At 39.5% G+C, this 487,587-nt stretch overlaps 16 protein-coding genes and 2 long non-coding RNA genes across 30 annotated transcripts; 6 read left to right on the forward strand and 12 right to left on the reverse strand.

Annotated features, from left to right (window-relative positions):
- Positions 1-22,870: 22,870 nt before the first annotated feature.
- On the reverse strand, positions 22,871-43,381 carry LOC122980676 (ras-related protein Rap-1b-like). 3 transcript variants are annotated; one of them, XM_044348906.1, is made up of 8 exons: positions 43,276-43,381; positions 36,467-36,555; positions 34,937-35,005; positions 34,496-34,552; positions 33,216-33,356; positions 28,724-28,867; positions 28,210-28,342; positions 22,871-23,394 (listed from the first exon to the last, which is right to left on the reverse strand). In XM_044348906.1, the coding sequence occupies exons 2-7, from the start codon at positions 36,521-36,523 to the stop codon at positions 28,253-28,255; spliced, it is 558 nt and encodes a 185-aa protein (XP_044204841.1). In that variant the 5' UTR covers positions 36,524-36,555; positions 43,276-43,381; the 3' UTR covers positions 22,871-23,394; positions 28,210-28,252. The 3 variants fall into 3 exon arrangements, with proteins under 3 accessions (XP_044204841.1, XP_044204842.1, XP_044204843.1); XM_044348907.1 differs by having other exon boundaries at positions 36,467-36,560; positions 43,276-43,344; XM_044348908.1 differs by lacking the exon at positions 43,276-43,381 and adding an exon at positions 43,046-43,186.
- Positions 43,382-45,913: 2,532 nt separating this feature from the next.
- Positions 45,914-53,382, reverse strand: timm17a (translocase of inner mitochondrial membrane 17 homolog A (yeast)). Its single transcript, XM_044349932.1, has 6 exons — positions 53,278-53,382; positions 50,809-50,908; positions 49,805-49,868; positions 48,940-49,068; positions 48,012-48,122; positions 45,914-46,845 (listed from the first exon to the last, which is right to left on the reverse strand). The coding sequence occupies exons 1-6, from the start codon at positions 53,301-53,303 to the stop codon at positions 46,769-46,771; spliced, it is 507 nt and encodes a 168-aa protein (XP_044205867.1). The 5' UTR covers positions 53,304-53,382; the 3' UTR covers positions 45,914-46,768.
- Positions 53,383-56,899: 3,517 nt separating this feature from the next.
- On the reverse strand, positions 56,900-61,806 carry lmod1b (leiomodin 1b (smooth muscle)). The gene is made up of 3 exons (XM_044349933.1): positions 61,209-61,806; positions 58,179-59,948; positions 56,900-58,090 (listed from the first exon to the last, which is right to left on the reverse strand). Exons 1-3 carry the CDS (start codon positions 61,494-61,496, stop codon positions 58,064-58,066), a joined length of 2,085 nt encoding a protein of 694 aa, XP_044205868.1. The 5' UTR covers positions 61,497-61,806; the 3' UTR covers positions 56,900-58,063.
- A 2,500-nt stretch (positions 61,807-64,306) lies between these two features.
- shisa4 (shisa family member 4) lies at positions 64,307-72,259 on the reverse strand. The gene is made up of 5 exons (XM_044349934.1): positions 71,992-72,259; positions 69,144-69,321; positions 67,496-67,632; positions 67,208-67,399; positions 64,307-64,890 (listed from the first exon to the last, which is right to left on the reverse strand). The coding sequence occupies exons 1-5, from the start codon at positions 72,074-72,076 to the stop codon at positions 64,850-64,852; spliced, it is 633 nt and encodes a 210-aa protein (XP_044205869.1). The 5' UTR covers positions 72,077-72,259; the 3' UTR covers positions 64,307-64,849.
- Positions 72,260-75,012: 2,753 nt separating this feature from the next.
- Positions 75,013-91,063, reverse strand: ipo9 (importin 9). The gene is made up of 24 exons (XM_044349935.1): positions 90,768-91,063; positions 88,044-88,105; positions 87,779-87,865; positions 87,460-87,661; positions 86,411-86,499; positions 85,952-86,038; positions 85,558-85,677; positions 85,097-85,197; positions 84,682-84,740; positions 84,416-84,567; positions 84,228-84,326; positions 83,381-83,487; positions 83,058-83,197; positions 82,655-82,817; positions 82,071-82,297; positions 81,663-81,811; positions 81,081-81,209; positions 80,539-80,814; positions 80,197-80,363; positions 79,702-79,835; positions 79,442-79,561; positions 77,968-78,084; positions 77,739-77,815; positions 75,013-76,538 (listed from the first exon to the last, which is right to left on the reverse strand). The coding sequence occupies exons 1-24, from the start codon at positions 90,925-90,927 to the stop codon at positions 76,428-76,430; spliced, it is 3,135 nt and encodes a 1,044-aa protein (XP_044205870.1). The 5' UTR covers positions 90,928-91,063; the 3' UTR covers positions 75,013-76,427.
- On the forward strand, positions 90,207-138,585 carry LOC122981284 (tubulin beta chain). 2 transcript variants are annotated; one of them, XM_044349937.1, is made up of 4 exons: positions 90,207-90,465; positions 136,200-136,308; positions 136,509-136,619; positions 137,020-138,585. In XM_044349937.1, exons 3-4 carry the CDS (start codon positions 136,559-136,561, stop codon positions 138,159-138,161), a joined length of 1,203 nt encoding a protein of 400 aa, XP_044205872.1. In that variant the 5' UTR covers positions 90,207-90,465; positions 136,200-136,308; positions 136,509-136,558; the 3' UTR covers positions 138,162-138,585. The 2 variants fall into 2 exon arrangements, with proteins under 2 accessions (XP_044205872.1, XP_044205871.1); XM_044349936.1 differs by lacking the exon at positions 90,207-90,465 and adding an exon at positions 134,994-135,107.
- Positions 96,423-128,490, reverse strand: LOC122981285 (guanine nucleotide-binding protein G(s) subunit alpha-like). Its single transcript, XM_044349938.1, has 12 exons — positions 126,657-128,490; positions 125,059-125,131; positions 121,148-121,202; positions 120,589-120,708; positions 115,384-115,481; positions 103,953-104,007; positions 102,860-102,933; positions 102,506-102,564; positions 102,178-102,298; positions 100,309-100,439; positions 98,838-98,905; positions 96,423-97,948 (listed from the first exon to the last, which is right to left on the reverse strand). Exons 1-12 carry the CDS (start codon positions 126,793-126,795, stop codon positions 97,802-97,804), a joined length of 1,140 nt encoding a protein of 379 aa, XP_044205873.1. The 5' UTR covers positions 126,796-128,490; the 3' UTR covers positions 96,423-97,801.
- Positions 138,586-139,922: 1,337 nt separating the features above from the next.
- prelid3b (PRELI domain containing 3) lies at positions 139,923-146,898 on the forward strand. 2 transcript variants are annotated; one of them, XM_044349651.1, is made up of 6 exons: positions 139,923-140,095; positions 141,390-141,558; positions 142,945-143,034; positions 143,484-143,554; positions 143,660-143,762; positions 144,720-146,898. In XM_044349651.1, the coding sequence occupies exons 1-6, from the start codon at positions 140,064-140,066 to the stop codon at positions 144,834-144,836; spliced, it is 582 nt and encodes a 193-aa protein (XP_044205586.1). In that variant the 5' UTR covers positions 139,923-140,063; the 3' UTR covers positions 144,837-146,898. The 2 variants fall into 2 exon arrangements, with proteins under 2 accessions (XP_044205586.1, XP_044205587.1); XM_044349652.1 differs by lacking the exon at positions 139,923-140,095 and adding an exon at positions 140,122-140,651.
- A 2,982-nt stretch (positions 146,899-149,880) lies between these two features.
- Positions 149,881-156,122, forward strand: aurka (aurora kinase A). The gene is made up of 9 exons (XM_044350151.1): positions 149,881-150,215; positions 150,661-150,723; positions 151,069-151,402; positions 151,492-151,534; positions 151,650-151,841; positions 153,499-153,637; positions 153,851-153,999; positions 154,247-154,421; positions 155,600-156,122. The coding sequence occupies exons 2-9, from the start codon at positions 150,664-150,666 to the stop codon at positions 155,780-155,782; spliced, it is 1,275 nt and encodes a 424-aa protein (XP_044206086.1). The 5' UTR covers positions 149,881-150,215; positions 150,661-150,663; the 3' UTR covers positions 155,783-156,122.
- Positions 156,123-158,057: 1,935 nt separating this feature from the next.
- slc32a1 (solute carrier family 32 member 1) lies at positions 158,058-163,021 on the reverse strand. The gene is made up of 2 exons (XM_044347757.1): positions 161,860-163,021; positions 158,058-160,610 (listed from the first exon to the last, which is right to left on the reverse strand). The coding sequence occupies exons 1-2, from the start codon at positions 162,250-162,252 to the stop codon at positions 159,423-159,425; spliced, it is 1,581 nt and encodes a 526-aa protein (XP_044203692.1). The 5' UTR covers positions 162,253-163,021; the 3' UTR covers positions 158,058-159,422.
- A 27,544-nt stretch (positions 163,022-190,565) lies between these two features.
- LOC122980973 (rho GTPase-activating protein 40) lies at positions 190,566-219,555 on the reverse strand. 4 transcript variants are annotated; one of them, XM_044349445.1, is made up of 15 exons: positions 219,259-219,555; positions 205,990-206,213; positions 204,268-204,488; positions 203,559-203,637; positions 202,478-202,626; positions 201,304-201,469; positions 200,513-200,604; positions 199,951-200,028; positions 198,738-198,897; positions 197,634-197,716; positions 195,858-196,064; positions 195,590-195,733; positions 195,169-195,320; positions 194,695-194,750; positions 190,566-193,927 (listed from the first exon to the last, which is right to left on the reverse strand). In XM_044349445.1, exons 2-15 carry the CDS (start codon positions 206,192-206,194, stop codon positions 193,821-193,823), a joined length of 1,899 nt encoding a protein of 632 aa, XP_044205380.1. In that variant the 5' UTR covers positions 206,195-206,213; positions 219,259-219,555; the 3' UTR covers positions 190,566-193,820. The 4 variants fall into 4 exon arrangements, with proteins under 4 accessions (XP_044205380.1, XP_044205377.1, XP_044205379.1 ...); XM_044349442.1 differs by lacking the exon at positions 219,259-219,555 and adding an exon at positions 212,967-213,363; XM_044349444.1 differs by lacking the exon at positions 219,259-219,555 and adding an exon at positions 213,020-213,188.
- A 15,647-nt stretch (positions 219,556-235,202) lies between these two features.
- On the forward strand, positions 235,203-323,856 carry ppp1r16b (protein phosphatase 1, regulatory subunit 16B). 2 transcript variants are annotated; one of them, XM_044347785.1, is made up of 11 exons: positions 235,203-235,404; positions 267,446-267,862; positions 294,836-294,906; positions 304,738-304,883; positions 307,259-307,362; positions 312,849-312,973; positions 318,644-318,769; positions 318,855-318,930; positions 319,336-319,465; positions 319,686-319,833; positions 320,456-323,856. In XM_044347785.1, the coding sequence occupies exons 2-11, from the start codon at positions 267,595-267,597 to the stop codon at positions 320,927-320,929; spliced, it is 1,668 nt and encodes a 555-aa protein (XP_044203720.1). In that variant the 5' UTR covers positions 235,203-235,404; positions 267,446-267,594; the 3' UTR covers positions 320,930-323,856. The 2 variants fall into 2 exon arrangements, with proteins under 2 accessions (XP_044203720.1, XP_044203721.1); XM_044347786.1 differs by lacking the exon at positions 235,203-235,404 and adding an exon at positions 265,990-266,170.
- LOC122980083 lies at positions 319,115-379,698 on the reverse strand. Of its 2 annotated transcripts, XR_006402989.1 has the most exons (4): positions 379,274-379,698; positions 353,104-353,172; positions 319,665-319,725; positions 319,115-319,376 (listed from the first exon to the last, which is right to left on the reverse strand). It is a non-coding gene; the product is annotated as an uncharacterized LOC122980083 (long non-coding RNA). The 2 variants fall into 2 exon arrangements; XR_006402990.1 differs by lacking the exon at positions 319,665-319,725 and having other exon boundaries at positions 379,274-379,678.
- On the forward strand, positions 328,917-338,980 carry fam210b (family with sequence similarity 210 member B). Of its 2 annotated transcripts, XM_044347788.1 has the most exons (4): positions 328,917-329,380; positions 329,459-329,583; positions 336,045-336,247; positions 337,876-338,980. In XM_044347788.1, the coding sequence occupies exons 1-4, from the start codon at positions 329,089-329,091 to the stop codon at positions 338,090-338,092; spliced, it is 837 nt and encodes a 278-aa protein (XP_044203723.1). In that variant the 5' UTR covers positions 328,917-329,088; the 3' UTR covers positions 338,093-338,980. The 2 variants fall into 2 exon arrangements, with proteins under 2 accessions (XP_044203723.1, XP_044203722.1); XM_044347787.1 differs by having other exon boundaries at positions 328,919-329,583.
- Positions 359,685-367,317, forward strand: LOC122980082 (cytochrome c oxidase subunit NDUFA4). The gene is made up of 4 exons (XM_044347789.1): positions 359,685-359,904; positions 362,890-362,975; positions 365,978-366,041; positions 367,094-367,317. Exons 1-4 carry the CDS (start codon positions 359,863-359,865, stop codon positions 367,148-367,150), a joined length of 249 nt encoding a protein of 82 aa, XP_044203724.1. The 5' UTR covers positions 359,685-359,862; the 3' UTR covers positions 367,151-367,317.
- Positions 379,699-380,282: 584 nt separating the features above from the next.
- shmt2 (serine hydroxymethyltransferase 2 (mitochondrial)) lies at positions 380,283-403,460 on the reverse strand. Its single transcript, XM_044349425.1, has 12 exons — positions 403,330-403,460; positions 395,624-395,815; positions 392,635-392,714; positions 391,593-391,793; positions 391,193-391,274; positions 388,381-388,503; positions 385,786-385,925; positions 385,412-385,574; positions 384,392-384,491; positions 383,202-383,357; positions 382,395-382,502; positions 380,283-382,183 (listed from the first exon to the last, which is right to left on the reverse strand). The coding sequence occupies exons 1-12, from the start codon at positions 403,360-403,362 to the stop codon at positions 382,056-382,058; spliced, it is 1,506 nt and encodes a 501-aa protein (XP_044205360.1). The 5' UTR covers positions 403,363-403,460; the 3' UTR covers positions 380,283-382,055.
- A 2,924-nt stretch (positions 403,461-406,384) lies between these two features.
- Positions 406,385-463,773, reverse strand: LOC122980918 (neurexophilin-4). 3 transcript variants are annotated; one of them, XM_044349361.1, is made up of 2 exons: positions 463,703-463,773; positions 406,385-407,768 (listed from the first exon to the last, which is right to left on the reverse strand). In XM_044349361.1, the coding sequence occupies exon 2, from the start codon at positions 407,709-407,711 to the stop codon at positions 406,950-406,952; it is 762 nt and encodes a 253-aa protein (XP_044205296.1). In that variant the 5' UTR covers positions 407,712-407,768; positions 463,703-463,773; the 3' UTR covers positions 406,385-406,949. The 3 variants fall into 3 exon arrangements, with proteins under 3 accessions (XP_044205296.1, XP_044205294.1, XP_044205295.1); XM_044349359.1 differs by lacking the exon at positions 463,703-463,773 and adding an exon at positions 447,900-448,360; XM_044349360.1 differs by lacking the exon at positions 463,703-463,773 and adding an exon at positions 423,617-423,768.
- Positions 463,774-467,087: 3,314 nt separating this feature from the next.
- On the reverse strand, positions 467,088-485,571 carry LOC122981226. Its single transcript, XR_006403191.1, has 4 exons — positions 485,561-485,571; positions 483,251-483,255; positions 473,966-473,968; positions 467,088-467,167 (listed from the first exon to the last, which is right to left on the reverse strand). It is a non-coding gene; the product is annotated as an uncharacterized LOC122981226 (long non-coding RNA).
- Positions 485,572-487,587: the final 2,016 nt, after the last annotated feature.

Here is a 487,587-nt window from a genome sequence, read left to right on the forward strand (position 1 = left end):
GAGTGTATGAATGAGTAATACTCTCCCACAGTGACTACCTCTGTGAGTCCTTTGAGCAAGTCACACAACAGTAGAGCACTATGGTGCTGCTGGGCAGCTCCCATTGGTGCATGTTTGATACTGACCTTAATTTTTTCACTATGGTTTCATTTGATTTCTGTGTCATTGCAGTTTTTCACCAACTGTGCCCTCACTGTATAAAGCTCATTTGACTCTGCTTATAGATTGTTTTGTTTGTGGGGGAGCCACCAGTCCATTTATTGATCACAAGTCTTGCACCAATGAGCCTTTAGTACTGGTAATATATTGACTAGACTTTTCACACAGTTCTGTTTGGCTGTTTCACTGTCTGAATGTCAGAGGTCAAACACATAAATCACTGTAATGGCTGTACTTGATCAAACATTGATCAAACGCCAATACAGCATAAATGCATTACATTATATTTCAAATTTATATGGATTCCTCATCACTAGGAGCAATTTGTGCCGCACAAATATTCATGAGAAACTGAAAATGGCATGATAAGACTACCAAAATTCTACATTTTTATTTCTCAGGAGCACGAGGAAGTCTTAGAAAAGTCAAACACCTAGATTTCTAAGTTAAAATGCATCCAGAGTGTTGTTTTTTTCTATACATCACCTTCAGCAGGTTTTATCTGCATCCCTTTGTGTCCTAAAATAGATATATTTAAGCATCACCTGGCCTGAGCTGCTCCCAGCTGCTGCGTGTGTGTGTGTGTGTGTGTGTGTGTGCGTGTGTGTGTGTGTGTGTGTGTTTGTGTGTGTGTGTGTGTGTGTGTGTGTGTGTGTGAAAGACAGAGAGGGGGGCTGAGCTTTACCCACTTACTTGCCTGCACGCCTATGGCTGTGTGTTCTTAGAAATGTGCATGTACTGTGTGTGTTCATGTTTGTGCACTGCATGCCTGTGTCCATCTGTCTGTATGGGTATATGTGTGTGTGTGTGTGTGTGTGTGTGTGTGTCAGTGGAGCCAGCTCGTCCCCAGGGGGCTCGTAGTGTTACAGACTATCCTACTGGTTTTATTAACCAGTTGTTCCTCAGGGCCACATGAAAACACAGTTCAGCTTGTTTTCAGCAGACAGAGCGTCACAGTGTCGCTGATGTCGGGCTCTCGTGGGTCTCCCTGGGTCAAATCATCTCTCCGTCTGTCCCCTGGAGTCAACACTGGGGTGTATTCATATTTATACTGTATTCTTGAAAATGGTAAACACATTCAGTTGCTTTCATAAAGGGCCCATTCCTTTGTAAACCCCCAGTGGTGGAAAGTAACCAAGTTCATTTACTCCAGTACTGTACTTAAGGCTACATTAGAGGCAAATATTGTTGTTTTTAATCCACTGCCTTTGTCTGTGGATTAAATCTATTATTATGTGGATTAAATCTATCTTTAACAGCTACATAATAGTTACTGGTCACTTTGTAGAATAAGATTTTACACACAAAACATGGCCATCTTATACAATATGATATACATATAGAATTATCCCAAAATAAAGCAGTAAATAAAGCAATAAAGCATTAATTATCTAAGTCATTTTTCTGGAAAAAAAATGCCAAATTTTTGATGATTTGATTTGATGACTTCTCAAATGTGAAGATATGGTGCTTTTTTCTGCTTTATATAACAATAAATAGAATATCTTCAGGTTTTTTGTTAGTTAATTTGATCACATCACCTTGAGCAATGAGACATAATGATGAGCATTTTTTATAATTTTATAGACTAAATGACTAATTGAGAAAATAATGACAATAATTGTTAGTTACCACCCTAAAAATTAGTTTGATCCTGACCAGTTGCAACATTTAAATGCTGCTTACATGTTAAAGCATCAGTATAATAAAACAATATTTTACTGATAATACTTCTGAATTTTTACTCGAGTGAAATTTTGTACACAGCACTTTTACTTGTAAAGGATCTGAGTACTCTCCGAGTACCACAGTCAACCTGATATATCTAACATACAAACAACATCTGAGTGCCATCCTAATCTATGACTGATTATGCTTTTTTTGTTTTCAATACCTGATTCATCATTAATAAAGCTGTCTGATACCATTAGCGCTTTATATTTAGATGCGGTGGCAGATGGGGAGCTCTCAGTGCTCATCATGTCTCCAGTAACACCGGAGGAGAGGCGATGGCAGCGCAAGGTGCAGAGAGGACATGTGACAGTGTGTAAAAAACCCCGTGGCTTCTCCATCCCTTCCCCCCTTCTAAACCTCCTCCTCCTCCTCTCTATGTCTGAATTAAATGGAGCCTGTCTTCTTCCTCACAGCTGTAGCTGAGCTGTAACATTGTAAATGAACGACAGACAGACACACATTGTTCCTCGCTCTGAGTGCTCCCTGTTGTGCATAGACTTGCAGAAAAGTAATTTTGTCATTTTCAGTTCAACAACAATTTGTCAGTAACAGCACACAGTATATGTAAATAATAATATGTTAAAGTCAAACTGAAATTAAAGTAATTCTTGCTGGGAAATTATTATATACAGTATATCCTTTTAGTTGGTTTTAGTTGTATATGTCTGTTTTCAAATTTGCTATAACCAAAAAGAAACAATGTGAGTGTTATTTCTTCCTCTTCTTCCCTACATTAGTGTTCTTAAGGTGCGACCTTTCAGTACAGACTGAAAATGTCCTGGTAGTGCTAATCATTTGATTGGTGCAAAAGAGTTGCTAATTGTGAAGTAAAAATCTTATTAATTTTTCCCATAGACAACATTACATGACTCATAGGTGGAGCTCAGCTTGAGTCAGCATGAAACTGAAAAAACACTTAAAGAGCCAGCGGTTCTCACATTCACACCACTCAACTCTATATCTATTTGGCGTACTGAGGGCTAGTGGAAACTAGCCAGGCTAACTAGCTTCCACGTTTCAGGTGGAATACAAACTTGTGCTTGTTGATAAAGAGAGGGGAAATGTCTTGTATCAACATTTTTAGGATATACAGCGCTCTCCCGTCCCGATTCTCCCGTCAGTGGTGCACCAAAGAAGTTGAAAGCAACAGTCCTCCTCCAATGTCAATCAACTGCTGCTGTGGGAAACACCCATCCAGCCGCCTGAAGTTTAGACACTGTTTCTACAAATATGTCCAAAAACGGTGTTATCCCCTTTTGAAAAATGGAAAAAATTTGCAAAATAGTTGCAGTGCCATTATAGTTTATATTTCCATTCACAAAAAGTGAGGAGAATTCAAATTTCAGTTTGACTTTCATAGTAAAACACTGACAAATATAAGTGGTGCTGTTAACATATGTTATTTTAAAAAGAAGGTACACAATGAGTTCAAACTGACAAGTTTGAAAGGAAAGAAAGGAAATACTGAATGTATTTTGGTGCCTGTCTGCAAAATGACTTCCATATTGCTCAAAGGAAGCCACACACACACACACACACACACAAAACAGGCACAAGATGCTTACATGCACACTAACACACTAACAGACACATATGTCAACTACGACATTAATTAGACCAACCAAAAATCCCAAACTTACTCACATGCAGATGTACAAGTACAGATTCACATCCGTTAAACACACATGCTGAAATATTCCCTTTGGTGAAGTGAAAGCAGAGCAGCGGCTGTTTGGTGTTTATTTACAAAACAGGAACCAAGGCCATAAACTCAAAGCCCAGAGGCCCAGAGAAAATGACGAGGTCTGTGTACCTCTTTGTTTTTCATCCAAACCACTTTCATGTTCACTTGTATTCATCTTTAACGAGGCAAATACCAAAAGAAGGTGGTAATTCAGGCGAAGGCTTCATTTTTTTTTTAAGAGGAAGTGATGGTGTATTGCTCTCTCTCTCTCTCAAAGGTTTAAGCAGCGAGATTAAACCGTCGGTGGTGATGATTGTCCCGGCGGCATTTTGCTGTGCTCTGATGATTTTACCAGATGACACAGTTTTAAACATCAGTGCATCTTCAGCAGAGACACACGTGCACACTGAAAGGCAAAGAAGGCATTCATATGCTTATCTGGGCCACTAAAGCCCCAAAAAAGGAAAGAAATCAAGTGTCTTCTTTCATGGCCACCATAGTCAATTTGCATTTGTGAGCATGAACAAGAGGCTCACAGGCACTAATCAAGGATTTCCTCCAGCAGATCCAGAGCTGCTTTGTGCTGTAAAGTCCAAATGAGCTTTGCTTACAAGTAACTGTATGAACCAGGAAATGTCCCCGTCCCATTCCTAAAATCACCTTGGATATGTTCACATTGTAAACAAATCCCACAAACACTCACTGTCTGCGGACGAGCAGCAGAGTTTGTGTGTTGATTTTATATTATTAAGTGAATTAAGCTTATGGGAAAATGTGCTTGTGGTTGCACAGATTGAAATGTAATTTGTTTTGTCTTGAAAGTGTTTTTTAAAGTCAGAAAATTCACCCCAGAAAAAGATCGAAGTTATGAATGGGCTGTTTAGGTTTGATGGTACATTAATATTTTTTTAAATGCCTCTAAAAGAAAGATGTTTTTGGACTGCTCCAGTCTTGTTTTGCACATGCAAATGTCATATCCCAATGATAAGAAACGTGGATATGCAAGCTTTCTGCCATATTCACAGTTGTGTGTATGTAATATTTAGTCAGAATAACAAAAAATATGTTGATAAAAGGCATTGTGATGGTCTGCATGTGAAAAAAAACAGAAGACATCTGACACCAATGTAATGCAGAGTAAACATTTATTTGTTGCGCTCATCTTCAGTTACCAAAGATTAAATGGAGAAGCTACATCCAGGTAGCTAGAAAACAAGGTCTATATCCAGGTCTACATTTTTTACTTTGGGGCTCTACTAGAATATCATTGCAGGATTTACAGTTCAAAAAACTCTTATACTGGCTCTTTACACATCCCCTCAGTTCAGCCTCTGTCTGAAACAGGCCGTTTTAGATCCTGTCTCTTTAAGGCCCCCCCTCCCGATGAGCCCACTCTGTTCTGACTAGTTGGCCCTCTGCAGACTTCCGCCAGCACCACCAGCTCCAGAGGCTCCAGGGGCTATGTAAACAAACAATAGTAGTCTGATTTCGCTTCATTTTGCCATTCTTTACTCAAAATATAAAACTTGGGGGATGCACAAACAATTTGAAATCAATTTAATGGAGAAGTACAGGTAACACTGCAGGCTTTTGACTTGAAAGCGGCATTTTTACATAGATTTACATCAAGTTTTGGAACTTTAATTATGTTTAACATAGACATCCGACATTATAACAGTGTATAAATGACAGAAAATCACAATATGCTGTATGTGGGAGAAAACATGGATAATATTAGGATCATGTAAAGTGCGATATGCAGTTTCCTCTGTGCTCCATGTAAACATTTCAGCTGTCAAACAGCTTTTGACAGTATTCCATAGCCTTCTTCAGCAAATGGAGCTTGATCTCTGAAGAAGACAGTGGCATATGGGAAAAAGCTCCAAAGGTCAAAAGAGGTTTTCTAGATGAAAGATCCAAAGCAGGAAAATATCTACGACAGATAGGCTTCATGTCCCCAAGGTCGAGAACGACTCTCCGTGCTCAGCCAATTAAAGCTTTTCAAAAATTAAATGTCACAGACATCCCGCTCAGAGCATCAATACAAGAGGCCACTGAGACAGGACAAAGCAAAAATGCCACACGCAACTGCTTGTGTATATGCATACAGGTATGCATGTGTGTGTGTGTCTGTGTGTACATACAAACATCAGTGTCTACCTGCCAGAATGAGTGAATTCATTAGAGTACCTCAGGTCGTGCAGCGCCCGTATCTCATCATTATAAAGATAAAGACGTGATAGGAGTAGACAGATTGACAGGAAGCCCTGGAGGCTCAAACCAGCCACTATCGACCTTCAAGACACCCAGGAAGAATAGCAAGCTCACCTGAACGCACACATCTATCTATCTATCAATTTATCTATCTATCTATCAATCAGTATGCTATCCAGTATTTGCAGCTTTTCTTAAAGAAGGAACAATATGAAGTCAACATTTTGTTGAGAGTAAAAAAAAAAATTAAGATTTAAAGTTTAAACAGATTCCTCAGTGTCATCTATTTGGATTTAAGATGTCAATAATCAATATTTTTATAATAACAATTGATTAAATGACTATGTGTAATATGTAAGGTGTTGAACCCACAGAGAATTATCCTCTGACCCTACGTACAGTTCCTCTCAGCTCTACTGAAAGCGGCTCTTTGCTTTGTTTTCCAGCCGTCAACTTTACAGTTTTCTTCCCTCTTCCATAGCGTCATTTTTGGCTGGATCACACAGCTGTTTTCAGCAAAAAAAGAAAAAAACTCTAAAAACCTACCTACCCAACACCAAATGGCAGACAGAAAAAGTTAGCAACTAGCTTATGAACATATGAACATAGGCAGATATTTCTCTCAAAGGTTGGTGGAAACCAAAACAGAGCTAAAAGAGGTGTGAATATTGGACTTATGTTGAACCACCGTTACAACCAGCTAATGTTGCTCTGTATCTGCTGGATTTATAAATAGGCAACTGTTTGCTAACAGATTTGCAATATCAGCTTAAAAGATGAAAATATATTGGTGTTGTATTTACAGCTTGTTTCTACTGCCCCCTAATGGCCAAAAAACTATGCAAGTTGAAAGAGCCATTCACTAGAGTCAGGCTTTATACAGCATATTCCAATGTGCCCTACATGTTATCAGTTTATCCCAAGCAGCAACTACCACAGTTTGAGGCTGAAGCCAGTGCGGAAGTACCTTAAAGCTCAATGCCAATGATGGCCACTAGATGCTGGCACCAAAAAATCCCCAGCTCCAATTGGCTCCTGTTCAAAAAGCGTCAACTTCTGCCTAGAAACACTAAGTCATTATGACCTCAATCAGTAAATCCAGGCACTCTAATAAGTGTGCTGGTGGTCATCTTGGAAATTATTGCTCTGTCTGCCATGTGGGCGTTGATTGACAGCTGTATTTGACAGTTGGCTTACCTGCTCGCACTGAACCAGACTATTATCACAATATTTTGGCAAGTTTAATGGTACGCGATTAAGATGCATACTCTGTAAGCACAATTTAGCTAAAGTAGCTAGCCCAAGTGTCCAGCGCTCAGTGTTCCCAGTAAGCTAGCGTTGGCTTCGGTATGAGGCAGTAGGGCGTTTTTCCAGAGTGTGAAAGGCAACACCTGCACTCCTTACATGGAAGGTCCTGGCTCCAAACGGAAAAGATGGCGTTGACCATAAGCAGCAGCTCTGAGCTTCAAACCGGCTCCAATGTCAACAATTGGGTGACGTCACACCTCGCTACGTCCGTCTTTATATACATACAGTCTATGGTTTATACAAATTAAACCTAATACAGACAAACATGAACATAAAATTCATCAGTATGCATGAGCGCACACTGCAAGCATTTGTGGCTTTTCACAGAGAAACACACACATGCACACGCAAAGCTGTTTTTTTTTCCAATGCTTAGCACCTCACTGCTTCTCTGTCTCACACACGCGCACACGTGCACACACACACACACACACACACACACACACACACACACACACACACACACACACACACACACACGTACACTACACAGCAGGAATCTTCAGAGTTGCTGCACACTCAGAGAGGGGGCCTGATGTTTGCACGTTAACTCCATGGAAGCAGATTTGCTGTTCCTTGATGTGATGTGTCCAAACATTAAGATGACATGCTGAGCACTGATATCAAAGCAGGACTTCCATTAGTAGCTGAGATCTACAGTACGACAGCGGGACACAATAACAGCAGCACAAACATTACGCAATCCTGTGCAACAGCCTTGCAACAAGTGCTTCCACTATGAGGCTTAAAATTTTGAACTGAATCAGAGAGGAGTTGATTCTACTAATGGTCTTGATATTGAAAGCTATTTACTTTCTATTTTGGTTGAAATTCTACTTAGATCTGCATATTAAAGGGGCACATAGTTTCTACACTGCTATAGTAAGAAATGTCCTTAGTATGTTTGCAGAGGTTTCAGGTTCTGTTCATGGACCAGTGATTTCTCTGCCAGGTGTTAAGATTTCTAGCTTTCATAAACTCATTTCCGGCCTGCTCTTTTTTAAGAAATGGCCCAGATCAGATCTCAGTATTTCCATGTTCCAAGAAATGAAAACATTTTGGCCCAAATACAAGCCTTTTTCCCTGCAAAATCAAAAGTATTTCAAGTTTTGTTAACTTACAATAATAAAATTTGCAAGTGCTATCTACAAATGACTCCTAATATTCTCAGTGAATTGATGAAAGTTTCTGGCTCACTTATTCAAGATGTATCTATAGAAAATTTATATTTTGTTATTGTCGGATTGTGTTACTTGTGGGGTTTTTTTGTGTTTTTGTGTTTATTACTAAGGCATATATATTTGTGCCAGTTACAAGACATTGTTGGCTGTGTCCCAGGTCACCAGTAGAGGTCGAATCGAGACTAACCATGTGTCTCAATTTTATGTTAAATACTAACTGTGTATAGTATACACCATATAGTATTTTTTATATATTTTATACATACTTAACCATTTTATACTGACAGGAAATGATACAATACCAAATCAAACTGAACGGCACTGCCAATTAAACAAAGATATAGCATTGGATTGCATCAACAGTCCAATCTATAATCTATAATAAAAGCTTATATAAAGCTTACAGTATACTTTTTATCACTGCTCCAATGTGAATTTTCTACATACTTAAACCCTGCTGAGAGTTAGGATATAGTGTTGAGACACAGTTTAAGGGTCTACAGCCATTCTAGCAACTCTGTGAGGCTTTACTCAGGCAAACCACTGCTCTGAGCTAAATGCTAATGTCAGCATGCTAACATGCTCACAATGACAATGCTAACATGTATGCTTATTAGCACTTAACACAAAGTACAGCTGAGCTAATGGGAATGTCCTGCAGGTACTGGGTCATAAACCTGTATTGGACAAGTAATGATTTTGACCTGATGATGGTGCTGGGTGAAAAGTTAAAACAATTCATCCAATGAGAAAAATGAATGTTTGTATCAAATTTCATGGCCATGAATCCGATTAATAGCTGTCAAGACATTTCAATAAAAGACAAAAATATCAACCTCATGGTGGCGCTAAAGATTGGAGGATTCATCCACTGGAGACCATGAATATCTATACCAAATTCCATGGCAACACATCTAATAGTTGTTGAGATATTTCAGTCTGGACCAAAGTGGTGGACCAATCAACCAACATTGCCATCCCTGGAGCCATGTCGCTGTGTGGCTAAAAAAAAAGAATGCCTTTCAAACCACATTTTAAAAACATATGGTATATATATATATATAGATACATTCAAAGTAAAACTGCTCATGTACTATATTTGTTTATTCACTCTCAGTTTGCTCGTCTGCACTTGTGGTCTTTGGGAGGCAATGGCCTGTACATTCATTCACAAGTTCCAATAATGATGCTGTCGGAAACAAATGGTTACCAAACAGAAATTCTGGGCACATTTTCAGCTCAGCACCACCCATGATGTGCTTATGACTGTGTTTATGGCAGTAAACCAGGATGAATCACTTGCTTCCTCTCTGTGAAACTGTTTAACTGTGTAAGTTCTTTGTAATATTGTGTATCCTCCTTGTGATTTGACTCTGCAAGTTCATCTATCAAAATCTGCAGGCCTGCAAAGTGACGACTCAGCAGCATTTTATCCCGTCTTTGTTACACTGCAGGAAGTTAAGGCCACTTAGGACATTTAACGCGGACAGCAGCTGTGGATACTCAGGTCTTGAGAGTCTCTTTTGAAAGAAATATCAACCTGCACCATTTCAAAAGGCCTCAGCACAGCCTTTGAAAAAGCAGGGTACTGTGTTCAATTAGCTATTGTTGTGGGGAAATGGCTGCTCATCTGGGTGATATTTAGCTGTGGGTCCTGTGGTGTGTAATCATGCTCCAATAAGCAGCTCAGTATTCAGTTCAGTCATCTCTGGTTGTGTAGTAGAGAGCCACATGGGGACACCGAGGCAGTTTTGTCTTTATTATGTATGTGTGTGTGTGTGTGTGTGTGTGTGTGTGTGTGTGTGTCTCTCTCTCTCTCTCTCTCTCTCTCTCTCTCTCTCTCTGCACGTGAGTGTGTGTGGAGGAGTGGTGGTGAAGAAGGAGCTCTGTGATGAGAAGCCAATTGGCCGAATAACCTCCTCTTCCTCCCAGCCTCTAAAACATGGCAGAGACACAAGAGTCCAGGGACGGATTTCATTTAAACGGATTTCCTCAGTCTGATTATGAGGAGAGAAAAAAAAGAAACAAAAGAAAAATAAATCCTCTTTGTTTCATTTTTCTATTGTCAGTTTAATTTGTCATGAAATTCAGTTATTTTCTGCTATGTCACATTTATTTTGTTGTGTTGAAGATGTTTCACACTTTTTGTGTGTGTGTGTTTTCTGCACCTCACCTGTTTTATCAGCTACGTTAGCTGTGTGACTAATAAAACAAGGATGACAATGTCAGTCCACCACTGACTCACAGAGTATAATATCTCAACAATTATTAGATGGATTGCCATTACATTTTGTACATACATTCATAATCCTCAGAGGACGAATCATACTGACTTTGGTGACCCCCTGACATTTCCTCTAGGTTCACATTTGTAGTTAAATTTAAACTAAGGAGACTAGCATCATTTTACAAATCTTGAAGCTGTGAGGGTTGATAGTTTCAGTCCAACTTGAATGCTCCAAACAAGGTTTATAATTACATAAACTCCTGAAACTGGAATGTCTGGCAGATATTGAAAGTAAAAGGCAAAAGCAACTGAACTGAAAGTAATCATATGTACATTACATTAATACATTAATGAGTGTTGGTAATGAAGCGTTTATTCATTTAAAAAATTAAACAGCTTCTCAGTAAATAACATTTTCAGGAAAAAAAAAAAGATTTAATTTTGAGAGGAACCTTTAAACTCTGAAGGGAAAACATGCTTGAATCTAATTTTTCACACTGTAAATAGTTTTTTTCATTGCACATTTTCTAGTGTTTTTGTTCTTATTTAACCAAAGGCACAGTGTAACTGAATGGCAAAACCCAGATGAGGGCTGGAATTGTGAGCAATTATACCTGAAAATGATTTTCTGGGTGCCAATTTATCACCTCTGTGCACCGAGAACAGATTATGAAATCCAGCGAGCACGCTATAAAAAACGCTTTTTACACAAGCAATGAATTTCATCAAGGAGTAGAGCAAGAGAACAGGAAAAAAAAAAGATCCAACCATCCATCCGTAGAGTCATAGAGTCTACCTTGTTTTGAGCTGCAGCTGAATACAGAGCAGCCCAGGGAAGCCTCCACAATCCCAGATAAATCCAAGATATTCATTACAGCCACAAACCTCCAAGTCAGCAGAACAGGAGAGCAGGATTCAATGAGAGAGCAGCCATCTCCAGTGGCTCTGATTTCATGCTTGAAGCCGCATTTCCCCGGTTGTGGAACCCCCCCCCCCCCCCCTGCCCCAACCCCCACCCTTGTTTTTCCATTGTCCCTGCCATTTTTTCCCTCAATGTCGGCCCACAAACGTGACTGCGTGCAGAAAGTGGCCATCAGAGCTCTCCACGATGAGATACAAAGAGGAGAGGGATAGGGTTTCATCACCAGACAAGAGCTCTATTTGTGTGCCCTTAATGCAGCTTCATCCATGAGGAAAAATCCTCCAGTATCTCTATCATGAAGCCGTGTGATAATATGAGCTCCCCTCTGCTCCTTTGTTAGGGGTTTAAATCAATGCCTTATAGTGCTCTGTCACTCCAGTTCAAGGTGGATAATGGCAGAGATTCAACAAACACACTCCCCTGTCTACCAATTTTCTCGTCACATTTCAGAGTATATGTTGTTCTGTAGTCGTTATAGCATGTGTCGCTTCAATTTTTATCCTGTTTTGTTTGAATCTCGGAAAGGTTTAATAATTGAGTTCTAAAAAAATATCTATGACTAATAGGAAGAAAGCATGAAAAAACTCTATTGATGGGATGAATTCAGCGGTTTCACCAGCTGCCAGATGTCAGCAGCTGCTTCATAAAGACTGTTTCTGTCTTTCAGAATCACCTCAGGGTCAAAGCTCCTGTAGTGCCTGACTGGTTACATGTGTTCTGCAAGACAAAATACAAATATATATGCATGAAAAACCAGAAACAGACAGACCACATAGCACCAAAGGATAATCCGACAACATAAGTGTATAGTTTTATGGTTTGATAGGATGCAATATGACATCTGATGGTGACTAAGAACCTATTTTTATTTGCAGTAAAAGCAAAATGTGCCAAAAAAAACACTGCGCCTGATGATTCAAAAGCAAGAACAGCTATTGTTTAAATGCCTTTTATTGTGACCCCATTTTTATTGCTTTTATTACATCCTTTTAACATACACACTGTGCAGGTGCAGAAAAATGACATAGTATGACCCAAATCATCAACATATGTAGTGTGTGTCCGCACAGTGTGGAAAAATCCAATTTTTCCAACACTGTGGCTGCCTTGACCACATTTTATAATAACCTTACTCCACCCTCACCACCATCCCCCACCCTATAGCATCAAAATAAAATAAGGAATATTTAGGGGGGTTCAAAAGAAGAAGATAATTCATAGTAAATACAGAAATACATAAATTACAGGATCATAAAACAGCTTTGGACCAAATCCCTCCCATTGACTAATACTTAATCATTTTAAAAAATAAAGAAAGATCCCTGAATATATGTGGTGACAGAGGATGTACATTAAGTCTCCTCACCAGCAGCTCCACCATCATGAATAACTATACAGGCCATTGACCTGCTACTATATCACAGGGGGCGAGGACGAGGTTAGATTAGCAAAGAGGGGGAGCGGCCAAGAGTCAGGCCTTGGAGTGAATTGATATTGAGACATCACTAACACCTCTATAGCCATCACCTCTTTAATGATCAGACACCAACACACATTAGGGTGCTTGCTGCCATGCATGTGTGCACATGCGCGCGTGCACAAAATCATTGTGGCATGTAATAGATGTGTGGGAGCCGCTGACCAGGAGGGAGAGTGAGGTAATGATGAAAAAAGCCCATGGCAGACAAAGAGACATGAAGAGAGGAGAGCCTCTTCATGTAATGAGCTATTGACACAAAGAGGATGAGTTAGAGGAAACATACTTAGCTGCAGGATAGAAAAACACTTACCTGAAAAAAAGATTTGTATGTCAGGCTAAAAAATACGCTGCAAACACTGGCATGAAAATAATACTTAAGGGAGCAAAAAAGTCAACAGAGCTGAGAAATTAAAAAGATCACAGTGGGAGGCAAAAACACTGGATCAGGATGCAAATACTGGTTGATGGGTGAATCAGTGGAGGTGGTGGTATTACAATGTGTTGGATATGCTGTGAAAACGAACCTGCTCATATCTGAATCACAGTACGTGAAAGAAAGATTAGATATAACTGCACAGTGTGGAGAATTCCCATAAGAGTCATTTTTAACCTCTACAGTAGGCTACATGTATTGCAGTTTCTTAAATAATCATATGCTGTTACTGTAGACAGACTGTGTAATCAGTCTGTGGTGTTGGTTTGTTAATAAGTGTTGTAATTTAATGAAAAAGCAGAAAGAGCGTGGCACACTTTGTACAACGTAGAAGGAGATGTTGGCAACTGCTGAACATCAGCATTTCAGGATAAAACATTTTCTTGTAATTGTTACACAATGTGTTTGTTTGTCTGCCTGATATGCAAATATTGGAAATATCATTAGTGTATGAATTGATGAGCCCTCTTTTTTAAGCCCTTGGAGAGTTCTTGCTGGATTTTTATTTATTTATTTATTTTGATGAGTCTGATGAATTGCAGAGGAAAACATGTTTTGCATGTTTTGTTCAGATTTTTGGTCATTATGTGTTTGTGGTTGTTAGCCATGGTAGCAGCACATGCAGGGATGTCATACTGTCAGTCTGTTTATCCAATACTTAACTTTAAGACAAAATACCTGCAAAAGTAATTACACTCCCATTAGCCTCAGCTGTACTTTGTGTTTAGAGCTAATACTCAAAACTTGAACCAAGGACACTCACATGTGTCCTTGGTCAAGTTTCAACACTGAACCCCAAATTTCTCCCAATGGTTACACCAGAGCCTTGTAGCTCCATGCCATCTGTGTGTGTAAGGAAAGGAAAATTTTAAAAGTGCTTTTGATAAAAACACTATATAAATGCAGTCTTTTTATCATTTAAACCAGAATAGTTAATATGGTAAACATTACACCCGCTAGACAGCATGCTACGTGCTCACAAATGTAGGATGTTGACATTATAGCTTGAAGCCCTGCTGTGCCTATAAGCACAGCCTCTCAGAGTCACTAGCATGACTGTGTAGACTCTTTTAATCTTGTTATGGGTTGAGTGTGCAGTCACGACTACAAACATTTGTGTTTTTTTCTGTCTGATGCTTTAATTTCATCTTTTGGTGCATCCAAATGCTTGTATTTGTTAGCGATCTCTTATATTTCTTAGATTTACTGTAATAAACAGCTGTAACATTACAGTCATGTAGGTAGACGGAGGCAATGATAAACATTTTATAACATGAATGAGAACATTTTCAGGAAAAAGTCAAAGGTTTCATTCAAAATTTAACATGTTTTATGGTTTCTCTATGTTATATTATACATTTGCTTGTTTAAAACATGGCGCATACTCTTCTAAGATGGATTTCAGTCTTTATGATGGTTGAACATCTGTACAAAAACCACTAGTCTTGAAAGAGGATATTGCTTTACAGAAGGCTAAAAATCCAAATGATGTTCACAGTTGATATTCTGAATACTCCCTTTTTTCCAATTGTTAACAGTTTAACATACATCCAACCTGTTTAGAGTGGATTTTCCCTTTAAATAGCAACTGCATCCGGTTGCCTGATGAATGTGATGAAACCACTTTGTGAGGGCTCAGTCAGTAGGAGGCTGTGATGCATCAGCTTGATCTCCCAACAGACAGACAGACAGACACACAGACACACAGACAGACAGCTGAGATTTATCACTAAGAGTAATTGACTGGAACTCGAGCCAACAGACACAGGAAGGTCCCTGAAGAGTGGCTGCCACTTTGGTTCTCAAACACATTACCATTGATTGTTCAGTGTTCTCTTGTCATCACAAACTGCACAAGTCATGATTCAGGAGACCAGATTGGATAAAGCTTTCCTTACCACACAAAGAGAAGCGAAATAAGCTGTGATGTTTTATATAGCTAGTGGAAAGATTTCACTTAAGGTCAAAAAAATTACTGACCAAATTACCATAGTACAGTACAATAATGATAATAAGTAACAGTAAAAAATAATTATTGTAACGCATTATTTAATCAAGTAGACTCATCTCTTTTTCAAAAAAGACATGAAAACTGGAAACATTCATAAACAGAGAACCACACGACCAGCACGAGAACTACACAGTCATGTGACAAAATAGGAGTCATAAAAAACTTCAGATAGTAAAGATTTAAAATCTTTAAGGGAAAAAAAGAATCTAGTTTGAGCAATGTTTGCAGTTCATTCAATTTAAAGGGTGCATAGTGCCTGAAACCAGTTCTGCCAAGGTTGATACTTACATATGGGATAAGATTTCAATGAGAGAAGAGATGTGAGGTAGTTTGGAAGCTTTAACAGTAGCTTTATAGATGAATATCATGAAAAAGTTGTTCCTTCTCTTCAGTAAAGATGACCATCCAACTTTTCAACTAATTCTACACAGATAGTTGATTTTTAATTGTTTGGTCAAATGATAAATATGAATCTTGAATGACAGTCTGCTGTCGAGACAAACTCCTAATTGTTTTTATGACTCAGCATACAGGACTGATATGTGTAGCTTTTACAGTTTTAGGGCTGGGTGGTCAGAAACACAGAAGAAGACAAGTTCTTGGTCTTATTTGCATCTAAAACAAGTCTGTGATTAAGAAGAGATATCTAGAGGGCATAAAGGCAGACTGAAGATGAGTAAGAGCCTGAGTCAGAGTGGAACCAGGCTCATATATCATCTGCATAAAAATGGATGTCAAAGCACTGATTAGGAAGAATAATGTTATTTACAGTATGTATAATATAAATAATAATGGACCAAGAATAGAGCCCTGTGGCTCTGATGCCACAACAGTCTTGAGTTCTCCCTGTAAGAGAAGTGTGGAAATAACAACATCATCAAAAATGAAATGACACTTTAATTGTGACAATACCAGTGATAATGATGGAAATAGTTGTCAATAAATCTAAACATAAACCTAAAGTCGAGTCAGCACAGTTTTTTTTAACCGGCGTGGAGATGATGTCATCAATTACTGAAATTGCAGCTGTTATTTAGCATTATTATATAAAAGTATAACAGGTTAAACTGCTGCTGTTGTGTAAGAGATTTGAAATATTTGAAAGAATATCCAGTATGAACTTAAGTGCCTCCAATTTTCTGCTCTCTGCTTTCAAAATTAGAAAGTCACACTGCTGTCTAAACACTCCAGCCTTTACTTCTATATACATATGTGTGTGTGTGTGTGTGTGTGTGTGTTTGTGTAAACAGAGACACAGACTGTGCTGCGTGACTGCCTGAGTAAATACAGGTGGAATTTGCTCTGAACAAATTGCTTCTTGTTCCTCATGCAAACATAAAGGAATACCTGAGGGACTAAACATCATCCATTTTCAATTAGGTGCCACTGCTAATGAGAACTGAAGCCCTTCATTTTAATTACAAAACTGTGCGATCGCAAACACGGCGGGCAGACTATCCATGTTAATAGAAAAATTATACATTCACCAGTGTGCGGAGGGGAATAAAACAAAGTAATGAAAAGCACCTTATATTGGAAGAGACAGCGTGGAGTGTCTGTTAACACAAAAGATATGAGGTATTTATTTGATTAAGAAAACATAGCCAAGAGGAAGCCAACATGAACTGAACAGTGCCATCTTGCACAGAAAATGTCTTTACAAATTTTGATTAAATTAAGTAAACATATGAAAATGTACTTTGTTTGAAGCATGGACAGTAATATACATGCTGCAGAACCTGGAGACTGAAATTCGTCAAAGCAAAAGCAATAAAGACCTTTAAAAAATATTGTGCAGCATATACAGTATAACAGTATAACTTTCTAACATTTCTGCAAGAAAAAGAGAAGCCTGGCATACATTGTATATTAGAGAATTACCTGGGCATCAATACAGTATCAGTGCACATCATCTAAATAAATAAATTACAGACAGGAAATGGCAGATGATGAATCCTTGGAGGGCAAACGTAACCTTGCACTCCAAACTGTCAATATTCCCCCGACAGTGAAGCTCATGTTCACTCCCTCTCCAGAAAATGCATTAGACGCAGATGATATCCTGAGCCTGGCCCTTCAATCTATCCCACACAACCACTAATCTGTTAATTGATCTGGCAAGGGAAAGGGTAGAAAGGGTGTGTGTGTGTGTGTGTGTGTGTGTGGAGAGAGAGAGAGAGAGGGTGGAGGGGTAGGAGATGGAGGGATGACATTACTGAAGAAATATATAATCTTTTATAATGGGTTCAGGGACTTTGAGAGAATGAAAGCTTGTTGTTGTTGTTGGGAGTTCTTTAAGAATTCATCCATCTCAGTTTATTGTTGACGATATTTTTTGTGTGTGCTGCCAATGTACAATAAAGATCTTAAACTGTGTTGAAGATGTTATTCGACTCTTAGAAAGGAGGAAAAATACCTGGAAAACAATATCTACTCCTCTAAAGCATTGTTATTTCGAGCTGATACTGACACTGCATACATCAAAGTGAGGTGTCACTTGTATAATTGGGTAACCACCTCAAATAATAATTCTTTATTGATGTGAATTTAAACAGTAAAACCTCATTATGGATTAAGATTAAAAGTTAATTCTTGATCGTGGATACAGTTGTTAACTTTAAGCCGTGTGACGTATTGCACAGAAACATTTTTACTGTACTGAGGCAGAAAAGTAGTTCTTAGTAAATTGACAAAACAATCTCACCAGAAAGTCCATTTAGTAGCTGTTCTGGGGGTATTGATCATACCACACAGTCATCCTTAAAGGATATACCTGACCATTTTCTGAGCCAAACCAACAATGAACTCATCATACCTACAAGTATTGTGTGTGTGTATCATTCATAGCCACTGTGAATGCACAGGAATGCAGTTCCGTTTACAAAGCTTTGCCAGGTTGTTGTGCTACATATGACAACCTCTCGACTTTGTACTGAAGTTCTTTGAGAAATTTAGAAAGAAGCAACAAAGAACTTCTCTCGAGAGACTGAAAATGTGATTGCTGTGATCGTTATTAGTCTTTGGAGCCATTTCTGAACAAACTACCGTAACCATAGCCTTCGGGGTGAAGGAACATGTCACCCAGTGTGGCTCATCAACGTGTTTTAATTAGTTTTTGGACAACAATGGAGGTCTACAGCACAGAGGAATTAGATATATCAGGCTTTGGATTCACACACAATACTTCAAAGTAGGATCAGTTCATTATTGGTTTGATTCTGCACATGAGATTTGTTGACGATAAGAAAAATATAGAAAATCTCCAGATTTATCCTTTAAAAGTTGAGATTGAAAGAAATTGTGATGAAATTGTGAAACTTTGTCTGAGATCAAGAATCAGCTTTCAATGTCAGTTTTTAAGCAAACATCAACAAGAAGTCCTTAAAGAAAATGGAAATCTGAATTCTATGACAACAAGGCAAACTTGATCGGCTGAGATTGAAGATTGAGTGATATGACTGAAAGCTCCAGAAAAGCTACTAAATGGACCTCATAGTAAGATTGTTTTGTCAGCTTATTAGGAACTACTTTTCTGCCTTGGTTTTTTGAGTATTGTTGTTAAATATACTACATGGCCAAAGGTTCTGTATGTAGACACCTGAACACTCATACTGTATGTAATTGTTGAATATTTAATTTCCAAAACCATTAATCTGCTATTATATCAGACTCTGTTCTTCTAGGCTGCACGGATTTACTTCCATTCAGGCACAAGAACAAGATAAAGGCCATTTCATCACAAAAGTGTTCAATGGAGAAGGAGATCAGGGCTGTAAGCCGGCCAGTCAGCTCCTAGAAACCAAGAGATCGACTGATATTTGAAACATAAAAGAGGACGGAGGCATTATTGCACTTTCAAGCTTTTTGGTTTTACCAGATCACAACATGTGAACAACTTCAGTTCCTTTGAAGCTTTTTCAACCACTGTTAAAGGAAGGTTTATATCTACTAACGGCAAATGCTTCTTGAAGAGGAAAATGCCCCAGTATTGTTTTGGTCAACTATTTCTGTGATTTAGTATGTTGTCCACAGATGAATATCTTTTTTTATGAGTTCTCTCTTGAAGAAAAGTTGGTAGCACACCTGTTATTCGTTAGCTGTTTTTTCCTGACACATCTACCTGCTCCTCGTGATGCCTGGTAAAGCCTCTGTACTTTTTTTGGAGTATAAGTCTACTCTTTCAGTCAAGTTCTTCCACGCTAAACTCCCAAAACCATTTCTTCATGGACCGTGCTGAAACAGGAAATGCACTTCTCAAAACTGTTGATTGAGGAAGTTGGTAGCACATCGTTATCTTAATTATCATTGTGTGCTGTTGCATGAAGAGTCCCCTTCATTTGAAGTAAAGCACAAATCATAAAACCAGCCTCATACACAAAAATGTGAGGACAGGTGTGTTCACTTACTTTTGTGTATTTCATGTTAAAAAGCGCAAAATATTAAGCTCATTGTACTGCGTTTCCACATAGCTGTATACTAGTGAGGATCACAATTCGTAAGACACAGAGAGAGCGCTTTGATCTGATTCAAGCCCACAAAACAGCCCTCCTACTTCTCCGAGGGGACCTGGATGAGAAGAAGAAGAAACCTCAGACCGGGGGAGTCTGGAGGATGACAGCAGGCATTATTTCACGGAGAGGATATAATGAATGCAAAAGTGTTTGGTGTTACTCCGCTTCTCAACCACTAAAGGGATTAAAGGCCCGATCAAGGCTGCAGTGTAGGTGATAAGAGTCAAAAAACAAGAACAAGAAGTGAGTCACACGCTCTAATCCCTTCTCTACCATTCTCACCAGCAGACATTTAGCATCCTCCTCTGCTTGACACGTCCCCCTCGGAGACATAAGGAGCTTAGATGATAAAGCATTTTTTTTGTCTCCCCTAGAAAAAAAAGGTTAAAACAAACTGGTGCTTGTGCTTATGGTCTGCCTGGTTATTTTAATAATAATAATACTTTATTTATATAGCACCAACTTTACAATAAAGGGGATTTTTGAGTTCTGGAAAAACACACTTGCAGTTCAGGTTATAGATGTGGGACTGGGACTGATGACAAACTTTGCCACACCACAGGTAGCTACCCCTTTAATATCTCTACATGTAGACCCTTCTGGACAACACTAATCAATTAGCAATCAGTTTTATGACAATATTAAATCTTGAAGTATATTGATTTGTCAGGTATTTAATTTGCTTTCAACCAAAGGATTACATTCCTGTCTTGTCAGTTGGTCCTGACTGAAATATCTCAATATGAATGGGGCAGATTGCCATGAAATTTTGTACAAACGTTCGTGGTCTCCAGAGAATGAACCCTACTGACTTCTGGTGATCTTCTGACTTTTCCTCTTGCACCACCGTCTGGTTGATATTTGTGGTTTTGAGTGAAATGTCTCACTATTGGATGAATTGTCATGAAATGGGTTCAGACATTCATGCCCAGGAATGATTTGTAGCAACTTCACTTTTCACTAGATTTATGGCCAAATACACTCCCATCAGCCCTTGCTGTATTGTGTGTTTAGTGCATAGATTGTATGTGCTAATTCTCTGGTGATGCTGAACATGGTGAACATTATACCTGCTAAACAACAGCATGTTAGCATTGTCATTGTAAGCATGTTAGGATGCTGATTTTAGCATTTAGCTTTAGGCAAAACTGTCCCAAAGTCTAGCCTCACAGAGCTGTTAGCATGACTGTTTATCCAAAAACAATCTAGGGCTGCAACTAACAATTATTTGTATTATCGATTAATCTTTAGTCTATAAAATGTCAGAAAAGGGTGAAAAATGTTGATCACTGTTTCCCAAAGTCCAAGATGCAACCTCAAATGTCCCGACTATAACCCAAACATGTTCAGTTTACTATCATAGAAGACTAAATAAGAAAAGATCCACATTTAAGAAGCTGGAACGAGAGAATTTTAGCATTTTTTATTTAAAAACTACCCAAAAAGATTCATCGAATATCAAAACAATTGTCGTTCATTTTTCTGTCAATCAACTAATTGACTAATTGTTGCAGCTCTCAAACAGTTTGTAAGTAATTTGTCAGAAAACTGTCAATATCACAACATAAAATTCAATATATCGTGATAGAGGATTTTACCGATATTGCCCACATCTATCTATTAGCAGCCTAATTAAGAAACAAACCTGTATTTTATTTGGTCTAACTCTATTTACTACTGTTTAAGTGGTACAAGCATTCATCAGTCTATTTTCTTCCAAGTTGATATTCAAGAAAAATTATTTATACTATAGGCTGCTATTTCACCAATCAGACATTTATTCAATGTAGCCTCTAACCTTTCATCTGTTTTGAAATCCCTGCTCTCTTCTTTACACTTTGCTCTGGAAATCAGTGTGAGAAGATTACAGAAAATCTTGTCGTTCAGGTGAGAAGCTGGAATTAATCCAGGCTCAGTGTACAAGGCAGCAAAACACAGTTGAAATACCTCACTTCCTTCTGCCCAAGACCCGCTGTGTGTGTAAAGATGAATAATTATATAAAGATGCACTGTGCACTACTTTCATTGTGAATGATTGTCCCATTAAGCCACATTATGTAATATATTGGTGGGATACAGAGCTTGGAATCAGTGCACTGTGACAGCTTCCCACTGGAGATATAATGGCTATGTGACACATTTTTGTTCATATACTGCCACCTAGTGGTCATTAAAAGTAAAGGCAACACATATATAATACATCATTGATCCATAAACAGACTCTCTGTATAGAATCAATACTTGATTAACTAGAGTTTAAAAAAAATGTCCCCATGCAATCCCCATTTTAGTTTCCAAACGTTTAATTTCACTCTTCTCAAATAAGTCAAATCTGCTTTGGATAAAAGTTTAATTCACAAAAATACATTGACCAATATAATGAAAATGTACTAAAATGTACTTTAATAATCCATAAAAGCTGGAACATCATTGACAGAAAAACACAAGAAGCATTATTAGAGTTGGTTTAGTATAATATATTTCAGCTTCAAGAGACATAGAAATCAATCCTTGTTTTTCCCCATATTTCTTCTATAAAAGACCCATTTTTCTGAAGCATTATTATGCAAAAAATGGCATTAGAATATATTATGGGAGCTATGAAATCCCAGTGACTGAGTATAAAATTAAGTCACGTCAGAGAGAGATATCTGCAGAAGAGAAGTCCATGAACAACAGGGCGAACAAAGAAAAAATAATAATAATTATAATAAAAATAATACATATTATAGACCTTGATCTATCATCACTGACATGACAGGCATGGAGAATAGGTGTATGGCTATAAAAAATCTCACTTTTCCACTTGATTTCACTTGAAAACATCTACACTTAATAACTGATGCATTTTTTTCATGCTCATTTTTGAAGAATATTTATAATCATACAACTAAAAGAGGTCAACTTCCATGTCTTTCAAATACGATATTGATATTGAAAAGATGAAAAATACTGAATCCAAGTTTTATCTTTGTTTTCCTTCTTAACGCTGTTATTTTCTTTTTGTTAAACTGTCAAAAAAAAAAAAAAAAAAAATTGAAAATAAGGGGCTGCCCTATGGCCATGTAGGCGGCTCATGGACACTTTTTTTTTTTTATACTATCAGAGGCATTGCTGCGCTTTAATCATCATTATCATCATCATCATCATCATCATCATCATCATCATCGTCAGTTTGTGGTGTTGTTTGTTGGTGCAGAAATGGAGACTGTCCGTTCAGGGTTCATACTGAAACTGAGACACAGAGGAAGGTTCTCGGAGGCGAGAGGCCAGAGTCTTCTCTCTCGCTCTCTCTCTCTCTTACTGTCTGTCTTTCTCTCTCTTTTTTCTCTCTCTCTCTCTCTCTCCCTCTCTCTCTCTTTCTTTCTCTCTCTCTCTCTCGCTCTCTCTCGTGTAGATCATCCTCGTCTTTGATAGGAGCAGTTCAGTCAGCTGATTCACCGTTTATGGCTGATGGAGGGAAGGGGGGGTCGGGGCTGTTGGAATGCTGGCACTTCCAATCAGGGCAACAGTTCTTCATTACAGCATTTCTGGAAAACAGCACAGCGGTTAAGTCCTCATTTCACAAGTCACCAATATTTATGTCTAGATCCTGACCAGAACAACCCACCCCCAAAGAAAAACACCATTTACAAGCTCGTCAGCACCCTCTACTGGCTGTTCAATGACATTACATCTGTTTACACAAACCTATCAGTAGGAGGAAAACGTAGGAGGAGAAAAATCAGAGCCTCAAAAAAAAAAAAAAAACACACATTTATCTCATTTTGAATGCTGGCTCTCCATTATTAATCAAGCTGATATCATCTCCAAGTCTGAGAGCAGAAAATGAAGCCAGCAGAAGAATAAAAGAAGCCAATGTTTAGAGCGTAAAGTTTAAGAAAGCTCTGAGCTCACTAAGTTTTATTCTGCTCAAAACCTTCTAAGTTCATAGGCTGTGACACATCTTTCAAAAAGGGTGTCAAGTGTTTTGAGTTCCATCACAGGGTGAGAAGAGAGAACACACCAGTAGGCCGCAGGGTACACACGATGGTGAAAGATGTCTGATGGCTCCATTGTGGTCTACCGCTCCACTTCTGGGCTGCCATATCTTTAAGAGACGTGATTTCCTGCTTCGAGGCTCATTTGGTGCTAAGAACGTCTACTGTGTCACCTCCATTTCCCAGGCTGACACCCTTTGGTGCTTGCTAGTTAAAAAAGGTTTGAGCAGTTGGGAACGCATGACATCTGTAACCGCCTTCACCTCCGGTTTTAAGCAACAGTGAAGCCTGTTGGAGGCTAAATAGAAAAAAAAAGAAAGTATATACATAGCACTAACTGTAACTAAACTGGTCCCTTGAGGTGCATTCATAGGACATGCTACCACCTCATTGGGTGGTGAATGCATTGATCTGTATCAGCAGCGGTTCTTCATATGAATAGATGTGAATACTCCTAGAGGGCTACACACACGCTCACAGCTAGAGTGCAGTCAGGTAACTTCTATATTTTGACATTTAAAAAGAGGAACCAAAGCTTGGTTAACTTTAACAAAGTCAAGTGCTATGGAAATACGACTACAAAGTGGGCACACCTGGCTGGGGGAGGTGGTGGGGGTGAAAGTAGGTCACCTGATGCTTTTCCTGCCCAACAGATTCTGTAAACATGATTCTTCTGATTTCAGAACACTATGAAGACACACCACCCCTTTTAAAAACACCTTATGTATGGTCCACATATTCTAAGTTTTTAAAAAGTGACCACATGCTGTACCATTAAAAAAAAAACAGAAAAAAAAAACAAAAAAAACTACAGAACTGCAATATCATAATTGGATATTTGGCACCTGAAGAATCAAAATACTATAAGATCATGAGCTCCCTCCTAACTCCTGTCCCCAGCAAATACAGTGACTAAAATAAAGAGACTGATCATGGGTCATGAGGTCAGCATGCTTGAAAATGGCCATGTTGCACAAAGTGAAATGTCCCATTAACTCTCTCTCTGTCTGGTCCGAGGCTGGCACTGTAACCCCTCTCTCTCTCTCTCTATCTATCTGTTGCACTGTACTAGCTGGTGTGTTGGGAGTACTGGAACAGTAGGGGCTGTAATCCCATTAGTGTTGGTTCATTGGGCTGGCCAGTGTGTGAACGGGGAGGGGCAGACAACGCCCTGGGGCCTGCTGACAGAGGCCCAACTCTCACACACTCTGGACGGCTAAACTGACCAACACAGATGGATTCCGACAAGGAACGCAGTGGGTGGTTTAGCGACCCTGATGTCTGGGCTGGGCACAATGGTACTGTCTGTTTCACTAATCCGCTGTTATCGGTAATATCAGAGTTTTATTTCCCCCCGCCCCACAAGTAAAAAGTAACTGAAGAAGGTCGATATAAAATCTCTGCGGTTGGCTGTGCTTTGCTGATTTGGCAACAGTGAGATTTTGTTCTGACGCCACTGCACAAAATGTGTTAACGGTGACTGTAAGGCCCTCTGAAGGACTGCACGCTCACAAAAACACTTGGCAAATTCCCACACTGTTGGTTTCATCTGTATGGTGAACATATGCAAATTTTCACATTCCACTGCACTTTCAGTGGCATTTAAATATTCTTGCTTTTTTATTTTTGCACATTATTAGTAGTTACTTTCATTTTGCAGTTTTACTTCCCATTCTAGTCATTCTTCAATGCTAGTACACTGCACAAAGATCACACATAATGTTCTATTCATCTCATTTTGTAAAAATCTAACCTGCTTGCTAGACAGACGCTGACACCTGATTTTGAGTGATTAATACAGTGATAATACCAGATAAATAATTTGTCTAACTAAGCACTGAGCCAGAAGACTCAGCAGAAACAGTTCATGTTTGGACACAATCGGTCACCTATGTGGGAAATATTACATTTAATCAAGATGGTCACAATGACAGTGTGATAACTAACTGATACTAAGAAGGAAGTGTATTGACATTTGAAAGGAGGTAAGCTACTTCCTAACACATTAAAGAGTCAGGGACACATCAGCATTGTTGACACCCATCAGTGAATAAATCTGATTGACAGGAGCTGTGGCACTGTAGTGATTACACAAATGTTAAATTTTCAAGTAACGGAGCGGACTACCCATCTTCACAGCTTGAACACTTGGTGTAAACACACACTATCTTAGTGTACTCAACTCTTTTCAATCAACATGTCCATTTTCTTTATGACAAAAAACACCAAATGATAAAAAGGAAAACACAAATACTTGGAATATAAAAAAAAGAAGAGGACAAAGAGCTCATCTCATCATCTGAATGAAATGATATCTTGTATCTAACTCCTCCAGTTTAACGACAAAGCCTCCCCACTCATCCTGCCACCCTGTTGCCCCGTTAGTCTCACTGCTCGAATGAAGTGACGGTCAAACAGAATGCTGCCAAAAATGTGGGCCACAGAGTAGTACACTGTATCATCAACAAAGAGGCCTGCTAAAACAAAGAAGTGTTGAGCTTCACTACCTTGAATGTTTGGAAAGACTGAGGCCCAACTCGGTATTCTCCACGTGAGGCTGGATGCACATCATAAGATCTCACAAGATTTCTTCAGCTGACTGAGCCTAAACTCATCTTCTGGCAGAAACTTTCCACATCAGGATGGAAACATTCTTTACTGTGACTCCGTGAGTCGGTCGGGTCAGATGGGTTAAATCTTAACGAGAGCACACAGTGAACATGAACTCTGACCTAGAGAGGGGTTTAGGTCAATGTGACCAGCAGCTAAAATAAGGAGTACACAATAACACCATTTATACTGTGAGAGAATGGAGATTTGTCTCATTGTGGAGATTTTGCTTCACTGCTTATACTGAGACAGCAATGCCTTTAATATTTCTGGCCTTTATAGCTAATATTGCAAATCAATAAGCAGAACTACTTTATTGGACTTTTGGCATTTCAGGAACCTCGCATCAATGTGAGGATATGCCTTGAATTGTCTGGTATTTAAGTTACTAAATTGGCAAAAACAGATATATAAAACAACATAAAATCTGTTTATACTTTTATTTTGAATAGTTTCTCAATTGAATTTTTTGAGAAAATGTACTGCCCCGCATTATATAATAGGATAGAGTTGAAGTAGACTCTCCAACTCCTACTAAAATAATGGACATAAATTAAATCTCAAGTTCTTCTTCAAGTATCAGAAATCTTGTCTGTTGAGAAGGTTTGACGAGAAAAAGCAGCCTGGTTTACTGTATGTGACTATTTCAGACTTCCTCAAAACCAGCATCCGGCCAAAGAGTAAAAAAAACAAGTTGTGAAAAAAAAAGAAGAACCGATACTGATTTTCCTGGGAAAAAGAACCTAACGACAGATTAGGATTTCCTGAGACATGCCCAGCTGTTGCAGTCTGCTGAGATCCATATTTAAATCGAACCATCATACCATGACTCATTCATTCAACAGCAATGACGATAAAACAAACAAACAAACAAAAAAATTGCTAGTGAAAGCATTTCACACTCTTGAAGGCTGACTCAGGGATGTTAGCCTGTCCAAACTCATTTACTGGATCTGTATCTCAGCAGCATCAAAAGAGATGTTTCTCCTTGTCACCAGATGCTAATGGCAGTGGTTTAAAGAAAGTAACAAGAACCTCCTCCTTGTTCATAATTTGTACACGTAGATTACAAATTATAAACAAGAACAAGATGTCTAACTGATCTATCATCACGTGGAATAGTTAATTAATAAACGTTTAACCCAGGCTGCAGAAGAACTACACTGAATCAGTCAGTTTCAGTCACTGGAACAACTACAAACAAACAAAAAAAACATTTTTAAATGTCCTGCGTCCAGTTTGATGAATATAGACCAGGTCAGGTGTTAATATGAGGTCAACGTTAGCCAACAAAGTTAGCTTTCTTTCCATTATAGCAACAGAACCTGTATTTTTTAAGTAATTTCTACTTTCCCCACTACTATCTGTTATACCCCCTAATGCCTGGAGGGGGGGCTCTCACTCTGAATTGCACCTTCCAAGATTTCCCCAATTTCTCTCATGTGCTCAGGTTCTTCAGGAATTTTTTCCTCATCTTCTTAGTGAGCTCAAACCCCTGTCGACACTTTGTAATATCAGGCTGTACAAATGAACTTGACTTCAACTGCAGGCAAACAAACTCATAACAGACTGTGATGGATGATGAACTACGACTGATGTGAGCAGCATCATCTTAGAAAACATACAGTAGGAAGATCAAAACTGTTACGCAACACTAATTAACCTGACAGCCTGCCTGTGCATCAAAACCTCATGAATACACATGAGACAGTATGACAACTGTTATGCGTTACGAAATTTAAGATACACACACACCTGGCTCAGAGCTGCTGCAGGGGCTGGGGGGGGGTGGGGGTCTTTAAAGCAGGACACAGGTGGATTTCTTTTTCGCCTTCTTCTTTTCCACTGGCGTTTTCCTATTTATCTGTCTGACCAGGTCATAGAAGATCTAAGAGAGACAGAACGGACAAAGAGAAAATTTAAAACAGTAAAATCATCTCTCTTCTTTTATACAAAGGCAGACTAACACACTGCAGCACTTTCAAGCTTCATCTATAAATGCATTCATGTCACCGTTTACAAACAGTAGGTTGACCAACGGTGTAGCACTGAATAGAAGGTATAACCCAACCTACATCTTAGATAATCCATACTTTGCTTTAATACAAATTACAACTGTCAATGAGGTTACTCTTCATTAAATAATTAGAAAAGTCATCATTTCAAGTCATTCCCTGACAGATAAATGTATTACTGTGTCTGGTGTTTGATGATCGGTTGTCTACAATACGGGAAGGGTCACCAGTGGTTTGTTTCTGTGCGTACTCACATCAAGGACGTTGATCTTTGACTTAGCAGAGGACTCTAAAAAGGCACAGTGGTTCCACTGTCTGGCCAGGTTCTGGCCCTGCTCCTTCCCCACCACACGCTCATCCTCCAAGTCGCACTTGTTCCCCACCAGGATCATCGGCACCTGAGGAAAGACAAGAGAACAGTGAGTGTATATGTATATACTGTACGTGCAACCAAAATGGATCCCTCTCTGTTTAAAATATTGGATCTATTTTTACAATGTTGTGTCAAAATGAATACATCTGTGAACACAAAATTATTATCAGCGCTTGAAGAGGAAAACCAGATTTGGAGGCATGAAAAATGCTGATCAAAGACGGATGTGTCTGATATTTATTTTTAGTGCGAAGTCCATATGTTCATAAGTAAGCCCATAAAAATAAATAGAGAAAAGAGAGCGGTGGTAGAGAGGGAGGGGGAAGGTAGAGAGGAAATTAAGAGTTAGACAATAGAGAGGATAATAGAGAAAGGTATGAAGATAGAAAATGGAAATCAAGAGTTGAGAACAATACAAGTAGGATAGTTTGAATTATGGCAGGAGAGCATTTGAAATGTTTTTAATACTGCTGTCAATGAGTGTCAAAATCCTTTAGATGCAAATTTAAAGAAACACAAAAAACACTTTTTTTTCTTTCAACAATAAGCCAAATTTCTCAAATGCATCAGCAAGTTCATTTCCAGTCACTTGTTTTAATGAGCATGTAAATCTAACTTATTTTTCCCTTTGCTGTGATGGGAAATGTGGCGCATCAATAAAGAGAAGAAGCAACTCAGACTGATAGGAAATAGAAACAGACTTGTTTAAAAAAAACTTCAGACTTGAATTAAGTGACTTTGCAATACCATCTGTGCAAAGTTATCAATATACATCCTATGCACACACAGGATATATACTGATAACTCAATCAATCTATTCCTCTGGGAAGGCAAAAATAATTTAGGCAACACAAAGGTGACAAAAAAAGATTTTAAAATTGTATATAAAATAGCAACAAAGGCATGTTCTTTTTGTTTTGTTTCTTTAGAGAGGAAATCCCTTCCCACCATGACCAAGAATAAAACCACTGAGATGAAGTACAGCTGGTTTTGGAAACTCCAAAATACCCAGCACTTCTTCTTTTTTGTTAGAACAACCAAGGTCGAAAAAACAAAAACTACTTCAAGGAAGAGCGAAATATTCTGGGCAAAACTTCAGCCTTAACTGTCACAGTGGGCAGAGCGGGGGCAGTCAGGGTGTCGGGATGCGTCTCATCCTGCCTGCTGTTTCCTGACCAGCTATCTAGGGAGCATGCTGGCCCGGAGGAAGTCATGGCAGCCCCGCCCAGCCAGGATAACATCGCTTTCCTTCCTGAATGTTTTCGAACATTTCGGTTGGATTCCATGCTCTGGCTGAATTACATGATAGTGTAAGACTGTTTGTTTGTGTGTGTGTGTGTGTGTGTGTGTGTGTGTGTGTGTGTGTGTGTGTGTGTGTGTGTGCGTGTGTGTGTGTGCGCACAGGCATGCAGTGTATCAGATCACATTTAAACTTAACCTAACTACACAACCCGCTGTAAAACTGCATGACAATCTGAATTAAAAAAAAAAAGAAATAAAACTTCAAGACATGAGCGACAGCTGTAGGAGGAGTTCAGCATGTTTCCAGAAGTTCACAGGATATTTGTGTTTGTGGTACAGCTTAGCAAGCAAGAGACCTAATCAACTAATGGAAAAAATTTGCAAGCAGCACAACAGGCGCCAATACTATATCAGCTGGGGGAATCTATTTGTGGTGGGCCTGCAACAAATAAATCTATGCATGGGAAATCCTGCTGTCGCTCCCTTCTTCTGGTCCAGAAAAGTCCCCCAGATGTGTTTTGTGAATCTGGAAAAACTGGATATTTGTAAGTAATATGGAAGCATCCTGACATGTGCTAGCTTGTTTGTACTTCAGACTTTCTCTGACCCACAAATCTACTGTTCAACGGCTGCTTTTTGACAGCGGTAAGACCACGTTCCTCCAGAGAAGCTATATGTTGAATATTCCAGGGCCCTTTTTTTCCCTTTTTCTCTCTCTCTCGGCTGTGGGGCAGACGACAGGAAACTGGGATGTTTGTATTAACCCCATGGAGGTTGCTGCTTGATGTTTGATATCCAAACAAGCCCTCGGACTGGACTGCTGAACGACATTTCTCCCAGGGGTCCTGGGAGAACCAATGGTATGCCCTCCTAACACAAACTCTGAGCCAAGCTGGGATGAAAAGGATGGAGAGAAGGATGGAAGGATGGAGGTATGCAGGGAAGAAAAAATGTTCAGTGTCAGCAGCACACAAGGCAGCATTAGCCTACTTGAAGAATCCACACAGCCCACAGAGAATCTGTTCAGACACTGTTAACATGCTACAGACAGGTCCTATCCCGCCCACAATGGCATGCTAGAGATTGGATTGCGGGTAACACAGAACAGGAGAGTATAGAGTTGCTTAAATGAATGGAGCCACTAGTTCCAAGTGGAGTGGTGAGTCACAAGCATGTCAGTCAGGCATTAGTACCATCCTAGTCACACAAGCAGAGACGGAGATGGCCCGGAAAAGTCATAAGACCTCTCTTACATAAGAACTGTGGAGGGAAGTTGGGGAAGTGAGCTTTTAATACACTGGTGACTGCTCACTTACTTTATTCTTCACTCCTAACGACTGTTTTAAGGAGATGGAATTTGGTCCCGCTGTGTTCAACGTACAGTCATTAAAAGCCCTTTTAATTGAGCTTGGCAATATTAAGTGTGTCTGTACATTTTGCCAGCTTTGCAGTAAATGGTGCGTGGCAGAGCTGAGAATGAAAACAGCTGCAGCAGCGACTAGAATGTCTGCTTTAGTTCAACAATGGTTTAAAAGCTTTATCCAAATAAGAAATCTGTCCTTGTGGTTGAAAAAAAAGAAAACATGTTAAGCATTTCCTTTGGTCGTGCATTCCTGCAAGCGGCAAAGATAAACAGATGTCACAACCATTATAGGTAAAGCCTTAAATCACCACTGGACTGATAGCTGACAGAGTGGCCATAATAGCCAGATAAGCACGATTGTTAAGATTGGGGATACATTCAGAGGGAATACAGTTCCAGGAGAAGGACGCCAACTGTTTCCTTGCATGTTGAGGAGCCACTGATCCTGCAATCCATCTGTTAGCCTGAGGCTAACCTCAGTTCCCTAACCACGGAGGCTCTAATGAAGTACCGCAGCCTCATGATCCAGTGTGTTTTTGATGAGCTGAGGCTTTCCTTGCACATCATCCCTGACAGTCCAATCACTCACACAGAGTGCCAAACCACAGTAAGACCACAAGGCAGGCCATAGAGAAGAAGTGGAACACAGGAACAGGCGCTGAAAAGGCCAGTCAAAACAAAAAGCAGAGGAGTATACTGTCACAGATATAGAGGAGGGGGAGATAGAAACATGGACCAGAGTGGTATAAAACTTCTGCACCAGACTGGAGAGGGGCTTCGTAGATGGTTGACGGGGAACAGGGAGCAAGAGAGAGAGAAGGAAAGAGTGGAAGAGAGGGTTATGGTAACATTCATTCCCTCCAGAGATCACCAAAAAAGGGCATCCTAGATCCTGCTGACGCACTATCTGCCCCACCAGAAAGGGGATGAAGGGCTTACTCACTCCAACAGCCTCACAATCTACCAGAGATACAGAAAACTGGAAATGTGCTGCTGACAAACAGCAAACTAGGAAAATAATGAGATGACACATCCTCTTTTTTATTAGAACTTACAGCTCCAAGCCGCGGGTGGGCTTGAGGGGAGAACTATCTAACAGTATACGTACAAAAAGCAAAACTTAGGCTTGATTATCCCCTAGTGAGACAAAGACATTCTCTGCTTTTAACTGGAACCAACCCCTTGGATGAGATGTGAAACATCCTCAAGTATCTACAACCAAGTCCAGCTGCCCTCAATTCAACCCTCCTTGGATAACCATGACCTGGATCACTGAGAATCTTCACAGACAACAGTAAGACCGTTACCTAAGTGAGGACTAGTGCTCTGTGTCCATGTTTAAACACAGATGAGGTAAACTGCCGGGACGTGCACGGCACCGATATTTGGTGATGCTGGACTACGCACAGTACAAAAGATTCACTAAGTGCTATCTCATTGTTGTCACACTTCAGACAACACAGAAATGACACCCTGACACCACCTGCATTATGTCGAGGTAATACAAATCTGTAATTAACTGGCATAAGATGCAGTGATTACAGTGTTGAATGGTATCCATAGCAACAGCGCGATCAGGTTCCCGAACAATGTAGGCGGATGAGAACATGGAAGCGGGGTGATTTTAAATTCTGTACTCTTTTGTATTGTCTCTGTTGACAACAAACCCTTTCAACCGTGATAAAAATAAAAGTTCAATATTAAATTTGTGAAAATCCGGAGGATCTGATGTAAACATACTTGTAAGCCTACGTGCACATATACTCACATCCTCTGTGTCCTTTACTCGTAGAATCTGTTCTCTCAGGTCCTGGAGGTCGTTGAAGGTGGACTGTGCTGTGATGGAGTATACCAGGGCAAAGCCTTGGCCGTTCTTCATGTACAAGTCCCTCATTGCTGTGAACTGCTCCTACACAGCGAGAAAATAAAGAGGAAGGAGAGGCCATGAGTTCTGTCATTTTATATACTGTTAAACATTTATTGCTCAAGTCTATTGCACGTAGCAAGAAATTACATTGTCTAGCCTGCTTTGAGATTCAGTTCATATAGTGGATGTAGTGACAGATATAGTGAAGTGGAACTGCAGGATCTGTGTCAGCAGGTTTTCCCACAGCGCACTCACAGTATTGTGCAGCGTGGGTTGAATATCAGCACCCACTTTTTTCACTAAAAACAAGCATGTATGTTGCTCATTCACCACCAACCTACATACATACCTACATACATACATTCAAGTACAAGAATCTTACCCACATTCTTCTAGCATACTCATACATAAACATGACTAAGAGTCTAAAGCCACATTAGCACTTCTGTGAGGGTGTACTTAGCATTTAGCACAGAGCACCACTGTGTCTCACATAACTTAGTTCAGTGTTTTAGCATGCTTATAGCACTTAACACTACAGCTGAGGATGATGGGAATATCATTGGTTTTTTGTCATAAACCAAAGTATTGGACGAATCAAAAGGGACTTAAAGTCGGCGCCAATTTTCCATGCGACAGTTAAGACATTTCACTAAACACCACAAATGTAAACTTCATGGTGGCACTAGGGGAAAAAAAAAAAAATCAGGGGATTACCAAAGCTGTAAGGACTCGTCATCTGGGAACCATGGACATCTGTACAAAATTTCATCTTAATCCATCCAATAGTTTTTGAGCTATTCCAGTCTGGACCAAAGTGGTAGACCGACTGACACCGCCATCCCGAGAGCCACGCCACTAGCATGGCTGAAAAATAACATCATACCGTGCAAAAATTGGTATGGCATGCATCAATTATGTGTGTCAGATCATGACACACATGGCATCTCAGCTGATAAAATATTTTAATGCAATTCCAGCTAATCGAATCACCGACAACTTTTCTGTTTCATGTTATTTCTCTGAACCAGCCCTGAGATTTCTGTCATTCCTCAAAATAAACTGGAAGATACAGTTTCCCCCATCACCTACAATTTCAGTGTTCAATACAGTGACTCAGGAATCCTTATACACAGCGATTCTGGGTATCGACAGATTTCAGTGGCAGAGAGTTCACTTACTGTGCCTGCTGTGTCGAGAATTTCAAGCATACATTGCTGCCCGTCTACCTCCACTTGCTGTAAAAGAAGGACGAATGGTTTATATAACTGGCACAAATAACGTAAAGCATAATTTCAGGTCAATGGTCACACATTCTGTATTTCAAAGCTTGCATGCAACCAAGACCAAGAGGGAAAACCAACAGAGGGAAAAAAGTTTAAGCAGGAGATGATAATAAATGTAAAGACACAGAAGGGAAAAAAAAGAAAAACAGGACAGAGAGAGAGAGAGAAAAAAAAGAGAGAGAGAGAGAAACAGAAGGATGATGGGAGTTACACGAGAGAAAACAAGAGCACAATATCATGACGTGAACCTGCAGAGCAGCTGCTAGCAATCAGCTCATTCCAGGCCAGCAAACTCTCCACTGCCTCTCCCTCTTCCCCCTCCCATGGGACACTCACCTTTCTGTATGAGTCTTCTATTGTAGGGTCATATTTTTCCACAAAGATTCCCTGTACAAACTGAACTGTCTGTAAGAGAAGACACAGAGCAAGCAGACATCAGATCAGTGTGACCTCCTGGCTACAAGAACAAAACATAAAGAGTGGCCGAAGTGCCATGTCTCCTAACTGTGCCTCGTCTATCCATCTACGGTTACCACAACAGATCAACAGGACATTGAAGAAGAGGGAAATTTTATAATGTTTCTAGTCGGACCAGCCGGGATGCAGACAAAGTGACATAGATGTCATGTATACATGCAATTAAAAAGTCTAAGTCTGGACTGTGGTCATGGTAGGTTTACGTTAGGGGTACACCGAGTTCGTCTGATAACATCTTAAAGTCTAAACATGTCAGCGTGCCAATTGGAGGGATTAACCTGACTTTAACACCTGGTTGAAGTTAGCTAAGCAGGGCATACAACATTTCACAGACATTTGTGGTCTTCTGATAAACTTGCTGTGACAACAAAACACATAATTGTTCAAGATTTTGTTCTTCATCAAACCCCATTAAAATATTTCATCTGCATGCTAATTTTGATTTTTTTTTACTGTAAACAGATTCATTATTTCTACATATACAACCAATGGCAAGTGTAGAAAGACTGACTTGTGTGGAAAGACTGGGATTTACAGACAAAACAACATAGCAGCACACATAGCTAATTTTTGACTGAACTGTATGACTCTGGCTTAGATTACAGTAAAGCTGAACACTTGTGAGGAAACACAAGCGTGCCACCTAAAAATAGTCAAAGCAGAAAGCAAAAATATTTTAAGGGGGGAAAAAAAAAATGAGGAAAAGGACAGTTTCACATGTGTTCTTTTGGCTTCCTATGACAAAAATCATCCTTCGTGATTTGCCTTAGGCACAGTTTTCTCCAAAAAAAAAAACAAAAAAAAAAACTTGGCAGCAAAAAAATGTATTTTGGCTGCCTGACTGACAGTTATCTAAAGCTGCTTTCACACATGCACTGCAACCCTGAACTTATCTAGACATCACCCGGAGGAGCTGTATGTGAGAACGAAAGTGTCCCAATCAGTTAGACCGGACATTAAAACGGACTTTACCCTGCCAGCTTCCTGGTACAAAGTCCGTCTAAATATATGTAGTATTGATATCAATGCAAGAACAGTCATCATTACGGATGTAGCCTCTTCTGCCATATTCAATGTGCTGTAAACAAAACACTGCAGTTTCCGTGTACTTTTTGCATCATGTCCTGCCTACTGCACGCTCTACTTAGGCACCAACCCTCACCTAAACCAAACGGAGTATTTCCAGTAGGTGAGGATGCGTGTGACTCTCCTGTTGAAGCAGGTCTGGAAATGATCTGGACCTGCTTCTCTGGACATTGTCCGGAGTTAATATGAGAAAACAGCTTAAGAGAGTCCTATAGAGTCTTTAGGAAACACAATGCTGCTGAGGTGTCAGAGATGAGGGGGGGTGGGGTAGGGGCAGGAAGCGGGTCAGGAGGGAATACTCACCAGAGCGGACTTGCCCACACCTCCAGAACCTAACACCACTAGCTTGTATTCACGCATGGCGGGATCGCTTCACCAGACAGCCAAACAGTCTGCACTGGACAAACGGGGAGAGAAGCAAAATGGAACAGACAAATTAAGAAAGTTGCGAAAAAAAGAGAGAGAAACACAAAAATTTAAATAAAAAAAAAATTTAAAAAAACACGATCCGCTCAAAGTAACTTTCTTCTCAAGTAAAACAAAAGAATTTTTCCCAGTCTCGTCTCTGAGTTTTTCCACTCCAGAAAGGAAGGATTCTAGTCATTCCTGGAGGTTATGGACAAGAGGCAGCACAACAATGGAGGGAACACCCATAAGTGGAGCTGCTTCAGGGTGGAGGAGGTGAAGAGTATGTGACCCCTTTCTAACACAAACCAGCTGTGGTGTGTATGAGTGTAGAGGGAACTGAAGGGGAGATGATACATGGATCTGGCAGATACTCCTCTTATGACACAATCATCTGGCTTTCACACACCAAAACACACCCTGCTGTCAGATGTTTTAGTCGCTCACTCATTTTTTGGTGTTGGAAAACAGCAACACAGTGTCAGTCTTTCTGACAAATGACAGAAAACAGCTGAGGGAAGTGGAGACTGCAATAGGGAGGAAACTGTGAAATCACTGGAATATCCCTTTAAGGGATGTGGAGGCTTCGAATCATTGGCACACATTGTGGCTTAAAGTCTGTTGGGTTAGCCAACTGGGTCACTACAAGTTGGGCTACAGAGACGGAGAGACTGCTACACTGAGGTTTAGTTGTAGCTGGGTAAAGTGGGGGGGATTTCTGATTCTTTGTCGACTTTCTGACTTCATAGCGTATCAAGTTATATTTGTGTAGAAAATGATGTCTAACGGTCTGCGGAAGATTGATTTAAGCTACAAAATGTCCACCATGCATCTCCAAAATGTCTTTTCATGAGAAAGAAAAAAAAACACCAGTTTTCAGCTCTGTGACAATTCATTTTCCTGATTTTTAAATAGTTTATTTAGCTTAAAAAAGAAAAATCATTCCATTTATATTAAAAAAAAATCTAAATCATCAAAAATAAGTGTTTTTCACTGACAAAAAGTGTTGAATATGTGTTAAAATTATTTATCCCCATTAATATAATTCACTTTGGGATTCTACTGAACTGAAGTGATCGCTTTCACCGCTTTCCTGCATTGTAAACAAAGATCAGCTGATCAAAGAGTGTAATACTAAAATCACAATACAGACTCGAGTATGATGACTATTAGGAGTGTAATGGTTCGTGTATTCGGTACAGGATCTTCAGTTCAGTACGTGACTTTCCTTGGTTCGGCATGCTCCCTGACCCAAACAATTACTGTCAAAATAGTTTAACAATCCACTTACTCCGACACATGGAACAATAATTCTAGCGCTTGAGTTCCACCCGGATCTTTTTTTGGCAGTGCACCACTTAGCTGTAGCCGTTATGGGAGCTACAGTATCTGGGAAGTACCATCCTTATGCCCAACTGTACCACAATTTCCCAAATATTGATAAAAGCTTGACTTCTATTAGTACACATCAGCTAGTTTATGTTTTTTAAAAAAAACCTGAGTCCCCAACTTGAGACTAAAACTTTTGGGTCATTGGTTGAAAAGTGCAGCTTGTTGGCGTGACGACTGTGTTGCAAATCAGAAAATCAGGTCCCAATGAAGACAGTATAGCCTCGCTTGATAATCAAAACCCTTTTGGAAAACCATCAAAAGCTAAATCACCAGCCATTCTGGGAAGCAGATGATCCCCCTCCTACACTGTTCTTTTTACAGCACACTCCATTGAAATACTCAGCGGGGTGGATGAAGGACTAAGGACCTCCAACTTCAATCACAAGCAGTGACCATGTGGGATATGAGGCCCTGACTGTGAATAATTCATATTCACTAATCCTCTACACACAAAGAGAAGTTCTCCTTGCACGATTAGGGAGGAGTCGTTTGAAGGAAAAGAGAAAGAACAGGGCTGCCCGAGCGCCATGCAAACACTCTCTGCTGCGACTCTCATGTAAACATTCAAGTACACAGAGTCAAGTGCATGCACAGTGTCACATATACGGTGTCGTACAGACAATGTCACACTTAGATTTAGGCTAGGGCCTCACTTGTCAGATATCTGCACATCACGTTTCTTGTATGAACTCTGGTCTGACCCCTGCTAAGACAGATGATGTCAGGAACCCACTCTGTGACAGTGGCTGTTAGATTATTATGTGATTGCTTCAGAGGTCGTTATAGAGGACGCGTGCTCCTCCAAAAAAAAAAAGTGCACAGTCAAATTTTATTTGTTCCCTCCCTTCCTTAAAAAAAAAAAAATATATCATCAGAGCATGAGCAAAACATCCATTAGGACCAGGTCTAATCAGTGTGTTAGGACTTGTAGCTTGTGTATGTCTTGGATATGTTGTCATCTATCAAAAAAAAAAAATATGTAAATGTTTCGAGTACATCAGGTTAAACTGACATTCACCTACGTTTTATCACACATCAACCCACCACCCACACCCACGTTCTCACCACAGTTCTGATACATAAGGTCTTCTTATGTCAGTGAAAGTTTCAGAAATGAATCGTTCTATTAATAGAAAATGAGGAGACAATGGTGCGAAAAGAAAAAAACAAACAAACAAACATCTTATTATGCTGCATATCAGCCAATCCTTGACATTAACGATTTTAATAACTGTGGTGCCAATTGTGTTTCTATCATTTAAATTTGACTGAGATTTCTTTTTAAAATATTTGTTTTAAATCATGTAGATAATCTTTAATTAATACAAAACTGAAATGATGAGCACTCTTTGTGGGATTTAATGTGTCTACCCTATTTTGATCCTGGTTATGAGTCATTAGTTTAATATTACTGATTTAAGTACAAAGTTCAGTTGCCAACTTCCTCACAACAAGAGAACTAAGAGAGATTATTCTTCCACTAATGTAACAGCAACATAACTACTGATCATGAACTCATTTTAAATTATCAACACTCATTTGTGAAATCAGTGTGTCTTTAACAGACTAGCGCTTCAACAACTTCTACAACAACACAATATGACCCACCTTTGTAGCAACATTAGCAGATTTTTTCCTACTAACCTTTTATGTCACTATGTCACCCTCTGTGTTTTTATTCAGCTGAATGTCATAATACTACATGAGGATTGGAAAGTCATGTAAAAAAAAAAAGTGCCTGCAAATAAAGACAAATCCAGTTTTTAAGTTAAAACACATTACTGAGCATTAAACCACTTTAAGATGCAAGATCGTAAGTACGTTTTAATGCGCTCAAGTAGGAGTGAAGGACAAAATTTCTCAGCTAGACGTGCACAAATACCACCTTCTCCAACACAAATGACCTTACTGATCTAGGCCCCAACCAATTAGCTAAATGTTGAACTAGTCAACAACACCTGTCTCCTTTCATATCGATTTCACGCTCATAACTACAGCTTTTCCTACAAAAGGAAAACAGAACGTGATACACGGCTGAATAGGATGCTCTTGCTCTGACATCTTGTCTGCATACAAACTTTCATACCGGGAAAACTACACACAGTGCTGTTCTCTCTCAACCGCCTGCCTACACACACAGATGCTCACTTACGACAGACGCACACAAACACACACACACACACACACACACAAGGCCATTTAAGGACATCTCCCTTTAAAACCAAACCTCTCCCTTTTTCCATCGCCCTCGACTACAAACTGTCATTCCCAACAAAACAAACACACCACTGCTCTGCTCTCGTAGTAACCCCAGCAAATAAGGAGTGAGGGAAAGCCACATGCCACAGAAAACATGTTCCACCATGACATCACTGCATCACTCACCGTCTATGGCCAAAGGTATGTATCCATCTAAGGCTGGAAATTGGACGAGGTAGCACTGCAAGCAAGCCTGCAGCGAATGTGAGGTTGGATGAACTATGCCTCAAACTAAACAAAATTGAAATTAGAGAGCAGGCGATTCTGCAGCTAAACTACAACATTCACCATTTCCTGGTCTGGCGAGGCTAATCCAACAGCGATGAAGCTGTCACAGCGTCTGACTCAGCATGGTGGCATGATTGACATCCCGCCTATGTCTCTTCCAGCCAGTGCGAGTGATAAAAAAAAAGGCACACATCTGTTTGTTAAGCACCACGATATCGACTCTCCTGCCAGCTTCATATTTGGTTGCTTGTTGACCCACATGACGAATACAGAAGGTACACTGATAAGAAAAAACAATATCAACTTGAGGTTCAGAGGCAGGGAAAAAAACACAGGGTGAGAAAATAGTTGCTTGAGTGGAATGTTTTTGCAAATGTTGATGTCGCTGTTGGTTACTCATTACCTCCACAAAAACCACACGTCACATGTTCACACCAAGCTTAGCGAAAAACCCACTAACTTAAGGGAAATAACCCAAAAGCTACTGACAGCAGCAAACCTGTCACAGAAAGGGCTTGAGAAAAGAAGACAGTTGTATTTTACAGCTTATTTCCAACAAATATCCCAATAATAACAATAATAATAATAATAATAATAATAATAATAATAATAATAATAATGTGTTGACATTTTCCTGGAAAGAACTATGTAATTTTTAAGTTTTGAGACTGTTTACTCATTTCAGTTAGTTGTGTTGAGTTGACTTTAAAAGTAGCTGCTGATTTCCAGAGACATGTACTGAAAAAGAAGCTGCTCAATTTAAACCAAAGTAAAAACGTATTAATTATCAATTAGTAGAAGCTTCTGTCTTCGTACAGAAAATGCTGAATCATATGCATCCTGCCTTTGCAAGTTTGGCTGACCGTCTGCACGCTGAGTAAAAACGCTATAGGCTACATAATCTTTCCAATTAATTGGAATTAATGAATTGCATGTGTATCAATTAAACACTGTCTCTGCTGTACCTAAAATCAGTGCCACATAACACAGTTCTTTCCAAGAAACTTCTTAGGAAATTACTGGAATTTACAGACTTGTAAAATAACGCGCCACCGACAGATCTTTTTGACGGAGGCAACTACTATAATGATATTTTCTCAAGAGCTGGTGTTTACGTGTGGTAGATATTACTGCACTAACATCATCCTGGAAATCAAGACTTCTGAGTAATGAGGATGTTTCTGACATCAAACTTCAAAGAGACTTTGAGCACTACGACACTGCTCCATCTCTCTGAAGACAGTTGCCTGACTTGATGCATGATCAGCTCTATCAAAATGCTACCTAAGAAGAAAAAAAATGACTTAAAAAGCACCAAATGCTTCCAGTATCGAGTTGCATACTTCTTACATCTCTTTTCAGGTCCACTGCAACCCAGAATGCCCCCACTGAGTCAGAGCAAAACTGCAACCAGGCACACAAAACTTTTGCTGTGACAAAGATCTGTAACTGACAAACACCATCAGCCTAACGCATCTGTGTTGCTGGGCCTTGACCTGTAACCACATCCTCTTTCCAGGCTTCATGCTGATCAGATGGAAAAGGAGTAGCTACCTACTAAAATAGCCTCTTCCAGTCTCTGTTCCTGTTCAAGGCACCAGACAGCAGGCTTACTTAGAGGGGATGGAGGGGGTGGTGGTGGTGGTGGTGGTGGTGGCAGTGGGGGTGGGGGTGGGAGATGGGGGTTTATAGCCTTGTATCTCATCATCAAACCTAGGTTGGTAAAAGATTCAGGGCACAGGATGAGGCAGATTTCAGTCAACACAGGGTTCAGTCAAAACAGGCGCCTTTAAGAGGCAGTAAGCCACCCCCCTTTACAGGAATTTCTGGTGTACTTAGTAAATGTGATCATCTATTACTAATAAAGTTGACCTGCTGTGTTTTTGTAGTTATGAGGATGGAGTAGTTACACACCTCTCCCGTTTCACATCACCCAAATAACCTGCAACAGGCTGCCATGAAAGCTTTGGGAGCCCGACAGGGAGGAAAGTCGTTAGAGCTCTTTGGTTATCTCACTGTGAATCTACCTAATTTGCTTACGGCAGTAGCATATGCTTATCACTCCAGGTCATGCTAAATCCCTGCAATCTGTGGCTGTGACTGCTTCACCACAGTGGAGTCACACTCCGCCGATATGTGATTATTACAACGTTAGCCTCCATAACATTCATCAAATTATATTCAAATCATAAACCCTCTTCCAGACAAAGCCTTAAAAACATAATCTATAATCCGGGTGGGGTATTGAAACGATCATCTGCCTATAAACAACCTAGTTTCATAGCAGCAACTACACTAAGTCCCGTTATAAAGCTTGTTAGCAAAATGCCGCTAACTAGCTCGCTTTAAGTGGCAGCGACGGGCCGCCGTCACTTCACAACCGTTAGCTTCAGCTCGTTAGCACGCAAAGCTAGCTAGCCGACACATTCCTCTCCTCGGCAGATAATTAAAAAAACCACAGCTAGGTTGTCAGAAACAACGCTGCATTTTATAGCTCAAGCGTCCACCGGACCTGGCAGGCTTTAAATCAACCCGCATTGTGTTGTATTTGCTCAGGGAGGGAGGGAAAAAAAGACACAACCGTTTTGCTAGCGTTACCTGCCCTTCCGCCTGGCCTTGACTAAAATGGGGAGTGCTCACTCCCGTTTTCTAGCTACTTGCGGACAATCCTTCTCATTTATCCCCGACACATGTAGCCACACGCCCGTGCACTCTTCTATATCTTGCTCGATATCACCCCGCAAAGTGTCGACCGCTCCGTTTCTCCCACACAAATGACTTATTCGACCGCGTTTAGCAGCTAGTAAAGTTTTGGTATTTCCACTCACCGTTTCTCGCTCGCTGTCTCTCGCCGCTCCGCAAGTGTCAGTTTGCCTCCGGCCTCTGTGCGCAGCAGACGTCACTCCTATTCCTCATTTTTCTTAAAAGGGCATCGGCCACTCGTCCCGCATCATTTGCATGATAACGGATCGCACAGTAATGATGAGAAATTCATAGTTCATAGAAATGCATCCACACCCTTATTATTACTAATGCGTTGCAAAACAGCAACATATTTAAAAAAAAAAAATAAATAAATTAGCAGCATTTATATTTTAAATATTACACTGTCTGGCAAGGATGAGTTACTTTCTGTCTGGCTGTGATATCTGACTGGGAGTGAGTGCAGACATTTCTTAAGGAATTAGTATTTTTATGTATGAAGTGATATTAAACATCAAATTTGTTATAGTCCAAGGAATCTGAGATTGTTTTGTCTTTTTGGGTCATCAAATGTCTAAGACTGGATTACGACTCAGCCCAGGTTTACTTCACATCATTTTGGTCTACATAATCTAATTAATCTATAAATTAGTTATAAATTTGCAGCACTGAATACAATATTAGGTATGACAGGTCATTCAAGCTCCATCTTATGGACTTAGTCTTGAAGAGGGATTCTGTGTCAATAATCTAGTTTGAAGACTTTAAGACTTTTAGGTTATATATTAAGCTAATTTGTTCTGAAGTTTTGTTTTATCAAACTGCACACAGAAAATTGAGGGCAGTGTAGTATTGTTCCATCATAGGAGTAGTTAAGGCTGCAACAAGCAATTATTTTCATTATCAGTTGTTTTCTTTTTATAATCAATTGAATGTTCAGTGTTTATGCTGATCATTATTCCCTGAAACCTGATTTAAACAATTAATCAATTATTAAAAATGTTGCTGATGAATAGGGTCAATGGGGGCCCCATACAAGGGTAATCCAGCCATGTCTATGTCTAAATATCAAGCACTTTAGAGCAAGTCCAAGTCCAGAGTTGCAACAATTAAGTTGATTAATTGATTAGTCAATTGAAAGAAAATGAATCAATTATTAATTAAACATTATGATATATCATTTTTTAACATTTTGTTGACTAAACGGTGAATCGAGACAATAATCGGCAGATCAATTGATAATGAAAGTAGGTATTAGTTGCAGCTCTACTCAGGTCACAAGTTTTTATACACAACTTTTAACTGAAAATGCCCCAAAAAAGATTCATTCCAGCTTCTTACATGTGAAGACTTGGTGGTTGTCTTTATCTTCTATGACAGCACACTAAATATCTTTGCGTCTTGGACTGTTTGTTGGACAAAAGCAGCTATTTAAATATTTAGACTTGGGATCTGAGAAATTGTCAGCACAGTTTTAAGTCTTTTGGGGAAAGTCCAAGTCTGAAGTCTATGAATGTAAGCAAAGTCTTCACATAAAGTTTCTGAATTCTGACCATTAAAATGACACATCTCAACATTTTCCTCTAAAGCTGAGTTACCCTCTGGTTGTGAAATCTGTCAGCGAGTGCAACATGCAAAAATAACTAGATGACAGAGTATTAATCATCATGCCATTGCCCAAGGTATCAAGGATTACAAACTCTATGAGTCAGAGCCGTTGTTAAGTGTTTTTAGGCGTGTCATAAGCAAGTCTAGTCTTTAAAGCTTCTGAATACTAACTATTAATGACACATCGTTTGTTCATTTCCTACAAAAAGCTGTTCATTGTTGATTTTTATATGACGGAGACCAAGTCCTTTCAATCTGTAGACAATGTTGATAAGTTCTTTTACAAGCAAAAATGCCAAAGATTCATTGGTTCCAGCTTATTAAATGTGAATATTTGCTGTTTTTTTTACATTCTCTGTTACAGTACTGAATATTTTGTGGTTTTGGACTCTTGGTCAGACAAAACAAGCCATTTAAAAATGTCAACTTGGGGTCTGGGAAATTGTGACGGGTGTTTTTCACAATTTTCTGGCAATCCATTGACCAAATCATAAATCAACAAGGAAAACAACCATTAGTCGCAGCTCTAGAGCTAATAATACATATAATACATACATACATATTCAAAGTGTGGTAATGCAAGGCCTGTTGATGATTTCCTAAATTTAATTGTTCTGGGTTACCAAGTCAAAACTTGGGATTTGAATGATTTTGCTTTCAAATCTCAAGTCTTTAGGGAGTAAAAGCCTCCTTCTAGTGATGTAAGTCAAGTATCAAGTCTAAAGTCTACTCTGCCTTGAAATGAACAATCCCTGACCTCACATATCAAAGCGGTGATGTAGAAGTTGCATCAAGGTCCAACCTACTTAATTCATCCAGTGTCCTTCACCTGTAGCTACTCGTTGGCTTCAAAGAGAAAACAGTGACACAGACATACAAGAATGTGAGAGCAAAGTGCTCCCTTATGTGTCTTTTGTAAACACATCCTAAGAGACCTAGTTGCACAATTTGGGGCAAAGAAATGAGAGCAATGCTGGTGTGAATATCTATGTGAGGACTACCCTCTAGTGGGGAATGAGTGATCCTGCTCAGGCATCATGGCTTTTAAAAAAAAAAAAAAAACAGTGAAAAAAATAAAAGCAAACTCCTTCTCACTGTATGTTTAACAATGTGGGCCAGAATTAATGGTATAAATGTATTCATAGCACTATAAAAGACATTTTACAACTTTCTTTTATTGTATTATAGTACAATCTGTTGTACAGATTTAATACAGTATGCATCAACCCCTTGCTTGAGTTTCTCCATTCATTTGTACTGCCTATGCCATCCTTATTCATTAGCAGCCTTTTTCCACGTCTCGGTGTTGAATGTAAAAGCACAGTCACATAAAATAGAGCAATCTGGTACAACTCTTTACAATCTAAAATAAATAAATCACTTTAAAACAAACTAATATCCCAGGAATAGGTTTGTATCTGATAGATGATTGCCTTCATAAGTGAATAAAATGAAATGCAGCGGCCAGCCCAAGCAGGTGACATTTACGGCAAAACCAAGACTAATAATGTAATTAATACAAGCGGAAAGTTTTTACTGTATATACACATAAGTATCATACTTATATATAAGTATAATTCATTACGTTCCATGTGTGACATGTGTTTTTGCTAAATTCAACATTATCCGGAGCTCATGTATCTTTAACTCACACTTGTAGGGCTACTTGTAAGTACATACTGTATATGAACAAAATAGAAAAAACACACCTCATCCCTTACGAGCCCACAAATATCAAACAACACATCTCACCACATATCTGTATTTGACCGATGTTAGGTGAAACAGGTGCACATGACAAGGCTGAGAATGGCAAAAGGCAGATCTGTACATGGCTCTTGAAAGAAGGAGAATGAAGATGTATTTTGTCCTTCATTTCTTTGACACAGTCTATAGAGTTGGGTGCAGCTGCTATTGTTTGATGTGTGGTATTAACGCATCTCCGTTTCTTCTTTGTAACTTCAGCAAAGAATTCAAAAAGGCCTAGTGGATAAGAAGTTGGGAGTCCTCTCACTGATATTGCCTGTAGTCTCCAAAGGAAGGGGTGGGCATGGCAGCAGGGGCAGGTTCCTCTGCAAACTGGGGTCCTAAAGAGAGAAAAAAAAAACCTCAGAGTGAGATGACAGCCAATCAGAAGTCTAACAGCTGTTAGTCGTTTAAATAAGTATAACTTAAACGTGTCACAATGACACTTTACATACTAATTCTTATCAGATTTTTAATATTAACTGTAGGGCTGCAATGATTACATTCATAATTGATTAAGAATAATTACTGATTATTTCACAATTAATAGATTAATTGTTTGATCTATAAAATGTTTCATTCAGTTCACAGTCAAAACACAAATATCACAAAAGACCAAGAAAATCAGCAAATATTCACATTTTGTGTAGCTTGATCCAGTGAATGTTTAGAATTTTTGTTTTAAAAGATTTACAGATAGTTTCTGTTGATCAACTAACTAATTGATCAACTAAATACACTTCCCTGTCTCTCTCTCCCCTTGTTTCCTGTCATCTCTCTATTGTTGCTATAATAAAAAGGCATAAAACGCCACCCAACCCCAAAAATATATGTATTTGTATAAAAAAAAAAAGTATACTCAAAGATAAAAGATGATTACTGTACTACTGAAGAGTACTGGGACATATTGTATATAATTATTATGTAGTATGGAATTACATTAGTATTGAACAGACATTTTGTCTTGTAAGGCAGGAAGAACAGGTTTAACTAACATAATTAACAACGACTCAGCTGTGTGACCCAAGTGTCCTCAAAAGAACTCACTGGTTATTAACGTTATTGATTACACCTGTGCTTTTTCTCCTGTGTCAAAATGTCTTTCATAAAGACAAGAGTCTCGTGTGATTTACTTTTTACCGTCATCATTGTCAAGCAAAAACCCTGCAATGCCAATGTTTGAAACTTCATGATTTTTTAAAGCTCATCGATAAACTGAAAATACATATTGGTCCAGCTAAAGACTTTGTCTCAGTTTGTAGAAAAGTGGACACACACTTATTACACCTGGTATTTATACTCCATGTTAAACCCAGTCTGGTAGTTAACATTATACCCACCTTTTGTTAAAATGTGTGTTTCTTTATCCACATTGAGTGAGTCAGATTGACTTAATATTAATAGCTGGTGTCGAAATCAAAATTATAACATACTAAATCATTTTACTGTATTATCTTTCAACATTATATCTGTCAATTTGATGACTCAACCTTCAAATATCACTCACCAGTTGGGAACTGTGAAGAGGCAAACCTAGTGAGCAAGATTCCAGCGCCCTCTATCAATGCCAGCAGAATGCCTCCCATGGCTGCAGAGCCTACCATGGCCACTGGTCCATCTGCAGAGAACAGCAGATATTGTAATATATTAGTACAAGTCCAGATGTGTAGGGCCTTTAATTGTAGGTTTGTTGAAATTAATAAATGTGGACATTTGAGACCTCACATGAAGCCCATTAGCTATACATGAAAACTCCAATTCCTCTAATTTATCACAGTAAATCTTCTAACTGGCTGAACTGAATCTATTTTAGTAAATCTCTAGTCAATGATGCATCACGTCCACAACAGGACGTGATGCATCACAACATCACATCCTGTTTTCTTTTACTGTCATTTGTCTAAAATTAGCTGTAGACCAAAATAACTCATGACTACGGTCCAACAGGTGACATCAGATGTTTTCTTTAAACATCTGGCCATAACTGTGTTTAAGGGATGAGGATTCACTAAAGTAGGAAATTCCCTATGAAATTATCCACCAGAGGTTTTATTATTAATGTGGCACTTATGATTGAAGGGACTGATTTTATATATATAATACTGCGTAATTTGTATATCAAAAACTATAAACATCAACCAGCCAACATTGATGAGCACAGTGCCTCTCTGAAAAGTTAAGTTGATTTAACCTTTAGACACAGTAGAAAAAGAGATGCCAGCTCTCTAATAACATGCCTAAAAAAACATATCATAACTCATATCAGAGCTTTACTCAACTGCAGCCACACAGTGAATAGTCTTACTGATGCCTCCTTGTGCACTCTGTAGAGTTTTGGTACAGAGTAAGATAGTAAGATGGTTTTCTGTTTGCATGAGGTATGCATGTGTTTATCTGTTGACTGTCATTTGCCAACTTCTTCTAAGCTTACTTACTTCTTGCAGCGAGGATAGCACCTGTCATGGCCCCACTTGTAATTGAGTTCCAGGGATCCTCCTTCCCTCGCACCTTTACTAAACCACAGTCAATCATGGAGAAGAGGCCTCCCCATACTGCAAAACTACCTGCAATACAAGAAGAGGATTCACAGAATAAGAAACAGTCAGGACACACTGTGCATTGTCTTCAGTATCAACTGTAGGCTTTCATGGTGCCTGTAAAACATTTGTCATTTCCTCCTTCATGAAGAGTAGTTGGCTTGGATTCATGTTTTTTATGAAGGTTATGGATTCCAAAGGTGATGTGGGTCACAGCCTCAAGAAAGGCTTTGAAAGTGGTATATTTAGCCATATTTTGATTAAATCATGACTGTTTGCAACATATTGAGCATAAAACTGTGCTAATCTCTGCTTCTCTGTGTCTCTCTCCTCTTTCCCTCTTCTTCTTTCTCTCTCTCAACCCAACTGGTCAAGGCAGATGGCCGCCCACCTAGAGCCCGGTTCTGCTCGAGGTTTCTTCCCGTTAAAGGGGAGTTTTTCCTTGCCGCTGTCGCCAAGTGCTTGCTCACGGGGGAATGCTGGGTCTTTGTAAAATAAAGAGTACGGTCTAAACCTGCTCTATGTGAAAAATGCCCTGAGATAACTTCTGTTGTGATTTGGCGCTATATATAAACAAAATTGACTTGACTTGAAAACTGTCCACTGTCCTTGGCAACTGTCCTTGGCAAGGTGGGAACAAATGTTTTTGCAGTGACCTTTCCAGCCAACAGATGGTGAGTATTTGTTAATTAAAAAAGATATATCTGGGTAAAGTCTCACTTTAAGTCAGATAATATTTATATTCTGCATATTCTGTTTTTACCTCCAAGCTGTGGGGCTCTGGTCTTGATGGCAGTCATGCTGCCTCTCATTCTGTGGCTCATACCCTGCAAGATACAGCAACAAAAAAAGAAAAACACAGATCAGTGGAAATTCACTGTAAACTAGTGATATCTACCTTGTGATATCTACCTGATATCTAACTCTTGACAAAATTAAAAATCCCAAAAGTTGCAGATTATAACCAGGTAAAGCACTGAAAAGATACACACTACTAGAGTGGACTATACCAAAAAAACAAGTTTTTAAATGTGTACTGTATATTCCAACTCTATTAGTGTTAAAACACCATTTTCTGTTAAAGACAAACACTGACAGCTGTCATAGAGTGTTATTCATGCATATGTTTAAGCTCATGTAGGACACATTTGCACTTGAGTGATTGTAAAAACCACAACAAGCATCGAGTGCATTAAAATCAGTGATAAAAGCTGTTTTTGTTTATTTTTCTGTGCATATTATTCCAAAACATATCATATGCAATAACCTATTCTATAGATGGTAGATATATTCTTGTGTGTGGTCCTCAATTAGACCCTCATCTATGACAAATTTGAGAACATTTTTATAATGTTACCTCTTTTTTGCAGAAGGTATTAAGCATCAAAATTCAAACTTGTTATTGGTACTAAAACTTATATTTTAAGCTTAACTAAATTTCTGCATGGTGGAAGGACAGAAAATACACACAAAAAAAACTGGCTGACAATAGACGTCAATAAAAGTCATTGATTATTCCCTGCAATGTAGAAATCATGCAAATGTTATTGTGTAATTTAGCTATAGATGGTGCAAAACACTGACAAAGACACAAAGAGTTTACTGTGCCACGAATCATCGGACAATAATAAAACATGGTATAGTGCTTTCTCGGTGCAGGTGTCAAGCCAGTCTCATGTTGTTTGTAGTATAATTTGTAAAAGGATGTTAAAATAGTTGTGTTTAACTGAGGGAAATGACAAGTTTCAATGTTATGACTGAACTTACTGAGGGTGCATTTCTGAAGCCTTTCACTGCCTGGAATATTCCTCCTCCAATAGCTCCCATGGTGAACGCTCCCCCACAGTCGTCCACAATCCTCCAGGGACTAAAAGCACATTAACAAAAGGTCATTATCACATACTGTAAATAGAATGAAATTACATTTACACATACTATCAACATCATCTCTGAGATCACTCTGCAGGTACAGTCTTGCTATGTGTGATATACATTTGTGTGGATGACCAAGTTTATAAGACCAAGCGTGACAGTAGAGGAACTCATTTATTATCGTTAATCTGAATACAAGAACTTAGATTTCAAATTCCGAGTGTACAAACAGTGAAGAGCAGACCTCTGAGAAATGCAAATACACTCCTACACAAGTTGCCACATCTCTCACCAAATATAAAATGAAACATCATACATATGTATGTATTAAAACAAAGAGTACAGTAATTGGCATACAAAATGCATATCAGTATTTCAGTACTGTTACTACATTACTATGAAGAAAATGTGCAAAATTACATGTCTTCAATCTAATTTATCATCAATGCAATGAGCTCTGTTCCATTGTTATGCATTACATCAGAAAAAACCCAAAAGACATGAAACCCAGAAACTTTTTTTTTTTTTTTTTTTTTTTACAGTTTACTTGTAATCTTTAACTTGGACAATTGAACTATGATCATATCATCATGTTACAATTACACTGAAAGTAAATAAACAAGTAGTTGTCATTATAATCCAGCAATACACTGTATCTCTCTCCCTATTATATAATATGTAACATGAAGACAAAGATATCTGACCTCGCTGTTTACTTTAAGGGCTTCTTTCTTTTCAGACATGTCATGAACTCTGCTTGATATGTGTCTAATAATGTTTTTTCCTAAGAAAATAATACAATAACCTCATAAAAATCTTAAAATTAAACCTATTTAACTGTTCAACCTGTTTAACTGCTGGTCAAAAGATGTTTCCTTCTCCACTGAAAAGTCCATTCTTGTGTATGTGCACTAGAGGCTTCAGGTTTCCACATGATCACTGGATGTTTGATTAGCCTCCAAACTAGTTGTGATGCCGCAGATCGTGCTCATAGACCCAATAAGGACAGAGAAGCTTCAGCAGAAGAAAACAGTCCTCTAGTGTCAAACTCTGCACGTACATTTTTCTGCTCAGTGAAGCTCAAACATCATAGTGACAATAAGCAAAACATTTTTGAGTGGAGGGGGATTTTAAACAGAACCATCATTGCTTTACTCTTTATGACCTCAAATGTGTCACCTGAGGTCATCACCACATTGTGGACACATACTCAACAAAAAGTAAACGGGAGAGAAAAGTTTAATATTCATTTATTCCAGAGGCTAAACTGCTAAAAGTACTGCAGAAACTAATTTCCATACTTCCATACATCAAAAGTCCTTCTATTGCCAGGTTAGTACAGTATGTACTATTTGATCCAGGATCAGCATACTGCACTACAAGACTGTGGCCACAAACGTGTTGATAATCCTGTAGGTTCATAACAATAGAATACTTGCTAAATAATATGTTTAAGTTTTGTGATCAACACATGAAAATACATTTGAATAACTGATTCGCAAATAGTGATTCCAGCGTGTACTGGTAGACTTCCCTGACAGGTTGAGACCTTTGTGCATTTGGAATAGGTCAGAGGCATGTCGGTTGTTTGTTTGTTTTGTTTTTTGTTGAATTTTGTCTTTATGTCAGTTGGACTATATGTGGCTTTAACGGTCATTGTTCATAAAGATCAGTACCAAAAGTTACATTTCACACTGTATTAAAAGTAACGTTATTTTGCTTCTCGGTAAGTTAAAATTTTAAAAAGGTGCGCCACATTACATTTGTAATATTTTATGACCAAAACGTGACCCTTCACCCGACCCTAATCCTAAACAAAATCAACAGGTTTAACTCTAAATGGACACTTGTCATTGTTGGACTTAAGTCGAGCTACCGCTCTCCAGATGTTGTACAACCCTCAGCCTTCACCGGCAGATAACATAACCCAGCTAACGTTAGCTCACCTTAATGCTAAAGCATCATTCTTAACTCTACATTTCTACTACTGAACAGCTAAAAGTGCCGCTATGTCTCTTTACACACACTGGGCACAACATACCACCTTGTACAGACTCGGTGACTGGAGTCATTCAACTAAATGTGATGACATGTGGGTGAATAAACCGACAAGGTCACTAACAACGTGATTTAGCAACAGCGGTGTAATGCTAGCACACACTACCAATGCAAGGATATGTAATGTTAGCATCTCTGCTAACGCTTGCTAACCAGCCGGGTTTGGAGGTTTTCCGGGTAGGTCATGTAACGTAAAATAAAAACAATTAGACACACGTATCATGCTAGTTATTTTGAAGAGAAACACTGACATGTATGAGCAAAACAGCTTAATAAAGGTATATTTTTTTTGGTCATAGAACTCACCATGGTTCTCTGGCATATTCCTCCATTTTGTTCTTTCGGTGTTCCCTCTGACGTCAGGCTTATCGACAACCTGACGTAACGATAGCACGCGGCGTCTTAAAGGCGTATTTCACCAGAGCCAAACGCTACCTGCATTAAATAAATTGTAATTTTGAGGAACTAAGATGTTATATTGTGAAAATAGTTCATTATGTGGGAGTACAATAAATGGATCTACCCCAAATGTTGTTACAAAATAACTGCTTGTTATTTTGTTATCTCGTAAAAGTGTTTTTTGGGACTTCAAAGACCCCGTACTCACCAGCTGGTTTATTTGTCAACATCAGTGGTTCAGTTGGCCTTGAGGGTCCAATATCAGGATAGGCATGCCCGGTTTGAGGGGGAGGGAGTTAAACCTGGGTTGTCAAATGAGGCACACTTTACAGACAGTTAACTAAGTCATAAAGTTTATCATTCTGTCATATCTTTATTACGTAAGCAAGCAGAAGAAGAAGTCAAAGTCCACTTCCACTCAAAAATATGTTTTTGTTCTTAATCCTTCAGTTGGATGTTTGAGCTTCACCATACTGAGGGATGTATGTTCAGAGTTTCACACTGGAAGTCTGTTTCCACATTCATCCACTTAAATTTGACAGTTTCTCTCTGCTCAATGAAAATCTTATTTTAAGGGACGGGCAGGATTTGTGACATCACAACTAGTTTGGAAGCCAATCCTGGTTCATTATTCAACTTTCACAAGTATGATGTGGAAACTTGAAGCCTCCAGTGCACATACTCTGAGAATGGACTTAACAGTCAAGTAGGAGACATCTTGTGTCCAACAGTTAACCTTTAAAAATAAATATATTTGCATATTCATAGCTTCTGGCATTTTTTAATGAGGGAGACGGATACAAAAGACACAGACACAAATTATTGTTCAAAGCAGAGTATTTTTATATATCTTAATACATGTCTGGAGGGGATTTTTAAAAGTGCTTTACAGGAGGAAGAATAGAAAAAAAAGGAATAAATGAGACACAGTAGACAATGCATAACATTAAAAGGTATAAAGATGCTTTTTAAATGTGTGCACTTATTAAGGTTTCTTTGACACTTTATGAGAGGCTGTTCCAGAGTTGAGGTGCAACAGCATAATAACAGTGATTTAGCAATAATAATAATATAGTTGTAGCTGCCCTGTGTTGTTTTCTCTTTGATTTACCTGTTTCATTTCCAATCTATTACTAAATAAGAGAGAGAAGAAACCGGATCAGTCCCTCTAAGCTGAGGCTCTTAGTCTTTCTTAATGCCAGTCTCCCCTAAAGACAATGTTACAAAGTGTCACTGGTAATAGATAGCTTACAAAACTTAACTTAAAACTGTTGAATACTGCTGTTTGTGCACATTTTAATGTATTTTTTATTTGTTATATGGCACACCATGCTCAGTTTTGAGTGTGATTTTTGGAGTGGTTTGTGTTTTGGATAGTAAATAAAACATTCAACACATGTGTAATAGTGTTTGATGTTTTTACATTATTTAAGGTTTTTATACCAAACACAATGTCAAATTATGGTATTCTGGAAATTATAAGGTTTGGTATAATTACATTGAATAGTTTAATTGATATATGTGCACACAAACTCCTGCGTGCATACATGCATCAGACTAAAGCAGTTCTGAATTGTGAATGAAACCTGAGGGTTTGAATATACTTACAGTTAAAAGGGAGACATAGAGTATCAAACGGTTGAGTGGACCAGCTGTGTGTCTCTCTGTCTGCATTTCCTCAAAATGAGCAGTGGTGCCAGACGCAGGGATCTCACCCACAACCTTAATCTCATGGGAAGTTGACCACAATAACAGTGCTTAAACCACTGAGCCAGCACACTACCACTGACATGTTAAGAAAAAGTTCTCATTTTGTTGAGGAGAAATTGCTTTGTCTAAAACTAAAGCTTGTAGCTCAGAGATTTGTACATCTTAACTGGCAGTAGGATTAGCTGAAGATGAAAATGAATAATGTGTGTAAACAGTGTTTGAAGGAAGAGAGAATCTGTAAGTTTAAGACACAGGAGGCAACACCTGAAGATTGCACTGCAGTCAATGAGAGCATAACAGTGCTCTCCCATCAATTAAGGTTTAGATCTCAAAAACTATAACTGCTATGAGAAATATATTTACATTTTGAAAGAGAGGAGGGTTGTGGCAACATTTTAAGGTATGATATGTGCTTGAAGAGTTAAAAGTGTGGAAGTGAGACATGTTAAGAATGTTTTTTTTCTGGTCTAAAAAATGGCTGCTTCAGCCTGTGCCTGATTACATCACACACTGATAAGATCTGAAAACTGCTGTGAAAGCTCTGACATTTGACTTAAATTGCTTCAAAACTTCACATGGCATCACAACACAGAACACAACTTTGAATATTGAAAGTTTGCTGAACATTTTAAAGTTTGAACGTTATCTGTAGGCCAACGTACATCCGAGCATGTGAGTTTCAAAGTTACAAAGAGTTTTTGAACTTTCCAACTGAGGTCTATCATTCCTCCAATAGACTGCCATTATGAATTTTAATATTTTAAAAATGTATATAAAGTCACTAGAATATGCTAGAAAATACAAGTAATAGCACACATTGTGGAAACATGCTCAACATGTTAGAGCTGGCACCGTGTTTCTAGCTGTAAGTGTGTGGAACTTGTTAAGTACAGCTGACGACAGAATAAAAATAATAATACAGAGAACGAAGAACAAAGTGTGATTGCAGCAGGTGCAGTTATGAGTGAGTGAGTGAGCCTACAAATGACAACCATTTTCTCCTCAGATCCCCTTTGTTGGCACTGACCAACCAGTAATCTCAACATTTTCATTCCTTCCCCTCTTTTTCCTCCATCAGATCAGTGCTGCTGGTCAGCAGAGCAGCTACAGCCGAGAGAGACAGACCGCTGGCCAGCGGCCCATTATTAGGAACGAGAAAGGAATGAATTGCAGAGCAAGCCTTCATTGAGAAATGACCAAATATAGGCATTTCATGGATGCAGAGGCTGAGGCAGGGCGATGGAGACATAAACTGGCCTGTTGCTGCTGTTCCCCTCTTCTCCTCTGCACACCCAGGATGATGGCTGCCTCGCCAGCTGGTGGGTGAACACTACACAGCTCACACTGTTTTCCTGCAGCCTTAAACATGTTATGTAAAGAGCAACAGATAGTGTAAATATCCGTCATTGCTGGATGCATAAGCACAGACGTGTGCAGTGATGGTCTTGAAATCAATCTAAATAAGTTGTCAGGAGTCACACGCAGTAGGATTAGAGTGCAAATCCTGTCCTTTAAATCTGGAGATATTGTTTATGCTGCAGGTTGGTTGTTAGCTACGGATACATATCTATATATGGATCTGTATATATTGTGCGTCACTATTATGAGACAGATAGAGCTGAAGTGAAATGGAAATACCTGATTACGGAGATTTCATATAACACATATAATAAATGACAGCAGATTTTAATACACACATTCCTTGATTTATCATATTAAAAAAATATTGCAAAAGGGTTTAGATTTTAAAATTAGTTGTATTTCATTTTCAATATACTGTACATATCAGCCAGGCACAACATCACATCACACTTGTGACTTGTCATTGCAAACATACCAGAGTCTTTTATTGAAGACATACAGGCTCTGTAAGAAAGGCATGTGTAATCAAATATGACAGAGAATCCTTCATTACACAAAACACATCATTATCAGCAGAGTGCCACTCTGAATTTTTTTTTTTTATCACATTAAATTGCTTTGAAATGACATTCACTTAAAAGTACGGCGCAAATCAACAGGAGGGTTGATAAAAGCCAGTAATGGTTTTCCAAATCCCCAAGGTTAAGACATGTAGATGTATTACATAAAAGTTATGTAAGATATTCAAACACCCAGGCTAGAATTATTCTGCACAAAATATAACGTCAGATACCAAAGGACAGCCATTTGCACTTCCTGATTAAAAAAAAAAAAGTATTATGCAATTATTTTCATGCTAAAACTCTTTCGTCATGCACCAGGATTCCTCTGGGCTGCTTTCCAATCCTTTAAACTCTGCCTGAGATGTCTTGAGATTTGAAAATGAGACGCACAATCAAAGACCACCTTGACCTTTTGTCTTTTCTTTACCCAGATAATGTGATTTTTCTTAAGTCAGGCCGCCATGTTTGTTTATTCCCTGATATTTTCGCCATTTCAGAATTCCCAGTTTGAGCAGATTTACAACTGACAAGTACGGAGTGGATTCCCTCTCCACAAATAAATAAATGGTCAAATTAATGTCCACTATATAATTGATAGACTTTTGTATATTAGAATTTTATAAAGAGTTATTTGAATCTCTTATTAAAGCTCATCATACACTCCCACCATGCTCACATTCAGCTGCATACACAAGCCAACATGTTATATGATCGGCTTCATATCACCTAGTGCAAATAACCAGCAAAGCGTCAATATGAACTGAAGACAAACAATCACAAACTCAACACACTCTCTGCAGTCAGCTAATAGAGACCCCTACGATACTCATTCTCCACAGAGTCCTTTTGGTCCAGTGTTTGAGGGGAGAACTCATAGTGAGGACTTGTCATCCAAACGATGGGCATCTTATGATTCATCTTCTCCATCTGTCCGTCCCACAGCGCAGCGCTTTGACCACATCTGACGGGATTGTAGAGTTTATCTCTGTGAAAACCTGTGGCGAGATGTCTGTTCTCCCTCTTTCTTCTTTTTTCACTTTATATTCCAACAGGAAATATTACTGCAACCACTTTGGCACCGGCACCTGTGTTGGGGAGGGGAGGAAATAAAATGTAAGTATGTCTGAATGCACTTTGGCTGAACAAATCTATCCAGAAACTCATCTTACGTACCTTCTTGAGTTGTTTCATGTTGCTTCCTCTGATTGAGGCAAGCAGTTGGTCCCTTGAGTTCTTACTAGCACCTGGGCTTTTTCCATCCAGCTTCCTCTGCGACACCGGAGTCAGAGAGTTCCTCAAGCTATCCACATTCAGCATGGGAGGGGGAGGAGGTGGAGGTCCACCCCCAGGAGGAGGTGGAGGTGGTGGTGGAGCCGGACCTCCAGCTCCTCTTTTGGGAGTCAGTTTCGGCGAAGGCATGGGTGAGGGTATGGGAGAAACTTTGGGGGAGACTTTGGGTGAGCTTCTTAGAGATCCTCCTCCGCCTGTCTTGGGCACCTCCAGTGTCCCCTTCTTCTCCCCGTTGGCCTGGGCCTGCTTCTGCTCCTGCAGGCGCTTCTGTCTCTGCCGGTCCATGTTGCGACTCAGTATGTTCGTTGTGGTCATTCTGGGCCCGGCTAACTCGAAGTGGTAGCCCAGTTTCAGCAAGGTGGTGTTATCTTTTAGAATCTTGATCATCTCCATCTCGGTTTTCCCGCCGCAGATGTGACGCTGGTTTTGGAAACGGAGCTCGGTGAGTGTGGAGTTGTGTTGCAGCGACTGGATGAGAGACAGGATGCCCTTGCCGGTGAGATGGTTGGAGTCAAGGTTGATGCTGGTGATGGTCTTGTTGCTACGCAGCGTGCCAGCGATGGCGTAAGCCACGTGGTCATCCGCTCGGCAGTTCGCCAAAGCGAAGCTCTTAACATGAGTGTTTTTGTGCAAAGCCTCTGCAAACTCGATGAGCGTTTTCGTCTTGATGACCTCTGAGTTGTTGACATTGAGCTCAGTCAGCGAGGGGTCATTGCTGCGAACCTGCGCCATCAGCTCATCAAACATGCTCGAGTCTTCGTCCTCCTCTTCTTCTGCTTTCTTGCTGTTTGGAGTGTTTTTGGCCACGCAGTTGCCAACTTTCTCCTTTTCTTCGGTTTTTTTAACTTTTCCTTTCCCATCCTCTTTTTCCTTTTTCTCCTCTACTTTCTTCTCTGTGCTTATCTTCTTGTCCTTCTCTTTCACATGGTCACTGTGGTTAACCAGCTCTTCTCTGTCTGTTCTTTTTTCTGCCTTGTCGTGTTTCACTTGCACGTTACCCTTCATGGACGGCTGTCGCTCGAGTTTGATTTCAGGCTTGGTTTTATCTTCAGCTTTTTTCTCATCTGCTTTAGGTTTCTTCTCCTCTGGTTTACTCTCCGGAGCCTGGACTTCTTGTACTTTGCTCTGCTTCTCCAACATTTTAGAGACGAGTCCTTGTGTCCTGAAGTTCTCTGATCTTCTCTCCTTTTCCTTGCCGACCTCCTTTTCACTCTTTTCTCGTAGCTTTGAGATAATGTCTTTGGTTTTGCTGTCATCTTTTCTCCTGCAGTCCTCTTTCCTCTCCTTCTCTCTGCTGTCGTCCTTTTTGTCCTGTAACTTGGAGATCATATCCTTTGTTTTGCTACCTGTGCTCTCCCTGTCTTCTCTTCTGTCTCTTAGCTTATTGTCCTCACTTCGTTTCTCCTTTTCACTGGTCCCCTCTTTCACGTCAATCTCTTTGCTCTCCTGCTTCCTGAATCGACTTGAAAGCCGACTTCGCTCCTCTTTCAAAGATTCGGGACCTTTGCTTTTCCTGTCGTCTGCCTTGATATCTTTTTCACTTGACATACTAGCTTGTCTACGTAACCCTACTTTCACGTCGTCATTCCCCTCCTGGCTCAGGCCCATCTTCCTCAGGTATTCCTGCTTCCGGCTCTCCTTCTTTTGCTCACCCTGCAGGAGGACAAATATGAGAGTGATATGGAAGACATCAGCCATTTTGTTAGGAAGTAAAGCAGCTAAATATATGCTAGTACCAAAAGCAAACAATTATAGGGTTATTTTAATCAAAGCTTCTTGTACAGAAGAGAAAATAGTGCCATAAACCAAAATACATCACAGCAGATACAGCAAAAGGCTGCTATCTTGCAGAATTTAAAGACCTCTTTAAAGTCTCAGAATTTTGGATTTATATTGGATATACAGTAAATACATTATAAAGTGAAGCAGAACCTGCTCTTACAGTCATACAGTATATATTGTAAGCTATGTACCATATGATATAACACTAATCCAAGCAAATATTTGTTCAATTACTGTATTCCTCTACTGTAAGACAGCTCTCCATCCATCTGCCCACTGTAAACACACACAGCCTGTCTGACACAATATGGCATGTGTGTTTACAGTCAGCAAAAGGACAAGGAGCCATCTTTTATAGCACAGGGATACATTTGCAGCGGGTAGCTTGCTAAGTGTTTGATTTGTGAGTCTCCATCTGTTTTGCTGTGTGAGGCCGTGGCCCTGGCAGATGTATCCTTAAAAGGCAGTGAGCGTAGGAGCAATCAACCAAGGAATTCCATCAGGCCGGGATTAAGAAGCTCCACAGGGCCGCAGCTCCATCGACTGAAGTGCCTCTCCTTTAAACACACAAACTGCTAGAAATCTGGTTCCCTGACACTCAGCGGAGGAGGGCTCTGTGTCAGAATGCATTGATGAAAAAACTTTTATGGCATGTCATAGGAATAACAGAAATGCCAGCATGTTTCTCCGCTTGTAAGAGGATGGTTAAGAATGTGAAATGGATGTGAGCAAGCAGGTCTCAGAGGGGAAAACAATATTTTTCCTGGCACACAGGACAACTCTGGGGACGACTATTTATGAGTTGATGGACTCAGGGTGCATGAGGTCCAGTTGGCTGTTTGCTTCAAGCACAATTAAAGAAAACAGCACATGAAGCTATCATTAGAATACCTCGGGACAGTGAGTGTTACGTAATGCTGATTCTATCAGACGTACATTGTTTTAGATTTTATAAACTCTTCTAATGTTTCTTATCTGCATTTTTATCAAAAGCTGCTGGAAGGAGCTCAAATATAAACATTTTAAGACAGTGAAGGGTCTTAAAAACATACAGATTGTGCTTGAAGTTCACTACAAACGCACTCATAGGTGCCACTAAAGCAGAATCAATTTAAGGATTCACCATCATACCTCAAATGACTGTTCCCTCTGACTGAGCCGCCCTTTTGTTCCACTCTCCCGTTGGGCGTCCCGTTTAGCATCCTGGACATTGTTGCTTGTTGGTGGCTGCGCAGATTGGCTCTCCCCTTGGACGATGACCTTCCCATCCTCTGGGTTGATGTCTGGCACTTTCTCCATGTCCTTCTCCAGCTCCTCCATCTCCTCGGGGGAGAGGGTGGACAGCAGGTTGTCCAGGTCTGGGTCCTCACTGACCTGACGACCCGTACGGGTCAGGCCTCTCACCTTTCTCCTGGACATAGTTGCCTAAAATTCTTGGGTAAAGGCTACGCCCGTGGAGAACAGAAGAATTTGATTTCTTTGGAGGTGCTGATGGTGTTAGTGCAGCGTATTCCTTAATTGTAAACCAGATTATTGTGTAATTTCTCTCCTATGGTAAGAGGTTGAGTATTCCCATAAGCCAAAGCTGATGTCCTGCTGTCCTGCCGCGTCCTGCTCACCAAAAAGCCACCAGAGGCATCAATCCTGGTGCAAAGAGGCTAGACTCACGGTCTTGCAGTGAGGGGGTACCAGTGACGAACTGCAAGAGGCTCGCATCATCAAAATGGACTGTGAGGCTGGGACATTCTTCGAAATCCTGTGAAAGTGCATGTCCATATTTAGTTCAGGGTACACACTCCTTTAAAGGTAATGGGAAGGGCTGAAGTTTACAGAGATGCCAGAGCAGAGTTACACAGACTTCCTATTACACAATTCATCTTTATACTGAGTCCCTGATGATTTATTAAGTAATGATTCTAATTTTAACAGCTAAGAATTTCATATTAGATTTTACGCCACAAGATTTTTTCCTATTTTGTGGTTTCTTAAAGAAACACATTCCCATCTTTTTTTTGGGGGGGGGGGGGGGAGTTGAATTAAAACACGTAGTTTTGTTTTTACAACATGATTTAGGGGGAAACATTATTTGTTAGAAGCAAATCAGAGTTTTTATGTCACAAGCTCATTTTACATGTGCAGTGAAATGCAGGGTGGTGTAGCGTTGAGGCTGAACTTAATGTCTAGTGTACAATAAGGAATAATAATTAGAATAAGAGTAAAAATAAGACTTATAACATATATAAATATGTGTATATGTGCAGGTGGACTGTATAATTTTTCAATATATAAAAATGTAAATGTTACAGTTGTGAGGCAAACTATACAATCAAATGTTGTACAGGCTGGAGTGTAAATATATGTTAATATTTTATGAGCATGAATTCATCTAACATATTTAACCTTCTTAGGAGGTAAATATGGACATCTAGTGGTCAAAATGATGTCAACACACACTGACCCCCTTTTAAATGTTGCATAATTATATTTCTTGGGAACATCCATCTCCATTAAAAAATAAAATAAGACACAGCAGACAAATCTGTTTTTACATTCCAAAGTTAAATTTTATGTTAATAGAAATAAAAACTTTTCACTCACTTTATATTACAATGTCATACCATCCATATGACAACAGACAAAAAAAGCCATATCTAGACAAGTTATTTTGCAACTGATGTCAGTTTCATTAAACACACTCATGGAGTTGGTCAGAAGCACAAATTGACAGAAACATTATTGAACAAATGTATGTCAAACTACATGAAAAGCATCTTACAAAGAAAATTTCAGTAATCTCTTTGTGCTTTACAAAGGCTCAACAAATCATTTATGCTGTAAACGAGGGGGGAAATAACTCTCGTCTGATTCATTGCATGGTTCTGCAGTGAGACAAGATACAGCAAAGTCTCGAGGAAAAGGTTTGAGAAAGTCCAGGCTTCTCTGAACAGCACAACGGAACGAGTTTGTTGTGTTTCTAATTATGTGCCTCATTTAACATCGAGGATTAGATGTTCAATACATTTACAATTACATCAACATCCTGCTTTCAGACATCTTACAAAGGGTACAAAGGGCTGTTACTTTCTGTCCCAGATGCTATACTAGACCCAGTTACAGATAAATATACAGGTTACAGGCTCTGACCTCACTGGAACCAAAATCTGGAAGTGAAAATTTAAAGTAATAGTTCAACATTTTGGGAAATGCATAAATATATTGTTAGAAGAGACGATCGATACCATTCTCACTTCTGTGCCATAAATATAGCCTACATATTTCACTCTCTGCATGAAAGCAAATATGTATATTTCCCAAAATGTCTTAACTATTCCTTTAAAGAGAGGTCAACAAAATCTACTTTTTGAATCGTAGTGATTTTTGGCTTTGTAGCTTGTCCAGAAGGTGAGAAGAACCCGTTCACAGTAAAAGGTAACCTCAATAATAATAATAATAATAAATACCAAATGGAAAGATGCCAAAATGCTTAAAACATCATATCTTATGTTACAACAATACAGTTTTAAAATGTTACAATATCATAAAATATTCAGTTGAAGAACAGATTTACAAAATATTTATTTAAATAGTTAATCTCTTTTTTTTTTCTCTCTCTCTCTCTTCATGGTTAATTATTGTAAGGCGGGACATTTTGTTTTAATCAAGCAGCATGACCTGCAGCTCCCCTGACCTGATATGTTACAAGAAATAAAATATTTAACATGAAATTCCACTGTAAAAACATCCTACCTGGCACATTAGGATTAATCAAGAGTTTTAATTCATTTAAAACTGGAAAAGAAGTAGAAGACAGATGTTTGACTGGGTAGCATGCTGATGTTTGAGATGTTACATTAGAATAATGCAGCTTATGTACTACAAGTCGAGTCAGATAAGAAAAAGAATAGACGAAGAGGCGACTAAAGGCTTCTTACGAGGAGAATCATAAAATCCATTTAGCCATTGCAGCGATATTAAGACAGCTTCACACTGCCTACGATCCAGTTACACCTTATAATTGAGTAAAAAACACGCCTTCCTTTAGCCTCCACCACATTACAAAAGAAACATCAAATACAGATGAAGACATCATGTATTTGGAAAATATGGATCAAGTTGACCTGGAATGTAGCTTCAGGCAGTTATCAATTTATTCAAATTTAACAAAAGTGAGGAAGTATTTTTCCCTTTAATAAATAAAGAGGGAGTCTGTTATCATTTTTGTAAATCCCTTCCGACTCCTCTTCCTCGAGGTAATGAGCCTTGTCGTCAGGTGACACCCTGTCACTGAGGTGAGCGTGAAGTGGCAGCACAGTGTCGAGACGGTGGCCGGATACCTCCTCACTTTGGGGATGTGTGCGACACCCTCTGTGAAACCCGCCGGGAGCAATCAGGCGTCGGGTCGTGGGAACACAATGTGACTTATGTAAATCCTCCGGAAAAGTAGGACAAAAACACAAAAATAAAACCCCTTAAAGTGCCTCCTGTTAGCTTTCACAGGCGAACCACTGCTAGTCAAATTGTAGTGTTTATTAGTATGTGTGTGTGTGTGTGTGTGTGTGTGTGTGTGTGTGTGTGTGTGTATAAAAGTGTTTGAGTATGTGTGTGTGTGCGTGTGAGAGAGAGAGAGAGAGAGAGAGAGTGGTGCTGCCTTCTCCTTTTGAAACAGTCATTTCCCTCTGTTGCTGTCGTTTCCCACTCTGTGTATGTGTGTGCGTGTTTGTGTGTGTGTGTGTGTGTGTGTGTGTGTGTGTGTGTGTGTGTAGACGAGCCCATCAATGACCAGGATACTGAGGTGGAGAGTAAGGTGGAGGGGCTGAAAAATAAAATAAAAAATATTACAGTCAATTTACTTAAGGGATTCTGATAACAATCAATATTTATGAGATCACAAAAGAAGCAAAATGAAATGAAGCTTCGTTGCATCTTTGGGAACAGTTTATTGATCATGATATATGTCCAAATACTGTTGATTGTTTTCTTTAGGGGAACCTTTAAAGATTCAGGGAGTCCAGATCTGGACAGAGACACGGGAACAAAGTAGCAGCCTGTTGCAACAACTGAACACAAGTTTGATTCTAAATCTGAGTGTAAAGTCAACAGAAACCACGATGTCATAACGACTTCACACTAAACTGTACTGATGTTATAGCTTCATTAAGTCCACTGTAATCAAAACACACAGAGAGTGAGGCTGTTTCAGCATTAACGATATTTGAGTGAGAAAGCCACTGACTGAAATCACCTACAATTGACTTTTTTTTAACTAAAAAGACAAATAATAATAGTAATATCATTATATATGTAGTAATAATAACATTAATAGTAGTGTATAATATTGGTAATATTATATATAATCTAACTTACAATACCTCATTATAATTAAACCATTATTTATCTATCACTTCCATTATAACTACTTTGATGTTTTTTAGTAAGGTGAGGACAATGTCTCACACATAAATTATAACCACATCAATAAAAGTCACTGGAAAGACGTACGTCTTGATGAGACGACTGTGTGTCTACTGGGATGAGTTTTTATCACAAGCTACCAAGGGGTGGCGACAATTTCCACATCAAGTGAATGCAGCATAAAATATGATGTGTGCATTTGTCTAATCAAAGTAACAGTAACTGAATAGCATGATGCAGCGTGTGCATGTCATCATACATGTGAAGGGATATATAAGGTATATATATATATATATATATATTTAAAAATGACAACAGTTAATAAAGAATGACTAAACACTGGCTTGAGGAAGGTGTACATTATAAGTTATATCTTAACTAACTTAATGGTGCAGCCTGTTTTTACTAAGTTATAGTTTAACTCCATACTGTGCTGTGACTGAACTTACACACAGCTGGTGCAGCAGCTTAAAGCCTTGAAGCAGGAGTAAAAGTGTAAAGTTTGATATAATGGTGATAGAGGAAAAGACAACTTTTCACTAGAAGATAAGAAGAAGAACAGGTTCATCCTCTGGCAAACCTTTCATTCTAACCACATGAATACATTTCTTGGTAAACTCTAGCTCCAGAATTCCAAGTAAACTCAAAAGATAATGGAAAAAATAACTAAAATTTGGATTGAATTGCTATAAAGTGGTCAAAATCGGCACCGAACCACAGCCTCAACTCGTCCGACACTGCCAGACTGACTCACTCACCGCCATGACCAGGTGAGTATATGATTGCTGTTCAGTCACCTGCCCAAACAATAATGCCTCTCGGCCAAAGGCAATCAAAGATAGCTATATTTAATTATATTCTACACATAACTAATATAGCAATTATATACAATAATTCATAGGCTACACAATCATATTCATTTTAAACTAAAAAATGGCTATAACAGGTTGTGTTCAGGTACAGTTCTGGTTATGTGCATAAAGCGCAAGATAATTGCAACCAGTTACGCAGCCTGTGTAGACAGCTGTATTGATCAAAATACAAACTTTCTGTTCCATCAGATGCACAAATGACAGATGTTTTTGTCCACTTATTTTGCAAGAAAATGTATTTTGTTGTAATGGAAAGAAAGGGCTGCTCCATCTTTGAATTCATTAATATCTTATTTTCTTCCCCTTGAGAAGTTTTCATTGGAAAACAAAAACTGTGGACATACTTTTTATGAATTCTGGTCATCTTTTATCTTGTATTTGAAAAATGCAAAATGCAAAAAAAGAGTTGATATTTTGTTTTAAGAAATGTTGTTTAATGGACTTTTTGTAAAGACATAATTTTGGCTAATTGTAAACAACTGAAGCACTGTTTAAGGGTTTTTTGTGGCCTTTGGTGGGGGGAATGATGAAATGTGTGGACTGCATTGTTTGTACTATCTACTGTTTGATGAAATGTAAAATAATGATAAAAAATACATTACCAAAAAAGCAGCTAAAACACCTTAAATTCAAGCCATTATTCCTCTCTGGATTTCAAATCCAAAGGATAATATATCATGAATACATCCTCTTAGTTTAGTAGTTACTTATTGGCAGCGTGAGTGAATTGATAGATTACCAAAAATATGTGTCATTAATAAAATATGTCTCTCAAACACATTATCAACATAATTTGGACTTAATATCAAGGCCAGAAAGCTTTACAGCACAACTCTTTGGGCTTACCCTGGCTGTATGCAGGATCCATCGGGTGTGGAGGATAAGGTCCGGGCTGCATCATCGGGTACTGTGGGGGCATGCCGGGGTACTGTGGCGCCATTGGATAAGCTGCATGCGGATACTCAGTGGGTCCTAGTGGTTTTCCATAAGCATCGTACATGGGCTCCACTGGGTAGCTGGCCATGGGGATCTGCTGGGCTGTGGGTCAGAAGAGTACAGACTGCTGTGAAGGGAAAACACAATCAATCATATGGTTGTGTGGACAAGCTTGAGGTCAAAGAGTGAAGGTTTTACCATCGTAGGGTGTCCTGCCCCTCTGTTGCCTTCTCTGGTAGAGGTAACAACAAGAGCACATGAAGCAACAGACCATAGTCGCAATGATCGCCACAAACAGGAGAACGGAGGAGGCGATGCCGGCTAAAGTAGTGGGGCTGAGAGGAGAGAACGAAGAGAGAGGAGAGGAGAGGATTTAAGTTACAAAGCTTTTCCCCGTTCTTACTTTGATCATCTAGCCTCATGTTGTTCCTCCCGCTTCACATCTTGCTGACTGCAACTCGCTTTAGAGAAGATTAAAGTAGAGAGGGGCTGTGATGTGAAGCAGTTATTGATTCAGACGTGTTGCTTAACCATAGACTGACCCTGAAATCACATCTGAATTCATCACCGACACGCAGCATCTCTCCCTCTACCAGACTCGATTATCTCACAGTCTTGGTAAAGCTACAAAGTCCTCAGTTTCAGCTCAGCCTCCGCCGCCCACTGATCTGATCTCCCATCGGGCTTAATAAGCTGCAGGTTGTCAGCTCGGTAGTGTATAGTGATGGATGGTTTCCAGTGCTGCAGAGGAGAACCGCCATGTAGAAGCCTCTCAGGTATAAGCTTGCTTATTCCGGCATTATCATGATCTCTCACAGGGGATTCCTGTACTAAAAAACACTGAGCGCACAGATAGCTGATGTGATAGAACAACTAATGAGAAGGTATTACACCGCGGGGAGCAAAGCAGAGTCATTTAGTCAAACGCAGCTAATGTTAGGCCCGTGTGAGAGTGTCTTGACTTTGTGGCAGAAACTGGGGAACTGCTGGTAGAACGCGCAGTGATTGATGACATTTTCTTTATGTGTTTATACAATATTTTTCTTCTTGTTCATGACATTATCAGTCCATAATTCAACTACCATCATGTGATATAACACAAACAAACTGTAACCCACTACCCTTGTTATTATTATTATTATTATTATGTTTTGCAATATATTTGGCATTTAATGTTACTATATTTCACAATATTTTGTCATTTCTTTGATCATTTGCCTTCAGTAAAATGTTGGGCTGCATCTAACATTTTTTTCCTGATCTAAACTAGTAGTTTTGCCTATAAAACTTCAGAAAATAGTAGGAAAATGACACAATTGTCATAATTTCCCAGAGCCCAAAGTGATCAAATAGCTTGTTTTATCCCAAAAACAACAGTACAAAACCAAAAGAGATTAAATTTACAATTATATAACTAAGAGAAAAGCATCAAATCCTCACATTGGAGAAGCTGATACCTGAGAATGTTTATATTTTTGCTTGATAATTGACTTTAACAATTCAATGATTATCATTGTTGGAGATTAATTTTCTATTGATCAACATATCCATTAAACACCTGGTTGTTTCAGCTTTAGTAAAATGCTAAAAATAATGTCCCTACAGCACATAAAATAGGTATTCAAATACATGATTTTAAGAGACAAAGTAGTAAAGTCTGTGTAGAATATACAGTGTACGTTTGGATTTATGTTCATAGACGTGTGTGGACCAAATATCTTTTATACCAAAGCATCCGTCTGCTTTATGGAAATCAAAGATAAATGATTCATAGCCTTGAATTATGAAAACAAACACTAACACTCGGTGTCAAGTAATTAAATGAAAACCCCACTGCTGTCCGCACCTGAACTGGAAGAGCATGCAGCGTTTCTGCTCCCGCTCTGTGATCATCTTGAAGGCGTCCAGGCAGCAGTAGCGCCGGTGGCAGTTCCCACAGCAGAAGGTGATGAGAGGGCAGTCGAAGCCATTGTGCCAGGTGCCGTTTTTATCCACGTACCACAGACAGTCCTCATTCCCGCTCACTGCGAAGCAAGAGCAACACAAAGTGTGAGGCGAGATGACACTACGGGGGTCGATGATCAGAGAGGGTGAAGAAAAGAAGGACGCCGGGAGAGAGGAAGAATGAAAGAAGCGGCACGTCGGGTTTCAGAGTCTTTGCCGCAGAAATCCATTTTCTATTTTTGTGTCTCTCAGTCATACAGACATGCTGTTGTTTCTGTTCTGGTCACACATTTTCACAGTGAGACATTTCTTGACTGCTCACTTACAGATAGCGCTTTGTTCTGCCTTCAGGAGAAAACAAATATTTATTTTGAACTCTTCTTTTTTTATTTATTTATTGTTTTTTACATGTTTCTTATTCCAGGCCAAACACAGTTGGAATGGATTATTCAACAGTTCCCTGAGACAGAGGTTGAAAACTGATTAGGGCTCAAGCAAAGTACTCAGGAGATTTAGAGGACTTGTCAGAAATAGAAAACAGTGCAACCAACACTTTTGTAAATTATTATTAGTTAATATGCCATTTATTCTTTCTATAAATTGACTGTTTGGTCTATAAAAGATCAGTCAACAGTAAAAAAAAAAAGTTCCTACACCCCGAGGTGACATCAACAAATTTCTTGTTTTGTCCGATTAACAACACAAAACCCCAAAAGATTCAATTTACTGTGATGTAAGACGAGGAAAAGCAGCAAATGATCACATGTGAACACCTGGTTGCATCAAAAGTTTGACACTTGTGACCTCAACAATCAAATTTATTATCAAAATAGCTACAGATTAATCTTCTGTCGATTAATCGACTGATGGTTGTAGCTCTAATTCATTTGAATGGTTTTTTTTTTTGTCACTGTAAAGTAAAATCTAATCAACTCATGAACACGTGGAGTAATAAGACTCAAACCTGTGATGTTATGGCTCTATGGAGACTGTGGTTCACATAGCGGTTGAGAAAGATATGCCGTCTTTCATAAGCACAAACACATATAAACCCCTAAATTTAGGTGTAGAGAGTCCATATAATTCTGTTTCCCACAATGTGGAATTTAAGGCTCACAAAATTACAGCCTGGACGCAACAGGCTGCTTAAAGTCACACCACCTTTTACATTAAATATGAGTTTTCCTCAGAGTATCTTGAACTATACAATCTGAGTGAATACTGTATGTAAATAAAACATAATTAAAGTCAGAGAGCTGCTTTTCCTTGTTGAACTGATTTTTTTAAGTATATTAAACTGAGAGAAGCTCCATTAAAGGATATCTTTAGTGCAGTGTCGAGCCAAGATCGGTATAAACTTGGCTCCTGAACCTCTTAAGACTAATTTTGGATGATGACCTTTTGACTGCCGGTATCCACAATACTCATCTTGCACTCTGATATTGAAAAAACATTTTATCTCTGCTGATAGTGTTGCTTAGTTAAGTTGTTAACACTGCTGCATGCAGCAAGCCTGAAAAGATAGGTTCACTGGTGATATCAGGTGCTGATATCAACAGCGAAAGAGGTTTTCCTCGCTGTAATCACTCCTCCTGTTCATACTGGCTATTAAAAGATCTCCTTCAAAATTCACTTTCAGTGTAAGTGATGAGGGCCAAAATCCACAGTGCCCACATAGTCTTTTTTTTTTGTTGTTGCAAAAATGCATCTAAAAGTTTATTTGAAGCTTATATGAGGCTTCAGCAGTCTGAGTTAGTCATATCAAGTGGATTTCTGCCACGTTTAAAGTATTTTTAGCAACAATTTCCCTCTTTGTGTTTCCTCAGTGTTTCCCTTTTGAGCTGCATTGGAAGTATAGTAACAAAAAGAGGAACTTTAGCACTTGATTTGACTCATTTGGACGGCTGAAGCTTCATATTAGTTTCAAATAAACTTTTAAATACGTTTTTGCACAGAGGGAAGACTGTGGATTTTGTCTCCCATCACTTACATTGTAAATGCATTATGAAGTGATCTTCTAATGGTCAGTATGATCAGGACTATAGCAAGAAAAACCTGTTTCAGTGTCCATTTGGGCACCTGACTGTTGTTTTAACACATACTTGAAAACCTGAAAGTAGTTTGTCTCACTGATATCTAGCCTTTTAATGACGATTCAATAAATACGCTGGGACAACAACTATAATGTAAACTGAGATGGAAACACTTGTTGTGATGATATAGCATAATGCTTAACTTTATATGTTGCCATGCAATGATGATTTGAGCAAACTTGGTGCTAAAATGTCAACAAAAACACGGTGTTATCATATAATTTACAGTACAAACGCTTGAATTATTCGGGCTGGGCTGTTGAACTATTGTGTAAATTGCAAGCTAGCAAGGCGATTTTTTTCTTCATATTTAAATAACAAATGCTTTAAACAAATATAAAAACCCGTTAGACTGGCTCACAGAAAGAAGACACAATGGCTCACTAACGTTAGATAGACAAACAGCTAAATGTTTGGACGGTTTGAGTTTACAGGCCTGAAATAAACATCGAGGTTAAAAGCACCCCGCAGGTAAACAGCCAGGAAAGCAGCGTGATATCATGTTGAGGATGCGGGGAGATGCGGGGACTGGCAGAGTCTTGTGTTAACTGATAAATAACGGCCGTGCAAGAGGGCAGAACAACACAAAAGGGGCTCAACCGTTAAACCGTAACCGTTAGCTAGCGGCGCGGCCTGGATGGAGAGCCATAATCTTACCCTGAGAAGTGCAGAGGACGACAGTGAGCAGCCACAAAGCCGACGAGATAACAGACATGTTGCCCGTCGGAAGCATCATCCTCATACAAAAAAAAAAAAAATCAAGCCGGGCGAGAACAATATTAAAAAAGAGCAGCTGTGGACTAACAATAATCTGACTAACGGTCGCCCTCAGACATTATCCTTGCACGGGAGACGGGACGGGTCTGACGGTCGGTAATTTATCCGTCGAAATGACACATCGCGGCTGTGACGCTGCTCACCCGGGACCAGCAGGGTGATGCGTTCACAGACCGCTTGAAACGTCGGAATAAAAAACAAACAAACAGGTTCATAATGTTTCAAGTCTGTCTTGAATAGCGAAATATTAAACACATATCCAGGGTTGCAAGTAACAGATATTTTCATTATCGATTAATCTGCCCATTAATTGTTTTATCAATAAAATGTCAGAAAATAGTTAATACAAAAAACACATACAAGGTGACATCTTCAAATGTTTTGTCTGATTGACAGTCAATATACCAGATATTCAGTTTACTATCATGTATGACACAAAAAGCTTAAAATCAATTCACTAATCAAATAATAGACTAACTGTTGCAGCACAACACATATCAAATAGGTTTGAGTGTGCTCATAGTATATAAGGATAGTATTGAGGTCGTTGTAGGTTTAAATCGTTCGGTTCACACATGGTTACCCCGGATTATGGCATGGTTTAATGGGCTGTTTTTGCTGCAAGCACTTTTTTAACAGTCTCTTAAACCGTAATCAGCCAAAAATCAATAACTTGCTCTAGATTTATAATTGTAACATTATAAATTTAAGAAACTGTAAGTTTACGACGAGCCTTGAATGCACCATGAGACCCATTGCAGGTCAAGGCGTCCCTCCACCCCACCCTAACCCCCACCCTGGTGGAGGGAGAAAGACTTGACATGGTCTGGATTTTACCATGCACCTGATAGAGAACGGCTCCTCATAATGTTACACAGTGAGAAGAAAGTGTTAAAACATGGCCTGTGATGGTGTAAAACAAAACGTTTTAAAAGTCTATTACTTGTAGGGGATAAAAAAAAAAAAGTACATTCATTGGTTTGACTGTTAAAAATATATATGCAAACACTTCCGAGTTGCCCTTTCTTCTGCGTGAGGCTGCGGCAGTGAGTCCATCTTTGTATTAATGATTAATGATGGAGGCAGAGAAAAGCTAGCAGCTGCTCACAGCTCCCCCTGGTGCAGAATCTGCAGATGCTAAATGTGAGTTTGTGAGTGAGTTTTAAGTTTTCAGAGGCTATTCGCATAAAAGAAAATGTTAAAATGTATGACTAAAAACAGGAGGGAGAGCATAAATAAACAACAACAACTACTACAGGCCATACAAGCAGATGTTTTCAGCCTGATTGGACTTCTTCTGAGGACTGTGGAGAACTAGATATCACCTTTATTATTTTTTTTTTTTTAGCAAACATTTTGACTTGTAAGCCATGACAGTGTGATAGTGAGCCAGCATGCACAACAACAGGACCCTGAAACTGAAGGAGCTAAATGGACCTCAACCATCATCAATTTTATTATCTACACCTGTGCTTTTTCCAACTTGAACGTGTCGAAATATCCTCTGTGGAAAAGACACATTCTTAATTATTTCATGTATTGTTCATGTTTATGTTGTAGTTGTCGTCCCAGTGCATTTATTGAATCGTTATTCAACAAGTTAAATGGATAGATAGCACTGAGACAAACTAGTTTTAAAGGACAGGTTCACAATTTTTCAAGTCTGTCTTGCTGTAATCATTCCTCCTGTTCATACTGACCATTAGAAGATCCCTTCATAATGCACTTACAATCTAAGGGACACAATCCACAAGCCTCCTTCTGTGCTAAAAAATGTATTTAAAATTTTTATCTGAAGCTAATATGAAGCTTCAGCCGTTCAAATGAGTCAAATCAAGTAGATATCTTTCAACGTTACAGTCTTCTTAGTGCCAAAGTCCCTGCTTTTGTTACTATACGTCCACCACAGCTCAACAGGGAAACACAAAGAGGGAATTTGATACTAAAAAGACTTTAAATATGGCAGATATCCACTTGATAAGACTAACTCAGACTGCTGAAGCCTCATATAAGCTTCAGATAAACTTTTAAAAATGCATTTTGGCACTAAATGACTGTGTGGACACACTGTGGATTTTGGCCCCTATCACTTACACTGAAAACACATTTGAAGGGGATCTTTTAACCGCCAGTATGAACAGGAGGAATGATTACAGCGAGGAAAACCTCTTTCAGTGTTCATATGTGCACCTGACTGTTGTTTTAAGACAGACTTGAAAAATTGTAAATCCTATCCTTTAAGCTCCACTACGACTACTTTATTAATTCAGTCACACACACACTATAATGCTAATAATTAAAAATGCAAGGTCTATAGTGAAGTTATACATATCCTGTCTGACTCTGTCTCATGTTTCTTTCATTGTTCCAGACTTTATCAGGACAGAACAAGGACTGAACAATGTCTGAGTTGGACTTGCTCGCTGTGAGATGTGACATACTTGGACTATACCGCCTAAACACTCCTAAACTTGAATCCGAAAAGCAAAACATCGGTTATCTCTGTCTCAAGCACGTTACAATTTATTTTTCTGTATACCGTATTTGTTTATGTTGAATTATTCAGTGTAAAACGTGTTTTTGGTATTTTGACCAAAAGAACCTTTTAATTCAAATCAAATGAACCCATGAAACATCAAAAGGATAAAGCAGTGCATAACCAAGTACAGTAAATCTGTGGTGCAAACTTATTGTAAACTAAAACACCTTGAATGCTGTTTGAATTTTTTTCCACATAGGAAAAAAGAATATGCAGCACAAAGAAGTTAGTTTGAGGCAGTATGAATGATGATTTTAACACATATCTTAAATTTCAAATTTTATAATGAATGTGATTAAATAGCTGTATTTTATATCTTGATCAGGGAGATTAAAAAAAAAAAAGGAATCTAGAAGCAGATATGGAAATGTTGTCCTTTCGGGACTTTTATTTAGAAATCTTTTAACCCCAAATTTCAAATGGGTACAAGGAAATGACAAGGCTGTGAATTACCATGGCAACAGTGTGAATTACCAAATACCCACCGTACCCGAGACATGACAGCTGGTCTAAGACAGTGGTTCCCAACACTTTTTGGCCTGTGACCCCTTAGAATACAGCAAAGTCGACCTGTGACTGCTCATCACACGTTGCATTGTCTACCGGTTAAATTACCGATTATTCTTGTGATTCATCGGTTAATTGTTTTGCCCACAAAATGTCAGAAAACAGTGAAAAATATCCATTAAAAGCTCCAGACAGTCCAAGGTTACATCTTCAAATGTCTGGTTTTGTCTGACTAACAGTCCAAAACCCAAAGATATTCAGTTTCTCATCATGTTTGACAGAGAAAAGTAATAAATCATCACATTTGAGAAGCTGAAACCAGCTATTTTTCTTTCATTTTTGCTTAAAAATGACTAAAAGGATTATTCAAATATCAAAATAGCTGCTGATTTATGTTCTTCTGATCGATTAATCGACTAACCTTGCAGCTCTAGAAAGAGGACTTATTTTGTTTTATCTGAATAACTTCTGGAGGCTTGAGGAGGTAACACTTGCTTACAAGCTCCAAAATGTTTTTTTTTCTGTATCCTATCCTGTCCCATCATCCAGCGACCCCTTGTGGGAGTCCCGACCCTCAGGTTGGGAACCACTGGTCTAAGAGCTTTTCATTTCCTGTCAGAAACAGTTTTCTGGATTATAAGGCCGCCAATGTTTCTCTCCCTCTCCAAAGATCAGGATGTTCTTTTTTTTTTTTTTTAAACCACTTTCCTTCGATCAATGTAAAGTCTTTAGGAAGTGTTTTTCCATGTTGCATTTCACTCCGTTTATACAGAAACACAAAAATAACGGGCTAAGTTACAAATAGGACATGGCAAAATAGTCCGTTCATATCTCATGATTCACCTGTCCCACTGTGAAGCCTCGACCTCTTTATTCAATCCTCTCGTCCAGCCTGAAGTTACTCCTAAACGTCAGAGGAGGGCGAGAAGACATGCCACCACCCCCCCACCCTCCCAGACTGACCTGACCTTCTTCAGCAGCAGACCTGTGCAGTCTCTCACCTCTTCATCCTCCTCACTTTCACATCTGCAAAGTCCTTCATCCCATCACAAGTATGGAGAAACAGGGGAATTACCGGTAAGTGCATTTGACTCTTCCCATCCCGTCCCCCTTCCTCTGCCAGGCCCATCAATCCCATACTCAAGTTTCTTTTCTTTTCTTTTTTTTGCTATGTTGTTAAATTCATCATGAGAGCATAAGTGATGGGGTAATAGAAGAGGGTTTTGGGGGCGTTGTAGATGAAGAAGATGTCGAGCAGCAGAGGGCGGGGCTAGAGGCCTATAGACTGTAGCGTTTGTCTCTCGGCGTTGTTGAGGTGGCCTGAGAACATGCTGTAACACGGCTGCTGGGCGAACTGTGTCAGGAAGTCCGTCAGGTAAGCCTGGGGGAAAGACAGATGATACAGATACAAGTCAACCATGATGCTATGACTCAGCTGATGCCTGCAGGGCATACGCTGCATCAGGTCGACACAGGGAGAGCGGTGGAACGACGAGGCCTGAGCAAGTTCAGGTTCACATTTACTGAACTGTGTAAAGAACAAGGAGGGAAGCTCTACTTGGATCTGATGGTGATGTAACAGGAAGCAGTTGTTCAAGGTAAGAAACCACTGACCACAAAAGAGGGAATGTCAACAAGACATGAATACAAGTCCTGGAAAATAATGTTGCATGATCATACAGAAGTTGCTCATCAGCAGTTTAAAGAGCATACTGCGTGCTTTATCCTTAAAGACTAATCCACTGGCACCATTTCACCCTAAAGCAAACGTTTAATTGGAGCATCTTCTGATCTGACTTGACATTCTAGGACAGAAAATACTCTCTTGCTTCCCTGACTTGCTGGCGATCATGGCTGCATCTTGCAGTGATGACAGCAGCCGTTCTGAGGGACATTTATAGAGACTTTCAGATGACCTTTAACATTTGTTACAATATCACAAGTGCAGTGATTCCCAGTCTTTTTTTTTGTCTGATGTAACCCCACAGTCACCAGTCTTGACACCAGTGGTCATGTTGTTATTGTTAATTATATAAAAATTGATATTTTTACAATACTTTTTTCATAGAAGACAGAGTGATGTTGACGCTCAATCTCTCATTTTTCAATTAAAGGTTCAATTAAGTATTTGGTTTTTTTGGGGGTATTTTAAATCATCCGTCATCACTTGTAGCCTTTTCCACTGCTCGCTTTTTAAATAGTTTACACACACTCTCAATCACTGCATGTGGTGTTCAGGTGACTCGGGTTGATGGGAGCCATGTCTGGTGCAGTTGGTTAATCATTTCTGATATTTTATTGGTTATTATGACAATAAATACATTTAAGCTCAACCTCACACCGATTTGTAATCTTACTTGTGCATCTATTTTCCTCACTGCAAACACTTGCGTTGGTGTTATGATAGGAACATTTACAGCTCACATACAGAATATCGCTGCAAAGCCTCCAGTAAATCTGGCAGGTGCTTGAATACAGATCCCCCAGATGAAGGACTGCTCTGATTGTTTAACCCACCATGTTGTCCCACTAATGGTTTTATTTGAGATAAGATGTGAAATCAACAGTATAGCATCTGTACCTGCAGATCAATCAGATATATGGGGTCTTTCAAGGCATCTGGATCGTCCTCCTCATCGTCCTCGTAATAATCATCATCTGTAAAACAACCAACATGAATATTTAGGAAACTAAATGTGATAAACAGAGACAAGAAAAGCCACTATAACAGTATCGGCATGAAGTGTTATATATTCATGAAATTGGAAATGAAAATAGAACGCAGGAATATACAAGGTGCTGGGTAGTACCATATTTGTTGGAGGCGATGAGATCAGAAAGCAGCTGCCCTGGGAGTCCTTCATCCTCCTCGTCCTCCTCATCCTCCCCCTCTCCCTCCTCCTGCTCCTCCCACATACCACTGGAATCTGAGACAAACAGTAGATGGTGACTAAAATGTCTGACAACCTTTTCTGTAGTTTGCAATTTTTAGGGACGGATGATAATATCGGCACGTCATCGTATCGGTTGATAAACGCTTTAAAATTAAATATCGGCATCGACCCAAAATGAACATTTCTGCCGATATAACAGGCCAATTTGTTGCCTTCTCACAGCCTCTGTGTGGATCCAACCGGAGCACCTAGCCCCGGTTTGTTATTCAGGTTAAAATGGGAAGAAGCAGCGGGTTGGGCATCTGATTGAAGTGGAGCATACAGAGGAAACACTGGGACCGTCAGGGTGAAACAGTCTGCGCAGGAGATGGATGTACCAATCTGTTTGAAAATTCTTTTTGGTTTATAACAGCGGTCATGCACCTGCGTATTAGGTGCATTACCGTCACCTTCTGCTTCCAAATGCGGACCAGAGATTAAATCCTACACGTTAATCCTGTCTCAACTCAAAGAAAACTCTACTGCTCCACCCACTTGACAGGTTGATTAAAGTTTTAATGCTGAGCTCCTGGACTCCAGTCTTCCTAAGTTCTTCCTTCATATATCGTCTTTCTTTATCATACAATCTATGATTGCATGCATAATAGTCTCCTCAGCCAGGTGTGCATATGTGTGCATATATCGGCATTGGCAAAAATGAGATGGAAAATATCAGCATATCAGATATTGGCAAAAAAATCCAATATTGTGCATCCCTTGCAACTTATCAACCAAATCTGCCACAATCAGGGGTCCATGGGGTGAAGCCCCAAAAACCTCCTGAGTGGCTTCACCTGCAATATAACAAATTCACTCAGACTGTTTATTAGCTAATCATGTATTTGCTGATCTAAGAACTTGTGATGATGTGACAAATGCAGTGAGAAGCCACAGTGAAGCATCTGCAGTTCAAGACTGCATTTACACATTTATATAGTAAAGTAACATCTATTGTGCTACAGGTTTATTTAAACTAGTCAAAAACAGTTGATGCTGCCGACTGTGAGAATCTCTCGGTGATGCATCATTGACTGATTATTGTGTCAGTTGGTTGAGTTTAACGCCAAATATAGTAAATCGATTTCCAAAAAATCAATAAAGCTGTCTAATTGCAGAACAGAAGTTTACATTTAGACAAACTCATAATATGCAACCCCGTTAGATCATGTCCCCCCAAATATTTAAAACATGAAATAGACACAGACATCAAAAGGGGGCAGAAAGGTCACAACTTTGATCCCTCAGTGTTCATGTGACCTGGCCTCACTGAGTGTAACACTGAGCTCTTGCTTTGTCTCTAAAGTGAAGGTCTCATCAGCTGAATGAGCTAAACAGAAGTATTTGTGTTCACCTTGACTCCAGTCTGCTGCGTTCACCCTGCTTGCGTTTGCCTCCACCACTGTTGACAGTTCATTGATGATCAATTTAAAGATCTTCACTAGCAAAGGAATGTTGGTCCATCGCTCTGGATCTATGGAGGAGAAATACAGTAAACGTAAAAACACCACAGAGCTCAGTGTTAACAGTGATACATGATTGAAGCACTGTCCTGTGGTGCATCTAATATCACAGTATCTATAGTATCTATGAGGTCATATCTTGGCGCCTTACTCTTTGCAGATTTGGAGCGTGTGCGGATGCCATCTTCAGGGCTGTAGATCTCTTCTCCCTTCACCACAATGTCCTGGAGACGCTTGTCATCAGTGTTGAGGCTGTGCTGCAGCAGTTTACAGAGAGCCACCGTGCTGCAGGAAAAAAATAGAGGACAAAAGTCTGAGAAATATGGCAAGCACAACTCTGTTTTAGAGCTATACTTGCAGCAAAAACTGTCAATGAATTAGCACCTAAAGCCAGGCCCAATATCATCAAATTGAAGAGCCACAGTACCAGCAGTTTGTTCACATTATGTTTCCATTGGACAAAATTTCACCACTCTGCTCCGTAAGAGGGCTTGATGACACGTTTCTGATGCGAGTAATAAATAAATATTGATCAGAGTGATCACAAACTGTAAACAGTGGATGTGAGCGACGCTAAAGTTTGTAGAGTTTGTCTGGTAGTACGATAATTAACTAAAAATGGTGATTATTGAAAAAGTTGTCTAACCTGACTTTACCCTCGTACTGTCCGTAGAAGAGGTGTTGCCTGCTCATCCACTCTGTCATGACAAACTCAAGGGCAGGTTTCCCCGTCGGGCCGGGTAGACTGCACAGGAACTCCAGCAGAGGTTCCAGCTGGGAGTGAACCAGGTGGGCAAACACCATGATCAGAGACTGCAGAGAGAGAGAAAAGAAAAGAAGTGCAGATGGAGGAAAGCTGAAAAAAAAACTGAGGTGGTGACAGATGGAGAGATAACTGCATCTATTGGAACTGATACAGCAACAAAAAAACAAAGACCTATCTGCATAATCACAGGGCATAAATGATTTTGCGTCTTTCCTTCCTTACCTGCATGACACTCAGAGTCTCAGCTTGCTGCATCTTGCTCAGAATTGCTCGGAGGATCTGGTCCAGCTGTTCTCCGAGCTCGGTGCCCGCCCGAGAGATCAGAGTAGACACCAATCTGCCCACGAAGGCAGCCGTGAACTCGGAGGTCCTGGGGTCCAGCAGCTGGTTGACCACCTGCATGACATACCAGAGGCCGCTATTTCCCTGCTCGTCCCTCCACTGGGCGATCTGCTCGAGGGCTGTGGAGACGTACGCCCGCAGACACTCTCCGCCATTCTGGAGGGAGGACGAAAGTGACAGAGAGAGGGAGTGAGAGGAAGGTAGTCGAATCACAGATGATAGACTTTCCATCAAGCATTTTTGAGTGAATCACATGCAACATATTATAGTTTCATAATCAATGCAATGTTTTTGCTCATTTTCCTTTCTTTCTTCATGTTTTCTATTCAAAACTAGTGTTCATTATGAGAGTGCATGTGCTCATGTCTGGATGACATTAAAAAAAAAATCTACTAAAATATAAGAAACTTTGTTGGGTTTACCTGCATTATAGTGTTATCGTCAGTGCGTAAAGTGCACTGTGCCACAACAGGGAAAGCCTGACACACAAGCATCTCTGAAAGAGGGGGTTTGGTGTTGCGTACCACTGTGGTCAGGATGTCTATGGACGTCTGTGGAGCAGAGAGAGAGAAAGAAAGAGGAAGGGAGGTCATTCTTTTGTGAATCTGAGGAAAAATTCAAGTGATGATACTGCACCTTAAATATTTTTATTTTTTTCTATCGAAGAGCAGGAAATTTCAGTGGAATCTGACCATTTGTTTTTTATATACTTTGTCTTGTGTCACCATCAGTTCAAACTTTCCCCTTGACCCACAAATTTCCCCATGACAAACGGTCAGAAGCCCCAAAATCAAAACAAATCCTTCTAGGATTAATACTTTAATTACCAAATATTATGACAATCTGGACAACAGTTATCTTGTTGTGGACCAAAAGAAAGACCCTGTCACTGTTCTCTTCAAGCAGGACAACAAACATGCTCACATTATTATGCCACCAGCTCCTTCTGGAAGTTGTGATGTTTCTCCACATCTTTGTGTCTCTTTGCACCACTTGTTACTTACAGCACAGAGTCCAGAGGGAATCTTGTCAGGAGGAGCCTGCATGATGCTGACCAGTGTGGGGATGAGGCGCATCTGCATGGGACCCTGGCAGCCTTCAATCTGTGCAAGCTCCTTAAAGATGTCCTGAGCCAGGGACGCCACCACGGGGTCTGAGGAGAAGAGAGGAGACAGGACCTTAGGAAAGATAAGACTAACGTGTTTCTACCTTCACATGTCTATGTTTTCTCTGGGAAGCATCAAGCGAAAAAGTGCTGCACTTTACTAAGAGAAAAATGTGGCACAACACCAGTTCATCCCTCACTTAGTCCAGCTTATCCGTGCACATGCTGAACAATAAAAGACAAACGAATGAATGAAGCTGAATAAAGCAGTAGTTCCTAAGTCTGACAGAGAGGATGTGAGTAATACCGTTGTTATATTTAAGGAAAATAGCAATGGTGAGGGGGCAGATCTTGTTCTCTGCGCTGGTGGTGAAGGCCGGGTCGACGGTGCACACGATGCACAGCGTCTCCATGACGAGGGTGAGCACCTCGGAGCTGAACTGGGCGGCAAGTTGGACCAGTCCTTCCAGGATGCTGGGGAGGAAGGGCTGCAGGACATGGGTGCTCTCTGACAGCTTTAGCTGATCACAGTATCTGGAGAACGACATATTGACAGCAGACATTCATGAATATAAAGTATTTGCTCAACATTTTTATATCTTAATGTTTGTTTACCAACACTTTCTAACTCTTAAAATACTTACTGGAACTTTAAAATGAATCAAAAAAAATAATATGTGCCTATAAACCATGTATAGTAGTGTTCAGCCTTAAAGTCTGTCAGTCTGTCCGATTTCAAATGTTCCTGTTTATGCCTGAGCCTGTTCTGTGGTCTCCGGCTTTTGTGATAAAGCTGTTCATGCTTGCTGTGTGAGATCACTAAAACAACACAAGGATTCTGTATATGGGTGGTGGCTGCGATAAAAACAGTTCAAAACACATCTTGCTCACCCCCAGATGGCCCTGACCGCAGAGATGCGGACTGAGGGCGGCTGGCTGTCATGAAGGCCGCTGACAGTGGCCTGGAGGAACTGCTGGATGAGCTCAGGAGACATGGCTGCTGTGAAACGACTGGCCGCCCACAGAGCCCGGCCGAGGAGGAACGGAGATGCCGCTGGTCAAGAGAAAACAAAAACAGGACGAAGTTGGAGAGAGAAACAATTAATTTGTTTTTATTGGTTATAGAAATACATTATAAATGTCAGTTTTTGTCAGAGATCTTACTGCTGCTGTGTATCTCGAGGAAATATTTTGAGAAGCTTGTGGACTTTAGGTCCGACTGTATGTTTGTCTATGAAGTCATCTGTATCATAAACTTCACGTAAAACCCTCTGAGGGTCAGTTTAGGACTCACCTGCCAGGTTGAGGTCAGCCAGGATAACACTGGCCAGGAAACCGTGCATGTCAAACTGGATGCGACCGTTCTTCACGTTCTCTGTGATGATGGTTTTGACTGAGCCGAGAGCCAACATACAGGCCTCGTGGACCTTCCACCTGGTAAAAAAACAAAACAAAACATGAGACATTGAGGATTTGTCTCACCTACATAATGTGCATATTGTCACTGCAAGTTCAATGGACACAAAGAACAAGAAAAGAAGATGCTCAGAGTCCACAAAGCCAAAAGACCAGACACAGAAACACAGTCGGGTAGAGAAAGCAGGAGTCTCTCCTCACCAGTGCTCATTGTTACTGTTCTTGGCCTGCTCTGCCTCCTGCAGATGTCTGGTCGCTGCCGCTGCCAGCGCTGCTGCGCTCTCGTTCTGAAACTCCGTGGCAACAGCCTGCAAGCAGGAGTCAAAGGTCAAAGTCAAAGCATTATACACACTCTCAGGCTGGACCAGAGAGAGTATTTTTATGAAACCACTGCAAAATTATTAAAGCTGGACTTTTCTGAGCCCTGTTCTACATGTAGGCTACACTGCTCAGCCCTCTTATGTTTAAACTCTGCGTATAGACATGCACACTGTTCATAGTAAACGACCCTTTCAAAGGAGTAGGGCAGGTTAGCAGCTGACATCGGAGTTTGCGGAGGCTGTGTGTGTAGGAGAAGAAAGAGGAGAGTAAGACAGTGTGTTTCTTCAGGACTATATGAAGAAAAAAAATCACCTAGCAGGCATGAATGTCCTCTTATCCTCTGCAATCTGTACTTAGCAACGCAAAACTGAAATGATATAAATTTCTTCTAGCTCTAGTGGACAACGCACTGAATGCAAAATTTTGTTTCTTATGAGACGAAAATTGGGTTCTGCTGATCAGTTTGGAAAGCAGTGGGTGTGATAAACATCAACTTTGAGGAAGATTCAGATACCCCTCAGGCTAAAGATGGTTTTCTGTGTAGAAAAAACACATATCTATATAATTACACAAAACCAGTAGAGATTGATGTCAGAAGATGAAGAAGGGGTGAGATGTAGTGAAGGAGTTATTTTAATTTGGGCTTTAAAAAGTCACATTTTGTGTGTTGCATATTCATGCAGCATTGTTGTGACTTTAGAGTAAGAGTTGTATGTTTTTCTCTCACCAGCAGCAGGTCCTGAGCAGAGATCCTAACAGAGTAGGAGAAGGTGTCATCATCCTCATCTTCTACAAACTGCTGAGGGTTCGCCGTCCACACTTTGATCTGAACAAAACAACAGGGCAAAAAAAATCATCTCATCTCATTCACTCACCCAGTAACTTCAACCACATGTGTTGCAGTCGTTTTCTCACCTGGTCCTCGGTGATCTGCATGTAGAGGATGATGTAGTAGATGAGCTCGGGCAGGGCCTTCTTCACTGTGCTCTTGAACTTGTTGTTCTCCAGCAGCGTGTGGACAAACTCGAAGATGCTGAACACCAGATTCTCAAAACCCAGAACTTCACCTGCAAAAAAACAAAACCAAAACACAGTTGAGAAGATGCTCTTACAAGTAAATTTATAACATGGTCACTGCTGTCAAGCTCATGTTATATGAAGCAGTGAGAGCAGATGCTCACCATCTGAGTCTACTGGATCATCCACTTCCTCTGTGTCATTGACCTCTGTTCTAACATAAGTGAACATGTGGTTAAGGAACACTCAATTTCAGTCTCCTCAGTTTCAGGTTTTCCTGTCCTGTTCATTCAGTCTAATAGAAAATGTATGCACAGTCTATTAGGGAAGTAGAATTTACTGTAGGTGTCCATCACAACCCACTGCAACATGCAAAAGATCCTGCTGAACAAACGGCAGTTTTGTTATCAAAAACAACACAAGCTCAGACCACAAGTGTGTCTAAAAGGAAGTCAACCCTCTAGTTTAGTAGTGTTCTTTAACCCCAAATGTATGCAACAATCCTTTTAGCATTTATGGACAGCAGTGATGGTAACGGCATGACACCAGCTGGTACACAGTTGGTGTTGTAAAGGATATAAAGCAGCACTTTCAGTCAGTGTATTCCATACAATGGGTAATATCTGCTGCATAGACGACACCATGGGTTTGGGGAAGTTCTTTACCAACGCTGTCACTGCCTGGAAGAGGGAGAATAAGAAGAAATACAGATTTAAAGGCTCAATTGTAACTATTATAAATCTTATGATTTCTACTGCCAGCTATATAAGTGACAACTACCATGTGTCACAATCACACTACAGCTCAAACATACAGTACGAGATACTTTGTTAAATAACTACAGATTTTACAACTTCATATTTTGTGCATTTATTTTTGAACAGTTTTACTTTGCCACTATCTTTTCTAAACTCATAAAAACTGCAGGAAATAAAATACTCCTCATTAACAGCTCAACGTACAAGTTTCTGTTGTTAATACTTTGACACGTTAGACAGTCACACTACACACTGACTCCAAGCCTCTTTCCGGCCTCTCACCTTGAGGACTTCCATCTTCAGACCGCTGTCAGACGAAGGTCCATCAGGCATCTGCAGAGCCTGTACAAACGCTTCTGTGAACTGCTGCACCACAGGGAAGATCAACGCTTTGGCTGCACCCTAAACACACACACACACACACACACAAACACGCACACAGTTACAATAAAAACACAGTATCGACAAGTTACTCATCTATGTCACTTCCTTTATACAAAAAATAAAAACATAAATGTGATACTGGAGTAACTAGAGCAGCACAACAGTGATTATAACAAACAAACCATCCTCTGTCATAAATTCATTTTCCACTGCAAAAAGAGGTTTAATCAAAAGTCAAAACATCCGTTAATACAATTAATTCAAATTAAACATCTTGCTGTAACTTCCTCACCTTTTCAAGCTCCTCAATAGCACAGATGAGGTTGGCACAGGTGGTGAATATCTCCACCGCTCTGGATCGGGTACGAATACTGTACACCTGCAACAGTGAGGAATATTACAATGAGTCCAAATAAAGAATGAAATGCAAGTCCACAATTAATAGATAGTTATGATAAAAGGCTCCCAGCAGTGCAAAGTAGTACAGACAAAAAAAACACTCTTTTCTCTCACTGACACGTTGACAAAATGTGTGTATCCAGACAAAAAAGAACCTAAAAGACACCTGCATTAAATAACCCTTTTTTATAAACAATAGTTCAAAGAGACATTTGCTTCACGTTGCATCTCAATGCAGCTTACATGTGAGAACACAGACTTTCCAAAATGTCTCTTCACAATGAATGCATATCATCTTTTCCTTTCTTATTCACATTATTCGTATATTGTTACACAAGAGTTGTCGCAGCACCTCGGCCATAGTAAAGATCTTGTACATCTCAGGTAAGATGACTGGAGCCACCAGCGGCATCTGTGTGTCCGTCACCTCCCGAGTAAACTCTAGAAACAAACGAAAAGATCATCGCATAAACAAAAAAGGAAAGAAGATGAAACATGTATTTGTTGCTCAAATTATGATTATTTCACAAGGGGATTCAAGTGTTTGTGTTTTATTTTGACTTCAAAAGAAACAGAGAAATAGGATGGCCTTTATGTTTAATGTGCAAGTGCAGTTTAATGTCTTATTTTTTAAATGCCTCTTAATGTTTTTTTCTCATGTGTATAGCACCCTGAGTTACAACCACTGTATGAAAAGTGATTTACAAATACATGAACTTGACACCTGACTCTCCATGTAAAATACAACATGACATTTGGTCAACACAACACACACTGACAGATACAGAGGAAGCCCACTTTTTCTCTGAATACTGGGCACTGATTTGATACCAGCTCTGTTTTTACTGTAAGTTATTTGGGATGTTAAGGCAACATGAGACTTACTATACATAGATATTTTTCAACTATAATGTACTAGAAAGTTTTTTTTAAAATAGCATTGTTATAATTTTATCAAAACAATGACTAAAAACGGTGTTCATTTATTAGCGAATATAAGTTTAAACTCAAATTACTCTGAGCTGAATGTAGGTTTGTAGTGATATAAACATGTTGATGCTCATGTATAAACAGATGTATCAGAGCTCTTATGCTGCATCATGCATCTAATAGCTGAACTGGAGTTTCTCTTCAAATCCCTGACAAAGTGAAATGGATGTAAATTGCGTATTTCTTGTAACTTTAAAATTTCATCTTTTGGCATTGATGATGGTAGTTTCAGAATGTTAACAATGAAAACTGCTTTTCCACTTGTGAAAAATAAACTTAAACTGTATTCTCATGATCTAGTATCTTCACTGCATCAAATTTAGGTCACGTTTTCTCAGGATTTACCAACATGTTTTCGAGAATGTACATGTAGAGGGGTCAGTGTGCGTTCATGTGTACATCATTACATACCTGTGAGGACCCTCATGGCCCCGTGCACAGCGTTGACATTTCCACTGACCAGCATCTCCATCAGCAGGGTGAAGAGCTGCGGCCAGGCCTCGGGCCAGTCCCAGTGGGCAATGGCCGACACGGCGTATGCGACACTGGAGCGGACTTTGCTGATCGCCTCTCGCAGACCACCCGGCAGCAGCTCTCTGATGGCAGCTTTAGCCTGGAGGGGGGAGAGCAGGAGTTTGGCTTCAATCCTTTTGAGGTCAGAGTGAGGAAAGGTTGAAACTTCTGCCAGCAGCAGACAAAAGAAATGTATTTAAGGTGAAGAATGCTTTACCTGATCTGTGGTTTCAGGAGGCCTAAATTTCTCAGACTGGGAACACCAGTGAGTCTCCACATACTGCTTCAGGATGACTGATGCTAACTGCAAACACACAACAACACAGTCTTAGAAGGGTGAGGGTGCTTTTAGTTAAGTAGCACATCAGTAATGCATGCAGTTTAAATAATGTACAACACATTAACAGATCACGATCAATAATGTCAGAAAAGATGTCTAAGCAAAGGATGTCTACTTGGGTTTTTCTCCCCCCTTTACTCACCTGACGGATGGCGAGCGCTCCCTGAGGGTCAACTGTGAGTTCTGCCAGGTGGACACCAAACTCTACAACACGGAGGACAAAAATTAATTAATTAAGAAAATAAAAATCCAGCTTATAGCACACAGTGAAAGATAACAGCAAGCTCAGAGCACGGCTTACTCCAGTCAGATACACGCGGGAATCATATCGAGTAATGGGATGAAGGTAGGAATCATGAAACTTAACTGATAACAAAAGGCTTTTGAGGGCTTTATTTCCACAACACTGAATCACACAGTTTGGATGTAATGATTATTAGACTAATTAAAAAGGAGAAACTAAAAACAAATCTCATATATCTCAATATGCAAAGATCTACAGTATCAACAAAGGCTGTGATTACGGCAAAAGCTGACTAGAATCCACTATTTTGTGTTTAAAATATAGGCTATAAAAGTTGTTGTTATATCTCAAGCGGTTTAGATCATTTGTTTTCATGTTGACGTTAAAGAGTCTTTTCCTGTTAAAACATGAAAACTTATGTTTATATTTTTAAAAATGTTCCTAACAATAAAACAGTGGGACATTCCCAGCTGAATTCATGGGAACACAAGATAACTGACGATGATACCGAGTGAGAAAACACGAGCAAGCTTTAATATACAAGCAGAATTTTGTAAAACATCTGGTCCAACAAACAAACATGTGACAGTCTCATAGCTGGAGCTGAACATAACGAATGTGCAGGTATGTTGTTGAGAGCCTCTGAACCACAACGAGTGACGACATAACATAATTTTGGATCTGAGGCTTAATACAGTGCTATAACCCACAAGCTTTAAAACTAACAGCACACGCTGGTTTGAACCTGGCCTGACAGGCATGCAGAGTGTGAGAGATAAACACAGAGTTCAGGATCAGCATCAACCTCAGCTCTCTCTGACTGGGTTTTACTAAGAGTGACATCAGGCGCCAGAAGACAATGTTAGTGCTGACAATCCTACTGAGCGGCTGCCTTAGAGAGGGGCCAGCGGAAAGGGTCAGCCTCGCTGCGACACTACAGCACAGCCGCCAGACAGCGCGCACAATTAGCCTTTGACCAGGGGCACGAGGATTGCAGGACAGACAATGGAAATGAGAATAAGCTACAGCCACTACGTACTGTATCCATCCATCCATTCATCCATCCAGGGCACAAAATTAGCACCAGACACCAGCAAAACGCTGGTGAAATATGCAAGTGGCTGGTAGATTTGAACATTCACTAGCCATTTAGCTGGTGGACAAAAAAGTTAATTTTGCACCCTGCATCCACCCCATTGAATTATTTGTCAAATTAAATGACAGTAGTTTGATATGGATATTATTACATAGATTATATCACTATGTTTAACATCCAAGGTCCCTGCAAATCCATCATCTTGATTTTGAAACCTTTAATGGCCATTTTGATAGAAAATAGACCAATTCTGCCACTGCTGAACAGGAACAGAATAGTGACGAGCTGTTCAACTGTTACTTTGCCTGCCAGAGGAGACATTGCTTAATTGGTTTAATTTCTCTTTTTCTGTCATAAGTGTGCTACGAAAAGGCACAACTTAAGACTTGAAGCAAAGTGCACTCCATGAGATAAAATGCACTGCATTCAGCTGCATTGAAAACCATTTCAGGCCTCGTTGGATATAATTTCAGATACTTTACTAGACTTTTTCAGGGCTTGAAGACACCTTCATAACACTTTGACTGTTTTTAAATGATGACTAATATGAGAAGTAAGGTGCAACTCTGCTGACATTATTTTCCATTTACAGCCTGCATGTGTGCATCATTTCCAACTCTGTCAACACACCTTAGACTGGAGGAGCGAGGAAGAGCACATATATAACACATATTTAATTCAATAATGTGATGGATTAGGCGGGACCCGCGGGAGAAGCCCCCCTAGGGAGACATCTTCGCGGGAAAATATGTCAGTTTGGCATTCAGTAGTTGCCATAGTGACCGTGGGATCAATTAATAGTCAGTTTGGGAGTCTAACAAGTTTTAAGCAACAAACTGAACAAATACTGTCGCTCCTAAGATGTTACAACAGCAGTAAGTTACCTCGGGAGGCTAACGGTGTCTGTTGAGGACCGCTGCTGTCATACCCCCGTTACCATGTGACGTTATTAGATTCTACTGTTGCTATAGTGACAATAATTAGCTAACCGCTACACCCCAGCACATTAACGGTCAATATAACATAATATATCGTTAACGGAACGGGTTTTTTTCCTTTGAAGAGGGAGCCTGAGGAATAAACCCTGTTGCTGTGCAGATGAGGCCGGGGTCCGCACACTCCACATGTGCTGTAACAGTACTCACTAGCTAACGGTTAGTTTAGCTGTGACTTGTCCCATCACATCGGGCTGTCAGAGGGGAACACGACCACCCAGAAGTCGAGGTAAGGACAGCACGTTTTCATGAGCTTTCAAGCTACATTAGTCATTTCTAACTTCTTGACAGTATGGCCTAACGTTAGCTACCGGGAGCCGAGACTGTTCCCCGGCTAACGTTTTGACTGTTAGCTATTCCTCAACCTTAGTTAGCCAACACAGTCAAAGTTAGCAACTATGAAGGCAGCAGACAGCTGCCCGCATGGTGCCTCTCTCCGCAGAGGCCCCATGCCGTTACTGAGTGTGGGCAGCCCGGCGAAGCTAGCCACCGTAACTGCCCCAAACTAGACGCCCGCTGGCTACCACTCACCCTCTGTCACTTCCAACACTTTGATCTGCTCCTCCGCGGCGGCGCGCACTTCTTGAACCGGGGACAGGATGGCCGTCAACGTCTCGATCAGAGCCTCTTTTAGTCCCTGCTGGACCGGGCCGGCGGCCGAACCGGACCGAGCACTACCCACCGCACTCATGCCTGCTGTGCGTTCACCCGCAGCCCGCTACAGAGTCAGTCTACCACCACCACAACGCGGGGAGGAGCAGAGAGCCACGGCCACAGAGGCGAAGCGCGCCAATGCATGGAAACGTGGAGGCGGGGTTTAGCAAGAGGAAGCGGAGGAAGCACACTTTTTTGGGTGCGTGTGTGTGTGTATGTGTGTATGTGTGTGCGTGTTTGTGTCTGTCTTTGTTTTTAAACTCTGGCTCCCTCTTGTGGAGTGGGGGAAACGCTTTAGTTTAAAAGGATAGGTTCACAATTTCTCAAGTCCACTAAAACAAATAAATGTATATTGACACGTTTTTCTTGCTGTAACTATTCACACTGGTCCCTGCATCCCTGCATAAAGCACTTGTGAGGTAAGTGTAAGTGATGACTGACAGAATCTACAGCCCTCCCTCTGTGAAAAGTGTATTTAGAAATTCAATTAAAGCTAATGAGGCTTTTAGTCAAATCAAATCAATATCTTTCAAAATTAGTCTTTTTAGTGCCAAATTTAGTGCCAAACTGAACAGGAGAACACTGTCTGCCGAGACACAAAGAGGGATTTTTTAATTTATTTTTTTACAAAAAAGACTAACTGTGGAAGATGTCCACTTTATTTGATTAAACTAAAATGACTGAAGCCTCATACTATCTTAACATTTATATACGTTTTTGCTCAAGATGAAGACTGTGGATTTTGTCCCCCATCATTTACATTGTAAACACATTCGAAGGGGATCTCCTAATGGTCAGTATGAACAGGAGAAATGATTACAGCGAGCAAAACCTGTTCATTTTGGTACCTGACTATTATTTTAAGACAGACTTGAAAAAAATGTGAACCTACCCTTTAATTGCTGTCTGAAATATTACAAGGTCACCCACCAAAGTTATTGACGACATCCCAGTAAAAGTTGTTTTTGGGTTTTTTTTTTGACCACCCAAGAGTTGTTTGTAGTAAACTGTGACTAAAATCTTGAAAGCTGAAGAAAGACAGTTTTGAGTGAATCTACACCAAATCACAGAATCAAAAACTGTTGTTGCACTGCCCTCTATGGATTACATTTTGCAGGCATGGTGCAGTTGTGACCACACCCCAACAACTGCTAAATTGAGCCTTTCAGGGATGTAAAACACCTACTTTGACATCACTGGTTCAGATTGTAGCCATAAGTGCAATGTAGGATAACGTCAGGTAGTTTGGGACACTCTTTGGTAGAAAATTCTGAAGACTACCTTAAGTGTTACTTTTAGGGACATTATGGGTCTCTGCTATATAATCTACAAAGAAAATATGTTGCCAAGTAAAATACTTATAACTTTGGACCTTCAAACACATCAAGAACCCCCACCTCACTCTGATGACATGTTCAAGTAAAATGGGATAGCTGGTAAGGTAAAATGGGACAGTCACTGATGGTTGGTTTCAAATAGGGTGATGTGAAAGTTGGCTGGTTGAAAATTGTCAGCTAATTAGGCCTGTAAATTCCTTACAGGCCTAATTAGCCTACAGTTTTCAATCTTTTTTTAATGAATAGTTAGGTTACATTAACGATTTAATGAGTTAATGACTGCACTGATAAATGGATTTCACCATTTAAAAAACAAACATGAAATACAATTATTATGTAACATGTAATATGACAGGGTGGCACACAATAACATGGTAACTCATGATTTTATGGCAGCTGGTAGCCTGGAGACATGCCGGTTTCACTTCAATAAAATGTCCCATTTTAGCTTAATTTTTCCCCCATTTTACATGAATGCGTTAGGCAGTCACTCAAAACCCTTTCCCATAAAAAATCAAGTGTATTGTGACAATATTTTGATTACAAGTCAAAATCAATAAAATGCAACATCCTATAACCATTTTTGGTGACATACCCTTATTGTTTTAGCTGAAGTACCTTATTACCTAAAAGATCAACATAACTCATGGCTTACCTTGCAAGTTCTGGGACCAGTGATTTTAAGAATCTTTGATCCACCTGTCCTACTTATCTCAGACCAAACAATGTTTGTTTCATGTAAAGGACATTTGTAGCAACAATGTAATAACATGTTTGATGTTTGGCTGCTAATATTTAAAGAGCCAAAAATGTAAAACCTTATTTGTCCCATTTTACCTGACTTCACCTTAGACTATAAAGCCAGTCCACACCTGGCAAAGCCCCATTAGTTCCTATTAAGAGAAATCTCAATACAAATACAAAAATACACATTTTAGACAATAATATGCCTACAGCTTTGTGAAGATCATGATTGTTTATCATGAGGATTCTCTCAAGCACAAAACTAGGTCCATGAGGAAATGGTTTTTCCAGTTTGATGTTGAAGAAATCGACTGGTCTGCACTCATCTTTATAGTGTGTTCACATCCTCATCTTTACTTAAGGAGGACCATTAGTGGTCATATAGCCTACTACAGAGTAAAAGAACTGAGAACAAGATAGCAGTGTGCGGGGACTTTTTTGTTCTTTTGTGTAGGTTATTGTTATCCAGCAGCTACCAAAATGTATAAAAGTGCATGATGAAGTGCAAATGTGCCTCTTGATGACTTCCTGTACTGACTCCTGACCTTAACCCCATCCGATACCTTTGGGATAAATTGAAAGCCAACTGTCAGCAACTGGAAGCAAATCTCTGCAGCCAGGCTACAAACTCTTGTGAAAGGCCTTCCCAGAAGAGAGGAGGTTGTTATAGCAGCATCTTAATGCCCATAGTTTGGGAGTGAGATGTTCAGCAATCACACATGGGTGTAATATGTGTAATAATATGGGCATCCAAGTACTTTTGGCCATTTCAACTGGCAGAAGCCAACGCAGAGACAGTTTTCCACCTCTGACAGCACTTAAATGGCTGGCAGTAGTGGGTGTTGAAATACTGCACAGATTAAAATATTGCAACAGCTTCTTATCAGCTGCAGCAGACTGTGAAACCTCCCTTAACAGGTGAAGTCTCACCTGAGCTTTCAGAGGGGCCTGAACTTTCATTACATACTTCTCCCTTCTTTGCATAGACAAGAGAAACATTAAACCTCGGTGAAGTGAAACAATAGTGAAATTCTCTGAGGCGTGACAGTCGGTCTGTACACACTGTAACACTGGAAGTGGCTCCGTGTCGTGTTACTAAGGGGGGAATTACCAGCTTCACCTCATAATCCTGTTGCTCCAATAAGGAAACAGATGGAGTATTAGCAAGATTTCCATGAACGTGAGATGAGTGTGTGACACGTACTGTTTGTCTCTTCTTGAACCTCTATGGGTGGAGAATTTTAACTGTGTGTTGTAAATGCATACTGGTTGAATTTCTTACGTTTTAATCGTCCGAGGAGGAGCTCCAATCTTCTGAAGTGTTAACTCTTTTCGTCCAGAAGTCTGTTAAAAATTATTGGATGTCTTTTGAAAGTCATTTCATCAGGTTACTTCTTTTGCAATACTGTGTGCCGTCAACAATAAGTCGGGCATGTACAGGCCTGGCTGTCTGGCTGCAATAAGACTTTTGTTTCCCTAAACCTCTAATACACATAAAAATGAGCAACAGGACTGAATTAATCTCAAATTCAGCTGGACCCCTTAACGTTTATGCACCTGTATCTATGTACCTGTGTGTCTCTCAGGGGTGTTTTTACTCAGTGTTACATGTTTGTTTTTCAACCTGTAATTTAACTCTTTGTACAAAATGTACAGGGAAATTTAGACACAGAAAACCAGTGAATACCTAAAACACTTGCCAAAGTAGAAAGTTCCTTTTTGAGCTAAAATTACACTCACTCACTGTAGCCTGTATGGCATTAAAGGAGAACACAGGTGAGTAGGTGTTCTCTTTCACTGTTGCAAATCTGATGGATTAAGCTCACTGAAATAAACCTGGAGACACAGATTGCTCTGAAAATAAATATACACTTGAATATTAAAATAGCATGTAACAGGGAATCCAGTCAGTGGTTTTTGTGATGCAGTTGTGGGTTGACCTCTACGTCTCTGCTGTCCTTTGCAGTCTGAAGAGGAGAAAAGGTCTGAAAATGTATTTTTTTTCTTAATTCCTCAAATGTGCCCCCTCTGCTTGGGTAGTACATGTAGAATATCAAGAACTCAAATAGTAATGTCCAATTGTGCCTTTCAGACCATAGTGAATTATAACTTAAAAGTGTGTAATCTTAGATCAACAATCAAACTCTAAGAGACTTGAGAAGTAAGGCCCTGTTGTCGCCATCATCTTCATAGCCAGGCTACGGTGATATGAGACTACATTTGTACCAAAAATCATTAGGAATAAAATAGTTTAAGAAACAGGAGAATCATCTGAAATGTTGGTGAAAATCACGCTGAAACTGCTTCTGTACGTTCCAATAAAATACATCCCACATATTGTGAAAGATGAGCTGTGCAGGACGTGACTTCAGCAAAAGTTTTAAGGTGAAACCCATCAGATTCCTCAACATCGATCAGCTTACAGCGTGTGGCGTGTAGGATATGGAGGACGACGAGTGTCACGGAAATAGTAATAAAAGCATTTCAAACTAAATAACTGATATCTGATTGTACAATAAAAACGGGAATGTTGTACAATTAGATATCAATTAATAAAATGCTTTGTCACTATTTCCGTGACACTTGTGGTCCTCTATATATTCGGACCTCAGGTGAGAGGATCTAGTATACTGAGCCTAGGAATGAACCAAACACTAATACAGCAGTTTCTTCTTGTTTAAGCAAAAAGAATTTGGTTTATGTAGAAACAAGCAATGTTTTGCAATTGGATATTCCCCTCTCCTTCAAAAGAGTTAAAGCTAAAATAAAAAAAACCTTCTGAAAATGTATGCAGATGTTACTGACAGAAAGCAAAGGAAACCTGGGGATAGCTCACAAGGGAGATAGATATAAGTGTACAGTTCATATATATAAAATATAAAATCTGAAATATATTTTATATATATTAAATTGTGTTAGGGTTCAGTATCTTTCACTACACAGCATTAAGGTGTGTCTGATTATCTTTTTTTTTCTTCTTTTTTTTTTTCAAATCCTATTATATAAACCAGAGGAGAGTTAAAGCAAAACAAATGAATCAACGAACAAACAAATGTGGGGGGGAGGGGGGATGGAAACTAAGCAACAGACGAAAGGCCTCCGCCCCGATCCGATGCCCCTCCCCCAGCCCCCAGCGGGGGGTGAGCTAGCACGGACAAGGTGGGACAGACCCGTCCAGCTGTACAGCGCAGTGAAACATAACTTACATATTAGCTCATTTTTACACGTACAGTCGTGATCAAGGCACAGGGATCTTCTACAAGTTATTTTTTTGTCTTCAATAAAGTTGTACAAAATAATACATTTTACAGTCTGTACAAGAATAATAGTCCAGCAGTAAAATAAAGACAGACGTACTTAAAGCCGGGAGGGGGGGAGGGAGGGAGGGAGGGAGGGGGGACTGGGAGAGGTGAGAGAACAAGACAAAAGGTGGGAGGGTGTGTGGTTTTGATGAGGGCTGGAGCGTGTGTGTGTGTGTGTGTGTGTGTGTGTGTGTGTGTGTGTGTTCCCAGGTAAAAATGTTGCATCCAGTCTCGATAAGTCATTTCTTTTACTTCATGCTTTCCTTTAGCGTCGTTTTTTTTTCCTTATTAAATAAATCCTCTCCTTTATTTTCCATATGTTGAATATTTGTCAAATAGCAGCAGGGGCACGAGGGGCAAGGATGTATATATATATATGTATGTCGGTGTGTGTGTGTGTGTGTGTGTGTGTAGGTAGGTAGAGGGGTTTAAATGGTGCACAAAGGCAGATCACACACAGTGTACACCAACACACAACATGGGGTAAAAACTAACAAAAACTTAAAAGTTGAATTGTGTTATTACAGGAATATATAATATTTATATTTATATATATACATATTTATATACACACATATATAAATATCTATATATATAGCTTGGATTTTTTGCACTGCATGAAGTTCACTGGTATGCATGATTTTATGCATTGTATGGTATTTTTCTTTTTTTTATTCTTTTCCTTTTTTTTGTTTTCTTCCATCCCTCCTCGACTGGTTTGTTGAAGAGCAGGTCATGTGAGCTGTGTGGTCTTGTGTTCGAGTCACGCTCACGTCCACAGGCAGCCGTTAGTCAATTAGTCCGTCCCCGGGCACAAAAAAAAGGCTCACAGCCCTCCTCTGTTATCAGTTTGCCACCCTCCGTCCGTTTCCACTGTGTCCATCTTTTTCTCCTGATTCGTCTTCAGCACGCGGTGAATAAACTCCTCTCTCTCAGGATGCATTATTTAATTCAGCCTCTGCCAACTGTTAAAAGCAGGAGGTTTTAAAAGGGTCCATGTATGTGTGTGAGTGTGTGTGTATATGTGTGATATGAGACATTAAAACCTATCTGCTGTAGTGTGTTTGTACCTGCGAGTGTGTGTGTGTTCATATATCTGAGAGAGAGAGAGAGAGAGAGAGAGAGAGAGGGAGAGAGAGAGAAAGAGAGCTAAAAGGAGGGATAGCCTGCACTGAGGGATTCCAGTCTTCCCCTCCTGGGTCAAAGTGTAGCTGAGTACAGTGTTCCTGGCTAATAGATGATGAAACTGTTAACTGTGTTTCCTTTTTTTTTTTTCTTTTAAAGTCTTTCCACTGTTCGTTTTAATAGGCTTCTTCTGAAATCATGTTACCGGGAGAAGTAGGAGTTGTATCAGGGTGGAGGGGAGGGCAGGCGGTCAATCGCTCGCTTGCTTGCTCAGTTGTTTGTTTGGTGAAGTTGGTGGAAGTGGAGGGGTGATTGGCTAACTGGTCGTGGTGGTGGAGGTGGGGGTGGGGTAGATAGGTAGGTCGGTAGGTAGATAAGTAGACCGCTGACGGCCGCTGCCCCATCACAAGAGCTCGTACTGCCGTAGGTGCATCCGCTGTATGATGTCGCGACAGTCATTGAAGACGCGGCGGATGTTTTCTGTGTCGACCGCGCAGGTGAAGTGGGGGTAACAGTAATGCCGTCCATCCCCGCTGGCTGTGCTGATCCTCTGGAGGAGACACAGGAGTGAAGACAAGTTAGCATTATAGGACAGTACAGATCCGTCATGTGACCCATATCAGTCTTTTGAATTTCAACCTGGATGTTTTTTTAACACTAATAATTACATAAAAGTGGACATCTTTACAAGATTATTTTTCTTAGAAAGTTTGCATTTATACTACAACCACTTGGAGTTCAGAAGCTGGACTTTTTAACCATTTATCTATTCCACTTCACTAACTGTTCAGACTTCCTCCTCACTTACTAGTTTTCACACACTCTTAATTGCAACATGTAATGTTCAGGTGTTACAGCTATGTGGATTTAAAAAAAGACAACATAATGTTAACTTTTACTAATTTGTTGAGCTAAAGTCTCTCCAACTGCAGACACGTACCTCAGATTGAGACAACACCCTCTACACTGAAATCTATCAAGTATTCCTCTCAGGCAAACTGAGAGGAACATTAAAGTGGCCCCAAATATGTCATGGATTGCCCGAAATTTAATACAGACATTCATGGTGCCTACAGAATAAATCCTAATGACTGGTGTTTCTTTGACTTTACCTCTAACACCATCATGTCAATTTTTTTTTAGAGATTACTCTGTAGTTGACAGAAGATGATACTTGTACTGTATAATAGAAAAAAAAGAAAATATGAAACCACATAGCTGTTGACTGTGTGCTGCTGGTATATTCAGTCTTTCATTGGTGACACTTCATCTAACTCATCTCAACTGGTGTTTAAGAGCTTTGTTTATCACGCCTAACATCTTGGTTCTGTGAACCTAATGGGTAAAATGATATATGTGTATATATTTATGTATAAAAAGTAAAACATACAAGGAAACAGATCAAATTTAAACAGGTAAAACATAGGCTGTGTACAAACCAGAAACTCATCCCGTATGAAGTACTTTGCCCTTGTGACGCGTGGATCTTCACCTGGCTCTGGTATTGCTGTTGAACAAAAAGAAATCTGGTCACAATAAAATCAGTTTTGCGCTGAATCATTAAACAATCTACAGTATCACTCCAACAGCTGAACAGGCCACATCAACAGAGGAGCTATGACCAATCTGGAAGTAATGACAATTATTTTATGAAATATAGTGACCAAAATTATTTATCATGACTGTTTTTGTTTCAAGAAGGAAATAAATGTATTCTTAACATGTAAATAATGCCCTTTGTTTTCTTTATGGGCAGTTAGCTTATGTTATGTTCATGGGATGAAGCATTGTCTTGGAGCCAGAGAAAAAAAGCTCCTCCACACTCACACTATGGGCTGTAAAGTGGTCACATGGTGCACACTTTTCATTCATAGGGAGTGATTGATCATAAGTAAAGAAATACTTGATATACCATGCTATAGTGGGAATATTGTATAATTCTTATAAGTTCATCTATTGTTAATTGTGTATTTTATTTAAGTATCGGCTTCAGGGCCCAAATAATATGACATTTTTGAATCTGGTAACGTTAACTATGGAAAAATAAACTTCATCCAATTCAATTCATCATTATCACTCAACTCCAAGTTATAATTTTCATATTTTTGTCATTTATTCTTTGTCAAGTCAAGGTGCCAAAGCCAGCTGACTCAAAGGAAAATTCTGGTTTATTACAAGTCAGGACTCATTTTCATCACTTTGGCCATGTTTCTATCAGTTGTCGTAACATTGTACCCACTAAAATAATTACTGGGATCTGGGAAAAGAGCAATATCACTACCATGAAGTCCAACAGGGCAAGAAACATTATCAGTCAGACAGGTTGTAAACAAGGCATCTAAAACATTTTATTTAGATGTAAAACTGAAAGCGATCACGCCTGGAATCTGAGTAATAATTCCTCATCGCACAGAAAAAATGTGTGCACACAGCTACGGCAATTACGGTAGATCAAAGTTGAACCAGTAAGTCAGTCAGTCTGTAAACTGTGATTAATTTTTACACTGGACAGTTTGAGTAATAATTTTACTATTCACCTTCATTTTCTTAAGTTTGACATTTATTAAGTTTGTTTAAATCTTGTCTGATCACCTGAATGCTCATATTTCTTGTCCCACAATCTTAGTAATTAAGTAAAATGTTATGATGGCCAAACCTGCAAAAAAAAAACCTGTCTCCACTTCTCTAACAGGATGATTTGGACTGACAGTATTAGTACATATTGTAGGCTTTACTTCAGTTGAGCTATATGCTGTTTAATAATGAGCCTATTTTTACCAAGATTGTTGTATTTTAACTCAACTTGGCTCATCGTCTATACTAAACCATTTCAATTTGGCCATTACAAAGAGAGAAAAACGGTGTGTGGTATGTATTGACCACCAACAGCTTTCAGTGTCAACATCTTACCATCATCAGGTGTAGTGTAGCGTGCAAACTCAGGAAAATAGTCCTCAATTTTAGATTTCCCTGCCAAAACCTTCTCAGCGAGCAGGTCCTGTTTGTTCAGGAAGAGGATTACCGAAATGGTCCGTAGCCACCTGTGGAGGGAAATGAAGAACGAGAGTTGAGTGCCAGATTTCTTTGGGTTTTCGGTTCAGACCAAAAATGGGTTACAGGTTCCTGGAGAGTCCCCCGTGTTTCAAGTGGCATTATGTTTTAATAGGCTTTGGCTGAAGAACAAGGGACTAATTTACCCTTCAGAGTTCTGGGCTGAAAAGGTCTTAGAGCTCCTGCAATAAACAGTCCATATGCTCACACAGGGAGAGAAGGAAGGACTCTGTATCCAATCAGCGTCTCCTCCTACGATACATACACCCCAAGCACGACCATTTACTTCATTCAATTTTCAGAAAACACAACGACATGCCTCATATTTTGTGTAGTATTTTGTGACCCAACCTAGTTTTTTTAAATTATAGACCCTGGTTGAAGTTAACTAGGTAACAATCTATGAAATATAGTAATGTCTTCTCTCTACGGCATATGTTTTGATTAAAAGTTCATCTTTGGAATATCACCCCTTGATAGCAGCACCTTGTTTTAGAGAACTTCTTGTAAATAGTACTGAAGTGATTCGGTATTAAGGCTGTTCTTAAACCTGTTCTTAAACACAAATGTCTTATTCTGTTACCAAGGAAATACACTTTATAAGTCTATCAAAACAGGAAAATGGAAAGTTGTGAAAAGATCTCATTTGTAAAAAGAAAAAGACTTGAGACTTCAGTCTTAAGACTAAAAGCTGTTATATGTTTATTTTGCTAAGTGAAAAACAGAATATGAATTTAAAAAAACGGGTTAAAAAGAAGGACCGAGAAAAAGATGGTATAAAAATTGATGGTATGGCCCAAAACACAAAGCAGCGCAGAGGTGCCTCACGTATCATGTGACGTCCCAAACACCAATAGGAGTTGCAGCAGATCTGCATGTCGAAAGCATGTCAGAGAATATACCTGAATTTTTAAGTTTTAGGAATCTTCTGCACAAACATAATTTTAGTTTTACACTAGTGCAGTGATCAATATCAATGGTTCAACACCAGAAACTTAAATTTACTTTAACTGTGGTAATGTGTATGAACACTTAAACTGCGCTCATTACTTGCTGTTACTACAATCTTGGATTTGTTGAACAACGACACTGAACGCTGAAGTGATCGTCAATGTGAAAAAACAATCCAAAGCATCAAACACCAAACATGACTCTTTCTTTATCACAGCATCAGTTTCTGCAAGTCATCTGTTGTCTTTGCTGCAGACTGAACTCATACGAACCAAAACTGGACAGGCAGTGACTTCCTGAAAAACGGACAACAAAAAAGTGCAGTGGTGGTTCTGGAAATGACCGACACGAATCCTGCTGTGGACACAAGACTGTGTCAGAGAAGATCGTTGTTGTAGTTTATTCTCAACCGAGTCAAGCAGCAGCAATACATTCTCTGCTTTAGCGTCTATGGACACTGAAAGCCTTCCTGTTTGTTCAATAACTGAGTACACACGCATATGTTAGATGTGTTTATGTCTACCTGTTAATGCATCGATTCGATCATCATAAGCTTCATAACCAGAAAAAAAAACTTGCATCACTTGCATGTTTTATCATTGAATTACTAACTTAGGATTATAGGATACAGTGCAGGTATATAGACATTATGATTGTATTGGTGTTGAAAATTAAAAGGAAATGTAATGTTTTCATCCTATTAAGTTTACTAAATGCATTTCCCTTTTCCTCTATCCACCTTGAGGTAAACCATATTTAAATGTTGGTGTTTCTGACCTGTTGTTCCAAATGTTCTTGAAAAGGTTGAGGGCTTCCTGTAGTCTGTTGGTCTGATTGTCTTCTCTGATCACCATGTTGTAGCTGCTACTCGCCACCACAAAGATGATGGCTGTCACATCTGTATCACACACACGTATACAAACACACCATAGAAGAGGATTAACACAGCAAAGATGGGAAAAAAATACCAAAACATTCAGATACATGCACCTCATCTCATACATTTGACAAAACTAGAAACAAATTCCTGGACACAAATAAATGATGAAAATTAGGATTACTGTACTCGTCACTGATTATATTTCAAAACCTACAAATATCCTACCGTTAAAACACTGGATCCATTTTCGACGTTCATCTCTCTGACCTCCAACATCAAACATACTGTGAGAAACAGGAAGTTACAGGTTTAATTTACACTGTAAAAGCAGAGTAACGACTTGATGTACTGAAACAGTTAACAGGGATGTGGATCACATGACAACACCTGTTCAGTAGAGAAAACTACGACCTTCTTAATCAACTTAAACATTCTGGAGGAAAAATCTGTATATAATTATCTGTATACTGGAAACATTAAGCATAAAAGTCCTGTTGGTTTCATTTTCTTTTTTTGCCTTTTTGTGGACAATTTTCCTTCATCTTGGTATAGAGTGAAATCAACTTTTTGGCGACTCACTGGAAATTGACTTTGTCTATTTGAAATCTTGTCTCGAAGATCCCAGATGTCAGTACTCTGCATCTCAACAGGTCCTGAAAAATAGAGACGGACAGTTAACATCAACACTTTGATAGTTTAAGTAATAGTAAAAATAGAAAGTGATGTAGACACAGTGGAGTTAGAAGAAAAGGTGAGGTAAGGAAGATGGACATAAGAGAGTAAGGGAATGATAATAGGATATCAAGGTATCAAAGAAGGGATTACTAACAGGAGAAGATGAATAATATGGAGTAAATAAACTCAAATTGTGAATTAAGGAGCAGGTTTTTGTCTTCTATCTCATGCGATTTACAGATAAAACACAATTATTCCATTTATAGTTCAGTTCATCTATAGACCAAGTATGCTAGCACTTTAAACTCCCTTTTAATTTCATGTCATAGTTAATGTAATATCAATGAGATTAGTTTATTACAGAGCAAAATATTTTTATTACAAATTGATTTTTTTTTTTTTTATTAATGTATTGTTTGTTCTATAAATTGTCAGAAAACAATGACAATGTTCATCACAGTTTTCTTTTGTCCAACCAACAATCAAAATCTCAAATATTGTATTCATAATAATGTAACAGAGAAAAGCAGAAAATCCTCATATCAGAGGCCTGGAAACAAACACTCGACCTTTTTCATAACAGACATTTCGACTTGTCGTAGTAGGAAAAGCAAAACTGTTAATAATAACAGTTAATTAATAACATTAATGATGATTCTGTTGCATTCAAGTGTCCCAGTAAACCACGACTCTGTGACACTCAGGCAGCAAACATAATACCAGAACCTGAATCTGAAGCAGCTGAATTCAATTTTATTCTTTACAGCTGTGTTTTTACTACTGTGACAAGTCAAAATGTCCTCTGAGGAAAAGTATTTCTGCTCGGTAAATGAATTACTCAATGAATCCAAATTGGTGACAAATACTTTTCTGTCGATCAACTAAGTGATTAATCGACTAATTGTTTCAACACTTTTAAACACAGATGTAGGCAGAGGTCCTTTGATGATGCAGAGTGCTTCAGTATAAGACTGCAGGTGTGTGCTGAACGTCTCACCTGATCAGTGGGTGTGTAGTCATTCTGCCTGACCACATCAGTCCTGTCTAAGAAGCTGCAAAAAACAAAAAAAACAAAAAACGACCGGTCAGGTTTCAGCTGCAGGCACATAATAACATTATAATAACACTATATATATATATATGATATAACACAGTCAGACATGTATTTCCACTAGACACTTTCATAGCAATCATAAGACAATAAAATCACACTGTACAATTTTATGAACACTAACTAATCTATCATGTTGTGCTGATGTCTATAATGAGAATAGAAAGCCCCCCAACACACACACACACACACACACACACACACAACGGTACATCCCAGTACATTAGTGAGAGCAGGAGAAAGATGGAGGACGCAGGTTCCTGAACGGCCACCAGGGGGCGTGTGTTTTAATTCACAGTGAGATCAGAGGCAGCCAGTCTGAGTCACCAGCAGCCGTTTGCTCTGTCAGACCAGAGAAGCCTCGTCAATGGAGCTGCTGTAGTAGTACTTGCACAGGAGGAGAGGTGTGTGTGTGTGTGTGTGTGTGTGTGTGTGTGTGTGTGTGTGTGTGCGCACGTCTGTGAGCGGTGGCAGTGTGTATGTGCGTGGGCGGGTATGCAGGCCTACGGTGAGTTCAGATTTGCAGAGCGCCTACCCAGTTAAGCAGCAGCGCTCGACGCATGTTAATTGTTCCAACGAACTGGCCTACATTAGTGCTGCTTTATAAGGTGTGTGTGTGTGTGTGTGTGTGCGTGTGTGTTGCCCTGATGTTTTCATGATGACTGTATCAGGGTCGCCTGCTGGAGGTGTCTGCTGCAACAAGTCAGGACTCAAACTAGATCTACAGAATGACAAACGAAACATTTTCATGAGCATCGGTCCAGGAAACAAGACTAAATGTATCTCGTGAGACGGAGGCTGAAGATGTTTAGGAGTCTGTGTGAAACTGAATAATCATCACTCCTCATGTACGTGGGCTGTTGTCCCGCAATATATGTGAACATGAAGCGAATGCGAGGATACATACAAGCTGAGCGAGGTGCTGGATTTTGTTACAGGCCTTAAAACACACAGACAAAAACAGAGCACGACAGAGACAGAGGTTCAAACGTTTAATCATCCCAGCTGTCTTCAGATGTATACAAGAAATATTATGAGGGAAGAAGAACAGGAGTGATCGGATGAACTCGGGTGATTATCTTTAAGCTACAGTGTCCCACAAGCCTGCATCGATCAGGTTTTCCCACAATTCCTCTTAAGGGTGGAGCGACAGCATATCAGCGGTGGAGGAACGAGGACTTTAAAAACACCTAAATCTGTCAGCACACTAGGACAAAAAGAAACTAACGTCTTTGTGTACAGCTGACAGCAGATGATAAACTTCACAAACTCACTTGGTGGCTGCCAGTCACCACATTAATCATCAGAAACCAATCACCATTTATACAGAAAACTCCTGCAAAAGAGACCCCACTGAAGCAGCTGCTTTTGCTTTGTGTGTGACATTAGTGACATATTAAACAATGGACACATTATTCTAAAAAATTTAGCTCGAACGCTATCCACAGGTCCCCTACCTTTGCCATCTGAAGCCCCGAGATAAAGATACTGCCAGCCTGACTGCATCTGAATTCTATCGATGTCAAAAGTGCCATCTCGAGTCAGTTTGACTGGAACATAAACTGAAAAGTTGGCCAGGGTAGATCAGACGTGAAAGCACTGTCTGAATAAGATCTATTTTGTCTAATCTATTGAAGGATCAGTTTTCCCCATCGGTAAATTTTAGAACCACTGACTGAGTCATTTGTAGTAAATATCGTCCAATTACAACCCGAACCAGATCAAATGCAGCGTCCCTAAAAATCACTCCTCACCATTTGACTTTGGTGCTTTAGAGCAGGGGTTCCCAACCTGTGGGTTAGGACCCCCATGACGGGCTGCGAGATAAATCTGAAGCAGTCGCAACAGGAAAGCAGAAAAAGCATATTTCTGCTACACTACATTATGCCTTTCAGAGTTACCACTTATCTGTTTTTCCTTGTGAATTAATTATAATTTCCAGGTCTCTAAACATTTTTCAAATTGGAAAAAAGTAAACAAAAAAAAGGGAGGGAATTCAGTTATAAGTAGTTAATATGATATAATGGAGAAATATAGACTCGCCTTAAATATAGACCGCTAATATCAGAAGAAATATTACTTACATTTTTATAAAATATAATATCAAGCTTCAGGGAAACCAAGCAGAGGCGCTAAACTCCACAGGAAAGGCTCATTATTTAATAAATGGCTCCTGTTTACACTGTCATCTAGTGAACTGATAATAAGACAACACGTGTCATGGCAGCACTTACCACCTCCACTAACCTGTTTCCTGAGGAAAAAAAAAAACCCTGCATGGGTTCACAAGCTAAAAAGACTTTCATAATGATTCCTGGTTACTTGCTAAACTTATTTGCCACCATATTTGATTCCCATCCTGCATTGTCGTCTGTTCTGACTGGTCGCCTGCCCACCATTCTTACAACTAGAAAGGCGAGACGCTAGTAGCTGCCTCTCAGGGGCAGGTATGTAACCCCCTCTGATATAACTAGGAATGTGGCAGGCAGGAGTGAAATGTGACAAGAGGGCTGCAGGTAACACACTGAGAGGAACAGGGGGCTGGGCCTGCGGAAGCTGCAGCGCTGGACGGACAGACGGGCAGAGAGAGGGGGAAAAGACACCGAGTCAGGAAGGAGGAGAGAGCCAGAGTCAGTGCGAGACTGAAAGAGAAACAGTTACACCCCTGTGCATATCTACTGCACAAATGCACACTGACACAGATATTCATATAAAACACACACACACACACACAGAGGCAATTAAGCAGCCAACCAGTCTGGTACCATCGGCTCTCTGCAGGGGCCGAGCGGCTCAGCTGTTCCCACACCACAGCGCCTCTGCTGTGCCAGCACACCCAGAGCCCTCAGTGGACAACTGTTCAGCCAAGCTGCCCGTCACTACTGCCCCCGTATCCACAGCTCAGAGCCTGCGAGCGTCTCACTTCCTCCTCCCATAACATCCCCATACTGAGCTCCCTCCTCCCCCCCCAAAAAAAAACAAAAAACAAAACATAAATAATCTGCATGTTAACAGAAGCTAAAGCAGAAGCTGCAGCTCTAATTATGACAGAAGTAACATGGCTGCAACCAACATCTGCCGAGGCCAAACTCTTGTTTATCTACAGCTCTGGTCTGAGGCACTGACACGCCCAGGACAAACACACTGCTCAATTTTTAGCAGTTCTCCCTATTAATAGGAGAAGTGCCAATAATAACCGTGCCTAGTAAGTTGAACTAAATAATAGTGGCTGCCCCAGTAACAGAGAGGTCTGCGGCGTTATGTATAACCTGTCAGGGTTATTCTGGGGTAGCAGACAGGCTGACTTAAACTCTGGAAATACACACAAGACACTGGTCTGGTGAGAGAAAATAACTCAGTATTTACATGACGAGATAGTATTTTTTTTTTAAACTCTTGTCTGTGTTTTACTTTGTTATCATTTTGTGGGTTTGTAGGTTCAACAATTGAGGGGGGGAGCATTTATGTAAAATAACAAAAACTAACAAAATATAAAGTAAAATATATATTTAATATTATCTATTTAGTTTATTCACTTTTTGTTTTACTGCTGTATAAATGTAGGAAATCTGGGCTCTTTTGAAATTTGTGGGAAATTTATTAGAAGCGCATGCATTTAGATTTAAAGAAAAAAAACACTAAGACTTTACTAAAAATTCTATCTTTTCTAAATCAATTTCTAACAATAACAAATCTACAAAACGTACTTTTGGAATAGTCTTCTTCAAATTCCTTTTTATTGCTATGATAATATGAAGAAATTGTTCTGAAACTAATTTAATCTCTCCCACAACTGTATCCCGTTCCAACACTCAAAATCCAAATTAACAGAGGGACATTTTCTACTGAAACACTGCTCTACATCTCAATCTCAACCAAAACTAAAGCTCGCAAAAAAAAAAAAAATAATTATATTTCCTGTGGTGGGAATTCACTCCACAATCTAACTGAGATCTTCACGTGCTGGAGGGACATCAGAGACTACAGCATCAACAAGCAGCACATTGGCCTAACAAAGCTGATAACACTCCCATAATGCATTCATCTTGTTAAAGTGGCAGCATTAGGACAAAGGATTACCCAGATTATGAGCTGCTATACATCTCCAGCTCTACACAGGATTAAGCAACTCTAAGCTTCACAACAGTATTGACTCGTCTGCCCTGCAAACTTACAGCTGGACTGGAAAATATGAAGAATTATTAGATTCATTTACTTAAAAAACATCATGAACTTTATAATTATAAAACACACTGAGCAGGTTTAAGAAGTTACTAACCTTAACATTCCTGGTTACATTTTTAAAATCATGATATCATAATTTAATATGAACTTAATCATTTGGTAATGTCTTCCCTCCATTTAAAAGCAGACTTCATTTATTATTAAACAAGAAATCAACTACAACATTAATCAGAAGAACGTTTCTTCATGTGATTAACTATCAGGGTTCATGGTTGAACATACACACAACATCTGGAGACCTTTGCCCTGCATCTGATGTGTGAGACACACACACACACACACACACACACACACACACACACACACACACGCACACACGCACACTGACCGGCAGGATTACATCCTTAAAAAGTACATTTGCCCAAATCCATTTACATCAACCAGATGTTAAAAAGGAAGTTCAATAAGCATTTTTTTTTTTAAATGTTCAAATCATCTCTTTTCAAAAGCACACCAAAATAACCTCAAATAAAGTATAATAATAGAGAAAATAAAGTGAGAATCCAGTAAAATTGGCTAAATAAAAAAGTAAAAATGTTCATGTTATATGAATACAACAAAATACAACTTAGCAACAGGTTAGAAAATAGAAACTGAAAATATAGAATATCATTACATATGTATGTGATGAATCACTATTAAATCAATAATAGTTTTCTATTAATGTTACGGATACTTATATTGATTTAATATGAATAGTAAGAAGTTAAAATGGGTGCATATGATACATTTATTACATATAGTCCTTGTAAAGACTGTATGTAACAATGCATGTATGTATGTAAAAAAAAAAAAACAACATAAAAAGAGAGATCTTTCTTAGCGAGACTTTTAGTTAATGTGTCATTAAACTCCCATTAAGTTAAACTGCACAACTTCAAAATTAATTCCAGGTTTTTAGTCTGCAGCAAACACTGAGTTTAAAAAACAACTTTTCATTTGTCATTTCAGGATATTAAAATCAATCTGTGCACAAGAGAAAACTGAAGCTTCACAAGCCTCCGAAACACCGAGTCAACTCAGAAAATGGTCTTGGCGCTTCCTCAAAGCGGGGGGGTGGGGGAGGTGGGGGGTGGGGAGGGGGGGGGGGGGGGGGGGGTCGTGCACGGCCCGCCAAGCGAGGGGGCTTCTTTGTACGTTAACGTTTCACATTGCGAGCCGACCAAGCCAAAGTCTTCACCGGCCGATCCTTAATCAAACACACACACACACACACACACACACACACACACACATATCCAGCGAACGAGAGAGAGAGAGAGAGAGAGAAAGAGAGCAGGAAAGAAAAGAGAGAGAAGGCTGTGTCTGACATTACAGCGCTGCTCCAAAAATAGCTCCCTGGCGCCCTGGCCTCCAGCTTGGTTGTCATGGCGACAGAACCACAGGCGCTATAAATAGACAATCGGCTCCAAATCTTGTGCGACTGGAGTGGGGCCAGAAAGAGGGAGAGACAGACCGGGAGAGAGAGAGAGAGAGAGAGAGAAAGGAAGAGAGAAAGAGAAAAAGAAAGACAGAAAGAAAGAAAGAAAGAAAGCACGACAGATAGAAAGAAAAGATGGAGTGAAAAGAAGAAAGGAGGAGGAGGAGGAGGGGGGAGGGGGGGGGACAGAGCGGGACAAACAGAGAGATAGAAGAGAGATATGCAGGGAATGGAGTGGGTTAGAAAGAGAGAGGAGGAAGAACGGCATGAAAGAAGAAAAAAAAAAGGAACAAAGAACAAATTAAAGAAGTTCAGAGAGACCAGGACAAAAAGAAAGGTAAAAAAAAACAAAAAAACTGAACAAATGAAGAATGTAGAACGATTAATGAAAGAATATAAAACAAGAGAAAAGAGAGAAAAATGAGTGACAAGAAGACAAAGACACACAGAAAGAAAGAAAGAATAGAAACAATAAAGAAAAAGCAATTTAAGAACTTAGGAATTAATGAATTAATACAAAAACAGACAGAAAGAAAAAAAGAGACAGAAACACATGACCAAAATAAGGAAGAGACACAAAAAAATGAAAGGACACATTAAGAATTTAAGGATTAACAACATAAACGTGATTTAAAAAAAAGCTACAAAAGCAAAAAAAAAGAATGAAAGGAAAAGAAAAAAAAGGCAAAGACAGAAAGAAAGAGATTTAAATTTTAAAATGACTATTAAACTACATCAAGCATGTGCTTATTTCTTCCATTAAGACAAAAAAACTTAAAACTACACAGAAGGATAGATAGACAGAGAGAGAGAGAGAGAAAAAAATAAAAACTGAAACGAAAGAAATAAAGCGAGGAAGAAAGAAAGGATTTAAATTGAAAAACGACTATTAAACTACATGAAGCATGTGCTTATTTCTTCCATTAAGACAAAAAAAAAAAAAAAAGAAAAGAAAAGCAAAAACAAGAAAGACAACAGAAAGGAAAGAAAGAAAAAAAAGCAGGAATGAAACAAAGAAAGAGTAAACCTAGGAATCGGAACACTGGCCTGTTAAACAGCAGCTGAACATTGGGAGCGGCACAATCACTGAATACACACAGCATTCAGAAAATCACAATACAGTGAGATTGCATCAGCAGCAGCAGCCAGCAGCAGCGGCAAAGTTTCCCAAAGACGTACTCGAAACGAGCTCGCCTTCAAAAACACGTTCAAATGTACCTGACTCATGCTACACAGCAGCACGACGACAGCGCCTTTAACATCTGCTGCTCGTGCACATCTGCACGTTTTTCAAAAACACATCTACAGATATTTCAGAATAACGCCACGCTAAGTATTGATCCCGCAGCCCCCCCCCCTCAAAAATAAAAATCAGTTTGTCTTTGCCCGTCCCTCTTTTCCCCTCTCTCTCTCTTTCTCTCTCTCCCTCTCTCTCTCTTCCCCTCACTCCCTCCCTCCCTCCTCGCGATGAGTCAGAGACTCAATCCCAGCCATTTTCTGTCCCTGCAGAAACACCACTACACATCACAGACAGCAAGAGAGGAGAGGAGAGGAGAGGAGAGGAGAGGAGAGGAGAGAGCAGAGGCTCGGCGAGGATGCCAGAGAAGTAAATCAAGGGGACTCGGGCGGCACATGACGGCACATTATCGCTGGGACAAGATTTCAAAGAATCAACAGATAATAAACCCTGGCGGTAACGCTCGGCTGGTATCATGGCCAGGAGACACGTAACGCAAACACACACACACACACACACACAGATACATGAGGTACGTTCCTCCTCTCATGTCAGTGTTGTTTCTATCTAACAGACACACACGATTCACAGTTTTCTCTAAACATCTGGTTTTAGCAAATATATTTACTGCAAATATCAACCTGTTCATTCTGATAAAGCTGCTTTTGAAGTCCTGGATAAAAAACTTGGTGCGAGGCCTGAAAATTAGGCCACTACAGCTTGTTTCCCCCCAAACAAATTTAAAAAAAAAAGATTATTTTCATTGTCAATCAATCTATTTTTTTTTTTTCAACACAAACAAAACAAAGAAAAAACATTTGAGAAGCTGGAACCAGTGAATGTTTGGACTTTTCTTAATAAAAGATGTTATAACTTATCTATTTTAATGTTTGGCGATATGACGTTACATACTGTTAGACGATATGAATTCATCAACAATCACCATTTATTACTAAAGCTGCAGCTATTTTCATTATCACTTAATTTTCCGATGATTTTCTTGATTAGTAAATTAATCTTTGGGTCTAAAAAATGCCTTAAATTAGAAAACAAATGCCTGTAACGATTGGTTACGTCTCTAACTGTTTCGCATTTCGCAGGAAAAAAAAATTACTTAAACGATAAACCGATTATCAAAACAGATTTTTTTAAAATTTATTTATTTGTTTGGAACGATACAGATCAGCATAGTTACACAGGGACAAGCAACGCGACAGATGTTCATCAGGCGTCTACCTGAAGCTTATTTGCAGAACCATCACTTAATTTTCTTACAACCGACAATTAACTGATCATTTCTCTACAGTTTATTATAAATGATAATATAATTAATGGACAGCTGAATAGTTAATAACCATCTAATATAATTATTGAGGTGGTTACCGTTGTTAGACGATGAAACATATTTGTCAACCGGTCCAGAATTGTTTATTTCACTCCAAAGCAGTACGACAGTTACAATAACTAATTGTAACATAATGTAAAACTGCACTTTTAGAAATATAGTGTGTTACTACGGTTGTAGTACAGTGTTTTTTAAAAATAGTTGTGCTTTGCTTTATTTAATCGCTGAATGAAAAATGATTGTAACTAAAATTACAAAGAAAAAAAGTTTTAAGACTTTGATTTATGTGTGTCAATATTTTAATTTTTAGACTGATTGATGTTAAACTTCTTGACAAGAAACCGTTTCTTCTCAGAGTCTCAGAAGTGATTTACAATCAGCGGAGAGCACCCGAATATCTCAGGACGAAAGTTTACAACTCAGAGACCTCGGTACGGATGAAACAGACCTGGAAAACCCTTCGCTTCGGTCGCTCTGCTCGGACCTTGTTTGTGAATTGCTCGACACGACATCCACGTAATCAAGGACAACATCCTCGCAAAACAAAGCCTGTGACACAGGGCATCAGGAAGTGTTAATAAAAAACAACAACAACAACAACAACAAAATCATCACAGAGGAGCATGACTGAGCAGAAAGCCAGTCGTGGAAGCTTCGGTGACTTCCTTCTTGTCAGACAGAGACAACAAAGCATCAGCGTCCCATCAACTTCTTCTTCTCTTTTTTTTTTTATTTTTATCATCAGGACATGAATCAGATGATATAATTTGCTTTAAAAAAAAAAAAAAAAGGCAGGGGGGGTGTGTGGGGGTGTCCTCACTTTTGCCCACTGATCCAAGGTTGACATTTTCACTTAATGCTAACAACCTTCATCAATAATGCTGAAGTTGTCTCTCTGCTAACACACTCGCTCATTCTTTCTCCTTCTGCAGCCTGCCTGGGTTAAAAATAGCTCTCCCCTCTCTCTTTCTCTGCTTCTCCGTTTACATAAGCACACAGAGGGGGGAGGGGAGCACTTCCGGTCTGGCCACCCAGCCCAGCATCTGATCCATAACACTGGGGCTGCTGGGTGTGGGAGAGAGGGGAGAGAGAGGAGAGAGAGAGAGAGGAGAGAGGAGAGGAGAGAAGAGGAGGAGAGGAGAGGTCCCGCAATGCAGGGAAGCCCTCTCTTCCTCTATTTCAATCTGTCTCCTCAATCCTTTCTCTTTTTCAATCCTTCTGTCTCTCCATGAGCTTGCATCTCCCGTCTGTCCGCAGACGCATTTCCTACAAGGAAGATTTTTCTACTTCACCCACCCCCCCCCCCCCCCAAAAAAAACACATACAGTACCACACATAAGCGGCAAACACCTGTGGCCGTGCATGCAGAATAAGTGACAACAGGGACGCACATAACACGCAGTTGCTCCTGCAGTGACATGTGCTGCACACACTCACACACACACACACACACATTAAGTAATGCGTCCAAAAACTACCTCCACCGTCCAAGAGCTCGGGCTTCATGTGACCACTGCATGCCTTATAACAGGGGCAGGCTTGACTGAGATCAAAAGGCGGATAAGAAAAGAAATACCAGAAAAGAAAGAGAGAAAGAAAGAACAGACGAGGGCGAGAGGAGCAAGGGGGGAGGCTCTGGAAGCGTCTCAGCGTTCGTGACAAATAATTTCGATACACAAAAAAAACACCAATCTCAGTCACTGTCACTGACTGCACAAACACATACACCGCAGTGTCAAAGTTGTTTAGCATGACTGCTAACTAGACAGCTAACTAACAGATCATTTTTACTTATTTGCAGACACATAAAAGTGTAATCCTGCAACTGCTTAATAAATAGCAAATCCACCTGCAAACCAACACCGGTACATCTTTAAGGATCAATCTGGTGATTGTGTATATTTTCATAGTCAGTAAGTCAATAAGTCCCATGAAAAGACCAAAACTAGCAATGAACTGATTCTACTTGACGGTCAGCATGCTAACGATAACAATGCTAACATGCTGAGGTTGAACAGGTATAATGTTTACCATGTTCACCATCTTATTTTAGCATGTTAGCATGCTAACATTAGCATATTTGCACAAGAATGAAAGTACCATGTTTTGTGCTAATCCATCGCGTTTCACGGGATGAGTTTAAACTTTGTGGATTTCAGTGTCACGAGAGGAAAAGTAAGATGATCCCTGAAGTCAGTAGGATTCATTCTCTGAGCACCGTGACCGTCTGTACACATTTGGATGGCTACGTATCAAAGAGTTGTTGAGATATTTCAGTCTGGACCAAAGTGGTGGACGGACAGACAGACCAGCGTTGTCGTTGCACTGTGTGACGTACATTAAAATGAACAAGGGCGAAGTAGTTTATTCTCAGTCAACCCCATATACACTGTCCTTCTGCTGTAAATACTCCCTACGCACCGAATCTGCAGCTGAAAATAGTCCAGACCTGCACTTTTATTCCTGTTTGAGTAACTACAGTGCCCGGCTGATTTAGGAAATTATTGAGCCTTTTTTTAAAATTTATTATTATATATTATTTATTTTTTCGTGACCCATTTTTAAAGATTTAAAGTAGGAGAAGATGGGCTTGAAGCTGCCTGCAGGGTACAGAAGTCGGATAGCATTGAGAGACGGACTATCACACTGTTGGTTTTCATCTCTTCATTGGATTTACTGACAATAAGAAAATATATAGAATATCTTTAGCCTCCTCCTTTAAAAAGTTTTATTCCTTATTCTAATATTTGACAATCTAAACTTGAAATATATTCTGATGAATTTCAGTCATGCTCTTATCTACCTACTGTTAATACAAACTTGTCATTGTCATGAGGTTCACCTCATGAACCTTGACACCTTGTGCTCACATAAACCACATGGCAAAACGCCCAAGCTCCCCACAGTGTGCAGGCTTAACGGTTTGTTGTGAGTGTGTATGTGTGAACTAAAGAAGACGAAAAGGAAGCGGGTCTTTGTGAGTCTGCCTGCACTTGTGAGTATCCTGAGAGTATGTGTACAGCATGTTTAATTGCAAGTGTATGTATAGTGGTGAAAAGAGGAGACTTACTACTGTGCACAGTCGATGAGCTGATACTCGTTGGACCTTTCCCAGCAGGCCCGCACACCCTCGTCCTGCCAGAGGATCTTTGCATGGTCATAAAACTCCTGGAAAGAGAAAGAGGGGTCTGGATCAACAACATGCCACACCTAGAAATAACCGCGAGTCAGACTCCTCGTTTTAGGGCTGAGGAGCCCCCAAAATAAAGATGTGATATCACAAAAAAAAGAGCTGCAGGAAAGGTGTATATGTGGGCAAAGCAGGAATCCAATCAGTCCAAGAAATGCCATCCTAAAAAGTGTAATTCTTATAATATATTTTTAATTTTTTGTTTTCAGGTTTTTCCATAAAAGAGAAGAGAAATAGTGTTAAATATGAAAGCTAAGGGCTGCTTAGTTCATACACAACAAAGTAGTATCTCTGGTTGGGCCTGTGTCCCTCGTCTGGGTCTCCATGGGTGAAAATGTTTAAGGACAGATGGGGGGAGGCAGAGATACTCCCTAGCTTAGTTTGGAAGTTTAAGGCCGATTTGGAGAGGAGCAGCAGATGAGCGGGCTCTGGCAGAGGCAGGAAACAGAACAGTTCACCGAGTTCATGAAGAAACGGAGAGCTTTGTACTGACACAAGGCTTGGCTGTCACTGTGTAGGGGCCTATCTCTTCACTATGATCTTCAGCTGGTCACATACAGTATGGTCAGGCACAAATAAGCCTTTATGAGCAATAGGGTTACGCTGTATAGTCTTAAAAACTTCCGCTGGGAGAGTTAAGACTGACAGATATACAGAAGTTTGGGAAACTGAACAGGATGGCTGAGATAAAACTAGCAGTGTTAGTCAGTTGTTGGTTTTTTTTTTCTTACCGCAATACAAAGTTGTCAAACAGGAATAACGCAGATCATCACAAACACTCTAAAAGTGCCTTAATTTGTAATTTCTTTCCAGTAACTGCCTGTAATGAGCGCCAGAAATTAGACAGAAGGAAGGGGAGTAAAATTTGAGGGGTAAGAGTTTGGTTTACAGACTGGGTTTTACCTTTCTTTAACTCTGTTGGCAGTAAAAACTGGGAACTTAGCATGCAATGTTAAGGAAATGCAAGTTGTATAGAGATAAAGATTATTTAGTTTATCTATTAACAAAAAGAATAAAAGTTTTCAGTTTTAAAGAGGAAACAATTAGCTGACTATAGCTCAACAGAAGATTAATCAACAGCATTTTAGATGGTCAGTTCAAGTTTTGTTGCTATCACATTTGCTAAATGTGATGGTTTAAGTTTCCCAAATGTGAGGATTTACTCCTTTTCTTTTTCTTACGTAACTGTAAATTGAATTTATTTTGTTGATCGGACAAAACAAAACATTCTAGGAGTTAGCATGGTTGCTTTTTCTGACATTTTTTAAACTAAATGATTTATCAAAATGATAATTGTCAGATTAAATAACGATGAAAATAGTTATTATTTGCAGCTCTAGTTATATTTAATCAGCTACACAATTCAGAAGTCGACTGTCAAAGTAAACAAATGAAGTCAAAATGAGCTGCGGATTTGTAAAAGAGAAAACAAGATAAATATTTAACATTCTGCTTTAACAAGTGACAAACTTTTTGTCAGGAGCTAATCGCCAAAAAATAAACTAAGAATCAAGAACAATGACAAAACTACAGCAAACAAATGACATTAGACAGTAAGTGAATGGCTTTAAATTTCAAACACCAGCATGTAAACATAGACTCGCTTGTGATTTTCTTTGTCACCTTTTTGCAAGAAGGAATCAGATTCACCACACAATAATAATAATGATCAGACATACAGTATGTAGTGAATTTCCAGAAACAGAGGTCAACAGGGTCAATGTCAGGCTATCCATCTGTTTTTTCTTTGTAACCTCTTCAATTTAAGAAGACATGTAGTGTATGTTTTTCCATCATAAAGTTTTTTTCATGGCTATATGTAAAATTCGGAGGGGTGTGACGGAGAAAGAAAAAACTTTCATGACGCGTCTTGGAGCAGTCTGAGAAGTCAACCTGAGCAAAGACAAACTTTAAAATTTCATGTCAAAACAGACAGTTCTTTGCGTTTTTAAAAGCACTCTCATGTACAGTTCAATATGAACGTGTTTTGTTGCTGCTGTTGTATTAAAAATAAACTTTGGCATGTTATGTTATATCAGTAAATCATTAATCACTTTAAATCCCGACTAGAAAACTTCATTTGTGATTTTACAATGACCCGTTGCCGAGGACAGGTGGGCATGGCAGTAATCATTCTGCGAGGAAGAAAAGAGCCTGAGCAAATAACCCTAGTCACATTTTTTTTATCTTGCTAGCAGGTGTCGTTCATTTTTGTTAACATTTTCTTTGACCAAACATTTTAGAAGAAAAAATATTTTTTGTAAATTACAACTACGAGGATCGTTGATCAGAAACGAAGCTTAAAAGTCTACACAGATTCAGCCCGGGCCTTGTGCTTATTCTCTCTCTCTCTCTTTTCCTCCCCTGCTAAAGGCAGAGTCAACCAGTCTAACTGGTTTCCAGTAGGCCCTCAGGCCAGGCGAGAGGGGGCAGGCTGAGGAGGAGGAGGAGGAGGAGGAGGCGGTGGAGGAGTCAGAGGAGAGGTTGAGCCTATCAGAAAGATTTCTACTTCTGTTCTCTTCCCGAACAAACACTCATTCACTTCAACGAGCAGATTCGGTTCAAGCTAAGCCAAACTTTTTGCTACTTGGAACTGATGCTTGCTGATTGCAGTGATACTCCGATAACCCCAACAACACTATTACTACATTTATACCTGCTCCAACCCTCCACACTCCACATTAAAAAGAGCAAACTTAACGTCAGATCAAAGCGTTGAGGGCTGGCCTTCCCGTCCGTCGAGACCCCGCAGGTCTTCACTGGAAGTCTAGTGACTGACAGCCCAAGGGAAGGGTCAGCTTGAGATAGGCCCGCATAATAAATTTGCCATGACGTTGCAGAGACAATATCAGGAGACTTCCTTTTGCTTACACACAAATACACACACTCTTCACTGGAAACTCAACTGCCACAAAAAAAAAAAAAAAAAATCTACACTATAAAAATGACCAGTTTAAACAGTGAAGCTATTGAGGCAGTAAAAAGTTCCTCTTCCTCTACGAAACTGTTCCCTTATTAGAGAAGAACTTCAAAGCTATTTAACAACAGTTCTTCATTTATTTTCCAACAAAGTAGCTTCAAAGTTTGACAGTATCACATCTATATTCTGTTAATACTTGTTCCACTGTTCCACTAAAACTACGTATTACTCTTTAAATTGTTGGGGTTTTTTGAAATCTGAAAACACACTTTTTTAGACCGAATTATAGATGTACAGTGCATCATTTTATACAACTTTCCCAGTAAATCAAACAAGGTATCTATGAAAATGTTTTGATTGTGACTAGAATTTAAAATGAATCAACGTGTGTTTGCACAGCGTTACATCTGATCGAGCAGTAAACCTTTCACTGATATCTTGAAAATGTTTTTATTTTTGAAAAGTTTAATCACAACTGTAACAGTGACTTGGCCAGATCTTTACGGGTAGCTTTACATAGTCTTGTCTAGAGTTGCTATGATTAGTCAACAGAAAATTAATCGCCGACTATTTTGATTCATTTTTGAAGAAAAAATGTACAAATTCTCTGGTTTCGGCGTCTCAAATGTGAATATTTTCTGATTTCTTTAGTCTTTTGTGATAGTAACTGAATATCTTTTGGGTTGTGGACTGTTGGTCGGGACAAAACGAGACATTTGAGGACGTCACTTAGGGTTGTGGGAAACAGTAACTGACTTTTTTTTTTTTACCTTTTCCTGACATTTTATAGACCAAACAACTAAATCAGTCCTCTGGTTAACTGATTATGAAAATAAGCATTAGTTGCAGTTCTAGTCTTGTTCACTTATAGGAGTTCGACAGTACTTCACTGAAACAGGACTTGCTTATGGTCTTATTATCGTTTTCGATGATTGACCAATGTGCTCATTAATTAAATGGTTTATGCAGCGGAGGAAATGCTTTCATCCAAAGTGTTTTACAGCTTCACATGTTCATGCAGGAGCGTCTTCGGTGAGAATCTTCTGGCCTTTCTCATCTCACTGAACTATATTTCCAGTAGTGAGTCACATACATTTTTACCTTTAAGTGAAGTCGAAACAACACAAGCCACAAATTAATCTAATGAAACAGAATCAGTAGCTCCAGATTACAGCCTCTAGTCCCTGCAGTGTAAAGCAGGATTAACATCAGATGCTATTAGGATTAGCAGGCCAAAACAGGCTTTTTTTTGTGATCAACTAATCTGTAACATCACTTTTAAACACCAAAAGATCATCCAGAAGACGTTAAAGTAAATAAATCAATAAATATGTGGTCCAGCGGCGGGACCTGCAGCGGCTCCCTGACAGGCCCCCGGGAGCCGACTGCAGCTCGGGGGGGGGGGGGGGGGGGGGGGGGCGGGGGGGGGGGGGGGGGGGCGGGGGGCGGGGGGGGGGGGGGGATCCCTCTGAGTCTGTGTGTTTCTGAAGGACAGGTCCCACTAGACACATTTAGGGTTATTACAGACAATCAGTGTTAATAGGCGGTGTGGATCTCTCAGGTGAGACGCTCATTCAATTGACAGCCTCCCAAGCGGGAGCACACCTGCTAATTACTGAATCACTGCGCAAACACACCAGGCAGACTCACAAAGGCAGCCATGTGAGGTGCCTTACTCACCTACAGCACACCTAGCCGGGAGACCTGCAGGCTGTTTTTGATACTCTAAGACATTTAATAGAAGTTATAATATATTTAAAAGATCTATTTTACAGCAAAAAGCTACAAATTATCTATTAAAAAACTACATATACATATGAAAAAAACTGATTTGCATTATTAGCTTGATATCTTGTAAGAAATTAGTATTGACAAGCCTTTTAAGTCCTTAATTTTTCACATTTGAATTAAGTTAAATGCACTTTAACATTTAACACTGGCCTCTACAGTCATAAAATTAGCTTCAGATGTCGGTTGATTCCTTATTAACTGTCTGATAACAATAATATAAAATGTTTCATGGACCCCAAGAAGACATTCGACTAAAAGTGGTTAATAGCATAAAACAGGAGGTGCAATCGAAAGAAACAGGAAACAAACCACTGTGAAAACCACCACACAAGTCACAGAGTCAATATATCTCAATGAAATAAGGTGAGACTTACCGAAGGAAACTCAAAATCCTTCTGGTTTATTAGGTTCAGGACATAATCGATTCGGGCCTGGTTTGCTGGGCAGGCTAACTTGCACGGAGGTGTGAGTGTATTCATGGCAGACACAATCGTCTGTATAAAGAGAGTAGAAGAAGAAAACTTACAATAAAATACAATAATTCATTAGAAACCCTGAGACACTTACAGTACAAAGAGGTTAATAAAAAAATTGTTTCACATCTTCGCTACATGAGGAGCTTCATTTGAATGTGCTAAATATTGATTTTTGAAGTAAGAGTGTGCCTGAAGTTCATTTCTCGAGCATCCTTGGTTGCCTTTTTTCTCTGACTTCTTCTATAGATATTAATTTTGACAGGACACTATTAAACAAACACACACTTTCAGGGACAAACAGTCTGCATTGTCTGTTATTACCGACATGAAGGCCTATAAATGTATTCATCTTCTTTATCATTGCTGCCTTCATGGTAGAAGCATCATTACAAACTGTTCAAAAATCCCAAACTTCAGACAGTATCATTCAAAATGTATCAAAAGATCAATTTCTTACCTCTATAGCTTCTTTAATGTTGTTTTTAATATCGTGAATTTTCTGTTTTTTCTCCCTGTGAAAAACAAACAAGAGTTTTTTTTAAAACACAAAAGCAAGACGGGGGGGGGGGGGGGGGGGCACTGAAGACTGTCACTTTGCTTACAGGCTAATAAAAACTTCATGATTATCAAAATCCGGCTCCATGGGGAACTGGAATAGACTTCCTAAACTAGGCACAAAGATATCAGCTGTAAATCCAAACATGGATAACACAGCTGTACAAGCTAAAATTACATTAAGTTTATCTCAAATACAAAAATAATTATTTTAACAGCTTGTGTCAGTGACTTTTAGTTGGAATACGCTGTGTAACAAACTTCTCCGGGACTTTTCTGTCAGCTTGGAGGTAAATTATACCAGACATCAGGAGTATTGTGGCTGCTCCTGATGCACAAATATCTTTAATTTGCTGACCAAGTGCAAGTCCTGAATTTTGTGTACTTGCTGATACCAAATGAGAACAGCAGAATGTGTCTTAATTTTGGCAATGGCATTTATTAAAGAGAAAACAGCAGCGTGGAGGACTACACAGCCTGTTATTGTACATTTTAAGGAGTTTTTAACTACAACCTACCCATGAGCACAAAGTAGAATTATACAAGATACAAAGTATTAACATATGCAATCATATGCACCATTTATAGTTGTAAAGACAAACAGAATTTCAGCATCACCAGTTTATCTGTTCTGATACCAGTATATTTAGTAATGGTTGAACGTCATACTTGTCTTTCAGAGAAACCAGGGTTACTAGTGTCATTGTTAAATTCTTTCAAACGTCCTGACAAAAGACAAGTTTGATATTGAAATTCCTTGAATGTAACACACGTACTGCTGCTTTCACAATGACACAAGACGATCAAAATATCTCAGTACGTCAGACCAACAGGAAACTACTGTAAGCATATCTACAGCATGTGTGTGTGTGTCAGTGCGCTGTGCAGTATATATTTTGTCAACATTACAGCGTCAGCCGCTGCTCAGTGTGTCGAGAACACTGAAATCAAGCTTGTATTACTCTTGTTGAGCCGACGGGATTTCAAATGAATATTCTGGATGAAAATCGGACGTTATAGGACAGTTTTAGTTTTGAAATATTTCTTAAACAACTACCTTCGTGTTAGTGAACATTTTCTAATTGTCAGTTGTTATTGGTCAATACGATTACATCAGATATCTCGATATTTTTAATTTCATACCTTGCTTCCGTTGGGTGACAAAGTATTTGAGATCACTATTGGTGCCTTCAGAGAAAACTTGAAACTTTTAATAAATGATCACTGAGCATGTGGGAAAAAAGTCTTACATTTTAAATATAATTTAAAAACTGTTAGTTCACTTTCAGTCAGACCTCTGAATTGGTGGCAAATCAATCAGCAACTATTGTGATAATCAATAAATTGTTTAAGCAGAAACTCCAATTATTCTGTCGTTCTCCTAAGGGAGGGTTTGTTGCTTTTCTTGTCTTTACATCACTGTAAACTGACAGAAGATTAACAGACAAACTATTTTGATAATCAATTAATCACTTCTGTCATTTTTCGTGCGAAAAAGGCCAAATATTCTTTTAGAGTTTTAGAGTTTTAGAATAAACCTGATGGAAATTTTCAGGCAAACAAACTGATTTCTTTGTATTTTCTATTTGAAGCAAATGAAGATGCTCCAGGCTGTACATTATAAATTAAAATACTTAATTCTCTGGTTTTAAACAAATGCTATCAGCTTGTTTATAGGGCTGCAACTAACTATTATTTTCATTACTTATTAGGCCACTGATTACTTTTCCGATAACTGACTTATCAGTCAATAAAATGTGAAAAAATTGAAATATAACCATCACAATTTCCTAAACAGAGAGGCTGGAACTGGGGAACGTTTCGCATTTTTACCTGAAAAAAATGACAATCAATCAATTATAGTGATCTCACTTAAAACATTAAGATCACCAAATAAAACTTAAGGAAACATTGGATCAATTGGATTATTTCTTCAAATGCTGCTGAACAGAGAAGTTAGACGTTGTGAGAGTGGCTTCAGAGAGTTTCCTTCTTGGCTCCTTTATTTCACTCGAGAGCGACAGCAGGACGACAGAGGAAAGAAAGACTACATTCTTCACACTAGGACCTCCACAAAAAAAAAAAAAAAAAAAAAAAAACACCCACTTTGAAGTGAACTGCCATACCGATCTCTTCTCACCTCAGCCATACTGCCCCCCTCTCTCACTCTCCTTGTGTCCTCCCTTCCTTTCATCCCTTTCCTATATTACTGTGTCACTCCCCATCATCTCCTTCTGTCCTCATCCTCCTCCTCCTCCTCCTCCTCCTCCTCCTCCACCCCCCTAGCACCTTGCACTGCCTGGCGCTGCCCTGCACCACAAGGGAAACTCAGCAAGGTGAAACCCTGCGGTCCAAAGAGTGCAACAAAATCCCCGGAGCTGAGCGCGACAGGAGTCACGGCCGACAGTGGATTTGTCATTACACCAGAGCGTCTGGGTCTGTGAGGAGCATCTGTTCAACATGACCCAAAAATAAGCACATGATGATGCTCCTGCCCCCAAACCCCTTTCTAGGAAACTGATGATTAAGAATAGAAAAATGTGACTTGTTTCCATTGCATCAACTTGGGATTGAGTTTTAGGAAATTCACAAGACGGGGTGGCTTGAAAACACCCAGGGCAATGTTTCCATGAAAACCTTAAACAGATAAAGCATTCTTCTGGTGTCACGCAACTTTTGAGTATTTACTCCAAAACATTACAAAAATCTGCCCAAAACACTTGACTCCACTTTCTTCTTTAGCACATATAGGATAGTTTATTAAAACAATGACAAGAGATAACGTCTCTATTCCTGAAAATGGGAAAAATAAATTGTTGTATACTAGCCAGGGAATAAAAAATATCTTCACGTAAAGTCTTCCTATTAATAATTAGTTAAATTATATATATTTCCAAGGACATAAGAAGACATATTTCAGAACAAAAAAATTCATCGCGTTAGCTTCAAAAAGTTGGTGCTTTACAAGAAAATATTTGATCAGGGATTACAATTTATATACGAAATACACTAAAACTATTTTTTAATTTTCAAGGTACAAGGTACAATTAGAGGTAGCTGTAATTCATTTATTGTTAAGGATATTTTAATGACGAGGATCCATATTGTCTCAGATTTGATTATTATAATGCTAAATTAATAGATTAAGAGTTTTTTCTGAATAGCATCTCTATGTCCTTTTAGCATCCGGCGTTTCTGTTTTTTCTATCGTCTTTTAGGGCTGCAAATAATGTTTTTTTTATTATTGGACTCATTTGCTGATTAGCTTCTCAATTGATCATTTGATCGGCAAACTTCTTCTTCTGTCTGACCGATGGTCCAAAAATAAAAAAGATATTTGGTTTGCTATCACATAAGACAAAGAAGAGAAGGAAAGTCCATGTAATTAGAAAGCTGGAACTGAGGAATTTTTGGCATTTTTGTAGAAAAAAACCTAAACGAGTCATTGATTATGTTGTCGATTGTGTAAGTCGACTAATGTGTTAATTGACTCATTTTTTCAGCTCTGATGTCAGCCATGTTGTTTGATGATGCCCCTACCTGTATGCCACCAGTAATATAAGATGTTATTTCTATCATTTGTATCTTCTGAATGCACCAATAGTCCTCCTCAAAACATCATTAAATATTTCTGTATCCACTCCTGTCATTATTGCCCAATTCCAATAAGTCCCATTTAAATGTTCATCTATATTCTCTAAATAAAAGCACCACAAACTGTCTGTCTGTGCTTGTTTAGTAAATCTGAAATGTGTTGCAGGTGTGTGATTAATAAAAGACAAACAGAATACAGCACGAGGGAAACCAACTTACTCTGCGTTGAAGCCATTAACGTGCAATATTCGCATCTGTTTGACTATCGTGCTTTTCCCGGATTCACCGGCCCCTGAAAGCAGAAAGAGGAGAGAGAGAGAGATCAGTCAGGAGGTGTTCAGAGTCGTACAAAACTCCAGGATGTGGATCCATCTGAAACCAGTAGATTATGGGTTAAAACACTGGACACTGGATCTGTGGAGGACAGGGGTTCAGGCATTTTGGTGTCTTGGTGGAGGATGGGGCCAGTTGAAGATGAAGTGAACAAGATACAACCTTGATGCCCGAGATTTTTTCCGTAAATTATTTGAATTTTGGGGTTTTGTTTCTCTGCACCGTCTAAATACTGTACGATACTGCACAGAAAGAATCCCGAATTCTGCTTCACCTAAACTCTTCACTCCCATTTTGTGCTGTATGTTACAGAAAAGCAATATCTCAACTCCATATTTATAGTAAATCTTGATATCTTAGAAATACTCAGGCTAGGGCCTGAGCAAGATGGCGAGATGTAAAAAAACAGCCAATCAAAGGGCCAGGTGAAGTTGGAGAAGGACTTTCAGCATCAGGGACGAGGACAGGAAGAACGGCTGGACCAGATCGGCTCGGAGTCTTTTTTTTTTTCTTACAGCAGAAGTGAGACACCAAGTCAGGACAGCAAATAAGATCAAGGAAATGTCTTTTTCCGTAATTCTGGCATGATAAGTGGGTTGGAACATTACAAATGGAGGGGGGATCAATTTCAGACCATCATTCAAGGGTGAAGCTAGTAATCTGAATAGTAATCCTAATTTGCTCTCTGTACTCCAATCGGTTTAGCAAACGAGGAGCCCTTAAGGCCTTAAGGTTGTATCATGACATCAGAGGCCTAAGTGACAAATAGCTTTATCAAATTAAATATATAACGTTGCGTGTAGAGAATAATCAGAAAATATCCATTTCCGGAGCGGCTGATGTGGAGACGATGATGCAAAAAGGTCTGAAAAATAGCCTCAAACGTGAAGTCTTATAGGCCTAAATAACTCAAGGTGAAGGCCCCTCCGGAGCCACACAAACACACACACACACACACACACACACACACAAGATCACAAATTTTTAGCGGACAGTGCCGTCCTGTATGTGTGAATTAAAGAAACAACCATGCAAATCTCCTGTTGGTGGCCCAGCCTCTGCATGGTGCCTGCCTGCCTGCCTGCCTGCCTGCGTGTGTGTGTTCGTGTGTGTATGTGTGCTGCCTTCAACACAAATGGTGGGTGTCATGTCCACCGTCTCTCACATGTTCTGTAATCATGTTCCAATACAGCAACAAACCCGTCCTGTGTCAAAAAAAAAAAAAAAAAAAAAAAAAAAAAAAACCTCCGACGGTGTAGTGACATCATGTCATTGCATCATTTGTTGATGCTTGGTTGATACCGGCTGAGGAAGTTGTCGTAAAAAAAGAAACATTTTTTTTTTCATGGGTACAATCTGAAACAATAGCTATTACATTTGTATTTAGACAAGTGAAAATACATGTTTATGTCGGTGAAACAATTCAGCACAAAATGGACTGTGAGGACACACACATATTAATGATAAAATATCACAAAACCTACCTAATAGTAGTAGCCGGTGAGTTGCCCGGTATATCTGTTTGTCTTTTTGGAGCTGCTTCTCTATCTTTTTGTTGGCTTCCCTCTGTGCCTTCTCCTCATTTCGTTGGTCTTCGGTCTTACTATTGCCAAGACAGCCCATCTTCCCAAAAACCCAGTGATAGGTTCAAGGGGGGGTGGTGGGGGGGGAGGCAGGGTGGTCAGTTGGGTGTGTGGGTGCAGGGAGGGAGGGAAGGGGGAGGAGGAGGAGGAGGAGGAGGAGGAGGAGGAGGAAGGGAGGAGGGTGTTGATCAGGAGAGAAATCAATCAATCCTAAATTCCTAGACTGGCCCAACAGAGGAACACCTGGCTCAAAATGGGTGACATTTATGTTGCCAGATGCCCAATTAAAACAGATGTAAACCTGTTAGTTAGTTAGTTAGCAGACTGCTGGGCTCCACCAAGGCTTGTAGGGATGGGATGTGGATATTTACTGGCAATTTATCAACACAGATCAGTCAGAAGGGGAGCAGAGCAACGATGCCGCCCTCTCAGACGCTTGATTCCTGTGTTTTTCACTGTAAATCCGCAATGAAGTCATCAACATTGATATGACAGTGGATGTGAAATTTCCAGCCTTTGCAAAAAAAAAAAAAAAAAAATGTTACATGAATGAACGGTCGGCGGGGTCCGGTTTTCCTTTAAAAAGAGGTGTTTTAAAAATAAAAATTAAACGCTTGTTTTTAAACTGTATATTCACGCTATTGTGTGTTAATTTTCTTTAGCAAATGTCTCCTCTGGAGCCCATCTTCGGCAGATATCTCCACACTGCCATTCAATTCATTTCCACTTTACAACCAAAGCCCTATTTTTTCCTCGACCTCCTCCTCTTCTTCTTCTTCTTCTTCTTTTTTTCTCCTCTCTCTCCCTTTAAATATATATTTAAGGTTATTATTTTTAGGGAAGGGGGGGGGTGTTGTTTGCAATCCTTTCTCCACCTAACCAAAGCACATCAGAGGGCGGGTGGGAGAGAGAAAAAAAAAATTAAAAAATAAATATTTCCTCTTAAAATGACGGCATGTGAATCATCAGGCTACACCGGAGCTTCTTTCTCTATCACAACAACCGTCTTTCAAATCCGTCACATTATATACACCGATTTTTTTTCTTCTTCTTCTTCTTCGTTGTCGTTGATGTGAGCAACCTTTATCAATAATATCCTGTTTTTTTTAGCCGATGTCAAAATTATATCCTCTCCCCGTCAACAGATGCTGGTGCTGCTTTTTCAACGGAGGGTTTGACCAGACCCAAAAAAAGGCCCCTTCTCCGTCCTTTTTTCTCTCTCTCTCTCTCTCTCTCTGTAACGTTAATTTGTATTTCTCCTCACATCGGAAAGCTTCTCCGGGCGAGCAAAGAGGAGGCTTTCTCGGGCAGCTGGATGTCCTTGAATATAACGCAATATCCAGGTGATATTCGTGGAAATCCTCCCGTTATTTTCCCCGTTTGGCGCAGGTACAGCCCGCTGTCAAGTCTCTCAGCTTTTTGTATTCCCTTTGAATCCGTATGGTAAGATTATGGTTACATGTGCATGATACATGAACATACCGCGGTGTTTTCAATCACTGATCCAACGGCGACACACTCGTTATTATTTTTTTCTTTTTTTTTACCGCCGAGAGGCCGCGTCTGCTCCGATGAACCGGCCGGGGAGGCGCAGAATCGTTTCTTTGCAGTATTACTCTGAATTATTTTTGCCCCCTTTTTTCTCTGAGAATTGTACATTGAGATAGATAGCGTTGAAGAGGTGGGGTGGGGCAAACGGCTCTCACGGAACCCTGGGAACTAAGAACGGCGGTCAAGCGTCCCGGGATGAAACGTTCCACTTCCGGTTACTGCTTTCATAATAAAGCCTACGTGGAGGCGTCGTGACAAAAATGCACAGCTGTTGGAAGCTGGGAAAAAACCCACTAAAAGCAACTCTTGTGATTAAAAATAACGTAAATGCCGCTTCCTATGGCAACAGTTACACTTACAATAATACATAGGCTTACATATTGTGCCACTGAATGAAAAATATGCCTGATTAATTCCTTAAAGATCCCCTCCTGACATGTTTAAGATGTATATAAAAGCTCTGCATTGCTAATAATGTGTGTCTGATATGGTTTTTCCACAAAAAAAGTTAATTTATATTGTTTAAAATCCTTCAAATTACATATACTCCTCCTCCCTCATTTAAAAAAATCCTCATTAAGAAGTTTAACTGTTGGACACAAGATGTCTCCTACTTCATTGTAAAGTCAATTCTCAGTGTTTGTGTGCTACAGGCTTCAAGTTTCCACATCACAAACTGGTTGTGATGTCACAAATCTCAACCTGTGTATCATAGTGCATTATGCTTTGTCACGAATGACAAATTTCACACTCGTTGTTCTCTGTATTACCAGGTTGGTTGGATTCCCTTACAGTCAAGAAGAAATAGTTATCTAATGTTATTCATCTATAAAGCTCTACTGTTGAAGCTTTCACACTACCTCACATGTCTTTTCTTATTTAAATCAAGTAACTACAGCAAACCATCCAGTAACTACTTAACCTTAGATATTCCTCAGGTACACACTAATGTTGGCTCAACTGTAGTAACAAGAAGAAAAACATGTTTTTGAGTGAGGAGGGACTTTAAACATGTTGGAAAATAATCCCATGGAGCTCCAAATGGTCTACATGGGTCACATGATCATTGAATAGATGATAAAGAAAAAACATGTCTTCTACACAGTGTTGTTATTTTATATTTTTGATTTTCTTTTATAAAAAAATATTTTTTTCTTTTAATTTTGTTTCCTCTTCTAAAATTACCTTTACCATGGCCTCTTAAAGTCCTTTGAATGAAACAGTCTGAGGAGGAAAAATTACTCTTTTGTTGAACTGTCCACAACTTCTGGCCCCTCTAAGGTCACATCTCAAGTAGATGCTGATTCTTTTAAAGGAGTCACAAGACAAAATGGTTGGAAAACATTTACTTGGATAATTCTCCGAGCTTGAAAAGTGACAAAGTGATAAAGAATTTATCATCAAAATAGTTGCTGATTAAATTTCAGTCGATTGAACAATCTATTTATCAATTAGTTGTTACAATTTTAATGTAATTTGATCGAACATTTTTAACTCTTATTTTTCCTGAGTGAGTTTGTTATGTTTGAAGTTGACACAAAGACCCAATAAATATGTTAAATAAATAAGTATATATTTTTTAAAGGCTTTATGGGAGATTGGCGCTTTAATAACAAACATAACCTACTCCTATGATTATACTATTTTGTGAGTAGCTTATTTCAAAGTAACTCACTATTTTGTTATTTTGGTGACTAAGTTGTGGTATGGAGCCAAAGTTACAAATAAAAATAATACTTATTGCATTTTTTACCTGTAAATGTCCCCGTCACTCCAAACATTTACAATGTTATATATACATACATAATTAACATAGTATATATTTATTAGGAAGAATTGTATTGGAAAGACACGAAGAAACAAATCGACAAAAAACCTAAAATATTTACGTTTATCTTTTCTACTGAGGACAGACACAGGCTGTGCTTTTAACTTGAAGTTAGGCTTACGGTGTTTCCGGTTTTCTGCTTGCTGCCACTTTACGCATCTGGACTGAAGCAGGGTCGGATCACATGATTGCCCGGAGCGTCATGAAGCAGAGGTACAGAAGGGGAGAGGCGCCCTCTTTGAAGCAAAATGACTTATCCACCTATCCACCCAAAAGGCAATAATCAATAACACTGAAAACATATAAATAAAGTTATAAAAAATACCCACACACAATAACACAAACTGTAAATGCCATCATACAGATTTTAACAATAATACAAATAATTAAAATACAAATAATATTGTATATACCACCACCACCACTACTACTACTACTACAACTTATAATAATAACATTAATAATAATAATAATAATAATAATAAAGTAGGATAGTGGAATACAGTAACCTTGTAAAACAAATCTCCTCAGTCAGGTTATTCCATGCAGGGTCTGGGTGGATGGATAGTGAAACCTGGATCACCCCTGTAGCATCTTTGGTTATGTGAAATTAAGACAAAAATAAAAAATAAAAAAATGAAATAGGTGAGTTGTAAGTTCCTGTAAGACTCGGGTTTCATAAACTGTGGAGGAGACAGATATGTAAACTACAAAAGCAGAAGAAAAACCTAAATGAAACAGTGGAGACACAAATGACGATGTTTCCATACAAGACATAAGGGGCCGCTAAATGTTTTGATGAGTATGAAAATTAGGTGACTCATATGTTAAGGCCTCCGCAGTCTCCAGATCTCAACGCAAACTGAACAATCAATGAGAGATTTTAAACAGGTGTGAGACAGCGCTCTCCATCACTGTAATTAAAACACCAAATGAGGGAATAACTTTGGAAGAATGCTGTTCGTTCATCCCGGAGAGCTCAACAGACTGCAGGTAAAATCTGTGCCAGGGAGCAGTGATGCTGTTCTGGAGGCCGATAGTAGCCAAACACCTTCTTAAACATATGGTTTCTCACAATCCCAAGGACAAGCCAGGACTTTAAAATAATTGTTACCTATAACGCCCAAAATGCAGGTTCTTACACTCTGGGTCAGGCTTCAATAAAGGTAGAATTTGTGGAGGTTTGGGATATACACACACACCCTAAAGATATTATGTCCTCATGTCTTTTTATGTCTTAAAACGTTGTCTCATGCTATGGCTTTAAAACCTTAAACTATATGCGTGTTGTGTCCGTCAAGGACAAACTACAATAATACTACAGTTTAGTTTTTAAAACAACAGAAAGAAGCAACTGTTATCACTGTTAACAATGACCGAAATACCATACTTTGGTCTTGTGATAACAAACTAAACTGTATCTACAGTACTGTGCAGAAATTTTTAGGCACTTTAGGAAATGTTTAGGTTCTTACCCATGATGCAAAACCCACATGGAGGCGTCTGATCAGTCCACAATTATTCTACAACATGACAACGACCCCAAACATACAGCTGGAGTCACAAAGACAAGCGACAAGAAGAGCAAGGAGTCCTGCAGTAGATGGTACAAAGAATCCTGATTGAAACATTATTGAGTCAGTCTGGGATTACATGAAAAGACAGAAGCAACAGAGACGCCTAGATCCACACAAGAACCACGGCACATTCTCCAAGATGCAGGAACAACTGACCTGCTGAGAGCCTTGAAAAACTGTGTGCAGGTTTAAATATTGATTTGATTTAGGTTTCTTCTGTTTACTGAGCTTTGTATAAAGTTAATTGAGTTAATGAGTTAGTTAACTTTAATTTTAGTGCCTAAAACTTTTGCACAGTACTGTATATCAACTGAGCAACTCCATCTACAGAGGAAGGCCATAAGGTGTGGTTGAAAGCATCAGAAACAACAAACAAGGAACAAAAATACAACAATAAAGACTTCACATGTTTTACACGTTCATCGTGGTGCTGCTGATTTTTGGCTTTAAAAACAAAGTACATTTATCTATAAGGTGAACTGCAATATTTGGGTCTTAATGACTGGATGTTTTTCATGAACTCCTTTTAAACTCAATGGCAGAATTGCTACAGATGTCATGTAAGCCCAGCTCAATGGTGCTTCATAGCTTGCTGGCTTCTTCCCCTTTAGCTCTCACATGTATGCATGCAAAGTGTGTGTGTGTGTGTGTGTGTGTGTATCATAAAGCATAAACGCACAGACACACATACTGTATGAAGCAGACAGACAGACAGACAGATGGACTAGCACATACACAAACACCTCCCTACGCAAATACGTCAAAAGGCGAGGGAAAGAAGCTCAGGGCAAAACACATAAAGGTCATCAATGACAGCTAAATGCTACTGTGGCTCTCTAATGAACCCCAACAGACAATTGAAGAAGTAATGACTTAAATCCCAGAAGCAAATTAATCCCAACCTCTTGAAACAACACAAACACTCATCCTGACCCCATCCTGTCCTGCATCTACTGGACCTTTCCTGTGTTTAAACTTAATGCACTCAGACCAGGAAGCCTTTTATCTAAAGGCCACAGTATCTGGTAAATTTCCAGTTTCACTGGTTTACCTGTGAACACTGGACTTTTGTGTAATTGTTTGTAATATAATATATTAATTAACCGCAGCAACAAATCACAAGCATTTGACTGAAAGTGGCATTTCTGACTGTGTGATTAACAGAGAGTTTATAGTATCAACATCATATATCATCATACTAGGGTACAGCAACACTACTCATCCCATTTGTCAATCCTTCTCTGAAACTATTTTTTTTAATCTAGCTATAATAATCATCAGTAGAAAGAGTTTGGCATTCCCCAAATTTCTTCAGATACCTACAGGTTCGGAGTTTTATCAAAAAATATTTTTCGTCTTTTGAGGCTGCACAGAACTGAAGAATGTTGAAGAATGATTGAAGAAAAATTGACCCACTGCAGAGGGATGTAGTATCTATTCTGTACGAGATGCAGTATACATGCAGTCATATCTCCTTCCTGAAATTACATTAAGCTGTAAGGGGAAGAGGAACAGTGCTCACAGATATCAGAAATATCTCGCCGGTTAGCAATTGCTCTGATTCATTCCTCATAATGAACAATATGCATTGGAAACAGGCTACTACGGTTGGCCAATTGGCAAACTGTTTTCAGGAGAACTGTACAGACAGATCCGTAATGTTTCAGGTTTGTTTTAAAACAATAGTCAGGTGCATGTATGAACAGTGAAACAGGTTTTGCTTGATTTAACAGTTTCCTCTGTTTATTGTGGTTGTTAAGAGATCCCTCCAAATGCACTTCCAATATATGTGATCCTCGTTCATACAAAATTGCCTCTTTTTGTTTCTATCAAACCACTGCAGCTCAGCAAGGAAACACGTCTGTGGAAACAAAAAAGAGAGAATTTCATACTAAAAATACTGTAATTTGATTGAACTTATTCAGACTACTGAGGCCTCATATTAACTTCACATAAAACTTTGAAACCTGTGGATTTTGTCTTCCATCACATACATTGGAAGTGCATTAGAGAGAGATCAGCCAGGATGAACACATGGAATGATTACAGCAAGCAAAACCAGTTTCAGTGTTCATATGGGTACCTGACTATTGTTTTAAGACAGACTTGACAAATTGCGAACCTCTCCTTTAAGATGCGGGCGCGATCCGGGCACCCACAGCTAAATGTACTTGTTCTTACTGTACTTCGAACATCAGTACAGTATGTGAGGATAAGAACAAGAACAAGATATTGAGGAATTGTTTAACTATTTTGCTGAGGTTTATTTATATTCTTATTCATATAACTTGATCAAAATATCTATTTTAATGTTTTCCATAAATTCGGGACACAAGGATAAGCAACAATGTGATTAGCAGACGATTCTTATCAGTCCCTTGAGAGCTAAAAGAATACATGGGCTGAAATATGAATAAATGAATAAGTAAATGCTACAATTTACAAATTAAATCAACTTATCTATCTATAATATGTGATATAACTGCTCCAGTCAGATCATGTTATGCCCATGTTACTCCTCTAGATGGTAGCATCTCTCATATACAGGCTCCCAGTTACTGCACATTTGCACCTTATTATGACACATACACTGACTTAATAGCTGAAATAGAAATAGTTTATTTTGTAGCGTCTAAGTCCTTTCAGACAGGAAAATGTGTCATGTACGATATGCTATGTCATCAAAAAGACTAACTGTCATGTTACGAACTTTTACGCAATTTGAGGCCAAATCATTTTTGAGTTAGTAAGTTAAAAATGTTCCTGTCAGACATAAGAACAACATGTTTGGTACTTGCCTGTGTGTGTACAGTATTAATATGTTAATGTAGTTAATGAGAGGGTGTTATCTGACACTGCCTCCATTCATTCTGGCTACACTTCCTTCCTGTTTTTGGCTGGTGATCACAGACATGTTTTAGCCATTTAGAAGCTTTTATAAAATGTTTGTGGCACATTGCAACCAAAAGCCTCCTTCTACAACATTTAATAATTCATTACTTTATGAAGTGTGTGGATGAGTCCATGTTGTTATTCCACTGCATGTTTTACATGTAATAAACAAAATGAAACATATAGAAATCATATTTGAAAATATAACAAGACTACCTAAACTAGTAAAATATGGCAAAATCCTTCATACAAAGATTCATATATACTTATATTTATTAATATGCTTAGAGTTTACATAGCTTGTTATGGCCCCTCATATATTAACGACAAGGGTGACTCCCTGACATCACTGATGACATCATATCTGGTATAAAAGACCAGTTGGAGAACTGTAGCATATCAGAGGCCCCCCAGCTGCTCTGTGTAGTGTAGTTTATCCAGATCATCATGCGTGAAATTGTACATCTGCAAATTGGACAATGTGGCAACCAGATCGGCTCAAAGGTAAAAAAAAAAAAAAAAAGAAAAGGAAAAATCCAACTTCACTGCTAAAGTTATAATGTGCGTTAGTTCTGACTTTGTTGATAATGTTGAGACTCTAATAATGTTTTCTATATTTCCATGACCAAACGTAATTTGGTTGTATGCCTACAACGACAATAAAGTGTCTTATGTCTCACCAGAACTCATCAAGTATTTTTGAGGAGAACATGAAACATCTGTTGAACTATAAGCTACTAAATGCCATATCAGCTAGATGATTAAAGTCATTGTTTAAAAGAAAATTAATTGTGTTTTGTCACACTGGTATGTGGGAATGTTAAGACTTACATGTTTTATTTTATTTTACATGATATCAGTTAAACTATAACAATATATTTATTATTTTTCTTTCATTTATTATGATGCCTGTTTTGAAATGTTCTGTGCATGTTGCTACCAACAGTTGTGAGTGACGCAGGGTGTTCCCTGTCACACATTCAGGGAATAGATAAGAGCCACAGTGAGACTGGCATGGGTGGGACATTTTTATCATGGTTAACACGAAACAAGAGAGAAGAACTACAAGATAATACAGCTAAAGCTAAAGCAACACATAACCCTGACATGAAAGATCATTGCAGTCTGAAAAATAAGCATTTACTTGTTTTGCTATGTATTAATATTATTCATATTAAAAATTACTGTTACTGTTGTTTTGCAGACATCATAAGTGGGTAATTTATTTTGTTTCGACTCAGAGATTAATGAGTTGGGATTCACCTTAAGCTGTACCAATTTGGAGAAGAGTCAGTGTTGACATATTTTTGCCAGATAGTCACAAGCTGACTGAACAGGTACATTTAAAAGAATGTACACTTCTGCACACCTGCATAAAAAACCTCAACAGATGCATACATTAGAAAGCAGCCATACAGTATAAATACAGGTGAAATGTACAAAACAGTGGAAGGTACTTGTTGGGTGAAAACTTTGTTCAACTCAACATTTAAAGCTCAACTTTAAATGACTGAGCAACAACTGACCTGTTTCATTAATTACATGAATTGTGTTGTAATCACTGTGATGGTATTTTTATGTGGTTTGTCTTCATAGTTTTGGGAAGTGATCAGTGAAGAACATGGACTCAATGCTACAGGTCTCTATGAGGGAGACTGCAACCTTCAGCTGGAGAGGGTCAACGTCTACTTCAATGAGGCACATGGTAATAAAGACCATATATGGACTATAACTTGACAGTTGGCTTGTTCAGACTCGTTTAGATGCAAATTTCTTTCTAATTCATTGCCTAGTTTTGCTTTTGTATTTTACTTTTTTTTAACTTCGCCACAGAGTAAGGACATGTTTAAATTCAGGACGCCCATTTCTGACTTGTCTAAGAACAATAAATCATTCTGTTTCCAGGTGGTAAATATGTGCCCAGGGCCCTGCTTGTTGACCTGGAGCCTGGCACAATGGACAGTGTAAGAGGGAGCCGCATCGGGGCCCTTTTTAGGCCAGACAACTTCATCCATGGTGAGACAAATAACAAATGCACCACAACACCAAAGCAAATTCCTTGCATGTGTAAACCTACCTGGCAATAAACCTGGTTCTGGTTCTGAGTCTGAAAATACTTGTGCTGCAAAATGCCTTTTGAAGCCATTGAAGAACATGTAAACAAATTGAAAAAAAATAGTTGCAAGAATTTCACCTTAAGTAGAAATACAGTGGCAGCTTTTGTGTTTTATATGTAATTATAGTCTATGTTTTCATTTTAATTGTCTATGTGTACTTGTGTTTGTAAACTCGCTTGCCTCAAATGACTCCTTGAGGGACGAATAAAGTATTTTGAATTATTGTAAGACATGTTGTATACAGTATGTTTCCCTCTACTGATTGGTAGAATTAGATTAACTTTATTTTGGTATTACAGGAAATTCAGGAGCTGGGAATAACTGGGCGAAGGGTCACTACACTGAGGGAGCAGAGCTGGTGGACCAGGTGGTTGACAGAGTGAGGAACGAGTGTGAAAGCTGTGATTGCCTGCAGGGCTTCCAGCTGGTTCACTCACTGGGGGGTGGCACTGGCTCTGGCATGGGAACCCTCCTCATCAACAAGATCCGAGAGGAGTATCCTGACCGCATCATGAACACCTTCAGCATCATGCCTTCCCCTAAAGTCTCTGACACAGTGGTAGAGCCCTACAACGCCACCTTGTCGGTCCACCAACTCCTGGAGAACACAGACGAGACCTTCTGCATCGACAACGAGGCCCTCTATGACATCTGTTTCCGCACGCTGAAACTGACCACACCAACCTACGGGGACCTCAACCACTTGGTCAGCATGACCATGAGCGGGGTCACAACCTCACTGAGATTCCCCGGACAGCTCAACGCAGACCTGAGGAAGCTGGCCGTCAACATGGTGCCTTTCCCTCGCCTCCACTTCTTCATGCCAGGCTTTGCCCCTCTGACAGCGCGTGGCAGCCAACAGTACAGCGCCCTCACTGTGCCTGAGCTCACCCAGCAGATGTTCGACTCCCGCAACATGATGACAGCTTGCGACCCCAGACGAGGGCGCTACCTCACAGTTGCTGGTGTCTTCCGTGGCAAGATGTCCACCAAGGAGGTAGACGAGCAGATGCTTGCAATCCAGCAGAGAAACAGCAACTACTTTGTGGACTGGATCCCCCATAACGTGAAGGTTGCCGTGTGTGACATCCCACCCCGAGGCCTCAAAATGGCCTCCACCTTCATCGGCAATAACACAGCCATTCAGGAGATATTCCGTCGTGTTGGCGAGCAGTTCTCCCTGATGTTCAGACGGAAGGCTTTCCTCCACTGGTATACAGGGGAGGGTATGGATGAATTGGAGTTCAACGAGGCAGAGAGCAACCTCAACGACCTAGTGTCAGAGTATCAGCAGTACCAAGATGCCACTGCTCATGAATCGGAAGGGGAAGATGAAGAAGAGGTGGGAGAGTCATCTCCAGCAGAAACAAAGGTTCAGTCTCGGATGGAAGTTACACTGGAAACAGTGACGGAAACAAGCACAGAAACTGTAGATGAGTAGAAGACACGACACATAGAGTTTGGTGTGTAGGTTTGACATGCTGTTGGAAGAATGTGGAAGAAATGTGAGATTTTTGGTCTGAAAAGGGAACTCTGTTCTGTTGTCGCATAATTCATGCGGATAAATGATGCTGTGACCTATTTACACAATAGTACTTAAGTTTTTTGTATTTTTTAACTGATTTGTATGCAAGTTTGTTTGTTTTAAGAGTTTAAGGCTTAAAGAGTTTTTTCTGTCATAGTGAACATTTGGAAATCAACATGTATGTATATAGGCTACACCAACTGTGTTTTATATATTGCTATTAAAAACTGCCTTTAGATAGTGATGTTAAAATTATTTGTTCAGTATTTTTCTTAAGACCTTATTGTTGCATTGCATGTATTTATGTTATAACTATGATTAAACAGAGTAAAACCAAGGAGTAATGACTACTGACAGTGAATTCAATGACACACTACTAACACATTTTTCATTTGAAGTTAAACTGGACTAAAACTAACTAAACTCAGCTGCAGTGACTGACAGTACACTGACAGCACGGTGATACGGTGCAAGGCTGTCACACAGTTTCCTCCCACTGTTAAGAGTCTGGGACATAGAGATTACACATAACTTGGCCTGACTGTCTGCTCGCTGTGATAAGCACATATCACATGGAAACGTCCTTGCAATACTGCAATAAAGTTGACTTGACTCATGAACTGGGATACAGCAGATAATACTGCATGTAACCCACATGTGAATATAGGTTATGGTGACAAATACAGTATATTGCTCCACAGAGGGCAATCTGTCTTAAAATTACAAGAGGTGAGGTCAAGGACGAAAAAAAAAACCTCTCAGTTTTACTGTTAAATTGGCCCCCCAGAGGCCTTAAAAACCCCTCAGATTCACTGCATGCTAAATGGCTTTTTTGGAACTGCAATTTTGTCAATCTTAATATTATACAAATGTTCCCACTAAAGTACAATATCAACTCCACCTGCAAATCTCATGGCCATATCTTGTAGATGGGCCCTGTGCCAGATTATGTAATACTCACATGGTGCATTCTGATATATAAAGTTGTGTTTTTATTTTACATTTACATATAGGAAACTTTTACACTGTACTTGATGGGAACTTGAAGGCTACAGGGTGTACAAAACGCACAGATGGTGAGTGGTGGGTTCAATAAAGGGATCAATAGCAAATTTCTGCCCCCCTACAGGTTAATCTGGGCAATAGACAGCATTCACTTAGACATACTCTTAACAATTATCAAAGCTAATTTCTGTAGTCAGTATCACAAATTATATTCTATTATTTGTGGCAAGATAGAGATGCATGGAGAAAAATAAATACTCCACAAAATATTGCACCTAAATACCCTACAGAGGCATTTTCCAGTGCAATACTAAGATGTTCAAATGTTTGCACAAACGTTTGACCACTAAGTTGATCTGGTTGCGTCAAGAGTCTGCTTACTCTTTTTCTCCCAAGGTTGCAGAGGAGACCTTTCAACCTTCACTGCGCTGAATTGTGTAATACCAAAGGTTACACAGAAGATATTACCCAAGATTAAATAGCTGAATGTGACATACAGGCTGCCGCATGCTTCAACTTTGGGTGAAGAAGATAATACGTGGGTTTCTGTACGTTGCATCGATCATTAATTCTCTAGTCTTAAAATAAGAGATGTTTCATTCAGCTGCCTCCAATGTCACATGGATGCATCAGCGGACTCTTTCAGCGGAAAGGGTGTAATACCGCTCATGTGACTGCTCCATACAGTGGGAGGGGACTTGCAGTTGGCTTTGAACGTGGTTCACTGACTGCAGGCAGTTACGCCGTGCCTACTTACCGGCTTATCAACGCCTCTGCTCCCGGCATCACTAGCACCGGCCAACTCGATTAACCATGAAGATCTGGACATCTGAGCACATATTCAAGTGAGTATTAGCTTGTTTTTTTAACTGTACCAGCCTTGTGTTTAGAGACGGTCCGCCTGTCAGAGGTTGACTGTCTGGTTCAGGCGGTTAAGTAACATCAGCTGGCCTCGTATTTAATCCACTGAACAGCACAAGCATGGTTTATGACTGAAAACTAACCAGACAAAAAAGTGCGAATGGCTACTTTCGTGTTTCTAGCTAGTATGCTAACTTAGTTGGAAGCTTGTAACGTTACATAGCCATTTAACGTCAGTCGGTGCTTTTTACAAAACGAATTACTACACTGTAAATACGCACAAACACAGATTGCGTAGGTACATTGAAAAATAAATGTATAAACGTAATAAATGTGAAAACAACACATTCAGTGGCTGGTTGCAGGAGAAAAAAGCATTCAAGTTGCGTAATTAGCCGGTCTGGGCCAGCCCCCCGCGCGCAACCTTTCCCCTACATTTTGCTTGTCTACGTCACAGGCGAGGCAACGCCGGCGCGTTCACGCGTCTCCATGGCAACCATCCACCGCCACATTGGACTCGACTCGCGTTTCTCATCGAAAGTGAATCATTTTTACTTTTCAGTGCTGTTACTGACATAAAATCACCGTGATAATGAGACAGAATTAGATGTCGTTTAATTTCATTTACTCCACATCGGAGATCGAGAGGTCTGAAACCAGGCAACATTAAAATAGTTCTTGAAAAGATCTTGACATATTAACTCGCTGTGTTGTTGATTTTGGCTTTTAAATAGCAAAATAAGCTGCTCTGAGGTCGGTTCATCATGTAATAATGTCACATAAACAGTGATGGAGTAACTATTCAGACTGGTAAAAATTCTCCTTTTATAAGGGAAAGTCCTGCAATGAAAAAATGTTACCTATGTAAAAGTTTGAAGACCTAATTATTATTAGGAGAATGGCATCTGTAAGTGTTATGCTAATATATATTATATTAATGGATTATGATCACTGAGCAACGTATAAGTAGCATTTTATTGATGTAGTTTGCTGTAGTGGAGCTAAGTTTAACTTTGGATAGTATAATTATTTATTGTTTAAACACTAAGAATATAGGGGACTGGGGGTTTAGTAGGTTTTTTCATGAAAATACAAAGGCTTTTCAGTTGGATATCACAGTTTGTTGCAATCATAAAGGAAGTATTATTTAATCCAACATAACTTTACAAACATGGTAATTGACTATCAGATAGTAGTGTCTGTGTGTGTATTTGTATTTAGTTTTAATGCAATGTTACAATAATTTTTTTGTGGGTTTTTTTGGCCTTCCTTCAACAGCCATCCTTGGGAGACGGTGATCAAGGCTGCTATGCAGAAGTACCCCAACCCCATGAATCCCAGTGTGTTTGGAGTGGACGTTCTGGACCGAGCCGTCGACAAACAGGGACGCCTCCACAGTCAAAGACTGCTCAGCACAGAGTGGGGCCTCCCGTCTATAGTGAAATCTGTGAGTGTCAAAACCCACTCTTTTTCAGTAGTCGGCTTTCTAGCATCACTTGCTGCAAAAACCATGTGAAGCTTGTGGTTTAATTGCTTTGGTCACATGTTTAATTGAAACACGGAAAAAGAATGACCTGATGTGCAAGTTTGTGCCTGATGCCCTTGGCGTGAGGTTGTTGAATTAAAGTAGTATGAGAAATAGACATAATCTTTTCATATTGTGGCAAAAACAGACTTTAAAAAGTCAGACTATTTGTCACCATGTAAGAATCCAGTTATGTACTGAATACATTTAGTACCGGAGATAGCTTAATACTTTCCAGCCAGTATGCGTGACCTTAAAACCTGCAAGGCTATTTCTGTCTACGGGGCAGCAGCGGCAGACCTGGTTTCTAACTGGTGCCCAGCGAGTTCATGGCTGTGTGCCATGGCTCGTGTTGTACAGAACACAGTAGTGCCATTTCTGTCATTCCCGAGGTGTAACCCATGACGGTGTGTGATGTAACTTTCCGTCTCTGGGTTAGATAAAACTAGAGGCCACAAGAGTACGGAGCAGTGGAGGAGGCCTTTGGATTTCTGCAGCGTGTCATTTGAACCCTTCTCCTGTTTCTTTGACTTTCTGAACTCAGTAAAGATAAGGCTTTGATAATATCCTGCTACGCTGTCTTGTTTTAAGCAATGTAAACATTAGCCAATCAGCTGCTGTTCTCTAGCACTGACCTTTGCTTAGATGTCTGAGGATGGGGTTGAAGTCGGTGACCACGTCTATGAATAGCCCCTTTAATTCCAAGGACAGTCTATGACACAGACTGTCCCAGTGATTGATAACCCTTAATCAGATTGTCTCAAAGCAAATCACTCCTGAGCCTGATTGTATGTGTGTAAACTGGATCTATCATTTAGACGTCTTCCTGTGATGCCAGTTTACCTCTGTACCATATAAAATAGGTCATTAGGGTTTATATTTCTATTTAACTTACATAAGACCATAAATCTTAGATATAGAAATGTGAATCACTTGTGGGTTTTAGACTAACGCCTAACATTTTAAGACAAAGGGGTGCTGTCAAAGCCTCATGGGAGCTGTAGTTGTCAAAAGCTAAAATGAACAAAATAAGCATTCTTTTATCTCTGAAAAATGACAGAATCAGAAGCTTGAGGTGTGCCCAAATAAGCTAAATGTGGATAACGAAAATTAAAAATTTGCATTTTTGAAGTAGCGGGTCGGCATGAGTGTGACAAGATCAAATTTACTGCATGTAATCCAAACACAATGTCTGCTGGCACAAGTGTAGTTCCACTGAAAAGACAGACACCATCAGTAACATCTGCAAGAAAACAGCAGTTCATTTCAGTCTGTAGTAAAATGTGTCTCTGTGTATTTTTTCCTCAGATCATTGGTAACACACGAACGTGCACTTACATTAAGGAGCAGTCGGTCGTGGATCCCAAAGAGAAGACTTTCGAGCTTCAGTCCACAAATGTGAGTACATACTGTATAGAAATAGCTGTATATTAGCAGCTGAAATTTGATACTATTATAGGACATAGAGTAACAGTGTTATTATTTAGAGCGTAAGGAAACAATTAAAGATGGAAGATTTTAACCTACTTTTTTTTTCACGCTACATATTCTTAACAAACCCGTTCAGCTGTTTACAAAACATGTTCTATTTGGGATGTTTCAACCTCAAACAGCCTTAACCCGATCCACTTTTCATGACTTGAATTTGCCTAAACACATAAGCTTAGTCTGTTAAAAGGTGACGCATTTCTGGAATGAGGTCAGGCTTGTTACGCAGGGTGCATAGCTCACATTTCAACAATGTATGTTCATAATGCTGTTCTGAATCTTGTCTGACAACTCTCACTGCAGGGCTGTGACCTGAGACATTACATATCTCAACATGTTGTCTCTTCTGTCCTCTGTAGATCACTTTCACAAACATGGTGTCTGTGGATGAACGGTTAACATACAAACCACATCCAGAGGATACTGAGAAGTAAGTTGAATCATGAATTACTGAAGCACTCAGGACTGTGAAGTTGTTCAAAGCAATTTTTTTTTTTTTAACCTTAATTTTTTTTTAAACCCCTTTTCTTTCTAGAACAATACTGACGCAGGAGGCTATAATCTCTGTGAAAGGGGTCAGTCTCAGCAGTTATTTGGAGGGAGTTATGGCCAGCACCATCTCTGCTAACGCTGGAAAGGTAAGAGATCTCTTAGAACTGACAGATGACAAGTGTTGGACTAAACATCCGGACTGAATATTTTACTACTTATAAAACTGTGGCTTTAGAGTTTATTTCAGTGGTTCCCAACCTTTTTTTCCCCCCTTTTTAAAATTAAGCAATATCTACTTGTTACCCCTGATAGTAAGTGACCTGCTAGTGTCCTGAAAAGTCAGGAAAAATGTTAAAATTGTATGATTATTATGTGTATATAATTGAGTTTTTAAGAAATATTAAGGGATTACTGTGCACACTTTCGGACAATCTTTCCTTTAAGGGATTTGTGGTGTTGCACTTGTTTGTATATTCAAAAAGTGACAAAAAGTAGTTGTGTAAAGAATGAAGAAGCTTCAGAGAGAAGTTCAACTCCTGCCTACTTTCCCGCCTTTGAAAGTTACCTGCATTTTCATTAATAGCCCCCCTAGTTTTGCTGTCAGAAAGATGTGGAGAGGAGGGGTTTCAGATGTCTACTGATGAAGGCAATCATCCTGTGACGACCCCTCAAATGTATCTTGTCACCAGAGCTTCCCACAGGTTGAGAATTTACTTGTGGCAGTGGGTGGCGTGGTGTGTGACGGATGTGCATGCAGAGACTCATGCAGTTTAGAGGGGGACAGTGTTATTTTGTGTAGCTACAATTTACAGATATCCCCTAAACGCCTCACATGCAGGCTATCGGTAGACGCTAGCGAGGCAGCTGCACACAGAGAAGCTTCTAGTCCCCACTCTGTTACTGCAGCATGCAATGCAGACAGATTTCATTTATCTGGGTGGGTCTTAATCTACCGGAGCAGGCCGTCCAAGTAGGGCGTTGGGAACCACTGCTTCAATTTAATAGGAATATACTTTACAGTATAATTTCTGTCCTTGATTAAATTCTTTTAATATTTCCTCCAATGTACTAATTCTCTCTGTTTGTTTGTTTTTTTTGCTCAGGGCCGTGAAGCCATGGAGTGGGTAATCAGGCGACTGAATGCAGAAATCGAGGAGCTGGCAGCCACAGCACGTGGGACCATACGCACCCCGATGGCTGCTGCGGTCACTGAGAAATGACACCCGCCTCTTATTTTTTCCAGTAAAGTCAGAAAGAAATGTTACAGTGCCACCAGCCTCCCTTTATGATGCTCTAATCCAGTTTGGTGCTCTGGGATTTTTTGTATTATTTGAGGGTACAATTTAATCATTTCTTGTACACTACTATCTACATTAGATATATATGAAGCAGCGGATTGCAACGTAAAGGGATTCTGTGGAGTGCTTTCAGAGGGATGCCACTTAGCAGGACTGCAGTGTTAACAGAGAGACGTGGAGAGGAAACGTGAGTGGCACGCTCAGGAACAAGTTCAAACATCATTGTTATATAAGTGTTTGAAAACATGTAGCATGGGCAGATTGGTATCGGAGGCATCTGGTGAACTGTAAACACAAACGAGTGCCAACGCAGACACTGCTTTTTTGTCCTGCCTCTTAAAAGCGCCACTACCAGCCGTGTTTTCATCTGGCAAAAGACCTCAGAACACCAGCAAGTCTCCTCTGGCAGCGACAGAGTTACAGGACAAAAACAGTTAATGTATAGAAGTGAAGGTGAGGAATACTCCTGTTGAGATATGATGGCAGAAAACAATGCCTTGTCGAGGCAGGTGTCAAGTGCAACGTATGTCAAGGGTACATGGAAATGGTTGGTGTAACACAGACATTGACAGTGACACGTTAGTGAAATGTTTCACTGTCAGGTTTATCTGTGTTCGAGCCATCTCCTCAACAATGCTTTCTTCCGGGACCTCAGTAATAACAAGGCACACTGTACCGGGCATCACAAACAAGCCTGAATATAAACTGTATTTTGTTATTATGTAATAACTAATATTGTTATTAAGGTATTTAAGTTAAACGAAGGGATCAAGGTACTTGCCATATTTATGTTTTAAAGTAATGTAGAAGACCTTCTCAAATGCTGTGTTAATATAACTTATTCAGTCTGAGGTGTAGAGACAAACAGTAAAAACATTACATACTGTACCTGAACATGTTTGCTGAGCTCAAACAGTCCTCTTTTGCAACAGAGTGATCTCAGCGTGTTCTCTCAGCGTAAAAGGCTGATACCTTTGCATTGACTTTTATTTGCACTTGCAAAATACATTTTTAAAAAAAAAGCTGCTGAGAGAGCAGAAAAATTCTGATCATTGCGAAACTACTGTTTGAGAGAACAAAGAAGGACAAGATGCATTTGAGAAGGTCTTTCTGAATGTAACTGACAGCAGTGCGGTGATGGTGAATGCTTTAGTTTCTTTATATTTTTCTTTTTCCTGTAACAGGAATATTTATTTAGAGAAACAGTTGGGTGTGATGTAGTGACTTGGGTTGACCATTGAGAAATGTGATATCACATTTGTAGTTAGAAATTGTAACTTGTGCATTTTGTCTGGGTGCCTCTGAAAAAGAAAAAGAAATGGTCACACACCAACTGCAGAATGTGGCGATAAAATAAAACATTTTGATGAGTTTCATAGAAAATGTTTGCCAGTAATTCTTTAAATTAGATAAACCTTTAGAATTAAAAAGCCTGTTTGCTGCTGAAAGGAAATTGAACATATTTAACAATTAAATGTTCAGTTGTTGATGTTTTTCAACATCAATATAAGTTATACACTATTTAATATAGAATGGGTATTTATCCAATTTGATCGTTTTTATTTTCATGTAGCAAAATGATTATGTGAAAACTGTCCAATGAGCATATGATTCTGCCAAAGTATGAGCTTGATTATCTGATTGGTAATCGTAGGATATTAAAATATATTTTTGCAGAGACACTACATATCACTTCAGTCTAAACACTTGGTGGCCAGAACAACTGCATTCTTCTAACAATGGTCACCCGATAGAAACCACTGATGTTCAGGAACAGCAGCATGTTTGAGATACAAGAGCGACATGCTGCCACTCTGTGGCCAAATCATGCTAGACTTCCAAGTTCATCTTGAGAAATAGTGTTTAAAAAAGGACTGATTTTATGTAATGTTGTCATCTGGGAAACAAGACCTGCAGTTGACTTGACAAAATAAATGAGTAAAATGCTGCTGTTACAGTTGAAAATAAAGTTATCTGAATTATCTGTGGCGTTCCTTTTTCTTGTTTGTAGTATGTGTTCATCGATGACATGAGCCCTCAGTTAGTCCCCTCTGAATGTGTTGACCTTCTACTGGGGTCTGAACCTGTGCAAATATAGATGATTTTATTTTATTTTATTTTTTTACAAGTGAAAACAAGTACAGAGGAAATACATTATATTGTCTGGTGATAGCAAACAAGTTAAGCATATTTTGAGTTGGTCCTACATGGTCATACAGCTATGAACACAAACTGAGTCAAATTATCATGTTGAACCAAGCAGTGGTGGAAGAAGTATTCACATCCTTTACTTAAGTAAAAGTACCAATAAAGCCATGTAAAAATACTCCATCACAAGCAAAAGTGCATTACAAATCCTACTTAAGTAAAAGTACATAAGTATTAGCAGAAAAATGTACTTAAAGTACTAACTCGTCCCTCTGACTGATATATTATATATGACATCATTAGATCATTAATACTGAAGCATCAGTGTTAGAGCAGCATGTTACTGTTGTAGCTGCTGGAGGTGGAGCTAGTTTGAACTACTTTATATACAATTAGCTAGTTAGTCCAGTGGTTCCCAACCTAGGGGTCAGGCCCCTCTAAAGGGGAGTTTTTCTTTGCCGCTGAACATTTTGTTTGAACAACAACTCAATCTCAGAGTTTGTGATCACTGGTCCAGGGTACTATCATAGTGATCGACCCATTTCACACACTCAGCGCCCTCTATCTTCCTTAACAGAATACTGTTGATAATATGAATTCACCAGAGGCAAAGGTGAACTTCTCAGCTACCTATCAGGAGAAAAAAGGGCAATGTTAGGTGTGTTTAAAGTAACTAAAACACAACTAAAATCTATGATGACAAGTTGCTCCCATTATTAAAGTGTTGCTTAGCAACATTGCACTCAGTGCTGCCGCACAGGCCCATGGGTGTATAAACTGTACAATATATAGTGTCAAACCCCCACCTAGTACTCTCTTTATTAGTAATTGCTTGTTTGATATTGGTATTGATATTGATATAACAAAAGAGTATATCACATTTCACTGCCTGAAAATGTGTTTCTTTACACTGCAAAAATTATTCTCTGCCCTCAACTTGCAACACTAGTAAATGGTTCAGACACATGTACAAAATACATTGGCATCAGATCACCATCAAATAGATAAGCATAGTCCTTTAATTGCCCCTATTCTAATGTTCTACATTCTGTGGTAAAGCTTTGGATTTACAGCAGTACCAGAGGTACAATGGAAGGCAACGAGAAAAAGTCAGAAAAGTTATTTCTATTGGATATTATAGTTTCTATTATAATAGGATTATAATAGCATGTTTAACTATAAGAATAAATTCTGGACTTGTTTAAGTATCTGGCCTCTTGGTCTGCTACCCACTGTGCTGTGGATATTCCAAAAACTTGCAATTAAAATGTCAGTCTGGTTAATCAGCTAATGCAAACGACACTTGACTCAATCACATCTGACAACAGAAGTGAGCTGAAATGCCAAAAATACCATAATTTCAAATAGTATGTACAGGTCTAGATGAAAATGTTAAGATTTGCATGTCTGTCTTTGTTATTTTTGTTATTCAGAAAGTCCAGATGTGTAACAACAACCTGAGATAGATTATGCACAGTCAAATTACATTTGAAATATATTAATTTCTTCCTAAATGTTTTTTTAATATTTGATAGAATCCCACAGAAAAAAATAAATTGTAGAAAAGGCAGATACATTTTTTTCACTGACAGCTGCGTTATGGTCAGTTAAGTATAGTATTAATAGACCATAATGAAATGCAACTGCAATCATATTTTTTGCAAAATTAAACTTTTTTACTATAAATGGTGCAGGGAGGAACAGAGAGATTAATGTATTGTGTTCATTTTGCTCTGCACATCCTGAAACTGTGCCTCATTTATTTTTGGCATTGTTACTATACTAAAAGACTGTGGCAAGAGGTTTCTAAGTTTATTAATGTTACATTTATGGCTGATTTTGCTTTATTGTATAAACATGTACTGTTTGGGTTTTTAAGTTCCAGCAGAAAGAATAGGAAACAAGCTTACATTATCATCTTATAATTATCTTAGATAAGTTTCATTTTCATAATTGTAAGTTTGCAAACAAAAAAACTATCTTCTAAGTTTTTCATAAAGAATGTGAACAGTACTTACAGACCATTACACCTTACACTAATAAGAAGGCTGTAAAAATGTTAAAGCATGTATTATTTTTAATGTCTTTGTTTAACTCTGTTCATTGTTTTATGTATTTATTGATACAGGAACATTTATTTCAGGAACAGCTGAACTGTACTGTTATCAAACTCTTTTACTCTTTTAATCCCTGCACTGGTCACGTTCATAAATTTCATCAAACAGGACTTGTACATTACATTCAGCCTCCACTGTTACATAATTTAGTGTGCACGTCACATTTAATTTTTGCACTTGTCACCATTTCTTGCTCTGTAGTGCAGTCCATATTTCCTTTGTACAGTCAATATTTCATTTCAAGTTTATATATCCCATTTAAAAACTATTATTACTCCATCCTGTAAATATATTTTAATTTTTTAATTTTTCATTTGATTTTAGGTCTATTTTGTTTATTTTATTATTTCATTATTATTATTACCTTATTCTTGTTATATTTTTATTCTTCTATGTAGTGGAAGCAAATGCTAAGACAAATTCTTTGTATGCTTGCATACTTGGCAAATAGACATATTCTGATTCTTATTCTGATTACTTCTTATTTATTGTATTTATTCTTTTATTATTATTATTATTAATGTTTATTTATTTTTCTTTCTATTTCTTATGTATTGTTTGTGAACCCTCCTAACATTTTGTTGCTGCACTCTGCTGTTGTGGATGATTCCATCTGACGTCACCCTTCACCCGTGACGTATATCGCATTAGCCAATGGTGAGCGACTACAGAGCATTCCCTCAGCCAATCGGCGCCTTAGCTTATTTAAAGGTTTGAACAGAGGAACATTTGAAATCAAACAAGCCGGGTTTAAGGGAAGAGGTAGCTCCCAAAGTACATTTCAGGTGGAATTCTTTGTCGCCTCTGTATCTTGCTTTATTCGTATTTACCTATCTATAATATCGACGCCAGTTAATTTTTGCCTCAACGCTAGAGTGGTTTTACTTTATGTATGTAGCTACAAACGACAACTCAACCGTTAGCTTCTAAGTTAGCCAGCTAGCTAACGCTACCAGCTCCAGTGCTGCTCTGTTTGAATTCTGGATAAAGTACCAGGCAGCGGTTGCTCTCGGTCTCCGTGCAATAATATATTTAGGTAAGTTATGCTATCTAATACTTACCAATACTTACATGTGAGGTGTGTTGGTTTGTTGTGGTTTCTTAAAAGCGAACGTTAATGTTAGCTGTGAACGAACGTTAACGTCTAAAAACCTTGTTCACAGTAACGTTAGCCACGCGACGGTGATGGCTAACGTTTATTTTCTCATTTTTAAAAGTTTTCCAGTGTCTGCTTTTTAGTGTTTTTGTCTAGTTTTTTAAAAATAAGTTCAAGGGAGCATCTACGTTACCGTACGCAACACGGTTTTGTGAGAAAACGCTCAAACTTTGGAACAATGTAGCCTAAAAAAATAGCAGGCTTACAGTAGTTCACTCAATAAATCCGGTCTTTTTCAATCGACTCTGGTATATTTAGCAACCCTAGCTTTACTTTAACTATCTATGATTTATTTGGTTAATCAAACTCTTTCCTTTTCTCTCAGAAAATGGACGCTTCTGCCAGGGCCAAGCTGACAGAGATGAAACTTCAGAGGCCTGAAGTGAAGGTAATGCAAAATACCAATTACCTTGACCATTAAATCACTGCTGTCTTCACCACTCACTCACTTTGCTGACCTTTACTCTTGTATGTTGATATGGATTTCTTGAACTTTGAACTTGCAGTGCAATTACAATCTGACATCTCTGTAAAGTTTTTCAGTTACAAGTATAAACACCAGACACAACTATGAGACCTCACATGTACAGAAATGCATAACATCCTAAACATACAGGAAAGATGATGACAATAGAACAAGTGGAGTGGGTCTTAAGCATAGCTTTCACATTGCTCTTAGATCCTTTAAAAGCCATTTTATGCAGCGTTTGGTGTTTTTCCTTTTTAATTGCAGTCAAATGGTGATGGACCAAAGCGGATTCCTGTGACCCAACAGTCACAGATGACTCAAAAGGCTTCAGTCACACCAACTCAGCATCAAAAAGTCCTGGGTGTGTCAAATGGTCCTAAGCGCATTCAGCGACCTGTGAGCCATCAGAAACCAGTATCTCATGTCAATATTGTCAAGTCCACACATCTGGCTGATCAGAATGTGAACCCTGCTACTCAAAATGTAAATCCTGCACCACAGCCCAAATCTAGTTCCCAGCAAAAGATGAATGAGCCCAGGGTGAACCCGGAGGGAACCAAACCAGCAACAGAATTGGAAAAGCCTGAGAAGCCACGGAGTAAGCATATTACAAGATTTGACAAAGTAATCAACCATGTGTGGGGGGTTTGGATGCTAAAATATATCCTTTCTTCCTGCTTTTGTTAGAAATGCCTGCCAAGAATGATTCTGCAAGAGTCTCTGAATCAAAGTATGTCTTATAAGTCCTTATTCTATTATTTGTTATTTATTATTCTAATCTTCTGTAAGATTACAAGTTTTGTTGGGTTTGTTGTCTGTAACTATGCATGTTTCTGCTCACGCAGGAAGCGATGGAGCCTGGAAAACTTTGACATTGGTCGCCCCCTAGGAAAGGGTAAATTTGGCAATGTCTACCTGGCCAGAGAGCGACAAACCAAGTTCATCTTGGCCCTGAAGGTGCTCTTCAAGAAGCAGCTGGAGAAGGCGGGGGTGGAGCACCAACTGAGGAGAGAGGTGGAGATCCAGTCTCACCTCAGGTAAAGCGTCCTTGACTTTATACAATCTTATGCCATGTCTAAGCACTGACTGTAGTTGGGACAAACAGAGGTAGTTTGATACGTTGATCATTTGTTGTGTCACATAGTTCGTAGATCAACAGTAAGAAAAAAACACAAAGTGCTTTAAGTTTTTGTAAAGGCAGACACTTCTACACACTAGAAATGAACTTTGCAATCGAAACTTGGCAAACGGTAACTAGGACATTGCTGTTTCGAGTCTATGGAAAACCTGAATATAACAAAAAACTTGAATACAAAGGCAGTGCCTACATTTAGATATAGTCTTTATTGTCCCACAGAAAATTTGTTTTCACAGCCTATACATATTCCACACACAAACATACAGATAGATCATGAACACATAACATTCATTCCCTCGACTGTATCCCAACACGTATACATGTATGTTTAGCCATGATGAATCAGGCCTGTGTATGGTATTTGCCACTGGGAGTACATGTTGAAGTTGAATACTTCGTATACATACTTAGATTTACCTGAAAGAAAACCAATGTACCAGGTTTTTAGATGTCTGTGCTCTTTATTTTTAGGCCCTGTTTACACCTGGCATAAACATGCGTCTCCACATGCGATCTGAGTGACCACTTGTGATCGGATCTCACTTCTCAGTTATATGCAGCGATCTCCCCGCAGCTGTGTCTCTCCATTCAGAGATGCTGTGCACATTTACACATGAGGCACAGCAGCATAACTTCATTGATTATTTAAATCTCCGCCATGCCAACAGGATCCGTCAGGATCTAATGTGTTCTTCTACACATCCAATAGGTCAGCTGTTGCGCGCACACACACAGTCCAGGTTGATACTGTTTGGAGTAAAGCAGCGGTCCTCCTCATAAATCCTCATTCAATTATCAACTAGATAGAGGAAACTATCCAGCAACATTTAGCTTCTGAAATATTTTTTTAGACAAACAAGCGAAAAAGTAATGGTTTAATTTCTATTCTAATTGTCGATTTTGAAGAGGAAAACCGGTTACGGGAACGTGAAAAAAAGGGGGGTGGATTACATTTTTAATTCACATGAAAAACAAAATAATTTGTTTATCCTCTTATCAAACAAGTTGAACGGCTTTGGACAGAGGGTCCTGTGCTTAGTCTGCCGGAAAATAGAGGATGTCAGTTGAGTAGGTGGTCCTGCAATGTAGCTCAGGACGCATTGCGTTTACACTACTAAAAGAATGTGGCCACATGCGCCCAGACCACCTCTGAATGTGGTCTGAGTGATGGAATCTCAATGCGTCTTGGGTGTCTTTACACCTGTATTCAGAGCTTGGATCATCCGAGACGCATGTTAATACCAGGTGTAAACAGGGCCTTAGTGTCATGGGTATTTCTTTTATATTTTTATAAAACAAATTTAAAGTCAATCATTTTACCCTGTTCAGTTAACAGATTAAACAGAGTTTAAACAGAGGGTGGTTAAACATGCATTGGTGGTCAATCTGGGGCAACATGGCTCATCCCATATGGCTTTGTGACCCTCCGTCTGACTTTTTTAGAATGAGGGTCTGACAGCCTCTGCTCTCAAAACTTTAGCCATTAAGTCTCAAGGTATTGGTTGGGTATTTCAACAAAATTTCTCAGAATATTCCTCTGCCTCGGCGTCCTGCAGGCACCCCAACATCCTGCGCCTCTATGGCTACTTCCACGATGCATCTCGTGTGTATCTCATCCTCGAGTTTGCACCCAGGGGAGAACTCTACGGTGAGCTGCAGCGCTGTGGAGGTTTTTCTGAGGAGAGAAGTGCAACAGTAAGTCTTGTCAATTTAAGACCTTTTTTTTTTTTTTTTTTTTTTTTAGTTTAGAGCAACTTACACAGAAGTATTGTATTGTTTCATTCAGACACAGTAAGCCACATTAAATTCTGTATACCAATACTGCTTTTGGTGTGTGAAAACTATGACTACTGTATATTTTAAACAGTCATCCATGTTGTATTGACCATGATTAATGTGCGTTACTAGTACATGATGGAGCTGGCCGACGCCCTCAATTACTGCCACTCCAAGAAGGTGATCCACAGGGACATCAAACCAGAGAACCTCTTACTGGGGGCCAACGGCGAGCTGAAGATTGCAGACTTTGGCTGGTCTGTTCATACACCCTCCTCCAGGTATTCACGCATGCTTCTGTTATATTGTGTCTGTTGAACCTTTTTGTGTAACTTCTGTAACATTTGGAGAAGGATGTTTTGGGTTGCATCTGTAATTCATGTGTTCCTTGGCTTCAGTGACCTCATACTTTTTCTCTCCCTCAGAGTTTTTGTGTAAATGCCCCTTTGTCCGTCTACATCCTACAAACAACTGACAGGTGCCATACTTTGTCTGATTTTATTTATTTTCTTTCTTTTCTCTGTGCAGGAGGTCCACTCTGTGTGGAACACTAGACTACTTGCCTCCGGAGATGATTGAGGGAAAAACTCATGATGAGAAGGTGGATCTGTGGAGTCTGGGTGTCCTTTGCTACGAGTTCCTGGTTGGACACCCCCCATTTGAAGCAAAAAGTAACGAGGAGACCTACCGCAGGATATCAAGGGTAAGAGAGCTAAACAGGGTAAGATGATAGGTAGACACCCATATGATATACAGACGGGTGACAAATTGAAGGAAAAACTAGTACAAGTCTGAATGCTTGACCCCTACAGTTAGGGGATCTGGTGGCTCTGTTATGCTGTAGGGGGGCATTTTGTTGGCATGGTTTACAGCAAAAGCTGTCTTAAAAAAAAAAAAAATCTGTCAAATTAATTTTGTGGCTTATTAGTGGGTGTACCAAAAAATCAGACAATTGAGTGGTTGCTGATCTTGCAGGCCTGCCTACACAGCATTCTTGACAATGACATCTTGATGTTTGAGATGACCCACAATACCGTGAAGTGTTGCATTTTGGGGGGGTTGTTGTCTGAGTGGGTGGATGACATTTATCAGAATATGCCGTTAGTTTTTACTGACATCTGAAGGGTGTTTTGCAAAGCAAGACCCTCAAAGAAATACCTTTTCAAGTGATACTGATACATAAGACTAAAGCCCCTTTCACACACAGTCTATCCCTGAAATGTTCAGGAACGAGTTACGTCCATTTGACAAAAGACCCTTTCATAAGGAGGGAACGAACCAATCACAAGACTCCGCTGATGATGTATTTGAATCCGATTTGTTTACCATGCCTTGCTGATGCTTTCGCAGGTAATTTGATAACTAACAAGCAATACAAGTTCTTTTGTGTGCAAACAAGCTGCTTTTTTCGCTTGCCATGTTCCTGAAAAAAAAAAATGGACATCTTCATCGTACATGTACATCAGGCCCCATCTTCTTCTATCGAGTTTTATGGTGGTTGGCATCCGTAAATGTTGCATTACCGCCATCTCCTGAACTGTCCCTTGCCCCACCTTTTCTGAACAAATTGCGTTGTGAATGTTGGCTGCTGAAAGGCTGATGCTAAACTGGATTGCTGGCTTTACTTTGGATGAAGAAGCTGAAGGAGTATGAATGACTTGGAAAATCATTTGGAAAATGGGTAGGTCAGATTAGGAAATCTTAATCAACTGTGTTGAATAGTTTCAAAAAGTACAAATGGGATTTAAAAGTTGAACAAAACTCCTAATTTAACCCACCCATTTCCCACTTTTTCTCAGATGATCTTTCTATAGTCACTACAGTTTTGCTTATAATTGCTGTTGTTAATGTTTTAACCCGTTTTCTGTCTTTGTCGTCCAGGTGGAGTACACTTACCCTCCACAGACCAATTTCAGTGCTGGAGCCAAAGACTTGGTTGCCAGGCTGCTGAAACACAACCCCATGCACAGGTTGCCCATCGAGGGAGTCCTGTGCCACCCCTGGGTGGTTGAATACTCCACCAAGAAGCCCAAAGCCTTGAACAGTGAAGAGCCCAGCCAGTGAGCGTTTTGGTTTCTCTCCACCCAACATCTTGGGGATGTGAAGGTGAAGCGTTGCGGTCAGAGCAAATGGCCGGTGTGGAACATGAACATCGGCACGGCTGACGACAGAATCTGCTTTTACTACTACACTGACTACAAATCACTTCACTTCAAGTGGATGTTTTTGTCTGCAGGCATCTTGAGCCAGTTGGTCACCGTTTGTCTTTCTATCTTTAAAGTTTCCTTGTATTACCAATGGCATTCTTTTGCCTGTAAATATTTCACTGTTGTTTTTTCTGTATAATTATGAAAAATTTTATTGACCTTTTATTAAAATGCCATTACTTGAAATGAACAAATTACCTTTTCGTGGAATATGACTATTGAATTATGCAGTGTATGTTAGCGATTATTTAGTCTTTGCATTTCGGGCTCTCGGTTGATTGTCTCACGTATGTGGTAAACGAGAATTTGCACAAATGTCCAGTGCGTGAGATGCTCAAAACCCATCACGCTTCTCTGGTGGGAAGCGGACAGCAGAGGGCGCCAGCATACCACTACTCTTGACTTGGGAAGATGTTACAGATTTTGGGAAGTATTAATGCCACTGTGATGAACCTGTTGAGTGAATTTATGCTACAATAAAATAGTTGAAATGTAAAGAAGTGAGTAAATGCCCTTTATCATTTAATTTTGGCAAATGAGAGTTTAAAACCACTTGTATCCAGAATGCTGGAGGCTGCGTCACAAATAAAACCGGATATTGACATGCAGGCTGTACATTAAAACCAGGGGCATGGTTTAAAAAGCGGAAACGGGTCAGATTTATTTAAAAAAAAAAAAAAAAAAAAAACCCAAAAAACGGATCTTTCAATCTTTTTAGAAACGTGCCCGGGACCAAATATGTTTGTATCATCATGGACAGTATTGAGAGAGTAGACTGCGTACATCGTGTTGTTAAATTAGAGAAACGTGATAACTACAGGTACTCACGAAAACTATAAATTATCTAACAGGCCTTTTCATTAAAAAAACGAGTCCATGTGAAAGGAAACGTAGGAAATCTAGTAAACAGGTCTACTATCATTAAGCATTCCCTCAAACAGATTTCCTGGAGTCCAGCAAGTGGCCAACTGAAGTGAAAAATACTAAATACATGTTTAAAATATGTTAAAAGGTGAACACATATTTAAATGATCCCTCACGGTACACTGTTCAGCTAATAACTGTTGCAGCAGTTGCTATTGTGTCCGCTAGGTGGCCTTGTAGGCATTATAATGAGTAAAACACTGTCGTAGAGATGATAATGTGGGGAAATGTCATCTTGTGTCTTATGTTTGTTAATGTAGAGATTCCTCATTTTAGTTAATTTTCCTTGTAAAGTTATTTTCTTGTCTTTTCAGTTTGTTGAACTATATCAGTCAAGAGTTGTCTCTCTCTAAGTGGTTGATAGAAAAAGAAAATCTAAAAGGTGCTTCGTTCCCTCAGGAAAATGGCAATATGAATTTTATAAATTTTGCATTTCGGGCTAAGTTTAAGTCTAGGCTTGGACCTAATTGTTGAATATTTAGATTAGACTCATACAGAATCTCTGCTTTGTCCAACAGGCCTCTGCTTGTGCATTTCAGCTGTTAATCTGCTGAAAAACATTAGAAATATCTCGCCTTTTTTTTCCTCCATTTTCCTGCATTTTCGTTACACGTGAACCGGATCTGTTAAGCCTCTAATAGTTTGCAGTAGACGGGATTCATGTCTTAAAGGTAAATCCGTGCATTCATGTATGCACCAGGTACAAATCTTCAACAGCTGGAGATTAGACCACTCAGATATAAACGGTTTGTCCAGATGTTGTTGTCTGCGCAGGAAAAAAATCAACACAGTGGATGAACAGGTCGAGCAGAAGGCCTGATGCTGCCCGCCTTTAGCACAAAACCTGGCGAAAAGATCTTAACGTGAGCACGCAGCGGAAAACATGCATGTTTTGAATTTCTATACAGACAAAAGCAGAGAATAAAGGTGTAGTAAGAAGGATTTGTAGTAAGATTTTGAGTATCGACCCAATTCACACAAACAAGCCTCAAACACTGTAAGATAATATCTTGTAATCTACAAGGCCTGTGCAGCCTTCACACTGTTCTCCGGTGTTAATAAACCTTAATTTCTATTTTAAAAATAAATATGAATGCGACTATGTTCTCCACCATTTTCTCGTCTTTTATTATAGAGAGAGAGAGAGAAAAAAAATACATGTTCTGACCGTTTTCATTTTACATAAAACCACACACATTTTTACAATATAATTTCACTTAATCTTTATTCTTTAATATTAATTTCACGATATATGATAACGACTTTGAGATATACATTCCATCTTTTTGAAACCACAATAACACACTACACATACGGTTTTATAACATTTCCACAGGACCCATTGGATTGCACAGAATGAAAAATGTCTGTATGCACATTTTCCTCTTTAATGATTTCTCTCTTTTTTTTCTTGATTTTTCAGACACCGAATTTCGAGACAAGGGGGGTCTTTAAAATTAATTTCAGAACAGGCCATGTGTTTTCAAATGTGATGAAAAACATTATGTTAAATTGAGTGTGCAGGATTTAAATTTGAGGTCCCCATCTAGCTGAAATGTGGGCCAGGGGTGCGGAGTTTTTTTTATTTATTTTTTATTTACCAGAATGTGTATTTCAGGTCTTGGTGAATTTTGTTATTGCCATTTGTAAAAAGCTCAAAGTGTCAGATATTTCCCAGATCTTTAAAAAAAAAAAATCAAAACACTTTCACGCAGAAAGAATCGAAATTTGGATTTTTATTTCCACTTCCCAGTTTCATTATGTTTTGTGTGTCTTAAATATCATACATTCAATGCATAGTTTGTATAGCTGCTGTGTGCTATCTGATATTTTGCATTTCCAGTATTTTAAACTGCTCGCGGGGGGGGGAAAGGTCCAATTTCCTCATTTCTAACGAAACTTCTTCTTTTACATATTTCTATATGAATTCACGTGTTTCTACTGCTGGTTATTGCCATTGTGTTATTTTCCCGTCTAGGTTTGTCCACAGGCGTTTCTGGGGTTCAACACCACATTCATTGCCTATAATCATATTGCAAATCACCTAGTAGAAAGTGGCATTTCTTTGCTTTTTTTTAATTAAATCTTTTAAATAAACGTATCTTAATCTTCATTAAATCACATTATGCCGTTGAATGTCCGTCCATCACAAACTCGAGCGTTACATGAAGTGAAGTCTCATGTGGGGAAGCACCACAAGAGCGACGAAAAGACAAACTTTGCCCTTTTTGCAATTTTTGTTTAAGGTCAATATTGTAAACGTTCACTCCACTGGAAAATATGTATATGTACTTTTGTTCGCATATTTATACAACATGTATTGTCCATATAGTGTGTTGTGGATGCATTAGATTCCCTCACTGCCACGGATCTATTTCTGTTTGTGTGTGTGTGCGCGCGCATTTTTTTCTGAATTGATGCAAGACTGTATGACTGTGCTCTGTGCGCGCTTTTTACGCATGAATTAAGCAGAAGGGCTGCACTTGCCGGGAAGTCGTGTGTTTTTTTTGTTTGTTTTTTTTTCACTAAATGGGGAGTTGCAGTTAACATCTAGTTCCAGCAATGGCTTGCATCTACTCTTCTATGTTATATTTGAAAGCCTCTATGAGCCCCTCCATTGAATGGATGAAACCGGATATGCTGCATATACCTCCTATTACAAAGATGGCGACATCAAAGAAAACTTGGTGCCATAGCAGCTTTCTCCATAAAAGCTTGAGGTGGAAGAGACTGGGAAGCAGAAAGCACAGGCCTGCGCCTGTCAGGCTGCCAGTGAGGCCCATGAGGAGGGCGAAATGTGGCACGTAAATGGCCATGAGCAAGGTGAACACAACAAGGCTACATCGGAGAGTCAGTCCCCAGGATTTCAGGCGTCCATCGCCACCGTAGCAATCTGGAAAGAACGCACGTCCCCCGTCCTGGAAAAACGATTTCTCTAATACCTCGACGGCGGCGAAAAACGGCAGCGGATACGACAATAAAGCTTTGGCCACTAGGAAGAGGTTGACGACAGCTCGGATGCCGGGGGGCAGGTTGTCTGTGATGACCTCCTTGGTTGCGTCAGCCCAGGTCAAGTAGGCCACCAGGGCGAACAGGCCTTTGAGGATGCAGGCAGCGATGTGAGTCCAGTTCATCATGCAGTGGAACTCGCTTGGTTTCTGCATGTTCCCCTCCAGAGACGGCAGGAAGATCTGCGAGGTGTAGCTGAACACGATAATCCCAATGGAGATGGGGAACTTCTTGACGTCGATGTAAAACTTGACCTTGTCCCAGGCCCAGTCCCTCGCTCTGGAGAGGCAGTACGCTATGACCAGGATGTTGATGATAAAGTGGGCCAGCGTGCACAGCAAGCTGAACTTGGAGACGGCTTTCAGGTTCTTGAGGAAGGCGCAGGGGAGGAGAGCGACGGTGGCGATGATGGCCCACGACTTCTGGGAAATTGGCATGTTGGGGAAGCTGTTGTACATGAGATTACCGCTGACCACCACATACAGGATGCAAGTCATCACAAGCTCTATGATTTGGGCTACATTCACGACATGGCCACCTAAAGACGGGAATCTGGGCGCGCAGCAGGCGTTGGCAATGTCCACATAGGAGTCCCTCACACGGACGAGCTGCCCGTCTTCGTCCTCCTCGTACAGGCAGGAAATGAGGATTTTCCCCGTGTAACAGCACACCACGGCGGCGAAAATAATGAGAAAGAGTCCGAGGTATCCTCCATGCAGAATGGCGTAGGGCAACCCAAGAACGAACATCCCCTATAGACATAAAAAAGAAAAAAAAACATTGTGAATGTTAAACTAATAAGGCCTTATTGTTACCAATTAATATTTACATATAATTGTTTTTTTAAATGGATGTTTCCTTTTTCCCACAATTAACCAGATAATATTTTAATGTGGGTTTGTCGGCCTTGACTCCTCAATGGATGTCACTCCCGTTTTCATGTTGTGGGTTTTCCACTTCGCTTTGAGCGCATCCGCCCGCCTCTGACGTCACCGCGAGCTGGAGGAGACACACTCTGACGTCACGATGACTGCCGTGACCATAGCCTCGATAAGGCATGAAAGGGATTGCGTCTAGGGATTTTTTGTCGCATAGACTGCACACATGTAGACTCTCTCTCTCCGCCCCTCTGGAGTATAAATGCTCGCACTGTAGGGTTAAGTGCACTTTGGGCAAAAATAGCCGCGCGCACACGTGGGGTCTTTGTGCGTAATTGGATAATTGATGTGCAGTATTATATAAAAAAATATGGTTGTCAATTATTGTTTTATCCTCTGTGTTATTTATTTAAGTCTGCGAATGCAAAACAATACTGGAAAAAGGTCAAATATGACACATTATACACTTTTGCTTATATGTTGCGTAAAAAATGTCTCCAGACATCGTAGCCCACTTCCCTACATAATCTCTATATTATAGCTGCAATTAGTTTAGGTGCCTTAAGCCTTTAAATACCTGTTAAAATAGAATAGTGCTCTATAAATACATTCATTTGACTATAAGACACCCAAAATCTACAGAGTAATGATGTTTCGCTTATAGATTGATGTATTAATTGCCCTGCGGAATATCAGGTGAGCGGTTATCAGTGACGTTCATCGGTGACACTGGACATCACTATACAGACAAAGAATGTGTGAGTTGAGGAGAGAGGAGGGGAGGGGTACACAGGACATCAAATACCTCCCTTTTTTCAGCGCACCGTAACACCTTGGCTGTTCTTAAAACCTCTGCACTGTTCCAATAACATTTCATGACAATATTATTATAACAAAAAGGTGTTCAAGAATTTTTTTTGAATATTTTTCAACTTGACAAAGTTGCAACAAAGGCGCAGAACCTGCTGGTTTTTGTTCTGTGCATGAATATTTTAATGGCATAATGTTAGGCGGTCGCAGGTGCGCGTTTATCTCGAATTTCACAGCTGCTTCGGAGGCGGCTCAGTCAATTAGCACCGAGAACCGGAACCGCCCGTTTATAATCCGCGAAGTGCGTCTTTACCTGGATTGCGTTCGTGACGTTCCAGCCCGCCTCCCAAGCGGTGATTTTTGGTCTGACTTCAGACAACTCGTTCGTCGAACCTCCGTCCTTTGAGGCTGAGGGCGATGGACCGGTGCCGTCCCTCTGGTAATGGCTGTCCCCGTCCAGCGCCTCTCCGTCTCCGCTCGCCTCTCCTCCCGTCTCATCGGATGTCAAGATGTCCATCTGCATGCCTTGCCGGTGGTCGTAGTCCAGGTCATCGCAAGCGGCGAAGCCCAGAGCCTCCTCGTCGGTGGCGGCCTGGAACCCCATCCTGGCGAACATCCCGCTCACCTTCGCCTGGGATTTGTTGGATACAGCGGTGGCTGCATTTGACAGTTTATTAGAAAGCTTGCCTCTGATTAACGTCGCCATTTTTCCCTCTCTCGACTCTCAACGGTCTGCAGCTTAATTAGTGGTTTTTTTTCTCCTCCAGTGAGTAAAAATTTGAGGCTACTTTGGGTTGCAGCTCTTGATTCTCTGCATTAGACAAAGCCACGAGGAAGAAAAAAAAGCGCAAGTTTAGTTTCAAGACACCGACGGCTCTCAGTTGCTATCTCCACTTCTTAATCAGTGTACGCCTGCTGCTCTTGATTATCCCCAGGTTCATGTCACCTTCAGACGTCGCTGCTCCGTTTCTGCATCTTGGCACTGCGCTCTGATGCTCGACGAGTAGCGCACCTTTTCAGTCTTTGAGGCAGTTGAGCGGTGTGCGCAAAGGCTTTACGCACGACAAAAAAAGGCGAGCCACAGGTTTCTTTTAGGGCCTATAATATCGTTTTCTTTTGGGCTATAAGGTGGCAGGCAGCCTTTTGCATGAGTTGGTTGTCGGTTTTCAGGTGCCTTTACTGATGCCAATGCGGTACCGTGGAGCCCAGGGGGGGAGGCAGGGAGGAGACACGTGTCCTCATCAGCCTGCCAATGCAAAGCACGTCTCCAGCCCTCCCAGTGCCCCACCAGGAGAAAACGGGAGAGATTTGCTGCATTTCTAGGGGAGGTGCTTGCAGTACCCCAACCATCCCTTCCCCAACCCATAATCTATAATACCTCATCCAGACATCCAATGACATTCCGGGGGCCTCAAATCTTGCATAACTTTACGCATATAAAAGGAGGTTGAAATTGTCGAAACCCCCAACTCTTTGGACCAGAATATATAAGATACAAAACTAGGATTTGTTATTAAAAAAAAATCAAATTTTGCGCCATCTATTTCTTTTTAACGAGAAGAGGACGTGGAGCATCATCATAGTCACCCAAGTTATTTTTGGGATTATCGGGTTTAAAAACGTGCTGGGTTTGTTGATGATGAGAAAAAATATATTCGTACATTTTATTTTTGCTTAAAAAGATGGTAAGATGTAGAACTCGAGACTGCACATATTTTAATTTAGCTTTTGCAAGATGCAACCTCTTTTTTGAAAAAAAAAAAAAGAAATGGAAACTTTAAGATTTCCCTTCATTGCACCGGTTTTATTTCCAGTCTGAAGTCTTCATTCGGGTCGCTCATTCATTCATTCATTCATTCATTCATTCATTGAGTGACTTTGATTGTGTCTGAGAAGAGGATGTGACATGCCATGGCGGTGTTCCCGTTGAGAAAATGTAGGCTGCAGCCTGCAACGAGATTATTTACTGTAAAATAATATGCAAGCATGAAATGTTGAGGATGTGGAGCAAATCAAATTATTGCTTGATTTGGTCTGAGGTGGAAATGTGTTAAACATTTATTTTTATTCTTAAATCGAGCTTTTTTTCTGATGAAAACGTCATCATGATGTGTGTTATGAAGTAAACTTTCCTGCAGAGCCACAATCTCATACATTTATTTATTTTCTTTGCAATATTTTATTCGTCTCTCTAAAAAAAAAGTAGTTAAAAGGTTTAAACGCATTTCAAGTTTTTTTCCCCCCATTAATGTAACCTAAGTGATTATAGTAACCGAGGCCCGTGGTGCTGTAAACAGTTTGTTGACATTGCCTTGTCACTAGTACTTTGTGTCCACCATGTTGAAGGTTTCCTCAGGCTGCAGTATCATAGTTCATCACCCTGATACAAAGCCGCGGCCTAACTCGGTACACTGAAATAGCCTCAAACACACAGTCTACTGTAACACGGTCTGTTGCTGTATACATGTAGGATATTTACTTGAGAAAAAAAAGACCCATTAAAAGCTCCGAACCTGTTTTTTCAATAGGCTTTAACCTGATAAGAGCAGTGATAACAGAAGAGTAAATTGTCATCTCATCAACAAAGTCAATCATGTTAGATTTCTTTTGCTCACAGCATCACTTAGATTAGTCTGAGAGGCCTGCAGTGAATTTGTGCCAGCGATTCAAAGGAGCATAAAATGACTTTAAGTGGCTACAAGACTACAGATAAGCCTTTCTGTACTGTCATTTTAATATTTGGAAAATAAGTAGATCCTAAACGTGTATTAATTAACCCCTTTGGTGCGAATTAAAATAGGGAAAATGAGCAATTAAACCTCCAGTGCGCACAAAGAGAAACTGAGAAAACATTTGTTTGCTTTCTTGTTAGTTTTTTAAAAATATATAATTTAAATGATCTTGAGCTAAAATCCAGAATAACACCAATCTGCGCCACAGTGATTTCACAGACAGGTTCAGACGGGGAGGACAGGCCGAGCTGCTGTGAATCACTATTAAACCTCAACACGGATTTTAAGCGACAGCGTTTGAATCACAAAATACGAAGCAAATAAAGAGGCGCTCCTGCTGTGTGCGTTTGTGTGTGTGTGTGTGTGTGTTTGTGTGTGTGTGTGTATGTGTGTTTCTTGGTTGTAATTTTCAGCTGTGGGAACGAAAATGGCTGCTTTATCCTGTCTGAGTGAAAGAGTTAATGACAGAGGCTGTTATCAGCGGACTGCAGCCCTCCTCTGATCTGCGCTCTGCGCTGTCTGATGGAGTGTGCTGCAAGATGAAAAGAGCAGCTCTGACACCAGCAGCCAGCAGGTTACAGCGACTGGACACCTTTCTACGACCTGCTGTACACATAATAATAACACATATAATAATAATACAAACAATGTTTTATTTTGCTTGTCATGACTGTGTTGGTATTTAGACTGATTTCACTTCATAACCTACTATGATCACACGATTGAGGACAAAATATCTCTTCTGTCACACCGTGTAAAAGGCATGTTTTGGTCCATATTATTGTTTCTCATCCTGATGGGATCCACAAGCTTGGAGGTTTCAGACGTCCCTCATACATATAGGTAACAATAAGATTATCTGTAAGTTCTTCTCAGGCCTTGTTTTGAATAATTTGGCACATTTTGATCACAGTTTACTTCGGTGTCTCTGATCTGAGAGAACTGGTTATCTTTCATCTGCAATGAGAAGGAAAGTGATTTTCTCAGTTTATCACCCATCCCGAGAGTCATTGGGGGGGTCACGGTGCCACGTCCCAGGAGGATCCACATCTCTGTCGATACAGATATGGCCAATCAAAGCTCTTTATCTGCGTCCGAGTTTGCGGCTGCTTTGTGCTCGGGCCGCATGTTCCACGAAACAAAAGACGGAAACGATATCCACCGGTGAGGCTTTTCTTTTTTTTTGTGATAGAAAGCCAAATCCAAAATGGCATTGTAATCTCGCTGTGTCCTCATTCATTTCCTCCTGTGTCGCCCCCCCCCCTCACCCCCCCCCCACCCACCTCTCTCTCTCTCATGCACTCTCACGTACGCGCGCACGCACATTTTCCTCTCCTCTCCCTCCTCAGTATTTCACCCCCGGCTCTCCTTTTTCACATTACACACATGGGTGAGCTGGCACAAGGTTCTTCTCCTTCATGTATAACTCCCCCTCTCCCACCCACCCCCCCCAACCCCCACACCTCCCTCCTGCCGCCGACGTGAACCCAACCCCCCATCTTTCCCTCCAATCACAAAAATAAAATTTAATTTTTTTGCGGATTTTTCCAAAATGGCATTCTGATAAGTAACAACAAATAAAAAAAACTGGGCAAAGTAGGACCACAGCCTTCTGTTGGTGGAAAAACAACAATTAAATGAAGGTGAAAACAGCATATTTCAGAAAAGATGTGATCCAGATGAGGTGATTTTTTTACTGTAAGCCAAAGATTTCTATCTAGTTTTCGTTTCCATGGCATTGACTGCAATCAAGTAGGTCTACAGTAGCCTGTGCCTTTCATTGTGGGCTATCATTACCTCATCCATTAAATGTTTTCAGTGTGTGTGTGTGTGTGTCTGTGTGTGTGTGTGTGTGTGTGTGTGAGAGAGAGAGAGAGAGAGAGAGAGAGAGAGAAGGAGGAGTGTATTACATGAATTGATTGACGCACGACCCAAATTGAGCCAAGAGAGTATTTCAGGGAACGAAAAGGTGTTGTAAAAGTCATTTTTTTGTATCGGATAAGATTTACAGATCTATCAGGAAACCGAGGCATTAATCCTGTATACGTTACCTGTCATTTAAGCCATGATTGGCTGACTGGTGGCTGAAAATACCACCCAAACACTTCTCAATTAATAAGGGACAGTGAAAAGGCACTCCAGGCTCTCTCGAGACTGTAGAGGAGGCACATTAGCCCACATCCGACTAATCAGAGGACCTCAGACTCCATTAATATTTGCATCACAATCACAGGTAGCACACTGTCTGTGTTATCGACTGGATTATTGTGCTGTCTGCGCTCAACAGTTTTGTGCAAATCGTTTTCAAAGAGGAGAGAAAGAGAAACATTTCAGTGCCTGCGCATGATGCGGTCGAGATTTCAGCACCACGGACAGCGTTTGGGTGTTTCTGTCCGGCCTCTTTAAAGGGAAAATCCATCCTAAACAGAATTAATAAGACTTTATTGCAGTGATTTTCAAGCATTAACGTCAATGTGTGTAAACATAAACAAGTAGCAGAAACGAGAGAGGCAAAACTTGAGTTTTTAATAGCATGACATGACACGTGATGACATAATGCTTGATAAAAGTGGTTACAATGACTTAAGCTTGGGCTGAACCATCAATGTGTCTTGTGAGCTGTTCCATTATTATTATTATTATTATTATTACAGCTAAAGGATTTGTGTCCAGATGATGTTGTATTTGCTGTATAATTACCTTAATGTATCTGTTTACTGTTCAGTTTAAGGAGAGACTGCTTTAAAGTAAAATATTAAAATGGAGGATTATAGATATAACCCCACTTTAAAGGATTTTCCTTTAAATAATCACATTTACCTACACCCAGTCACATTTCAAGGAAAAAATACAGACTAAATAAGAATAATACCAACTAACTCATCTAATAGTCTAGACAGGTGCAAGTCCAGACATTTCTGGGTGGGGGTGCTCATCAAAATGGGGCTACATTGATGTTATTTTACTATATCACTCCATATAGTGGTTAGAACAATGATAATATGCCATCTTCCCACTGTGCACCCTATCCCATACAAAAATTATTTATACCAAATCAGGCGCAGACATTTCATTCACGAGCACATATCTGAATGTAAAAGTTGTACAAACACGTGCTAAGACCGCCATAGTTCTAACTGAAAACAGCCTGTGATCCATGCAAACATCATCACATTCATCTTCTCTGTTTTCACTCTCCTCAATATGGAACTGAAAGCCAAACCATCAGGCAAATCACAGCCGCCGCCCACATCCAGAGAGAGAAATCCAGGTGGCCCGCAGTGGCAGACCACTAAGAGCCTTTTCATTACTCCTAATGCGCCTGTTTAATGGCTTATTATGGGCTCCCGAGAGACTTCCTCGGAAAAGGGGTTTGCATTAGTCCTGCATGATGGCTTCTGCCTGAGAAAAGAACACTACAGTGACAAATAGCACCAGAAATTCTTTTACTCATCTATCTATCTATCTATCTATCTATCTATCTATCTATCTATCTATCTATCTATCTATCTATCTATCTATCTATCTATCTATCTATCTATCTATCTATCTATCTATCTATCTATCTATCTATCTATGGTAGGTGAATTAACAATACTAAGTATGTCTATGCGTCTTTCTCTCCACTTGGGGAAGGCAAATTTAATCTTTCAAATGATTTGTATCAACCTAAAAAAACTGTATCTATAGGTGAGTTTATTCCTCTCAGCCTCCGTGTGTGTGTGTGTGTGTATGTGTGTGTGTGTGTGTGTGTGTGCGTGCGTGTGTTTGGTAGGAAACGCTCCCCAGACGCCGTTTTGTTGTTAACCCACAGTGACTCTGCTCTCTCCATCAAACCTTTGACGCGGGTCGGGTTCACCCTCCTGCTGCGACACATTAACATTGTAATTGCCTTTTTTTTGAGCACAATAAACTGAGCCAGTCCGCGGGGACCTGCAGGGCCCGGGGGCTGGCACAAAGCTATGCCATCGATTTTTCACATACACACACACACACACAAAAAGAAAAAAAAAAACTGTGCATGCATGTTTTTCTTTCCCCTTTTTTTCATGCTGAAATTCTGCAGATGATGTAGGGTATCTGATGTACATCTGACATTTGCCTTGGGGCAGGGGTGGAGGGGGGCAAAAATATGGAATAACAGGCCTAATTATTATTCGTAATGGTCTAAAAATGACTTAAAACATTAATATTATTATTTATTATTATATTTGGACATATTTTGTTAGTGCAAGTGAGTAGTTGAGCAAGGAACATGTCTCCTTTATTGATCAGGACTTGAGGTAATGGAAAATCATTAATATCACACCTAATCTACAGTGAAACCTCCTTCAGTTGGTAGTATTGATGTGGTTGTCTGTGTGCATATTTGCAAGTGCATGTTTAATAGAGAGAGTGTATGTGTGTCACCCAGAACATGTACAGTATAGTGTTTATGTGTGTGCATATGGCAACTTATAGTCTATGTGTATGTGTGTGTGTGTGTGTATGTGTGTGTGTGGTCTTGTTACCCAGAGCCAAGTCAATAAACGAGCAGACCTCAGTGACCGGTTAACTGACATCTAATAGTTTTGTTCTCATTAAAGTTTTATGCTATGGGAGCAGCTCTGCTCTCACTGGGATTCTCACACTTGTATCAAACTGCACTTTGACTGAGAGAGCTGAAAAGTTCACGTTGTTTCATCCTGCTGCTCTTGGCAGTCAGAATTACACATGGCGACTGGGAGTTTGCCACCAGGACAACAAGCCTGATGAGCACAGATTGTCTAACTGTCATGTTTTCTGTGCACTTTCTTTAATTTTAGACTTGGCCTCATGTACAAAAGAAAACAAAACAATTCAACAAAAAAAAAAAAAAAGAAAAAGAAATCAAGCAAAACAAATGGTCTCCCTGTATCCATATGTATTAAAACATAGCATATCAGATAAAGGCAGAGTTTTTGAGTGTTAATGAATAAACATTAACTTTGCTAAAAACCAGTCCTTCTCCAGGTTACAGTTTGCTTTTGATGACCTCCAGATCACTCTGTTTAATTTTAAAAAAAGCTTGTTGTAAACTCCAAACAGACAAAATGTGTGCATTTCACAAGAGCACAACCGTTTGATGTTACTACCCATATCCATGCTATAAATGGAGATCTCATTAATACAGTATGGCATTATAAATACTTAAGAATCAGATAGCAAATTATATGTCACAAAGATATTTGAAACAAAGTTTCAAATAAAGGGGCTTTAACAAATTAAACATACAGCACTCTCATACAATATGTTGATGATATATGCTGTTAAACTGGGCTAAGTCAAACACCTTGTATGTAAAAATGTAGTGAAGTTTACATTCATCTCTCATGACATTTTCAGGAAAAGCTTAACCTGAAAAATATAAAATGGACAATATTATAAAAGGCATTTTACAGACTGACACTATTTAAGGGGACATATTATGCTTTTTGTAATTTTCTGTTATTCATATACTGTTATGATGTTGGGTATCTATGTCAAACATGGTCAAAGTTCCAAAACTTGAGGTTAACATATGTCAACATGCTTCCTACATGTCAAAAGCCAGAGCTTCAACTTGCTCTGAATGCTTCTTTTGCAATGTTTTTTTTTTTACCTTGATGACAAGCTGATGTTGGCTCATCGTACACGCCCATAAACAACCATCCATTCTGTAGCCTTGGTTGCTAAGGTTGTTGCTAAGGGTTGTCCATGCATTGTTTGCGTTGTCCACTCTCATATTTTGGATCAGATTCAGGCTCGAACATGTTCGGGTGTGTTTGAGAAGTTGACATTTCGAGTAAAGAACAAGAAAAAGAAGTGAAATCCTACTAATACGGTTTGTTTAGTAGGATTTCACTTTCACTGAGAGGCAGCTTCCACGAGCTAACCAATCAAAAGAGAGGGGGGCCTTAAAGAGACAGGAGCTAAAACAGCCTGTTTCAGACAGAGGCTGAACTGAGGGGCTGCAGAAAGAGCCAGTATAAGATAAATAAGGAGTTTTTTTAACTGTACTCATGCAAAGATATTTCAGTAGAGCCCCAGAATATAGACATAGGCCTGGAAATGTGCATAAATTGTTTGTTTGCTTGTTTTTACAGTTATGGATAAAATTTTTAAGTAGTCAGTAATATATAAATGTTACAGCACCCAGCAAAGCAAGACTGGTTCAGGAGGAGGCTGGTTTTGGTCATACCCAGGTGCAAGTAATACTTTAAATTTGCTGCTATTAGTGTTATTGAAGTCTATATTCAATTTGACTTCATGTCAGACACATATCCATATCAGTATAAAAATAATGATAATAACTTTATTTGTATATATAGCACCTTTCATACAAGAAATGCAGCTCGAAGTGCTTTACAACAAAATAAAGTAAATGTACCAAGTGCTTCACATGAAAAGGACATAAAAAGAACATAAAAGCATGTAAAAAATACATTAATGTAACATAAGATGGAAAATAAAACCCACTTGATAACATTAATAAAAAACAAGATAAAATAAAGTGAAAATACAATACATAGAATGTGCACTTCAGTGGTAGTAATTTCAGACTTAAGTAAAAACTAAGAAAGTATTTCTCCACTTGTATACAACCTGTGAATTGACGCTTAGGTGTCTGAAGCCATAAGAAAACAGAACTTCCTTTTTATAATAAAATACAATACGAGGACAACAACATGGAGATATAATCATTGTAGTTCACAAGACCACAGTGATTAAAACACATACAAACATTTGTTCCACTTCTTGTAGGCTCAGTTAAAACCGTTATGATTAAATTTTTTTTAATCAATTAATTGACATGTACATCTGTACATAGAATTCCTCAACAACATTACTAGTCACAAACATATGACTTGCACTCGTCCATCTTGGGAGTTTGAGTAAAATTCTGAATCCATCATTGAATGCCACCTGAAGCTTTTTCATTTTTGCTTTACTATAACTGAACCACAAGCGGGTTGTATAGAATGGAGCACAGTAGGCTTAAAAAGGGCTGTTTTAACATCATCTGTACACATATGAAATTTGCATGTCAGCATATTGGCTTGTGCATAGAGTTTTCAACACTGGCGCCGCACATTGTCGTCATCACATAGATCATTTCTGATGATGTGACCCAAATATCTTAGTTTGTATAATTAAAAGAAGTGTCAAAATCAGTTTAGGATGTGTAAGGGGCAGAGACAAAACATTTTGTTGTATATTAGGATATTTTTTCATATTTTGTCTCATTGAGCTGCATGTATTCAACACTCATCCTTCATATTTCTAAAAACACATTTTTACTTATGTGTATTTTGTTTAACAAGTGTTTTTTTTTTTGCAGGAGCATGAATCACTTTCTTTCTTTTAACTGGCTGCTGCATCAAAAGATGAGATGAAACAAATAAAGCCTGGCAATACAGGGAATCCCTTCTTCAAATTAGCATTGATGCTTTGTTTATTCTAAACGCATCCCTGTGTTTTTATTAGTATAACCCATCCATTTCCTCTCCCCATCCAGCCTGAATGATTCATTGAAATGCACATCTTGTTTGCAATTGACTACATTCACAACCTGCTGAAAGCTTTTTGTTCTGTCCCTCTGATGTCGGCAGGCCTTCCAACAGCTTTGATTTAATTGAAACTCGCACTGCTACTCATGGAGAGTGCTCATAGCTTAATAAAGGCAACCGCTGGCCATGTTGCATACAGGTTTATGAATATAAACCATGTATGCTTTTGAAAATGGGTTTTTCCCTCCGTGTTCCCCCCCATCCCCCACAGTCGTACTGTGCAGCCACTCTGGGCTGTCATTAATTGCTATTGTCAGTGGCACAATCAAGAGCAGGAAAAAAAAAAAAAACTCCAGCACTTATCATGAGCTCAACCACAAGATCCTCACATATACACACACACAGGAACACACAAAAATGCTCAACACACACCAGGAGAATAGATGTTACTATTGATTTCTGGGCTGATGTGCGAGACGTCGCACAAATACAGAAGCCAGGCTACAAAAGGTGTTTTTGTCTTTCAAGAGCTATAATCGTTCTCCAACACCAGGCCAATGACTGGCTCTGTATTTAGACAGCAGGTCAATACAGCTATGGAACAGACAGAAATGTTGTATCGCTTTAATCTTCAGTTTGATCTGAGCCACTCCTGCCTGCAAGACTCCTTTTAGAGCCCAAAGTGGCTTTGAAAGCACATAAAGAGACCAGACACTAAATGTATAAGATATGGAATATTCTGATGAAAACAAGGTGCTGAAATGTTTGTTTTCAATCAATGTTACTCTTTTTAACCCTGTTAAAATCCACTTTCCTGCTTTAGTGGTTTTAAAGGATAAATCAAGCGGTGTTCTGTATTTTTCTTATTATCTATGATAAATGGCTAAAACCTAGGCTGAATCGATCCTACTAACCAGTATTGCCTGTGTAAGCAAAGTCTGATATAGCTTTTTCCTCTGTGCCATAGACCTCCATTGTTGTTCAAAAACAATGAAAAACATGCCAGTGAGCCACAGCCAAGCTACAACCTCCAAGGCTGAAAAATGAAGCCAACATGGAAGTGCCAAAAACTGCAGTTCTTTGAATGGCCACCTGAAGCTGGCTCCAAAAGTAGTCCCCATAGACCCCCAAGTTAAAATGCCCAAAGCAGAAATAAACATGTTTACAGCCTGGTACAAACAACGGTTTTGGTCTCTCTAGCTAATTTTCCCTTGCATAACAACTGTAGATGGGTGAATTTTTATATAACTCACCAGTTTAAATTTTATTAAGGCTTAAAGTTATGCATAATTAAGGCTGTGGCCGCTTTGAGTGACAGGTGGGTGCCGTCACAGGCAAGTCGCTACCGGGGCGACAACGTTGCTTAGGTAACTTAACCATGGTGTAATTCCAGATTCACAGAGCCATAGTCGTCGCTATTTTCAGTTTTCAGTTCATGAAAGTTAATTAGAACATTTTAGTCTTGTTCAGTGTTTGGTTGTAAAAGACCCTCTAAGGAGTCGGATGTTAAGTTTTTTTCTGGTAAGTACATTTTGTTTTAATGGTTTTAAGCCTGTTTTTCGCTAGTGAAAATTAACATTAGCATTGGCATTATCACAGTTAACCATAGACTGTAAATGCACTGTGCTAACCAAGCTAGCATCTAGCGTTAGGGTCAGCTCAAGGCCTCAAAACGGGAGTCCACAAACCAATGGCTGACATCATGGTGGTACATCCTTTATTTTCTACAGTCTGCGGCCACAGCATTGTACTGAGTGACATGTTCTTGCATTACAATGAACATGGGCACTGTAGTTTAATTTTACGAGATAACACATACACCATCCTCCAAAAACTACAGTGCCCACCTTTTTCATATGACACAAACCTTCCCTTTTGCCCTGCTTTCCCCCTCTCCTCCCCTCCTCCTACCATCCTCCTCCCTCTCTTCTTCCCTCCCTGGCTGTGTCCTCTCTCCTCCATCAGGCTCCTGATTACAGATAATCACCCAGAAGAGAAAAAAAAACACATTTCCCAAAAATTCAGTGTGATGTTTTTGGCATCTTGGGGTACTTTGGGATCTCTGTTAGTCTTTAAGACAAAGTTTTGTGGGCTTAAACAATACTTGGCTGCAAAGCAAGAGTTTGTAAGTTGCTCACTGGGGTTGAAGAGGTTAGAATTAGTTTTATCTGTAAGAGTGAAAACTTTTTTGATTTTTAATCTTTAATCTTTTCTGTTTCCTGACTTTTATGTCAGGGAGGAAGAACTCACTCCAAGCATTTTAGCACAAACAAAAATGTTTTCATCCATGATGATGAAACTAAAACTTGTATTCTTATACACACTGTTTTGACGGCTCAACAATCAGTTTTTTGGTTTTTTTTTTAAAAAGCATGCGCAAAAACTCAGCCAATATGGTTTACTCAGATTTGATTGACAGTGAAAAAACAACCCAACAACTGTCACCAGATTGTGATTCAAATATTGCCAAATTCTGATGTGACGTCACCTTTTTCCACCTGAGTCCCGCCCACTTAAAACCAGTGAATGGAGCCCTGAAAAAATTAAATACAGAAATCTCTCATGTTAAATAACCAAAACATTTTCTTGTTGGACCCCATTACTCCTAGTAAGAAGCTGATCAAAACAACACATAGCGATGTCTCACACACTTGTGCTTCTGTCTTTTTTTGGACACATCTTTCATTCACTCTCATTGACAGACCAGAGGTTAATCCAGCCTGTTGGTTTCTGCTGGAGTTGTGCCACAGTGAGCCGTGTCCCCGAGGGCAACTGCAGTAACACGTCTAATACAAACCTGTCAATATACTCAACTTCTCTCACTTCTCTCAACAGCGGCCCTCAGGCTTTCTCTCCCTGTGTGTCTACAATTCAGCACTGATTGCTTTCTGATCTCCCGCTTGTACTGTTTAAGCACAACATTGGGGAAACACATGCACAGCTGCAGAGGGCACGCAGGCCAGACAGGGACCACACACATACACATTTTCAGAGATTCAGATTATTTTCTACATCTCAGAAGACTCTGTTAAATGTCAAATGAGCCTTTTCATAATGGCAATTTGTCAACTAATTATATTTTTTATATTTTATATCATATTCACTGAGTATTTCTTAATTCAATAGCTTTACTGTGCACAAAGGCCAAATGTTACGACTTTTCTATACTTACTGCAGCCATTCCCTGTTGACATTAACAGTGAAATGACATTGTGAAAACAACAGATATATATAGAAAAGGCTGATGTTGGTGATTACTGTATATTATGGGCTCAAAATAACTCCAACCTGTGATATGCAAAGCAGGACGTCTCCATTTCCACGCTCATTTCTCTTCACTCTCCCTCTATCTTCGGGGTTTGACAGAAACACAAATCAGGTCCTGTCAGCAGCCTCCCTGCTGTCTGACCACAGGCTGATGTTTTGGTCTCCAGTCTGCACGGCTAACAGAACTGCATGCACCCCTTTAATGTGTTATTTGGGGGAAATGGTTAGATTTCATTATCCTGGGAGTGCTGTGGGTCTTATTTGACAAAACCTGAAGCTCTGTGCCGGTGGGTTAATAAATTTTATTCAAATCCTGGCAAACATTTTCCAAAGCAAAGTGCAATTCTTTCATTAATTTCCTCCCTAGATGCGTTCAGTTCATGCCAGCATGGTGCAGCATGAAAATAAACTTGCAGGGAAGGATGACATCTCTTTAAGTTGAGGTAAACAAGTAAACACAAGTTTCCTACAACCTCTTAAAAACACCAAGAAGGAACGATTTTAAAAAACAATCTTCTCTCAATTAAGCGTGTAAATGTAACTAAATGAATCTAATGTTCCCTTTATTTGATTATTTATTTCAAACATTTTATATATCTGTAAGTGGCTGTCTGGAATAAAGGAAAGTGATCTTAAAACTGATGGTATACTTTGGAAAATGATCAGTTTTAATGCAGTGTTCACAAGTTGCAGTTTCTCTGGTATGGTCCTTTAATATCAAAAGAACGCAAAACAGGAACTTTTCATCAAAAACTCCTCATAAATGTGCACTAACAAGGAGTGATCTATTTCTTATCCTGCTCTAAAAAACCCTTATGTTGGCTACAATCCTTTCAGCACTGTAATACAGATGAACTTTCTGTAGTTAGTCCAAACTCCGACCTGTGATTTTGGATGAATCTGTCTGAGACATGATCTGCTGGTGGCCAATTGTTTATTTCCCTTTTCACACACAAATTATTTGAGCATCTACTTTTACTGTTACTGGTATTTCTAATTCTTGTTTAAATTGCCCAGATGAGACTATGTATTCAAATGCCTCATTGTGCGTATGATGTGATATGTAACATTTAAGGAAAATGGATTGAAAAAACAATGGTTTATATGCCATCCATTGAAGAAGGAGTTATGTTGGACTGTCTGTTCAATTAATATATGCAAAAACACACACATACACACTTTAAATGTTCTGTTCATAATATTCCTGTTACATTACACAACAATCAGTTCAGCCTGTGTTTGGCATTCCTATAAAAACAAGTAAATATTCCTCTGGTCATATCATTTGCAACAGAAGAGAAGCTATCAGATCGCTCCTCTCCCTAATTCAATCTTGAATGTAGCTTATCACGTTCCCAGCATGATCTGAAATGGTTCTCACCCTAAGGTGGGTGAGATAGCATCTCTATTGTGCGCTTCTGTTTAGTTGAGATAAACAGCAAACAATATTAAACACATCTCTCCCTGCACAATCCATCTCTCACTCTCACTGCTGCTTTATTGCATTTCAATCCTGCAGCTCTCTGTACTCTTCTGTAATGTGCCCCACCACCCCTTCACCCCCTCTACCCCTCACAGTATGTAGTGGTATCTCCCAGCAAACACTGGTGTAGTTTGTGCCCCCATCAGTGGGTGTTTCTGGCTTCTCCAGTTTGCAGATGGATTAGGATGAATTTCAGTCTGCTCCTGTACAGTATTAGTTAAATGACCTCCCCTTCCTTTTACTAGTCTTGTTTGTCTCTTTCAGGTATGATCAGTCAATTAATCAATTGACAGACAACTCATCAGCAACTATTTTAGGATTTTTTGGCACTTTTTGCCTTTTTTGGATAGTTTTTGGCGAAGAGGCCGAGAGGAAACAAGTGGAGAGAGATGGGTATGACATGCAACATAGATCCTTTGCAGCACATGAACCAGGGACATTGTGGTTATGTGGCATGCACAGTAACCATTTGCCTACTGGGGCTCTCCCATCAGCAACTTTTTTGATCATCAGTTGGTCACTTGAGTCATTTTTCAAACAAATAACCGTTATCATCAAATCAAACATGATGCTTCCAGGTTCTGAAATGTGAAAATGTGCCACTTTTCTTTGTCTTGCATTATATGTAAATTGATTCTATTTGGATTTTAGACTGTTGGGACAAAATAAAACATTTTATGACATCACCTTGGGCTCTGAGTGATGGATATTTTTCACTTTTTTCTGTTTGTTTTATAGACCAAGCGATCCATTGAGAAATAATAGATCGACATTTTAGGAAATATGCTTATATGCTTTCCTGCTGAGAGTTAGATGGGAAGATACCACGCTCATGTCTGTATGGTAAATATGAAGTTACCGCCAGCAGCTGGTTAGCCTAGCTTAGCATAAAGACTGGAAACAGGGGGAAACAGCTAGTCTGGGTCTGTGCAAGGTAAGAAAGTCCGCCTACCAGCACTTGTAAAGCTCACTGCCACATTGAATCTCATTTTTTAAATTTGCACAAAAGCAGATGAGGAAAAACAAGACATTGTCTTTAAACGAGGAGTTATGTAACAGACCATTTTTTGGCTGCCAGGCAGCAGATTAAACAAACAAGATTTAACATTGTAATTAGTGAGCTTTAGATGTGCTGCTGGGCAGATTTTATTACATCTAGACAGACCCAGGCTAGCTGTTTCCAGTCTTTGTGCTAAGCTAACCAACTGCTATCTGTAGCCTTATATGGATGTAGACAGATATGAGGGTCAATCGTCTCATCTGACTCTTGGCAAGAAAATGAAAAAGCAGATTTCCCAAAACTATTCCTTTAACAATTATGCCTCTTATGTCCTTATCAATCATTCACCTTTCCTCATGCTCTTATTGTCTCCTTCATATCCTCTTTCCACCCTATCCACCACCCTTTCTTCTCCCTATTTCTCTTATTTTAACTTCATCCTCGCTTTGCCTTCCCTTTTTCCTGCTTTCCACCCATCCTCTCCTCCTCTTACCATCTTCCTCCCTCTCCTCTTCCCTCCCTGGCTGTGTCCTCTCTCCCTCTGGTCTGTTGTGATCATACCTCCACCAGGCACCTGACTGCAGATAATCACCCAGAAGAGGAAAAAAAAGCTCAGTTTTTATCTGCAGCCACAGCTGCAATTCATTGTAGAGTGATGAATGAAGGGGAGAGATTAATAGCACCACCACCCCCCCACTCTCTCCTTCTCCTCTTTTTTCCCCCTTTCCTCCACTTTCTGTCAATGCCGTCTCCTACAGCTGGTGCTTTCTGATGGGTGAAAAGGCCCAGCTCGATTTGAATGCCCCCATTTTGAATTTACTGAGCAGCAGCTGTAAATTATGGGCTGATTTAGGAGGCAAAGATGATCATGTAATAGATTAAGTCTCATACTAGATTTTACAGGCTGAAAAAGTGTCCCCCCCCCCTTTGTTCAATTCTGGATTATCACAAATGTCTTACATCTTAAAATGGGCTTTACAGTTAAAATTTCAATGTTAACCTGTGAAACTACTTCCTGCAAGTTTTACCACACTTTGTTTACAGTCAAAAAATAACTCCTGTGTATTAAGAGCCGTTTTAAGGGAAGGTGAGAGAAGCAAGGTGCTATTAAAAAGAACCTGTTTGCTCTTTCAATTACCAAAAGGACAATTTTGACCCCGAGGCAGCACAGCTCACAGCGTGATTCAAATGGCATGGGGGAGCAGCGGTTTGCAGGGCCCTGTGTAAATGGCACACTGGCAGGCTGAACAAAAACACTTTACCGTGGCCAAGACAGCGGGGAGACAGAACTGATCCAGGCAATAACCTGTACTGACTCCCTGTCCTTTTCTGCAAACGTCAAACAGGAAGAACTCTACATCTTTTTGATTTCTCCTCTTTCTAACAGCTACTGATGTCAAATCGAAGGAAAGACACTGATGCATATTACCATAAAATTCAGTCAAGTTTCAAGACTTTTCAAGAGCATTGTGTGTAACATGCTTGAAGAAGCACTCGGTACTAGCTGTTGAAAGTCAGACTATCAATGTGTGTTTCATGAGCAGTTACTGTAACCTCATATCGCTGTGCAGCATTTACTGTTTTGTATTAATTTAATGAATTGCAAATTTGTTTGGCAATATGTAACTGAAATGTAAAGGGCGTCCACCGAAGGTTTAGTTGTATATAACCTTTTCATGGCTCCAGAGGGAGCTGCGCAAATAAATGATTAATTGCCTCAAGTGATGTCGCTTGAGGCAGTGTTGGTTGGGGCTGAAAACTACAAATCTAAAAACCAAAAAAAAAAGGAAAATCTGCGGGTGTGGAGCTGGAAAGAGGAGAAGTTAGCGGACGTCTGTAACCAACGTCTCATCTCTGCTTGAGGCTAAAGTAGCTGCAACTTGCATAAAACACCCAAATCTCTGAATGAACAGTTGCCAACCGAGTTGCATTGTGGGTAGTGTAGGTGCCAGGTTTTGATAAAGAAGAAGAATGTTTGGAACAATTGTGCATCGATTTTGATCCTTTTTTTAAACTGTCCATTGTGAGTTTGACAGTGTTATATGATTGTAACGCTAAATTGGTTGAGATCTCTTAAGGAGGCTCCTGGATTTTTACCTGATCTTGAGGCCCTGAGTCAAAATCTACGTTCATTGATTATTTCAATAAACATTATGCGTACATGGTGAATATATGTGCAAACCAAATTAGCACAAATTGACTGACATGCAGCAAACTCGGGGCCAGGTGATATTCTAAAATAGAAACACTGTAGTCTTCAAGTTGCACAGGAAGTGTTCAGTAGGGGCCCAACGTGAGGTTAATCCAACCCTGTACATGATGTATCCCTTTATTTTACTATAATTAAATATTTTCATGCATTAAACACCCACTTAGCTATTATTTTTAAATGTTGTAACTCATGTGTCTGTACAGTAAATACATTTCAAAGAGTCACAGTTACAGTTTTGGGTAATCAGAGAACATGTAATCTGTTTGCAAACAGTGTGACCGCTCATGTGTGTCAGTCAGAGGGAGAAAAAAAAACAACAACAGATGACTTACTGATGTGAACTGATTACACAACTGCCCCCTGACTGAACGTGTATGTCTGATGGATGATTTCCTGCTCATGGGAAGGCAGGAAGTTTTTCCAGGTTGCTCCCCCATAACGCAGCTGCATCATTTAACAACAGAGCAGAAAAAATGTGGATGAGGTCTGTTTGCAGCGTAGTCATGTGTGCATATCACCAGATCTTATGTGTAACAGTCACAGAAACAGAGCAGATGTGATTTTTTTTTTTTTTAATTTGCATTCATGACAATTTAAAGAAATATTGCCACTAATTCAGTATGACCAATAGATAAGATCAGACCTTTTTAAGAGGCAGAATCTGGTGTAATTTACAGTAATAAATGTTAAAGCTGAAGATATTTTTGAATTGAATAAACATTGCAACAAATCCCCTTATTCTAGAAATTTAAAACATTTCCTTGCATTGGTGATTTGGTGAACAATCAGCTGAAGGACAATTAAATTGAGACCTGTTACATTGTTAAAAAGTAGACAAACTATCAACTAGAAGTCAAACTCTTCAGAAGAATTCTTCAGAAACACTGAAATTTCAGTTGTGCACATATATTCTAAAGAAAATACCTTAAAGAAAATGTGCAATATTTCCATGGAGCTATAATATCAGTACATTTTATTCAGTGTTTGTGTTCACTTCAGTACTTATTGTTGGGTCTTGAGTTTCCATTTTTGAAAAACTGTGACCTTTTCTTTGAAATTATTCCCAATGTCAGAGCAGGGAAAACTGTGGATTAAACTAATTTAAATGTATAAGCTATTTTAAGATCTTTGGTGACTCTGGTTTCATTTTAAAGAAAATATGTATAAATTCAAAATACTCACAGATTAAATAAAAAAAATATGCAAAAAAAGGTATTCAGATTTTAAAAAGACATTACATTACACCACGGTATCTGAGATTATCTCAGTATCTGCTCATTAGCTCCAATATACTGCCGTGTTACTCTATAGATCATCTAAGATCTGTCCTGTAAACGCTCAGAGATTATTTCCGCCTCGTGGAGTGGCATGGCTCGCCACTCCACTGTGTGAAGGGGTGTCTGGGGACGTGGACACGGGTCGCAGGCAGCGCCGCATCAGGGCATCGAGCTCCAGCCGAGTGGGAATTCATGTTGATTTTCATGCTTGGCTAAGCCTGTTTTGCCAGCTGCCATTTATGCTCAGACATTCATTCTGTATGAGTGACTGTGTGTGTGTGTGTGTGTGTGTGTGTCCTATTTTGGCCAGCATAGTATGGCATCCAGCTTAAAATAGAAACAGTGTCATGATTGGCAAAGCATGATCATCACAACCTACTCGAAACAAAATATAACTCACTTTTTGTGAATAAAACTGTAAATATAAACACAAACGCAGGCACTACTGCGTTTTCTTATTCCTGACACTTCAAAAGCAGAGCTGAGAGCTTTCTCTTTCCTGCCTGAAATAATTCAGCTTGGCCTCTAATTCATATTATTACTGAAATTGCCTCAAATTTGTTGCCATGGTTATTTCTCTCCTCTCTTTTTTAAGCTTTGTGCCTCCTCGGCGGCCAATGATTAGAGCCAACAGCGGCTGGAAAGAGTCTGGGTGTGTGGTGACAGTGTGTGTGTGTGTGTGTGTGTGTGTGTGTGTCTGTCTGTCTGTGTGTGTGTGTGTGTGTGTGTGTTTCAGTAGGGGGACAGATAGGCTGCAAGGCAGTGACCTGGTAATAGTGAATGTATCCACAGGCCATATTCCAAGATAGTTGCCATGGTCACAATAATTGGGAGGCAGGGAGAGAGAGGAGGAGCGAGTGTGTGTGTGTGTGTGTGTGTGTGTGAGTGTGTGAGTGTGTGTGTGTGATGGTGTCTCAAGTCTTCAGACAGACAGAGAGAGAGAGAGAGAGAGTCAAAGAAAGAAAGAAAGAGAGAGAGACAGAATGATTGACTTTAAGAAAAGGAGGCTCGGGGCAACACTGCAGACTAGCAGCAGGAAACGGTACTACATCACCAGCTGCTGACAAACACTCACTTCTCACACATTATTCAAGGGGTGGACAAAATAACAGGAACACCTTGCTCTATTGTAATGCAGTACATGTCAACAACAACACAAACTACAGTCTCAAAATTCAATTCAATCAATGAATCAATGACAGTCACAACATAAACTAAACATTACAAGTTTCTCAAATGTAGTATTTATTAAAGTACACTGTAGATATATTGGATTGTTATTATATTGCCATGTGCCCATGTTACTTTCTATCTTAAAGTTGCTTACTGAGTACATACATGAAAGAGTCTCAACAGGCCTCCACATTTTCGGGCCTAAAGAGCATTTGCAGTCATTTTGGTATATTTGGGATGCTCAGAATCATTTATGCACTGTTACATTTGTTGAGGACTGTTTTTAACCAGAGATTAATACACTTTTGGTGGGCTGAATTCAAAATATTTTTACTTGTCTATAAATCACTTACTGCCATTAGGGCCAATAGACTTCTTAGGTCTGTTCCCAGGATTAAAACAAAACATAGTGAAGCTACATTCAGCTATTATGCTGGAATAAACTTCCAGAAGATCTTAGATCTGCCCCGACTCTGGCTTTACATTTAAAAACAAGCTGAAGACTTTTATGTTCATATTTGCCTTTAATTATTGTTAATAATTGCACTATGACTTTTATTATTTTTTATGTCTTTTATACTTGCTATGCTATCTCATTTTTTTAAAATCTATTTTTGAATTGCCTCAGTGTATGAAATGTGCTATACAAATAAAATTGTAAAAATATTACTAGACTTATCCTGTAAGTTCCAGCCTTTTTTTTTTGTATTTTTAAAAATGAAACAATGTAGCTGAGTGTGTTTTTCGTTGCTCAGCGTCTTTCTCTCTGTACATCTGCTATCGTCTCAGTCTGTCTGAGACTGAACGAGGCGCTCTGTCTCTCTGTCACAACAGAGCAGCAGCATCATCATCATCCTCTGACACACTGAGATCACAGGGGTGTCCCCCCACCCTCACTGGGACACACACACACACACACACACACACACACACACACACACTGGTGACTGGCTTCCTAACCTCCGGTATCCCACTGTCCACCCACATCCCCCTCTCTCTCCATCTCTCCTCCTTCCTCTCCTCTGTGGTCAGGGAAAAGCCCCCTGGAGGGAGTGGTGCAGCGTGGGTGTTTCTCCACCACACTACGCATGCCAGAAAGTAAAGCAACCTCCGGGATAATGCGGTGATGATGTGTCGGGGTGTGGGGTTTGTGGGTGGGTTTTCCGCCTGAGCTCGTGGCTCTGTATTGGATGTTGGATCTGCGTGTGCACGGTCACGATTCTGCATGGTGCAAAGGAGATGTTAGACGTCTGAGGGCACATCTGAAGGACAGAGCTGCACGTGCACGCTGCTCTCCTTTCCTTTTATCCTCACCTCTCTTTCCTTCTCTTCTCTTCTTCTTTCTTCAGATGGTTTTCTTTCCTCTCATCTCTCTCCATGCTTTCCATTTCCTCCTCTCTTCTCATTTTTCCTTCTTCTTTCTTCTCCTCCTCTTTTTTTCCCTTTTCTCTTCTCATTTCTTCTTCTCTATCCCATTGTTTGTCCTCTCCTCTTCTCTTTCCTCTCCTCTCTTCTGCTCATTTTCTTCACTTTCCTCTCATCACTCTCCATGCTTTCCTTTCACCCCGTCTTCTCCGATTCCCTCTTCTTTCTTCTCCTCTCCTCTCTTTTTTTCCTATTGTCTCCTCTCTTCTCCTTTCTTCCCCTCCATCGTTTTTCACCTCTTCCTCTCCTCTTTTTTCTTCTGCACCTTTCCTTTAATTTCATCTCTCTTCATGCACTCTTTTCCTCCTCTCTTCTGGTTTTTCCTTCTTCTTCCTTCTCCTTTTTTCCTCTTCTCTCCTTACGTCTCTTCTCATTTCTTCCTCTCTATCCTATCATTTTTCACCTTCTCTCCTCTCTTCTGCTCCTTTCATTTCCTTTCCTCTCATCCCTCCCAATGTTTTCTTTTCCCTCCTCATTACTCATTTTTCCTTCTTACTTCTCCTCTCCTTCCCTCTCTTTTCTTCTTCACCTTTGTTCCTCTCTTCTCTTCTCCTCTTTTCTCCTTTGTTGCTCTCCGTCCTCTCCTCTCACCTTCCTTTTAAATCTCATTTATTTATTTGACGGGGACAACACTCATTAATCAACAGGGGAAAAAAGAACTGTAAATGAGCCAGATTTAGCCTAAAAGACTATTTTTCTTCTGTTGTCCTTGGCCAGATGTTAAAGAGGCAACCTAAAATTTTAAATTCACAGTACACAATATAATCTATACAATTTTTACACATCCACCAATCAAACAATGTCACAACACAATAGAGAATACATACTAAGTAATTTAAGTTAAAAAAAAAAAAAAAAGAGGGAAAGGATGTGGACATAAAGACACAGTAGAAGCCAAAAATTCAAAGAAAACAAATGCCAACTTATATAATATTACAGTATGTGGGGCAAGCGTGAGTGTTTGATTTGAGATAGTGTGTAATGGTGTTATGGGGTTGGTGGAGGTCTGGATGGCAGTAGTGCAGAGGGGGGAGGTGGGGAGATGGGATGTCATGAGTCATGTTAAGGAAGGGAAGCACAGCCCTCCTCTCTCCCTCCCTCCCTCCCTCCCTCCTTTCCTCAGTGGGGTTTTTCAAAATGAAGAACACCACAACAACATAACGCTGCAGGCAAAAAGCTCTCCGTTGTCACTGTGTTGTAGCGATAAGGTTCGTGTGCCGCTCAGTAGCTGCTGTCAGCACACAGACACACACACACAAACCCCCCCATTTTCTTCTTTGAAATGTGAAAGCATCAGTTTGTGCTTATGCAGACATGTAACAGCCAGATTTGTTCAGTGTGCGACATGCTGTCAGTCTGAAGTGTCACTGTTTGTCTGTGTGTGTGTGTGTGTGTGGTAACCCAGGGGATGGAGCAGTGCTGCCAGCAGTGTGTGTGTGTGTATGTGTGTGTGTGTGTGTGTGTGTGTGTGCGTGTGTGTGTGTGTGTGTGTGTGTGTGTGTGACAAACATCATCAGCTGTCTGATTCCTGCCACAAACACAAAAGCCACTGCAGCGACAAACCAGCAGCATTTTCTGCCACAAAAGGCTGTAAAAGGCTGTCAGAGAAATCAAAAATATGACTGAATGCGCCAACAAATAATATAAATATAATATAAATAATATAATCATTAAAATGAAGTGTCAGAAGAAATGTAAAGATTCATGCTTTTCCTTTATTCCACTCCTCATTGTAGGTTATATTTTATCTTGGTGAACATTTAATATTGATTTTATGCACCCAACATTTCCTTATTTCTGAGTTTGTAACATCAGTGAACACAGACCAGACATGACACAGACACAGTGTCGACGCTTCCTGAAATACGAGGGTCACGTGCCTGATGAGGGGAGTTGAGCTGGGAGCTATTACAGTCTTATGTCTGCACTGAATGTGGGTTTGTCAATGTTGTTTTAAGATCTTTTATTCTAAAGAAAATGTTACAATGGACACATTTCAGTGCGAACTGATAAAAATAATGTTTGTTTGTCTTTTTATAACTGCAGCATAGAGCTGCTCCTCTTTATTATCAGACATTTTTCCAGGTGGTGAACGAGCTGGTGTAATTCTTTTACTGAGCAGCAGACCCACATATTAAAGACTTTGAGGGACAACTTTGTGGTAATAAAATTTTAATGCAGAATTTGGAAAGTATTTTATGTTGAAGTTTTTAAAAAACTACAGATTAGAGCTGCTATTTAATTAATCACAAACTATTTTGATAATTGATTAATTGTTTGGCAGCTTTTTTTATGTCCAAATTCTCTGATTCCAGCTTCTGAGAATATTTTCTGCTTTCTTTAATCCTCTCTGACAGTAAACTGAATATCTTTAGGTTGAGACAAATAAAGACATTTGAGGACTTTTGGAAATCAACATTTTTCACCAGTTTCTGACATTTGATGGACCGAACAACTAATTGATTAATCGATAATGAAAATAATCATTAGTTTCAGCCCTACTATAAATTATATTTGCGTGAATATTCGTGTTGGTTATTTTTTGGTAAGCTGGCTTCACTTCTCTTTTTTTTAACCAACTGATTGGAAGTTGATGGCAAAATGTAAAGCTTTATATTCAATTTTGCCCTCAGTTTTGATTATTTAACTAACCGTAATATTTATTAGTGTAGTTATATTTTTACTCCATAACTGTCTCACCTCCTCATCACAATATTAATTTTGTAGATTAAAAAAAATAATTGAATATATTTCAAATAGAGTAAAACATTGTGAAAAGCTGAAATAAGCTCAGATCAGTCGGGTTATCTGCACCGGAAGCAGCCTCCTTTAAGCATATTTGTACTGATGGATATTGAAAGATAAAGATGGTCTTTTCCATGCAATCATTTTATCTTTAATTATGTGTTTTACTAATAGCACTTTTTATATGGAAATGTGATTATATTAACACCACATACATATTGTAGGTTTATTTAAAGCCGCTCTGCTTTTAATTTGGCCCTTTTCCTTACAAAAAAAAGGGGGGTTATTTGAATATCTTTGATGTTCCTTTCAGTGTGTCTTCCTGATGCAGATTCACAATCAGCTCTCCGCCTGTCTGTCAGCTTTCTGCAGCAGAGATAGTGCTCTCTTCATTACGCGCTTCATTAATTTAAATGCTAATTGATTCTGCGAGGGCCTTTCAGACCAAGGGCCAAGTCCTGTCTTCCCCCATTGATTGTGGTGGTGGTGTGTGTGTGTGTGTGTGTGTGTGTGTGTGTGTTGTGGGGACTCGCTTACCTTATGGGGACAAAAAGCAAATCCCTTCAATGTAAATCCTTAATTTAAAGTTAAGGTTAGTTTGGGGTTTGGGGTATTAAGGTTAGGATAAGTCAATGTAATGTCCTCAGAAGTGATGGAAACACGACTGTATGTGTGTGTGTGTGTGTGCGTGCGTGTGTGTGTGTGTGCGTGTGTGTGTGTGTGTTTGTGTGTGTGTGTGTGTGTGCGTGTGTGTGTGTGTGTGTTTGTGTGTGTGTGTGTGTGTGTGTGCGTGTGTGTGTGCACCTGCTGGATCCTGGAGTGACACATCCTGACAGAACAGCCTCTCCTGCCTGTCTGTCTGCCTCAAGTGTGGCACTGATATGGTTTGAGTGCTCCGAGCCAGGGAGACAAATGCTACACACATACACACACACACACACACACACACACACACACACACACACACACACACACACACACACACACACAAAAACACTCACAAACAACCGGACTCTTGGAAGTTTCAGGGCCTGAGAGGTGAAAATAAAAGCACAGAAATGCGAATAAAGTTGGCCTGCTGTATGTAACGACTGCATGGATAAAACAGAGGATGCAGGGGCAGTTAAATGATCCGTGCTCTGTTGCTAGGAGACACTGGGGCTGGATGGTAGAGATAAACGCTGGGATCCACCCCTGGCAGTGAGCAGAGGGTGGGAAAGAGTTTCAGAGAGGAGGGAGGGGGGAGGAAGAGGGTAAAAAAAGGGAGAGGGGAGATAGGAGGGGAGGGGGTGAGTCATGTGACACAGACAGAAGCATTTTTGTTTATGACAGATAAGCTTCCTTTCTCCTACTGTTCCCCCTTTTCCTTCTGGTCTGCTCACAAGAGTTGGTCAGAGTTTGGGCCTCTAAGCTCCACATGTCTGCTCTTACACATCATTCAGCTACTTAAAGGAATAATGTGACATTTTGGGTGACACGCTTATTAGCTTTCTGGTGGAGAATTAGATGATTATTTATTATTTTTTGAATAAAAAGTGCCAAATTAACAGCAGAGTGGCTCTAAATAAACCTACAATAATATGTATGTGGTGTTAATGTAATCATTTCCATAAAGAAAACACTATTAGTAAAACACATAATTAAACATAGCACTCTCACATCTGTGTGGTAAATATGTAACTGGATCCAGCAGCTGGTTAGCTTAGCTTAGCATAAAGATTCAAAACCCTCAAAATGATTATTTTCATTATCAATTACTCTGTCGATTATTTTTTCAATTAATCAATTAGGTGTTTGGTCTGTGAAATGTCAGAAAATGGTGAAAAATGACAAGATGACTAAAGAAACCAGATAATATTCACATTTGAGAAGCTGGAATCAAAGAATTTTCAATTTTTCTTCTTAAAAAATTACTCAAAATAATTAATTGATTATCAAAATAGTTGGCGATTAATTTAATAGTTGAAAACTAATTGGTTAATTGACTAATCTTGCAGTCAAAAGGTAACAAAATCTGCCCTCCAGCACCTCTAAAGCTCACTAATTAGCACTTTATATCTTGTTTCTTGAATCTGTACAAAAGCTAAAGCGTTATATATATTAGAATAAAATAGAATAGACTAGAAAATACTTTATTGTCTACTTTTTGCATGCAATAGGCAGACATTTATTTGGCTTGCATGTGCAAAAATCTGCTATTAAGAAGAGTTTAGACAAGAAAAAACCCAGTTCACTGTTTTACTGTTTATGTATCAGACTGTTTCTTGGATGAGAGCAGTGACTTCCTGGAGACTCCAGAGACTCCATGTTGACCAGGTTAAGAACTGATTACAAAAAATATGTTTGCTTAACTTTTAGGTTTGTGTTTTCATGTGTCGAAAGCCTGTAGGGCAGACTGGTTGGGGGGCAAATTTGGGCTATTATTGTAGGAGTAAGGGGTGGATTGGGGTTTTGTTTTGTTTTGTTTACTTTTATGCTGTTGTGCTGTTGTTCAAAATGTTCTTATCAAGTCAATTATTCTTTTTTACACTGTTTTTCTATCAATAACATTGTTGAAATTACAAAATAAGTCAAAATTAGGCAAAAGTGAGCCTATAAAATCAAATTCAAAAGCCACCATGTGTAATTTGTGGCCTAAATAAAAATAAAAACTCCTTCTCAGCCCTTTTAAACCGCCACATTCCCAGAAATAACACAGAGCACACGAAGCTAACACCGACTGATAATCATGTCTTTGAGCTTTGACTTTTAGCACAAACTCTTCATTCACTTCACACAATTATTTCCATCAGTGCTCACTTCAGTGCGGTCCTGTAAAAATCTGTCAAATCATTAGCTGAGCATGCTCTCTCCATCCGTTTCCTGCCTCACTCCAACACACCATTATGGGCAGAGATTAGAGTCTAAATTTGAATGCGAAACTTTACTTTTGTGCAAACTGTCTCATCAGTGGTCGAGCCCGTAGCTGGTGCCAGGAGGGGAACCGCGGCTGCCACCATGTAAGCACAGGAAAAAGCTTCATGGAACACTGTCATCCCTCATCAATCTGCTCGACCCCGGTCAACCCGGCACGAAAGACAAAAGAGGCAGAAGAGTGCTTCCTCCTTCAAATGTGAGGGAAGTGGTGTGCTCGCCGTGATTAGTTGTGAATGGGACGCAGCAGTGTGATTGGTGGAGAGAGCCGGGGGTCAGGCGTTCTGCCAGGAGCTCATACAAGGCTGCTGATTGCTATTCATCCACTGATTACAGTAATTTAGATCTGCAGCAGGCCAAAGGGGGCCTGTGTCTGGCAGGCTGGCTGCTGCTGCTGCTCTGTCTGGGGGGTGCAGTTTGGTTTGCTTAGTGATATTTTTTGTTGTTGTTGTTGTTGTTGTCAGAAATGAGTGAATGAGGCTGGGAAAAGAACCAAACAGAAAAACATTACAGCTCCAACAGAAAAAAAAGAAAAAAAAAAAGGTGTGATTTATATTCTCTGATCTGAAAGTCTTGGAGGGTTGATGAGAGTGCTGACAAAACATAAATATCCTTGTTTTTATTGAGGGAGGATGTGTAATTAGTTATTAAAATATATGAACTATATGAAGGATTTTATATCAAAAAGCTATAAATTAATTTTAGCAAAATGATGCTGAAAATCATCAATCAATATTTCACAGATGTAGAAAAAATAACCATCATGACAGAAATCATTTTGTAAGAATCTCATTTGGGATTTAAACACTTAATTCACAACTATAATGAATTCCCCACATGCTGCACGTCTCAAATGTCTAAAAAGCGTAGCTCTAATTTTGTGAAATAAAAAAAAATAAAAAAAACTGAACATTATATGATTCATCAGTTTTGTTCCTTTTGTCTTTCAAATGCTCGTTCACCTTGAATAATCAAAGTTGATGAGGCAGTTAGTTGCAAATGGTTTTTTTCCAGGAACTGTGGCGATGATTAATCAAGGAACGGAGCAGCACTGGCCTCTCCACCCGCACACATTACGAGGTTAATCTCTCTATTGATTATAGCGGCAGAATGAACCAATACTTCACTACACATTTTCTCTATTTCCTTGTATGTGTGTGTGTGTGTGTTTGCTTCTTTCCGTTGATACAACTGTAGATTTATATGAATGATGTTTGTTGATACCATCTTTTCTACCACACCCATTACCCCATATTGAAAAAATAAATCATGTTAAACACAATATTAGATTCACATTTATTGACAAAAAAAAAAAAAAAAAATTCAAAAGTTGTTCTTTCTACAGCAAAACCTAAGGTATTTTCACAGGAGTATTAAAAACAATGACTTGTGTAAAGGGCATAAATATACATTCTGACGTCTGCGGACAGACGTCTAAAAAAAAAATCTTCACCATGATAAAAGCTGGACGTTGTTTCAGTGATGAAGACGATAAAAGGTCCACAACCACACTTTGATCACAGCAGGAAACAAATGTCCCTGTAACTGGGGATCAGGACTCCCTGGGTAATTATAAAGATAACACTGTTTCAGAGATATCTTCTATATCTTTACCCCACATACACAAACACATTCACATATATACAAACACAGACAGAGTCCATAGAGAACATGTGTAAGTGTGAACTTGTGGCCTCCTGTTTTGGTGACTCCACATCATGTCCGTGTGTGTCATGTGTGTTTAGACAATATGTGTCCATGTGCACTGCTCCCCGGGTGTTTGGACTCACACTGCTCGCCCTCTGGGATGCCGCTTCAGAGGTGACCTAGTTCTCCTGATTGTCAGCAGAAGGCAGTTTCATCAGCTCGCTTTGTGCTGAGGCACTGAACTGTGCCTTGGACCCTGGGACAGGCCAATTGGACTTGTGTAATGAAGCTCATCACACACATGCACACACACACACAAGCACACACACACACACATGCGTACACGCTCCCGCTGCTGTCATCGTGTTCAGGGCAGCAGAAATTATAACAGCCATTTATTACCTTCTCCTTTATCAAAGAAATATGATTCCTCGGTGCCGTTTCTGATGCGTTCGCCGCAGTGCCGTTATGGTCCATTATGGGGAGGTGACAGAGATGGAGCAGAGGGTGTTGATAGATGTTGGCCGGCTGTCATTACTCCGTCTATCGAGGGGAGCGTGCGAGACACTTCCCACAAAATGGCCACGGAGCACCAACATGGCTCCGATGGCGAGGAGTAAATGATTCACATCTGACGATCGGTGCAAAACGTTAAACACATTCATTTGCTGCTCGTGTGCGTTCGGAACAGCTTTGAGTAGCAACACGATCACAACGAAACTGGACTACCGCAGTGATGTCACTGCCTCTTCACAGCAGAGTGTGTATGAATGAGCAATATTTACACATGACATTTATCTTACGTATTGTTTAGGAGGAACAGACATAAAGAGATCCTTCAAAAAAACAAAAAACAAAAAACAACTGAGCATGAAGAAATATGTACAAGAACACAGCAAATTCCCACACTGAGTATGGGCGACTTATTATGAGACACTGTTACACTGAGCGCAACAAATCCACATTATCCTACAGTCTCTCTAGCCTACAGAATACTCATCAAACACAGAAGCAACAACGGTGTCACATTCATATAAATAATAGTCCCAGTTTACCCCAAGAGTCACTTCAGCACTTTCGGTTCCATTCATGTTTAAAAATGAGAACTGAAGACCAGCTTCACTGTCTGACCTTAACAACTCCCTTTAGAGGTACGACAACTGTCCTTGAGGTTGTGACACCAAATCCCCTGGTGTCCAATAAAAAAAAAAAAAAAAAAAAGTCTCTTTGTGCACGGTCCTGTACAGGTTAGGGGTCCTTGGAAGTTCATGGATTTTTATAAGGCCCAGGAGATCGCAGGGTTTCACAGATAAGATGATAATCAGTTGATCAGGGTCTCTTTCCCTCTTTGAATGGCACAGATGAAGAAAAGAAGCCAACGCAGAGAAATCCTTTGTTTACTTTGTGATCAAAATGCCTGAGCTGCTTAATGGCCGATAGAGGGAACAAGCAGACGAGCAGGAGAGAGAAAAAGCAACCGAAGAGGATCAGTTAGCTGATTAATTGATTGATCAGTCAGTAACTGTATGTTTAAAGAGAGCTGATGTCTCCAGGTGAGCTTCTGTTCCACTAGCTTTGGATTTTCAATGTATTTTCTCCTGTTGCTCTTTTTTATTATCAGTATTCTTTAAAAAAACAACATGATACAAGGATTTTCTGTCCATATTCTAAGCTAAACGAGTATCTTCTACCGTCAGTATGTTAACATGTGCTTAAATAACTGAGTTACAGTTGACCTTCTCCAGTAAATTGATTTCTTAAACCCCATGTAAACAAGAACCCTGGTTGCCATACTCGGGGTAGGTGATTACATCTTTTGATTTCTTCAGGAGAACGCTTGATTTCTCTGCCATATATTCTGGTGACTGTGTTTCTACTTGTCCTTTTACACGCGCATAACAAAGGCTTCAGACATGGAAAGTGACAGTAGAGTGGGCGGATGAAAGCAGAGATAATTACACAGAGGGATGTGTTCTAGTATTTACAATTATTCCATCTAAAGTCGAACTGATTTGCATTCAGCAGCTACAGCTCCCGTAAGTCCATCTACACTATCAGAACCTCTGCGGCTGCAGTTGTTGAATGTTAAAATAGTTATTGGAAAAACAATTTCTGGTGATTTAAGGTGAAAATAAATGGACCTTCTAGTGATTGCTGCTGCCTCCAAGGTCAAGAATGAGTTTTCAAATTCAAAATAATTGTTTTCTTGCATAAAATAAGAAAGTGTCCAAGGGAGTAGATACCAATTCAGCTTAAAATATGGACAGAAAAACCCCAGTATCATATTTCAGCTTTTAGGGAAAATACATCCCAGTCTGGCTGAGTTATGTGGAGCAGAGGCCAGCCCGGGAAGGGGGGTGGGTCTCCATAGCCAGAGGTGCTCTGCATCCCCATCTGCTCACTCATGGTTGGAGATGATCGCTCAAGAGAAACTATGGCGAAACAAACTGCCCAGCCGCTCGCTCTCGCCTCTCTTTTCTATGCGGCAGGTTCTCTGTCGGAAGTAATGAGTCACGTCAGCAGCTTTGCTTGCAGCATCGCCGCCCTGCAGTAACGCAGGAGAGAAATGATGGAGAAAAAGTTAAAAAAAAAAAAAAAAGGAGAGAAAGGGATGGAAAGAGACAGAAAGAGGAAGGTAGAGGGGAAGAGGATGAGGGCAACGTGCGTTCATCTGATCATAGATTGTTTTTAGATTCTGCTCCTGGCAGATCTGTTTCTGCTTCCTCCATCTGTTCATCTGTCTCCTTCTCCTTGTTGCTCTGAGGATGAAAAAGACAAGGAAGACAGTGCTGTGTGGATTTTTTTTTTCTTTTAGGGTCTGCCTTTGCCCTTCCTCAACGACCTGTTTCCAGATCTGTCCGTCCATCCATCCATCCTTCCACACCCTTCGTGTCACAGCCCTCTGCCGCCGTTGGGTTTCAGCTTGATGACCCACTCTCCTCCAGAGTTGCTGTTGTACAAATCCAGAAGGTGTGTGTCTGGATCCAGGCAGTGCTCACCTGCAGAAAACACACACAGACACACTTAGATTTTTAAGAATCTAAATTTAGGGTTCAATTTATGAATTAATCAGGACTGCGACTAACATTTACTTTCATTATCGATTCACCTGCAGTTTATTGTCACAATTAATCAATTTGGCCTATTAAATATCAGAAAATAGTGAAACGTCCATCTCAGTTTTCCTGAGTTCAAATTGATGTCTTCAAATGTCTTGTTTTGTGTGACCAACAGTCCAAATCCCGAAGATATTCACGTCACAATTACATGACACAGAGAAAATCAGCAAACATTCACAAGTGAGAATCTCTAACTAGGAGTTTTGGGGCATTTTTGCTTGAAAAATTAATTAATTAACTGTCAAAATAGTTGCCAGTTATTTTTCTGTTGATCAACTGTTCGATTAATCGATTAATTGTTTAAGCTCTAGAATCAATTCAGGACTTGTGTTTATATCAAAACATATGTATAAGTCAGTAGTAACGTGCAGGTTCAGAAGTTTTCCATCACAAAGTTGAACTGACCGAACAAGTTTTGTAGTCAACTCTTACTGTTCAGCTTGTCAGGTCTCCTGTGAGAGCACAGACATGTGTGTAATAAGCATTTGTCTGCTCTGATAACTGCAGATGCACTGCTCGTGTCTCTTCGGTGCTTGCATACTTCATTACATAAGACCTTGCTTCCCTCATCAGCTCAGTGAGCATAAAGACATGCAAATGTAAGCGCTGCTCTGATCAGAGAAAATGGTGCAGCCACTTTCACTTACCGATATTCCCTCCCACCTCGTACAGGGCACATTCTGGGAAGGCTACAGAGCCATTTCTGTCAAAAGACACATAACACCGATGCATTATATTCTGCTTTCCATAAAGGTCAATAAAGCACATAATGTCACATTCTTAAAGGAAATATTGTGACAAGAATGACACCATTGCTTGAAAAGAAGTGTAAACTTACAGTAACTACTTGGTAAGGAAACTAAAGTTATCATTATATTGTATCTTTGGAAATCTAAGCTGATGTTGTTTATGAGTGACAACAGATAAATGTTTTGTTAAATATTGTTACTGTTTGAAAAATCTACTAGAAGCCAGATTCAAACCAGTCCTGATTTGATTTAAATTTCTGAGCCTCTGCTCTCAGTTATAGAAACACAAAAATACAAAAAGTGCACACAGCATTAAGATGAGTAGGAGGCCGAGGTTAGTGTGTGGTCATTAAGCTCTGTGCAGCGCTGTACCTTCGCATTTTGCCCTTTCCGTTGTCTGGGCTGCGGATGAATTGGCGGTGAAACTGGGCGAGCAGGTCTGAGGCTCGGGAGTTTACGTTGAGCTGGAACTCCATGGTGCTGCTCATCAGATCTCCGACATGGATCTTCACCGTACGGCACGGCTGCAGGGCGCAGACACAGTTAAAGAAGATTCATTATCATAAAAACTTTGGATTTGACTGCAGTGAGACAATTAAGTTTCCCCACAATAGACCCTGTTAAATCTTTTCAGTGATATATTAACATTAGGATTTGTTCCAAATTACATTTGTTGTATTAAATGATGGCTGTAATTATCAATCCTGTATATTTTAACGGTTCCAAAATCTGACATTTGCTTTTTCTGTGGTGGACAGAAAGCAGAGTGTATGAAGCAGCTAAACCAGCTGACCTCTGAGGTGTTTTTATCAGGTTTTTCCCGGCTGTCCGTGTGGATCTTCCTCAGCAGGTTCTTGATGCGGCGATCGTAGAACTGGTAACGACGGTTGCTGTTCTCGTTCAGCTTACGGACCTGGCTCATGAGGAAATTAGGGATCTGAAGAGAAAAGGAAAAGACTTAATATCAGTACATGTAGAAAAAGTATAGTATAATGGCTTCTAAATCATTCAACTATTGTATTCAATATTTTGTTAAATCAACAATCCTCTCCATCACCTACCGTCCAGAGCAGGTCCTGGTAGCGTATGAGGAGTCTCATAACATCAGCTGCCTTCTCCGCCTGTCCTTTCTCTGCTCCCTCAGTCAGTCTGCTGGGAACGGCCTTGTGGAGGAAGAGGTTGGGAGCCATGATGGTTGCTACGGCCCACAGGTTCATCCTGTTCCTCTTCTCTCTGGAAACCACCTTACTGAGGAACTCAAGGAGGGCCTGAGGGACACACAGGTGGAGACACACATACAGATATGTGAAATCAAGTGCATTTCAACTACTTTTTTTTATTTTTTATCAAATTGGATGCAGAATGGAGGTTGAGCTTTCACAGTTGTACAGAGTTGAACGACTCTCTTTTACTTTCAGCTGAACAATGTGCAAATGTCTGCACACAGTTTGTTTGAGGGGCCACTTATACTGAAGCACAAAATGGAGTAAAGTGAATTATCACAGTGACTGAATCATCTGTAACACACCTCCACTGAGAAGCATGTTAATGCACAGTAAGTTTCAGCTGCCTCCACTGGAGTCAAAGTAATTAGTTCAGGTGGGTTTTATGCTTCTGGATGCTGTAAGCAGAGCTGAGCTGACTGCACACTTGTGTCGGTCAAAGTGATTCATGGTTAATGCAAGCCGTTATATAACAGAGCAGAGTGTTTAAAATGTGGATTAAGAGCAGAACAATATAGTAATGCATTATGAAACAGCGCTTTGGTCTGTTCTGTTTCATGGGGGTGTAAAATGGGATGAATTTTAGACAACCACAAGAAGAGCATGTAGGACTGAGGTGAAAAATTCTTATCATAGCTCTACCTCAGAGGTTGTCTTACAAAGCGCAATTTTACACCTCTGCCATCAATCACGAATCATGTGAAAATCGTGCAGTGTTTTTACACTTTATAAAAGTAACTACTCTCCAATTTTCCAAAAATGTTCTGCCATGTTCTCAACTATACAGATAACACAAGAACTACAGTAAGATTCACAAAAGAAACTGGATTACTGCCAGTAAAACAAAGGCTTTTTATATGACTAAAGCTGGTTTCTCCAGTAGAAACCTGGTTATGATAAAAAAAAAAGAATATGAGATTTTGGAAAATATGCTTATTTGCTTTCTGGCAGAGAATTCGATGAGAAGATTGATACCACTCTCATATCTGTACAAAGCTGGAGTCAGCAGCCAGTTAGCTTAGCTTAGCATAAAGACTGGAAAATCTGCCTACAAGCACCCTTAACGCTCACTAATTAACATATTATATCTTTTTTTTAATTTAATCGTTTAGTCTGTACACAAACTGAAGCGTAAAATGTGCTGTTTTACAGGGGGTGGGTGGATATGTGGGGCACTATTTCTTGGCTGGGAGCAGTTGCCTGGCAACCAGTGGATCCTCCAAGAACTTAGTGGAAGTGGCGGTAGCCTTATGTTTACTGTACATGTATGAGAGCGCTATCAATGTTCTCTCTTTCCACCAGAAAGCAAAAAAAGTGTATTTTCCAAAATGTTGAACTGTTCCTTTAACTGGTTTTAATGTAAAAATGATGTTGACAATTCAACAATTAAGCTACAAAACAAAAACATCTGATTACTTAAGTGCATAAAAACATCAAAACATCAGTATCAGTCTATTCCAAATCTGCTAAAATGAAACTTGAATGTCTGTCTCAGAGCGTCATGGACTATTTCTGTCTTCACTTCATGACATGCATTATTCAAGTGTTGTGGAATGTATGTGTGTGTGTGTGTTTGTGTGTATGTGTGTGTGTGTGTGTGTGTTTGGTCTCTACCTTCAGTGTGCTCCTGTTGGGCTCAGGCAGTAGCAGGATGAGCAGGTTCAACATGTGGAGTTTCTGTTTCAGCTCTGTGATGTCTAGAGGAGGGAGGGAACAAAGGTAAGACAGGTTGAACACACACACACACACACACACGCACACACACACATGCTCACACTCTTCATTTCCTCTGTGTTTGGCTAAGAATAATGGGATGTCTAGAGATTAATGGCATTGTGACAGGTGGCCATTAGGTTTGTTAGCTTATGTCTCTGTGGTCACGTCGTTCATCACTTTGCTGATTCTCCTCACCAACCACAGATCAGTGAGTCATCAATCAGATTATATTAATATCAATACATTTTTTATTAAGGTGAAACTAGTATGAAAACAGCTGATCTTTCACACTTCTCTGTCACTGAGCATGTATTTGCGGCACAGCAGCGACGCCTCTTTAAAGGCTATCAACTTGTTCATCTTAATGTTGATTTCTCAGTCGGAGCAGAAAAGATAAGCGTCACACAGTGCTGTCATCAGGGTAAAGAGACTTTAGGTAATTATGATGTGAACCCTGCTGAGCTGTCTGGAAAAGTGGGCAGTAGATTGTTGAAGACGTGTAGAGGAAGAAAAGGGGAAATGTTGTGTGCCTGATTTATACGGGAATTATCTTAAACTTGACCAGATATAAGACACTTGGAGATGATCTAATACATCATAAATACATCACAATCACTCATTTCAACAGCACTAACTATAAAGGAGCAGTGTAACACTGTTCTGAAACTGAAAGGTCTCAGGTTTCATACCAGCAGCAGACATGTGTCATGTCTCTCTACATATTAGCCTCACCCAAAATACTTTACCTATGATGTGTGTGTAAATGTGACATAACCCTGTTTGCACATTCTGTTCAATGCTTACTCAATATTCATCTAATAAGATTAAAAATTGTGTGTACTTTGCATAATAACAACACAACAATCCTGATAAATATTTAATTTGGAAATTGGGATCTTTAAATTTGCTACAGCTGCTGGTGTCATCTTCATCACATGTTAAAAGCTGAGAGTAAAACCAATTGTTAAGTAGTGTATTCATGTCAGGTCTGTGTCCACTGACCTCTGACGGCGCTGAAGGTGTTGAGGTACTCGGCGGTGAGCAGAGGAGCAGGAAGCTCCCGGATGAACTTCTTGAGCAGTGCGGCAGCATCGTTTGGACTCACCTCATCCCAGCTGACCTGCCCTGAGTAGAAGTTGGACTCTAAGTTCTGCTGTAACAGCTGAGGAAAGAGAACAAATAGAGATGTTCAGAACAGTTAATTTAACACTTTTCAGTTATTTTATTACAGTGTCACTAATACTGTAAAGGTCTGTTCTTATGAACACAGACGCAGTTGTTTGGGCGGACTGTGACTGATCATGAAGATCAGTCATGAATGATGAATTATGGCTTTAGTGAGTTTATACATTACACACAAAGTTTTCAGTGCTCGTAAATGTTACATTTTCTGTATCCACAAGTCTTGATGAGGAGAGCCGTTGAGCTGACATGTCTCCGGAGCTGCTATTTGAAACTCATTATTACTAAATGAACTCTTCATGACTGTGGACCTTCAAATACAGGTATACTGGATACTTGCATTGTTTACTGTGTCCATTTGTGTATCTAAAAGCAGGAAGACAGTATGTTGGGCTCTGCTAACAAGATAAATATATCAGTAATATAAAATATATCAATACACTGATTGTCGAGCTTTTATTCAAATGTGTAAAATTTACAAACATTTTAATGGTATTTATATTTTAATTTTGTAAAAAAAATAGTTTGGGGAAATACTATTATAGTAGTATATCACCATAAAGTAAAGAATAAAAAAAATCCATAATCAATTAGCAAGTATTTGATTGATATTTCCTAGTAAGTCCTATAAGTTCTTCTCCCTCATCAGCACTAAATGGCGCCCTCTTCTGGCCGCTTTGATTTAATTGATTCACCAGCTACTGTACATGTAAGGAATTAAATACAGTATTATAAAGGGTGTCTGGCAGCAGCAGCTGAAAAAAACATTATTGATTTAGTCTCATAAGACCTTGTTTTCTAAATGTCAGCTGTAGTTAAACTCAGTAAAGCTGGCTGAGTTTCTTCACAGCTGTTCAAGCATTTCTGACATTTTACAGTGTGAATATTTTGGCTGCACTTTTGGTCAGGACACTTTTTTTTCTCTTGAGACAGCAGACACACAGGATAAAGACAAAATTGAAAATGAAACACAATAATTTGGTGCCATGTCAGCATTGTGTCACTGAAATAATTGTGGATCTAGATGCCGCACCTTGATTCTGGACTGAGACCCTGGAACCCGCAGGATCCCCTCTGAATCCACTCCTTTCTTCTCCAAAAATGTCAACAACTGCAGAGACAGAGAGAGAGAGAAAGGAGAGAGAGACATTAGCAAAGAGTCGGGCCTCGGTAGATAAGCATCTCTTGCTCACCTCTGCTGGTTATTCTCAGTAACTGCTGCGACATACAGGGTGTGGTCAAAGCATTTCACACACAGAGGACATTGAGGTTGTTTTATGAGCTCTATCTGAAGATGTGGTTTGTAGATTCAACAGATGCGATAAAATGTGCTGAACACATGTTGTGCAAAATATGATCAAAGATGCAAATTGTCATCTTGTGACAGACCTGCAGTGAATAGCAGCTAGAACACATTTTAGGCACTTTCAAAAACTCAAATGAGCGTAGGAACAGATAGTACAGACAGCATATGAAACCATGTTGTTCATTTAAATAGGTTTTCTATTATCTTCCTCACACACTTCATTTATCAAATCAGTAATGGTGAAGGGTCTGTTAAGGTCATTTTTACACAAAAAGATGAGGGTTCTCACCGACTGCAGGAAGAGAGGAGTCATGGTGTTGGGCCTCACTTTCTGATCGTTCTCCAGCAGTGCGGCCAGCGGCACCCCGAAGAGCGTGCTCTCTGTGAAAGACCAGCGTGTCATTTAGTTGTCTATCTTTCTCTGCTTCACATTAACATTGAGCCAAAACAGGATGAGGCAGACATTCTCATATATTGTATGTGTGTGTGTGTGTGTTTGTGCCTGCATGCATATTTTCATGTCATTGTTAGCGTATCTGTGTGTTTACGAGCATGCTAACATACGGTAATTGCAGTGTGTCAAACTATGGCTGTTAATCAAAAATGCAAAGATGAATTATGACTGATTCATTTAGTGCTTTAAGAATGAGTCATCCTTGTTTGTTCTAGTTTTCAGTGCTATTTTTTCTTACAGAATCATGTAAAGGATTTTGTAAAGACACAAGAGCACATTTAGATTTAAAACATGTTCACTCATTTTGTAAGTCCTCATAAAATGAACAAATCACATAAGAGTCTTAAAGAAAAAAATGAGGAAAAAACTAAATTTGGACCTGTTAACTGTTCACGTGGGAAAGAAACAGTTTGTGTTTAGTCAACGAGTCAGGTATCTGTTTGAGCCATTGTTTTGCTCTGATTTGATTGGCTCACAGTCAGAGGCAAAGTATGAGAACAGACAAAAAGTAAACAATGCTAATAGTTAAAATGTCATCGTCTACAAAAAAACTAGCCATCTTCAGTATTTGTTTGTCTTTCCTCTCAGTGCATGCCACTTACAGTAGCACGTAGGTGCTGCCATACCTGGGATTTTCCTCTTGCCGGTTTTGTGCCTTTTGACCTCTAACTCTAAGAGGTCGCACAGCGCCGTCATGTCGATGAGAGCCAGCTGACGCACCTTCTTCATGTCAGTGTGGGAGAGATCTTGGATACGAGTCACTCCTAGACGGCACTTGGGGCAGATCACCCGCTGAGAAGGTGAGAGTGGAGGGAAGGAAAAGAGGAGAGGAGGGATTAGAGTTGAGAGTTAGACAGTAGAGGTGAAGAGGGAGAGAAAGAGGAACACATTCAGCAAAAAAAAAAATAGAAGAGCAAGAGAAATACTGTTGTGTCTTTAAGTAAACATAAACATTTCAAACTCACTAATTCTTCTTTTGGCCTGAAGCAATTCAATTCATTCACAAAAATAAATCTGCTGGACTCTGTTACATAACAATTCTCCTTTTGTTCTGGGATAATTCCTTCATTCCTTTATTCTGCTAAATCTTGTTACGTATCTAACCAACAGTGAAAAACTGATTAACAATTGCCTTACAATAATATTTGTGTGTGACAATGTGTATTAACAGCTTTACATTAACTTCTAAACTCGAACCCAGTCTGACTCAAAACGCAAAATATTTTGGTCCAAACAGAGACAGAAATGTACAATGATTTCTGGTACCAACTTAATTTTTCCCTGATCTGTTGCCACTAATTGTATTTTTCGGTTTCGGTTTTCGGTTTCAATACTTAAACTGAACACAATCCAATCACAATCAACAAGAGATGCACTTCTAACTGCCTGCAGACAAAGTTAAAGTGTTATAACTACTTTTTGCAAAATATACATGAGAGGGTTGAAAATTTAACATAAATGTCATGTTAAACCCCTCATATTGTATATTCGTCTTACAAATTACATCTAAATTGTGTATTTTAAGTCTATAAAGGCCTTGAGTTAAACAGAGACCTTTAAAATTCTCACCCTGTCAATTACTAAACTATTAATAGGAGTGCTTGTTAATCATGTACGTAAGTATCTGGACTTTCTAAAGAACAATGTGATTCTTTTTAAATCTAAAAATAGATTTTGGATTTAGACATGTCAGTATTTTCTTTTTTCATAACTTCACTGGAACATTTACAGTAGTTCCCCTAAAATTCCCCATTTGAAATAGCGTCTTATAACTTCCTCAGTTTTCCTGAAGGTGCTTACTGGCAGGGTGCCGTCCTCTTTCCTGCGTTGGCTGTTGTTCTGCGGCAGTTTGGCCTGTTTGAGGAAGATGACAGCCTGTTCACAGTAAGCCACATCGGTGATGAAGAATTCCTCTTTAGGAGCACCTCGCTGATGCTCTGGTGTCACAGCTGATTGAAAAACACATTCATAGATATGCACACAAACACACATACACCAAACTGTTAGTTCATTTAAGGAAGTTCACTGGAAAAATGCATCTCATAAAAGAAATTTGAATTTGCACGCCATGAGCAACGGGAAGGAAGACAAGCAAAAAATCTCTCAAGCAAATCTGTGTTCATGAGGAAATTCTCATGAACACACAGCTGACCTATTTTCTAACTCCTCCTGTTGTGGCACTTGTAATTGTTTAAGTGTCAATACGCAGAACTACTGATGACACAATTCAATGTGCCAAAATTTGACCTGTAACAGTATTATACCCAGTTTTGGTATTAGCCATGTATCTAAGATGTAGCATATGGTTCACTGTTGCTTGTGTACAGTCAGATGACAACTGTATTTTCACTGTTAAAACATCTACAACTGAATTACAAATGATTTAACAGTTAGTAAACATCCAGAAAAGAACTGTTTTTCTGTTAACCTTGATATTATTCTCAAAATACTGAGATTTTGGTGAGTGAACTCTGTACTGTGAGGACAGGGACCTTCTCCAGCAGCAGCAAGCAGAGATGAGGAGTTGCCTGGGGATTTATCTGAACCAATTAGAAGATAGATTACAGAGCTGTGACCTGATCCAGACAGACAATCCCTCATCGGCTCCTCACAAATCTGCTGCTCACCTGACTTCTTCAGGGATTTTTTTAAAGATATTTAAGACAATTAATTTGTAGTTAAACCTGTGTCTAATCTGTAAGATGATACAGATGAGGAAGTTCACCAGTTACTTCATTCAAATCTAACTGGGGGCTGGTTATAGGTTGAAGTCTTGTTCTGACTCAATAGATTATCAAAACAAGTTCACTTTTACTTGTTTGTTATTCCCTTTAGTTACTTACTTACTTATAATAAAGTGACTTTATTATACAAGTCTTACCTGATAGTGGTGTTTTGGCAACCGATGCCATACTGTTTTGGGCAAGGTCTTCACTATGCTGAGACTCAGGCAGAAGGGTCTGGTGAAAGAGAACATTTATTGACATGTCACAAACACATGTACAATACTTTCTGTAAAGAGCAACAGTCCTGTAACATTTTCTCCACCACTGGGAATAGGAATTGTGTTTTTTTTTGTGTCTGCTGAGCAGATGGACATGGCTACAGAGAGTGTTTCCATTAATAACAGACTGATAAAGATCTGAGAAACAGTGTCTCTGTTCCTCTCTCAGGGCTGCTCAGACAGCGAGGACAAAGCATGGCCTTTACATGTGATTTGCTTTTATTGTCACAGGTCAGCCCCTCTGCATGGAACAAGACAGCAGAATACACTGGAACAATGGAGAGTCCTAACAGTCATCAGGGACATTGGTATTTTTAAAATTTTCTACATACAACTGCAAAACAGGCGGGCTATGTTTGTTGGAAACTTGTGTAATAGCAAAACAGTAATCCTTATATCCTTCTATTTTTAGTTGAACTTATTTTTTTACTCTATTGTGATACTGCATTGATCGTCAAAGGAACAACTTCCTTGCATCTCTTCACCACTATGTCCGAGGTTGTAGTCAGTTACAGAACAGCCTCTCATAGACTGGTAGAGGAGTTGATTACTTTAAATAGTTTGTAAAGTATTTCAAAGTCCTGACCTGAGAGATGGGGGAGTTGAAGATGTCCCGAACGTCACGTGGTGCCGTTTTGTTCCTCTTGCGTAGGGACAACGTGTAGGAATCCAGTCGACGCTGGACGGCCTCAGCCTGAGTCCGTGTCAGAGTAGACAACAGCACCGCGTTGTCTACATCCTCGCTGTCCTCGCTGATGAGGTTCGACAAACCAGCATCAGCCAGCCACTGCTCCTCCTGTTCACCCTCTGAGACACACATACAACAAACACATTAAGATCCAAACAAGCTACATGTAAATACATAATGACAACAGCAGCCAGGTGTGGGTAAAATGCAATTTAAAATACTAATACAATACTTAAGTATAACTTTGATGTAATTTCATCTATAAAACTTCCTTTCATCCCTCCATGTCATAAAAAGTCCTTGTTAACTATTAGCTAGATTCAAACTAGTGATTTACTGAATTGTATTGTTTCATTAAAGTTTAAGAAATGTCTTAGCTAGTAAAGAATTTAGTCATCTGGGAAACATCTGTAGTGTTGTCCAATCAAAAGCAATCGCTATGTAAACAGGAAGTCAGAATAGCATCACAAGCTTAACTTAACTTAAAAAAAATATCAGTTTTAGGGAGGCAGACGATATATTAATCTTAACTGTAAGTCTTTTGTTTTGAGTTACTTTGTTTTATTTATATATGTATACATGGAGAAATATGTGTTGTGTATGTGTTATGTATGTGTTTCAGAGTTAGTAATATTTAGAAGTAAGTTTAGAGGGAGTGGGAAACATCTGCTTATGCTAATCTGGTTGATGTAATTAAGTAATTTAGTAAAATGTTAGTGGCATTAACATTTTGTAATTTTAAGTATTTTGTGTTATTTTTGTGAAATGTAATTTAAAATCTCCCTAGTTTACAGCATTTTATCAAGTGATAGGTCAGAAGTGTCAACAATATTCCATATTATCTCTTTTACTCATCACTCAGGTCATGTTTTAGCAAGCTAATGTTAGCTTTGTCAGCTAGTTCAGTTAGCTATGCAACAGTTACACCTGGCAGTTACTGGCTGTAAATGCTTTAGCAACAGCTAATCTCTATGTAAGAACTACTTTGTTTAGTGTAATTAAGTGATGTGTAAATCTCCCCTTAGTTAACACTTACATTACAACCAGGCTCAGTTTGAGCTTAGTAAGAGCTGGTCCAACTGGCTCTTGGACACTAGATACGATAACTAGTGAGTTTTTTTTTAAAATTTAACAAGGTAGACAATGAACATAAAATTGTTTACCCTTTAAAAAATAATGAGGCTTTATTACACACAGACACCCACAGTTATGCACCAAAATACAGACTTCAGAGGGTTTGCTCATAAACAAATTAAAACAGTGCTTCTGTTTAACATAACATCAAAAGCATCTATTAAAGGGTAGAATTAACACAATCAGATCATTTGAATGCACATAATAAAAGGGCATTCCCAACAAGTCAGCCTTCATGAATGGGTATTTAGCTGGTGCATATGAAACGATCCCTGCTACAGAGTGTTTGATAGTGTTGTCATGGTGATGAGCGCTACTTTGCTGCATGAGAGAAACCTGATATGTTGCCATGGCAAGCGCATCATTTCATGGAAGATCTCAGTAGCAGCTGTGTTAAAAATCAAAGGTCTGTAATCCAATCACATAAACTCATGATGATGTTTTTATCTACTCTGAATCTATCAGCACTGGATCTGCAGTATTTACCTTCTGACTGTCTGGAATCTCTCCTACTGCAGTCGAGGTCTGCGTAGCCACTCCCCTGTCGGATGGTCTCCACCTCACTCCAGAACGAGTCCAGGCAGAGTTTGTCGGGGTGCTGCTCCTGATCCTGGGAGGACGCTGTGTGCGTGCTGTGTGCGTGTTCAGCGGCTGCCTGGTCCTGCGGGCTGGCCCAGGGCTCCACGCTCATCTCGGTGGGGCTGGGATCTCTGGCACAAACATACACACACGTAAAGAAATCACACGCTTGCATGCAAACAAACCAGCAGAAACACAAAGACACATACAAACACGGGAGGAATGGTGAAGACTGAGGCAGCGTGGGGAGGATGAATCAGCCAGGGGAGCCCGGAGAGATGGAGAGACAAAAGGAGCGGGATGGAGGGAGGGCCGGAGTGAGGAGAGGAGATGGCGAGAGCGGACACAAAGGGGGGTCTCTATTGTTCTTGTGAAATGTGGCCTGGAGGCATAGTACCCTGCAGATCCACTAGATGTCACTGTAATAATGTGAGATCTGTTTTCCTGAAGGTTACACCCCTCCATCTACTGCAACAGATCTGTGAATGTAACCCACTAACAATAGAAGATGACACATGCAATGAACAACTCAAGAAAAATGAATCATAAGTCATCTACATATGCTCTCTGTTTCCTTTTATAACACAATTAGGGAAAATACAGTCTGCTTTCCCTGTGTGGGACATACTCAAAACAAGGGAGGGCACTGTTCTTTAACAACAATGGGACACACTCAGCTGGCAGACACACTCGCAGCCTCAAGCACTAAAATGTGACCTGTGGTTTACAGACACAGGAAGTGGTCAGCTGACTCACTCCATCGGTGTGCACTGCAGTTCAGTCACATTCCTCAAGTATGCAAATCTCACGAGACATCCATCTCTGGAGAATGCCAGATGGCTTATCAAGCCAACATGAACGCAGGGAGACAATGAAATGATAGTTCCGCCATGTATCAGAGCCAAAAATACCCATCATACTTTCAGTTATGCGATGAGCTTATCAAGATGTTTGTCATAAGAAACCTGTTGTGAGCTAGAGATTTGAGTTTCAATAGATACTTAATTAGTTAGTTTCTTTTCTAACAGTAATGGAGAAATAGAAAATTGTATTTCTGTAGAAGGACACATACTGCACTAGACAGGGTTATATTAATATCTCCAGAGTTATATTGCACCATGCACAGACAATCTGAAAAACATAAAGCAAGAAATAATGCAGACAAATGTGACTGAAACAGTTAAGTGAAAAGTATCAGACTGTATTCTAGGTGTGGTGCTGTTACATAATACTATAGTACAACTATTGTTTTACTGCTTTAAATCCCTCACACTTTTCAAAACTGTCAATTGGTATTAAGTAAAATAGGTCATTGATTTGCTGCTCTCTAAACCAGTGTGGTTACATTCCAACATACAGCGGAGTAGTAAGCAATGTGATGTGACAGTGCCAGTCAGTCTGATCTTTACCTTGTTTTCAGAGCTTTTCTCAAAATTGATTACTCAGAAAGACATCGTGCCTCAGCGTATCACATCACAACCGTGAAATAACTAAACTAAACCAAAAATTAAATGCACTGCAAGAAATGATGCATAGAGCCAAAGTAGTGGATCAGTATCAGCAATGATACTGAACACATCCGGTATATGTCAGACAAGCCAGATCTAGGCTGACAACTTACAATCATTTTCTTAATTCATTCATTAAGTGATTAATTAATCTGTCAATATTAGTTTTTTTCCAATTATTATGACTATTTGTTTAGTCCGTCCAGCAGAGAAAGCAACAAATCCTCTTATCTGGGAAGCTGGGAGCGATAAATGTCTTAGATAATTAATCAATTATCAAAATTGTTGTTAACTAATTTTCTGTCAGTTGACTCACTGATTAATTGACTAATGTTTCAGCTCTTGATGGATCCAGTTTAAATACAGTGTTTTAGTCACTGTAAGACTGCAGCATTGTATCTTTTATAAACCTTTTAACAATGTAATTTAAAATTTGCACAAACTTAAAAGAATGCGGCTGTATGAACATCTTATAGTTAAGAAGTGATGTTGAGTTATGCATTAAACAGGAATGATCCGATCAGTTTCATGCAGATTTTATGTTAAAGAAGAAAATGTGCTCTAGTTTTATATCAGCCAATATCAGCCGTGTTTCAGTACTGGAATCTGAATTAGGAGTGAGAATGTGGTACTGGTGCATTCTTAGTTCGCAGATGTACTGTATATTGTATATGCACACAAAAAGGCTTTTATTCTCACACAACATCTGGCTCACATCCCACCCTCACACACAGAGATGTTCAAAGCCACAACATGTGCTCACAACCTGTTACTCATATGGATAAAATACATGAAGCTTGAGGGATGAGAGGTCTGCAGACAGCTGAATCATAGCAGTGCAGACTTCTTTCCAACAAGAGAAGGTTTTTGTGCCAACTGCCACACAATTTTAAAAAATCAAATCAGGTTTTAGATGTTAAGTCAACAGAAAAATGTCAAAATAGAGTCACCACACAATCTACACCATCCATGACTGCAGGATTTTGAATGACATGTTTATGTTATGATGTCGCTTTTCACTTTACCACCAACAACTTCACTGTGAGTGTAGACAGCACTCTTATCTTTCACCAGAACATTTATGAATCTTGTTCTGCTCATCCAGCTCCAACTCCAGCTGTTTCTCATCACACCTACCTGGCTTTTTTCTTGTGGGAGGGTGGCTTCAGGTGCCTGTTCCTTGCCGGGCTTTGCGCTGGCCGGAGCCTGAAACGGTTCAACCTGGTGCGGGGAAACTGCATGTTGGTCCCGAGCCTGCTCACCACTACCTCCTCTCTGCCTCCCATATCCACAAAGCTAAAGGAATCCAGGAATTACAGTCCGGCACAAAACCTAGCTTTATCCAGTCCCGGTGGTTGAACAGCATGTGAGTGTGTTGTAAATCTGTCCGCTGCTCCAGTTTCTCTGTGTGGTGACAGGAAGTGATGTTCTAAGTCTTTACTGGGGCTTGGAGCATGAGTGGCGTGTTTGTGAGCTGAGTGGAGCTGGAGCTGGAATGTGGGAGGGACTGACGGCTACGTGAACATCAACACATCATTCGCACCTGTCTCCTCCCTTACCACCCTGAAGTGACACACCCTGCCTGCATGCCTGATGGCCATCAACTTCCTCTCGGGTTCAAACAGGAATGTAATACCTGCTACACTTTAAAACACCACTTAAAAACACATTGGCTGAAACACTTCAATGACTTGCTTTGTGCAGAATGGATGTAAACAATACACCCTCTAAACAAACAAGTGAAAGCAAATTTATCTTACTATGTCTCAGGCAGTTTATTGGCATCTTAGGGTAAGCTACTTGAGCTAATTAATCAATGATTCTTTGTTGAAAAGATGAGGCGTGTTATCACCTCTTTGCTTTGCTGTTACTGTTTGAGTCCTGAATTAAGTTAATCAAATAGACCAAAGGATGAAAATGTTTTCTCTCTTTCAAACTCTGTGTCAAGATAGCATATGGAAGTGGGCCATTTCAGGCAATGATGTGGCACTGCTGGCCTTCTCCTGGCCCGGACAAAATGTATGTGAGCCTGAAATGGCCCACATGTAAAATAGCTAATATGGCCTAAATATCCCAAATCAAATGTGGGCCTTTTTTGGTAAAGATGCGCTGCTCTCAAGTATGTGTATTCTGGATGTGGGCCAGTTTTGGTTTATCTGTTTTTTTCTTGGTTGACATACAGCTTGCTTGTGGCCCAGATCTGGGTAACAGGAGCGGACCGCCCAAGTGCCATCATTCCATGCGGTATGTGGGCTGGATGAAAGTGCCGAAATTGCTGGATTTGGGCCGCAGCAATTTTGCTATCTGGGTGGATTGCAAACACGCAATCTCAAATCAAAATAGCGCATACTTGTGGTGTGACAGCTGGTGACGTGCCACGTTAAATCCATTCATGCCTTATATGCACAAGACAGCTAAACTATTGCACCATTCTTGACCGCATGCAGTCACTGAGATCCTAGTTAAACTTCATACCGGGCCACAACTAAATAGTTGATATAAATAATTGTCAGGTGACTGTGTGGATGTGATGTATGTGTATAAGCATGAAGCAGAGTGAGAGAAACATCAGAGAAAGTTTCTCAAGTTCCTCAAGTGCAACAGGTCTGTCAACATTGCCTAGAAGCAGCACTATAACCCCCCTTCCCCCCAACCCCTCACCAAATCACTGACTCATCATCGCTGTTGTCATGCTGATGACAGCCTATATATCAGCCGAGGATGCAAACAGACAGAAAACACCTGGTAAGGTAAGGAGAAAAGTGAGAAAAGCATTCCAGTGGTTTTGACACGTGGGTAACGTTAGTGAAAGCCTAATATTTTCACTCATTAAATGTAAACACAGATATGTGTATTTTAAGTCTGCTAATGCAGGACTTAGGTTTAACTGTTTTGATAAAAGCTTGATGAACAATTTAGGGAATGTAATGTATTTCCATGAAAATTCAACTGAAACCTGCTGTGCAGCCTACAAAGAACCTCAGCAGTTACGTCGCCCTCCACGGTTTGACTCTACTTTCAATCTAAAAATGTAGCTGCTGTAAAGGTTTCAATCTTTAGCATTATAGAGATAAAAAAAACCCATCTTGAGCCAGACTCAAAATAACTCTTAGGGCAAGTGCAACGACAAGCGTTAGGTGGTAGGTCTTAAGTACATGGATTGTGTGGGCGTCTACATGCGCGCCTGCTATTTTGGTTTATGTATATGCAGCAGCGCAACATGCAAAAGTTCTGAGGGAAGGTGAATATAGATAACCGGGTGTGGTGATTATTAAATACTCTCCCAGACAATCACATCACTGCCCTCATAGCTCTAAGACAGTTGTGCCAATCAGAGTTAAACGTGATAACGACAGCTCAACAAACGGAAAGCCTTTCTTCAGGAAATGTCTGGGTGGTTCAGAGCGTCACGACATGAACACACATCACCGCAAATCTGCACGCAAAGAGAGATTTTCAACAGTTAGTTACTATAACAACGATAGAAATAAATAATGAAGAAATTGATTTGGCAAAGCAGTTTATATGATTATATCAGACCAATGCTATTATAGAATATAATTCCATTGTGTCTCGTCTTGTACATGGTCACATAGTTTAGTAATTGATGTTACACAACAGCGATTCCACTGCAGTGTGTTTCAAGGATAAAACACGAGACAAAGACGAAAAGGCTGATGAACTGCTAACCCGACATCGCCTTCATAAAAAAGTAGAATATTGCGTCATAATTCATAATGTTATAATGTAGCAACCTGTTGTCATCAAGTGATTTAGTGAAGGTAAACACAGTGAACAGCCGTGCATAACAGCACTGCGCTCTGGCGCGGCACTTCTCAAAGGCTGCGGCTTTATCAATATATCAGTCCTGCTGCCTTCAGATGCTGCAGGGATTTAATGAAATGAAGAAGAAGCTTTGCATACATACAGTTTAAAGCAGCTGTGGACAGTAGATACTATAAGAATCACCCATATTCATTTATAGATCAATGCAGACTGATTTACTGACTTTCCTGCTTTAACCACATTAAACATTATTTTCTGTGCCGATTTTGGTTGGAGAATATTTAATTGAAATACATTATTTATATTTTAAGTATTATTCGGTTGTTGCAGCACGTCTGCAGCAAGTATTTACTTTGATCCTGTTGATAAAATCACCAAAGCAGCAGAGGATTGACGCTGCACCACAAATAGACGCAGTTCTGAGGCGGTTGTTTTCAGGGCGACGTCTAGGACCGAATTTCAACCAAAATACAACAACTGTCTTTGTGCTGCTTCATTTGAATGAACCTCCCACCTGTCTGCACCTCTCCTCCTCTCCTCCCACCTGTGAATCTTGCGCTCTGCACTGGTCACCAAAATACCACACAGGCGCGCAAAGGGAGTTTCAAGGTCAGGAAAATAACAAACAGTCAAAGCGCTGCTTGCGCAAATCGTTGCGCCTCCATGAAAATACAGCCCACAAACTCATAAAATTACCTCAAACTAGCCAGAAAACATGCCATGGAATACCCCCAGAGGACAGAAAAGAGGAATAATGAAAGCTCAGAAAACTTTCCAAGTTGTTGTGCCTCCAAGAGGAAAAGCAGCACTGACTTATTTTTAAACCTGCTAATAATAGTCCGTGGCAGCAAGTTATAATGCTCTGTAACAAAACACAAACACATGCTTCATGCTACTTTTGTAAATAGACAATTGAAAACAGGGACTACTGAAAATGTCAGGGTGCTGGGATTGTTTCTTGTTGAATGGGCCTCACATTAACAAAGAGAATCAACAGGAAACCATCCACTCTTAGAGAAGAATGGACAAAATGTCAAAGTTGTTGTCAACACTTAATAGTCAGCAGCACTGTAGGAAATAACACAAAGTAACCCCCAACCAACAACTCCAGTAGAGGAATACAGTAATCCACTTGAAAAAGCGGCTCCTGTTGAAAGCAACAGTGTTTAATCCCTGTGGCTGAATTCCACAGCAAGCCTCTTAGCTTCCAGAGAATGCAACAGTTGGCGCATACGGCCTTGAGAAAGTGTTACTTCTCAAAGCCTGTCACAACATGTAGGATCTGTCCTATCATATGAAAGATTAAGTTTACAAAATGCTAAAAATAGATTGATGGTTTTGAATCACCATATTAAGTCTCCAAACCCCCCAAAAAACATACAGTACCAAACAGCAAATGAGGATACCAGAAGTCACAATCACAGCATAAAGTGACTGACCAGTAAAAACAGGCTTTCTATCAAAGACTTCAAATACCTCAGACCTTCAACTTGGCCTATGGAATCACACAGGAACAGTGTTTTAACCTTGTCCAGCACCCAAACCAAATTTATCCTAATAGTAGTACAGTAGCTTAATCTAAACACGAACCTCAAGCCCCAACAGCCCATGAGTCCACAGCAGCAGCAAAGGCCCAATCCTACCTGGCCTTGGCCCTCCCGATGGCTCGGCCCGAGAGCAGCAGCAGGACCGCCGAGCCGCTTCTCCCCCACGGCATCCTGCTGTTGTCCCCCCAAACTGCTGCGAGCTGTAGGAAACAGCAGCTGCCTGCCCCTGGCAAGCTGTTTCCTTGTAATTTCTTCAGTGCACAAACACATCAGAACAAGGACAGTCTCACTGCGTTGGCAGGAACGTCACTACATTGCATCCTGGGGCAGGAAAAGGAGGTCTGCATGGGGGGGCTGAGGAGGGAGAGCAGCTGAGTGGTTGAATGGCTGATTGGGGCTGGGACACAGACAGTGGGTGTCTGAGTGGCTGGTTAGATGGACGGGGCTGGAGTTCTGACGGCGGCAAGCCTAAGTGCATGGAGCAGAGGATACAACAGCTGCGTGTGTGACTCGCCGGCTGACAGGATGGCTTGACATACAGTTTGGATAAAGTTACAGCTGGGGATGCATCATTTCCACCAGTGTAATAAAGAGAGGGGGAAAACATCCTTTGTATTAATGGCAACATGCTCACTTATTCATTTACTGATTTACTCAAACCCAAGCACAGGAATCTGTAATCTCTTTAACCTGACCTCTGGCCTTTTGTCATTGGTTTTCATCAGTAACTGGAGGTGATGATCTAGTTTACGACTTATTTACAACAGGGTTTAATATCAATGAATAGCAGTAAGGCCTCAGCTTTACTGAGAGGCAATTGGCCCAATGGTGTCAACAATTGTAGGGATCAGGCCTACATGAGGAGGAACACAAGGAAGAAAAAGAGCAGATTCAGATGTTTGGTTGATGGGACATAGGACAGGCACAAACGACACAGAGTCAGTCATATATCACATGTTTTGGACAACGGTTCAAACATGGTGTAAAACCAATATTTAAATTTGACTTTCTTTAAAATTATAAAGCTTCTAGGTGTCACATGTCAGTTGAGACCATGCGTGTAAACTGAAGAGCAAAAACATGGTAAGACACAATGTTTAGTCAATATGCTGTTCATAGTTAGTTGTTAGCTGTTAACAAACTTCTGCAAATATAGTTACGAGCAAAGTGTTTTCTGCTGCCCGTTATTAAAATTGATTGATCAACATTCATTTAATATCCAACCCACTTAAATGCATGCAATGGAACGCAATTTTATATATTTCCTTATTCCTTTTATTTTTGAATTCTCAATTAACGCCTTCATATGTCCTCAGTAAAACATGCCACCTTTGTGCATTAAAATCTGATATATAGGAAATGCATTGCATTGCATTGTCTTGCCTCTTTATTTAACAAAACGTTCTTCTTAAATTGGTCAGATGACAGATACAGGGAATGTGTGAGGAAAACTACCTTTAAGCCGCCATTTGAAAAGGGCATTTTACACCCAACATGATCAAGGAAGAGATGCTCACTCCCTCTTGTATCCATTTTTGTGCATATGTGGCTTTGAGTGTCCTCTGTCTTGTCCTTAACTTGGATTTCTACACAGGTAGTTTGGTGCACAAAAGGTTACTTGGAGCTGAAATGAGCTAAAACAGATGTTGGGTTCATTATGACGGTATAATCGACCACAAATTTCAATAAGATTTACTCAATTTGTCTCATTAGGAGCGAGAGCCTTGAGAGCTCATTACTGAGGATTGGACTTTGATACACAGCAATGTTGGGTAAAGCTTCTAAGAAATCTATACAGTGTTTCTAGGAACATAAGTGAGATCAATGTGATAACTATTATGTAAGAAACTTTGAACAAATCTGCTACACTTACACACTGTGGACTAAAAGTGAGTTTGTAAATAGCAGGAAATATGTATTTAATAGTAAAACTGTATGATAGGTCTCTTCTGGTCCCTGTTGATTTCCCGCTGTCATGGATGACCTTTTGTTTTGGTGTATGCACTCATCATGCCAAGGAAAGAATTCCAACAGAGTTTCATTTTAAAAATTAGATCAATATTTGAAAAAAGTGCAGACAAATAATTGATACTACGGTTGAGTATAAGGCCTCTAATGGTATGATTATAAAGAGAAAAGGGTACCTAAAGTAGCTACTTGCAGTCTTACTCACTTCATATTATTTTAAACAAACAAATGTTATTAAGTCAATCTAAGAAGATTTTTGGTTTTCTGCACTGAATATGTTCCTCCATAAAAATGCTCCCATATCAAATCAAAAATGAGATAACTGAGATCTAGTGGTATATAACTGGTAAAGTGAATACAATATCAATTAGCATTTTAATTTGGTGTGGCTGAAATCACATTAAGGCCTCACTGTTGTCGACTATAAGATATCTAGTGGGATCAGTATAATCTTTGCTCTACGCTGCTGGCTCCTTAGTTCTTTGGCAGTTTGCCCGGTCACTTCTTAGACTTCGTTTGTCTCTAACCAGATCAACACAGATTAGGGAGACCACAAGGATCCATCTTAGGATTTTGCCTTCCACACCACCAGCTCCTTCACACTAATTTATTTCTCTCTCCTCTCTTCTCCATTGTTTTTGACAAGTGTGTCAACCGGAGCTCTCTGAAGTCTCCCCAGTGCTGTGTATCTCTCCCATCTTCATTTCCTCCCTGGTTAAATCTAATAGAGCCCCTTTTTCTGCTCTCCTGCAACTTCAGCTGTAAAACTATGCCCTTTTTTCCTACACTACAGAACCCAGCGCTGTCCTTGCCCCATCCTTCCAAAACTGTCTCTTTCCTTTCGCTCCAATCATCTCTGACTGTCATTCTTGATAAGTCTAGACCCTTCTCACCTTCTCTGACAATCCTGCTAAGCTCACAGATACGCCTGGAGGAAAAGGAGATTGGAGAACGTGATGGCATGTCTCGGTGTGACTCTGCAGATGGCATGTGACAGCCAGCTCAGCCTCGTGCCCTGCTCATCCACCTCTTGGCAAGCAGGGCACAGAGCCTCTGCGGAGTGAAGGGGAAGGGAGGTGAGGACAGGAAAGTGGAGCAGAGTAGAATGCAGGAGAGGAAAAAATGAGGAAAAGAGAAAAGAGGGCAAATGATGACAGAGGAGGTCAAAGGAGAGGTGGGAGGATGTGAGAGGAGTGGAGGAAAAGTGATAGGAAACCCTTGTGATGTTTCTTTGTCAGCTAATTCTACTAACCGACAACTACGTTTCTCTTCATAAGAGAAAAGGAGAAAATGTGGCTCAGACTGAGGCCAGATTGATCAACACTGCCAGATGGACTGACCTACAAGCAAATGGTGACACACAGTCAGAATGATGCAGCACGTCACTCGTACCGGTAACTCCACACACAACGTTAAAAACTTGGTTACATGCCAGCATATGTGCAGCACACGTGTACAGACACACAAGCACACAGAAACAATGGAGGTGAATGTATTGCGATGCAAAATGGTGCCATCAAATGCTGAAATTTGATGCAACACTATCCCACACAAAAAAAACTATAGTAAAGCGCAAATCTGTAGAGAACAGTTTAATCACGAGTACAAAAGATTTTTATGGGGTGAAAAAAATGAGCCATGCACGTGCGATTTTCATTGTATACATACACAGATACAGGGCTGTGCTGCAGTGATCGAATTCCTGCATTGCACCCAAAGTGATGTGGGTGTTTCCGCTCATCATTATTTATGGCTGCAAAGTTTGGCACATTAATTCATCTGGGTGGTGTAGCTCATCTTGTTCTGAAAGCACAGATGGGAAGTGAGTTCGAAAAAGCTTCAGTCATCTGGGCTCATAAACATATCGATGCATCATTCAAAATACATCCGCGTCCAAAGGCTGTAAAAGAAGAGGAGCAAAACATCTTGCAAAATTCAAAATTTTGTTTGTCCAACTAAAAGTGAACAGAAGCCATGTCAACACTGTGCATCAGTTTCTGTCAAAAACCAGGCAGGGTTCTTGTCACTCAATCAATCAGTTATTTCCAAATTAGCTGAAAAGATTCACTTTAATTGTGTGAGAAGAAAAATGAGATTAAACAAACAAGTGCTCACTGCTCAGCATGCAGTAGTAACAGTACAGTAGTACAATAGTAACACCAACTGTCGACCCCGACCTCCACACATGCAAAGATTTTTACATTTCTTGTTTGTTTATGTTTACTATGAAAGATATACAGGCCTGCTTAGTTTAGAGAGACAATAACCACCTTTGTTCTGATGGCAACAGTTCATATTCCCCAAAAAGAGGACGTGACACATGACAAAGAATTTCCTTTCCCATCATCCAGCACTCATTCAGTAGTATTATTTTGTTGTTGAGCTGCAATCTTACTTGAAATATTAGGTATCCTCTAACTTTATTACTTACAGTGAAAAGAAGTCAATAAAGCAGGCGGTGAGCGCGTTCCCCACAGAAGAGCTATAAATGGACATTTGACTTGTTGTTGAAACCTTACACGTCACGTGATCATAACAGCTGTGATAAATGATTGAAACACTATCTGCAATGTGTAACCATATCTCTCCTAATGATCTGGTCAAACTAACTTCCTCTGCCATATTTCTTTCACTGAGCCATTTCACAAACACTGACCGTCTTTTGTCAACCAAAAGTCAGCAACTGCATCAATCAGAGGGACAGAATATTCACCATTTACTTCCTTAACTTATTTCTGTCATAAATACATGTACTGTATGCACGAATCTATATTCTCTTGTTTTGGAAACAGATCCTGTCTCATGTCAAACCAAAACAAACAAGTGTCGTCATGTAAAGTCACTCGTAGCAGCTGTCTACCTGAGCTGTGCGGGGCTTAAGCTACGAGTAATGAAAGCTGGAATACCCTCTTTTCTCTTGCCATATGGAGCAAAAGTGGATTAGAAGGGCAGTAGTACTTTGCACTGACTCTTACTATTTAGACTTAGAAGCTGACACACTTTGACCTGGCTACTAAAAGTCTTCAGATCCTTTACTTAAGTCAAAGTACCAAAACATCTATACGTGTAAAAATACTCAAATACAAGCAGAAGTTCTGCATTCAAAATCCTACGTAAAGATAAGTGTACACACAAGTATTATCAGCAAAATGTGGGCCACTAATGATGATTAATAGGGTAGGAAAGAAGAAAACAAAGCTCTGCTACAAACATTCGTATTCTCTTTTTTTTTTACTTTTCTCTCATAAAGGATGAGAAAATAATGAAACAATGGATCATTGACCTCTTTGGGTCTTGAGCTCCTATTCAAATGAAACCATATGAGGAATGTAGAGTGGAAATTACTGAAATTACTCTTTGGTGGAGCTGATAGCAAGTCACAAACAAGGGGCCCCAACTTCATTTTTGCAAGGGGTCACAAGCCAAAAAGGTTGGGAACCACTGGTTTAATCTTGAACTATACATTGTTCTGCCCTTGTTCTGTGCCAAAATATATTCCAGAGTTTATCTCTAGTCAAAATGAGGTTTCAGCAGTATTTCCCAAAGCTGCAATTTTTTTTTTAGTACAGAATTTCTCTGTGTGTGTTTCCCTGGATTGTGTTTCCATGAGCTGTGGTGGATGCACAAAGAGGGATTTTGCACTAAAAATACTGTTACTTTGGAAGATACCCACTTGATTTGCCTGACTCAGACTGCTGAAGCCTCATATTAACGTAACATAGACTGTATTTTTCCATGGAACGACTGCGGTTTTAGTTCCCCGTCACTTACATTGGAAGAGCAGAAAGGGATCTCTTCATAGCCAGTATGAACGGGGGCAGGGTGTTGTTGTGGGTGCTTACAGCGAGCAAAACTGGCTCAATGGACACCTGACTATTGTTTTAAGACAGACTTAAAAAACTGTCAACCTAATCTAAAAACCACAGCTGTCAAATAAATGTAACGCAGCAATACATATTTGCCTCTGAAAATAAGTATAAAACAGCACAAAATTTAAGTGAAAGTACCTCACAATGTACCTACTTTCCACCCCTGCATGCAAATACATCAGACATCACTGTGTGGAGCAAAGCTGCACATGCAGGCAGAAAAAAAACGCCCATAGCAACAAGCCTCGATACCCTAGCAACCAGAAACGCTTCCTAACGGGAGAAGAGAAGCACAAAGCCAAACGGCAAAATTACACACAAAACACATAACTGCACAAAACTCTTATTATTTCGCCTCTATTTCAAATACACGGAACTTGTGGTGTAATATAACACCAGTGTTTCTACCGGATAATTCGCAGGTTTTAGACAAATAGTAGAGGACAGCTAGCTAACTGGAAACAAAGACACCCACTAACGGGGAAGCAGTGTACTCACCTGGGGAAACACCGTCGACACCTCCGACGTGCGAAGGCTCGACCCAGCGTGGAAAGAGGATTTTTCCATGTGGTCTACAACAGCAGTGATGATGAGTCTTGGTGTGAGCACAGCAGCAGTGACAACAAACAGATGGCAGGAGTGAAGCTCGCCTCGCCTAGTTAGGTGGGATAAGATGAGAGAAGCTGCTCCTCTCCTCCGCTGACCGTCCACGTTATCCTTCTCACCTTGCGGCTGACGTCAGCACGCCAGGCCTCCACAGCAGCACCGCCAGATGACATGTCGTATGTTTACTGTTGACATCACCCAACTGTGCTGACACTTATTTGTAAAAAACCTAGTAAAATATCATTGTATTTGCCACACTGAAATGAAATAAATATAAATTCTTATTAAATATGATATATATGGGAGATTCCTTAGTTCTTAAACCTGTAGGCTACTGTAAAAGGACAGGTTCACAATTTTCCAAGTCTGTCTTAGAGCAATAGTCAGGAGCCCAAATGAAATAGTTTTTTCTTGACACAATCATTCTTCCTGTTCACACTGACTGTTAGGAGATCTCTTCATAATACACTTACAATGCAAGTGATGGGGGCCAAAATCCACAAGCACAAGCCTCAGCCGTCCAAATGAGTCAAATCAAGTGGATATTTTTCAATGTTACAGTCTTTTTAGTGCCAAAGTCCCTCTTTTTGTTACAATACTTCCACTGCAGCTCAAACACTGTCTGAGGAAACACAAAGAGGGAATTTGATGCTAAAAAGACTAAATGTGGCAGATATCCACTTAATATGACTAACTCAGACTGCTGAAGCCTCATATAAGCTTCAAATAAACTTTTAAACACATTTTTGCACAAAAGGATTGCGTTGACACACTGTGGATTTTGGCCCCCATCACTTACACTGAAAGCATGTTTGACAGAGATCTTGTAACAGCCAGTATGAACAGGACGAATGATTACGGCGAGAAAAATACCTCTTTCAAAGTTTATATGGGCACTTGACTGTTGTTTTAAGACAGATTTGAATAACTGTGAACCTGTCCTTTAAGTCAAGTCAATTTTATTTGTATAGCTCAGTATCACAAATCTTTGCCTCAGGGGGGCTTTACATTATGTAGACACAGCAGTTCAACATAATTTTATGATTGCTCATACATAATGATATTTTGGAGGAAACTGGAGGATTATTTTGCTTAAACGCAAATGATATGCTGCAAGCCAAGAATATCATTCAAAACTATGACGATAGGAAACAGAAAATGCAAATATATATTCATATTTCTAAATCTTTCACGTCTTTTATTCATTATAAAATTTAGAAATTATACTCAGTCTCTTATAATGAATCTACCTCATTTATTTGTTTGATAGACGTAAGTGTGATAACTTCACTGTTTTTTTTTTTTCTACTTTTTGGTATGTAGATTTACTGAATATGTACATATCTCATAAATAAAACACACAACTCCACTTTGTTTAAGATTTGAAGTGCCTTTAGTCAGTGTGTATATTATTATTACACACATAATAAACCCATCATGTTCATTTCTCACAGCTCTCATATCACTCTGATAAATAAATCACTCAAACTGTAGACAAAGTAATGCAGCAGGAATGATTTATTTGTAGATATCACATTCCTTACAAACTGTAAACGCAGCGTGACCCATTCACTCCATCCCCTGCATTGTGTCTAGTTGCAGCTTTTAGGTGGAAAGATCATTCCTCCTGGACAGATAAATTCTTTCTGGCGTCCTGTTTTTGTTTTCATTGTCCTCTCAGCTTTCTTGCAGACAGCCTGGTTCACTCCAGAGCTGTGGATATATGTGTGTGTGTGAGGGTGTGTATGTGTGTGAGAAAGCGAGGGAGAGAGTGAGAGAGAGGCGGGGGATGTGAGGGGGAAAGACACACACAGATAAACAGAAAGAGACAGAAAAAAAAAAATCAAAAGACATAGAATCACAGTGATAGAGAGTGCAGAGGGTCAGCAAAGCAGCCCACTCTCTTCCTGCTATTGTTTCATCTCAGGGACCCACATGAGGCTCGTCTAGGCGGCTACGCCTCCTGGACATCAGCTTGCTCCCCCTCCCGTCGGCCCACTCCTCTTACAGCTGCTCCACGTTGCCATGGAGACAGAGAATATGCCTGCAGATGATTGCATTCGCTCTTGAGAGGCATTCATGGAGACAATAAGGCACAACCTGAAATTCTGATTGTTAAAAGAGCAATGTGGAGACAATTCACATGTGGCAGCAGAAGAGAAATGTCACAGCAATATTGTTTTTGTTTATTCGCAGATTGTTGATGTCCAATGAAAACCATATACCTCCAAATTATCAACTTTTCATAAGCGAAGAAAAACATGCATATTTTAAGCTTTGCAATACTGCATTTTTCAAGTGAATCAATGTGTTGTTAAATTGTTTATTTAGCTTACAATTTTTCTAAATTGTTTTGGCTAATTTCTTGAAAGCTTATATGGTAAAGCACAATACCATAGTTCACCTGCAAAAGGTCATAACTCACCCAAAACATTTAACTCAAGCTTCAAAACGAATCAATGCTTTCAGTAAATAAGTTAATGCACCCAAAATGAAAAGTTCCTTTGATATTGTGTAAACAGTGGTGGTCAAAATGTTTAGGTGTTTTGTCAGTATGACAGTGGACCCTGGAAGTGTTCCTAACATCCAAATTTCAGTCTTGTCCCACTTTTTCATTGAGACTGAATCCTTACTGTACTACGGTGTCATTTTTCTCTGGTAAACTGATTGTTATTGCTATTGTGTATCAAACTTGATACTCAGACACAGATTTCAACACTACAAGGTGTTGCATTACACTTTGTACAGCAAAAGGGCCCACAAATTTCCATGTAGCTTACTTTTATTTACAGTAACTGTAAAGGACTTACAACACTACTACAACAAAGTGAACAGAAAACTTACACAATACAGTAAAGTACAAAAATGCATCAGTAAAAACATTAATGTGCGCTGGAAACCAAAATCAGCATCCGTTGGTGGACAGCAAACCATTCCCTGATGACATTTGCATGGTGGAAGTTTACATTATCCCACACAATTATAAAATTTGGCAAGTCACATCTTATCAAATCTCTCTTATCCTCAGGGGTAAGATCTCTGTAGAGGGTGTCCAAGAACGTCAGGAGACACTGGGTGTTGTATGGGCCAATAATGGGAATATGTGTACTTACACCATTCTCAGATATTGCAGCACACATTGTTGTATTGCCCCCGCGTTGGCCTCACACATCCACCTTGGCTCAGTGGCCTATAATGTTTTGGCCACATCTCCTGCCTTTCGCCAGATTGAAACCAGCCTCATCCACAAACACAAGGGTGTGAAAGATTTCACTTCCTTAACAAAATATCAAATCAATTTTACTGTAAAATCATACAGTTACAGCAAGGTATACAATAAATATTCTGTCCTCTGCAACTTCAATATATACTGTAAGTATCTACATATAATGAAGGAAAACCCATAACACTGTACAATATACTACTGTGTAGTGCACACTACTACTTTACCTGTACATACTGGTACCGCAGCTCCTTCACTCTGTCACAGTTTCTCTCAAATGGTAGCTTATATAGTTGTTTCATGGTCATCTGATGTCTCTTCAACAATCTCCCTATTGCAGAGATGTTGACAGAGTAGGTATTTAGAAAGACGCCATTGTCCTCTAAAATTGTACTCTGTATCTCTCTCAGTCTAATTAAATAAAGCATTATTTGCTGTCACCATGCTGCAGATCTATTGCTCTTCCTGAGGTGTAAAAACTGCTCCTCTGCCACCAGCACAAAGGTAGTCGTCTAGTCCTACATTGGAATTCAGAAATAGATCATATTACTGTAATACACTGTACTGTGCTGTACTGTGAGCCTCATGTATTACTTACAGCATGAGTTTCAGACATGCACTGACTTTAAGTTACTGTATTGCTGTGACATGAATAATTACAGTATTGAGTAAGTACATACCTGTTTTCCCTGCTGAGTGTTTGGATAATTGAAGACACTGTAGACAGGTTTACATAAGGCTGCATGCGGCATCCAGCCTCTGCCATTGTAAGGCCACGGCTAAATACATGGTACATAATTGTGACAGCTTTATGTCTCTGTACTCTTCCCCTCACTACACCATCACGCATACTCGTTGATAGTTGGTTGATGTAAGATTTGAGAAAGTCCCCTTCATTAGTGATGTTCAAGTTTCACCTGATAGGCAATTTACCAATTCAGCAGACGTTACTAAACGTCCATATCAATGCTAATTATGGAATATTAGGTATATGACAATGGAATGGACTATTGTGCGTGTGATGACTTACATATTGAAAGAATTCCTGCATGTTTTGGAGAGCACAACTATTCAACTGAGAAGCATCATAATCAGTTTTGATTAGCAAGACATATGCATTTGGTAATTGCGCAAATGGTACACAATTACTACTACTTATTTACTACTTATTACTACTTATTAATTTGCATCGATGTGCTAAAACATTTGTAATTTGTCTAAAAGAATGACAAATTCAAATCTGTTGTGAACATGTGACCAGTGACCAGAAGCAGAAGATTTTTATCAACCCATAAATTTGTCTATTTAAAAAATTAAAACCATATATGTTTTTTCTCTGGACTGCAACAATACCTTAGGGAAAGTGCAAATATACACAATTTTGTTAGTTTCTTATTCTGCTATGTTTAAAGAAGGCATGGCACATTCATTATCTGTGTATGACTATGAAAGCTGCACAAGTACTACGTTATTATAAAGCTACGTGTGTGTGTGTGTGTGTGTGTGTGTGTGTGTGTGTGTGGGAGTGTGTGTGAGCTCATTTACATGTCAGAACTCAGAGAGTGTGCATTGTTTGTGTATTTTTATATGAGTTTGCACGTTTGAATGGCGCCTACATGCATATTTGCACATACACCTGGGAGTGTCTGTGCGCATGCATGCTCGACCTCATAACAAGCCTGACAGTGATTGATTGAAACTACCTGCAGCGAGGAACCCTATCTGTCCTAATGATCTGCTTAGCTTCCTTTAACACGGCCACATTTCCTCCACTGAGCCATTTCACACGCACAAACTCTTGTTATTGTGATCTGGTTGTACTTGGACAGAAAGAAAGACTTATTTGCACTGATCAGAAGAAAAAAAATGTTGATGCCCAGGTTTTACATTGGCTTACATTCTGACATGTGTGCATTAAGCTGGTTTGCTAAGTTCCTTAAGGTCTTCAGCTGCTTTACTAGACCTGGGAAAAGGGCCAGACATCTGCTGTCTTGCTCACTGTCTCATGCCACAACAGCACGTGGAACCTGCTCTCCTTATGTGGTCTAGTGCTGTGAATAAAAGCTTGTGTTTATTTCTGAGAAAGGACTGAGTCAACAGTTTGCAGATTTTTATCACAAGTCCATCCAGTCATTATGACGACGAGCTGTACGTGTCACAGAAGGTGCATTAATACTGCACATAGCAATGAGGAAAAGGGAAAATGTGTCTTTTCTGCATGATGTTAACACATCTGGATGCAATATCTCATACCATGTGCTGCAGACTTCAGAGTAATATTGCTTTTGTAAAATTGTCACCCGGCAGAATATTTTTCTAGATTCAAGACATTATTGTTAACTAATATGGCTGATTCACTGTGGTCTTTATACATGAGCATTTGTATGCAATTACTTCATCAACACAACTTTTAGTTTCTTGAAACTGTGGACTTTTTCTTGCTATGTTAGTTTACAAAGAAGAGGTTTAACATGAGTGGGGCGATTACATAAATTCGCAGACAATGGACACTATTCAAGCAGAGCTGAAATCTCTTGCTATATTTAACCACCTCTCCTTTCATTCATGGTAATATCCTGCTTTGGGATTAACCCTGATTTGAACTGTGCAACAAAATATCAGTGGTGGGACGTGAGCTCAGCAGCACGAGTTGTGATGACGTTTGACGTGGGAGGTAAATGACACATGATTTGAAACAAATATTGTTTTAAATTTTAAACTGTGATCAGAATGATAAATTATTTCTCAGAACATACTGTATATTATTTCTTGCCAAATATATCTTCAATCATATGAAAAGATAAAATAGTCATGAAACCTGCAGACAGTTTGCAAAATGGGATTTAATTTCCATATACTCTTTGGATTGGACTTTCCCATAGATAAATCTGTTTGGTGAATGTGTCACTAATATACTAAGTAAGGAATATAATGTAACCAAATACAAAGAACCATACCAGTGGTTTTGCCTCATACCAGTGGTTTTGCATGTCTTAGTCCATTTAATCTGTATGCAAATCCTACCATTCAAATTAGCAATGTTCACCTTGGTCATTGCAGGTAAAAATAACAAATGCACGAGATGAAGACATCATTTTAAATTTTAGCTGTCCATCACAATTTGTGTATTAATAAGGTGGGTTTTATTTTTAAGGCAATGCTGGTAACACAAGAAAAACAGGAGCACATATACAGTTTACAACATGTCTGCTTCTATCTACATGTCTGTCTTTAGGGATTGATACACAGTGGATTTAATAAGGGTGATCGATGAGTGATAATGTCTTTTACCTGGATTCACTTCATGAGTGCACTTAAAGTAATGTAATGAATAAGTTGCCCTTGATGTTTTGTGTGCTCAGTTTATGTTCAGCATTCAGTCAGTACTGTATGTGTATGGAGTTAGCACAGTGCAGTGAAAAGCACTGCTGCAGTGCCACATAATTCCCAGAGCACGCCTTCTCTCTTATTCAGCAGCCTATAATAGCTGTTGCTCAGTTGTTGCTGATGTAAGTAGAAACTGTATGAGAGGGCATTACTAGCCTCAGGGGCAGTGCCACTTATCGTTAAGGTGTAAGGGGCCTGTAAATACTGTATATAACACCACACCAGTGCCCCTTAGTGTCATAATGTGGATACTACAGATGGGTCAGCACATAAACAACAATTTGTGCTTGTTAAGACGATCAAAATTGTCCCTCAAGACATACAGACACACAGTGATGGTAAGTGGACGTCATGGCAAAAGAAGTATTAGCAACATAAATATTTGTGCTGTTCGGCTATTTGCAGCTTGATTATCATTGTTCCAAATATTTATATATGTAATTTCATAATTTAGCCACTAGAGAGCGCTCTCACCTTTCTGTATGCAAAACCGCAGCGGGTCATTAGAGGGGAAATGAGGGGGAATTCCTTTTGCTGTTAGAATTTACTAATAAGGGAGGCAATTCCCTGAATATTTTTGCAATTACATGCTTCTGCATGAACCCTCACAATTTAATCTAAATAGGTGTAGTAATTTTCAGTACATCTATTTTAAAGAGTGGTTTCTAATAAAATATTCCTCGGAGAATTAAATGTCCAAGCTGATTTTGACATGATATTCGCTCATTTCTTGCACCAAGAGCAGTTTTTCACACTCCTGAAACATGCAGAGATTAAAAAGACTAAATGTAAAATGGTAGATTTTGGATCTTATACAAGGCACTTGATCATAAACACATGCTATTATAGCTCTGGAGGTAATGAACGTTGCACCAGATGTAGCCTTTTCAAGGCTGAGAGTGAGCTGTTTTGCTTGAAGGATCTTACAGAGTTGGTTGGTAAGAGTGGGGAACATACAGGGACCCTTTCTTTCATCTCACTCATCCTTACTTTTTGGGCATAGTACATGGTCCGGTGAGCTGTGGTCACAAGTATCCTTCATTCATATTTCAGTGGTCTATCTGAATTAACAAAGGTTTCAAAGCTTGACTAAAACTGCACTGTCGGTCTGCACTCCACCCTCAGCCTTAGTGGAACCCCCCGCAGAGGCTTTGCTGCAGAGTCAGACCGCAGCGTGCCTCCAGCAGAGAGCGAATTACCCCTCTGCTGTTATTATAGGTGGGTGTTTTTAAGATTTGGAAAGCTGCTGTGTCATTTTTGCTAAAACTGAAATAGTAACAGAAACTTTTTTACAGTGACTGAAAGAATTGTAAAAAGTTCTTGGCAAAGATCTATACATAGATTTACGTTTCAGGCATTTATAGTCACTGGCACACTGTGCAACTGACATCGACACAGTGCCAAGAAGAGGGAAAGGCTAGAGGAGAAATTTTTATTTTTTCCAATGCAGATGAAAGAGAATGACACTATGATGCCAAAGAAGAGTCATAGTATAATCTGGTTTACTGTCAAATCCACCAAAGGAATGCTCAGGCCTTCAGGTCTTACTTCAGAGCCGCATTATTGTTCCTCTCAGCATGACGTGTGTGTGGTAATCATTGGCTGCTATGACAGGATGAAGAGGAGCTCAATGCTGCTTTTGAGTGGCAGAATTCGACTGATGCAGACTGAATATCCTGCCTGCGGCTTGGTCCTTTTTCCTTTCAGAAAAACCTTAAACTGTGGATTTACAGAGAACTATAATTATAAATCTGTGGATGACAACAAATCAAATTGAGTGTTGAGTGTTTAAAACAGAATACAAGAAAAAAGTTAAACTGACGAAAACCAGTCAGCCTTCCTATTTTGAACTGACATGCCTTTGTTCAAGCTGCTAAATTTGTGATTCCTCCCTCTAACTGAGACATCAGCAATATGCAAATAACCTCGGAGTAAGTGCACTCAAGAAACACACTTATTTGTGAATTTTCTTTACTTGGGCCATAATGATGACACCATCTTTTCAGTGTTCAGAAGAATTGCTTGCACAGTAGAACTTTTGGACACAAAAAAATCTGCCACATTTGGATTTTTGAGACTGTAAAAATGTCATAAGGGGTTCTGGCTGATGTAATTTTTCTTTCTGAGCGTAGTAGTAGAAAAAGAGCTAAGAGAACTTGAGCTGTCTTGGATAAAGTGAATGTGGAGATGTATTTTCACCCCCAAACATATAGAAATTCTTTAAATACTGCAAAGCTATTTTGACTACCAGTGTGTCTGAACTTGAGAAGTAATAACAAACATATTTTCTACCACTGGGCATTGCAGGAGTCTGTAAAAATAACCAGAGATGAGAGATCAGTCATATACAATCATGTCCTCTTTCAGTCATATCCCTCCATACTTGGGTTGTTGCTTTCATACTTCATTCCAATCTGTGAATCCGTCTGCTATCTGCCCCCAGGAGATACACCCCCTTCTGGACCCCTAACATGGCAATTCAACAGCAGACACTCTTTAAATTTTCCATGCCAGTAAAGTGGTCTTATTTTCCAGATGAATGAAGTAAGAGACAACATGTGTCATTTGCAACTGTCAGATTTGCATCTCTATGACGCATATGTTCTCCTCTAAGTACATTGGTTTGAGGGTCAAAGCATGCTTTATAGTCCCTCTTCGCTCAGAAATGTGTTTTACTTATTGTTACTTCAGCTGGATGTTTGGCCTTCACTGTACAGAATGATGTGTGTGCAGAGTTTGGCACTAGAAGGTTGTTTTCTTATTCATCTGCTGAAGGAAGAATGTTTCTGTGTGCATTGGGTCAGCATTTTGATGTAGATTTTGCGACATTATTTGGATGCCAGTCGTTTTCCAGCATGCAGCTTTCAAAAGTGTGATGTGTAAACTTGAAGCCTCCAGTGCACATACACTGAAAATGAATTTTTCAGTGAGGCGGGAGATATCTTGCATCCACCAGTTTGAAATGTAAAATATCAGGTAGGTTTCAACTTGGTAATTGAACTTTTTTGTGGATAAATCGTATCAGAAATTCAAAGCAGAGTATGTTTATATGTCTTAAAACAGTCCAGGCACCCTTTATTTTCTTTAGTGAAATTAGAAATTATTACTTCAGGATCATGGACTGATTCTGCCTGTTTTGAAAGATTTCACCTCTGATATACAAGCCATAAAAGAATTGTTATCGTTCAGAAAAACACATTAGCACAGTATCAGCAGGGGTCAAAGGAAGGAGACTTTTTTGTTGCTGCTGTAAAATGAGATCTAGCTAGTTTGAAGATTACTCTGCTTGGAGAAATAATTTGTGCCTGTATGTGCTTTTTCCACAAAAATAGTTATTAGCAGACTGAGACAGACAGGTAGAACTCTGTAGGAAAATGTACAAAGGCCAGACAATATCACTTTTTTGCTGGGCATCTAGACTTGATGTCAAACCAAGACCTGGATCTGCTTTAAGTTTACTTAAAAAGTTTACTGTAAAAATGAGCATTCATACACATATGGTCTGGGTTTATATCCATTTCACACAGAAATAGAAGTGTCCCCGAATACAAATATGTTATTTGGCAAAGCATAAATAGTGTTTTTTTATGAATATTTGTTCATACAAATATCTTAAATATAAGAATTATTTGTTTTCGAGAAGAAAAAAAACCATGTTGAATACCAGCGCTCAGATCGGTTACATCATGATCTCAGTCTCTCTCCTCTGCTCCGCTGTAACATCTATCAGCAGGTCTCAACGAGGAGAGTCACATCCACCTGCTACATGACGCACATTTCCTAATTTGGACATCGCTCCTGGAGTTGGGAGTGTTCACCAGAGATAAAGCTGAGCTACTGACACACATGAAGTGGTCCCAAGGGACTCTCCGTACCCTGTTGTCCCCCTTCTCCTTTCCAGAAAGTTAGGTTGTTAGGCAATAAATGAAAAGTACAAAGCAATAATTGCCTTTGAAGTTCTTACCTACACGTTACATGCTGTGCTGTCTCTATGTCTGTCTGTAATGAGGTGATGAGTAAAGTTTTAGTTCAGTAGTCAGTGCAGTCGTCTATGATCTGGGGGACTCCAGTCCGAGACCCCGTGTGGAGACCTCCTTCGTAAGGTAGTTTATTCATGAACTCTTATTGTAACACTTTAATTTTCTAAAATGAAAAGTGTAATAAAAACAAAAACAAAAACAGGATTTTTAAGCCTCTTTCCACTTTTATTCAAATACAAATGTAGATACAAATACAAATACTGGGCTCTCTGCACATCCCTACACAGAAAGCATGTTATATAGTCTTTATGTGGAGAAACCATAGAAACCACTGAAAAATTAAATCCACTTCAATACTCAAGGATCCTCAGCATAAAGTCCATTATGGTATTGACAACCCCATCTATTCACTCCGTGCTGTTAACCACAGGAGGCAGGTCAATACCATAAGCTGCTCTGCTCTACAAAAAAAAAAGGCCAATGTACGAATACTTCAATAACATTGTAATAAATAACAGTCTGATTGATTTGCAATTGATTGCAAAAAAAGTTTAAAGTGGTTGATAACAAAGAGAACATTCCATCCTCGTTGATGTGCTAACATCTTAATGGGGGATTTGACAACATGGACTCATCTCTCACGGCAGCTACTTGGCACCGATCCAGTCTTCACCACAGGGAGAAGAGAGAGACAAAGAGTCAGTAGATTCATAAAGGAGAGGGCGGATCAATGCAGGGCAGAAAGACATGCTGTGTATCGTGGAGCAGATTTATAATACGGTTTTTAATAGCATCACACAAAGAAAGATTGTTTTTCCCAAAACGCTCCTTCAGGAAGACGGCTGCAGCAGCACTGGACGTTTTCTGTCTGTACTTTTGTCTCATTTGTCACTAACAGTGTGTCTTTGTCTGCCTTTGTATTCAAGCTATAAAAACTGATGATGGAAAGCTTCTAACTTAAAAACTCATCTCCAAATCTTCTCATACTATCAGTCAGATTCATCATTTTTAAGCATATCACAGTCAGTGTCTCCAGCTTCTCCTGGACAATGTTAAATGTCTACAGAATAAACCTGAGTGCCAACTTGAGAGACACAGCAAAGACCTACACTAATCTTCATTCTTAACTGTTACTTGTGGGCTTTGTTTAGTCATGCCGCTCCCAATGAAACAACCACCCCTTTCTGCTCCTTGGGAGAAGTGGGGCAAGTGCAGCCGCAAGTCTATGAAATATGTAAAGAGTAAAATCTTAAGCCTGCCCACCATTCCAGCTGCCATGGGACCAGGAAGATTGGGGTTAGGAGGAGGGAGGGGGGGGTTATGAACAAGTACTTTACTCCATCAACCATTACTGCTGACCCAGATTCGCAGATCACGGTGCATGTTAGGACATCATAGTTTTATTCACACATTTTATCAGCATGTGCATACCTATAGGTTTGGATATCATTATATTTCAGTACATACTGTACCTCTTGAGCCACACATGCAGTAAAATGATCATTATGTTTCCCATGAGGCACATTTATAAGTATTGTAGATTTGTGTCCTTCTTACCTGTCATGTTTCAAAAGCTTGTTGATGTTTTCATATTTAGATCACTTTACTCTGAATCAAAGTGTCATGAAGCATACATTAATGCTTCAAGTCCTTGTAATGAAACACAATGCTGGGAAATATCATCACCATCACTGTGGAATCCCTATAGCGCCTACATGGAAGCCTGCTCATACTGACCATTAGAAGATCCCGTACAAATGTGCTTACAGTGAAAGTGATGGGTGGCAAAATCCACAGTCCTCATTTACAGCAAAAAAAGCATTTAAAAGTTTATGTGAAGATAATATGAGGCTTAGTGGATACAGTGGATATCTTCTACAGTTACAGTCCTTTTAGTTAAAAATTCCCTCTTTGTGTCTCGACGGGCAGCGTTTTCCTGTTCAGCTGCAGTGGGAGTACAGTAATAAAAAGAGAGAATTTGGCACTAAAAATCAGTAACTGAAGGATGTCTACTTGATTTGACTAATTTGGATGCCTCATATTATCTTCAAATAAACTTTTAAATATATTTTTGTATGGAGGTAGGGGTGTGGATTTTGTCCCCCTTCACTAACATTGAAAGTGCATCATGAAGGGATCTCTTAATGGCCATTATGAAAAGGAGGAATGGTTACAGCAAGAAAAACAAAGGACAAACCTAAAAAATGCCTATTGTACATGCCTAATATGCCTAACCTATCCTTTAATTATTAATAATAATTTTATTCTGGTGCTTTGGAAATCAGCCTAAAAAGCCCTAAAGAGATCAGATCTACTTTCCCTACTCTGCATAACTTAATGAAGGCTCCTGAAGGGATAAAATGATCCCACTTTTTGCCTGTGCAGCTCCCTGCATTTCAGGAATTTTCTAGAAAAGAGCGCAACTATCTTGAAACAAGAGGCAGATCAAGAAAATGATATTTTATTCACTTAATGCTGCAGGTGGGTGGTGGCTCCAGATATATAACCACTGTGAGACAGGAGATAATGGAGTGAAGACAAGAAAGGAAAGAAAATGGGGAAGAAAGGAGACACTCAAGTTGGCAGAGACAAAAGATACGAAAAGAAAGGAGGAAATCCCAAAGAGTGGGAGAGAATTCTCAGACTGCATTAAATTTTCATGTGTGTTACACGTTCCTCCAAGAACTACTGTCTCACCGGAGGAAGCGACACAGACAATGTGCTAATTTTATTTTCAGCTTCAGTGTATTTTTTGACATCTCATGAGCATTAAAATGAGTAAAAATAAATTAAATGTAAAGTTTGTGGACAAGTATTTTTTAATCAGAATGAATGGTTGGATTATACACCAAGCTTATCATAAGTGCCGCTGGGTCTGAATTATACAGTAATCAATTTATTCACATCTGGGTATTTCCTCGTTCTTTTGCTGTGGGTTTTATGTCCAAAACCCGAGGAGATCGAAGCAGACTCACTATCAGCTCAGCCATTGCAAGAGCAAAATGTGCTATTGGGACCAGATGAAGAGTGTGAACTGTAATGTGCAGGGAAAATGACATTACTTCATAAATGTATTACTTCTTTCTTTTACTCTTTATTTTTTGCTCATTATTTAGTGTCGTAATCATGCTTCTGCCAGTGTTGGTGTTCGTTCTCTATTTGATAAAAAGTGTAAAATCAGAAGTCATTAGGCAAATCAGACCCTCAGGCCCTTGAAAGTACAAATATTTGTAGCTTAATTGAATAAGAGACCACTTCTGAATAAAGGTTGGCTATTTCATATAGTCTGAAAGAGAACAGGAGGCCAAACGCAAATAGGTGAAAATAGAAAAATAGGTACCTGTATTTAGCTCAGCTGGTGCATGGGAACTCACACATTTGGACACTTTTCAGAACTGTACTTTTACTGTCAGCTGTCATTTCTGTGGGAGGTTTTAAAAAGAAATTGAAGATCTACTTTTGTGACACTGCCTTGAACCGCTAGCCTAATTTGACACCACTTGCTAGCTAATCAGGTCAACATGTGCGCATGCATCAAAAGTTCTAACATGCAAAAATTGCTCTGTTCGATACGTCTACGTGACTATGTCAGACTGCACACATGTGCACATTATGTTAGTGTGTGCCATTTGTTGACTGCAGACATTTTCATTCATTATTTTGTATTTTATGAATAGACATATAGGCCACAGTGTATGTCGTATTAAACTTTATTAACATGGATCAACAATTTTCTTGCTAGGTTGCTAAGGAGCCCTTCTTGGCTCAAGATGTCATGGTTCTGTCCCCGTCTGGCTCTATCAGTCCACCAGATGCCCTCAGTGTGTTTCTGCTCAGTGTGACTTGCATATTTAAGTTATATTCATGTGTTTGCTGGATTTTTGGTTTTCAGTTTGCCCTTTGTTTTTCCTCCTGTGTTCCCAGTCTGCTTTTCCCTCCACTCTTCCCTCCTCGCCTGCCCTGCATCATCCTCATTAGCCCTGCCCGTTTCCTAGTGTTTTCCCCAGCCAATCAGCTTGTTTACCGTTCTCCTGTTTCATCTCCTCATTCCCCTCACTTTTCAGAGTTTCTCCGCCCATCTCCCCACCTGCACTTCATCTCCTTATTAGTTCAGGCTGTATTTAAGTTCTGGTTTTCAGTTCATTCTTGTTGAAGCCTTTGTTTTGTTCTATATTGTTCAGTCTGCTCTGTTTGTTCTGCGTTGATCAGTTCAGTTTTTTTGCCTGCATGCAAGCTAAAATAAAGAAGTTATTCTTCAGTTCCTCCTGTTCCTGCGTCCTACATTTGATTCCATCTCCTGCTACTCTTCTTGACACAAGATGATGCAAACCGCACTGGCCTGGCTATTTGTTTACGTAGTTAAAGACGTATGAAGTGCTTTGAGCTGGAGACAGACTTAATCACATCGCTGGGCTATGAAAGCATATATTCTTTATGTTGTAAGGAAATATGAAAGGCAGAAATGAAAGTCAGACGTCTCTGGTCAGTGTGATTTAAATAAGGAGTTTTTTGAGCTGTAAATAATGTAAAGATATTCCAGTAGAGCCCCAGAATATAAATGTAGGCCTAGTAATATGCATGATATGTCCACTTAAATTGAATTTTTTCTTGCGCAAAAAACATATCAGATGCAAATTATTGCTCAAAGCAGATTATTTTTTATATATTTTAAAACATGTCAGGGAGGGAAGGGTCTTTAAAGGACCAGTATGTAAGATTTAGTGACATCTAGTGGTGAGGTTGCAGATTGCAACCAACTAAATACCCCCTCCCCTTCCAAGTGTGTAGGAGAACCTATAGTGGCTGCGAAACTCACGAAAAACGCAAAAGGCCCTCTCTAGAGCCAGTGTTTGCTTTGTCCTTTCTGGGCTACTGTAGAAACATGGCGGTGCAACATGGTGGGCTCCGTGGAAGAGGACCCGCTCCCTGTGTAGATATAAAGGGCTCATTCTATAGTAATGAAAACACAACTAACTAACTACTTACTTTCAGATGATTATACACTAATTAAAAAATACCCATGAATATTATATTCCATTTCTGCCAAGTCTGTTGCGCTAAATGCACTAAATTATACACACTGCACCTTTAAATCCCATCTAATAAAAATAAACTTATTTGTTGCTGAGGTGGTGTTGTGGCTCCTGGGGGCCCCACATTGTACACCCCTGCCATTCACTGTGCCTGCATCCGCGCTTCAGTCTCCTCCTCCCTGCCAGCCCCGCCCTCAAGGAGTGACTTAGTGTTGGAGAGAAGAGAGAGAGGGACTCTGCAGGCAGACACACACACACACACTCATACACACACTCACAGAGTCACACACACTAAGGCTTTTCTTACCAGCTCTGCCGTGTCTTTACTAACAGGACAAGTTTAAACCTCCAGGATATCACTGTCGGCTCCGCGCTTTTCTCTCGCCCCCATGTGAACATCTCGACCTGGAGTGAGGTGAGTGCAGAAATTTAAACATGTTGCCAGTTTGTTTGGGGGGGGGGGTGAAACGCTTGTAACTAAACGAGGGGGGGGGGGGGGAAGAAGGGGATTTTTCTCAGAGGAGGAAAAAGCGGTAGAGGAGGAGAGGCATGTCCGACTCCTGTTCTTCTTGGAGCAGTTTTAGCCAGCTCACTTTACCGCCTCCGAGGGTCACCAAACGCCTTGATAACCTGCATTTAAACCGGCGAAAAAGCGTCGTTTCCGCTGCTGGCGCCTGTAAATTTCTGCTTCACGGTTTGTGATTAGCAGAGCCGCTTCAACATCCTCTCCGGGATGTTGCCATTACACCGCTGCACACTGTTACACATGGCTTTTCCTACGAGCGCTACAACGTTTCTCTGCTACTTTCTTTGCCTGCTGGGACACTCGGACTCAGTTTGAAAACGGTTGAAAGCTGCAGGGATTTATTTTGCGTTTACTTTTAAAAAGTCCCGAGTACCAACGAGTAAAGCTCTGCGGAGCCGAAGCTGGGTTTTGCAAACTGAAGTCTGCAGGGGAGGAGCAGTGTCGTCTTCTGAAGTTTTGAATGGAAAACGTGTCCACACCTTCCAATATCTACAGCATGTCTGATGCTTTTAAGTTTACTCATCCTCTCCTAATCCGTTATTCAAAATATGTTGTTTGGGTGGCTTTTTTGATTTTTTTTTTCATTATTGATTGATCAATTAATCATTTAGTCTTGCAAATGTCAGAAAATACTGAAAAATAAATCCAGAGCCCAAGATGGTGTCATCAAATTGCTTGTTATATCTGACCAACAGTCCAAAAAAGACACAGCACATATAAAAGAGAAAAGTAGCAAATCCTCACAAATGAGAAGCTGGAACCAGCAAATGGTTAATTGATTGGTAAAACTGTTGTTGATCAACTCTCTGGCGGTCAACTGTAATTGACCAACAGACCAAAACCTAATTTACAATTATATATTCAGCAAGTTCTCACTATTTGAGAGGTTTGAACGACCAACTTGCTTGATGAATGACTCTGTTCATCTACTAATCATTACAGCTAGGGCTGCAAAACTAACTATTATTTTGATTGTTGATTAACCTGATGATTTATTTTCTCAGTTTATCGACTGGGCCATCAAAAGTCAGCAAATGGTGAAATATCGCCATCACAAGCCCAATGCAATGGCTTCAAATGGCTTGTTTTGTCTGGCAACAATCCAAAATCCAAAGGTATTTAGTTTACTATCCAACAGAGCCAATGGAAACTAGAAAATGTGCCTATTTGAAAAACATTCAATGGTTCCAACTGAATGTTTATTTTCACTTAAAAATGCCTCAGACAGCTAATTGATTATCAAAACTGTTTGCTTTTGTCAATTGATGAATCACCTAATGGACTGACTGTTATGGCGCTAGTTCCGGCCCTACAATGAGCGTTAGTTATACTTTTATTTCATCTTTCACACAGTAAAAAGGATGCACCTCATGATTATTTCCATTATTGATCATCTTTCACATTAATTGAGTAGCTGCTTAGTCTATAAAATGTCAGGAGCTGTTACCCATGCACATCACATTTTCCCCAGAGCCCAAGGCGAAGTTTTCCAATGTCTGCTCCATTTGAGTAGCTTGAACCAGTGGATATTTGGCATTTTTTCCTTAATAAATGACTTTAACCACTCAACTAACTGAGCGACAGTCCAAAACTTACAATGACATAAAAACAGCAAATCTTCTCATTTTAGAAGCTGAGATCAGCAATTTGTCTTGATAAATAAACAGTTGATTATCAAAATTGTTGGAGACACATTTTCTGTTGAGCAGCTAATCATATCAGTACAATACAGACAGACAGACAGACAGACTAGGCCACATTAAAAATCTATGACATCGTCAGAACCATGATGACATCAGAACTGTACCATTTACAGGCTCTTTCTTTCGCTGTCGCTGCTTTTGCTCTCATGCTCTAATGCACTCTCATGTTCAGCGCACGCACACTCAAAAATGGAAAACATCTTTTGGCTAGTGTTTGTCTCACTTTGTGCCAGATGGACACTTTGTTAAGGTAGTTGGGTGGTATCCCTGTCTGGCTGTGTTGGCCTTTTAAATGTTTGATGTGTGGAGATGTCCTGAGCGGGTTTTCTCCTGCTGTTGCTCTCAGCATCTACTCCGGCTGTCAGCTTGTGTTAGAAATGGGCTGCTAGAGACAGTACAGTCTGCCTTCATGCGTACACGCCCGCTGGACATGCAAACAAACTTGCATGCGGTTGCTCTTATATGAATATACAAGTGATGAGGTGTGTATGCAAACATACTAAGACACCATTCCTGAAAATGACACGCAGGTCACAAACATCGTCACCGTGCATCGACACTATAATGTTTGATTACATATTGTAAAATCTGTCAATGTCGTATGCACAAAGCTGGAGGCTGAAGTGGACAGTATATATTTTGTTTCAGCTTTGACATGTGATGTTCCCAAAGTCCAAGCTGCAAACTAAGATGTCTTGTGTTGTCCTGCCAAAAAGTCCACAACCCAAAGATATCCAGTTTACTGTTATAGAAGACTAAAAAAAACTAGAAAATATGAATGTTTAAGAAGCTGTAACCCTAGCAGAAGGTCAAAGTTAAGACTGATTGGATTTTGAAAACAGCAACAAGTTGTGTGAGTTGACTGAACAGCAACACAAAACATATGATGATCTTTTACCTCATTAGAACATATGTAATGTATCTGGCAAAGCTTGAGTTTATAGCTGAAACAATTAATCAATAAATCTAATTGTCAGTTGGCAAAAAAAATATATATATATATTAGCAAATTTTTCAAGCAAAACGTTGGGCCCAGCCTCTCAAATGTCAAGATTTGCTGCTTTTCTTAGTCTCATGTGATAGTAAACTCAGTATCTTTAGGTTTTGGACTGTTGGTCGGACAAAACAAGCAATTACATGACATGAACTTGGGCTTTAAAAAACTGAGATGGGTATTTCTGTTTTTACTGCAGACCAAGTGTCAATCAAGAAAATAATCAGTGGATGAGTCAACATTGAAAATAATCAGTATAGTCGCAGACCTACTCGTGTTTTAGTTCTTAAATATTGAGTAAACTTGTGTTACTTCAAATAGTTTAAAGCGAAACCTCAATAGATTTGAGACACATTTTAAAATAAATCATATTTAGTATTTGAATTAAATTGGATCAAATGCGATTGAACCTCTAAAAATGTTTTAGATCTGTAATTGAAACATAAAATCTTCAATTGGATCCATTGAAGACACCAACCTTGTTTCTGACATTCCTTGATGAACCACCTGCTTTTTATGGTAAGAAAAGTTCATTAATGATATGCTGATCATGGATTTAAGCCTTGACTGATAAAGGAGTGTTATCTGAAATAGTGTCACGTTGAGTCAAGCGGAAAAATAAACAACTGGCTTATTTTACATCAACTTGACTGTTGCATGAATGATACGGTCTCTCTAGATGAAGCTAAGCCGATATTTGAACTTTTTTACAATAACTGAGGGGTATTTTTGTTGTTTTTTTTTGCAAAACACAACCCCAAAATATTTTAATACCTTCTTGCCATTCTTTTTCCGGACCTAATCCACACACTGCACATTATCAGTGCACTCCTCCACGTTACAACCAGTAATTCGTCTGCTATTTCAAATGATAAATCATTAGGCTGTATACAGTGTCATGGCAAAATTAGATTCCTCTGAGTGTCTGAGTGAGCCGTCTCTGATCTCTGAGGAGCCTCTCTCCTCCGCTACTCCCTCTTCACTGATGAGCTGCCTCCATAATATATTCTCTGTAGTTTTGTACCCTAACTGATGTTTAATTATTCCGACACGGTGATTTGGCTGTTGCTCATAAAATATTGAAACAGAGGCGGCCCAGGAGGCACGCTGAAGGAGACAGGCTTTACTTCATCCTTAAATACGACTTGGAATGGAGCTTGGGCACCGACAGCTACTGACATCAAAGCGAGTAGGCACAGACACACAAGCACCGAATAAGTTGTTTAATGACATCTGTCCTTTTTAAAAAAAAAAAAATACAATTTCCTTTTGCCAGTGCTAACAGGAAGTCCTTTTTGAACGTTTGAATTTGGAAATCTGTGCCTTGACCTCCTGCTGCTTAAGATGTCTTCTCTGAGCCGTGCCTGAAACCAGCGTGCTTGCTTAATATCGAAAAGCGATTATACTAGATCAGCGTTCTGATTACAGCTAGCAACCGGGCACTGCCTGCTAATCTGGAGTGTTAATACTGCGGGCAGGCAAATCTCAAGGTAGCTATCAAGGCTACTTAAGAGGCCCTCAACTCCCCATTTCTGGGCTATTTCTGTGAAACAAGTACACACTTGTTCCCTTGATGTTGATTTTAATGTCTAGCTTTGGTCTTGAGAGTTAATACTTTTTCATAGTGGTTGAAGTGAAATTATTAAGGAAGGAATGTTGGTTAGATACATTTCACTTCACACCCATTTTCAGAAATGTCTGAGTCAGACGGAGAGAGAGAGCATTTTAAAAACCGGTGGCAAGAAAAAGGATGTTACTCCCTCTTTTGTGTTACTCCCGTGTACGTTTTCAGCCCTTCATAAATGTGCTGCAGTGGTATGAAACAGTACTTGTATTCGATTCTAATGCAACACAGAATGAGACCAAATTAAAACCGCTGGGCATGTAAATTATAGTGGACTCCATATTGTGCCAGTAGCTGTGGTTTTTGGCTGCGTAGATGCTTAAAGTGATCAGTGGACACCATGATGGATCCCCTGCTGACGGGATATTTGAACCCCTCGTGTGACCGCTCGCTGAGCGGATAAAACCACAAACCTCGTTGTTTTGTAGAGAAGGGCTTTAGCACCCTGCTGTCTAAATTGATCGGCCCTGTGTGTGTGTGTGTGTTCATGCTCAGATTTGTTTGCTGTTGAGAGTTTATTTGCAAATGGTCGCTGTCCAGTTAAAACCATGTATCTCCAAATGCTTGAGATAAGTTAAAAGGCTCTTTATGACTTAAAGGGGTCACATGTCCAGGTCTATGTTTATAATCTGGGGTTCTACTGGAGTATCTTTTGCATGATTTACAGTTTTTAAAAAGCCCTTTTTTTTATACTCTGCTCTGATTGGAAGGTGCATCACAGCAGACTTCTGGCCGCTCGGGAGACTATGTCAACAAATCATGAAACAAACTGTTAGTAGGATTTCACTTCTTTTTCTTGTTCTTTCCTCGAAATGTCAACTTCTCAAAAACACCTGTACATGTTTGAGCTGAAATCCGATCTGAAATATGAGAATGGACAACAACCCATTGAAAAAGCCTTAGCAACAACCTTAGCAACCTTGTCGGCAAGATGGAACAAAATATTGCAATTGAAGTGTTTGAAGCCTGGGCTTTTGACTCGCAGGGAGCATTTCTACACATGTTAACTTAATGTTTAGCATAGATATATGACATCATAACAGTATATAAATAACAGAAAATCACAAAAAGCATAATATGTCCCCTTTAAGACTGTGTTTTTCTTATCTCTCAGGGCTCCACCCAGCATTTATCTGAAATGTATAGATTATCTAATCTATAATTTCAGGATGAAATTTCAGTTGAATTGCTGCAATTAGCGGATTCGCTGGTGGAGGTGAAGTAAATGTGTGATGCATTTGCATACCAAGTTAAACTTTGGTGGACTTTTAATATGCTAATTTGCACCACTGACCAATTGTAAAGTCAGTTCCTCTGCTAGAATGACTAGTAACATGCAAACAATCAAAACTTTCTCGGATCATCAACTATACAAGTAAAATAACAGGCGACACTCCATCCCCACTATCAAAGCTCTAAACCCAGTCCATTGATCTAAAACAACCTGTAACACACAGGACCCTTCACACCTCCTCCACAACTCATTCTAAGCAGCAGGTCGCTGCTATAACTCTATCCAGGGATAATATATTTGAAATTGCTTTCATTCCAACAGCCATAAACATGATAAACAAGTTATGAATAACTTATGCTAACTCATACACTTATTTGTACTTTGGCATCTCTCTCTGTTTTTTTTTTTTTTAATACATTTATGAGACCATTGTGGGAAATGATGCAAATTGATAATCATGACTGTTTAATGGCAATATCACATTTTTATAGGATTTTTGCATCAATGTAATGATGTACATTCCTTTGTTTGTTTATCAATAAACAATTCCTCTATAGATTTAGCAGAAAATGTATCATATCATGATATATTGATATTTTGATATGAAAATATATTTACTGTGATTGTTTTATTCACCCCTGCAACCAATTCTAACCACTGCCCAACCTGCAAGTAGTATTTCCAAGAATGCAAGAATGATTTTTTTTTTGATGCCACTTTCTAATGTGACCAAGCACTTAGATTCATACAATCCTTTTAAAAATGCATTGCATTATCTCAAAAAATCTAATGCCGACACGCTTAAAACAAAGATGTTTTTCTTAGTTTACATTGTTGAGCCACTCGATTCTCTACTTTTTGTACAAATCTGCATTTCTGCATACTGACATTCATGAAGCACAGTGTGTTGTTGACATTAAAAGCAAAATTAAAACACATCTTTATAGTCTTTCATGCATATAGAGTGTCCCCTATGACTCAGTGTTTTCACATCCTTTTCTGAGCCGATCCTGTATTTGTAGCTCTTTTGCATGTTTCTGTGTAAAAAAAAGCCCATCAGAGAAACACACCCACCAATCGGATTCAGGGAAGCATTGTGAACAGGAAGTGAACTCATAGCTTGTGGCCTGCACTCTGTGTTCAGGAAGGCGTTTGACCGAGGGGTGCATTGTAAAGGTTTTTTCCTCACATTGTTGTGGAAAACACAGCAAGCCTCTCTGCTCCAGTTTGAATCTTGCACATGGTTACTCATATGAACATGAAATTCTCTGATTTTTTTCAGTGTCGTATTTAAGATATGTTTTCTAGATATACAGTATATATCTAAAAAAAAAAATGCTTTCCAATAGTCTATAGTGTGCATATGAGGCCTTATGAGTCCATTTATTCTGCTCTCATGATGAGCAAAATGCCTCTTAGATTATAGAAACACAGCTGTTGAACTTCAAAGGCAAAATTCTGCCAACATTGAAAGTGTTGTTGAAACAGTCCCTGTGTGTGTGTGTGTGTGTGTGTGTGTGTATATGTGTGTGTGTGTGTGTGCATGCTTTTTGAAGGCTGTTTTCATGAATTCTCCCTCTGCTGTTTGAGATGGGCTCTTTAATGTCTGGTTTGCTCTGTCTTCTGTCTGTGCTCTGCACCCATTGGTCTAAAATTGACCGCACGCTCTCGGTGCTTGGTTGTGCCTGGTATCACCAAGGCTATGGTTGGTGTGAGTGTGCTTGTGTGTGTGTCTGTGTGTGTGTGTGTGTGTTTGTCACTGTTTGTGGTCTGTGCCCTTGGTGTTGTTCCTTTTAGGTAGGCCTTCTGTATGAGCGAGTGTGTTAGATAGATGTGTCTGCAAATGCCATTTTTTAGTTCAGTATGGCTCACTCTGCAAGAAAACCCTCAATATAAACACACACACATTCCTGCTCATTCACATACCACACTGTTAACCGCTAATGTTTTGCCCATTAGGTTTTTAAGGTTTTATAAACTAGGGATAACCAGTGCTGTTCAGCACAGATTTCTGAAGAGCAGGATCTTTTTTAATGTGTTAACAGCTGTATCTGTTTAAATATTGATTACTGGCATAACTCTGCCTGAAAGCTTCCTTTTAGGAAACCTCAGAAGAGGCAACATGTTTTAAGTCTATTAGTGTCTAGACATGATGCTGGTGATCCCCAGCTTGTCTTAACTGATCAGTGCCAGTTGCGGCATTAGTCTAAAGAAGTTGCAGGGACAGGCAGTGGAGCTGTGGCAGAGATACGGTAACAGTTTGTGGCCTTTATTGCAACAGCTCTGATCAATTCTCTACTGCCCAGGCCGGGTTTTACCTTCCTGTTCAGCAGTCAGCAGGCTCCCAATAAATCAAGATGAGGAACCAACGGTCTGCAGCCTTTTTAAAATGTTGCCTTCATGATACTTCCACCTTTTAGATACTAACAAAACACCAAAAACCGGAGATAATTTGAAAACGTCACATAACAAAATCACATGTAAGGATGGCATAGATATTTGTTTTCTGTTGTTTCAATCTGTGCTATGTTTGTGTAAAGCTGGCCAAGAAATGGTGTTGTTACCTGTTTAGGCGTACAAAGGGAAAATGGACAACAGTGTACAGGTGAGGGGAGTGATGTCAGCATGACTGAAGGGAGGCCGATCGTTCATATGGACAGAATTCTGCCCATAGCCTGTACACGCACCTTTCAGACCCAACCCGATTTAACCTGCCTGGTCCTGCAGAATTTGAGACCCCAACTTGAGGCTGTAAGTGTGAAAAAAGAATTAATTGTTTTATAATACCGCATATAAGCTCCACTGCAAATATTTTAATTGCCAAGTACTTTGTGACAAATAAATTAATTTAATGTTACATGCTCCCCGGGACGTCGAGAGGTCCGCTCGAGTCCCGCATGCTTGGTAATAATTCATCTGAAGAGTTGGGTCTCCGAGACTGTGCTAAGAACATATACAGACTAACTTCTCAGTTCACTTGAATGCATCAGTTTTGGACAAAGTTGTGCAGAAGTGTTCATGATACATGATACCACGTGTAACTTCTGTATTGATTCAGCCAGCTGTCCTCTCTGCGGGGAAAAGCCAAACAACCATATATACCTTGAGCAGCTTCAAAAATAGAAAATCAATATGTGGCGGGTCATTGTTGATATTGTGGCGGGCCGCCGCAAATAAATGAATGTATGGGGGGAAACCCTTAGATGAGCTTTCATGTTATTTTAGGCTCATAGAGGCATTTTCTTGCTAACAGTGCTATAACTAGGAATACTACTGTGTCATTGTGATTGATGATGATTTTTATTTGACCTTCATTTTCTTTATGTGAACAAAACCTCAAGTGACACCTGAGCTCACTCAGCAGCAGCGTTTCGCTCTCTGAGGAGCACCAAACTGTCTAGCAGGAAAAAAACAGATTGTGATGATCAATTGTACTTTCATTCTTTCTTTTTTTTTCTCTCTGCTTTTCTGAATCTAACAAATGCAGGGAGGCAGATCTTTGTTTTTTAGCATAGTGAAATGAGAAATCAGTATGCGCAGCTCTTACGCTGCCCATGCCTGCAGTTACTGGGACAGTACAGGCCCACTGCGCACCCATCTTGGTTTAGCATTAGATTAGAAGTGACACTTACTGCAGGCTGGCTGAGTCTAAGCCTTGTTTACTCTGGCTGGGTCTTAGCCGGGGACTCAAACCATCATTAGGCAGTGAAATGACTCAACAGTGGGATAGAGCTCCAGACAGGGAGAGAGAGAGAGAGAGGACACTAAAGAGGGGAAAAAGAGTAGGAGGAACAATTTAGAAAATAAAGAGAAACATGAAAAGGATATTCCTGAATCTGCCTGGAGATAGAGTGAACCGGATGACCGTAGCAGGAGGGGCAGTCAGAACCTGGAGGCCAGGGCGTGCTGTGGTCAAACCCTTTTATAAATAAACAGACAGATTCGTCTAAAATAAACACAAATCACTCATGTCAGTGCGGAGCAGATGGACGAATAACCCCACCCAGAACCGGGACAACAGGCCCTAAACATGAACTACTGCTGTCGTGCAGAAAGGCTGCAGGCCAGGTTCTCCCTGCTTTGAGGTTAAGGCCTTTTGTAAAGCCACCCACACAAGAAAATTGGGTCCTGCAGAAAACAGCCATTCAGAGACCATTTATCCTTTTCAAAATTGAGTTGGAGAACGAGGATCAGTGCGGAGTCCTCTCAGGAAAGGCCGGGAACCCTGGCTGGAGGCTCTGGATATCCCTTTGAAAGCTGTAAACCTAGTTTGGTCGCTGCTACCTCAGACTCTTGCTGATGTAACAGAAAGAAATAGGCTCATGATGTGCGGTTGAAATAAAAGCCCGTACATTCACAAAAAAAGCATCTCAAGGAATAAATAGGAGCCATCACACAATAACGAAGATGACAAGCTAATGGATACCCAAATGACAACAAAGCAGAGGAAGAAAAGTAAATAAAATATTATTTGGGCATGGAAGGACCTGAATCTTTACTTAAAAGTGTTTGCTGGAGAGAAGAGGTGAATTATATTTCTTCAAAGTTAGCCTAATGGACTGTAAGACAGGAATGCAGATGGCTAGGTCTACATGAGAAGACTCGAGCCTCTTAAACACATAGAACTTACAACATTTTAGGTTCAATTTTCTGGAAAAGTTCACGATAGTTCAGCGGTTCACACACAGGTCTTCTACTGTATATGGAAAAATGACTTATCTTTGTTGAATATGCAGTGCTTGTGCAAGACATGGCGTTTGGCTCGTGAGACTTGGTAATTCACAATGTTAAAGGTAGCTTGTGGAGTTTTTGACCACTAGTGGTGCTATGGAGCAACTTTACACGAGTGGGTCTCAGGTTTGTTTGTATCGTGCAAACCTCAAACGGCAGATTCCTGCTGGTAGTTTCATGATATTCTGCTGATTGACTGTTGATGTTGGTAACATACAAAGAAGTGTAGCAATTAACCTGCAAAGGTAGCGGAGACAAACACGACAAGCTAGCAAACCTAGGTGTAAACAATCAAAACAAATAGTTGCCAAATAGTCTGTGGTTCCAGCTTCTCAAATGTGAAGTTTTTTTTCTCTGTTTTATATCATTATAGATTGAATATCTTTGGGTTTTGGGTTTAGTCAAACCAAACATGCAGTTGCAAAACAAAAACACCTTTTAATTCTGAGAAATTTTTTCACTAGTTCTTAACATTTCATAGACTAAACCATTAATCAAGAAAGTTTGATCATCAGTAATTAAAATAATTCATGTAAGTTGCAGTCAGACCTCATGGATACACACAATACATTTTGGCAATTAAAAAGTGAATTTAAACTCCACAGGGCACCTTTTAATCTTCTCATTGGCTTGCTGGCTTTATGTAAAACCATCATCCAATAAAAATGACTTTTCTCATGCTTTCTCATGGAAATCCATGGCTTTTGTTCTCACTAGAGCTATGGAAGAAGATTTCTGTAATCACAGTTCCTGTTTCCTGAAGAAGCTAACATGGAAATAAAACATTCACAAGTTTAAGGTGCATGTAGGAAAGGGGTTGCAAACACTTGAAAGGATTGCCTCTAAATGGTGCAGTAACAGCGATGATGTTTATCGGCAAGTCTGTTTTACTCGCTGTCTTGTTTCTGCCTCTCTCTGATAAGATTTAATCCACTGTGTTAATAGACCTGATTCTGACCTCATGACCTGTTTGAAGAATATTTCCTTTAGGTATGTTACGTGATGAAATACAGGCACTGTTGAAAGTACAAGTACCTTATCATGGTTGATTTTTAGTTTTTAGGCCTCCATGGCAGATCCGGCTTTGCCGACAAGAAACCTCAGTTTACACGAACAAAGATAAACAAGAAGCTTACAAGGTGAGCAGTAAGAGTGCTGTAAATCCTTCAGGTTGCACAGTGTCTGCTGGTTAATCTGGCCTCCCTCTGACCTGCTGCTAGCTCTGTTGTGGCTCTGTGCACAGATGGAAAATCTGTCTATATCTTATAGTTACAAGCAGCAGATCTAGAGCTAAAATTGCTTTTCATTTAACAGAAGAGTTACGATTTGCATGCTTGTCTTTGTTTAATATAGATATAAAACAATTTGTTGGGTTTTTTGGCTCTAATTTTAAGAGACTCAAACAAAATAGGCATTGGTTTGTGACTGCATCGGGCTTCAGTTGCTGCAGTTATGCAGGCTTTTGCTGTCAAAACTCATCAAAATGTTTGTCCTGCCTATTGCTGCACTTAACATGCCACTGCATGCTTTCAGTCTACCTGTTGTTTATTTGCATCCTTCTAAATCTTATTTCCATCTTTGGCAGACAGACGATTGTGAGATGAAGATGAATCAGTTTGAGGTGGGAATTGGAGAAAAAAAAAAAATCATCCTCAGAGTCCAATCTATGAATGCTCAAGAACCTTTTTGAGATCATTCAAAGTGTTTATTTTCTTCCACCACATTGTACAGCTTCATTTTCATTCAAACTGCACCAAGAACATTGTAGCTGATTGACAGCATATCTCAGTCTGTCTAAACATTTGAGTCAGAGCAGGTTGCTCGTTAGTTTGTTTGTCCAAGTAGATGTTATTGCTCATAAAAACTTTAATTTTTCATTTGATTCACATTTTAGAGTATTTTCGTTCTAGTCTAATTTGCTCATTTAACTGCTTTTTGATTGAATATCCCAGTTTTGTTCCTCCATTATTCAGCTGGCACTGACGTATGACCACAAGGTCCATTAAGTGAAGTTGTCAGGTCATTTTTACTGTTGTTTTAGTGCCAGTTTAGGTGCAGTAGTGGATGCATTTCCAAGTAATGATTGGTGACACCTGCATGTGTCAAACACTCAGGCATTATTGGACTTGATGAAAGCAGAATGACAAAATGCTTTGGCTCAGTCAGGCTTTTGTAGCTGTATGACTGTATGAAATATATTTGGTGTTATTTGTCTGTGGCCCTCCCTCCTCTCAATAAAACAACAAAAACAAGATGGAGAAGCAAGAGAAAAAGAGAAACTTTAGATATAGAATAGATATTCTATTGAAAAAGGCTGCAACAAGCAATGCAGTAAAACGTAAATATGTACAATTATGTCATACAAATAACAGACCTATTTCTTTTAGTGCCATAGCAAGTTCTTAAAATAATAGAGTAGTATCTGGAAGTGAAAATGTAAAAGTAAAAGACTAAATGCTGCAACTTAGAGATAGCATACTGCCCTTTTAAAATAGTAGAAAATGAAAATATATTTCAAATGACAAAAGTTAAGTTGTTTATTTTTCTGTGAAACTAATAAATTATCATGATAAATTATCATTATCATAGAAAATGTGTCTAAACAGCAGAATGTCTTTGGTTTTTGCAGTCTTACAAAGGCATCAAGACATGTTTTGCACATAAGACATATTTGGAACTTAAATATTGGTTCAGGTCATTGGCCATCATACACTTTTCCTTTTGGGTGATCTGAGGTCTCGGTCTGTCTTGACCTGTAGTAGATCCTGCATGCAGTGAGTTCTGGTTTTGTCCGGATTGGCTAAATACTGGATTGAAGACAGCACAATGGTGGGACTGTTGGTGCAGTGTTGACCTGGCCGTGTCAGGCAGGGCGAAGTACAGCTGTGAATTAGGTTAACAGGGATTATAATGTGGACATTGCATGATTCTAAGTCCAGAAGTGTTGTATTTTTTTCAAGATACAAACATTTATTTGTCACATACTCATATTTTCAGTGAAGGGAAATACAGTAGTGACACAAGTGTCGTTGATTCTCAGGGATGTGTAGCTTTTCTGCTGCTTCCTCCTAAAATCCACAACCAGCTCTTCCAGGTAGGGCTTCTTATCATTGTTGGTGATCTGACCTATCACAACTGTTAACCACACAGTTGTGATAGTGTTTAGTTTTAGCAGTTCATAGTGTGATTGTGTTGCAGTGATTAATATGTTGGTCAGTAGGCCCTGCAGGATCAGTCCCGCCCGAGAAACACAGATTTACTGCAAGATTGCTTGCTTGCTATTTACAAGCATCAAATGGCATGTAAATGGCTTATATGGACATAAGCTAATGTAAGTTGAGTGCTTATGAGTTCAGTTGAGTTCAGCATATTGCTTCATGTTTTACACCGTGGAATATTGAATTACTTTTGGGCCACCAAATATGTGTTGATGCGTTTTGGCTCAGCTCTGAACACAGCTGGCCAGCTGTGGCATCCTGTAGCACCTCAACACCTTGTTTTTGTCGATACGCTGTCTGCTGTCTAACACTGCCCTGGTTCATTACGACAGGGGAGAGGATGACCCAGAATCAAGTTGACCTGAGTGCTTTAAATCAAGGCTCCACCGGAGGAAATAAATTCTCTCCCCACTAGCAAACCCAGCGCCAACTAGGACAAGTAATCCAGACAGAATAAAAACGTCCTCTTAGAGGACACTGAGGGAGAGAGGGATGGAGGAGTGAAGACATGATAGGCTAAGACAGGATGAAAGAAAGAGAGAGAGAGAGAGAGAGGAGCTGGATTGTTGATTTGATAGATGGAGAGGTGGTGCATTGCTGCAACAACTTAGATTGCTTTCTTTTAGGGCTGGGCAATAAAACGATCTTGATACGGGATCACAATAAAAGTTATGTCGATTATGATGATAAACTTGCACATTTTTTTACTCGATGGATAGATCTGACACAGCAGAAATAAACGTGTCAACAGCCAGTCAGTCTGCAGTTTTTGTCTTGCACGTCAAAGTACATGCCCATTTCCTACCGCAAAGCATTGTTTAAGCTACTGGTGTAGAAAGAAAGTAGATGTCCTCTGGAAAAGAGGAAAAAAACAAGTGGAACCGAGGGGCACGAAAGCGATATAATGATACCGCAGCACTCTCATATTAGCCTCTATGTCAGAGTCTGTCTCCAGGTAAACAGTGAACCCAGACTGCCGAAGAGGGACAAACTCCACTGCATCTGGTGATGAGTCTACACTAGTGCTAACATTAGCAGTGCTACAGCTGGAGTGGCCGTTGCGTCTAAAATAACCATAGCTGAACAAAGCTGCTGTAATTCACAGACACTTCTATCTCGTAGAGACATTCTGTCTGCGACTGCTCTGACTCTGGATTCCTAAAGCTAACTGCTGTAAGCTAACTTGTATTGTTTTGTTGGGCAGATAAAGCATGTTTGCAAAGTTAAATGTTTTCATTATGTTATTCTATTTTTTATGCATTTTGTAGGTTTTTTTTTTCTGTTGATGAATCTGAGCACTGATGTTCTTGCTGACGTGCCACCAGACGATTGGAATCATCCTAATATTTAAGGCGGGGTATCAAACCTCAATACTTTTTTTTGATACTGACCTAAATGTGCCTGTAACACAGATTATCGAAAACTGTTAAGTACAAAACATGCTAATGAATTTCTGGCTAGATTAATAGTGTTTACTTTTTCTTCTATCAGATTACGGCTGCAACAATTATTTTTCTATTTGTGAATTAATCTCTTGATTATTTTGTTGATTAATCGATCAGTCGTTTGGTCTATAAAATGTGAGAAAATGGTGAAAAATGTTAATCAGTTTCCCAAAACCCAAGGTGGCCTCAGATGTCTTCTTTTGTCTCGACCAACAGTCCACAACCCAGATATTCAGTTTACTGTCATAGAGGAATAAAGAAGCCAGAAAATCTACACATATGAGAAGCTGGAAGCAAAGAATAATAAATTTAGACTGTATTTAATGAGGGCAATGTTCCCTTTTCAAGTTAAGGAGACCTTAAAGTAAAAAGATTATTCATGTCAACTGCTGTTGCAAAGGTCAAGAATGAACTGTCAAACTCAAAATGTCACCAGTTTTCGTGTTTTTCAAGTTCGTGTACAGCTGCCTTTTAATCCAAAAGATTTAGCATTTGGCTTTTTTTGTTTTGAAGAAATTCATGTTTATATTTTTCAAAGGTAAGGTGTCAAAAAGGTATCATTTCGGTGTCATATTGCATGGGCAGTAGTATCCAAAATGTTTGAATGATACCCAGTCCTACTAATCTGATGTGACGCGTTTGTGCCTCCACACGTTTCTCTGATAAATTTCACTAAAGGTGTCATAGCATAGTGTCGGCCATTCGTTTTGTTCCAGCTTCTGGCTCAGGAGAGCTACTATAACCAAGAGGCCGCCTGGTGCCTCACTGGACTCTAGACATCCATTGAGGCTTCGTCTTTAAAGCTTAAGATCTGAGTCTTTCACCAAGTGTGTGTGTGTGTGTGTGTGTGTGTGTGTGAGTGTGGAGCTCCACGGCTCAGTGAAGCCTGGTCTGTTTTCTGTTTATCTGTTTACATACAGCAGCAGCTGCTACTCTGCTTTTTCTTTCCACTCCTCTGCTCTCTTCTGTTACTGAGTAAGACGGTTTTTATTCTCTTTCTGTTGGGGGGGAGAGAAAAAAGGAGGCTGCTTCCGTCGCTGCTGAGGGAGCTGAGATGGATGTCCATAATAGTAAATAAAACACTAACAGATTGGTTCATACAATCAGAGAAAATGAAATAAAAGCTACATTTAATATGAGATTTCAAAATTTCAGAAAAGGTAATGTTATTCCAATTAAATGTGTACCCTGTTGTGTAAAAGTGATTGAGTGGGGTGTAAAATGATGGAGTTGGTGTTGTCTTACATGTTTATCTTCACAAATGAGATAATAAACAAAAAGAAAACATGCTTTTTAAATCAGAACATGAAAGAAATGCAAATGAAGACGATGCATGATTAAAAGATTACACAAAGAATACATAATTAGCAAAAACAACGTGTGTATATATGGCATTAACACGTGATGTAAATCATTTTCTACAGATATTAGAGAACAGAAGACTGAAATTTCTGTGTGGATCTGAATACGCAATGCAAAGAATATGAAATGAAGCTTAGAACAGAATAAAAAAGTCAGTATTTAATTCACTGGAGAGAACTGAATGGATAATCAGTCGGTGAAGTTCTATGCAGTCAATACCAGTGTGTTTACGGTGTTATGTAGTGTGTGTGTGTGTGGTGGCAATTTTGCAACTCCGCTGTGACAAAGAGGAACGAGACACAAATCTCTTACAATATTGTCACACTTTACTAAAGCTCGGAGCATTACACGTTCACACAGTGTCTGTGTTAGACAAAGAGCGAAAAGGCGAAGTCAAACACACAATATATAGTCATGAAAGCTACAGAGCTTTCTGTCACTCTTACAAGCAATCGGTCGGTGCAACAGCCAGCTCTTTGTTACTTATCAGTGTTTCTTTCCTGGAGGCGCTTCTGCCTCCGCTCACCTGCTGAGAACTGCGAGCGAGTGAACACTTTCTCATACTTCCTTATCTGGTCTTGTTCTTTCTGTGACAATCTTGCCATCCTCTGACACGTCCCTTTAGCCTTCGCCTTTCAAACTCCCTCCTCGCACTTCCAAAGACTAAGACATCTCTGTCTGCTCACGCTCCATGAACCCCTCTGTTACGTTTATAGTACTTTAGTATATAATCGGGTTGAAGTTCTCTCAGTTAAAAGTTACATGGTAAGATTCTTCATAATTAAACATAGTAGAAATTAAAAACGATTACATATGCAGTAATTAAAATGTGGTTCCATGCGCAGTAACTGTATTCAGACGTGAGACGTGTGCAGTAGTATTTGTAATTTCCTTCACAGTGTATTTCTGGCTCTCCGAACACAGACCTGCGTTCTGTCACTTTGACTTTAGAGACTTTAGTTTGACACGGCCGGGGGTCGTGTTCCAGCTAATGGCCTCAGTTGTCATGAAGGTCAGATGTCAAATCTCAGCGTAACAGTCAAAACCAACTGCTTCCCCTTTTTTTTTTTTTTTTTTTTTTTTTTTTTTTTTTTTTTTTTTTTTTTAATGGCCATGTGCTGTGTCATTAGCCTTTTTGTGCAGTGTTTCAGAAACACTGGCTCAGGGCCCAAAATAATCACTGGTGTATGATAATGAGGACCTTGGGGTTAAACTGAGGCTCTAAACTGAAAGGATAATTCATGTTTATTACAACTTGGGTCTTTTTTTTCATAGTTTTGGCTCATTATTCTCATCTGTAATGATCACACTGCACCCACCAAGTTAATTGCTGAGATCTCTAAGCAGAAGTCTAATAGAGGAAGAAATGAGTAGTCATTCAAATTTTAAATAAACTCTGAGGTTTATTTAAAGTAGTAGCCAAACTTGTGTGGAATCAATGAGTGATTATAAGCAGCATTTCAGATGTGCTAACTGGGTTTTACCTCCCAAATGAAGTGGTTTAGATCGGTCAATGCCAGAGGTACCCCAGTAGTCCAGTCAGATGAGCTCAAGTACCCTTTTATCAAGTTCAAATGTTCCAAAACTGGGTGTTATTTTATACTGTTCATTATATAAAATAGGATATTTTTGCAATGTTCTATGAATAATTGACATGAAATCAGCAAGAAGGGATCCTTTTTTTATTATGATTTTTTCGTAAACATACAAAAACAAACACTACAAACAATGGCCACAAAAGTCACACATCTTACTGAAATCTTTGACATGAGATATACATAGCCCACCACCTACCCGGAAAAATAATTGCACACAGTTATACAGGCTGACATTTGATCACCAAGCAAATAGAAATCTGACCTTGTTCCACACCTTCAGCATTCCCCTGACCAAGGACTGATTTCTTGCCTTTATTGAGAAGAAGTAAGCGAAGAAGGGATCCTTGAATTGTCTATAATGAGCTTTGGTCTCTTTTTTCCCCCTTTTTTAAATTAGGTTTGGTGAAGTCTGCACATTTCAGCAATGTTTCCACTACTTTTAGTGATTCATTTCACCCTCTCTCTCTGCATGCGATATAATTTTAATGAATTCTCAATCGCAGCATGTCATGTTAGGATTGGCACCTGGTTCGTAATCACCGGTTTTTGGATAATGTCGCTGAACTGTTGGCTTGTTTACAACCTGTCTGAAATTCACTGGCTTGGAAATTGATTGAGTCCTAATGAGCCTTGTTTATGAGTATTTGAACATTTGAACAAGTTATTTCTCTGTGCAGCATGATTTAAGCACCAATTAGCATGTGATAAATGCCCTACATTGTTGAGCCTTTTCTGGTATGCAAAGAGTGGACAATGCTTTAATTTTGAGTCGTAATATGTTGGCTGAGGCTCTTCACCTGCACCAGTGACACCAGACAAAGTGTCATGATGGTTACCCCACAGTCTCATATTATGGAAGTGGTTTTAGTCTCTTAACACATTGGTAAGAGCAGAGCAGACTTTCCAAAAGCTTTTATGGTTCAGTTGAATTATGAAATCAGAAGAAGTCATTTCATCCCACTCCAAGAGACTATATTGCTCATTTTAAACGTGAAATTGGATCGAGCTTTTTTTTTTATTGCAAATATCTTCTCAATAAAATGCTCCCTTTAATCCCTTTGTACTTTTCCAAATAGTGTAAAAAGTTAATATAGATTGAATCAGAGGCTTTGCAAAGCTGCACAACATTCAATCCTTCATTTCGCATCAGTGCCTTGAAGAAATCACAGAGTAATTTTCTCTTCTTTTTTTTTGTAATTAACAGTGAAATTGTCTCCTATGCTTAGCAACCCCGAAACCAAGTCAGTGAGTCAGTCAGTTGATTAAGGACCTCTAAGTGATACAAGGATTCTGCAGGAAATGAGGTGAATGATGGACTGCGTTACTTGTGCGACTTCGGCTACTGTCTGCCCCGAATGGTATGGCCGTTGGTATTAGTAAATGATTAAATGAATTAGCAGGACCTGGAGACATAAGCACCGGCCTGGAACACGAGGTCTCAAGGACTCGGGGGGGCCACGGTGGGTCTGGACGGGTGACTGGAGGGACACAGCTCCCTGTTCTTCTGCTGAGGCCACAGTTTTACAAGCAGGCATGCACACACAGTGTACATACATATGTCTCGTAACATAGAGGGGTTTGTACAACTCACATGAATATACAGACATGTAGATAAAATGCAGAGACACATACGGACAAACACACACACACTCTGTCACGCAAACACTGGGCCATTGTGTGTGACACTGCCTCCACTGTGTCTCTCCATGCAGAGCGTCCTGACACAGCACGCGCCTCCTCACTGCTAAATGTCATGCACTGTTACCGACATTATTAGTGATGCAAAGACGTGTAGCAAGTGTGTATGTGTTTGTTTGTTTGTTTGTTTGTGTGTGTGTGTGTGTGTGTGTGCGTGCGTGTTTTTTTCTGTGTAGGAAGTTGTGTATTACTTGTTACTGTCTGCAACTACCAATTATTTTAAAAATCTTAAATCATTTAAACATTTGGTCCATAAAATGTCAAAAAATAGAAAAAAATATGCCCATCACACTATCCCAGAACTCAAGATGAAGCCTTTAGGTGTCTTGTTTTGTCCAACCAGCACACCAAAACCCAAAGATTTTCTGTTAGCTATCACATAAAACAAAGAAAAGCGGCAGAACCTTCAAATTTGAAGAAGCTGGATCCAGAGAAATTTTGGTATATTTGTTTTAAAATGACATAAATGATTAAGCAATAGTTGCTGATTAATTCCTTCTATCCTTTTGCTTGATAAATAACTGTAAGCAATTTTTAAAATCGTAGCTGATTAACTCGATCAATCAGTTGTTGTGCTACATATCACAACCTCATGTCTTTTATACTAAAGATCTTTACAAATTTACAATTGTTGTGATGTGTAGCACAATAAGCTAGCAAAGCTCTGTAAACAGAATAAGTAGCGACTGCTCTACAAGGAACTACTCTCCAGAGACTGAAATTGCGATCACTGTTATTAGTATTATTAGTATTATTAGGAGCTGTTTCTAAGCAAACTACTGTTACTGTAGTCTTTGTGGTGAAGGAACACATCATCCAGTGCAACGACGTGTTTTCAATAGTTTTTGGACAACAGCGGAAGTCTACAGCTGCTGCATAAATATAGAAAATCGGCAGCCATATCCTTTAAGTTCGCAACGATTACTTTCATGACTGATTAATCTCACAATTGTTTTCTTAATTAATCATATAGCCTATTAAATCTCAGATAATAGACATCAGACGCCAAGATGACATCTTCAAAGTACTTGTTTTATACAACTGTACTTTTGTCATTTTCTGTTGTTTTACCAATCAACTAATCCTTTCATATGTAGTCTGTTTCCTCTCTTTTCTCAGATGTGTTTGCCTCTTGCTGCCTGGTTGAGTGTGTGTCTTTGCCTGTCTACATTTTTGTCATCGTATCTGCTTGTGCCAGTCAGAGACTGATAACAGCCTTAACTTGTCTCTTCATAACAGAAGATGAAGAACTGTGAGGAGGAGCGAGGACTGCGTTAAGTACAGCAGCTCATGAGCAAAACATGTTCACTCTTTGTGGTCCAGTGCATGGCCTCGTCCATGGCCTTACTGGCTGGAGTTTTCTTATTTTGGCAACTTGCTCCGTACTTACTGTCCATTCCAGCTGAGAGAGCAAGTGTGAACCTTTGCACTGCTTTGTCCTGCTCTTTGTTATATTTAGGAGTTAAACAGGTGACGTCATTGATTGTAAAAACCTGCTATGAAAAGCATATCTGTAATGTATTGTGGAGACATAAATATGTTATATAATCATAATGGGATGAGAGTGAGTAGAGGGGAAGTCTTTAAAAAGATATAGTCTTCATTTAAGTTATTAAAATCTTTTGTTTGATACCGAATGAGATGTGCGTTTTTGGCATTTGAGCAAAATCTCAATAATAAAACTTTTCACCGGAAACATTTTGACCTCAATTCCACTCAACATTAACTCTTTTTAAAGCCAGGCAGCATCCATTCAAGCTGAATTGCAACAATCATTCTTCCTGTGATGTCCCTGTCTAGTGAGATGATTTGGATTAAATGAAGTGAAGAGTTATGTTTGGCCTTCTCCTTCAAAATGTTTTGATGAGGTAAACATCGGTGAACATTTTGTTGTGAGACCTCCAGACTTCATTGTGAGTGTCAAGTATGTTAGTTTAAACGTGTTCTCTCTCTGAAAGAATCTGCGTCAAGACGCTGATTCTGCCGATACTCAGACAAAAGCGTTCAACACAAATCTATTCAGATAGAATCAAATGCATTTTTGACTCTAAGAAATGAATAGATAAGACCTTACCTTGCACTGCCTTCATGCAGAGGAAATTAACTTTTTGTGTTGACTTGCTCAACTCATCATGAACTCAATGACTGCGCAGACTGTTTGTGGATGGTGGAGAGATTTACTTCAAACTAATGAACATGCTGTCTTTGGATTACAGAGAAACAGAAAGTTGGCTCCAGTCCCGGTTGTTTGCTGTGCGGAGATTTCTGATATCTTTGCCACTTTTTAAATAGTTTCCTAGTACTGATGCAGTATCAGTATCTTTTTAATGCAGTAAATGTGCAAAAGGTGACGAAGCAGCTCATTCATTAAGTACATATCAAAGCCTCTTTGTTACATAGAACCTGGCAACACTGGTTTTCTGTCGTTCACACGTAGGTCAAAAGTATTCCTGTGAAGTTTGTTCCGTCGCGTGGCCGTCCCAGAGACCAGAGCTGATTTTGAAAAGTAAGGACACCACAGAAGAAGAATGTTCAGAAATGTCTCACAGGTTCCTCAAATGATGGAACTTATTTTAAAACCTGAATGACTTAAACATCAAAGTTCACTCCTCAAATTGAAAACAGTTGTTTGACTAAACAAACTAGCTTTGTCTGTAGCTTTCAGCCGTATGCCATGGTCTTCATCAGCGAATGGAGTTTGTCATAGAGATAGAAGTGTCGATCTGTTGCGTTGTCGCATGTCGACAGATCCATCTCTATGACAACTGACCAAATTAGGGATGGGTGATATGACCAAAAAAATCAAATCTCAATTTTTGATTGAAACATCATATTTTTTTTAAGACAGTTGAGCAAGAATAATAAGACTGTCATCGTGACGTATAAAATACAGGTTATCCTATACAGACTGTCGGTACCAGATGCTTCAGCTAAGTAGATCACAGTCATCCAGTTTAATAATTAGTTTCAGCACAGACAGTGCAGAAAGGTCAGCTCACTAATTGATCTGCTGCTGTTTGAGTTTCTTTACAGGAGAGTTTCTCCTTACCGCTACCACTAGTAGATCACTTTTTGTTATGACGTTATTGACGTTTTTATGAATAAAATTGAAAGATTTAATTGACAATTTACAAAACATCCAGCCGATATGTGCAAACTGCTTCTAGCTAGTGTTAGCGACCCGGCAGGTGGAGACAAACCGTACAATGTAAAATCTAGAAACTGTTCAGTCGACTCCCAGCGCTTAAACTCTCATAACCAGAGACGCTGCCTCGTCAACAAACGCAAACCGAGAGCGCAGGTCAGTGTGCATAGTCATTTTGATTCTGCCCTAGAGCAAATTGTATTTGCCGATGAAGACAATGTGATATAGTTGAAAGCATAGGGAAAGTTGGGATTGTGAAGTTGAATGACTGTTTATTTTCTCCCTGCTGCTGACAAACATGTACGTGTAGGTTGAGGTGAATGTGGGAAATAAGCAAGAAAGATGTGAGGGGAAAAAAAATCTAAAAGTCTGCACCGAAGCAGCGAAAAGGAAGCTGTTTCTGTTCCAGAAGGACGGTTTATAAAAAAAAAGGTTTAGATTAAATCCTGCCTGTGCTGCTATTATCTATACATCTATAGTGTATTGCCCTCTGTGCCAAATCACCTCCATAATGATGATGAAAGGTCCAGAATGACCTCAATCCAGCTGCCGTGTGGAGATATTAGTGAATCAAAGCTGATGTCAGCACTGCTCAACACACACACACACACACACACACACACACACACACACACACACACACACACACACACACACACACACACACACACACACACACACACACACACTTTTCAGGCCTTCATTGGAACCATTCATTTCCTAACCTGAGCATTTTTAAGACTACTTCATGACCAATTTAAATGTAGTTTTTTTCTGTTCAAACAGCTCCTTTTTTTAAATTGAGTTAGGACTGGTAAAACGTCCTCGGTTTGAGTTTTCTTTTTTGTCCTCTGTCCTTTAGAGGGCATTTGGTTGCTCATAAGTGTGGAAAATGATGAACATACACCTCACCATTATAGTTGTCAGTGATGAAAAGGACCTGAATGCACAGAGACGGGGCCTTTTGCACTGAAGTGTTGGGCGGCCATGACGGACAAAATGTCTTGAGTACCCCGTTTTCTCTAGCATCTCAATGCAGTTAGCCAAGGGACCTTGACATTTATACACTGTTTTTAAAGCATATTGTGTTTGTAAAGTTATGTCTGTGTGGTTCATAATGTATTTATATTAATGTTTCTGTCTGGCAGGTCAGCAACAGATAAATGTTTTACAAAATAGTCAATTATGGTTTGAGGCTAGTAAAGGACACTGCTTTTTTAAAAAAAAAAAAAAAACAGGCAGCATATATGCAAATAAAATGCTAATGTGTGTTGTGTACTCTTTAGAACACTTTGGAACAAGTGTCTTCCTGTTTTGAGTTTGTAACTTAAACACAGCTCACCTGTAGCTGGATGTAGTCTGCCCCCCCCCCAAAAAACACTGAGGCCTAGTCCAATTATAAAGAGAGAGAGAGAGAGAGAGAGAGAGAGAGAGTGACTGCCTCCTCAACATTCTCCACCTCCGAACTCTAGCATGTAAGAGCCTCTTAAAGATCCTCACAGTCTATAGACGGTTCATGATAAAAACAGACTGTCAGGCTCATGTATGGTGCCATAGTTCAACTTCATCATAAATCTGCTGTGGCCTCAAACCGATGCGCGTACTGTATCACGTTTCCGCCTTGACTGCCGCTTGACACCTAACGTTAGTCTCACTTTAAATTGATATCCTGTCTCCCTTTTCCTGTGCACATTTTGTCACGTGGAGCAATGCACACTTGATGCAGCAGGGCTTTTCCACAAGGATATGGAGTAAACAGCCAGTGGGAAAAAGTAGCCAGCTAGAGGGGTCCCGGGGGCGGGCATGTTCCCCCGGAGAAAACTTCTCTGTAAAAGCCCAAATTTGGTGGCCTCTGGCACATTCTAATGCCACTATTCCATCATCCATATCTTGATTATTGCATAATTTACTGAGTTTTCCCACCAGATAGTTATCATGTAGTGAGTTATTGTAATGGAGAATTTAATTATTTATTGACACTTTCACTGTACAGTTTATCAAAATATGCCACAAGGTAGAAACATAAATGTACTCTTATTCAACGAAAATAAACCAGGTTATTTTAAGGAGGAACATGTTTTTTATCCCATGTCTTATCTAGCCTATATATTGTATTGACGTAATTAAATTCTTTATAAAATAAACCAATTCCAAAAATACAGTAACTCTAAAATAACAAAACATGTGAATCACTTGACTTAATTCTTGTGACTCTACTGAATCAACTCAACTCCTACTCATCTTCGTCTTCATCCGTCATCTTCACTGTCATCCTGAGTGTGAGGCTGAGGCATAGCCTACATTTTCCTCATATGACAGAGGCCTGTTTTAGTGTGTGTTTGCAATGCGTCTCAGAGACGACTCTGCTGTAAAAAGACCAATGTAAATAAATATAATTCATTCATTCATTCATTCATTAAGCCCATAAACATCTGTGTAGTGTATATGGAACTTTTTAATAGTTAGTGCACAACTGTCAAGTTGCTGCCACCGGTGTTTTCTGAAGTAGCCTGTCTAATGAGGATGTCCCCTGTCTGTGCAATCAATGCGTTTTTAATGTCATCAATTATTTTGCTACATTTTTGGACATGACACAACCTCTCAGCTGAACGCGCACACAGATGTTCATATAGAGTGTGTGGAGGCGAAACTGACACAGACAGACAGGTGTGTTTCTCTGTCGTCATGCTTGCATTGTTTTGAATCGGAGGCTTGTGGTCATAAATGTACACGCATAGCGAATCATAACTTGTCACTCAAAACTATTTTATTCGAATCAAACATTAATATAATGAAGTAGCCGTCTGGCCGGCAGCCGGATGAAAAGCTCTGTGCAGATTAGGAAGAAGTTAGGAACGTTTGTTTTTGATGCGACAGATCTCCCCGCTGATGCAAACACAGCAGAATTGTTACATCACATTGTCACATTAAAAAATGATATTGTATAGAAGCCTGAAACTAGTTGGGATCTTATTTTGATTAACTGTGCAGCCTTAATGGACCGTCTGCCTCAGAAAGATGCCGTGTCTGATGTGTTTCTGGGCAAAGAAAGAGAATTTTCCCAAAGTGTTACCTACGTCAATTTTATCCAGGGGATAGAATGGCATGGTTTGAATTTTTGTGATCTTGTCATCACAACAAAGCAGGGGTTTTGTGATGCGTAGGCAGCTTGACAATTTGTGAAAACAACAACCTGAAAACAGAAACAAAGAGAAAGATTGTTAGTAACTGTTACTCTGTGTTGGTGGTTTACTCTGAGCATAAATACTGTTTACGGATAGCTGCTGCAGCTTGATGTGAGCAAGAATATTTATATTGTCTGACCTGCTTTTTCAAATGAGCGGCATAAAATTTAGACTGTGCCTTTTCCATAAAAAATGTGAAATACAAAGTGTGAGTGCACTGTAACATTCTTATCTGCAGCCAGGGAACTGATTGAGGTCAATCTGTGATTTGCTGCCTTGGCCCTGGGCTGCCTGTGATATCACCAGAGGGCTTACCGTTACCCACAGCTCCCCGTGTTTTACATATCTTCAAACAGTTTGTCTTTGTCTCCTGTTAGGACATTGTAACTACAATGAGTGTATGCATTGTCTGCTGTTTTTCATGCGCTGCGGAAGCTCTTAATGTGCAAGACAATCTCCCCCGGGGCGAAAAATGATCTATTCTCTTCTACCGTCAGCTGTTTAAAAAAAAAAAAAAAAAAAAAGCCAAAAACTGTGCTAACGTCTCTCACCTGTTGTTAATGTTACAGAAACAAGACTACACATCAGCATGAGACCTGCCCTTTTGAATTTCATGACCCGCTTCGTCTGCCAGAGAGCCTGTAGTTGATGCATCAGTCGAACCGTCAGATGGAAACTACTTTTTACCTCCTGTGCCGTCGCCCACAGAAGGGTGATAAAAGCTTAAGCTGCCAACACATGATGAGCAGTGAAACTGCTGTGCGATTACAGGAGCCGGTTTCCTATCAAGACAGTGAAGTCGCCCAGCAGCTCGTCACCCTTTTTTCACTCATGTTGTTTTGATGTCATCGGGGGCTTTTGGGAGGGTAGGAAAATGGTTATCAGTCTTAATATCTGTGGTATGCTTGGAAAAATTCATGCTAGTTTGGCAGAATCTCTTCCTCCCAGTGATTTTTTTTATTTTATTTTCCATAAATGGGCAGTAATCAAGTTGTAAACTAGAATGTAAAAAATAAAGTTAGAAAGCAAATAAAGCTCAGCAACAAGAGGGGCCTGGACTGTTGTAGGTACATGACAATACTTGTTATCAAGGGATTGGTTTCAGAATCGGAGGGGGAAACGGAACAATTAGAAATGCTATGTAGATTTCTGGATTATATATGCACCTAACCTACTTAAAATCAAATAGTTTCCTTGATGGAGACCTTATACTTTATGACAGATAATGTAGGCTGTATTTATATAGACCATTGGTCTTTTAGCATCCTTCCAGGGACAATATTAACCTATAAAACATGCAGAGGAGGTTCAAAATGTTTTTTCAGTCCATAGTATAGAAGTTCAGATCTTCCTCCTTACAACATGATCCACCGTAAGACAACCTGTAAATAGCCTGAGAGGCAAAACCCAGGCGAAAAAATCCACAAAGTCCACTTGCTGCTACTAGAAGTTAATTAACACACGGTAGAGCTTATTTAATGATTATCAACTATTGACTACTGACTATTTATTATTGTTGTTTTCTATTTTAAAGCCCAAGATGAGGTCTTCAAATTGCTTGTTTTGTCTGACCAACAATGAAAACCTCACAGATATTCACTTTTACAATGATAGGAAACATAGAAAAGCACTAAAATCCTCATTGAGAAGTGGAACTAATGCATTTTTGGCATTTTTTGCCAGAAAAAAATGACTTAATGATTAATGAATTGTCAACATAGTTGCAGATCAACTTTTCTGTTTATCGACTAATCCATTAAACGATTAACTGTTTCAGGTCTAAGGCACAGCAGTATCCGAGAGAGACCCAGATGAGCGTATTAAAATTTTTGTCAACTCAGTTATGACAGCTGGACAGTCAGAGGACACCATTATGAGAGATGTAATCAGTAAATCAAACAGGAACTGTAAAAGTAGTTGAGGGGCTTGGAGGACAACAGTGGCATTTTGAAAAGTGACGGGGACATGTCCTAACATACCCACAGGAAATTACACCCCTGCTCATTATCTAAGTGTAACAAAATGAAGCACAGTTAGCGCTGTCGAAGCTGGGTGATAAAAGGATTACAGCTATCAGTTACTGATTAATGGAGAAATTGTTTGTGGGTGTCGTAGGTCTGTTTTTGTCACTGGTTGCCTTTTTGTCTCGGCTGTACTTTTACTTTAGTGTGCACGCGTGTGTGTTTGTGTGTGTGTGTGTATGAGTAATATCATTACTTCTGCTCTGATTCTCCTGATTTGATCAACAGTAGCTCCTGGGTTTCATATTCTCAGCGCTAATGCCATTGACCATCAAAGACGGCTAAAGAAAACACTGGACGTTCCTTGTTTGTCACACATCATGTCTGAAGTTAATTCACTTTGCCTGCTGTGCTCTTGTCTTGTCAAGAGACAGAGTCAGGTTCGCTGTGCGTGGGCTCATTCACGGTGCATCAGAGGAAACCTTTAGCTTGTAAAATCCAGCATAGTTGTAAAAGAAAGCAGTTCATGTAAAATGTTTTATAGATGTCAACGGTTTGGGGTCGTAGTGGAACCCTTTTCCTGGATTGGCTCCGATGTGTGTTGCACTTATGGCTCCTACTGTGACACTAGTTTAAACTTCATTGATCTCAGTAGGAAAATCTGTCTTTTTTATTTACTGATGCTCTTCCCTCAGGGCGCGCAGTACAACATTTATTAATCTAAGGGCAACTCAGATCATGTGATGACACACTCAGCTGTATAAAGTCCTTTTTTATATGATTATTTATTAGGACAACTTGGAGTGTTTTACTCCACGTATACCATGACCACTTACACTAATTTAGACTGTTGATTAAACTGTTGACCACATCTTTGTTTGGCTGGAATGTGTCTGTTAAAATAAACTTAAAAAACATATTTTTCCATGACCTTTTTTTTTTTTTATTTTGTAACTGTGAATTCTGTGAACGGTGTTGATTCTGTGAGCGTTTATTATTTCATCAGTTCTGTTGCTAAAATGATCTCCTGCAGACCGGAGAAGGGCAGCTGACTTTCTGTCTGCAGCTCAGCTGAGCAAACCTTAATTTCACAGATGAAATAAGGCCATAAAAACTTTACACCTAAGCATACATTATTCAAGGGAAGTTGTAAAGAATAGTGACCAGAAAATGAGGTTTGTAGTTTGTTTTAAAAAAAATTTAGAATTAAAGAAGACATCATGGATGAGCACATGCACAGGAGCTGTGTGACAGTTTATTGATCACACCATCCAAGCAGTCTTCTTTTTACCCAGTGTGTTTTAACACTGCATTAAGATGAGCTGAGGCGATCTGTTTCATGTCATTACTTGAATGAATGTGCGCCCTATCAGTAGGAGGCGTATATAGGACTGACAGAATAAAATTCTCAGTTGGTAATAGCACACTATTCTTGAGATAAATGGTGTTTTCTTCCAGAATATATTTACACGCATGAAGTTTTAGAATAATTTATAAACTGGGGTATGGTGGCCAAACAGGTAGATTCATTATTTGTTTAACTCAAACAGTGTTAAAAGTTAAAAAAATTTGTGCTACTGATCATAATCTCAGATATAATATTAATAGAAAGCAAAGTCATGTGGATTGTGTAAGAAATCCTTCCTTATATTGCTAAATCAAATAAACAATTACACAGATAAAATAATTTCACCAAAAAAGTGATTTGATAGCCATAAAAAAGGAAAATAATCACATCAAATACACATAAAAAAGAACACAATTTAAGAAAAAATGAATGTTGTGTAAAAGAAAGTCAGACCTCAGATGTCCAGCAAGCTACGTTTATGATAGACATTTAAAACGGACAAAATGTTGAATACTCTGGGAAAGCTTTAAAAAATCTTGGTTAGTAACTTTGTAAAACTGTTAAACTGCACATTGCAGACTGGTACTTACCTAGTAAACCAGCTGCTGTACTGGCACACTTGTTTTTCTGAAACATAAAAGTATGTAATTTGTAATGGCTATCATGCAAACCAACATATTAATGTAATATTTAGTACTTCTGCATCTTCTGTCTGCCCTCCTTGAAAAAGATTGCGGTTAGGGGGGGAAAAAAATTGCTGACAGCTTTAGTTTGTAATTCCTCCAGAATAATTTGAGACCCTGCTGCTAATCCTCTTGTGATCGACCTTTGGATTCTGACCCAGTCTTTAGAAATCATTTGCTGTAAACCAATTTGGCGTGCTAAAAGGCATTTTCAGCTCATGCTCTTTTCACATAAGGTCTTATAGTCTTGATCTCCTCTTGTCGTTTTTGTTAAATAGCTTTTGTTGTAGAGGGAAAAAAATCAAAAATACAGGACGACCTGACCTCTTTGTGCTGGAAAGTTTTTTTTTTACGCATCTGAAAGGTTGAATCAAAAGTGTGCTTAGGTTTTAGTTTTGAGTTTCATTTGTGTGTCAGGACATCTTATGAGTTCATTTGACTGCCAGTTGAAAATGCAACGGATGCACTCTTGTTCACTTATATGTGAACACACACACGCAGTGCCGGTATACTGGGGACTGAAAGTGATGCTGTAGGAAGTGATCACACTGCTTGTTTCCTGATTATGTTTTTAGCACTGAAGTAGTTTATGTGTTCTGTTGCTGCTGCAAAGGAAATATATGAGGTTGGTGGTAGACTGAGTAGATATAGGAGCACATTGCATTATGGAGTGTTTCATCAGGCAGTACTGCTGGACTGCAGGGTTTCTTTGGTGAAGGGCTGCAGGTATGAGTTAATATTTATCAGCATTCGAGAAATAATAAGTAAGAACATGTTTCATATGTAAAACATGCATAGATGTGTTTTTAGAGTTAAAGAAATCATATAAAGTATCATTTGTTTTTGAAAAATACTTGATTTTGTATGTTTGTGTTTGCGTGCTAAGTGATTGGGAAGGGCTGAGCTTTTATCAGAAGGTCTTTTGGCTGCAGTGTGTTAAAACGTCCGTACATTGTTGAGAGTGCTGTTCACAGGAAGTGGTCTGATTAAACTCAGTCACTGCAAATTTGATAGTTATTCTACTGTATGTCAGGTTACTGCATGTAAGGTTATAAGGCTGCATGTAAGGTTTTTTTTTAATGTGTTCTGCTATTGATCTGTCCTATTGATAAAAGTTATATATTCAACTTCTACAAGACTTTTTGTAGATATTTTCATAGACTCACTGACATACAATCATCCTGTACATACAGTACAGGATGCTGCTTCTTTTGTTGATCCCTGAAAATCAATAAGAAGCTGAAGTTGGTTTTTGTTGCTTCTCTGACAGCGTAGCTCTCCATTATCTCAAAAAAAAGAACAGACTGACTTTTGGTCATGTTTTACAGTCGTCTGGGGTACATCAAGGTAACAATGACATGTAAAAACCACAGATTCAGCTCAGTGGCCCAGTACTTTTTTTTTTTTCCCTTATCAGTTTATCATCACACTGGCGTCTACTTGAAGCATTCAGGAAGTGGTTAACCTTGATGGAGAAGTGTAGACAGATGTCTACAACAGCTCACGAAGCAAATGGAAAATTGAGATTACAACCCATGCTCAGTCGTTTAGATGAAATGGAGAAATTGGCCTCTATTATTAGAAGTACATTTGTCCCCTTTCTTCTTAAAGGTGTCATCTCGATCTGTGTATCATGCAAATAAATGGAAGAAAACGGCGCGCTTATTAGAATGAAACATTGCTTTCAGTATTTTGTTTCACCTTGATGTGAATCAGACAGTGGAAACAAGACAGTTGCAAGACACAGAAAATGGAAATATTGAGAAAGAAGTTTATTCAGCTTTCAGTTCCATGCTCAAGGACACTTCAGAGGAGTGCTTGGCAGCTCGAACTTAGGTCTCTCTAACTAGGCCATCAAAGTGCTTTTCTGTGCACTTTGCTCTGGTGCATCAGACCAATGCTCACTTTAAACTGTCAATGTTCCCCCAGTGCATCTGGGTACATTTTTATGAACAGTGCATCAACTTCTCTCTCTCTCTCTCTCTCTGTCTCCCCTCTCAGAAAGTTTACTGCTGCTGAAAGCATGATGATGACGATGGTGGGAGGAGGCTACCGCCGAAGGTGCAGCCCTCGCTAGAATCATACTTCTCCCCTTCCAACTTCACCCCTCCACGCATCGCCCACTACTGCCACCCCCTCCTCCCGGCGCCATGGCCAACCACCTGGAGCTGATCCAAGAGCTGCAGCAGCTGGATAAGGTGCCCAGTCTGGAGAGGCTGCGGGCAGCCCAGAAGCGCCGTACCCAGCAGCTGAAGAGATGGGCCGTGTACGAGAAGGAGATGCAAAACAAGAAGCGTAAGGCGGACAAGAAGGGACGCAACGCCAACAACCTCCAGCAGTCGGAGTCCAAGAGGCACGTGTCGTTTGCCGCCAGCGTAGCGCTTCTGGAGGCGTCGGCAAGGAATGACCCAGATGAAGGTAGGGGCAGTAAAGGATATTTATGATATGTGCAAATTAAAAAAATACAAGTAGAGATTCATGGGAAAATTTTGCTCCTGTAATGATGACACAAGTGCACTTAACACACAAAACACAGCCTCTGTAGATTTATTCTGGTTGTAACAAGGCAACACACTAAAATATGTCCTAAAGGTTCCCTTCATAAGCTCAGAGTCAAAGCGAACACAAAGCTCAGTGACGCCACATTTGAATAATTACTCTAATTTCAGCCTCTCCTCTCTACTTCAGCTGGATATCAAAATGCCAAGGTCAGGAAAACAATTAGCTGGGCCGGACTACTTAAACTGCCAGTGAAACTCACTCCATTCAAACTGAATGTATTCTGCTAGGAGACTGTTTTATCATTGGCAAATAATGGAGTTGTCACACTGAGATGAAACTCTGCCAGTCTTTTAATTAAAATTTCTATGGATGGTGCCCTCCTATTTGGAGATAATAATTGTTTTCCTCCAGTACAAACAGTCCCACGGTGCTGTTTCAGTGCTAACAGTGCGTCAGTGATGCAAGAGTATGAAAATGATAACAGGCTGCTATGTTTTAGATATGGCATCTAATTTAACTTCACTCTAACTCAAAACTAGACTGAACTCTTTTTAATCATAACAAATACTGCCTGTGGCTGTTCTACTGTACATTCTTTGCTTCTGCAAGCTGTCAAGATAGAGAAACAGCCACAAGGCTGATGTGTTTTCACATAAATTGAAAAAGCAGCTCTGGACTGCACAAACACGCATTCACATGTACCCATATGTACTTGCACATGGACTGTGAACTGGCATGCTTAAACTCCAGCTGGAGTGAGAGTCACTGCAAGTATGGAGTTATGTTGTTTGGATGCCCTATTGGAATTTAAAATGATGTGAAATGTAAAAGATTTGATAAAACCAGCAGAGGATAAAAGGAGCAGATTATCACACAATTGGATAAAAAGGAATAGCTTTACCAAACAAAAACACCTTTCATCAGTTATGTTGCTGCTGTTGCTGCTTCATTACACACAGATAGTGTGAATGTTTTTGAAAACGGTTTGAACAGCATTAAATTCTTTTTTTTTGCTGTGTGCAAATTCCCAGAAAGTCTGCAGAGCCATTTAGACCTTGAAGCACAATGTTGTGGCTGTTGGTGATCATGCAAGTCTTTTAAATTGCTTTTTAAAAAAAACAACAACACAGGAGGTTGCCAGGAACAGGCAACATCTACTCATTTGTTTTCAGTCTCGAGACATCTGCATTCATCAACATTGCTTGCTTTCATTCAAGGAGAAACGTTTCCAATATTTAAGGTCAGCACAGTATTGTTACATGTTCAAGGAAATTAAAAGATTATGGTTTAATACATTTTGAGAGTGCCGACAAAACACAGGCAGCCAAACAAAAATCTCTTGCACAAGTTTTGAAGGCCATCTGGCCTTGCGTTTCTTATATATTTGGCGACTTATATGAAAATGAAAATCAATTTCATGAGGTAAGCAGCAGCGGTGGCACTGATGAAAAGACAGGCAGTGGAGCTGGAGGTGGCAGAGTTGAAGATGCTGAGATTTTCGTTGGGAGCGATGAGGATGGACGAGATTAAGGAATGAGTATATGTTTATGGATATGTTTAGGGAAGATATACAGGTTGTTGACGTGATAGAGGAAGACGCAGAGGACAGGAAGAGATGGAAACAGATGATCTGCTGTGATGACCCCTAACGTGAACAGCCAAAAGAAGAAGAAGAGGAAGCAGCAATTAGCATGTAGTCTTGGTTGACAACAGGTTATATTTTAGTAGGAGGGCAGGATTGTGTAGGAGGTAAAACAGCAGGCTCAGTAATTGTAAGATGAACACTACACTGTCTCTGTAGATGTGCAGTTATTATATATTTTATTTTAAACTAACATTTTTCATGTAGCTACATTTAATATATGGCATATCATACAGTATATTTCAATATATATATATGCTGTATGGTTTATATTTCATATTTATAGAGCAATAAGTCAGAAGTTAATGAAACCTGTATTGGTTGCAATGCATATAAATTGACTATTATAAATTGAATATTGACTATTTTTAGCATAATTGTGTTCACATCATATGAAATTCTCACACATCTGAATAAATGCACCCGCCTGTGTATCCTCATGTGCAACACTGGACACCTGAGAGGAGATTTCCTGCTTCGGTTTTGGCATAACTGATGCGCAGGAGCTTTGTCAGTTCTCCTTACTGCTGACGGTGCCTGGGCACAGAACCGTTTGCTATCAGCGCTGTTTAATTAGGGTGACCATGAAAGAGGCAGAGAGATAAAGAGAAAGGGAGACAGGATGTAGTGTTGCCTGCACAGCTCCAGTGGCAGCTGGCTAGCTCAGGATCCTGATAATCTCCTCTCTAGTTCCCTCTGGTCCCCAAATGCTCGATCAGGCGTCATGACTCCACACGCTATGCTGCTCTGACACACTATTCACAGGCCCTGGGCTTCCTTTATAAAAATATGGTTTGACAGATTGCCTTATATAGTCATTTTTAAAGGAGGTTATGTCAAAAGAAAAAATCAAAATAAGTTGAAATCAATCAATCAACGATCACTGCTGACTTTTTACATTAACAGAGTCAAAACAAAGTTGTGCACAGAGATACAACACACTACTAATTAGACCCATAATCTACAAAAACAATGACAGCAGCAGTGGAAAGTTACTGATGAGGTCGGAAATGACAGAAGCCACCCATCACCTCCTTTTTCATGAGGAGAAAGGAAGGGCGAGAGGTAAAAACAACAACAGTGAGATTTGGGATTGACTTTGACCTGAGGCTGACTCTGTCGGTCTCGAGGCCATAATAAGATGAGAGCTCTCGGATTGGCTGGACTGACTCCTGCTTAATCCCTGATTGGTTGGAGCGGGCGAGACCCTTCCTGTCATTCTTTTCCTGCTCTCTGTTCTCTGTGGTTGTAGTCAGAGCTCCATTGAGTTGACTGGAGGGTATGTGTGTGTGTGTGTGTGTGTGCACGCAGGCTGACAAATGTGTGTGTTTTTATTGGTATTTATGTTTCATAGATGGACTATTTGCTGTTTTTTGTATATTGAACAGTAGATGGTGTTAATGTAGATGGTGTGTAGCTACAATCTTTGCACTTGCAGGTGTGCATGTTTATATGCTTGTGTTCTAGTGTGTAAATGTGTGTGTGTGCATGTGCGTGTTTCCTCTCTGATCTACAGTGTCACTGTCATTATAACTTCCTCCCTGGAAGCTCTGGGAACAGACTCACTTGGCTGTGAGGAGATGCAGATGCACGAAAGCCGAAGAGGACGCAATGTGTAGTCGAGCTGAAGGTCGTGCGCGTCTTCGTGTGTTTGTGTGGCCTTGAGAGGCAGAGGTGAAGCGTTCATAAGTGAGTTTGCATGAACGTAAATAAACTCTTCAAGTGTGTGTTTCCAGCTGTGTGCTCGTTTCCAGAGAAACACTGAATGGGCTGGAAAATAAGGGGGGGGGGGGGGGAAAGATAGCAGAGAATAGGAGATAGGAAAGGATTGGATGGGAAGGGATGCATCCTGAGTCTGAGCCCATTTCTTCACCCTCCGGCTGCCACCACCCCTGAACCCTCCGCCCTCACACAGTGATGAGGGCTGATGGCTGTGAAATTACAGTGAAGCACCTCAGTGTCTCTGTGTGCAGCTCTCTGGCTATTGAGCCTGATAGGTTTTCTCCTCTCCAGAGAGCCGCCATCCAGCAGACGAGCAACCAGCAGGGTCAGAAAGGACAGTATATACACACACACACACACACACACACACACACACAGTATGGGCTGAGCTGACATTTCCTCTTAACACTGCTGTGTTACCTGATGAAGTCGTCGACCAGCTTGTATATGATTAAAGGAGTCAAGAAAAAACTGAAGTGCATACCTGAAAGTCAGATATTTTCATCCAGGTTGACTTGGAAAGCTGTTCATTATTTAGGATTAAGTCAATGCCAACAGGTCAAGTCAGAGTAAACATTTGGTGGCAATCAAATTATCCCACTGATCAGTCGGCCATAAGTGAGCCACAGAAACGTGGATGAAAGGGTCGTTCAGTAATCCTAAAGCGGGATTTATAGCGATTGTCCGCTCTCTATCACAGTGGATGAAAGATCATATACACCTCAGTTGCACGGTGATAGTCTCCTTTTTTCAGTAATGAGACAAGGTGAACCTCGTCATTGTCCCTCTATGTCACGAAGTGAAAGAATATGAGCACAGGGAATATAAGTAACAGTATCCAGATTGATCAATATGTCCATCTAGTTAAGATATGGTGATGTCAGTGGGTGAAATCTGACTCTGAACTATAAATCAAAACCTAACGGGACTGCTGTTAATCCCTTGCATCAACTATAAACCCAGTTTAACTGCTCGTCAAAACGCCCTTCAGCAAGACACTGAACCTCGAACTGCTCCAGGTGAGCAGATCAGCGCCTTGCAACTAATTTATTATTAGATTAGTCTATTTTCTTGATTAATCAATAAGTCTCTTGGTCTTTAAAATGTCAGAAGATGGTGAAAAGTGTTTACAGCTGTTTCCCAAAGCTCAAGGTGACATCTAATACTATCATAGAAAACTAAATAAACCAGAAAATCTTCATATTTGAGAAGCTGGAACCAGAGAATTTGCTTTTTCTTGAAAAAAAAATGACTCAAATTGATTAGTGAATTATCAAAATAGTTGGCTATTAATTTTCTGTCGATCAATTAATCGATTAATTGTTGGAGCTCTGAACTCATTCTGTATTGACTCCTTTTTGCTGCAGTTATTAGCTGTTATTTGTGTAAATTATAAGTGTAGCAGTTGGCTTTGTGAATCTTAACAGAAATAATTAGAAATACATTGTAGAATATCTAAAATTCATTGCAAAACTAAGTCAAGTCTTTCTTCCTAAAAGAAAAAAAGATCTCCAGTGTCTGTAGGGACCAGTGAATGTTGTTCTCATCATTATAAAAAAAGATGGTTAAGATCTACAAGATTTTGTTCAAAGTTGTCTATCCATTAATTACAAAATAATATGATTATATGAAAAGCAGCGATGACAAAGCCAGTTGTAATTTTTTTTTTCTCTCCCATTTTGTGTTTTACAGCTCTGTGCTTTTCCCACCCTGGGCTCTATTTATTCACCCACTCACGTGGCAACACCCAGCACACTAATTACCACTTATTCCCCACTGAAAATCATAACTTAACTTGATGTCGGAGAGGCCACACTTAAAATCCACAGTCCGTTTTTAGCCATGTGGCTTTTGCCTCTGGTTCACCACCTTTTTTTTCTCCCACCATATCATCACCATTAAAATACAGAGGAGGAATAACTCCAGATTTCAGGATAGAAAAAACACAACAGCAGCGAGTGATTCCTCTTGGAGGGAGAATTTGCGTGCGGTTTTGTCTCTCTCTTTTTTTTTTTTTTTCTCTTTCTAGTTATTTGTGTGCAAATTAGCTCTCAGAGGAGCTTTTGTCTTCTTCTACTGTCTTATTAGAGTGGTAAGGCCTTCTCCTCTGAGGCCTTAGATAGGCTTAGCTGCTCCCAGGCATATGGCAGCAACAGCGTGGCATTAAAAAGACACACAAGAGCAGAGTGAAAAGAAAAAAGAAGTGCAACACAAATAAAAAATACGTCATATCGGATGCAACTGGTGTCCGACAATACGCTGACCTTCAACAGTGATGCCTCCATCTTTCGTTCTTGAACATTCCTCACTTCTTACTGACGCCAGCTTTCAGATTTTAATCTACAGGAAGAAACACATTAAGATACTGGATGTTGCTTACTTTTTACTCATAGCCGATGCCACTGGGGAGATTTCATCTCCTCTCATGGAGTTTGAAGGAAGATGAGAAGCCAAATCAGTCAGTAAGACCTTTGTGTTTAATTTTTACAGTCGTGACCTTCTCAGTGATTAGGAGGCCTTTTTTTGATGATTAAAGGTGGCTTTGTCAGGGGACTTTCAGAATCATACAGCTTTGGATGCAAAAAATCAGTCTAACACCCACATCTGCACTATCAAACTGCATATTGAGGTTTTAAATATGTGTGAGATCTGTGGTAAACAAATTAACTCTACTGAGGTTAGATCCGTGCTCGTGGCTCTGTAAGATTCTGTGTAGTGCTGCTTTGAGCTGACGTCAGCATGCCAAGATGCTTACACTAACAAAGCTAACATGCTGATGATGTGCAGCTATAATGTTTACCATGTTCAGCCTAGCAGATAAATCCAACAATATATTTTTTTTTTTTTTACAAAAAATGGATAACTAATTCATGTTTCAGAGTCAAACAATGCATGTAATGGTTATAAGCGTCTTCTAAGTGCAAAATTTTTACTTTTTTAACATAAAACAAGTAAAAATTGCAACAAAACAGCCCATTAATAGGCAATATTACACATTTACAAGGTCACACCTTGAAAAATCCTGGCCAGACTACAAAACCCCTGAGCTATGAACGTGCCAAATGTTTTAACCTGCAGAGTCATTAAACACCACAGCTGTTATTTTTTAAAGAGCTACCACAGTGATGACCAGACAAGCTCATTACACAACTGACTCATTAAGCCCAAAGTTTGCCACAGTTTTTTGTCTACAATCAATTCTTTGGGAACTGCACCAACCTGGAAAAACAACTATTTTACAGTATTCAGTATTTAGTATTCAGTTTAACTCTGGACAATGGACAGTAACATTTCTGTGACAAAATATTTAGGGTTTAGAATGTGCTGTGTGTTTTAAAAAAAACTCATAAGTTAAATCATGTTTTTTTTAAAGGATGGCGTTTATCAGTTTTTGCAAATGAACTCTTCAGTTTTTGACCTGATGATGCTTCTCAGTGAAAAAAGATCACCAAAATGATTACAATTGAATGTCAGTAACAAATTTCATGACCACATTTCCAATAATTGTCGAGATATTTCACTCCTACTCATGTTTTTAGGCAGATACAGTATTATGAAAAACAAGAACCACAGCATCCAAACTTGTGGTGAATTTTGACATTTGAAATGTTGTTTACTGCTTCTTAATCTTTTTGATGTGACGAAATTACATCACAGGTGTGAAGGCAAGTAATACTGCCAGCATTTAATAATGCCACAAACAGCCTGTTTGATTAAAGCTGGATGGGGAGCACTGGAACCAAATAAACATCGGTGTAACCTTTTGATGTAAAAAGCTGATATAAGGTAAATTTGTTACAAAAATATGGCTCCTCTCTGTTCTGGGTACATCTGGAAATTAAACAATGTCTCATTTCTTAAAAAAAAAAAGATGCTCAAGTTTGACCAGGATGCAATTTTAAATGGCACCTATAGTAGCTCTTGTTTCTGCAGATGTTGAATGCAATGTTTGGACAAAAATGCCTAGAAAATGAATGTAATATAATGTGATGTGATAAAAGATCCCCCTTTACCCAACCAGTCAGACTGGTCTCATTGTGATAGAGGATCCGATTCTGCAGTCATGCTCATCAGATGCCGTCATTAACAAATTCATTTTCTTTTTATCATCAACTAGAAAGAGTAATGAGCTGAGCACATGAAATGAGACAATTAATCACAGGTCACAATATTAGAAATAAACAGAGCTGTTCAGTGATGATGTACGTCGCTCTGCAACAGGATCAGTGCTGCTCTGTGTTGGAACGATGGAAGTCGGGCCAAGACAAAAGAGAGTTGGTAAACTTCAAACGATTTGCACTTGCAGACATAAAAGGACACACTTTTGAACCAGATTTACCAGCTAATAAAAGCTGCCTGAAGCTTGTTATCTATCCTGTCTCTCAAAATACTTTCATATACTGGAGCACACTGGATCTGGTACAAAGAGAGTGATATGAAGAGTGATTCAAGGGCAAATTTCAGGCATGAAACACTAAATATGCACTGGGTCCTTTGTCCTTCTGTTTAATAATGATTATGAAACATAGTCACTAATGAAGCCTTCTGTCATAATGAAATCATTTTTTTTAAATGAGCCTAAATGTTTTCAACATTTGTCATACCCAAAGGCTTTTAAAAAGTTTTTAAAAAGTTGTAAAAGTTGTTAAGGATATTGACTAAGAAATTTTTTTTTCTTTTTGCTGAGCACTAACTAGTGATCTGTGGCAGGAGGTTGTTTACTCACATGTTCAGCTAAGCTGATGCGACCTCTCACCTTCGACAACTGTAAACTGCCCATATTCTCTGGTGCATCATGTGTTGTAAACAAATCACTAAAGGTGTGAGCAGTTTGTTAGGAGTGTGTGTGTGTATAGACCCCTAGAATAGAAGAATTATGGCTCTGTCTGTCCATCTCTCATTATACAAAATCTAATATTATACTTTTTAGATGTTGACATATGTCTTTGCATTTTTTCACTCTTAAAAGAAGTTGCAAAATCCTGAATCATCCCTATTTTCTATTAGATAAAGTAGCTTTGTGCGGATTCCTGTCACCTTATGTGTGAAAGATTAAAATAGAGCTGAAACAATCGGTAGATTCATCAATTAGTTGATTAGTTGAAAATGAATTGGCAACAAGTTTGATCTATTAATCTTTTTTAAGTAATTTCTTAAGAAAAAACACCAAAAATTTATTGTCTCTAGCTGCTTATCTGATTTTCTTTTTATGATGGTAAAGTGAGTATCTTTTGGACAAAACATGCAACTTGAATATGTCAACTTGAGTTTTGGGGATTTGCAATAGACATTTTTCACTATGTATATGATTAATAATAAGTTAATCAATACATATGACATGCAGATTAATCAATAATGAAGATTGACTGACCAAAAGGACCTAATTAAAAAACTGGACACCATGATACAAAGACATGCTCTGCCAAGAGCTCAGCTGTCCACTCAGACTTTAAATTACTCAGATCTCAATTAAATCTATAAAGCAATAAAAACCTGCATTTATTGCATCTACTACTGACTACCTACTGACATTTGATAATATCATATGGCTCTTTGTGGCTGCATTATTCACTCAATCATGAGGCCTGAGGATGAGTGCGATCGTTGTTAGTATCCCTGCATCTTTCCTGTCGACAGAATTAAGCCACTTCACTTAAAGCCAAATCAAGGCTCCTTCACTGCCGGCTCTTTGCTTTTTCTTCTAGCGTGATCATCGCTGATTTTTATCTGACATTTCTGAGCAGTTGATTACTTAAGTGGGATTTGCCATTTCATGCCCTAAGCAGTGCCGTGACAATGACAGGGTTGAGAGCTACAGATAAAATGTATCCTTGCATTTGTGGCATCTATCGAATAAGTCTGTGATTAGGAGTGCTAGTCTTACACTCCTGACATCAGTGGATTTGAGAAACTGTGTTTTTATAACAGCCTGTCATCCTCCCCATCACACTACTGCTAGATTTTGAGGTTTTTGGACATATTTTCCCTTTTTTTCTTTTTTTTTTTTTTTTTTCATGTCATCCCTCTGTGATTGGGGCTGTTTTTTATGGATTCTCAGGCAGCCTCTAGGTCAACAAAACGATTCTCTTTTTGCTTTGTCTCTCTAAATTAACATTCCTCCGTAGGCTCGTCAGACTCATCTCCTCCCGGCGTTGCTGCTCTGCCCGGCACACACTGGCACTGCTGTCTCTTCCCTGCCATGCTCGTTCACGTGCCTCAGCCTGGGCGAATGGGGCCTGACTCATCCTGGTCATGTAACATCATTTAGGATTAAACAATGCAGGGGGAAAAAAGTAAAAATACAAAAGTGGAAGCAACCTGATTGGTTGAGCTAGTATCGATAATGTTGTGTGGAGTGTAAGTGTTTGTGATAGCGCATCAGGAGTTGGTGCTGTCAGTTGAAAGAACAGTAAGCAATGGACCGTAGAATTATTAGGATTTTGGCTTATTCAGTTTCATAATTGAACATGTTTCTTGGCTGTGTAACTGTCACACAACAACAATGGGTCATTTGTTGTACTTGACCAGCTCACTGACTACAGTATATCTGCTTCGCTATGTCCTCTACTTGCACTACAACACTCATTTACCTCTTTTCATAGGTGCATTTGCTCTCATAAAAACCACATTATTATAATTATTACAATTATTCATTGCTGGTTTAGATCTGGTCTTTAGTAAACTGTACTGCACTAAGCGGTAGTCTACCAACAAGCTTGCTGAGATCTCCCTTCTCCCTCTCCTCCCTTCCACATCAGTCAAATCTCCTGGGAGAGCCCCGACTCTCAAGTTAACTCCTATTTCCATGGTAACTGAGGCAGACAGAGAGGTCCAGGCAGCCATGGCCCAGAGCTACTAAGCTGCAAAGGCACAAATTGTGCATCATCATTGCTGCTGCTGCTGCTGCTGCATGGGATAGTATGTGGGTGACAAACGGATGTGGTTGTGGCTGCTGGGCTAAGTTGCCCTGTCATCAAGTAAAACTGTCATGGGTATAGTTATAGTTCTATGAATGTAACCAACATGGTTATAAGCATTTACTGACTTTATATTATCAATCATTTTCAGCAGTCTTTTATTTGAGGAAGTTTATCTGGAGAAATAACCAAAACTGGTACAATTGTTCTGTGTATCAAACTGGCAAACGCTCAGTTAGAACCGTCTTATTATGCAGACAGGGGAACAGATTTGCTTACTGTGACAAAACATGCTGTCACTAATCAGGTCCTTTGAAATTTGCGCCGCTTGCTTTGAAACAAGTCAACATCTCAAGCAGCCCATCAGCCCTCCCACGTCCTTATCAGCGACTGCTGAAGGCTATTAAATAGCAGCGAGTCGGCCTTGATCCACAACTGCCAATCTCCCAAATGCATGTTCAGCACCCTGCTGCTCCCATTCACCCACCGCCCCCCCCCCCCCCCCCCCCCCCCCCACGTTTTCTAAACCAGCTCATAACATCTTCCAGCGTTTCTCCACCTGCCCACCTACCTCCCCCCCTAATAGTGAATGAACAGCCCTCCACCACAAATCCTGCAATAGGATTCTGGATTATCCAACAAGGATTAGACCTCACCAAACCAAACAAGGGCAGCGTTTCTCATTTACAACACAACAACACAGAGTGATAATATCAAACCCTAGAGGTACAGTGAGTGACCCCAGAAATACCTGTGGACTGAGATGATTTATTCAATGCAGAGTCTGAAAGTAAAGTTTAAAGTGTTTTGATTAACCTGATGAGACACAATTTCATGTTTGAAGTAAAACTGCCCCGAAGGAAAGCCTCAAAATTACAGCATTCAGATCTTGAACTGAAGTGTTACATTCAGTTCATATCTGACAAACATCATGAAGATGAATGAGCATGTAAATTGTGATTGGGAGGTGAAAATGTGCATTACTTTTGCTTCTTGATAACTAAAGCTAAATATATTTGGGATTTGCAAGAATTTGAAGTCAGAAAACAGATTAGAGACTAGATTTAGACTTGATAAAACACCCAAAATAACCCAGCCTTACTCATTGCTACCCTTATCAGTTGTTATTAAAGCCAGAAAATCCAAATGTTGGCAATGGAGTGGAGCTGAGCTGGGATGAACAAATGGGAGCCGCTACAGCTGGTTACAGCCTGTCAATCCCGAACAATAAGCCCTAAAATATAACCGTCTTTAACCACAGAAGGTAATTTTCAAAATTGCCACCACAATATACATTAGACAAAGTGAAATTGGCTTTTGATAATTGATTAATTTTGTTTTTCTTAAAGAACAGTTGGCAGTTTTAAAGTCAAAAGTTTTTCCTTTTTTTTTTTTTTTTTTTTTTACCAGCTTCTAGTGGTCATTAAAGGAACTGCATCTTAATACACTTAAAGCCTCCCTCCACTCAAAAATGTGTCTTTCTTCTTGTTCCTTAAGTTGTTATATGTGCAGAGTTTGACAATAGTTTTCATGTTCATCTGCTGAAAGTTTCTCTGAAAATCTGAGTTAAAGGGCTGTACCTATGAGCATGATTTGTGATATCACAATAGTTTGGAGCCAATCAAGGGCCAGTACTTACACTTACACAACTTACACAAGTTTGATCAACATATACATTCTTATACACTGAGAATGAACTTTACAGTGAAGTCGGGACATCTTGTATCTGGCAGTTGAAGTTTTGAAATGAACAATATTTACATATTCATAGATTCAGAATTTTCTAATGATGTTGAAGGAGTGGATGTCATTTTAAAGATTATTAACAAGGTAACTGACCTTTTTTTTGTGTAAAAAAATAAATAAATAAAAAAACAGTCGAGACACAAATTATTATTCTGAGCAGAGGTTTTTCTCTATTAAAACATGTCTGGAGGGCATCTTTATCACTGAATGATGGTGGTCGCTGCTGGGCTCAGACATGTCAGGCCACATGCCACTCAGGTCTTACAGATGGATTTTAGCTCTTTGTTTAATTTGTCATTAACCATCACTGCAGTCTGTCCTGCAGTTACTCCCTGACAGTCTCTTTCGCAATAATCAGTGGAAGCTGGTTATCTTGATGCCTTTTAGTAAGCATGCTGGAACTAATTGGATGGGGCACTGCTGCATCCTCTATTATTACTATGTTACTGAGACAAACAATACTGATGTTTGTCTCCATAACTTAATGTAGCTCTCTTCTTCTGTAGATAAAAAAAAGCCTGGTCTTGAACACTACTTTTAAAAAATTGCAATTGTGGCACAAACTTTCTTGATTATGTCAATATACCTTTATCTATAATGTGAAATAAATCCTTCAAAAAGTGGTTGAAACTCAACTGTAAGAGTCAATGTGGTAGTTTAAGGTAACTTGTCCTCAGGGTTGGAAGATTGCTTGAGAGGAGAAGAGTTCTGATTGAAATGTTTTGTAAATGGGATGTTTTTTTAAATGGTTACGCCTCTCTTCATCTGTCTCTGTACCTGATGTGACTGATTATTAGGCCTGCTTTAGTTCCTGGTCTGAGTACATCATATAAGGTCTCTTACAGTAAATGGTCAAGAAATTATTTTGTAACTTATTTTGTTACGTTTATTAAAAAAGAAAATATCTACATTATAACATTATGAATCCTGGTAGTGTGATCCTAATTAGTTTGAATATACATTAGCAGCTCAATCTTAAAGCTAACAAGACTCGGTCAAAACCTGTATATGGCTGAAAAGAAACACAGGAAGTGGCAACTAAGCCCCCAGAAAGTGCGCCACGCTTTCACTGAAGCCAATTGGTTGTGTTTGGAATCTCATACTAACCTACTGCCTACTGCGTACTCAATCAGTATGTACTGCATACTACCTACTAAATGAACAATTAAGTACACCGATACCAACAGACTGTTCACACTAAAGTATACTCAAGCAAGACAGTCATGTGACTGAATCAAGTGACTGCATCACATGACATCATTTACAACATCTGGTCTCACCTGGCCAGTGGCCCTTTCACATCTCTGAAAACGTCGCAGCAACTTTCCAAACAGGTGTTATTTGGATAAACTGACCACATATTGGGAATCTGAATGGTTACTCTCTCACCTGGAAAAAATATTAAAACTTAATGAAGTGACCAAATATACAACAGCTTAATCGCCATCGCTGCCAGTTGGTGCAAAATGCATTCTGGGATACTTAGCTTCAGCCACCTTTGGGCAACGAATGGCGTAATCTCAGTCACTCAGTCAGTGACATTGGCTGGCCCCGCCGTTACGGTCCAGCCAAAAAGGAACCCAGACACTGTTGGCAGTGTCATATGGAAATAATCTGTGAAAAGGCTCCATTATTTGAGATGGGTTTAAGGCATTTGGAGTTAATCTGATAAAGTGTTTTCTTCTTTAAGTGTATTTTCTCATAGTGCCAGCAAACATTTTTGAACAAAACAACTGGGAATTGTCAGTGTGTCCATGAATGTCAATGGGCTAACTGAAGGATTTCTCTGTTAATTACATTATCAGACTTTTGGAGTCAATTCCAATCATCTTTTCCAATCGAAATGTGAGATCATTGAGGTATGTGACGTATTCCTTCAGTGTTAATCTGATGATGGTGACCCAGAGAACACCGGCTGTATCCCAATCCACAGTTTGTTGTGTCTTCCAATTGCCTTCGCTGCTGTGCTATTTAACTACATCTGTTAAAGCAGCGTAACATACAATTAAAGTCCCTTAAAAGCTCATCATGTGGAGGATAATTATAACACACAGTGGAATGCTAATTATATCAATGATCTTCTCTCCTAACGTCCTACTAAAACCAATGTCATTTAGCTGCTACTTATGGACGTGCCAAGTGGCCTACTTTCTGCACAGTCGACAGGAAGGCAGAGAAGGCTACCTCGCCTGAAGAGTGTTTGGAACATATTCACATTATTATCTGAAAACTGCTGCACTGTCAAAATGTTTAGGGCTATTTTGTTGTGCTAATGTTAAAGTAGCTCATTTGTGGGATCTAATGCACACCCATGAGTATGTGTGCTACATCAGCCTTTTTTCATTTGCAGTAAATTTGTGAGCAAGATGAAGTCAAAACTTAGTATATGGTTGGACTGTGAATGAAACGCTAGAGGGTTTTTAATTTGTATGTCGCCTGGTTACATCAGACATGGACATTGTCAGCATTTTAAAGATGTTTGTCTTTATGCATGTGTAAGTTAATTTATTTGTACAGCAGTTTTCATACAGTAGTTGTAACTCAAGGTGCTGTACATTGCACTAGATTTTGGATGTAGACTATATGGTGCTGTTGTAAGAAGGGTTGAATTAAGTGTAAATGACCCCAGTACAGTGTGTTTCATGTTATATCACTTTTATTTTTTTTACTATGAACATGGAAGTGCTTTATTTTAAAAAGACACTAGACCCATGTAACATGCGGACATTGACAGTAAGACGGCACACAGATCTTCTCACGTAAATGTCACAACACAAATAGGCTTTATTTGGATAAACTGACCACATATTGTGAATCTAAATAGCTACTTTCTCACCTGGAAAAAGTATTAAATCTTAATAAAGAGACATTAACAGTCCTACAGCACCCTGTTTACTAGTGTGCACATGTGAAACGCGACTGTGTCCGTGGACCTTCTGCGGGTTGGTGCTCTCAGTGTTGGAGCCTCTGTGTGAGAGGCTTCAGTCGGTAAATGTGTGTTTTTTAAAACTTATTTTGGGACTGCACTCAGTCCCGCTGAGAGGCTGAGTGCCTGCGGACATGACTATGGAATAGCTGTGAACGCCCCCTGATGACGTAATAGAAACTGTTCACCCCAATTTATTTTGAAAGAGCAGCAGCCAATGGGGAAACTCCATCACTCAGCCAGCTGAGCAATGGTGCAACTTCATCACTCAGTCAGTCAGTGATGGACAGACATTCGGGGTTATAAGGCTGGTCTGTGAAAACATGAATGAAAGGGGGCGTGCCAAATCTAAATGATGACTGAAATGAATCAGTCAAATACCTCAGTATTGCGAGCTAAACTAGAAACATTCAGAGAGCAGAGTGGCCTCTAGATTACTTAATCTATTGAAGTAATCTAGTTTGGTGCTAGTTTGATTTGTGTTTTTGATCAAATTGGTCAATTTTAAGTACCAAAAACAAGAAAGAAAATGTTATTTATTTTTCAACAGAAGCAGCACCACTTTAATGTGTGTTCTCCAGGGGCGTACGTTTTTGGTACCGACTGACTATGCTCATGAAAACCATGCATGCACAGCAACACCGAATTGGAATCAGTGTTAACATTAGCAAGCTTGGCTAACTAGCTGTCACTGTCCATGCGGGATACAAACTGAACAGCAAAATGTTTTACAGTGCACTTAGGTCTGTGAAACATTGGCTTTATGTTATTTACTGTGTATTAGAATCTGCCCTCTCACCAGCAAATCACTGTTTCAGAGGGATTATAAACCGCTGTGACATTTTAGGTATATTACATAAATCATTCTCTCATAGGTATCAGCTAGTCTTGGTGATTTAAGGGATTCTGTGGCAGCCATTATTGCTGCACAACAAATATTTACCTCCTCAATATAGCAAGGAAAGAAAATCAATTCTCCCCTTGGACACTCCTGCTTCTGAACTCACACAGCCCCTCATATCACAATCCTTACTTGATCCTCACTTCACTGGAGATTCCACCCTTATCGGTGATCATTGCCTGTGAGATATGAGCCTACAGGGGAATCGTTATGAGTCAGCATCCTGAGCTAAACCCGAACAATAAGAACATCCATGCTATTAACTGTACTATACAGTCAGCTCACAAACAAAATGTTCCTTTTTCATGACATGAGACATGCAGGTGTTGTGTACCTTGTTTCTTGCGTCAGCTTGAGAGTTTAAAACCCTCAGCCGATCACGCAGATCAGAGCATTCGTGCATGCAATATGCTGTGATGTGAGGCGCCCTCTTCAATTATCTGACAGGGATTTCCTGAACAGGAATAGGTCGGCTCATAAAAATGAATCTTAAAATGAACTCTCTGAAAGATCCTAATCTGTGTAACGGTAGAGTTAGAAGGTTCTAGCGCTTGTACAAGAGACTCAGTTTCACAATGTGACCTGATATGATCTATGAGAACTCTTTATATAAAGCTTGATGGTTGATGGTTGCACAAACCAGGCTTGTAAAAGGACAAGTATTTAAATTTCAATCTCAAGTTGTCACTGTGATTAAATGTTTTGTCCCCGGTTCAAACCAGACTTTGAATGGAAGTTTAAAGACATTTATGTTGGGATAATATAAATGCTGTGACCCTTCATTGTCAGTAAATGTGTTAAATACAACATAGGTCCATATTAACAACTAATCATCTTGACTAATTACTGCTCCTTAATCACAGATGATGTAGTTTGTAGTTGTCATGTTTTCTATGCATCATCATACACACTCAGGTGTGGTGGTGATTATTTGTCACCTTTAAACACAGAAAAAGCATGATATAAATTTCTTGTCCAGTTAAAGGATCCTGATTTCAAGGCAATAATGTCTAACAACAGGATAGTGACTGAAAAACAAAATGTCCATTTAGAAATGATCATGGAGCAGACACTGGCATCCCCTTTGCAATGAGTGTTTAATAATGAGTTGCAAAGTGGAAAGGGGTTTTCGGGCACCTCTGGCTCCATGAGTAAAAGTCCCACAGACAATGTTACATGACTAATGGTTGGAGCACTTCTATGACTTAATTGATATGAAACTCTCCTGGTTGAATCAACAGTGCAAAAGATCCAAAATATCTGGTTCTTTTGATTAAAATTTGATTCAAATTCATGAAAACACAAGTGAGGTGCATTTCTGAAAGAAACATCCAATCACAGATCTTGAAATTCTGTCACGTGCTCCGCTAATGGCAGGCAAAAAAAAAGACTAAATGAACTGCACTTATATATAGCGCCTTTCTAGTCTTCTGACAACTCAAAGCGCTTTACACTGTATGCCAACATTCACCCATTCACACACACATTCATACATTGATGGCACTGATGGCTGGGAGGAGAATCTAATGAATTCACACACACTCACACACCGATGGGAGCGATTTGGGGTTCAATATCTTGCCCAAGGACACTTTGACATGAGGACTGGAGGAGCCAGGGATCGAACCGCCTGTCTTTTGATTAGTGGACAACCTGCTCTTACTCCTGAACCACAGCCACCCCTACAGTGTTGAGAAAACTGATTTTACAATCTGCAGCTTAAATCAGTTCACTTTCAGATTCTGGATCAATTTTTGGATGAATTCAGAAATCTGACTCTGTGTTTTACTCACAAAATGCAATGATGAGCGTTTAAAATTCACTGAAGCTGTTTCACACCTCTGACTGGCTTCTTCTCCATAGCAACCCTGCAGAGGCTCATGGGTATTGTTGTATTTAGAGCCATTTGCCATATCAAACTGATGGAAGAAACAGGATTTCTCAGAAACAAAGCTGAAATGATTAAAACTGGTGACATGAATATAAACCTCTAGGGTCATTATTTTGGAGCCTCACATTTCTATGTTTAGTAATATTGAGTAAAAACTTAAAGAAATCTTTGAAAATGGTAATTCTGGGGAAAAAATACTTCCAGGACCAGTGACTCTTTATAATTCACGACTGTATTGGGGGGGAAAAAGTGTGAAGTTTGCCTCAAACAGAGGCTTTTAGAAACATGTGGTGCAGAACAGCACTTTAGCCACAGCTGCATTTTTACAATATCCTAACCTGAGGGCAGAGACACCATCGCACCTGCCTTGTCTAATACATGTTTCACGCACAGTTACTCGTGTAGAAAATTTCTTTTGCACAAATACATACAAGTACGTTAAAGCAAAATATAACGCACTGGGGATTACTGTAGTACTGCTGAACATTCAGGCATGACTTGCCACAAATATACTGTAAATGAAATGGTCAGATACACTTATTTGTTCCATCTCTAAATGTAATAAGTCTGCTGAAAATCTCTGCTGGTGACAAAAAATGGACTATAATTATCCGGAAATCATGATCTCAGCTGTAAAATACTTCCTCCAACTTTCACTTTTACTTCATAAAACTTTGTTCATATCTACGTTACAGTTAAGAGGATTTATAGTTTTAATAAGAGCAGACTTGGAAAACTATAAAAACATTATATTAGTGTTCAGACTCTGGAGCCCACATCATTGATTTGGACTAATGTCTTATCAGTAATCATCTTCATCAAAGTTATGACCTAAATAACTCCTGTGTAGTCCAAGTCATTCACTCGGGACGTTTCCATCTACAACACTTGCACGCACGCACACGCTCAATCACAATTACACACGGTATTGTTGAGGTACAGTAAGATAACAGGAAGGAAGGGTGGGTATCTCTTCCTGTGCTGTTTGTTGATGTATGTTTTATCATTTGGGAAGCATCTAGTCCAGCTCCCTCTCCTCCCTTGACGGGAATTTATGGGATCTGCCCAGGAAGACATGCACGAGATTTCTGCAGCGTCGTGCTGCTGGCTTGTGGAGCGGTAGATAATCACCATGGTGACCCTTCGATATAATGGATTGCTTTTTAAAGATTTTGGTGTTTGTGCATGTGTGTGTTCTCGGTCCCATAGGGTGGTGGTACAGACAGATGGGAATCAGACTCATGGTTTGTGTCGCCAACTCAATTTGACTTTCTCCCCTCTTTTTCTCTGCATAGTGTCTGCCTGTCTAATGCAGAACAACATTTTATCTTCCTCTCTCCCCTTTTAGGGTTTATATTATGTATCTTCTAAAATTCTCATTTATTTTTTTAGCATAAACCTCATATGCCATGGTTGAGATAAAAGTACAGACGTTTCACATTTTTATGTGCTGCTGATCATCAGGCCAGAATTTTAATTTGTCAAACAAGTTAGTTTATGAGCAAAAACCTGCAAAACTAATGACTCATGCTCAGCTGTTTGTTGTGTTTGGTACTAATTATCAAATATTAGCATGCTAATACACTAAATTAAGATGGTGAACATGGTAAACAAACCTGCTTAACATCAGCATGTTAACATTATCATTGTGAGTATGTGTTAGCATGCTGATGTTAGCATTTAGCTTAAAGGACTGTTGTGCCAAAGTACAGTATAGCCTCATACTGTAGCTGCTAGCATGACTGTAGACTGTTAGTCCTGTTTGTCTTTGTTAATTGATTATCTTTTGGAATTTGGACTGCTGGCCGGACAAAGCAATCAATTTGAAGATGTCATCTTGAGCTCTTGGAGATTTTGATGGACACATTTCACAATTTTTTTTTAACTTAACTCGGGGATTACTTTGTTAATTAAAAAACTAATTGAGTGGACATCGATAACGATAATAGCAATTGCAGCCCTCATGCAGTTTGGGCACAGATGATTTCTGTGGAGCCCTGTTAGGTGTCTCATATTGCTTTGTAAACTCACACATCAAAGTGCTAATTGCCAGATTATTTTTCTACATTTATTTGACAAAAGGCTCTAATTAGCATTCAGCTGTGTTTGTGATTGTGATTATGGAGATAAAGTCCTGCTTTATGAGGTTTTGACATTATTTTGTCTCTCCCATGTGTAAGCTAATGTGTCCAGAAAGTTAACTGGTAATTGCAGTATGTTAATTAGTGAAAACCTCCAAAAGGGATTTGTCTGTTTGTTGTTATTGTGAATGTGAATGCGTTATCCTCTTTTCATTTTAAAAGACAGAATGTTTCTGCCATCAATCTTGCAGCAGGGAGGGAATGTTTATGAGCTTTCTTACTGTGTTTAAATCTTTATTTAATCAGGCAGTCTCATTCAGATTAAGATCTTTTTTCCAAGAAAGACCTGAGAACAAAAACCATTCATAAGATAAGAACACAATCAGCAAACAGAACAACACAACTACACAATGAACAAGGAATTAATAGAAACAGTTAAAAGAATCATAAAAAACACCAGTTCTGCTAACATTAGTGCATACCTGAGGGATAACTAAGGTGAAGTAGTTACTGTAGTTACTTGATTTAATTGAGAGAAGAGATGTGAGTTAGTTAAAAGCTTCAACAGTAGAGCTTTATAGAGCTTTATACATGAGATGGCTATTTCCTCTTGTCTGTAAGGAAGTCCAACCAACCTGTTGATACAGAAAACAATAAGTGCGAAATTTGTCATTTGTGATAAAGCGTAATGCACAATGATGCACAACCGCTGATGTGTTGATGGGTCAGCATGACTGTACAGAATATCTCCATAGTCAAGGACAGACATGAAGGTTGACTGCATAGTAGTTTTATGGTTGAAAGAAGATAGACAACCTTTAATTCTATACAAGAAGCCTGGTTTGATTATTAATTTTCGAGTCAAATGTTGAATATTAATCTTGAATGATAGTCCGCTGCCAAATTCTAATGTATTTGTATGACTCAGCAAGAGTATTATGGGTGCCATTTAAAGTTTTAATGGCAGGATAGTCAGAGTCACTGGTGGAGGAGGAAAATACCATCTACTTGGTCTTTTAAACTTCTTAAAACTAGTCTGTGATTAAGGAGTGATAATTGGAAAGCATCAAAGGCAGGCTGAGGACGAGTCAGGGCCTGGGCTGCGGTGGAGCCTGGGGTATATCAAACTCTGTCATCTGCAAAAAAATGAACATTGAAGTATTGATTAGCAACAGATGAACAGTTGAAGCTGCAGACATATTATTACATAAAAGACCAGAGTAGAGGAAATAGTGATTAAAAGCTTCAACCGTGGATGATCTATCGTAAAGTTGACCAGATGCAGTACTTGTTTGATTTGTGGTGGGAGATGTGACCGTGACAAAATCTTTAAAGAACTATAGCGTTTCAAGATTTGGTGGAACTATCACAGACAGAGAGAGCTGACTGGTAATAATTTGATTTAGCCTTCCTAATCATGCTGGTACAGATGTTTCTTTGTTCCTTAAAGGTTAACCAGTCCTCAGGGCTGCCACTGGATCAGGCTTTGGACCAGGCTTTGTCTCTGTTGTAGATGGCATTGGAGAGTTGTGGGGGAGAACCAAGGACTGTATCTGTTTTTTTAATTCTGTGTGTGTTATGAGGGGCATGTCTGTCAGCAATAACATTAAAAGACTGTGAAAAGGATTGGGGTTTGTACTGTATGTGTGTGACAAATCACCTCTTAGCGGTTTGCCCTTGAAAATACTTATGACAGGTTTTGATATGAGAGGAGTTCTGTCAGCCCAGCACACATACAACCCACATACATGCAAACAGTACCTACAAATACATTAAATATACTGAATAACATGACTAACACAAGGAACTCACTACATTTACTGAAAGATAATGCACATCTAAACTGTGCAGAAACATCAGTGGTTAGAAAATGTAGTTTGTTGCTGTTTGGTTGTAAAGTCTGCTCTCTCCTTTACAATTTTAAAAGAATAACAAATAAAAAAGAATATTTCAGGTTTTGATATATTCTGAACTTGCTTCAGTATTGATTTATTTGTATGTTACTTAGTATATCTTTGCAGATCTCTTGATTTGTTTTGACGGGTTCTGAGATGATAAAGGAGTCTAACATCACTGCACACACACTCATGCTGTCATACACACACCTTACACCCAGGCTCATGTACACACACTAACTCAATATTTTAAGTGTGTTAGTTTGCATAAAAGGTAGAGAATTCAAATTTTATAAGCACTTCATTGACTGTTGTTTATACAAATTGAGTCCGACAGACCAAAGATTGAAAACGAACATTCCAGACATGGGGGAAAAAAAATATCTAACAACAAAACCCAACATAAAAGTGCATTTAAAAAAAGAATAGAAACAAAACAGAGCAACAAAACATTCATAAATATTAAATGAGAAAACAAGTATTTGAAAGTGTGTTTTTCAAATTGAGCCATCTCTGTCTTTCTCCTCGAGCTGTTTACCCATCCCTCTCAGTCTTTCCCTCACATCACCCTCACCTTTAGATACATCGCACATCATAACTCAAATCCATTTCATCTTGACTAATGCATCTGAGAGCAATTCAGCACCAATACATATATTTTGGCGCAGGCCTGCCAAAAACCAATCAAATATCACAGCAGTTTGGTGGTGAGTGTGTCTGTGCTGCATGTGCTTCTGTTAATCTCACTCTCTGTCCGTGCCTCTGGTTCCTTGTACATATTTCAAAAATGCATAATTTCCAGCCTGAAGAGCAGGCAGAGCTATCTGACTTCTGCCTCCATCCAACAACATTAGACAATTGTCACCTTCTGATTGCTTTCCTGGAGTCAAACAATGGTGAACAGAATGTGCTTTTACAACACTGTGTGCATGAACTCATGCAGACGAAGATTTACACACACACCAGTGGCCACCACGTGAATAAGAAATAACATAAAAACAACAATTTCTATCCACATACCTTCATTCAGGTGTAATTGTGTCTTGACATACACACACTTACATGCCCCTTCTGCAGCAGAGCTCTGTGTATGTAAAACCAATCAGTATTTAATGGAGACAAATAGCAGGGTGTTGCAGCGGGGGAACTGGGCAGTGACAGGGTAGTGTTTATCTAGTGCTGGTGTTGACTCAGGGTCTGTCACTCATTTTTATTTTTTTATTATGGAACTGCCAGCCTCTGGATTGTTTTCAGACATGATAAAATATAGAGTTTTGTTCCAGCTGAATGCAACAGAAATTAGATCTGTTATCTGATCAGAGCAGCAGAGCTGCTGGAAAATTGAATTTCTGCTTTAGTTACATTCATTTTTTTCCAGACCAGGACTAGGGAGTATTTGTGCATTTTATATTTAGTTCTGTGTTAGGAAGTGTCAGAAGGGTTCAACTTTTTTGGCACGTCAGACAACAATGACAATAATAATGTAAATACTTGTGGAGATATTCTTTTTGTTGGTGGCTTTGACTAGATGAGGTTGTTTAGTTTGCTTTATATTTTTAACATTTTGTGTTTTGTGATTCATTTCCCTAATGTGTTTGTCCACTATTTTGCGTTATTTTCTTTGTTCCTTTTTTATATACTTTTGTGCTGAAGGATTGTGGTTTACTTTGCCTCTTATAAAGATTGTCAATGATAGGAGTTTGTAAAGACAGGTTTTGAGACAAATTGTAGGATGAAAACTTGACATTTGCTGATGTTTTGGGCAGATAATCATTGTCTTTAATGTCCATTTTCTTTCTAAAATACGAAGAATGACAAGAACGGCTGGGTGCATCATGTAGTGTGTTTAAGCTGCAACATGTATTTTATTAAATGCAAGACATCAACTGCTAAAGAGCTTGCTGGCAAACTATCTTGCAGTTGCATCCATTTCAGATTCTCAAAGCCTCATAGATTTCTGTGTATCATGATGTCCATCTAAACTAAAGGAGTCCCTGTAATAACTGGTCAGAAGGAACAGTGTCAGGATATTACTTGTCATATGTTGTTGTAGCATCCTATAGAAAGTACAGAGACAATCTGTTTAACGCTGTCTTTCTAAATAAAGGAGTTATGTCAAGACAGATGCAGTATTTATTTCATACCTCATAACTAATTTATTAATTAATTTTTATATCTATATCTATATCTATATATATATATATATATATATATATATATATATATATATATATATATATAATCAATCAACAATATTGTAGGAATGACTATTGGTGCGTTCACAAAATATTTACACAATGAGATTTTTGATAATAATCATCAGTAATGTGGATATAATGACTAAATGGATAAAGGCAAATAGAACAGTTAGAACAGTCTGATAAGTTCAAAAAATTACATCACTTTACTGTAATGTAGACTTTAAAACCAGCAAAAGACAACATTTGCCATTTCACAATATTACATTATCCAAAATCAAAGACGATATCTAGTCTCATATCCTGATATCAATATTGATATGTTGCCCAGCCCTAATGTAAATACAAGAAAATGGTGGAGGATACAGCTTTCATCAGCTGCAAAAATGGTCTTAGTGGTTCCATTAAGATGTGTTGTTTACAGTCCAGCTTGTATACCGTTCATGTATATCAACACCCCAAATACCCAGAGGAAAGCAGAGATGGTGTGTGTGATGATGCAGTGAGTCTGAGCTTGCACTGTGTAACCTGGGTCCATTTCTCTCTGCGCTCACCGTAATATTTCACCGCTTCCCTCGCTTAACTCTTACTGGATGGTTTACCGTTTATGCAGTAAACCATCAGTTTTGGCTGCTCCAGGCGGCTGCAGCAGCTCATTTTGTTTGGTTTGCTGGCTTTGGAATTTGGAATAAAGGCAGCTGATGTTGGTGACGTTACTGTCGCTGATCAGCTGTGTTGTAGATGGTCATGATAAAACTGAAAATGTTCAGGCAAAGTGAAATATCACAGTTAGATGTTGATGACAGTGATGCTTATCATAGGCCTAATAGAGATCTAATAGATGCAGGATTCAGGAAGTGGGATGATAGAATTAGGCTGGTGATGGCTTCTGTGCTATTATAGAAGAATCACTCTCTCTGCCACATTTTGAGGATTGCACAATGCACAAACCTCCATCTAACCCTCACTTGGACAAAACTCCTATGCTGTGCATAAATACTAACCTTCCTCTTGCTGTCATGACCTGCCTCTCTAGCATACTTGTCTTTATTAGCTGTCACATAAAAATGCAGTTCATAGCACGTGCACTCCTCGAGGAGCTCGAACTGTTCTTAACTTGAGAAAGAGTTCTGAAAAAAGGACACCAGGTGCAGCTCTTGCTTTCCATACGCCATTTACTTTCTCACACAATGGGTGCTTGAATTTTGAAAATGGTGTGAACATGGCGTGCCAAGGAGCCCAAAGCTGCATGTACTGGAAACAAAGAGCCATATACATGAACAATAAAGGATTATGATAGCATCATAATATATGTGTGTCTGTATGGACCAGCACCAATTTATGTGTTTTATACAAAGTGTAATTTCCACTGAGGATGGGGGGAACATGCACTTTTACAGTCTCAGTTTAATTTATTGACTAAAATATCTCTAAACAAAGTTGTCTGACTGTCCAGCCGACAAAATCCAGATGCAGGAAAAGAGGCGAAAATGTTGATACACTCATCTGGGTGGGCCTCAGTTATTACCATGTGCTCACAGCAATTGAACTTTACTAGCTGTTCACCTCTCAGGCAAAGAGGCTGTCGTATCTTATTAATTGAGGTTGTTTTGGCCCTAAGCAGCCTGCACATACTACTCGGGGCTGAAAGAAAAAAAAATCCTGCCATGTCCTCTGCATATTTTTAATCTATGTTTTTATTTACACTTAGTATTCTCCTAAAAACATGCTAGAATAGAACTTAAATCAAAGACGATAAAATAAGACTGTGTGCTTTTAGTAAAGGTATAAATACAACATCAGTCATAAAGTATCAGGTCTCTATAGAGGAACCTAAACATGATTTTACCATTATAAGCACAATAACCAGTTTTATCGTATCTGATTAGCTACATGGATAAATGTATAGAAATGCAGAAAATACAGCATTTACTGTTCAATTTTATATATAGATCAATGTCTGTGCTGTTTTTCCAGCTGTCTGGACTTGCAGGTGTGTTTGTATCTGTGCGCATACATGTTGGTGTATCTAGTTCGTGTGTACATGATTGTTTTTCAGTCAGTGTAAGGGACAGATGTGATAATTATCATCCCAAATCTCATCTCTTTCAGTCTTCATAACCTGATTTATCTGCTGGTTCTGTGTGGGGGAGTTTTTTGTCTCTGTGAAATAAAGGCAGATGGCGACGGAGCCAAAAACAGGGGATAATAATGACTTGGAGAGGAGCCCTACGTGCCACCAGCACTTCCTGCTCAGGCCGGCAGGTTTAGCAGTTTTAGCGTTGGGGCAGCTGTCCTGAGTGCAGATTGTGATAGCTGATATTTAATGAATCAGGGTTCAGGAGGGGTTTATCTGTTTTGTACTATGAGGCAGACAAACAGTGTAATCCAAAGCATCATTACATCATCCTCTATGAGCAATCCCCACCTCCCTTCCCCTCCCCCACCTCCCTTACCGTCACTCACCGTTCATCCATATTTTCCCAAGGTCAGTTGGGTAACATCCTGGCAGGGCTGATGTTTTGAGAGATTGAGGTTCCTGCAGGGATGCATCACGGTGATGCCGTTTGATTAATGGATCGCAAATTGATTGGTGATGTCACAGAGTAACAAAAGGTTAAGTTGAGGTGCACCTGCAGGCTGTGTGAGCAATTAAGAGGAATGGGATAGTTTGGAAGCTTATCATGCTTTTATCCTACGTCTGTTTTGTTTTCAGTAGGCAGAACATCCTATTCTTTCTGCAATATTGATTATAACTGCAACATGTGCGTGCCTCTTAACCTGCAACTGGTGGCAGTATTTTATTTGTGCGAGTGAAGCATGCAGATAAGTGAGACCTCTAAATCTAGTTTAATTTGTAAAAGGAAATGCAGTTATTCAAGCCAGCTGAAAGAAATACTGTGTATAAATACAACTATTTCCCAGACCTCCACCTTCATTAATGTGTTTCTCCATCTTTCTTTCCACCAGTACGCTACCTGCTGAAGAACAACGTGGGTCCAGACCTCTGCAACGAAGATGGTCTCACCGCTCTGCATCAGGTGAGATTAACTGACTGTGTTTTGTCCGTTTCCACCTTTTGTCTTTTACTATGATCTGTCTCTCTCACAGACAAAGAAAATGTATCTAAAGTTGTAGTATTTATGGGTCATTCAAAACATTCATGGCAGTATTTTCGTCTGAAACCGGAGCACTGATGAGCCTCTGTCTTTCCTGAAGCTGATAAGGACAAAATCTCCTTGTTTTGCCTCAATGGATCTTTGGTCAGGCAGTAAAACTTCAGGACTCTATTCTTTCAAAACTTTTATTAATCAAATCCAGCCTTACCACCACTGTCTCTGTCGTTGAAATATAATTAAATCATTTCCCTGTGTGATTAGTTTGCAGGGGTTGGAATTAAAGGCCTTGTGCAGAATACAATCTTGACGTTTTGTGAGACTGAAAAATTATTTTTAATAGGGAGGAAATGAGTTCAGTATTGGGGATATTTGTCCATTTTGATGAAGGAAATTGATAGAGGAGATCAGGCCTATTTTCACTTGCTAATTGGATACATTACTGGCATGATAATCAAAGCTTTCCACCTCATCCAAATCAATGCCTTGAGACGTTTTTGCTCTCAAAACTGCTCAGTTGTCTGTGTAAATAATGGATCATTACATGTCTCATTTCATCACAAATCAACCAACCTTGATTTAATATTTTTTCCTTCAGTCTTTTGGATTACATCCAGTTCTTGCCACTATATCCTAGCTCCATTTACACTTTCATTTAGTCTGTCTCATACAGTATATGAATAAAATCCAGATCAGATTTATGACACTTTCATTCCCACTGATGCTTCGCTGTTGGACAGATCACAAATCTGATTGCAATATGTTTTGGTTTTCCTGGGCTACAAATGAATGATGGCATCTCTCCAGCTCAGTGGAGCATTTCAATGCGCCTGAAACTGTTTTGTAACCACCAAAATTGCCAAAAGAATAATGGCTCGTTCACTTCTGCAGCTTAGTTGCAACAATGAACAGTTAGTAATAACAGCTAGCTTGCGACCAACTATCCATAAACTCACACAAACACATCATACAGATCATTCAATGGTCAAACTGATCAAGGGTCAAATAAATGATATAACAACTCGCTACGCCTTCTGTAACAAGCTGTACGTATGTGTCTTCACGAGACAGATGCATCTACACCTTTTCAACATCTGGCTTGAATGGGTTTGACCAATTAAATTTCACTCCATCTCGAACGCTTCTTGGATGCATTTACTGTACACCTAGCTTTTTTCAGATTAGATAGTTATTCCGTCCACCCAAACTACATGAAGAGACTACGGGCATTTTCAGACCTTGCTAGCAACCAACTGGAGAATAAATTGAGGTCCGACCAAGACGAGCGGAGCACAGAACGTTGTATTTGGCCAGAGGACCTTCTTCAGGACCTTCTCTTCCAGTGTTTATGTTCTTATTTCTGCCCACGACACAGCTGACCAATAAGCAGAGCGAACGTTCTTGCGTGGCTTGTAGTGACACATCTTGGTTCGCTTTGATTTTTCTCTATGTGAAAAGAAACCAAACCAAGGGAAAAATGCTCCAAGTTTACCAACTCATCCCCTGATTGGACCAGAGTAAACAAACTATAGGTTTGAAAATGCCCACTTTTCAGTGTACAAACATCTGTTTAGACTCCAGGTAACCTAAACAGACAAAGTTTCCCAAGTATAACCATCAAATCATTCTCAAACTGATCTGATCTTTGAGCTGAACTAAGCACATTCCTCAGGGGGATTCGGCAGTGACAGATTTGTATATTTCAGGTAACGGTTGACTACTCAAGCAGACCGCACAAAGCTGCTGCAGTTGCTGACAGTGCAGGTTCACCTGTTACAGGTGGGAGACGCTGAAGAAAACAACCATTAAACCATTTTGTTTGTCTCTACTACACTAAAATGTCAATTGCTGGAGTAGCTCAAAGAGTAAACTCAGAATTTTATTGCAGTCCATAAACCCACATCGAGATCTGGATGGCATCTTTATTGGCAGAGAAAGAGATGTTGACAGTGAAAAAGATACCAAGTTTGCATAACCCCTGAAGTGGAGTCGCATTTTAAAGTAAAATGAAAACAAATGAGACTTCATGAAGGATGGCACTCCATCTTAAAACATTCCAAATGGATTTGATGCTCATTTCTTGTATCAGTTCCTGCTCTGCTTTTCGTCTCTCATCCTCCCTGCCGCCTCTTCTTCTCATTTATCTCTTTCTACAGTTTCACTATACCTCCAATACTTCATGTACTCTCTCCTTCTCTTCCTGTGTGTCTCGCCTCTTTTCGCTCTGCCTCAGCTAACACGGCCGTCTCTCTTTCCCTCTCGGCTTCTTAAAGCCTAATATTCAGGCTCCTGCTGGGAGGCAGTGAAATGAACAGGGGAAGAGAAAATTGAAGTCTATCAGTCACCACCGGTGTGGCTGGTGTTTTAAAAGCTGCGGGCCGTCGGTTGCCAAAGATCAGATTGACCTTTCGGCTTTCTGTGTGTGTGTGTGTGTGTGTGTGTGTGTGTGTGTGTGTGTGTGTGTGTGTGTGTGTGTGTGTGTGTGTGTACACCTGCTAATCTGCTATTTGGATCGGTCAGCGTGCACCGTGTCTTCGAGACCTTTTCACTTGTGCTATGACTTGACAAATACCACCACACACATACACAGGAAGATGGGGACACAGTATGGAAACACACATGAGGAATTCATACTTGTGCGCACACACACACGCACACACTTGTGCTCGTAGTGTATTATTTGTCCTGTTTGCCAGAAGCTAGATTAAGGACAGACATAGAAACTAGAATATAGACATAGAAAGAGAACATACCTACAGAACACACACACACACACACACACACACACACACACACACACACACACACACACACACACACACACACACACACACACACACACACCATATAGCAGAGGCTGAGATAAATGAAAGAAAGCAGTGCTGATATTTCTCTAAATGAGATGTCATACCTATCTAAGGTTAGTCTCGCCTCACTGATATGAGTCATTCATCAATAGATGGCTTGAAGGGGCTCTGTGTGTGTGTGTGTGTGTGTGTGTGAACCAGAGCATGCACACACACTCACACACCTACACACACTTCAATATTTACTATCAGTCTTTGAAAAGAAGTTAATGTGTCGTGAAAGCACCTTGATAGCTTCAGTTCTGATAGAGAATGTATAATTTTCTATAGTTAGTTGGCTAGTTCACATTGGGGTGATGCGATGGATAAATGAAGTCTTTTTGTTCAATAACAAGACTGTGTTTGAATGTATGTAAGGTTTTGTCGGGACCATCGTTAGCACTGCGTCAAAATATGCAACCGAGACCACTGTGTTGCTGTGTTGGAAACGTCGGGGTCTCAACACAGAGGACTCAGGCAAAAAAATGCACTGTTCTCCAACACAAAAAGGTTGAATCTAGTTCAACTTTTTCCACAGAGCAACCCAACATCATCCGGCAAGACGCTGCATCGGCCAGTCAGATACGTGCATTCGACACACACGCATTCAAAGTAGCTTCCTTTGTAATCAGAATGAAGTCATTCTACTGTTTACCTCTCAGTTATAGAAATCCTCCCTCATAGTATTATGGCCTCGATATGCTTCTCTGATCATCAAACAGCTTCTGAAACCCTCCTCTCCCACACTTTCCCGATGTTGGAATCGGGGAGACTGCGTTTGACAATAAACGCCAACTTTAGGTACTGAGGTGTGAAACTTCTCTCTAAAGCTTCCTTTTTTCATTCTTCACACAATTTCTTCTGTCAATTTTCATGTCTACAAGCGAGTGCAACACCATGAATGCCTTCCAGGAGAGACTGTCCCAAAGTGTTTTCTGTTAATCCCATTTGTGGCGATTTATCACGTCTTGTCCCTCTCTATGGCAGCAAATCCAAATGGCCACAGGTATAAACAATTTTATCTTTACACGTAGTCAGACAACATTTCCTGGTTAGTTTCAAGCAAACAAAACTCATAATTAACCACTGTTGAATGTTTTGAGCTGATAAGCTTTCAAATTAGAGGTCTCCATGGGTCCAAAATCTCAGACCCGATCCAAAACGGACCTGTGGAAAACCTACCGGAACCTGAAGTGAAACACAGACGTTATTTTGGACTGAACGCCTTCTAACACAGAGGAAAACAATATCCTTGCCAGCGAACGATTCCAAACACACCTGCCTCGTGTTGTCCCATACTTGGGCGAATTGCAGCTGTTATCTCGCTCTGAGTTCTTGGACTTTGCTGCAGGACCCAGCTGTGACTGAGTGGACACAATGGCACCAGAACATCAACAAGACTGCTGGAGTCACATTTAAAAACATTTACTTCAACGATTCGAACCACTCAAATATTTATGCAGAGATGACAGAGGCCGGCTTTTAACTCGCCGTGCTGTAATGATCATCTGCAGGATTTGATCATGTCGAGCTGTGAAGTTATGAGACGACATTCCTGCGTGGTTCCAGACTTTTCATCAGTCAGTCAGCTCTTCATTATTTCAGCCTTTGAGGCCCTTAAACTCAGACCTGACAGCATCTCAGCGCTACCATGTTCTTACACTCAGCTCCCCAGATTTAGAAATAACCCTGGTATTACCATTCTAGTCTTGCATAGCACCTGTTTCTTATTAATGTGCTTTCATTTATTCTTCAGGGATATGATTTAATACTGACGCACAAGAGGAAAGGGGAGGAAATAACATGCAACAGTGGTTAAAATTTTACCTGAGCCCAGAAATCCTCAGCACAGGTTGCACACCGTTTTCCTCTGATGTCCCAGCTGCTTGTCACAGCCTCGATTCAATTCATTTAGCCTTTTAGGACTAATTCTCTACAGCTGAACTTGGCCTCTTGAGTTTCTTCACTCAGACACTGACATCTTTATGCCCAATCCAGTCTTGTCTAATTGATTTGCATTAGTCCTTTCAGCGCTGGTAAAATTTAAAGCTCTACTCTCCTGGTTCCGGTCTTGGTCGCTTAACTTCTCAGTATTTCAGTTTCAGTGCCAGCGCTGTCACCAACAGCCCTCCTGGCACTCGCCCTGATCAAATTTCAGGCTAGCCATTCAGTCAAAGTCTCAGCCTTATTTCCTTGTCATTTTGCTCCTCAACCTCGAACCACAGTCCTCTCAGCCCACTCACAGATCCCAGCAAGACTGTTGTTGTTGTGTTCCAGTAACATGGGATAATCTGGGCCTTTGTCAGAGCCACACTACTGTCCCTGTGTGAATAGTTTTCATGAAAGACACATTATTTCCTTGCTTGCTTCATTGTCTTGTTGCCAAGACAAGAGGGGTGGAGGTGGTATACAAGGGGTCTATAGGGCAAGCCTAGGAGCTTAGTTTAGTGTCGAGTTAGGATGTGGGTGCAAATGTATATTTGTTTTTTTGGGGGGTTTTTTTGTTTCCAGAGAAAAAGAGATTAGCCTAGCAGTCAGCTAGCAGGTGGGCTGAAGTGTGTGGGTTTATTCAGAAGGAGGTTAGGAGATTAGCCTAGTTGTTAGTGTGTAGGTTGCAGTCTCTCGGGTTTTTCTGAAGACATCTGTCATGCCACTGCTGCAGGCTGGAGCTTTAGATGTTAGCTAATCCATCAGGGTATCCGATGTCTTTGACAAGCTGGTATGTCTCTTAAGAGCCTTGTTCTTGTCAGTTTTATGAGGCTGCTCATTTTTATTAAATAATAACTTCAAGCTTGCCAATTATCAGACTCAGAGAGGAAATGAAATCCATAACTTGCTCTGTGAATTACAGTACCATATCCATGTAACAAGATGTTCAATTTGCCGATTTAATACCCTCACACACACAGAATAACAAGGAAATGTCACTTGCGCTCCTTTTGTCTTTTTCTTGTGAATTTATTTCCATTGCTCTTCTTTAGACATCACGAAACCGGACGTAGTTGACACGAACAACCAGCCTCCACAGAGTGCTACTTCTGCTTTTGGCATCCTGTGAAGAAGGCGACAGACACTTTGTTCTGTCTTGTTCATTATGTCTATCTTACCTTCCTCATTTGAGCATCATACATAATCTTTTCACACTTAGTCTGTGCAGAGTTCCTCAGAAAAGATTTGCATCAGAAAAAAAAAACAAGAAACCTCTAAGTGTACCTCCTTCTGTGCTTTGTGACTAGGACCTCTATTCATGCTGTGTGCCTGCTTTAAGTATCATATAGCTCTTTTTCCTCTCATATACATATCAAAAGGATCTCTCCTCAATCTCTTAACCTCCGCCACCCAAAAAAAAAAAGTTAGGACGGGGCGTCCAGTGGCCGAGTGGTTAAGATGCACACTGCATAAAACGCAGTGTTCCCGGTTTAATTCCAGTCGCCTTTTTTGCATGTCATACTCTTCTCTCTCTATCCTAAACATGTATAACAATTCTCATGTAAGCCTGTTAAACACGGTGTATCTGATGAATGTACGTATGCTTCACCACGACTAAGGTGGTGTGAATACCTCAGAGGATGTTTGTCAGCTACTTGTGTTCTTTCTGTGCATCTATATCACCGCTAATCGTTCTTCCTGCTATCTGTCTTTTGCATCTGTGCAGTAATTTCATTTCCTCTCTTGTGTTGTATATTAATTTTATGTACTCCCCCCTTCCACACTCCTCAGTCAGACCTTCCTTATCTGAGTAGCATTGGCAGTCGAAGCTATAAAATTCCAGAGAATGCACACCACTCATTCTTACGTCAGTGTGGTTTAACAGTTCTTTTTTTTTATTTTTGTTAAAGCATTCAGGTTTTTTTCAGACTGCAGGAAGTCAGAGACAGAGTGCAGGTGACTGAGAAGAGAAATTGAGGTTTTCCTTTAAGGCCGGCAGAGATGTATGTGGTACCAAAGGTTACGTCTCAACCATTAAATAATTTCAGAGCCTTGTCACAAAACAACAGTGCCTGTGCTCAGCTCTTGCTAGCTGGAATACTCTCGGCACTGATCAAATTTGAAGTACTCATTGCTTTAAGGATATTTGTTGAAAAATAACATTTATTTGCCACTATGTTTAATTGTTTTTCTGTTCTCTTGTGTTAAAAATAGAGTTAGTTTCTATTCTTTGCAGTCTGTTGTTCTTAATTGTTCAAAAATCACCTTAAAATGCAACCTATATCCAAAAGATGATACTAAGATGATGAAGAAGAGTCTGTAGTTCTTTGTATTTTCCAAAGTAACTACCCTTTGTTGTCTGATCTGCTTCCCTTCTTTTTCTTAGCATTTCCATCTGGGTTTATATTCATTGTGTCTCTCCTCTGTATTAGCCTGCTTTGCTCTCGCTCCTACTCACAGATACTAGAAACCTCTAGAGAGTGCATTTCAGCTCATCCTCTATGTAAATCCATCAAAAAAAAAAAAAACCCAATGCTCTCCACACATCAACTTCTCTAGGTTTATATGGTGAGCATCTACCATATGGAGTTGTTTTTTAGGGGAAAGCAAATCTTTATCACCCAATACAATGTCAGCAACTCTAAATCAATGCCTTTTTAATCCTGATCCTCAGGAGGCTCACAGAGCCCTGATAGTTTTTGTTTCAGCCATCTAGTCAGACACTTAATTTGTACATCGGCCTCAAGATAACTACCTAACTACTTACTAACTAACTACCTGGCGGGAGAGAAAAGCAGTCAGGAGCCCTTTTCAGATATGCAAAAGTTTTACTTTTTGATCCCATGTGTGAATAAGCAGTTAAGTCACTTTTATGCAAAAGTCATGACAGCAATCTACTAGGTCGGATCCAGTGACATTTCTGTAACACTTTCCACACAAGTCTGAATCTTATGTTGTCAGATTAACAACATAAAGGCAACGGCAGACGAACCCAGCGACGTCGTGTGTCCCACATTTGAAAAGGGCAAGACTTTTGGTGAGATCTACAACTGCAAGAGAAACCTACAGTACAGGAGCTACACTGGAAAATACTGCTCTGTACATCTCAGTGAATCTATACGTTCATCCATTCATGTTATTTTTTTTTATTCATCTCCTTCATATTAGACTCAGACTTCAGGTCAAGGCTCAGGTATGTCGACAGTTTCTTTGTAAATAGTAAGTGAATAATAACACATGTAGAGAACGTTCAGAATACTTGTCAGAATAATTTGGAAATGTGTAGCACTCAATCGCACAGTCCAAAGACTAGGTGAATAGGTGAAATGAATGTGTATAAGCCCTGTAATAGGGTGCACCTCACCTCTTGCACATTGCATGCTGGGAAAATCTGCCAGTTCCTGCAACCCTGAGCAAGACAAGTGGCTTACAAAGTGGACTAATTTATTTATTTATTTATTTTTTTTGAATTCCTTATCTCTATTTACCATTTATTACCAATCTCTCCATCTTTCTTTCCCCTCTCATTGTTTAATCTTCAATAGAGGACATTCAATCAGTGGACTTCATAATGGGATTAACAACAGTCATTTTGTCATCAGAGATTTTACATTTAATCATGACAGATGCCTCATTTTCATTTCAAAGCAGAGCAGAGAAGTGACAACACTCCGGTGGTTTCTCACCAAAGTGAAGATGCTCTTTTGTAAAAAATATGCAGCTGTTTCTTGGTACAAAAAAGGAATTTTTTTGTGACATTTCTGATCTCAATATTTCTTCCCTTTTAATATGCTGCATATACTGTGGAGTGATTGGTAAGATGGGAGGCTTGATAACATCCAGCAGATGCCATGAATTAGATTCAAACCTACAACTTTACCAGCATAAATAATAACAAAGTCTCGAGATGCTGCGATGCCCCTCTCATATTTAGCAACAAGGATTACCTTCCGTGACAAAGTAATTTAGTGTTTTAGCACCATGTCATCTCATTGCAGCATGTTGTTTTTCCTCTTTTGTCTTCTCTGTTGGTTTCGTATTTATTCAGCACCGCATTGCACGGCCACACTCACACCAATTAGCTCTGATGGGGAAAACTGCCGCTGCTGACAGTCTGCAGCTAGATTGGAGGATGCTTTTTATGGAAAAGTCTCCTTCCTCCCCACCCTGTAATCACACCCAGTTTAACAAGGAAAACACTCTCCGTCCCGCTCTGTCTGTCTCTATCTGTCTCTGTTGATGGGTGTGAGTTATGGGTGTATTTCCAGTTTTGTCTTGAATCCAAACAACAACCCACACAATGGCTGAGATGTCAGAATGACTTTGTCCAAAGTGGCTTCCTGTGTTCTCAGTTTTGCACCGTGCAATATGCTATTAAAGGACTTTTCGGAGAGATACAGTTCGACTTCTTTATGGACTTCATGTTCGTCTGTGCGGTTGGTGACAAATGAGTCTCTTTTCATCCTTTTCTTGCAATGATTAAGGTGCTGAAGCGTGCAGCTTCAATGCAGCACAGCTGAGTACTCACTGTATGAATTATATGCTATGTCAGACTGAAAATATTAAAATGTAAAACTCCTCTTCAGCTTTTTAGCATTTGATTTTTCTCCCAACAAGAGGAAACAGTGGATCTGTTTGTCACTCTGTCCATTTTTTTCTTTCGGTTGTCCCCCTTTCTTTCTCTACCTCTTGCTGTCCTTCCTTTTTTCTTTTTTCTCTCTTTATTTCCTTTGCCTTCCTGCCCTCTTGCCTCCTGTTCACCCCCTATCACTTCCCTTTTCTCCATCCCTCCTTTCCTCTCACTTTGTCATACTTCTCTCCTTAATCTAAGTCCTTCAAGTCTCTCTCCTTTCTCTGTTTTTCTGTCTCTGTTTCGGGTTTTTGAGATATCACAGCAGCAAGAATAGTATCAGAAGAACTGAAGCAAAATGTATCTCTCCCCTCCTCTCATTTTGCCTTCTCCCCCTTTGTCTCCATACAGTGTTGTATAGATAACTATGAGGAGATGGTGAAGATCCTGTTGGACCGAGGAGCCACCGTCAACGCTCAGGACAACGAGCTGTGGACGCCGCTGCACGCTGCTGCTACCTGTGGCCATGCAGGGCTTGTCAAGATACTCATTGCACAGTAAGACATGCAGATATTCCAAACCGGGATTTATCAAAGGGTTATATATGCTTTACATTTTTTAAAAAACATTTTTGTGAAATATATTATTAGGTTTCCTCAGGGAAAACAAGCATTGGGCACTACATCATTCAGCGAATGTTGCTTATCAGTCAGACAGCTGTTTAAAACCTCATCTAGTAAGTACATTGAGAGATGAGATGCATCAGGATCTGTTTGATTCAGCTCAGCAGGTGATTATTTCATTCATCATCATATGTTGGCTTTACAGTAATGAGTCACAAAAGCACGTCACAGTGTGAGAAGAAAGAAAACTTTCAAATTTTTATAGATAGATAGAGATAAACATCCAGATCAGATGCTGATGTGTGAGGAAAAAACTCACTGCCACATGAGGCTGAAGTTAATTTCATAATAACCAGCTGGACACACGTTTGACCCAATAGAGTGTGCGTCGAATTGAGGTTAGTTTAAAGTTGTTATTGACCAGCTTGACCATTAATGGCTGTCATCATATGAGGCCTGGCAGCAGTTATCGCATCCGCTAACCAATTTCCTGAGGGAAACTCTGCACGCATACACCGCTCTTAAATTAACGGGGCATATAGAGTATTTTGTTGTGCTGTCAAATATTCCATTATAAATGCAACCACTGTCCCCAGTGAGCCACAGTAGGCAATTTGTATGAACTTATGAATTGTTTTGTGTGTTTTTTTTTTTTGTTTTTTTTTTTTGAAATTGAGTTCTGGCCAAGAGAAATGAGGTGTCTCTGATCCAGAAATGACAGCATGCAACCTGGAGTAGCAGAAATTGATGGTTATATACCTAGCAGTAGAGGAAATGCCAAACCCGCACTAATAGCAGTAGGAAGAAAAACAAAACAATATTGTAGTAAAAAAAAAAAATTACAAAAACCAAGGTTGGAAAATGGATTATAGCCATGGTGGGGAAATGAATTTTTACTCCAATATTTCCAGCAGTGAGAAATAAGCACATAAGGAAATGTTAGGGTTTGGAGATACGGTTGAAATTATTATGATATTTAGGCATATTATTAATTATTTATGGATTAATATGAATACAAAGCAATCAAATTTACTTTTATGTATTTCCTTTGACAAACTTCACTCATTTTGTTAATTACAATTTGCTCTGAGTGGTAGATTTGAAGAGCAGAATTTGGTAATACAATAATATAATTAGATCAAATCATCATTTTGCAGTTCAATAATGTCAATAAAGGATAATATTGATTGATCTCCCAGCCTGAGAACGTGTAATGATTTACAAACGGCAGAGATTGAGTTGTTATCAGCCATCATTGTTATGCAAATGTATTCATTATTCAAAAAAATGTCTTTTCTTTGCTCCGACACGTACACACCTGCACATATGGAATGAGTAGAGTCATGAAATCACACATCATGAGCGTGCTCTATTAGGATTTAATTAGACAGTTTCAATTAGTGTTTAATTTGATCCTCTGATATAAACATACACACACAAAGAGACATTAACAGCTGCAGACAAGTGAAAACACCGTATGTGTACACAATCATATTACTGCTGCCTGTGGACATGCAAGACAGACACACACACACACACACACACACACACACACACACACACACACACACACAGCATAACTACAGACACACTGCCACCATCTGTTGACATGCAGGACTTGTCGAGCCACTCATGATGTCACTTGGACTCATTATCCTCAGTGAAATTACTGATTAAAAACCGCTGAATAATGCAGGCCAACTTTTTTTTTTTTTTTTTTTAAACCTTTATTTATTCACTGAGATCAATGCCCTCTTTTTCATGAACACCCTGATCACATTCACACACATTCACACCTGGAAGCTGTCCAGTACAACCACCGTCTGACTTGCTCTGGACTGAAAGAATTTAATTAGCATCATCAGTTCGTACTTTAACTCAGATTTATTTTGTCATTCCTGTCTAAGAGTTTGAGTTATAGATCAGCACTCTAAGGCATTTTTTGGGGGGTTTCCCAGCTGACCAGAGTTTAAAATACGTCTACAAACATTCCTGATGTAAACAAACCTTTTACAGAACCAGAAAATCTTACAAAATTAGATTTAGCTGCTTTCTCTTAAAAGCCAATAAATCAGTTTGAGAAACTTCATGCTGTGCTTTTTATTTTTGCATTAGAGGGGTTACACATTTGTGTATATTTACCATCACAGATGGTGCCTTTAAATGTAATATATTAAACAACAATATACATACATTGTTCTGGTATAATCCACATATTAGCAAGGATATTGTACATTTACATACAATGTTTATAAGTCTTTGAAAAATCTACACTCCAGTCTTGTTAATCATTTACTCGTTTCCAACAGCGGTGCAGATCTGCTGGCGGTTAACTCTGATGGGAACATGCCCTACGACCTGTGTGAAGACGATCCAACGCTGGACATCATCGAGACGGCTATGGCCAACAGAGGTAGAGTATTAATGTTTCATTTTTATTGCGTATACATTTTCAGGCTGTAGCTCTCGGTTGATGAGTGTAATTGTTGTGTTTTCTCGGAGAAGTTTGGGAACTCATCTTTAACAGTCACACAGTGTTTGTAGACAGATTAAATTAATGAGATAGCGCTGCTTCTCCGTGTGCTCTCATGATGCCATTGTGAAGATTGCACTGTGTCTGGTTACTTCATTATTATGCCAGTTCAGTCTCACTTGTACCACTACCATTTAACCATTAAAGGCTTTTTAACAGCATGTTTCTATGGAGCTGAGTCATGCAGGTTTAAGACAGATTCAGTACTGGGCCCAATAAACTGATAGTTTGCTTAATATTATGAATCTGTCACCGACCTGATTGAAGACTTGTTCAGAAAATCAATTCTTTCAGACTGGCTGGCATTTTGAGCGTACCCCTTCAGTAAATGTAGTGAAAACTACAACAATGAATCACATCTAACTAATAACCAATCACTGCTCATTCCAGTTGGTCTTAAGCAATGTAATTAACTATGAGTGTGTGATCTAACTTGAATAGACAAAATACTGAGTTACGCTTGAATTGAGTAAACACAATACAGAACAATATAAAGCTAAATGTAAGTTCTGTCACAAAATAATAGCAGCTACGAGAGGAAACATAAGCACTTTCCTCTATCACCTGAAACACAACCATGTTGTACAAAATGATGAGCATGTTGCCAAGAAGAAAAGTCACCAACAAAAATCACACAACCAACCAACAGCACGTTTCAGACACGTCTACTACACCAGTGTTTGCTACTCCTTCTCTTAAACCTTAGATGGAGGAAAGCCATATATGTGTTATCCAAATTATCCAATTATTGCACTAATACTTAAATAAATTATATTAATATTTGTTACTTACTACACAAGAGACGTGAAACAGAGCCCATCTTTATTTTTATTTTCTGTCTTAGCAAACAAGTGCATTAAAGTATTCTTAACTACTAAATATATGTCATATGAAATAAAGTTAACATCAGTAATCAGATTTATAATCCATAATTTTCTGTTTATAGTTCAGTACAAATAATTTAAGAGGACATATGCAAATTTCCAAGTTTATATTTATACTGGAATATCTCTGCATGATTTACAGTTCAAAAAACCTTTTTTTATCTTATACTGGTCCTTCAGTTCAGCCTCTGTCTGAAACAGGTTATTTTAGCTCCTGTCTCTTTAAGGCCCCCCTACTGATGAGCCCACTCTTTTCTGATTGGTTAGCTCCCAGAAGCTGCACCTTTGGGAGACTTCCGACAGCTACGGTGGCTACGTAAACAAACGATAGTAGTTGGATTTTGCTTCTTTTTCTTGTTCTTTACTTGAAATGTCAGCGTCTCGAACACAGTACATCCGTACATGTCTGAGCCCGAATCTGATTAGAAATATACCAGTGGACGACGGCAACAGCTGTTTGCGGGCATGCGTGAATGATCTGACGTCGATGTTCGATGGAGATGTAGTGGTAACTTTGTAAAGGAAGCATTCAGAGCAGAGCTTAAACCTGCGCTTTGGACTTGAAGGCAGCATTTTTACATACGTTCACCTCAAGTTTTGGAACTTTGGCCTTGTTTAACAGACATCTGACATTATAACAGTATAAAAATAACAGAAAATCACAAAAAACATGATATGTCATCTTCAATACCAGGCTCACTGCAAGAATCGAGAATCCTTGTGCACCGGTGTATTAAAAAAAGAGAACAGATGCCTTCCCTTTTCAAGGTAAATTGGCCAATTAATGGGGATATTGCTCGCAGGTTACATCACTCAGTCCTGTCTCATATAACTACATGCACATCTAGAACAACTACTTGCACACAAACTACTTAATTCAACAGTTCACTTTCTAATGGGAAAACCCTTTTCTCACATGGAACATCCGAAGGTGACTCAACCTTTGCAGCGAGATAAGTGGGTGTTTGCAGCTCCTGGCAGTCTGAAAATATGCCACCCACGGGAACAGATTGCTGAGGAAGATGACAGTGAGGTCATGACCTCGGAAAGCACTTACTGTCCTGCACAGATTCAGGATTGATGCCTCAGGGAGCTCTGAGATATTCACTGTTCTATCACCCCCTGACGGGATGCAGATTAGAATACTGTATATTCATGCTGTGTCACTGTAAACAGCCACATTTGGCACAGTTTGTGTGTGTGTGTATGACATTACTGAGACAGTTCAAGGAGATCAGCTCTGACATACGGATAAATGCACATCAATGAGGAAGTGAGGGAATCCGCACTGTGTTTTTAGATGTGTGTGCAGATCTGTCTGTGTGTGTGACACATAGAAAGACTGACACAAAGAGAGTCGAGCTGACAGACTGTTTTACATAAGCTCTTGACACTGTTTTGTTTTCTAGTAAACATCTACACACACAGGCGCGTGTGCACACAGTTGGCAACAAAGCAGCACAATCTGTGGCCTTATTAGCTTTGAGTTTAGAGAAATACTGTAGTATGAATGCCCAGACTGGCTTGGAAATGAAGTTGGTTCGAGTACAGTAGTGAACAGTAGTCAAGGTGCCCTTCAGTATAACGCTAAATCCCCCAACGCTTCAGTGGAGCTGCTCTGTGGTAAACAGAAGTCGACTGTATGGAGGCAGGGTGGTGCTGGAGAGCATCATGTGTGCTCAGTCATATTTCCCAGGATAATTAAAGGTCAGAAAAACTCAGTTATGATAAGTACTGTATTGTAAACAAGTGCAGTGGTAGTGATTTTGATAGCTTTAACGGTGCAAATAGGGAACATGGCAACAGTCGCGGGTTGTATCCTGGATGTGAGACAGTATTGGAAACCCACATAGACAGAAAAAATGGGGAGGAGAGGTGGGGGGGCTTAGAGAGGGAGGACAGAGACAGCAGACAGATGAAAATTAGGTTCTCAGCTTACAATAGGATCTCTCGAGCCGCAGAATGCAGATAGCGGTACAGTAGGTGAGAAGAATGATTATTAAGCCGATCAAAGGGAGCGCGGCGCTGCTAATTGCTCCGGTAATGTTCTCAGCACTATGCTGCTGGATAAGACTTCTCTCTCCAGAGACGCCGCAGGGATGGGTACACAAGCACTCTCTCTCACTCTCCTCTCACCCCTCTCTCTCTCTCTCTCTCTCTCATTCACTCCCTCACACACACACACGTACACACAGCACTTGATATGCAGCATCGACTGATCTGACTCTTCCTTGATCCCCCCCTGTAGAGCCCAGTACATCTCTGATGAACTGCAGTGATAGGGGGGGGGGGGTGTCTACCTGGTGAAATAGAGTGGGGAATGCAGACTAGTCAAATGGCTGCACAGCTGACACAGCTAACGCCATTTTGCATCCCAGTCAAATCCAGCCCGGCACTGATGGAGTGATGAGGAATGACAGTTTAGCTCATGGTCTGCTGAACATGTTTATGCAGTCACTCATAGATTTCTGAAGGATGTTTTGGAAGATTTGATTTATTGCTAGAACAATCAGCAAAGTGACAGAATATTAATAATTTAGGAAAATGATTGATTTACAGCTGCAATTATTAGTCAATTAATCAATTTAAATAAAATGAATATGCAACTGTTTTGATAATCAAGTCAACATTTTTGTCATTTTTCAAGCAAAAATACCAAAAATTTGACGGACAGTACATGAGCCTGCTGAAATATGCGAGTTGACATCCCCAACAGCCTGTTACCTTAGCAACAAAGGTTACAGAACGGGTAGTGGTTTGTGGGCATGTACGAATGATCTGATGTCAGTTTGATGGGGAAGTAGATGTAACTGAATCCTGGGCTTTCAACTTGAAGTTGTTTACGGCTGCTACTATTTGTTGTGGTATGACAGTATGAGAAAAGTTTGTTGTGGTTTGTATTTTTAAAACCTTAGGCGCATCGTCAAGCTGTAGGTGATGTGAAAGAAACAAGGCAAGTAAATGTTTGACATCGGTGCCACTGAGACTGTTTCCAGCAAGAGAAACAACAGCAAACAGGAGAGATAGTAGCCTGAGGGTTGTCATGTCAGTCGACAGAGGGGACTGTCATCGTCCTGATTCCTGCTCCTTTAAACACCCTCCGACTGTTATTCTGATTTTGAGTGCGGTGTGAAAGTCAGTGTGGTCTACAGGCGAAACGAGAGTGTGACATCGAAACAGGAGTTTGAATTTAAAATCGCAATTCGCAGGCTGGATGCCGGCGTGTAGGATAAGTGACAGATTTGCCTTCAGCATCACTCGACCAGGTTCAATTTATAAGTCAGTGTCAGGAGAAAGGTCACGGGGCTGAAATACTGACAACAAAATACTGCACAGTCAGGTGATGCCTGTCGACTTCACCTTTTTATTTAATTTAAGGAATGCCAGTTTCCTCCAGATCCTTCATGCTCCATTAAGATGTTGTTGTGCGTGTTGTGTTGATCTTTAAATTCCTGACTTTTTTCATTTTCAACCTTTTTTATTGGATTTTATTTAATGGACATTTAACCTTTTTAAGTGACACAAAATGGAATAGTCAGGCCCTTTCCGTAACACTAATTAGTTTTAATCTGTTGTAATTTTTAGATGTAAAGCACTTCTTTCATCCTTAAAGTAACTCACATATTCAGTCAGTCACACAGAGTAAAAATATAAGAGTCACAGCTCTGACTGACAGGTTGTTTTTCATTATTAATCTGACATCTCTTCAAATTTGCCGGACGTTACTGCTGAGCTGTGGGAGGATAAGTTCTTCACTGAAGTGTATCAGTCACCGTATTGAGTCCGACCTGGCAGCAGGACTTCGGATTAAAGGTGGAATTTAGAGCAGCTGTGACAGACAGCTTCCACCTGAGCATCAACTGGGTGCCAAATATCACAAAAGTCTTCTCCTGCCAAAATATGGTAGAGAAAAAGAAGCGTGTTTTCCACCCACAGAAAATAGCCATCGAATTTCTGCTTTGAATTTTAAAAATCCAAATATATGTACATAAGCAGCTCTGTATTGATTTTGCAAATGTAGTGCCCATTTTTCAGGGAATAATTTCCAGGATAAGTTGAACACGAATGAAATGAATTGTCTAGAGGTGAATTAATTTCCAATAATTAACACTATTCTTACTTTTATGTTATAAACTAGTCATGTTTACATTTGGCCCTTGCTATGCCCATGAAAGATCACTGTAACAGTCAAAATCAGTGACTGTTACTGTCACATGACAGGGATCCATATAGAAAACTTCCAGTGTGATCTGAAAAGGCTGTGGCTGTCAATCAGGAATCTCTGAAAAGTTCACCTTCTGAAGTTTGTTTTATCTGCAGTCCTGCTCTGTAAAGTCTGACCTTCCTCTCCGTCCCTCCATGTTAATCAGATCATAAACTTGCCCCATCAGCGTGCTGCAGTTGTATATTAAGGCGGTCATAAAAAAACGGTCCCCCCCCTGCGATTAACGCTCTGGTTCTGCCGGCGTGTTTGATTGACAGGCATCACCCAGGAGATGATCAACGAGACACGAGCGGCAACGGAGAGGAGGTTGCTGGGAGATATTCAGGAACTGCTGAGACAGGGAGAGGAGGTCAACCATCAGGACTCTCAGGGAGCCACACTGGTAAGACACTGCGCTCTCTGTGTTTTCTCCACCAATCTCAATTTAAAAAAATTTAAAAAACAGTTGGTATTACATTTCAATTCCCTCGGAAGCAGAGGGGAAAAAAACATACAAAACACAAAAACATCTAAGGTGCATCACAAACCTGAGATCTGAGTTTGTTCAAAAAAAAAAGTGCACATGTAAAAGAAAAAATATACAAAACTATCATCATTTTACATATGATGTAAAACTATCATTGTATACTATATATCTGTATGTGTTTGGGGATAACACGCATCACAATGACGAATTGCTGGTAATGAAGAGAGAAGCAAACGTTTGAGTGGGATGTTGGTATGCAGTTAATAACACTCATTCCTGCAGCTGCAGACTGTGTCACTAAATGAATGCAAGCTGTTCTGGGTGTGTTTTCCTTGACACAAGTGCGGCAGAGACCCACTCAAATCAGATTATCAGGAATCACAGGTCGATTACCGATGGCAAAAAGAAACTGTGTGTAAATATTCACAAGGCCATCTTGGATTCACCTTTAAAAGATTACACACTCTGCAACACTAACTCACGAGGCTATAAAACCATCAGAGCTAATCAGGCATTTAATCAGCTGTATGATTTTAAAATGCTCTGCTGATACGAGTTCTCTGTTCAGGAGCACTGAATACATCCATAATAGTAATTCAACCTTGTAACAGTAGATCAGGGCAAACCTGGAATAAAATATGACAATAAATTAAATATGTATGCATTAAGGAAAAACAGTAATACATTATTAGAGAGTCATAAATGGCAAATTTCACCACCGAATGCATAAACTGATGCAAGGTTAGATCTGAAATGTACTCAAAATCCAAATAAACTGCATCACTTTGACTGATGAGTGAGACAATCATAGCAATTTGAGATGAAACACAAATTCACCATGAGCCTAATGAATAAGCAAAAAGCTTGCAATTACAAGAAGATGTGTATTAATGATGGATTTCAAATACACAAAAGATAAAAGCTTCAAACATGATGATTTACGCAATAACAAATACAGCTCCAAAAAAAAAAATGAAAAAGAATCAAAGAATGTGAAGATGTCTGTATTATAATGAGCAATAAGCAACTAAAGTCTAGCAAATGTGCAGTGAGCTGCATCTAGACAAAATAAGTTCATGAGAAACATCCTAATGGTTTCGACATGGACACGCTTCTGTTATATCTGCATTGCTCAGGCTGTTCTGTACCACGGTAACAAATCACTGTTTGGACATGATACATCACTCATGGGGCCTTTACTTTGGCAGTCACCATTCGATACATCAGTTATTGGCAAGCAGAGTTATTTATTATTAATGTGTCCATTGCGTCCTTCTGTTTTGAAATTGTGCTTTTTGTTCTTCCATGTAATGTCAAATGCTGTAGAGAGAGCAGAAGCGAGCATGAGAATTCGGTCACTCAATTTGCTTTGTTTAGACGTTTAATGCCCTGACACATTTAAAAAAGTAAGGAAGGCCAGAAAAAAATCGGTAGGGTGTAATTTCCTGAATCTAGCGTGTAATGTCAGATGTTTTAATGAAGTCTTTATTATGTATCAGGGATTAAGCTACACTGAGGAAAACACAGTGACAGATCACTGGATGAAAATAGCTAGGGGACATTACATGGTAGTAGCCCAAAATAACCCTGCTAAGCTGTAAAGTCTTACCACAAATTGTCTGATTGAGCTGCTTGTCCCCTTGTTTTATGCGCCCTGTTAATCTTCATTCGACCATGATGAAGCAAACTAGAGCGTGCTTTATTAAAATGTCCGGCAAAGAAGAGAGGAAGGGACCAGGAACTGGTAGGAAGTTATGTAAGGTTAATCTTTTGTACATTGTAATACATTTTGTGTCCTTGTTTTGATGTTGAGGAACAATGATTTTCATCTCTTGTAGTTGAAAATGGGTTGATCGAACTGTGAAAGGCAAAATAATGTTTTTGGTAATTCTTATGAAATATCAGTTGAACTTAACTGATGCAAACTAATGATAAAATACCTCAAGAAGAGGAGGGGAAGAAGGAAAATACAACTTTCAGTATGTCAATGTGACAGACACTCTAGTACTTACCAAATCATCAAATTACATAAAAAACACAGTAAAAGTCAGAACTGTATAATAACAGATAACATAAATGACTTAGGGTGCCTATCCCAGCATGCATTAGAGTCAGGGTACAGCTGGACAGGTTGTCAGTGATATTGAGAGAGAAAATTGAACCACATCAAGAAAAATGCTGCTTTATTAGACTGTTTTTTGTAGTTAAAATCCATCAAATAGCAGCTACTTATTATGCAAATATATTTAATTTGAGAAATGTTACACTGAAGTAATGTCTCCTGCTTCAATGTTAAGTACATTCTCAGTGTTATGTGCACTGGAGGCTTCAAGTTTCTACATCTCAATATTGGACCAGGATTGGCTTCCAAACTAGTTGTGATGTCACAAATCACAGAAACGTTCCACTTTGAGCAGATGTGAATGTGAAAACATCCTTCCAGTATCAAACTCTGCATATACATCATATACATATTCTGTACAGTGAAGCTCAAACATTCAATTGTAGGTAAAAGAAGAAAATCATTTTTGAGTGGAGGAGAAAGTACTAATAAAATGATTCAAGTTGAATTTCATTGAATATGAATCATATCTATTGAACTTGAGTTCAACTCAACATTTTCTCTCCACTGGTCATCCACAGCCCTTCTGCAGTGGTTCTAAAGCTCCTCACTGGTGTGAGAAAGCTTTGATTTTTTTTTAAAATTGCAGAATGTTGTTAAGTAATGCCGAACCCTGAAAAACATTTGCTTTTGAAAACAAAAATCCCATCAGAGAATCACATTCCAGTCATCCTCAGCAGCAGCCGAAAGGCATAAAACCAGACACATCTGATCACTGCAGGAACTATTAGACCTTAACATTCCTCAGATGCTTCAAAGATGCTCTCTTATTGTGGCACCTCAGATAAACATCCACTTAAACACGATGGGTACTCAAAGATCAGGGAGCCACAGACATAACTGATGTGCTTTGAAGGATGAAATCAGCCTCCACACTTAGATCTTAAATATTTTGGATGTTCTGCTGTAGATGCATTTAGTGTGGCTTGTAAACATTGTAACCTGTCACAGAAACAGATGAAAATAGATAAAAGATGCTGCATTCAAACTGCTGCAATTTTTTTTGTGTTTTTGTCTTTACATACAGTACATGTAGCTCTCTTTCCTGCTTATGAGGAAACAGATACAGAATGTTTGTACTAAAAATACTGTATTTTGTTAAAAAAAAAAAAGACTGCCTGAAATTATGTAATAATAATAATAACTTCAATTTACAAAGTGCTTTGGCAGACAAAGCAAAAGCAGGATACTCAGAAGGCAATATAACAGAAAGCCAAACAAAAGCGAGACAAAATTAAGGTAAAGTTGAGACAAAAGACACAAAAACACAGTAGAGAGAAGACAGAAGAATGAAGAAAGATAAAGACAGTAAAAGAAATAAAAGACAACATAAAAACGTTAAAAATGTAAATATAAATAAATACAAATAAAAGAAGTGATATAAAAGAAGTCACAGATTCTGCGAGCTTTATGTCCTCAGGCGGGTCGTTCCAAACCTGAGGGGCCCTGATGGCGATCGTCCAGAAAGGGCCCCACCTGAGGATCAAAGGCTGTGAACTGGCTCATATGGGGTCAACATTTCTGTTATGTAGCTTGGGGCCAGGCTGAGACGTGCTTTAAAAGTGATGAGTATAAATCTTAAAATCAATTCTAAATCAGTCAGGGAGCCAATGGAGAGAAGCCAGGATTCGGGTGATGTGATGTCGTCTGTTAAAACCAGTAAGAAGCCGAGCTGCTGCGTTCTGAACTAGTTGGACCAGAAAGGAAGGAGTTGCTGTAGTCAAGTCAATATGTGTCACTTTTGTTTTTCTCTCTTATGTCTCAGTTCCTCTCAACCTTGTGCATGACTCCTGCTGTTCTGTTTGATTTATTTCAGTGAATCGTTAGAAAATGTTATACTTTATATACTTGATACAGTAAGAACCAACAGCATGTGTCTGTACCCCTGCAGAGCACAAGGATGTGATTTTCCTCTGCCGGTTACAGTACATCCTAATTTCCGCATGAGGATCAATAATGTTGGACCTTAGGCTGTGTGCATTTTCTCTCTCATCAGTAACTCTCCAGTGTGTATAATCCTTCTTATTATCAGTAACATCCAGTCACATCCAGAGATTAGCATCACCAGTCGCTCCACCTCGGTCTCCTCTGGTGATGCAAATATTAAAACCTTGTTATTTCAGGCCAGTAATTTTAACACCAAGATGTTATTCCTCCTCACTAGTCAGAGTTTGAGAGGGGTCTAAGGTTGTTTACATAGCAACTAAATAACCCCGCCTGAGAAATCATCAGACTTCACCCCTGAAACAGATGAAATGAAGGCTGGCAGTGCCTTTTATATAATCAGCGTGTACGTTTCTCAGACAGATTCACAGTGATTTGTAGGCTAGGGAAAAGAAAGTCTAGAAAGAAAATACCCAATCTTAGAATTAACCTCCCAAGTCTTCTCCTTTTGGTTCCTCCTTTTAAGGTTGTTAAGATCATCTCATTCCACTTTCTCTGACAGGATCACATATACACGTTTTGTATCAGCTTGTGCAGCTCTTCATCAAATCTACGATGCAGAGTTGAAACAATTAGTAAACTAATCCATTACTTCTATGTCCAGTGTTTCAAGCAAAAACGACAAAACTTCACTAGTTCCAACTTCTTAAGTGTGAATATTTGGTGGGTTTCTCTGTCTTCTATGATAGTAAATTGAATATCTTTGGATTTTTTACTGCTGCTTAGTCAAAACAAGCAATTTGAAGATGTAGCCTCGGGCTCTGGCAACTTTGTGCATTTTTCATTATTTTCTAACATTTTATAGACCAAACAATGAAATAATTGGCAGATTAATTGCAGGCACTTTGTTTACACTGAGGACAACCCATCAAATCAAAGCATTCGAGATGTGTATAAAATGATGTACAAGATAGTTCACTAGAATCCAGCCTGACATACTTGGTACCTTTTGGAAACTTTGGAATCTTTACTAGAATTTAAAGACAACATCTGTGTGTTTTGAAGAGTGTTTGGCTGTACAACATGAGGTTGCACTGACCTACTGCTGTGTCAGAAAAGTTAAGGGATTAAGACTAGAGTTAATATCCTGATATTATAGATATGAGGAAAAGAATGTGCAGTAATTTAGTTTTCTGAGCTCTTGATATAATTATTTCCTGATAGAAGTGAATCTCTGAAATGCAGAGTAGGCAGTCTTAAGCCAGCAGGGTCAGTTTTTAGCTTGAAGTGCAGTTCAGTTTAGAGCGTTGAATTTAATTTTACAATAACATCATGATTGAAGGTAGCCAGCGACATTACCTACATCTCCAAACTCAGAAGCAAGTGAATATCAGATCCTGTAGAGTGATGTCTTACAGGGTCAGCGCTTGCACAGTACATTAGTGGGACATCATTGTTTGGCATTTAATTTCAGGGCTTTTTTTTGTGAAATCCCACTCTGGATTAAGGCAAAGAGCATTTTAACAGCAAATCCTGTGCACTGCAAAAATCTAATCATTGTTCCTCCTGTGCCCTTGCAGCTCCACATCACAGCAGCAAATGGCTACGTGCAGGCTGCAGAGCTGCTGCTGGAGGGGGGAGCTCGCATGGACTTGAGAGATTCAGATGGATGGCAGCCTCTTCACGCTGCAGCCTGCTGGGGTCAGGTAAGGTAAACACAACAGATATATATATAAAGCATATAAAGATTTCTGACGGCATTATCGTAATTTGCTGCCGCTGTTGTTTCAGATGCATATGGCAGAGCTGTTGGTTTCTCATGGAGCCAGTCTCAATGCCAAGACTTTCCTCGAGGAGACTCCCATTGGTATATTTACACCTCAACACTCTTATAAATATAAAGCACCCAATAGGGGGGTTAAGAAAACAAATGTCTCATCTCAGCAGGGTCTCATTTCCATCTTATTCACTTGTTTTACATTGCAGGTTTTCCCACTTAAAACTGATTTAGTCAAAACCTTTTCTTCTAGCTATTTTTACCACCGGTTGCATCAGCTTTTACATTTTGTTTGGCAAATTGTGAAATGTCAACAAGTTACAACAGCTTAACAGTCAGTATGAGAGATTAGTAGCATCACTAAGAATAGTAATCTAGACACATTAATTTTATAATCCTGGCTTTTTTCTTTTATTTGAAAGAATATCAAAGCACGTTTCATTTGAAGGGCATATACTGACATAAACTGTCCTTCATCCTGTCCTTCCTTTTAAGACCTGTGTGAGGATGAGGAGTTCAGAGCCATCCTGCTGGACCTGAAACACAAACATGACATTATCATGAAGTCACAGCTCAAACACAAGACCTCACTGTGCAGGCGAACGTCCAGTGCAGGCAGTCGTGGGTAAGTGCTGACATCTGCTGGTGTTACTGCTGCTACCACAGATGGTATTTGTTGTTGTTTATTTCTATATTCTGAAGAGACATGAGAGTTGACCACTTCAGCCTCTCTTAATCTTCTGACATGTAAAATTAAAAGAGCTGCTGTAGAGTTGTTGTGATTAAGCATTGAAAATACTTTATTTATATTTGCTTTATCTCACTGGGAACTCCTGTGTCCACAGAAAAGTGGTGCGGCGAGCCAGCCTCTCAGACAGACACAACCTGTGTCGTAAAGAGTATGAGACGGAGGCCATCGTGTGGAGGGGAGGGAGGGAGGAGGAGGTGGAGAAAGAGAAGGAGTCTGATCAGGAGAATAACCAGGTGGTTAATGTGAGTCTTCAGATTGTCGTGTTTTATTTATGTTTGTTGTTTAGAATTAAGTAGAACTACATGACATTTTTACAGTGTTGCCTTTCAGCACAGCTATAAGGGTGTTTTAATAGCAGAAACATAATCCAATCTAAATGTCAGATTTCGGTGTAGGTTTCTCAAAATTCAATTGATTCAAGTGAGCAAAAGTCACCTGATGTTTAAACAGCCACATATGAAGAAACCCACAATGGAAAAAAGCTGCAATACAATCCTCAACAAACAGAGTCAATACAAAAGAATGCAACATAGACACATTTTAGTAGTAAAAAGTTCTACACTTGTTTTTTCTCTACTGGAAAATGCTGACTGCAACATGTTGAGGCACCTTATCTACAGATTATCAAAAGGCATTTAGGGAAATGTAGCAAATCACTAACTGAAATGGAGGTAATTTGAGACAGGTTGTGAAAGTAAGTTAGGTTTAAGTAGCAAATAGATTGGCTTTACATCTCATTTTATTTGAGCTTAATAGTTTGGGCACCAGATCAAAGATATTTGATCCACCATGTACTGAGTCTGGCCTTCATGTACTTAATCATCTAAAAGAGGGATTAAAGTAATCCGTATTGATGTCTTGCAGGTCAGGCCAGTCGTTGCTGTGGAGCTGCCAGACAAGCCCAAGCTACCCACCATCCTCAAAGATGGCAACAACAAACAGAACGGCCTCATCTCCACGTCGACGTCAACACCACCGCAACCGCCCTCCAACGGTAACACGTCATTGTCTGATAAGGGCGGCGTCATCACCACCCAGCCCACCCAGGACGAAGCCTGGCCGAGAGAGCGTGCTCAGACTCTGTCGGAGTTGAAGAAACAGAGGGCCGCTGCCAAATTGTTGAATCACCCCTTGTTCAACGGTCACCTAGGTAACGGGTCCACAGACTCCTTCACTGATGCCAAAAGCAACTCAGAAGACCCCCGAATGCCGCTGGTGTCCTCCAACGGCAACGCAGTTTACTATACACCAGCCAGTGGCGACCCGCCCCTCCTCAAACTGAAACAGCCAATAGAGGAAGAGCAGCCGAAGGCGCGGACCTGCTGCTGCGTGTCATAGCCCAGTAGTCATGTGACTGTTGATGGAACAGGAGTGTTTGTGCATAGAAGAAGGAAGCAAGGAACGTGCAGTTGGAGGGACTTTGAAACTTCTTCCACAGAAGATGGCCGGCCTAAAGACGGTCTAGAAACTTTTCCTTGACTTCTGCTCAAATTGGAGACACTTTCCCCAAATGCAGGCATGTTTTCAGTGCAGCAAAGAAGAAGAAAGGAACTGAACTGTGCCACTTTGTTCCCCCAGAGATCACTCGGATTAAAATTCCTTTTCATATATGGAGTCTCTCTACAAGACATAACAAATGGTTAGAAACAAGAAGCAGTTTCTCCGGCTCTGTGCACCTTTTAAGAATCAAAGTGTGGACAGTTTTTTTTCTAAACTTTTCACCTGGAAAAATCAGAATTCAAAATTTTGAATCTGGAAAGTAGATAAGATCTCAAGGTACTGCATGTTCTGCCCTCATAGACGGATATGGAAAAGAGCATTTTATTTTATCCTACAAATGGATGGTTCTCATGTAATCAAACATTTTCTTCAGGACAAAATCGCACTGTCAAAACACATTGTTTTGCTTTTTCGCCATGTCATTTTTTAAATGTGCAGGAAGGCCATCGTAGAGCGGTCAAGATGTTTTGTATTACATCGTGTTGTACTGCAACATATCAGAAACAGCAAAACGTAGCAAAAAAGAGGTCTCTGAAATCTCTTCTGAAGTATGCTTCATTCATTCATTGAAATGCTGCCTGCATACGTAAAGGGAAGGAATGCCATAAAACAGTGTTAAAATATTCAGGAAGTGTACTTCTACAATGAAAGATAACAGGAGGGGGTATAGTGCTGCACTAGTGTTTGAAACTATCTTCTGTCAACTATACTCCACCTCACCGTCCTTTCATGTCAAACCTAAACTGACAGGTCACGCTCTGTTTTATGCATAATCCACTTTGTGCTCGCTCGTATAGATAATTTAAGCAAATGTTGAAAATAACTGTACATTTCTTTATTTATGAAATTAATGTAATATGTAAAAAAAAACAAAAAAACCCCAAAAAAACATGGTTCCTAAAGTTGAGTGTATTTATTTTTTGGATGGTGTGTGGAGAGTGTGAATGCAATATAAGATGAGCTGGTGAATCCTCCAGCAAAGCACCTTCTGATGTGGAAATTCAAATGTTCAGCTGATAAAGTGAAGCGAAGGGTTACTGTCTGCTTTATGTACACATTATTAAAAACTCAAACAAGCCATCCTATTGGGATGGATTACAGAATTGATTGTGTCACTACAAATAACAATGTTATTTGTTAATGTTTGGGTTTTTCCTCTGGTGGCCATTGTGTGGCTTTATCTTCTCCCCATCACTTTACTTGTCTCATTAACAGAAATTGTAAATGTTATGTAATGAATTACTGTAAGTATAGTATGAGTTTTCCGAAGATACATGTGGACTTGATGCTTGCCTCTTGTTTCTTTTAAAACATTAATCCACACATGGATTTGATATGTAACAAGCCCACATGATTATGTCAGGTGTCCTTTAATGCATTGTGGGTTCAAAATATAAACTTGCCAGCCCTAAAACAAGTACTAGAAGTTGGTGTGTTTTTTTTTTAACCCAATAAAAGGAACAGTTAGACATTTTTAGAAATGTAGTTATTTGTTGTTTTTCTGAGTGTTGGACAAGAAGATCAATACCACTCATGTCTGCACTGTAAATATAAGTAACACAGGAGCCAGTTAGCTTAGCTTAGCATTTGAGCTACGCCTACTGGCTTGCAAATTGTTGTTTTGTTACACTTTGTTACAGAGTGAGAGTGGTATCGATTGTCTCATCTAACTCTTGGCAAGAAAGCGAATATTTCCCAAAATATTCCTTTAATCTAATTACAGTTCCTCTAATCTCCTCATGAGTGCCAAAGAGTCTTCCATAATTAAAAAAACCTATGGAGAAAAAAACAAAATCTATGCTCCTGATGGCCAACCCCTTTTAACGTGATTACCCTCAATGCCACTACCACTTTATTCCCCACAGCATCAACTGTACAGTGTCAAATATATGTACAGATGAGTTTTGTAAATATGTTTGTATTAGTAGCCCTTTATCTGTTCCCATGAACTGCATTTACAAGTCTGTGTTGTTACTTGTGACATAATGCTCATAAAGGAACATGACTGAGGAACATTTAGGAAAATACAATTACCCACATTGGTGAACAGTGTTTGCAGACCTTTGGTCATCAAAGGAAGGGGGTGGGGGGGCAGACTGTGAGTCTATGTAGACCCCCCTCCTCAGTAGTCCAGCTCTATAATCTGTCTGGAAAGTCCAGTGCATCTGGGTGTCATTGTCACACTTAATGTTTTCTCCCTGCTGTTTAGTGACCAGTGTCTGCAGTTGTTTTTTTTGTTTTTTTTCTCTCTCTTTGCAAAGGTCAGTTTTTAATGTTGTGCTCTGATAGGAAGCAGTTTGTTTTTTAACCCCATTTGAGGAAGTACAAATTAAGTCAGTCAAAGAAATTTCTATTTCCCCTATTTTTTGGTTCCTTCTTTTTTTTCCCCTTCATGAATGTCGCAGGCAGTGACATCATCTTATAGTGAGTTAAAATTAGCTGAAGTCACTCCTGGCTACCCCTGCTCTGGTTGCTGCCGTCAGTTCAATTCAAATTTTCAGTTCTGCTTCCTTATTAATGAAATGTAATCAAACTACAATTGTAATTTTGAACTTGTCAGTATTAGCCAGAAAGGGACTGTCACCTGTTGAAAAGTAACCTGTCCTCTCATGGTTTACAGATCAAGGCTCATGTTTGACAGCCAGCCTTGTTGTCTAGAAGGATAAGATTATAAAGAAGAAAAACTACTGATTTTGTAATTACTGGAATATATTGATGGTTGCATTAACATTGTTTTGAATAAATTGTATATTTTGAGAATTTTACACGGTCTCCTCTCAATTAGTAATGCTCCTTTTGTGTTTGCAGTGAAAAAAAGATTTCTGGATTTCTCATATTTTTAATTAAAACATGTCCTGTAGGCCTACGAAGGTTAAATTTATCTAATTATTTGAACTAAATAAAGTATGCAAAGTGTATTTTGGTCAAAACAGTCGATGCATCACTTGCATGTTGAAAAAAAACTACTCTTAATGTCTTTTGTTTTGCATATTTCAAGCTTACTATATTTTGGTACATGTGCACCATTATTTTTTTCTAAATGTATCCAGACACTTTGCTGCTGAAGTCTGATAAATACACTGTATTTAGTTCACATTTGCATGCTGTATGAAGGTTACGAGCCATTTATTTCACCCCGAGATGTCTGCTCTCTCTGTCCTTTCTGTACAGCTCTCTGTTCTGACACAGGCAGAAGCTGGACTGTCCTTCGCCACACAGCTGTCAGGGTCTTGGCCCAGCTTCAACAGCTTCCTTCAATGATTTTCTGTTGTTTTCTCCCTCTTTCTCAACTTCCTCTCATTCACTGGCTCTGGGGTCAGCGGGGTCAGTATTTCTACTGGCTGCACCCAGCAGCTATTGCTCAGGCACATAGCAGTTGGGTTAGAAAGAAGATAGTGAAGGAAATGTGATAGAATATGTCTGGTAATAGTATATTTAAAGTTTCTAAAAGTTTGTTTTAAGCCAGTTTGGGATTTTTCAACATGCCATATCTGTATTCCTGTCACGAAGCATACTATATTTTCTCTAGTGCTTGTTCAATCAGTCTCTGTTTTGTTGCTGTTGGTTTTAAGGGAGTGACCTACTGGCATAGATAAAGTCATCTTGGTCATGGAGAAAGTTATCAGTATTTACATAAGATCAGCATCTACTGGATAATATGTGAGTTCAGGGACTTGTAAGACAAACTAGCAGTGCAAACACACACTAATTTGTCAAACATGTATGTCAGGTTACAGTGCTCGATGTGTCTTGAGCAAATATTAGAAGAAATCAGCCTTTCATCCTGAGCTCCCTCTGGGCACAGTCAGTATGTCCAAAACATATATACAGAGAGGAGGACAATGGCTTTACTATTGTGCTTGAGCAATTCTGAGTCCAGGCCAGCTGGCTCCGATCCCAGTCCTTCAGTCCTCTTCAGTGGAGGGCGAAGTGGATCGGTGCCAGAAAGAGAATACAGACACTGACCTCTCTGCTGGATACATACATGGAGGGAGGCTGAAGGAAGGTGCTGAGGAATCGTCGTTAGTGCGGAGGATAAATTAGGAAAATGAGTCAATGCCAGGAGTTGCTTAGACACTGACCACCTTATGAACGGCTGGGTGGAAAAAAAAAAAGGACAAGTCATTGATAGAGGATAAAAGGCATGCAAATGAAGGGCAAAGAGCAGGCCTGAAGGATTCACTGAGGAGGAAAGTGGGCCTTCGCTTGGGAAGAGGCCACAGCTATTGCCCATCCTGCCAGTTTGTTAGAAGATGGATAGAAGAGCTGCACAGAAAAAGAAGGAATGGATGGCTCAGTGGGTCAGAACGTCTTTCCCGTTCCCAGGATCTGCTGGGTTTAACAGGGCTTCAGTGTCTTATTAGGCCTGAATTTAAGATGTCTGAGTAGAGCGAGTCGATGTCTGTCCGTCTGACCGGTGATAAAAGCGTATCGACTGACGGGTTTACACTCAGATCGAAGCTAGTCACTCACTCTCAGATGTGAGACAGTATTTCAGTTCAACACTTGACACTAGGGCTGGGTGATACTGTTAATCATTGACGCGTTATTAAGAATATTTTCTTTACATTGATATACTGTACATGAAAAGGTGAAATGAAACTGTTGATCAGACAAAATGAGACATTTGAAGAAGTCACTTTGGACTTTGGAGACTTGTGATGGACATTTTTCACCATTTTCTGATATTTTATAGTCCAAATGATTTCTCGATGAATCGAGGAAATAATAGTCAAGTTAATGAACGATGAAAATAACAGTAACTGGCAGCCTTTCTTCATACTACAGTTTAGGTAATAGAGCTGCATTAATTAATTATTCAATCGAAAGAAAATGAATCTTATTATTATTAAACTATTTTATAATCTATTAATTGTTTGGCATTTTTGACTCACTCAGTGATGTGCCGTCAAAACTGTTGGGAAATGATTTATTGGTAATATGATGAAACAGAGATTCAAAAATAATTTTGAATTACAGGAATATTAGTAATAAATACATCAGACTGATGAAAAAAAGTCACATTTTATGACTAAGTGATTATGAAAATAATCAGGAAAAAGGCTGACCACGTCAAACCATTCAGAGCGTTTAAGTGGAAGTTACATCAACTGAGCGCACAGGGCTGATTTGTCACTTTATGAAGCAAGGAACACACTGTGCTGATATAGTATTGTTTTAAGAGGGACATGATCTATGGAGAGTGGACAAAATAATCAAAAACACTTTTACAGTCACAACTAAAATGTGCCTGTATAATTAACTATAGCTCTGAATAGATTGTATAATTCAAGCATGTTTTGTATTTGAAATGAAGCGACACATGTTACTCTGAGTTTAAAACAGCAGAATCATCCTGAAGCTGAATAAACTGCTCATACCCCCCAAACAAGAAACCACCTAATTACAGTAGCATGCAGTTAAATATAGTTCAAAATGAGAGTGTAGGTTACAAACAGTAGCATAACCGTTGCTTCAACAGCATTTCAGTGACTACATTTTAATGTGAAGCAGGTACACATTGAAATATAGTCACTGAAATACTGTTGAAACAACGATAATCTAGAAAATGTGCACTTTTTGACCAAATTTAGCCCAGTTTAACCTGGATGTCTGAGCATCTTCTGACTTGAAAATCACTCAATCAATACTGCACAGAGGCCTGTCTGAAACTTAACACCCATGTGACCTTCATTAGTGTATAAGGATATGAATTCTGAGCTACAGGCAGTTACCTTTGCCATTTCATTCTCTATACGGGACCTCATGTAATGTCTTCAGCTGTTATCCTTTCACACGGATAAAGAACAGGGGTGTACTTCTTTACAGCACATCTGACACTAAGATATGGAAATGCCACTTTTTATCACAGTTGGTACTTTCCCCTATGGACTCAGTAATGTTTAGTTCTCACAAATAAAAAGCTATTTCACCCAACAACGGATAGCACTTAATTTAGTTACATTTTCTATTTTAAATTAGCCCACATGCCGATCTTGTGGCTTTGCTGAGCAGAGGTCAGAACCTCTGTTATTGCAATGACTGTAGACTGTTTTTCATGGCTTCCTGCCAACATCCACCCTCTTCTTTATCTCAACTCCCACTCACTTTCATTCCTTTCAATCTCTCTCATAGCTTTTTACCCAGTATATGTATGCATGTTTCTTCCTGCAAGGTGTTTGTAAGAAAAAAAAAAGGTGTAAATGTCACAGGAAAGATTTACACTTTTACATTCAAAGATCATGTTTATCATGTGACACACACGCGGATCGGCACTCTTTGATATATCACACTGAACTATTTTAGGAACTATGCTACAGTTTCCTCACATTAAGCTAAATGTTAGATTTTTAATCTCGTGCTTTCTTACCACTTCCTTTTAAAGCTATGAACTTGTTAAAAAATTCTATCTGGTTTTGCATAGGCATGCAAATTTACATGAGAAACACGAAAGAAGAGACAAGCAAGGTAGAAAATGCTGTTGGTTTAATCTAAGGAACAGATGGAAACTGCTTAAACTTAACTCAGCTACAATCCAGCATGTTAACGGTTACAGTTGACAGTTTGATATTGTCCCTATTTTTTCTTTCTTTGGGTTGAAACAGCCTTATCTCCCCTTAACATAACATCCAAAAATAGATAAGAGTCAACTTTTAAAAATTCGCATATTCTGTATTTGAATTTCCAAAGAAAATGTGATTGGATATAAAATTTATGTTACAATGGTACAGAATTGTATTGATATTGTCTAACTACATTCTTTATTGTTGAATTTAATATTTTAATTACCTAGTTAATATCTTTGTCATACTTTCAGCAGTGTCCTCATGCTCATACATCTATTACGGAGTGTTTTTTTCCCAGTCTGTTCATGACATGATTCAATCTAGTTGAATTACTTTTATTATTTTGCGCCTTATGTTGCGCCTTATAACATTGACTTACTTCCTTGTCAGCAGGTCATAAATGCAGAAATCAACATGCACTCTAACCCACCTGGTTAAATAAAGTTAATCAATAAATTCAGAGAGAGTCCATAATGAGTCAGCTGATATCTAGAGTGATATTCAAGAGCTGCTCTTGTTCTCAGTTGTGCTGAATTGGAGGATGTTCTTAGAGAAAACATGCAGGGAAATAACAGACAGACCGAATTTGTGCTCGACTTTACACATTTTAACAAGTGAGTCAGCAGCACTGGACCTTTAGAATAATATGAATGTACAGTGTGGATTTTAATCACACGACTTAGTAACAAACACCCCAGAGACAGACGTTTCTTGATATAGCTCAGTGGTTTTCAAACTCAAATCAAGAACCCCTAAACTGGCACAAATTAGACCACAGACCCCCATTTGATAAGATTTTGTCTCAGGGTCCCCCATCTGATAAGATTTTTGCTTTTAGATATTTTATTACCGAAAGTGCATGAAACCTGTGGCCAAAACAGTAATACATTCTGTCATTGTGTTACTTATGGATAGAATTACAGTGAACATAAATTATTCCCCTTTTTGCCGGGGACCCCCTTGAACCCCCTCAAAGACCCCACTTTGAGAACCACTGGTCTACGCTGTAAGTGGGCAGACAACAGTGAAGAGTGTGAAAACTATGAAACTTCTAGTCTATGAAATAATAGTGAAATTAAAATATTCCCCATTTTTTTCTGGGGACTCCCTGGAAGTCCCTCAAGGACCCTTGGGGATCCCCAAAACCGATTTTGAGAACCACTGATACACCTAACTCAATTATGACAGTTTACACGGTTACACCTTTAAATACCCCCTCCCTCCACTCCACGCGCTACTATCTGCGATTGCGCGCGCGTCAGCTCTCATTGGCTGTCTGAGATAATCGGTCAACAAGAGCAGGAGGGACACAGAAGGCGCAGGACAGCATGTTTACAGCCACTTACAGTCATAATTAGCTGTAAACGATTGACTCGCCTTGTTTGATTTTGTGTCGGATCCACGAAGCTCGTTTCGGGGTCGTCGACGACAATGTTTCTGCGTGGTGCGGCTCGGCGGTCTGCAGCGGCTCTGGATCAAGCTTTTAAGTCACCGGGCGCATTTCTACTGCAAGTCAAAGCAAACAGACTGACAGACGTCACTTTGACATTACGCAAGGGCCACACTTTACAGAGATACCGGTTTCTCCATGTGAATTCAACGCTTGCGCACCTGGGGAAGCAACAACCGGGCCCGGTGCAGACCTGGGACCCGTCCTCTGGTTTCATAATCACGGACTGGAGGAACTTGGACCGAGCGGCGAATCTCTCCAGAAGTCTGCAAAGTGAAGGCGCTCATGCAGATATCATCAGGCTGCCGCTCATTCATGCAAACAGGCGCCACAGTAACGTTTCGTTCACAGGTAACTGGAGGGTTTTTAGTCCACGCTGCTCCACCGGGACCATGACACAGAGCAGAGCTTCATCCACGGACGCGAAGAAGCGCGACGCCGCAGAGGAACAGACGGCTGACAGCAACAACAAAAGGGTAAATGAAGCTATTCAACTCAAGTGTTTGTCTAACCTCAGCGAGCAGTTAATGCGAGTGTCCACACAGCGGGCCGTGTTCAACTGGTGGTGAACACACAGTCTGGGTCTCTGTCCCGGTGGCGCCAGGAGATAACTGAAAACCATGAAATATGCAAGAAGCTTCCAGCCTGCTTGCCTGCCTGCCTGCCTGCTTGCCTGGCCATCTACAGCAGCTGCCATCATGTAGGCAGGCAGGCAGGCTTGTTATATAACACGGCGTGACGCGCACAGCTATGCGGGCTGCCTGCATTGTTAGTAGACCATGCATTATTGAGCTGCTTCTCACAAGTTGAACATGAATCAGCAGAGGTGTCATTTACTGAGCGGAGAAAGCACATGTTGACTCTGACACTCTCATTGCTACACTGACAACAGGCTCACAGGCACCTGACTCTGATCACTCACTCACACACACACACACACACACACACAGAGTCATACTGAGAATGAGTCATTTCATCCAAATCCACCTGATTTAAATAGTATGTAAATTCAGTTTAACGCTTTCTCCTGTGGTCTTCTCAATGACGTGTTCACACCAGTGGTGTAAAAGAGCAGTGTATCAAATTGTTGGTGAATTATGAAAAAGATCTCCAGACATGTTTTGAGATTTATAAAAAAATACTCTGCTTGGCTGATATGGGATTTCCACAGTATAGTTTAGTGAACTTGGTTCCTCATTTATAACTCCAGATACTATGAGTATTTTTCATTTCAAAAGTTGAACTGCTGGCTGGAAAACAAGATGTCTCAGACTTCACTGAAAAGTCTATTTTCAGCGGATGTGCACTGGAGGCTTCAAGTTTCCACATCACACGTGTTTAAGTTGCATACTGGATCACGATTGGCTCCAAATTAGATGCGATTTCACGAATCATGCTCGTAGATACACGCCTTTTAAACTCAGGTTTTTTGATGAGCACAGACAAACTTTCCTCCATCTGCAGATTAATTTGAAAACAGCTTTTTCAGTGTCAAACTCTTCATCATTTTGCACAGTGAAGATCAAACATCAAAGTCAGGTGACAATAAGAAAAGCACACATTTGATTGGAGGGGGCCTTTAAATGAGTTGGTGTTAGAATGCACTATAAACACTACTGCATTGGTGTATTTCTGTAATTTCCTTAGGTTTGTGTAAGATATGAAGCTTACTTTGAATTACAAGTATTTTCTTAGACAAATAAAAACCTGACCTAGATTAATGTTTGGTCAAAAACCCTAAACCAAATATAAAAAAGAAGGTATTTGCTTGCATAAAGTGAACATTGTATTTTGAGGTTGACTGGAAAATCAGCTTGTTGGAGATGTATCAGGGGTTTGTATATGTTTGCCGATATGTTTACGGCTGCAAATACCATTCCTCTCAAGATTGATTTATCTACCGATTCTTTTCTCGATAAACAATTTTTTGTATGTTTTATAAAATGTCACAAAATTATGAAAAATGTCCATCTCAAGTTCCCAGAGCCCATGATTAGCCTTCAAAATATTTTGTTTTTACCAACCATAGCCCAAAACTCAAAGATAATCAGTTCATTATCATAGAGGGCTGTGAAAACCAGAAATATTCACATTTGGGAAGCATGAGCCAGTTCTCTTTAAAATGTCCTGCTCAGCACATATTAGTCATAATTCTTTAGCAAAAACACACTTGAGGGATCATCATCATTATCTAAAGTGTTTATACACATTGTTATGTGTTATTGTTTTTTGTATATCTCAAGTATAAACCACTCTGACAGGACAGGGTCCACCACATAACCACTTCCACTCTGTGTGTGTGCCTGTGAGTGTGTGTTTGTCTGTGTATGCATGCTACTGTGACTTTGCATGTCTGCATGTGTTTTCATGCCACTGAAAAGCTGTTATCAGACACAGCAGTCCCACTGTTCCCCTTCTATACACCCCCCCATAGCACAACTCACATGACCCTCCTATGCTGCTGGCTGCCTTTGGTTTTAGCTTGGCCTGACTCGACTCTGAAAAGCAAAGGCCAGTTCCCTCGCCCACTACGGCCTTTCTATTGTCCATTGTTGACAAGCCAGTGAATACGTCACCAAGCTGTGGCTTCAACCAGGAGGCTCGGGCCAAAATTTAGCAAGACAAATTGCAGATACGAGAACAGATCAGCTTGTTCTTCTCTTGTTTTTTTCTTCTTCTCCTCCTTCTTCATTGTTTCTGCCTTCTTGATTAATTGCCTGACTCAGGCCTACAAAGGAAGACAGTCTGAAGTGAGCAGAAAAGGTGTAAAAGGGTATGAATGAAAGTTACTGTATGTAAGACATGTTGCCTGCTGTCCATTCACTGCCTTGTGCAACATCTGCCTTATAAAAGTCTTTTTTCCCCCCAGAAACAGACAGATTAGTTGAATGCATCCATCATATCTATTCATATCTATTATGTATTGGATTTTCTGGTCTGCTCATTTCAGTGATATTAACAGGGATGGTATGCTCATGCACACATTTCCCATCAGCTGACATTTTGTCCTCACTGTTCAAGCTGACCTTGACTTGATAGGCTACTGTAATAATAAATTTCCCATTAAAAAGGTGCTATATGTACTAATAGCCCCAGCCTGTCCTGTCTTGTAATTCCACTTTGTGCCTCAAGAGGCGATAGTGAGTCACTGTAGTGTCCAGTCTGTCCTCAGTCTAACGTGAGAGGAAAAAGCACTGCCCTGAGCAACTGGCAGGAATGGTGGAGATTTGGAGCCTGGCTAAAAGCTTTTATTATCATTATTATTATGTCACTTTATTAAGTTTAAAGACTTTTTCAGGTGAGAAAGTAACATTTAGATTCCCAATATGTGGTCAGTTTATCTGATTAATACTCCTGAGATGATTATCCAGTCCACGTCCGTCGTCACACCGGGGAGAACATGGTTCCATGAACTGATCTGTGCAGCTCTTTGGTAATTTACTGCTGGCTCTAATGTCTCCGTATCATTTTGATATCTTGACGACGCCATAGTACAGATTCACTGTGAACAGTTGGCTTCTTCATTCTCTCATGTTAGTGAGGACAGACTGGACGCTACAGTGACTCACTATCACCTCGAAGTACAAAGTGGTATTACGAGACAGGACGGGCCAAGGCTATTGTTACATATAGCACCTTTAAAGAGGTCAAAGTAGGCCATATTTGTTTTTGCTGAGTAAGTTGTCTCAGTTCTGTAGATACTATGTTAATATTTTGTCTAAAATTAGAGTCACCGGCCTGAGCTACTTCCTGTTTTCTCAGAGGATTGTGTTTCATCTTGGTAAAAGAGATATTTAAATAACTTGACTTAAATAGAACCACTGGACACAATGCCCCCTGTCAGCTTTTTACTGTCCCATTTCACTTTAACAACTTTAATCAAAAAGAAAAAAAGGTTGAAAATGGGCAATAATGCTGAAATTGTAATTATTTTCGCCCAGTATACTTAATAATAATTGAAACCCTTAATTAACCCAAAAGGGCTCCGTAAAAGATATTTGGCTGTAATCTGTGATTGAGGTGTCATATGTGCACCCTGCAACAGTCAGAGTTTCTAACTACAGGGCTGGAAAAAAATGTTGAATCTGTCAGTTTCAGGTTCTGGGTTTGAAACCTCAGTTTTTTCTGAGCACCAACTGATTTGTGTCTTCAAAAACTTTGAAGTACAGAACTTCAGCTCCAAATGTTTGGTCTGCTTCCTGCTCTTGTTTTCTCAGCTTTCAGCCAGATGTTTCCTGATTGAAGTAATACTTTTGATTCCACACTGAGTTACACAGGTTGGACAATTCTATGTGATTCAGTATTGATTTATTCTTAAACTCCTGTTGTCTTGATCTAATATTCTTTAATATACTAATTATGACCCTAAATTCTCAAAAGGAGTGCACTACCAGATATTATTTGAAATGAGAGGTTTTGTATCCGTATGCTGTCAGTATGGGTGGAGCTCATAGTTTTGGAAAGTGTAGACTGTGTGTAAAACTGGCAGTTTCACATTCGATTCACATTTACCAAACACAATCTCACAACACTGACTAAATGAGTACTGAGAAACTAGTATTGTAATGCATCAAAATAATTTCCAAAGAATTTGATTTTGAGTGAGGGATATGATGGAAAATGTCATATGACAATGACTGTAGAAGGGCTGCAACTAACGATTATTTTCATCATCAATTAATCTGCCGATTATTTCCCTGATTAAAAGAATTAATCCTTTGGTTTGTAAAACATCAGAAAACAGTGAAAAATTACTGTCTATGATTACAGAGTCAAAAGTGACGTCTTCAGATGTCTGGCTCTGTCCGACCAACAGTCTAAAACCAGAAGATATTCAGTTTACCATCATGTGTGGCGCAGAAAGCATGACATCATCACATTTGAGGAGCTGAAATCAGCTTGGCATTATTGTTTAAAAACTATGACTGAAATGGTTAATTGAATTTTCTGTCGACAAACTAATTGATTAAGTGACCAATCATTGCAGCTCTAGACTATAAAACACTACAAATCCTTGTTCTGTCAATTCAGTATCGAGCACATTCAGCACTCAGTTTAATTTTACCCAAGATTAAACTGTGTGCTCTTGCAATTCAAAAGCTGTTGAAGGGTCAGTGTTTCTTCAGCCCTGTAGCCCTAATTGTGATCTTGACTCTTGATCTTTATTTAACAATATTTTGTAGACTATAATACCTGTACAGCTTCTGATGGTTAGTTATAAAACAGATCCCTTGAAGCTTTGAGGGAGAATTAAGTTAATTTCCATGCTGTACTGTAAACAGACTGTAGGTTTACTCTCTGCTTTCCTAGCTGCTCTGCGAGTCACATGTCCACACCATCAATACTGTTGCAGCTCTGTCTTCTGCTGTGGTGGTCTTGTTGTTGTTGTTGTTGTTGTTGTTATGTGTTGTAGTTCACTAATCTGTTTTGTTGCCAGCACACACTGGAGTGACCTGCCTGCTCCGTGCTACATGTCAGACAGCTGAATTGTGTCTGGGGCTTGTTCATCTAGGAGAGTGGTGTGTCTGGAGGTCACAGACACAGTAATGTGTGTTTGTGTGCTTATGAGAGGCTCTTTGTGCGTGTGTGTGTGTGTGTTTGCAAGACAGCGTGACTGTTGAGTGAGTGTGTGTATGTATGTGTGTGTGTGTGTGTGTGTGTGTGAGAAAGGGTGAGTGATAACATGTGTGTGCCAAAGAATTACCTAAACCACACAGCAGCAGTCTATATTTAATCAGCTGACTCGGCTGCACTATGAATAGAGGAAGAACATAAAGAGGTTCAGGCTTTGTTTGACCCACTTCGATGACCTCAAGTTTAAAATAAATTACTATGATGGTTATGACAACACATGCATTTCTCTGTCTGACCTGAAAATCAAAAAGGATGCTTGTTGTAGCTCAGTTTGAACAAAATGCCTTAAACATACACATTTGCTGATTCAGGGAATCTGCAGAGCAATTTAGGTTTTTATTTTGACATATTTTGTAATGAGATTTTATTTTAGCACTCTGAGCGGTTCAGTGAGTCAGTAATACCCTGCAAAGGCAAACAGCAGTAACCCATTTGACATTTTTAAAAGGACAAAGTTCATGACAAGAATTTTTACTTACGTAAAGGTCTGTAAATGCTATTAATTACTGTAAGACATCCACCAACAAGTCTTTCATTAATAAACATTGTCAACTCACATCAAGTGGACATAAGAAAAGCAAAATAATTGGTTGGTTCTAGAGCTACAACAATTAGTCAATTAGTTGCCAACTATACTGATAATCGATTAATTGTTTTTGTCTTCTTTGTTAATGCTAAAATTCTGATTCCAGCTTCTAAAAATGTGACTTTTTTTCTGGTTTCTTTTGTCCTCTATGATAGTAAACTGAATATCTTTGGGTTGTGGACAAAACAAGGCATTTGAGGATGTCATCCTTGGACTTTGGGAAACAATGATCGACATTTTTCACCATTTTCTGACATTTTATAGACCAAACAACTAATTGAAAAACTAAGGAAATAATAGATTAATAGATAAAGAAAATAATCATTAGTTGTAGCCCTGCCTTATGTGTTTAAATCCAAAATATGGTCAAGAACTGTGGCCTCAGTTAAATCAGTTGGAGCAGGAGTGAAGTCTCCATCTTGCAGCTTATCAGTTTTGTAGTTTGTCTCAGCCCCTGGAATACTAATGTGAAGTGTCATGATTTTGTATGCTGAGTGGAAACTATCCCCGCAATTTTAATCCATTTCCTCTTTGCCATTCATATCCTCTGTCTCCCCCCCCCCTCCATCAATCTAAAGGTCTGTCTTCTTACAGACACGCTCTCTACCTCTGCTTCCTGTAGCACCAGGAATTGATTCTCGATTCATCCTCCCATTTCATTTCACCCTGCTCACTCCCTCCTTTTTTTTTTTTTTTCCTCCCTCTCTCTTTGTCCAGGACGAGCAGAATTTAAAGGAGGCGTCTACCACCGCTTCCTCATCAACTGTGAAGGCCTCAGGGGAGCCCGAGCCAGAGGGAGGAAAGCTCAACAAGACCCAACAGCTAAAAAAAGTCTTTAAGGAGTATGGGGCTGTGGGAGTTTCCTTTCACATCGGGATGTCCCTCATGTCCCTGGGAATGTTCTACCTCCTTGTATCTAGGTAACAAAATATTATTGTGTATTTCTACACAGCCTTTTTCAAAAATGTGATCAATAACCAATTGAAATCGGTCCATAAATCCAAGAAATATGCTGCTTCGGGAACTAAATCACCTCATACTGCATCTTTAAAGAAGGAAAACTCCCTGTAATGCCTCAATGCTGTTGATTTCTGGTTGAATTCTAGTGTTTTTCTGATTCCTATTAAGTGTTAAAACATAGATGATGTGCTGAGAATCAAAGATTAAGATGATATACTGATGCTTTAGAAGTTTTATGGAAAAATGATTTGTATAAGAGGAGGAGAGATGCATTTCTCTATTGAGCATAAAAATCCATATAGATCACCTACAAATCACCTCGATGCAACATATTCTAAAATCCTCCCTAAGTATTTTAAAAGTATTTTGGGAAAGTAGATAAAGCAGGCTGAAGGGACACTACATAAAAGACCACAACACACCCAACATATTAGACAGTTAGAAAATAACTCTGAAATGCATCAAACATCACTTACTGACATTATCTAGCAGTGTGTAAGAGCGTCCGAGGGTAAAATTTCCCTTAAACTTGAGATGGTTCACAGGAAATTACTGACCCGTGGGCTGCTTTCACTACACAGAGGAACACAAAATGTCTCTTGCAAATTGGCAGCAAATGAGACATGTTTATACAAGAGAAAGCAAAGTACAGGCTCTTGAAAATTTTCACCTAGTCAGCCACACTAATATATAGATATATATATGTATGTGTGTGTGTATATACACACACACTTCTGCTAGCTGAATCAGACACAGATACTAAGATTGTATTGAGCTCATGAATAAAACCAAGTTCATCCTCTCATCAAGTGTTTTAGTGTTTGAACTTTACAACAAGACATACAGAATGTAAAATCTGTGACACTATATTCATCTATTTTTTTGCATTTTGTAACCTGTTTTGGTGGTGACAGACCAAAAACTAAAGCGGTACAGTTTTGGCAAGACTATCCAGTCCAGATCATTTTCAGGCCCTTGTCTGTCTGTCAGGCAATATGCCAGGAGTTTGAATACCAGAGAGTTGGCAGAGATTATCTGACAGCTTGGAGATTTCCTCATATAGCCGATAATGACCCTTGAACTGAAAGCTGACTCTGTAGCCAGCTACCATTGAGCATTATCACTGCGCGGCCACAGAGCCCAAGCATGTGACCCGCTAATGCGGTGCTGTGTGCTGGGTAAACAGTTGTTGGGGTGCAGGTGGATGCTCATATTTAGCTGACTAAAGTTTGCTCAGTGCAACAGAGCTGTTAATTTGAGAGAGAGAGAGAGAGATGCTGTATTGATTGAAGCAGCTCTAAGCCTTGTGTTGACACATTCTTCTATTTATTTCCCTGATGAAAATGCCACAAGTGTATAAAACCGACAATAGTCTGTCTCATAAAGGCGGTGATACATGTAGGCTGTTAGACCCTTCATAACCTTTAATTTGGGATGCTTCTGATGGTAATGTCATCAGTTTAAAGTGGGCCAAACAGCTGTGAAATGAACTATTATGAAACATTTGTTATTGAACACAGCTCCCTCTGGTGGAGTTAAATGCAAATTGCATTTCTAACAGGTTTCTTTCTGTCATTTGTCTCTCCAGTGGGATCGATATGGCGGCCCTGCTGTGCAAAGTGGGCTTCAGCGAGGACATTGTTCAGTCTAAAATGGCAGCAGGGACCAGCACGTTCGTCTTAGCGTACGCCATCCATAAACTCTTCGCTCCGGTTCGCATCAGCATCACTCTTGTGTCTGTGCCTCTCATCGTTCGCTACTTCAGGAAGACTGGACTCTTTAAACCGCCAACACCTGCACCCTGATGACCCCTCTCTACTCCTCTGCTGCCTCATTAAGCAACAAACATCCTGACTGTTAATGATTGTAATTAAAATGCCTGTATATATCCTTTACTCATTTGCATTCAACTAGAAACCTCTCCTCTCAGTTGTGAATTCAGGTGAAACATCTCTGATCTTGCACCTACATGAGTTCCAGTTGTAACAATCAAATGTGTTGAATTGTGTTACTGTAGGATAAAAAAAAAAGAAGTGTGACAGCTCTCTAAACACAAGTGTATTTGGGGTCATATCTTAATACATGTGCATTCCAAAAACCTGAATTAAAGGCTGGAAAAGCTCAAATATTTATTTACAATCAGAGGTATGATCAGGGATTTTAAGTTTGAGTCCTAAGCTATTTTAGTAAGCAGGTTTGTCTCAATGCTGTGAAGGTTTCCCATGGGGACGAGTGGAAAAAGCTGAGATCTCCACTGTTCCCTATAAGCTGACTAGGCTATATTCTGGTGTTGTGTGAATCAGCAGAATAATTCAGGTTGTCTCTGTCTCCTACCTCTCTCCTTTTCTCTCTCTTTACTTGACTTATTCTCTTTCACACTCTCTCTTTATTTTCTTCTGTTTTGCCTCTACCAATTTCTCTTCCCAGTGTCTCTCCTGGTATCTATTTTCTTCTACCCTCTTCTTGCTCTTCCTCTCCTCCCCTTTTTTCTCCTTTCTTTCCTCCTTCCTCTCCTATAATTTTCCAAATGTCACTGCCCAAGCTGTAATTGCTTGTACATTAATCTTTGAGTGAAGCTGATTGTAGTTTATTGCAAAGCTTTGGATGAAGAATATTGGTCAGAGTTTGTTTTGTGTTTTTTTCCTGATTGAATGGAACTGTATTTAACTATTAAAAAGGGGCATTCTCTTTTATATTTGGTGTGTTTTTGTTACAAAATACCTCTATCATACAATAAGTCAGATTACTTTTGATCACATTTGCTGTTGTAATTGATATTTTTTTTTATAACAATGGATCAAATGACTGTGTGAAAGGGGTTGCTCATAGTGACAAAGCGGCTGAGAATTATCACCCGACTCTGCACTTCCCCTCACCTCTACAGAGCATTTTAGTAGCTTTCAGCTCATTGTTTTGGTTTTATGGAGCGCAACTGTTTTAATTCAGTCTCACTGCTCTCATCAGTGTTGTTTCCACTCAAAGCAAGCAGCTGTTTTCAACATAAAAAGCTCTGATAAACTCACTGTACACTACCTGCTCAGCTCTAGCCAGCAGACAATGTCAGCAACTAGCAGGTGAACAAAGTGGAGCATTTAGTAGCTAAAGAGCCAGATATTTCCCTCGGACGTTGGGAGACCAAAAGAGAGCTACAAGAAGAATCAAGTGAACATGAACATGACTCAAAATGAATACTAATGTTGCTCCAGATCTGGGAGATGTGTAAAAAATGGCAACATGTTTGCCATATCAACTTAAAAAAGGTAATTTTGTCTCACTCAGGGGAAGCAAACTAGTGTTTTAAGCTTTCAGATGGATATTGGATAATTGTTTTTTCTCAATACAGAAGATCTACCAGTTTCCTTTTATTTGGACAATGCATATTTCACAAGAACACATTTTTATCCAGGATCAAGGCTACTTTGTACTCGCTTTTGTGCAGGAGGTCCCAGAACACTGAGAGAAAAGTAAAGATAACATCCAATGTACATTTTCCAGGTTTTTTTAACTTGAGTTATCAAATTATTGCCTTACTTTTAAAAAAGGATGGAAAGGTCTGCAAAAAGGCTGTTTGAAATGTCACCTGGTTGCAATTCCTGTTTTTATCCACACTGGGGAGCTCCTGAACTACAAATGCAGTGCTGTTTTTTTTCCTCCATGCCTCTGGTACAACACAAATTCTCATCACTCATGAGATTGAATGCCTTTGTATTCTAACGTCTGTAAGATAGATACTGGCATTACATCACAAGAAGCGGTATCACTCCTCATACATCCCACAGTTTATTGTGTAAAAATAATTTGTAAACTTCTCAAGTGTTGTTGGATATGACGGATCAGATAATGTTACAGTGCAAATTCTGTGACATTACTCAAAACATGAAACAAAGGAATCGAATTCTTTGTCACAGACACATGATAACTGGATAATACTTTGACTTGAAACACTTCCCAGAAAAATAAACATTTGAGGCTTGAATACTGTGCTGTTGTGATATTTACTGTTATATGTTTCCTAATGGGTTGGGTCATCGAACACTGACCAGTTTTAGTCTTCATAACAATTCATTATTCCAGGCTGTATTTTATCACAGCAGGTCTGGTGCCATCTCTTTTCTCCTGTCCTCCCTCTCTCCTTCGTTGAAGGTTTGATAGGTCAGCCTGCACAGTGAGCAAGCCTCAGCTGGTGTGGTGTCCCTGAAGATCTACAGTATATTGAATGGTAGTTGCCTTGAACAAGACCTGATCTCCTCTCTCTGTCTCGGTTTGTGTGTGTGTGTTTCTTGGCCCGGTAAATAATTCAGCCAGGAGAGATGTATAAGGAGAACTAAGAGTCCATGTTGGTCTGTGCCAGATATCAACTCCGGTTTTCAGTACTGTGACACAAACTGATAAAAAACGATCTCACACACACAGTCTCTCTCTCACACTCACACACTCACACACACACATACACACACACACACACACACACAGGAAGAGGCAGAAGCCTGGGCCTCATTAGTCATGATGAGGACAGGGAGCTGCCATCGCCTCTCCATCCCCTGCATGTCGCCCATGGCTAGGAACAAATTGGTGACAGCGCTCCCAGCCACTCTGTTGGGCTACCTGCGATGCACTGGGCTCTGTCAGGCTCCTCTCCTTCCTCACCGCTGTGCATTTGCGTATTTGAGTGTGTGGAGAGAAAGCTATACACGCACACACACGCGTGCATACACACCGGAGACAAAGAAAAAGAAAGAGAGGGCAGATCAACTCCATGGTCGCACTCCCCTTCACCTTTTTTGCTCGGCCCAGAACTGAGTCGTGATACAAGTGAACACTTCATCTGGTTGGCCTCGTGTTTGATGAGGTGCCCCTCCTTCAGCACGAAGGGTTCAAGGGGGTTCAAATCCCTGCCTCAGCTTCAGACTTCTGTTGGCCGCACCTCTTATTAAAAAGTCAGATACACCGTTGGCGTCACCACTGTCAGAGCGGCGCACAGAGTGAATCCATTACGGGTGTATATTCAGACCCCGGCTGCATTTCTGACACAAGAGTTGGAAGACGTGTGTTTAGAGTAGTTGCAAAGTGCTGATGCTTGCAGTGATGTATAAACATATGGCAACAGCATATACCCTCTCACTCACACACACACACACACACACATACACACACCGTGAACACAAACTCACTTCTTGACAAGCTGCCTTTTTTTCCCCCCCTCGCACCTTCTTTTATTTCATTTCTTCATTCTTATTATTTCTTACCATTTCCTGTCCATCATTTTCTGCACCTGCTCATTATCCTCCCTTATTACCTTTCCCCACTGTCTCCCCATCTCCTGACCTGCTCGGTAAACTTGTTAGGCCTCCAAAGTGTCAGTGTCTAGATGGAGAGGAACCTATTCCGTCAAACTCGCAGGTTCAAAGACATACTGAGAATTTCTTTATAGGAAGGGTTGGCATAAAGTTCCAAGGAGCACGTAATCATACACACTGCGTTCACAAACACACACTCACTTATTCTCTCTCACTCTGTCGTCTGCTCTACTCTTCCTCTTTTTTTTTGTTGCTTTAACCCTCTTCTCATATTTTTTGGCCACTCCTCTCTTTGTCCCCCCCCCCCCCACTCACTCTCACTTGAGCATCCTTTTCTTTCGCTCTCTTTTCCTCCCTCTCCCTCTCCCTGTCTCTCCTCTCCTGTCTCTGAGTTAAGTTTAGCAGATGCAGCTGATGGCAGCATCATCCTGGAGCACCTGTCAGCTGTCTGCCTTCATCACGGCTCCTCTGCTGCCACAGGGGCCACGGGGAAGTAAACCTGAAGACAGTCGCTACTATCAACAGCTGCATCTTATTATCTTAAACACCAGTGCCAGTCAATTTCCACCAGAGATGCGTGCATTTATTTATTTATTTTTGGTGCATGCTGCCTCCTCTTCATACTCATTGCTCCTCAGGATTCAGAAGCTCAGCTGTTAAATGTGAGCAATTATAATCGAGCAGAGAGGGAGGCGAAGGTTGGAGAAAGAGAGGCAGAGTTTATCTACCCTGTGACAGAGAAGAGGAGGGAGAGGAGGCAGTAGGCATAAGTTGTCAAAGTGTTTTTGGCAGTTGTGGATTATGTTTTTGACTGACTGTTACTGTAACTTAGTTCAATACCTGTCACATGTCTAACTGGCAGCTGGGTCATTCAGTCTGTGCTTTGTTAACGCAATACTTCTGAATACTAGAGGCAGTATACTGCAACACCTTATTGATACTGAGATTCTCTGTCCAGCTAACGCCACAGCTCCCTATTTCAGTTAAACTGTGGACTCCATTTTGTGTATAATGGATTCACAATGTTTTTTAAAAAAAGGTACATGAACAAACTGTCCTTTTTTTCCCTTTTACACAAAAGATATCTTGTGAAAATTTACTCAAATTCAATATAAAACATATGCAGCATTAGATGCTGAATTGAATGGAAAATGAAAGCTAATGCATTTCAACCAGCTCTCCTACATCTAGTGATACCCTATGGTTAAGTTCATCAAAGTAAATAAGATTTTGATGACAAAACATCTAGTTCTTGTAGATTTCTTTGTTCACCTGTGATTAGCTTTCAGCTATGGCTCAGGAGGTAGAGCAGGTTGTCCACTAATTAGAAGGTTGGCGATTTGATCCCCGGCTCCTCCAGTCCGCATGTCTAAGTGTCCTTGGGAAAGATACTGAACCCCATATTGCTCCCGATGGCTGTGCCATTGGTGAGTGTGTGTATAAATGGGTGAATGAGCATTAGAAACACTGTAAAGCGATATATCGCTTCTGATGAGCAGGTACCTTGCATGGCAGCCTCTGCCATCGATGTATGAATGTGTGTGTGAATGTGTGAATGTTGGCATGTGTTGTAAAGCACTTTGAGTGGTTGGTAGACAGGAAAAGCGCATATAAATGCAGTCACTTTACTATTTAGTATTATTTTCAATGATGATTCTCAGTGCCTTTCTTACTAGTTTATCTATTCTGTCTCCTTACATTTACTATGCATGGTTTGTGACATTGAAATTTAGCAATAGAATTTTTTTTTTCCATTCCATAAAACTTGCTACCAATGAGGATGCATTTATTCAAGCACAAATTGTTGTTGGAAAGTGTTTGGCTAATCATCTCACTCATTCCCTCTCAAATCATCTCTAGAGTGTCAGGGAGCTCAAATGTTTCTTTCCTAATAATGGGATCATTTAGCAATATGTTTTTGGGATGAGCTAAACTGAGTGCCAAATTGCCATATTACATACTTTTCAGTAAATTCAGTGTTTTGACAACCTGGTAAAGGAGTACCGGGTTGAGCCCAAAAAGACAGATTAACCCAATTATCTAATCTATATATTTATAAGTAAAAAAAAGAAAAAGTGAATGCATTTTTGTTTCATTTACACTTTACATTTACAGCTACGGCAAGTATGTTAGGTCAAATTTAAATAAGGAAGCAGCTCTGTAAGATTTCACAGAAGTGCATGCCATTGCAATGCAGAGTCACTTTGTAGATCTTTAATTTTAATGACCAAAAAAAAAAGCAATGGCAAAAAATATGAAATAATGCCCAACTTTTAAACAAATAAAATTTTCCGTTCCTCTTTTACAGAGGGACACAATACATCTAGCCATAAAGATGAGGGTGAAGGACATTTGAACTGAATGCTGGAACAGGTGAGTTTATAATGTCCCCTCGCTCAAGGACTCTTTGAGGCTGTTTACTCTTAGTTTTAAAATGCGTTTCGGTGATCCGAACAGAAGTGGACAGCTGACAGACATTGCCATTCACACCTGTGTCTATCATGTGTCTCCAAGGTGTTCAGCTGACCACTTGTGTTCAGATTCTGTTACTGCCTACGTCACTTCCACTAGATGGTCAAAGGGCCCCGCGCACAGTTATGTCAGTCTGTTGCCACAAGCGCCAGATCTGTTTTACACGGGCTAGCTAGGAAAACAAAAATGTTTAAAGAACTAATATACATGTCCAGGCTATTCCAACTGTTGAGATTGGCAGGACAAAGTCAAGTGGGCGCGCTGTCACCAAAACAACTACCATGTCCTGCATCGATGACGTATTTTCCCGTTATGTCCTTGTCGGGGACGCATCAGGACGCATTAGCGTTTACACTACAAAAGATATGTGGTAAATGCGTCCCAGACCCAGGCCACCTCAGCAATTGGTTTGAGTGATTGTATCACAATGCATCTTGGTGGTCATTTATACTTGTATTTAGTGCTGTCCACATAAATGGGGTCTTTGACAACAATAGAACCTGAATGTGACCCTCAAATTGCAAGACAAAATCTGTTCATAAATCACCTTCAATTGCTTGGACACTATAATAATGACAAGCAACATGCCAGGTACTCAATGACCTGCTGTAAAACCAGCTATAATCCCAAATCAACATTTATGGAAGCTTCTGTTATGCATCTAAAACAATATATTTCAAAACCACAAGGCTGAGGTAATCAGTCATGATCAGTATGTTGCACTGTGGGAGAGGAGTGAACCAAAACTACAGCAAGTGCAGAAACAGTGTAGTAAACCATTACTGAGCCGCCATTACCGATCGAAGTCTGTTTGCCTGTACACACTTCATAATGAATGCATCTCATAAATCCTCCCTAAACGATTCCTCCTTAAATGATTCCCACAGCTCTGACTGTCTGCTCAGTGGAGGGCGCTCATGGATCAAACCATTAACAGGAAACTAGGCCGGGGTGAAGAGCGGAGGGCAACAAGCTCAGGCCCCAGATCATCACCCCGCCCCAAACCACCAACCTCTACAAACCTAATGGAAAGCAAACAGACAGACAATTTCTTTCAATTAGCCCAAACTGGCCGGCCCAATAAATTTTAGTTTGTTCCTCAAGACGTAAGGGCCCTGTAGCATGTCCTGCTGAAAATGAAGACTAATGGGGTATTGTGGAGCTGCTGAGTGCTTGATTTCGTGCCACTATACCACTGCCACTCGCCCGCTCTTTTTTTTCCCCCCCATTTCTCCCCCATCGCCTTCCCTCCTTCCTTGAGCTAACTGGAATCAGTGCTGACCAGGCACAACACAAATGTTTAATACATTTATTCACGACTTGGATTCATTTTCTGTTTTAAGCATTATTCCTGAGTAGTTAGGCGGAGCTATTCATCACAGCTTGACAACAGCTGTGAACGCAACCATCGTTCACCCTCGGTGTCAGCTGAAGTGACGGCCCGCAGAGTAAGACTCAGCCACTCGACTGCCTCCTGAGTTAGCTTCAGGTTTTTTTTTTTTTTTTTTTTTTTTTGAATATACAGTATTTTTTATGGGAATTCAGAGCTATAATTAAAACTGATTTTTTTGTTGGGGTTGTTCAAAAAGGGCAGGTGAGTAGTAGTAGCCCTATTTTTCTGTGTCACTGTTAAGTGGTGGAAGAAGTATTCAGATCCTTCACTCATAAAAGTAACAATAACACACTGTAAAATACTACTACATTTACTAAATAACTGCACAGAAGTATTAGTATAAGAATGTAGTTTGAGTATCAAATAAAAGTACGCACTGTGCAAAGAATGGCCCACAAGTGTTATATTATTAAACATTATATTATTATGTGTAAGTAATATTTCACTGTTGTAGTTGTTGTAATTATGTATCTATTATGTTTACAACAAATATATTTTTAAAGATGATTACAGGTTTTGTATGTAAAATCATAATCTTAAAATAAACTAGTATCTGCAGTTGTAGTGAAAATGTATAAGTATGTAGCCTGAAATTTGAAAACTCAAGTGAAGTTCCTCAAAAATGCAGTACTAGAGCAAATGTACTCATTATTTTCAAGTGAGATGAAATAAACATTAAGAAAAAAAAAATACTGGTGGATGCCATTCTTTTCTTTGCAAAGAACGGACATAACAGCAATGCCAATAATAACAATAAAGATGAATAATTTGAGGTATATTTGCCATCAAATGCTGATGTATGGGAGATCCTCAGGCCACCGCTGGTTGATGAGGGAAGAAACAAAGTTGCTTTGTCATACAGAGAAATATTAACTACAAGTGAACGGGGGGCAAGAAGACATTGATTTTACAATTCAGGACTCAATCAAAGAGAATTATGGATGGCAATAGCACTGTGATTTGCCTGTGCTGCTCATTAAACTTAACATCCACAGTGTACGTCTCCCCCTCTGGCAATGTAGGAATAAGATTTACAGGGGTAGGTTAAATACAGTTCAATACTTGAGAGGTGAAGTCACATGATGGTTAATAAAGGTGGGTGAGCTACAAGAGGTAGTCGGATAGAATGTGGGGTAAAAAAAAAAAAAAAAAAAAAGGAAGAGGGAGGAGAGAGGAAGAGGAAGTGGAAGGGAGGAGAAGGGAAAAGGAAAGGAGGATGTACACAAATGGAGAGACGGAGGGGGAGAGCGAAAGAGAAACTCCATTATTATAGCCTGAACAGATAAACTATGCATCAAAGCGTAGCGTTTATTGAAAAACCATTTTTATGTGTGCTTTGAGGGCATGAAAATGAGAATGTTCAAACACATCAATACAGCACTGCAGCAGCCAATGTATTTTTTTTTTTTTACTTTTTTTTTCTCTTCCTCTTCTTTTCCCCAAGATTCCCAATCAGATCTTGTGGCTCCCTGCAGGCTTTTAAGCCAGCCACAAATGGTGTGACTGCCAGACTGACAAACACGCAATCACTCAGAGTGAAGAGGAAAAAAAAAAAACAACAAAAAAAAAACACAGCTTCTCCTATCACAAAAGCCCTTTTAATAAGCCCATGAAAAAGAGCAAGTAATCCTTTGTAATGATTTCATTAAAGGCCCTCATCACACCTGGAGATAATTCCATTATGATCGTGGCAATAAAATGAGGTTTTCATCAAGACCCGCAGACAGACGGAGGAAAAGCTATTATTCCTCTCACATTCAGATATGACGTTTCCTCTAATATTATGATATTAGGCTATTTGGCAGAATTTATGACGCTCAAGTCAATCCATAATACTTGTAAAGAGTTTCCCCACTGACAAAACCACACATTTTTAATGTGCCTCATACTGAACCTGTGTGTGTGGGGGGGGGGGTGGGGGTATTTGTGGTGTCTGAAATCACACAAAATAAAGAACAGTATTTGTTGGTACCTAATATTACTGTAAGAAAAAGGTTTTCAAATTATAATGTTGGGTGGAGAGAAAAGAAAACAATCTGATCAGTTTGTTTGGTTTCTTCTGTTCTCCACCTCCATCACTTTTCACCTGTTTTTGCCTCGCCTTAATACACCTACAGCAGGTGTTAAACGCATCCCGTTGCTGAATTTGCAAACAAATGCAGCACCTGTAAAACTAAAGAGGTGTAAAGCGCTTCTCTTTACAAGTATGAATTCATTTTTCAGTGCTTTATTACATTTTCATGAGTTGAAGTTTCATTTAAATTCTTTTGCCACTTTTGATGAGCAGAATAAGCTGAAAACAACATTAACATATTATCACCTTAGAAAGCTGTTGTGGCAAACATGTTAGCAAGCACTTGCTTATTTACACATCAAGCAGAGACAGAGCACCACTACAATTAATTTGGAGTCTTGTTTCTTTACTGGAACAAGCCCAGTATCTCATTTTAGTAGAGACTGCAATTTTCTTGACCGATTCCAATTTCCATTTTTTTTTTAAGTCTAACCTCCGAATTCCGATTTTCTTTCATTCTAAGAACTATAATTGACAACATACACAAACATTTTTGTAACTTTTCTTTAATGGAAAATGCAATTGTATGTTCATGATTAAACTTTGTTCATATAAAACATGAACACAGTATTTGGTTTTCTAACTACATTAGGAACTTTTAAGTTCATTGAAGTCAACTCAAAGTAAAAATACTGATCAGTTATTTGTCAGTGGTACAGATAAACCCTGATGGGCACCAGAAAGTAGTTTCCCACCCTATTTTTCACCTACATTTTGTAATTTCCTAAATATTATCTTTTTTTTAGTGTAGTCAAATTAAATTAAATTATATAGCAAATATCCATTCATGTAATTTTAATAGTGATTTGTAGCACTCAACGGGTGTACAGTTTTTTCACTCTGCTCTGGTCATCATTTTTTTATATTTTTCCCTACAGATTGAAACACACAGCAGGATTCATGTCAGTGTGTCAGATAATGAGAAAGAGGGTAAATTAAATATAATATATACAAAAACATCAGCAGTATTAGAAGCAGAGCCTCATCTCAGTTGATTTTCAATAAAGCATTGATTTCAGACTTTACCTTAAAAGGTAAAATCACCTGGTTTCCGGTAAACTGTGTGTAAACAGCTGAACGTGTCCAAGTGTGTAAACTCTGTTATATATAATGCTATTTTGGGCTGGACCAATTCACCATCTGTCTCATATTAGGCAGACCCAGGATGGTCCGGGTGTGGCCTGTGTTCAGGCCGCTGTCTGAGCCCTGCCCGTTAGTGGTCGTGATGACGGTGTGCGACATGTTGCTGGTAAATAAAACAGGTAAATTAATGTTTAAACAAGTTAAAAACTACAGACAAAATGCTGTAACGTTACCAGTCGATGGTGAGTCTCTGCTGCAGTTCATATCATTTTGTTTTCATGTGTGTGTGAGTAGCTGTGACGTTACTGTCTGTGCCGCTGTGTGTGTGACGTGAACCGTCGTGCAGCACGTGTGTAAATTTGACTGGCGAAAAATCGGATGTACAGTAATGTTCATAATAATAGCAGTGTGTTTAAAAAGGTGAGTAAACCTCAAAATGCTTCAAATAAATTGTATTTTAATGAACACAAATGCATTGGGGACACTGCACATTCTATTTCAAAGCAAGAAAATTGGAAAAAGTAATTGAATTTGATAATATTTTACAGAAAGTCAAGAAATATAATGTTCAAAAAAATAGCGGTGTTGACATCTTTCTTTACAAACTCAAAAATGTACTGTATAAACTAAGAAATGCTTGAAGATTCAACTTTCCTGAGAATCATAAACTAATATTTAGTTGCATAACCACGGTTTCTGATAACTGCTTCACATCTGTGGTACATGGAGTCAACCAACTTCTGGCACCGGTCAACAGGTATTGCAGCCCAGGACAATTGTACTACATTCCACAATTCCTCTGCATTTCTTGGTTTTGCCTCATGAACAGCATTTTTTATGTCAGCCCACAAGTTTTCTATGGGATTAAGGCCCAGGGATTGTGCTGGCCACTCCATTACTTGAATTCTGTTTGTCTGGAACCATGATTGTGCTCGCTTGCTGGTGTGTTTGGGGTCATTGTCTTGTTGAAACACCCATTTCAAGGGTATTTCCTCTTCAGCATACGGCAACATGACTTCTTCCACTATTCTGATGTACTCAAACTGATCCATGATCCCTGGTATGCGATAAATAGGACCAACACCATAGTACGAGAAACATCGCCATATCATGATGCTTGCACCACCATGCTTCACCATGCTTCACTGTCTTCACTGTGTACTGTGGCTTGAATTCAGTGTTTGCAGGACGTCTGACAAACTGTCTGTGGCCCTTAGACCCAAAAAGAACAATCTTACTCTCATCAGTCCACAAAATATTACGCCATTTCTTTTTAGGCCAGTCAATGTGTTCTTCGGCAAATTGTAACTGCTTCAGCACATGTATTTTTTTTTTTTTTAACAATGGGACTTTGCGGGGGCTTCTTGCTGGTAGCTTGGCTTCACATAGATGTCGTCTGATTGTTACAGTACACACAGGCAATCTTAGATCTTCTTTGATCCTCCTGGAGCTGATCATTGGCTGAGCCTTTGCCATTTTGGTTATTCTCCGATCCATTAGAATAGTCGTTTTTCTTTTTCTTCCTTGCCTTTCTGGTTCTTTTATTAATTTCTTGATCAAAGAACGCTCTTCTTCTGAACAGTTCTGTTTTTCAAGGACAAATGCGCAGCCAGCATATGCAGCGTCAGTTGCCTTGATCCTTAAATAACGGCCACCTGTTTAACACCTATTTTTTTCACATAATCAATGACCTCACTAATTGAACTCGGCATTGCTATTTTTTTGAACACGCCCCTTTCAGTAAATGATTCAGTTTCACAGAATCAGCAGCATGCACGTCATGCCTGTTGGGTCTGTTGGTTTTCTATACCTTCACTAAACCTTCTAGAAACTTACTTGCAGTTGAAATTCTAACAAAAACAGTGATTTATCTTGCTAGTGATGTGGGACTGCTATTATTTTGAACACAACTGTATGAGACTGATCAGGGCCGGTTACCAGTCATGGCCGACCAGCTGAAAATCGGATGTTTTTGATAGATCAGTGCATCTCTGCATTTTAGCTCTTTTTTGGTCCCTACCAACTCCTGAAAAAAAAGTCTCTTTAGCTAATAATAATAATCAGACTAATCTGCCAGCTGTTTTCTGTTTGGAAGGGATGTTATTTTGCCCTAACCAGTAAGTAAAAAGTGAGGAATCCGTCCTGACAACATAATTTTCAGTTGATATGGAAGCTGTAGTAACAGTTGAGTAAAACTCAAAAGATGAGTTAGGGCATTGTCAAACCTATATTTTGTTATGTTTCTTGTCATGCAGCAATAAATTCAAGCAAACCCAAATAAGTTACTGCCAAAACAAACCAAACATTTCTAGTAAAGCATTACTGCTTCATAATAAAAGCTTTTAAATTACTAAATAATGCAAGACTTTTATTGTGAGGAATTTACAGGATATGAAACGTGTGCCTCACCGAATCAGCAGAGCTTCGTTAGTGGTGCTAATAACTGGTCGACACAACAAGATATGGAGAAATTTTGAGCTATTTGTGCTGTGGATCAGTTAGAAATAATGCAGGGAGGACTAGTACAAGCAGAAACAGCCACAGTGATGATGATGTTTGATGAAGAGCTGCAGACAACCAGCACACCACCAACAGGTAAACAACTTATTTTACTTTGCAGTGCTGTGTAATGGAAAAACACTCACAGCGTGTCAGCCGGACCTGAGTCATGGCTCAGTGTGACTACCCCCAAAACAATGGAAAACTGCCATAATGTTAGCAGAGAGGAGCAGTGAGCAGATGACCATATAAAAAAATCCATCACAAGCTGACATCGGCTCGGGCTGAAAGTAAAAAAAAAAATGGAAACCAAGTGTTCAGAGTAGTCTGAGGCCTGTGCTTTTTGCTCACAGGGATTACTTCTGTATATGTTTACCTCATTATTTGACACTTTGGCCATGTTTAACATGAACATCCGACATTGTAACATTATATATATATATATATATATATATATATATATATATATATATATATATATATATATATATATATATATATATATATATATATATATATATATATATATATATATATATATATATATATATATATTTGACTGAAAATAAGGAAAATAGTTCCCCTTTATGAGATTTTACATCTATAAACCAACCTCGCTTCTGAAAACTCACTACACCTAAGGCTTTCTTGTAACCTTTAGTTATTGATTTATTTATATTTGTTTTTAATGTTATATATGTGGTCATGTATGTGTATTTGGTATTTTATTCAGTCCTTTGTTCCTTTTATGCCTGCACTTGTAAAGCCCCTTGTAATTGCTGATTTTGGTAAGTGCTATACAGATAAACTTTTATTATCATTATCATTATTACTACTACTACTACTACAAAAATCTGTGATACAGACAGAGATTCAAAGGTCTGGAATATGGACAGTTTGTTGCAGGTAATACACAGTGGGTTTATTAATAATTAACAGTGGGTTTGTGACTACAAGCGACATCTTTCACATTATACACATTTGATCCACTGTTAATAATAAAATATTGATTGGTGCAGCTTTAAACAAATTCACACAAATACAAAGCAGTTATTGGGCTATGAATTGAAAAGAAAAGTAACTCACACAGGAAACACACATAATAATTTAATATTACTGTGATGAGACAATATTCAGATATTCCAGTTATATTTTTGCCGAGGCCTGGATAAACATAAACCTACAGAAAATCAGGTCTAACCTACAAAACATTATATAGAGAGTGGGACAAAGAGAAAAAGAGAAAGAGGAAAGGTGGGGAAAGAGAGTTTTATTACAAAGTGTACCAAAAACAGAACCTCAGCATTGCCACCATCCTGTCAGCTGGCAGTGCAGAGGTACAGTATCGGGGTCTCTACAGAAGTTATATTATTATTACAAAAATTCCAGTACGGCAAAGAATATGTGACAAAGGAGGAATGGTGAGGATACTGTGTGCTGTCTGGAGGAATTGGAAGCTATGTGTTTTTGGCATTCATGTCACAGCCCTTTTGAAAAATGCATCAAAGCAATTGCAGAACTCATGGGACTGGGTTTGGGCACACAAAGTCGTGACCATCATCCAAACCTCAGTGGTGAGGATGGAGGGGAGCTGCTGATTATAGTGGAGTGTTTGAAATGTGCTACTGTGCCACTTAATAATAAAAAACAAGCGCCCTGCCAGACCATGGTAACACAGATTCCTGTAATTTCTGTGGATGTGCCTGTTTAGATGTAAAATGTGTGTATGCATGTGCTTGCCGTGCTACTGTGTATAGAAACAATTTGTAAGTGGCGGCGGCTGGTATTTTTCATGCCTCTTGAAAAACTTGGAAACAGATTGTGTTGTTTTTTATGCTTAGATTCACACATGGCTATTAGATGAAATGCCTTCTGCTTTAAGAACAGCTCTCTCCTCCACCTTCTGCTCGTAGAAATCGTAAATAACGATGGCCACAGTCTAACTATGACTTTCTTGCATGTGCACTGAGTGTAAGGAATTGAAATGAGATCACTCACAGATGGATAATTCCCCACAGATGTCGTACCCTCCACTCTTCTTCTGCTTTATAATTCTTGGCCAAGACTCTTATAAAAAGAAAAAGAAGTTAATCTCTCTGTGTGGTTAAAGAAGCAATGCTCATGCTGTTATACGACAACAGCTACTACTAGTACTTTTACTCTGCTTCTTGTAGACCAACATACAATGTTCTCTGTGAAGACAAATCCCATTTTAAGGTGATTATAATGAGGACTTTTTAAAGGTAGAAACCAATATTGATATTTGATCCCATAATGATATCTCAGCGATATTCCTTAGGACTGCAACTAATGACTATTTTCATTATAGATTAATGTGGTGAATATTTTCTCAAACGATCAAGTGTTTTTCTTTTTAAAAAAATGACAAATAAAAACCAAAGACTAATAAAAAAGAAAATAAGGTTTCCCAGAACTCCGTGTGTCAAATTGCTTGTTTTGTCCAACTAACAAAGAAGCATCCAGCAAATGTTTGGCAATTTTGCTTGGAAATGGACAAATGCTCAATCGATCATCAAAATAGGTGATTCATTTTCTGTCAGTCAAATAATTGATGAATCAACAAATTTTCATTTCATCTTTGGCATTCCTGTACAGCAACTATTTGTTATTTACTGACATCTACGCCAAAACTGATATATCTGAAATAAGCTAAAATCAGTACATAATATCAGCCATGCTGATGCATCAGTAGGGCTCAAATTATAACAAACAGGTTCTTGCTGGACACTAAGTCATATCATACTCCTCAGACCATCACATCTCACTAACCTGGTCTGGTGGTCTATTTAAAAGGTCTTCATGCTCACACTTGCCCTCTACACTCACTGCTGTAACTCCTGCTGCTGTTGATGAAGCCATACTGCTCTGCTTTGTTCCTATAAGTCCTGCAGTCTTTGTTTCTATGGTAAACCGACTGAGGGATTTTGAAATGCTTCCTTTGTTTTATTTGTTATGTTACTGTTCCATAAAGTAATTCAAACAAGCTGCCATAAGGTGTTGTACATATCCATATCCCTCTCCTATACATGTCCATTGCCACATGTATATTCTGTATCCAATACAGTCACGTAGTCATGGAAAGATGTAAAAACGGGTCTGTAGCTATCACGCTCAGTGCAAGGTTATTGACTTCATACTAAACTTGAATAAAACATGAAAAGTGAGATACAACAGTGTTCATTCCAAAGAACAAGTTTTGCATTTGGGAAATATGTTCAGTTATAGTTTTTTTCCCCAAAGATTATATACTGTAAACCTTAATATAACGTATATATACACACACACCCATATATGTTTCTCCACTTTGTCTATCACTGGGGAGACTGACAGTTGCAAGATCTTCACAGCTAAACTTTGTTACTTGACACAGAAATTGACTGCAGCTTTATCACATGCAGCACCTGATGTTATAAGTGAAATAAAAAACACCTCAGAGTACATTTCTCCAGATAGATTGTGTTCCTGCAGTGAGAGGAAAAGGGAAGAAATACGCCTTTGGGGCGTATTTCTTTGGGGTGTAGGAAGGTGACACCACAACACTGAATACACAGAAAATTACGAACATTTACACACAAAGGAGTTTTAAATACTAGCTTTGAGACAAAGAAATTGCAACTTGAGGAACAGTTCAACATTTTGGGAAACAGTAAGCAGCCAGTTAGCTTAACTCAGCACAAAGACTGGAAACACATTATATATTGCTCAATATATGAAATGACAGTGGCCTTTACCCTGCATGTCCATCACATTCAAGCCCTTGCCAAACGAGTTCAAACATTGCTGATTACACCTATGACGGCCAGATAAATCTCTCTGTATGTCACAGTATACAGAGTTTTTAAATCTCATGTCGGAAGGGACATTCCCGCATCGGCTCTTTGAATGCACACTCAGAGACTTCTGCCAGCCAAGCTAGCTAACCTCTGGTTAGCCCTCTGCTAACTTGATAATAAATAATTGTATCCTGTGACTCTTCTACATTTTCGAAATGTTTTCAGACCAAATGGATCAAATTCTGATAGTTAAATGGGTAGCGACAGAGTAGGCTATGGCGTAGCCTGTGACGTAAGTGCATGTTTACAGTGTTTTTGTAATTACTCTCACGGCCAGAGGGGAGAGACAAAAGTCCTGCACTCCAGCTTTAACATTAACAAAAAACTAAAATCCAAAAACAGTCATCACATTTTAATTCAAATATTGCAAAGTCCTGAGTGGTACACATGACATCACATTTTCCAGCTCACTCACTTCAAACCAGCAAGAGGAGCATAGACAAAAACAGAACAGGCAGAAATCGCTCATTGGAAATAACCCAAATGGTTCAAATTCTGCAGAAAAAAAGTGTGTTCATGGCGGACTTCGTTGCTGATGGTAATATTTTTATGTGCTGTGTGGCCTACAATTTAATAGCGGCACCCCTGGTCCTCTGTCCAATAACTGAGGTGGAAATAGAGGTCAAGATTCAAAATAAATACTGTCACAGTCAATCTCTGTACGATCATAAGCCACAAATACAGAGAGAAAAATCAGTAACACAGCCATCTATTATTTGGAAGCTATCCTGGTGGGATCACATGTTGAGGTCACCACTCATTTGTACAGGGAGGCAAACAGCCTCAGAGTTTGGATAAGGCTCCTGCATTCCCTGAATGTGTCAGATTTGTGTTGCTGAGGGGGACGCATGACTACTTACCACTCTCTGAGGAATGAAAGAAAAGCTTGTTGAAAATGTATAGTTCTGAGTGGGTGTGTCGGCTTATGCGGTGGTTATCTGGGATACATCAGGTTACATGTGCACACACACAGACACAGACACACCAGTATCACAAGTGTCGATTATATGTGGGGGGGATGCCGACGTGAAACTGTAGCGGGGCAAATAAACTGTGGCAGCCTGCCATAGTTTAATACATTAATGGGAAACCCAACACATTGTTCTCTAGATGTTGCCTTGAAGTGTGTTTAAATGTGCCATTCTGCTCACATATTTTGGCTTGGTATATGGTGCAAATGATGACCGTAATTATGAAGAAATGCCAATTCTGCTGATGGTCCATTTTGGATAGCTATCCTGGAAGAGAAGCAAACTCTCTTTTCTTCCACATTGCTTTTGTTGATACATTCTGGTCTGCTTGAAATTTTGCTGTGTGAAACCAAAGTGAACCAAAGAGAAAATGCAACAAAGTAGCGACTCATCCACTGATTCGGACCAAAGCAACCGAACTATGGGTGTGAAAATGCCTTAAGCTGCTAAATGCTCCACATAGTTCAGCAGCTAGTCACTAATTTTGTCCATCTGGACAGCTGCATGTTACGCCCAAAAAAGGTATTAGGGCGGTGAGAGTGAAACAAAACAGTAAAGTTTCAGGCCGGAAAACCAAAACAATGAGCTGGAAGATGTGGTCATTGGATCCATTGTTAATATCAAAATATTGATCAGTGCACCTTTAAAAAAAGATTATCCAGCTACAAAGCAGGGATTATGAGATTCATTTAAAAGGGAATCACAAAAGGAAAGCACAGACAGAATTATTATAAAATCAGACAAAAATATACATTATAAAAATACTGATTGTATTTGCTCTAAGTATGAAACAAAGATGTAAAGTTACATGTTGTTTGTGTATATGCAGTATGCAAGTAGAAGGAATTTTCATTTTTTAGATGCAAAAATTACAGTTGTGAGACTCTACAGCTGACAGTGACGACACAAAATGACGATGATTTGTATGTGCCCAAAATCTCAATTTGCAGCTCACTATGGAGTACTCTACTACATGAGGAGTTGTGAATGAGCAAACAAGGGATGGATTTTGGACACAGCCCGTGTGTGTATGTGTGTATGTGTGTGTGTGTGTGTGTGTGTCTCTGTAGGCCCATCCTACTGTATTCATTCTCACAGAGAAAGTCTTATTAAAGCAATTCTTCCTCTTAGGTGCAATATCCAAACAGATTTGGATATTGCACTCTGCTTCTTTTAAACACTTGGCTGACAATCTGTTAGGGGGAACAATGGACGAGACTGATGAGGAAGGGGGAGCGCGTATTGACTTTTTCTCTCTCCTCTTTCGTCTTAATGCATCTCATTCCCCCCCCATCCTCTTTTGTTGAACACCTTTCCTTCCCCATCAGCCTTCATCAATCTCTCTATCCTTGCTGGGTGACAAATTGCACCCATTACCTTTGTCATGTGGTATACAGAAATAGCATTCTTTCCACTGACAAACGTCAGGTAAAACAACTTATGGTGACTCACAAGACTGCAGGATGAAGGCACCGTGGCATAAATCACCCCTAAACATTGGACAACTTTCATACAGTAAACAGAAGTTAAAAGTTGGGGAAATGCATGCACATGCCGGATAAGGCAGGTTGTACAAACTGAGCCTCTTCACATGGGTGAAGGATTTATTATCCTCATTGTACTTGATAAATATTTATCTCAAAGGCTGCTGCAGATAACGTTTGGTCTTATGAAGTAAGACTTTTGTATACTCATCTCAAACCTCTCTTACTTTAAGTGTGGTTTGCTCCTACAAGTTTTCCAAGTAAGATTCACCAAACTCTCTCAACTGCAAAACCTTGTTACGAATCGCTTGTTTCAACCTGATGAATGCCACCTGTTCATGAGTAGATACACGTTTGAGATTTCATAATTGGCAGCATCATTGCCCAAAAATTGACATGTAAGGCTAGCTTTTCTGCTCCGTTTGTGGGCAAATTTCATTCAAACATGTTACTCAAGAGTAAAAAGGGGGATTTTACACGGCATAGATTACTCTAAGTGTCCAGAGGTCTGGACCACTCAAAAAGTTTGTCTGTATTCTTAAATCATTGTGTAGTATGTGCCTCATCTGTTTGTACAACTGTCTCTTGCATGAGGCCCAGTGTGTTTAGTATTTGGTCAGTAAGATAGTTTAACAGACTAAACTTATTAAGGGGAATCGTTTTATTTCTCTACTTCCTTAATCACCTTGTAGGCAACATTTCCTTATTCTTGTCAAAAGATGACAGGCAAATGTGAACAAAGTTTAAGTTGTGGTTTAAAAACCAACAACCACTTGGCTTCACTCATCCACTTAAGCATGATAAATAGTGAGAACACAACAGGTATCTTAAGTAAGGAATAGTAATGACCTGTGCATTTTCCTGGCATAGCATTTTAGTGTTAATTACATTAGGTCACAAAGTGCTGCACAAAGAACCTGAAAGGTCTGCAGGCGCTGCATCACTGACCAATCAATTGCCATTATTATGCCTGGGAAGGTCTTGACCCCAGGGACACGTTGGATGCTGCCATTACTTATCACATCTTTACACAGAACAAGATGCGCTGCATAAGCAGCACTGTTTAATGACCACTGAAGGCAGCTTTTCAAGTTTTAAGGTGATGACTATCCATGAAAACAGTGGCTTGTAATTTTATAAATGACAGACGTTGAAAAAAAATATGGATGTAGTCACTGTGACGTCATCCATTGCTTTGTGGACTTTGGCGATTTGACCATCACCATCTTGGATTTGACTGTCACCATCTTTGATTTTTGGAGCCAGAAGTGACCACATTTGGATGAGAGGGTAGAGCTAACCCTAGTGCTAGCTGCTAACTTGGTCAACACCAGTTAGCACAGTGCATTTACAGTCCAAGTGTGATAATGCTAATGCTAGCAAAAAACCGGCTTAAAACCATTAAAACAAATGTACTCAATGTAAAAATTGAACAGCCGACTCCCTAGAGGGTCTTTCAGTACAACCAAACCAAAATGTTACAATTAACTTTCACAAACTGAAAACACACTGTGAAATAGTTGCAGCTATGCCTATACTCTGTGAATCTGGGTTACTTACGCCATGGTTACGTTACATAATCAACATCATTGCCGTGGTAGCGACTTGTCAAATCACAAGGTAGCCATGCCCCTGCTTTATCGTCTATTTTACTTAAAATGGGACCATAATATACCGAATGAATATTATGCTGTATTGAAGAAGACTTGAAACTAGGGATTGAGCCCATAAGCCCATAAAAGAAACTGTCTACTGAGGTAATACATCAAGTCAGAAGTAGGGTCATTTTCTCATAGACTTCCATACAATTGGACTTCTTTTTGCAACCAGGAGAGTCGCCTCCTGCTGGCCATTAGAAAGTATTCAGGTTTAAGGCACTTCCACACTGGCTTCACTTTTCATACAGGGCTACCCGCTTGATAAATGCCAATATAACATAAAACAGTCCAACACAATGGCTGCCCTGTGGGAGTGAGGTCTACACATGAAGCTATTACAGGAGCAGGCTGCACTACCGCTGCACAACCTCCAGAAGGAATTGTTTGGAAAAATGTCTTTTCTATTTGTTGTGTCAGTAAAAATCTGGTAGTTTTGTTGTTGTATAACAAAACACTTTAGGACACCGAGTACTCAATGAGCCTCAGTGGAATAATACAGTGTCCTCAACAGATGTGATTATCAGGATTAGGACAGTCTCTCTCTCCCTCTTTCCCCTGACCCTCTCATTCGTCCAATGGGAGGGAGGGAGAGGGACAGAGGGAGGGGGGGGGATTGGCAACAGTTTTCACTGTGCTGGCCAACATACTGTACTTCAGCACACAAACAGCTCTTTCTATAAATCCGAGACATTCAAATGGACATTTTCATCAAACTTTAGCTTTCCACTTTGTTTTCGTCACATTTTTGTTTGGTGGATGTTTTAGCTTCCTTCTTGGAAGATCAGTAAAGATGATTAAGATCATGTTTCAACACGCGAAGAAACATCCCGGGGTAGGTTGCATTATTTTCATAACTACTGAGATTTGCGATTATTTTTATGTTTAATATCAAGCTTTAATTTCCATATAGTGATGTATACACAAGGCCTAATTTATTCTGTTTTTTGTTAATGTTCACGTTTGTGAATACGTTTTCTGGGAAGTTGGATATTGGTTTATTAAATTGTAGATCATCAATTCACTGAATTCACTAAATGACGAGGAAGACTTCACTACCAATTAAAATAAATTTACTGTACACTGTACAGTATATGCCCAGAAGGTTCACATGTGCAGTATACACACATGGACATACAGTAGTAGACATGAATTATGCATAATTCTACATGTGCCTCCAAAAAGCAAATTTTCAAAGAAATATATTACATCATCTCAGTTGTTTACAATAATCACTGTGACTGCACATAATTATTTTGTACTACTGGAATATTAATTTCTTATATTTTCCTTTGCAACTTTCATCATAAAATGAAGAAAGAAAGAAAAAGAAACACACAGAAGCTGTCTGTGCTTGTTTTTTTCCTGTTGCCTGAGAGTTATGCTGTGGGTGACCCAAATTTGTGGATTGACGGGGTTGGCTTGGCAGTGCACCAAAAAAGTAATAAGGGCAGCAACAGTATCGAACCCAAGCGAGTATAAAACACTTCCTATATCGGTCAGGCTGAATGGTAAAAGGTGAAACACTCACTTGCAGGGCACAAAATAAAGATATCAGCACTGGGGAGAGGACAGCTCCCTATTCACAGGCCTATCTTCATCACTCGCTTGGTGTGTGTGCTCGTGTGTGTGATCAAAGCTGACCTGCTTCTCTGTGTTTGTGTGCACACGGCTCTACGTGTTTGCTTGAGTAATCGAAGCTGAGCATCTGCACTCGTGTGTGTCTGTGTGGGCGTGCCAGTACAAATTTAGTGTGCACTATGAACTTCGAACATACTTGGAGAAGAATTCAGCAAACATAAAATCCATCCTGGAAGAGCACACACATAGATAACTAGTGCTTAAATAGTTAGCTGGCTAATTGATTAGTTGATGAAATTAACTGAAAACAATTCAGCTAGTTGGTTAGTTTTATGAAGCAAAAACATTAGTCATTAATTCTAGCTTCTCAAATGTGAGCATTAACTGCTCTTTTTTCAAATGTAATATCTTGAGGTTTTGGACGGCTGGTCGAACAAAACAAGAGGCCTTTCTCAATACAGAGCACGACAAGTTCGAACTTGTATTCTTGGGAAATTTAACTTGACATGTTGAACTCAGGAGTCCAAAACTCCCGATGACGGTAGGATGTAGTATGCTCAACTTGAAAGTGGAACAACGGTGTTCTTGCTGACATCACTAGCTCATGTGGGCTCTGCTGATTACACTTCAACAAAGCTACAAGATAATCTCATCTGAAAGGTTTTTTGTAGCTTTGAACTGTGCTGTCCTGGAGTTATGTCAACAGATATACTGGTCATCCTCAATAAATTGTACATGTACAACAAAATGACGTTCAATATGATACACTACACTGCCTCTGTTTGTTTTTATTCACATTTATTTATTGTATACACTTTTTACTGAAGTGTGGCATGATCTGAACATATATTTGTAGCCAAAAGGACACAGTGGGAGCATTATTGTACAACTACCTAATAAAAAAAACACGAACCCAAAATTTACCTTCAGCCAAGCCAATTTGGAAGCAACAAGCATTATATTTTGTTGCTAAAACCTCAATTTATCTTACAAAAGTTATTATATCTAAATTATTATTTTCTCACCCGAAAATATCTCAAAACTTAAATGGTGACAGTTGTAGAACTAAAATCGTAAAAGTTGCGAGTCTGGCTAATATCCTCCGTCATGCTGCTGGTTGATGTGAAATGCATGCTGGGATACCTACATGTCCACCCCAAGTTCACACAAGTCAGCTCTCAAAGCGTCCTCGAAAAAAAAAAATCCCTCACAATAATGACAGTAATCATTAGTTGCAGTCCTGATGACAATATTTAAAAATCTTTACAATATTGATATAATACTACTGTGCAACTCTGACTCTGAGTTGTTAAACAGTTGTATACTGAGTAGTCTGGGGGTGGATCTATTCTTTATTTCTCTACCGTAGCTTTAGGGTAGTGAATATCAACGTTTTATAACCAGTCAGTCTCCTAATCAACAACAAGGCAAGTGGCAATGCAATCAGACAGAAGACAGATGTCTAGATACAGCTGAATAGAGACATCCGTCAGTTCAACCCGATCAAACTGTCATCTCTCTACAGCTTGACTAGATCTGAGTGGGCTAAGAACAGCTGTTCGCCAGTGGTGTGACTCTCTCTCTGTCTAATATGTAGACTATCACCTAACAAAATAGACAGGAAATGTATGGCGGTGCAGTGTTGATGAATAGATGCTGCGTGGTGAGAAGACTGTCGCCCCTAAGCTTTGCATGTTTAAGATGACATATCACATTATTCCCCTGTCCCCCTAATGTGCTTTTCTATTTTAATTCCTGTCATCGTCACCGCTCAGAACATCAAATAAGTGTGTCTGTGTGTGCAAATACTCCTTTCTCTGTGTTTGAGTGTGCAGACTTAGCTCAATTACATGCATACATGTGCGTGTATATGTGTGTGTGTGCGTGATGCTGTCGCTCAGTCTGACAGGTATAGTGTTGAGGTGGAGAGGCTGGCACACACAGAGATGCGCCCGCTCTCTTCCAGCGCGTCCTTGCCCGTTCAACCCAGGCTGACAGTGAGCTGCCTCACACATGGCCTGGGCCTCATGCATATGGAGGAGGGCAGGAAGAGGAAAAACAGGAATAACAACTACCTGTGTATGTGTGTGCATGTGTGTGTGTGTGTGTGTCTGTGTATTTCACACAGGTGTATGTTCACAGTACATATCAAAGCCAACCACTTGATAGAATATGTTTGTTTACCTTTATACGCCTCTAAGGTCTGGGACTAACACATTCCTCCTCTCTCCTCTCTCAGTTAATCCCTCAGTTTGTCTTCTTGACTGTGGGCATGACAGGGGCCGCCTGCTACCTGATCCGTCTGGCAAGAGGGCCTCATGTCACGTAAGTTTGTCCGTTTGTCTAGACTGTTAACCATTGTAGTAATCTTCCACCTTGTTTTTGATACTGTGTGATTTTAGAGTGTTTTCCCATTATTGTCAGCTGAATCCAAACCTTGGGTGCACAAGTGCAGCTCTGTTGTTTTTCATGTTTGTGGTGCTTTTTGTGATTCACATAGGACCCAAAAAGCATTTATTCAAAATGCACTTTACAGCCAAACTATGTGTTTATGAGGGGGGATCCAAAATTCCTGGAATTGTTAAATTACAAGTCAATATCAAATCATTATAAATCTTTTAGAAGTACCTTTCTAATCCCCTTCAAAGTATTCTCCTTGTGATGCACTTATCTCAGTACTTCTCCTGTTCCTGGAAACATTTTCTTTCATTTGACATTTTTTGTCACTGCACCCAGAGCCTCCTGTGTTTTTCTCCTGGTTTTCTTCCATGGTGGCAAAGCTTCTACCAATTTTAGTCTCACCAAGCTGTAGGCATACACTACCTAGCAGCAAATCTGATAACTACACCCTACTCCTCTGCTATCATTGGCTTCTGGGAACTTTTGGGTCCCCCCTTTGTGTGTATAAATCTTTAACACTATGTGTAAGTTTTATGTTTTTATTCTATGCGTAATGTATGAGCCACGTCAAACACAATTTTCCATTACCTTGGGATGGACAATAAAGTTTTTCTGATTCTGAAAGCTTGAGTATGATTTGAAATTTTTCAAACTGCCACTAGAGTTTGGTTGCGATATCAGGCTCCATTTTGGATCTGGGCCCAGGTTGGCAATAATATACAGACACAGACACACAGCTAGGCTTGGAGACAAATAAATCTCTTATAGAATCTTATCTCTCAGTCCCTCCAGGATTTTGCAGCTTTTTTGTGATTATTGCAGCCAAAGATGTTTGATTTTGCAGCGGCTTTTCTCAAAAATTGCAATGCAGTTTTAGGTGCTCTTATGATGGGGATTGGGAAAAATTGCAAGCAAAGTGATAAATGCCTTTTTTTTTTTTTAAATACTACCAATGAGGAGTCATACGTTATCACTTCCTTATATCACAGAAACAACTATATTTCAGTGCTAATTTTTAAAATTTATTTTCTGAACATGAGAACCATGGGCTCAAAGTTATATAAAAAAGAGTTCCATTTATAAGCCTTTATTAAATAAACTTTCACCTCAACATTAGCACCAAATAAAATCAGTGAATAATGCCATTAAAATAAATCCATTGACATAAATATATAGTTTCATTTCCAAAGTGCCCATTTTTATGTTTGAGATTAATTATGTCCATCTTTGCTGTCTGAACAATGCATCAACTTGTATTCTTCTTACTGAATGCAAACCGCATTTGGGAACATTTTGGAGTTGTTTTGCTCAGTCTATGGCATCGTTTTTGTTGGCAGGTCAGATTTGTCCATCTTCCACCTGAATGTGTGCCTGAATGCGCGCTGCAATGACGTAAATTACCACTACACGAAACGTGACAATTGGTCTAAATCACAAATAGTCGCTTCATTTGGCCATTTCATGTGGAAACATTGCGGTAATTTAGCAAAATTGCAAGCTTTTCATGAATTTGCATCAATTATTCGGATCGCAAAATCCCAATTTCCTGGAGGGACTGATCTCTGATCTCTCTCTTTCTTATTGGCAAAGACCAATGTACAAAACATTAAGGTAGCAGGCTCCTCATTTTTATCTAGCACTGTCTCTTTCACTGTAAGAAATAACTAGCGTCACCAGCAGCAACTTCTTTTGACTATATCTTAGTAACGTACATTTTGTAAGTGACTTGCCCACAGGCCAAAACCATAAAAAAAGTCAGTCTATTGTCTAGTTAATGTGCTTTGAAAACCATTATCTATACTCAGCCAAAAATCATTTGTAACTATGTATTCAGACAAAACGAAAGCGATAGCACATAAGTGCTGTACATGCAAATTTGACCGGGGCAGCACAAATTGACACAAAGACCACATGTAAGACATATTTCAACTCAAAAAATTCAAGCTCGCAAATGGACTGCGATTTTGTTGTTAAGAAGGATCTGATCAGCTTAACAGTTCTGAATTGGGATGACCAGTTTTGGAAAAATTGAAAATATAGACCATACCTTAATCTGACACCTGAGTGTGCTTACAAATGTTTAAAAAGATTTGGATTCAATATAAGTGAATTTGACACTGGATTTAGATTTGATGAAATTTCATGGAACACCAACCCAAACAGCCACCCACGCAGCACTGATTTTTTTTATAACCACATAAAAATCATCTTAAATTAAAATTTACAACAAAAGCAGCTGGCTGTAATAAATTGTGAAGCTGTAATTCATTCAGTACCAAAAAAACTGACCAACCCTGCTGAACTCAGTGACTACTCACATACAGTAAATGTGCACTGTTCGTGTCCTATTTTGGGCCACACAGAGCCACTTGTTCTGAGGGTCAGCCATAAAGCCTGACCTCATCACCAGCTGGTGATGAGTGCTGTGGTCAGTGGCTGACTCTCTCTCAGACAGTGTTTGTGGTAATGGAGGGAGAGAGGGAGACATACTCGCTCTGCCATCAGTCTTTCTGTCTCTTTGTTTGTGCTTTGGCGGCGTGACGTGCTGACGGAGGAAGGGAGGGAGGGATGGACAGTTGCGGTGGAGCACTGTGAAATCCAGACTTTGGTTAATGAACAGAGGAGTGCTGCCAAGTCACTGGGCTGATTTCACCTCATCTCATAATCACCTCTCTCTTTCTCCAACTTGTCTCTCCATCTAGTATCGACATATTTATCTCTTTTTGTCTCTGTCCTTCTGTTCCTCTGTGTCTTCTTTTTCCTCCTTTTTGTTTACTTCTTGGTCTGTTTCTCTTTTTCTTTGCATCTGCTCTTTATGTTGTTCTTCCCTCCATCATGCATGCCTCTCTCATTCTCATGTTGTGTCTTTTTTCCCCCCCTTGCTCTTCTCTCTGTTCTCCACACCCTGAATCTTTGCACATTTGCAGCTTCTGGGACAAGAAGAACAATCCAGAGCCCTGGAATAAGCTCGACCCAACCTACCAGTACAAGGTGACTATTCCCCAGTCACACACTGTACAACTGCTTGCCTGGTCACGAAAATTATATTATATAAAAAATTATCTAGACAAGAATGGCATCTTTTCACTGATCAACCAGTTCATATCACTGAAAATCTCAAAACCCCTCAAAATAGATTTAGACAAACCAATGCTGGCAAAGTAATGTCAGACCAACATGGCTGCCTTCTGGCTTTTTCAGATCTGTTCAAACTAAGAAAAACAAAATGTCTTTCAAAAACAAATTAATTCAGATGAAACTGGAGCTTTAAGTGGTCAGTAATAATTTGCAGTGCCTCTTGAACAAGGCCAGAGCCCCAGACAAACTAATGAAAATATTAACAACGCTGACCCAAAATAAAGCAGAAAAACAACCAACTGATGGGTCCCAGAAGAAGAGATCTGGATGATGTGTTTTTCAGAGAACAGAACGGTTTTTCTGAGGGTTTCAAGGCTGCGTTGCTTGCCAGTGGAATGAAAGTCGCTGCAGACAAAAGGTCAGGACACGGCATGTTTAATTCTCGATAGCAAGGCAAAGGTCTCAAATCGAAATTCCACTGAAGTCCAAACAATGATCGTAATGAGGAGGGGGGAAGCAGGAAAGAGAAGAGGGAGAAGGCGGGGAGCTGAGGATTTTAATGGCAGACCAATCAGGAAAAATACATGGGTAGAAAATAATCTGTGCCACTGCAAAAATGTGTGTTTTTCATGGTTGGGGAGCTATGATATATGCTGAACACATGCATGCAGTTGCACAATATATTATCCATGACATATGCAAACTAAAAGCATCAGCAATACATAAATCTGGTGAATAAATGAGCAACAAAGAATCATGGAAAATTAACGTGTTTGTGTGAGAGCAAACATGTGCATATAAGTGTATGTCTATATTGGATCTATGAGGGGGAAAAAAAAAAAAAAAAATCAGTTCACTCCCACTTCTTTTTTTTTTTTTTTCCTCCACACGTTCTCCTAAAGACAGCACTGATGAATTTAATTTAAGCAAAACAGATTTAAATGTATTCCTCCTGCCCTCTGCAGTTTGTGGCCGTCAACGCCGACTACAAGAGCCTGAAGAAAGAGGGCCCTGACTTCTAAAGGTCCTCCAGCAACTCCAGGGGCACCAAGTTTGGCAGGACCTCCTGCTGTCGCCTCAATGATGTGAAACGTCTTCCTTTACGTTTCCTCAGTCTCACTTCATGCTCCTCTTATTTAACACTGTAACCTTGTGGACAAAAATCTATTAAAGATCACAGGAGTCCAAAGGCTGTTTCTTCAGTGCGTGATCATATACAATGTCCTATGCAAATAAACAATGTTTATATGTGTTATACTGTTAGTTCTCTTGTATGAGCCCCTAAACTGGGAGGTCAAAGGTCGTAGTCTGTTACAGAAAAGTAAGGCTGAATCTAAATGTCCCAACTTCACTGCACTTGCCCATAATCCAATGTGGAAGTGATGATGTTTTATCAATAATTTAAAAAAAAGAATAATCATTATCATAATGATATGTATCATATTTACTTTTGATGACATTAGCTTTTTTCAGTTTTGTTGTATAAGTTTGCTGTAGTGAGGTTTGATAATGCACACACAGAATATTCACGGGGCCTACAGGCTTAATAACATGGATTTGTTTATTATAATCTGCTAAATTAGCAGTTCATGTAGGCCTAAAGGGAAATTGAACACGTCAGAGTACATACAACTGAAATCCCTGAGGGCTCAGTCCACAAGTCAAGAAGGTGGACATTTGGACTAAGCCTAATTCTAAAACTGGTAGAACTGGATTAAAAGTGTCTGCTTTTAAGCCTGCCTTAACTGCTTTTTGGCCACTTAGGGGCATTGGAAACAAGTTGTGAACACAGCACTGACATACCATCACCTTTTAAGTTGATATGCTGAACAAACTGTTGCTTATTTACACATCCAGCAGTTACAGAGCAACATTATCATTCATTTACTCGTGTTTCTAGTCACTTGATGACTATAAGTCATTCACTGTCCTTTACCTCTGTTTTTGGTCTGTATCAACTCCTGAGGAAAACATCTGGCTCTTCAGCTGCTAAATGCTCCACCATGTTCACCAGCTAGTCACTAACTGTGTCAGTTTGTCATTTGGTGCTGAGCCGGTAGCTTTCTTTGAAAACAGCTGCCTGCTGCACAGCGCTTGAACCTAAGGATGTCCTGTTGTCCCAGGGACAGTAAAAATAGCATCCAGGACACAATGATATGTGTCTGGGACAATTCTGGGACAGATATAGGTGATATTTGGATAAACTGACCCCATATGGGAATCTAAATGGTTACTTTCTTGCCTGACAAATTTTTTAAAGACTTACTAAAATGACATGTTTACAGCGAAAATACAACAGCTTTTAGCCTGGTACAATTTAATCTCCGCCATGATGTCAGTGCTGCAGGTGTTACACCGTATTTGGTGACCCATCACATTCTGTGACCTGCCCTGATATTCATCTCACTCCTCATGCCTAAACCAACCTAACAAACACTGCAGGTCAAAGATTCTAATGGGTCATCAAATACTCTGTATCAGCTGTTGGTGCAAATGCATTCTGGGATACATAGTCAGCTCCTGATGTAGTGCTCAAAAAATGCTGAAGTGGCTGAAAAACACCGGCAGTAAAGCAAGTAAGCCCCCCAAAGAAAGCCAAAGTGACAGCCAAAAATTATTATTATTATTATCATCATAATTATTATGTGTAATAATGACATGAGCTATAAGAACAGGAGAACGTCAAAGAAGAAGTGCAATTTATTTCACTGATTTTCTCCAACAGCATGGGAACAGCTGTCATTATCGTTACGTGCAACCATAACGCACGGCTGCACATTTAAAAACAGCCCAATAACCCAACTTGAAGATGAAGTAAACCTTCATCGCAGAGATATCTCAGTCATCATTATTAAACGTCAGAAGAATGATCAATGATTTTAAAGCGCTCATATTGAAACAGACTTTTTTAACAGCTTCACAATTTAGAATAAAATGGAAAGAATATTGATATGAGGAAATAATGACTCAAGTGTAAATAAAGTGAGAGTGATAAAAATTCACCACTCAAATAATTTAGAAGTTTATAAATGCACCATTTTACCAGAAGGCAGTGGAGGCTGCAAGAACAATAACACAAAAAAAAACTGACACCAGGAGATGTGGACAAAAAAAAACTGACAACCTACAGAGCATTTTATTTTAAAACATTGCAGTAATTTCCTCCTGTTAAAAACACCTCTCCTTTAAAAGAGGGGGCAGCAGTAAGGAGATAATGACTGAATGTCATGTTACACTATGAAGCTGCACGGTGTTTAAAATAAAATTAAGGGTTCAGAACTTCTATGGTGGAGCAGAGTGAGTCGATAAAGTGATGCGAGTTACTGAAACAAAAGTTATGAAACTATATTTATTAGGCCTATGTAGAATGAAAAAAAAAAAAGAGCTTCAATTAGGGACAATGGTTGTTAAGTCTGGGACAGTTGATTGTTGAATTCGAGTCCTGTGGCTGTGGAGAGCGGTGAGAGTGAACCAAAACAGTAAAGTTGAAGCCTGACAGCAAAACAATGAGCTGACACTTGTTATAAATATCTGTAAAGCGAAGGAGAGCCGCAGTCGGGTGATGATTCTGTCTTGGTTCATCACCACAATCGACACCTCTGACATTATACATTTAAAGCTGCACTAATCAATATCTTTATATTAACAATTGATCAAATGACTGTATAATGTGAAACGTGTTACCCGACTTTGCAGTCCCCCTCAGCCCTATGAAACGATTTAGCTCATCTTTTTGCTTTCGCCGCTGGCAACTATGCTCTGTTGATTCAGTCTCGCCGCTTTCACAAGCCTCTTTTCCAGTTTCAGCAAGCAGTTGTTTTCAGAAAAAAAAAAGTTAGTTCACTCAGGTGTTGGTGAAAACAAAAACGAATCTAAACAGAGAAAACAACTATTGTTAATGTTAGTCGGATAGGCAACTGTTTGCTGACATATTTTTATAAAAGGTGATAAGTCAGCATTGTGCACTTCACCACAATGCACTGCATGGAAAACGGTACTTTTAAGTGTCAATGCATTAGGTAACAGAAAGTCTCAGGTCACATGTGTTTTAAGTTCCAGTAGTGGAAAACAGATAGTCGACACTTCGTCCAGATTCTCTAGGATGAGGACGATCTCCCTCCTCACTACGCCCCCCTGCTGCCCAACTAATAAGTGTGTGACATTGCTATGGATACGCATGAGCAGCCAATATTTGTGATTGACTGTGTTAATGAACTCATTAATCCTCTCCAAAATCAAAATCTTGCTTTAAATTTCCAAGGGGAAAAAACATTATTTACTGAGCTCATCACTTCAAGAATGCAGTGCTGTCACAAGTAAGTCACACATGCACACATGCTGAGATATGAAGTTGCAGATGAAGAGGACCAAAATAGAAATCAATCATGAGAGATGAATATTTGTGTGGGTCACAGAGCTCTTTTAAACCTGTTTTCAGTCCCAGAAAGATGCAGTCCAATGAGACAAATCACTGTTTGATCACTGTGTGTCTGTTAAGACCAAAACATTATTTTCACATAGGTGTGGAGCAGGAAAATGACAAGACTCAGAATCAGTAGTTTCACCAAATATGCCTCCTGCTGGCGTAATTCTCCCATGTTGGAGAGTTCATTGAGTGATGAATGTTTGCGTCTAGGTAGGTACACGTGTGTGTGCTTGTGTGCAGATCTGGTCTCACTCAGTATCACTGTACACCAGACAACAACATAAAATCCCACTCTAATGGCACACAAACTGTCTCAATGTCGGACCCCTAGGTTCTACTAATACACAATCTATGTTTCAGACCCTGCATGCGCCCATTTATGTGTGTGTGTGTGCGTCTGCTCCCGTTAAATAGCAATATGCTTCCAGCAACAGTGTGGTGACCTGCCCAGTGGGTATTGTCTGTTGCTGGGTTGTGATTTGTGTGTGCATGTTTGTGTCAGATGCACAAAACCTGCTGACAGGTAATCAGCCAGGCCAAAGCATCACACAGGGGCATAATCACAAGGTCACACACACACACACACACACACACATACAGAGTTATTATCCAACCCGAACAGCTTCACAGGTCGTGATTGCATTGCCTCAATGTGTTAGTATCAGTATAAAACTTTGAGGCGGAGGGAAATGCACACCAGTGGCTCGCCATCAAATAACTTACCAATTAAGATAAGAGCCGGTAGAAAATGCTGAGATTTTATTTCTTATGTCATATCTTCTCATCTATTTTTTTTTTTTTTTTACACCATTTACTGTACACTCTGGCTAATTCTTTACAATCGTCACCTCAACACATTGCTCTGTCTCAAATATCTGTTCTTTATCCAGTAGTTTGTCTCCCCTGCCTGCTTTTAGTCATTCTTCCAACTCATGCTGCTTGTAAAATAGGACTATAGAGTGACTGACTGAGGACTGAGCTAAATTACTACATTTATATGTCTTCAACAGTTAGTGACTGTGTCAACAAACTCTTGCAGTTCTTTTAAAAAACAGCAAACACTAAGACAGACATGCAATCCCATTCAGGTCTCAGTTGGCAAAGAAGTATGGCAATATGAGATTAAGATCTCAGTTTTACAAACAGGTTGTGTTTGTCATTTTTCTACCTCAGAAGTTGACACACTTTCCCCAACAACATGCAGAGACTTAAGCTCTTGTCAGAGAGAGAGAGAGAGAGACCATCTCCTCCTCGATTACATCCTCTCTGACGAGCAAGAGTGGATATTTTTAGATGAGGATTAATTTTAATGGGTGAGATAAGATGTGAGTCGTGGGTGGAGGAGGGACGAATAAATAAGTAAATAGGACATGCCGCAAAACAGGAGGCAGCGGTGGCAGCACTGGGGTAGTGTGGCTGTTGTTGCGAGGCCCTGGGCAGATCCACTGATCCAGTGCAGATAGTGAGGCCTTTCATCCTGTACTGTTTTCTCCCAGAGCTGGAACATCAAAATCAAAGAGCAACCCAGTGTTTGTCCATAACTCCAAATGGAGCGACCTTTCGTAAGGGAGAGGTTATTTAGGTTAGATGTTGCTTTTTTCTCCCCCATTTGTATTAGTGTCTTCAGTAGGTCCACGCAAGGATCTGCTGAAGATACATTCAAAAAACTATCTTTTGGGAGACGAAAATCTCAAATTCTATTTGTAATAACTGCAGATCAAAGTTATAAAAAGTTGCTATGGGTAGTAACAGTTCTTAAAAAGGACCATACCTGTGTTTTTTGTATATTTTAAGGTTGCAGAGCTTTACGAGTTAATTTGACCTGCATCATATTGAATCGTTTCTTCTGATATTTCCATGAACGTATGTGCAATGTAACGCACAACGACAGACAATACAACCAAGCTGTCGAGAAGTCATCTCATTGGAGTCCTGACTTTCCACAATATTCTACAATCTGAATTTTTAAAAACCTAATATCGTCAAATCTGGCTCATTATCATTTTTGTCTTAAAGGGGATATAATGTGATTTTCTGTCATGTATATATTGTTATAATGCTGGATGCCTATGTGAAACATAAAGACATGGAACAAATCAAAAACATCAAAAAAGCTCCAAAACTTGAGATGAATGTATGTAAAAATGCCACCTTCAAGGCAAAAGCCAGGGCCTCAGCCTGCTCTGAAAACTCTGTTTGTAATGTTACCTCTACTCCCCCCCCTCACCCCCATCCCCACCCCCCCCAAACTGACATCAGATCACATGCCCACAAACAGTAGTCTATTAGGTAGCCTTTATTGCTGAGGTTATTCCACAGGCTGTTGGTGTGGTCAACTCACATATTTTCGAACAGTTCGGGGCTCAAACATGTACGGATGTATTTGAGAAGTTTATATTTTGAGTAAAGAGCAAGAAAAAGAAAAGAGCAAAATCTGACTACTAATGTTTGTTTAAGTGGCCTCTGGAGTTAGCAGAAGTCAAGGCCAAGGAGCAGCCTCTGGAAGTTGACCAATCAGAACAGAGTGTGCTCATTGGGAGGGGGTCCTTGAAGAGACAGGAACTAAAACAGCCTGTTTCAGACAGAGGCTGAACTGAGGGGCTGCACAACGAGCCAGTGTAAGATAAATAAGGAGTTTTTTGAACTGTAAATTATGCAAAGATGTCCCAAAAATAAAATACAGATCTGGAAATGTGCGTGTTATGTCCTCTTCAATACTTAACAACCACCATGGCCAAAAGCCATGTCTGTTTGCAAACTGACATTTTATGTTGATTCTGTCCATGTTCACAACAAAAGTCATCTATGTGCCATTAAAACAGAAACAGAACATCAGATGCTGTCAGACTTTTTAGAGAACAATTGTCAAGGTGACCAGATGTGTCACAATGTGCTGCTAGTGTGTTGCTGGAAAATGAAAATAACTGGAACATTTGGAGGTAAAAGTTTGATAGCATTAATCGCAGACTTTATGATGGATATTCTTGGACTCAGACACCAATAAACGGAGAGTTACAGTGATGGCTACTGGGGCTGTGCAGCAGAACAACCAGGCAGGATGTAACCAGGTCCAGTAGTTTGAAAGTGAAATAAATTTTTAAAGTTAAACTTTAGAATTTCGCTGCGGAGCTACTTCCTGGTTCAACTGGCAGAAATGACAACCATGTCTTTATACGCACATGTGTTGTTTATTGTGGTATGTGGCTCACCCTTATGTCGGTGAGAAGCTACAGTATATTCTTGTATCACACACTTGGTCTTCAATAAATCTGAAACAAGGGTTGTTTTGTTGTTGTTGTTGTTTTTTACAAATACACTGCACTTCTACACCTTTCTGTTATTGACAGCTTTACTGACATTGAATCAAATGTGATGTTGTAAACTTCGCTCACTTGATAATGCTTAAAGATCTTGAAAATGCTTTAAAAAAAAAAAAAATACATATTTGACTCAGGTTTAGGTTCTTCTTGTGTGTCAACCTGATCACTACACCTGCCCACACAATGTAAATACCCAGTATATAATATTTATAAATGATCTGGCCCTCTCTAGATGGAGTAAACAGTAAGTTTTATCTATCAATTGCACTTAACAATGGCAAGAGGATCCTCTATTATCATCTTTCTAGATAATCTGTAAAATTAAAATTAATGTAACAGTGATTATTGTTTATTTTTTACAGGCAGGTTCTTTCAAAAGTTTTCTGCTCACGAGGCAAATACAGAACTTGATTTCTAACGTTTCACAGACAGGGACAGATGTCCCAACAGTGATTTATGTTTATTTTGTCCCATTGCAGATGTTTTGGAAATGATTTTTTCGGGTCAGTCTAGAGAGAATTCATACTGAAATTTCTTCCAAGAAATTCATCTTACTGCATCTTTGATGTACAGCATCTGCTAGTTTAACAGCCGACTTTTAGTGTTGATATAGGTTAAAAACACAAACTAACTTTTAAATCAATTAAAGATGGAATAAAATATTAAACACACTGAAATTAATAGATGGGAACACATCAGTGAACAGAAACATTTCAGCAGCTGTAGCCGCATGGCTACACAATATGCTGAGCTGACCAATACACATTGCTAAACCATAACACAAGCGAGCCACTTGTGAACACAGCTGCAGAAAGAAAACAGACAACAGCACATCCCACTAAAGATATAACAATGTGCAAGGTAACATCCTGAATTCCTAAATATGCCAGCGGCATGTTTATAATATACAGCATGAGAATAGCCTGCACTATGTGGAAAGCAGGACAAAGAATTGTGCTGCATTGGCAGTCCTAAAATCCCTCATTGCTTCAGGAGTGAGGAGAGTCTCCATTAAGTTAGAGGAGGTGAAAAAAGGGTTTCGATTATTGGCTCCTTGCTGCAGGTTTACTGCATATGTGAAAGAAATGTTAGTTTATTCAAGGTACAGGTGAAAGAAGAAAATAATTTTATGCGTATAAAATGGGTATAACTGGCACTTTCAGACACATATGCACCATCCCACTGCCTACACACACACACACCTTCTGCACTTCTATACATAACCATAACTCATTCCCTTGTCCCTAACTAACCTTAATCAGAGATACATGCCTAATTCCAGCCGTTGCCCCTAAACTGAACCTAAACCTAATTCTGGCCTTAACCCTCAAACAATCCTTTGAAGACCCAAGTGAGGACAAGTCAATATGTCCTCACTTTGAAAAAATGTCCCAAGGTCTAACTCATGGTGATCCTCACAAAGATATATCTCTCTCTCTTTCTCCTCTCTCTCTCTCTCTCTCTCTCTCTCTCTCTCTCTCTCACACACACACACACACACACACATACAAACACACACAGTAGTGAGTGTCAGATCTGCTTTTCTCTCCCAGATCTGGGACACTGTTCAACAATTAATTGATGAGGGAAAGATTTCCTCATCCTCCTGAGTATCATCTGAGTGTCATTAATCCAGCTGATAGTCTCTTTCCTTGTATCTACACTTTTTTCCCTCTCTTTTATTTGACTTTTTGTCAAGTAAAAACTTTGTAGTGTTTTAGGAACTAAAAGGGAATGGCCCTGTCTTTTGCTTGACGAAGATGAATTTTTGACAAAAGATTCATAAAGTGTTGAAAATAAAAAGCACCTCATCGTCTGCTTGTAAAATACATTTTACAAGCAGACGCCAAATATTTAGCACTTACCATCTTTGCTAACTGTTTTTTTGGTGAGATCCAAAACCATTTTGTGGTAAGAACAATATAACTGAAGTGAAAACTTTAAATGTCCAAAGGCAGGATGAAATTTAAGGAGAGAATTTTTCAAGATTAAAAGCACGATATTTAACCAAGCATAATATTTAACCAAAAAAAAAAAAAAACAACAGACAGAAATGGTTAATTGGTATTTTTCTGATTCTCCAGTTAGCTTTGTTGCACCTTTATCATTCTTATTAGCACATGGAGTTCAGTGACATCACGTAATCCCAGAATAAGCGAAAACTCCTGTGTTCATGTGCAAGACATTTAATATTAATTGGTTATTGTGTTTTTATTAATGTTTAATGTTAAAATCTTCTCCACCCTGTTTTAAATTGTATCCATTATTTTATTCTGGGTGTGCCTCATTGTGCTGAATTTATTTAACTGTTTTCACAATAAATACAGTTAAGTGTTTAGCAGTTAATATTGTTATTAGCAGCAGCAGTAGTAGCAGCAGGTGCAGTATAGTATGGAAGGATGAGGATGGGGATTAGGATTATTGTACAGACAGACGTCACACCCGCACACACTGAAGTGAAGCCTCTTACACCATGAGAAACACTCATGTTTCATTATGAGATCATTACAGCGCATTAGTGTGGCTTGGATGTCTAAATATGACTAGGAGCGTCATTACATCCAGACTGACAGCTCCTCCCCCCGTCTATATTTAGATATTTTTACTATCATATCAACTTCTGCCAGGTTTAATTATGACGGTATTGAAGTGACAGAGGTACATTCATGCATTCTGTAACTACACACACAAAGATATGACAGACTGAAGATACATTTCTAATTAATTGCCGACATTGTCATTTATCCCTCTCCTCATTAAACGGACATGATTTATTGCCAGATCAGCCACCAAGGGAACTGAATTTTATCATCTTTTCATTTCATTTCAGTGTGTGTGTTTCTACAACAGCAGAGGGCAGATCAGAGGGGAGTTTTAAGGCTTTGATATATGACCAACATTATGAAGAAATGTACCAGATGGGTAATACTGTGTACAATTATGACAATTACAACTGAAGAGCACTTTTTCTTGCTTATAGACCTATTCATTTTACAGAGTGATTTAACAATCCGTTCCACTGCTAAAAATTATCACTCAGCTGTGTTTCTTCAAAAGTGATGAAAAAAATATCCATGGAAGTCATGTTTCTATAGGGGATTGCTCACTTGAAGTGAGTTGTTTTTTTAAAAGGATCACACACACACACACACACACACACACACACACACACACAATTGGTCTGGTTATTACCAAATCTGGCAAGAAAGATACAGTGAGCACTTAAATATAGTGCTGAAACTAGGCACTATAGGTGATCAATCGATTAGTCAAACAGCTGATAATTGATCAAATATTTTGATAATCTACTTATTGCACAAGATTCACTAGTGTCAACTTCTACAATGTAATTTGCTGCTTTATTCATATCACTGTAAACTGACTATCTTTGAGTTGGTCTGTTGGTCAAAAAGACATTTGATGACACCAAATTTGGGAAATTGTGAAGACTTGTGGCTTTTTTCTGAAAACACATAGACCAAAGATTGATCGATTGCTCAAAAAAGAAAAAACCTGACAGATTAATCTCTGATTAAAATAATTGTTAAATTCAGCCCTACATACATGCATCATGCATTTGAGTTGTTGCTCGAATATTGCATTTCTAACAGATTTAGTGTTGAAAGTTCAGCGATGACACTTAACTAATATGTTGCAAAGTCTTTCATAAATGCATCTCCAACATAACATCAACATATTTATAAACAGACATAAACTTTAAGATCAGCCCATCCCAAAAACAGGTTATCCATACTGTATCTTTCAGTTATAATATTAATAACAATAAATATGACCTTTTTATGAGCATAGTAGCAAGTACAGCAACAATTTTACAGTTCTTCAATGACTTAAGTTTTAAATATTCTGTTCATTCACTTCTGTTCAAGAACCAATAAATGGCAAGTATGTATGCAAACTGTTTGCACCATCTAAACCCAGTTACCAGTAGTCACTTTAAATAAGTTGCTTTATATGGGCCCTGCTACATGTGTAAATGCTCCAGCCATGGCCCTAACAAACTGCTCTAACAATGAGTATATTCAGAATTGATATGTGACATCCAGGCTCCGACTCCATTGTTGCTTTGAGTTTAAATATTTTCACCAAAGTTTAGCCAAATATGTAAAAATGTAAACCACAATAGTGTAACCTATATTATGTGTGACAATGGCCAGGCAATACGCCACAACTCAACCCATTCACATTCCTAATTCTAAACTAGAAGAGTACATTCAATAGAGTGCAGATCTCTGCCAGGTGTGTACAGTCAAGATGGCAACGAAGTTAACAAAAATGGGGGTTTATTCATCTGTGCCTAACTTAAGTGGATCATAACATATTGGGTATGGAATTAATCTTCAGATGCTCTGGTTCAAGATGAGATCAAACTTTTCTATGGATGTCAGTTTTTGAGCCACGATAAATACCAAAATATGGCCTGCAACAGACTAGGTAAGCCTCGTTTTATGCACCCCTGCTGTGAAATGCACCCCTTGCTCACTAGGTTCAAAAAGTGAAGCAACTCAACCTTAAAATCGCAACCAATCAAAGCGGGAAAACTATCTCGCATTTTAATTCTTTGTGAAGGGAATAGAAGTGAAGAAGATCAGTTATTTATACTCAAGACAAGTTTTAAAGAGTGTAAATAACTGATGTTCAGTAAACGGATGTTCTTCTCAACACAAAATCGCAAAACCAATAGCCTACCTTTCTTATTCCACGACACCACATTCTATGGAAATATACCCCAGCCAGCTATAATTACAAAATGAAATGGACCTTTTTTTGAGCAAGTTGAGAGTATTTCACATGGCTCGACAATTTACTCTCTCTCTCAACTCTTACCAATTTATTGATTCAAAAGTATTTGCTTTTAATGGGGTTAGCCTGTATATAGGCTACTCATATAGGTCAAAAACAATGGCCTTCTGATCCAGAATATCAGCTGTCCTGAAAATGTAATGTGGTCGACTGTTCAAGGAAGTGCACATGCCTGTAGCCTATTACAGACAAGTCATATAACCTCTATGTATTTTTAATGGAGACTAAACAGGAGTCTTATGCTTAACTTGCTCTCAACATCAAATATTCCTGTTTTCAAGATATGAAATATTTTTTGTTCAACCACAAGAGGTCATTGAGCATACAGCCATAAATGGGCACAAATAATATGAGGCTGATGTGCCCAGTAGTAGGCTATGTGAGATTAGCTGCCTGGCGGAGATTAAAAATTTATTCCACTAGTTAAACTAGTAGAAAGACTGACAGCACCAGGTGCCAAACAACCAACCAACCAATAAAACACCCAGATAGGGTTTACTATCAATAACTAAGCATAGAAAGACAAAAAACAGAGCCAAGACATCAATAAGGAGATAGCACAACCAGCAAACACTTACCCGGTGAAGTAGTGATGAAGTTAAGCGCTGAATGCTTTGGGTCCAGGTCTGACGCAGTCCACAGCAAAACAGGTGTCCCTGGGTTAGTTTGTTTGTTGGTTAGTTTGACTAACGGCCGACTAAAATTGATAATTATTTCCTGCACAAAGCCTTCATGGTGCCACAGGCTCTGGTAGGTTAAGAAATGCTTTTTGAGTGGAAGAAGCAGCGGTTATGGTAGCTGAAAGTGTTTCTGGCGGTGTTACAACCGTTAACGAGCTGTGGGGCAGCAGGCCAACGGTTTTTATATCCCGCCCTATCAGAGAAGGTGCGTTGGAATTGTGTTACAACAGGTAGAGTATGTCATGTGAGTGATGCACCGCCAACAAGACTTATGTGAAGTAGTACGCAGGTTTAATTAAAGTGTTTTTGCATTTATAATCGTCTGCAAGGATACAGTATAAGAGCATACATTCCTGGAAAAGTTAATGCTAATTATGCTAATTAGCTAAACCTCTTAATTTCTATTTAACTCCTCATCAATATTGTTGGCTCTCAACAGCAGCGGTGGAGGTATTCATTGCATTTTCATGTCCTGCAAGAAAAAGTAATAACACTACATTGTGAAAATACTCCGTTACACGCTGAATTGTTCCTCCTGGCGTATTGTAGCATTTCACTGTTGTAGTTAGGAGCAGAGCCAATTTAAACAATTTTATATACTGTTGGGTAGTTAAATCAATAAAGATGAGGTGAGGGGGAAAAAAAATCTATCATGGATAACCCAACCACTAATCGTCTGATACCAATAAACAAGTTAAATATTTGTTATTCCACTCACATTTTCTCCACGCACACACACAAAAATAAATCTATGCTCCCACTCTGACATCTGCACAATCACAGTCCAAAAAAAACACACATCTCAACAGAATCATACGTTTCCACACAATAGATGTTTTTCCCAACTCGTGGTTGTGAAAAAAAGTGTGCGGCTGGTGATGTATATCAATGAGACAACACAAGAATATTTGAATTATTGGCTTTTATTAGGACTCAGCTAAAATGAATAAAAAATGTTCTGTAAAAGAAAGTTAGTTCAAATTTGTGTTGATGTACAATGACTGGCAACATATCAGAGATGATAACAGACGAACAGTAGACACATGAATACTGTAGTAAAACACTCACTGGTATATTTTGGCAAAGTCTATTCAACTGGCTGTCGAAAACTTGTCATAAGGATAATTCATATGATTTGGTTCACCTTAGAAGCTATGCAAAGGAAGAGAGTACCACATTATTTCCAACGCCCTTTTCTCAATTGTGCTGTAAGACCATTTCACAAACAGAAATCATGCTTCTTCACTGATGCAGTGATAATGACAACAGTTCCAATCTGTGAACCAGATAGACAACAAAACACTCTGAAAATGTTATATCAAATCAAGCTGCTTCACAGTTCCCATTGTTGAACACCATAGAGAAATAAACGACTGTTAAATCAGGCAGACTGCATTACAGTACAAATCATCTTCTTCCAGTACAACAAATCAGCTGGTATTGGAAACCTTAAGATACATGTGAAATTATGGTAGTTACATAGTTAATTCTTTTTAAATAATATATAGAAAAGTATATACTCTTTGTAAACACACTTAAAAGGAAAGTAGAAAATAATCCAGGATGACATACTGTTATTCCATTTGGTTATTTATCTGTCATGACATTATATATAGCAATTAAAATCTGACATTTGCAATATGCTGAAGAAAGGAAGATGATAATCACAACAGCAGCAATAGAAAATAGCATCCTCTATAAGATTTTCACGCAAGAGGTGAATTTATTGTAATGCAATCTAATACTACAGCCTAGTGAATTCTATTTTTTTCAGCTTATAATAGTCTACATTATATATGAAATGTGTTTTTTTTAAACAATTATTGTGACCACAGTTTGTAGTGTTGTTTTATTGGACCTCAGTATATTAAATGATAAAAATATTTAGTCCCCTTCCTGTACAATTTCACATGGACCTTTCCACTTTGGAGACAAATTGTACAAATCTCTCCTAAGGGGAAATTAAAGGGAAAACTTACTGACAACATTTTGGATTAATTTCTGATTTTCAACAAATTTCCCCCCGGAAAAAGTGAAAAGGCCAGCACAACATGGTTTGGCAGAACACCCCTCCACTTCATGAAGCCTCCTCCTGCACCTGGTTTCATAAACAGAAGATGACGGTACAAGGCAAACATGCACACATCTCCATGTGAATATAATCGTCTATATTAGTCACATTGGTTAAGATGCTTTACAGCATTAAGACTCATCAGTGTATCTCTATTTTCTAACTAATTTAACACTAATCAAGTCACAGAGTGTGTGACATCAATGACTGTTGGTCGTTGCTTGATTTGACATGTTATTTTTCCTCCCACACACCCACATTAAAGAAATGGTGTGAAGACAACTGAGAAAGATCTTTACATATACAATAGAAAATAGATTCTTCGGCTCTACAAAATCTCTGTCAAATTTTATTGTTTCTTTACTTTACCTCGACGTTTTTACAAGAATAGATTGATGGAAACTGCAAAAAGTGTAAAAAAAAAAAAAAAAAACCAAAACAATGTGGTCTCCCAGAACTTATTGGAAAAAGGGAACCCAAGAGTCATCCCAATTCACAGCCACCAACCACATTTCACTAGCATGACACCTCTTCTTCCCTGTGCACATCTCCTCCCAGCCAGCTTTCTGGCACCTGGATGTTATGGCCCCCGACTCCATATCAACTAGCCTAATGGTCATGGAAGCCTGGCATGGGGAAAGGCCTGGCGAAGACTTCAACACGGTGGCGCAGGTCAGCGATGCGAGCCATGGTCTCAGGGTCTTGAAGCAGGAAGTTCTTGAAGTCCTGGAGCTTTCCTGCATGAGAAAACGGAAAAGAGAGAAAAAAGGGTTCCACTTTAGGCTTCCTTTGTTTTATCATCACTGGGCCTGTTGTTTTTAATGTAACATACAATATTGTAATTTTGTTGCAAAGTTTTGAACTGTGCTTTTAATAAGGAAATGTTCTTGCTAGCCATTAGGCAACATTGTAATCCATCTCCATGCTCACTGTACTGTACTGGCTTACCTGTCTTTTTCTTCACATCCAAGGCAATCTTGAAGCCCTCATCCATGAATTCGACAACTTGCACAAAGTCAGCTTCTTTGAACTGCCTGGAGGTCAGTGCTGGAGCACCTAGGACAGAGAGGAACACAAAATCTGCAGCTTGAAATACAAAGTTATGACTGATAATTTCTTCCTCTTGCTTTTACATGTTCAGCTGTCTCCAATCCATTTTATTACTTTTTTTTAAAAAAAAACATAGGAACCATGGAGTCTGTAGGGTAAAAAAGCAGAACCCTGAAGCTTCTTGACATTTTAGTAATGAATCCACACAAACTACAGATTTGTCAAACCTACACTGATGCCTATGGACAATGGGTCACTTCAGTGCACTCAAATCTCAATAAAATAAACAAATGAGAAGGTAAGGAGTGCAGAGCATTGTACTGTAGGTAAAATATCTCGCCTTAAGAAAATGTGGCAGTGTAAATGTGGAGCTCATGAGCTTCCTGGAAGATGATTAAAAACCCAAACATGCTTAATTAATCATGATCTGCTCAGCGCTTGTGGCTTAATTGGTGGCTGACTAATTTCCATACGCAGAAATACATTTTAACATTTTGAAAAAGTAAGTTAAACATTAAGTGAAGAGGATGTTAGGTGCAAAGTAAATTTCACAAAAAAACAAACAAAAAAACAACTCATTTAACTATGAGGTGAGCTTTTTTGAGAGTTTTGCTTTGAGAGTTCTTGATCATATCCTTAATGAGTATGACAGTTGACCTTGTCCGAGTCCAGCTAAATGCTGTGTAATGTGAAGCTGGTCCTTACCTAGCCTGAGGCCACCAGGAGTCAGGGCACTCTTGTCCCCAGGGCAGGTGTTCTTATTGGCAGTGATTGACACAAGCTCCAGCACCCTTTCGGCCCGAGCCCCGTCGATACCCTTAGGCCGCAGATCCACCAGGACTAAGTGGTTGTCGGTCCCGCCTGAAATACGCAGCATTCTTCATAAAAAAACTTTTGAAAAGAGGGAAAGTCCGAGGCTTTGTAGACACATGCTTCAATTCTTCTTCTTTGATCAGATCACCTCATCTTTAAGTTTAACATGGATATCGTAGTGTTACTCAGTTTGTTAGGTTTTAGGATGTTACACTGAATGCAGTTAATGATGGCACAAAATTACTGTTGGGTAGTATGTTGTCAGGCCTCCTATGCTTCACATGCTTTATGCACATGCTTTCTCATGCATTTTTCCATCTGCTTTATGTAAATTTCTGCACTGTATTTATAAGTTTTACTTTATTCTCGGATAAAACGAGCAAAAGAGAATTAAGCTTTTTTTTTTTTGCTTGATGAGCTCTCTAAAAAGGTGACAAATGGACACCACCATTAAAACTCTTTAGGACGCAATACTATCACTAATCCTGACAGCAAAATTGATTGTCGTTATAATCATATATGCTTAATATAAGCACCAAAAATACATTATTACTCATAACACTTAGATAGATGAGTGCCTCTTATAAAAATATTTTCCTTTAGCAGCTCACTTGAGCAAGAATTCACTCCTATTTACAAGTTTCTTATTCACTGTAAAAGTAAACAACACCCTTTTTCCACAGAGTGTCTGCACACAATGCAAAGCACAATGTAAGCACAGGACAAGTCTGAATTTTTTAGGGATTCAATTGAAGGCTATACATCAAAAAACAGCTGAGGCCAGCGTATTAAATGCAGTACAAGATTCAAGCATTTGCTCACAACCAGAAAGTGACCACTTTCATCTGGTTTTATTCTCTTGACTGACAAGGCTGCTACACTGACATTAGCCTATTTGCACATCATGAATTTAAATGCAGTTCCGTTTTTTTTTTTTTTTTTTTTACCTTGTAATTTGCATTCTGTGACAGGACATTATTCTTTATTGACGTGTGTTTCCGATATTTCTCTCTGCTGTTTGCTGAGCCAGTGTCTCCTTGGGAATTAAAAGAAAAAGCATGTTTAAATACAAGTTAGATTACCTGATACCAGGGTGTAGCCTTTGCTGAGAAGAGCTGTAGCCATGGACTTGGCGTTCTTTAGTACCTGGCTGATATACTCCTTGAACATGGGAGACTGTGCCTGGACACAAAAAAAGATAATAGAAAAGACTGAGTCGGACAGAAGATTGGTTCTATTTCAGTGTTGGGGGGGGGGGGGGGGGGGGATAAGTCATGATATGTTAAGAAAACAATTTTGTATTACATGCATTTATCATGTAAAGAATAGTTTTTTAGGGTTGCAACTAACCAATCGATTAATCTGCTGATTATTTTCTCAATCAATTGATTAATCATTGGTCTCTAAAATGTCAGAAAATGAAGAAAAATTACCATTATAATTTTCCTGTTACATCTGAATTTTCTTCAGATGTCTTGTTTTGTTCGACCAACAAATATATTCCATTTACTGTCATGTATGACAAAGAAAAGCATTAAAGGGAACCTATTATGCTCGATTATCAAAATAGTTGCTGATTAATTTTCTGTCAATCAAATAATTGATTCATCAACTGCTCTATAGTTTTTAATTCAAAAGTCAGGTTTTTTATCTTGTGTGGTGAATACTTTCCTGATAATTGATGAAATAACCTGAAAAAAGTCTTTGGTCAACTGTTGAACATGCAGGTAGACGGGACTTAATTTCAGTGGTCAAAAGATTAACAATTTGAGAACCCGTGCTAAAGAAATTTCTCATCTATGGTGCAAGTGAGAAGCAAAAAAGGGACATCTATCCTCTTTCTCTGATTAGATTTCAGTAGCTATCTGGCAGAGCACCTGAGAGTGAGAGAAGGAGCAGATGCTTGTAGTTGGTTAGTGAACAGGGTCCTGAGTCAAATTTCACAAAAGCATCTCAGCAGTAAGATTTTGTTTCACTGCAAAATCAGACAAACTAGTAATCAACTTCTATTAGGAAACTGCAGACGTGGGTAATAAAGCGTTACAACAATAGAAATGAGGTAGGCAATTTTTGCAATTAAATGAGATGTTTATTTTGCTGACCTGTCTGAGTGCCACAGCTACACCAGCGATGGCATGATTATGAGGTCCACCCTGCAGGGAGGGGAAGACAGAGAAGTTGACCTTGTCCTCAAGGTCGTACATGATTTCCTTCCCCTTCTTGTCCACAGAGCGGACACCTTTACGATAGAAGATGAGACCAGCCCTGGAAAAACAAGCATTTACTCACCAGTAAGAATTTTTATTCTCTAAAACCCAAGCAAGGTTTCATCTTTCATAAATCGCCATAAAAATAAAACAATCATTTCCTGGATGTTTTAAGGTGATGTGACAGAGATTAATCACAGTTGAGGCACCAGCTTGAATGCACGACAGAAATTTTAGAATTTACTGAAAGTCTCTGTTGTACTTCTTACCTGGCTCCTCTGAGGGATTTGTGTGTGGTAGAAGTGACCAGGTCAGCGTGTTCAAAGGGAGAGGGAATAGCTCCGGCTGCCACCAGGCCACTGATATGGGCCATGTCAGCTAGCATGTAGGCCTTAATGTCAGTACATAGCTAAGGAAAAAAAGGACGGAAAACATGGAGCAAAGTTAAAATTAAGATTCAAAACATTTCAGGAAATTCAAGTGCTTTTTCTGCACAGGACCCAAATCATGACATTACTCTCATAAACCTGAGCTACAGTACAGCATTGAGAGAGTGATGATTTTTTGTGTGCAGGTCCTGTACTAAAGGAAAATGAATTGAAATAACACAATGAATATGAGGTTGAACTGATTGCTTTTACCTTTACAGGTGTTTTCCCCAAATTTTAGAAAGTAACTAAGTAAAGATTTATTCATATAGTACTTTTCAAAACAACAAAAATTATTAAGTGCTTCACATTAAAAGCATTAAATAAATAAGCAGGATGGCAACAGAATCAAATTTACAAAAAAGCAAAGCAGAGTAGAAAAACAAGGGAATAAAAATGGGTCTTAAGAAGTTTGAATTGGATCATCTTATAGTAAGAGGTAAACTATTTCAAAGTTCAGGTGCTGAGACAGCAAATATTCAATCTACCTTCATTAGGGGGTATAAAGCAGTTATAAAAAATTAACAAATGTAAATACAATATTCAGATTTGATATGCGTTTGCAAATCCTTCACATTTAGTAACAAGTAATAAAAGCGAAGCCTTTGACTATTAGAAACTTTGTATTTGCTCCGGTGATGATCTGCCAGGCCTGTACTGCAGCCATCTTCACTTTGATTTTTTTTACAAAGGTCTTTCTGCCTTCGGTCTGGTCTTAAGCAAGTGAACCACATGCTCAGCTGGAATAAGGTCCGTTGACTGACTTAGGAGCCAATAGCATTTTTCTGTTCGGCCTGAAGAACTCCTTTTCAGTAACTGTAGGACCATTGTCCTAAAATTGGGTGACTATATATAAAAAAAAAAAAAAGGAAAAGGTAAAATCCTACATTGTTAACCTAATATAGACACTCCATAAAGCTGAAAGTCAGCACTTGAACCTCAGTCGCTGATTTAAAATGTAATGCTGGAATATGAAGCGAACATGTGTCACTGTCCAAATATTTATGAACAGCATTGTGTTTGCATATGCATTAGTCTTGATATATAGAGCACTAAAGCTACTATAAAACTGAACTACATTCTTCAACTTGCCTCAGTCCTTGTCACCAGCGACCCTAATTTTAAAAAAAAAAATTTTATTCGACTGCACACTGTATATGTTGAAATGCGAGATAAAAAATGTGAGATACAAACTCTTGGTACTAATACATTTACATTTTCCCCCCACGGTTAAGATTTGTTAACTAACTCTACATCTGTTAGCTGTACCTTTCTTCTTAAAGGGCAGATGTTTCAAATCAGAGCTGGTGTAATAACACTTCAGCAGTTTTCAGAGGACCGCAATATTACAGCATAATTCAATAAATTCTTGCTGTCTCTTGCCAGCATTTACTGAGAAAGGCACAAACAATAAATAGCTCGCTAACATGCAAATAACTTGCTGGCGAATGATCAGAGCGGTAAACAATCTTTTTAGTGCTCCAATTAATATGCATTATCATGACAATCTCCCTTCCTCTCATATCTAAACTGGATCAGCACATGTTTATTAGATTAAAAGGCAGGGGAGATGGCAGGGTTACTGGAGGGGGTAAAGAACACAAGAGGGTGATGAATGCTGATAGTAAGACAAATTTCAGATTTAAAAAAAAAAAAAAAAAAAGAGTTGCAACAATCTAGGTAACACAACACTGAAAAATCTGGAGAGGAGCCCGGCCCAGCAGATTCAGCCATAAAACAGCAAACAGTTCCACAGAGACATGCCAGAGGGAAAATATGGCCCCACTTCAGGCCTAGTGGCAAAGTAGTTATGGTGCTTAATAAAAACACTGCTCTGTAATGGTGGGACACTCCATCTGATGGTACTAGGACAAGTGGAGCTCTACAACAAAGGGAAGCAGTCATGGAGCGAATGAAGTGAATCAGCGGGTGGGTATAACAAAACAGATAAAGGGGCCTCTTATGCACTGTCAAAGAGAGCAGTGAAGTGTGCAGTTAAAAGTTGCTGCTGTGTACGTGTGAGTGTCCATGTTCAGTTCGGATGAGTAGGTAAGAGAGGAAGAAAGCATCTGTGTTGTTGCGTGCAAGTGACAAAGACCCTAAAAAATTGGTTTGTCTTTGGAAATGTTAATGTTTAAATGCGAATGCTCGGTAAGAGCGGGCAGAAGTCTCTACTGTGGGGCAGAAATTAGTAAAGTTATGTTTTGGAAGTGATCCTTGTTTGTAAGGGAAGCAGGTGTCTGTGACAGTTCAGTGGAAAAGGTTGACTGAGTTTTAAAAAAAAAGAAAAAGAGGACAAAGCTGGTCTGACCTTCCTAATAGTTGACAAAACAGGTTGCAGGAGAGAAAGCGGTAGGGTGAAACACAGAGAGACAGAGAAAAAAGATGGGGTGAAGGGTAGGTGAGTTTTGAATACGGAGAGAGTTCTCCATGCACCTTCTTGATGCGTGCGTAGTCAATGAGCCGGGCATAGGCGCTGGTGCCAGCGATGATGAGCTTGGGCCTGAACAGCTTGGCCGTCATCTCCATCTGGTCGTAGTCTATGAGTCCTGTTGCAGTCTGGAGAGAGAGACAGATTGAGAGGAGAGAAGAGGCAGAGTAGGAGGAAAGAATAAAGAGAAAGTGGAGGAGGAATATGAGAATATTAAAGCGCGAGTAAGGGTCAGAAGGAAAAAAAAAAAAAGAACATGAGAGGATTAAAAAAAAAATAGTCAGATATCTGCGGATCAAGAGCAAACATATCAACACGGAAGAGAGATTTTTTCCATTTGCAGCTCATTTGAAGCAGCTGCATTTGAAGTACTTTTGCGACTTTAAAAAAGGGGCAGGAATTTTTATCTAAAAAGGAGACATTTCAACCTATCATATCAAGGAGGAAGATGGAGCAATTGCAGTAATGCACCCCTACTTATCCTAATTCAACCTTTCAGGCATCTACTCAATTGGTGTGATGAGGCTGAACAGATCAGAGATCAGTTTGGAGACAAGGTTAAATTGTTAGATAAAGTTAAAACAGCGTTACTTGATATACCATACTATATGTATATAAAGTAACTTTTTTTTAACCATTTAATATTTATCTCATCACTCCTTTGCACTATTCGTATCCTGTTGTGTTGTTATTCTGTGTAAGTACATGGAGAGCCACTAAACCAGAGTCCTTGTATGTATAAACATACTTGGTCAATAAAGATTCTGATGTTAGGTGATCCATTGCTCAGTAGATGTAGCTCAGAGTCACATGAGAGTGAGAGTCAGGCTGGACAAGCTAAATGACCACTGTGTCTTACGCCTAAATCCTCAGTTTTACCTTTCTGCCCCTCCTCCAAGAATCAGAAAAGAGAGACAATACAGGCAAGAGAAAGCGAGCAGGTGAGAGACAGAAAGGATGGAAAATAAGGGAGATACAGACAAGGAAAAGAAGAGAGTGAAGGAGGAGGGAAAGCTTTATTTAGACAACCTGATAATCTCCCATCTCCAGAGCACATCTATGGATGCCCCCTCACTCCATCAAGCTGCTCATTGTGAAGACAGAGCCAGTGGTGCTGGCCAGCCTGTCGATTTCCCATTATCTCTCTCGCAGAGGGGTCCTGCCTGCCCATATATCAGCAGGCCGGGACATGCAGAATCTCATGGCCATCCATCAGCCGCTACCAATACTACCACACAACTATAACCCCAGGAATAGAATACTATACACTAATATACAACACGCTGATCATATCTTAATGTTAACTTGTAAAATTACTTGTCACATCTGAAGGGCCCTGATTGTACATATCTCCATGCTGGTGGAAAACAGCACTTGAACGTTTTATGTAGTATACTAAACTAATAAGACAGTATGGCTTGCATTATGGGTGAAAAAGCTGTACATGAACCAATACATCAGAGTTTAAGCTCCTCTGTTGGCAAGCACCTTTCAGCGATGAGGCCGCAAAAGTAAACAGGATGACTAAAAGGGGATCACAACGTTCTAAATGTTTCTGTTCTGTTTTCTTTTCTGTCCTCCGTTTATTTCAACCAATATCCTGTTGTTATGTTGTTTCATCATAGGAAACACCAGGTCAAAGATATTAGTAATTTACATTTAGATATTTGTGCTTATTCAAGATATTTTTTGTCATTTTGGTCGAGGACTTCAAGAGAAGTAGTAGTAAAAGTTTTAGAAGTTTAAATAAAGTGGTGCAAGTTATTCAGTTTGAGCAAAATGTAAAATGTGGGTTTTCATATTTGATAACTATTTCTAAAGCTGACTGAAATCTGTACCGTACTGCTAACATAATGACAGCAACAGAAATGTCAGAAAGGTGTTTCAGTCTGGTGGTTACATTTTTTTATCCTAAAATAGTTTTCTTCCCTGACCACAGCTAATATACTGGGCTTAAGAAAACTCAGTTTGCATGGACAGTGCAGAACACCTTATAAAACATACCTTACAATACATTCACACAAACTATTAGTGTGGTTTGTCTATAAGCAGCGAAGTGCCTTCCTTCAACCAACTACTGTATAATTAGAAATGCAGAACAAGCAATGCTATACGGTAGCAAGTAGCAGAAATCTGAGACTGTAGAAGCTCTGACACATGGGTAATTCTGACCAACAGTGCTGCTGGGTAATGTGTTGGTCAGTTCATCATAGAGGACAATTCACTGGAGAAACATGACTGTGATTATCTTGACCCAAAAGGATTACATTATTGGAATTTAGAAAACTCTTAACATATTAAGTATCTTCAAATATGATTTAACATCTAACAACTAAATCAAGATTCACATTCAACTTTATTATCCAATAATGGAAATTCATTTCAAAATACATAGGGTAAAACAATAAGGACAATCCATGAAACACGCACACAGGCAAACACACACATTTTCAGACACACGTTTGTCTTTCCGTACTTGTGAAGACCCTTAATGATATAATGTATTCCCTAACCTTCACAACTAAATGCCTGACTCCCATCCCTTATCTTAACCTAAACCTAATTCTAACCTCAATCTTAAAACCAAATTTTAACCCTCAAACAGCCCTTTGAAGTAGTGAAGACTGGCCAAAATGTCCTCATAATGATAGTTTAAAAAAAGATAGCAATACAAGCACACACACACACACACACACACAAGCAATTTGTGACACCCCCAAAAAACTACATGAAGAAATGTTCAGTCAAACTTGACTCACTGGTGTAAGACAGTAGACAACTAGTTAGTTGGTGTCAGTAGTAGGGGTCTCTACTTACATTGAGCTTGTAGGGCATGGACTCAAAATAGATTGAGGTTGCTGAGATCCTCTTCACATCAGACATGTAGCCATGGGTCAGACTGGTGTGACAAAAAGGAACATTGAACATTGGAAAAACATGAGAAAAAAAATCTTTTACATCAATATCCAGCAATAAAGAATGCTCTTAAGCAAGTCATGTTATTTTTCTTAAATTGGTAATGTGCTTAAGGGTGACCTTAAAATATCAATATTGGGATCGACAGTTTGTGAAACTTTATTTAGTGTGAATGAATGTCAGACTCTTCATGATACACTTGTGGTGACCAGCAAAGAAACTGGGGCAGCTTGGAAGGGTGTGAGGGTGAGAGAAAATAAGTGACAGTGGAACAAATGTAAAAGCAACAGTAAGTACTGACTGTCCTCCATCGGGCAGGTCCAGGCCCATGATGCGATCATGGGGGTTGAGAACGGCAGTGTAGACTGCGAAGTTGGCGGGGGAGCCAGAGTATGGCTGCACGTTGACACCCCACTGAGCTGGGTCCAGGTCAAAGGCTTCCAAGGCTCGCTTTTGACACAGGACCTCGATTTGGTCGACCACTTCTGCTCCACCATAGTACCTGCAAACACGTTGTCCAAAGTGGTTTGAGAGAAAGGGGGAAAAAAAAGGAAATGTGATTTTCTATGAATGAAAAAGACACTCTTAAGTGACCCCTAACAGATGCATCACTCCTGCAAATAACCTGCCTGATTGAGCATTGATATTTATTTGATTTAAGTCAACATCTACAATGTATTTTACTTTTACCACAAACAGCACTGTTGGTCACAAAAATCAAGAGCAATTTAGACTGATGTTGACCTGAAAGTACCACAACAGATGTGGGACATTTCAGGTGAAAATGCTCATCAAACCTTTTCAGTGGAATTACAGATGAGAGAGCAACAGATGGATACCGTACAAACCACTCGGTCAATGAGACCACCCTTTTGTTTCATTAAAGTGTAAAACAGCAGATGAGTAGGATGCAGAGAAAAGAAATAAAAATTAAAAATGCATACAGCGGCAAGGAGATTTATGGAGGACTTGTGTTCCAGGAATCAAAGGCATCAAATAAAGGGCATTTAAAAACATGTCAGCACTGTTTGCTCTTGATAAATGTGAATTATCTGAGGGAAATAGCAGAAAATAGGAAAACTGGATATATGAAACTATCAGCCTGGGCACTATATTCTTCCAATGTATCCCCTTAGGAATCTTCTTTGGCAAAACAGCAGAGGCTGTGGATTATTTGCTGTGTGGTTGGCATGTGCTATCATAGGGCAAGATAGAGACGACAGTATAAATCAGCGTGTATCTATGCGTGTGTGTTTATGTGCGCATGTCTGTGACTAATACCCTCAAGCAGAGAATATCAACAGTCTTAATAAGCCAGGGTGTGGCTAAATAAACACACTCACCTTCTCCCTGGGTAGCCTTCGGAGTATTTGTTGTTCAGACAGGAGCCCAGAGCTTCCAGAGCGGCTCGACTGCAGAAATTCTGTGGTGAGAACACACACACACACACACACACACAAACACACACACTCAGATCAATGGTGCGAGTGGACAGAAGGGACAAGGACGGCAAATTAAAGTCTGTTAAGTGATAGTGAGAAATCCCCCTCCAGCTAAAGGCAATCATTACAGTATTGAACCTCTGGACTTCCATGGACTAACATGCTGTACTCCACAATGCTTATCACCGTGCTGCTCGAGGATACAAGATAATGTAATAAACTTTTCTGCACATGCTGAGATATGTTTGTGTGGCCTTTTTTTAAAATCATTTTGCAACGCATTTTCCAAGAAAAACAAATTTTAGAGAGTATGAGTTGCAGCAAAAGGGGAATAATTACCCCCCAAACGTTTTCCTTTATATCTTGTCCATGTGCTGGAAAACCAAAAAGACATATTTTTCTATATTGGTGCAGGACCAATTATAATCCCACTGCTGAACTATAATCCCATTTTTGTATTTCTACTAGCCGTTACAACTTTCTGCTTATCTTGTAATTGCCATTTCCCCATCTACGGCCCTGCCCTCTGAGGAAAGGATACTCCCCTTTGAATTTCTGCTCCTGGGGTTTCTTCCATTTCTTTTAAAGTATTGCTGTTGATTGAAAACTTTATTTAAACTTAAGTATTTTGGACACATGTTGTCCAACTCCTGCGTGGATGGATATTATACAAACAATTTTTTTAGGACATCAATATATACAAAGTAGCAAAGGAAAGCATCAAAGGAAAGACCATCAAAAATTCACAGCCATTCATATTTGAGCTGCTTTAGTAATTTTAACTTAAGCCTTCTCCAGGTCAAGTGTGCAGCTGTATTAAGAAGGAAAAAGTAAATTAAAATACCAACATGATAAGATAAAAAAAAATCAATTATCATGCAGATACTCAGTAGACTTGGACCGGGATCACAGGGTAAAGAAAATATGATTGGGACATCCCTCCTTGCTGTTGTGGACTGACAAAACCATTTGAGACACAGTATGTGATACTGGACTATACAAAAAAAACAACAAACAAATAAAAAAACAAAAAAGACTCGACAACTTGTTACATAGAAAATTTTGTTCAGCCCAGACTGTGCAGCTGACAGTGGCTATCTCCCTCAGCATGGCCTCCTGACACAACACTATTACTGTATATTATCACATGGCACAGTAACAGGGTGTGACACAAAACACGCACACACACATACATTCTCCACTCTCTGCCACATTGAAGGGGGGGGGTGAGGTGTATGTGTGTATTATGCGTGATTATGCTAATGCTTCACCTGAGACCAAAGATGAGATCAAGGGAGATAAAAGCTCCAGTAACAGCTTTCAGCTGCGTCCGTCTGTCATGCAGACGACTGTGGATAAATTAGAAGAGGAAATGCATTTTCTTCTCAACATCTTGAAGTGTGTGTGTGTGTGTGTGTTTTATACATTTAAGAAAATGTGTGTGGGCGGACACATGTGGGAAAATGTACGTCTTTTCATTCAAGGAATGCCTGCCGGAGCTGTACTGTGATGTGCCGTGCAGAGTGAGGTGGGGAGGAGGCAGAATGAAGATATCAGCTTTATCTCACACTAGAGCGGTCTGGCTTTGTGTCGAGAGGGGGCTGATATACTCCACTGAACAACTACTGTGGTGAAGAAGAAAACAAGAGGAGAGAGAAAGAACAATACAGGATAAAACCTTGTCTGTTCTTTTGAACAGTAAAATTTTCCATTTCACACCATCAAGCCTTAAACTGAAAACAAAGAGTTCCCCAAATGTTTCTGTAACAACTGAGCTATTCTTGCCTACAGTAAGTGCTGTGAGCATTTTCACTATAAAAGAAGTCAGGTTTAAATGACTTACTGCACACTGTACACAGCTGGTCAGTGGGTGAATAATAAATAAAATGAAATAAATGAATTTGTTGCTATAAAACATTAAAACATACAACAGCAAGATGATTTATAGACAAACATGACTAAAAAATAAATGTATATTTGTCAGTGATTCCTGATATATTCCAGAAGAATCTATCTGTTCGCCCGTATTGCCAAAACATTCATCACAGGTGATGAGGCGTTCTCAGGTACCTTGCACTGCCAACATACAGGGGGTGTGCTGCCAGCTCTGACAAGCACTGAGTGAGTGTTTTACATTGACTGTCTTCGTTTAAAACAAGTGCCAGCTCCATCAGCCATAATAGACCCTTTTTTGTGGCAGACATTTTGACTTGTCAAAGCAGGAAAAGCACAGGCGTAACCAGTGACGGCTCCATTCCATTAACAATCCCACTAAGCCGTGTCAGCGAGTGAGCGTGTGCAATACCAGAACCCTGGAACTAGCTCACCTATACCGAATGCAGCCATCATTAATGTCATTAATTCCACCTGTGCATTTCCTGCTTTAACAAATGAAAATGTCTGCTGTGAAAAGGGTCAATAGCATAGGATGGATATTCATTTTTTTCTGTGACAAAATAGATTTCAGTCTAAATAAATATATACATTAATGAATTAAGGACTGAATGAATGTCTTTCACTTTTCACTTTTTCATTCCAAGTATCTGCCACCATGTCTATGCCATACAGAAATATTTATATGGTACTGGCCAAATGATCTCTTTCAGTGGCCAGTCATGACTATCAGCTAATCTCTGTCTTACACTTTTTCAACTTTGCTTTGTTCATTTTAAGGAAGAAAGTACATAATACATCCATGTACAGTCAAAAGATTTACCAAGACGGATGCAAAGGTAACCTCATGTCCTAGGTTTACCACCAAGCCTGAGAACTTGGTATGTCATCTTCCTTTCTTTAACCACCCATCCCACCCATCTCTCTCACATGTGAACAGTTCAAGTAAGTAGACATAGGCAAAAACAGTCAGTTATCTCTTTGAGAGATGTTTTACCTCAGATGCAATGAGCTCCAAACCACGGCACTGCCTGTCCTTCTCCCTCTGCAGCAGATCCCACATCTCGGGGTCATCCTGAGACAGGGTTTCCTGGCCCGTCCATGGACGATCTTCATCCACTGCACGGGTGGCAGCGTGGGACTGCTGCCCACGTACACCAAGACGAACCGGGGCTCGTTGGCACAGTGGCTATGGGCAGAAGGGGGATACGTGTAGAAGAGAAGGATTGATTGAGAGTTTGTTAGTTTTATACATTTATCGAAATTATTGTAAACGCTAATGGAAATAAAAAGTAGCAAGGGTCAAGTGTCATTTTCTAACACTGGGTCATTACATTGAAATGGGTCTGGTCAATAGATCTTACAGTACTACTGCAATTCAAATGACCATAGTTCAATAAAAAATGCTGTAAAATAGTAGGACTGCAGTCTGGGTTGCAGCTGCATGATGTTTTGATGTCATTAAAAGACATTTAGCAAGATAAGAAATTATTTTAAGAAAAAAAATCAACCAAAAACGAGGATCCATAGAGGAGGGAAATGAAAATAAAAAATGAATGAATGAATTTTGGAGTTATATTTTCTGTGAAGATGAAACTAGTTGGGGCTGTTCCCTCTAAGAGAAACCAGAACACAATATGAAGACGTTACACAGAACACACGACAAAGAGTGTATTTGACCATTTTACATATTTAAAGTGACACCCTGATTTCTCCTATATAAATAAGGAGACATTTCAACTCCCTTCCCCTCCTCAGTTTCTCATAAACTCTAATATGTAGCCTGGTATAATTAGAAGCTGGCGTGTTTGCATGATATCAATAATCAGCACGGTTGTTCAATTATGCCTCTATCAGCAGTTCTACAAACTGAGGGACTGACTTTTACTGCCTCAGTGTACCGAAGGAGGCATGGAGAGAACAGATTCAGCACTTCCCGCTTATCTAATCTGGACTGGGGCTGGGGCGAGTTTTTCTGCTGCAATGTCTGATCATGTGAGTGTGCAGAGTCCATACAATTTTCACTGGCTCTTTCTCCTTTTTTCTAAGCTAAGCATAAATCCTATGCTGGTTCAATCCTGGTTCCACACTACGTATGCCTGTGATGGATGACTGAAACTTTCGACTTTGTGCTTAAACGCTGCACGTAGATAATCATAAAATCTTCAATACTTGTCATGTATTAAAAGGTATGCCTTTCTGTGCACAAGTTCTCTTTATATATCCCAATCAACGAACGGGCGGAGCACCATGTGGAAGAACAATCAGAGGTTTAAAAAACTCCTTGACAGGTCGATTGCACTCAGAACAAATTGGCTTCTTCCCGTCATTTAATCAACAATATGAATGACTCTGTGTTGAGAAGAATCCCACCACTGAAACATATAGTTATCATCTGTACAGGTGTGCTGGGGTGTGAGGGACAACCTCCTTTAATAGCACCATTAAAAAGCAATTAGCACAGTGCTTAGGACTGGTTGAGGACACCCATAAGAAAAAATAAAACGCAATTATGCTAATTCCATGTGGTGTAAAAAAAAATGTTTGGGAACTTAATCTTTTGTAGTGGCTTTATTACACTGTAAATCTAGCAAAGTACCCAACTCTGTAATTTTTAGGACAAAAAAAGATGGTAATGTTGGGCAGAAATAGTAACAGCTATACAGAAAATGGGAATCTTCTCTACGATGCAATAGGTTCATAATTCACCATCATGACTGAAAAGAAAAAAGAAAAAAAACACTTAAGAAGAACCCTTTATTCTCAGAGGCAGCCTGCTTCTACTCCACCTCTTCCTCTGTTCCCAGAGGTGGCAGAGGGGACAGTGGTAACACACCAGGGGAGGTGACTGGCACCTTAATGGCCGATTTCTAACAGTCTTTACCCGGGCCTTCTGTCACCGGTGGCAGTGGTGATGGTGGAAAAGGGGGAGAGGGGCCCCCCCTCGGGGCTCTGGAAGAGATGAGGGCCTGGGGAGACAGGTCGGGCTGCCTCTTGCTGAGAAATCACATGGGTCATTAAATCTTGACGGGAACTGTCCTTTGCTGTCTGTGTTTCTGCTGGGACATACCAAGGCCAGGACAGGCAGTGGCACTAAAACCCAACACAAGCCAAAGCTGCTGTGGTTATACTGCGACTGACGACTGCATAACAGACAAGTGTGCCTCTCCCTCCTCCCCCCTGCTAGCCTCCACCTTCATCCCCGCTTTCCTTTTCCCACCCTCCTCCTCCTGTCCCTCTTACGCTGCTAAACACGCTGAGCCAAGTAGCACTCCTGTGACGTTTTTATTAGTTCCTCTTGTCATCAATATCACTTTCATGGCATCCAAATGGGACAGCTCTGGGCTTCAACAAACAACAAACAGGTCAGTCCCTGTGGTCTACCTCTCTGCTTTCCTGCCTCATTTCCCAGCCCTGATCATTACGGGAGATTAATTAATAAACACAACATAAACTGATCCAAGAAAAGTGAGATCCAAGATACAAGCACCAAATATGTCACAGTGGGACTATTTTTAGGCAACAGATTATGCTGTCGTTTGAAGGTGAGCTTGATGAAAACTCTGAGAAAATGGGCGGGATAGGCCACATCAACCTGGGCGCTGAGCACAAAATAATGGCAGAGTCACAGATGCACTGCATCTGCATGACAATGATAAGGTAATTGTTGGCAGTTTGCCTTTCCTGTCAAACATCTGTGCCCAAAGAACAATAGCAGAGACGAAGAAAAGGGAAGAAAGAAAATCATTTCATTAATCCTGCTTCTGTATTATTTTTGCCCATTTCCTGAAGCAGCTCCCGAGGCGAGTCAATTTTACAGATGACTGCTGTCTATCAGTGGTTATACCAAACAACAATCAGCCTGGTAACAAAAGAAAAAAGAAGGGACTAGAAAGGAGAAACAGTAAAGAAAAAAAAAAGATATGTAAGGTAGCAGAGAAGAAGTGTCAATAGAGAAGCAGCATCCGTCAGTCTGACATGTAGTTGCCTCTTTCCCTGTCACTGACTAATAGCAGGGCTGTCCGTTACAAATTGCCCCTTGATTCAGTGTGGATGACACTAGGCTGAGAAATCTGGATGGGGTGAAGAGGCGTGAAGGGACAGAGGCACAGTCCAGGGCGACTCCACTCTATTCGGGTCAAAGGGTTGTCTGACTGACAATCAGAGACTTAAGCGATTCCGGCAACAAAGCCAATCTTCAGGAGGTGTAGGCTGTGGAACAATACATTTATGCTGTAATCTGTCTTTGTGGTAAAGGAGATGGTGAGAGATTTCTACACTGGGCTTTCGGGTGCCTTAGTGAGTCTGGATGCATGCTGTGGGCACACTTGTGACATTATGGGGTCAAGCCTGGCTCATGGCCCCCCAACCCTCTCACTGTCACTGTCAAATGCACAATCTGTTAAACAAAAATAGAAATACTTAACTGGATTTTCCTGCATTGTAAAATCATATATGAGCCAAGCTAACCCTAAAAACAATTTTGAGCTACCTAAGGTATCTTTTCAATAAGGCTCAACAAGCCCTTTAACTTTACCTTTAAATTTTAATGAGCCTATATTTGCAAGAGTGAATTGTGGTGCTTTTAAGTAAGAGATGATGTCATTCTATCAAAAGAAAAGAGATAAAAATCGGTTTATGTTGGTTTTCGATGCACTATTTAAAAAAATCAAAAGAAGACAGAAAGGTCTTTCTGGCAGGTGTAGTGAACTTGGTTAAACTAGGACTGCAACCAACTTTGCTGCAACTTTTCATTATTGATTAATCTGCCGATTATTTTAATCATTTTGTCTATAAAATGTCAGAAACCAGTTAAACATGCCCAGTACAGTTTCCCAGAGCCAAATGTGATGTTCATCATGATCATATTAGGAAGACAAAATCAGCTCATCCTCACATTTGAGAAGCTGGAGCCAGCAAATGATTGGTATTTTTGTTTGAAAAAATCATTAAAACAATTAATCAATTATCAAACAGTTGCCAATTTAGTTTCTTTCAATCAACTAATCGGCTAATTGTTTTCAGTTCCAGAGTAAACTCCACCTTGAAAAGGCTGCACAATAAAAAAAAAAGGCATAATTTTAATTTTCTCTTAGCTTTAAAAGAGACAGAAAATGCAACTTGGAAAAATGACGCCATGAATTCATGGTGAAAAACTCTTCTGCTCCTGCAAACTGAATAAAACTGGCTTCAAAAATTTGAACATTTCTGCTGCGACTGCATTTTGTTTGTTTCAAAAACTGTTGTATAAGAAATCAAAGTGGAATTTCAGTGGTGGAGGTGATGAAGGCTCGGTTCAGGATGTCACCTAACCTCTTTATAACCAGCTTAAAAAGTAAGTAAAAACATAAATAAGAACATATTGTTGGGTGATATTGAATGTACCAATACCACATTGTTGGTTGATCTTGGCAACATATAACATAGAGACAGAAAACTCCAACAAATAAGTTCCCACAAAATGTTTTTTTCCCTTGTTACACAGAGTAAACCACTGCTGATTGTAAATAGAAGAAGCAAAAGCAACACTACAAAGCCATCCTAAAGCAAAAAAATGTTGAGTAGGAGTTATGACCCAAACTCCAGAGGTCACCAGCAAATCTGCTCAACAACAGAAACTAAGCTGTGCTAAACATCACAATTCTTTCAGTACACCGCACTGAAAAGTTTGAGTACTTTTAGTACTGATTTAAACAAATGAGCACCTATTTCACATTTTCATTGAGATTTTGTAATTTAATCTAATGTGTGACTTGAGTATGCAACATAACTAAAGACGCATATTGTATATAAGGTAAATTAAATTCAGAAATTCAGAATTTTGTCCAGCAGAAGTACTTATTAAAAAGGTGTTATCCACAAAAAAAGAAGAAGTATTTTTTTAAGCTCCTTTCTTTCAGTGTTAATTAATGTTGGTTTCCTGGTTACACAACTGGCATGCTGACTTTCTTTCTTGTCTTGCTGTGGCAGGTCTAAGCTTATGTCATACCAGTTGTTAATAAGCAGTCACAAAAGGCTAATGAACAGTTTCATGCATGAGAACTTCATTTTACAACAGTGTTAGTTTTTCTACTTATTCTAGATAATTACAATGAGAAGTAAAGGACACATTTTTAACCAAACAAAACCAACTATTTGTGAGTGCAGAAGCATAACACCTTGAAGTTTAACATATTTGAACTTTGAGAAAAAAAAAAAAAGACATCAAAACATAAAAGAGTTTTCCATATGACCTTCGGCTTCTGCTTCTAATAAACATCAGTGGTTTAAAAAAATGTTTTTGATAGATGAACAACAGTAAGTGGAAGTAGCCATATGCTCTTCAGTGTTATCACGCTATTGAACTGGATCTTAGCTCATTCCCTTTCTCTATTCCTCAGATGTTTCTCAACTGTCAAAAATAAAATCAAAATAAATAAAAATTGTTAATATTTTGTGCATTGATATTCACGCTCAATTTGCTGCGCTCAAGATCACTGCATTTCATTTTGAATTCAAAAGTTCTTCAAAGGTTCAAAATGAGTGGGGTCAATTGAAATCCATCCCATCAGCTGAGCTTGAACTAACTTTTTTTCTGCAAAACAGAGCCAAAAATGGCTAAAACAGCCGATAGAAAAGTAAGTAAGTAAGAAAAGTAAGTAAAACTGTCTTCTTCAGAAACAGAGGTAAACTGCAACAAGGAATGACTGCACAGGGATTAAAATCTCTCTCACATGCACAAATCCTGTGAGGACACAAAAGGAAGGCTTCACATGAGTCCTTTGGGAATTCAAATAAGATGCACACTTAACCAATTAGCATCAATAGGAAAAGCATGCAAGCATGTGAATCTGTCAATTTAATGGGAAACTTTAGACATACTGACAGTGACTAATAAAACTAGGTCTGAACACATGCCACATGATTTTGGCACAGACTTGGGATAGCCTAGTTGTTTCTGAAAAAGTACATGAAATTGGTACCATCTGTAAAATAGGTCACTTCATAAAGATCAAAATGAGGCTATTCATAGTCCTTAAACAACTTTCCCTACCAACACCCCCATCACCCTGATGTCTCAACTAATCAAACAACTTTTTTTTTTTTTTTTTTTACTTTGAAATCATTGGGCAGCTACTCATTCATTAAAAATTAATGTATCAAATGGGCTACAAGTATTCAAATACAATAATACATATGACAATCACATCAGAATAATAGAACCAATTTTACATTGTAATACAGTTCTGTAATTAATCACACCATTGTGAACTTTATTGCTGTTGACTGAACTGTACTGTAATTTTTGAGGGTGTAGTAGTTTCTGGTTTTAACAAGTTTGTAATTGTTTTATCTCTTGCACAGATGTGAATGCAATGGATATAGATCTATGCTGATATTAGCTTATTGCAGATCTATAGGTAATGGTGTATATGTCGCCTGATAAGTGACAAGAAACTGAAGTACAGAAATACCAGACTAGAGGTAATACAGGAGACCTATAATGTTAAATGTCCCAATCAGTATGAATCATCATCACAATTCTTGAGAATACAACACTTCTAAGGTATCCATGTCAAGAATGTTTGTTTCTACTGTGTATTTATATTTTCATAAAAAGGGCTATCAACTGACTACTAAATATCAATGTAAGTATCTGCCTAAAGATACTTAGGATTTAAGATTAGATAAGATTTACACTCTAGTGTGTAAAATCTAATGAGGTCCAACTCAACAGCCCTGCAATAAATCTTACTCATGTTAAAGTTGTAATAAGTTATAATAGATTAATATTTAATCTGCTCTCATTAATATAATGTGAGGTGTTCATGCAACTTCATGCTCATTTTGAGTTGCAGTCTGTGGTGCTGTTGATATGTTGTGTAAATGAAAACAATACATTATCCTTGCAGCTACACTACAGTAATAAATTCTTGAACAATCAAGGAGCAGATGACACTGTTGAAACAATGGATGTTCAAACTTTCAAAGTTTGACGAACTTTCTGCCTTATCTGTTACATAATTAACAATATCATGGGTTAATATTTGCTTGGTACCCCTCATTTTGCACTTTGAACATTATTGAGACCAACACCACCCATTTCTAGTTAATATATCATTGTCTTTAAACGTGACATAACCTTCATACAGTTATCAAATCTCACCCTTTGAACTTCATCGATGATAATGCTGTTTTACTGTAAAACAAATACATTCAACTGTACTTTTGAAACTGTGATGGAGCGCTGTCTTTTTCCACATGTTCGCAGATAAATAACCTAAGTGCTCACAGTTTTTTCGTCCAACAGAGAAACATGATGCTTCTGTGTTTCTTGCAGGTTACCCACATGATGAAACTGAGCAGTCGCTGTTGCATCATTACGGGAAACACGGCTGCAGCTATACATCCACTGACAGCTAGCTTGTTAGCTTCTCAGCTAGCTCACAACCCTCAATATGTCAAAAGTGCGATGTAAATAGGACAGAAAGGACATCTGGTGATTAACTGGTGCTGTTTAAATATGCGTTCATTTAGTAAAAACTGCATACTTTGCTCAAGCCTGCGTGAGCAAGTTAAACCCCCCACGACTGTAGCCCTGACCAGCACTAACGTTAAGCTAGCTAACAGTTCAACCTTACAGACAAGCTGATTTAGTCGCCCAGCTCAAACACACTGTGAAGGAAACCATGACATAAACATGAACATGAATGATATACTCACCCGTGTGAGTTGTCTCAAAGCGAAGGACAGCATGTTTCAAGTTACCAGGCCAGAAGGAGAAGCAGCACTGCCAGGCGACACACTGCTGACGGGCTCCGAAAAGGGCTGTTTGAAGTTGTTGGCAACGGCAGGTTACGATATGCTGCCGAAAGGGTTGATGGGAAATGTAGGCCAATATGAGGAGATTACACAAGCCAAATATGTGGCTGTTATAAAACTACTTTATTGCATTATATACTACTTTATATTTAGTTCATTTACTCATTCATCTTATCAGCCGCACATGTTGACCGGGTCTGTGTGTTCAAACTGGTTACCGGCAGTGGTGGAAGAGGTATTGAGATCCTTAAGGAAAAGTATCAATACAGCAATGTAAAAACTCTCCATTAGAAGTAAAAGTCCTGAATAAAAAACCCTACTTAAGTAAAAGTACATAAGTATTAGCAGCAAAATGTACTTAAAGTACTAACTTGTCTCTCTGACTGATATATTATTATATATGACAAGACAGATTATTAATATTGAACCATCGGTCTGTGAGTAGCATGTTACTATTGTAGCTGCTGGAGGTGGAGCTTGTTTGAACTACTTTATATACAGCTAGCCAGTTAAGTCCAGTGATTCTCAAGTTAGGGTTTGAGCTCTCCAAAGGGTCACCAGATATATCTCAGGGGCTGTGAGATGGTTAATTGCAGAGGAATGAAAAAAAACCAAAACAAAGTTCTGATACACAAATCTGTTTTCATTTTTTGGAATGTTTATCTAATCTTTGTTTTTTGATGAAATATTGGATCATTTGAACATTTATTGAAATGAAACCATGTGAGAAGTTTAAAGGGAACAATCACTGTTTGGTGGAGCTGTTAACAACTCATAGACATCTGAAATGTGACCCCAACAACACACTGCTTTTTTTAAGATATGAAAAGCCAAAAAGGTTGGAAACCACTTTTTTAATCTTTAACAATGTGTTGTATTTTAAAAGTTTGTTATATTATCCATTGGTAAAGTAACTGAAGCTGTCAAATAAATGTAGTTGAGTAGAAAGTACAATATTTCCCTCTGAAATGTAGTGGAGTTAAAGTATACAGTGGCATAAAACGGAAATAATCAAGTAAAGTACAACTACATCAAAATTGTCCTAAGTACAGTACTTTCCACCACTGGTTACCTGTACATGGTGCTTTTCCAAGTCTGCCTATAATCTGTTATAGAAAAACTGAATGGATGAATGGAAGACTTTTGCAAAGATTTTGCAAGTTTGCAGAAAGTGTGAACAATTCTGGCATCATAGTTTATACAGAAAATGTTGTTTATGCAATATTTTATTGTTGGGTGGTGTTAAAAGAGCTTACAAGTGTTATCACCATATGTATCATCAAATGACCTATTGTGAGCTATCACTGTTGTGCCAAATCAATACTTGCTCGCTCAATGTAAATCTCACTCTATAAAAGGGCCAGGTTAAATGCCTTGTTATCCCAATTAATTTTTATGGCAGGGTTAGGAGAAGCCTACATTGTGTGGTCAGAACCTCTATAGAAACTGAAGAATTTACAGCCAAAGTTTTTCTCCAAAGCTATTTGAAATCTGATGTTTCTCTAGGACAGTTATGGACCCATTTTCACCAATCTGGGCCCAGTATCTCCAAACTGCTGCTCTTATTAGACTCCAATGTCAAGATCATCATAGTCCACTAACTGTATCTTATGTAGCATATGATCCATGTATGATGCTACGCTGTGGTGAAATATAACAATCTTTATACTCTTATGTACTTTCATTTATACAATGGTTTATTACATACTTTTATTGAAATTCAGGGAAACACACTTTGACAAACACACACAGGCATACATAAAGACAGTCAGAATCACACACCTACACACCCACTTACTCACTCACACAAATATGCCATCACATGTACGATCCCACTCAAAGCAGCACATAAGGATCCGTCCACAATAACTTGTTTGGTGATTCGTCACCAAACTACTGTAGAGAATCTGTGTAACAAAGAGGGGAACTCCAGAGAATCTGGGTTGCGGCGAGTCCATCAATCTCTGTGAGCCGACTGTCCACAGCAACTTGTGTAAGATACATGGACCTCCCTGGACCTTCATCTCAATGTCATTGATCAAGAACATAATAGGGTATTGCGCCAGAGTGAGATGAAGATGCAATTAGCATTGACTGTGTGTTTTCTAAGGAAATTCTGAGCACCATTATCATCTGGGAGAGAAAAAAAAGAGAGTGTATGAACAAGGAAGAGAGAATGAGACAGACTGAGATCGCAGGAGGAGGGCTGGTGTTTGAGGTGTGTTTGTTTAATTTAATTAAAGGTGAGTTGATTCTTGCACTCAGATTTATCCTCTAATCTGGATGCATGAGTATGTATTTTAGCAAGGGTGATGATATGAAGCCTTATATTCCCATAAGCTCATATTTTGAGCATAAATAAAGCTATGATAAAGCAAATATTATTAGGCAGCTGAGATTATAACAGTGGCACCAGTAATACAGCAGTCAATAAAACGTGATGAAGCCACCTGGAGGTTTAGGTACAACTGAAAAATATTTGCTCAGGTGTGCAGGAAGACTTCCTTTGCTTGCATGATCCGACAAACAGAAATCTGTCACTCATATTACCTCCAATATAATAGTTTTTCTTTTCATTTTCAGGGTGAATGTAATTAAAAATGATATCTGATACTTCACTTGGATTCTATTACTGCACATACCAACTCCCTCAAAAGGAGTTGAAAATTTATCACCATCTTAAGAATGTTTCACGGTTGGTTTTCATGTTGAAATTCCATCTGTAACAAACTTTCCTTCAATGTATTTTAGAAAATTAAAATTACATATCTTCACAGAATGCTTGGGCATGAATTCTTAATCAGAATAAAATTTAACTTAATTCATAATAGTGTCCTTGCTGAGTTAGATAACATGAATATGCTGCACAGCTCGTCGCCTGCAAATGTGCTTCTAGCTCCGAATGAACACATTCACCAAGTAACAGACAGACAGTTTAAGAGATTTTAATGTGCTTTTTCATACAGTATATTGTATGCATATCCAGCATAGCATTTCTCATACATATAACTCTCTTATATCCAGGGATTGAAACGTAGAGCTGAGAGGATGATTAACAGTCAGTCTACCATAACATTACGGCTGCCATACAGTGATGGCATAGCGCAGCCGCCTCAGAGGCTCACTTTGTACTCGGACGGCATACTGATTCCAGCTGTTTTCAACAGAGTTCTCCAACAGCAAAAAGTAACAACACTCAGAAATAAATATCTAAAAACAATAAGTGTGCTGAGGTTGAGTATATTATTTACAGAAAAAAAGTCAAATAAAAACAGAAGTTAACAAATACAAAGTTGGAAAAAAAGTCAGAGAAATCAGCCGCATCCTAACCATCCATAACTCTGATTATACTTGATTTAAATCCACAATTCACAGCAGTTTAGAGGCAAAAAAACTGTCCCCTGCGTCTTCATTGTAATCAATATGACTATCGTTTCCATCATTATCATCATCATCACCATAATCTTTGTCATCATCATTGTCTCTTTTTTTTTTTCTCTTATCAGTTCAGTCTCACTTACTTATCCAAAGTAAGGGTGCTCACTTTGGAAGTTGTAGTCCGGACACACTTTTTGAACCAGCTTGTAATCGATGCTAAAGAAAGAGATGAAGATGCAGATCACCTTGAAGGGTTTGGCACAGAGCCAGGCAGCATGGGACTGGGTGTGCTCTGTGAAGCAGGTCTGAGACGGATCATACAGGCAAGGTTTGGGCTTCTTGGATCTGTTGGTTTTCTCGTACTCCACCCGACAGTTAAAGGTCTTTACCTCTTTGGGGTCGATGGTGGACTGCTGGGTCTCCTGGATCTGGACGGCCTGCTGGGTGTGGGGGTGCACCTGCTGCTGCTGGAGGACTTCAAACTCCACAACTTTAGTTGGCGGCACGATACTGACCGACACGTTCCCCAGGCTGGACGAGTTGTGGCGAAAGTAAACAGTGAACGTCCCGTTGATGTGGTCCACAATCTTCCCCGTCACCAACAAGCTGAACTTCATAGTCTTGACGTTGAAGTAGAAGTCTCCCCAGCCAAAGATCTTCTTGGTCTTCATGGCTGTCTTTAGTGAGGGCTTGCGCTTGGAGCGGTAGCCTGTCTGGTCCAGGAGCAGGGACTGGTTCCGGGTTGAGTCGTACGGGTTAAAGAAACTGTAGGTCGGCGGCTTGGATTTCATGGACGTCTGGTCGATGGAAGTGGAGAAGATGCGGGTTTGGTAAGGAGGCTTAACCACTCCTCCTGTTGTTCCTCCTACTGTGCCTCCACCTATGCCATATGGAAGAGTCTTCATCACCGACCCCACTGGGCCCAGGTCTGAGAAGTCCACTTGCTTCTCCAACCCTTGGACCTGGAGGAGAAAGAAACAGAAACAAGAAGAAAACTTTATTGACAATGTGCCAAAGGCTTTTAAATTAGTCTTTTCACATATCCTTGCAGAGTTACACATAATCCCAGTTAATATGCATCTTTTTTTTTCAAATGTACACTTTTATTAATCTTTTATGTTGTTTTAACTGGCACTACATAATTTAATTGGCCTTTCTGCATGGTCAAAGCGACTTCTATTCTCACTCTGTAAAGATTTTGTCCTTTGACAATTCCAATTGTTTTATTCAAACAAGATGATCACGTCCTAAAAAGTGTTGATGAAAAGAGAGAGGCAATTCTACTTTGAACAGAATATAAGAGGAAAAAAGAAAAATACGTAGCCATTAGTAAGATGGGGACAGTATGGTCTTACTGTTCTGCAGTCTTATTTAAGTTCAGTTTTATTTATATCATAGCATAGTCCAGTCAAAACCACAGTTAGCCACTACATGTAACATATGACTCCAGTAATATTAAAATAAGCTCACTACAGTTTGTAACAGATATTTTGGCCAAAATTTCTGGCATGCCAGAATCCATCCGTTCATCCAACAGCCAGAGTTTTGTGGTAATTAATCAAGCATTGGAACTCTATTTAAACTGAACATCAAATTTCCACCAATCTGGTGGATATTTGGCCCAATTTTTAAATCTGCCTTAACCCACACAGGATCTGCCTGGCATCGTGGTGCATCACTCATGGAAGGGTTGTTAGGGTTCAGTGACTTTGCCCAAAGGCACATAACAGAAATATTGGGCACCATACAGTCGATTTGATATCAGCTTCCTCAAAGCTGGAATACACTCAGCTGTCAGCACTGGGAGTTGAACCAGCAACCTGCAATGAGATTTTGATGGGCCTCTTCCCCTGTAAGCCATGCTGAAGTGATCACAGAGGGGCTAAATTATCCTGAATGAAAGTTCAGTCAAATCTTGTAACAGTCTGGACTAAACCTAATATACGTAATATTAAAATAATTCGGTGATGTCCTATTTCATTTTACACACGTGATTATAATCTGAAATGCTGTAAAGGTCAGTCTTCCGTAGAGATCTTTTTACCTCATATGATTTTTTATTTCCACAAGCATCCAAGTTGTTAGATGTCGCATTGTTTCATCTCCTGAATTCAAGAAAACAAAACCATCTATTTTTGTTAACACACTTTAATTTTGTTGTCAGAGTTGCTCCAGAGAGCAAAACAACTCTACATGTAAGATAATAGATGTGAGCCTTTGTTTGTTCAGACAGCTTTCTGCCTTTAATCCACAGCCTAGGTGGTTATTCACAGGGCTGATTGACTGGAAATCTTCCTCTGCTCTCTTTCATGTCTCATCAATCACATCACTGCCATGCTTCCATCCATATGCATATGCATATATGTACACTTGCACTTTAAAATGCACACACACACACACAAACACACACACACACACACACACACACACACACACACACACACACACACACACAAGCACACAAGCACACAAACACATTTGCACATATGCAGACTTCAAGCTTGAAGCTGTCATGAAGTGACAGTGAAAAGTATTGCACCTATTTGGAGGGGTTACATATGCTTCCCCCAAGGATGCATTTGGATGGAGTTTAAAACTATTCTATGTGGATAAACAAACAAACAAAAAAAAACCAAACAAAAAAAAAACACTATTTCAAAACAAGTACAGGATCAGATATTTGTGTCTACTCATGCGAGGACAGTTTCTGTCTCCCTTCATTCCTATCCGGGGCAGTGGATCTGACAGGTTTGTGCCAAAGCTCTCCTCCTCTTTCATCAATCACTGAACCTAATAACTCCATATTGCTATTCGTAGAGGCAACAGTGCATCACTCAATACAGCTCCTAATGTATTCAGTCATTCAATTAATGCATCTATTTCTGTTGGCCATTCATTAACATGCCTGCAGAGCTGGTTTCTAAATTGATTGAGGGGAAAATAACTGAAAGTTTATTGACCACTGGAGGAATGAATTACCAAAAAAAGGAAGGTGTTGATGAATGACTACTGACTGGGATAACGGCCCACTGAAGATTTTTACCAGACCCTGACTCCCTTTGGTGCCATGTCAGGAGGCCTATGCAGTGGTCTTGCAATTTTGCGAGTTTGTGAATTGATAATGTGAGTTGACTCTGCTGTTGACAGGTAGGAATAAGTTACAGTTGGTGGCAGAAAAACATCAGAATACATATAGCAACAAACAGTGTGTACAGTGCATGCAAGATGGGGACTTCCTGCGAATGCGCTGTCAGCAGTGCTGTCAGCTAGCTCCATGTGTTGCCATCTGTCAGGCTAACACTCTGCTGGTGCAGTCCTAATCATTTCTCTAGCTGATGGCACACAGCTCGAACTAGCACCATCATCATAATCCTTAACCATCTTCAGCAGCAGCAGCATCACACCATGAACCTCAACCTAACCTTCAGGGTCAACTGTATCAAGCACATCCCCCTAAAAAATTATTTTATGTTAGGGTCTGAGGTTGCTGTACACAGTCAGCAACTTTAACAAATATCGATTGAATAGGAAAAGAAGAGTATGGAGATAAGGCTTCTTCTTCTGTGGCATGAAAGTAATAAAATGCCAACAGAAACCAATGGACTTTCTATTAGCATAAATATGAAATTGTTTGTGCTTGACAGTAAATCCATTTAAAGGGTGAGGATTTCTTAGAAGAAATATCAAATGTTTTCTCTTGACGTGAAATCCATAAGCTATAGACTTTTTGCAAAATAGCGGATGTTTGCTATAAGGTCACGTCAGGCTGCCGCAACCAGCGAAAGATTGACGGTTTGAAAAATACAGCTTTACACTTTTCTTCCTCCTCACCCTCTATTCAGTTAGGTTACAATGAGTGAGAAGTAACTTTTGCAGCAATAGCCAGAGGGAAGTTGCTGGGGTGATGAAGAGGTGATGAATGCAGGTACACACTGATGCACCCACACACGCAAACACACAGTACACTGCATTAACACATTGAGCAATGTAACTAGAGAGGCTTGTAGGTTACAGTTGAAAGGAACTTACATCACAAGAAATAAGTCACCTGTCAATCAAATTTTGTTACTAACATGATCATAAGATTAAGAATTACAGTAATACACATTATGATATATGTTTTTTAGTGAATGGTGTTACGCAAAACAGATTTTAGTTCCATAGTTTCTGTTACAGGTCCGTTAGGTGCAGTTTAAAGGGGACATAATGTGATTTTCTGGTATTTTTATACTTTTAAGATGCCGCATGTCTATGTTAAACATGGTCAAAGTTCCAAACCTTAAGATGAATATATGTAAAAATTATCCCTGCAATTCAAAAGCCCAAGCTTCGACATGCTCGGAACGCTTTGTTTGCAATGTTACCTCTACTTGCTCCTTGTGATGACATCAGATTGTTTGCACATGCCCACAAAAGGCCATCCATTTTGTAGCCTTTGTTGCTAAGGTTGTTCCACAGGTTGTTCGTGTTGTCCACTTGCATATTTCCGATCGGATTTTGGCTCAAACATGTCTGGATGTATTTGAAAAGTTGACATTTTGAATAAAGAACAAGAAAAAGAAGTGAAATCCTATACTGTTTGTTTATGTAACCTCCGGAACCAGCAGAAGTCTGCTGAGGGGCAGCTTTCAAGAGCTGGCCAATCAGAACAGAGTAGGCTCATCGGGAAGGGGGCCTCAAAGAGACAGGAGCTAAAACGGCCTGTTTCAGATAGAGGCTGAACTGAGGGGCTGCATAAAGAGCCAGTATAAGATAAATAAGTGTAATAATCTGCATATGTCCTGTTAAAGGCGTCAGAAAGATGAGTACAGTATGTTGTGCCAGATTGAATAGACTCCAAATCTAATTATGAGAAAATCATAGATTAGCAGGTAGATTGCCTCAGCTGTAACATTTGGCTATAATGTGCATGTTTGACCTCATTAATTGTGTTTCATACTCTTCATAACACAATATAGAGGTATAAACTCAGATATAAGGCTACATGCAGTATTTGACACCAATGTAACTTCGGGGGTGGCAACAACAGTCCCTAAGGTCCCTTGTAGATTTAAAAGCTTCATAATGACAAGCATTAGGGAGACAAATATCCCATTTTGTTTAAATGTAGGCATGCAAGCTCAATAAGTAATAAAAAAGTACTAGTAAAATACTTTTTAAACTGTCTTGAAGTATGTTTTGCTACTGGTGTAGTAATTTTGGTTACATGTCTTTCCTGACATTATTTTGTCATTATTGTATTGTACAGTATATGTTGTTTACTGAATCTGAAAATGATGAGGTAGAATTAGCTGTGAGAATATGAAATCCCTGGTGAAAATTGGTTTTTCGCTGTGCTTTACAGGAAACATAGATCACTTGTCATGCTACACAACACCAAAGCTTTACTTTCCCACTCCCTATTAATCACATCTACTTTAACAACGACAAACCAGCTCAAGAATGTGCTACTTTCAACATTTCCAACCTGCTAAAAATGACTTCAGAATAAAGGTTGAAAACCTGACTTGAGGGGATGGTTTGATTTCCCTCTTGTGGCCATTCGGGGCTGCCAACCTGCAAAGTTACCCTCAGCAAAGCCTTACACGTGTCAACCTATAATTAGTGTTTCCTCCATTTAGGAATTCCTGTTTGGTAGGATGCTGGGGAAATTGTAGCAGAGGATGGAATAAGCATTTTGGTGGACTTATACATATGTATGATACAGCCAACTCGATAACAGCACAATCATAGAAAGAATAATCGAATTACAGAGCTTGGGAGATAGAGGGAGATAGTGAGGAAAACGTTATTAGTGGAGAAGTGAGATGAGGAGAGGAGAGAGTAAGGATATCTTGTACATTTTCTAGGAATGGGGAACATTAATCATCTTTAACTTCATTCAGAGGTTCAGATGAGCAAAAAGCATCCTTAGATGCTGCTCAGATGGGAGGCCTATAATCTACTTGTAAGTAGATGCAAGGATGAAATGTAAGGATTGTTCAATGAGGAGATTATGAGTGTAGCTCAGACAGAGAGAGAGCAGGAGTGACAGAAAAGAGGACGACACACAGACATACAGGCAGATAGAGAGGGGCTTAGAAAGAGAAAGGACGGACTGCGCAGTGAGGGGCTTCACACTAACTTATTAAATAAGAGGTCAGATGAGCTCTAGAACTGACTGCTGAAACCTGATATATCACATGTCACCACAATTAAGATCTCTTTTCATCATTAAGGACACCTCTCTCTCACACACACACTCTCCCTGTCTATGAGGTATCTGATCCTCCATCTGCAGTGTGCTCACTCTCATATTCATCTGTAACTTCCACACCTCCTTGATAGCGAGAGTATTCAGAGGAAATGGACCTCGCTCAGCGGCTCCCCAGCCCACATCCGACTCCCTCTCCTCCTGCCTCCCGCCCTCCCATCCCTCCCTGAGGACTGATGAGAAGATGAGAGCTGCTTGTCTCGGAGCTCTCTCCCAGGCTTGTTCCTTTGTTTAATTGGAGTTTTATTGGTGACAATCAATTCATTTCTATCTGTGCTCCGGGCGGCATTGATCTGCTGTCACTGAGAAGAGTCAAATGTACAGTTCTACTCCCATCGCACTACAAACCACAGGCTGTGATGCAGGCTACTTTCTGTTTCTACTACTTTACTGCTTGTTGTGATTAGTAGCAGAAATTACTTTACAGTAGTTTTTTTTCCATATTTCCTCCCAGAAGAGTAATAGAAGCCAATGATTTCCAGACACTATTTGTGAGCAGTCAGAGGACGCTAATTCAAGGAAGGAAGTCTTTAAGGTGAATGTACATCAGTTTTTACTTTGAAGTCACCGTTTACCTTGAATGCTCCCTCAACCACTTTTGAAGGAAAACATCATAAATCTGTTCACAGTGCTGGTGGAAAGCTGAAAATACTAAGGTAAAAAAAAAATCTTATTGTATTACTGAACTTCAAAGATGAAATTTGTTAAAATTTCAGCCACACCACTGAACTGAGGTATGAGTTGTGTTGTAGGGCCCTGAAATTTTAATGACTGTCACTTAAGCTATCGAACACCACAGTGACTGAAAATGTCATCATTTAGGTAAATCTGCACATGACTTAATCTCTGCTCTTATGATGTAGTTCTGTTGGCTTCATTGGGCTTTGACATCCAGTGCATGTTGGGGCAGATTTTTGCAGCCGAGGGTGAAGTGGTTGAGACGAGGCTCAGCACTTCTACATCTGAGACTACTGTTTGTTGCTCCAACACAGAGGATTATTGCCTTTAGTTTGCAAGATAGTTGCTGCTGTTCAATCTTGGAGTCTTGATCACATTTGAAGGTGAGATGGAGTGCAAGTTCAAAAGGTAAATTGGTCCACCATCCACAGTAGCGGTGACAAGGGCACTGGGCCTGAAGGGGAAGCTCTCGGTTTTTGATCTATGTTTCTGCCCTAGGTAATGACTGAAAGATGATACAAGCTCTGAAATCAAACACACAACAGGAAGGGCAGGAAGATCTTGACCAGGGGATTCAAAAGGCTTCAATAAGCAACAGACATGCAGATTTGAATCAGGTGAACAAACAGTCTTGGCAGGACACTAGCACCAACTCGTGGAATGAATAAAATAGCTTTCAGCCAGGTAACAGGTTTCCTATGGTATGTGGCAGGAATATTAAGCTACAAAGGCAACACAGACAGTGGTGAGGACTTCAGATAACCAGATACAGCTTGGAGAAGAGACGCTGGTCATGTCATTGAAAGGTTTGGCATTTACAGTACATTTAACATTATAGACGCCGCCCTGTAGCACCTTGGGGCAGACCCAGAGGTCTCATCCCAGGGATTACATCCCCAACTAACCTGTGAACACTTTGGGATCCCCCTGAAAATGTAGGACGGGGCTGAAGAGAAGAATTTGGGCTATTTTACTTAGCCTGTTGCCACCATGACCAAATAATACGAAGAAAGGTGAACTGAACATGTTTAAGTGCTGGTAGCGTGGTACTGCGGCTCAGACAATTCAATTTTACCAGCAGTGACTCCACTCTGATTTGACAACGATCATATAATGAAAAAATGAAACTTTTCTTCCTTCCTCCAAAAAACCGGGAGAAGTGAAAATGACATTTAATTACATAAAGCAAAATAAAGCCAGGAGGAAAAAAGATAAACCAGTGGGGGAAAAAACGGAGAGAGAAAGAGAGAGAGAGAGAGAGAGAGAGAGAGAGAGAGAGAGAGAGAGAGAGAGAGAGAAAGAGAGAGTGAAAGCGATTTCGCAGTCCAGTGGTGTCGCTGGATTATCATGAAAATGAAAGCTACTGAGTCAGGGAGTATCAGGGAGCAAGGAAATGGAGCCAAGACAGATAACACAGTAAGGGAGAAGAAGAAAACGAATAAGAGAACCAGTGTAGAGAAAGCAGAGAGGTCTGTAAGACAATATGAGGGGACAGTGCAAAGAAAGAAAGAAAAGGTAAAAAGACAATATATATACGACACACACTGAGATTTGAGTGCAATAAGACAAAAATGAGAATCACTCACCCCATAGAGAATAATCAGAGGTTTCTTGAGAAGTAATATCTGTAATATTGTTTCAAGAAGACCAGCTCAGCTCTGAAATAATTTTTAGTTAAAGAAGGGATGGAGTCTTTTTTCCATGTATCAGGCAAAATTTAAAAAGTATTCTGGTTGATCATGAGCAAAAGTTTCACCTTTAAGAATCTGGACTTTTTGTATAGGCCAACATTTTGTGGCATATACAAGAAAAAAAGCTATGGTATATCAAGGTGTTTTTTTTTTTTGCATCCGGCATCTACTGAAGAAATAAAATAAATAAATAAAGAAAGAAAGAAAGAAAGAAAGACAGAAAATGATACGAGACAGTACTCTCTGCCATCTGATGTCTACATAAGAGGATTTATGAAGGTATTGTGTGCTGTCTTAAGTGTAATATGCTGACAATATTGCAAAATATTGCAGATGCCAGAAGATTGGACTGAGAGGGAAATGTAGAAATCCCCAAATGTGGAATGCGAGGTAACACAAGTGCAACAAGAAATCCAAAATGTGGAGTACCACAAATGTTTGACTTTTTACGGTTCTTTGGGGTTTTGCTGTATTTTTATTTACTGATTTTTATGTTTAATCAATTTGCATCTTAAATTTGACAATTAAGTCAATTTGAGCAATAAGGAGGGATTTTTTTGAAAATATTGCAATTGTTGTGCAAGCTAGATAAACATTTTTAATAACTATTACCACTCACTTATCACAATTAGATCAGTATCTCGGTGCTAGCAGAGAGTTTATTACAGAGATCCAGAGAGCAGAGGTCAGTATAAAAACAGATTGAGCTACACAGGGCTTATCTACCTTTATACCTTTACTGTTAAAAAACAAATCAATAAACCTGCTAAACATTACACAGGAAATCAAAATATTCTGCATCATACATAAAGACAGTCATGTATTTAAACACTCCCCTTTTTTCTTGAAATATAGTTGAGTCATATAGCTGTGCAGTGAATAGTACAGCTACACTATGTTGCTGTCACAGTCTGAGTTTAGAAATACACTGCCTGCCAAAATCTCACAATCCCTTTTATACTTATGAATATTGAAGCAGTTAAATTTTACACTTGCAGCAGATTCTCTCTTTCCATTATAATCTAAACACACATCTGCTATCACACTCAGCTGTGAACTACTACAGTGCACATGAGGATCACAGTCCAGTGAATCATAAATGTAGGAGGAACAAAGCCAGCCATAACCAGAAACTAGAGCTATGATGAAATGAATTGTTACACCTTCATTTTTTTGGGGAAAAAAAAGTACTCGTCTACTGCATGTGCAGCACAAGGGAATTAAGGAAGACTATATACTCACAGAGCTTAACTGCCATAAACAGACACCACTACTCATGGTAACACCGCAAAAAAAATAAAACAAGGTTGGATTATGAGACAATGTAAGATATTAAACTGGACGATCACCCTGTGGGCATGAAACAAGGCCAAATAAGCATACAATGCTAACAGCACAATGGACATTAGTGCCAGAATTGCGTGTGGGAGTTTTAATTTATTAATGTTAAAACAATCCTACCCCACCAAATCAATGAAAACACTTTTAATACATCACATGATTAATCCCAAGTGAAACAGTTTATCAAAAACCTTCGGAAGGCTGAAGTCCTCCAAAAAAACGAGGGAATTAAAATGCTGCAGCAACCCTTTAAGAAGATCAGTCAGACTATACTGTGTTTAAATATGCTGTATAATGCTAATATTAGCCAAAAAGCAAAAACAGCAGCTGACATTCTTACCGCCCTCCTGAGAGCTGACATTAATGTAGGGCTGCAACTAACCATTGTTTTCCATAATTGATTTCATTTTCCGATTAATTGATTAATCTATGAATGAAAACAGTGAAAAATGCCCATCACAATATGCTACAGAACAAGGCAACATCATTAAATGTCTTGTTTTGTCCGACCAACACTTCAAAACCCTGAAATATTCAATTTACTATCATGTAAGACCAAAAAAGCTGCAAATTCTCACAGATGAGAACCTGGAATCATTGAATATTTGGCATTTTTGCTTGAAAATGTCTGAAATGATTAATAAATCATCAAAATGGTTGCTATTTAATTTTCTTTGAATCACCTAATTGATTAATCAGCTAATTGGCTAATTACTACAGCTCTACATTTATGCCTCTAGCAAGGTAGAAATCTCAAGGGTATTGGCCATGTTGACCTTTCCGAAGGATACATATTGGACTAAAGCTACAAGCAGGTGCCATTTTACACCTACATTATACAGCCACCTAACCTAGCAGAAAATGGCATAAAACAATTCATCCACAAAAGTTGTGCAGCCAACTGAGAGATTCACAAAGACCTATTTCTACCTTGCATGCAGTGAGCAAATGTCTTAAGAGGATTTTTACTCACACATTTGGATTTGGACAAAGAAAGCAAGAAGATCTGCTGTAATTTCAGGCTAATTGTTCCAAGCACTGGTACATGTAGAGGAATGTGCAACACACTATTTAACCTATTTTTTTTCTTTGCCAACACATTAGGACAATGTAATGTGAAGGCAAGAAAGCGTAGATATTCTGTATGTGATTCAGGGTACACTAAGATCTCTGACGGTCTATCTTGGCCTAGTTATGGTCTCTGATTTGTCCCTTGGTCATAATGTGGAACAAGTATACTACAGTGTGAACATTTCATAAGTATTGGTTTATATGATTATTATTGAATATCTGTAATTAAAGCATTACCTTTTCTTAATGACTAAATTGAATCAATTAATTTCACAAAGTCACAAATTATAGCTTTGTGAACTACCCGATTCTCTGAGAGGGAGAGAGAATTATTTTACACTTTCTATAATCAGTCTTTAAATCAGTTAAAAAACCAAACTGTGAAAACACTGCTGATGTCCCATGTCCTGCATTCAACTTCTCTAACATCTCTCTATGCTGCTTGCCCAAAGGTAGACAAGGGAAGTTAATACAATCCGCAGTATGCTTTATCTATGAAGCCATTAGAGGATTTTGCTCTCAGGAGCCTGACTTCAGTGGCCATAGATCAACTGTGTGCAGTAGTCCTCCCTTGTTTCTCCTATCTTACTGATCACATCAGATCAGCATGCCGGAGTGTCTTTGCCTGGGTGGGCAGACTTCCCACATGTCTGCAGTGATGCCACAGCACCCGATCAATAACCCAAGGCAACTCTTTTGGGACCCATCTAGGGAGGAAGGGAGGGACGGGAGAGAGGAGGAAGGAGGAGAGGGGGAGCTGGGCGGCGTTGGTGGAGTGAGGGTGTCTCGTTTGCATGCGGGATGGCAGGCAATGCATCAAAAGATGACAGCTCTCCCATTCTTCCTTAAATAAGAGTGGTGAGACTCTTGCTGGCTGCGCCTTAACTTTAATCATTCATCTAAATAACTGTTGCAGAAGTCTGCTACCGAAGGGGGGGCTGCAGCTCCAGGCAGACTGCCATGGGCGTGGGGAATATGAGAACTGACGTTGCGCTCTTGGATTTCTCATTTGTAAACGTGTAAACATATATTTGAGTCAGATTGCAAAAGCACAAAAGCGCTTGTCCTCATCACCCACAACACCTCCACCTACCCACCACCCCACCCTCTCTCACTCTTTTCTCTTTCTCATAGATTTATGTATTGAAAGACTTTGAAATTCATCGAGGTTAAGGTTCGGAGGTGGTGCAGGTTGCTCAGGCTCTGGCAACATGAGTGACGTGTTGAGCAGCTAACTGACAGTGATTGATGCCCTCTGTGTTTCACAACTTATCAAGCGCATATACACACACGCCGCAAACAGATAAACAGCAGAAACATTTGAGATAAATAAAGAATCAAATAAACACAAGGGACTGGTGTGGGGGAAAGAAAAAAAAACAACCTATCTGCATAATGAATAGACGAGATGAAGAGAAGGAGGGAGAAGAGAGGCAGAGATTCCCAGCGGGTGAAACTGAGCCTGGGAGACGTCAGTTGGGGAGGGATACAGGGACACATGGGCCTGTGACGACTCCGACAAGTCACCCAGGCGGCAAAATAAAGACCGGCTTCCTCAGATTTGTTTCCAGTGCTCATCAGTAGGAGAGCTGGATGACGGATGGACTGGCACTGGGCGCAATGCGAGCATGTCAAAGTTACTCACCATAATAAAGACCTGCTCTTTTTCCTTCCATTCGCTTCCCATTTTTGCAGCCACCTGCAGTCGCGCTGCCTGCAACTCATTCCATTTCATTTCAGTCTGGCTTTGTTTGTGTCTTGTGCTTTGCCCTGTGTGCTTTTGTGTATTACACAGCATTTACTTGGTTATCACAGTTTTTACATTTTCCTGTTTGCTTTCAAGTATATGGCTTCAAGAATTTCTCTTTCTTTTTTTCTTTTTCTTGTTTAATTGCTTATCCTTTCAACCATCCATCCATTCATGGATAGAATGAGAACATGCTTCTTCCTTCCATCCCTCAATTCCTTCTCTTTCTTTTCGTCCTTTGTTCCATTCCTCCATCCTTCCATCAATCCATCCACCCATCCATGACTTTGACATATGAAAAATTATGACAAGCTCCCGACACTTCCCTCCATGTCTCATCCATCCTCCATCCCTCCATTTCCCTCCTTCCTTTATTTCTTCCCTCTTTTCTTCCATTTGTCCATTCTTCCATCCACCCTTGACTACGACATGACAGGAATTATGTGTAGCTCCTGATTATTTCTTCCTTAATTCATCTGTAACACAGTATTTCTCTAAACTTCCTCCCTTCCTTTTCTCCATCCATCCATCCATCCATCCATCCACCCATCCATCCAACCATCCGCGACTATACAACCAGAATTATTCATAGCATCTAAGACTTCCTTCCTTCTCTATTCCTTAAATATCTTCCAGACCTCATCCTTAAATCCATTCCTCCCATCCCTCCCCCTGTCATTCCTCATCTCTCCCTAAGTCCTTCCTTTATTTTCCTCCTTCTTTCTTTTCCTGCATCCTTCCATTCATCCACCCACGCAACCAGCCATGACTGCATGACTAGTGTTAAGACTAGCTCCTGACACTTCCTAGCTGCACTCTTTCTCTCCTTTCTTTTTCAGATCTCCCCATCCTTCCTTCCTATAGCTCCTCCTCTCATCTGCTGTTCCAGTTGTCATCCTTTCAATTATCCATGTCTATAATTACACATTTTTGGACACTTTCTTCTTTTCCTGGTAAATTTCTTCCATCCCACATCCTTTCACCTTCCCTCCATCCTCCCTTCATTAAACTCCTAATTTCTCAATCTGTATTTGCTTAATTCCTATTTTCTTGTGTCTTTCCATGTCTCCATCCTTCCTTTTTTCATCCTAAACTTCCTCCATCCCTGCATCCCTTTCTGCCATGATACCATCATCTTTCCAGGCTTCTTTACGTTATTTCCCTCCATCCATCCATCCATCCATCCATGACTACATGACCAAAATTATAGTTAGCTCCTGATACTTCCATCCTTAATTTCTTTCATCTCTCATGCTTAATTCCAAGCATATTTCCCTCCTCCCCACTTTCCTTTCATTTTGCTGCCAGAGACAGAGCCTCCCAGTTTCTCTCCCTGGATTGAGAGTCAGTCGGCTTTTGGGATGTAATAGGATAATTAGACAAAGATGAAAAGACTAAGCATTTCCATGTCTGCTCCTCCCCTGCTGTGAAGGATGCTCTCCATGCTTTCAGGGCCGAAGCTGAGTGGGGCTGAGTGGGGGCAAAGCTCAAACCTGCGAGGGGATACATGGCTCACCGACTTGGGGCGGACTGTCTTCACCGGGGCTGGTTGCAGAGTTAATTGGAGAGAAAACAGTGGGAGGTGCAAATGAATAAAACCCCTGAGAGACGCTGGCAGCAGGGCACGGCGACATTCCCCTGTTCACTTCAAGGTTATGCACACACACAAAAAAACACACCTGCTTCTGAGGCTGAAGCGACAAGGTTCCTGGAGTATTATTAGATTAGCTCCATAATGTCTCTTTTCTGTTGTATTAATCACATGAAAAGAATTTAGAAATGACACGTCACAAGAGGCAGACAATACATAAACATACACAAATCGAGCACACAATGTATAACAAGTTTTCTCCTCTCCTGCCTTTTGGATGCCTTTGCCAGTGTATAAATCACTATCCGGCTTCAAGGACACAGCATTGGGACCCCTAACTGGGATCTTTCACATCCACCATCTGGACGCAGAAAACCAGAGTGCTGACCAGCGGCCCTGCTCTCATTCTGTTCCTCAGGACGAGCTGCAAGATGGGGGCGGGTGTATACTGTAGAGAGAAACCTAATCAATCCAACGACTGCTTAGTGTGTACTGGACTTCATAGAAAATCCTCTCTGGAGATGAAGAGGAGTTGAATAGAGCAGTAATGATATTTTGAGAGGGAGACAAGAGAGAGAGAGAAAGACAAAAAGAGAGAGAAGCTGTCAGTGTCTCCGCTCATCCAGAACTGTCCGAAACATTCATTCACACACTCCCTCTCTCTCTTTCCTCTTTGCTCACCCTCCTCCAGAGACCGTACTCTTCCATCATTCGACTTGGTTTCACACTCCAAGACCCAATATCAAACTAGATATGAACAGAAATGAGAAACACAGGATTGTCTTTCCACAGACAATTGTGTCCACTGCAGTTATTTGTGTCATACCATCCACTGGTGTAAGTAGGCCTATATCTCTCTGGGCTGCCAGTCTGCCTGCCCGCTGTCTTTCCATCAGGCCCAAAACATTACTGAGGACAGCGGTATTCCTCTTTCCTCTCGCTCGCTCTCTGTACCAGCTCAGGTCATCTCACCTGCAGGGCGATGCCCAGTGGCTGATCGCTTGGTCACTGTCAACACCCAGATGTGCACACACACATAGACATCATTCTTGACTGCAGATGCCCACACATCTGTGCACGCTACAGAGACACATAACTGGTGTTAATGCTGAAGCTTCAAATTTTGTAGAATAAGACCGAATCATCACAAAGTTGTAATGTGTTTTTATAGGGATGGTAACACTGGTAATTCATGTTGATATAAATCACAATTAATAAACTTGTTTGTAAATTAAAAGATAAAATGTTTAAAGACAAAATAACTAGATATAACTAGATGGTAATGTCTGTTTCTGGGAAACCAGTGAAAAATCTAACAATTTAATACCTAAATTTCTTGATGACAGTGAAAAAATTTGTCATAATAATCTATACTATTGATTTGGAGCACTGGCTGCGATGGCCAAACACAACCAGAGATAATAAGATAATAATATGATGATGATTTGTGGTGTTTATTACAGCTTGAGTGGTTTTTTTTTTTTGTTGCTTTGTCTTTTGTTTCTATCGATTACGATTACACTTTAATTATAATGTTAACTGCTGAGAATAACCGACCAATGATGGATTTTTGAGGCTGATATTGATGTTTGAAGTTTTTAGTTTTTAAATGGATAATAACATATTGGCTGATAGTGTTTTTTTCTTCTTTTTTTTTTACATAAACAGATTAAAACATTTTGTTTTATTTCAACGGTCCCTTAAATTAGGTTATTATAGAGTTGTGTCTGTGATCTACTGAGCAGGACATTTTGCAGTTGAGAAATACACCTCAAACACAACAGCATGTCTATACTGTAATTTCTTGTTACTTATTGGACAACGTATATGCTGGTACAAATACACCCGTAATAAGCTAATATCAGCCAATATATCGATTGATATATGGTGGCCTAGCTGTACTGCTGAGATTGGGGAACATGGTAACATGGCTACAAAAGAACAAGCAGTGTGATGATCAGAGAAGTAAAGGACCACAAGGGGTCAAAGAGGTCAAACCACAAGTGAGCACACTTTAGTAATAATCGCTCAGTCTGTCTGTGAACTGTGATGGATGTTTATGACAGACAGTTTGAGTGATATCTTTGTTTGCCTTCCTTTTGCTTTTGAAGTACATTTAACTTAACTGGGAGTTTGTTTAAAATCTCTCTGTTTATCTGACCACTCCTCTTGCCCTGTATCACTTCTGTGAAGCCATGTCACCATGTACCAAGATCTTGTAAAATAGATTTAAATAATAAATACATTTCTTGGTGTGGATAATTTGCTATCATCTCACATTATCATCATGTTGCCCAACCCTGTTTTTTTTTGTGACTTCTGCAAACAAAAAGCCTCGAGCAGTTTTTCTCAGGTACAGAGAACCTGTAGCAGAAGATTTGTATAAAGGAATATATGGCACTGCTACAGTATGATAGCTGTGTGTTCGTATTACTGACCTGCACTCATTCACACTGCTTGTGTTGATTCAACAGCGATAAAAGGCTCTGGACAGACCAAGACTCGTGACTAATGGTCCAGCAGGATCTGTGGTTCAATTACCGTGTGGGGCAGCTCTCCTCTGTCCCTGGGCTAGAGGCTTTACTGGAATAGCTTCAGTAAACACACACACACATACACACACACACACACACACACACACACACACACACACACACACACACACACACACACATTTCCATCCACACAAACACACACGGCCTTTATAAATGTGATGTCACTGACCAAAGGATATCAACACTAATACATTTCTCTCCTTCGTTTTTTCCTTAAAGATATGTCCAGAAGAAACGTATTGGAAGATTGGATATTGGCACTATCTAAATGAATGTTTTCAGGCCCTGGGGAGGCAAAGGCTCACTGCACCGTCTGGGTCTTTAAAAATCAGGGGACAGCTGATGAAAAGCTTGGCTGAAACAGTTTATCCACAATGGGTGAAAAAACACAGGAAATGAACAGCGACCTATGAAGTCAGTTCCAGCTCTTACACAGATCTGTTTTGATGGTTAGCGGGTGGGAATCTTAACAAGAATTCATAGTTTCCCTCAGCTGGCGGGTTTGAATCCAAGGCATCTTGACCAAACAAACTTGATTTACTGAAAGATGTCAATGGCATCATGTTCTGTGTAGCAGAGCCACAGTTTGGACACTGTGCTTAAAAGGCAAAAAAAGCTTATATCAACAAAACGAGCTTGGCCTTGGCATTCACAATAGCAAAAAAAAAAAAAAGATAGATGCAATAAAAACATGACTAGAATTTTCTTGAGCTCCCCACTGGTCCAGCCAGCTCTACAATGACAAAACTGAACTGACTGACACGCACGCACACAAACGCCCACACGGCGTAAACACAAGACGGGTTTAAAGATCTGGCGAGTTTCCAGAGCAGATGGGTAGGTTGGGTAGGGGACTGGGGTGGGCCTGGTGGGTGGGGGGTGCAGGAGAGCGTCAATCTGTCATTTCTAACAAGCCAGGAGACTTGGAGCCAGGGCAGGTCACAGACACAGGACACACACACACATACGCACATACGCGCACACACACTCGCCCACTCCTCGTCCTTACGCAGGCGTCACATTCCAACTGTGGCATTCCTGCTAATTAGAACACAAATTAATGATCCAAGCTAGAGAGACAGGCTGACTCTCCCTCCCTCTAGTAAACATTTAGCCTTCCTCCCAGTTGCACCTTCCTCTGCATTGACTTCTCATTCTGTTTTCTTTTCTCTTTTCTTTTTCTACTTTTTCCATATCGTCTCTTTCAGCTATTTTTGCTCTTTCAAAACAGGTGAGAAAAACACTTAAGGATGGTGCGTTGGTTTGCAAACACAACCTGTTTCTCATTAATTAATTAAGATTAAAGGGCGTAATTTGCATACTCAGGTTTTGTCTCTATTGGACAAGACCCATACAATATTTATCCATTCAATATTTATTTCAGCATTCCTTGCCCTCTTACCCACCTCTGCATTACTTTTATCCTCTTTACAATTTACAAAAATAGTTTTACCTATATACAGACACTGTATGCTGTTGTCCATTTGTTGTTTTATATATATATGTATCTATTTTTTTTCACCTACTTGTGTTCACCTGTGTTCACTTGTTCTGCTTTGTTGTCCTTGTTTTGGCTGTACGTCCACGTGCATCTCCTGAACTTTGTTGTGAGTACATCAACAGCCACTAGAAGCCAGATTCAAATTCCTTATACGTGTAAACATACATGGCATAATAATGTTGATTCTGATATACTTGGAGGAAATGTTCCTAACTCTAAAAGGTAGAGATGAACTATTAGTAAAGCTAGCAGGGTAGCTCAATCACAACTTCCTCTGTCTCTTTGAAAATCCTAAATCTTTTGTCTCTCTTGCATTATTTTCCCATTAGCATTAGTGTGAAATTGCCAGTGCATAATTTGAAGAAAGTTAAAGATTGGGTTTGTAACTCATAGAACAAGTGCCGGTAGTTCCCTCTGAGCTGCACTGCTGAATAAATTGCTTGTTTTGTGATTGTATCTTTTATTCTTTCAGGGAGAACAGTGATAAATTCTGGAGCAAAGTCACAGCAAACAACAACAAGCTCAATCTGCCGTGTTCCTCTGCGGTCCAGGACACCTTGCCCACAATGCATCAGTGGTGGGCTGACCTTGAGTGTTAAGCATTAAGGTCAGGAAGCATCATTAGCCCTGCTTCCCCACTGCAAGGCTAAGAATAGGAACATGAACACAATCATTCACTCATCATCTCCATATATCTTTTCTTTCATGCTTCTCCAAGTCATTATTTTTAGTCAGGGTTTGCTGGAGACAGCAAAACAATTAAATATCCTACTGTAGAACATGTTGGCTTAAGTGGGATTGAATAAGCAATAGGACATAATTAAGCACCATTAAATTATGAACATTATCTTAACTCCCAAATCAATATGGAACATGTATTTAATGTCTCTCTGTTATTTCATACTCAAATGAGCAAAAATAAAAAAATGATGTTCTCTTTTATTCAGGCTGTCTCTTCTAGATGATACTACATGTATATGTGTGTTTTTCTAGCATTCACTGGCCATGTTGCTACATGCAAGTATACACACCATATACCCATTGTTGCTGTTATATTATCTCTACACAATAGGTCTTGTTGCAAAAATCTCTCTGAAAAAAAGGCCCATGTCAGAGACTGAAATACAACTGCTTTGATTTATTCAAATAAATAAATGCACCCCACTCATTTGAGTAAAGTATGCTGGGAAAAAAAACAAAAACAAATCCTTGCGTGATGGGGAAAAAACGTGTTTTTTTAAACACATACAAATCACCTGCTGGTAACAGCCCACACCCTCCATCTCTCCATCTCTGTTTCTTTCTCTTCAGTCTCAGTTGGGGCTCTGACTCACAATCAATACCTTTCACCGCTAAGCCAATCTGCAATAATAAAGGCATTACAGACAGGAAAAAATAACACCAAATCTTATTAAATATGGGAGATGGTCTCTTCCCTTCTATGTCTTCCTGTCTGTTGTTGCCTAGGTGAGCAGGAAACAGCTCCATTGGTCTGATCACAGCGGTTGATTTGATCCCCAAATGTTCTGAGATGATCAACAGGCTCTGGATCAGGGCCTGTATTGTGGGTTACAGGTAGAGTTTAGAGCTTAGCATTCTGCTCAACACTCCAACCAGCCATGTATATTTCACAGGATTGTCTTTTATATTCAGTCTGTGGCTCAGTGGAGCACTCATCTTTATTTCATTTTGTGGCATTTTTTAATTTTAGCTGAGATTGTTTTATTTTATTTTGCACCCTCCTCCTCCTCCTCCTCTTCCTTCCTGACAACCCCCTCTGCTGACTGAATCAGTAATGACATTATGCATCTTGCACTCTGAAGCTTTCAGCAAAGCAAACACTAACTTCTAGCAATCTGATTTCTGCTCATACTGCACCAAACCTGGAAAAAGGAAAAGGGAGATTCACACTATGAATCATGCTCATTTTTGTCGCAAAAATCTACAAACCACCCATTATGTTAACTCTGTTACATTAATGGACAGTTGGAAATGTGATATGATATGTTGGCATTTAATTAAAGTGTCAGTTCACCAAAATCAATCAAACCATGTTTCCCTAGTTAATTTTGGTTTTATTTGCTCAGGTTTTGAGATTTCTGCTGCTGAGATTTCTCCTATTACAGCAATGTAATCGAGCTTTTGTTTGGTGTGCTGGGAGCACCACCAAATATCTTTTCAGAAACAATGTCCTGGTTACTATTTCTTACAAGTACCTCAGAATTTTCCTGGATTAGATGTACCCAGTTACTTTCCACTGGTTAAAACAAAAAGTTACATATAAGTTACACTTATATAATTACATATAATGACGAATGAAGGCCACAATGTTCTCTCTCCCCCTTTAACCCCAAATATATGAATCTATCACATTCTCATGCCTTCATAGAGTCATCACGCCTTCTCCACAGTGATATACAGTCATTTTCCTCACACAGTTCTTATCTATCACCCTTTCCAGCGGCCTCAGAATGACAAGGAAGGATGACAGAGTTCTTCAGATCGTCTCGGTTGGCTTGGTCTCAAGGGAACAATTAACCCACAAACACAACAGTCTAAACACACTGAGTTAGCTTTGCCAATACAACCTCAAGGCAATAAGGCCAGCAGCCCACTCTTTACAAATTTGTTTGTGGCCTTTGGTAAAGCTGCTCACAGGCACCCCTGAACAATCCCAATTAGCTGGTAATTGGAAACTAAACTGAAACTGAGCCTTCTCGAAAAGTGCTGTAATTATTACTAATCCACACCAAGTCAATTTACTTTAAAAGTGTAGCGAAAACTTAATGTATTGTTTGTGCAAGTTGCTGCATTTATCATCCCAAAATAACATTTGAAGAATTCTGCCAAATAAAATTCAGGGTGGATTTTTATTCTACAGTGACCTCTGCTAGTACTGCACCACCTCCACATTTCCCTTTGATGTTGACAAGAAACTGATAAATCTGTATCCAAACTGATTGGCTGTTTCTCCATTTCAAAACTATGGTTCTGTGTGATTGGCCGAGCCTCCTCCTAAGTGGTTCTGCATTCGCTACACACAACACTTATGCTGTAAAATAACAGCTTTTGCTTTGTTTTTTGCTATTTTAGTTCATAACAACACAGAAAGAACAGTCGACAGGGAAAACAAGTAGATTTCCTCTTTTACTACTCCAACATAACCTATAACGACCGAGCCAAAATTATGTACTGAAACCATCAAAGGTTTACCTTTAATATATTTCAGTACATCATTTTCTCCTTTATCCTACAAATGGTTTCAGCATGACCGTCATGCCCCTAGGAACAATATTCTATGGAAAATAGCACTTTCCATTTTGGAAAGGTTCTTTGTCCAGCCAATGGGAAATGGGTTTCTGGGTTCTCTTAGCCTGAGAAAAATCACTTCATTCCTCTATGACCCTTTCAGAGGGCTCACAGAACATAACATTAACAAAACTAACTAGAAACGAGAAAGAAAAACAGCACTGAGCTGAATTTAAATTGGTGACACATTTCACAAATAAAATTGCCAGCTTATCCAGCCACTGCATAATCTTTGTGAATCCACTTGTGACAAGCTCCGTTTTACACCAACCCTTACTGAGAACTGCATGACATCTTTTCTCACATGTTCTTAAACCACAGTAGATGGCAAATCCGCAACAAAAAAGTGATGAATTCATTATTTAATTAAGTCCCAAAGCATTATAGATAGACTATTGCTAATTTGCAAAACCTAAATATAATGGCTTTTTGCTAAAAACCATAAATTGCAAATTTAATAATATAATATCGCTTAAAGAAATCCAACAAAATCAAACAAATGTAGCTAAAAAAGTACCCAAGCACAAACGTAGCTTTATGAAGGAGTACAATCCCTTGAGAAAAAGTTTATTTAAACTCTTAGATCACAGCTTTAAAGACTAAATTATAGATGACACATCACTGACGTTCTCATGTCTTACGCTTGACTCCAGCATAAAAATCACTTCACTGACTTAATAAAGGGCTTGTTTTGCATGTTTTGCAAACAGCATTGCAAACATTGCACTGTAAAGTTATGTCATGCAATTATCTGTTTGCCACATAATTTTCCAGTATTTTCTGGTGCCTAAAATCAGAAAGAAATAAAATATGAACATTTACTGCAGTGGGAACAGGAGTTTAGCACAAATCCTCTACTGCATGTGCATATAGACAGACAACATCTGAGACTTAAAGGATTGACATCTAACATGACATTCGGTATGATCTATAAAACAAGTATGAAATGATTTGGCAACAGAATGTAATCTCTACAAACTGGAAATGTGAATGTAAAGGCGACACCGGGGTTTGATATCTCAATGAAGAACACAAATGAAATCATTAACTAAACCATTTGGCAACAGAATCTAATCTTTGCTACATCAGACGTGGTAAATGAAAATGGGACGGTGGGTTAATATCTCAACGAGGAACATTTGTTATCACAGATGAAAATCAGTTTTTACCAAAATAGAAATCATTGTCGAGGCAACGTGCATAAAGAAACCGGAGATGTTAAGGTGCAGCAGTATTATGGGTAGGAGGGATACACAAATATTAATGTGGTCTGAAACACACATATTATTGAAACAAACATTAAATTTCAAAGCCTTGTGTAATCCATGTTGTGTAGTTAATAAGAAGTGTAGCAGGTAGTGTATCTGATATGAAATGCAAAAACAAAAAAAAAATGGTGGGGGAGGAATGTGAATTACAGAATTGATATGGGTGAGTCAGGGGGGCTTGTGGGGAGTACTGACCTTGTGGATTAAACGTCGGGGAAAATTACAAAAAACATTTATCAGCAACATTCATTTGTAAATCTCATTTTAATCTCTATTTAGTGGATGTGGCAATCTCCAAATAATGCACATCCAGTTAAATACAAATTGCTTTGCCTGATGAGATTTTGTAAGATGTGATAAACCTTGAGGCACACAATGATGTAGGAGCAAAATTTGTAGACACATCATTTTTTGATATTACTCTAAGGTTAAGTCCTTAAGTTGATCGCAAGAATGATGGTCAGCTTGTAGACTACGCCATAAATTCTGGGTGTGTGTCGCTCTTGAAACGAGGGTTTACTCATTCAAGGTCTAAACAGGGATTTTTGATAACAGACTGCTGTACGGGTACGTATATACAGTAGTATGTTTTTTTTTTAGTTTTTTTTTTAGCCTTTGGCAGTTCTATTTTACAAGGCAACAGAGTAGTCAATCTTTCACAAATATCTTTTTAATCTCTTTCTTTCTGTCCTTGTGTGTGCATGTGTTTGATTTATGTGGCTCAGCAGGCCATCAGGACACGACGCTGGCCTCTCAATACTCTGCTGTCTGATGTACTAAGACATGAGATCACACTGGCCTCCTTATCTCAACTGCAAGAAACATCCAACTACAAAAAGTGAGAGAAAAAAAACATTGTCAAGGAAATGAATACCTAGAAAACAAAAAGGTTCATAGGATAATATTGAAGAGTTGTGAAAGACAGAATGGAGGGCAAAAACAAAGCAGTGACCAGTCTATGTTATAAGAATGTCATCTTAAAGCTCAACTGAAACCACTTAAGTCCTTCCTTTTTGCAGTAAAAAATCAATGTCCAAGTGACTTTCAAATTTATTGTATTAGTGAAAGTAACAAATGGACCCAAGGAAGACTAGCAACCACTTGGATGAATAAAGAATAGTTAAAGGAATTTTTAAAAAATATCTGAAATGCTCTTTTAGCCTTCAGGCAGAAGCCTGAGGTGGGCGGGCCAGGACTGACAGCTAAACCATGAGGAGCACGGAGACATAATGTAAACAAACTAACAATTGCAAACTAGCGCTGGTAACTGCAACTTACGTTTTTGGTCTTGAAGTAAAAGAGACACAGGATTTAGCATCTAAACTGACCGATGCTGACATTGGCAGATAAGCTTTTAAGATGTTCAATGTGTCACAACTAAAAAAACAATTTGTAAAGTGCAATCTGATGTTAGCATTGTACTTTTTCTTCCAGTGGATGTGTTTTTGGTTTTGTTTGCTCGTTCAACACGCCAAGAAGCAGCAAAAGACATCTCCATGCTTGTAACAGTGTGTTCACACACATAGATACAAAGAAATGTAAAGTCTCCGGCGTCTACAGTTGAATCTGTAGCTCTGTGGGTGTGTTTCTTTGAGCAGGTAATTTACATACTGTACTCTGACTGGACAGTTGTTTCTCTGACGTAGCCGCCATACTAACTGTGATGGCCCCTCTGCTTTGCTTGCTGCTGCTGTGCTCTGTTTGCAAGGCCAGGTACCTGAGGGCAGGCTGATTAGCAGGATGGGGCACTCCGGGCCCAGGTGTGTCCCGCTGGGCCCAGATGTGAAGCTGCCAGTTCAGATTCTCTCTTCTCTCCCCCCCACACACTCCTGCATTGTTTAGTTATTCCTCTTTTGTTCCACCCTACAACACCTATACAGCAAACACTCACTCATCCACCCCCTACATTAATGATCTTACAGACTCACCCTACCAATTTGTTACTACTTTACTACTTTACTTTAATATATGGAATACCCGTGTGACTTCCCTTTTTTTGCCACCGTCTAGAGCCAAGTCAATTTAGAGCCTGGCTGTGACAAATGAGGGCTCGTCTTAACAGTTTTTGGAGGTGTAGTGGTAATTTTGCTTGGTTTGGTTAAATTTGTTACCTCTTACGGCAAGTAGACTTCATTGTTTGCAGTGTTTTTAGTGAGTTGTACTAGCGCGGTTTTTCTCTCTCACGGTCTTTGTGCATAAAAAGTGGTATTGGTCTCTGCTGCACTGGTACCACATCCAGAGTTTGCAGTATTTTGTGAATGAGGTTGTAGAAGTGCACTACGGGGGAGTCACTCTAAACCAGTATAATTGGTTACATGTAAGTATAATTCTCTAGTGTCTTGTTTTGTTGTGTTGATATTTGGAATGTTAGCTGTGGGTGTTTGAGTAAAGGAGAGGTTAGCTTGTTTCACCAGATTGCATGTACTCCAGTGATTTCTGAGGCTCATAGCAGGTAGTACCGGCTGTCAGGTGCATATTCAAAGTAGGTTGTCAGAGCTTACACCCTGATTAGGCTGTAGAACGGTTACCCTTTGGAATTCACTGGGGGGAATTTGTACTATTAAACGTGCTTAGAACGGTAGTCTAATGGGCACATTCTTGGCTACAAAGGGGTCACCAGTTATCTGGTTGCCTCACCGCTCCATTGGGCTATTGGTGCATTCTGTTATGTGCATTTGATGGTCTGTGCAGTCCTGTGCTAGTGCGTAAGACTAGCACAGGACTGTACATAATATGCTTCTATTGCCTAGGTGTTGTTCTATTGTCATGGCGTGTATTGAGGGTTTTTTTGAAGGCCCCAGCAGAGGAGGTTTTGGATCACAATAGTAAGGAGCAGTTGTTGAATACTGCTGACCATTTTGAAATGGATGCTGGCGATAGACGCTTAAAAGATAACATACAAGCAATTTTGAAAGCTAATTTTTTTGATGAGGGTGTTTTCAAAGGTGAGGGGCATTCTAATGGAGCTGCTCCTAAGCTTGTTGGTCTGTCTGTTTCTGGTTTAAACAGCGGTTTAACTTTTGTGCAGCAGAAAGAACTACTTTTGTTGCAGTTTCAGCAACAAACAGAAAGGGAGAAATTGGCTCTTGAAAAATTGAAGCAGGCGACAGAGATGAAAAAGCTCAAGCTGGAAGAGTATAAATTGACTTTGATTTGAGATAGTAAGATGGCAGTGGGCTCAGGTTCTAATGATTCCTCTGTGTCTCGAGAGTCTCCTCCATGTTTTGATGTGGCTGGTAATTTGCGTCTGGTGCCAAAGTTTTGTGAAAGAGATCCTGACACCTTCTTTTTGCTATTTGAATGTGTGGCTGACAGTAGAGGGTGGCCTGATTCTGAGCGTACATTGCTATTGCAATGCGTCTTAACTGGTACGGCTCAAGAAGCTTATGCTTCCCTTCCTGTGAGTTACAGCCAGAGTTAAACTGCAGTCAAAGCTGCTGTGTTAAAAGTGTATGAGTTGGTGCCAGAAGCCTACAGGCAGAAATTTAGAACGTGGGAAAGGTCAAGTAAGCAGACGCATATGGATTTTGCCAGGGAGTTGGTAACTCACTTTAATCAGTGGTGTTCGGCTTTGGAAGTTAAAACATTTGCTGATTTGTGCAATGCAATGGTTTTGGAGAAGTTCAAAAATTCTCTGCCGAGCAATGCTGCTACCTATATTAATGAGCATGAAGTCAAAACTGCTGCTGAGGCCGTTGCTCTTGCAGACAAGTATGTCCTGATGCACAAACTTGATTCTGAGTCCCGTGCCTGTGATGCTAGGGACTGGGTGAAGGAGAATCAGCTGGAAAGCTATTGTGGGTTATGGTTCAAAGTCTGGTCCTTTCTGTGTTGTGTGGCTGTTAATCAGCATCAAAAAAGTGTTTGTGGTCTGACATCATCATCATGCATATTTCATTATCTTTACATTGCTTTGGGTAATTTACCTGAATGGGATTTTAAGTTTTTTTCTTAACCTACCCGGTCTTGCTATTTGTCTTATGAATGTCATGAAGGAAGTCAGTGGACCATGGCTAATAATAAAATTATTTGTTTGGTTTTATTCAAATAATTTCTGTCTACATAGAAAAGAAACAACAGCATTCTCACAGAACAGACCAGGATGCCACTATGAAACCAAAAATATAAAATATAAATTTCTCCCTTTCAGGTACAGATTTTTCTCAGACAAAGAGCACAGGGCATACAATTCAGAGAAGCAGATTTGTACTCTGTAGCAGAATAAACGCTTACAGAATTTAATATCAGATGGACTTCAAATCCAGTAAACATCAAAAAAATAAGACGCCATGGTTTTAACTGTAGAGTTTGTTACAAAAAAAGGGGAAAATGGAAAGTCATACTGTGTACAGGAGGGATCATCTGGATCACAGAATACGCACATTAACTTGATTCATTCAAGAATTTTTCTTTTCACTGCCTGAACAGTAGTTAGTTGAGCTACATGCAGTCGGTCATGCAACACATTTCACTACAGCAGACTTGCACTGAAAGTTTAAGGTTATACTGCTGCCAACTTCTCTGCCCAAAGTCATAAGGAGAGGAAGAAGAGTAAGATCAGCATTCCCCGGTCAATCCTTCAGGGATTCAAACTGTGCTGCTGTTGCCCTCCTTGTTTATGCTGCATTACATTGTTCACACTCCTTTCAGCTGAGCATATAGATACACAGCTCTCTGCAGTGAGATGTCCAGCCTCACACTGGTGGAACATATGTGTCTGTTTCTGCGTCTGTCTCCCTGTCTGTCACCTCCTACCCCTCATTCTCTCCCTGTCTGTTTCTCTAGGTGCCACATTATGTCACTGTCAGCGACTGGTCATGTCGCTACATGCAGGTTGGGGTCTGGTCCAAGTATTTGCCGAGGGGAGGGTGTCATCTGGTGAGCAAAGTGAACGGAGGCTTCAGAAAAACCGGTTACATCTGCGGTTTTCTGACCACGGCAAATAGAGAAAAAGCAGGGTTTTTTTGGATATGTGTACATGATCCAGCTGTGTTCAGAGTGAGTGACAAGGATTGCAGTTTCAATTATCTTTATTAAGGCCAGAGTTTGAATTTGCATCATAATTTGAACTTTTATCCACTGGAAAAAAGTATTGAGTTGTTTGTTGTTAATTAGCTAGTTCCAGTGTTAAATAAAGGTTTAAAAGGAAAAGGATCATTATTTTAAGTTATTTTTTATAAATGAGGGCATCGTGATTTTTATCAATCACCAATTCAGATCACGTTATTCTTTCAATATCAGCGTTAATCTCACAAGCTTCATTTTTGCCATGAAATGATCTTGAATCCTGAAAACAGTCTCTGGGAAATTGATTCTGGAACCTGGACTAATTGGATGAACTATGACAAGTGGTTTAGATTATGGTGATATGTAGTGCTGTATTTTGAATTTCAACTCAGCACCACTTGTCCCCTTCCAACTTCTGAATATTAATAGGCATTGCAGATCTAAATCAAATGTAAACACAACCCAGCCACTGCATTGCCTATATTTGAATCAACACAGATTTATCCAAGTAAAGCAAAAGCAAAACCAACAAATCCTTGTACCAAAAATGATAAATTAGGTCTTTTGTCATTTGCTTCGAAAACAGTCCATATGAGCATTTTCTGATCTGGCCTCTATATCAGCAGTATGACATTGTCACTGCCTTCCAAAATAAACTCAATAACTGTTACAAAAACTATGTGAATGTTTTCTGATGTGCCACTTATGGTTAAGGTTTGGTCAGGTTTATGTACCCAACTCAACCACTTACCTTAGTTACGGTCAAGGAAAGATTGTGGTCATGGTTTAAAAGAACAACTTGATGAAAGTGACAAAACAATCTCAACCCAAGGTCCTTTAAGTTACTGTTCTGGAGCTTTCAGTCATATCGCATGAGCTTCAGAAGATGGAATTTGTCCAGCTGTCATGGATGATCAAATTTCAATTTTTCGGAGCACTTTAAGGACATCTTGTCCACATTGGGTTAAAAGTTGAGATTCAAATTTCATTCTTCACCTTGAAAACAGCAATCGAATGAACAATCTCACCACAGGACCTTCAGTTATTATATGCATGACCACGAAAGGTCACTTGTCGGAGAACGCTTTTGAAAAGTGTTGTTTTAAATGTAAAGAGCACACTGTTTTTTTTGTTTTGTTTTGTTTTGTTTTGAAATGAGAATCCCACATTCAGATGGTCAGTTATTTATACATTATTTAAAGATAGGGTTAGTGGGGTCCATACTCACTGATGATACCGCTAACACATGCTGATATAAAACCAGGTTTATCAGACCACAGTGAGTGAACAAAATCTGCGGGCTGGTTGTGCGAGGCTACTCACATATTGGTGACTTCCACACAAACTGTGGACAGCCCTTCAACAGATAATTCCTTTGTTCAGAATCTGTAATAACATCAAAAGCATAAATTGGTAAAATACATGTCAGGGTCCTCTCACACATGCTGACAGTTAAGCTCTGCATGAGGAGTATAATGAAATTTGCCAATGTGAGGGCAGTTAAGATGTGAGATGGTTTTCTGATGCACCCACACAGCCTCAAGTTCAGTTTGCTCTGCACTCCTCTCCCTCTTCAGCCCTGACCTAGACTCCCTCCCCAGTAACCTCCTTTGGGCCAACTTGGACCAAGTTAAAGGAGGGAAAGTCTACCCTCGCCGCCTGCGCACACACCATTCCTTCTCTCTTGCCATCAATCTCTCCATCCCCCCTGCTTCTTCTTTGCGCGGGCTAATTAACTAAAAACCAAGCAAAGATTTTATATAATTCAGCAGTGAGAACTGCCATGTCTTGATCCAGAAACACCCAGAGAGAAACATGGTGACTGGAGCCAGAAACCACCAAGAGAGGAAAAAGGAAAAAATAAAACACAAACCACCAGTCTCCACCAGCATGCTCCTGCAGACGCTATCGGAGTACAAGAAGCTGGAAGCTGAAACTATGAAATTCTCCTCACATATTTTATTTCTTCTAGGGCTACATTTTAATCAGGCACACTGGCAAAGTAGTTGTGGGCCGGGCATGACCAGTATCAAAGTGAGGGAGCAGGGGAGAGGAGGAAGTGGAAGGAGCATGCAGGAGGAGAAATGGGGTGATGGAGTGAAAGATAGAGGCTCGATTGTGAAGGTTTTGACGGACAGGTGGTGGGTGAGAGAGGTGTAAGATGAAAGACAGTGAGGGAGAAAGACAGAGAAATAGACTGAGAGAGGTGCGAGGGATCTGTGACCAAATGGATCTGTGGAGTGCTCGCTTCTCTACTGAATTCTCCTGACCACCCTCCATTAAGCTTAGGTCCAGGAAACAATATATAAAGAAAGTTTTTACATGGAAAAACAGTCTGCAGGAAACAAATCCAAAAAAAATAACAGCTTGTACGAGCATACTGTGTTGCTTTCATCTCAATAATGCATCACGTGTAGCTCCTGAAATCCTGAAAGGACAAACAAGAATACATATCGTCTTTATAAAAAAAAACACATCAAATCCCGGAGATTCTTGTATGTCCAGCAGATTTCCGCAAGATCTCTTATATATTAAGATAGTGATTGCTGAGGTTCAGTGCATACTGAGGCTTATGAAAGGGGTCACCACTCTAGCTGGGTTACCTATGTCTTTTTTTCCCTCTCACCCTGCCTTAGTTCTCCAATAAATTCAATGCATGTCTGAATTAATGCATTACAAGCCATGCCGGAGATATTAAAAAATGATACAAACTAATCCCTCCTCCACAGTCCCATCTGTGGCAGGTTTTCTCACGCTGAGCTGACCCTGAGCATTCTCTGCCGTCTGCACCATGAGTTATGAGATTTGGTGTCTCTCGGATTACACTTTACAATTTCATTACATGCACAAACTCCTATTCTATATATCTCCACCAGGTGTGTCACTATTAATCATAAGACGTTGTGAAAACTCAAGGCCATCTAACACCTCTAATACCTCCTGTGCTACACACATATGCAAATATTGTGTTCATGTGTGCAAAACAAAACATTAGAGCTGAAATGATTAGTTAATTAATCAATTAGTTAATAGCCAGGAAAAATAATCAGCAACTATTTTGATAATTGATTATCATTTAAGTTTAGCTTCTTCAAAATTTTCTGCGTTTCTCTGTTTTATATTGTTGCAATTTGAATATGTTTGGGTTTTGGATTGTTTGCCATTCCAAGCAAACAATTTGATGCCACATAAGGCTCTGTGAAAGTGTGACTGGCATTTTTCTCTATTTTTTGACGTTTTATTAACTAAATGATGGTAGAGATAATAATCGATAGATTGATAATGACAATAATTATTAGTTGCAGCCCTAAAAATCGAATGCATCTACAGTATATATACAGGTAATTACAAATTGTGCACAAAAACAGCGACACACACTCATACACAACCTTTCATTTTCTTAAGATTCTGAAACAATTCAGCGCTCTGTATGAGCCCGTGTTCAGATCACATGCTTGTCTCTCGCACCAGTAAACACACGTGAACACATCAGAATACACACTGCTATATCAAATAGAAAAAGTATGAGGCACAGCGTGTCTTTTCTCCCAGGGGGAGCTGTGACTAGGCAACACATTGACCACGAGCAGCAGCATTATGCCATACGTAACTGGTTGCCCCCGCCGAGAGCTGAGCTACTCATCATGCATGTATGAAACAAACACGGTGCCCATCATCAGGAGCCAAGCGTCCCTTCTGATGTGATCTATTTCCAAAGCTCGACTCTGCTCCTCGCAGCCAGGAAAAAGATAGAGGGAGTCGGGGAGAGAGAGATTAACACACTGCTCACATCACGAAGATGACTGGGGACCTCTCAAAGTGGAGCAACACCAGTAGAGCAATCCAAAGTAGGGCTGACCACTTCATGCCCAAAATCTCCCTCTGCTGCTTTATTTATTAAGTCATGCAAAAGAGGACAGCAACAACAAAACCCTAGTGGAGATTCAAGAAAACTAACAGTTGAATACATTACAAAACAAACAAAAACACCCCCTCTTGAAACAAAACAAAAAAAGAGAATTATAAATATATATGTGTTCAAAAAAGTTTTTTTATTTAACATACAGTAAGTTCTCATACATGAAATGTTGTCTAATAAGACAAATAGTCTACAGCCATGCTAGCAATAAACAAACATGCTCAATTAGCACGAAACACAAACTACAGCTGAGGCTGATGGGAATGTCATTAGTTTTGCAGGTATTTGGTCAAAACCAAACTTGTCCAAATTGGTGAAATTAACATTTTGACTTGATGATTGGATTAGATGAAAAGTCAGAGGGTCACCAAAGACATGAATGTCTGAACATTCATAGAAATCCATCCAACAGTTAAGACATTTCACTTAAAAACAAAAATCCAAACTTCATGTTGGCACTTGAGGAAAAGCCAGGGAATCACCAGTAGGATTCATCCTCTGGAGACCATGAATGTCTGTAGAAATTTTCATGGCAATCCATCTGGTAGTTGTTGAGATATTTCAGTCTGGACCAAAGTGGAGGACTGACTGCCACTGCAATCCCTCGAGCGATGCCCTAGAACAACACTGTCTAAAATTGGCAAAAAATTGTGATTGAAATCAGGAACAATCTAATCAAATAGTTAGTAAAAAAGATAACATATCTGGCCAGACATTCACTGACTATTTCAGTACATTTCAGTCTGTACCAAAGAAGTACTGATGTTTGATATCCAGCCACATTGCCAACAGTAAGGAAATCCTGCACAGAACATTAAGAAGCTAAAATATTTAAAACAACTCATTCAAATGTTTTGGCCTCACTGTGACTTAAAATAAACATTAAAAAGTTGGATGATGGATGAAGTTGCGAAGCTCCCACCCGCCCTTCTCCATTCAGGACACTGTGCAGTGATGGATGTCTGCCCTCTTGGCAGACACTGTTACAGGGCCATGACACACCCAGTTGTAATGTCCCTTTATCGGCTTTGGCTAAGTGTTCATTTTCTCCCCTCTGCCATCAGGGCTATAATACCTCAGTGGTGATTGCTGTGTAATAAATAAGCTCTTTGTCTATCCCACCTTGGTCATGATAACACTGAACAATCAGGTGTTCATGTACCCTGCATTCCTTAATTTTACCTCTTGGTTGTATACATGTGTTCATGAGTATGCTTGTGAATAATTCATTTTATCATCACTCCATTCTATTCATGCACGTCTCTGTCACATATCTTTACGGGAAACAGATTACGAGTAATATTTTCAAATTGATTTCTTTTCAGGCGTTATCGTCTCCTCAGACATTCCCTTTTTTTGCTCCCCCAACTCCTCTCAGGGAGCAATTTTACACAGTCGCTCCATAAGGATCGGTGAGTCATACATAGTACAATTGTAATAATGGTAGCCCATCCATTGAGCTAGGCGGGGAGCCATTAAAATGCTGTGTGAGTGTGTGTTCTGCAGTGTGGGCAGAGCTCAGTTCAAGACAGATCAGGTGTGGTTATCTTGACCTGGACCTCCATATGTGCTTTGCCTGCTCTGCCCTCATCCTCCTTCCCTTCACGCAGGCAGAGAGGAGAGAGAAACATAAAACTTGAGTCAGTATGACGGCTTAAGAGGAAAAACTACAGAAAAGGCTACAGAAACTGGAACAATGAGAAACACAGAGCTTCATATTTAGACTTCATATTTGCTGTCCACCATCCCAACCAAACTCATTTCTCCTCCGTCATTCAAGCTGACAGTTTCATAGAGAGGCTGTGTAGGAGGCTGGACGGTGGCTCAAGCCGGGAGACGCGAGACCCTCATGGGGCTGAGGCAGCAGCTGTGCCCAGGCCTTCTTCTCCAGATTATCCTGGCAGTGAAACCCGGGTCGCATGGTGTGATGTAGAGCCCAGTGTTCTGCTTCTCTCTCTGTCCGGCTGTGTTTTCACTGTAGCTCAAGAACTCATTTTTACAACAGGTCAGGGATATTTTGTGCTTATGTTAAAGCTGTGTAGCGACTCTTAAAACACTACTCCTTGAGTTTGTTTCCACTCGGTTCGAATGAATTAAGGTACTGTAAAAGCATTTTTTCCTCATCCCAGATATAGGGTTAGGGTTAGGGTTAGGGTTAGGGTTTGTGTTAGGTTGTATTCTATTTCAGCCTTTCCTGTAATATAGTTAATAGTTACATAAATGCACACTAAAAATCACCGAGCCAAAACCAATCAGACCCAAGACAATGAGTTGTTTTTACCTGGTGTTATCGTTATTTTATGTATTAAAGTTGGGCTATTTACCTAATCTAAATATAATTCTGACCCAGTGTCACAACAAGTTTACCTTTTCCTTCACACTGTCACAAATCTATTGTTAGTTATACAAAATACGACAGTATGAATGAAAATATGAACATTTGAAACTGCAAAAGATACACATTTATCAATCAGTAACACACAGTGCCATGTAAGTTTAAAAGGAGCTAGAGTACACAATTTATAATTATATCATAAAGTTTGGGTAAATAACCCAACAATAATATAAAAAAATAACACTAACACTGGGTCAAAACAACCTATTGGCTTGAGTTTGATTGGTGACCCAATGGTTTTCTACCCATGGCTACTGGATATAGTTAACCCAGTATTGCATCTGTGCTACATTCACCCAGTTGGGCAAATTTTTACCAAACAATTTTGATTCATTGAAAATTTGCTTTGCTATAGTGCAGAGAACACACTTTTTTTTTTTTTTTTTTTTTGCAATTTGTAGCTCTTTATTCTTATTTAACATTTAACACTTTGGGTAGGGTGTGGCAGTATTTTTAAGTCAAGTTAAGGGTGTACAGACAGTACTTATTGCAGTACTTATTACTTATAACTTATGGTTCAACCCTCCATCCCATCACGATAATTTTGAGTTCCTACAGTAAATGCAGACTTTATGCTCACTATCATATGACAGTTTATAATTTTAATGCAAGTTTATTTGGATACTTATTGGGCAACCAAGCCATACAAAGACTAGCACTCACATAAATTGTCAAAAAATAATTATTTGACAGTGCAACATACTGTACTTGATTAGGCTTTTCACACCTGGAATGATATTTAAATTAACTACATAACTCTCACTTTTGAATTTTCATCCCATCAGTGTTACATGTGACCAGTTTTATATGCAGGCACCACAATTAAACCCTTTTTTCTTCTGTTGCTAGAATGAAGGCTTGTTTGCTTGAAATGAAACAGAAAACAAATTCAGCTAGTAAAGGTAGCGAATCACTGAAAAAGAAACCAATGAAACACTTTGTTGTATCCAAACACTGCCAAGCTATATACTGTTATCATATGAAAGACATTCTCTTTAGCATTTTATATTAACTTGTGCATACTGGAACACCACAAAAACCCAGATGAGGCGGGAGGGGGCGTTTTATTCAAGTTGTCGGCTTCTCCGATTTCCATGTTTTTCTTTCCCACATAAAAGCTTCAACCAATTGCCAATGTTATTTGCAGTTATGTGAAATCCCACCATCTGGCATTCACAACCCAGTCAATCCAAACCAAAGCAAGACTCCTCTGACAGCTGGAGGCAAGTTAAATTAAACAGAAAAATTAACTTGATTTTTTACAGAATACTTTCTTTTCTTACTGTGACTACTATGCACTATTTAAACAGCCCCTACTTCAAAATAACTACTTTGAAAAACAGCTAAGATGAGGAATGAATAGATAGCAAATACTCCAAAAGATGATAAAAGCACTGAAAAAAAACTGAAGGTGATTAACATTATAACTGATCATTACAGGAGATGGTACTGACTGGGTGAATGGAGACCAGATCATTTAAATGTGCTGAGTTTACCAGACCCCCAATGTCCAATGTCTGTACACACTGGGCCTGAATTATAGACCTGTGCCAACAACATGAATGATTTATAGTCAGAGTGGACAGCACATGTCACATCATTCTATCAACATTCATTGGTCATATGATGCAGATATTAATTAGGTGACCGAATCGTCAGTAGCCTTTTCTTTTTGCTGCCGTGCGAGCAGTGCGGCTCTAAGGACGGCCATGTCAGTCTGTCGGTCGTTCAACTGCTTTGGTCCAGACTGAAATATCTCAGCAACTATGGGACGGACTGCCATGGAAGTTTGTACCTATATTCATGGTCTCCAGAGGATGTAAATGTAAATCCTGCAGTCAATCTTTTTTCATATCTAAAGCAATATTTCCCTCATCTTGCTGGAGTTAATTTATCATAAAGAGGAGAAGTGGTAGATGACTTGAAATTTCACCAAAATCCTACCTTAATATGATAAACATGAACCTACAGGAGCCTATAATCCTGATTCAGTCCTCTCTTGTCTTTCTCCCTGCAACAACCTTGACTTCAGGTAATTTGTAGTGAGCCTTCATTGGACAAGCGTAAGAAGAGGTGTGGGCTCAAGATAATGAGAGGCCAAAATATATTTTAGTTATCTAACGTGCATGAACATGTTGTCTGTCTGAAGTGAAAGTGACAGAAAATGCAAACCCTTAACTGTTGCGTTACACAGTTTGAATGCAAATCCCCATGCTGTGGGGATGCTGCAAGGCCATCAGATGAAACACAAACAAAACTAAACTTGTGCAGTAAAATATGTGTACGCACTTAAGTACTGTATATCTCTATAGAAAAAAAAAACTAGCTCATTATCTGTGGCATCAACCTCAGAGTGAGGATTGACTCTGAAATCATGATTGGGATTGGAATTAAAAACCAGAGTGAGACAGTGCACTTACTATGCATTAAAAGTAGCTGAATCTTTGACCCAGGAACACCTTTAATATCTGCATATCAAACATGAACAGGTGGTTCCAACAGGATGAGAACCAAACACCTGCAACAGGCCTCAGCAGTGAGAGCAGCAGCAGCTCTCTGCATGCTCCTGAATATGTTCAGGGTTTCTCTTCCTTTGTGCCTTAAAAATAATACCATTGCCTTATCAGTAATTTCAGACATAATGCTCCCTTTCTTGGAACTTCAGGTATAGTCGAGCTGCCAGTCAAACAGAGGGTGCACATGTTGCTTGTAATTAAATTTTGGCACCATAATATTCATTTCTGTGCCTGCTGTTTGCCTCCAGTATTATTTCTGGTTAATATAGAATTTGCAGAATACTAGTGGGATTATGAGGGAGTTATTATTCACACTTGACATTATTTCTTTAATTTAAAGAAGAGAGTTTTAATTAAATCACCAAAAATGCAATTATGTTTATGGCAATGAGCCCCATTACCTGAACTTTGAAGACAGATGCTTGTATAAAGCAGAACCTACATGTCTATAATGATGTTTGATTTCACATTAGTATAAAATATATGATATCTTCACACATTTAAATTAAATGTCCCTCTCCTTAAGGCTAATACAAAGCCTGAGGTGAAGCTATTCATTGCACCAAGCAAATGATGACTCATTTTAAAAGTAATGGGTTGTCAAAAATGGGGCATAGAGTTGTTGAAAGGGGGGGAAAACAAATTAAATAAAAATGGATCGTCGCTTAACCTTAAGCAAACTGTGTTAGAATCCATTAAAATACTGTATGAATCTGTGCCATTTTTTTTAGGTTAAAGAATGCTTTGATCTCTGGGAACAATTTCAGAGGCAATAGATAGCAGTAATGTGATTGCTTCTGTCATCATGATTCAACAGATTACATATCTAATCGGTTTGTGAATAGAGAATATAATTTGCACAGATTACAGGCTGCTGCTTGTTGAAACTGGGCCGTTTGACAGTTAGATGATCCTCAGACAGACAGATGGATAGACAAAAAGACAGAGAGTGGGAGGGAAACAAAAAACCACCTGGTTTAATCCATGGTGGAAAACATCCAACACATCCTCATAATTAAACGACCAAATAGGTCGATTGTACGATGCACTCCAGAATGACCAATAGGAGCGTTTTCTAATATGCCGCCTCTATCAACAGCTTTCCAAAACAGTTCCAAATCACTGTTAAAAAAATTGATTATGCTTTATGGTGTGACAACACTGTGGTTACGGTCAGGTTAGGTTTAGGCACAAAAACCACTTGGTTAGGGTTATGGAAAGATCATGGTTTGGGTTAAAATGATCACTTGAAACATGGTGTGGGTTAAAGTTACTACTTCAGGTTTACTTTAAGTTAGACAACCTTCGTCATCGTGGCAACAGTAAACACTACGTCAATCATTTTTAAAAAACTCTCCCGACTCACTAAGTCCACTTTTTGCCATCTATCTATCTGGCCATCCACCCAACCTGCCACCTCCAAATATGGAAATTTGTCACCTGATATAGACATCATCTGAACTGCATCACTTCTCTGGGTCATACGTCTGCTGGATGGGTCATTTTTGACTACTGAATTTATGAGCTATGCTGTTGTTTTTCTTGGGAGGATGGGCTGAAAACATCAGATCCTGCTGTTGTAATGGCTCCAATTTTTTCCCCTCAATGGCATGAATAAGTGTACAAAAAGTGGGCATGAACATGAGGCATGGACAAACAATTATATTTCTCACTCACATTTCACCGGGAAAAATATTAGAGGAAGTTGCTGGGACAGAGGTTTGTACTGAAATGCAAAGCTGTGCAGAGCATATGAGACATAATTGCAAAGGAAGAAGGACTATATATAATGAAATTAAAGTGACTCAGTTGCTGTAATATCCCTGGGGTGTATAGCTAGTTGTTTTATGAGGGGACATAAGAGGATTTTGTCAGGTTGAGATGCCGGCTAATGCTATTGTTCCTACTGGGAGCACAAAACAGCAAAGAAGCTTTTCACACATCTTTTCTTCTTTTGTAGTGCTGTTACTGTAGATATCGTTTCAAAGTACAAGGTGAGAAAAAAATGACAATATTGCAGCGTTGGACATCATATGCAGGAAACGCACTTACACAAATGTGAACACCCACCCATAGAATGTTATCATCTTTGCATGTTAAAAGAAATACATTTCATATGAGCCATATTGAAAATATAAATATAAAATACGTTTCACATTTTTAATGCAGTCCAAATGTAAATGATAGCATTTAAAGCTATAAGACAATCTTCAAAAGCTGTTTATTAGGGATTACTTTCAGAGAATTATACTCCTTTTCCCTTCGTCTTCCTTCACACTCCCTCGCAAACACTCACAATTCATACTTAACGCACTTATACATGAACTTAAATAGGCCTCTAAGATACTGTAAATGGCCACTAAGGGTAGGTTTTGTTCAAAGAGACCACCAAATTAAGTTAGAGAGATGGTTAGTGTTACCTTATATTCTCCTGCTTCCCTTCTGATGACTTCTGTTTCGCTTTCATCTCCTCTCTTCCCTCCTTCCTCACTTTTAGCCTTCCTGCTCTCTGTTTACTCAGTTTTTCACCAGCCCTAACATAATCACTGCCTCTTTTACCTCTTCACTTCTTAATCTCTCAAGCTAATACTGTTCCCGAGGATGTAACTTGTCATATTGTTTCAGCCAAATCACTGTGCCGTCTACATCTACATTTATAGCTGTTGAAAACACACAACATTCCAAAAAAAAAGACAAAAAGACAATTTCAAATGGCACATTACTGAAAAGCGTGGCTGATATAATCTAATACCAAGTCGATCCTAATACTTGAACCTGAGTTGCACTCTAATGCGAAAGAGGCATAGCAGTTCCACTTTGCAGGAGAAATGATTTGCATTCAATCTTCAAAAGAAGTGTTGCCCGTCACAATACAACCTAACCTCAATCTGCCAGCAGCCAACAGGGTGTTTTTAAAAAAAAAAAAAAAAAAAATCACACACTAAACTACCCACCCATCAACATTTTTTTTGTGTGTGCAGAAAGAAAGCCTGCTAATGTGGGCCACCAAGCAAATCTGTAAGCAGTGAAGGTTCCCCGCCCGTCCGCCTCCTCAACTCTTATAGTCCTAACACTACGGTTTGTCACTTGAATCAAGTGATGTTCCTCTGCTATTAAGACTTGTTTAACACTTCAAGGACTGCTTCTAAGCCTTGTAAAAAAAATAAATAAATAGCAGATTAAAAGATCTTATAAGAACCTCTGCAAGATTTGACAGTGTTATGCATTTTTCACACGCATTTGCAGATAGAGTAAGTGGCTTGTATTAAAATTGGTGAGAATTTAAATTAAGCATAATAGAACAGGAGGAGTAAAGGGAAGCAGAAGAAGACAAAGGAAGCCAGAGGTGAGGAAGAGGGATCATGGTGAAAGGTCATGTTTTTATCCTCTTTCATTTCTTGCTGAGGCCAAAGATACTGAGTACAGATGGTGTGTATCTGCTGGGACAGACAGCCTGCTATTGTATTCTGCTGTATTGTATTCTATTATGTGCGGAGGTCTAGATATGATGTGTACATTATCTCTGCGAGTGTAAACCCACCAGGAAAACACTCACTATAATGCGCAAACAGCCAAAGATGAGTCTGAGCGCGCGCGTACATGCACGCACGCACGCACGCACGCATTTAACCACACATAATCAGCAGCTGCAGCAGCTGCAGAGCCAAACTAGGCGTACAAACTCTTTGCCATAGCGATGCCGAGATAATAAAACAAGCCACGGGCGTGTTTAACTTCTGAAGAAAAATTAGAGGAAGTTGCTGGGAGCGCAAATAGATAAATAGATAAGGAGGGCTGCTTAACTGGGAGTACAGGGGAAACGCTCAGACAGCAGAATCTGTTTGGAGATCGGGCAAAAGTCGCTCACGCATTTTTTCCAAACAAATAAAACAAAATGAGGCAAAAAATGATCATCTATCTTGTCATGTTTGTGGTCTAAACAGTTTTTTGGGAAGATATGAGAACTTTGAATTAAGTTCCAATTAACAAAGACAGTTGAAACACGGTACAAGCAAACGAAAGCATAAAATCACCAGGTCTTACTGGATTTTATTTCTATAAATTTCTTTATGGGACCCAATAAAAACGTTATTTCACGCATCATATTTTTCAGCTGAGTGGTTTCTAGGAAACTGACCCTCTACAAGAAGAAGGCAGGTGTTTCTTTGCAAACGCAGCACCCCCAAAACCACTGTGGTTGGATATTAAAATATTTTAAATGTTTTGCTTTCAGGATGATTAAAAACTCACCTTCTGTAGGATCCACTGGCAGAGGACAACTATGGTCCAACCGAGAACCTGCATGTCACCTTCCTGATAGCGGACCACCCCGAAAAACTACACGTCTCCCCGGCTGAACATATAAAGACACACCGCGGAATCCAAGCAATCCCAACTGGCAGGCGACAAGTAAAAAGTAGCAGAAGAGCAGAAAAAAGGGCGTTAAAAGTTGTGAGTTTGTTCGGTCAGTGTCACAGTGGTTTCTGTAGGCAAACTTTGAGCGGTGGCTTCAGTTTCTCCGGTCCGCCTCATGTGGCACATCCATGGCGTTTGCCTCCGCTCATGCTGGACGTTTGCGGGAAGTTTTGTGCGGAGACGAAGTCAGTTTGGAGGGTGGAGGCAAAGAGGGGATCTCATTGAAGATCACCAGTGCTTCTTGTGTTTTAGGATAGTGACTGGTTGATTTAGAGAGATGAGATCCCCCCCCCCTCTCTCTCTTTCCCTCCACTCCCTTCCCTCCCTCTCTCTCTCTCTCTCTCTCTCTCTCTCTCTCTCTCTCTATCTTCCTCCCTGTCCGTGTGCGCGCTTCACGGCGCACAGCAGCTTTCGTTTATTGGCAACCACACTAACCACAAGCGCATGTTGAATATTTTGTCTTGTCAGTGTTCAGATGATGAGGTGACTATTTACACTCCACCGAGTACGAACCCAGAGAGGACGCTGTTAATAAGGTTTTTTAAGACTCCGTACAGTCAGCTAGTGTAACCACAAAAAAGTAAGTGGTTTGCTTAAAATATGACTTTTGGCTACAAAGATGATCCCACATTCATTGTTTAACACTACAACTGCCAAAAATGCCAAATTTTCTATTTTCCAGCTTTTCAAATGAGGATTTTCTTTGTTATGTATGATAGTAAATTGAATATCTGTGTGTTTTTGACTATTGATTGGACATTGAAGGTGTCCACTTTGGTTCTGCGAAATTTTCAAAACAATTTTTTGATATTTCATAGACTAACGTAACAAATAATCGGCAATTTAATCAATAATGAGAATATTTGGTGTTAGTTGCAGCCCTACCACCGCTCATATGGCATTTTATTTTGGATCATGCTTCATTTTACATGATATTGGCATTATTATTCTGATTATTAACTAAGAATAAATCATGGAAATAGCTTTATAATATACATCCATAATCATCACTCACTATCTGCATGCATACACGAGGGAAACCAACAAAACAGTAAATAGAAAATGTAAAAGCAAATGGAAAACAACCATTACGCAAGAACATGAACCTTGACTGCTACATTTAAGTGACTGTGTGTGATATGGGCCAACAGTACAAGCTAGCCAGACTATAAATTTCCAGAAAAACAAAATATTAATGTTGCATGGATATATTGGGGCAGTGTGGCCCCACATCTCTCCCTGATGGCCAGTCCCAGCTGCTGCCTGCCTGATTGTGACACCTTTAAAATGAACTGATCTGGGACGCACAGTGTCTAGCAAGTTCGTCTGTGTGTGTTGATCAGTCTGCCTGCCTGTCTGTCTGTGTAGCATTATATAATGCTGTCAATCAGTCATACATGTCTGACTGAATGACTGGCAGATCTCTCTTCTGTATAAGTATAATGTCTGTCTTGACTTTATAATGTCCCTTTTGGATAACTGTCTGTCTGAGTGACTGACTGACCAGATAACAGTCTATTTGTTTTCCCTAGTGCTCTTTTGTCTACCTGACTGTCTTATTGTTTTTCCATCTATTTCTGTCTGTGGCTTACCAAATATTTACAGCATATATAACGTACACCAAATACTCTTTTTACTATTCGGAGCTACATCTCGCTGTCTTTCTCCTAAGAGGAATTGGATTGTGAATGCATGTATCTCTCTCTTTCTGTAAACATCTGCCATACTGTAGATTTTATCTGTCCCGTGAATACCGTATTTCCTCAAATAAAAGATGGAAGTCAATTAAAAGCCGGGTCCCCGATAACGGCCGGAGACGTAGTTGACACGAACAAATAAAGGCCGGCCCCAAAAACAGGCAGTGGGAAAAAAAGGGTGGATGAACTCCTGGGGCCTGTTATATAATGTGCATGCCAGTTAAGCATAAATAGTAATTATCTAGATATAACTCCAGTTCTGTGAGTACATGTGTAGCCCTCTAGCTGACCATCAAAGAGAGGGGAGGGGGGCGGAGGAAACGCGATATTGTTTAAATACAGGGATAACAACGCATATTTTAATGATAATGACGGCAGTAACATCACATGAGCATGAGTAACCAGGGTAACCAGGGTAACTTGGCTAAGCCGGTGAACATATATCCATGAGCACGCTACCCACATGTGCAGCTAAGTGGTCCACTGTCAAAACGTTCCAGGTGGAACTCGAGAGCTAGAATTATTGTTCCACACGTCAATGTTAGTGGATTACCGGTAATGCAGTGACAAAAATTTAATAGAGCAAACAGAAGCAGATCAGAAAACAAGGAGGCTTTGTACTAAAATATGAGAAAACATGCTTATCAAACAGAGGGAATTAGCAATAAAGGCCTCTCTCTAATATACTCCGGCTTCCAATAAAGGCCTGGTACCCTCTGCAGTTGAAGTCAGTAAAGGCCCTGACCACTATTAGAGAAAATATGGTAAGCGACAGTTTCTGGCCCTGAACCCAAAGATATAGGTCCATAGATCAAACACAAACATTGTGCACTTTCTTCCTCAGATTTGGGACATTCTAGCTCACTTGTGGCATGTCCTCATACTCAGACTTGCAGTGACAAGGCCAGTTACCGGGACTGCCGGCCCAAGTGCACATCATGTTGATGGGCTCAGAGGTGGTGAGGTGGGGCTGGCCTGTTCTGTGACAGCCTGTCACAGATGGAGAGGAGCGTCTGTGTAAAATGAACTGCTTTGTGGCTATGTGTGACTCTGTATATTGTATATTAGCAATCTGTTATCGCTCTTTGAAATGCAGGATTTCTGCAGTCAGTCTGTGTCTCTCACCAGTGTGAGAATGACACGGCACTGCCTCCCTGCGAGGCAAAGAGTCATTGCATGCAGAGGCAAAGCTTACTAAGACTGAGATGATTTGAACGCTGAGCACTGCACGGGAGGGACTGGAGTGAAAAGAGGATAAATGAATACTGAAAATGGATACAGATAATCCTTTGCACAGCCATGCACTCTTGCACTAAGTGTATCACAACCCAGTACATATTGTACCTAGTAACAGTTGTACCTTTAGATAGAGAGGTTTTTGTCTGTATATAATACCTTTAAGTTTAGCTTGAAATCTTATTAAGCTGTATGTCTTTATCTGTATTGTCCTGTCTTTCCTTTGCACTGTGTGTACTACTGAGAACTGTAATAAAATGCTGTGTATTTGTCAAAATATTTGGCCAGTGAAGTTGATTCTTATTCTTATTATATGATAATGGTGTAGGACAGTTATACAGTTAGTTTTCAAATTCCTGGACAGCCAAAGTGTTTTGGTGAAGCAAAAAGAGCTGGACATATTATAATTTCTAATAATATACCTATATACAAACAAATCCCATTAAAGACCAAAACCAGTAAAGGCTTCCTCCTACTAACAAGTATTTGCCTGTGTAGTCTGATATACATTAGCCTATCCCTTTGTGCTAAAGACCTCCATTGTTGTTCAAAAACTCTTAATAACATATCAATGAGCCATACCGTTGTTTCTGTACTGTAGTTTTCTTTTGAGTCAATCCAACACATACCGTCCTGCTGCTGTCAATACTCAAAAGAGCACCAAATCCACAGCTGAAAGTAGTCCCTCAACATATATGCATTTTTCTGTGTTTGCAAAAATGGCAGCGCCCAGCTCCTTTGGAAATGATAAAAACTTTTTCTTTTAAAAGTATTTATTTATGACCCATTTTTAGAAGTTTACCTCTTGAGCCTAACAGCTACAGATAGGCTTGAGAAGTAGGAAAGAAGAAACACATTGTTGGTTTTATCTTTTTTATGGGATTTTTTTTTTTACAAGAAGTCAGTTATCACTAAAGACTATGTAAGAAAACATCTATTACAATGGTTTATGAACAAAAGAGGAGCACAAAAACTAATATTACTTTAATTCTTTTTTCTATTATAAGAATTAAAATACTTCATCGTGGGCATCAAAGACCATGAGAGTAAGTTCCTCTGTTGGTTTCTGTCAATCTTATTGCTGCTGTAAATCAGTGTCTTACACTCATTGCTCCATCTTCAGCAGACCATGAAACCCTGTCTATCAAACACAGCAGGTCTCAAAGAATGTGACCATTTCCCATTTCCATCACTGCCCTCCACTCAATCTACTGTCTGTGATTTGTATGGCCACAGTACGCTCTGTCCTCCTGTTTCCCCTAATTTTTTTCCCCACTGTCGGAGAGAAGGGTTGCTGGTGTGAGTGCAATTTCTGATCCACAATGGAAGTGGCAGGTAAATTTCACCCAGCTGCTCCCCTTCTCTGTTCCACTTAGCAGCGACGCTCCTGTTCTGAGTCACTCGGTCGCTGCATGGTTATAGTAAATGAACGAACATGCTCTGAGCAAGAACCGAGTGCATCTACTTTCACAAATATCATCCTCACGTCATTATTTCTCTTTTTCCTCCCCAGATGTTGGGAGAAAGTTTTCTTATTTCCAAAACTGTACACTGGGGAGGCTTCTCGTGTTTATCGTTTTCATGTTTGCAAACACATTATAATTAGTATTCATCATTTAAGACAGTGAATTAAAGTGGAGACAAAGCACATGCAAAAGCATACACATTTAACCATTAACCAGCCTTAACATACTTTACCATGAATGCTCTCTGATGGATTAAGCAAAAAGCAGGTGGAGGTGGAGGAGAAGGTGGTAAAGAAGGATAAGTGAGGAGAACAGGGGTGTGAGTATGATGGAGGAGGAGGACGAATGTAGTGAATGCAGGGTTAGAAGCAAAGTGAGGAAAATTAGAAAGGGGATGGGGAGGACAAATGGGAAGTGGTGGCACAGGAAGAGGTGGTAAAGACGGACTGACAGGGAGGAGGAGAAGCTGATATCTGAAAGAGGAGGAAGACAAGGAAGTGTAAAAATAGGAGAGGATTCAAAATTAAGTTGGGTTTATACTTGATGAAACAGGTCAACCACAATCCCACCGTAGATATCTTCAATCTTGATTTTTGATTTATAATGCAGCATCAGATTTCATCCATTGGAAGCATCACCACAAAACTTAACAGAAGCACGTATTGTACAGTAAATGATAAGTCCATATTGTGCTTTAAGTATATTCCTGTCTCTGTACAGTCTCTCATTTATTTTGGTTCCATTTATACATGTAATTTTAAGTGTTTCATATCCAAATAAAATACTGATTTTTTTTAAAATATACTTTTGTTTAGATTTAGTCACACATATGAGTCTCCACTCGTCAGATCACAAATCTGATTGCAAACTGTCTTGATTTCCCAGTCTTTGCAAATCAGGCAGCCCTACTCCAGACCAGAGGGTGGTGGTAATGCTCCTGAACCTGTTTAGCAACTGCCAAAAGCAGCAGAGAAAGAATACCTTGTACACTTTTGATTAAGTGTTTAGTTTTATATCCAATAGCTATCAGATATGCACTGTATATCACTCACTGTGATATACAGTGAGTTATGCATGTACTCATAGAACTGGAGGTACATCAAGTTAACTTTTATTTCTCCATGTCTCATTACTGAATAACCAACAAGTTTATGTTTTTTCATTCACTGTGTTAGAGAGAAACAATCATGGTGAGCAGAAGGTTTGTAGGGGGAAAGGGCTTTGCTGGACATATGTTACTAAAAAGGAGATGATCTTAAACTTCTTAACATTCACTGTTGATCTCCCGCAGCATCAGAAACTCGTGGATGAAAACACAAGCAGTCAAAGCTGACCTATCACAGCTCCACATCTCCATGTGGTATTGTAGCTTCTGTAACCCCAACGTGTAGATACATTTTTGAGAAGGCACACATCAGCTATAGCCTTCAGCATAGAATCCGTACCTACCTCTGAATGCACATCTATAAATCCACCTTGAAAGTGGTGGAAGAGTAAGGTGATGGAAGCAAAACAGAGGACAGGAGGTCTAGGAGCATATCATATAATTGGAGCATCATCAGCCTGCAACACTACTAACTAGAAATTGCAATTTTTGAAGAAATTGCATGTGATTGCTGAAAGCTGAAATTGACTGCATTGTATTGCTGAAAGCTGAATAGTAAATTCTACCAAGACTAACATTGCTTGCAGATGGGATTGATCCTATGACCTCATGTTTGTAAGGCAGCAATTCCACAGTATGTACTGATCCAACATGTGACACGATAAACAGTAAGCAAGATTAGATTTCCATATTAAGACTTTTAATTGCTTGAAAAAGAAAGGGTGGTTGCTCTGATATTTTTATCATATTAAAGGGCGCTTGAGTCACACTGCATGATGGTACATAATAAACATATTAAGCAACTTTGTTTATAGGAGCAGAGTTATGAGGAGCACTGCCATGAACCTTGTTATCTAACAGGAAAAGCTGACCATTAACAGGGCTTAACAGTAGAGCCAGCATGGGATCCCTGAAACACAGAGCACACATTTACATTTTGTTGATAAAAAAATGAATTTGCCTAAAACAAAGCTTCTAGTGCAGAGATTTGTACATTATTAGTGGCAGCAGGACTTGCTGAGCATGAGGAAGTACAATGTGTGCACAAAGTGTCTGAAGGAAGAGAGAATCTGTAAGTTTAAGAAACAGGAGAGTGAGGAGACTGAGAGCCTGCAGATTGTATTTCAGTCAGTGAGAGTGTAACAGTGCTCTCCCTATCAATTAAGGTTTAGATCTGAAAAACTAACTCCTGTAGGAAATATGTGTACATTTTGAGAGAGTAGAGGGTTGTGGCAGCATTTTAAGGTATGATATGTGCTTGAGGAGTTAAAATTGTGGGAGTGAGACATGTTTAGAATTTCTGGTCTAAAAAAATCTTTGCTCTCTCCTCTGCCTGGTCACATGACACACTGGTGAAATCTGAAAACTGCTGTAAAAGCTCTCACTTTGGACTTAAATTGACTTAAAGTACAGATGGCATCCCAACATAGAATACGACTTTGAAAATTCAAAGTTTTGTGAATGTTTTAAAGTTTGAATGGGGTCTGTAGGATAAGGGATGTCCGAGCAGTTGAGTTTCAAAGTGAGGTTCCAACTAAGTGGATCAAATTCTCTCATAGACTGCAGCATATGTAAATATTAATATAAAATCAGTGGAATATACTAGGATTCAGAAAAAGTAATAGGACACATCTGCTGAATGAACTGCACAGTTTGACATTTGAATTTTTTTTCTAGCACAAAGTATGCAGCAGTTGAAAAGGTCTAAAAAACGTACGGAATGTGGAAAAAGAAGTAGCAGAATAATAAAGAGTGAGAAGAACAAAGTGTTTCAGAAATCAGTAAATTAAAATATATGAACCCAGTTTCAGTGTCCAATAAAACATACACACACATGCCATGTAAACATTGTGTGTACATGTTTATGTGTGAATGCCCACACATTCAGATACACTCCAGTGATTAAGCAAAAATAACAACAAAATAAAGTCCCTTATCTTCTCAGTAAGGTGAAGAATTATGCCGGGTAATAATGAGTAATTGCAGACGTGTCTAAATGAATAAATAAATAAATAAACACAAAGGGAAAATATAATTAGCCATGCCTTTGCCATTTTTTTGTAAAGCTGGAATTTTTAACACTAAATATGGAAGGCCGTGCAGTCATTGCAAACATGACAGTAAGAGGAGAGTGAGAAGGAAAATATTCAGGATGAACGACAGATTCCTTGCCACTGTATGAGGAGCTCTGGTACATACACAATTACACTGCTCAATCACATGTACACACATGGATATACACACCTGCTAACACATACATTGAAGCGCCGATCCTGAGGTGTCTAACTCGGAGGTTAAGGAACACAATGATAAGAGGTCACCTGGCAGTAATGGAGCCTTTTGTGTGTGGAAATAGTCATTTCCCTGTGTAGTCTCGTGGTATCACAGCAGTGATATGAAACCCTGTCATTTTGTTTTCCTTTCTATCAATTTTTAGAAAGGAGAACGTGGGGAAAGGAGAGAGGGTGAGAGAGGCAGCAGAGAGGAGCATGAGCGGTGTGCCTGTTGCGGGTGTTACAACTATGCCATTGTCATTCAAATGTTTTGTTGCAGGAAGGGAATTTGAGAGGAGAATGGGAGATGAGCACTAATGGGGAGCAAAGGGAGAAGTGCAATAATTGGATTTGATTACGTCTGTCTGTCAGAGCAGGACAGGACATAATATGCAGCTGGAATTATTTTGACAGTGTCACAATGTGGATGACTCTTTGTGAAGTTGGTATGATGAGAAGAACTTTTGGAATGAGAATTGTCTCGAGTGAGATTTTATGTGAGATTTTGAGATGGGGGAAATGTCTGCAAAGAGTATATCTAGCTGCTGCTATTTTTGTGAGTTTCTGAATAATCTTGTGATCCTGTGACAGAAAGGTTAACAGCGAAAATTCTATGAATTTGAATTTACCTTATTTACCCCTAAAATTTTCAGAGATTATAGAAAAGGCCTCAGGATAGCCATGAATAATGAAGACTAAAGTGTGGACTACAGATACGACTTGGATACAAGCTGAGAATTGATCGATTCTAGCCCGGAGGCATGGGGGAGTGCGTCTAATGCTGAGAGGTCCTAAACACTCTGTGACCTCAGGTTACATTGCTGATGTGTCCAAATGCATCAGATGATGTACAACATCAAACTTACCTGACAGCATACACATAATCCATCACTCTCATCACATCAAGGCTTTAGACGTAACATCTAATAGGTGTAAATAAATCTGCAAATCCCTTTGATCAAATGTAATCAAATTCATCTGTCTGGCTCTGCCACACACACCAGTGGCTAAAAGTTTTTATAGATTTTATATTTAATTTTAGCTGTTTTAAGTGCATGTTGTGTTTTTACTAAAAATAAAGCAATGACTCTGTGACTCTATGAATAAGTCGTCTGGTGCTGCAAGATCTTTATATGGAATTACCCTCTCTACGCACTTAACACACACACATTTGCACATACAGTGAATTGACAGAGACCTCAAAAATGTCATTAACACTGAATAAACAGCTTCAAAAAATACAATGAAAGTGGGTGATATTAAGTTGAATACCAATTAGCAACATTTGCCTGCCAGGGCAAAAAAATATGATCTTAAAACAAAATATAATTCATTCCTGGCTGGTAGAGACAGACAGAACAAAGCAGAATCTGCACACTGTTCAGTTCACTGCGTTGTCTTCACCTCTTGTAATCAGAGGTGATCTGTTCTCAACATACACAAGCCAGGAGTGCCAATCAGTGTTACTACTACTTTTTGACTGAAAATATATTTGTACGTTATTACACTACAACAACTTATCAATAAAACATGTGAAAAAATATCATTGTAAAAAATATATTAAACAAATTAATTCAATTTTTGCCCTCTAGTCAGCTGTAAGAGAAGTCTGGCAATCCACTTAATGGTCAGATCATCTGTGCCTAAACCTGAAAAATTGATTGTCAGAGGGAAAAGTTTCAAAGCACATGACATATGCCAAACAACAGACTGCACAATTCAGTCCGAGACACTTCCATCAAGGAAGTGATCAATATAGTAAATGGTTGGGCTCAGCTCTATGAAGGAGCTCTCAAAGAATCAAAGCAGAAACAAGGATTCTGCTGAGAGAACTAATCTCCCTCTTAAAGAGGACGTATCATGCACATTTCCAGGTCTATATTTGTATTCTGGGACTCTGCTGGAATATCTTGCATGATTTACGGTTTAAAAAACTCCTTATTTATCTTATACTGGCCCTTTATGCAGCCCCTCAGTTCCGCCTCTGTCTGAAACAGGCCATTTTAGCTCCTGTCTCTTTAAGGTCCCCCTCCCGAGGAACCTACTCTGTTCTGATTGGCCACCTCTCAGAAGCTGCCACTTGGCAGACTTTCGATGGCTCAGGAGGTTACATAAACAAATAATAGTAATGTCATTTCACTTCTTTTTCTTGTTCTTTACTCTGAACTGGAAAGTTTTCAAGTACATCCATACATGTTTGAGCTGAAATCCGATCCAAAATATGCGAGTGGGCAATGCAAACAACCCATGGAACAATCTTAGCAACAACCTTAGCAACAAACGCTACTGTGGTGCAAAGATTGATGGCACAAGTGTATCAGCAGCAGAGTAATAGTGAGAGTAAAAGTGCAAGGTGATAAAAGCCTAAATAAGGCTACGACTAGTCAGCTGGTGGCCAAGTACTAGTGATTGTGAAGCATGAATGAAGCGGCTCAGCTAATGCAAACGCGACTTCAGTGTTCTGCCTGAGCTAACACTGAGCTCCAAACAATAAACATCAATGATCACAAACAAAAAATACAGATTTTATGTTCACATACAGTATAATACATTTTCAGTTCCTTTGTTTATCTGTACATCCTCCTACTCATTTCTGTGCATGAGAGCACACCTACCCTCATAGCTGTAGCACATACAAATACAAAGACACAACCAGACAAATACATGCAACCCAGCAAGCATAAAAAACACAAATAACAAGAGACACAGTCTACTGTAGCCAGTTGCATTGCTGTTGTTCAAGTGTTGTTATATCAGTAACCGTTGGAGATAAAAGCCCCTTTAAGCAACAATGGTTATAAATTACCAAAAATAATCTGGCAGCCAGGAAGCATAGAAGGCCTGTCAGCACTCCGCAACTTCCCATCTGTCACGTCACACACACACACAAAAACACACACACAAACACACACACACAGAGTCGTGTTTCCATCACTTCAGAGGACATTACATTGACTTAAATTCATTTCCTGGAGACTTATCCTAACCTTAATATAACCCCAAATTTACCTTAACTTAAAACCAAGTCTTCACCCTAAAATGAATGATTTAAGTTAAGGGGACTTGCTTTTTGTCCCCATAAGGGAGTCCAGTCCCCACAGCATGAGGAATACCTGGTACACACACACACACACACACACACACACACATACAGTAACAGCAACAGCATGCATCTGCTCCCACCTCCTCTAGCCCCCCTCCTTCATCCTCACCTTATTAAGATTCATATCCCTGAAAGGTGACTTCTTAGTCGGGCACAGTGACAACCCCCCACCCCTCATCACCCTGCCCCACAAGCTGCCTGGAGGTATAGGCACAGTGACAGGTAGCTCTTCACTCCTGGACCTTGGGCAGGGGTGCAGAGGTGTGTGTGTGTGTGTGTGTATGTGTGTGTGTGCGTGCGTATGTGTACGTGTGTGTGTGTGCACGCAGGTGTGTGTGTGTGTGTGTGTGTTGAGGGGTGTTCAGGGTGGTATAGGTGACGAGGAGCAGGATTATCAAGTCAAAGATGCCCCCTGTAGATAAGAAGTCTCTGGGGAGGAGCGCCTGTCTGGAAGTGCTGGGAACTGAACCCTCTCTTTCCCTCTCTCTTGTCCTCACTACCTGTGTTGCTCTTGCTCTCTTGCTGTCTGTCTGTCTCTTTTCTCTCCAGGCTTATCTACCTCTCACCTCCTACAGCTTGCCATTCTCTTTATCCTCTGACACTCATTCCCCCTCTTCCTCCCTCTGTGGCACTCCTAACTCTGAGCACTCCAACAAATGAATCCAGCCACTTGACTCCTGATCCGCTGTTAAAGCAAATACTCAACTCCCCATAGCAGCCATATGGGGTGGGCAAAGTTTGCTCTTCTTCTTGTTCCCCTTAGATTGTACCACTTTGTAAGAGGTTGAAAGTTCCTTCTTTGTTTGTCTTCTGCACGAGCATGGCCGCCATTGTGTTTGCTTTATTCTATACCGCCATATTTACTGTGAACCCTTTAATAATGCAGTTGCACACTTTTCCATGTCTGAAAGATTTTGTTGTGTTGCCTTTGTAGTCCACCACATTGGATTTAAAACCATAAAATCGCTATGATGTTAAAATATTGACTACATTCTTTAGTTTTTGCCCCCGAATTTAAGAGGAAGATTCTGGTGTATTACAACTTGGGTTTTACTATAGTTGCAAAGGTTTTGCCATCATTTCATCAATTGGTTATGATTACATCGTACTGTGTGAACACAGCAACATTGATTAAAATAAGTCAGACAGGGCAAGAAATGAGCAGTCAGCGATCAGACAGGTTGTAAAGAAGTCAACAGTTTGGCTGTTTAACCAGATTATCTAAACTATCTTATTGCTTTAAGTTACTTTAAGTAAAACTGATAATAAGTGCACCTGAAATGTCAATGATAATCTGTCATTGCACAGTAAAACTGTATCCGCTGTACAATAGGGAAAAGTTGAACCAGGAAGTCGGTCTGTAAACTGTGATGGATGTTTACAACAGACAGTTTAGGTCATAATTTCACACTAATTTCCATTCTAGGGACTTGTTTAAAAGGTTTTTGATCATATGTTTCTTGCCCCGTCTTACTTCTTATTAGTGATGCCATTGGGTTCCCAGATATATGCAGTTATATCAGCCTGTCCTCACAAGAAAAACGACAATATAGGTCTAAAATTCAGCTGACAAAAACGACCTATAGTTACATTTATGCCATCTAGTGGCCGCAGTGATTATGACCTGCAAGTTACGCAGTTCAGATGACGTCAATATAATGTGATAATTCGCCTTATTAGGAGGAGATGAGTTGAGTGGATGGCTAGATAGTTAGATGACAAAAAGTGGACTTAGCTGCAGGAGACCACCATTCGCTTCCCATTTCCAACCGCAAGTGTCACAGTTCCAACTGCAAGTTGTGACTTTATTAAAATAAACATAACAACGATTGTTGTGGTGTTTACTGTTGCCATGACAAAGGTTGCATAACTTTAAGGGAGTAGAAACCACATTTCAAGTGATCATTTTAACCCAAACCATGATCTTTCCCTAACTCTGACCAGGTGGTTTTTGTATCTAAACCTAACCAGACCTTAACCACAGTGTTGTCACATCATAAAACATCATTATCTTTTAAAAGTGATTTGTAATGGTTTAGGAAGGCGACATATTATGCTCCAATGGGTTGTTCTTGAGTGCAGGCACAATTGACCTATGTAGTGGTTTCATTATGAGGATGTGTTGGTTGTATTGGTGAGTAAAATGTTGTTAATACCAGTTGGAATGATTGACAAAACTGCAAAAATAAGAACTAGGTTGTATTAAATCAACATTTCAGAAGAGAAGCTGGCTTCATCAGCTTATACATGTATACATTGTGTTCAATTCATGTTCACTCTCAGTTAGCTGATCCCAGTCAGCTGTGAGTTATACTTCTTTAGATTTCTCTAAATGTTTTCTGTAGCAAACTGATTGTGTCACTTGGACACCAGTCAACACACAGCTACAGTACAACTAGTTGGTAGGTGGAAATATTTAGTAACAGCTGGGTATTATGCTAGAACTACATTTGAACTTACAAACAGTCTGAAAACAAGGCTCTCTAAAGATAGGACACACTATTGCACAAGTTAGTTTTATAGCACTGTACAAGGTTAGTTTGGAGGAATGTATTTGTCCATTGCAGGAACCAATTCATTTGGGATACAGCACCTGTGAATAGTGCCCAGGATCTGATGTTGTCAGGGACGTTCAGAGAAGAGGAAGGCCAAGCTGAGGGACTTGAGCTAAGGTTCAGGTTGGTGGCACCCATCAGGTGAGGTGTTTAATGAGGCGGTCTAAGCAGACAGGCAAGGCTCCTACCTTCACACCAGGATGATTAGTGTGAACCTCCCCTAGGCGGCCAGCCAGAAGCAGGTCTAGGTGCCAAAATGGCCCTCATTATTACTCTTCAAGCAGGGAGGAGAGAGACTGTATTTTTTAATTTTTTTTTCTGCAATCTAAATGTACTACTTATAGACTGCATGGCAAGTTATTTTACTTAACTTTGGTGTGGTTGCATGGATGCCACATTTTTGCTGAGATTTAAAAAAAATACATACTGTACCCTGACAGTTAACACTTTAACACGATATAAAGAATTTTAAGAGGAAAAATAGCATTTTCATCTACCTGCCTGTCCTCACAAAAGCACATATTTCAAAGCCAACACGACACAGTCTCTAGAATGACAAACACAACAATGAAAACTGAGCCATGATGTGGTAAAATCCTTTGTTTGAAACCCTTCCCATATTTTGGTATTTTTGCTGCTAGTTAAGCTGGTTTAGCTTCTTGAGGATTTCTGTAAAAACACATGCCAAGTGAAATCTTTTCTTTACTGCCTCATAGAGTAGGATGAAGCTATATTTAACCATGAGCAGGAATGTCTGGTGCTACCATAAATATGACCTTTGCAAAAATAAAATGGGAGCAACAAAAAAATAGCTTCATCATTTTAATGAAGGATTAACCTTTAAGTTTTGTTTTACTTGTGAATTTAAACTCAGAAGTGGAGTTCTGATAAAGACATGGTGATCACATGGTGATTATTAATCATTAATTATTACCACAACTATACTCACTGAATATAGAAATAAATACTATCATTGTATTATATCAAAAATAAAAGGACATTAGTAGAGTGGAGCAAACTGTGACAAAAGTTTAGAGTTCATGTAAGAATAGCTGGTTACACTATCTACTGGTGGAGCTAATCAACAGCTTCAGAACAGCTGCTTTGACCTCCGCATGGCAGTGTACTAGCTGAAAGGTCCACATGATAACAACTTTTGTATAAAGGGCCCTTGGCAGCTTGATGTATTGTGGTTGAAAGGGAAAAACACCCACTGCACATTTACAACAGAAAATGCAGCTAACGATGGTCCAGTGTTTTTCTCTTCACATTTGCAACAAAGGCTTTGAGCCCTCAACATCATATGGCACAAGCAATTAAATGTGTTTGCAAGCCACGAGTGGAAAGAAGCCTTTGACTGTAGAAGACATTTTTTACACCATGAACTATACACCATACAGAGAGACCAAAGAAAAAAGAAGGGAAAAAGTAAGGTAAGGAGAAAGAAAGACAATAAAGTCTGTTGTTTTCTGTATTTAGCTGCAATTATGAATGAAATCTGATTTCAGTCAGCTGTCAGCTTCCACCTAAATCACTGTAGTCTATGAAGTGTACATGCAGTATCCATGTCAATGGCAGAGCTTCACACTGCAAGGACCATGAATTAATCATGATCAACCTGAGATGAAGTTCAGAAAAAAGCAAGTTCCCTCAAAATGTCGAGCGTTTGGTGCTAACCAACAGTACAGCCTGTCTACAGAGCAAGCAATTAAACACAGAGACACCATCAACCATCCACCAAAACACCTCCTCACAGCATGCACACAGCTCATTAGCATGCATTGTCTGAAGCAGGATTCAATGCTCGGGTCCTGTCCTTCATTTTGAGATGTGAATGGAGCAGGGTAGGGCAGGACATGGCAGGTTAGCAGGGATGGGCTGTGGCTCTTAATGAGCTCCTTGGTGCCTTCCCACCAGCGCAGGGCTGGGTTCCCCTTACATGGCATCCTGGGAGCTCGTTAAGAGGCATTCCCTTTAAAAAAATCATCTGCCAGCAATCATCCCCTCCCTTTTCTTGTGTCTATCTTTCTAAAGTTATTATACGTCACACCTTCTGTTTCTCTTTGCCCCCCCCCCCTTCCCCCTTCCTCTGGTTTCTCTCACTCCCTATCACACCCACCTCACATGCGCCTCTCTCCTCCTCACTCGTCTTACTACCTTTTCCCCACATCCACATCACCTGTTATTCAGGCATTTGGCTCACCGTTCAGATTCCCCTGCAGCAGAGTCAGATGGTGATAGCAGTGGCTTCCGTTGGGAGCAGATCCAGAGTCTGACATGTTTAAGAGGGATCAGAATGACAGGAAGTGGATAAGGGAAGAGAAGAGGATGAGATGCAGCATAATGTGTATACAGTATTCATCTGTAGTGCTAAGAGTAGGATGGTAGGAAAGGGTGATGGTGGAGAAAAAAAGTAACAGTGATTTAGTTGCAAATGAGAGTAAAGCAGATAATTTAGCAATGGAAGATCCTTATCCAGCAAGTTCATATGCAACTATTCTGCATTAAGGTTTTACATCCCAGAGCAAGCATTTGTGAAAATAAGAAAGTAGAGTGATGTGAGTAAATCAGGAGATGTGGCCACCCTGTGTTGCATTCTTACTAATAAGTAACTGATGGCATTTCTCAGCTCTGTGCAGCCACCAGGGCTGATCTAGCTGTTGATGATCAGTAAATACAAACTGTAGGCTGGCTGCTTGTTAAACCACGATGAATTGAATTGTAACAAATCACTTTTCCTCTTGGGTAAAATAATGTAATTGTTTTTTTTAGCACTAAGTAATTCATTACATTTTTCAAGTAACTTGCCCAACACTATGTGAGATAGCTATAAATTAATGTAGGAGATGAATTAAGAGATATCAGAGAAAACGTCAAGAGACAGGTAAGAGTAAGACAGAGAGAGGTGAGACAAGTGAGAGGAGTGGTGGAAGGGGATACAAGAGAAGAGAAATATGTAGTTAAATTAAAGATTCTGCGGGAAAGTGCAACATGTGTCCTGTGTGATCATCACAACTATTCAAATATACAATTAGAAACAGTGCAAGTGGACTATACTCAGAGAACAAGGTACTGTACAAGGCTGTACCTACTCTGTACTGTACATTGTGTCACAGTATTTGAAGTAAACACAAGATAAATGATATGGAAAAACAAGTATGATAATTGGGAAAGTGAGTACTTTTCTTCTGTCTCATTTGCCACAAAAACCTCATGTATTTCAAGATGTGCCTCTTTTCACAGGGGTTGGCTGGCTGTTAAAACTGTGGCGCTGAACCCATGAGATGTGTGAGGGTGTTTCATGGTAAGTACAGAGGTGACCATTAACAAGTTTAGGGAAGAAAAGTGTTAATGCAACTCAGCTTTTCAGTTTGACATTCATCTCAACACCATTAATGTGAAACTGCGGGGACAAAACCAGATGATCATACAACTGACTGAAAGATCTCTAAATAAAACTGAAAATAAAGACATTTTCTGCTCACTCTGACTTATGCTTGTAAGTTAGTGACAACTTGGTTAAGGTTAGAGAAAGAGCATGGGTAGGATTAAAATTACTACTTTGTTAAGGTTGGGGTACCTTCGTCATCATGGTTACAATAATAATCACTTGGTTAAACCAACATTGACTGTCAGCAGGAAACATGAAACAACCATGTTAAGCTCCATTGTTTTGTTTACCAAACCATCCATGCTGACCTCTTCCAAACAGACACTGCAGCTTCATAAGAACGTCAAACTACTTCCTCTCTTGTTCCGGACAAGAGTCATAATTCCTTTCGTTGTTAGAGGGCTCTCGTTTTTCTTTTGGAGGACAATCTACTTACCCCGCATGTGATCAATATTTTTATAAAAGCAAATACAATATCTGTATAAGCAAACCCAGAATTTATTGATCAACTAATTAACCAATAGGACTTCTCACTGTTCTTAATGGGGCCACCGCTCAAAGAACGGGTTCACAATTTTTCAAGTCTGTCTTAAAACAATAGTCAGGTGCCCATATTATCATTGAAACAGGTTTTTCTTGCCATAATCATCCCTCCTTGTGAACCTATCCTTTAAGATTTACTTCACATGTTTTTGTAATGAATGTACAAAGTTCCCAGGAGTAAGGTAAGAGCAAATAGATCGGATAATAACATGCAATGATTATGTTGTGTTTGCACCTTTGAGCCACGGTTTACGTGAGCCACATGGAAACTATGGAAACATGGATATCTGTAGTACTATTTTTGCATTGATTTACTTACATGTCATATTCAGTCTGAATTTCACTGGACCCGTCAGACTCCTTCAATTGGATTTATCACATAATATATTTAGACTTAAGATATGATAATCCCATTCTTCAGTTATAACCCCTTGTGTGTTGAACTTCTACTAACAAAAATCAACCGTTGTATTTTTCCCTCCTACAGCTTACTGCACAGCCAGAGTTTGAGGAAATTTCTATTTGCCTCGATTACATTTTTTTTCCATTTTTCCCCTAATGTGTCAAGGTATTTTTGGGTAGTTTTTCCTCATGTCCTTAAACCCTTTTCAGACATGGAATACATAACATTACTGGCTTCATCAGGCTGTTAAAATTATGGCTTTTGTCATTCAGACAACATTATTCAGACATGACATTTACGAAAAGAAACAATACTCACTCAATATTTGGCACTTGGTGTGTGAGTGAGAACAGAGAGAAAGAACAGTGAGTTAAAAATGTTATAATAACAAGGAAGGAGACTTTTTGTTCATTCACAGGCTGCATCACTGGTGGATTTTAAAACTTATTTTGCTGTTGAAGCCGTGAGAATGAAGGATGCTTTTCCTCACTTCTCTTCTCTCTTGTTTTCATCATTTAACATTATTAAAGAGCGAATTCTGCTGCCTGTTTCATAAAGTCTGACATACACAATCATCAAATGACATGATGTTAGGTTGCTTCTCTCTTTTAATTCCTGTTTGCTTACATGCTTTCTGTAAAGTGTTTCAAAAGGCGTTAATATTTTTTAAACTATAAAGAGGGCATGCTGATCTGATTATTACTGGGGTTATAAGAGGGTTTTCTTACCTCTTTTGGCTCTGCAAGGGGAAAATAGTTGCTGCTGCAGTCTTTATGTTAGCTAATTCCTCAGTATACTGTACATTTAAGAGAGACCTTTAACTTGCATACATTTACTTGTGAACAAGAATTCAGGGATTCAGTCCCCAGTATTTAGTATTAATCTAGCATTTAATGATATAATAATATATCGAAACAGCAGACCCTGCAAAGAGTAGTTTGTTCGGCTAAACATACAATAGGCAGTGTCCTACCCTACCTGAAGGATATTTACATCAGGCGCTGCAAGAATAAGGCTAAGAGAATCATTAAGAATCCCAAACACCCGGATAACTGCCTTTTCTCCCTGCTGCGGTGGGGAGGAAGGCACCGGATACACCAGGCCAGCACTGAGAGGCTCAGGAAGAGCTTCTACCCTCATGCCACTAAGATCCTAAATGAGGTCACTGTTCCCTGCCTAAGACTGCCCTCCCTCCCCCCCTTCCCCCTCCAATCATACACGTATATTTATTACTATTTCCTCTATTTAAACTCTTTTTAATGCACAAATTGAAGGAACTGGTGGGATTACATTTCAATGTGATTGTAGCTTATATGATTACATGTGACAAACTTTATTGATTGATTGATTGATTGATTGATTGATTGATGTGAATATCTGCATTTGTTCAGTTTAAAGTTCTTTGCTTTCTCTTTTAGAGAAGGGGAGAAAGAATGAAAGCAAAAAGAGAGATGGAAAGAGGAAATATAAAGAAATAAGCAAAGAGACAGAGGGGAGACAGGGGTATCCACCATGCACAGAGATGATCTGTGTGTATATATTGTGATGTTTCCAAGTGGTCTCTAATGTTGGGATGGCACACCTGTTTAATGAGCCACTGATGGAGGCACTAATTGAAGTGGGCTAATTTCATGTCATCATGAACTCGTCGTATACAGCACCAAAGGAATTGGATCCATGGGCGGCTCTGGCACAGGAGGTAGAGCGGGTCGCCCACTAATTGGAAGACCGGCGGTTCGATCCCCGGCTCCTCCTGTCCGCATGTCAAAGTGTCCTTGGGCAAGATACTGAACCCCAAATTGCTCCCGAAGGCTGTGCCATCAGTCTGACTGTGTGTGTGTGTGTGTGAATGAGCATCAGAACTCCTGATGAGCAGGTTGGCACCTTGCATGGCAACCTCTGCCATCAGTGTATGAATGTGTGTGTGAATGAGTGAATACTGGCATGTAGTGTAAAGCGCTTTGAGTGGTCGGAAGACTAGGAAGGTGCTTTATAAATGCAGTCCGTCCATGGAGCAGGGAATATTCCGTGATAGCCCCCAGTTTGAACTGAGGCGAGCCTGATCCCTCTATCACCTCCACACGATCACACAAGCCTCTCTGAGCCCTTGGATTTAAAACACCATCAAGCTACTGATCTTTTTATTAACATTCACATTCAGCTTGAGAGGACATTGCTTAGCATGATTACAGCAGTGTTCATCTGAGCAGCCATTCCTTATAAACAAGATACATTAAATAAATAGGCTTTTTATGGTCTCAGTTTTTTCTTCTTCTTTTCTTTCTTTTTTTTGTGCAGCAACACTGCTGTAATAAGCAATGTTTTGAAGCTTGGCTGAAGGTTTCAGTGGAGTGGTCTGAAGGATTGTAAGGCAGCGGACAGTGGAGAGTTGTAGCTAGGGAGAAGACACAATCCTCTCACACCCCCAGTCTTTTCCATTATCCTGCTCTTTCTGGATCATATAACACAGGGCTGTGTGTGTGTGTGCGTGTGTGATTGCATGCATGTGTGTACTGTATATGCCTGTGTGCGCATTCACATCCATCTCAGAAAGTCCATGGTCATTTTTTGCTTTTCCCTCTTCTCCTCTCCCATCCTGCTCTGCTCTGTTAAAGCTTTCTTTTTATTACTGTTAATATCTGGTTTGTTCTACCAACTGAGGCAGCTGACAGGCGCATGTTTGATATTAATTTGCTGAGTGCCCCAGGTCTTGAGAGGAGGAGGAGAAGAACACAGAGGAGTGAGGTGAATGGAGTGAGATAAACAGAATCTTTTCATTCATTGACTGAAGCCACATTGTCACACCACAGTTGTTTCCCTCTCTACTCTGCACTCAGACAGTCACACACTGTTAGGTACAAAGGAAGACAGACACAAGCAGATTCACTGACATATGTACATGAAAACACACTGTCTTAAAACACGTCAGTATACACATCGAAAGAGTTATTGGTCACTGTAATTGTTTCTGCTGCGGGGAATAAGTGGAGTGACTGCAGAAATCAAGTTGAGCTCACCGGGGTTCAGGTAAGGCCCACATCCTTTGTTGATGTTGGCAACCAAGGTATTAAGTATATGTTGTGGCTTCTATTGGCTAGTACACCTGTAAGGCTTAGTAGAAATTAAATCCCCTGGATGTAACAAAAAAAGCCAGTACATCCTGTGCCTGGCATGATGCCTTTCTAGCACGATTCAAATGTAGGTGATGGTGGACAAAATTCACAGTCCTCATTCTTTGCAAAACTGCATTCCAAAGTTCGACCAAAGCTTATATGAATCTTCAGCAGTCTAAGTTAGGGAAATCAAATGGGTATCTTCCAAATTTAGTTATTTTAGCTCAAAATTCCCTCTTTCTGTTACTTTCCCTCTACTGCAGATTACCACGGAAACACTAAGGTGAAGAAAAAATTTTGCGCTAAAACTTTAACTTTGGAAGAAACCCAATTGATTTGACTAATTTAAACTGCTGAATCCTCATGTTAACATCAGTTAAACTTTAGATTGTATTTTTGCACAGAACAACGACCGTGGATTTTCTCTTACATCGGAATTGCATTAAAGGGAAATCTTTTTACAGCCACTATGGACAGCAACAATAACTTTTTCAATGTACATATATGCATGTCAGTATTGTAGTAAGATATACTTTAATATTGTGTATCTCCCAGTATTCATGGGAGAAGTATTTGCATTTCTTCTCACCAATGCTGCTCCCACACAATATTACATCATCATGCATGTTGATTACATGGACTCCAGCAGGGCCCTGAACAGTTGGTGGACTGTCGGCAGCATCATTCTACCTCCAAGCCTCCCTCAGTGCGGTCAAACCCTGTGTACTCTACATGTGTGTTGATAGACACTCCATGTCAGCACCCGTGCCCTGGGTCAGCGCACGCGTTCTCTCTCTTACCCACCGCACAGCCGTGCGACTGTCTGCAGCCTCACAAAGCAATGGAGTAATGAGTCCCATGACAGTCCGGTGGAATAGGCTCTGAATAGGTAATGATGGAGTCTGAAGATGTTGGAAACACTGGCTGTGTCTGATCGGGGGTTATAATGTAGTCTTGGAGCATTCTTCCATCTGCTTGTCAGTGAGAGTTGTGCTGGCACAATACCTGCTATCTAAAATTTATTGTATAACACTGCATGCCTGTGTCGAAATCGTGTTCCCCACACATTGCCCATCAAATCATATTCTGATCCTTGTCCCCCGTTAATGGTCTACACATACAGTACTCCCCCCATATGCATGCTATACATGCTGCTGGGCTCATAATAGGAATGCGTACAGCAAGACAGACAGTCACTATGATGCTTTATATTCAGAGGCGGTGGAGCCCAGACAACGACTAACTGACTGGCTGGACTCAGGAGCCTTGGGACCTCAGCTGACAGTTCCTGTGTTCCATTCAAATGACTTGTGTTAATGTGCTCTTCTTTGCAGCTCCAATGATGCACCTTATTATATGTGTGTGTGTTTGGCATGTGACTTAGTGCGCCTTCCTGTCCACCTGTCTGTATGTTTCTTTGTCTGTACTCACGTATTTATGTATTTATGCTAGGAGAGAGGCTGCCTTGTAGTGCCTAAGGCGTAATTAAAGCCCGGGAGTCGAAGCAGAGGAAAAGTTCTGGGAGCTGAATCAGAAACAGCAGTGGCTGGCAGACACTGATAGACAGAAGTGGACAGTCATCTCTGTACTGTCCAGCTCCGAGGGCACTGGACCCATAATGCTATATTCCTCCATCTCATCTGCAGCACCAGACAGAGAGATAGGCCACATATTGCAATTTATGTCTTATCTCATCATCATCGTTCTTCTGTCTTGTTTTACTGCCCTTGAGATTTTGCCCTTGTCATCCAACTGGTAATCAGAGTTTGTCATCCGACTGATAATTAGAGTTACATTTATTACTGTACAATCACATGTCTGTGATTAGCTGCTGCGTGGAACTGCTGTGAACTCTAAAATAACTGAATGGCTTTCTGTCTCTCATTTTAGTTAGTCTACTCTGCTACCTTTGGATTACTTTGCCTGTATTTCTGTAGGCCTATCTATTGATTAAAGAGAAAGTAACAATGTAGTTCATTATTACATAAAATCCTAGGCGAAATGTCACCTTAGTGATACATTCAGTGAGGTGGACTGGAAAGAAAACACAATTATTGGATGTGCCATCGCGCTCAACTCGTAAATTCTCACTCAAGTCATGTTGCTTGTTTTGGAGTGAACCAAATCTGAACTCTTTGAAAATACAGTTTTTTTTGAAGAAACAGTCTGAAATTCAGGGTTTTCTCCTTTCTACAAAAAATAAAACCCAGGTGACTGACTCGATAAGTCACACATTTTTACAACACCCTCTACATTTGCAACATTATGAATTATCTGACGGTTATGTATCTATGTATTATGTATGAAATTATAGCTGTAGATTTTTTTTTTTTATTGAATTATGTTTCTCATGCACAGTAACATGCTGCTATCAAGCTCACCAAGTGTATGAACACCTGCTGTAGTGGGAAACGCTGAACAGAGGAGCTGGGCAGATGAATAAAACTGTTGTTCATCATCAAGAAAAAGCTCCAACCATGTGCACGCTTCTTAAACCACTGTGTCTCATTTTTATTTCCACATGTATTAAATGCATTATTAAAACACTTCCTAGATGCACTTTGCCTCTTCCTACATTAGTTTCTGTGGAGGTCATGAGCTTCTCATACGGGGAGTTTAATCAGGACACCAACATAGACCCGCGAGAAACCTGAACACCGCAATGAGGTTTTTCAGCTTATGTCAGCATGCTCAACAAAAGGTATGGTGAGCGAAGAAAAGGAGGAGAAAAATGGTGAAGGAATGCATAAAAACCTACTAAGAGCCTGTCACCCATTAATCTTATGACTTCTTTCCCAATCGAGTGGCTGCAGAATGGTTGCAGGGGGCCTTAACCCTTCCTCCCCATCTGTTAAAAGCCTGTCTGGTATGGTGGGATGGATGTGAGTGGCAATGTGGCTGTGTGAGAGTGAGTATGTGTGCATGGAGGTAAATATGCACATGCATGTGTAGTGTTTCTATCTGTCTTTGGTGGGGTTGCGAGGGCCAGCTGGTAAGGGGATGAAGATTGCCCCCCAACACACTGTGCAGGGACTCATCCTGTCACCTCACGCTATTGATCAAGGATAACAGAGGCGGGGAGCTCGCTAACTGGATAAGTTCACTGTGCAAGGTCTTAACACCACAGTAGGCATGGGGTACGCAGTTTATGCTATTTGCTTATAGGCTCACGCACACAAACTGATGTTCTTTATCTGCTGCCCCCACTCTCTCTGTAACTGTCTCCAGCTCGCTCTCCCACACACATACACACTCTTTCATGCTCACTCCCTCAGCCTGAACTTGAGAATACGGACATTTTTCATTGTCAGGAACCTGCTTGAGGAAAAACACCAATGGTAAGGTCTGCTGATTTCAGCAGGATAGGGATTTAAACATCATACCTGCATAGCATTGTTAGTGTGAGAGCTTCTTTACTCTACTTGATAAAGTCATCCATAAAAATGTAATTATTCTTTTTCTGGGTTGTGGCAGCTGATGTTAGGCTCTAGTGGTGAAGATATCAAAAGGGCAGTGGAGCCCAAATCCCTGCAGCGCTTTAACTGACTGGGGATAAAGCAAATTGGCCCTGGTATACTTGTAGAAAAGACTTGGGTCAAATACAGGCAGCAACCATCACAGCTGAATGGCAGAGTCAATGCGAACATGTGTTAAGATACACTTCCTCTGTGGCCACTTGATACCTCTCTGTCTTTGCTGGTGATAATTAAATATTATTGTTTATCGAATTTCAGTGGATTTGTATTGTATGTATGATCATATTGTGTTATTCTCTTATCAAATTCTGTTGCCTGGACTAATTATTTTTCGTAAAATATTATTAAAAACTGACAAAATAAGAATAAAAAGTACATTTTTTTTGTTTTAAAACCTTATGAAGGGTTTTATAGTGGGAACAAATTAACTGCACTGAAGATCTATTGAATTAAAAAAAGATTGTGTGTAATAATTTTAAGTGATTTTGTATAAATGTGATTTATGTCAACATTTGTAAATTTTCTTTTTCTTTTCTTTAATACCATTATTATTTTTTTTCCCAACCATATCATTCAGCCCTTTAAATCATCCTTTCAGACACGTATGGGTGATGCTCTTCATCAATATTTTTACCAGACTAATGTCTATGGACAAAAAAACAACTGCTCATGTTTGTTTGACTGTAAACTAATGATTTGAAGTTTTCTACATTATTGCAGCTTTACTTTTAAATAATTTATGCTTTCTGGTGCTCCACTCATTTAGTAGCATTTTCAAGAGCAAACTGAATGAGTTATTACTTTGCAATTCTCTACCACCTCTGCCCAGTGCAGTGATCCCTTAGCACACCTCTTGTTAGTTGAACCTTTGTGCATGAGTGCTGACCTTCCTATGAGTATAAGGGGAAAGAGGGGCCAGAGACATTATCCAAATGTCTCCTCTGGATTTGCAGTCATGATGTGTCTTAATCAGCTTGTTAATCTCGAGGCAAAAGGATTTGCACAGTTGTCTTTCCTCTGTGAGTTATCCTGCTCTGCAAAGTTTGAATACTTGATTTTATCCTCTTCATTGTGAGAGAAAAAAACCCTTCACAATTACTTACACATGCCCTTTCCTGGGCCCAGTCTGAGGAGAGTTCTGTTCCTTAACCTTTATCCAGTGATATATGAGCTTAGAGGAGTGGCTGCAGGCCTGTGCATCCATAATGTCAGAGAGGAGTCCAGTATGGCACAGGAGGTGGGAAATAGCCGTGAACAGCACTGTTATATTTTCAATTTGGTTTAAATTATTAAGACATTTTTAGATGTGCAGTATCTAACTCTACTTGTAACATTTCATTTCTAGACGGCAAACAAGTCTGATTCCATGTAGCTTTATCACAACCAACTGGCACAACCATGTCCTGATTGCTCAACACTGGCACCCTTTTGACATGAAGCATGATTATCTATGTGTATTAGTAGGGGTTTTTAATTATATTATACTTGTACCTTCATACAGTCCTTCTGCAACAAGAAGAGAGTATTGTATTCCTTACACTAACTAAATAATGTCTATATTTACCACATTTCCTGACTTGCACTGTGTTCCATATCTACAATGATTGTTTTGTCATATTCTTAAAGATGCATGTGCAGATATCGTCTTGAAATTTGTGTTTTTCTCTGAGATACATAACTACTCACCTACCAGGCAAGTATATAGCCACGGCTATAATAGAGGCTTATCATTTGGAGGCAATTTCACACCATTCCGCCCCTAATTGAACAGTCTGTTTGTTACACTTCCATTTTCCCCTCTCCACCCTCTCGGCAAGCCTGTGGGACAGGCCTGAGAAATGACACTCTTTGCGTCTCATTGAGCATCCTCGAGCTCAAACAAAGCTCACAGAGCTGCACACAGGAGCCACACATGGCCGCCTTGACTCACTGCTTCTACTTTGTCTGCTTGTGAGGGAACGCGGCAGACAAAGCGAGGGACAGGAAAAGGGAGGAGAATCTTTTTACATCGGTTGTCAAGGCCATTTTGCTACATGGTATCTTTGCAAATGTGATTTTGGTGAAATTCATTGTGTGTTAAAAAATAGACAAAATAATAAGACGTGTACCATCCTCCCACTATCTGTCCTTTCTGTGTGTCTCGTTAACGGTTAGTATCTCCATTTCAGAGAAAAGATATTCCCAAATGTATCAATGACTAGATTGCGTGAGTCATGAAGCTGTGGTCAGTGACCTCTTGTTCGTTAATCCTCATTAACACTCCTCTAATTGGGAGATGGCTGAATATTCATCAGCTTGAGAGGAGAGAGGCAGGAAGTCACAAAAATACTTAATTGGGCTACTGATTGGCCAGTGCTAATTGAAGACGAGCACAGAGAGAGCCAAGAAGTGGGAAAAAGTGGAGCACAGGGAGGCATGAAGGGAAACAGGGGGCTGCTGCTGATGGGAACGGCACGACACTTCTGTATAGTGTGAGATGTTGTTCCAATTAAAGCCACTGAGGATCTGTCTTTCTGTTTGCCTCTCGCTCTCACTATGTCCCTCTGCTTGTTAATTACTGGTGGGAGTTTTGAACAATCTGCTTCTGAAAACGAACTGTCTGCTATTTTCTTTTGTAAAAAAAAAAAAAAAAAAATCTAACAGATTTATTGGAGATATGCTTTTGGTGGCTGTGGAGATAAAAAAAAAATATATACTAATGTTTGTTAAAACTTTCTCATTCACCCTGTAACGGGGGCTGCAACTGAGAGGTGATGATGCTAATTATGATGATGACGAAAAGAAGGAGGCAGTTGCTGATGATGACAAGGACAATCTACTCAGATTGCCCTGCGTTTGTTCACGATGGAAACAAATTGTTTATTTAAAGATTACTCACCACAGAAAGTCATATTCCCTCCTGTCAGACTTTCTCTGAGTGTGCCCATTGTTTCTGAACTTCAACTGTAAAACAGTATAAAAGAGAAAGCAAAAGACATCCTGGACTATAATTACATTGCAAAACAGCTGTGTGTGTTGTGTGTGTCTGAATCAAAGTTTTAATTAGCAGCCAATGGATTACTTCTGAAATTTAAAATAACAGATAAAGCTAAAAAGCTGGAGTTTAAAGGCCTCTTGCAAATGTTAACCTCTCTTCAGATATCTTTCGTGGCTGCCCAGTAGAAACCACGTATCTCAAAGTACAAAATGCTCTTTTAAACCTGCATTAACTATTACAGTAGTTAGTCTATTTACACATTCAGCAGATACGGACCAACATTAGCATTCATTTTGAGTTGTGTATCTTGCCACCTGGGGAATGTAAGTCTATTATTGATTCTCTTTTATGCCCTCTTTTCAGTCTCCCAACTCCTGCAGGAAATATCTGGCTCTTGAGCAGCTAAATGCTCTACTATGGTCACCAGATAGTTGCCATTTGGTGCTGGGCAAGCAGTGCATTTTTAGAACTATTTACCAAAAGCAGCTGCCTGAGGGCAGTGAGACAGAAACAAAATAGTAATACGTTTTCAGCAGTGAGCAGAAAGATGCTATAGCTACAGCTCTATAGAGCTGAGGGGAACTGCAGAGTCGGATGATAATTCTCTGTGGATTCCTACAAGTAGTCATGTGATTCATTGTTAGCATAAAAATATTGATTATAGTTGCTTTAAGGGTTGAGAAAAGGCCTAAAAAATCCTTGGCTTATATAAAAATTGATTGCCATGAAGCTAATACAACACTGCTTACTCCTTATCTAATGAAATGTTAACAAGGGTCCTGGTTGGCTAGCACAAAAAATGTCATGCATGTCATGCCAATAACATGCATTTAATATTCTGTACGTATATGTATGACTATGTAGATGAAAAATACAGTTGCTACAAATCTGCCACTCACATCCCTACAAAGTAGGTTTGCTGCAGTGCTACCAGTCTATTTTTATGCCTGTTAGCAGTACACCATCATCAGTCTTTACCACCATCTGTTGACAGAGCAAAGACGGTGCCAATTATACAAAAGTCACTATGGTTAATGGCACGATAAGATGACAAAGATAAAAATTAGACCTTAAGATTTGATGATTAAGAAACCACAGCTTGGATGGAAACGCACAAGCAGCAAGACTTGTTTTATCCCTGCCACTTGTTTTTTTTAATCCTACCACCGCTCCATGTCTATCTGCAGTATGTTCACTGATAACCTTAAGAAACTTGCCAACTTCCAATGGTCCTTTTCCATCTGCTCTGGGTGTCATGAAAGACCTTTCCAACAACCTACCATTTCTAATAATAATCCTGTCGGCGTCTTTATTCCAACTTGTCCCATTCCTCCCTTCCTCCTTCCAGCCAACCCACCCACATTTTCACCTCACCCCGTCCCCTCTTCTGTCTCTCCATCTCTCAGTCTCTCCACCTCCTTCAACAACTCCCTCTCTTCGTTCCTCCCCAATCCTTCGGTTCCCCCTCTTCTTGTTTCAGTGGTTGTCTGGTATATGATGAAGTACACATATTGAGAGACTCTGGTTCCCATCTTCATTTCCCTTTATCTCCCCCGCTTGGAGTGTCAGTGTTATTAATGCAGGCTCAGGGTCCACAAAAGGGAGAGAGACACACAGACACAGGGAGAGAGAGAGAGAGAAGAAGGACTTGATAGAGAGAGAGAAGTGGCACATAGACTTCCAGCAGCAGTAAATACACAAGTAGGAGTATGAGAGAAAGAAGAGGTGTGTCACAGTGTGATTTATTACACTGGTTTCATTAGGCAGCAAACAAAAGGTCAGGGAACCTTAAGGTGGGCCTGGGTGTATGATGGAAAATGCAAACAGTCTTAAGTATTCTTAGATACAATTAACCTTTTCCTTCTCTCAGTGCTCCTCTCTCTGCCTCTCTTTTCCTTTCTCTCACTCTGCAGCCCAGGTGCTGCAGGTTTCACTGACTGGAGCTGTCAGCAGCTGCTGTTCCCTGACACTTATTAGGCTGTAATCTTACGGTTTTTGATTTCTCTCTTCTTCTTTTTTTCATTTCTACCATTCTCTCTCGTTCAACGACTGGACTTGGCACTGTGAAGTGACCTGTGCTTTGGCATGGAATATTTTTTTATGCTAATTCTGTCAACACAACAAGACCAATTTCAAAACTCCTGTAAAGTCTTGCAAAGTGTAACTTTTACATTTGCCAATGTCAGGACTGTATGGACTGTGTTATTGAAGGTTTGCATTTCAACTCAAATGTCAAAGCTTTTGATTGTTTTCAAAAATAAATTCAGATGAGTGGGCCTCTTGTTTTGTGTAACTTGACATGAATGTGCTCTTCGGAAACGGTGCCATGACACTGGTAAGTGCAATACTCATTGCTCTAAAACATTAAACTCTTTCTGTGTATTTTTTCATTTTATATTTTCACCTAAGAGTAGTGACTCAATTTTTAGTTTATTCAAAAGGAACCAAAACCAAACTACCACTCAAGATTTACAAATTATTTATACAAGCTAAAAAACTTAAATGGTGAGTGTCTCTTCACCTTCAGCCTTTTTGAAGACAGGCACGTGTGCTCTTTATCAGACTTTAACTGGAATACTTCTATTTGCATAAAAGATTGAAAAAGAGTCCTCCTGTCCTCATGCAAAAAAAAGGTGTTTTGAAAATTTAAATTATATAAGTGATTGAAGTCTATTTAACGAGTGTGAACGCACTGATAGAGAATTTCTAGGACTTGCTCTAACTTAACTTTCAAACTACTCTTCAACAGTACACAGGCAACCTTGAAGTTTGGAATTCAAGATGGAGTCCTCCTCAGTATCCAATCCTCCCCAGAGGCTGAGTAACAAGTTAAAGGCCTCGTAATAGATCTCAACTGGAGAAGTCACACGCCTGCATGAACAGTTACAGGCTGAAATAGCCGCAGGGCAGTAAACAGGCGGAAGGGCATGTATTGGTCCCATTCAGATATGTCAGCCAGTCTTTGTGTTTCATATGAAACTCTTGTTAAATACTTGGACACTTTATTTATTGAGGTGGAGGCAACCAGGATTTTATGATATACATGTAGGGCAAACAATCAAGGCTTCAAGGTTATCACATTTCATTTCAGGGTGGTTTAGTGCACTTGGCATTTTATGTTGATAAGACAGTTGGTGAGGACAGGGTGGTTTATGGATGGTTATGATAGAGAGACACAGTTGAGCGTTTTTGGCAAAGCAGTGGAAGTAGTGGTTATGGCACCTAATAATTTGTTCAAGTGGCAGCGGAGAGACCACATGTTGGATTTTGTGGTTAAAATCATAAATGACAGGCACAGTTTGAGCAATGCTTTTGTCATTTCCCAGCATAACAGAATCTCATGAAAAAAAAGTTGAAACAGACAAACTGTGTGTAGATAAATATATGTATTAAAAAAGAATTTCCCCACCCATTTGTCGCAAAAAACATTTTTGGTTTCAAGAAACACAGAAGTTAGCTTATTATTCTCATGTCTGAGAAACCAGGAGACAAACAATTTGATGAGAGTTAGATATCAAGTCCAAGTATCTTTATTATCATTGTATAAAACAATGAAACATCTCCCTGAGCCATATAGTGCAAAATATAAGATAAAAGTGGTAATAAAATAGAACAGAATATAATAAATTATATTCTTATAATTCTGTTATGTTATTAAGAATAAAATAGATATTAAGAAGACAGTCAGCACTTATTAACACAGTAAAATAGAATAAAACAGTTATCAGGAATAAAATAAGTATAAAAATAGGTGCACGTATTTACACACACAGTTGTCAGTAATAGTTTCCAGTGCAAATTATTCAAGTACAAACTAGTTTGAACATGATTCAGAGTTCAGTGATCTTGTTGGGGAGGGGGGGCAGGGGGGAGGAGGGTTGGGACGGGACAGTATGAAGGGGGTGTGGGCTGGGGAGTTTTGTTTAGCAGCCTGACTGCTGGGGGGAAAAAACTGTCCATCATTCTGGTAGTCCTTGCTCGAAATATCTGTCAAGAATATAAAAATACTCTGATGTATAAAACCAGAGTGAAGTTAGTGTCTTTTCTACATGTCCTTGTTTCACCTATTTTATTATGAAGACGTTATACACATTTCATAAATTTCACAACCAGGCTAGAAACAGTGCACATTACATGAAATTAAATGGCTTTATTACTATTAACTGACAGCAGACAGCTTCCTGGATGAAGAAAAGAACATTCCTGAATGTTTTACATGCCTTCAATACCAATATTCACCCTCTAGCAGTGATTTATTGGTTGCTATGGCAACTCTTGTGTTAATCAGTGAGCTAATCAGTGCTGTGTTATCTATGCTCACTCCCTTGTCGAAAAAGTGAAGCTGTAACTGTTGTATAAAAGCTATAATACAACTGACAGCATTTACTGTTTGTGGATAATTAATGATGCAAACTGTCTGCACTTCAAACTTATTGATCACTGTCTGGAGGACATTATGAATTGTTGATGGAAGTTACCAGAGAACAATGATTTGAATCTGAGCACATAAAACGGAGTTTGTGATGACATTTTAGCCTTGTTGATAGTAAGCAGCAAAACAAGAAAATCACAGGTGATTTTGAGGATTGTGTTTTTACATGTAATGTTTGGAAACTAAACCCTGAACATAACGAAGATGGACATTATGTACAAGTCCATAATCAATGATGTTGTAAGGGCCAAAGGTGTGGGCTTTTGTATTGCGATCACTCCAGCTGTCTGAGTTGATGCAAAAATAATGCCCACTTCTCCCTCTTCTCTCTTACAAGGCATTAAAAAACAGTAGCCACTAAAAACTGCAACATCTTGAGGGTCTTAAGAGTCTACAGCCATGCTAGCAGCTCTGTGAGACAATACTTTAGCACAGTGGTGCTTTTAGGTAAATGTTAATGTCAGCATGCTAACATGCTTACAATGACAATGCAAAAATGCTTTAGCAGGTATAGTGTTTACCATGGTCTTCATCTAACTTTTGTGTGCTAGCGTGCTAAAATTTGCAAATTTAATTGAAATCCATCCAATAGCCTATCTGTTAAGACATTTCACAAAAAACTCAAATCTCAACCACATGGTCATTAAGTCTTTAAAGGATAAGGCTGGCGATTATCTATATTTTTCTTGCATCTATACTGTAGTGTATTGTAGTTCTTTGAGAAATTTACAATGTAGTACAACATCAAGCGGTTATGATATATAGCAAAATAAGCTAGCGAAGCTCTGTAAACAGAACCGCATTCCTGCGCATGTGCAGCGGTGTCTGCTGCAAGAAACTTCTTTCCAGAGAGTGACAATCTTATCAGCGTCATTAGTCTTTGGAGCAGTTTCTAAACAAACTACCGTAATCATTCTCTTCAAAGTGAAGGAACATCACCCAGTGCAACAGTGTGGCTCACTGATGTGGTTTTAATAGTTTTTGGACAACACTGCAGGTCTATGGCACAGATGAATACAATATATCAGGCTTTAGATACACACACAATACTTGTAAGTAGGATGAGTTCATTGTTGTTTTGGCTCTGCAAATGAGATTTGTTGACAATAAGAAAAATATAGACAATCGCCAACCATATCATTTAATACACTGTACATCATCAATGTCTGTGCAAAGTTTTGTGCCAGTAATAGATGTTGAGGTATTTCACAGGATAAGTGAGAACTCTAGTGCTACCTGCTGGTAGCGCTAGAGGAAAAGTCATAGGATCACCAAAGTCATTAGGATTTATCCTCTGGAGGCTATGAATATCTAAACATAATTCCATGGCAATCTAGTTGTTGAGATATTTTAGTCTGGACCAGAGGGGTGGACACACCCACCCACCAACAGACTGACAGATCGACATTAATAGAGCCATGCCGCTAGCATAGATAAAAACATGCTACCTTGAATTAATAAGCGACACCATGCAAGGGTTAAATTTTAACATCTAAAACTGGACAAAATGTAGCCTAATAATTGGATGTTGTTCATAAAAAAAACAAAAAAAAAAACAACATGCACATAATATACAGTATAGGCAACCAGACTATTGCATTTCCCATTATTCATGAACAAAGTACTGGTAATGTGCAGATTTCCCACTGATCTAAGACCCTCCATGCCTAAAACGCACTGTGTTGAACTCCGAACTGCAGAAAGCCTGCAGGTTTACTGGGTTATTGATGGTTTTAAATGTCCTGCTGTGAGGCTCTTCTCTGGAAGCAGATGCTGAGGTAACCGCTAACTGGCCGCTTAGATGAACATGTGTGCTAGGCAGCCTCTAAAGCACCGCACTGATATCATAACACCACCTGTTCTCTCCAGATCCTAAAGAAGCAGAGTGAGCGTGTCTGTCATACCCTCTCCCACCTCTCTGATTCACTCGCAATCCTTCACTCTTCCCACTCCAACCATTGCAACCCACCACTTCCCTTTCTGTACTTAATGGGAAACTGGTATTTTTCAACTTGGACCATATTTTTTCATCATTTTGTGTCTAAGTGACTAATGGGGACAACAATTTTTGAAATTGGTCCAATACTGAGCAAGATCGCTTCCGCCGGCAGCTGCGAAACGGGCTGCAATGTAATCCGGCAGGGCAATAGCTCCCCGTCAATGTACGTCCACTAAAAAGTGCTTGTTTTGCCACTGACAGGCGCAGATTGTTATTATAAGTGTCTGACAACAATATGGAAAAGACCATACAGAAAAGTAAAATGTTTTTTTTTTTTACCTTTCACTTGATCCGGTTCGTTTGTTATTGTTTCTAACCAAGTCCCGCTCAAGGAGAAGTCTCATTCTGAAATCTCACGAGAGTTGAATTGTCAAAATCAGCCAAATTTTCAGCCAAGAAAGAGCTGAATAGAGGAGTGCCGGTAGGAGTTTGTTGTGTTGGAGTATAGAAAGCATAGCTTAGTGTCATCTAAAAGATTTTCAAAGTCATGGCTAAAAAGTGAAGTAGAGCTACGGCATTGTCCATGCTTACTGATTAAATCCAAATGCCAAACATTGTTTTTTCTCTGTTGTTTACTGCTGTGTGAAAGGCATATTGAAGGTCACTGTGTAAAATCTGGCACAACTTGCATTATTGGAAATGTGTATGAACAGAACTTGAGTTTTTTTCATACAGTATGAATTCCACACAAAAGTATTATGATCTTTGCTACTTGCAGACTTGATACGGTACAAAAACAACAAAGACAAGAGCAGGCTCAGTCATTTATATTATATATAGAATAGTGGTAATATAAGTAAGTAGGTAAGGTATTGCAGATAAATTATGAGACAGAGCAGTCCCATGTAAAATGACAGAATATCAACCTCTTTTTTGTTATTGTTCAAATGTGACTGGTGAAAGTCTATCTTCCTCTTGCACAGTATGCATATCTGTGTTTATTTGTGTGGCAGCAACAGTGACTAGTCAGCGATAGGGTGACAGATGGGAGTGTGCCCATCTGCGTTTTTGTAAATGCACAAATGTGTGTGTATTTGTGTCTGAAGCAGTGCAGTGAAGTGCTAGGTGACCTTTCGGGTGGTGTAGAGGTGGCATCACTGTGACAGTGTGACAGAGCGGGCCTCAGCCTTTCTGTAATGGATGAGCACTCTCAAGGTGAACACCTCTCCTTCCTCTCTTTTCTCTCCCCCCTTCATCCCACGTGTCCTCTTTTCCACTGAGACTGAGGCTGTGTGTGGCCCATCTCCTTTGGTTGTTTTTGACCCAGTGAATGTGAGTGATTGTTTCCTGTTTCTTGGTATTTGCTGTTACGGTATGTATTATTTTCAGAAACCATCAGGTAACTTTTAAAGTTAACAAATGACAGTCTGTACTGTCTGACAAAAACTTTCATTAGAAAATGAAACAGAAGACTCACACTTGCTACAGTGACTGCTTCATTATCAGTTACACTCAACTACTACCTATCCTGTTATATCCCATTAAGCTCATCCTGTCAATTGAATTTCTGTAGTGTTCCTACAGTCTAGCTGACACTGCCCTTTCAAAGAGGGGATATATGATAATGATGTTGAAAAAGCACACACTAATCCCTCAGAGAGTGGAGGAGGGGATGGGGGTTTGCGGGGTGTACAATCTGTTCGTGTTATTGATCTGAGCAGAGGGGACACGCATGGTGGGTCACAGCAACATACTTGCATGATATTGATGGGTGGGCAAGCAGCCGGCCACCCACATCTCTGAGAGATGGACCCTGCTGTTCGTCCTTTAGATCGAACAGACTGTAGGAGACAGTATTCCTCTGGTGTGGAAACACAGGCAATGGGAGTGGGCAGTTCTGTTAAAAGGTATGATGATTGACAGTATGATTGACATACCTCACACCTCAAATAACCCTAACCTAATTTCTTAGCTTCATTCCATCGAGCTCATCTGCTTTCTAGTGCAAGTGAAAACAAAAAGTGGATTTTTTTGTAGCTAAAATTTTTTTAGTAAGTTTACTGTAGATGAGCTTAACTATCACACTTATTAATAAATCAAAACCCACCTCAGTCAAGTCCAAGTCAATTTTGAAAATGTGTGCATTCTCTCATCAATGCTTAAAAGCTTGTGAGTCATTATATACTGTATGTATATAAGTACACAATACTTCATTATTGGGTATCTGCAAATACCAATCCAGAACGAAATTTAAAAATCTGTCTTCCTCACTGCCATGAACTCATTGGAATAATTGTTATGTAAAGTAACATGAGGCCTTAGGCATGGCATTAGTTGGTGACCTGCACTGACTGAATGAACACACTGTATTGAATGTGGATCGGTCCCATCACCCAATCCACTTAATAAGGTCAGGGTCAGCGCAAATACCTATATGGTGGATTGGATCAGTGCATCTAAACATGGGCATGATTTGGAGATGCATTTTTGCTTGGCATAGATGCAGTACATATACTTTTATTTGCCTTATAAATTTGACAGACTAAAAAACTTTGAAAAAATTCTAATTTTTGTGTCCTGGAAATGTGTACATGAAAATAATACGGACACCACCTCTGTGTCCTCATTGGTAGTTTCATTCCAAGGTATAAACTAGGGATGGGCAGAGGGCCCAGTATTTGTATTTGTATCTGTATTTGTTGAGGCAGCAAAAATATTTGTATTTGTATTCGAATAAAAGTGGAAAGAGTCTTAAGAATCCTGTTTTTGTTTTTATTACACTTTTAATTTTAGAAAATTAAAGTGTTACAAAAACTACTACTAAGGAGGTCACCACACCAGGTCTCGAACTGGAGTTTCCCAGATCATAGACGACTGCGCTGACTACTGAGCTAAAACTTTACTCATCGCCTCATTGCAGACAGACCTCTACCTATTCATACATCTATAACACAGAGACAGCACAGCATGTAACGTGTAGGGAAGAACTTCAAAGGCAACTCTTGCTTTGCACTTTTCATTCGTTGCCTATTTTTTACAATCTAACTGTGGAAAGGAGAAGGAGAACAACAGGCTATGGGGAGTCCCTTGGGAGCACTTCACATGTGTCAGTAGCTCAGCTTTATCTCTGGCAAACAGCCCCAACTCCGGGAGTGATGTCTAAATTAGGAAAGATGCGTCATGTAGCAGGTGGATGTGACTCTCCTTGTTGAGACCTGCTGATTGACATAACAGCAGAGCAGAGGAGAGAGACTGAGATAGTGACGTAACTGACCTGCGCACTGGTATTTGACATGTTTTTTTTTCTTCCCGAAAACAAATAATTTTTAAAATATTTGTGTGAAACAAATATTTGTAAAAAAAAAAACAAACAAATAACGTATTTGTATTCGGGGACACCCCTAGTATAAACACAGAGGACTAAATAACAGTGGTGGATAAGAAAAAAAAGTCCACTATATCAGTAATGAGCTTGATACTGGACTCACAAATCAGACTGAAGAACTATAGTCCACATGTGAAACATCCCCTTATGACAATCTACAGTTCATTTGACAGAAATCTGATCTCTTTAACTGCAAAATAACCTGAGATTTTGTATCAATTGTGCTGCTAAGGTTAGAGGAAAACGTGTCACTTCGCCTCTGTTTGACCATCAAAGGATTTTTGACTGCACTGATTTGGTTACTCGCCAAACACACTGAGTTCTCATGGCCCAGCTGTGCAGTTCAGCACAAAATGACCATCATATAAGCTTCATGTCACTTCAGCTCCACAGCTAGAACACATCACTCAAAGGTAATTGAATATGCAGTGGCTTTGCCTTAATTGTCCAATATGTTACTGTAAACAAGTCTAACGAGATTAACATTTACACACACTGATATGAGAAATTTGTTATACATATGTGCTCTGTAGTCATTGAGTTAATTGTCAGATCATTAAACGTTAATGACATGATTAGGGCAACGCTCTAGCTGGTTCAGCACGGCACACAAGCCCTTGCCCTGAACTGGGAAACAGCAGAGCGATTCAAAGAAGATTGCATTTGTGACAAACACCATTCCCGACTCATCCATCATGCTTGCCAAACTTAGACATTCATTATAAAGTTTGCCGATGGATGCAGCCCGTTCTGCTCGGCCATTCATTTTTTAGACCCTCTCTCTCTCTCCCTCCCCTCTTTCCATCTCCATCTTTTTACCTCTCATTCTTTCTTTTGCACTCTCTGTGAACAGGCTTGTGTCTACAGCGCAGTGTGAATGAGTTTCTCTTGTTCTGTCTATCCTACTGTGGACCGAAAGATACTGAGCAGCAGTGTAACAAAGGAGGCAGTGTATTAATTAAATACAGCAATTTGCTTTCCTCTCCTTTTTCTGTGTGGACAGCGCCACTAAGATTGATGAGGCACTGTCTGATACACAAGAAGCCCACTACATCTATATCTGAGGCTGATTGTGATGGAACACCCATTAAATGGCCTGTATGTATTAAGATGTCAACTTTTATATTATAAACTGTGCTGGTCCGTTTATTCATATTTTATTTCATTTATTAATCTTTTTTCTTTTTTTTTAACTTTTGCATGTAAGCATCTTTGTTTGCCAAGCAGCAGTCACGCTAATAGGACGAGCAAGAAGAGCAACAGCTCAAGTTTTTCCAGTGCAAGATCAAAAGGGAGGTGAACGAAAAGGAGACAGACAAGAGAAAAAAGAAATCAGTTAAAGATGCTTCAGTGAAAATACAAGTAAAGCTTGTGTGATATGCATCTCCAAAATCTCAACTTTGTCTTCTGGCTCTCTTCTTTGTTCTTTGAATCTTATGATCCATTTTTGCAAATGCACAGATGCAGAAGTACAGTATGTTTTGAGTCTAAGCTTGGAGGAAAAGAGTAGAAAATGTGGAGGGCAAGAGAAAAACAAAAGAAAGGGGAAATGATGTGTTCAAGTGCTAAGTGCCACAGAGGAGCAAAAGGAGCCCTTCAGGGTCCTCTCATTATCATAAAACCCTGTATGGATTTCACATTGCAGGGCCATAATGACCATTTAATGAAGGTTTTCATCAGCCAAATTCACATCAATTACAGCATAGTACTAAATGTTTCTGTTTTTGGTGAGTTGAGTTTATGGGCACAGAGGCAATGTCCCAAGTAAAGAGGGTCCGCTTTGGTGTGCGACTGATACTGGGGTTTTTGAGGCTGTTACCAATATTGATTGGTGAGTTAAAGAAATTTGATAATGACAAAAAAGAACAAAAAAACTCCCAAAACAAAACATATTTTGTGCTCTCTAGAGTGGACAAACTATGTAATGGTGACATTGTTTCTAAACTACCTCAAACATACCTTTTTCATCTCTCCACTGTAATAACTGTGTCTACTATAGGCTAATATCTGCTGATGTATCAGCCTGGATGCTTTATCAGTCAGGGTCTAGAACACTGCTTCTATTCACTGTAAATAATAATGCAACAACTACAGAAGTGATTTTGTTTATGATTCCAATAACTTGCAAGTGAGTGTAGATAGTTTCATTATAATTTGTGCAGTCACACTGCCATCCTCCAAGTCACTGAAGAAACACTTTAATTCCAGTGAGACCTCTACTGAACACCCACCTCTTTCTCAGCGGCGCTATGCTTTGTCCCTTCGTTTCTTCGTTGTATTTCTCTTCTGTCCATCTCTCACCTCTGCCCTCCCCTTGGTGCTGCAGCCTCTCGCCTCTTCACTCTAATTGATAAGAGCAGACTTAGTTAAGATGTCACCTGAACACATCCACAACCCTCAGACATGGCGACAGCCCACCATCGACAGCC

The sequence above is a fragment of the Thunnus albacares genome, chromosome 4, assembly GCF_914725855.1.
Source record: "Thunnus albacares chromosome 4, fThuAlb1.1, whole genome shotgun sequence".
NCBI classification, from domain to species: domain Eukaryota; kingdom Metazoa; phylum Chordata; class Actinopteri; order Scombriformes; family Scombridae; genus Thunnus; species Thunnus albacares.

Coding starts and splice junctions, on each gene's coding strand:
- LOC122980676 (XM_044348906.1), bottom strand. CDS start 36,523: ATGCGTGAATACAAGCTAGTGGTGTTAGGTTCTGGAGGTGTGGGCAAG. Junction 35,006..36,466: donor GTGTGGGCAAGTCCGCTCTG/GTGAGTATTCCC, acceptor CTTCTCTTACAG/ACAGTTCAGTTTGTACAGGG. Junction 28,868..33,215: donor GAGTAAAGGACACAGAGGAT/GTGAGTATATGT, acceptor GTCTTTCCTCAG/GTGCCGATGATCCTGGTGGG.
- timm17a (XM_044349932.1), bottom strand. CDS start 53,303: ATGGAGGAATATGCCAGAGAACCATG. Junction 48,123..48,939: donor TGCTATCCTCGCTGCAAGAA/GTAAGTAAGCTT, acceptor TGTTCTCTGCAG/ATGGACCAGTGGCCATGGTA. Junction 46,846..48,011: donor CTCTTCACAGTTCCCAACTG/GTGAGTGATATT, acceptor TTCTCTCTTTAG/GACCCCAGTTTGCAGAGGAA.
- lmod1b (XM_044349933.1), bottom strand. CDS start 61,496: ATGTCCAGGAGAAAGGTGAGAGGCCTGACCCGTACGGGTCGTCAGGTC. Junction 59,949..61,208: donor AGAGGGAACAGTCATTTGAG/GTATGATGGTGA, acceptor GTCCTCCTGCAG/GGTGAGCAAAAGAAGGAGAG. Junction 58,091..58,178: donor ACATGAAACAACTCAAGAAG/GTACGTAAGATG, acceptor TCCCCAACACAG/GTGCCGGTGCCAAAGTGGTT.
- shisa4 (XM_044349934.1), bottom strand. CDS start 72,076: ATGAGGATGATGCTTCCGACGGGCAACATGTCTGTTATCTCGTCGGCT. Junction 69,322..71,991: donor CGTCCTCTGCACTTCTCAGG/GTAAGATTATGG, acceptor CTTGCTTCGCAG/TGAGCGGGAATGAGGACTGT. Junction 67,633..69,143: donor TGCATGCTCTTCCAGTTCAG/GTGCGGACAGCA, acceptor CTCTCCTCTCAG/CCCCACTACTTTAGCCGGCA.
- ipo9 (XM_044349935.1), bottom strand. CDS start 90,927: ATGAGTGCGGTGGGTAGTGCTCGGTCCGGTTCGGCCGCCGGCCCGGTC. Junction 81,210..81,662: donor TTCCCTCTGGACTCTGTGCT/GTAAGTAACAAG, acceptor TCTGCTCCACAG/ACGTCCATAGACATCCTGAC. Junction 80,815..81,080: donor ACGATAACACTATAATGCAG/GTAAACCCAACA, acceptor TCCTCCCTCCAG/AATGGCGGAGAGTGTCTGCG.
- LOC122981285 (XM_044349938.1), bottom strand. CDS start 126,795: ATGGGCTGTCTTGGCAATAGTAAGACCGAAGACCAACGAAATGAGGAG. Junction 104,008..115,383: donor CTCATCGACTGTGCACAGTA/GTAAGTCTCCTC, acceptor TGTTTTTTGCAG/CTTCTTAGACAGGACTGATG. Junction 102,565..102,859: donor ATAGACAAAGTCAATTTCCA/GTGAGTCGCCAA, acceptor TGTTTCTCACAG/TATGTTTGATGTTGGAGGTC.
- LOC122981284 (XM_044349936.1), top strand. CDS start 135,051: ATGCGTGAAATTGTACATCTGCAAATTGGACAATGTGGCAACCAGATC. Junction 136,309..136,508: donor CTACTTCAATGAGGCACATG/GTAATAAAGACC, acceptor TTCTGTTTCCAG/GTGGTAAATATGTGCCCAGG. Junction 136,620..137,019: donor GCCAGACAACTTCATCCATG/GTGAGACAAATA, acceptor TTGGTATTACAG/GAAATTCAGGAGCTGGGAAT.
- prelid3b (XM_044349651.1), top strand. CDS start 140,064: ATGAAGATCTGGACATCTGAGCACATATTCAA. Junction 143,035..143,483: donor TCGAGCTTCAGTCCACAAAT/GTGAGTACATAC, acceptor TGTCCTCTGTAG/ATCACTTTCACAAACATGGT. Junction 143,555..143,659: donor CATCCAGAGGATACTGAGAA/GTAAGTTGAATC, acceptor TTTTCTTTCTAG/AACAATACTGACGCAGGAGG.
- aurka (XM_044350151.1), top strand. CDS start 150,664: ATGGACGCTTCTGCCAGGGCCAAGCTGACAGAGATGAAACTTCAGAGG. Junction 150,724..151,068: donor TTCAGAGGCCTGAAGTGAAG/GTAATGCAAAAT, acceptor TTTTAATTGCAG/TCAAATGGTGATGGACCAAA. Junction 151,842..153,498: donor GAGATCCAGTCTCACCTCAG/GTAAAGCGTCCT, acceptor GGCGTCCTGCAG/GCACCCCAACATCCTGCGCC.
- slc32a1 (XM_044347757.1), bottom strand. CDS start 162,252: ATGGCGACGTTAATCAGAGGCAAGCTTTCTAATAAACTGTCAAATGCA. Junction 160,611..161,859: donor ACGTCACGAACGCAATCCAG/GTAAAGACGCAC, acceptor TTATGTCTATAG/GGGATGTTCGTTCTTGGGTT.
- LOC122980973 (XM_044349442.1), bottom strand. CDS start 213,193: ATGTGTTTGTGCACTGAAGAAATTACAAGGAAACAGCTTGCCAGGGGC. Junction 201,470..202,477: donor AAGAGGACGGCACCCTGCCA/GTAAGCACCTTC, acceptor TCACCTTCTCAG/CGGGTGATCTGCCCCAAGTG. Junction 194,751..195,168: donor GGAAAGGGCAAAATGCGAAG/GTACAGCGCTGC, acceptor GTCTTTTGACAG/AAATGGCTCTGTAGCCTTCC.
- ppp1r16b (XM_044347785.1), top strand. CDS start 267,595: ATGGCCAACCACCTGGAGCTGATCCAAGAGCTGCAGCAGCTGGATAAG. Junction 304,884..307,258: donor GTCAAGATACTCATTGCACA/GTAAGACATGCA, acceptor CGTTTCCAACAG/CGGTGCAGATCTGCTGGCGG. Junction 319,834..320,455: donor AGAATAACCAGGTGGTTAAT/GTGAGTCTTCAG, acceptor GATGTCTTGCAG/GTCAGGCCAGTCGTTGCTGT.
- fam210b (XM_044347787.1), top strand. CDS start 329,089: ATGTTTCTGCGTGGTGCGGCTCGGCGGTCTGCAGCGGCTCTGGATCAA. Junction 329,584..336,044: donor CTGACAGCAACAACAAAAGG/GTAAATGAAGCT, acceptor CTCTTTGTCCAG/GACGAGCAGAATTTAAAGGA. Junction 336,248..337,875: donor TTCTACCTCCTTGTATCTAG/GTAACAAAATAT, acceptor TTGTCTCTCCAG/TGGGATCGATATGGCGGCCC.
- LOC122980082 (XM_044347789.1), top strand. CDS start 359,863: ATGATTAAGATCATGTTTCAACACGCGAAGAAACATCCCGGG. Junction 359,905..362,889: donor ACGCGAAGAAACATCCCGGG/GTAGGTTGCATT, acceptor CTCCTCTCTCAG/TTAATCCCTCAGTTTGTCTT. Junction 362,976..365,977: donor GCAAGAGGGCCTCATGTCAC/GTAAGTTTGTCC, acceptor GCACATTTGCAG/CTTCTGGGACAAGAAGAACA.
- shmt2 (XM_044349425.1), bottom strand. CDS start 403,362: ATGCTGTCCTTCGCTTTGAGACAACTCACACGG. Junction 391,275..391,592: donor GACCTGCCCGATGGAGGACA/GTCAGTACTTAC, acceptor TTGTCACACCAG/TCTGACCCATGGCTACATGT. Junction 388,504..391,192: donor CCATGCCCTACAAGCTCAAT/GTAAGTAGAGAC, acceptor CTCTCTCTCCAG/ACTGCAACAGGACTCATAGA.
- LOC122980918 (XM_044349359.1), bottom strand. CDS start 447,953: ATGCAGGTTCTCGGTTGGACCATAGTTGTCCTCTGCCAGTGGATCCTA. Junction 407,769..447,899: donor GCCAGTGGATCCTACAGAAG/GTGAGTTTTTAA, acceptor TTTCTCCTCCAG/GTCCAAGGGTTGGAGAAGCA.